Raw genomic sequence first — 497,948 nt, 5'->3', positions numbered from 1 at the left:
ACTGAATGCATACTTAGAATCAGTCCAGATATTTACCTTCTTTCCTTGTTCAGTTCTAGAGCTCTTGTCAGTGCAATCAGTTCCGCTTTTTGGGATGACATATCCGCTGGCAAGGCCTTCACCTCAATTACTTCATCCTTAGTGGTCACTGCATACCCTGTCATTCGCTTACCATCCCACACGAAGCTGTTTCCGTCTGTGTACAGTTCCCAGTCTGGGTTTTCCAGAGGCACGTCCTTCAGGTCTGGTCTGCTGAAATAAGCCTCCTCGATGGTCTGCAAACGGTCATGCTCAGGCACACAGTCAGTCAATGTTGAGGACAGAAACATAGCAGGATTTACAATAGATGTTGTTTTCAGGGTAACGTCATCCTGTTCCAACAACACAACTTGGTACTTAAGCCTTCTGCTAGGGGACAGCCAGTGGCCCCCCTTTTGCTCAAGCACAGCTTGGACTGCATGGGGTACATACATGACAATGCACTGCCCGAGGGTGAGTTTCCAGGCCTCCTGGATCAGGATAACAGTTGCTGCTACAGTTCTTAGACACCCCGGTCACCCTTGGCTAACACTGTCTAGCTGTTTGGAGAAGTAGGTCACAGCCCTTCACTGGTTTCCCAGGGTCTGTGACAGTACCCCCAGAATGACATTCAGTTGCTCGTATGTGAACAGTTCAAAAGGCTTAGTTAAATCTGGTAATCCCAGTGCTGGAGTTGACATTAAGGATTGTTTTAGCTGTTTAAATACAGCTCTGGTCTCATTTGTCCATGTCATAACTCCTTCCTTGGTTGCTTTCAGTGCTTCATATAGGGATTTGACTAGTAACCCATAGTTAACTATCCACAGGCAACATCATCCTACCATTCCTAGGAAAGCCTGCATTTCTCATATGGTGTGGGGCTCTGGGAGATGACAGATGGCTTCTTTCCGCTTTGTACTGAGTTGTTGATGTCCACGATAGATTTTAAGCCCCAGGTAGATGACTACTTCTTTTGCAATCTACACTTTCTCTCTCGAGACCCTATACCCACTGAGCCCCAAAAAGTTTAAAAGACTTACAGTGAGCTCGATGCATTGGTCCCAACTTTTGGCGGCAATTAGTATGTCATCTACATATTGCAGGACAACTCCTTCTGGCTGCTGCCTTCTCCAGTCTTCCAGTTCTTTTGCCAACTGGTTTCCAAATATTGTCGGGCTGTTTTTGTAGCCTTGGGGTAGGACTGCCCAGGTGAGTTGTGTTTTTCTCCCTGTCTCAGGATTTTCCCATTCAAAAGCAAAAAGCTCTTGACTGTCCTTATGTACAGGAATGCAGAAGAAGGCATCCTTGAGATCAAGCACAGTAAACCACCCTAAATCCTCTGTTAACCTGATTAATAAGGTATAGGGGTTGGCCACTACAGGGTGTATATCCTCAGTTATTCTGTTGATTGTCCTCAGATCTTGGACCAATTGATATCTCTTGCCATCAGCCTTTTTTACCGGTAGGATAGGGGTGTTGAATTTGGACTCGCATTCTACCAATAAGCCAAATTTAAGAAACTTCAATTATGGGTGCTAAACCTTTACGGTTTTCTAGTTTCAAGGGGTATTGTTTTTGTCTTACCGGTGTTGTTCCTGGTTTGAGTGGGATGCTTACAGGTTCTGCTTGTTTGGATCTCCCCGGATAATTGCTGGCTCACACTATGGGGATGACAGCATTCTCAACTTCTGCGGGGATCTCTCCGTGGTTCTCCTGTATGAAAAAGGTAGCTGCCTCGATATATTTAGTGTCAAGAATTATAACTTTTATTTCTCCCCCCTTGCAGAATTTAATTTCAGCTTCTAATTTTTCCAATAAATCTCTACCCAATAAAGGTTTGGAAGAGTTTGGCATATAGAGGAATTGATGAGTGTTTACCTAATTTAAATCTCAAAGGTTTAAAGAAAGGTCTGGTTTCACTTACCCCTGTAGCCCCAACCACAGTTATAGTAACACGACTCAATTTTCTTTCCAAAGTATTTAACACAGAATATGGTGTGCCTATATCAACCAAGAATTCCACTTCTTCCCCTCCCAGTTTAGCTACAACCAGAGGTTCTGCTGGGGAAGAATCCTCCGGTCCCCTTCATGCATCCTGGTTCACAGTCAGTTGGGGGGTTGGAGGAGGAGGAAGATTTTTCACTTCTCTTCAAGTCTGGACAATCCGTTTTCCAACGCCCCTTCCTTTTACAGAAAGAACATTGATCATTTGCCCTATCATGTTGGCGATTAGATCTATAATACTCGTGGTGGACATTGCATTTGCGGTGTTCTCGTTAGTCACTGTTTAGCTCCATCACCCTTGCCCTGGCTTTCTGATCTCTATTCCGATATACCGTCCAAGTTACATCCAATAAATCACCAATATCCTTTTTATCACCTACCTTCTGCAACTTTTTCCTTATATCATCTGAAGACTGGCCTATGAATAAATAGACCAAGTGCTTTTTCCTTAGATCTGATTCCGTATCTATGTCTGTGTATTTTCATATGACCTCTTTTAGCCTATTCAGAAAGACTGTTGGAGATTCAGTTTTTCCTGCTTCATCTCATACATTTTTGACCAGTTTACTGCCTTCGGAATTCCATGCTTGAAACCATACACTACCCAGTCCTGATAACGTTTTAATGCTTCCCTTTTCTCTGGTAAATTAGGGTCCCATTTGAGGTCTTCTGAAGGGAATATATCTTTAAGTTCCCCTTGAATTTGTCCAGATGTTATCAGTATCAGCCCGTTTAATCATTTCCTTCTCTGTGGGGTCAAGTAATGTATCCATTATTACTTCTAAGTCATACCAATCTGGGTTTTGTGTTTTTATTGCTCTTTGCACATAATTAGCCAGTCTGTCTGGGTTATCTCTATATGCTCTGACTGAAGCCTTCCATATTTGCAATTCAACCAGAGAAAAAGGAACCTTTATCAACACTGGGCCCTGATTGCTCATAGTTTGTCTTAAGGGAGCCTCCACTATAGGTTTTTCCTTCTTTGTCCTCGTTCGCCTAGCCACTGGGTTGGGATCCGACAAAGCCTCACGCACAAAGCCTCCCCTTTGTCTTTGGTTTTAGTACAGGACGTTTTTCCTTCTCCTCCTCCGAGCTATTGCCTGATTCGTCATCAGAGGCTTCTGTGACTGTGTCAGTGAAATCACCACTGCTTCGAGTTTTGGCTTTCATGCTTGAGGGGTCAAAGGGGGGGGAGACCTCGCCTTTGCCTCCTGTTGGCGGCCGAGACTGACTTGCTTCTTTTTCGTGTCCCTATTCCCCCATGATATGAGGCAGAGACTGGAAATTCCTTCGGTTCCTGCTTCCCCCCCGCAGTGGGAAATCCTAAACTAGGTGGCGCAGTCGAAGTGACCGCGCCCCCTGTGGTTGGAGGGTAGGGACCATAAAGGACGGGGGTGCTGGGGGAGAGGGGGTGGCTCTGTCTCCGCCCATAATGGCGGAGCTGGAGGGTCCCGTGTCAGCAGGGGCGGAGACCCCGGCTGCAGGCACCGCCCCTGCTCCTCCTCCCGCTGTTCCAAGATCTACGCCGGCGCCTCCCATCGCCATGGGGACAGCTCTGGCCGCAGTGGGCGGCCCCGCCCCCCTTCCCGGGGCCGCGCCGGCCCCTGCGGGGACGGAGCAGTCCACGCCCTCAACTAGCCTGCGCTGGCGGCAGCTCCCGTTGCCGTAGCGACCGCACTGGCAGTTGGCACCGCCCCTGGGGCGGCTCCAGCTAGAATCGATCCCTGCTACGCCGGCAGAGGCCAAAACCACAGCTGCGGGGGGCATAGCCCGCCCGCCAGTTAGAACAGCTGGGACAAGCCCCGCCTGTCCCGGCACGATCCTGCCCGCTCCCACCGTCCCGGCCGGACCTGGAACCCTTCCCGCAGCGGCCCCCGCTCCTGCCGCGACCGGAGCAGGCACCCCCGTTATCGTGACAACCGCGCCTGCGCCTGCCGTGCCCAGAGCAGCTCCAGTGAGAGCCGGTCTCACAGCCCCTGCCGCGCCGTCGCTGGCAGAGCCAGCGGCCCCGGCTCCGACCGGCGCCGCTGCGCCGGCCGGTCCCGCAGCAGCCCCCGACGCGACTGGAGCAGGCACCCTCGACCCAACCAGTCCCGCGGGGTCGGCAGGACCTGCTCCAGGGGCTACGCCGGCTCCCATGGGACCTACGCCCACTGGGCCTGCTCCCGGAGCCAGAGGGGGCCTAAAAGATTCAGGGAGAAAAAACTCCAGGGCAATTTAGTAGGAGGTAAGATAAGGGAAGGTTTTAATGAAGCCTTTTAGACTCCGAGAATATAAACCCCGCGCGCGCCCCCTGACCCAGGTGTTACAATTTTTATAATGATGTCTATCCAATCCCTGTTCGTCCACTTCCCGACCTTTGCCCCGTTCCGGCCCCTCGACCCCCCCCCCCTCGGGAATTGAGTCTGGGGGAGTTTTGGGACCCCCTCTTCCTCATCTTCCTCGGCCTTGGAGGCTTTCCAAAGTTCTGGGTTTGAAGGTTGCTTTGCCTGGGTGATATCTTGTTGTCCAGGCCAGGGTGCAGATGTTCTTAAACAGAATGAAGGCCTACCTTGAAAAAGAGACTAAATATGCTACTGGAATTTAGGGGGAATTGATATGGAATGGGGTAATAGGGTTGGGTAAGTGTGCTAAAGGGTGAGGGATACAATACAACTACTTCTAAAATCTGCAAAAATTAAAAATCAAAAAAACTCCAAGGCAACACCATGATCGACTAGGAAATACCACAACTCAGTTCGTGGGGTCTGTCCGCTCTCTCTAACTGGGGAACGTCTGGCTCTGACTTCAGAGGCTCTGGTTCGCACTGGTGCCACATGGAAGCTGTTTTCCTTCATCTCCTCTCTGAGTTTGTTCTGTTCATCTTGGCTACTTCTGTAGTCAGTGCCTTGAGGCCCTCAACCATTGTCTCTATAGTGGAGATATGAGCCCGTAACAGGGTGTGGACCATGCTGTCGTACATCCTGAGTTTATTCGTTACAGAGCCCACTGTCTCTCTGTTTCCTCCAAAGTGCAATGATGCCAAGAAATTGGTGTATACGGGTGGCCCTTGCTGTGAAAGGCACCGCCACATCTGTGATGTACACCTGATGTCGTCGGGATTGTGGCTGGGTTGTCCATCTTTTTCAAAAAGTATCTCTAACAGTGCCATTTTTCTCAGGCGTTGGATACCTCCCTCTATGGTCTTCCAGGCCGTCTCATAATGGTGCTGCTGCAGGAAGTCTCTGTAAACAAACTTCTCTCTCACACCTGTTAGAAGTCGCTCCCAGAGAGAAAGGGGTTTTGACTCCTTTACGAATGCTTGCTCGATACCCACATCCTGGGCCAGGGATCCCAAATATCTTGCTTTGTTGCCATCAAGTGGCAAGCCTTTACCCATAAGGTTCCACACTCAAATCAACCAGGTCAAAATGGGCTCATTTTGGCTTTGAGTAATGTCATTCTGCATATTGCAGAGCTGGTCATATGAGAGGGATTCGGTAATGACCTCAGGCTCTGGGTCCTCCACTGGTTGTGAAGGCTCTGGTTCCCCATCCTCGTTAACTGGGTGTATTGACTTGGCTTTATACTTCTTCCTCTGCACTGGGGCCACTTCCACTGGCTGTGACTTCCCTTCTGGCTTAACTGGGGACTGAGCACTTGTGATGTCTATTGGTTTCTCTGCTCCACTGTCTTTCCCTTCTGACTGTAGGTGGTGTTGTACAGTCCATACCATGGTGCGGTAAGCATGGGCTAAGGTCCAGCACATTGCTATAAGCTGTCCATCTCTGGAATTTATGGACCAATGTTCTTTCAGGCACTCAGCAACCTTAGAGGGGATCTGTGTTTGGTCAGGGGAAAGCTTCCAAACAATTGGAGGAGAATATTCCTTCAGCACCTGGCCTATCTCCTCTCATGCTCAGAGTGATTTATGTCTATGGCAGGCTGTTGGACCGTGGCAGGTGTTTGGACCGTGGCAGGTGGTTGGACTGTGGCAGGCTGTTGCACAGTGGCAGGCTGTTGGACAGGTTCCTGGGTAGGGTCCCTAGTGTCTGGGGTAGATCTTGGGGCAGTTACCAAAGACAACCTCACCTTGTCTCTAATGCTGGGTAGGCCACACTGAGCAAACACAGCAAAAACATCATCAAAAATAGAATATCTTTAATGTCTAGGGGAAAATTCAACCCTTCAGAAACTACTGTGATAGGACCATATGAGAAGTAGGTGAAGGGTTGGGAAAAAGCATTTGCCTGCATTCCTCCCACAAAATAGGTACTACTATCAGTGAAACCCCAAAAATAGGAACCTGGGTGGTGGTAGTAATGCATCCATGTATATATATTTCAAAAGAGGACTACGGGACCAGAATTTTTCAGCCACTGGTACCAATTTACAAACTTGATAGTGGCCACAACTATTGCAACCATGGTGTCCATCTTTAAGCAGTGATCTATAAATGGAAAACCCATATACACTGCCAAATGCCAAAAGAAGTTAGACCACATGATGGCTAATGGTGTCTCTATATGCAATACACAGGTAATTAGACAAAAGCGTTATTCCCTTTGTGCTGGTTTAAAAGTTAACCAGCAGGGGAAATGAACTCAACTCAAAAAAGAGATTACAAGTCAGAATAACAATTTAATAAAATAATACAATAAGTACGACTATACAGACAAGCAACTGGTTTTAACCCACAAAACCCAAATGTACAACCCAGCACTCTGGGGCATAAACAAAGTGGTATTCCCTGCCCCCCCCCCCCCCCCCCCCCCAAGTCCAAAGCAAAGGGAGAGGGGAAAAACCTGCTGGTGGGAGAGCTGCCGCAGTCCAGTCAAAAGTGGTGATTGCAGTCCAGCTGAGGGTGGTGGTCTCAGTCCGGTTGAGAGCGGCGAGCTGCAGTCTGGCTGAGAGCGGTGAGCTGCAGTCCTCCTCTGGATCCCACGAGTGGTGGAAAGGTTCCAAAACTCCAGGTTTATATATTCTCCAGCTAAGGCAGGAATGCTCAGTCCTTCCCTCAGAGTGGGGAATTCCATAAAAGGGTATGAGGGTGCTCAGTCCTTCCCTCAGAGCAGGGAATTCCACAAAAGGGCATGAGGACAAGAACATCCCCCCACCTCGCAGGCCTCTACTGACAACAGTTTCTGGGAAATGGCATGGAAGGCTATAGAATACACAGTTTTGGGCTACACCCATCCAGTGATGAATCGGTCCCAGCTGTTCTAACTAGGACATTATCCACCCCTTATTCTATGCCATCCATGTCATGCCCAAGTTAACCCCCTTAAAAACTATGTCTCCTTAAAACTATATACACTTATATATACATATATATATACAATGAAACATTACAGACCATTCTCACTCAAAATTAGGTCCCCTTGTGGTACACAATGTGTCTCCCCATCTTTTGCATTGCCCACCAGGTGAAACCAGGTCCTTGAACAAAAACAGTCCCTCAGATGGGTTTGCCTTTGCTTGAGGTGGGACTAATCCAAACAGTCTTCCCTAATATTCCTTTCATATGCACCACGAGGACTTTATCTCCATCTACAGTATGCAAAGGTTCTGATTGGGCAGGGCCAACTCGATTGATGGAGCCTCAGGTGTTGACCAACCAGGTGGCCTTTGCTAAATGCAGCTCACAGTATTTGAGAGTCTCCCCACACCGTGCCTTCAGGGTGGTTTTCAGCAGTCTGTTGCACCATTCAACTTTTCCAGCCGCTGGTGCATGGTAGGGGATATGATAGACCCACTCAATGCTGTGCTCTTTGGCCCAGGTGTCTACGAGGCCATTCTTGAAATGGGTCCCATTATCAGACTCAATTCTCTCCGGGGTGCCGTGTCGCCACAGGACTTGTTTTTCAAGGCCCAGGATGGTATTCCGGGCAGTGGCATGAGGCACAGGGTATGTCTCCAGCCATCCAGTACTTCCTTCTACCATGGTCAGTACGTAGCGCTTGCCTTGGCGGGTTTTGGGGAGCGTGATGTAGTCAACTTGCCAGGCTTCCCCATACCTGTACTTTGACCACTGTCCACCATACCATAGAGGCTTCACCTGCTTGGCCTGCTTGATGGCAGCACATGTCTCACAGTCATGGATGACCTGTGAGACAATGTCCTTGGTTAAGTCCACCCCTCGGTCACGAGCCCATCTGTATGTTGCATCTCTCCCCTGGTGACCAGAGGCGTCATGGGCCCATCGAGCCAGAAATAATTCTCCTTTGTGTTGCCAATCCAGATCTACCTGAGAGACTTTAATCCTGGCAACTTGGTCCGCCTGCTCGTTGTTACGATGTTCCTCATTAGCCCGTTTCTTGCGTACATGAGCATCTACGTGACAGACTTTCACACTCAGCTTCTCCACCTGGCCAGCAATGTCCTGCCACATCTCCGCCGCCCAGACGGGTTTCCAATTGGCGCTGCCAGTTGGCCTTTCTCCATTGCTCCAGCCATTCCCACAGAGCATTGGCCACCATCCATGAGTCAGTGGAGAGACAGAGTCTTGGCCACTTCTCTCATTCAGCTATATCCAAAGCCAACTGAACGGCTTTAAGCTCTGCAAACTGACTTGACCCACCTTGTCCTTCGGTCGCTTCTGCAACTCACCGTGTGGGACTCCATACGGCTGCCTTCCATTTTCGGTTTGTCCCTACAATGCAACAGGAGCCATCCGTGAAGAGCACATATCGCCTTTCATCTACTACCGCTTGTCATATGGTGGGGCCTCCTCAGCCCGTGTCACCTGCTCCTCTTCTTCTTCAGAGGATAGTCCGAAACTCTCACCTTCGGGCCAATTGGTGATATTTTCCAGAATCCCAGGGCAATTAGGATTCCCTATCCGGGTTCACTGTGTGATCAGAGCGATCCACTTACTCCATGTGGCATCGGTGGCATGATGTGTAGAAGGAACTCTTGCCTTGAACATCCAGCCCAGTACTGGTAGTCGGGGTTGCCAGGAGAAGCTGCGCTTCGGTGCCAATCACTTCTGAGGCAGCTTGAACTCATTCATAAGCAACCAGGATCTCTTTCTCAGTTGGTGTATAACTGGCTTCAGATCCTTTGTATCCCCAACTCCAGAATCCCAGTGGTCATCCTCAGGTCTCCCCAGGCACCTTCTGCCAGAGGCTCCAGGAATGGCCATTCTTCCCGGCTGCAGTGTAGAGCACGTTCTTCACGTCCTGTCCTGTCCTTACTGGCCCAAGGGCTACCGCATGGGCAATCTCCTGTTTAATTTGTTCAAAGGCTTGTTGTTGTTCAGGGCCCCACTGGAAATCATTTTTCTTCCGTGTCACAAGGTAGAGAGGGCTTACAATCTGACTGTACTCAGGGATATGCATCCTCCAAAAGCCCACAGCGCCTAGGAAAGCCTGTGTTTCCTTCTTGCTGGTTGGTGGGGACATGGCTGCTATTTTGTTAATCACCTCTATTGGAATTAGGCGGCGTCCATCTTGCCACTTCACTCCTAGGAACTGAATTTCCTGAACAGGTCCCTTGACCTTACTCCGTTTAATGGCAAAACCAGCTCTTAGGAGAATCTGGATTATCTTCTCTCCTTTCTTGAAGACTTCCCCCGCTGTGTTCCCCCATACAATGATGTCATCAATGTACTGTAGATGTTCTGGAGCCTCGCCCTCTTCCAGTGCAGTCTGGATCAGTCCATGGCAAATGCTGGGACTGTGTTTCCACCCCTGAGGCAGTCGATTCCAGGTGTACTGCACACCTCTCCAAGTGAAAGCAAATTGTGGTCTGCACTCCGCTGCCAAAGGAATGGAGAAAAAGGCATTGGCAATGTCAATGGTGGCGTACCACTTGGCTGCCTTGGACTCCAGCTCGTACTGGAGCTCCAGCATGTCCGGCACAGCAGCACTCAGGGGTGGTGTGACTTCATTGAGTCCACGGTAATCCACTGTCAGCCTCCACTCTCCACTGAACTTACGCACTGGCCATATAGGGCTATTAAAGGGTGAGCGAGTCTTGCTGACCACCCCCTGGGTCTCCAGGTCACGGATCATCTTATGTATAGGAGTCAGTCTCGGTCGGTGCGGTATTGCCGACGGTGCACTGTTGCTGTGGCTATCGGTACCAATTGTTCTTCAACCTTCAGCAGTCCCACAGCAGAGGGGTCCTCTGAGAGACCAGGCAAGGTGTTCAACTGTCTAATTTCCTCTGTCTCCACAGTAGCTATGCCAAAAGCCCAACAAAGTCCTTTTGGGTCTTTGAAATACCCACTCCTCAGGTAATCTATGCCAAGGATGCACGGGGCCTCTGGGCCAGTCACGATGGGGTGTCTGTGCCATTCCTTCCCAGTCAGGCTCACTTCAGCTTCCAGTACAGTCAGCTGTTGGGATCCCCCTGTTACCCCAGAAATGGAGATGGATTCTGCCCCTACGTATCTTGATGGCATTAAAGTACATTGTGCGCCGGTGTCCACTAAGGCCTTATATCTTTGTGGCTCTGATGTGCCAGGCCACCGAATCCATGCTGTCCAATAGAATCGATTGTCCCTCTCCTCTACCTGGCTAAAGGCAGGGCACCCCTAGTCCTGGTCATGTTACTCATTGTGCTCTTCTTGTGAGTATGACCTGGAGGTCCCTTCAAGAGGATCAGACGTATCATCATTCCTGTACCGTCTGGAGTCTTGCCCATGAGAGACTGGAGCAGCATTTACCCTTGAAGAGTTCCTTGTGGTACTTGTTCCTCTTTTCAATTCATGTACCCGGGCTGCTAAGGAAGAAGTGGGTTTCCCATCCCACTTCCTCATATCTTCTCCGTGCTCACGGAGGTAAAACCATAGATTGTCATGTGGAGTGTGCCCTCTCTCCTTAGCTGGGGGACACTGGCTCCTGATAGCAGAGACTCTTGTTTGTCCTGGTGCGATATGGAAGATCCCTTCCTTAATTTCTTCTCTTAGCTTCTGGTGACCCTCTTCAATCTTCTCTTCCAGGTTTCGGACATGTTCGGCCAGTTTGGTTTCCACAGATGAGACGTGGGCTCGTAATGGGGTGGTGACAGTGTCTTCATAAATCCTGAGTTTACTAACCAACGCACCCACCTTGTGCTCTCCCTTCCTCCATTGCAGCATTGCTAAGTAGCGGGAATATATTTCAGGCCTGAGTCGTGCAAACTTTAGCCACATCTGGGATGTGCACTGTACACCATCTGGACTTTTAGGGAATCTTTCATCCTCTGAAAAGATTATCTCCAGTACAGCTAATTCTCTTAAGCACCGGATACCTTGTTCCATCGTGTTCCACTGTCCTTGCTGTACGTGGAGGTCCTCCTTACAAAGGTATCTCTCCCTCACACTGGACAACAGTCGCCGCCAGAGGCTGAGAGTTTCCTGCCTCCTTCCAATCCCCTGATCAATGACTACATCTCGAGACAGGGATCCCAGCTGTCTGGCTTCACTCCCATCTAGAATTGTATCGTTAGCTGTGGCATCCCAGATTCGGAGCAACCAGGTCAGAATGGACTCCTTCGCCTGTCATGTGAACTCTCTCCGGAGCTCACATAGCTCACCCAGGGATAGGGACCGAGTGATTATTTCTGGCTCTGTCTCCTCCGGTGGATGTGAAGGTCCTACCTCTTCGTCATCATTTGCTATACGGACTGATTTAGTCTTTGATTTCCTTTTCTGGACAGGGGCGACTGCTATTGGTTTTGGTTGTTCTTCTGGCTCCTCGATGGTTTGTGTGGACACGGTGCCGGTTGATTCATTTCTTTCTCCCTCTGACTCAGCTGTGGTTTGGGTGGACGTGGTGCCTGTGGATTTGCTCCTTCACTCCTCCCCCTGACAGTGCTGTACCATGTCAAGTAGTGTCCGGTAGGCAGTGGCCAGGGCCCAGCAGGTTACTGTGAGCTGGCCATCTCTGGAGCTGCCAGAGCATTTTCCCTTCACCAGTCTTATCATGCTAACAGGATCCTGCAGTTGTTCAGGGGTGAATTTCCAGATCATTGGAGGAGAAAACTTCTCCAAATACTGGCCGATGTCCTCCCACTTCCTGTGCCACTCAGCATTATCCACTCCCAGAGCAGACGTCCAAGCAACCTCCCTAGAAGGCCCTGTTCTAACCCTAAACATGGTTTAGACAGTACAGAGCAGACAAAGCAACACTAACAATAACATTATGCTGTCCTTAACATCAAAAGGGAACTCAATATTTTCAAAAACTGTTGTAGCAGGTCTGAAGGGGAAGAAGGAGGTGAGAGGCTGGAAACAACCATTCCCCCCTGTTTCCCCAAAGGTCTGGGTGCGATTTTTAATGAGGCCCCAGAGGTAGCAACCCAAACCAGGACAGGCAAACAGGACTGAATACACATTTACAATGAAACTCATTGCTTCTGATGTTATGATGACATAAACATAGTATACTAATAATGCAATTTGGATCCCTCTCCCTGGTCTTAAAGAGAGCATCAAAACAGGCAAATAGTACCCCATCTGTGGAAATATGAACATGCTCAGATACAACATCCACGTGAATGCATCAAACAACATGGTGATCAGGGAGTTTCTATATCCAAATAGACAAATGCTTAAAATGAAATTGTGATTCTGACTTCTCTCTCTGCCCCACGTTGGGCGCCAAAAATGTGCTGGTTTAAAAGTTAACCAGCAGGGGAAATGAACTCAACTCAAAAGAGGGATTACAAGTCAGAATAACAATTTAATAAAATAATACAATAAGTACGACTATACAGACAAGCAACTGGTTTTAACCCACAAAGCCCAAATGTACAACCCAGCACCCTGGGGCATAAACAAAGTGGTGTTCCCTGGGCCCCCCCCGAGTCCCAAGTAAAGGGAGAGGGGAAAAACCTGCTGGTGGGAGAGCTGCCGCAGTCTGGTCAAAAGTGGTGATTGCAGTCCAGCTGAGGGTGGTGGTCTCAGTCCGGTTGAGAGCGGCGAGCTGCAGTCTGGCTGAGAGCGGTGAGCTGCAGTCCTCCTCTGGATCCCACGAGTGGTGGAAAGGTTCCGAAACTCCAGGTTTATATATTCTCCAGCTCAGGCAGGAATGCTTAGTCCTTCCCTCAGAGCGGGGAATTCCATAAAAGGATTCTCAGTCCTTCCCTCAGAGTGGGGAATTCCATAAAAGGGTATGAGGGTGCTCAGTCCTTCCGTCAGAGCAGGGAATTCCACAAAAGGGCATGAGGACAGGAACATCCCCCCACCTCGCAGGCCTCTACTGACAACAGTTTCTGGGAAATGGCATGGAAGGCTATAGAATACACAGTTTTGGGCTACACCCATCCAATGATGAATCGGTTCCAGCTGTTCTAACTAGGACACCCTTTTCCACCTTTCCTCTCGTCAAGCCCCACGATTTGGGTGCCAATTAAATGTCTTAGTTTAGCAAGATTACAACTTTGAAATTAAGAAGCTTCAGGTGAAAGTGTGGAAAAGGAATAAAAACCAATTTAAAAAACCAGCTCTTTATTAACAAACCCAAATAAACAACAATGGTGCAACCAAAACTTTCAAAAGAAACAACAAAAAAGTCCTAATTCCCCAGGGAAGAAAGAAGCCTGCGGCAAACCGGGGGGATGAGGGCAAAACTGTCCCTGTCAGCTCAACAGCTGCTCACAGCCACGTGAGCGGCCGATGGCTTTGCAGAAAGAGTCCTTTTTCACGCAGGCACAGTCTCAGGTCAGGCAGCTCTCATAATGCAACCTCACACACCAAGGGCAGAATACCTCGCTCGAGATGGGTCGGTCTCCCTTTCTCAGTTGTCATCCACATGGTCTCCGGTGGGGAAAGAGAAAAAAAAACTTCCCTTCAGGGAAAAAAAAAAGAAGGTGGCTGAAGCCAGAAGCGGCTCCTGCTCTGTTGTTCGGTGGACAAACAAATCCTCCCAACAAAGGGGCTTCTGAGGTGTGGCGCTGACCGGCTTTTAAAGGGAACCTCCTGCCCCCCCCCACCTCCCACGCTACCCTGCGCATGCAGCACCGCTGTATCCCCCCTCCTGCCTCCCCCCACCCCAGAAGAAACAGATGGGGGAGATGACCGACACTGGGAAAAAATGACAACATTTATTTTCAAAGCTATAACACTTAGGCAAGCCATGTCTCCTCTATTGGGCCTTGTATGTAGGGCTTGAGAAGGCCATATGTTAGCATGAGGAGCTGCTGTAAGGGAATCTGCTGGAATGCCCTGTACTGGCCTGTGCTACACGCTGGTGGATGTTATGACATAGAGAACATTCCAATATGTAAGGATAAGATATATGGTTCTGCTTGCTACACAAGATAGAAGGCAGCATGGTATGGAAGAGAGTCTAAACATCTTCATAGACAGGATCTGTGCAGCGTGTCTTAGGAAAATCCATCTGGAGTCCATCTGATGTTGCATGAAAACAATGTTCCAAACATCTGAAAAGACCTAAGATTTACTCACTATCAATATTCCTCTTGTTATTCTATAATATGAAAACAACTATTTTATTATGCCTTTTGTTGTTGGACCTTTCTTATTAAGATCCAGAAAAAAACCCTGCACATTCTCTCTGTGTCACCATTCCCATTCTTTGGTGCAGAACAAATGTAATTTAAAAACAGGGAATGTTTTGATAACTTTCATGCAGCAACAGTACTCCAGAAGTGGGATATTTTAGAGAAACCCAAAATATTGCAAGACTTTAAGTAATATTCATCAATTCATAAAATGATAGAATCATTTAAACTTTTAGATCATCAAGTCCAACTGTTGACCTAATACTGCCAAATCCACCACTAAACCTAAGTGCCACATCTACACATCTTTTCAATACTTCCAGGGATGATGACTCAACCACTTGCCTGGGCAGCCTGTTCCAATGCTTGACAACCCCTTCTGTGAAGAAATTTTTCCTAATATCCAGTCTAAACCTCCCCTGGTGCAACTTGAGGCCATTTCTTCTTGTCCTATCACTTGATACTTGGGAAAAGAGACAGACACCCACGTCATTACAACCTCCTATCAGGTAGTTGTACAGAGCGATAAGGTGTCCCCTCAGCCTCCTTTTCTCCAGACTAAACAACCCCAGCTCCCTCAGCCACTCGTCACAGGAATCAGTGTCTCCTAACAATTTATGCTTTGCACTGTTTCTCAATTAACTATATGTTTTTAGAATCCTCAAGGTTGGAAGAGACTGTTAAGATCAAGTCCAACTGTCAACCCAGCACTACCACTGTATCATGGTTTGAGAGTTCCAAAATCCAATTCCCAAGTTCAAGCCCCCCTCCCTCATCTCAACCCACTGAGATGGGTTTTCCAGACACCACACGAGACTCAAAATGGGGGGAAGGGAATATATATTACAATGACTGTACAGATAGAATATTACAATACATTACACACACAATCTCAACTATCTCTACCATGATAAAACAGTATTTACAATGGATCAAATCTCTTCTCTCTCCAAATAAAAGTCCAGGAGGGGAGAAGGAAGAGATTCTTTCTACTTTCAGAGCAGCAGTGTCTCTAGGGCAGCAGGCTCTCCTCTTTCATGCAGCAGTTGTAGCTGGATCTCTGCCAGTACACACAAGGGGGGGTTATCCAAGCCCCTCAGCCCTTCGACTCCAAGCGAGGGTCTTCTCTTCCGTGGGCTGTGTTCACCAGGACAAAGGTCACTTCACCACGTCATATCAACAAAGCGCAGGGGTCTTCGTGACAGTCCCTATCTTCAGGGGATTCAAGCCCCCTTGCAGAGCTCCTGTGCTCTGCTTAACAGCAGCGGGGGGGGGCAAAGCCCTCCTCTGCATTCCTTTGGCCATTCCGGTCCAGCTCTGGGAAGCCCTGAGCATCTCAGCTCCTCTCTTTTCGGTGCTGTAGCTCTCTAAGACTCTTATTAAATAAGAGTCCATCATCTTCCTCCTATCTAGGAGGTCTCAGAGGGGTTTGGGGACTTCGTTTCAGTTCTTACCCAAACTCTCTCTCTCTCTCTAGAGCTTAGTTCTCTCTCTGCTGACTTAGTTCTCTCTCTCTCAGACAACTCTGTGTCTTCCTGCTCGGCTGCATGTTTGTTTGCTGCTCCTTATCTTTTGGCTCTCTGCCACCGTTTCTCCGGTCAGTACTGCTCTGACGCCGTTTTTGCTGCTCACGGTGGAGGAGAAAAAACTCCCAGCCTCTCAGCTACAGATACTTAGCCCAGTTTAACACTGTTCCAAGTCCCTGTAGCCCCCCAACTGGGGGCTGGGGGGGCCCAGCCCCCAGTGGGGCTCCTGCTGTTTCTCCTCGTGGCTTCAGAACATGACCACCTCTCCAACAACAACTACAACTACTACCATATTCTTTTCCGGTCTGCTTGTGATATGTTTATATTTTGCAGAAGCGCTCATTGGCTCAAACCTAAGGATCACCACCCCCTGGGGGTTTACCATTTTATAACTTCAGGGGGAAAACTGTTTTTCCCCCCACCACAACACTCCACCCCCTTGCTCTGCGAAATATAAATATATCACAACAATTTGAAAAACTCTAATCAACATGCAGTCTTCAACAAACTAAAATATAATTGTCATGGTTTGAGATTCCCAAAATCTAATTCCCTAGCTCCATCCCCCCTGCTACATCTCAACCCAGTGAGAGATGATTCTTTCCAGACAAAACACACCAGACTCAAAGTGGGGGAAAGGGAATATATTACAATGACTGTACAAATAAGTACTACAATACATTATATACAACCTTAGCTATCTCTACCATGACATAAGTATTTACAATGGATCAGATCTCTTCTCCCCTCCAAATAAAAGTCCAGGAGGGAAGAAGGACAGATCCCTTCCACATTTAGGGCAGCAGCTCCTCTTCTGTCTTCCATGCAGCAGTTGCAACTGGATTGTTGTAGCTGGATCTCTTTTCAATACACACAAGGGTGTCTCCAAGCCCCTCAGCTCTCCTTCGACTCCAAGCGAAGGTCTCACCTGTGGACTGCCAGCAGGGACAAAACTCGCTTCATCACAGGTATATCACGAAATGCAGGGGCATCTTTGTGAAAGTCCCTTCCTCAGGGGATTCACCCCTGAGTCAGAACATCTTGGGCAGCTTTCAGTTGAAAGTCTTTGCCTCAAGAGTTCCACCAGAGCTCCTGTGCTCTGTCTCAACTGCCAATGTGGCAGCAGCAGTGGGGGGAGCAAGGTCACCCCCCTCTGCATTCCATCCGGCTGTCCCGGTCCAGCTCCGGGACGTCTTTGAGCTTCTTAGCTCTTCTCTGCAGTGGATGTTGCACTTCACCCCTCCCATCTAGGACGTGAGGGGTCTCCAAGGAGTTTGGGGGGTCTGGTTCAGTTCTTACCCCCAAAACTCTGTCTCTCAGTTGCTGGCTCTCGTTCTCATCCTCTCTCTCTCTCTCCTTCCAGGAGTTCTTTCTGTGTCGCTGCCTGCCTGTTGTTGCTGCTGGTCTTCTCTCTCTTGGCCCTCTGTCACCGTTTCTTCAGTCAGCGCAGTTCTGCCGCTTCTGCTGTTGCTCACAGTGAAGAAACATCTCCAGGTTCAGCTACAGACACTTAGTCCAGCTTAACACTGTTCCAAGTCTCTGTAGCCCCCAACTGGGGCTGGGGGGGGGGGCAGAGGCCCCCCAGAGGGCTCTTGCTCTCTCCTTGTGGCTCCTACAACATGGCTACCAGTTCTACTACCCAAACTATAACTCTTCTCTTCCGTTTGGTTGTGATATGTTTATATTTTGCAGAAGCACTCATTGGACAAAACTTCAAGAGTTACCACCCCCTGGGGGTTACCACTTTCAACTGCAGGGGGAAAAACTTGATTCAAACTACTACAACACTCCACCCCCTGCTTTTGCAAAATGTCAACATATCACAACAATTTGAAAAACTCTAATTAACATGTAATTTTCAATAAACTAAAATATAATCAAAATCTCTCTACTACACATCAATATAGTATTATCACAAACTTAACTCTACTCTTAGTACTTAACTTACATTACTATAACCTTACTTTCACTACAATTGTACAGTCTGTGTTTTGTCTGGAAAAAAAAAATCCATCTCACACTGGGTTGAGATGTGGGAGGGGGAATGGAGCTAGGGAATTGGATTTTGGGGTATCTCAAACCATGACAATAATCAAAATCTCTCTACTACATATCAGTACAGCATTATCACAAACTTTACTCTGAGTTCTTACATCACTATAGCTTTACTTTCTCTACAGTGGTACAGTCTGTGTTTTGTCTGGAAACTCTGTTATCACAAGCATCATAGCTCTTATCTCTTTATCTCGGTGGAACCTCCAAACACTGTAACCACTAAACCACATCATCCCTAGTTCTTCTGGTTACACTATTCTTTATAATGGCCAAGTTGCCATTGGTCTTCTTGGCCACCTAGGCACACTGCTGACTCATATTGAGCCAGCTGTCAACCAACACCCCGGGTCCCTTTCTGCTGAATGGCTCTCAAGCCACTCCTCCCCCAGCCTGTAGTGCTGCATGGGGTTGCTGAGATCCAAGTGCAGGGCCCAGCATTTTGCCTTCACAGAATCACATAATATGCCAAGTTGGAAAGGACCAACAAGGATCATCGAGTCAACTCCTGGCCCTGCACAGGACCATCCCCAAGAGTCACATCATGTGCCCAAGAGTATCGTCCAAATGCTTCTTGAACTGTGTCAGGCTTGGTGCTGTGACCACTTCTCTGGGGAGCCTCATCCAGCGCCCAACCACCCTCTGGGTGAAGAACCTTTTCCTAATATCCAACCTAAACCTCCCCTGACACAACTTCGGGCCATTCCCTCAGACTCTGTCACTTGTCACCATAGAGATCAGTGTTTGCCCCTCCTCTTCCTCTCACAAGGAAGTTTTAGACTGCAATGAGGTCTCCCCTCAGTCTCCTCCTCTCCAGGCTGAACATATCAAGTGCCCTCAGCTGCTCCTCATACAGCTTCCCCTCAAGGCCCTTCACCATCTTCGTTGCTGTGCTGGTTTAAAGGTAAACCGGCAGGAGAAATGAACCCAACTCAAAAGAGATTATAAATCAGAATTACAATTTAATAAAAATAATACAATAAATACAATTATACAGATGAACAATTGGTTTTAGCCCACAAAAACCCAGATGTATTACCCGGCACCCTGGGGCATGAACAGAATGTTGTTCATTGGCCCCTGTGCCCCATGTGGTCCCCTAAGTCCAAAGTAAAAGGAGAGGAAAAACCTGTGGATGCGAGTGATGGTCGCAGTCCGGTCGAGAGTGGTGGTCGCAGTCCAGTCAAGAGTGGTGATCACAATCCGGTCGAGGTTCTGGTCCTCCTCTGGATCTGACAAGTGGTACCAGAAGTCCCAAGACCCCAAGATTATATACACTCAGGTTCGAGTGGGAATGCCCAGTACCTCCCCCGGGGTGGGGAGTTCCACAATGGGTGATGTGAGTGGTGAGATATTTTTGGAATCCTTGGCAGCCCATTAGCAGACATGACCCCTTTAGGCTGGGTGTGGAGGTGCTAATGACTCCCTAGAGGGGAGTTAACATCACCCATAACTATAGCCTGAGGGGTCAGGTGTGCTCTGGGCAGCTGCTGCAAATGGTCTATTGTTAACAGTTCCTGGGAAATGACATGGAGGGTGTAGAATACACAGTTTGGGTTACACCCACACAGTGATGAACTGCTCCCAGCTGCTCTAACTAGGACAATTGCCCTCCTTTGGACACTCTCTAATAGCTTAATATCTTTATATAAGATTGCAGTGACCAAAACTGCACACAATACTCAAGGTGAGGCTGCACCAGTGCCTTATTGAACCTCATGCAGTTGTCCTTAGTCCATTGATTGAGTCTGTCCAGGTCTCTCTGTAGAGCCTTCCTACCCTCGAACAGATCAACCCCCCCACACACAACTTGGTGTCGTCTGCAAATTTACTGAGGATGCACTCAATCCCTGTGTCCAGATCATCAAGAAAGATGTTAAACAGGACCAGCCCCAAAACTAAGCCCTGGGGAACACCACTAGTGACTGTTTACCACCTGGATTTAACTCCATTCACCACAACTCTCTGGGCCCGGCCATCCAGCCAGTTTTTTACCCGTCGAAGAGTTCACCCATCCAAGCCATGAGCAGCCAGTTTTTCTAGGAGGATGCTGTGGGAGACAGTGTCAAATGCTTTACTGAAGTCCAGGTAGACAACATCCACAACCTTCCCCTCATCTGCTAAACGGGTCACCTGGTCATAGAAGGAGATCAGGTTTGTCAAGCAGGACCTTCCTTTCATAAATCCATGTTGGCTGGGCTTGATCCCCTGGTTGTCCTGCATGTGCCGTGTAATGGCACTCAGGACGATCTCTTCCATAACCTTGCCTGAAACTGAGGTAAGGCTGACAGGCCTGTAGTTTCCCAGATAATCCTTCCAAATCTTGTAGATGGATGTTACATTTGCCAATTTCCCGTCAGCTGGAACTTCTCCAGTTTACCAGGACTGCTCAGAGATGATTGAGAGTGGTTTGGCAAGTTCTTTCACGAGTTCCCTCATTACTCTGGGGTGGATCCCATCAGGTCCCATAGACTTGTGACTGTCTAATTGGCATAGCAGGTCACTAACCATCTCCTCCTGGATTATGAGGGCTTTACTCATCTCCCCATTACCAACTTCCAGCTCAGGGAGCTGAGTATCCTGAGGACAACTGGTCAAGACTGAGGCAAAGAAGGCATAAAGTACCTCTGCCTTTTCCTCATCCCCTGTCACTACACTACCCTCTGTGTTCAACAAATGATGGAGACATTCCTTGACCCTCCTTTTGCTACCGATGTATTTATAGCAACTTTTTTGTTCTATTTAACTGTAGTGGCCAAATCAAGTTCTAATTGGGCTTTAGTCCTTCTTATGTTCTCCCTACATGACCTCGCAACATCCTTATAGTCCTTCCTGACCCTCCTTCCAGAGATGATAACTTCTCTTTTTTTCCTTAAGTTCCAGCCTAAGTTCTCTGTTTAAGCAGGCTGGTCTTTTTCCCCAATTACTTGCCTTTCTACACTTGGGGACAGCCTGGTACTGAATATTTATCAATTCCTTTTTAAAGCACATCCAGCCTTCCTGGACTCCTTTGTCCTTCAGTACTGACTCCCAAGGGACTCTGTCAATCAATCTCCTAAACAGACCAAAGTCTGCCTGCCAGAAGTCCAAGGTGGGAGTTCTGCTGGTGCTCCTCCTTACTTCACCCAGTATTGAAAACTCAAACATTTTGTGATCACTATGCCCAAGACAGCCCTTGACCACCACATCACCCAGTTCTTTGTTCCCAAACAGGTCTAACAGGGCACCTCCTCTGGTAAGCTCATTTACCAGTTGTGTTAGGAAGTTGTCTTCCACACACTCCAGTAACCTCCTAGACTACTTCCTCTCTGCTGTGTTGTATTTCCAGCAGACATCTGGCAAGTTGAAGTTGCCCACGAGTACAAGGACCGGCAACTGTAAGACTTCTGCCAACTGCTTGTAGAATGCCTCATCAGCCTGTTCATCCTGGTTGGATGATCTATAACAGACTCCCACCTTGCTGACCTTCCCCTGATCTTTACCCAGAGGCACTCAACCTTGTAATCTTCATCATCATCAATTTCAGTACAATCAAAACACTCCCTAACGTACAGTGCTACCCCACCACCTCTCCTGCTTTGTCTGTCTCTTCTAAAGAGCTTATAGCCATCCATTGCAGCACTCCAGTTGTGAGTCACCCCACTATGTTTGGGATAGTGACTGCATCATAACTTTCCTGCTGCACAATGGCTTCCAGCTCTTCCTGCTTGCTGCCCATACTGTGTGCATTGGTGTAGATGCACTTCAACTGGGCTAATGGTTTTGCCCCTGTCACAGGCCTGCCACTCCTATGCTCATCTCTAGTGAGCCTGGTCTTATCTCCTTCCTATTTCAAGCCTAGTTTAAAGACCTCTCAGTCAGCCCTACCAACTCCTGGGACATAATCCTTTTCCCCCTCTGAGTACCCCATCCAACACGAGCAGGTGCTCTACTATGCAAACTGCCACACTTGGTTGCTATCTTTCTTCACTAGTCTGGGAGCTGTTATTTGGTGTTATATAGGCCTTTCCCTATCACCAGTTAAAAGGCTGCTTGACCTTCTCTAATCAGAGGTCATCCGAAACAAAGGCTATGCACACCCTTTGATGAGGATAGCTGACTTTTTGAGAAGCTGCTAGAACTGCCCTTACCTCAACCTTAATGGACAGCAGCAGGCACTCTCAAGTTTCTCTGAGGGTTCCCAGGAGTCTCCAGATCTCAAAGTGCCCAGAAATTCAAGGAGATCTGAAGAAGACCTCAAACTACTGCATCTGTTGGCTGCCTTTTTCTGTTGTGATCCACATTAATCATTCTTGACAATAAGGATGTGTTGCAGAAACACTTGTGGACAGAGTGTTTGTTTAAAAGTCCAACTAGTTTAATGGGATATTTTGCATAGGAAAATGTTCATGTGATGGGTGTACATGGCAAGGTTTTGGTGGTGGAGGGGACTGCAGGGTCAAAGGCTCTTGATAGCTGCAAAATGGTCCAGCACAGTGGCATGCTCTTTCTGTGCTGGAAGGTAGACATGGATGTTTTGGGAAGCTAGAGCTGAATTCCTTAGTTCTGCTAGTCCTCTTGTGACAGGTTACTCTGGGCAATATCCTTCATGTTAACACCTATGTCCTGAGTAGGAACATACTCAAGACCAGGTTGGATGGGGCCCTGATCAACCTGACCTAGTGGGTGTCATCCTTGCCCATGGCAGGAGGGCTGGAACTAGATGATCTTTAAGGTCCTTTCCAACTCAAACCATTCTGTGATTCTGTGAAAGGTTGCCCTGTGCCAGACACAGACAGTTCCAGCCAGCTCCACAATGGACCCACTGCAGGCCAAAGCTGAGACAATCAACAAAGTTGGTGGCACCTCTGTGAAAGGGCAAAAACACCAGACAGGCAGAGGAGAAGAGAAAAAAAGATTGAGAAACAACAGAGGGAACACCAAGGTCAGAGAAGAAAGACAAGAAGGACAAAAAGGAGGTGTTTCAGGCGCTAGAGCAGATATTCCCCCACAGGCTGTAGAAGAGACCATGGTGCAGCAGATATTCACTGCAGTCCTTCAAGTATCCCACACCAGAGCAGCTGGATATTTCCTGAAGGAGCTGCAGCCTGTGGAAAAGCCCACATTGAAACAGATTCTTCTGATAGGAATTGAGGCCTGTGGAGAACCCACACTGGAGCAATATTTTTCCTGAAGGACTGCAACCCTTGAAGAGAACTCATGCTGGAACAGGGAAAAAGTGTGTGGAGGAAGGAACAGCAAAGAGGAACTGTTATGTACTGACTGTAACTCCCCCGTCCCCACACTGTCAGGCAAGTAAAAGAGCCTGGAATGAATGAATAAAGTTGAGTCTGAGAAAAGAGGGGAGTGAGGTGTTATTTTAATTTTTGTCTTTGTTTCTCAGTGTCCAAATCTCTTTTAATTGGTAATAAACTAAATTAATTTTCCCCAAGTCAAGTCTGTTTTACCCATGACAGTAATTGGCAAGCAATCTCCCTGTCTTTACTTTGACCCATGAGGTTTTTCATCCCTTGTTTTGTTGTGGAGGAGGAGTGAAAGAGTAGCTGGATGGGCACCAGGCTGCTGGCCAAGGTTAACCCACCACATGAAGCAAATCTTTCTAACAGGCTGATCAGTTTCTGTCTGGATGGTGACAGGATCCTCCATTGTAAGGCTCCTTGTAACAATGTCTTCCATTGGATCAGCTGAGACTCCCTGAACTATTTTTCTGGTGAATTTTTATAATCTACATGGTTCCTCCTACATGACCCCTCCAATGTGTGCATGAGCCATTGCTATTTGTGAAGTAAGATACACGCAGGTACCCCCAGAAATGCCAAGGCAGTGGAAAGAATCCAAGGAAATTTATTTTGAAGGCAAGAATACTAAAAACTTACAAAGAAATCATGCACTAGCTGCGAAAGCTCTGGGCCTGAGCAAGACACACCTCCTGTTCTCTTCCAGGCCTCTTATCTTCTCTGTCCTCCCCCCCAGGCCCTCTCCGCTGTGCCAGCCTGTAAGATCTGTTTCTCTCCCCATAACAGAGAAAGAGAGAGCCTGCAGCTTTCTCTGTGATGCAAAAGGAGAAGGGAAAGAAAAACATCCAACTATTTTTGAGAAAAGTACTCTTAGGCAGGAAAGACTTCCTAAGCGAAAACAAGTCCTAAACTCCTTGTTACAAATTCTTCTGAAAGGATATTTACTCTTACAGTATTGATTATCTTCTCTTAACTATGTACAAAAGACTGCCCTATGTGACCATTTTTGCATCTGCAGAAACAGTTTCCACTGACTATTTACAAGTATCTTATCTATGTACAATTAGGTCAATTCTACAGCAGACACTGCTTGGGGGAGTCACTCAGCCTGCCAGATTCTCCACCAAGGATCTTAGTCAACATACTGAAGCATATGAAGTAGTGCCTATCAATTGGCAGGGACTACCTGTGGGAATCTCCTGGACTGTCTGAAATTCCCACTGGGAGAGATCCTGTAGCAATTATTCAATTGCTTTGCTGTGAAGGGGCCAGGAGTTGTCAATTGCCATGTCTCAAGTCAGTCCATTGTCTCATGTAGCAGACACTACTTGGGGAACTCCTGGTCTACCCAGGGAACTGATGGCTAGGCCCATTGGGTATACACACAAGCATAGCCCTAATACCCAGCTACACCACAATTATAATTTCCTCCTTATATAACAATTATAAATTAAATTCCATAAAATTTGCCATAGGTGGCAGGAGTTTGTTTTAGTGGATTTTGAAATCATAGAATTATAGAATGTTAAGGGGTTGGAATGGACCTTAAATATCATCTAGTCCCAACCCCCCCTGCCATGGGCAGGGATACCTCCCACTAGACCAGGTTGCTCAAGGCCTTATCCAACCTGGCTTTGAACACTGCTGGGATTGGGGCATCCACAACCTCCCTGGGCAACCTGTTCCAGTATCTCACCACCCTCACAGTAAAAAATTTCTTCCTAATATCTAACCTAAATTTCCCGTCTTTCAGTTTGTACCCATTATTCCTTGTCCTATCACCACAGTTCCTGACGAAGAGTCCCTCTACAACTTCCTGGTAGGCCCTCTTCAGATACTGGAAGGTTGCTATGAGGTCTTCATGCAACCTTCTCCAGGCTGAACAGTCCAAACTTTCTCAGCCTGTCTTTGTAGGGGTGGTGCTCCAGTCCTCTTATCAACCAGGTGACCCTCCTCTGGACTTGCTCCAACAGTTCCATGTCCTTCTTATGTTGGGGACACCAGAACTGTATAGAGTACTCCAGGTGGGGTCTCACAAGAGCAGAGGGGGAGAATCACCTGCTTTGACGTGCTGGTCACGCTTCTTTTGATGCAGCCCAGGATACACTTGGCTTTCTGGGCTGCAGGTGCACACTGCCAGCTCATGTTGGGTTTTTCATCAACCAACACCCCCAAGTCTTTCTCCGTGGGGCTGCTCTCAATCCCTTCTCTGCCCAACCTGTAGGTATGCCTGGGATTGCCATGACCGAGGTGTAAGACCTTGCACTTCTCTTTGTTGAACTTCATGAGGTTAGCACAGACTCACCTCTCAAGCCTGTCAAGGTCCCTCTGGGTGGTATCCCTTCCCTCCAGCGTGTCAACCGCACCACACAGCTTGGTGTCATCAGCAAATTTGCCAAGGGTGCACTCAATCCCACTGTCCATGTTGCTGACAAAGATGTTGAACAGTATCAGCCCCAGTACCGACCCCTGAGGGACACCACTCGTCACTGGTCTCCATGTGGACAATGAGCTGTTGACCACAACTCTTTTTGTGCGACCATCCAGCCAGTTCTTTATCCACCAAGTGGTCCATACATCAAAACCATGTGTCTTCAATTTGGAGACAAGGATGTCATGTGGGACAGTGTCAAATGCTTTGCATAAGTCCAGGTAGATGATGTCAGTTTCTCTGCCCCCATCCACCAATGCTGTAGCCCCATCATAGAAGGTCTGTCGCTGGGTATCTGTCAAAGGCCTCGGTCCTGGGGGGGAAGAATGACACACAACACACACAAGGGTAACAAGACAAAGAGATGTCTGCCTGCTACGCTGAGCAGGCAGCTTTTTATTAGGTGCCAAGTTCCCCTTTTCCCATACATACATACTATAAACATTTTCCTGCAAAACACCCAGAAATGCAGCACCTGCAGTTTGTTAAAACACCTTGACCTTGTACTGTCCAACTCTCAGGGCTGTTTCCATGGGAATATGCAGTTATCTCCACCTTTCTCAGGGGAACGGTCTTACTCCCCTCAACGCCTCTAGTTCTTCTGCTTCCAGGGGGCCCAGGGGTTCCATGGGCCTGCCATCTCCCCCCACAAAGGTCAACAAATTTGTTAGGCATAATTTCCCCTTTGTGAAGCCATGTTGGTTGTTGTCAATCACCTCTTTGTTTTCCATGTGCCTTAGTATAGTTTCCTGGAGAATCTGCTCCATGATCTTGCCTGGCACAGAGGTGAGACTGATTGGTCTGTAGTTCCCTGGGTCTTCTGCTTTCCCCTTTATAAAAATGGGGGTTATGTTTCCCTTTTTCCAGTCATCACCAGACTGCCACAATTTTTCAAAAATGTTGGATAGTGGCTTAGCAACTTGGTCTGCCAGCTCCCTCAGGACACACAGATGAAACTCATCAGGTCCCATGGACTTGTGCACATTCAGGTTCCTGAGATGGTCTCAAACCTGATCCTCTCCTACAATGGGCTCAGGGTCTTCATTCTCCCAGGTCCTGCATTTGCCTTTCTCAACTTGGTCAACTGTGGCTTGAGCACTTGCCGTTATGACTGAGGCATAGAAGTCATTGGGAACCTCAGCCTTCTCTTTGTCCAGGGTAGCCAGATCTCCTGTTTCCTTCCATAGAGGGCTCACATTATCCCTAGTCTTTCTCTTGCTTGAAACATATCTATAGAAGCCCCTCCTGTTATCCTTGATATCCCTGGCCAGACTCAATTCTAACTGGACCTTGGCTTCCCTAGCTTGTCCCTAGCTTATCCCCTTATTCCCATACAATTTCCCTGTATTCCTCCCAGGCCACCTGTCCTCATTTCTACTTCCTGAAAGTTTCTTTTATCCATCCATGGGGGCCTCCGGGTATTTTTGCCTGATTTCCTCCTTGTCGGGATGCATCGTTCCTGAGCTTGGAGGAGGTGATCCTTGAAATTCAACCAGTGTTCCTGAATCCCTCTGCCTTCCAGGGCTCTATCCCATGGGACTATACCGAGTAGGTCCTTGAAGAGGCCAAAGTCTGCTCTCCTGAAGTTCAGGGCAGTGAACTTGCTGTGTGCCCTCCTCACTGCCCTGAGGATCTCCAACTCCACCATCTCGTGGTCAGTGCAGCCAAGGCTGCCTTGGAGCACTACATTCCCCACCAGCCTCTCCCTGTTGGTGAGAACAAGGTCCAGTATGGCACCTCTTCTCATTGGCTCCTCAATCACTTGTGTAAGGAAGTTGTCATTGACACATTCAAGGAACCTCTGGGATTGCTTGCACCCTGCCATGTTGTCCCTCCAACAGATATCGCGGTGGTTGAAATCCCCCATGAGGACCAGGGCTTGCGAGCGTGAGGCCACTCCTATCTGCCTATAGAGGGCTTCATCTACACCATCCTCCTGATCAGGTGGCCTGTAACAGACCCCCACTATAACATCCCCTGTCCCTGCCCTCCCTTTAATGTTGACCCACAAGTTCTCAGCTGGCTCCTCATCCTTCCCCAGACAGAGTTTCATACTCTCCAACTGGTCATTGACATAAAGGGTTACATCTTCTCCTCATCTCCCTAGCCTGTCTTTCCTGAAAAACCTAAAACCTTCCATTCCAATGGTCCAGTCATAGGAGCCATGCCACCATGTCTCTGTGATGCCAATGATATACCCATGCAGGCATGCACGTCTCTAGTTCCTCTTGTTTGTTCCCCATACTATGTGTGTTTGTGTAGAAGCATCTGAGTTGGGCCTGGGATAAAGCCGGCTCGCTGGCTGGAGTATTTGGAATGCCTTTGCACTGTTCCGGGCATCCATTACAGGTGTTGGCATCTGACCGGCGGGATTGGGATGGATAGGTGACCCCTCCCACAAAATTACTGTACCCAAACATGAAAAACCCTTCTGCCATTTCTAGTACCCTGGGCACATGTTCCCCTGTAAACAATACTAGGAAGAATATGAAGTTAAATGATGACTGATGTTTGAATTAACAGTGAAACTTTCAAGAATTAAAACAACATTTACATAAAAAATTGTTGTTCTAAATAAAACTATTTACTGTCCTAAATGAAACATAGACCAAAATAATAGCAATGAAAAGCCCTGTAAAATTGTATTGGGTTTATGCAGCAAGGTTTCAATAGTGGAAGCAGGGGAGGCTGCAGGGGTGGATTCTGTGAGAAGAGATCCAGGAATTGCCCCCATGTGGGACAAAGACAGTTCCAGACAGCTCCAAGATGGACCTGCTGCTGGCCAAAGCTGAACAAATCATAGAATCATAGAACTGCCCCCATGTGAGACAAAGACAGTTCCAGACAGCTCCAAGATGGACCTGCTGCTGACCAAAGCTGAACAAATCATAGAATCTCCAAGAATGGAGAATCCACCACTTCCCTGGGCAGCCCATTCCAATGCCTGATTACCCTCTCTGTAAAGAATTTCTTCCTAATATCTAACCTAAACCTCCCCTGGCACAGCTTAAGACCGTGCCCTCTTGTCTTACTGACAGCTGCCTGGGAGAAGAGACCAATTCCCATCTGGCTACAACCTCCTTTCAGGTAGTTGTAGAGAGTGATGAGGTCTCCCCTGAGCCTCCTCTTCTCCAGGCTAAACAACTCCAGCTCCCTCAACGTCTCCTCACAGGACTTGTGCTCGAGTCCCTTCACCAGCCTTGTTGCTCTTCTCTGGGCCTGCTCCAGCACCTCAATATCCTTCCTGAACTGAAGGGCCCAGAAATGGACACAGTACTCGAGGTGTGGCCTCGAGTACAGGGGAAGAATTGCTTCCCTGGTCCTGTTGGCCACACTGTTCCTGATCCAGACCAGGATGCCATTGGCCTTCTTGACCACCTGGGCACACTGCTGGCTCATGTTCAGCTTCCTGTCAATCCAAACTCCCAGGTCCCTTTCTGCCTGGTTGCTCTCCAGCCACTCTGTGCCCAGCCTGTAGTGCTGCATGGGGTTGTTGTGGCCAAAGTGGAGGACCCGACACTTGGCCTTGTTGAACCTCATCTCTTTGGAATCAACCCAGCTCTCCAGCCTGTCCAGGTCCTTCTGCAGAGCCCTCTTGCCTTCCAGCTGATCGACACTCCCCCCTAGCTTAGTGTCATCTGCAAATTTGCTGATGGTGGACTGGATGGATGATGCTGGTGGTGCCTCCATGGTAACAAATTTCAGAAGGGGTAAAAAATGTTGTGCAGCAGTAGCTGGGAGAGAGGAGTGAGAAAATGTGAGAGAAACAACTCTGCAGACACCAAGGTCAGTGAAGAAGGAGGGGGAGGAGGTGCTCCAGACACTGGAGCAGAGATTCCCCTGCAGCCCGTGGTGAAGACCATAGTGAGGCAGGCTGTCCCCCTGCAGCCCATGGAGGTTCATGGTGGAGCAGAGGTCCACTCTGCAGTCTGTGGAGGAGACCCACACCAGAGCAGCCCATGGAAGGGAGCCCATGCTGGAGTAGGTTTTCTGGCAGGACCTGTGATCATGCAGGGGACCCATGCTGGAGCAGTTCTTGAAGAACTGCAGCCTGTGGGAAGGACTGACATTGGAGAAAGCTGTGAAGAACTGTCTCCTTTGGGAGGGACCCCACGGTGGAGCATGGGAAGGAGTGGCACAGATGAATTGGAATGAACTAATCACAATCCCCATTCCTTGTTCCCCTCCAAAGTTGAGGAAGTGGGGGAAGAAGAGTCAGGAGTGAGCCTGGGAAGAAGGGGGTGGGGACAAAGTACTTTTATGTTCTGGGGTTTTCTTTTCATTAATCTACACTATTTTTAGTTGGCAATAAATTAAAAAAAATTCTCTCAGTCTGTTTTGCCCATGACTATAATTATTGTCCTCATCTTGACCCATGAGCTTCCCCTGCTGTGCTGAGAAGAGGCAGTGAGAGAGTGGCTTGGTAGGCATCTGGAAGCCCAACAATGTTAACCCACCACAGAAATCTAGATTCACTTCAAAGCCTGCTTGTGAGCACAAATGTTTTAAATAAACTGTGATAGTTGGATGAATTTTTGTAGTTTGCAACTGGTATCAATTCTTTAGGTTCAAGCACAAAATCTAAATTTAATGGCCATTTATTACATATATGTACTACTTAAACAGTTTGTAACACTTTAAGAATTTCAGTGTATTGAAATCACGCATGAGGGGAGTTCAGACTAACAGAGAGATTCTACCAATATTTTTTACTATTTTTTGTTTCTTAAAATACAATAATGGAATTACATGAGGAGGGAGTGCATAACAAAAGGCATGTTCTTAAGCATTCTTTCCATTTGAAAATAGAGGGATTAAAACTTTTCTAAAAACTTAAATTTGAAGATCATGTCTTTGAACAAAATAAGTCTACAACAAAGTAAATGTACTCACTAATTATTTGAAACTCACACATTGTTATTGTTTACCTTGGTTGAATGCCAGGTATTCACTGGGCCTGCACCCAACCTCCCTCCAGAGGGAAAGGGGAGGAGGGAAGGGGGAGAAGAAGGAAAATTGAAACTGCCAAGAAAAGCGGTTTTATATGTACACAGAGAGGGAAAGAAATTATAAACACTATACACACAGAGAAGAACTAACATCAAAGACTACTTCCTCACAACGAACACTCTCCTCTCCCAAAGAAGTGGCCCGTCCACAACCGCGCAGCTACCCGGAAGAGAAGGAAGGACCTTTCTTCCTTCTCGTCTTTTATATCTGAGCTAATGTAACATAGTATGGAATATCTTATTGGTGAAATATACATCAGGTGATCTATCCTAGTTCCATTTCCCTCTCAGGGAGGGTAACAAGCCCATTACAATCTCCACCCCTTATTCCATACTATTTTACATCACGCTCATATCCTATTTTCGCCTATATCCCACACTTATACAGGTCTTGTCTTCTAGAGTTGTCTCATCGTTGAGCACCAGCATCGGCTTAGTTTGGGTCATCCTCATCTAGTGACTTTTCCTGTAACGTACGACTCAGAATACAAATGAATTTTTTCCCAAGGTTAAATCTCCTTGAGGCACACACACTGGGTTTTCCCATCTTCTCTCATTATCCACCAAGTATATCCAGGTCCTTGAGCAAAGACAATCCCACAAATGGGTTTGCCTTTGCTCGAGGGAGGGTTAACCCAAACTTCTTTACCTAACATACCTCTCAAGTGAATTACTGGGACTTTGTCTCCATCCACAGTGTGAAGGGACTGATTGAGCAGGGCTGGCTCGATTGACAGAGCCTCTAGTGTTGACTAGCCAAGTAGCCTTTGCTAGCTGCTGATCTCAATTTTTGAAAGTCCCCCCACTCAATGCCTTCAGAGCAGTTTTCAGCAATCCATTACATTGTTCAACTTTTCCAGTGGCTGATGCATGATATGGGATATGATATATCCATTCAATGCCATGTTCCCTTGCCCAAGTAGTAACTAAACTGTTTTTGAAATGGGTCCCATTGTCTGACTCAACTCACTCTGGGGTGCCGTGTCACCACAGTACTTCCTTTTCAAGACCCAGAATGGTATTTCGGGCAGTTGCGTGAGGCACCGGATAAGTCTCTAACCATCCAGTGGTTGCTTCCAACATGGTGAGCACAAAACGCTTACCTTGGCGAGTCTGTGGCAGTCTGATATAGTCAACCTGCCAAGCCTCCCCATATCTATACTTATCCCAATGTCCACCATACCATGGGGGCTTCACTCTTTTTGCTTGTTTAATGGCAGCACATGTCTCACAATCATGGATAACCTGGGAAATAGTGTCCATGGTTAGATCCACCCCTTGGTCTCGCACACATCTATAGGTGGTTTCTCTGCCTTGATGACCTGAAGCATCATGGGCCCACCGAGATATGAACAACTCTCCCTTGTGCTGCCAATCTAGATCTACCTGTGACACCTTGAGTTGTGCAGTTCGGTCTGCTTGTTTATTGTTGTGATGTTCCTCATTGGCTCGATTTTTGGGTACATGAGAATCTATATGGCAGACTTTCACAGTCACGTTCTCAATTCAAGCAGCAATGTCTTGCCATAAATCAGCAGCCCAGATAGGTTTTCCTCTATGCTTCCAATTAATCTTCTTCCATCGATCCAGCTACCCCCACAGAGCATTGGCTATCATCCACGAGTTGGTGTAGAGGTAAAGCCTTGGCCATTTCTCTCGTTCGGCAATGTCCAGGGCCAATTTAACAGATTTGAGTTCTGCAAATTGACTCAATTCACCTTCTCCTTCAGTAGCTTCTGCCAGTTGCTGGGTGGGACTCCAGACAGCTGCTTTCCACTTCCGGTTCTTCCCTACAATATGGCAAGAACCATCAGTGAAGAGGGCATAATGCGTTTCTTGTTTGGGTAACTGATTGTATGGTGGAGCTTCCTCAGCCCTATCCACTTGTTCTTCTTCCTCCTCATCTGCCAGACTAAAGTTTCCACCTTCAGGACAATTTGTTATGATCTCTAGAATTCCAGGGCAATTCGAGTTTCCGATTCGGGCATGCTGTGTAATCAAAGCAATCCACTTACTCCATGTGACATCAGTGGCATGGTGCATAGAGAGCACCTTTCCCTTGAACATCCAGCTCAGCACCAGTAGTCGGGGTGCCAGGAGAAGCTGTGCTTCTGCACCAATCACCTCTGAGGCTGCTTGTACTCCTTCATAAGCTGCTAGGATTTCCTTCTCCATGGTGGTGTAGTTGGTTTCAGATCCTCTGTAGCTTCAGCTCCAGAAACCGAGTGGTCAGCCTCGGGTCTTGCCAGGCACCTTTTGCCAGGAGGGACCATTATCCCTGGCTGCAGAATAAAGTACATTCTTCACGTTTGGTTCTGTCCTGACTGGTCTGAGGACTACTGCGTGTGCAGTCACCTGCTTAATCTGTTTAAAGGCTTGCTGTTGTTCAGGACCCCATTGGAAATCATTCTTCTTACGGGTCACTAAGTAAAGAGGGCTCACGATTTGACTGTATTCAAGGATATGCATACTCTAAAAACCTAGGAAAGCTTGTATTTCCTTCTTGTTAGTCAGTGGAGCCATCGCTATGATCTTGTTGATGACTTCTGTTGGAATCTGATGACATCCATCTTGCCATTTAACCTGTAAGAATTGAATCTCTTTGGTAGGTCCCTTGACCTTACTCTTTTTGATGGCAAAACCAACTTTGAGGAGAATCTGGATGATTTCTTTTCCTTTTTCCAAAACTTCCTCTGCTGTGTTCCCCCATACAATAATGTCATCAATATATTATATGTGTTCTGGAGCCTTACCCTTCTCTAGTATAGCCTGAATCAGTCCATGGCAGATGGTGGGACTGTGTTTCCACCCCTGGGGCAGTCGGTTCCAGGTGTACTGCACGGCCCTCCATGTAAAAGCAAACTGTGACCTGTATTCTGCTTGCTAGGGGGATGGAGAAGAATGCATTTGCAATATCAGTGGTGGCATACCACTTCGCTGCCTTGGACTCCAGTTCATACTGGAGCTCCAATATGTCTGGCACAGCGGCACTCAATGGCAGGGTAACTTCATTTAAACCATGATAGTCCACAGTCAGTGTCCATCCTCCATCACACTTACATACAGGTCAGATGGGGCTATTGAAGGGTTAGTGAGTCTTACTGACCACCCCTTGGCTCTCCAGCTCTTGGATCATCTTATGGATGGGGATCACAGAGTCTCGGTTCGTTCAGTATTGTTGTCCATGTACTGTTGTAGTGGTCGTTGGCACTTGTTGATCTTTGACTTGCAATAATCCCACAATGGAAGGATCTTCTGAGAGGCCAGGCAGGGTAGATAATTGTTTAAATTTCTCTGTAGCCACTGTGGCAACACCAAAAGCCCATCGATACCCCTTTGGATCTTTGAAGTATCCTCTCCTGAGGTAATCAATGCCAAGGATGCAAGGGGCCTCTGGACCAGTCACAATGGGGTGCTTTTCCCATTTGTCCCCTGTTAAACTCACTTCAGCCTCTAGCACTGGTAATTCTTGACATCCTCCTGTTACTCCAGAAATCCAGATGGGCTCTGTGCTTTTATGCCTTGATGGCATCAAGATGCACTGTGCACCAGTGTCTACTAAAACTCGATATCTCTGCGGATCCGATGTGCCAGACCATCAAACCCACACAGTCCAGTAAACCCTATTGTCCCTTTCCTTCTCCCGGCCGAAGGCAGGGCCCCTCTATTGTTCTTGATCAGAGTATTCACTGTCTGATCTTTACATTGCTCAATCAGAGGTCCCCTCATCAGGATCACAGGAATTGATCTTAGTCTTTCTGCGTCTCAAAGGTCGTTGATCTCTTTCCGGGGCCTCTGCATCAACTATGTGGATGGTTTTCTTACTAGGTTTCTTCCCTCTTAATTCTCGTACCCAGGCTTCAAGTTTATAGGTAAGTTCACCATCCCACTTCTTCATGTCTTCCCCTTGGTCACGCAGAAAGAACCATAGCTCACCACGTGGCCTGCTCTTGGGGATTCCTTTCCTTCTGAGTGGGACAGAAGGAGACTGAGACTGATCTCTTGGGTTGTCTCTGTGGTGATTCTCACATTCGGGGCACTTGTAAGGCCTCTCCATCCTCTCCCCAGTGTGGGTGCACCAGTGGTAGAGATCGGAGTTGTCTCTGAAATCTAACTTGCTGGCCCGTGGGAGTGCGGAGGCTTCCATACCTTCTGCTATACTCCATATCCAGGCAGACATCATGTCCACAGTTGGTTCATCCATCCTTGCATATTGTTAACAGGCAATTAACATACAATTCAGGGGCACCTTGAATTACTTTTCTCCACATGGGCAGCGTGCAAGGAACAAACTCTGGATTTATGAAGTTGTTATTGCCTGGGTCACTGTAAATCATTTCCAGCATGGCCAATTCCCACAGGTACTGGATGCCTTCCTCTGCAGTAGTCCACCTTCTTGGGGAGCTCATTAGATCTTTCTTGAATGGGTACCTTTCTCTCACACCGAAGAGGAACCGGCCCCAAAGACTGTGAATATACCTCTCCCTTCCAATTTCCTGTTCAATTTCATGATCTCTGGCAATAGATCCTAGTTGCTGTGCTTCATGACCCTCTAACAGGTGACTTCTAGCCCCGTTATCCCAGCATCAGAGCAGCCAAGTAAGAATTCTTTCACCAGGCTGGCAACTGTAATCTCTCCGCAAGTCCCGAAGTTCTGATGGGGTCAGGGACCAGGTAACTTCACTTTCCTGTGTGATTTCCTCTCTGTTTCTCCCATGTGGAACCGCTTCCTCTAGTGAATCACTGGCTATTTGTCCTGCCTCCCCTTCTTCTCTTGGAGGCGTGGGCAGGGTAGAGGCGTGGGCAGGGTAGATCCTTCTCCTTCCTCCCTTACTAATCGCCAAGATAGGCCTGTAGGTCCTGTAGATCTCCTTGTCCATATCTTCTTTTTCACTACACGGGCAATAGTGACTTCAGATGTCATAGTTTGGGTCCCTGTCTCAGTCATAGTCTTTTTAGAGTATTGAACTGCAGCTCGATAGGCACAGGTCAGGCCCCAGTACAGGGCAAGAAGCTGCTGGTTTTGATCGGGGTAGGCAAGGCACCCTTCCATTAAACGATGTGTCAGCTTCTTGGGGTTGAATACTTGTTCTGATGTGAAGTCCCAGGCAATGGGGGGTGTTAAATGCCCTAAGAACCTGTCTGAATTCATCCACATCCCCTGCCACCCAGGAACTGGACCCTTTAATGTACATCCCAGTAAGTTCTCTCTTGAAGTTGGTTTTGTCCTACAACAAGGTAACAAAGATAATACCACTTTTCCCAATTCTCATAACATTCTCATAGTGTTGGTTGTAAGCGATATCATGGCCAGGCAGCTTAAGTAAGGATTATTGAGAATCGCTGGCGCCTTCATTACAAAGCCCTCTATGTCAAAATTAAGAAGGGAAAGGAAGTTGTATCAGTCCCCCTGGAGGTCCTTTAAGGGGTAAGTTCCACATCCCAGAAAGACTGTTAGTAAAAGTATAAATATTAAAACTGGGCGTATAGCCATGTTTATGTTAATATGTTCCCAAGTTAGCAAAACAAAAATATAAGTAAGGCAGTGTTTACATAAACAACCTTTCTTGGCAGTCTTCACTGGGCCTGCACCCAACCTCCCTCTGGAGGGAAAGGGGAAGAGGGAAGGGGGAGAAGAAGGAAAAAAACCGACGAAATTGAAACTGCCAAGAAAAGTGGCTTTATATGTACACAGAGAGGGAAAGAAATTATAAACACTGTACACACAAAGAACTAACATCAAAGACTAGTTCCCCACAATGAACGCTCTCCTCCCCCTAAGAAGCGGTCCGTCCACAACCGCGTAGCTACCCGGAAGAGAAGGAAGGACCTTTCTTCCTTCTCTTCTTTTATATTTGAGCTAATGTAACATAGTATGGAATATCTTATTGGTAAAATATGCATCAGGTGATCTATCCTAGTTCCATTTCCCTCTCAGGGATGGTAACAAACCCATTACACACATGATTCTTGACTTTCTATTTTAAAATCAAGAAAAAAATATTGAGAGCTGTTTTAAATGACTGATAAATTTTTGTTAAATTAAAGTAGTGATGGCAATAAGCAATGACACATTACATTTTTTTTCCCAAATAGTTATGTTGGGAGAGGTTTCTAAGGAGATCTTGCACTGGCAATGACTTCTGCCTATGCCTGGTCTGTATTTTGTCAAGCAGCGTTACAAGATCTTTGATCAGTCTTCTTATGGTCCAAAGTAATATGGACCACAAAGATGTATAAAAATGTTGCATGTGAAATAACAAAATAAAACTATCCACATTTCAAAACTTTAAAAACAGTGAGAAATTGTTAGTGAAAAACTTTAGGTACATCTTCCTCAAAAGTCATGTAATAATGCAGTTTTGCAAATGACACTGCTATTTGTACTTTTTTTTTTTGTTATACGCCTTTGCTCAATGGAAAGAGAGAGGTTCTTTTTTTTTCTACAGTGCACAGGATCTGTCCATGTATTCATTTTCATGTTAGCCAAAAGCTGTTCCCAGCTTCTAATTATTTCAGTTCAGTACAGCTTAGTCTTTACTTAAGTTTGTGCATATGCATTTTACTGCATGTGTTTGTTTTGGATTCATGAACCAGTGCTAATTCTGTTATCTTTAAGCATTTAAAAAAATAATCTGGGTGAAGTTATCACTGGCACACTGAAAATGTCTTTCTGCTGCTTATTGTCTTGAATATAAGAGCTGTCTAAAACTAATGTTTGGCAAGTAAATATCTCTGCCATGTAAAAAAAGTTCCTGGCTGGTACAGTTGTCTATATTTATTTTTAGTGTTCATAGGAATTCGGTTTTCATTTTAATGATTTTTTTTTCTTCCCCTCCCCTGCTTCTCCTGTAGGTACTTCGTTTCAATGTCAGTCAATCCATCAAGATCACATTTTCAGCAATGACAGTGACAAGGTGAGGTTTGCATAAATGTTCCATTTAGAAGGTGCATATTTTTATGAATCACATTGATTTTATTGTACTAATAGTACACTAATAATATTTATTTTTCAGGTTCAGTAGTTAACATTGTGTTACACTTTGAAATGTCTCTGGCTTTTTAAGAAGTATATGTATTTGCTTCACTCAAGACAATCTTTTTAGATGGTTAAGGAGATATTTGCCTTATAGCATATTTTTCTTCTTGCTTGCATTCCCTTGCTATTATAAATATTTTTGGTTTACCATACAGATACTCACAGGTAATAAAAAGTGGTAAAGTCATTGTTGATACATTAGGCACACTAACATGTCTTACTACTATCACCTGTGTCTTTTTGAGGTTTGAGTTAGTTAACAAAGTTGAAATATTTGCAATGTCTTTCTTTTCTATATTTGGAGATGGCAACAGTTTTACAGACAGGAACCTATTGTTCATTACTGTAGCTTTAAAATATCCTGTCTAGCACCATCCAAGTGTTTTCGTAACCTTTTATTAAGGGATCATGCTCACATGCTGGATTGCTTTCAGTCTGTAGAGATGTGCATTGGAATTGTTGTCATCAGTAATGTTTATGTGGGCTGTATGATGTATCAGTAACACGTGTGAAATGCAGAACAGAAAAGTTTTCAGTCTGAATTACTGTCACAACTTGCTTTCGTGTTTCTGTTCTTGTTTGTGTTTTTTCCTTAGCAGTTCCCCTCCTTAATATCACAAATTCATTAACATTAGTACAATATGTAACATGTAAAATAAACCCCTTGTAATCCAGGAGGAAGTAGTTAGAGACTTGCTGTGCCACCTAGACATTCACAAGTCTATGGGAAGGGATGTGATCCACCTGAGGGTACTGAGGGAGCTGGCAGAAGTGCTCACCAAGACCCTCTCCATCATTTGTCATCAGTCCTGGCTAACCAGGGAGGTCCCAGATGACTGGAGATTGGCCAATGTGACACCCATCTACAAGAAGGTTTGGAAGGAGGATCCAGGGAACTACAGGCCTGTCAGCCTGACCTTGGTGCCAGGGAAGGTTATGCAACAGATTATCATGAGTGGGATCACACAGTGAATGCAGGACAACCAGGAGATCAAGCCCAGCCAGCATGGATTTAGGACAAACTTGATATCCTTTTATGACCAGGTGACCTGCCTAGTGGATGAGGGAAAGGCTGTGGATGTTATCTACCTAGACTTTAGTAAAACCTTGGGCACTATCTCCCACAGTATTCCCTTGAAGAAACTGGCAACCCATGGCTTAGACAGGTGCACTGTTTCTTGGGTAGAAAACTGGATGGATGGCCAGGCCCAGAGAGTGGTGGTGAATAGAGTTAAATCCAGTTGGCAGTTGGTCACAAGTGGTGTTCCCCAAGGCTCAGTTTTGGGTCCAGTTCTGTTAAATGTCCTTATCAAAGATCCGGATGAGGGGATTGAGTGTATCCTCACCAAGTTTGCAGATGGCACCAAGTTGGGTGGGAGTGTTGACCTGCTTGAGGGTAAGAAGGCTCTACAGAGGGATCTGAACAGGCTAGATTGATGGGTTGAGGTCAATTGTATGAGGTTCAACAAGGCCGAGTGCCACGTCCTGCACTTGGGTCACAGTAACCCCCTGCAAGGCTACAGGTTTGGGAAAGAGTGGTTGGAAAGCTGCCTGTGGAAAAAGACCTTATTGACTGCTGGTTGGACATGAGCCAGCATGTGCCCAGGTGGTCAAGAAGGCCAATGGTATTCTGGTTTGTATCAGAAATAGTGTGGCCAGCAGGACTAGGAAAGTGAGGTTGCACCTCAAATACTGTGTTCAGTTTTGAGCCCCTCACTGCAAGAAGGACATTGAGGTGTTAGAGTGTGTCCAGAGAAGGGCAACAAAGCTGGTGAAGAGTCTGGAACATAAGTCCTATGAGGAGTGGTTGAGGGAACTGGGGTTGTTTAGCCTGGAGAAAAGGAGGCTGAGGGGAGACCTTATAGTTCTCTACAACTACCTGCAAGAAGGTTGTGATGAGATGGGGGTTGACCCTGTCTCACAATTAACAAGTGACAGCATGAGAGGAAATGATCTCAAGTTGCACTAGGGAAGTTTTTAATTGGATATTAGGAAAATTTTCTTCACTGAAAGGGTTGTCAGGCATTGGAATAGGCTGCCCAGGAAAGTGGTGGAATCACCACCCCTGGAAGTGTTCAAAAGGCATGTAGATGTGGCACTTGTGGATATGGTATAGTGGCAAACATGGTGGTGGTGCTCATTCCAACACCAAGTTTCTTTTCAGAATGACTGCATTTTTTCATAATTTGGAAGCATGTCCAGATTTGGAGTCTAAATATCTTTCAAATATTGGACAAACATGCTACTTACAACTTTATAAAAAATATTTAAAGTTTCCAGTTGATTTGGTGGTCATTGTCAGGGAGCAGCAAGAGTGATTACTCCACAATAGCAGGTGATCTGGTAGCTGAGGGTGACAGCAAGGCAGACAGAAGCAATGACCCCAACTACAAGGGGTGCATTCTTGCAGCACCTGAACAAGGAGAGCAGAAGCGGTCTGGTCTGGTGACGGTGACCAGGGTCAGTTATGGTCCAGTGATAAGCAAGGTCATAGTGATAAGGCAGGCCCAAGGTCAAGCCAGGAAATCCAGTCAGCAAGGCAAGGATTGGATCAATAAGGTACATGACCAGGTACAAGTGTACATAGCATACCTACAGTGTAGCTCAGGCAAGGACCAAGGTCCACTGGCCTGAATTAAATGTAGCTCCTGAGTGAAAGGGGTAGCCCCTGCACTGAGCCTTATACATAAGGTACGCCCCTGGGCCCGCACTGGGCCACCCCTGACGGGGGAAAGGAGAAGAGGGAGCTTCGCCGGCATGGCTTTGCGCCCTCATGAGAGAGGAGAGGGGAAGCCTCGGAGCACACAGAGGTTTACCGGTCCAGTTTGGGGGAGGGGAAGAGTGCCGAGAGGGCCGTGGGGGTCCTCGGACTGGCGGGTGGGCGGGCGGAGCAGCCCTGCATGAAGTGTCGCAGGTAAGCGGTGCGTGGGAAGATATGAGGTAACACGGTGGGGGGATGATAAGGTCAGGGTGGATAATGGTTTCCTCTGGGGGGTTGGAGGTCTCAGCCGGGCTAGGACCTTGAGAGGTACTCGAGCCCCGGGTTGGTATGGGGGACGGAACGGTTTTGTTCATGTGTTTGTTTTTGGCTCACCTGCGGCTACTGCTCAGGTTCGGTATGTTCTGGATATATTCGTTACATCCTGAAAGGGTGGTCAGGACAAAGCGTTGTTCCTGGGTATTTCCTTGGAATTGAATACAGATAGGTGGCAGAAAAGTAGGAAGTGAAAGACTTGCCCTAATCGTTTTAATAGGAATGAAGCCTGTGTAACCCTATGTGGTTGCGAGCTATGCTGGTGATGGTGCATGCCTTCGGTAGGGTCGCACATGTCAGACAGGTCAAAACCGTAGGGTCAGATACAATACATCCGTGGGCAGGATGAACTCATTAGCCTTCTGGCAGTCATCCTAGGAGAAGGACAACTCCAATCCCAAACCGGGGCAGATGGAGCTCGCTTAGCCCTGTAAGGCCATCCATCTAAGAGAAGGACACTCTAATCAAACCTACATCCTGAGGACCTCGCTGCCACCGTCCAAGTTCACTTGGCCCTGACAGATGAACCTTAGGATTAAAAGGTGGATCCAGTTCTGCGCATACTGCATCTCACCTAAAAAATCCACTGCACAGGTTCGAAGGCTTTACCCACAATCACAAAACCCTGTAGCAATGGACGAGGGTCGAAATGGCAGGTGAAAGGTGCACTGGAAGCCGCAGACCCAACCCAGCATGAATATTGGTCATTAGAGACTGACCGGAGATGACAGTCTCTTGGGGCAGCACCCTGAATGACCAAGCAGCCTTTTCAAGGACAGCACTGCTTGTTCCACTCGGAGAGGGGCCTAGAAAAGGTGGTTTAACCAAAGCTCATCTCCCGCTTCACCCGGTTGGTTAACCGCGGCCAACGGGCATCTTCTACTAATGCGGTCACACAAAGATCAAGAGACAAAGGAATACACCTACCTCCAAAGGTGTAACCAAACTGACTCTAGCATGTTGGAACATCAGAACCATGCTTGATTCTGCAAATAGTGGATGCCCTGAGCGTCGTTTTCCCCTAATCGCCCACGAACTATCATGTCTCAACATCGACATAGCTGCTCTCAGTGAAGTCCATCTCCATGAGGAAGGCAGTCTTAGAGAACATGGTGCTGGTTGCACACTCTTTTGGTCAGGTAAACCCAGAACCGAAAGGCATCTTTCAGGAGTTGGTTTCATGATCAAAAACTCCATTGTTCCTAAACTCGAAAATCTGCCGACAGGTCATTCTGACTGCATTGTCTCCCAACGCCTTCCAAGCATGGTGTTGGAAACTGCAACGATAATGGTTGCCTTCTGCTAGAATTCTGTGTGCAGCAACAGCTCACCATCACTAATACTATCTTTCAACAGAAAAATAGTCTGAAGACAACCTGGATGCATCCTAGATCTAAGCATTGGCATCTCATTGATTATGTCTTGGTGTGACGGAGAGATGTTTGCTATGTCCATCACACCCGCGTGATGCCTAGTGCAGAATGCCAAACAGACCATCGACTTGTGCCCTGCAAACTTAACTTCAATCTTAAATTCAAACCTAAAAGGGGCAGTATCCCAAGCAGGACACTCCAAGTTAACAATCGCTAATCAGCCACAGTGAGAGACAGATTCCAGGCAAATCTTCAAACTAGGCTTGAAAATCATTCCACAGATTCTATAGATCCCTCTCCTGAAGTACTTTGGCACCATATTAAAAACAGCATCCTTCAGTCCTCTGAAGAATCTTTAGGGTTCTCCTTCAAGAAGAACAAGGACTGGTTTGATGAAAACAATCAAGAGATCCAGGAATTGTTGAGGAAGAAGAGAACTGCTCATCAAGCACACCTTGCACTGCCTTCCTGTCACATAAGAAAAGCAGCCTTTCGTCTTGCATGCAGCAAGCTCCAACAGAAACTCCGTGACATCCAGAACAAGTGGTGGATCAATCTAGCTGAAAAAACTCAATTATGCACAGATACAGGTGATCACAGAGGATTCTATGAGGCCTTGAAAACAGCATATGGGCCTACATACCAGGTCCAAAGCCCTCTACTCAGCGCAGATGGTCAAATGCTTCTGACAGATAAAACCTCCATTCTGAATTGATGGTCTGAACACTTTCAGACTCTCTAACCATGTAGTTCAAGACTCAGCAATCCAGTCCAACTCACAACAACCAGTGAAGAATGAATTGGATATTGCCCCCACTTTGGGAGAAACCCTTAAGGTCATACAGCAGGTGAAAATTGGCAAGGCAGCTGGGGTTGATGGAATTCCACCTGAAATCTGGAAACATGGGGGCCAAGTACTCCATGCTAAATTTCATGAGTTTGTTGGGAACTAGGCGAACTACCATCAGACCTTCGTGATGCAGTCATCATCACTTTGTATAAGAAGAAAGGAGTTAAATCAGACTGTTCAAATTACCGTGGTATTACTCTGCTCTCCATTGCTGGCAAAATCCTGGCAAGAATACTTTTGAACAGACTAATACCCGCTATAGCAGAAGGAATTCTACCTGAAAGCCAATGTGGTTTCAGAGCCAACAGGAGTACCACAGACATGGTGTTTGTTCTCAGACAACTGCAAGAGAAGTGTAGGGAACAGAACAAAGGTCTCTATGTAACCTTTGTTGATCTCACCAAGGCTTTCAATACTGTGAGCAGAAAAGGTCTATGGCAGATTTTGGAATGTTTAGGATGCCTCCCCAAATTCCTTAAAATGATCATCTCACTCCATGAGGATCAGCACAGTCAATTCAGATATGACGACGCACTTTCTGAGCCCTTTTTAATAACCAATGGTGTGAAACAAGGCTGCGTTCTTGCGCCAACCCTATTCACACTCTTTTTCAGCATGATGCTCCAAAGGGCCACAGCAGACCTCGATGATCAGGACGATATCTACATTCAATATCGTACTGATGGAAGCCTACTCAACCTAAGGCGACCGAAGGCCCACATTAAGACCTTAAGCCATCTTGTCCGGGAGCTGCTTTATGCTGATGACGCCGCCCTTGTTGCCCACACAGAAGCAGCTCGGCAGCGTTTAACATCCTGCTTTGCAGACACTGCCGAGCTCTTTGGGCTGGAAGTCAACTTAAAGAAGACAGAAGTTCTCTACCAACCTGCACCTCAGGAAGTCTTCCATCATCCCCATATCACCATTGGCGAATCAGAGCTCAAATCAGTCCAGCAGTTTACCTACCTAGTTAGCCTCATCTCCTCAGACAGTAAGACTGACGGAGAGATAGACAACAGGTTATCAAAAGCATATAGTGCTTTTGGAAAACTCCACAAAAGAGTATGGAGTAATAAACACTTGAAGAAAAGTACCAAGATCAGTGTTTACAGAGTCACTGTGCTGACTACTCTTTTATATGGTTCCTAATCATGGGTCATCTACCGCCACCACCTGCGACTCCTAGAACGCTTCCATCAATGCTGTCTCTGTACAATCCTAAACATCCACTGGTCAGATTATGTGACCAATGCATCTGTTCTAGAACAAGTAGCAGTCACAAGTATTGAGGCCATGTTGTTGAGAACACAGCTGCGTTGGGCAGGACACGTCTCAAGGATGAAGGACCACTGCCTCCCTAAGATCATGCTTTATGGTGAATTTGCCACTGGTTGCTGCAAGAGAGGAGCCCCGAAGAAAAGATACAAGGACTCCCTGAAACAACATCTCAGCCTTGGCCATATTGATCAACATAAGTGGTCTACTCTGGTCTCCAATCAGGAGGCCTGGAGACACACTATCTATAACGCTGCTGATGTTTTTGAGAACGCACACAGGATCACTCTCGAGGAGAAAAGACAATGCAGAAAGAATGTGTCCTGCAGAATATACCACCTAAGGAGTCTTTCTGCTGTGCCTTTTGCAATCGGACATGTCTATCTCGTATTGGCCTTATTAGCCACCATCATGTTTGTAACAAATGTGGATAGAGCCTTTCCCAAATCTTTGTTCGTGAAGTCTAGCCATGATGATGATGATGACATAAGGTAATGCTCATCAGGCTGAACAAAGACACTGGACCATGTGTCAGGGAACTCTTGTTTTATTGTACAGTCACCTTAACTGTAGCAATCAGCCCACTCTCCAGACTCAAAAGGTGATGGCTAAGAAGCCCTTAATTTTGTACAATACACTTCAATAAGTTCTCAACTCCCACAACAAACTCCTCAAAGATGCTGGCACACAAGTCACAACACCACTACTCAAAGGTGCTGCCTAACAAGACACAACACACTTCTACAAGCTCCCCACTCCCACAACAAACTTCTGTACCAAGTAGAATATGATAGTTGTGCTTTGCCCAGACAAAGCAAGGGAAGAAAACAAAGAATATAACCAGTCCTTAGATCCCACGTTGGTCCTGCCATGTGGATAGTAGGGAGCTGGGTTTGCAAGACAAAGAAAGCGAAAGAGAGGAAAAAAGAGAGCAAGGGAGCCCAATACATTTCCTTTTATAGTTAACCTGGTGCACACCTCTTATGTAAACTAGATTTTTGCACCATTTTGTTCATGCATGGGCAGCCGGCCCTTTGAGCCCTTCTCCAGGAAGTGAATTGGGTCGGGCAAGGGGGGGGGACACTGAGCAGGACTCTCAAGGCAGAGAAGGAAGTTGGCTCAGAACAGTACTGGCCCATCTCCACAGGACCCTCTCCTCTGATCACATCTTTCCTGTCATAAGAGTCAGAACGTTTGAGACAAAACATGCTTACACCTGGTCCTCCGCAACAGGTGTCTCAATTGCAAGGGTCCTTGTAATGACATCTTCGGCTGGATCAGATGAGACTCCCTAAACTGTTGTTCTGTAAATGCTCATAATGTAGTTGGCTCCTGATCCTACAATGCCACTCTAGTGTATGCATGATCAGTTTCTATTGAGTAGTTAAGCTATCTTAACTTTGTGCATCTTAACTACTGTCCTATTCAATAATAAATATATCTAAACATACAAATAGCACCTATGAATTGGTCAGTTACTTTATCTGTGCAAAGCAGGAATTGCCTCTGGAGTTCCTGTCAACCTATTGATTATCTTATCAACATGAAACCAGGACTGTCTGGAAAGGGGGGGTCCTTTATCAATTGGTCAGTTACCTCATGAAGACAGAAACTGTCTGGGGGGGTTCCTGTGAGTGTTCTATTGATGAATAAGTGGGTTGGGTATATACACAGGCACAGGCTGTATACCCAGTTGTATTAATTATAATTGTAGTGTAAGTTTAAATTCCATGGGTTTTGCCAGATTGCCAATACATCTGTTGGTAGCAATATTTGTAGAAAGTAGCAAAAAAAGATTCTTTAGATCCTTTTACATGTTGCTTATTGATAAATTTCTTTTGTTCCTTGTGAGTTATATTCCAACTAGATTCTTGAGGGAGAGGAACAAGCAGTGGTAAATTCCTTTCAGAGCTACACTAGTGTACAAACTTCCATACTGGAACTTCCTTCCTCTTTAACACTACTCCCTTTCTGCCATTATGATGAAGATCATGCTTTTATTAGTAGTTGGGTTAACATATATTTCAGGGAAAATAATAATATATGTTCAATTAAAAAGCTTTTAATTTCAGTTGAAAATTCCATTTTTGACATGTCACAAAATTTTGAAAAAGTGGGAGAAAACACAGCAGGTTTAAACTCCAGAAGAAACACAACAGGTTTAAATTACAGATGACTAGATAACTTTTGTTGAATTGCATGGCATATCATCTGTTTCCATATTGATGAAAGAAAAGGACTAGAATGTTTTAATTTTCATTTTTGTTGGAAGGCAGGAGGAGGGAATCGACCTTATTGTCATTGATTCTGTATCAAATTAGAATACCAAGTTGTAAAAGTTGATAAAAGTAAAACAAGTCCAAAACACAGGAAGAATGCATTTTGGAAGCATTTCAGATATATGTGTTTTTGTCCCCAGACGTCAGTTTTATCTTTGAGTTTTCTATGAGAAAATGTGAGACCATCTTGCACTTTATAGGAGAATCTGGTGATTTCCCCCAGTAAAATGATTGTTTCTTCTCAAGAATATTCACAATTCTGCCAAGCTTGAGTTATAATACTGCTTTCTAAAAGCAGTAGGTTGCAGTAGTAGGATGTAATACCAATTTAAGAATCACAGAATCATTTAGGTTGGAAAAGACCTCTGGGATCAAGTCCAACTTTTGACTACCTTGTCCACTAGACCATGGGACTAAGTGCCACATCCAGTTGTTTCTTGAACACCTCCAGGGATGGCGATTCCACCACCTCCCTGGGGAGTCCATTCCAATGCTTAACCACCCTTTCTGTGAAGAAATTCCTCCTGATGTCCAACCGGAATCTCCCCTGGTGAAGCTTGAGGCTAATATGCTCTTGTCCACCTTGCTACAAACTCTTTTCAGGTAGTTGTAGAGAGTGATAAGGTCAACACTCAACCTCATTTATCCCAGGCTAAACAATCCCAGCTTCCTCAGCTCCTTCTCATAGGACATACTCTCTAGACCCTTCACCAGTTTTGTTGCCCTTCTCTGGACACACTCCAGCACCTCAATGTCCTTCTTGCAGTGAGTGGCCCAAAACTGAACACAGTATTTGATGTCTCTGTGATCTCAGACCTAGGGGGAAGGTTAAAATAGCTTGGGAAGAAATGCAGAATTTATGGGCCACAAGGACATCTTGGCAGAACTGCCAAGATAAGGAAGAAACTAATAAAACCAACTCAGCAATTGTTCTGAAATCAGCTCCAAGTGGGTAAAAGGTAATTCTGGCAGGAGGAATCTGTGACCTAAAGACCACAGACCCAAGAAATCCACCGACCCAAAAGAAAAGAAAAACTGAGTATGCAGACTAATTAGCATGAGAAGCGAATCATTAACCAACAGAAGACAGAATACTAGTTAATAAGAGAACTGTGTAACTTGTAGCCAATGAACACTAATTCCTTTGTTTGCTAAAATGTATGGCCTTCTTTGCTGCAAAAACATACTGCTAACTCAGGGTCAATTTATGCACCAGTTCTGCAAAAATACTTTCTAGACACTTGTATTCCAGACTGCACACTGCTGGCTCATGTTCAGCCAGTTGTCGACCAGCACCCCCAGGTCCTTTTCCGCTGGGTTGCTTTCCAGCCACTCTTCCCCAAACCTGTAGCGTTGCATGGGGTTGTTGTGGTCCAAGTGTAGGACCCGGCACTTGGCCTTGTTGAACCTCATACCGGTGCTCTCGGTCCATCAATCCAGCCTGTCCAGATCCCTCTGCAGAGTCTTCCTACCCTCCAGCAGATCAACACTCCCAACCAACTTGTCGTCCATGAATTTCCTGAGGGTGTACTCGATCCCCTCATCCAGAGCATCAATAAAGATATTAAACAGGACTGGGCCCAACACTGAGCCCCAGGGAACACTACTAGTGACCGGTTGCCAACTGGATGTGGCACCATTCACCATCACTCTCTGGGTCCAGCCATCCAGCCAGTTTCTAACCAAGTGAAGAGTGCACATGTCCAAGCTGTGGGCTGCCAGCTTTTCCAGGAGTATGCCATGGGAGACGGGATCAAAGGCTTTGCTCAAGTCCAGGTAGATAACATCCACAGCCTTTCCCTCATCCACTAGGCGGGTCACCTGGTCATAAAAGGATATCAGGTTGGTCAGGCAGGACCTGCCTTTCCTAAACCCATGCTGGCTGGGCTTGACTTGATCCCCTGGTTGTCCTGTACGTGCCACGTTATCACACTCAAGATAATCTGCTGCATAACCTTCCCCAGCACCAAGGTCAGGTTGACAGGCCTGTAGTTCCCCAGATCCTCCTTCCAGCCCTTCTTGTGGATGGGCGTCACATTGGCCAGCCTCCAGTCATCTCGGATCTCCTCTGTTATCCAGGACTGACGATAAATGATGGAGAGTGGCTTGGCAAGCTCTTCAGCCAGCTCCCTCAGTACCCTGAGGTACTCCTACCCCTTTCTCCCAATACTCCATGTGTGTCTATATGAATAAGGATTTCCACACCAATTACTTCATTTTGTTGACTCAGCACACAAGAATCTGGAATTCATGCTAAGTGAAATCATCAGGAAACTCAAGACTAGGATTTCTTCATGTGTGGCTGTGATAGGTTTACTTGTTCTAAAAAAAAACCAAGCAGGAATTTTTCTTTCCCCTGCCTCACTGTAAAAGAAAGATGTTGAATGGGGGAGGGTGGTTTTCCTTGGATGATTGATCTGCACAAAAGAACTAGCTATCAGGTCTGCATTCCAAGCTGATGGTCCTCCTAAAAAACTGTGGGGAGGGGTGATGAGTTTTGTTTTCTTCTCTCCTCAGAAACAGGACACTTCACTTTTGCCTTAACTCAGGCAAGGTGTGTGTTTGAGGGGTCGGAGGTTCACTCTGTTTTCAGCCTGATCATCTGGCTGTTTTCTGGCTCCAGTTTGTCTCCAGTTTTTTCCTGCGCCCTGTTCTGCCCCCAGTCCAGACCTGCTTGGACTTCACTGGAGGGATTTGACCCGTCTGTAGAGGAACTTTTAGGGGAGGAGGTCGCCCTCTCCCTCCTCCGTTCCCTTGTTGGCAGCAGCATGTGTTCATTGATAAAAAGGGGGAATTCCCGGCCACAGTCAGCCACAGAAAGTGTGAGTTTCATGGGAGGAGCCTTTTTTCCCCTTTTCCCCTTCTCGGTGTGTGTGGGAAGAAGATCTCCATTTTCAGCTTCTCCCGTGCACCGGGGCCCCCACGCAGCGACCATCAGAGCCCAACAGCAACCCCTGCTGAACACCACAGAGCAACTGCAGGCTCTGCTCCTCCAGTGATCCAACAGCGCCCCCTGCTGACTGTGATTAGAATTGCACCAAAAAGCAAAAAACTGTTTGCCTTTTTGAAGGGGATTTTTGCATACAGGATTATTGTTTGATTGTTTTTGTGTTCTTTTGTTGTTCTGACAATACACATATATCCTTAATAAAGGGCTGTTATTTTTTCTTTTCTCCATACTTCCTCAATTGGAGCCTCTTAATTTCAGATTTACAATTGGAGATGAGATAAGAAAAGGGTTTAATTTGTGCCTAGGCATAAAGATTACAGGATGCGCGCCCCTCCCATGCCTGAGATGTTACAATTTATAATACTGCCCGACCAATCCGAAGCTTGTCCATCCCGTAGCTTTTACCCTGGTCCACCCCCGGCCCACCCCCTGGGAATTGGGTCTGGGGTGCTTTTCGGGACCACCTCTTCATCATCTTCATCTTCTTCAGAGCACAAAGGGTACATGGTCACCTAGTTCTTGACTGTACTCTTGCGGTTCAGGTCAGGATTAGATATCCTCAAACAGAAGAGGTCTGCCTTGACAAAAGGCTAAACATTTTCTACTGGAATTCAGGGGTAGGACTGATATGGGGAACAGAGAATGGGGTGATGGGGTAGGGGAATGTGTAAACTACTGTGCTAAAGGGTGAGGGATATAATATAGCTACTTCTAAAATCTACTTCTACTATAATTACTTATAAAGCTTATAAAAGTTAGAAAAATAAAAAAACTAAAAGGGTCTTAAGGTATCAAATGCATGAATCAGATGGGCCCTTCTATACACTTGTAATTTCTTTGATTTTTTTCTTTGAAGTGCAACATGTCATATATATTTAATACCAGTGGTTTTTAAATGAATAGAATAATAATATAAAGTGAGGTTGGAATTGTTATTCATAAAGAAATCACAAAAATGGAGAAAATTCTTCTTGAAGTACTGCATTTAGGGAAAAGTATTTTATAAAAAGAAAATACTATTGCTTAAAATATTACTTTGCTTTAAACTCCAACAATGGTTTCCCATTAAAGGTAAATAGAAAGATATATTATTTTTCAGTGCCTTTAAACGATATTCAATTTATTTTCTTTAAGCATTTTTACTACATTTGCTTTTTATTTCAACACTGGTATAGTTCCACAAAAAGATGCTTCCACTAGTTGAAAAGAAACATGTAGTCTATATACCTCTCTGACTGTCAGCTGTCTTTAGATTAGTGCAAGAACAATCTGATTTGGGGTTACCTTTTTTTTCTAAGACTTTGTTTCACTGTGAAAAGTACTGCATAATGCATCTTGTCGTGCTATGTTTGCTTACCGAAAATGCAAATTTGAAGCTTCTGAAATCACTTCACTGTGTCCTTATGGTCTAAAGTACTTCTACATCGTGCATGGTTAGACCTTCTCCCAGTCTTAGGCAGGACTGGGCAATCAGTTAAGTGACTGTCTGCTCATTTAAATTTCTCACTATTCTTTTTTGTAAATAAACCTACAAAGATGCAAATTGGAATGTCTTTGGAATGTCTCTTTCAGAGGTCTCATCCAGCTATTTCCTTTAGTTCCTATGCAAATAAAACCAAACTGACCACACAATAGCAATGTAAAAAATAAAGCACCATAGGAGCAGTGCTGGCACTAAGAGTTGCCAGATAAGGAACTAAATAAAGGACAAATTATCCCTTAAATTAAACATTTCTATGATACAGATTAGTGAAATAAAATACTCAGCATGAAGTATACAGAATGCGTAAAATGCCTAGATTTACCTCTTCCTCACCTTAAGGTTCTAGATTCAAAGTTATCTTGTTTTAACTGCAGCGGTTCAACATTGTATATGCTTTCACTAGCACATCTTAATATTTTCTAGTGTCTTGTTTGATGACGATAAGTCCTTCATGCTTCATCAATTTCCTTGGAAATTTTCCCTATAACTTTGTACATCTTACTGTTTGGAAAGATTATCTCTCAGAGACCACAGCTACTGCAGAAGGAGCAAGGAGAGCAATGAGACAGAGAGGTGTTGCAGAGATGAAAGGGCGTGATTATTATTGGGTACAAAGAGTAGGTAGGCAAGAAGGAGGGCATAAAAGGGCTGCTGGTGCTGATAATTCTAGGGCCTTGGTTCACAGGCTAGCACAATTGAAAACACTGTTACAAGCAAGACTACTAAAGAAAACTAAATGAATTTTGCATCATTTCAAGCGTCTTGTGGGCAAGGGATTTACGGGGACCTCAAGGGTCGTAAAATGTTAAATGCTTTCCTGAACCTGATGGGCCACTGATGTGTCTTACTAGGGCAGAAGATGACACCCTGGAAGTGACTTCCTGGTTTCCACAGCTCCCTGCAAATCAAGAGGCTACGCTCCCAAAAGTTCACAATGAGGATGACTCCCTGGTGAGACCATCAGCAACACTCCCAAGCCCCTTAGGGGCATTTGTAAACTCAGCTTTACCCCTGCCCTCAAATGTAGCAGGGGAGGTGAAGTCCATCTTGTGACTTCCATAGAGTATGTGCAGCAGTGGATATGGTTGATTTCCAGGTTTGGGGCTAGGTGAAGTGTAGAAGAATACAGTATTGTTAATTTATATCAGGCAGCACTACACCAAACTTATGAAACATTTGTTCAGGCTTGTGCTGGTTTAAAGGTAGACCGGCAGGGGAAATGAATCCAACTCAAAAGAGAGATTATAAGTCAGAATAACAATTTAATAAAATAATACAATAAATATGATTATACAGACAAACAATTGGTTTTAACCCACAAAACCCAAATGTATAACCCAGCACCCTGGGGCATGAACAGAGTGGTGTTCGTTGGGCCCCCTGAGTCCAAAGTAAAAGGAGAGGGGGAAACCCTGTTGGTGAGTGCTGTTGCAGTCTGGTCGAGACTGGTGGTTGCAGTCTGGTTGAAAAGTGGTGGTTGCAGTCTGGTCAAGAGTGGTGGTCTCAGTCTGGTTGAGAGTGGTGGTCACAGTCCTTCTCTGGATCCCACGAGTGGTTAAAAAAGTCCCAAGACTCCAAGATTATATATATATCCTCTGTTTCAGGCAGGAATGCCCAGTACCTCCCTCAGGGCAGGGAGTTCCACAATGGGTGTGAGGACAGGAGCATCCTCCTATCTCGCAGGCCTCTTTAACACCCAGTTTATAGCCTGAGGAGTCAGGCATGCTCTAGGTAGATAGTGTAAATGGTCTATTGATAACAGTTTCTGGGAAATGGCATGGAAGGCTATAGAATATACAGTTTTGGGTTACACCCATACAGTGATGAACTGGTCCCAGCTGTTCTAACTAGGACAAGGGTGTAGAGCAAATTTATGTACATCTACTCCAGCTGTTTGAAACTGGCAATTATGCCAGTTTGTTGAAGCTATCATCATGAACGAATTTATATTCTCCCACTATTAATTTAAGCAATATGAATGCAGAATTTTTTTTTAAGATTGGCTCAGCACTCTCCTAAAAAGTAAGAGAGCTGTGTTTTGATCAGACTGTCTGCCTGGCTATCTTTATTGTAAAAGGTGTTGGGGATGGGATGCACAGAACCCTAGAGTCTATCTCTCGTTCTAAAATAGATAAAAAGTGCTTCTATTTAATTGATCTAAATAACAACGAAAATAATCTCTGTTTTGCTGGGAGTCTTGCAGTCCTTACAGCACTGAGGGATCTAACAGATGCAGAACTGTTAATAGGTGCAAAAGAGCTTCAGAACAAACTGAGTATAAGGATATGTGGAAAGGGGAGTTCATCTGCTTCATTAAGGTTATGTGATTAAGGGCCTTTTCAATGCAAAATAAGATAATAAGTAAAGAGGGAAGCTTCTCACAAGAATGCACAGAGACACAAACCTGGTAGACAAAGGATAAAAGAGAAAATGCCAAGGAACAAAAGTCTCTGGTCACTAATTGATGGGTCATTAAGAAACTACAGGCACAGCTTTTAGAGAGGGTCACCTGGACTTTGTAACTGATAAGAAGAGGGAAACAAAAGACACATGAGGATTTGGGATATTCGAGTGGGGACTTGTTCCAAAATCTATTAGGGAACATTGAGGAGAAGAGGATTGGGGAGGAACAAAGAAGGGAATAGACAGAAATGGGTATAAAAGAGGCCAGTCATATAAAACGGAGCCATTTAATACACTTGACCAAGCCCTGTGCTTGATCACTGTGGCCTGTTCTATTTTAGTAAATCCTTTCTTAACTATCTCTCTGTGTAATCTGACTCTCTACCCTGTGTGTGTGTGTTGTAAGGACTAGATGCCAGCTACTGGCTAGCCCGAGCCCAGCATGAGTGGATTTGGTGCCAACAAGTAGAGTCAGACCTGGCATGTAGGTGCCCCCTGGTTTGTGATGTCAGCAACTGAAGTTAATAGGGTTGTCTCAGTGCCAATCACTGGAGCAGGGGGCTCAGTTCCACTTAGATGGGACTGGGATGTATCCTGGACATAGCTCCTTGGCAGACCAGGGTGAGTGAGAGTCGCAGCACCAGTGACCGGAGTAAGACCATGGGTCACAGGCCAATGTGCTTGAGTGTCAGCTGCTGGGGCAGTGCTCACAGTGTTTATATCTTTCCCGAACCTTGTGCGCATGGAGGACTGTGTGTGTAATTTGCTAGCAAACTTCAAGCTGGACTAGACAGTAAGTAGGAGGCTCAGGGTCTGTGCAGGGATATCAGATGGGCAGAGGGTCCGTGCTGGTATTCAGGACAACCTGTAAGTGTGGGCTCCCTGTGAGATGACTGTGCAAGTCTGTAAGCATGTGCATCTGCTAGCAAGCATCAAGCTGGACTAGGCGGCAAGTAGGAGACCTGTGAAGTAGCCAAGAGGGCTCAGGATCCAAATACACAGAAGGTCTGTGCCACTATGTGAAGGATCTGCAAAAGTGCAAGTGCTTGTGAATCTAGAGCGAGGGAGTGTGTGCTCTCACTTGTGAACTTAAGTCTTTACCAGTCAGAGAGGAGGAAGGGGGCTTGGCTGTCTATACTTATGTTTTATGTGAGTCCTGGGAGTGTTATATGTAGGTGCTGTTAAAGGCAAATTCTTGTCTGTAGCAGTAGTGTGTAGTCAGCTGTGTCGGTATCATCTGTGTGTGTGTGTGTCTACAGGATTGTGGTGGTTTGACCCCGGCTGGATGCCAGGTGCCCACCAAAGCCGCTCCGTCACTCCACTCCTCAGCTGGACAGGGTAGAGAAAAAATAATGAGAGGCTCGTGGGTCAAGATAAGGGCAGGAAGAGATCACTCACCAATTACCATCACGGGCAAAACAGACTTGACTTGGGGAAAATGAATTTAATTTACTACCAATCAAATCAGAGTAGGATAATGAGAAATAAAAACGAAATCTTAAAACACCTTCCTTCCACCCCTTCCTTCTTCCCGGGCTTAACTTTACTCCTGAGTTCTCTACCTCCCCCCCCCAAGCGGCCCAGGAGGACGGGGAATGGGGGTTGCGGTCGTTTCATCATACGTTGTCCCTGCAGCTCCTTCCTCCTCAGGGAAAGAACTCCTCACACTCTTCCTTTGCTCCAGTATGAGGTCCCTCCCACGGGATACAGTCCGCCACAAACTTTGCCAATATGGGTCCCTCCAATGGGCTGCAGTTCTGCACGAATTGTTCCCTCATGGGAACACCTTCCACAGGGTGCAGTCCTTCAGGAACAGCCTGCTCCAGTGTGGGTCCCCCACAGGGTCACAAGTCCTGCCAGCAAACCTGCTCCTGCATGGGCTCCTCTCTCCATGGGTCCACAGGTCCTGCCAGAAGACCTGCTCCAGTGCGGTCTTCTCACGGGGTCACAGACTCCTTTGGGCACATCCACCTGCTCTGACATGGGTCTCCTCCATGGGCTGCACGTGGATGCCTGCTCCACCGTTGTGGGAATTGGTAGATGCAGGTTAACCAAGATGGCCACAACTCACAGTTGAAGTGTGAAGAATAGATTTATTCCATCATTGCAGGGACACACATACACTGCTAAGTCCAAACTTAGCAGGGGCAAAAAGTACCAAAAAGGCCTGAGCCTTGCCTTACTTACATACCAAAGCCTAATGCATGCTCAAATGCTTCACCAGGCTGCGTTTTGACAATTCTGAACTCTCTCATCTCCCTTCCCCCTAAACCTGTGGGAAAGAATGCTTTTAAGTCTTTAACAACATTCTGTTATCTTCCTTGAGAGAATTCCATTTCTTTCAACAGACAGAAAACAACCTAAAGGAAACACAGTGTGAAAATTCCCACACTGAAACAATATTCTTAGCATTCCCAGCTGCAGAGTTATCTTGAGTGAAAACAACTAAAGAAAAACACTTATCTCCTTGCCAAATCTTCTGTTTTCAATCCCTTCCTTCCCACAACCATTAACCTCCATGGGCTGCAGGTGCACAGCCTGCCTGCCATGGTCTTCATGTTAATCTCTGCTCTGGAGCCTGGAGCACCTCCTCCCCCTCCTTCTTCAGTGTCGCTTTGGCCGTTCCGACTTTAACAGCGACACTAACATATATAAGATAATGCTAACTTCTACTTGATATAATGTGTCAATACTGTATATAAGATACCACTACCTTCTCTGCTCTGAGCAGTGTATCTTAACACTTCCTCTCCTGGCATCCATGTGAAGAGGTTGCTTCTTGCAGTGGTTTCTGCCAGGCTGGAAGAAGGGCTGAGAAAAGTCACACAAAACACTAATGATGTAAGAAATTGAAACCACACAACCCTTAAATAGGGACCTAAAGACTGATTTTAAATGAGTAGAGGAAAACTTACTAACCTATTACAATGCTGGTTTGTAGGCACCAGCAGCTTAGAGCTAGATGACTGGGAAGCATGGTGGCTTTGGTCTCTGTCCAATGACAGAACCATGGATAGTGCTGTCACCAAGGAGATAGTCACTTGGGTACATGAACTTAAGGAACAAGAAGGACATTTCTGCCTTTATCAGGCCTCTGAGTGCAGTAACAGGCCTTATTGGCCCTGACCAGACTCACCTGGGGCCTCCACCCACACCCTTTGCCCATGGGTTGAGGGGATCCATTTCAGCTGAAGGTGAAATTCAAACTGTAACTGCTCAGCAATGGTAACTTGTGATAGAGGAATGATCTGGTGTGGAGGGTAAGAAGGCCTAACTGCAGAACTGGTTAAACTACCTAGAAGCAGGAATGCCAGAGACAGACTGTCTTGGTTTAATGACAATATGTTCAGGAGGTGAGACCTCTAATGAGATAAACCCTCCTTTTCTTTCTTTTATTTCCCTTCCCCCAAATATTGACAAAGTAGCAATTATGAGGAGTCTAAATGAAGGAAAAATAGCAATTTCACTAAAAAAAATTCTGGAAAGAAACAAAAAACAAACAAAAGAACCCAATAGCAGAAAATATTACCTAGCTATGCCCTCCCTCCTAGGTTAAAACAAAACCTGGAAGAATATTTCATTCCAAGAGAAGTCCTATGCCACTGAGACAGTAGCGTGGGTTCTGACATAGCAAACCATGTGAAGTGACAGTGGTGGAGCTGGGATGGCCTGGCACAGTGCTGGGATTGGGTGGTCGTGTGCCACACGGTGGCAGAGCCCTGTGCAGCTCCTGAAAGGGAAAATCCCAAACTATTGGTAACAGTTGGTCACGCTGAGATGTCTCAGCTGGGGGCAGCAGTCTCCATCCATGCAGCAGCCACTGTGGGGCTCCTAGAAGGGAAATTCCTGGCTGAAGCAGGGGCAGTTGCACCCTCAGGCATCTGGCAGCGAAAAGCTGTTCTGAAAGTGGTCGGTATCACGTGGGACTGCGGTGGTCCCTTCCCTCAGCACCTACACCTAGGAACAAAAGACCTTTTCCAGAAGTGCTGGGGATTTTTATTTCCTGTGTCCTGAGTTCTTGTGATGCTTCACTTCAGGGACCCCCTCTTTCTGGCAGGTCACAAGATGCTGGGGACAGTCCCTCCCCAGCTCAGTTTGGACAAGGTAGGGGTGGGGGTGGTGGTCTTCCACACTCTGAACTATGTGATGGTATGAAAAAATTCGCTAAAAATCTTTGCCATTTAACTAAAACTACAACACAGATGGACTCCTTGCAAGGGAGAATAGATTTCCTTGCTGATAAGAAATCTTGTAAGGATCATGTAAAGCCAGTGCTCAGGGGAACACTTTTGATCAGCAGAATTGTTGCTAGGGGATGAACTAAGCATAGGGTTCAGGCTCCTGATGCTGATGCTCCTATGATTGCTGCTGGCACAAGTGCTTATAAAGAATTGACTTGTGCTGCATCTTTGTAGACTCCTTGTAGAACTGTTTATGGCTGTTTGTTTCTCTTGTCATGTCCCAGTGTTGGGAGCTTTTTTCTGCTTCTGTTAGAAGGTTACTAATTAAAACTGTCTGGTTGCAGCTCAGCAAAGATAAGACATTGCTGGAGAAAACCAGCTGCATTTAGGGATATGGGAAGAGCTTATCCCTATGGTGTCATAGGAGAAAACTTAGGAATAGTGCACCCACAATACTGAAATAAGCAAACCTAAGAATTGGATATCTAGGAATATATTTTCTTAATCTGTGACATCAATGAAGTCCACATCACAGTACTTATTGCCTGTGGAAGTTAAATCTTCTCTTGTTTATCAGCTTCACTGTAACCTTTGTAAGATCCAGAATACAGAGCCTCCCTTATATGTGGTATTACTTATGGAGCTGGATTAAACCACCATCTAACAGGGTTCTGAGAACAAGTATGCCATGACACTTTGTGACTTTAAACAGAATGGATGTCTCCCAGAAAGCTACCTCTTTACTATATGCAGTTCACCCAGAGGTGACTGTTAGATAAGGATGAATCCAGTAACCTGACAAGTTGGTATGAGAACTAATATGACAAACAAAATAAGCATGATGACAAGAATGTATCAAATGAGACAGGCGGATAAAGCATTCAAACAGTAGTTTGTTAGAGGATTCTCTGATGAGTCTCCAATCCAAGCTATGATACCTACAACATATAGAAAGTCACAAACAATATCTAAAGCTTGGTCACTGAATAACTCAAATGCTTTTATAGCTGCAGAAAGCTCAACAATCTGCGTTGATGCAGAAAATGTAATCACTGCTGACTGCCAGGGAGAATGATTATCAGGCTTCCATACAACAGTACCTTTTCCCGTCTTACCCGAATTGTCAATAAAAGCAGTGATGGCATTAGCTATTGGAGTCCTGGAACAGAGATCTTGTGGCTGAAAAGGTAATTCGGATAATGACTGTAGAAACCTGTGTCTTGGCAGTTGAAAGACAATTTCTCCTAAAAAGTCAGCAAAAGCAGTCTGCAAAGATAAAGATTGCAAAAGTAAACCATGGCAAACATCTTTCTCGAAAGGCAGATAAATTACAGCTGGATCCAAGCCAACTAGAACCTGGCATTGCTGGCAGGCTTTGTGTACCAAAGAAGTTAGCATATCCACAGTTCTAGTTAATGTTTTAGGAAACACATGTGACAAAAAAACCCACTCTAAAATTATGACTTATTGGTCTTCTGTAACCCATTGTCCTATTAGAGCATAAGGTTGAAAAGAACTATAAATTACGAATAAAGCAATCGGGACATTCAGATGTTGATGGCCTGCAAAAGCTATGTGAATTTTTTGGATGACCAGTTGCAGAGCTTGCTGGCTTGTTTCAGTGAATTGACGCAGAGATGATAAATCAGGGTCATCCTTCAGTAGATCAAAAAGAGGGGATAATTCTTCTGTAGTAATACCAAGCATTGGCCAAATCCAGTTAATGGTCCCTAGTAATTTCTGTAAATCATTAAGTGTTTTGACATTAGCATGCCATTTTATAGAAGAGGGAAATACTGTAGTTTCAAAAACTTTCCATCCTAAATACTTCCATGAAGGTTCTCTTTGTACCTTTTCCAGTGCTATCTATAAGCCATAAATTCGCAGGGACTGTTGTATCACCATAAAAATTTGCTCAACCGTCACTGAATTAGCTGCTGCTATTAAGATATCGTCCATATAGTGATATATGTGGGCTTTCGGGAACTGCTGTCTCACTGTCTGTAACGCAGAATCAACAACTAACTGGCAGATTGTAGGGCTATTCATCATCCCATGAGGTAAGACAACCCATTGATATCGTCGCATAGGAGCGCTATGATTAATACTGAGAACAGAAAAAGCAAATCTTTCACTATCTTTCTCATGGAACAGGATGGTAAGAAAACAATCCTTCAGGTCCAGAACAACCATGTCCCAGGAGTCAGGGATAAGCGTCAGATTAGGAATCCCAGGCTGCAATGCTCCCATAGGTTGAAGGACAGCATTCACTGCTCTTAAATCTTGCAGTAATCTCCATTTTCCTGACTTTTTCAGGATTACAAATATAGGTGTGTTCCAGGGACTGTTAGATGGAACAATATGTCCTGCTTCTAATTGCTCTTGTACTAATTTCTGTGTCCATTCTTGCTGCTCTGATTTAAAAGGCTACTGGTCCAACCAAACTGGAGTGTCTGTTTTCCAGGCTAATTTGAGGCACAGCTGTTGCACAGTGGCCTCTGAGAAAAATCCTGCTTTGAATCCACTTGCGTGATTAACTGTAAATTCCACTGTTTAAGTATGTCTCTCCCCCATAGAGTACATGGAAGGGACAGAACATAGGGGTGGAGAGTTCCCTGTTGTCCGTCTGGGCCTATAACAGGTAACACTGCCTTGCTCTGCTGCAGAACCTGCATGCCACCGAGTTCTGTAACGGCTGCTTGTGGAATTTCAAGCTCCCAATCCAGAGGCCAATCTTTAGTATTAATGATGGAAACATCTGCTCCAGTGTCCACTAGACCAGTAAAGTACCTGTCTTCTATTTGCAATTTTAACAATGGCTGGACGTCTGAGATTAAAGTCAACCAATAGATCTGCAGTGTATTAGTACTTCCAAAACCTCACTTTTTTCTATCTGATGATCTTTGTGATGCTTCACATAAGGTAATAAAAACAGCTGTGCTATTCTGTCCCCTTGTGGTATGTAACAAGGGGGACATGGAGTCCACAGCATTATTTTAATTTCTCCTTTGTAGTCAGAGTCAATAAGTCCAGGAATAATAAAAAGACCACTTCTGCTGGCAGATGAGCGACCTAAAATAAGGCCACACGTACTGTCAGGCAAAGGGCCATAAACACCCGTACCTGCTACAACAACGGCATCATCCGGTATGTTTATTCCTGTGGTGAGGGCCAAATCCAGCCCAGCGCTTCCTGAGGTGGCAGGTTGGAGGCTGCGTATACCCTGTTTGTCTGAGGGCTGTGAGACGTAAAGTTCCGTGCTCTGTTGTGATTCTCGAGAGATCAGACCCTGCTTTGTTTTGGGGCACCAGGTCACGTGCCCCCCTTGGAGTTTTCCAAAAGTGGGTTGTCATCATTAGTAAATTTGGGTCGGCACTGATTTGCCCAATGAAATCCTTTGCCACATTTTGGACATGGGCAGGAGGAGGGGATGTTCCCCTTTTTATTCTCCAAGGGGCAGTCTCTTTTAATATGTCCTTCTTGATTACATTGATAACAGTGAATAGCAGCGTGGGCTACAACCATCTGTTTAGCTAATGCAGTTGCTAACAAGGAAGCTCTGTGCCTACATGCTGACAGGCTGTAATAAGTTCAGCAACTGACAGTCCGATTTCTTAAAGGCACCAGAGCTCTTTGACAATCTGTGTTTGCATTGTCAATTGCTAACTGAAAAAGTAAAACCTGTGCCACTGCATCATTATCTATCTGTTGCAAAATTGCAGTCTGCAATCGATCGATGAACGACACGTAAGGTTCCTGTGGTCCCTGTTTAACAGCTGTGAATGACGGCTCTCTGTTTTTGGTGTCTGGAACTTTTCTAAGGGCTTTCATGGTCAGATCAGTAGCTTGAGTGAAAGCGAGCCGTGGCAGCACAATCTGTGTCGTTGCAGTAGAGTATTGCCCCTCACCCAGTAACTCATCGCGACCTATAGCCGTCCCGCTTGCCACATTGTCCCTAACTTGAGCATTGACCAGTTCATGATATTCAGCAGACCATACTGTGTACTGTGCGGCAGACAAAATTAAACGTAAAAAGCCTTTCCAGTCAGATGGGGTCATAACGTAAGAATCAATCAACCTCAGTGTATATGATGACTGCAGTGCACAGTCTTTTGTGGATTTACGAACTTCTTTCACAATGTCATAAGGAAGACGTTCAAACTGAGGCGGGCGGTGTGGCCTATAAAGCACTGGCATAGCATTCAAGAGTTCAACATCCCCACATTTTATAGCAACCAATTTACAGTCTTCCAAAATAAAGGAATCCACATTAGCCTCCGGGTGGTGTGCCAGTGGCGCTGGCACCATGTGTGGCGGCATGGATACCAGGGACCGAGGTTGATTATATTGTGCTTGCAAAATTTCCTCTGCTGTTGGGGCAGAAGCCGCTAATATTTCTGCCTGCTTTAGGGGATATAATGCCGGTTCTTTTTCAGGGGTTACAGGATCCAGATCAAAGGACTCATTAAGCACATCAGTCACTGTCAACAGGTTGTTAAGTATTTTATTACCCTCAGAGGATTCATCCACATATAGCGGCGGACCAGCGGCCTGCAAAATGGTGTCTGTTTGTTCCACAGCTCTTAAAGCCATATACACAGCTTTCCAAGCAACTACAACTTCGATCGGGATATTCGAAGCTAAATCAGCCGTTGTCCGAAGCTCCTCACTGACCCTAGCCCATAATGCAGTCTCATAAGAACCATGTTTAGGAAACCAGGGACAAGAGTCTCTAACCCATACGAGCAATTTGACCACATGGGCTGTTTTAACAGAAGACCCCTGTTCTTTTAAAATGTGATGCAAAATTTCTGCATATAACTTATGTTCCTTTGACACTGATTGACCCATAACATTCTGTAGCTGCTCATCTCTGTCACGATGATGGGTGATGATCACGAAACAGGACGATGTGCAGTTTGGCTGCAGTTTCCTCCACGGAGCACTGTATGTGATGATTCAGCCTCGTTCGGGCGCCATTTGTGACAGAATGACACATGGACTTCTGGCTTGATGGACAGAAATCGCTTTATTCCTCATGATCCAGGGTTTTTAATCTCATTCATTTTCAGCTGGGAGTGGTTAAGCAAATCAAGGCAAAACACAGCTGCAAGTCACACATCAGTCACTCTCACAGGCCGGCCTGATTATCCAGACATCACACACACACAGACCTTGGAGTTTCAAGTTACCCCTTTTTCACACCCCCACATGGTGAATTGCAAACTGGAGATCTTAGCTCATCCCTGGGCAGTAAATCACAGCTTAGAGAAAACAATACGAGGTCATCTAGACATTCCTCAGGCCTTTGTCTTCTTGTTCTCAAGTTTGGTTTGCTACAATACCCCTAGGCAGCGATCCTTCTCAATCCAAAAGGTCCTCCTAGTGTCAACTCATCTTGATGGGTGTCAGCCTGAACGATGAGTTTACATGTGGACTCAATGATCTTAGAGGTCTTTTCCAACCAAAATGATTGCATGATTCTGCTTCGCCCTGATCAGCCAGAGACGGGACCAGGATAAGGCCAATGGTACTGTGTTTTTGCAAGAGCTGAGTGTCTGTGTTAATCTGTGTGACTAACTGTGCATATATGTATATATTTGTGGGTATATGTTTGTGTGTGTGCATGTGTCTGTGCCCATTTGGAGTACATTATTAACTTTGCTACTGGTTAGGCCTGTAGGGCATGGAGCTACAGCAGCCTTGCTCACCTCTGATGGTGGCTGAAAAAAACATGGCAGCCTCTCTGCAGGTAGTGGGAGGGGTTGCTGGTTCTGATTATTTTCCAGGTAAAATGGAAGGAGTGACTTGCTCTGCTGTCCAATCACAGGGCAGTCTGAGAACACATGGGTTATGCCAGCCTCCAGGGCAAAAAGAGGTGGGGTAAACTGACCTTGTGACTGGAACAGAGAAGGGCAAGTGGAACATGTGACCTTAAGTAGGAGCAGGGCTTCTACAGGTGTGATATCTATCACTTCTTGACTTTATCAAAGTTGTATTTACATTACTGTCATGGGAATCTCTTGACCTTGACCTAGCAGCATCAGTGGTGGAACTCCAGGCACCCTTCAGGAAAACTGGGACCATCTCCAGTTATGACTACCATTTCTGCTCTACTGCGAAGCAGCTGGAGGTAGTAGGCTGCCTGGAGAAGTTGAGTTCTGTGACTAGATTTGTTAATTCAGTCATGAGCTCTCAGTAATGCTGAGGTGGTACAAAGTTGCTGCAATTCAACTGTGGCTTGGTAAAGAAGCAGGTTCCCAAATATCAGAGAACTCTTTCTTGGTCAACAAGGATGATTGTTGCACTAGTCAGCTCTGCCCTTCCCTCCCTGTGTGTGAGGTATCCAGAGGATGTAATCCTTTCATCAGAGGTGGGGGACCTATGTTAAATTCCTAGAGACACTGTCTGTAGAATCTGCACTTATGAATCCTTTGAGGTTGAAGCAATAATTACAGGATATCACTCCTTCAGTCTTCCATTACTGTAGAATCATAAAATAATTTAGCTTGGGAGAACAGAAAGCCATCTAGTCTGTCTACTCAGAGAAGGATGATCACAGGATCATAGAACAATTTACGTCAGAGGGAACTTCTGTAAGTCATCTAGTTAAAACCCCTGCTCAAAGCAGGACCAATTCGATCAGGTTGCTTGGGGACTTGTCCAGATGAGTTTTGAGTATCTCCAAGAATGGAGATTCCACCACCTGTCTGGACAATCTCTTTCAATATTTGACCAACCTTAAGATGGAAAGAGTTTTTCATTATATCTAATAGGAATTTCTCATGTTACAACTTTTACTCATTGCCTCTTGTCCTATCACTGCTCACCTTTGAGAAGAGTCTGCCTCTGTCTTCTCTACACCCTCCCATTAGATAGTTGTAGAAGTAATAAGATAACCTATCCCCTTTGCCTTCTGTTTTTAGGGAAAAAAATCTTATGAAAAAAAATAGCTGAGAAAAAAAATAGTTCTCAATCTCTCCTTGTATGCCCTACGTTCCAGCCCTTTCATCATCTTGGCATTCCTCCACTGGATTAATTTCAGTATTTTCAATGTCTTTCTCCTCTCTAATGAGAAGCCCCAAAATACACACTGTACTTCAGATTCAGAGGAGAATAATCACTTCTCTCACCCTGCTGGCTACAGTCTTGCTAATACAGCCCAGTAGATTATTGGACTTCTTTGCTGCAGGGGCATACTGCTGACTCGTGTTCAACTTGTTTTCTACTAGTACCCTTAGATGCTTTTATGCAAAGTTTTTGTAGCCAGTTGCCCCGTAGCCTGTTGTGTTGAATGGGATTATTCCATGCCAGATGCAACACCTTGCATTTGCCTTTGTTGGATTTCATGAGCTTCCTGCCAGGCCATTCCTCTAGCCTGTGACAGTCCCTCCAAATAGTAGCCTACGTACTGCTTCCCCTATTGCACAAAGGATTATGATACATACACAAAGAAGTGTTTTCAGGGTCTATAGCTGATGATATACATTGACTCTAGTGGTAAAAATACCTTTTGGGGGCGGGGGAGAAAGGAGAGAGAAATGGGAAAGGGAAACTTCCCCAGTGGCCAGCTGGGAAAGAAATGATGGGTATCTCCAAAGTAACGACCTGTTCAGTCAGTCAGGTGGAGCTTAGAAAACAAAACCATAACTGACTTAAGGATAATGGTCTTGCAGGTAGCTGCAAAAGTTTGCTGTGGGACACCTGACCCAAATTGACAAAAGGGATATTCCATGCCATATAGCATCATGCTCAACAATAAAAATGGAGAAAAGAGGGGTTTTGGGTAGGTAGACATTGCTCAGAGGCTGGCTTGTCATTGGTCTACTCGTGGGAGGTGTTGAGTGATTGCCTTTGCATCACTTCTTTTTTTTTCCTCCCTTTCTTCTTCCTCCTTCTTTTGCTCATTAAACTGTCATTATCTTATCCCACAAGTATTCTTGCCTTTGCTTTTCCTGTTGTCTCCCCCATCCTGCTTCAGGGGAGAATGAGCAAGCAGCTGTGGGGTGCTTAGCTACCAAATGGGGTCAAACCACCACAGAGGGCCTCTTGGTCGGACTCATTCCTGGTCTCTTCTTTGCATAGGGTGGGGGTTGTGTGTGGACCTCTTGATTAGTCTCACAGGTTTGGTCCCTAGTCCCACAGACATGTTCAAACTTATTCATTTTCCCCACCCATTCAGGAACACTGAACACCCACTGGCTTAAACTCCTCCCACCCCAAACATGGTAGGGCTTGTTCAGCAGTTTTATAAAGCAGAGTCCCAAGCCTGTGTTTTATTTTTGTTTATTTTTCCTTGTTTTCCTATTTAAACTTTAATTATTAATTTTATTATATCTTATAAAATTTCAGGAAGCAGACGTCAACATCAGCAGTTGCCGCGTGCTGAGAGTGCAAGGTTTGCGAGGTACCCAGGGGATATCTGAGATGGTTTCTGGGCCCCCAACACCATTGGGCTGTGAGTGGATGTGGGGGTTTGACCCCAAAAATCCAATCTCCAAACTCCCCCCACAATTTGCCTCAACACCAGAGAGAAATTTTCAGACAGACACATCTCAGTATGGGGGAAGGGAATTATATACAATTTATTACTATACACAATAAATACTATAGAGACTAAAAAGCAATTATATACACAATATTAACACAATCCCTACCACCCCTTGGACCGTCCCACATCAGTTCAGAAGTTTTCAGGGTGATAGTTAAAAGTCTCTCCCTCAGTAGGGTATTAGGGAAGGGGTCTTCTCTTGCACCCCCCACCAACCCTCAGCTCCTGCTGAGGTCTCCTCCTGAGCTGCAAGGGAAACACTTGTGTCATCAGGTGTTCATCATGAAAGGTCCGGGGAGTCAGCTTGTGAGTCCTTCCTCCCTGGTTCATGAAGGTTTCCTCCCAGAGAGTGAGAAGTTTACTCTCCCTCTCCAGGTTACAGGTTTTCTGGGTCTCGCTCAGTCCTTTTTACCCCAAATAGTTTTCACCAAAAGTCCTTACCCAGAAAAAGCCTGCTGTTTTGGCTTCCTCTCTGTTTTAGCTGCTGCAGCTTCAGCTTTCGGTTTTTCAGCTGCTCCTGCCCAAACTTTGTGTGGAGCCTCCTCCGAGCCCCTTTGGCCCGTCTCCAATTTCTGCCTGGAGTTCTTCCAGCTCCTGCACAAATTGCAGCTGCTTCTCCGGGCAACTGGACCACTCCGGCCTGTCTCTTGGCTCGGCTCCAGTACTGAGCCCCAAGTCCACGCCACCGCCTCCCCGGGCAGTGGGGGAAGAAAAAGAGCCCCCTAGCCTTGGCCACAGGTACTCAGTCCAGTTATAAACTGTCCCAAGTCCCGCAGCCTAGCTGGGGGGGGGAAGAGGGCCTGGCCCCTGTAAGGGGCCGGAGGCCTCCTCCTATGGATGGCAGGAGTTCAGAAAACAACACGCAGATGATCAATATGATCAAACGATGTTCAATTTATTATTTAAATGAGTTAGCTTTCATACAGTTAGTTTTTTCTGGGTACGTGATTACAACAAAACAATTGGATAGCTCAGTCTGTGCACACGTCTCATGCCTTTAGCTCATTGGTTCTGATGCTCTGTCCACACGTCCTGACATCATTCGTGCTGCCCAAAGTCCCTCCTATTGATTCGCCTTTAGGGACATTCCAATTTTCTCTTTATCTCCAGTTTCCCACAACTTTCAACTATAAACACACGGTTTTCTCATACCTTACAACTATAAACACAGTTTCACACAGTTAACAACTATAAACACACAGTTTCACACAGTTTGCAACTATAAACTATTCTTTTAACAACCTCCAAAGTTATGTCAAGCGAGGCCTAGTGCTTCTTAGAACTAGCAATATGGATTGTTCATAAAATGTTCATTTTCCTGCCACAGATCCCCCGTTCTGTTTTTGAACAATCCATATTTGATTGAAAGCTTTGTGGAACATTTTCATTATATATTGTAAAGCACAACTAACAATTACTACACGACAAATTATAGCTACTAAAAGTGTCAACCCCTGAATCACTAATCCTTTCACCCATGCCCCTGTGCTAATAACAAAAAATCTATAGCAGCTCTATTTTGTAACAGAGCATGCTGTATACTATCTACATTCATTAACAATTCTGATAAAATTCTAGAGGTGCTGCTGGCCTGTTTTAAACTCCAGCACTATCCTCCTCTTCTTCAGCCCCTGAACTTGACCCAGAAGAATAATCATCATCATCAATTGGATAGACGCCTGACTTATTTTCATTTTGCATCAACGGTTTCACTGCTGCTTCAACAGCTGTAGCCACATAAGCAGCCTTCTCCTGTTGAATCATTCTGTCTGCGGCTTCTAATAGCTGAGCCGTTGTAGAACCTTGTGGCAGGACACTCAAAGCTCATTTAGTTTTTTCATTGGCATTGTCATAGGCTAACATGTCTAAAAATTTGACCTTCATGTTCTCATCTAGATCGGGATGTGTATTAATAGCTTGATGCAACTGATCAATAAACTTCCCAAATGACTCTGTTGGCCCCTGCCGTACCGTAGTAAAAGACGGGGCTGTTCTATCATCATGCACTGCCTGTATTGCTTTTTGTGCCAGCTCCTGACTGAGCTGCAATACTTCATTGATGAATTGTACTTGCCAGTCTGCTCGTGCAAAAGGACCTGATCCTATAAGCATTTGAGTTGTTACCCCAAAGAGAGGATTCCCCTGTTGCCTAGGTGTTGCAGCAGCTGTACCACATGCTGCTTGCCACTTCTGATAGAATTGCAACTGCTGGTGGGGAGATAGCAAAGTGCTAACAATCATTTTAGTGTCATAGGGTGTCATCAACGTAGAAGAAAACAAATGTAACACAGATGTAGCATAACCCGATTTTAACCCATACTGAGTTATTGCAGCCTTAGCTTCTTTTAGCATCTTCCAGTCTAAGGCCTGATAGCCTCTGTTTCCCCCCCCCCCCCCCCCCCCCCCCCCCCCGTCTACTATAACTGGAAATGCGTTAGGAGTTAACGACAAAAATTCTCCCTCTATCATAGCATCTCGCAGGATTCCCTTCCATCTCTGCACCGGACCCTCCCCACTCGTGCCAGCCCCTGAATCCCCAAACGGCGGATTTACAGATCCTCCCAGCACGGTCCCACCCCCTCCCCCCTCCATGAATGGATTTTGCGGAGGTGGTGGAAGTGACAGGAAAGGGCTTGGGAGGACCTGTGCCTGAAGAGGGATAGGGGGAGCCGGCAATGGCAGAGGGGGCGCAGAGGGTTCTTCCCGCCTCAGCTCCTTTGCTGCCACAGATGCTTCCAAAGCTTTCAATCGCCGTAGGAGTTCCTGCAGCTGCGCTCGATCCTTTGAATTCCTCTGTGTGTCCTCGAAATCGGATTCCTTGGAATCCGGGGACGAAGGCACAGACGGCGGCAGTGGTGGATAGAGCGGCACTGTGGTGTGGATTGGTCTGCGGACCCTTCCCTCCTCCGTTTTTTCTTGCCGAGGCTGTCTCGCCGGGTCCGGTGGGGGGGGGGGCAGTGGCGGAGGCGCGTCCGGGCAGTTCGGGGTCGGTGTCGCGCAGCGGTGACGTAGCAGGGCGCGCCGGCGGCAGGAGCTCAGCGCGAGCCATGGCGGCTGCGGTCGCGGGCGCAGTCGGGCAAGCGGCGGCGGTCGCGGTCGCAGTCGGGTAAGCGGCGGGTCTGGCAGGGCCGGCGGCGCTCGGCAGCCGGGGGGGCATGGCGGCAGCGGGAGCGGCGGGGGGAGCGGCTCCACGCAGTGGCGCACCCGCAGCTTTGGAGGGCGCGGCGGGAGAAGCGGTGGGGGGAGCGGCGGGGCCGCTCGGCGGAGCGGAGCCGCTGTCGCTGGGCTCGCCGCGGGGGGAGGCGCTGCTGGCAGTGGGCTCCCCGGCGTCCTGCATGGAGCTGGAGCTCTCCGGGGCTGAGGACGAGCTGCTAGGGCCGCTGGCTGACGGTCGGGGAGGAGCCGGCGTTTTGGAACTAGCTGGCAGCGGGATCGGTGGAATGGCGAATAAAAACTGGGAAACCGACCCGCCCTCTTTACTTTCAGTTTCGCTGCTCGCTAATGCAGCATAGGCTGAGGCCGTAACTTGCCTCTCAGTTCTCATGGATTGCAGTGTTTCGGTCAACAGCCGCCACGACGTTGGGTAGCAGGTTACCTCCTTAGATCCTTTGCTGATCTTCAGCCCTGGCCAAGCCAGGGCCACGGGGGCCCAGGGGCCCCCCACGTTTGGGGGCCCTTGGCCACCCCATGGCTTCTCTCTCTCTCTCTCTCAGACACTCTCACACTCCCTCTCTGCCAACAACTTCCGGCTGTTGTAATATCTAGTTTCATAGGAGCGAAAAAACAGCTGCGATTGGTCCCCTGACCGGAAACTCAGTTGGGACCAACCATTTCCAGCCCCTGGCCCCCCCCGGGGGGGGCCACTTAACCCATGACAGTGGAAGAGAGACCAGCCGGCAGACAGCAGGTCTCATGAGAGGGGCAGGGGAGAGCTGAGTGATGCCAGCTGTCCTCCCAGCCAGCTCAAATGGTGGGAAGTTGCATATAAGTGGTCCCTAGGGAGCGCTGAGAACAAGAGCACCATGAACAGGGCACACAAACAGGGTGTGGCATCTGTTTGGATCAGTGTCATCAGTTTGATTAGAATTTTACATGGGAAGGGAAGGAAACTCTACCAGTTATTGGGCTATTGCCTGCTCTGTTCATCCACAGTCTTAGACTGTAGCCTCAATGGTCACCCAAACTAACTGGTAGCTGTGCAAGCCTACCCAGAAGCTTGAGATCTCTGGGAAATTAGAATTAGAAGGTCAACATCTTTCAAAAGAATTATCATTCTATAACTGGGTGAGTTTTCTGAGAACTATAAGGACACTGTGACCTGCTGAAAGAAAATGGTGTCCATCCACCACAACTGCAAGGCTGTGGCTGTAACACAAACAGAAGCACTACAGCCTACCTGTGCTGATGCCTCCACCCAAACAGACCTCCCAAGGGTTGATATAACTGTCCAGACCTCAGGCCGCATGGAGCTCCAGTTTCCACAAAGGAAACCTTGTGACTGGTGTTTACTACAGGCTGCCTGACCACGGGGGCCCTGTTGAAGAAACATTATTACTTCAACTACAGGAAGTATCACACTGACAGACTCTGGTCCTGCTGGGGGACTTCAATCACTCTGACACCTCCTGGAAAAGCAGGACAGCAAGCTATTGGAGGGCACTGAGGAGAATTCCTTAATCCAGGTAATAGACAGCCCAACCAGAGGAGATGTGTTACTAGACCTGTTGTTCACCAACATAGATAAACTAACTGCAGAGGTCAAGATCGGAGGCAACCTGGGCTACAGTGATGATGTGGAAGATTGTGGAATTCACAATTTTGAAAGATATGGGCCAGAAGAAGTGTAAAGTCAAGACCCTGAGAGTCAGCTTTCAGTTGTTTAAGGAATTAGTGGATAAGATCCCCTGGGAAACTGCCCTCAGAGGTAAAGGATCTGAACAGAACTGGCAACTCTTTAAGGACATTTTTCTTAGAGCACAAGAGCTCTCAATTCCCATGTACAAGAAATCAGGCAAGGAAGGCAGGAGACTAGCATGACTGAGTAAGGACCTCTTGTTCAAACTAAACTGTAAGAAGGAAATACATAGGCAGTGTAACCAGGGACATGTGTCATGGTAAGAATATAGGGGTGCTGCCAGGTTGTGCAGGGATTGAATCAGGAAATCTAAGGCACAGTTGGAGCTGAATTTGGCAAGGGAGGTGAAGAATAAAAAGAAGAACTTTTATGGGGCAGGCAAACAGGATGTGGCATGTCAGTCAGGGCATGGCACAGCAGTTCGGAGCAGTTGTCTCATCGTTGAAAAAATCAACACCGACATCGGTTCAGTTCAGTTCAGATCTTTGGTTTACTCGGTCACAATTACAGTTCTGGTTTTAGGGCTGTTTCATCGTTCTGGGCTGTCTCATTGGATACCGGCATCAGCTTAGTTTAGGTCCCTCTCTCTCTCTCATCTGGTGACTGGCTTCCTGTAAAACACAACTCTGAACACACAATTAGTTTTTCTCCAAGGTTAAATTTCCTTGAGGCACACACTGGCTCTCTCCATCCTTCCTCATTACCCACCAAGTGTGTCCTGGCCCTTGAGCAAAGACAATCCCACAAATGGGTTTGTCTTGACCTGAGGCAGGGGTAACCCAAACAGCTTTCCCTAGCATTCCTCTCAAGTGGATCGCTGGAACTTTGTCTACAATGTGGAGGGATTCTACTTGTGCAGGACCAGCTCGATTGACAGAACCCCTAGTGTTCACTAACCATGTGGCTTTTGCTAGGTTTTGATCCCAATTCTTGAAGGTTCCTCCACCTAGTGCTTTCAAAGTAGTTTTTAACAGTCCATTACATCTCTCAACCTTCCCAGCAGCTGGTGCATGATATGGAATGTGGTACACCCATTCGATACCGTGTTCCCTTGCCCAAGTAGTGACTAAGTAATTTTTGAAATGAGTCCCATTGTCCGACTCAATGCGCTCTGGAGTCCCATGTTGCCACAGGCCTTGCTTTTCAAGACCCAGAATGGTATTCCGGGCCGTTGCATGGGGCACTGAATAAGTCTCTAACCATCTGGTGGTTGCTTCCACCATGGTAAGCACATAGCGTTTACCTTGGCAGGTCTGTGGCAATGTGATATAATCAACCTGCCATGCTTCTCCGTATTTATACTTATCCCATCCTCCACTATACCACAGGGGCTTCAGTCTTTTCACCTGCTTAATAGTGGCACAGGTTTCACAGTCATGGACAACTTGAGAAATGGTATCCATGGTTAAATCCACCCCTCGGTCTCATGCCCATCTCTAGGTGGCATCTCAGCCCTGATGACCTGAAACATCATGGGTCCATCCAACTAGGAACAACTGTCCCTTCTACTGCCAGTCTAGGTCTACTTGTGACACTTCGACCTGTGCAGCTCGGTCTGCTTGTCTATTGTTATCGTGTTCTTCATTAGCTCAACTCTTGGGTACGTGGGCATCTACATGGTGGACTCTCACATTCAGTTTCTTCACTCTGACAGTGATGTCCTGCCACAAGTCAGCAGCCCAGATGGGTTTTCCTCTATGCCTCCAGTTCATCTTCTTCCATCGGTCTAATCATCCCCATAGGGCATTAACTATCATCCACGAGTCAGTGTAGAGGTAGAGCCTTGGCCATCCTTCTCATTCGGCAATGTCCAGGGCCAATTGGACAGCTTTGAGTTCTGCAAACTGACTCGATTCGCCTTTACCTTCAGCAGCTTCTGCCACTCGTCGGGTAGGATTCCAAACGGCTGCTTTCCACTTCCAGTTCCTTCCTACAATATGGCAGGAACCATCAGTGAAAAGGGCACAGCGCTTCTCTTCATCTGGCAGCTGATTATATGGCAGAACTTCTTCAACTCGGTTCACTGACTCTTCTTCTTCTTCTGCCAGACTGAAGTTCCCACCTTCAGGCCAAATTGTGATAACCTCGAGAATTCCAGGGCGATTCCAACTTCCCAATTGTACATGCTGCGTAATCAAAGCTTTCCACTTACTCCACGTAGCATCGGTGGCATGATGCGTAGGGGGCACCTTTGAACATCCAACTCAAGACTGGTAGTCGGGGTGCTAGGAGGAGCTGTGTTTCAGTGCCAACCACTTCTGAGGCTGCTTGTATGCCTTCATAGACTGCCAGAATTTCCTTTTCCACAGGAGTGTAGTTGGCTTCAGAACCCCTGTAGCTTCGGCTCCAGAAACCAAGTGGTCGCCCTCGCATCTCACCAGGCACCTTTTGCCAGAGGCTCCAGGAGGGACCTTTATCTCCAACTGCAGAATAAAGTACGTTCTTCACGTCTGGTCCCGTCCGAACTGGTCCAAGAACCACGGCATGTGCAATCTCTTGCTTGATCTACTTGAATGCCTGCTGCTGTTCAGGACCCCATTGAAAGCTATTCTTTTTATTGGTCACGAAGTAAAGAGGGCTCACAATCTGGCTATACTCAGGGATGTGCATTCTCCAAAAGCCTATGGCCCCCAGAAAAGCTTGTGTCTCCTTCTTGTTGGTCGGCAGAGCCATGGTTACAATCTTATTGATGACATCTGTTGGTATCTGTCATTGTCCATCTTGCCATTTCGCCCCTAGGAACTGGATCTCTCTGGCAGGTCCCTTGACCTTACTCTTTTTGATGGCAAAACCAACTTTGAGGAGAATCTGGATGATTTCCTCTCCTTTCTTGAAAACTTCTTCTGCTGTGTCCCCCCATACAGTGATGTCATCAATGTACTGGATATGTTCTGGGGCCTTGCTCTTCTCTAGTGTGGCCTGAATCAGTCCATGGCAGATGGTGGGACTGTGCTTCCACCCCTGGGGCAGTCGGTCCCATGTGTACTGCACACCCCCTCCACGTGAAAGCAAACTGCGACCTGCACTCCGCTGCTAAGGGGATGGAGAAAAATGCATTTGCGATGTCAATAATGGCATAGCACTTCGCTGTCTTGGACTCCAGCTCCTACTGGAGCTCCAACATGTCTGGTACAGCAGCCCTCAATGGCGGCATGACTTCATTCAAACCACGATAGTCCACGGTCAATCTCCATTCTCCATCGGACTTACGTACAGGCCAAATGGGGCTATTGAAGGGTGAGTGTGTTCGACTGACCACCCCTTGGCTTTCCAATTTCCGGATCATCTTATGGATGGGGATCACAGCATCTCAATTCGTCTGGTAGTGTTGCCTGTGCACTGTTGTAGTGGCTGTTGGCACTCGCTGGTCTTCGACTCACAATAATCCTGCCACAGAAGGGTCTTCCGAGAGGCCAGGCAGGGCAGATAATTGTTTGGATTCCTCTTCAGTCACTGCGGCTACACCGAATGCCCATCGGTACCCCTTTGAGTCCTTAAAGTATCCTCTTCTGAGGTAATCCATGCCAAGAATGCAAGGGGCTTCTGGCCCCGTCACAATGGGATGCTTTTCCCATTGGTCTCCTGTCAGGCTTATTTCGGCCTCTACCACCACCAACTCTTGAGACCCTTCTGTCACCCCGGAAATTGAAACAGTCTCTGTGCTCACATGTCCCGAGGACATTAACGTACACTGTGCGCTGGTATCTATTAAAGCTTGGTACCTCTGAGGATCCGATGTGCCAGGCCATCAAACCCACACAACCCAGTAAACTCTGTTATCTTTCTCGTCCCTCTCCTTCTCCTGGCAGAAGGCAGGACCCCTCTATTGGTTCTGGTTGGAGCATTCACCGTTGGATCTTTGCTTTGGCTTGTCAGAGGCTTTCTTGTCATCCCGGAAATGGACCTCAGTCTTCCTGCGTCTTGGAGATTGCAGTTCTCTTTCCAGGAAATCTGCATCTACCACGTAGACAACTTTCTTATCGGCTTCCTTGCTTCTTAGTTCTCTCACTCTGGCCTCAAGTCTGGAAGTAGATTCACCATCCCACTTCCTCATGTTTTCTCCCTGGGCGTGCAGGTAAGACCACAGTTCACTACACTTAGATCTATGCTTAGGACTTTCTTTCTGCATGTGACGGAAGGAGATCATGAGCGGGACCGGGACCAGGATCGAGATCATGGTCGAGACCATTCTGCTGATCTATCTCTGTAGCGTCTGTCTCTGTAGTCTCCGTAGTCATCCTCATATTCAGAGCACTCATAAGACTCCTCTCTCGCAGGTGGTCGTCTGTAACTGGAATTAAAATTGTCTCTAGAAAATGCATTCCTGGATTCTACTGCTTCTTCTAGATGTCGTAACATAGTACACAGTGTGCCCACAAGTGTTTCTTCCGTGTTTGGAAGCATCACTCCTGCCAAGACATGAACATATGATGCAGGAGCACCCTGGATTATCTTCCTCCACATAGGCATTGTGCAAGTGACACCCTCTGGGTCATCAATGATGCAATCGTATTGAGAGTCATCATACATAAATTCCAACAATGCCAATTCTCTTAAGTACTGGATGGCTTCTTCTACCTTAGTCTACTTTCTTGGGGGGCACATTAAATAGTCTCTGAATGGATACTTTAGTCTCGCACTTATGACAATTCATGCCCAGAGACTGATTTCATTTTTCGATTCTGCAATTAAGTGATCAAGTTCGTGATTTCCAGAGATGGATCCTAGTTGTTCTGCTTCAGAAGTTGATAATATGTGAGCTCTAGCCCCAGTGTCTTGGTATTAGAGCAGCCACAATAGAATTTATTCACCAGGCTGACGAGTGTAATCTTTTTGCAAGTCCTGGAGTTCTGCTGGGGTCATTGACCCCAAAACTTTAGTTTCCGCTCTCAGGGGTGGTACTTTTTGTGGAGCCATAAGTTTGGCAGTGGTATCAGTATCGGTCCCCTCCCCATTATCTTCTGACTTGCTTTGATCTCCATCTGGTCGTAGACTTACGCTGTCGGGCACCGATATCCACGACTTCCTTGTTGCTACAGGGGCGAGAGGTATCTCAGCTGGTGTAGTTTGAGTTCTGCTTCCAGTGGATGTAGTAGAGGTGACGCTGGTCTCAGGTGGCATAGTTTGAGTTTCTGCCTCAGCCTTAGCCTTCTGAGATTAGTCAATGGCAGTTTGATAGGCACTCGCCAGGCCCCAGTACAAAGCAAAAAACTGCATATTTGGATCCTCATAAGAAAAACATCCTTCCACTAAATGACGTGCCATCTCATCAGGATCAAACACTTGTTCTGGTGTGAAGTCCCAACTAATGGGAGGTGTCACGCGTCCTACCAATTTACCAAAATTTACCCACATTCTTTGCCATCTAGAAACTGGCTTTTTCAAGGCCCTTGCCAAAGTTCCAGCAAATCCCTTCAAGATTCGACCTTTCCTGCAACAAGGAAAGCAGTACCACACCACCTTTCCAATGTGTTAAATAACACTTCCATGGCCTTTATGAATAGTAGAACCGTTACTAAACAATTTAGGTAAAGATTGGGGCCAATTCTAATCCTGGGGACCTCCATTACTAGGCCCTTGATGTCACAATTGAGGAAAGGCAGAAATTGGTAGATGCCTTCTGGGTTACTTCTCACTGGATATCCAGAAACATATATAAAAATGACCAGGATGACAAAAAAAAATGAATAAAAAGGCCATGTTTATATATTCTTTCCCTTTGTTCCCAAACAAAGCTATGTTTATATAAACACAATCGTACTTGGCAGCTCTCCCGGTAGTGTCCCCAAACAATGGCTCTATATGTTAGGGAGTGTTTTGACTGTATAGAGCTCAAGGATAGTGACAATAAGGTTGAGTGCCTATGGGTAAGAATCAGGGGGAAGACCAAAAAGGCTGATATCCTGGTAGAAGTCTGTTATAGACCACCCAACCAGGATGAAGAGGCGAATAAAACATTATACATGGAACTGCCAGATGTCTCATGTTCTTGTGGGAGATTTTAACTTGACAGATGTCTGCTGGAAACTCAACACAGCGGAGAGGAGGCAGTCTAGGAGGTTCCTGGAGTGTGTGGAAGAGAACTTCCTGACACAGCTGGTAATTGGACCTACCAGGCACAGCGCCCCATTAGATCTACTGTTTATGAACAGAGAAGGGCTGGTGGAAGATGGGGTGGTTGGAGACCATCTTGGGCACAGCGACCAAGAAATGATGGAGTTTTCAATTCTCATTAAAGTAAGGAAGGGGGTCAACAAAACTGCTACCTTGGACTTCTGGATGGCAGAATTTGGCCTGTTCAGGAGGCTGGTTGAAAAAATCCCTTGGGAAACAGTGCTGAAGGGCCAAGGGGTCCAGGAAGGCTGGACATTCTTCGAGAAGGAAATCTTAAAAGTGCAGGAACAGACTGTCCCAATGTGCCATAACATGAATTGGTGGGGAAGGAGATCAGTTTGACTGAACAGTGAACTTTGACTGGGACTCAGGGAAAAAAAGAGAGTTTACCACCTGTGGAAGAAGGGGCAGGTAACTCAGGAAGAGTACAAGGATGTCGTTAGGTCATGAAGAGAGAAAATTAAAAAGGCGAAAGCCCACCTAGAACTCAATCTGGCCTCTGTCGTAAAAGATAACAAAAAATGTTTTTACAAATACATTAATAATAAAAAAGGGCCAAAGAGAGTCTCCATCATTTATTGGATGTGGAGGTGAACATTGCCACCAAGGCTGAGGTACTTCATGCCTTCTTTGCCTCAGACTTTAACAGAAAGTCCAGTTATACTCAGGGTACCCAGCACCCTGAGCTGGAAGACAGGGAAGGGAAGCAGAATAAACTCCCCGTAATCCAGGAGGAAGTAGTTAGCAACCTGTTCTACCACCTAGACATTCAAAATTCTTCACTGAAAGAGTGGTTAAGCATTGAAACAGGGAAATGGTGGAGTCACCATACCTGGAAGTGTTCAAAAAAGGAGTAGGTGTGGCACTTCATGATATGGTTTAGCAGACATAGTGGTGTTCAGTCAAAGGTTGGATTTGATGATCTTTAATGATTCTTTGATTCTATGAGTCAGGACTCCAAATGCAGTTGGTTCCATTTCAGTACTTGTTATTCCTTCAAAAATAAGGCCCGAAAGAGGACCCAGGTAACTACAGGCCCATTGTCTTACTTCAATGCCTGGGAAAGTAATGGAACAAGTCCTCCTAGAAACTATTACAATCCAAATGAAACACGTGATTGGGAAAAACCAGCAAGAAAGACGTGAAGAGACTGGAGTAGGTCCAAAGGCAGGCCATGAAAATGATCTAAAGGCCAGAGAATCTGCCCTATGAGGAAAGACTGAAGGAGTTGGGTCTTTTCTCCCTGGAGAAGGCTCAGGAGGGACCTCATCACAATGTTCCAGTACTTAAAGGGCACCTAAAAAGAGGACTAAGGCTCTCTCTTCACAAGGAACCACATGGAGAAGACAAGGGATGAGTTCAAGTTGTACCAGAAGTTACCATTGCAATTTAGGAAAGAAATTTTTTACAGTGAGAACAATCACTCATTGAAACAACCTCCCCATGGATGTGGTAGAGTCTTCCATCACTGGAGGTTTTCAAGATGTGATTGGACAGGGCATTAGATAATCTCATCTAGATTCCCTTTCCCACAACAGGTTGGATCAGATGATCTTTTGAGGTCCCTTTCAACCTGGGCTGTTCTACGATTCTATGAAATAGTCTACTCAACTGACGGGTTTCGGAAAGTGGAAATCAAACTCCTTTAAAGTTAAAAACCATGAAAGGGAAAATGAAATAGGAAGAAAATGAATATTTGGTAGACTGAGGAAAGTTGTGAGGAATTAATAAGTGTAGAGAGGCTTTAAAACATGATAGTCTTTAAATCTATGTGAAGCAAAAGGTTTCTAACAGGGTTAGTGGGGGCAGTTCAGGAAGACAGTTATTGTAAAGAAGCTCAATTTTCTCTGCTCAAATTTCATCTGCAAATAGCTGCAAAATTTCTTAAAACTCATCACATCATATTTCTTAACTGTAATTATTATAGTGAATAAGACAAGAGGTCTAGCTAACCATTTTAAGCAGGGACAAGCAGTGAAAAGGAGAGGTAACTATTTCTGTTCAGGACCAAATGTGAACTTGGAGGTGAATGGTTTGCATATCACTAACACTGACAACTCTAGGAGCTAACTAGTCCCAGTAGAACTTCAGTAAAATACACAAACCTAAATCAAGTTTTTCATGGTGGTTGTTTTTGATCAAATTGCCTTTACCTGTTTATTACTATTACTGCACTAACAAGTTAAAAGATGAGGCACCTCTGTGCTGGGATAGCAGAGATAATTTGTACTCCAAACATTTAAAAATGTTTTTTACAGCTATGTAAACATGCACCTAGTAGGAATGGAGTGCACATGCTGAACTAGAGCTCTAGAGAACTGCAGTTATAAAATGTTAAAACCCCAGGGGGTGGTGACCCTTGAAATTTTGAAGTTTTAACCAATGAACGCTTCTGCAAAATATAAACATATCACAACCAGAACGGAAGAGAAGGTAGTTGTAGTTTGGTGTTAGAAGGTAGCCATGTTGTGAATGCCACGATGAAGGGGCTCGGAGCCCCTTGGGGCCTCTGGGCCCCCCCAGCCCCCAGCTGGAGCTGCAGGGACTTGGAACAGCGTAATGCTGGGCTAAGTGCCTGTGGCTGAAAGCTAAAGAAGTTTTCTCCACCGTGAGTGGGCAAACGGAGCAACGGCAGAGGCAGCAGTGAACAGAGGCTATGACTAAAAACCAACAGATAAGAACTGAACTGGAGAAGCAGCAGAAACAGCATGCAGCTGAGCAAGGAAGACAGAGTTGTCTGAGAGAGCTGAGAGAGAACTAGCAGAGAGAGAGAGTAATCTTTTGAGGACTGACTGTGGTTTTGTGAACTAGCCATCCTAAGTATTTCCAGGGGGAGGTTGTTTGAACTTTTTCTGGAGCTATAACTAGGCCTTTGGTAGCTAATTCTTTGGTAATTTTTGCTTGAAGACATGGATCAAATGATTCCTTTTGGCAAAACAGGACGTCGTCGATGTAATGGTAAATGATGGTTTTGGGCATGGCTGCCCGAAGGGGTTCCAGTGCCCAGGCAACATACATTTGACACATGGTGGGCGAATTCTTCATCCCCTGTGGGAGAACAGTCCACTCATATCGTTTTGCGGGGGCAGTTTTATTAACAGAAGGCACAGTGAATGCAAACCGGACTGTATCTTCTGGCTGTAGTGGAATTGTGAAGAAACTGTCTTTTAAGTCAATGACTAAGACATTCCAGTCTCGAGGTAACATCGTGGGCAGTGGCATACCAGGTTGCAACGCACCCATGGTCCACATTTGATCACTGACTTTTTGCAAGTCATGGAGTAAACGCCACTTTCCAGATTTCTTGGGTATAACAAAAATGGATGTGTTCCACGGGCTGAGAGACGGTTTGATATGATTTGCTTGTAATTGCTCTTCCACTAACTGATGGGTGATTTCCAGCTGCTCTGCAGTCAATGGCCACTGCTCAACCCACACAGGCTCATTGGTTTTCCATTGTATTTTTGGGGTTGGTGGCTTGTCAGCAGTGACCGGGGCTAAAAAGCCTGTCCAGTGGCAGGAACATGTAGAGTAGCTCCCAGCTGTGTCATTACATCTCGTCCAATTAGCCCTCCCATGTCCCCTGGTAAGGGCATAACGTAGGGTCGAATGTTGACCTGCTATCCTCCTGGAAATTTAATCTGTATGGGATAGACAGCTTGAAGGGGAGTTGATCCTCCTCCTACGCCTTGGACTGCATCTACGGCAGAAGTCAAGGGCCAATTTTGTGGCCAATGTTTCTTGCTAAAAATGGATATGTCTGCACCAGTGTCCATCATTGCTTGAACACAGTGTTTCATTGCCTTACAAACGAGTTGCAATGATACCATAGGTCGCTGTTGCATCCGTTGTACCAAGTTGACTACGGTGCTACCAGAGGAACCAAATCCTTGGTCACCTCGCAGGGGAAGTTGTGAAGTAATCTCGTGACCCGTGCTTTGTTTCGCATAAATAAGCAATTGAGCAATTCGGGTTCCTTTTGCAATAATGAGTGGTGGACACAAGGTAAAGGCTGCTATTAATATTTCTCCGGTGTAATCGGCATCAATTACGCCTGGTAGCACAATAAGTCCTACCGTCCTGGCAGACGATTGCCCTATTAGGAGAGCTCCTACAGTGCTGTGTTCGTCATAAATGGGTCCTTTCACTCCAGTTGGGATTTTCTGAACGGCAGTCGACATAAGGGATTTTCTGAACGGCAGTCGACATAAGGGTTACATCTACTGCTGCTGCCAAATCGATTCCCAAGCTTCCCCTTGTAGCTGGGGGCTGTAATTGTCGGATAACGTTGGGCCTGCAACTTGCGCTCGGCTTCCTGTTTTTTGGGGCTCGGCATACACAGGTATTATGGCTATCCTTTTGGCAATTATCACACCACACGGAGACGCGACAGGTCTTTCGAAGATGTCCTTTTCCACCACATCGGTAACAGACACCTTGAGGAGTGCTTTTACTCATTTGTGGAGATATTTTTTGTACTGCAGCAGCCAGCATACTAGTGGTGGGTTGCATTGCTGCAGCAAAGGCATTTGCCATAGCTCGGCTCTGCTGAGTCTGTGCCACACGGGTAGCCATCTCAATCATGTCTGCTACCTCTGCAGTTCGGGGAAGTGTGGTTAGCATTGTTTTGGTTTTATCATTGGCATTCTCAAAAACCAATATCCTAAACATCGATTGTTTTGACTCCTCTGACATATCTTGTGCTGACAATGCTTGCATCAATCGATCAATAAAGGGGGTATATTCTTCAGTTAATCCCTGACGTATATTCATAAATGCAGGTGTTGGATTTGCATCAGGAACAGCGTAGAATGCCTGTCTAGCAAGTTGAGCAACTAGATGATGTAATCTTATAGGATATTGTGTCTGGAGGGTCATATTTGCAAAAGGTCCACTTCCAGTTATCATGTCTGCAGTGAGGCCAAACAGAGGATCATTTGGGGCTCGGGGTCGTCCTGCTTCTAGTTCTGCAAGCCACTGCCACTCTTGGCTCCAGATGAGCTGCTGAGATGGGGTAAGTAGGAACTTCACCAGGTTTCGGCAATCAGTTGGACTGTTGGTGTCGGCTGTGAAAAGCTAGTCAAGCAAAGCTCGAGCTGCGTCTGACTTGATGACACTTTCATTGACTGTTTTCTTGGCTTGTAGAATCTTCCAGTCATACTGCTCATACTGTGGTCCATTTGGTCCTACAATTATTGGGCACGCGACAGCGCCAGCAGCTTGCCATTCCCCTTCTAGTATAGCATCCCTAATTATTCCAGTCCGACTTGGTTGTGGTCCTGTTGTCATCACGGGATTACACGGTGGTGTTGAGAGCTCCGAGGGCGGGGCAGACGGGCTAGGCAAGCAAGGAGGATCTGCCCTGGATACTGACAACAATTTTTGTACTGAGTTTTCAGTGGAAAGGTTGCTGCAATTATCTGTGCTTTCATACCTTTTTTCCAATAATGTTATAGATTTTTCAATTTTTTCTTCCATCTTTTCCATCATCTTCTCCATGTGGTGTTGTAACATCTTGAGGTGCTTTTCTTCCTTTAAGTTTTTCAACTCGGTCTGTATTTCATCAGTAGTGGATAGGTCTTCATCACTATCTGACGGCATTTCTGTATCATCGCCAACAGGGAGCGGTATTTGATCAGACTGCACTCCTGGTGGTGGAGGTGGGCGTGTTTTAGGGCAGCAATTCGACCCGCCGCTTATTTCCCCGCCCTGTAACGGAGCCGGGTGCGCTTCGGGATGCGCTTTTAGTTCAGCTTCCAACTTCTCAGGGGACGGGTCCTCCTTTTCTGCCGCAGCAACACCCGATTCAGAAAGCATTTCAGTCACAGATTTACATTGCTTACCACCGGTAACCCCCTTTACCAGCTGTGCCCCCCCCATTCCAAAAAAGGCCTTCAGTCTGCTGGTGGGGGGAGGTGAGACAGCGGGTTGCTGAGCCTCCAGGGCAGCAAGCACCTGCACTGCAGCAGTGGCTACTTTTGTTTCGACACTCATGCCCTTGAGCGTATTCGTGATCGTATGCCAAGGAAGACCGAATGCTGAGGTGTGCTTATCTTTCCCTGAGATACTCAAGTCCCAAAGGGTATCTCCCAAACCCCACCATTCCTCAAAGGCGAAAAGGAGAGGGGGCACTTTAAAGAAGCTGTGTTCACGGGCCCAAGCAATAAACTTGTCAAATACCTTCTCAGCTACTGTTTCACCTTGCTTAGCAAGGATAGCTAACAGCAGCTTTTTAGCTGCAGCAAACTCCGGTTCCATGCTTGCAGCAAATGACAGGGGGAAGGTAGCGATCCTTCCTACCTTGGTTCGCGCCGACTGACCCACGACCGAAACTCCTCTGTCCAGCTTCTATCAGCCTCTCACGTCTCCAACCGCGTCTCACCGCAAGGAGATCAATCGGCTATCCACATTCTTCTACCTTTTCGCACTTTTTATCACCTTTCCGGGCACCAGATAAAATGAAAAGATGCAAAAAACGAGCTCGAGAGTCAGAGACACATCCTCATAGAGGTACAGTCAATGCTCTAACTTTATTCCAAAAATACACACATTATCAAGGGTCCTACAGGGTTCACACGCTCTATTCCAACTTTCTATTGGTTACATTTACTTTCGCACACTATATCTATAACTTTATTGACTCTACTAGCCAAGGCACATTTCCAGGCCCCCCCATCTTCTGGTTTCTCACACTCTGGATCACAACCTCCTTCCTTGTTTTCCTCTATGCAGCTTTCTAATATCTGCTGCTCAAGGACACACATCTGCTGCTGGAGAACACAGGTCCCTGCCATCCAGCAAGCAGACCGGATTGTGCAAGCAGACCTGAAGCAGTATATGTCCTGCATCATCTAAGATTCTTTCAACAATATGACATCTATTTACTATCAAATATGGATTCCACTGGTGTGAAATCTATGCTTGTCTTTTACAAAAAGGTATTTGGATCACTCATTTATGTGTTTACAGACTAAATCTGTATCAGAGCAGAATTCCTGTGTTGAATATTATAACAAAATAGGACCTACCTCTTTCTCCTGAAGTAAATATTTCTTATTTTTCTGATATAACTTCTGTGGTTACCTTAGAATTAGTATTTAAAATATCTTGATGTTACTAAAATATGCTTTAGTAAAAATGGTCAGGTGGTAATTAAGTGTGCATTATGAAGGCAGTAGGTTCTACAACTATAGTTGTTTAACTTCATGATGTTTTGATCTAGTCTGTTAAGTGTCCCTCTGTAATGTTAGCTGCAGCAAATAATACTGGAGTTTCAATATGGGAAGCAAATCGCTCATTTGAGGGTTTTTTTTGTTTACATTGGCACAGAGTGAAGATAGTTCAAGTCCCAAGAGACAACGCCTTTCTCATTCAGTCTTTGACTATACAATGGCATCATCAACCACATCACCAACAATGCAACCATGGGAGATGCCATCAAATAGGCATCGTCCCTTGGCTCGGTCCAACCAACATCACTTCTCCGGGGAACGCTGCAGCACACCTACACGAAGTAGGAGGAGGTAAGTAAACTATTTAGATTAGGGACCAGTTTCTTATTCTCTCTATTGTCAACTTTTATGACAAGGTAACCCATCTAGTTGACCAAGGGAAACCAGTTGATGTAATCTTTCTGGAATTCATTAAAACTTTCGATACTCTCACAGGATCCTTCTGGACAAAATGTCCATCACACAGCTGGATAAACACATCATGCAGTGAGTGGGCAATTGGCTCATGAATCGATCATAAAGGGTAATAGTGAATGGGGTTACATCAGACTGGCGACCTGTCACTAGTGGGGTTCTGCAGGGCTCCATCTTAGACCCCGTGCTCTTCAACATCTTCATAAATGACTTGGATGCAGGACTGGGGGGGATATTAAGCAAGTTTGCAGATGACACAAAACTGGGAGGAGCTGTTGACTTCCTTGAAGGCAGGGAGGCTCTACAGAGAGACCTTGACAAATTAGAGGACTGGGCAATCACCAACCGTATGAAGTTCAACAAGGGAAAGTGCCAGATTCTGCACCTGGGATGGGGCAACCCTGGATATATGAACAGAATGGGGAATGAGATGCTGGAAAGCAGTGCCGCAGAAAGGCACCTGGGGGTCCTAGTTGACAGCAAGTTGAATATGAGTAAACAGTGTGTCCTGGCAGCCAGGAGGGCCAACTGTGTCCTGGGGTGCATGAGGGCAAAGCATCACCAGCCGGGAGAGGGAGGTGATTGACCCGCTCTGCTCTGCACTGGTGCAGCCTCACCTTGAATACTGTGTGCAGTTTTGGTCACTGCAATATAAGAAAGATATAAGACCATTAGAGCGCGTCCAAAGGCGGACAACGAAGATGGTGAAGGGCATTGAGGGGAAGCTGTATGAGAAGCAGATGAGGTCATTTGGTTTGTTCAGCCTGGAGGAGACTGAGGGGAAACCTCATTGCAGTCTACAGCTTCCTCACAAGGGGAAGAAGAGGGGCAGACACTGATCACTCCTCTGTGGTGACCAGTGACAGAACCCAAAAGAATGGCCTGAAGTTGTGTCAGGGGAGATTTAGAAATCAGGTTAGATATTAGAAAGAGGTTCTTCACCCAGAAGGTGGTTGGGTACTGGAACAGGGAAGTGGTCATAGCACCAAGCCTGACAGAGTTCAAGAGGCATTTGGATGATACTCTTGGGCACATGATGTCACTCTTGGGGATGGTCCTGTGCAGGGCCAGGAGTTGGACTCGATGATCCTTGTGGGTCCTTTCCATATTTTGTGATTCTGTGATTCTGTGAATTCAAGGGAAACCTATTTCAGGGAACACTGAATAGCATTTATTATATGATAAATACTCTAATATTGTTTTGACTTTTTTTTTACTAACTTCTAAGTGCAACAGAAAAGTCTGTATTGAAAGTAATTTAAATTCTTGCATCTTCCAATAATTTTTAAGAGTAGAGGGAAATTGGAGAAGAGAATAACATTTTTTTTTTATGAGCTGTATTCTTTCTCTCATTCTGTACTGTACTAGGTGCCAGGAGCCCACCAAGCTGCTCTATCACTTCATCTCCTCAATAGGACAGCTAAAGAAAAATATGTCTAAAAGCTTGTGGGTAAAACTAAAGACAAGGAGATCACTCACCAATTATTGTCACAGGCAAAACAGACTAGACTTGGCAAAATTAACCTAATTTATTGCCAACTAATCATGGTTAGGCTTCGTGAACGAAGATCTGGGGAGGGCTCCACCCATGGTTGTTACAAGCGCGCTGGTGGCTAAAAGGCCGAGATAGACACGTCCGATTGCAAAAGGCACAACAGAAAGACTCCTTAGGTGGTATATTCTGCAAGACACGATTCTTTCTGCGTTGCCTTTTCTCCTCAAGAGTGATCCTGCGTGCGTTCTCAAAACCATCAGCAGCGTTATAGATAGTGTGTCTCCAGGCCTCCTGATTGGAGGCCAGAGTAGACCAGTTATGTTGATCAATATGGCCAAGGCTGAGATGTTGTTTCAGGGAGTCCTTGTATCTCCTCTTTGGGGCTCCTCTCATGCGGCAGAGCTGATGGAAGCGTTCTAGGAGTCGCAGGTGGTGGCAGTAGATGACCCATGATTCGGATCCATATAAAAGAGTAGACAACACAATGGCTCTGTAAACACTGATCTTCAAGTGTTTATTTCGCTAAACTATTCTATGGAGTTTTCCGAAGGCACTATATGCCTTGGTGTCCTAGTTGGAACAGCTGGGACCGATTCATCACTGGATGGGTGTGGCCCAGGGCTGTGTATTCTATAGCCTTCCATGTCATTTCTGAGAGAGAAGTCAGAATCACAATTTCATTTTAAGCATTTGTCTATTTGGATATAGAAACTCCCTGATCGCCATGTTGTTTGATGCATTCACATGGATGTATCTGAGCCTGTTCATATTTCCACAGATGGGGTACTTTTTGCCTGTTTTGATGCTCTCTTTAAGACCAGGGAGAGGGATCCAAATTGCTTTATTAGTATACTATGTTTATGTCATCATAACATCAGAAGCAATGAGTTTCATTGTAAATGTGTATTCAGTCCTGTTTGCCTGTCCTGGTTTGGGTTGCTACCTCTGGGACCTCATTAAAAATCGCACCCAGCCCTTTGGGGGAACAGGGGGGAATGGTTGTTTCCAACCTCTCACCTCCTTCTTCCCCTTCAGGCCTGCTACAACAGTTTTTAAAAATATTGAGTTCCCTTTTGATGTTAAGGACAGTATAATGTTATTGTTAGTGTTGCTTTGTCTGCTCTGTACTGTCTACACCATGTTTAGGGTCAGAACAGGGCCTTCTAGGGGGGTTGTTTGGACGCCTGCCCTGGGACCAGATAATGCTGAGTGGTACAGGAAGTGGGAGGACATCGGCCAGTATTTGGAGAAGTTTTCTCCTCCAATGATCTGGAAATTCACCCCTGAACAACTGCAGGATCCTGTTAGCATGATAAGACTGGTGAAGGGAAAATGCTCTGGCAGCTCCAGAGATGACCAGCTCACAGCAACCTGCTGGTCCCTGACCACTGCCTACCGGACACTACTTGACATGGTACAGCACTGTCAGGGGGAGGAGAGAAGGAGCAAATCCACAGGCACCACGTCCACCCAAACCACAGCTGAGTCAGAGGGAGAAAGAAATGAATCAACCGGCACCGTGTCCACACAAACCATCGAGGAGCCAGAAGAACAACCAAAACCAATAGCAGTCGCCCCGTCCAGAAAAGGAAATCAAAGACTAAATCAGTCCGTATAGCAAATGATGATGAAGAGGCAGGACCTTCATATCCACCGGAGGAGACAGAGCCAGAAATAATCACTCGGTCCCTATCCCTGGGTGAGCTACATGAACTCCGGAGAGAGTTCACACGACAGGCGAACGAGTCCATTCTGACCTGGCTGCTCTGAATCTGGGATGCCGCAGCTAACGATACAATCCTAGATGGGAGTGAAGCCAGACAGCTGGGATCCCTGTCTCGAGATGTAGTCATTGATCAGGGGATTGGAAGGAGGCAGAAAACTCTCAGCCTCTGGCGGCGACTGTTGTCCAGTGTGAGGGAGAGATACCTTTGTAAGGAGGACCTCCACGTACAGCAAGGACAGTGGAACACGATGGAACAAGGTATCCGGTGCTTAAGAGAATTAACTGTACTGGAGATAATTTTTTCAGAGGACGAAAGATTCCCTAAAAGTCCAGATGGCGTACAGTGCACATCCCAGATGTGGTTAAAGTTTGCACGACTCAGGCCAGAAATGTATTCCCGCTATTTAGCAACGCTGCAATGGAGAGAGGGAGAGGACGAGGTGGGTGCGTTGGTCAGTAAACTCAGGATTTATGAAGACATTGTCACCACCCCATTATGAGCCCACATCTCATCTGTGGAAACCAAACTGGCTGGACATGTCCGAAGCCTGGAAGAGAAGATTGAAGAGGGACACCAGAATTTAAGAGAAGAAATTAAGGAAGGGATTTTCCATATCTCACCAAGATAAACAAGAGTCTCTGCTATTAGGAGCCAGCGTCCCCCAGCTAAAGAGAGAAGGTACACTCCACGTGGCAATCTATGGTTTTTCCTCCATGAGCACGGAGAAGATATGAGGAAGTGGGATGGGAAACCCACCTCTTCCTTAGCAACCCGGGTACGTGAATTGAAAAGAGGAACAAGTACTACAAGGAACTCTTCAAGGGTAAATGCTGCTCCAGTCTCTCATGGGCAAGACTCCAGACAGTACAGGAATGATGATACATCTGATCCTCTTGAAGGGACCTCCAGGTCATACTCACAAGAAGAGCACAATGAGTACCATGACCAGGACTAGGGGTACCCTGCCTCTAGCCAGGTAGAGGAGAGGGACAACTGAGTCTATTGGACAGTGTGGATTCGGTGGCCTGGCACATCAGAGCCACAAAGATATAAGGCCTTAGTGGACACCGGCGCACAATGTACTTTAATGCCATCAAGATACGTAGGGGCAGAATCCATCTCCATTTCTGGGGTAACAGGGGGATCCCAACAGCTGACTGTACTGGAAACTGAAGTGAACCTGACTGGGAAGGAATGGCACAGACACCCCATCGTGACTGGCCCAGAGGCCCCGTGCATCCTTGGCATAGATTACCTGAGGAGTGGGTATTTCAAAGACCCAAAAGGACTTCACTGGGCTTTTGGCATAGCTACTGTGGAGACAGAGGAAATTAGACAGTTGAACACCTTGCCTGGTCTCTCAGAGGACCCCTCTGCTGTGGGACTACTGAAGGTTGAAGAACAATTGGTACCGATAGCCACAACAACAGTGCACCGTCGGCAATACCGCACCGACCGAGACTCTGTGACCCCTATACATAAGATGATCCGTGACCTAGAGACCCAGGGGGTGGTCAGCAAGGCTCGCTCACCCTTTAATAGCCCTATATGGCCAGTGCGTAAGTCCAGCAGAGAGTGGAGGCTGACGGTGGATTTCCGTGGACTCAATGAAGTCACACCACCCCTGAGTGCTGCTGTGCCGGACATGCTGGAGCTCCAGTACGAGCTGGAGTCCAAGTCAGCCAAGTGGTATGCCACCATTGACATTGCCAATGCCCTTTTTCTCCATTCCTTTGGCAGTAGAGTGCAGGTCAGAATTTACTTTCACTTGGAGAGGTGTGCAGTACACCTGGAATCGACTGCCTCAGGGGTGGAAACACAGTCCCAGCATTTGCCATGGACTGATCCAGACTGCACTGGAAAAGGGTGAGGCTCCAGAACATCTACAGTACATTGACGACATCATTGTATGGGGGAACACAGCGGGGGAAGTCTTCAAGAAAGGAGAGAAGATAATCCAGATTCTCCTAAACGCTGGTTTTGCCATTAAACGGAGTAAGGTCAAGGGACCTGCTCAGGAAATTCAGTTCCTAGGAGTGAAGTGGCAAGATGGACGCCGCCTAATTCCAATGGAGGTGATTAACAAAATAGTGATGCCAATTTTTGCCCCAAAGAAGGCTCGGAAGAACTGCTCAGAGACAGAATTTTCAGTCAATAAGCAGGAGGTATTTAATTTCACGGCCGGGGAACAGCCAGGTCGCCCTGGACAAACTGCTCCGCTCGAGAAACTTACAATTGAGCTTTTTATACACTTTTTGCCAAACAATTACATCACATATTATGAATATTCATTATCTTGCAACATCTACTTTTAATATTCATATCAGGGGAGTCGAGGCAGAGTTGGAGGCGTGGTCTCTAATTTGGGGAGAACTTTGGTGGGAGTTCCTGTCGTCCTTCATCATGAACTCGTGTCCTTTTCACCATCATCTTCATAAACTTTTGAACCCTTCCTAATTTGGGTAGTTTCCTCGTGCTTTTGGCAGGGGTTCTCAGTATCTGGCAAGGGTACCTGATTACTGGGCTTGTCCCCTTCCTTATCTCCCTTTGTGTTTCTTCCATATGTCCTTTTTTGTGTGTGTTAGCATTTTTAGTTCTTTCTGTCCATGCTTGTGTTCCCTCATGTCAGAGTGACCTGTATTTTAGTGAATTTATTGCCTCCACTATTTCTTAATAATGAGTTCTCTATGCCTTGCTTAAAGCTCGTTTAACTCTCTCTAATCCTTACACTGCTCTATTAACTTTTCGGGTTTTACCTGGCTTCAATAGCAGCCATGTCCCCACCAACCAGCAAGAAGGAAACACAGGCTTTCCTAGGCGCTGTGGGCTTTTGGAGGATGCATATCCCTGAGTACAGTCAGATTGTAAGCCCTCTCTACCTTGTGACACGGAAGAAAAATGATTTCCAGTGGGGCCCTGAACAACAACAAGCCTTTGAACAAATTAAACAGGAGATTGCCCATGCGGTAGCCCTTGGGCCAGTAAGGACAGGACAGGACGTGAAGAACGTGCTCTACACTGCAACCGGGAAGAATGACCCTTCCTGGAACCTCTGGCAGAAGGTGCCTGGGGAGACCCGAGGACGACCGCTGGGATTCTGGAGTTGGGGATACAAAGGATCTGAAACCAGCTATACATCAACTGAGAAAGAGATCCTGGCTGCTTATGAAGGAGTTCGAGCTGCCTCAGAAGTGATCGGCACCGAAGCGCAGCTCCTCCTGGCACCCCGACTACCAGTGCTGGACTGGATGTTCAAGGGAAGAGTTCCTTCTACACATCATGCCACCGATGCCACATGGAGTAAGTGGATTGCTCTGATCACACAGTGAACCCGGATAGGGAATCCTAATTGCCCTGGGATTCTGGAAAATATCACCAATTGGCCCGAAGGTGAGAGTTTCGGACTATCCTCTGAAGAAGAAGAGGAGCAGGTGACACGGGCTGAGGAGGCCCCACCATATGACAAGCTACCAGCAGATGAAAGGCGATATGCACTCTTCACGGATGGCTCCTGTCGCATGGTAGGGACAAACCGAAAATTGAAGGCAGCTGTGTGGAGTCCCACACAGCGAGTTGCAGAAGCGACTGAAGGACAAGGTGGGTCAAGTCAGTTTGCAGAGCTTAAAGCCGTTCAGTTGGCTTTGAATATAGCTGAACGAGAGAAGTGACCAAGACTCTATCTCTACACTGACTCATGGATGGTGGCCAATGCAATGTGGGGATGGCTGGAGCGATGGAAAAAGGCCAACTGGCAGTGTCAAGGGAACCCCATCTGGGCGGCAGAGATATGGCAGGACATCGCTGACCGGGTAGAGAAACTGAGTGGGAAGGTCGGTCACGTAGACGCTCATGTACGCAAGAAACGGGCTACTGAGGAACATCGTAACAACGAGCAGGCAGACCGAGCTGCCAGGATTAAAGTCTCTCAGGTACATCTGGATTGGCAACACAAAAGAGAATTATTTCTGGCTCGATGGGCCCATGACGCCTCCAGTCATCAGGGGAGAGATGCAACATACAGATGGGCTCGTGACCGAGGGGTGGACTTAACCAAGGACATTGTCTCACAGGTCATCCATGACTGTGAGACATGTGCTGCCATCAAGCAGGCCAAGCGGGTGAAGCCTCTATGGTATGGTGGACGGTGGTCAAAGTACAGGTATGGGGAAGCCTGGCAAGTTGACTACATCACGCTCCCCAAAACCCGCCAAGGCAAGCGCTACGTACTGACCATGGTAGAAGGAAGTACTGGATGGCTGGAGACATACCCCGTGCCTCATGCCACTGCCCGGAATACCATCCTGGGCCTTGAAAAACAAGTCCTGTGGCGACACGGCACCCCGGAGAGAATTGAGTCTGATAATGGGACCCATTTCAAGAATGGCCTCGTAGACACCTGGGCCAAAGAGCACGGCATTGAGTGGGTGTATCATATCCCCTACCATGCACCAGCGACTGGAAAAGTTGAGCGGTGCAATGGACTGCTGAAAACCACCCTGAAGGCACTGTGTGGGGAGACTCTCAAACATTGGGAGCTGCATTTAGCAAAGACCACCTGGTTCATCAACACTTGAGGCTCCATCAATCGAGCTGGTCCTGCCCAATCAGAACTTTTGCATACTGTAAATGGAGATAAAGTCCCCGTGGTGCATATGAGAGGAATGTTAGGGAAGACTGTTTGGATTAGTCCCACCTCAAGCAAAGGCAAACCCATCCGAGGGATTGTTTTTGCTCAAGGACCTGGTTCCACCTGGTGGGTAATGCAAAAAGATGGGGAGACACATTGTGTACCACAAGGGGACCTGATTTTGAGTGAGAATGGTCTGTAATGTTTCACTGTATATATATATATATATAAAAGTGTATATAGTTTTAAGGAGACATAGTTTTTAAGGGGGTTAATTTTGGCATGACATGGACGGCATAGAATAAGGGGTGGATAATGTCCTAGTTGGAACAACTGGGACCGATTCATCACTGGATGGGTGTGACCCAGGGCTGTGTATTTTATAGCCTTTCATGCCATTTTCCCAGAAACTGTTGTCAGTAGAGGCCTGTGAGGTGGGGGGGGATGTTCCTGAGCACCCTCATACCCTTTTATGGAATGAGCATCCTCATAGCCTTTTATGGAATTTCCCGCTCTGAGGGAAGGACTAAACACCCTTTTATGGAATTCCCCGCTCTGAGGGGAGGACTGAACATTCCTGCCTGAACTGGAGAGTATATAAACCTGGAGATTCGGAACCTTTTTACCACTCGTGAGATCCAGAGGAAGACTGCAACTCACTGCTCTCAACCAGACTGCAGCTCACCGCTCTCAACCAGACTGAGACCACCACCCTCAACTGGACTGCAATCACCACTGTTGGCTGGACTGCAGCAGCTCTCCCACCAGCAGGTTTTTCCCCTCTCCCTTTGCTTTGGACTCAAGGGGGGGCCCAGGGAGCACTGCTTTGTTTGTGCCCTGGGGTTCTGGGTTGCACTTTTGGGCTTTGTGGGTTAGGGCCGGTTGCTTGTCCGTGTGGTCGTACTTATTGTATTATTTTATTAAATTGTTATTCTGACTTGTAATCTCTCTTTTGAGTTGGGTTGGTTTCCCCTGCTGGTTAACTTTTAAGCCAGCACACTTGGCTAACCTGTTGTCTATCTCTCCGTCAGTCTTACCATCCGAGGAGATGAGGCTAGCTAGGTATTTAAACTGCTGGACTGATTTGAGCTCTGATTCGCCAATGGTGATATGGGGATGATGGAAGACTTCCTGAGGTGCCGGTCGATAGAGAACTTCAGTCTTCTTTAAGCTGACTTCCAGCCCAAAGAACTCATCAGTGTCTGCAAAGCAGGATGTTAAACGCTGTCGAGCTGCTTCTGTGTGGGCAACAAGGACAACGTCATCAGCATAAAGCAACTCCCGGACAAGATGGTTTAAGGTCTTAGTGTGGGCCTTCAGTCACCTTAGGTTGAGTAGGCTTCCATCAGTACGATATTGAATGTAGATATCGTCCTGATCACCGAGGTCTGCTGTGGCCCTTTGGAACATCATGCTGAAAAAGAGTGTGAATAGGGTTGGCGCAAGAACGCAGCCTTGTTTCACACTATTGGTTATTAAAAAGGGCTCAGAAAGTGCGTTGCCATATCTGAATTGACTGTGCTGATCCTCATGGAGTGAGATGATCATTTTAAGGAATTTGGGGAGGTATCCTAAACATTCCAAAATCTGCCATAGAACTTTTCTGCTCACAGTATCGAAAACCTTGGTGAGGTCAACAAAGGTTACATAGAGACCTTTGTTCTGTTCCCTACACTTCTCTTGCAGTTGTCTGAGAACAAACACCATGTCTGTGGTACTCCTGTTGGCTCTGAAACCACATGGCTTTCAGGTAGAATTCCTTCTGCTATAGCAGGTATTAGTCTGTTCAAAAGTATTCTTGCCAGGATTTTGCCAGCAATGGAGAGCAGAGTAATACCACGGTAATTTGAACAGTCTGATTTAACTCCTTTCTTCTTATACAAAGTGATGATGACTGCATCACGAAGGTCTGATGGGAGTTCTCCTAGTTCCCAACAGCGCATCACAAACTCATGAAATTTAGCATGGAGTACTTGGTCCCCATGTTTCCAGATTTCAGGTGGAATTCCATCAACCCCAGCTGCCTTGCCAATTTTCACCTGCTGTATGACCTTAAGAGTTTCTCCCAAAGTGGGGGCAATATCCAATTCATTCTTCACTGGTGGTTGTGAGATGGACTGGATTGCTGAGTCTTGAACTACATGGCTAGTACTGAAAAGAGTCTGAAAGTGTTCAGACCATCGATTCAGAATGAAGGTTTTATCTGTCAGAAGCATTTGACCATCTGTGCTGAGTAGAGGGCTTTGGACCTGGTATGTAGGCTCGTATGCTGTTTTCAAGGCCTCATAGAATCCTTTGTGATCTCCCGAATCTGCGCATAATTGAGTTTTTTCAGCTAGATTGATCCACCACTTGTTCTGGTTGTCACGGAGTTTCTGTTGGAGCTTGCTGCATGCAAGACGAAAGGCTGCTTTTCTTATGTGACAGGAAGGCAGTGCAAGATGTGCTTGATGAGCAGTTCTCTTCTTCCTCAACAATTCTTGGATCTCTTGATTGTTTTCATCAAACCAGTCCTTGTTCTTCTCGAAGGAGAACCCTAAGGATTCTTCAGAGGACTGCTGGATGCTGTTTTTAATATGGTACCAAAGTGCTTCAGGAGAGGGATCTATAGAATCTGTGGAATGATTTTCGAACCTAGTTTGAAGATTTGCCTGGAATCTGTCTCTCACTGTGGCTGATTGGAGATTGTTAACTTGGAGTGTCCTGCTTGGGATACTGCCCCTTTTAGGTTTGAATTTAAGATTGAAGTTAAGTTTGCAGGGTACAAGTCGATGGTCTGTTTGGCATTCTGCACTAGGCATCACGCGGGTGTGGTGGACATCGCGAACATCTCTCCGTCACACCATGACATAATCAGTGAGATGCCAGTGGTCCCGCACGCAACCCCAGCAGCCAGCACATGGCCACTCCACATGGCCACCTCCCTCACCCGTCTCCCCCCCGCCCACCGCCTCCTCCCCCCCCCATCCTCCACCGGCCCATCCCCACTGCTCTGGTGCCTGTAGCACCTCCTCCCCCTCCTTCTTCACTGACCTTGGTGTCTGCAGAGTTGTTTCTCTCACCTTTTCTCACTCTTCTCTCTCATCTGCTCATTGCGCAGAATTTTTTACCCTTTCTTAAATATATTTCCAATGTTGCTGATTAGCTCAGCTTTGGCCAGCCTTGGAACTGACTAGAACTGGCTCTATTTGATATGGAGGCAGCTTCTGGCATCTTCTCACAGAAGCCACCGCTGCAGCTACATAAACTCAAGACAGAAATAAACCCATGTTTATTGCTAGGGTTCTACAAAAAGAAATAATTTCCATATGTAGTGTCATATGTGTTCACTGCACTTGTGCAGTGTGGGTTGACCCTAACCAGATGCCAGGTACCCACTAAAGCCACTCTCTCACTCTCCCTCTGCAACTGGACAGAGGAGAGAGAAAAACACAGCTAAGGATTCATGAGTTAACAACTGGGAGAGGTCACTTACTGATTACCTTCACAGGCAAAGCAGACTCAAATGGGGATATTACTTATATTTATTACTAACAGGATAAGAGCCAAAGAGTGAGAAATAAAACAGTCTTAAAAACACCTTCCCCCCACCCCTCCTTCCACATTCTCCCTTCCAGTGGTGCAGGGGGATGGGCAAATGGCGGTTGCAATCTGTTGTTTTTGCCACTGCTCAGAGAGAGGAGTCCTTCCCCTGCTCCCATGGGGTCCCTCCCACAGGAGACAGTCCTTGATGGACCTCTCTGGCATGAGTCCATCCCTCAGGCAGCAGCTCTTCCCAAACTGCTGTCCCGTGGGTCGTTCTTCCATGGGGTGCAGTCATTCATGGATGAACTGTACCAATGTGGGTCCCCCACAGGGGCCACAGGTCCTACCCGGGAAAAACCTGCTCCAGCGTGGGCTTCCCTGTCCACAGGCTGCAGGTCTCTGGCAGGATCTTGCTCCATCTTGGGCCTCTCACAGGGTCACAGCCTTCTTCATGCATCCACCTGCTCCAGCATGGGCTTCTCCATGGGCTGCAGGTGGGTCTCTGCACCCCAATGGTCCTCCATGGGCTGCAGGGGGACAGCCTGCTCCACCATGATCTTCACCACGGGCTGCAGGGCCACAGCTCCGGCACCTGGAGCACTCCTCCCCCTCCTTCTGCACTGACCTTGGTGTCTACCTTGTTATTACCATGTTCTCACTCCGCTCTTTGCTGGCTGGAATTTCTTCAGTGCCACAATCTTGTTTTCTTAAATATGTTATCACAGAGGCATTACTATTACTCCTAATTGTCTTGGCCTTGGCCAGCTGGCATTGGCTCCATGGAACAGGGGAAGCTTCTAGCAGCTTCTAACAGAAACCACCCCTGTAGCCCCCCCGCCCCAAAACCCAGCCACAGAAACCCACTACAACTTGCAACTCAGTCCTTTTCTTGCAAACAGCAAAGGTCATGAAGACCTGCCTGGAGGATGCCATAGTGTCATGTGGTTGCTGAAGCGGTTGGTTTGAACCAAAAAGACTTTTTTTTTTTCTGTTTTTTATACTGTGGCTCATATGACTCTCCAAGGCAGAACTTTTGAAATAAGCTTTTAGTCATGGAAGAGTAGAGTTTTAGATGACTATGAAGAACTGTTGTCTGAACAAGAGTGTATAAGAAAGCATAAAAATAAAGATGAACTTTTCTATTTAGTTATCCAAAGCAAATGCTTTCATTTCCCCTCCCCACCCCACAATGTCTGAGAAATGTGTCCATGTCATCTAATAAAATTTCAAAGCTCACTGACCTCTGTTTACATCACAACAACGCTATATCTTGACTTCTACTAAAATAGAAGTATCTGCGCTTTTTCATGACTGTAAAATTTTAGGTAAGGTTGAATAAACATAATTGCTTATCTGCTGTCTCCATAGGTAAAATTTGCCAACCATGATAACATATTGTTAGAAAGAATAGACTTAAACATGCTGTGTTTTGTTTCAAGTCCACAAATCTGGAAGCTTTTAGTTCAAAACATGAACATGGTATGGATGTTCATACAGCTGTCAGACCTAAGAAAGAAATTGGTTTGTTGACTCAAGCTTCTCTTTTCTGAATAACTGCTGTATGTCCTTTATACAGTTCTGTGGAGTGGTGACTCATAAATCTAGTCCACAAGATACTATTATTTAGAAATGCTTTGAACTGAGCTCTTCAGAATCTGATGCATTTGGAATTTTTGTTTGTCATCTAAGTCTGCTCACATTTCCTTGCATCCTTCCATTATCATCTCTTGCTGGTGCGTTCCTGACCTAATCTACCTTCCCAGAATAGGATTATTGGGGGACCACAGTTTATACACGAGTGTACATGTTCTACAGGAGTCTGATTAAGTTTTAAAGCACTGATGCTGAACCAGAGCTGAGAAGCCCTAATGTATCAGAGCTTGATTCTTAAAGGGTGTTGTGAGTTGCTGTTGTGGTTTAAGTCCAGTTGGCAACTAAACACCACGCAGCTGCTCGCTCACACACCCCTACCCCCCCCCCACCCTGGCGGAACAGAGAGGAAAAACAAAAATACAACTTGTAGGTTGAGACAAGAACAGTTAAATAATTGAAACAAAGTAAAATATAACAATAATAATAGCAAATTAAAAAAAGGAGAGATAAACCCCAAGAAAAACAAGTGATTCACAATACAATTGCTCACCACCCTCTGACAGATGCCAAACCCCATCCCCAAACCCTGATTGACTGCCCTTCTGGGTAACTCCCCCAGTTTATATACTGGGCATGACTTTCTATGGTGTGGAATATCCCTTTGGCCCATTCAGATCACCTGTCCCAGCTATGCTTCCTCTCAGCTTTTTGTGCACGTCCTCACTGGCAGAGCATGAGACACTTGTCTCAGTTTAATGAGACAGACGTGTGTGCTAAGGAGGGCAAGTTATGAGGAAGACCAAGCTCCTCCCTCCAAGCAATTGTAAATTCTAAATTAAGGGGTTCCAGCTGAGGAAATGTGGAGAAAAGAAAAAAAAAATAACAGCCCTTTATTAAAGAATATATGTGTGTAGGTAACATAACAAAAGAACAAAATAAACAAACCACAATCCTGCAACCAAATTCCCATCAAAAACAGTGTATTGGGTCTGGCTGAGCTGGAGTTCATTTCCCCACAGTAGCCCTCACAGCACTGGGCTTTGCATTGGTAGCTAGAAGGGTGTTGATAACACACCAGTATTTTGGCTACTGCTGAGCACAGCATCAGCACTGTAATATTCCTTCCTCAGTTGAGGGCAAGATCCTGGGAGGGGACCCAAGTAGGCCAGTTGACCCACACTGACCAAAGGGATATTCCATACCATATGCTGTCAGCTCAGATACAAAAGCTGAGGCAAGGAGGAGGAGGGCAGGCATTCATTGTCTCCAATGGCTGCCTGCTAAGAAACCGTCACGCGTACCGAAGCCCTGCTTCTCGGGAGTAGCTGACCATCGCTGCTCATGGGAAGTAGAGAATAAACCCTGCTATCTTTTGCTTCTGCGTGTGCAAGCTTCGCTTTACTTTTTTGCTTAAAAAAACTGCCTTATCCCAACCCATGAGTTGGTTTGTTTTCCACTTTACTCTCTCCCCTGTCCTACTGGGAAGGGGAGTGATAGAGCAGCTGGGTGGGCACCTGGTGTCCAGCCAAGGTCAACCCACCACAAACAGTTAAGTACTTTTTGCCTTTTGGCGCAATTCTAACCATGGCCAGCAGGGGGCACTGTTTGGCTCTCTGGCTGAACAGAGGCTGCAGTTGCTCTCCGATGGCAAGCAGGGGGCACTGTTGGGCTCTGGCAGCTGCCTCATGGGGCTCTGGTGCCCAGGAGGCAGCTGGAAGGGAACCCCACCCCAGTCGAAGGGAAAAGGAGAAGGGGAGAAGGTAGTCTTCCTGTTGTGGGAAAAAATTCCTCCTTTGAATTTAGAAAGACAGCATAAACTCATGGAACAAAGAAACTGTATCAACAAGGAAGAATTTATTCAGCACACTGGGTCTTCCTCACACTGAGTTTCTGGGGAGAAAGACCCCTTGGGTTTAAATCTCGTGTATTGTATAGTTTTACAAAATCCCATTCTTTTCCAGATAAGTTTAATATATTAATTTTTGCCTAAAAAGGTTTCTCTTCTTCGAAAAGGGGCTTTATTTTCCTTCCTCTGTCAAAAAATCCTTTGTTCTTAGCCCAGAGAGAAAAAAGAAACCCCTGTGTTCATAATTTGCCAAATGACTCAGAAAGATTTTAATTTTTAGAAACTTTATATTTCCCTTATCCCGGCCGCAAAAGACCCTGTGGTACCCAGTCCAGTTTGGAACTGGATACCTTACAACTTCACGATACACCTATAATTTTGTTTTGTAATAAAAAACCGTATTTTATTTCTTATACTGTTGACTCACGCTGTCACTGACTATGACTGGAAACTCCTCTTCCTCATCAGTGGGCACAAGCTTTCCTACTGTCAAAGGCTGGCTCTGGCTGTGATCCCCTTTTTCGTCAATGGGTGCAAGCTGCTACTGACCCGGGGAAGGAGGAGGGGAGGGTCGGCCTTTCCCCTCAAAGGTTCCTCTGCAGATGGCACCGGCTTTCCAATGAATCCAAGGCAAGTCCAGCCAGTGGGCAGAGCAAGACCTGAGGAATTTGAGGCGAACAGGGACCTCCCTCGGGACCAGAAGCAACCAGTCACTCTGCCAGAAAAAAAAAAAAAAGAATCCTGGAACTCTTTCTCTACACACACACCCTCCCAGAGTCAGGGTAAAAGTAAAAAAGTGCCATCTCCAGAGGAAAAAATTCACTTCCCCCCACAGTCTTCTGAGGCCCATTAGCTTGGAATGTGGACCCATTAACCATTCCTTTTGTGTGTGTGTTCACTCTAGCCACCTCCTCCCCCTCCCTCAATCAACACCTTTCTTTCACAGTGGTAAAGGGAAAAACTTCCAAGCAGAGGTTTTTTTCCTTCTTTTTTACAAATAAGAAAACCTATGACAACACTGTAGGGGCAGAAAGGTTAAATGCAGAAGATTTATTCGAGACGAAAAAAGAGTTTTACTCAAGAAGGTTTTCGCTGCTTGGAAAACTAGACCTGGAAAAGATCAGTGTGGGAAAATTCCATTTATTACACCTACTGATGTTTATTCTCTTCCTGTTTTGAGAAGTAGGATTCCTATGTAGAGATAACACTTTCTCATAGACATGCTGTGAGGCCCCTTCTGGGAGAGTCCATAAAAGCACAGGGGAGAACACAGCCTTAAAGTTATGCACATGTAAAAGATGTTGATATAAAAGCACCAGAAACAGACCTGCAACTGTGCTCTTTCACCTACTGTATTCAATGATACATTGCAGTGTATTCAGGGTTTCTGACTTGGGAATAAACTTTTCTTTAATACTCTAGCTGTGGTTTTGTCCTCTGGGTTTATCTGCATGCGTGTCAATTCTTACAAGACTCTGAAAAAGTCCTTGACTTAAGGTAGACACTACTTAGCAACAACCAAAACAACATTGTGTTATCAGCATTATTCTCATACTGAATCCAAAACACAGCACTGTACCAGCTACTAAGAAAAAATGAACTCTCTCTCAGCTGAAACCAGGACAGTAATAGAATCATAGAATGGTTTCAATTGGAAAGGACCTTTAAAAATCAGTTAGTCCAACCCCTCTGCTATGGGCAGAGACATCTTCCACTCGACCAGATTGCTCAAAGCACTTCCAATGATGGGGCATCCACAACTTCTCAAGGCAACCTGTTCCAGTGTCTCACCACCCTCATCAAAAAGTATTTCTTCCTTATATCCAATCTAAACCTATGCTCTTTCAGTTAAAACCACTGCCCCTTGTCCTGTCACTGCAGGCCCTGGAAAAAAGTCGTCTTCTTTCTTATAAGTCCCCTATAAGTATTGAAAGGACAATGTCTCTCCGTGAAGCTGGGGCTGACAGTCATCCCCTCTGTAGGTGTTTTTCTGATGATGAGCTGTGTCACCAGGTCAAGGAGTTATGGCAGGTAGTAAGCAGGATGTGCAGCATTCATGAGGATGAGCAAGAGATTTATAGGATATTCTCACAGACGCTATGGTCTCAGGAGTCTCAACCCCCCATTGCAGTGGAGATGCAGACTGGCTCTGTACCATGTCAAGCAGTAAGTCAAAGGTCTGTTAAATATGAAAACTGGAAGCTGGTCACTGCCCATACACGGAAGAAGGCTCCTGCTCCTCCTGAAGACTTGCAGTTGACAAATAAGTTTAGTACCCTCCAAACTGAGGAGGAGTTGGGCATGGCTTCGAGTGAAGCAACACAGCTAGTGGGCCCTGCACCACGCAGGATCACTCAGAAGAAGAGGAAAGTGATTGTCATGAATGCCTCCCTGCTGCAGGGGACAGAGGCACCCATCTGCTGACCTGCCCACTGGTCAAGAGGTGTTTGTTGTGATGGGGGCTCAAATAAGGGTGCTAAGGCTTGTCTACACATCCAACTATTAGCCCCTGCTACTCTTTCATGCGGGCACTAATGATACCAAGGGCAACTTGGGAACTATCAAATGGGATTTCAGAACTCTGAGGATGGTGGTCAAGGGTCTGGGGGCCTCAGTCATTGTTATAGGTTATAAATCTGAGAGAATTTTTTCTTTCCCTGCTTCCCTGTAAGAGAAACAGAATTTTGAATAGGGAAGGGGAAAGGGAGGTAATTAGCCTTACAAAGGAATTAGCTCACCAGACTGCATTCCTGGCAGATGGGCCATCAGAGAGGCTGGGTAGAGAGGAGGGGTTGGCTCTGTTCTGAGGGGAGAGGGGTAGACTGCGGAGTTCTCTCGCCGGGAGGGAGACAGGGACTGTATCCAGGCAGTTTCTGAAGGAAAAGCCTGGGAGTCAGGTTTTTTTTCTGGTTCTTTCGTCGTGGTGAGGTCTGACCACCGACCCTGCACCGCCACTGCCTCGTGACTCCCGCTGGCACCTACTGATTGTTTTTTTTCTTTTCATCGGAGAGGTCTGTGCTTGTGGGGAGAAGAGGGGAGAGCCTTGGAACACTGTCATCTGGGAACAGTGAGTCCTGTTGGGGAGTGAACTGCCTTTCCTTACCCCTTCCTTCCATTAAGGCTCCTCCCGTGACCAGAGACCAACCCCCCAGACCCCTCTCCCCACGCAGTGACCGCCAGAGCCCAACAACACCCCCTGCCGACCACGACAAAGAACTGCAGGCCCTGCACCTTCAGCGATCCAACAGCGCCCCCTGCAGGCCACGACAGAGAACTGCAGGCCCTGCACCTTCAGTGACCCAGCAGCGTCCCCTGCAGGCCACAATTAGGACTGCACTAAAGGACAGAGAAATATTCATTCAGACCCACTTTTTTTTCTAGGATTACTGTCTAGTTTTTTTGTGTTCTGTTACTGTTTTTGCCAACATACATATATCTTTTAACAAAGGGTTGTTATTTCTTCTGGTTTTTTTCCACATTTCCTCGATTAAAGCCCCCTTAATTTTGAATTTACAATTACTGAGAGAGAGGAGTTTGGTCTGTCTTACAACTCATCCTCTTTAGCAAACATTCCAGTCTCCTCAGACTGAGACAGTCATTTTCTCCTCGACCCTGAGAGTTAAGGAAAATGGCAAGAGGAGAAGACAGATTTACCAAATAAACAACTGGCTCTGTCGCTGGTGTTGGCAACAGGTTTTTGGTTTCTATAACCATGGGATCCTGTTTGAAAATCAACAGGTGATTGAGAGATGGGATCCACCTCACTAAAAGGGGCACACGTGTCTTGGCCAATAGACTAGTCAACCTGGTAAAGAGACATGTAAACTAGGAAAGACGGGGGAAGGGGAGAGTTATAGAGATCATCCATGCAGCAAAACAAGGCTCAAGTGGGGATACTTCCAGGAAGTGCATGCAGCCCAGGAAGTGGCTACAAAATAAGACTATGGGGTGTCCACTTGCACCCCCCTGGGAAATGGACATCTTGAATACCTCGCTGAAGTGCCTATATACCAGTGCACCTAGCATGGGAAATAGTCTCATTGCAATGGTGACATGGTGGGATAGCTCACATGACTGAAATGTTGTCATAAATGACTACATGCTTTTTAGGAAAGACAGACCAGGAAGGTTGTCCTTTATGGAAGAGAACACCTGAAATGTATGGCACTCTGTCTCAGGGAGGATGATGAGCAAGTCAAGAATTTATGGGTTATGATTAAAGGGCAGACTAGCAAGGGTGACACTGTTGTGGGTGTTTGCTACAGGCCACCTTATTGGGAGGAGGAAGTAGAAGAAACCTTTTACAGACAGCTTGAAGCAGCCTCACAATCACAGGCCCTGGTTCTTGTGGAGGATTTCAACCACCCTGACATCTGCTGGAGGAGCAACACGGCAAGGCACAAACAGTCCAGGAGATTCTTAGAAAACATTGATAACTTTTTCTGATACAGGTGGTGGAAGAACCAATGAGGAAAGGTATGCTGTTGGACCTTATACTAACTATCAAGATAGGTCTGGTTGGAGATGTGAAGGTTGGGTGCAACCTTGGTTACAGTGAGATCACAACCCCGGACTTCAGGAGAGCTATCTTTTGCCTCTTCAGGGACCGTCTTGGAAGAATCCCATGGGAACGTGCCCTAGAGGGAAGAGGGGTTAATATTCAAGGATCACTTCCTCCAGACTCAAGAACAGACCATCCCATAGGCAGGAAAGTGAGCAAAAGGGGCAGGAGACCTCCATGGATGAACAAGGAACTCCTGTCACAACTCAGACATAAACAGGAGATACACATGAAGGCAACCTTTCATTCCACACCTCTTGAGTGGGTGGACTGCAAGACGGGGACTGGGGGAGCAAAGTGTCACCCACTGTAAGTGAAGATCAGATTCGTGACCACCTGAGGAACCTAATTGTATATAAGTCTATAGGACTCAAAGAGATGCATCCCAGTCATGAGGGAATTGGCTGATGTAGTTGCCAAAACGCTCCCTGTGATAATTGAGAAGTCATGGCAATCAGGTGAAGTCCCAGGTGACTGAAAAAGAGGAAACATTGTACCCACCTTTAAAAAGTGTCTAAAGGAAGACCCTGAGAACTACCAACCTGTCAGCCTCACCTCTATGTCTGGGAAGATCATGGAGTAGATCCTCTTAGAAGTTACGCTAAGGCATATGGAGGACAGGGAGGTGATTTGAGACAGACAGCATGGCTTCACCAAGGGCAAGTCCTGTCTGACCAACCTAGTGACCTTCTATAATGGAGTGACTGCATCAATGAACAAGGGAACGACTATAGATGTCATTTACCTGGATTCTGTAAAGCCTTTGACATGGTCCCCCACAACATCCTTCTCTCTAAATTAGAGAGAGAAAGTTTTGATGGTTAGATGGTTAGATGGATAGTCACATACAGAGGGTCAACGGCTCAGAGTCCCAATGGACATCAGTGATGAGTGGTGCCCTTCACGGATCCGTATTGGGACCAGGGCTATTCAGTGTCTTCATCAATGACATAGACAAAGGGATCGAGTGCACCCTCAGCAAGTTTGCAGATGACACCAAGCTGAGGGGTGCTGTTGACACACCTGAAGGATGGGATGCTATCCAGAGGGACCTGGACAAGCTCAAAAAGTGGACCCACAGGAATCTAATTATGTATAACAAGGCCAAGTGCAAGGTGCTGCACCTGGGTCAGGGCAACCCTCGGTTATCAATACAGGCTGAGGGATGAATGGATTGAGAGCAGTCCTGCTGAGAAGGACTTAGGAGTGCTGGTGGGTGAGAGACTGGACATGACCCAGCAATGTGCGCTTGCAGTCCAGAAAGCCAATTGTATCCTGAGTTGCATCAAAAGAAGCATGGCCAGAAGGTCAAGGAAGGTGATTCTCCTTCTCTGCTCTCATGGGACTCAACCTGAAGTACTGCATCCAGTTTTGGGGTCCTCAGCACAAGAAGGACATTGACCTGTTGGAGTGAGTTGGTTGCCCAGAGAAGTTGTGGATGCTCCATCCCTGGAAGTGTTAAAGGTCAGGTTTGATGGGGCCCTGCGCAACCTGGTCAGGTGGAAGGTGTCCCTGCCCGTGGCAGGGGGGTTGGAACTAGATGGTCTTTAAGGTCCCTTCCAACCCAAATCATTTTATAATTCTATGAAGGCTGGTTGGGATGAATATAGACATGTTCGATTGATAGGAATAGGCAGATCCATCAGGTCTGAGGCAGGTGTAATCGGAAAAATTTTGAGTTCTTTGACCTTGGGATGGTCTATTAGACACTCAGTCAACTGACACCTGATGGGATGTGCCTTTCTCAAAGGGGAAAAAGTTTTAGCACAGGAGTTAGCGGGGATTGTTCACAGAGCTTTAAACTAGCTTGGAAGTGGGAAAGGGACAAAACCAGTCTTGCCAGTGATGAGCAATGGGATGGTGTGCCAAAACTTGAGGAAATGAGCACTCATGGGATCCCTCAATCTGCCTCATGAGGTGTTGGCTACAAAGTACCACACCTGAAATGTTTCTACACTAATACATGCAACATGAGGAACAAACAAGAGGAGCTCGAAGCTTTGGCCCAGTCCCAGAGATTTGACATCACTGGCATAAGTGAAACCTGGTGGGATGAGTCCTGTGACTGGAGATCCCTGTTGGATGGTTACAGGCTCTTCAGGAGAGATAGGGCAGAAGAGGAGGGAGTCGGGGGCTGGCATTGTATGTAATGGAAGGTATAGAATGTACAGAGCTCACAGATGAGAGCCTCTGGGTAAGAATCAAGGGACAAACAAATAATGCGAATGTCATCATGGGAGTCTACTATAGACCTCCCAACCAGGACAATGACATTGATGAATTATTCTTTGAAGAACTAAGGGACACTTCCAAGTCAACTGCCCTTGTCCTTATGCGGGACTTCAAGTTGCCAGAAATCCACTGGGAATACCACACAGTTGGTACAACCCAGACCAGAAGATGCCTAAAATACCTGGATGACAACTTTATGGAACAGGTCCTAAGGGAGTTGACTCAGAAAGATACTCTCCATGATCTGCTGCTTGTCAACAGAGAGGATCACATGAGTGAAATGGTGATTGGTGGTTATCTTGGCCATAGCGATCACAAAGCAATTGAGTTTAAAATCTCTGTTGACAGGAGGAAAAGTGCCAGCAAAATCTCAACTATGGACATGAGGAGAGCAGATTTCAGGCTGCTCAGCAAATCAGTGAGTAAAGTCCCCTGGGAAAATGTTTTTGCAGGTGCTGGGGTCCATCAGTGCTGGAAAAAATTACTCTGGGAGGTATTGAAAAACACCTGAAAGACAATGCAGCCATCAGTCACAGCCAACACGGCTTCACGATGGGAAAGTCCTGCTTGTTGAACCTGATTTCCTTCTACAACAGGGTAACCCACCTAGTTGATCTAGGTAAGCCGGTAGATGTAATATTTTTGAACTTCAGCAAAGCTTTTGATACTGTCGCTCATAGTATCCTTCTGGACAAAATATCCAGCATACAACTGCATAACCATGTTATGCGATGGGTGAGCAACGGGCTCACACTCAGGTCAGTGTTCCAATCCACTTAGGCACAGAGAGGTAAAGTGTTCCTCTATCAGTAAATGCAGGGAAGAATTGAGTTCAAATATACCTGAAAGCGAGATTAAGACACAAGCAAGGTTAAATGTTGGTATCCAAAATGATAATTCAACTTTATTAACTCTAAGAAAGGCAGAGAGAGTGTAGTGGGTTTCTGTGGCTGGGTTTTGGTAGCAGGGGGGGCTACAGGGGTGGCTTCTGTTAGAAGCTGCTAGAAGCTTCCCCTGTCCCACAGAACCAATGCCAGCCGGCTCCAGGATGGACTTCCTGTCACTGGCCAAGGTCAAGACAATTAGGAGTAATAGTAATGCCTCTGTGATAACATATTTAAGAAAACAAGATTGTGGCACTGAAGAAATTCCAGCCAGCGAAGAGCGGAGTGAGAACATGGTAATAACAAGGTAGACACCAAGGTCAGTGCAGAAGGAGGGGGAGGAGTGCTCCAGGTGCCAGAGCTGTGGCCCCTGCAACCTGTGGTGAAGACCATGGTGGAGCAGACTGTCCCCCTGCAGCCCATGGAGGACCATTGGGGTGCAGAGACCCACCTGCAGCCCATGGAGGAGCCCATCCTGGAGCAGGTGGATGCATGAAGGAGGCTGTGACCCTGTGAGAGGCCCAAGATGGAGTAAGATCCATGCCGGAGACCTGCAACCCATGGAGAGGGAAGCCCATGCTGGAGCAGGTTTTTCCTGGGTAGGACCTGTGGCCCCTGTGGGGGACCCATGTCGGTACAGCTCATTCATGGACTGCACCCCATGAAGGAGCGACCCACAGGACAGCAGTTTGGGAAGAGCTGCTGCCTGAGGGATGGACTCATGCTGGAGAGGTCCATCAAGGGCTGGACCATCAAGGGAGGGGAAGGACTCCTTTCCCTGAGCAGTGGCAGAAACAACAACTGACCGCAACCCCCATTCCCCGTCCCCCTGCACTGCTGGGGGGGAGGATGGAGAACATGGAAGGAAGGAGAGGTGGGGGGAAGGTGTTTTTAAGACTGTTTTATTTCTCACTCTTTGGGTCTTATCCTGTTAGTAATAAATTTAAGTACTATCCCCACTTTGTTTTGCCTGTGAAGGTAATCAGCAAGTGACCTCTCCCAGCTGTTAACTCATGAATCCTTAGCTGTTTTTTTCTCTCTCCTCTGTCTAGTTGCAGAGGGAGAGTGAGAGAATGGCTTTAGTGGGTACCTGGTATCTTTCAGGGTCAAACCACTACAGAGAGAAAGAAGGAAAAATAGAAAAAAGTAGGAAAAGCTAAGAGTAATTACAAGAAGCACCGGAAAGGGTTTTACCAACATAAACTCAGGGTTGGATTTCATCCTTGCGGATGGAGGGAGTCTCCATCGGGTCATTCTCCAGTCTTTTGTCTCTGCCGCATGAGTGGAGTTCTTGCAGAGTGTGTCCTGGGTCCAGCCGGGCTGGTCGCGGTGCTGAGTGATCAGTGCCGGAGCGCGGCTCATGTGCAGGCATGTGTGCTTTTACCATGTGTGTGGGCAGTGTGCGTGTGGGTGGGGGCAGGGTTTCCTGCCTTCAGTCTTCCATGCGGGGCACCCCCCATCCCACGGTGTGTCTCCGATCCTTCCCCCCAGGCACATCTCTGGCACTTGCTTATATAGGATTGGAGACAGCATGCCTTATGGCAGGTGGCAGCTAGGTAGCAACAGCACCGCATGCAGGTGCTGCCGTCCCCCAGCTCACAGTTATTTGTACAGTCAAAACAATTTGCTGTTTGCAGTTCTAACAAAGACAAACAGTGGACAATGGTGGAGCATGTACTGCTTCTACTAGTTCTTTACATTCCACCCTGTGATTCGACATTGCCTCAGGGAACATCAATGGGGTCTTCGTCCATGGTGGTGATTTGAGTATTGCAAACAGAGGTGGAAAGCGAGATAAACAAGTACCTTATCATTTATTTAACTAGACCAATGCCAACAACATAAATCCAATGACAGTTACTATTCCAATTTGTGCCAGCCATTTTCCCCATCCTGTGAGCCCTAAAGACTCTAGGATGGTAGTGACCCATGATCCATCAAACAATTTTCATGATTGTATGGTGTAAAATAAATCTTTAGTGTGGTCGCTTATTTCTTTCATCTTAACTCATGCCTCGTCAATGGAGGACGAAGAATTATAGATGGTTACACAGCATCCAGTTTAAGATAAATTTAACATCCCACATACTCCTTGTTCTTTCAATAATATCATCTCTTGGGCTAACATATTTTGTAAGGTTATTTTAGTAGTTTGCTGGACTTGGGTGTTTAGTTCTCGAAATGCATATTGTGTCCAATTACTCAATAAACTTAACTGCCAGGTAATGTCTTCTAATATAAATTGGTGTCTTTTTAAGGTAACATAGGTGGTAAAAAAGTTTTCAAGAAAAAAGGAGATGGTTTGTCCAGTGATATAATAATTTAGAATGCTGACTCCTACCCCTTTAATTGCCCATTCTGATCTTATTGTTGCCTCTGAAGAGGAAACACTGTGATAGTAGAGTTCCTTGGACACTTTAGTGAAAGTAAAGATGTTTGGGGCAAAGGGATGAATGTTCTAATGATAAATGTAAATAAAATTTCCCATTAGAGCACCCCCAGGTCATCCCTAGAGGGGCTAAATACTTTGCAGTTTTACAATCAGTTGTATCTGGAGAATCAAGGATGGTGACTTTTGGCTCAGTATTTATTGGAGTGCCTTGTATTGGATAATGAGTAATGGGGATTCTGCACTGGTTAACAAGATGTAGGTGGATGGTGTTACAGTCCTCATCTTGATTTCTCCATCCTTTTGAGGGAGATCCCCAACAAGTGCCCATATCTCTTATTAGTGTTCAAACTCTCAGTGAAAATCATGTTTCTGAAGGATGTCCTGGCCCTTCTTTGCATGTTTGAATAGAGAACTGTCTTCTGGTTGAAGTATGGTGTGGTGGGGGGAAACAGTTTTCCCCCTGAAGTTATAAAATGGTAAAACCCCAGGGGTGGTGACCCTTGAGGTTTTACCCAATGAGCGCTTTTGCAAAAAATAAACATATCACAAACCGACCGGAAGAGAAGGTAGTTGTAGTTGTTGTTGAAGAAGTAGCCATGTTGTAGAGTCACGAGGAGAGAGGGCAGGAGCCCCCCTGAGGGGCTTTGACCCCCCCAGCCCTGGTTGGGGGCTACAGGGACTCGGAAACAGTGTTAAACTGGACTGAGATCTGTGACTGAGAAGCTGGAAGTTTTTTTTCCTCCACCATGAGCAGCAGAAGTGGCGGTAAAAACAACACTGGTCGGAGAAAGTGGCAGAGAACCAGAAGAGATAAGGAGCAGCAAACAGCATGCAACCAAGGAAGACACAGAGTTGTCTGAGAGACGAGAACCAGCAGCTGAGAGAGAGCAAAACTAAACTCTACAGAGACAAAGTTTGGGTAAGAACTGACCAAAACCCCCCAAACTCCTTGGAGACCCCTCCTAGAAAGGAGGAGGATGATGAACTCTTACTTAAAAGAGTCTTGGAGTGCTACAGCACTGCAGAAAGGAGCTGAAAAGCTCAGAGAATGAATGTGAAGGGGGTGACCTTGACCCCCTCGCTGCTGCTGCTAAGCTAAGCTAGCAGCCTGAGATCAGAACCCAAGAGCTCTGTAGGGGAACTTGAGTCCCCTGAAGATACGGACTGTCACGAAGGCTTCTGTGCTTCGTGATATGACCGTGGTGAGGTGACCTTGTCCGGGTGAACACAGTCCACGGAAGAGAAGACCCTCACTTGGAGACGACGGACCGAGGGACTTGGATACCCTCCTCGTGTGTACTGGCAGAGATCCAGCTACAACTGCTGCATGAGAAGAGGATAGAACTGCTGCCCTAGAGACATTACTGCTCTGAGAGTGGAAAAGATCTTTTCCTTCGTCCCTCCTGGACTTTTATTTGGAGGGGAGAAGAGATTTGATCCATTGTAAATACTTTTATGTCATGGTAGAGATAGCTAAGATTGTATATAATGTATTGCAGTATTTATTTGCACAGTCATTGTAATATATATTCCCTTTCCCCCATTTTGAGTCTCGTGTGGTGTCTGGAAAACCCATTTCACACTGGGTTGAGATGTGGGAGGAGGCTTAGACTAGGGAATTGGATTTTGGGGTTCTCAAACCATTGGTTCTCAAACCAATTTAGATTCCGCAAATTTGGGTTCAAACAATGCTTTTACAGACCATGACCAGACAGTTCTGTGGTGCATTAAGGCATGGACTCAGGCGTGGGGTGAAAAACTGAGACAAGTTTATTCAAAGGTTGCAACCTTTTATAGCCAAACGCAAGCAGAGAACATTCTTTATAAGGTAAAAAGTGTGACCACAGCATCCGATTGGCTGTTAGCTGTTGCCTGGGGAGACGGTAGTTTTTTGGAGCTACAAACTCATTCCTGTAATGAGTTACTCTGTGCTTTGCAGAGGTCGGTTTTTTTACAGGCCCTATTTCCCACAAAGTTCTTCTGGTTAATTGGAACTACATTCATTATATTAGGAAGTTGCACACACCAAAGGGGGTTAAAAGTTGTGGCATAATTACCTTTATACTGATCTGATGTGTATAATGGGTCAAATAGTGGGTCCCATGGGTAAAAATAGCATACTGAATGCTGCTATATTCCTCAAAGGTTATAGATTGGGTCCAAGTTCACCTTCACTGTTGTCAATGGCTGGATGAGGGGGTTCAAGTTGAGATAAAATGGTCACATTTATTTTTGGGCATGTGGTTTTACAGGACTCGTGGTCTAACGTCCAATCACGAGGTGCAACAAGAGGGTAATAAGTTTGGTAAGCATCATGCACCATAGGAGTACCTTCCCAGTCTATCCAGATTCCTTTCTTTTTCCTTTTCCAATATGTGAGTAGGTACATTGGAGAGGTTGCATTGATCATAGTGAAGATAAAGGATAAATACAATGATATCATAAAAAATCATAAACTTTGCTCAACAGATTCCGGTAAAGCAACATATATACCTTGATCAGTATGGTTCCATATTTTGACAAAACCTTTAATTAATTCCCAGGAGAGGTTCTGATATATCTTGCCTCCAGCAGTCTGTTCTGTTGAGGACATGCACAACTCAAATAACCATATAAGCATAATCAATATATTATAATTACAGTTACCAATAGGCTTAATATTAGAACGGTGAACCATAGTCCAAAACAGAGATTTTCCATTCACAGCTCCAAGTATTTTCCACATTAAACAGTTACCTATAAAAGAAAAGAAAATATCTACTTGACCCCTTCTAGGGTCGACGTTAAAATGAAGGGGTGATCAACTGAGCACTTATTTTATGTTCTTTGCCATAAGTGTCTTTTGCTCTCCAAGTGTACATATTTAAGGGATCGGTGAGTGAGTACCATGGGTACAGCTCCTGCAGTAGGTAGTTCCACTAATACAGGCTGTCCCAGTATTATTTTCAGGTTTTGATGTTGCTGATATTAAAGAGGGAGGTTGTGGGTAAAAGGTTGTGAATCTAGGACATCCATTTACTCCTCATCGGTCATTCACCATTTTTACAGCATCCCATAATCGTCCAGTCCAATTTGAATTTTGGGGCTTTAAAAATTACTTAAGCAGGCAATTTATTCTCTTGACTATGACATTAGCTTGCAGATAATAGGGTGTGTGGAATACCCACTGAACTCCTTCTTTGGCCCAATCTTGGACTACAGTGACTGTGAAATGTGACCTGTTGTCTGATTGAATTGACATGAAACTGAACCATGCTTTAAGAGCTTGTACCAGTCCTGATCTAACCTCCATTCCTACCAACACATATTGCTTTCCCTCGGATTTCCAAAAAGGTCCAATATAGTCCACCTGCCATGTGCCATACAGTCCCTTCCTGTCTCTTATGTGCAAGGCAGGTTGCTCTAGTTGGACTCGACACTGTTCATATGCAGATATACAGGTAAGACACATCTCCAGAGTTATTGACCATCCTCTACTTACTGCTTCTTTATATAGATCTTGTGCCCCTGTATGCTGTCGTTTTGAGTGCAACCACTCTAATAATCCTTCCAGTTTTCTGCTGGAGTTTTTACATCTAGTGGGGCTAGTCTGGCCAGTTCATCTGCTTTGTTATTTCAGTGGTTAGTTGGGGTTCCATCCTCTTTGTGAGAGGCTACCCATCCGACTAGAAAATTCCCTTTTCTCACTATAGTAATAATTTCCTGACATTTTTCTTTTTGCCAAAGAGGGACTCTATTTACTTCCCAGTCATTTTTATCCCAGAAGGGGAACCACTCAGTGCACCCCTTGAACATGGCAAAAGAATCAATATAAATATATATGGAGTCAGAGGTTTCAGATTCCTGGTTAAATACACTCCAAACTGCTACCAGTTCTTCCACTTGTGCACTACCTTCCCCATCTGTTATTATGCTGTCTCCTGTATTTACTTGTAAAGCTAGAACACGATATTTCCAAACTTCACCTCCCTGCTCTGCTGATGCAGAGCATTCTGCAATTGTTCTGAATATGGGGGAGCAACTTGAATCACAGAAGGTGGAGAGTCAGTTGTGTTGTTCGGGGTTACCTCTTCCTGTAAGGGAAGGTTTTTGGGAGCTCCTTCAGCTACTTGAAAGATGGTACAATAATGTCCAATTTGGGCATACCATTTTTGAACAGAAACTCATTGGGTCAGGGGGTGGAGTACCCAACAAAATTGATTTGATGACTTTAAAAGGTCCTCTTAAAATCAGGGATTGTTGACGGACAGTTCTTTCAGCTTCCCGAAGGGCGCGGCTGACCACGAACAAACCCTTTTCCCAAGTGGAGTACCATTTTTCTGCGTCTTTAAAACTTAGAGAATAAAATCCAATAGGTAGGGTAGGGCCATCAGGTCCTCGCTGCCATAAATGTATGGACAGTCTCAAACTGGCAAATCCCCACTCAATTTGTACAGGATCAGTAGGGTGTATAGGGCCTAGTGATTGGTATGTGTTGACCTCAAAAATTAGGAGTTGTAGGGCCTCATTATGGGGGAGGGGGTCCAATCCCACTTTACCCTTTTTTGCAACAAATCATATAAGGGGCTTGCAATTATCAAAAAGTTGGGGACGTGTTTCCTCTAAACATCTAGGGAAGTGAGGGTGTCCTGGGAATACAGACCATTCCTCCCCTCCACCATATTCCCAGGAATTTTACTTCTTGCGAAGGGGGTTGTACTTTTTCAGGAGGGATTTGTAAGTCCAAGGACTCTAGATGTTTAATAATGTCTGTTTGGTTTGACTGTACAAGTGCAATTTCATCTCCTGCTACCAAAATGTCATCAGCGTATTGGTATATTTCTACTCCCAGTGCAGGAGGAATGAGTGACAATTCTTGTGCCAGTGTGTGATGTGCTAGAGTGGGTGAATGTTTGAATCTTTGTGGGAGGCAGGTCAAAGTGTACTGCTGGTCTTCCCACATAAAAGCAAAACGCTCCTGATCTTGGTCCTTCGGGGGAACCGTAAAAAACATGTCTTTAATATCAATAGTGGTCATGATTTGGTGGGCTTGTTCTTGTATGGTAGCTATTAGTTCAGCAATGTTTGGCACTGACACATTAAGGGGCCCTTTCTTTGCATTGAGGTGTCGGTAGTCCACAGTTAATCTCCAATTGTTCGCAAAGCCTAGTCATGATGATTTGGCTTGTGAACTGGCCACACAGGAGCATTGTAAGGGGAACGTGTCATAATCACCATTCCTCTTTCTTTTAAATCTCCAATAACTGGGGCAATTCCTTCTGTTACCTAAAAGATCTCCAGTCTAATTTAATTTAGTAGAGATAAGATATAGAGCAGTTCTTTATTTGAAAGGTCTTCAATCATGGGTGTACAAAGATGCGTGCATGCACGTGTCCAGGGGTTCCACAATTTATGGTATTGTCCATCCAATCTCAGAATTATCCACCCCCCAGATCCTCCTCCAGCATGCCCCTCTGGAAATTGTCAGGGGGCCCTAAGACCCCTTTCTTCCTCATCTTCCTCTTCTTCACAGCACGTACAGTCCTTGGAGCCCCTCCAAGGTTAAGGGCTTGAAAGTTGCTTTGTCTATGATGGTATCTTGTTGTTCAAGCCTAGGGTGCAAATGTTCTTAAACAGAATGAAGGCCTGCCTTGAGAGAAGTCTAAACAAGGTAAAGAATTTAGAAAGTTCGATATGAAATGGGGAAAAGGTTTTGGGTAAGTGTAAACTACTGTACTAAAGTGTGACAAATTATACAGCTACATTAAAATCTACATTTACTGCACAACTACTTCTAAAATCTACAAAAAGCTAAAAAACAAAAAAAATCCAAAGGCATCACTTCTCTGGATCCCAAGGGTAAGGGATAATGTTTGACATTGGTTACAAGGGAAGGAAGAAGAGCAGGGGCAGAATCTTACAGACACAAATGCTGGTTTTCCTTCCCAAAAGCCCATATTTTTCCTTCCTCATCAGTCCAAGACTTTCCCTTTAGGAGGTCTAGCCTCAATAAATCTGTAGGAAATTTTCCCAAAACCATTAGGGTTTCAATTGCTCTCTCCTCTCCTGGCAACCAACCCTAACCCTAACCCTAACCCTAACCCTAACCCTAACCCTAACCCTAACCCTAACCCTAACCCTAACCCTAACCCTAACCCTTTGCTATCGTCTGGGCTTTGGTGTATCCAAAAGTATCCACAACAAATATACCTTTACATGAGGGAATGATTCCACATGAAGAGGCATCTTCAACTTTGAGGGCAGACATTTGAACTGCAGCGTTGTTTTGGTTTGAGACAATTTGGAGGGGTGGAAACCTTGGATGGAAGTCTCCTTTCTCTGATTCAATACCTCTGGTTCTCTCCAATAGAGAGAGAGACTATGACCAGTCTTCGCGAACGAAGATTTGGGAAAGGTCTTTACCCTTCGAGCCTGCGCAGTGGATTTTTTTTTTTTTTTTTTTTTTTTAGGTGAGACACAGTGTGGGCTGAGCTGAGTCCACCCTTTAATTTTAATCCTAAGGTTCATCTGCCGGGGCCGAGCAAGCTTGGACAGTGGCAGTGAGGTCCTCAGGACGTAGGTTTGTTTAGAGTGACCTTCTCTTAGATGGATGGCCTTACAGGGCTGACGAGCTCCATCTGCCCGGAGGACTTCCCTGACCGGGAAACGAACCCGGGCCGCGGCGGTGAAAGCATCGCATCCTAACCACTAGACCACCAGGGGGCCCCCGAGAGAGAGAGAGAGTGAGAGACACCAAATACACACGGATGTAAGTGAAAAAAAAAATCTCTTTATGAAGAAGAATGCTAAACAACAATACTAATAAAACTGGGTTAAGCTAACCAGTGAGGAGAAAATTCCCACCCACTGGACCAAAACAAGATGGTGGCTGGCCTCCCCCCACCTGTTAAAACTTGGCAGGAATGGTTTGGAGGGTCAGTGATGGAGTGAGGCTGCAGTGTCAGCACAGGCAGTTGGAGCAGGGTTGTGGACCCCAGGTGACTGGAAGGACCTACAAGACACTCTCTGGATCCAGCAATGAGACCTGGTTGCTGCAACTCCGATGGTGGTTGTAGTTCTGATCCACTGAGGTGGTGGTAGAGGCCCAGGTGGTAGAAGTCCCATGGAGTGAGGGAAGGAGACCCTCAACCTGCTGGGTGAAGTCCTAATGTGGTCTTTTATTGGGCTCAGGGTAGGTGGGAATGTCTCTGGTACCTCCCCTGGGGCAGGGAGTTCTTCACTGGATGATTAATACTGGATCACGGAACATTTTAAGAGTCTTTGACACCTTCTAAGATGCTGTGACTGCCTGTTATGTCAGCACAGGTGGATCCATTATGGCCATCAGCAGAGATGAATATCTTCAGGTCATGTGTATGAATTGTCCTGATACTTCCCAAAGGGGAGTTATCACAGATGAGTCATTTGTGTAAGGACAAAGAAACAACACCCAGCTTATAGCCTGAGGTGGCAGGTGTGCATGCTCTTAACACCTGGATTGTCTGAGTCATCAGCATTCCAGTCTTTCCACACTTGTGGATACATTCTTCTCCTAGGATAATAGAGTACCATCCTTATTTTAAGTCCCTTCCCACAGTCTAAATTAGTAGGCATATTTGGGGAAAAGAGAAAAGAAAAGGTGGATACCAGACTCTTTGTGTAACCCAGGACAAGTATATACTAAAAAGGTTACAGAAATTTTGTAGGGACCAATAGGACATAAGCCTCCTTTGGAATTTTTGGTAAACTGCCTAATGTAAAGCCACCCTTCATCCCCCAGTTTGCCTACCGAGTACAAAGGAAGGTGTTTCCCACCATCTCCCTTTTCTGTGATCCCTCTAGGGGAGGGGCTCTAGCAGGAACAACAGCTTTTATTGATCCCTCTTTGTCGACCATTCTTTAATTAATACCTCTAATTTATTAGGAGGTTGGCTGTCCATTGGGGTCTTTGGGATGCCTTTTTGTAAACCCAAAATCCAAAGACCATTTCTCTTTCCCCTGTGTTCTTTGTTTTTGTTAACTCATCCTCCTTGCCCAGGGGAGAAAGTTACTTTTCAGTCTTATAGGGGGCATAGGTGTTCTGCATTCTGTGCACCGAATTAATTTGGAATTAGTTTTATTTGAGGGTATTGGACCATATTTTCTTTCATAATTAATTAACTCTTGTGCCACCTCCCCCCAGGTCCAAATTTTACATTCTCCACGGTTACGATTGGGAGTTTCAGCTGCCTCCAAGGTGGTTACAATTCTTTCCCCTTTTGTGAGGCTCACTATTTGTCCTTTTAGCTGGATGCCCATGGGTTTCTTAGATTCAGGGAGACCTCTAATGAGGGGAGTCATTCTTCTGGGGTCTATGGGAATCATCATAGGGGATTCATTTCATGGTTTTAACTCTCGATCATGCATCATTTGTAAACAGGTGGCTTTTTGTTTGCTTTCCACAATTTGGTCTACAGTCCCTATTATTGCCAGGGGATCTCCCCTTTCCAGCCTGCCCAATAAACTGCTCTGTGGGTAAGAGACTAGGGAGCGCGGTTGTCTCCTGTGGTTAGGAAGACCACTGAGCCCCAGTATCTGTCAGCCTCTTTCTCTGATAATAAAATTTGGTCACTCCCAGTAAAAGAGATTCTCCAAACATACCCGGTCTCAGATTCTTTAGTTCAGTTATATTCCTTTTTTAATTTAGCCAATTCAGTAGTTGTATACAGGATTTCCTTTGTGGTTATTTGAGGTGTCTCGTCTTCCCAACCTTCATATGTGTAGTGAGACTTGCAACTTCTCAAGTTGGTTATGCAAAGATTCTAAGTCAGAGAGGGAAGAAGTTGTTGTTTGTTTAGGTAGCTCCAGTTCTGACTCATCATCCCCTTCTCTCATTAATCTTGCGTGCAACTCCTCCCAGAGTACACGGGCATTAGCCCTCTCATTTTTCAGTTCCTCCTGGAGGATGTGGGCCGTAGCCCTCTCCTCCTCCAGTTGCGACTCCAAATCTTTAATTAGATCTAGCCAGTTGTTCACACATCACATGACGTTTATCCAGTTGTGTGCTGGATATTTGTCCAGAAGGACTCTGAGAGACAGTATCAAAAGCTTTACTCAAATCCAAAAAGATGACATCAACTGGCTTCCCTTGATCAACTCTATGTGGGTTACCTTGTTCTAAAAGGAAATTAAGTTTGACAAGCACAACTTTCCCCTCATGAATCCTGAGAGTCATTGGCTGTGACTGATGACTGGGTTGTCCTTCAGGTGTTTTTCAATAACTCCCACAATAAGTTTCTCCATGATTTTACCAGGCAGGCACTAAAATGAGACTGACAGACCTGTAGTTTCCAAGGTCATCCTTCTTGCTCTTCTTGAAAGTTGGGATGATGTTAGCCAGATTCCGGTAGGCTGGACCCGCTCCAGATTCCTAGGACCATTCAAAAATCATTGAGAGAGGCCTTGTGATGACATCAACCAACTCTTTGAGTATTCTTGGATGAATCCCATCACAGGGATATAGATTTATAGGGATCCAGCTGGTAGTGATGCCAAAAAATCCGGTATGAAGAACTGCTCAGAGACTTTTGTATCTTTAAGCAGCAAGGTATTTGTTTATTCAACATTGGGAGCTGGACAAAATTGCTCAACTTGAAAGTGCAAAAGCAAGCCATTTTATACACTTTAGATACATGGTTACATAATTTATTATACATATTAATAAGTAGGCTAGTCTCTGGGTGGAGTCTTTCCAGACATGCGCAGTCTTCTACTGTGGGGGTCTTCTCATCAAGCCTTCATCTCTCTGGTGGTCGCCATGGACGTCTTCCTCAATTTGACCTCTTCAATTAGGTGACCTGAATTCTTAAAACTTATTAAATCTCGGCTTTGGGCCTTCTAGATCTTATTCAAATGTCTAGTTTACCTAATTTATTACTGTGTGTGTACTACTATCGACGGCAGGAGTTCAGGAACACTGCACAGATGATCAATATGATCAAACGATGTTCAATTTATTATTTAAATGAGTTAGCTTTTATACAGTCAGCTTTTTCCAGGTACATGATTACAACAAAGCGATTGGATAGCTCAGTCCGTGCACACGTCTCATGCCTCTAGCTCATTGGTCCCGATGCTCTGTCCATGCGTCCTGACGTCATTCGTGCTGCCCAAAGTCCCTCCTATCAATCTGCCTTAGGGACTTTCCAATTTTCTCTTTATCTTCAGTTTCCTACAACTTTCAACTATAAACACACAGTTTTCCCATAACTTAGAAGTATAAACACACAGAGTTTCACACAGTTTGCAACTATAAACTATTCTTTTAATAACCTCCAAAGTTATGTCAAGTGAGGCCTACTGCTCCTCAGAGTTGGCAGTATGGATTGTTCACAAGGTGTCCATTATCTTGTAAATACTCCACATACTACTCCTATTCTTTCTATAATAAGGCCTTTGATCCAGTGAACAGAACAGAACATGGTATTAACCAGTGCTCCTAAAATGTTCTTCTAGCAAAACAGGTATTGGGATTTCTTAGCAGGCCAAGATATCTCAGTTAACTCTTTTAGGTCTGACTCCTGTTTCAGTAGACTGGGAGTTTATCATTCTCACAACCATGGTCCTCTAGCTCAGGTCACCGGGACCCCCAGAACCCATCATCAGTGTTGAAGACTGAAGCAAAGAAAGCATTAAACATCTCTGCCTTGGCTATCTCCCTGTTTGTGAGTAATGGGCCAATGTTATTTCTGCTCTGCCTTTTGCTATAAACATATGTTTGACAAGCTCTTTTTATTGTCCCCTACAGTACTGACCAGCTTCAACTCCAGTTGAGCTTTGGCCACACAAGTTTTCTCCCTACAGTGGCAAGCAGCATCTCTATAGTCCTCCCAATGTCACCCAACCTTGCTTCCACTGGGAAGCACCCTCCTTTTTTGCCTTAGCTCCAGAAGATTCCTGATCAGTCAAGATGTCCTTTTGCCTTGCCTGCTTCACTTCCAACATTTTGGAATTGCCTGCTCCTGTGCCCTTAGGAGATGGTACTTGAAAAGTGACCAGCACTGATGGACCCCAGCCCCTTTAAAAGCATTTTCCCAGAGGATCTTTCTAACCAATTCCCTGAGTAGCCTGAAGTCTGCTCTCCCCATATCCAGAACTGAAGTTTTCCTCATCCTTTTCCTTCTGTAACCAGAGATTTTAAACTTGACTGCTTCATGGTCACTCTGGCCAAGATGGCCACTAATCACCACTTTGCTTACAAGACCCTCTCTGTTGAAAAGCAGCAAATCAAGGAGGGCACCTTTCCAAGTCAGCTCCCTTAGTACCTGTACCATGTAGTTATCATTCAGGTGCTTTAAGAATCTTCTGGACCTGTTTGTACCAACTGTGTAGTATTTCCAGTAAACATTGAAATCCCCCATAAGGACAAGGGCAGTTGATTTAGAGGTGTCCCTTAGTTCCTTAAAGAATAATTCGTTGGTGTCATCAGCCTGGCTGGGTGGCCTATAGTAGACTCTCACAATGGCATATGCAATATTTGTGTATTTGGTTTGTATGGCAAGGTGCTGGTAGTGGGTGGGCGGGGAGGCTATAGGGGTGGCTTACTGAGAAGCTGCTAAAAGCTTCTCCCATGTCTGACAGAGCCAATGCCAGCTGGTTCTAAGACAGACCCACAGCTGGCCAAGGCCAAGTCAATCAGAGATGGTACTAACACCTCTGTGATAACATATTTAAGAAGGAAAAAAAGTTATTGTGCAGATATAATTGCACCCTGTGAAGAGAGGAACCCATGCTACAGCAGGTTTACTGGTAGGACTTATGACCCCATGGGGAACCCATTCTGGATCAGGCTGTTCCTGAAGCACTGCACTCTGTGGAAAGGGACCTATGCTGGAGCAGCTCGTGAAGAACTGTAGCCCATGGGAAGGACTAACATTGGAGAAGTTCATGGAGAACAGTCTCCCGTGGGAGGGACCCCACGCTGGAGCAAAGGAAGGACTCCTCTCCCTGAGAAGGAAGCAGCAGCAGAAACAGCATGTGGTGAACTGACCATAACTCCCATTCCCCATCCCCTTGTGCTGCCAGGGGAAGAGGAGGTAGAGAATTAGGGATAAAGTTAAGCCTGTGAAGTAGGGAGGGGTGGGAGGAAGGTGTTTCTAGGATTTGTTTTACTTCTCATTATCCTGCTCTGACTGATTGGTAATAAATACAACTAATTTCCCTAAGTCAAGTCTGTTTTGCCCATGATGGTAATCAGTGACTGATCTCTCCATGTCCTTATCTCAACTCATGAACCTTTCATTATATTTTCTCTCCTCTGTCCAGTTGAGGAGGGGAGTGGTAGAACAGCTTGGGTGGGCACCTGGCATCCAGCCAGGGTCAAACCAGCACAGTTGTTTTGTCCCTTAATTCTTACCCAGAGGGTCTGAACTGTGCCATTGCCAACTGCAACCTCCATACATTCCAGCCCCTCCATTACATAGAACACCAGCCCCTCGCCTTGCCTGCCCTGCCTATCCCTCCTGAAGAGCCTGTAACCATCCAACATGGCACTGCAGTCACTGGACTCATCCCACCAGGTTTCACTTATGCCAATGATCTCAGATCTCTGGGACTGACCCAAGGCTTTGAGTTCCTCTTACTTGTTCCTCATGCTGCGCAAGTTGGTATAGAAACATTTCAAGTGTGGTTCATTGTAGATAACATCTCGTGGAGCAGATTGAGGGATCTCACGAGCACTCAGTCCCTCAAACTTGGGTGTACCATCCCATCGCTTATCACGGACAAGCCTGATTTTGTCCTCTTTCCCCTTCCAATCTAGTTTAAAGCTCTATCAAGAAACCCTGCTAACTCCTGTTCAAAACCCCTTTTCCCCCTCTGAGAAAGGTACATCCCATCAGGTGTCAATAGACTAGGTGTTGAATAGGCCATCCCATGATCAAAACTACCAACTTTCAGTGACACCAGTCTTAGAACCATGTGTTGATCTGATGGGTCTACCTGTTCCTTTCAATATTTTTCCCTGCTTCTGAAAGGATAGAGGAAAACACTACCTGTGCTCCTCATCCTTCAACCTATTGCCCCAAGGCCCTGAGATCCCTTTTGATTGCCCTTGTATTTCTCTTTGCTATCTTGTTGCTGCTGACAGGAAGAACCAATAGTGGATAATAATCAGTGGGCCATACTACACTAGTGAGTTTTCTAGTAATGTCCCTAACCCAGGCCCCTGGGAGGCAGCAGACTTCCCTATAGGTTGAGTCCAGTTGGCATATTGGACCCTCCCTTCTCCTTAGAAGGGAGTCACCTATGACAACTATCCTTCCATTTTTCTTAACAGAGGTGGTCATGATGCAGGGGATAGGCTGCCTTGCCCTAGGCAACCCCTCCATCCTAGAAGGACCTTTATCCACCTCATCAGTTATCTGTCCTTCCAGTTCCAGGGGTTCATATATGTTGTATAAGGTACCAAACCTATTTTCTACTTCAAGTTTTCAGGAGGAGCAGGAACTTTCCTCCATGTATGGGCAGTGACCAGCTTCCAGCCTCCATGTTCAACAGACCTTTGACTTACTGCTTGATGTGGTTCCGAGCCCACCTGCATCTCCACTGCAAAGGAGGATTGAGACTCCTGAGACTGTAGGGTCTCTGAGAATATCCTATCAGTCTCTCACTCATTCTCACAAATGCTGCACATCCTACTTACTTCCTCCTGTTACTCTTTGACCTGGCAACACAGTTTGCCAAAACATCCCTTCTGGAGAAGGAATGACTGTCAGCCCCAGCCTCACAGAGAGGCATCAGGTACTCCCAGCAACCTGAAACCTGAAGAGCTGCATCTGCCATCAGAAGGTCTGTCTGGCCAATTCATGATTATTTCCAAAATCCCAGGGTGATTCGGGTTTCCAATATGGGCGCACTGTGTGATCAAAGCAATTCACTTACTCCATGTAGCACCAGTGGCTTGATGTGTGGAGGGGACCTTTTCCATGAACATCCACCCCAACACTGGTAGTCAGGGTGCCAGGAGAAGCTGTGCTTCCATGCCAATCACTTCTGAGGTGGCTTGAAGTTCTTCATAGGCTGCTAGGATCTTCTCTGTCGGGGTGTGGTTGGCTTCAGACCCTCTGTAGCCTCGGCACCAGAATCCAAGTGGTTGACCTTAAGTCTTCCCAGGCCCGTTCTGCCAGAGGCTCCAGGAAGGACCATTATTCCCAGCTGCAGAGTAGACCACATTCTTCACCTCTGGTCCTGTCCTGACTTGACCAAGAGCTACAGCATGAACAATGTCCTGCTTGATCTGGTTGAAGGCTTGTTGCTGTTTGGGGCCAGAGTGGAAATCATTCTTCTTGCAGGTTACCAGGTAGAGAGGGTTTACAATTTGACTGTGCTCTGGGATGTGCATCCTCCAGAAACCTAGGAAAGTTTGCATTTCTTTCTTCCTGGTCGGTGGGGACATTGTTGTGATCTTGATGAATTCTGATGGGATCTGACATCATCCGTCTTGCCACTTTACTCCCAGGAACTGGATCTCTCAGTCAGATCCCTTTGACCTTACTCTTTTTGACGCCAAAACCAACTTTCAGGAGAATCTGGATGATCTTTTCTCCTTTCTCAAAGACTTCTTCTGCCTTGTTCCCCCATACGATGATGTCATCAATGTACTGCAGATGTTCTGGAGCTTCTCCCTTCTCTAATGCAGTCTGGATCAGAGAATCATAGAATCATAGAATCAAACAGGTTGGAAAGGACCTCTGAGATCATCAAGTCCAACCCTTGATCCACTATCGCCATGGTTACTAGACCATGGCGCTAAGTGCCACATCCAGTCTCATCTTAAAAACTGCCAGGGACAGTGAATCCACCACCTCCCTGGGTAACCCATTCCAATGCCTGATCACCCTCTCTGTAAAGAATTTCTTCCTAATATCTAACCTAAACCGCCCCTGGCACAGCTTAAGACCATGCCCTCTTGTCTTGCTGATAGTTGCCTGGGAGAATAGGCCAACCCCCACCTGGCTACAACCTCCTTTCAGGTAGTTGTAGAGAGTGATGAGGTCTCCCCTGAGCCTCCTCTTCTAAAGGCTAAAATACTCCAGCTCCCTCAGTCTCTCCTTACAGGACTATGTGCTCGAGTCCCTTCACCAGCCTTGTTGCTCTTCTCTGGACCTGCTCCAGCACTTCAGTATCCTTCCTGAACTGAGGGGCCCAGAACTGGACGCAGCACTCAAGGTGTGGCCTCACCAGCGCTGAGCACAGGGGAAGAATCACTTCCCTGGTCCTGTTGACCACACTGTTCCTGATACAGACCAGGATGCCATTGGCCTTCTTGGCCACCTGGGCACACTGCTGGCTCATGTTCAGCTTCCTGTCAATCCAAACTCCCAGGTCCCTTTCTGCCTGGCTGCTCTCCAACCACTCTGTGCCCAACCTGTAGCGCTGCAGGGGGTTGTTGCGACCAAACTGCAGGATGTGGCACTTGACATTGTTGAACCTCATCCCGTTGGAATCAACCCAACTCTCCAACCTGTCCAGGTCCCTCTGCAGAGCCCTCCCGCCTTCCAGTTGATCGACACTCTCCCCCAACTTAGTGTCATCTGCAAATTTGCTAATGGTGGACTCAATCCCCTCATCTAAATCACCGATAAAGATATTAAGTAGAACTGGGTCCAACACTGATCCCTGGGGGACACCACTAGTGACTGGCCGCCAACTGGATGCAGCATTGTTCACCACCACTCTCTGGGCCTGGCCCTCCAGCCAGTTCTTAACCCAGCACAGAGTACACCTGTCCAAGCCGTGGGCTACCAGCTTTTTCAGGAGTATGCTGTGGGAGATGGTGTCAACGACTTTGCTGAAGTCCAGGTAGACTGCATCCACAGCCTTCCCCTCATCCACCAGGTGGGTCACCTGATCATAAAAGGAGATCAGGTTGATCAGACAGGACCTGCCCTTCCTAAACCCATGCTGACTGGGTCTGATCCCTTGTCCATCCTGTAGGTGCTGTGTGATTACACTGAGGATGATCTGGTCCATAACCTTGCCAGGCACTGAGGTCAGACTGATGGACCTGTAGTTTCCCAGGTCCTCCTTCCAGCCCTTTTTGTCGATGGGTGTGACATTCGCCAACTTCCAATCAGTCCATGACAGATGGTGGGACTGTGTTTCCACCCCTGGGGCAATCAGTTGCACATGTAGTGCACACTCCTCCAGGTGAAAGTGAACTGTGACCTACACTCTGCTGCTAGGGGAATGGAGAAAAATGCATTTGCAATGTCTGTAGTGGCATACCACCTCGCTACCTTAGACTCCAGTTCATAATGGAACTCTAATGTCTGGCACAGCAGCACTCAGCAGTGGGATAACTTCATTCAAGTCAATCTCCATTCTCCATCAGACTAACGTACGAGCCAAATGGGGCTATTGAAGGGTGAGTGGGTCCTGCTGACTACTCCTTGGCTCTCCAGCTCATGGATCATCTTGTGGATGGGGATCACGGAGTCTCGATTTGTTGGGTACTGTTGACGATGCACTGTGGAGGTGGTACTTCCACCTTCAAGAAGGATTTTCTGACAGTCCAGGCAAAATGTTCAATAGCTTAATCCCTTCTGTCTCCACAGTAGCAATTCCAAAAGCCCATCATTGTCCCTTTGGGTCTTTTAAATATTCGTTCCAGAGGTAGTCAATGCCCAGGATACATGGGGCATCTGGGCCAGTTATGATGAGGTGTTTCTGCCAGTCTTTCCCAGTCAAGTTCACTTCAGCTTCTAGCACCGTCAGTCCTTGAGAACCCCCTGTCACCCCAGAAATGGTAATAGTCTCTGGTCCCACATGTCCTGAGGGCATTAAAGTGCATTGCGTGCCAGTGTCAACCAAAGCCTTGAATTTTTGTAGTTCTGATGTGCCAGGCCATCAGATTCACACAGTCCAGTAGATCCTATTGTCCCTTTCCTCCCCCTGGCTGGAGGCAGGGCCTCTCTAATCCTTGTCATCATCATAGCTGTTCCTACCTCCCTGTGAATACATCTGTGAGGTACCTTCTACTGGGTTAGATGTGTCATAATCCCGTCTGTTTTGCCTTGGCCCTGGTCCATGGGAAACTGGCACTGCACCCACTCTTGCTGACTTCCTTTTTGCATTTGCTTTAACCTTCAGTTCCTGTACTTGGGCTGCTAGGGCACGGGTAGGTTTCCTGTCGCACCGATCCATGTGTTCTCCATGCTCAAGGAGGAAGTACCACAAGTTGATTGATGGGGAGTAGTCCCTTCCCCCATCTGGTCTGTTTCTGACCTCAGGAGCTCTGTTTTGGACTGGTGCCACATGGAAGCTGTTCTCCTTAATCTTCTCTTTAAGTTTTTTGCGGCTGTCTTTGATTTGATTGGTGAACTCTTCTTTGAGATTCTGGGGGTCCTCAGTCAGATTTTCCATGGATGACACTTGGGTTCGGGATGGAACATGGATGGTGTCCTCATATGCTTGCAACTTCTTTGCCATGGTGCCCACTGTTTCCTGTCCATCAAACCATTGAAGCAAGGCTAGGAAATGTGCATACATCTCTGGTCCACTTCATTTTATACACATCGGGAACGTACACTGGAGTCTGACCCATTGTTGGAGAAGAGTATATCAAACACAGCTAGCTCTCTGAGTCGTTGGATCCCCTGTTCCATGGTGTCTCAGAAGCCTTGCTGCATCTTCAAATCTCTTTCATAGACGTATCTCTCCCTCACACTCACTAGGAGGTGTTTCCGGAGGTTGAGATGTTCTTGCATCTTTACGAACCCCTGGTCGATACCTGCATCTCGGGACAGGGATCCTAGGCGTTTAGCTTCAGTACTGTCCAGGATGGTGCTGTCACCAGAGGTGTCCCAAATGCGGAGCAACCAGGTCAATATGGGCTCATCTTGTCATTGAGTGAGATCTTTTCACAGATTATGCAGCACATCTAAGGACAGGGATTCAATGATGATCTCAGGCTCTGATTCCTCCACTGATTGTGAAGGTCCTGGTTCCCCGTCCTTGTCAACTGGCTGTACTGACTTAGTTTTATACTTTCTCTTTTGCATGGGGGCGACTGCTGGCTGTGTCTGCCCTTCTGATTTGGTTGGAGACTGAGTGATCGTGATGTCTGTTGGTTTTCCTGCTGCACTATTTTCCTTCCCTTCTGACTGTAGGTGGTGTTGTACAGTTAAGATAATGGTGCGGTAAGGTCCAGCACATTGCAATGAGTTGGTCATCTCTGGAATTGATGGAACTGTGTTCTTTCAAGAATTCTGCAATCTTACTAGGGATCTATGTTTGGTCAGGGAGGAGTTTCCAAGCTATGGGGGGAGACTATTCCTTCAACACACTATTCCTTCCCACACTCCCATCCAATCAGGGTGGTTCATGACTGGAGCAGACTGTTGGGTGGTGTCAGCAGCCCCTGGGGTAGGTTTTTGGACAGCGTCCCTGGAGTAGGTTTTTTAGTAGTGTACCCAGCCTGCGGAGCAGACTTCTGGGTAGTGTCCCTAACCTCTGGAGTAGATCTTGGGGTAGTTCTTGAGATAGTGTCATGGTTTGAGAGCTCCAAAAATCCAATTCCCTAGCTCCATTCCCCCTCCCACATCTCAACCCAGTTTTTTCCAGACAAACACACCAGACTCAAAGTGGGGGGAAAGGGAATATATTACAATGACTGTACAAATAAATACTACAATACACTATATACAATCTTAACTATCTCTACCATGACATAAAAGTCTTCTCCCCTCCAAATAAAAGTCCAGGAGGGAAGAAGGAAAGATCCTTTCCACATTCAGGGCAGCAACCTCTCTTCTGTCTTCCATGCAGCAGTTTCTTCTGTCTTCCATGCAGCAACTGTAACTGGACTCTGCCAGTACACACGAGGGGGGTATCCAAGCCCCCTCTTGCCCTTCGACTCCAAGCGAAGGTCTCACCTGTGGACTGCCAGCAGGGACAAAACTCGCTTCACCACAGGCATATCACGAAATGCAGGGGCATCTTCGTGAAAGTCCCCTCCTCAGGGAATTCAAATTCCCCTTTGCAGAGCTCCGTGCTGTCTCAAGGCTGCTAGCTTAGCAGCAGTGGCAGGAGGGGGCTCAAGGTCACCCCCCTCTGCATGCCTTCTGGTCATCCTGTCTGGCTCCGGGACATCTTTGAGCTTTTCAGCTCCTCTCTCTCCAGTGCTGCATGTTGCATTTTAGGACTTCCATCCAGTAGGAGTCCACTACCCCAACTCAAGAGGGGTCTCAAAGGGGTTTTGGGGGGGGTCTGGTTCAGTTCTTACCCCCAAAACTCTGTCTCTCAGCTGCTGTCTCTCTTCCTCTCTCCATTAGACATCTCTGTGTCTCTCCTGCTTGACTGTAATGCCTCTGCCGCTTCTTATCTTTTCTGGCTCTCTGCCACCGCTCTGGTCAGTGCAGTTCTGCTGCTGCTGCTACTGCTGCTGCTCACAGTGAAGAAACATCTCCCGGCTTATAGCTACCAACACATAGTCCAGTTTAACACTGTTCCAAGTCTCTGTAGCCCCCCCAGGGGCTCTTGCCCTTTTCTTCCTCATGGTCTCAGAACATGGCTACCTTCTTCTACACCAAACTACAACTTCTTCTCTTCCGTTTGGTTGTGGTATGTTTATATTTCGCAGGAGTGCAGATTGGTTCAAATCTCAAGTGTTACCACCCCCTGGGGGTTACCACTTTCTTAGCTTCAGGGGGAAAACCTGGTTCAAACCACTACAGATAGCTACCCAAGAAAACCTCAGGCTATCTCTAAATACATAGTGGAATGTAGTGAGTAAACATGGCAGAAGCATCAGCAAGAATATGGTCTCTTTAACATATAGAGGGAATCTAAACCCTTCAAAAACTGTTGAAGAAGAAATGGATGAATGGTTGGGAAAAAATACTCCCCTGTCTTTCTCCCCCTAAATAGGTACCATTTTATGTAAACCTCTAAGGACTATAGCTTATGTTATAATAGTAACACAGCCCTGAAAACACATTCCAAAGGAGAAATACAGGCATTGAATTTGCTACCCCACGAATCCACCTTATGAACTGGATAACACTCAAAGTTGCCTTGGTTATAGGACCCATGTGAGATAAGGACCGGTGAACAGGAGACCTGTATGCAAGGATACATGCCAGAAAAACCAGAACAAGTCAGACCCTATGACGTCTGAGGGGTTCTATATGCAATACACAAATTGCTCAGAACTGTTATTTGATTTCTCCTTTTCCTCTTGTGCCCCACATTGGGAAAGCCAATTATTATCTTGATTTTAAGACAATGTTACCAGGGAAATTGAGATGATCTGAATAATTGCACAATCCAGTTTGTAGGTACAAAACTGAATGGTTTATTGTACAAAACTTTCGGTATATCTAGGGTCCAGAGAAAGAGGGACATACATTGTATTATTAGATAGGGTTAAAGGTCTCGGAAGTGCAGGGAGATATTTTTCTTCAAACAAATAAACAGATATTTCTTTATCACAATTACAACAGGACATGGGGTTATCGGTACTTTGACTGAATGCCCAGTGTCCACCGAGACTCCGCCCAACCCCCCCCCCCAGAGGGAGAAGAAGGAGGGAAGGGGGGAGAAGAAAAAAAACTTGCAAAACCGAGGCTACTAAGAAAGACGGTTTTATATTTACACAGAGAAGAAAAAAAACTATAAGCACTATACACACAGGGAAAACTAACAATAAAGACTACTTACCCACAAAAGATGTTTTCCTCCTCCGAAAACAGCTGTCTATCCCACGCAACCATCCCAGAAGAGAAGAGAGGGAGTTGTTTCCTTCTCATCTCTTTATATCTGAGCTGAGGTAACATGGTATGGAATACCTTATTGGTAAAATATACATCAGGTGATCTATCCTAGTTCCGTTTCCCTCCCAGGGAGGGTTACAAACCCACTACAATCTCCACCCCTTATTCCATACCATTTTACGTCACACTCATATCCCATATTCACCTATCCCGCACTTATACAGGTTTTGTCTTCTACAGTTGTCTTATTGTTGAGCACCAGCATCAGCTTAGTTCGGGTCTTCCTCGTCTGGTGACTTATTTCCTGTAACATACAACCCAGAATATGAATTAATTTTTTCCCAAGGTTAAATCTCCTTGAGGCACACACTGGGTTTCCCCATCTTCTCTCATTATCCACCAAGTATATCCAGGTCCTTGAGCAAAGACAATCCCACAAATGGGTTTGCCTTTGCACGGAACGTGTCCATCTGCAGCTGTTCCTCCCCCTCCTATGTATCGTTCTTCCTCAGTGGACCACGTAGCTAAGTTGCGACATAAGGAGAGCAATGGTAATTTGCCTCCTCTTCTTGATTTTTCTCTGAATGAACCCAACCTCTCCCCCCCCCCTTCATCCTCCGGCAATGATGGTGAAAGCTCCCTTAACGAAGCAGCATTTTTGCTTCAAGGAGGGCCGAGTGTTCAAGAGAAACGGGGGACTCAGGGGGGAGCGAAGCGCGGGAAAGGGGAAGAAGGGAAGACAAAGGGTGTAGTCCTGCCCCCTGCAGAAGTTGTTCTGTTGCCTAAAGACCCTGACTCCTTTTGGGAAGGTTTAAGGCAACAGGCTACCCTAACTCGAAACTGGGATTTTTGTGACAAAATAGGGTATCCTTGCTCTACGAAAGAGGTTGAAAATTCCCAAGATGATATCCTGTCCTTTCCTGTCGTACTGGTCTTTTACATAGAGAGTTGTACAAGATTTACAATTTAATGTTGGCAAATATGGCGTAAATTCCCCTCGGGTTATGAGACTGATAAAAAGTACACAGTCAATAACTACTTGAAATGTGTGCGTGAGTGGAGAATGACTGAGGTGGTCACCTATGGATTGACTGGAAAGAGACTGTATGAGAGAGAGAAAATGTGGCTATATATATATGTGTGTAGACTTAAAAATACTTTTTGTGGGTGTCAGTATCTTAAGACAATGTGTAACATGAATCTGTCGGACCATAGTGAGTCCTTATTCTAGATGGTATATGAACTCTCTAACTTTTTTTTTCTTGGGGGTGTTGTTGTCCATCCTTGTTGTGGAATGCTGCATTTCTTCTTAGCTTTGAATCAGGGGTTGTTGATGCTGGTGCCTTGCTTGATCAGCCTATTGCGGGGGGGCCCTGCAGACTGTCAGGGCCATCCTGCGTGCTTTCTCAAAAGCATTAGCAGCGTTATAGATAGTGCGTCTCCAGGTGTCCTGATTGGAGGCCAGAGTAGACCAGTTATGTTGATCAATATGGCCAGGGCTGAGATGTTGTTTCAGGGAGTCCTTGTATCTTCTCTTCGGGGCTCCTCTCATGCAGCAGCCAGTGTCAAGTTCACCATAAAGCAAGATCTTAGGGAGGCGGTGGTCCTTCCTACTTGAGACTTGCCTTGCCCAGCACAGCTGTGTTTTCAGCAAGATGGCCTCAATACTTGTGACTGCTGCTTGTTCTAGACCAGACGTATTACTCACATAATCTGACTAGTGGATGTTTAGGATTGTACGAAGGCAACGTAGGTTAAGTGCCTTGTTAATCGACCGTTCTAGTAGCACAATTGCGGGATTTTTTGTTCGTGTCGGAGTCATTGATGCTAATTATGCGGGACAGATCTGTGCTATGATTTTCACACCTTATCCACCACTGACAATTCCTAAGATGGACACGAATAGCTAAACTTGTACCTTTTGTGAGTTATGTTCCCCAAACAGAGCTTTGTGAGTGTCGGGATGGAGCATTTGCTTCTACTCGTGCACCACAAGTCTTTTGGTCAATGCCTATCTCTGCGCAGCGTCCACAGATGACCTGTACCCTCTACAATGCTCGAAGCTTGCCATCAGTTGTCCAAGTGAACGGACTTCTGCATTCAGGAGCTGACGTAACTATCATTGCACGGTCATCCTGGCCTTTGGTCACGTCAGGGGTCGGGGTTGTGGGACTGGGAAGTACTGCTCAGAGTTTTGTTTCGAACATGCAGTGCTCATTACTAATCCTGAGGGTCAACTGTTACTATCAGACCATATGTGACTGTGGCACCTTTAACCCTGTAGGGATGAGATGCTCTATCTCAGTGGGGGGTAAAGATCACTATGGATTTTTAACTGGGGTCACTATTGCAGATCACAGTGTTCCTTGTGGGGCATTGGTACAGTGGTCTGACCATTGGTCTGATCCACTGCACATCCTGGAGTGGCTATTTTTGCCTTATCGAGCTCAAAAAACTGCTCCTGGATTGTTTGAGCTCATAGCTCAAATCATTAAGGTTAGAAAAAGGTCTGTAGAGTGTACTGGCAGAGATCCAGCTCGCATTGTTGTACCTGTACAATCTCATTACTTTGAGTAGTGTCTGGAAAACAAATATGAATTGCAAGCTGCTTTAGCTGGGTTCCACGGCCAAATTTCTTATCATTTACCTTCGCATCCCTTTCTTAAGTTTTTTTAGGGAAATTCCAATTGAACAAAACATACTACGCAGTGCAGAACCCCTAGATGGTCTTACAGTCTTTACAGACAGTTTGGGGAAAACAGGTAAAGCTGCGGTAGTGTGAAAAACAGAATCTGGATGGCAACACTGAGTTGTTCATTGGGAAGGTTCTCCTCAAATTGTGGAACTTCGAGCTGTAACTCTTGCTTTTCAATTATTTCCTAGTCAGCCTTTAAATGTTATTACTGATTCTGCATATGTTGTTAATTTGTTACAGCGACTTGATCAGGCGGTGTTGCATTGTCCATCTCCAGGTCTTATTTTTCAAGTCTTGTTCGAGCTCTGGAGAACTCTTTTGCAGAGGCCTGTCCCTTATTTTGTGCTACATGTTCGTAGTCATACCTCTTTGCCAGGTTTCTTTACAGAGGGTAATGCCCGAGCAGATGTTCTCGTTTCTGCTGTTGCTTTCAGACCTGTTCCTAACATTCACCAGCAAACTGTCTTGTCTCATCAGTTCTTTCATCAAGGTGCAGAAGCCTTGAGACGTCAATTTGGTTTGACTCATTCTGTTGTTCACTCAATTGTTGACTCCTGTCCAGACTGTCATAATGCCTATAGTTCTGTCTATTTTGGTACTAACACTCGAGGCCTTAAAGTCTTACAGATTTGACAATCGGATGTCACTCATGTCAATGAATTTGGTAATTTAAAGCATGTCCATGTGTCCATTGACACGTTCTCTCATGTGGTGGTTGCTATTGCGCATACTAGACAAAAAAACCATGATGTCACTGAACACTTCTGTCGTACTTTTGCTACATTTGGAGTACCCGCTCAAGTGCGGATGGACAATAGGTCATCTTATGTCTGTAAGTCTGTCCAAAATTTCTTTGCTTTGTGGGGGGTCACTCATGTTATGGCTATTTCACATTCTTCTACAGGACAGGCTATTGTGGAGAGAGTGTATGGTGCCCTGAAGCAATTGCTTCAAGAACAGAAAGGGGGAATGAGGGGATAATCCCCTCAGTCTAGACTAGACAAAGCTCTGTATGTCTCAAACTTTTTGACCTTCTCTGGCGATTGTCCTTATTCACCTTCTTTTAGAGTTTCAGGAAAAACATGCTGTGCTTGACCAAAAGCCTCCTCCAAACTGATGATCTTGTGGTCCCTGTGGGAGCTGAGGATGGAGCACAGCATGCAGATGCAGACCTTGTCTCTGGTCGATGGTCTAGTCCACGTGACTTGATAACTTGGGGAAGGGGATGTGCTTGTCTTGGCAGATAATGGCCCTCGCTGAATACCTGTACGGTGTGTGCATCCTGCTGTTGGTCCTGGAAGTCATCATTGCAGTTCCTGATCTGTCAAAGTTCACTCCATGGAACAGCTGAAACGTCTGGGTAACACTAATGAAGGAACTGAACCACACGACCTTTTGTACATCACTGGCGTATCCAGAGCAGCCATTTCACACCTGTCTTGTTGGTGTTCCGACAGCGTGACATTGAAACGGGACTGTCATACTGTGCGTGGATGTCTTGACTATGTTGATAGCTGAGATGATGTGTTGTCTGTTAGCACTCCACTTCAGGAGTTAGACATTTTAGGGTCACTGTTTGCAAAAGGCTGTATGTATTTTAATTGTTGTGTGACTTATGACATAGAATGGGCACGTGGTGAGTCTATGGTACGGGATGTATCCCCTAAATTGTCTTTCTATAAAAGTAGTTCCTTTTGGTATTTAGGTAAGAGTCGGACTTGGAGTGCTCCAGCAGTGAGTGCACATCGTCGACTCCCTTCAGGAGTGTTTCTTGTGTGTGGAAATAGAGCCTGGCCAGGAATCCCTGCACAACCAATAGGGGGACCTTGTACATTTGGAAGGTTGGGGTTGTTGATGCCCGCTCATAGACTGCTGCTTAATCACTCATTGCTCCATCAACTAAACCGCAGAGCAGTGCACCTTAATGAACGGTGTAATGATAACATACTGCTCGGAAATTATGGACAGAGAGTGACTGCTTCTGCATTTCTCCCTTGGGCAGTTGCAGCTAAGGCCCTAGGCACTTTGAATAAGATGGCTTGCTGGGTAGTGAAGCAAGTCAACAGAACTTCATAGATATTGTACCAACTTGCCACTAACATAGATTATGTCCGACATGTGACTTTACAAAGTAGAGCAGCTGTGGATTTTTTACTTCTAGTCCATGGATACGGGTGTAAAGACTTTGAAGGGATGTGCTGCATGGATCTGTCAGACCACTCTAAGTCCATTTATAGAAGCATTGTGGAGTTGCAGACGGCAACTCGAAAAATCAAAGAAAGCATTGGGTTCTTTGGCTTAGAGGACTGGTTTGGCAGATGAGGAATGCCTAGTTGGTTAGCCTTGCTGTTCAAAATGGGAATGCTTAGTAGTGTTGGTACGACGGATTAGTGGGAGGGGGAGACCTTCAGGCCCTGGGAGCCAGCCCATTACCTGGAAGGTGAATGCTCTTCCCCCCTGCCCCCGCCACGTGGCCCGATGACCCCGTAAGGAGCTCACAGACCACCAGGGAGGGACGGACGAAAGAGGAAGTTTATTGTGGGGTAGGGGTTTATAAGGCTTTTAGGAGGGTCAAAAGGGGACCAATCACAAGTTCAGGGTCACATAGAAAAAACCAATCAGGTAAAAAGTCAACAACCAATAGGAAGGGGTTAACAAGGACCAATAAGAAACACCTCAGGACATCTTCCCAGGACACTCCTGTATGGGAGACAAGTCCCTCACAGGGGGTGTCGGGAAAAGGGAGTAATGACTTTGCAAAAAAGCAAAAGCCATTTTGAAACCTGTTTAAACCACATTAAAAACTTCTGTTTCTATACCATTTGAGCGGTTTTCTTCTTTTTCTTCACTAGTCCATCTCTGACAGGACTTCTTCCATCCTATATATGGCAAATCCATTGCCACATGTTGGTGGTTGTGGTTGTGTTGCTGATGTTGCTTTGTCTAGTGTCGTTCCTGCAAAGGGCCCTGCAGGATACAAGTGGTCTTTGTGGCACAACTACAGACGGGGGAATTGCAAGGAGAAGTGGCAGCTCCATGAAATCTGTGGGGCTCGAGGAGTTTGAAATATTACAGAGAGTTAGGCCTTTTCCCATGAGAACAGTAAGGCTAATTGGATGTTCCCATGGACACAGCCTTGAGTTTTAAGGAGTACAAGGGCGAAGTTGTTTGACTGTGTGCAGGTGTTACATTCCGGGGTGTTTTTGCAAGAATATGTTTATACTGTGTGTGTGTGAAAGTAGAAGCGAGTGAACTGAATAAAAGCTGCTGCTTCTCTGAAGCAGCAGACATCCCTTTGTCTCATCACCCTGTTGTGTGTGTGTGTGTTCTTTTCTCCATGGACCAAGACCTATTGACATATACCCCACGACACTTGTTGATGACTTCTGTTGGAATCTGACGACATCCATCTTGCCATTTCACCCCTAGGTCCCTCGACCTTACTCTTTTTTATGGTAAAACCGGCTTTGAGAAGAATCTGGATGATTTCCTTTCCTTTTTCAAAAACTTCCTCTGCTGTGTTCCCCCATACAATATTGTCATCAATGTATTATATGTGTTCTGGAGCCTTACCCTTCTCTAGTGTAGCCTGAATCAGTCCCTGGCAGATGGTGGGACTGTGTCTCCACCCCTGGGGCAGTCAGTTCCAGGTGTACTACACTCCCCTCCAGGTGAAAGCGAACTGCAACCTGCACTCTGCTGCTAAGGGGATGGAGAAGAACACATTTGCAATATCAGTGGTGGCGTACTACTTCGCTGCCTTGGACTCCCATTCGTACTGGAGCTCCAACGTCTGACACAGTGGCACTCAATGGCTGGGTAACTTCATGCAAGCCATGATAGTCCACAGTTAGTCTCCGTTCTCCATCAGATTTATGTACCAGCCAAATGGGGCTATTGAAGGGTGAGTGGGTCTTGCTGACCACCCCTTGGCTCTCCAGCTCTTGGATCATCTTATGGATAGGAATCACAGAGTCTTGGTTCATTCGGTATTGTTGTCTATGTACTGTTGTAGTGGCCGTGGGCACTTGTTGATCCTTGACTTGCAACAATCCCACAATGGAAGGATCTTCTGAGAGGCCAGGCAGGGTAGATAATTGTTTAAATTTCTCTGTAGCCACTGTGGCTACACCAAAAGCCCATCGATACCCCTTTGGATCTTTGAAGTATCCTCTCCTGAGGTAATCAATGCCAAGGATGCAAGGGGCCTCTGGACCAGTCACAATGGGGTGCTTTTCCCATTTGTCCCCTGTTAAACTTACTTCAGCCTCTAGCACTGGTAATTCTTGACTTCTTCCTGTTACTCCAGAAATCCAGATGGGCTCTGTGCTTTTATGCCTTGATGGCATCAAGGTGAACTGTGCACCAGTGTCTACTAGAGCTCAATATCTCTGCGGATCCGATGTGCCAGGCCATCGAACTCACACAGTCCAGTAAACCCTATTGTCCCTTTCCTTCTCCTGGCTGAAGGCAGGGCCCCTCTATTGTTCCTGGTGAGAGTATTCACTGTCTGACCTTTGCATTGCCCAGTCAGAGGTCCCCTCATCGGAGTCTCAGGAATTGATCTCAGTCTTTCTGCATCTCAGAGGTCACTGATTTCTTTCCGGGACCTCTGCATCAACTCCGTGGATGGCCTTCTTACTATCTCTCTTCCCTCTTAATTCTCTTACCTGGGCTTCAAGTTTATAGGTAAGTTCACCATCCCACTTCTTCATGTCTTCCCCTTGGTCATGCAGAAAGAACCATAGTTCACCATGTGGCCTGCTCTTGGGGCTTCCTTTCCTTCTGAGTGGGACAGAAGGAGACCGAGACCGATCTCTTGGGCTCTCTCTGCGGTGGTTCTCACATTCAGGGCACTTGTAAGGCCTCTCACTTGTAGGTGCGCCGGTGGAGGAGATCAGAACTGTCTCTGGAATCTAATTTGCTGACCTGTGGGAGTGAGGAGGCTTCTATACCTTCTTCTATACTCCATATCCAGGCAGACACCATGTCCACAGATGGTTCATCCATCCTCGGATGGTATATTGTCACCAGGCAGTTAACATATGATGTGGAGGCACCTTTCGCCACATGGGCAGCATGCAAGGGACATCCTCTGGATTCCTGAAGAGAGGATCGTATGTGCCATTGCAAAGGATTTCCAGCATTGCCAATTCCCACAGGTACTGGATGCCTCCATCTGCAGTAGTCCACTTTCTTGGGGAGCTCATTAGATCTTCCTTGAACGGGTACCTTTCTCTCACACTTGAGAGGAGCTGAACCCAAAGACTGCAAATGCCTCTCTCCTTTCCAATTTCTTTTTCCATTTCACAATCTCTGGCAATAGATCCTAGTTGCTGTGCTTCATGACCTTCTAACAGGTGACTACTAACCCCATTATCCCAGCAGCGGAGCAACCAGGTAAGAATTCGTTCACCAGACTGATGGCTGTAATCTCTCTGCAAGTCCCGAAGTTCTGATGGGCTCAGGGACTGGGTAACTTCGCTTTCCTGTCTGATTTCCTCTCTGCTTCTCTCACGTGGAACTGCTTCCGCTTCCTCTAGTGAATCACTGGCTATTTGTCCTGCCTCCCTGTGATAGTTGCAGTCTAGGCCTTCCTGGAGACAAACTTGTAACCAGGAAGGAACTAGGGAAGTGAGCAAGGAAGTATTCCATGCTATTCCTTTACGTAACATGAAGTATAAATAAGCTGGTCAGAGAGACCTCCCTCTCTCTTCTTCCGGCGAGGTTTGGGAATGGTAGGTCCCTGTCTCAGCCTTGCTTATCTGGAACTGAGGTCTGCAACGACTGCTGTTGTCTACCATGTGTGAGGGGAGAGTGCTGGGCCACGTCCAGTTGTCCCACTTTTCTCAAGGGAAGTGGTGAGATTTCGCTAGTTCTTTATTATGTTACCGAGTTTTTGGATTGTGCATACCTGTTTTGGTTTTGTCCATTTTTGTCCTTTTTCCTTTTTTCCCTTCCCTTCTTTCCCTTTTGGGAGCGATTTGGGGTTCCTGTGTTCATATGTACATAGCACCTTAATTGTATATCTGTAATATATGTAAAAAATATATATATCTTATATAGCTTTCGCTATTCCATTTTTTTCCTTCTCTCTCTTCTGGGAGCTTTTCTTCTGTAGTCTGTGGGGTTTGGCGGGAAGCCAACTACAACCGGCTACACTCCCCTTCTTCTCTTGGAGGTGCGGGCAGGGTAGATCTTTCTCCTTCTTCCTTCCTTACTAGTCTCCAAGGTAGACCTGTAGGTCCTGTAGATCTCCTTACCCATGTCTTCCTTTTCACTACAGGGGCAATAATGACTTCAGATGTCGTAGTTTGGGTCCCTGTCTCAGTCACAGTCTTTTTAGAGTATTGAACTGCAGCTTGATAAGCACAGGACAGGCCCCAGTACAGGACAAGAAGTTGCTGGTTTTGACCAGGGTATGCAAGGCATCCTTCCATTAGACGTGTCAGTTTGTTGGGTTTGAATACTTGTTCTGATGTGAAGTCCCAGGCAATGGGGGGTGTTAAACACCCTAAGAACCTGTCTAAATTCATCCACATTCCCTGCCACGCAGGAACTGGACCCTTTAAGGCACATCCCAGTAAGTTCTCTCTCGAAGTTTGTTTTGTCCTGCAACAAGGCAACAAAGACAATACTACATTCCCCAATCCCCATAACGTTATCATAGTGTTGGTTATAAGCAGTCCCATGGTCAGACAGCTCAAGTAATGGTTAGTAAAGATCATTGGTACTTTCATTGCAAAGCCATCTATGTCAAAATTAAGGGAAAGAAAGTTGCATCCATCCCCCTGGAGGTCCTTCAAAGGGTAAGTCCCACATCCCAGAAAGACTGTTAGTAAAAGTACGGGTATAAATACTAAAGTTGGGCGTAAGGCCATGTTTTATATTAGTATGTTCCCAAGTTAGCAAAAACGAAAAGATAAGAGAGGCAGTGTTTATATAAACAACCTTTCTTGGCAGTGTTCCCGGCTTTCGGCACCAATTTTGTTATTGGTACTTTGGCTGAATGCCTGGTGTCCACTGAGACTCCGCCCAAACCCCCCCCCCCAGAGGGAGAAGAAGGAGGGAAGGGGGGGAGAAGAAAAAAACTTGCAAAACCAAGGTTGCTAAGAAAGGTGGTTTTATATTTACGCAGAGAAGAAAAAAAACTATAAGCACTATACACACAGGGAAAACTAACAATAAAGACTACTTCCCCATGAAAGGTGTTTTCCTCCTCCGAAAACAGATGTCTATCCCGCGCAACCATCCCGGAAGAGAAGAGAGGGAGTTGTTTCTTTCTTGTTTCTTTATATCTGAGTTGACGTAACATGGTATTGTGGTTTGGGACCCCCAAAAATCCAATTTACAATTTACAATTTACCTCAACACAGAAGAGAAGTTTTCAGACAGGCACACCTCAGCATGGGGGAAGGGAATTATATTGCAATTATATTGCAATTTATTACTTACACAATAAATACTACAGAAACTAAAAAACAAATAAATACACAGTATTAATATAATCTCTACCACCCCTGGACCATCCCACATCAATTCAGGAGAAGTTTTCAGGGCGATAGTTAAAAGTCTCTGTCTCATTGGGGTATCAGGGAAGGGGTCTTCTTGCACCCCCACCAGCCCTCAACTTCTGCTGAGGTCTCCTCCTGGACTACAAGGGAACACTTGCTTTACCAGGTCTTCATCACGAACGTCCAGGGAGTCAGCTTGTGAGTTCTTTCCCCCTGGTTCGTGACGATTCCTCCCAGGGAGTAAGATGTTCGCTCTTCCTCTCCAGGTTGCAGAGTTTCTGGGTCTTTCTCAGTCTTTTTACCCCAAATAGTTTTCACCAAAAGTCTTTACCCAGAAAAGACCCAGTGTTTTGTCTTCTCTCTGTTTTAGCTGCAGCATCAGCTCGACTTACCACGTGGCAAGGGGGCCATCCCCCGCATTCCTTGTCCTTTGGTTTTCGGCTGCCCTTGTCCAAACCTCACGTAGAGCACCTCTGAGCCTCTTGGTCTGTCTCCCATTTCTTCAGCCTCAGCTCAAGGTCGCACCCTCTCCCCCGCCATTATGGGGGGGAAAGAGAGTAGCAGCAAGGCTGTTTCAGTCTCTCTCCTCTGCCTGGAGTTCTTCCAACTCTGCATAATCGCAGCTGCTTCTCTGGGCTCCAGACCATCCCTCAGTCCGTCTGTGGCTTGGCTCCAATACTGAGCCTGCCTGCCAGGGGGACTAGCTAGCTCCAACCCCCCTGGTTGGCCTCCAAGTCCATGTCACCGCCTCTCCTGGGAAGTGGGGGGGGAAAAGCCCCCGAGCCTTTTGGTCACAGGCACCCGGTCCAGTTATAATACTGTCCCGGGCTCCCCGCAGCCTGACCGGGGGAGGAAGAGGGCCCGGCCCTCCACAAGGGGCCAGCAGGCCTCCCTTCTCTCACCTCATGGTTCCAAATCTCTCTCTCACACCCTGCCAACAACTTCCGGCTGTTGTATTATCTAATTTCACAGGGGCGAAAAACAGCTCCGATTGGCCCCTCACCAGAAACTCAGTTAGGACCAACCACTTCCAGCCCTCCGGGGGGGAGAGGGCGGTTTAACCCATGACACATGGTATGGAATACCTTATTGGTAAAATATACATCAGGTGACCTACCCTAGTTCCGTTTCCCTCCCAGGGAGGGTTACAAACCCACTACAACAAGGTGGTAAAAAGATTTTTGTGGAGACAGCAAGTCTAGTTAATTAAAAGATAGTATAAGACTATCAGGTGGTATATGTAAACAAGCTTTCCTTGTCTGTGTTTAAATTCCATGGTTTCTGGCTAAGATGATTTCTTATCTCTGCAGTGTCATCTGCCCCAACAGGAAATGAGACCTTAGATGGAATAGAGAGTCCTCTTTTCCCGGACTTAATGCAAATTTAAAAATAAATTGAGACTCGTGAGGAATGAAGTCAAAACAAAGTAACAATGTTTACTGAAAACCAAAAGGCAAAACCCAAAAACAAACTACAAACACACAATACAGAGAGAGAATATCACCCAGAAAAGTCTCTTTGTCCACTGCTGTGTTGCTGAACCAGTTACTGCGATTTCCTTTCCTGCAGCCAGAAGGTGGAGCTGGCAGGCTTTCTTGTCAGTGGGCTCCCAGCAGCAGCAGTGGTAATGGCAGCCACCACTTGATAGTGGTGGGCATAGGCAGGGGACTCCCCTGCAGGCACAGGCAATCAGTGGAGCAGGGCTGCAATGGGACAAACTCTCGACCTGGTCCAGCTGTCGCAGTGATCGACCCCACCTCTCGGCAGCTGGAACCGGCTCCAGCAGCTCAGCAGGGGGCGGTTGCAAGGGACAGGGACATCTCCCCTGCCCCCCGATCTCACGGTGGCAAACACCTTAAAGTGTGGCCCCCTGCCCCTCTCTGGCCGGTCCCGATGCTGGCCATGTGGCAGATCATGGTGCCGTTTTCAGCACTTGCCCCCTTACGGTGGTATGGAAAAATTACAAGGGACGACTTTAAACCTATAACAATAATACCGCTTATAAATGAGGTCAAGTTGCCTTTCTTCTTGGTAATATACATTCCAAGTCAGTTGAATGTCCAAGATGGTTCTCCATTACCACATCCATTCCTTGCCATAGGACAAAGTCTGTTTGCTCTGACTGGAAACTGTGCTGAACTCTTTTGCTTTGGACCGCTGGCAAGTAAGTCTTATACTCAAAACTAAAAGGAAAATTTGAATACATTCTCTTTTTTTTTGCTTTTTTAATTTGAATTTGAAGAAGATGCTGTCCCAATTTCATTCCTTTTTGATTCAGAAGTTTTATGTATTGTAAGCACAACAGGTGCATGTGTGGAACCAACAAGTACAACTCCATTTTCTTCCTATTAATCAATGGAAAGTGGGAACTTCTGTCCTTTTGCTATGCTATGCTGCATTTCCCACTTTTTCTTCCTTTCTTCTTTGCCATAATAGTAATTTCAGTTCAAAAGAGTAAGGGCATTCGAAAAGTTGTTGCTTCAAAGAAATTACCTTAGAGAACACTGACATCAGGGGTCTTCAGTTATAGACAGCCTGTGATGGCTGTTCCTGCCTGAAGATCATACTCACTATGTGTTCTTCTGTCTGCTTCCATCTGACCCACTTTAATTCAGTTGGACATGTCACGTCTTTTAGACTGTAAATTATTTTGAATGCCAATGACTGTGGCTTACTGATTTTTTTTACAACATCTATCAGTGTGTGAAAGAAAAAAATCATAGAATCATAGAATACCAGGTTGGAAGGGACATCAAGGATCATCTGGTCCAACCTTTCTTGCAAAAGCACAGTTCCAGCATCCTGCCCAGTTGAATCTTAAAATTGTTCAGTGTTGGGGAATCCACCACTTCCCTGGGGAGATTATTCCAATCGCTGATTTTTCTCATTGCGAATAATTTTCCTTTTGTGTTCAGTTGGAATCTCCCCAGGAGTAACTTGTACTCATCACTTTCTTCTTTTCCATGTGACTCCTTATAAAAGGAAGTCTCCATCTTCTTTGAAACCACCCGTTAAATACTGGAACACAGTGATAAAGTCTCCCCTAAACCTTCTTTTCTCAAGGCTGAACAAACCCAGTTCTCTCAGCCTTTCAGCCTTTCATGGCAGTCTTCACAGTCCTTGGATCATCTTTGCGGCCCTTCTCTGTACCCTCTTCATCCTGTCTACATTCTACTTGCATAGCAGGGACCAAAACTGAACACAGTATTGCAGGTGAGGCCTAACACAGTATTGCAGGTGAGGCCTAACAAGCACTGAGTAGAGTGACTTTACCTCTTCTGGTGATGCCCTTGTTGATGCAACCCAGCATTCTGTTGGTTTTCTTTGCTGCAGCAGCATACTGTTGACTCATATTGAACTTGTTGTCCACCTGGATCTCCAGGTCCCTTTCCACTATGAGTAATCTAAGACAAACTATGATACAATCTCAATAGCATCTGAACAGCTGTGGTGGTATCATTCTCCTTCTCTACCCCTCCACCTTCAGTAGTGAAACTGGGTGAAGCCTGAGAAATGTCAGAGTTATGTAGTGAGTTGCCAAAAGGTTTCAGGGTTGTTTGATGATAGCAAAAGGAACAATGAAAGCTGAGAATCTTGCATTCTGTTCCAGGCTGTGTTTGAAAGGGTCTGCTCTAGCATTTGCAAACCCTTTCTGTTTATTTCCTGCAGTATGTTTGTGCTGGTTTAAAGGTAAACCGGCAGGGGAAATGAACCCAACTCAAAAGAGAGATTATAAGTCAGAATAACAATTTATTAAAATAATACAATAAATACAATTATACAGACAAACAGTTGGTTTTAACCCACAAAACCCAAATGTATAACCCAGCACCCTGGGGCATGAACAGTGGTGTTCGTTGGGCCCCCTGAGTCCAAAGTAAAAGGAGAGGGAAAACCTGTTGGTGAGAGTGCTGTTGCAGTCGGGGCGAGAGTCATGATTGCAGTCCAGTTGAAAAGTGGTGGTTGCAGTCCAGTCGAGAGTGGTGGTTGCAGTCTGGTTGAGAGTGGTGGTCACAGTCCTTCTCTGGATCCCACGAGTGATAAAAAAGTCCCAAGACTCCAAGATTATATATATCCTCCGGTTCAGGCAGGAATGCCCAGTACCTCCCTCAGGGCAGGAAGTTCCACAGTGGGTGTGAGGACAGGAGCATCTCCTATCTGCAGGCCTCTTAACACCCAGTTTATAGCCTGAGGAGTCAAGCGTGCTCTGGGCAGCTGGTGTAAATGGTCTATTGATAACAGTTTCTGGGAAATGGCATGGAAGGCTATAGAATACACAGTTTGGGGTTACACCCATACAGTGATGAACTGGTCTCAGCTGTTCTAACTAGGACAATGGTTCATTGAGCCTGTACACAGGGTAGCACTACATCCCATATAACTTGAGCGATTCTACATGCAATGGATAATTTATTTGTGGAGATTGGAAGGCATGTTGTGGAATCGTGGGGAAATGTGGGATGGTTTCTATTTAGCTTGTTCTTGTATTGGGTTTACGTGGTCAGTTTTTTGTAGTGGGGGGGCTACTGGGGTGGCTTCTGTGAGAAGTTTCTAGAAGTTTCCCCCATGTCCAACAGAGCCAATGCCAGCCGGCTCCAAGATGGACCCACCACTGGCCAAGACTGAGCCAATCAGCCATGGTAGTAACACCTTTGTAATCACATATTTAAGAAGGAAAAAAGTTATTGTGAAGATGTAATTGTGCTCAGAGAAGAGAGGGGTGAGAATATGGGAGAGGGATAACTCTGCAGACACTGAGGTCAATGAAGAAGAAGGGGGAGGAGGTGCTCCAGGCACCGGAGCTGAGGTTCCCCTGCAGCCTGTGGTGCAGACCATGGTGAGGCAGCTGTGTCCCTGCAGCCCATGGAGGTCCACAGGGGTGCAGAGATACACCTCCAGCCCATGGGGGAGACCCAAGACAGAGCAGGTAGATACCCGAAAGAAAGCTGTGACCCCATGGGAAGCCCATACTAGAGCAGGCTCCTGGCATGGACCTGAAGACCTGTGGAGAGAGGACCCCATGCTGGAGCAGGTTTCCTGGTAGGACTTGTGGCCCTGTGGGGGACCCATGCTGGAGCAGGCTGTTCCTGAAGGACTGCACTCTGTGGAAACAGACCCACATTGGAGCAGTTCATGAAGAACTGTCTCCTGTGGGATGGACCCCACGCTGGAGCAGGGGAAGGGCTCCTCTCCCTGAGCAGCTCAGAAACAGTGATGCACACCACAACCCCCATTTCCCCATTCCCCATCTCCCTGCGTCCTTGGGGGGGGAGGAGGTAGAATCTGGGAAAGAGTGGGGAAAAGGTTTTTCTAGGATTTGTTTTACTTCTCATTATCCTGCTCTGATTTTGACTGGTAATAAATTCAATTAAAATCCCCAAGTTGAGTCTGTTTTTCCCGTGATGGTAATCGGTGAGTGATCTCTCCCCATCCTTATCTCAACTCATGAATCTTTCATTATATTTTCTTTCCTCTCTCCAGTTGTGGAGGGAAATGATAGAGTGGCTTTGGTGAACACCTCGCATCCAGCCAGGGTCAATCCACCACAGTTCTACTGCAAAATTTATGAGATATTCCATGGAAGTCACTTTATCTACACGTTTTTTATGAACAAGTTAAAAATTGTGTGCCTTATAAGTACATTGTCAAATCCCAAGTCTCTAAATTGTTTACTCAAAATAAGCAGATGCACTAGCTTCATCTGGTTTAAATGTCAGTTACCTATTGTAAGATACAAATATTACCACAGTTGCAACTCATTAGGAGCCTCTAAAGATAATATTTGTGAAACGCACAAGTAATGTAAATAAGTGAAATTCTACTGAAATGTGCATTCTTATTTTTAGGGTTGCTAAAACAAGGGGATTTATGGTTACTGAACCTCTAGTTCAACAAGGGAAAGTCCAAAGTCCTACACCTGGGGATGAATAACCTCATGCACCTGTACCTACTGGGAGCTGAATTGGTGGAAAGCAGTTCAGCAGAAAGCAGCAGAAAAGGTCCTGGAGGTCCTGGTGAACACCAAGTTGAACATGAGCCAGCAATGCACCCTTGTGGTAAAGAATCACAGAATCATTTATGTTGGAAAAAACCTCTGGGATCATAGAGCCCAACCTTTGACTGATCACCACCTTGTCAACTAGACCATGGCATTAAATGTCACGTCCAGTCATTTCTTGAACACCTCCAGGAATGATGACTCCACCACCTCCCTGGACAGTCCATTCCAATGTTTAACAGCCCCTTGCCATGAAGAAATTCCTCCTGATGTCCAATCTGAACCTTCCCTGGTGCAGCTTGAGGGTATGTCCTCTTGTCCTGTCACTAGTTGCCTGGGAGAAGAGGCTGACCCTCACCTCACTACAGTCTCCTTTCAGGTAGTTGTAGAGAGTGAGAAGGTCATCCCTGAGCCTCCTTTTCTCCAGGCTAAACAACCCCAGCTCCCTCAGCTGCTCCTACCAAAGAAGACCAATACTAACCTGGGCTGCATTAGGAGGAGTGTTGCCAGCAGGTTGTGGTCTGAACAGTAATGAAGTCTGACAACACGTTATAAAACAAAGCTTTATTGAGACAGAAGAAAGATGAGCAATGAGTGTGGTGAGTTAACCTTGACTGGCCTTCAGGTGCCCACCAAGCTGCTCTATCACTCACCTCAGTGGGACAGGCAGAGTAGAAAATCAGATTAAAAACTCATGAGTCAAGATGGGGAAAGTTAACTCTATCTGAGACAGATCCAATACAATGACACACCCATACGGTGACTTACCACATCACAGATAGTAATCATGTGATTGTAAGTGTTGCCATGGTTCTGGTGGACTGCTAGGAACATTTGATGTCCAAGTCACGCAGAAGCAACTGCCAATTGTGTAAATGCCTTTCTAATGGGGGTGAGAGTCACAACACCCATTGGGTCTACCTATTTGAGTGATTCAAACTTTACATGGAATGTGGATGGGACCCTGCCTACACTTCCAAGGTCAAGGGGCAGGGTGTCAGGGGGCAGGATGCTGAAAGTCTGTCTAGGCCTGTGTCCAGGCCATGGTCAAGTGGCAGTCTGTCACAGGTGGACAGAGATATCCTTCCCCTCTACTAAGCACTGGTGAGGCCACGTCTGGAGTCCTGTGTCCAGCTGAATGTTTATGGGCAAGAATCGGGGGAAGGCCAACAAGGCAGATATCCTGGTGGGAGATTGTTACAGACCATCCAACTAGGATGAAGAGGCAGATGAAATATTCTATAAGCAGATGGGAGAAGTCTCGTGATTGCTGGCCCTTGTTCTCAGGGGAGACTTCAACTTACCAGATGTCTACTGGAAATACAACACAGCAGAGAGAGAACAGTCTAGGAGGTTCCTGGAGTGTGTGGAAGATAACTTCCTGACACAGCTGGTAAGCAAGCCAACAAGGGGAGGTGCCCCACTGGACCTGTTGTTTGTGAACAGACAAGGACTGGTGGGCGATTTGATGGTCAGACGCCATGTTGGGCAAAGCAATCACGAAATTATGAGTTTTTAATTCTCAGAGAAGTAAGGAGAGGCATCAGCAGAACTGCCACAATGGACTTCTGAAGGGCACACTTTGGCCTGTTTAGAAGACTCCCTTGGGAGACAGTCCTGAAGGGCAAAAGAGTCCAGGAAGGCTGGACGTGCTTTAAGAAGGAAATCTTAAAGTTATAGGAGCAGACCGTCCCCATGTGCCGAAAGATGAGCTGGTAGGGAAGAAGACCGATCTGGAAGAACAGAACTTTGGCTGGAACTCAGGGAGAAAAGGAGAGTTTATCACTTCTGGAAAAAGGGGCAGGCAACTCGGGAGGACTACAAAGATGTTGTGAGGTTATGCAGGGAGAAAATAAGAAGGGCCAAAGCCCAACTAGAACTTAATCTGACCACTGCTGTAAAAGACAACAAAAAGTGTTTCTACAAATACATCAACAACAAAAGCAGGGACAAGGAGAATCTCCATCCTTTATTGGATGTGAGGGGAAACATAGTGACAAAGGATGAGGAAAAGGCTGAGGTACTTAATGCCTTCTTTGCCCACCTCCAGGTTGTAAGAAAGAGATGGGGAGCAGAATGGTCTCCATAATCCAGGAGGGAATGATCAGCAACCTGCTATAGGATCCACCCAGGAGTACTGAGGGAGCTGAAGGGGGAGCTCACCAAGTCACCTTCAATCATTTACCAGCAGTCCTGGTCAACCGGGGAGGTCCCAGGTGACTGGAATTTAGCAAACGTGGTGCCTATCTACAAGAAGAGTTGAAAGTAGAATCTGGGGAACAAAAGGCCTGTCAGCCTGACCTCAGTGCTGGGGAAGGTCATGGAGTACATCATCTTGAATGCCATCATGTGACATGCAGGAGAATCAGGGGATCAGGTCCAGACAGCATGAGTTTAGGAAAGGCAGGTCCTGCTTGACTAACCTCATCTTCTATGACAAAGTGACCTGCTTAGTGCAAGAAGGAATGACTGTGGGTGTTATCTACCTAGACTTTAGTAAAGCATTTGACACCCTTGCCCACAGGATTCTTCTGGAGAAACTGGCTTCACATAGTGTGGATGAGCGTACTCTTTGCTGGGTAAAAAACTGGCTGGATGGCTGGGCCCAGAGTGGTGGTGAATTGAGTTACATCCAGTTTAAAGATGGTTACAAATGCTGTTCTCCAGGGCTCAGTATTGGGGCCAGTTCTATTTAGTATCTTCATCAATGACCTGGACAAAGGGATCAATGCACCCTTAGCAGGTTTGCAGACAACACCAAGTTGGGTAGGAATGTTGATCTGATTGAGGGTAGAAAGGCTCTGCAGAGGGATCTGGACATGTTGGATTGATGGTCCAAGGCCAATTGTATGAGGTTCAACAAGGCCAAGTGCCTCGTCCTGCACTTGGGTCACAACAACCTCCTGCAGTGCTAGTCTTGGGGGAGATAGGCTGAAAAACTGACTGGTGGAAAAGGACCTGGGGGTGCTGGTTGACAGCAGCTGAACATGAGCCAGCAGTGTGCCCCGTTGGTCAAGAAGGCATCCTGGCCTGTATTAAAAATAGTGTGGCCAGCAAGGACTAGGAAAGTGATTGTCTCCCTGTACTCAGCACTGGTGAGGCTGCACCTTGAGTACTGGGTTCAGTTTTGGGCCCCTCATTACAAGAAAGACATTGAGGTGCTGGAGCATATCCAGAGAAGGGCAAGGAAGCTGGTGAAGGGTCTGGAGCACAGGTGTTAGGAGGAGTGGCTGAGGGAACTGGGGTTGTTTAGCCTGGATAAAAGGAGACTGAGGGGAGACCTTATTGCTCTTCACAACTACCTGAAAGGAGGTTATAGTAAAGTGGGCGTCAGACTCTTTTCCCAGGTAACAATTAACAGGATGATAGGAAATGGCTCAAAGTTGCGCTAGGGGAGGTTTAGATTAGATATTAGGAAAAATTCCTTCACAGAATGGGTTTTCAAGCATTGGAACAGGTTGCCCAGGGAAGTGGTGGAGTCACCATCCCTGGAAATGTTGAGAAAATGTGTGAATATGGCACTTGAGGACATGGTTTAGTGCTGAACATGGTGGTGTGTCATGGTTTGAGATAGCCCCAAAATCCAATTCCCTAACTCCATTCCCCCTCCCACATCTCAACCCAATGTGAGATGGGTTTTTCCAGACAAAACACAACCAGACTCAGAATGGGGGAAAGGGAATATATTACAATGACTGTACAAATAAATACTATAACACATTATACACACGATCACAACTATCTCTACCATGACATATAGTATTTACAATGGATCAGATCTCTTCTCCCCTCCAAATAAAAGTCCAGGAGGGAAAGAAGGACAGATCCCTTCCACATTTAGGGCAGCAGTTCCTCTTCTGTCTTCCATGCAGCAGTAACTGGATTGCTGTAGCTGGATCTCTTTTCAATACACACAAGGGGGTCTCCAAGCCCCTCGACTCTCCTTCGGTCCAAGCGAAGGCCTCACCTGTGGACTGCCAGCAGGGACAAGACTCACATCACCACAGGTATATCACGAAATGCAGGGGCATCTTCGTGAAAGTCCCTTCCTCAGGGGATTCACCCCTGAGTCAGAACATCTTGGGCAGCATTCAGTTGCAAGCCTTTGCCTCAAGAGTTCTACCAGAGCTCCTGTGCTCTGTCTCAGGCTGCCAGGCTTGTCAGCAGCAGCGAGGGGGGTCAAGGTCAACTCCCCCCGCATTACATCTGGCCGTCCCGGTCCAGCTCCGGGACGTCTTTTGAGCTTCTCAGCTCCTCTCTCTCTCCAGTGCTGCATGTCCAAAACTCTTCTCCAAAATAGGAGTCCATCTCCCTCTTTTTCTCAGAGGGATCAAAGGAGTTTGGGGGGGGGTCTGGTATCAGTTCTTACCCCCAAAAAACTCTGTCTCTCAGCTACTGGCTCTCTTTTTCCTGGCTCTCCTTCCAGGAGTCCTGTCTGTGGTGCTGCATGTTGTTTCTGCTGCTTCTCCGGTTCAGGTCTTATCAGTTGGCTTTTAACCATAACCTCTGGACGCTACCACCGCTTCTGATTTGTCTCTGCTCACTCACGATGGAAAACATCCCCCAGCTCACAACTACAGACACATAGTCCAGCTTAACACTGTTCCAAGTCTCTGTAGCCCCCAACTGGGGCTGGGGGGGGCAGAGGCCCCCCAGAGGGCTCCTGCCCTCTCCTCGTGGCTCCTACAACATGGCCACTTCTCCTACTCCCAAACTACAACTCTTCTCTTCCGGTCTGGTTGTGGTATGTTTACATTTCGCAGGAGTGCCCATTGGACAAAACTTCAAAACTTCCAGGGGTTTCCATCCCTTGGGGTTTTACCATTTTCTTAGCCTCTGGGGGAAAACAAGATTCAAACCACTACATGGTGGCACTAGTTTGATGTTTGGACTTGATGATCGTAGAGGTCTTTTCCAACCTTAAAGATTCTCTGATTCTGTAATTCTGTGATATCCTGAACAGAGTTCAAAGAAGGACCACAAGGATGTTTTTAAGGGAGTGGAGCATCTCTCCTATGAGGAAAGCCTGAGACACCTGGAACTGTTTAGCCCAGAGAAGAGAAGGCTCAGGGGTTCTTTGTGCTTTTAGTTATACATGCCACAAACCTTTCTTAATATGATCTTCCAACTTTTTCTTTCTGTTTTTAGTCCTCTTGTTCGCCATCAGAGAGCAAGAAGAGATCGTCTGTCTCGACACAATTCTGTTAGCCAAGATGAAAACTATCACCATCTCTCCTATGAACAGCAGCAAGCAATAGAAGAGCCCCAAGCCTTTAACCCTCCAAATATATCCCATCATATTTTTCACCCAACTGGTCACTCGCCACAGCAGAACACAGTGGTGGTTGACATTCATGATCAGGTAAGAGTGTGTTGAGAACATGTATGCGAATATCTTAAATTCTGTGTATTCTTCTCCAAATAGAGCAAATGTGTGAATTCTCCTTGACAAATTAGTTGGCAATGGAGGTCACATAACACTAACTCCTATAAACCCTCTTGTATAGAGTATTATTTCTTTTTTTCTTTTGAGTAGTATCAGTGTATGGAGAGCTGCAGCATTTAGTGAAAACTTTGATACATTTTTTACTTAAGAAAAAAGTAAAAAACTAGACTCTCATGGAGAATAGTGAAAGCCAACAGTCTCAGTGTGTGTTGGCATAGTTGTGAAGATCTCTGCATCCCACCTTTGAAATGTGACTCTTCTGCTTCTGAAGTTAATTTAGTTTAAGATATAATGCGGTAATAATATCTTTAGAATCATAGAATATCCTGAGGTGGAAGGGACCCACGAGGTTCGTCGAGGTCCAATTCATGGACCTGCACAGGACAAACCCAAGAATCACACCATGTGCCTGAGAGTCTTGTACAAATGCTTCTTGAACTCTGTCAGGCTTGGAGCTGTGACCACTTCCCTGAGGAGCCTGTTCCAGTGCCCAAGCACTCTCTGGGTGAAGAATTTTCCAAATATCCAACCTAAACGAAACCTCCCCTGACACAGCTTCATGCCGTTCCCTTGGGGCCTATCACTGGTCACCAGAGAGAAGAGATCAGTGCCTGACCCTCCACTTCCTCTCGTGAGGAAGCTGTAGACTACAATGAGATCTCCCCTCAGTCTCCTCCAGGCTGAACAGACCAAGTGACCTCAGCCACTCCTCATAGGGCTTCCCCTCTAGACCCTTCACCATCTTCGCTGCCCACCTTTGGATACTCTCTAATAGCTTTATATCTTTCTTATATTGTGGTACGGGGGCCCCCTGGTGGTCTAGTGGTTAGGATGCGGCGCTTTCACCGCCGCGGCCCGGGTTCGATTCCCGGTCAGGGTAGTCCTCCGGGCAGATGGAGCTCGTCAGCCCTGTAAGGCCATCCATCTAAGAGAAGGTCACTCTAAACAAACCTACGTCCTGAGGACCTCACTGCCACCGTCCAAGCTTGCTCGGCCCCGGCAGATGAACCTTAGGATTAAAGGGTGGGCTCAGTTCAGCGCACACTGTGTCTCACCTAAAAAATCCACTGCGCAGGCTCGAAGGGTAAAGACCTTTCCCAAATCTTTGTTCGCGAAGACTGGCCATACATATACATATTGTGGTACCCAAAACTGCATACAGTACTTGAGGTGAAGCCGCAGCAGCACAGAGTAGCGTGGTACAATCCCCTCCCTTGACCGGCTGGCGATGCTGTACCTGATGCCCCCCAGGACACGGTTGGCCCTCCTGGCTGCCAGGGCACACTGCTGACACATTCAACTTGCCATCGACCAAGACCCTCAGGTCCCCTTCCATGGCACTGCTCTCCAGCATCTCATTCCCCAGTCTGTCCATACATCCAGGGTTGCCCCATCCCAGGCGCAGAATCTGGCACTTGTCTTTGTTAAACTCCATGTGGTTGGTGATTGTCCAGCCCTCTAATTTATTAAAGTCTCTCTGCAGGGCCTCTGTCTTTGAGGGAGTCAACAGCTCCTCCCAATTTAGTGTCACCAGCAAACTTATTTAGTATACCTTTGAGTCCTGCATCCAAGTTGTTTATGAAGATGTTAAAGAGCACTGTCCCTAAAATGGAGCCCTGTGGAACCCCACTAGTGACTGTTTGCCAGCCTGATGTAACCTCATTTACTATAATCCTTTACTATAATCCTTTGTGCCTGTTGCACTCTGGATTTTAAGCTATAAGCTGCCCAGAGCAGTTACATTTTATTTAAGACTTTTTAAAAGCCTTTTGGTTCGTTATAACCTTGAATTCACATCTGGAGAAAGAGTCACACACTCTTCTCTAAAAGAAATTCTTTTAATTTAGTGAGAAAAATAAGATATTTTGGCAAAAGGTTTTACAGGAGTAAAATCCAACCAAGAAAAAATATTTCACTAAAACACCCAGCACAAAGACTCAGTTCACAGAAAACACCTGTTGCAAACAGTCAATACACCAGCTTTAGTAAAACACAATTAATTGGTTTTAAGTTACCCACAAGAGAAGGAAAAGAGTAAAAGAAGAAAACAGATTAAAAGGGTAAAGAAAGAGAGAAGAGAGAGGAAAGGAAAAATGGTTACTGACAAGATCTGCTGGTTCACATAGTTCAGGTTGCAGGAGAGAAGAGAGAGAGAGCTCACATGGAGTCTCGTCTATTTATACAGTTCAGTTTTCCCTCCCAGGCAGGATATCCGGTCAGTGCCTTCCAGGCCAGAGTGAGGTGTGCTGTAGCCAGTCACGTGCTCCAGGGGCGTGGTGTGGACGGGCTACCAGGCAGGTCTGCCTTGACTGACAGTCAGGCTACATGGCCTTCAGCTCTGCCATGTGCTTTGCATGGGCTCAGCCATGTTGGCTGCAGGCCTTCCGGCTCTGCCATGTGCTCTCAGCAGACCTTATGTGATAAGGCAGGCCTTACCATGTACCTGCAGGTCTAGGCCCAGTCCTTCCCCACTCTCTCTCACACACACACACACACACACACAGTGAGTTGGTTCCAACCCATATAAATAATTCAGTGAGATTCGGATCCAGTATCTCACAGTGCCCAACCTGTGAGCCAGTTGCTCATCCATCACATGACATGTTTATCCAGCTGTGTGATGGACATTTTGTCCAGAAGGATCCTGTGAGGGACAGTATCAAAAGCTTTACTGAAATCCAAAAAGATTACATCAACTGGCTCCCCTTGATCAAATAGGTGGGTTACCTTGTTGTAAAAGGAAATTAAGTTTGACAAGCAGGACTTTCCCTTCATGAAAGCCCCATGTTGGCTGTGACCGATGACTGCCTTGTCCGTCAGGTGTTTTTCAATACTTCCCACAATAAACTTCTCCATAATTTTAGCAGGCACTGAATTGAGACTGACAGGCCGGTAGTTCCAAGATCATCTTCCTTGCCCTTCTTGAAAATTGGGACAACATTTGCCAGATTCCAATCAACTGGGACCCCTCTGGATTCCCAACACTGTTCAAAAATCATTGAAAGAGGCCTTGGGATGACATCAGCTAGCTCTTTGAGTATTCTCACATGAATCCCATCAGGTCCCATAGACTTATAGGGATCCACCTGGAGCAGCAGATCTCCCATAAGTTCAGGGTTGACTGGAAGTTGATCATTCTCACAGTCATGGTCCTCCAGCTCAGGTCACTGGGACCCCCAGAGCCCATCATCAGTGTTGAAGACCAAAGCAAAGAAAGCATTAAACATCTCTTCCTTGTCTATGTCCCAGGTTGTGAGGTGACTATCCTCAGCAATTAACAGGTCAGTGTTATTTCTGTACTGCCTTTTGCTATTACCATATTTAAAAAAAAAAGATATCTAGTACTTTACTTCATTGCATTTGAAGTACATCTCTTTAGCTTCAAGTGCTTTACATAGTTTAAATATATTCTTTAAAAAGAGAATTCAGAATGCATGTAATTGCCTACATAATAGCAAAACTCGTAATGGTTGGACTTAATGATCTTAAAGGTTTTTTCCAACCTAAAAAATTCTATGATTCTTTGAACTCATGATAATATAATCTCATCACTAAATTATTCATTCTGGCCTCAACCAACTCCTTAAATAGCACAAGAAAATTACATTTGCACTTAGTCCAGAAAAATAAGTTAGATCTCTGAGACAGGAAGAGGAGTAGGATTCCATAATAGAGGCTCTTTAAAGGAAACTGTCCTCTTGATATAGCCTTTTCTTGTTCAAATCAGCAGACTGCAGCTCAAGTGTGTTTGTTGCTATGCAGTTACATTCATTAACTGGGGGACAGAGCTGGTCATTCTAATGTGGTGTACATGGAGGTTTCCTGAACTGGGGTAACCTCAGGGGGAGCCAAGACACCCACCAGGAGCCTGCAGCTCACATGACAGCAGCTGAGGAGACCTGGGCAGGGCCAGGAGCAACGGTGGGAGATTTAAACATGTTGTAAACTGAAACTAGCACTTGGTTGACAAGGTAAGCAGCTCTTGATGCCACACTAGTGCCACTCTAGTGTGGTGTACAGGGGGGTTTCCTGAACCAAGGACACCTCAGGGAGAGCTGAGAGACCCAACAGGAGTCTGCAACTCACGCAAATGCTGCTGACAAGATGTGTGTCAGGTCTTGCTGACAAGACACACCCTTCCCACCTATAAAAGAAGCTGCTAGGGACTGCTAGTGACCAGGGAGGGCAAAGAGGGAGTGACGTCTCAGCAAGGGCATGGCATGGCAGTTTGTGTTGCAGTGCACATGGAAGGGTGTGTGTCGCTGTTATTGTCAGAACGACCAAGGTGACACAGATATCAGACGTAGTCCAGGTGTAAGGTGATCAGGAAGCTGTTTATTGCTCTCAAGTGTTTCTTTTATACTCTTTGTACACTATCGTGCCATAACACAATTGGTCAAAAGTCTCAAGCATAAAACACTGCACACACTCTTATTGGTGACACTGAAGACACTGTGCATGCTGTGACATGCTATTGGCGACACTATACACATTTTGATGAGGTACAGGGGTTGGGGGGAGCCGGGCTGGGGGCTGGCTCTCACGCGGGGTCGGAGGGCAGGCTACGTGCCGGAAAGGTACAGGTACAGGGGTTGGGGGGAGCCGGGCTGGGGGCTGGCTCTCACGCGGGGTCGGAGGGCAGGCTACGTGCCGGAAAGGTACAGGTACAGGGGTTGGGGGGAGCCGGGCTGGGGGCTGGCTCTCACGCGGGGTCGGAGGGCAGGCTACGTGCCGGAAAGGTACAGGTACAGGGGTTGGGGGGAGCCGGGCTGGGGGCTGGCTCTCACGTGGGGTCGGAGGGCAGGCTACGTGCCGGAAAGGTACAGGTACAGGGGTTGGGGGGAGCCGGGCTGGGGGCTGGCTCTCACGCGGGGTCGGAGGGCAGGCTACGTGCCGGAAAGGTACAGGTACAGGGGTTGGGGGGAGCCGGGCTGGGGGCTGGCTCTCACGTGGGGTCGGAGGGCAGGCTACGTGCCGGAAAGGTACAGGTACAGGGTTGGGGGGAGCCGGGCTGGGGGCTGGCTCTCACGCGGGGTCGGAGGGCAGGCTACGTGCCGGAAAGGTACAGGTACAGGGGTTGGGGGGAGCCGGGCTGGGGGCTGGCTCTCACGTGGGGTCGGAGGGCAGGCTACGTGCCGCGCGCACTCCGCGCGCGCGGTTTAGTCTCAAGGTGCAGGCTCAGCAGGAGAGGGGAGAGAGAAAATGAGGGAGCCTTGCCAGCAGTTGCTACACACCTATGGAGGAGGATAGAGCAGCTTCGGAGCACACAGAGGTTTGCCACTTCAGGTCTGGGGGAAGGGGGAGGGGGGGTTCTGGGGAAGGGAGTGGGGAAGAGAGGGGAGGGGTATCGAGCGGGCCATGGGGGGCTTCTAATTGATGGGGGGGAAGCAGGGCACTCCTGTATGAAATGTAACAGATGTGCAGTGCACCTGCAAATACCTGGTAAAAAAGTGGAGGAAGGACATGGTCAGGGAGAATAGTGGGGTTCCTTCAGAGTGATGGGGGTCCCAGCAAAGCTGGGGACTTGAAAAGCACCTCAGCCTTGGATGGGTACAAGGACCAGAACACTTGGTCAGTTTGTTTTTCTGTCTCTGTTTGTTTTTGGCTCATCTGCTGCTACTGCCCAGGTTCAGCATGTTCCAGATAAGTTTGCTCTGCTCTGTTACGTCCTGTAAAGGGTGGGCAGGACAAAGGGCTGTTCCTGGGCATCTCCTTATGACTGTATATAAATAGGTGATAGTAAAGCAGAAAATCAAAGACCTGCCCAAACCATTCTAACAGAAACGTAGCCTGTATGTCCCTGTGTGGTTTTGGGCTATGCTGGCGATGGTACATGCCTTCGGTAGGGCCGCCCATGCCAGACAGGTCAAAACAGCAGGGCCAGATACAATAAATCTATGGGCAGGATGAGCTCGTTAGCCTCCTGGCAGTCATCCTAGGAGAAGGACAACTCTAATCTCAAACCCGGGCAGATGGAGCTCGCTTAGCCCTGTAAGGCCTTCCATCTAAGAGAAGGTCACTCTAACCAAACCTACGTCCTGAGGATTTCACTGCCACCGTCCAAGCTCGCTCGGCCCTGGCAGATGAACCTCAGGATTAAAGGGTGGGTTCAGTTCCGCGCATACTGCATCTCACCTAAAAAATCCATTGCGCAGGCTTGAAGGCTTTACCCACATGCAAAAAGTCCTGTAGCGACGGACGAGGGTCGAAACGGCAGGTGAAAGGTGCACTGGGAGCCGCAGACTCAACTCCGCATGCAGGCGGTTCAGGATATTGGTCATTTGAGACTGATCGGAGATGACAGTCTCTTGGGGCAGCACCCTGAACGACCAAGCAGCCTTTTCAAGGACAGCACTGCTTGCTCCACTCGGAGAGGGGCCTAGAAAAGGTGGCCTAAACAAAGCTCATCTCCACTTTCACCCGGTTGGTTAACCGCAGACCAACGGGCATCTTCTCTCAATGCGGTCGCACAAAGAGCAAAAGACAAAGGCATGCACCTGCCTCCAAAGGTGTACCTAAATTAACTATAGCATGTTGGAACATCAGAACCATGCTTGATTCTGCGGATAGTGGACGTCCTGAGCGGCGTTCTGCCCTAATTGCCCATGAGCTGGCTCGTCTCAACATCGACATAGCTGCCCTCAGTGAAGTTCGCCTTCACGAGGAAGGAAGCCTCAGAGAACATGGTGCTGGTTACACTCTCTTCTGGTCAGGTAAGCCCAGAACCGAAAAACATCTCTCAGGTGTCGACTTCATGATCAAAAACTCTATTCTTCCCAAACTCGAAAATCTGCCAACAGGTCACTCTGACCGCATTATCTCCCTACGCCTTCCACTCCACAACAACCAACACGTTGTCCTCTTTAGTATATATGCCCCAACTCTCCAAGCTGACCCTGCCGAAAAGGACAAATTTTATGCTGACCTGCGCCACCTTACCCAAAAAGTACCCGCAGATGATAAGATCATTATCCTTGGTGATTTCAACGCCAGAGTAGGTAAGAATTTTGATGCCTGGAAAGGAATATTAGGCAAACATGGTGTTGGTAACTGCAACGATAATGGTCGACTCGTGCTAGAATTCTGTGCAGAGCAACAGCTCACCATCACTAATACTATCTTTCAGCAGAAAGATAGTCTGAAGACAACCTGGATGCACCCCAGATCTAAGCATTGGCATCTCATCGATTATGTCCTGGTGCGACGGAGAGATGTTCGCGATGTCCTCCATACCCGCGTGATGCCCAGTGCAGAATGCCAGACAGACCATCGGCTTGTGCGCTGCAAACTCAGCTTCAATCTTAAATTCAAACCCAAAATGGGCAACATCACAAGGAGAAAACTCCAAGTTAACAATCTCCAATCAGCCACAGTAAGAGACAGATTCCAGGCAAACCTTCAAACTAGGCTCGAAAACCGTTCCACAGTTTCTGCAGATTCCTCTCCTGAAACTACCTGGCAGCATATTAAAAACAGCATTCTGCAATCCTCCGAAGAATCCTTAGGGTTCTCCCTCAAGAAGAACAAGGACTGGTTTGACGAAAACAACCAAGAAATCCAGGACTTGTTGAGGAAGAAGAGAACCGCCCACCAAGCACACCTTGCACTGCCATCCTGTCACGCAAGAAAAACAGCCTTTCGTCTCGCATGCAGCAGGCTCCAACAGAAACTCCGTGACATCCAGAACAAGTGGTGGATCGATCTAGCTGTAAAAACTCAATTATGCGCAGATATGGGTGATCACAAAGGTTTCTATGAAGCCTTGAAGACAGCATATGGGCCCACATACCAGGTGCAAAGCCCTCTACTCAGTGCTGATGGCCAAACGCTTCTAACAGATAAAACCTCCATTCTGAATCGATGGTCTGAACACTTTCAAACTCTTTTCAGTACCAACCGTGTGGTCCAAGACTCAGCAATTCAGTCCATCACACAACAACCAGTAAAGTATGAATTGGATACAGCCCCCACTTTAGGAGAAACCCTCAAGGCCATACAGCAGGTAAAAATCGGCAAGGCAGCCGGGGTTGATGGAATTCCACCTGAAGTCTGGAAACATGGGGGCCTTGCCCTCCACACCAAATTTCACGAGTTTGTGGTGCGCTGCTGGGAGCTCGGTGAACTACCATCAGACCTTCGTGATGCTGTCATCATCACTTTGTATAAGAAGAAAGGTATTAAATCTGACTGCTCAAACTACCGTGGTATTACTCTGCTCTCCATTGCTGGCAAAATCCTGGCAAGAATACTCTTGAACAGACTAATACCCACTATAGCAGAAGGGATCCTACCTGAAAGTCAGTGTGGTTTCAGAGCCAACAGAAGCACCACAGACATGATATTTGTTCTCAGACAACTACAAGAGAAATGTAGGGAACAGAACAAAGGTCTTTATGTAACCTTTGTTGACCTCACCAAGGCTTTTGATACTGTGAGCAGAAAAGGTCTGTGGCAGATTTTGGAACGTTTAGGTTGTCCCCCCAAGTTCCTTAAAATGATCATCTCACTTCATGAGGATCAGCACGGCCAAGTCAGGTATGGCAACACACTTTCTGAGCCCTTTTTAATTAAGAATGGTGTGAAACAAGGCTGCGTTCTCGCTCCTACCCTATTCACCATCTTCTTTAGCATGATGCTCCAAAGGGCCACAGCAGACCTCGATGATCAGGACGGTATCTACATTCGATATCGTACTGATGGAAGCCTGTTCAATCTAAGGCGTCTGAAGGCCCACACCAAGACCTTAAACCATCTTGTCCGGGAGCTACTATATGCTGATGACGCCGCCCTTGTTGCCCACACAGAAGCAGCTCTGCAGCGTTTAACATCCTGCTTTGCAGATGCTGCTGAGCTCTTTGGGCTGGAAGTCAGCCTAAAGAAGACAGAAGTTCTCCATCAACCTGCACCTCAGGAAGTCTTCCATCATCCCCATATCACCATTGGCGAATCAGAGCTCAAATCAGTCCAGCAGTTTAATTACCTAGGTAGCCTCATCTCCTCGGATGGTAAGATTGACGGGGAGATAGACAACAGGTTGGCAAAGGCATACAGTGCTTTCGGAAAACTCCACAAAAGAGTATGGCGTAATAAACACTTGAAGAAAAGCACAAAGATCAGTGTTTACAAAGCCATAGTGTTGTCTACTCTCTTGTATGGTTCCGAATCATGGGTCATCTACCGCCACCACCTGCGTCTCCTAGAACGCTTCCATCAGCGCTGCCTCCGTACAATCTTAAACATCCACTGGTCAGATTATGTGACCAATACATCTGTTCTTGAGCAAGCAGCAGTCACAAGTGTAGAGGCCATGCTGATGAGAACACAGCTGCGATGGGCAGGGCACGTCTCAAGGATGAAGGACCACCGCCTCCCTAAGATCTTGCTCTATGGTGAACTTACCACTGGCTGCCGCAAGAGAGGAGCCCCGAAGAAAAGATTCAAGGACTCCCTGAAACAACATCTCAGCCTTGGCCATATTGATCACCATAATTGGTCCACTCTGGCCTCAAATCGGGAGGCCTGGAGACACAGCATCCATAACGCTGCGGAAGCCTTTGAGAACACACGCAGGATCACTCTCGAGGAGAAAAGGCAACGCAGGAAGAACCGTGTCTTGCGGAATACACCATCTAAGGAGTCTTTCTGTTGTGCCTTTTGCAACCAGATATGTCTGTCACGTATTGGCCTCATAAGTCACCAACGTGCCTGTAACAAGTGTGGATAAAGCCTTCCCAAATCTTCGTTCGCGAAGCCCAGCCATGAACATGAACACATTTTGATTGGTGACCTTTGGTCTGGGCTGCATTATGCTTGTTCCGTCCGGCATTACAGTAAATATTTCCTAAAAGTTGTTTAAATTCCTCGTCACTAATTGCCAGGTTGCTGACAGGTTCTCTGTCAACCCCGACAATTCCCCCTCTTCTTTTATTTTATGCCGCAAAGATGGCTTTGACAGTCTGTTGCAGGGCCCTTTGCAACAGGCTGATCAAGCAAGACACCGGCATTGGCAACCCATGATCCAAAGCTAAAAAGAAACACAGCAACAACATCCCACCAAGAAAGAATCCAGAGAGCTCGTCCACTATTCAAAACAAGGATTCACTACAGTCCAAGAGATCCATGTAATACATTCCCCCAAGGGTCTCAACACTCCAATACAAAAGCATTGTTGAGTTTGCACACACATATATTATCACACATATATATCTACACAGTCTCTCTCTCTCACACAATCTCTCTTCAGTCATTCATTGGTGGCCACCTCAGTCACTCTTCACTCACACACAGCTGGAATTTCTATTATACTTTTACATTTTAATTACACAGTTTACATTTTAAGTAGTTATTGGCTGTGTACTTCTCAGTTTGTCATCTTTGGCAGTCACGTCCAACAACTGTACCTGGCTTGAAAAGGAATACATACAGGGAATATAAGACCTAACAAATTTAAATGAGATCTATTCTGATTTAGCATCTGTTTATGCGTCTCTTTCTCCCCTTTTTATATTTTAAAATGTTCATTTGATGTGTAAAATGTTTTCTTGACAACAATTTGTCCTATGAGTGAGTTAGGAATCTCTGCATATCTGCATCTTGCAGTAATTTGATTTTTCTATGCAGCACAATAAAAACAATGTCATTTGAGTTAAAAGAATATAAGAAAGTAATGCCCGTACACCTTCAATTTCCAACTGAAATGCACCCAATTTGTTTCACAACCCAAGTTCCACTGTTATAGCCATAATCTGTTATTGATGCTATTTCATTTTGGGTACTAACTTCCAGTTAAGTCAAAGTTAAGAAGACAGTATTACATACAGAGCATTCTAAAGGAGATGATCAAGGAACATCAAGAGAAATTACACATCATGCGTTATATACGCTACTTGATCTTATTTTTAGTTCCACTTGTCCCGTGGGCTTATTTGCATAAGTGTTTAAGTCAGTTCACTGTGGAGACAATGTAGTCTCGATACTCATTATTCTTTTAGTAAGCAGGCATATAGAAGGGTAAAAAGGAAAAAAAATCAACAATTTAAACTTTTGAATTTAACTGCAACGAGTTAAAGAACTGTTTGAATAATAAAAATCTCAGGAGTTTTTAAACATCAGTAATTTAAGTATAAACGTAAGGTTTTCTCCCTTTACACAGACAACGAACAGTACTGCACTACTAGTCTTACAGCTGATCCCTGTAAGTTAAAACAAAAGGTATAAGTTAAAGCTTCTGTCTGTAGTTGAATATTATTGTATCACATTCTTCACTATAAAACAAAGTTAAAAAGAGATAGTTATTTTAGTGAAAATTTCTGTAATTGCAATGCTCAAGTCATATGTATTCTATCTTTTATGTAAAGTCAGTACTTAAAAGTCTTATTTTTCCTGAGATAGGTGAGACATGTTTGTAGCTTACTGAAATTTAATCTTTAAGGCACTAACATCTATTTTTACATTAGAAGAATTATCCTTACTTTCACTTTTAACATTAATTAAAAAGAGTATTAGAAATTTTGTATGTGTCATGGTTTGAGATAGCCCAAAATCCAATTCCCTAGCTCCATTCCCCCTCCCACATCTCAACCCAGTGTGAGATGGGTTTTTCCAGACAAAACACAACCAGACTCAGAATGGGGGAAAGGGAATATATTACAATGACTGTACAAATAAATACTACAATACATTATACACAACCTTAGCTATCTCTACTATGACATAAGTATTTACAATGGATCAGATCTCTTCTCCCCTCCAAATAAAAGTCCAGGAGGGAAGAAGGAAGAGATCCTTTCAACTCTCAGGGCAGCAGCTTCTTCAGAGTAGCAGTCACTAAGCAGCAGCATCTTCTAAGGCAGCAGGCTCTCTCTCTCTCTCTCTTCTGTTTCTTGCAGCAGCTGATAGCTGGATCTCTGCCAGCACACACGAGGGGGAATCCAAGCCCCTCGCAGCCCCGTCGTCAACCAACCGAGGGGTCTTTCGTGGTCTTCGTAACCCCAGACAAAGGTCGTTTCACCACGTCATATCACGAAGCACAGGGGGTCTTCGTGACGGTCTGGTATCTTCAGGAGATTCAAGCTCCTTGCAGGGCCTCTGTGCCCTGTCTCAGGCTGCGAGCTTCTTTGTAGCTTGCAGCAAGGGAGGGCCCTCAAGGCCAACCTCCCACACTCCGTCCTGGCTGAGCTCTCAGGACGACCGAGCTTCTTAGCTCATTTACCCATTTAGGACTTCTAATCAGTAAGAGTCCACCTCCCTCCATTTTTGGAGGGATCTCCAACGAGGTTTAGGTGAGTTTTACATTTCTTACCCCCAAGTTTTCTCTCTGTAGAAACTTAGTTCTGTTCTCTGCTGCTGGTTCTCTACCTCAGCTTGAGCAGCTCTGAGTCTTCCTTGGCTGCATGCTGTTTCTGCTGCTTCCCTGGTTCAGGCCTTATCAGTTGGCTTTTAGCCATAACCTCTGGACGCTACCACCGCTTCTGATTTGTCTCTGCTCACTCACGATGGAAAACATCCCCCAGCTCACAACTACAGACACATAGTCCAGCTTAACACTGTTCCAAGTCTCTGTAGCCCCCAACTGGGGCTGGGGGGGGGGGGCCCAGAGACCCCGAGGGGCTCAGAGCCCCTTCCTCTCGTGGCTCACAACATGGCTACTTCTTCTAACCCCAAAACTACAACTCTTCTCTTCCGTTTGGTTGTGGTATGTTTACATTTTTGCAGGAGCGCTCATTGGACAGAATTTCAAAACTTCCAGGGGTTTCCACCCCTTGGGGTCTACCACTTTCTTATCCTCTGGGGGAAAACAAAGTCCAAACCACTACAGCATGGAATGAAGTGCTCTATAAAACAACCTCTATTCATGTGTAAAATTCAGGGTTATGTCATTCTATTAGCACATCATCTAATTCTATATTTTTGTTCATCCTTTAGCAACATGCTGTAAGAACTGTAAATTAATACAAATGGTATTTCACTTCTTGAATTTAGTTACTCATAATTCGCATCTTGATTGAACTGAAGGAATATTGTATCAAATATGGATTAAATTAGCCTGTACAATACGTTATCATGGGATCATCTACTCAACAGTGTTAATACTGAAAAAGAATTTCTGAACGTTTACATTAGGTATATTAAGAGAAGCTTTACAGCAGTAGTCACTAAAGGAAAAGAAAACAGTTATTAGAATTCATGCAGTACATTGCAAATAATTCTGTTAAAGAGGTTCATGCCCCCTCACACTGAGTATTATGTTGTAACTTCTAGAGATTTATGCTGGATGTTTGCAGTGTGACATGCACTCCAACCTGTAAGAATTGTTTTAGCTTTGGAAAACCAGCAAATTACAACATTACTTGTCCTTACAGTTTTTCAAAACTTCCTTAATTGTGGAGAAGTTAAACCAATGTCTAAGTTACATGAGTAATGTGTGATTGGCAGCAACACATGATTTCTGTCTATAGTCGGTACCTAGAAAAATGAATAGATAAGTCACTATTACAGTCTGCTAATACAGCTTGAAATTCAGTGTCTTCTGTGAGAAGTCAGTCCAAGTTGTCTCCAATGTCTGGGACGTAATTAACTCTCAGTTCTTGTTCATCTACTTCTTTTAGTTGTTCTTCACCTTTAATAAAAAACTCGCAAATTTGTTATTAATAGTTCAGTCAGTTTTAAGTGGATATCGTGGGTAATTTTGCAGTTTTTCTTTGAAGCTGAAGGCCTAGTTATGATTCTTTGCAGTGTAATCCTCCCTGTTGGAGATAGGTTCCATGGTTTGGTTCTTTGAATTTTTCCTGGAGCATTCTTCAATCCTGCTTCTCAAATAACATTGGTTAGAACAATCACATTTAGTTTTAGCTCATCTTTTTAGGTCTCCAACTTCTGTATTTCCTTTTACTTTGCTTTTATCATTTTGAGCAGCATTTTATCATGTTGTACTGCAGAACAATTCTCTCCTATTGTAAAGTAAAACACACTGAATTTCAGGAAGGTCACTGTAACTTCAATAAAAGTAAATAGCAGCTTTCATTATGAAGAAACAATTGGCTGTTCAAAATCTCAGCATATGGAAATCTTTCAGAGGATGGGATTACTGATTTTGATAAGGGTCTTAGTTGCATAATTGGATTAAATATAGTTTTGTATCTTTTACTTTTCTATTATCAAGTCACACATAGCTTGGGATTTGAACAGGATTCACAAATTCATAGGGCAGATTCCTGCCTCTCTGAATGTAAAAAATGAAACTGGAGAACAGTCATGTCCTTTTAAAACTTAAGTTGTCTCACCCAGCCTCTGAAACGATATGATCAGCTAGGATTTATAAGCAGCCAATTCTGAATTTTTGCTGATATTTATATATTTTTCTGGGATATGCGTGAAAACTTTAAACATCTTATTTAAACAAAATAGGTGTAACAGTTTAACTTACATCGATGTATTTAAGAAGTTAACACTTGTAAAGTAGCTTTCAGCTTTAGCAATTTGCATAAAACCACAGTAAAACTCACTCAGGGTGCTTTAAACTAGGGTTTTACTCATAAGAGTATACCAGGGGATCCAGAATGCACACCTGCAAAGCAGCAACACTTCTGGTTTAAGCTTGTCACCTGATAACAGGGACACACCTCTGCTGCTTAGCACAGAGACTAGGACAGATGCAGTTTAAACTTGAAACACTGTCTGTTGTTAGGCAATTTCCTGTATTATATCTTTAGATTTTATCTCTCTTTCCACAAAGGTGGAAACTTCCAAGTAGAAACAGTTTATTTATTTTTCCCTTTTTTCTCTGGTAAAAACTACCCCTGTCAAATAAGATATTTTTGAGCTAGGTATTCCACCAAATAAGTCTACCTTAAAGCTTCCTCAACAATCTCAAAAAACCTATCTGTAAAATACAGAAGCAACAAAAGAATGCTTACAGATCTGTTTGAGCGGGGGGGGGGGGGAAGAGGGAAGGTAGAGCAGTTGTGCTCAGCAGCTCTGCCTGAGAATCGCTCCCCCTACACGCCTTGGAATTTTCTTATCACAGGCAGTTGTCAGCAGTTACTTTAAAAACTCTATTTCTCCATTACATTTATGTATGTATTTTAAAACAATTTTGGTTATTTTAATGAACAACTTCAGAAAACAGTTAGTGAGACTATGTTATGACATTGTAAGACAATTTCTTTCTCCAATCAGAAGGTTACAAAGTTGCAATTTCTACAAAACAGGATAGTTTCATTCCCCTCCCAGCTCTGAGGGAGTGAATAAAGTTTTTGCTTAGTTACCAAGCAACAGACCATCTCTGCCATGTGAAATACACTCTGTTTCTTTCCCTGGCAAGGCTAAATCTTTTCAAGGGAGGGCTTTTTACTTTTCTTTTTCCTTTTTCTCCTGGCAAAGAACTTTGTTTCTTCACACACACACACAGAGTAACAATAATATTGTGAGTTCACAAAAACACATTCCTGCTCTCAAGCTTCACCGGGCTCCATTCCCCCTGTGCCTCGTCCCACAGGTCCAATCTCTCTCTAGGAGAGAAAATCTCTGCTCTTTCCCCCTCTAGGAGGGAAGTCACAGCAGCTCCTCAGTTGGAGATAAATCCTTCTTCAACGTTGCAATCACGTCGGCATCTCCATATGTCGCTGTTATTGTCGGAACGGCCAAGGCGACACAGATATCAGACGTAGTCCAGGTGTAAGGTGATCAGGAAGCTGTTTTTTGCTCTCAAGTGTTTCTTTTATACTCTTTGTACACTATCGTGCCATAACACAATTGGTCAAAAGTCTCAAGCATAAAACACTGCACACACTCTTATTGGTGACACTGAAGACACTGTGCATGCTGTGACATGCTATTGGTGACACTATACACATTTTGATTGGTGACCTTTGGTCTGGGCTGCATTATGCTTGTTCCGTCCGGCATTACAGTAAATATTTCCTAAAAGTTGTTTAAATTCCTCGTCACTAATTGCCAGGCTGCTGACAGGTTCTCTGTCAACCCCAACAGGTGTGCAGGAAGGGCACTATAGCTCTGCCAGCTCGACCAGGGATAAGTGGTATCTACCCGCAGAAAGCCATGGCATCTCTAAACTCTGCATACACCACAACTGATTCAGCTTCCTGGACAGAACTCTGATGGGAACATGCTGCTACTCAGGTGTCAGGCTGAGGAGTGTGTCCTACTCTTATGCCACTACTGGACAGCAGTAGTGAGTATACCTGGGGTGCACCTAGGTAGAGGAACTCCTCTGCTTAGTGACAGACCTCCATGAGGAGGTGAGTAGGTTGAGGAGTATCAAGGAGTCTGAGAGAGAGTTTACTGGAATTCCACCTCACCTTCCCTGAGACAAGCCTGTCAGGCAGACAGAGTGTATGATACGGAGGATTCTCTATCTTCTCTCCACCTGGCTGAACACAGTCACTTAAGGGATAGGGGGCAATGGGGACAAGTTCCTGCACCGGCACAGCAGACATGTCTGTGACTACCCCACCTTCCCAGGCGCTCTTGCATAACAGATATGAGGCTTTGCAAGCGGAACTGAACGATAACAAGGATGATGGTTCATTTAGCTTGGAGGTGTTGCCAAGGTTCAGCTGGCCTATGCCCTATGTCAAAAGTGCTTCCATAAAGAAAAAAATCAGGTCATTGTCATAGGAGACTCTCTCCTGAGGGGAACAGAAGGTCCAATATGCAGAGTGAACCCATTTCTTAGGGAAGTCTGCTGCCTCCCTGAGGCCTGGGTTAAAGATGTAAAGAGAAAGCTTCCTCTACCCTGGTATGGCCCTCAGATTTATTATTCATTACTGATTTTTCAGGTAGGCAGCGATGAAGTTGCAATAAGAAGTCCAAGGGCAATCAAGAGAGACTTTGGGGGCTTAGGAAGACTGGTTAAGGGATCAGGAGCACAAGTAATGTTCTCTATCCTTTCAGTTGTAGAGAATGATGAGGGAAACCCTGTTTATTTGTGCTTTGTGAGTCCATGAAGTGTGACTCTGTCCGATGACAATTTCAAAGGAATCCCAAATCTTGGAATTCCTGCATCTTTGTGTGAGAGGAACTGAGTTTTTATAGTATAAAGTGGTTGACTGTCAGTCACAGATCTATAGGCCAGTTAGGAGTTTACCAAAAGCAGGCTGCATCTGGAGTTTGATGCAACACCAAACAGCACCCCGGCACTGCCAGTAGCTCATCGTAGAGAGCTTGTATTCTCTGGACAGATTCCAGGCCTTATCGGGAACAAGCCATCCTGCCACAGTGTGCCCCAGACTGCAGTCAATCATCTTTACCTCATGGAGTGGCAGTGCAGGTGTCTCTCGCCTTCACGTATAAAAGCATCCACATGTATATGTGCATATATGTGTATATGAACACTAACAAAACAGCTGTATTACAATAAAGCTAGGAAACAATCTAAACAAATCATTTAAACATATTATCCCACTAGTGATGTTACCAGTTTGTCTCAAAGACTGAAGGTAAGATGCAAGCCAGGTTTTCCAGGTCCCATGGGAGGGTCCAAAGAACCAATTCCTGTTGCAGTGCTGCAGCCACCTTCTCACCCCCCTTTCCTAACACAGGACTCTTCTTCTGTACTTCACACACTCCTAGATGACACTGAATGACAAAGTATTTTAGAGACAAATAAGGTAGATAAATTTGATCTCCCAATCACACAAAATCCTGTGTGGATTTCCAAACAAAACCAGGGAGGAATCTCTTTCACAAGCTGCAGTATTCAGAGGAGACACAGATATTCCAAACTATGCTTGCAAAATGCTGCCAAACTGATGGGACAAAATATATGCAAATATGAACATTGCAAAGTTCAAAACAATTAATGTAGCAAAACAATATGAGTTTTCTATTCTGCTGCCAGATCACTTCCTTATGGGACACCTGCAAAAGGAGAAAACTCTGTCCCACTTGTGAGAAACAGAGACCCAAAGTCAGGTAATTTCCAATTAGAATTTATTATATGATAAAAGCAAATTCAGCACTTGGTGAGCAGGGGGGAGTTTCAGCAACTCCGAGCGCCTGTCACACCGAAAGCAGGCACAGTGTCCTACATTTATTTCCAGTTACTTCATGCATATTCATTATATACAAGAATAAACATTACACATTATGTCAGGAATTCAACAGATGTTTTCTTTAGACTAGTTTGTTATCTACAAAAAGTTGTAAATTCTCATAACTTTGATAGGAAAGTGTTATCATCTAAGTTAGCTAACAGTCTCCTCACTATAAATTATGTACAAGGTAAAAAGGGAGGTAATTTGTTTTATGTCTTTATAGGGGCCCAATTAAGTTTTATGATTTGTTTTTCTTCCTTCTCTAGGTTATACTGACCTTACTTGTTTTCTTTTTAATTGGAATGTTTTTGTACGAATAATTCTTTTCGTTTATTACACACTTAGACTTGTTAGAAAGAGGCAGGAGTCTAACAATTAGAGTAACAATAAAAGAAGCCTAAAGGCAACATAGAACAGAAGATAACAAAACCAAAATACAATAGTCATTGCACCGTCTGGTGTTTTGACAGTATTATTCAAATTGGAGTCTGACCCTTGTGTACACACCGCCTTTGGAAGCCACAGGCTGATCTTACAACAGTTTTTAACTGTGACAGAAGCTTTTCCACAAATTGGTCTTTCTTGTTTACTTACTCCTGACCCATCTCAGGAATTCTTGTTACAGTCCAAAACTTTTGTCTTGGTGTGTCAGATGGTAAGGCCTCTTGGTGTATCTCGCTTGCAGTTGTTAAGGCATGTTCTGTTATTCAATTTCTATTCTGCAGGAAGTGTTTTTCATCCGTATGACTCTCAGCCTGTTTTTTCTGGTGGCACATCCTTCAAGTCTGTCTGCTTTTCTGCAAACAGTCACATCCTAATACACTTAGTTCACACTGAGGACAAAAACAGTGGATGACAACCAGGTGGCCCTTTCTTTTGTTCTGCCACAGCCCCCCAAGCTGAATCAGGGCACAGAGGGCAAGAATATTCACCACAGGCTGCAATTCTGGAACAGACCCAGAACACACGGGCCAATACAGATAGCTCTTCTCTTCCCCGGCCTTTTCGTCTTAGTCAGTCCATCGGGAGGGGGGAGGAGGGGCCGTAGCGGGCCCATCAGACAGTGCCGGCTGCTCAGCCTCCCGTACTTCCCCGCAGTTCTCCACAGGGGCAGGGTAACGGTCCGTCCTGGGCGAGCTTCCCTCCGGAGCTCCCCTTCTCTGTTGCAACAGTTGCTTTTCCCTGCTTTCGGCACTCTATCACCATAGTAACCACTGCTACCCGGAAGTAGGCAGAGTGACGACACGGTCAGGGGCTGGGTTGGCCTGGGAGCAGGAGCGGGGGTAGGGCCGATCCAGGGTTGGAGGACCTCTCCTGCCGCTTCCCTCTCTCGGACAGAGCCTGATCCCACGCCGGCTCCGCCCACGGCGGCTTCGGGGGTCCAGAGCTGGGGTCTCCAAAGGCATGGGGGAAAACCAAGGGTAGTGGGGGGGCTACGGTTGGAAGTGCCCCCCCCCCTTTCCGACATTGCGGAAGCGGAAGTCGCAAAAGTCCCAGGGTCGGAGCTGTCCCCACTTGCAATGGCGGAGACCCCCTTTCGGTCCCCAGTCGTTGCCGAGGTAGCGGTGAGGGGAGCGGGGGCAGCGGCAGGGGGAGTGGGGGCGGTCGAGCCGCCCCTGGTAACCGGAGTAGCAACCATTTCAGTGCTCGCCGCAGAAGCGGAGGCTTTTCCCGGACCGTCTGCCACCCCCCCCTTTTGCCGCAGCAGGATCGGTGGCAGCGGCGTTCGGAGCGGGAGCGGCGGCGGCGCCGCTTGCAGGGGCAGCTCCGTCCCCGTTTGCCGCAGGCGTTTCGCCCGCAGTTGTGGAGCAGTTAGGGGCAGCGGAGTCGGCGCCAGCGGCGCCCGCTGCACTCATGGCAGCGGAGAGATCCGGCGCGGGGCGACCAGCGGCCGCTCTGCTCGCAGCCGCCATGTCAGCCGTGGAGGCCGCCGCAGCGGCCGCCGAACCCACAGTGATGGCGGTCGTTGTTCCGTCCGCGGGACCCGCACTAGTGCCCCCCCAGGTCCCACGCTCGTGGCTCCGGTCGCGGTGTCTACAGGGGGTGCGGCCCGCACCTGTCCTGCCGGTCCGGCAGGACCTGGGGGCCTCCCCCCGTGTATATTCGGAGCGATTAACAGATCTCTGTCCTTGTCCTTTTGACATAGGTCTGACTAGTGGGGGAACACCTTTCCCGATGTTTCCTTTTATCTCCCTGTATGATCGACAACTCTATTTCCATAGGAGCTTTCTCTGGCGACCTATACTCCTTTTTCCATTCTTGGTGATGATACCAATGCTGTAATAAAAATGCAGGAGGTCCTGTTGGGATCTCTTCTATGGATTCAACACAGCCCATGATAACAACTATTAGGCAGGAAAAAAATGGCAGAGAAAAGGTCTACGGGGACTGGGTTTTGAACCCGGGTCCTCTTGGTTACAAAACGCAGATACAGTATGTTGCACCACCATGACTTCAAGCAACACTATGCTCTACAGAGACAACATCCTCTTTCTCTTTCGGCCATACCAAGCCAATCCAAAAAACCCCTAGTGAGTTCAGGCAGTGGTACAGCCCACAGCCACTGCACCTCCCTTGCCTTACAGAAGTTGGGGGGGAGCCAGGCCACCAGCCCCCCCCTTTAACCAAGGACGGGCCAGTCAAACTACCCTGCCTGGGCAAAATCCCAAGTGAAGAAAACTTCTGGGACAAGCCACTCCACTAAACTGGAAAGCTTCCCACTTTCTCCACCAAAACAGACTCCTCACACTGGCTGACCTAGATGCTTCAGGGTCACGTTTTCACCCACGGACTGGGGAAAACAACTGACTTTCACAACACCCAGGGATCCCAACAAGAAAATCGCACCCCAGTCCTAACCAAATACTCCCAGTTTCTGGAAAAAAAACCACTTTACAGTTGTTAGCAAAATTAACCAAAAAGAGCTGCTCCTTAGCTTACCTCTGTGAGAGGTTCTGAGGAGCTGGGCTTCTCAGGATCGGTGTACGGGGAATTCTCCAAAATATGCCGGCAGAAGAAGAATTTCTTGCAGGATGAAATTTCCCAATCCGAAGAAGTTACAGGTCCCAGGTTTCCACCTTTTGGGCACCAGCTGTTGCCTAAAGATCAGGAGCAAAAAAAAGACTCACCAGGCAATTATTAGTAGAGATAAGATATAGAGCAGTCCTTTAACGAAGGCCTTCAGGCACAAGGGAGTACAGAAGGGCGCACAAGTACAGAAGGGGTGTAAATGTTCTTAAACAGAATGAAGGCCTGCCTTGAGAGAAGTCTAAACAAGCTAAAGAATTTAGAAAGTTCGATATGAAATGGGGAAAAGGGTTTGGGTAAGTGTAAACTACTGTGCTAAAGTGTGAGAGACTACAGCTACTTCTAAAATCTACAAAAAGCTAAAAATCCAAAAAGTTCTGAGGCATCACTATCTAGAGATTGACAATGGTATGAAAGAGTTGTGTCTATGGGAAACAATCAGGGGAGAGGCCAACAAGGCAGATATCATGATGGGAGTCTGTTATAACCCCACTCATTTAAGATGAAGGGCCAGATGAAATATTCTTTAAGCAACTGGGAGAAGTCTCATGATCACTGGTCCTTGTTCTCACAGGGACTTTAACTTACCAGATGTCTGCTGGAAATACAATACAATGGAGAGGAAACAGTCTAGCAGGTTCCTGGCATGTGTGGAGGATGATAACTTCCTGACACAGCTGATGAGTGAACCAACTAGGGAAGGTGTTCCACTGCACCTCTTGTTTGTGAACAGAGAAGTACTTGTGGACGATGTACTTGGAGCACATCTTCCTGAGTGCCATCATGCGGCATGTACAGGAGAACCAGGGGATCAGGCCCAGCCAGCATGGCTTTAAGAAAGGCAGATCCTGCTTGAATTATCTGATCTCCTTCAATGACAAGGTGACATGCCTAGTGCATGAAGGAAAGACTGTGGGTTTTATCTACCTAGACTTAAGTAAAGCCTTTCACACCATTTACACAGCATTCTCCTGGAGAAACTGACTGCTCATAGCTTGGATGAGTGTACTCTTCACTAGGTAAAAATCTGGATGGGTGGCCAGGCCCAGAAAGTGGTGGTGAATGGAGTTATATCCAGTTTGCAACTGGTCACTAAAGGTGTTCCCCGGAGCTCAATATTGGGACCAGTCCTGTTCAATATCTTTATCAATGATCTGGATGAGGGGATCAAGTGCACCTTAGTGGTTTCATAGATGACACCAAGCTGGCATGAGCGTTGACCTGCTTCAGTGTAGGAAGGCTCTGCAAAGGGATCTGGACAGGTTGGATCAATGGTCCAAGGCCAATTGTATGAGGTTCAACAAGGCCAAGTGCCGCATCCTGCACTTGGGTCACAACAACCCCATGCAACACTACAGTCTTGGGGAAGAATGTCTGGAAAGTTGACCAGCAGAAAAGGACCTGGAGGTGCTGGTTGACAGCATCTCAACATGAGCCAGCAGTGAGCCCCGTTGGTCAAGAAGGCCAATGGCATCCTGGCTTGTATCAGAAATAGTGTGGCCAGCGGGACCAGGGAAGTGATTGTTCCCCTGTACTTGCCACTGGTGAGGCCGCACCTTGAGTACTGAGTTCAGTTTTGGGCCCCTCACTACAAGAAAGACATTGAGGTCTTGGAGTAAGGCCAGAGAAGGGCAAGGAAACTGGTGCAGGGTCTAGAGAACAAGTCTTATGGGTAGTGGCTGAGAGAACTAGGGTTGTTTAGTTAGGAGAAAAGGAGACTGAGGTGTGATGGAATGACTCATGGACCTCTGGCTTGATGGACAGAAATCACTTTATTCCCCATGATCCAGGGGTTTTTATATCATTCACTTCCCACTGGGAGTGGTTAGACAAATCAAGGCAGAACACAGATGCAAGTCACACATCAATCACTCTCAGAGGCCAACCTGTCATGCACACACACACACAGACCTTGGAGTTTCAAGTTACTCTACACTCCCCCCGCAAACCCAACTCTACTCCCTGGACTGTAAATCAAGGCTTTAGATAAACAATACAAGTCATCTAGACATTTCCCAGGCCTTTCTGATCTTCTTCTTTTTTGTTCTCATGCTGGCTTGCTACATCTCTCCCCTTTTTGTATTTAGCACGGTGAAGAAAGACAACTATCACTCGGCTCTCAATGATTCTGCTCGATGGGAAATTCAATGTAGTCACTGCAAAACTTAGCAAAGATTATTACAATTCACACCACAACTTATTTCTAGTTTACAAGGCATGTCATCTATTGTCTAAACACATGATAGCAGATTCTAAGACATTTAAACAAACCATAAGGGCTTAATTAACTTGCTTAAATTCATAACTCTTGCAAGATGTTATCAGAGGCAGTGCAATCTACAGATTTCCGTTAACAAGGTGACTGCAACAGAGGCAGTAACTACAATGACTACTGCTAATACGATGCAGAATAACTAAGCAATACAGACCTTAGATGCAGAAAATATCAAGACCGAATAAGCTAAAAGGGTGTTGCCAGGGGTTTATACTGCACCCACTGTTGTCATGATACATGACACCAGATAATGCTGGTGTCACTGGTCATCTGTTCTCTCTTCCTGGCTCTGTTGTTCCAAGATATCACCTACAGGCCCTGGATTTCTGGGAGTGGATTCTGCAGTTCGTCCTTCCAGCTCATGATAAGGCCAAATATATTTAGCTGGCAACCACCTAGGTCCTGCAGGAAGAAGAACACACGCATACCCTCTTCCCCAAGTAATTAGCTCAACAGGTCCTTCTCACTGATGTGTCTCAGGATCTTTATACCAGACCTTTGGTTTAGATGCTGAAAAGGGTTTTACTGAAAAATGTCACTATACTGCAGTAGTTGGAGACATATCGTCCTGCATATTCAAAACATTTAAAACATACAGGGCTTTTGTACTCGATCATGCACTGAGGTTAGGGATTCCCCCTTTTTTGCTTTTCCAGCATTGCTTTCAGAGTGCGATGAGCACGTTCCACAATAGCTTGGCCCCTGGGAACATGAGGGATACCGGGAACATGAGTGACTCCTCAGTCTTGCAAAAAACACAACGTCAAAGCAACAGTGTAGGCAGATCCATTGTCTGTTTTGATAGATTTTGGCACACCCATGACTGCAAAAGCAGCAAACCAGTGGCTTCGAGCGTCTTTAGCTTTTTCACCTGTTCTAGCAGATGCATGAATGTAACCAGAAAAAGTGTCAACTGTAACATGTAAGTATTTAAGGGTCCCAAAGGAGGGCATATGTGTAACATCAGTTTGCCACAGTTCGTTGCTTGAAAGGCCTCATGGATTAACTCCTCCTGCCATGGATAATGAGGCAAATACCTGACAATCAGGGCATGCATGAATGATATCCCATGCCTGCATTCTTGTTAAATGAAAAGATTTCTGGAAGGACAAAGTGTTTTGATGATAAAAGGAATGAGACAGACGTGCCTGTTCAAAAAGATTCAGTACCACAGCTGGCATGATTAACTTATCTGCCACTGAATTACCCTCCACGATTGGTCCTGGCAAGTTGGTATGAGAACAAATATGACAAACAAAATAAGCATGATGATGAGAACGTATCAAATGAGACAGGCGGAAAAAGCATTCAAACAGCAGTTTGTTAGAGGATTCTCTGATGAGTCTCCAATCCAAACTATGATACCTACAACATATAGAAAGTCACAAACAATATTTAAAGCTTGGTCACTGAATAACTCAAATGCTTTTATAGTCACAGAAAGCTTGACAATCTGCATTGATGCAGAAACCGTAATCACTGCTGACTGCCAGGGAGAATGATTATCAGGCTTCCATACAACAGCACCTTTTCCCGTCTTACCCGAATTGTCAATAAAAGACGTGATGGCATTAGCTATTGGAACCCTGGAACAGAGATCTTGTGGCTGAAAAGGTAATTCAGATAACGACTGTAGAAACCTGTGTCTTGGCAGTTGAAAGACAATTTCTCCTAAAAAGTCAGCAAAGGCAGTCTGCAAAGATAAAGATTGCAAAAGTAAACCATGACAAACATCTTTCTTGAAAGGCAGATAAATTACAGCTGGATCCAAGCCAACTAGAACCTGGCATTGCTGGCGTGCTTTGTGTACCAGAGAAGTTAGCATATTCACAGTTCTAGTTAATGTTTTAGGAAACACGTGTGACAAAAAAACCCACTCTAAAATTATGACTTATTGGTCTTCCGTAACCCATTGTCCTATTAGAGCATAAGATTGAAAAGAACTATAAATTACGAATAAAGCAATCGGGACATTCAGATGTCGACAGCCTGCAAAAGCTATGTGAATTTTTCAGATGACCAGTTGCAGAGCTTGCTGGCTTGTTTCAGTGAACTGACACGGAGATGATAAATCAGGGTCACCCTTCAGTAGATTAAAAAGAGGGGACAATTCTTCTGTAGTAATACCAAGCACTGGCCGAATCCAGTTAATGGTCCCTAGCAAATTCTGTAAATCATTGAGTGTTTTGACATTAGCGTGCCATTTTATAGAAGACTTTCGAAAACTTTCCAGCCTAAATACTTCCATGGAGCTTCTCTTTGTACCTTTTCTGGTGCTATCTATAAACCATAAATTCGCAGGGACTGTTGTACCACCATAAAAATTTGCTCAACCATCACTGAATTAGCTGCTGCTATTAAGATATCGTCCATATAGTGATATATGTGGGCTTTCAGGAACTGCTGTCTCACTGTCTGTAACGCAGAATCAACTAACTGGCAGATTGTAGGGCTATTCATCATCCCTTGAGGTAAGACAACCCATTGATATCATAGAATCATAGAATCATCGAATCAACTTGGTTGGAAGGGACCTCCGAGATCATCAAGTCCAACCCTTGATCCACTACTGCTGCAGTTGCTAGACCATGGCACTAAGTGCCACATCCAGTCTCATCTTAAAAACCTCCAGGGACGGAGAATCCACTACTTCCCTGGGCAGCCCATTCCAATGTCTGATCACCCTCTCTGTAAAGAAATTCTTTCTAATATCTAACCTAAACCTCCCCTGGTACAACTTGAGACCATGCCCTCTTGTCTTGCTGATAGTTGCCTGGGAGAAGAGACCAACCCCCACCTGGTTACAACCTTCTTTCAGGTAGTTGTAGAGAGTGATGAGGTCTCCCCTGAGCCTCCTCTTCTCCAGGCTGAAAAACCCCAGCTCCCTCAGCCTCTCCTCATAGGACTTGTGCTTGAGTCCCTTCACCAGCCTAGTTGCTCTCCTCTGGATCTGCTCCAGGACCTCAATATCCTTCCTGAACTGAGGGACCCAGAACTAGACACAGTTCTTGAGGTGTGGTCTCACCAGTGCTGAGTACAGGGGAAGAATCATTTCCTTGGACCTGTTGACCACACTGTTCCTGATACAGGCCAGGATGCCATTGGCCGCCTTGACCACCTGGGCACACTGCTGGCTCATGTTCAGCTTCTTGTCAATCCAAACTCCCAGTTACCTCTCTGTCTGACTGCTCTCCAGCCACTCTGCCCCCAGCCTGTAGCGCTGCATGGGGTTGTTGTGGCCAAAGTGGAGGACCCGGCACTTGGCCTTGTTGAACCTCATCCCATTGGAATCAACCCAACTCTCCAACCTATCCAGGTTATGCCAGCAGAAGGAGTATAGGAGCACTGTAATTAATACTGGGAACAGAAAAAGCAAATTTTTCACTATCTTTCTCATGTAACAGGATGGTAAAAAAACAATCCTTCAGGTCCAGAACAACCATGTCCCAGGAGTCAGGGATAAGCGTTGGATTAGGAATTCCAGGCTGCAACGCTCCCATAGGCTGAAGGACAGCATTCACTGCTCTTAAATCTTGCAGTAATCTCCATTTTCCTGACTTTTTCTTGATTACAAATAGAGGTGTGTTCCAGGGACTGTTAGATGGAACAATATGTCCTGTTTCTAATTGTTCTTGTACTAATTTCTGTGTCCATTCTAGCCGCTCTGATTTCAAAGGCCGCTGGTCCACCCAAACCATAGTGCCTGTTTTCCAGGCTAATTTGAACCGCGGCTGTTGCACAGTGGCCTCTGAGAAAAATCCTACTTTGAATCCACTTGCGTGATTCCACTAAGTATGTCTCTCCCCCATAGAGTACATGGAAGGGACAGAACATAGGGGTGGAGAGTTCCCTGTTGTCCGTCTGGGCCTATAACAGATAACACTGCCTTACTCTGCTGCGGAACCTGCATGCCACCGACTCCTGTAACGGCTGCTTGTGGAATTTCAAGCTCCCAATCAGGAGGCCAATCTTTAGCATTAATGATGGAAACATCTGCTCCAGTGTCTACTAGACCAGTAAAGTATCTGTCTTCTATTTGCAATTTTAACAATGGCTGTCCGTCTGAGATTAAAGTCGACCAATAGATCTGCGGTGTATTAGTACTTCCAAAACCTTACATTTTTTCTATCTGATGATCTTTGTGCTGCTTCACATAAGGTAATAAAAACAGCTGTGCTATTCTGTCCCCTTGTGGTATGTAACAAGGGGGACATGGAGTCCACAGCATTATTTTAATTTCACCTTTGTAGTCAGAATCAATAAGTCCATGAATAACAAAAAGACCAGTTCTGCAATCAACCCCAGCATATATGATGACTGCAGTCCATAGTCTTTTGTGGATTTACAAACTTCTTTCACAATGTCATAAGGAAGACGTTCAAACTGAGGCGGGCGGTGTGGCCTATAAAGCACTGGCATAGCATTCAAGAGTTCAACATCCCCACATTTTATAGCAACCAATTTACAGTCTTCCAAAATAAAGGAATCCACATTAGCCTCCGGGTGGTGTGCCAGTGGCGCTGGCACTGTGTGTGGCAGCGTGGATAACAGAGACTGAGGTTGATTATATTGTGCTTGCAAAATTTCCTCTGCTGTTGGAGCAGAAGCCGCTAATATTTTTGCCTGCTTTAGGGGATATAATGCCATTTCTTTTTCAGGGGTTACAGGGTCCAGATCAAAGGATTAAACTCATCAGTCACTGTCAACGGGTCATTAAGTATTTTATTACCCTCAGAGGATTCAACCGCATATGGCAGCGGACCAGTGGCCTGCAAAATGGTGTCTGTTCGTTCCACAACTCTTAAAGCCATATACACAGCTTTCCAAGCAACTACAACTTCGGTCGGGATATTTGAAGCTGAATCAGCCTTTGTCCGAAGTTCCTCACTGACCCTAGCCCATAATGCAGTCTCATAAGAACCATGTTTAGGAAACCAGGGACAAGAGTCTCTAACCCATACGAGCAATTTGACCACATGGGCCATTTTAACAACAGACCCCTGTTCTTTTAAAATGCAATGCAAAATATCTGCATATAACTTATGTTCCTTTGACACTGATTGACCCATAGTTTTGCAGCCTCTCATGTCTTTCATGACGATGGGTGATGATCCCAACACAGGACGATGTGCGCAAATGACCAACCCAGATCATCTGCAGCTTCCGCCACGGAGCACTGTATGCAATGATTCAGCCTCGTTTGGGCACCATTTGTGACGGAATGACTCATGGACCTCTGGTTTGATGGACAGAAATCACTTTATTCCCCATGGTCCAGGGTTTTTATATCATTCACTTTTCACTGGGAGTGGTTAGGCAAATCAAGGCAGAACACAGCTGCAAGTCACACATCAATCACTCTCACAGGCCAACCTGTCCCACACACACACACATAGGCCTTGGAGTTTCAAGTTACTCTACACTCCCCCTGTAAACCCAGCTCTACTCCCTGGACTGTAAATCAAGGCTTTAGATAAAGAATATAAGGTCATCTAGACATTTCCCAGGCCTTTCTGATCTTTTTCTTTTTTGTTCTCATGCTGGCTTACTACACTGAGGGGAGACCTCATTGCTCTTTACAGCTACCTGAAAGAAGGATGTAGCCAGGCGGGTGTCCGTCTCTTTTCTCAGGTAACAATTGACAGGATGATAGGAAATGGTCCCAAGTTGCCCCAGGGGAGGTTTAATTTATATATTAGGGAAAATTTCTTCATGGGAAGGGTTGTCAAGCATTGGGACAGGTTGTCCATGGAACTGGTTGAGTCACCATCCCTGGAGGTATTTAAAATGTGTAGATATGGCACTTAGGGACATGGTTTAGTGGTGGACTTGGTGTCAAGACTTAAAAAATGCAGTTAATTGCCTCAAAGCACTGTCAAAGAAGGAAATTCTCTTAAGATAATCCACCATGACAGGTATTTGGGATAAGAGTACATGCCAACAACAGGAACCAGGCCTGGTAAGGCAGATATGGGTAACCTATCTGGACAAAGATTCCCACCATGGAAAACTGTGAGAAAGGAAGGTGTTAATTCAGACCTAATAGAAGGTAAAGGTTTAAAATTAGCACACAAGACAAAATTCCACTGTGCAAGCTGTTGGAAAGAACACAACTGCTTACACCCATGCCATCCCAAGTTGTGGGAACATCTGCAACGCCCTATGAATATCTGGGACTCGGACTGTATAAAAGTGGTACCCCAGAAGCACGACTTTGGGACCCTCACCACCGAGCAGACCAGAAGAAGGACCGGTGGGACACCACTGGAATCCACACGGTGGTGATCTTTTACTTAATGTCTCTCTCTCTTTCTCTCTCCCCCCATCTCTCTCTCTCTTCCTATTTCTTTCTGTCTCTCTACCTCACATTTACTGTTAAATAAAATCCGTGCTATTGACTTTGGCATATGGTCTCCTTTGCACCTTAATTTGGGCAGAGGCATCTTTTAATAATCGGATCCTAACACTTGGCAGTACTGGGTTAATTGTTGGACTTGATGATCTTAGAGGTCTTTTCCAACCTAAATGATTTTACGATTCTATATCCAGGTCACAGACTGCCTGGCTTAAAATGCAATTCTTACATCACATCTTATAAAGTGACTTGCACTCAGTACAGCAGCACATCAGCGATCTATTTTCTGTGCAGAGTGCTGCTCAATAAGGAAGTATCTGCACCAGGAGCAGAGCATATAGGTTAAAGCTAAAAATCTTTCTGACCATCTCACAACCTTTACTTGTATTTGGACAGTTGAGTTACTAAAGTATCTCAAAATAAAAATACAATTTGTGCTTATCCTTGGCTGATCAGACTTACAGTGTCATCTTGTGCAATGATTGTTCTATAATGCTGTTACTACCTTCCAAACACCATCCACAACCAGGTGTTAATGTTTTCAGAGTTACTATGGGTCTTTCATGATGGTGCTTTGCACAGACTACTGTATAGTGGGAACTACTTAATCTTTTTTTCTTTCTTTTCTTTCTTTATGCAGTGAGAGCAGTGGTAACCTCTCCTGAATTGCATCTGGCACTGTCCTCAAATATCTGACAGTTACGGTGTTAAAAATTATCTCATAGCTCACATACAAAATATTTGCATTGGTACCTGAAGTGGAATTAGGTCAAAGTCACTGTTTCTGCTGAGTGACTTTTTTCCCAAATATGTGCAGTCTTGAGATTTGAAATATTATTCAGTCATCTGTGTTTTGTTCCTGTTTTGGTCTCTACATATCATGGCCAGTTCAGTAGGTTATCTCTCTTCAATTTGTTTATTCTTACCTTTGTAATGAGCTGTTCTGGCTTGCTCATTTTACAAGTGTGAATTCCATTTTAGCAGGTTGTGATAGAAGGCTCTTCAAAATAATTGCTTTCTGTGGATCCACATTACCTACCTATGATTCTTCACAATTTTTGCTAGATTCCTGATGTAGTACAAGAAATTGAGCAGTGTCTGGGTCCCGGGTACTTTCTACCCTTGGATTGATGATTGAGTTCTAAGTAAATATTGCTATCTAAAAAGAGCTGTAAACCATGATGTTCTCTACTATTAATCTTTGATTTCAACTATTGCTTTTACTCATGTTAAGACACATCTCTGGAGTGTTGCCCTGAGTAGGCATTCAGAGATTGGTTTATTTATAGGAAAGAAAATCTGTCTGAAATTCTTTTTCTTCAAAGATGTAAGTCTCTGACAAGGATGAGTTGAAGAGATTCTTTAACTGCTTGTAGGGGTGTGGTCCCCCCTTCCTTTTTCTGGCTGACTTTTAACAGTGGTTACTGCTGCCTATTTTCTCCAAGAACTAACCTTAGTGTGTCAGAGGGGCAACTTTTCTGAATTTGAGATGGTTTTGAGTGTCTCTAATGGTGCCTTAGAGGACTTAAAACCTTGAGACGCCCCTCCTGGCCTTGTCCTAAAAGCACTGACTGAAGAGTGATACTCCAATGAGAAGATTTTATTATTTTTTTTTGTAAAGGACAGAGATTGCAGGTATTTGCCTTCTTTAACACCCTCAGAGTAAAAAATACTTTTTCCTTATGTTATTTAAAAGTTTTTTCTATGCCATGCCATAACTGTCCCTTGTAACAGCTTACTTCGTACATGTGTTTTTGCTGCAGATCCATCAGAGTGCAGTCCCTGTCTCATACACGGTGACAACGGTGGCTCCACATGGAATTCCACTTTGTACAACCCAGCATATACCACCCTGCAGCACACAACAAGTCCCAGGTTGTTCTGTGGTATTCAGTGGACAGCACCTTCCTATCTGTAGTGTGCCTCCTCCAGTAAGTATGGTTGTCTAGTTATATTGACTGTACTTAAACTTGGGAGGTGGAAAGCCTAGAGTTTCATTGCTCATCTAACTTTCCCTGATGTAAAGTAAAAACTATTATTTCCTGGTGTAAATTTTAATGGTATAAATAATATGGTGTATTATATAGTGTGAGATTTAGAACTAGTAAACATTGTGCTTCCTTGCTCCTTTCGTAGAATTATACCATATTCTCATGCATTTTTGACAAAATATGGATACTGGTTTATGATCTGGTCTCTTATCCTATCCATTAGCAACTATTTTACATACATTCAGATGCTTACAGGAAAAGACTTTCAAAGTTCATCAAGTACCATTAGGAATCTCACCTAGAGCTTTTATCTGGAAATGGTCTTATAAGATGGTACAGCTACAGGTAGCAACTCTTTATGAAAGACAGGCAAGGAAACAGAGAAGATTGCCCCTTACATGAAGGAGTAGCTCAAGCATATAAAGCTCTTCTACTGAATAGGTAACAGGCTGTCTTGAGAGCTTGTGGATCAGGAACAGAGAAGAAACTAGTAAGGGGGTGATATCATGATGTGAGCTTCTTACAGACCATCTGATCAGTGTGAAGAAAGGGACAAGACCTTCTTTAAACAACCTAAGGAAGTCTCCAGATTATAGACCCTGGGTTTTATGGAGGACTTGAAACTTCCTGACATCTGCTGGAAGGTTAAAAATGGGACAGAAACATTCCAGGAGACTTCTGAAGGGTGTTGTGGGGGGTGAATGATGATGAAAACTTCTTAATAGAGGTGTTGGATGGGCCAACTTGAGGAATGCACAGCTGAATCTGCTGCTCATGAACTAATTGAGGATGTGGCAATCAGTGGTAGTCTTCACTTGAGTGGAGATCAAGATCCTGAGGGGAGCAAAGTACAGACCTTGCGTTTCAGACCATTTTGTGTGGAGCTTTTGCTTTACCTATTAAACTATATTTATCTCAACCCATGAGTTTTCACACTTTTACCCTTCTTATTCTCTTCCCCATACCACTGTGGGGGAGGGAAGTGAGCAAGCAGCTGTTTGGTGTTTAGCTGTTTACTGGGATTGCAACATCACAGTCCTTTTTAGTGCCCTTTTTGGGGATCAAAGGGTTTGAGAAAATGGCAGGAATCTATTGGGGGGAACTTATAATCATTATATCTGTTTAACAGTTGCTGGTTGTGATGCTGACTTATCTGTCCTTGACATTGGTTTATCTGATCCATCCCATGCTCCCTTTTTTTGCTGTACATCAAATTTGAGACAACATGGGCACGTACCGAGAACAGCTGTTAACAATGGTCTAGAACTTCACCCCTGAACAAGTGTAGGATCCTGATTAAGTGACAGAATGCTTGAAAAAAGAATGCCCTGGCTATGCCAGAGATACAACTTCTCACACTGTTCTAGGGCCTGGTCGACAATTATTGAGAACTATTCATAGAATCATAGAATCACAGAATAAACTAGGTTGGAAAAGACCTCCAAGATCATCGTCACACCCTTGATCCAACACCACCGTGGTTACAAGACCATGGCACTAAGTGCCACATCCAGTCTCATCTTAAAAACCTCCAGGGACAGCAAATCCACCACCTCCCTGGGCAGCCCATTCCAATGCCTGATTACCCTCTCTGTAAAGAATTTCTTCCTAATATCCAACCTAAACCTCCCCTGGCACAGCTTAAGACCATGCCCTCTTGTCCTACAGCTGGTTGCCTGGGAGAAGAGACCGACGTCCACCTGGCTACAACCTCCTTTGTTGTAGAGAGTGATGAGGTCTCCCCTGAGCCTCCTCTTCTAAAGGCTAAAATACTCCAGCTCCCTCAGTCTCTCCTCATAGAACCTGTGCTTGAGTCCCTTCACCAACCTCATTGCTCTTCTCTGGACCTGTTCCAGCACTTCAGTATCCTTCCTGAACTGAGGGGCCCAGAACTGGACACAGCACTCAAGGTGTGGCCTCACCAGCACTGAGTACAGGGAAAGAATCAATTCCCTGGTCCTGCTGGCCACACTGTTCCTGATACAGGCCAGGATGCCATTGGCCTTCTTGGTCACCTGGGCACACTGCTGGCTCATGTTCAGCTTCTTGTCAATCCAAACTCCCAGGTTCCTTTCTGCCTGGCTACTCTCCAGCTACTCTGTCCCCAACCTGTAGCGCTGCATGGGGTTGTTGTTGTGGCCAAAGTGCAGGACCTGGCACTTGGCCTTGTTGAACCTCATCCCTTGCTGAACATCAACTTGGTGTCATATGCAAATTTACTAATGGCACACTCAATCCTCTCATCCAGATCATCAGTGAAGATATTAAACAGGACTGGGCCCAACACTGATCCCTGAGGGACACCACTAGTGACCGGTTGCCAACTGGATGCAGCACCATTCACCACCACTCTCTGGGCCCAGCCATCCAGCCAGTTCTTAACCCAGCAGAGCCTGTCCAAACCATGGGATGCCAACTTTTTCAGGAGTATGCTGTGGGAGATAGTGTCAAAGGCTTTGCTGAAGTCCAGATAGACTACATCCACAGCCTTCCCCTCATCCACCGGGTGGGCCACTGTCATAGGTTTACTTGTTCTAAAAAAAACAAGTGGAATTTTTTTTCTTTCCCCTGCATCCTTATGAAAGAGGGATGTTGAACGAGGGAGAGGGAGGTTGGTTCTTTTTGCTGGGGTGATTGACACACACAAAAGAACTAACTAGCAGACCTGCATTCCAAGCTGATGGCCCTCCTAAGACTGTGGGGAGGGGTGATGAGGTTTTTTTTCTTCTCTCCTCGGAAAGGGGAGACACTTGACTTTTGCCTTAATTCAGGCAAGGTGTGTGTTGGAGGGGTCCGAGGTTCACTTTGTTTTTTGGCCTGGTCATCTGGCTGTTTTCTGACCCCGGTTTGCCTGAGTTTTCCTGCACCCTGTTCTGCCCCCAGCCCAGATCTGCTCGGACTTCATCGGAGTGGCTTGACCCATCTGCAGAGGAACTTTTTGAGGAGGTTGCCCTTTCCTCCTCCACTCCCATGTTTGGCAGTGGCTTATGCTCATTGACGAAGGGGGAGAAATCCCAACCACAACCAGCTGCAGACAGCATGAGTTTTGTGGGAAGAACCCCCTCTTTCCCCTTTTCCCCTTCCCCTTCTCGGTGGGGGGAAAAATCTCCATTTTTGGCTTCTCCCGCGAACCAGGGCCTCACGAGGCAACCGCCAGAGCCCAACAGTGCCCCCTGCCGGCCAACACAGAGCAACTGCAGGCTCTGCACCTCCAGTGATACAACAGTGCCCCCTGCTGATTGTGGTTAGAATTGCACCAAAAGGTGGAAAGTACCAAACTGTTTCCTTTTTGAAGGGGATTTTTGGGTACAAGATTATTGTTTGGTTGTTTTTGTGTACTTTTGTTCCTCTGCCAATAAACATATATCCTTTAATAAAGGGCTGTTATTTTTTCTTTCTCCATACTTCCTCAATTGGAGCCTCTTAATTTCGGATTTACAATTGCTTAGAGAGAGGAGTTTGGTCTTCCTCATAACTCATCCTCCTTTGCAAAGCACTTCAATCTCATTAAACTGAGACAGTCACCTGATCATAATAGGAGATCACATTGGTCAGACAGGACCTGCCCTTCCTAAACCCATGCTGGTTGGGTCTGATCTCTTGTCCTTCCTGTAGATGTTGTGTGATTGCACTTAGGATGATCTGCTCCACAACCTTGCCAGACACTGAGGTCAGGCCGACAGGCCTGTAGTTTCCCAGGTCCTCCTTGCAGCCCTTTTTGTGGATGGGTGTGACATTCGCCAACTTCCAATCATCTGGGACCTCCCCCCGTGAGCCAGGACTGTTGGTAAATGATGGAGAGTGGCTTGGCGAGCTCTTCCGCCAGCTCCCTCATCACCCTAGGATGGATCCCCTCTGGTCCCATAGACCTGTGGGGATCCAAGTGTCTCAGCAGGTTGCTAACTGTTTCCTCCTGGATTACAGGGGGGTTATTCAGCTTCTTGTCTCTGTCTACCAGTTCCAGAAGCCAGCTGTCCTCAGGACAACCTGTCTTACTGTTGAAAACTGAGGCAAAGAAGGTGTTAAGTACCTCAGCCTTTTCCTCATCTTTGGTGACTATGTTGCCCCCCATGTCCAACAAAGAATGCAGGTTTTCCTTGCCCGTCCTTTTCCTATTGATGTATTTGTAGAAGCACTTCTTGTTATCCCTAACAGAAGTGGTTAGATTGAGTTCAAATTGTGCCTTTGTCTCTCTAATTTTCTTTCTACATGACCTAACTATATTCCTAAACTCTTCATGAGCCCTTTTTTCCATAGTTGGTAAGTTCTCTTTTTTCCCCTAATTTCCTTTAAAATCTCCCTGTTCAGCCAGGCTGGCCGTCTTCCCTGCCAACTTGCCTTTCGGCACACTGGGACAGCCCGCTCCTGTGCATTCAAGACTTCCTTCTTGAAGCATGTCCATCCCTCCTGGACCCCTTTGTTTTAAAGGGTTTTTTCCCAAGGTACCCTCTGAACCAGTCTTCTGAGTAGGCCGAAATCTGCCCTCTGGAAGTCCAGGGTAGAAGTTTTATTGATGACCCTCTTTGTGCCCAAGTACTGAAAACTCTATTATTTCATGGTCACTGTGCCCCAGACGGCCTCCGACCACCACATCTCCCACCAACCCCTCTCTGTTTGTGAACAGCAGGTCTAGCAGGGCCCCTTAAGGAGAGGAGATGGTCTCTGGATCTGAAGACATACAAACACTGTCACTGAACCAGAAACCCAATCCTCAACTATATCAGTTACTCCAAGATAGTCAAGAAGAAACAATGGAAGTAGAGGTCAACTCATTTAGTAAGGGAGAAAGCAGCTTCTCCTGAAAGTGAGCAGGAAGGAGAATCAGAAGAGTCAACCAACAGCAGAGCAGTAACAAGAACAGGAAAGGAAGAGATTGAAGGCATAAACAAGTCAGAAACTACCCTGTCCCTGAGTGAGTTGCAAGATATGCCAAAATATTTTAACCATCAATACAATACAGCAGAGAGGAAGCCGTCTAGGAGGTTCCTGGAGTGTGTGGAAGACAACTTCCTAACACAACTGGTAAATGAGCTTACCAGAGGAGGTGCCCTGCTAGACCTGTTTGGGAACAAAGAAGGACTAGTGGGTGATGTGGTGATCAAGGGCTGTCTTGGGCATTGTGACCAATACTGGGTGAAGTAAGGAGGGGCACCAGCAGAACTCCTGCCTTGGACTTCCAGCAGGCAGACTTTGGCCTGTTTAGGAGATTGATTGACAGAGTCCCTTGGGAGTCAGTACTGAAGGACAAAGGAGTCCAGGAAGGCTGGATGTGCCTTAAAAAGGAATTGATAAATATTCAGTACCAGGTTGTCCCCAAGTGTAGAAAGACAAGTCTTTGCGGAAAAAGACCCGTCTGTTTAAACAGAGAACTTAGGTTGGAACTTAAGGAAAAAAAGAGAAGTTATCATCTCTGGAAGGAGGGTCAGGAAGGACTATAAGGATGTAGTGAGGTCATGTAGGGAGAAGATAAGGACTAAAGCCCAATTAGAACTTGATTTGGTCGCTACAGTTAGAGAGAACAAAAAAAGTTACTATAAATACATCGGCAGCAAAAGGAGGGTCAAGGAATGTCTCCATCATTTGTTGAACACAGAGGGTAGTGTAGTGACAGGGGATGAGGAAAAGGCAGAGGTACTTTATGCCTTCTTTGCCTCAGTCTTCAATAGTCGTCTTCAGGATATCCAGCTCCCTGAGCTGGAAGTTAGGGAAGGGGAGCTGAATGAAGCCTCCATAACACAGGAGGAGATGGTTAGTGACCTGCTATGCCAATTAGACAGTCACAAGTCTATGGACCCTGATGGGATCCACCCCAGAGTAGTGAGGGAACTGGCAAAAGAACTTGCCAAACCACTCTCAATCATCAATCAGCAGTCCTGGTAAACTGGAAAAGTTCCAACTGACTGGAAATTAGCAAATGTGACACCCATCTACAAGAAGGAGTGAAAGGATTATCTGGGAAACTACAGGCCTGTGAGCCTTACCTCGGTTCTAGGCAAGGTTATGGAAGAGATCATCCTGAGTGCCATTACACAGCACATGCAGGACAACCAGGGGATCAAGCTCAACCAACATGGATTTGTGAAAGGAAGGTCCTGCTTGACAAACCTGATCTCCTTCTATGACCAGGTGACCCGCTTAGAAGATGAGGCTGTGGATATTGTCTATCTAGACTTCAGTAAAGCATTTGACACCATCTCCCACAGTATCCACCTAGAAAAACTGGCTGCTTGTGTCTTGGATGGGTGGAGTCTTAAATGGGTGAAAAACTGGCTGGATGTCCAGACCTGGAGAACTGTGGTGAATGGAACTAAAGTCAGTTGGTGACCAGTTGCTAGTGGTATTCCCGAGGGACTCAGTTTTGGGGACAGACCTGTTTAACATCTTTCTTGATGATCTGGACATGGGCATTGAGTGCATCCTCAGTAAATTTGCAGACACCAAGCTGGGTGGGAGTGTTGATCTGCTCAGGTGTAGGAAGGCTCTACAGAGAGACCTGGACAGACTTGATCAATGGACTAAGGACACTTGCATGAGGTTCAATAAAGCAAAATGCCAGGTCCTACATTTGGGTCGCAGCAACTCCATGCAGTGCTACAGACTGGGGTAGACGTGGCTTGAGAGCTGTTCAGCAGAAAGGGACCTGAGGGTGCTGATTGAGAGTTGGCTCAGTATGAGCCAGCAGTGTGCTCAGGTGGCCAAGAAGGCCAGTGGTATCTTGACCTGTAGCAAGAATTGTGTAGTCAACAGGACTAGGGAAGTGATTGTCCCCCTGTACTCGGAATTGGTGAGGTCACACCTCAAGTACTGCATTCAGTTTTGGGCCCCTCGCTTTAAAAAGGACATTGAGGTTCTGGACCGTGTCCAGGGAAGGGTAACAAGGCTCATGAAGGGTCTAGAAAACTTGTCTTATGAGGAACAGCTCAGGGAGTTGAGTTTGTTTAGTCTTGAGAAAAAGAGGTTCAGGAGGTCCTCATTGCTCACTACAACTACCTGAAAGGAGGTTGTAGTGAGGTGGGGGTCAGTCTCTTCTACTGTGCCTAAGATGTTGTTTCGAGTAGTGGCATAATTTACTGGGTATGTTTTTAACCATACAGTAGTTGCTTCCACCATGGTATGTAGTGCTTGCCTTGCCATGTTCATGGCAGTAGTCTAATACAGTCAATTTACCAGACCTTGTCAAAACCCAACCACTGCCCTCTATTCCAGGGAGACTTTACTTGTGTGGCTTACTTGATTGCAGCATGTTTCACATTCATGAGTAACCTGCGTGATGACCTCCATGGTCAGGTCCATCACTCAGTCACGAGCCCATGTGTATGCTGCATTTTAATCTGGGCCATTTGTGACCTGGATATAGAATGATAGAATCATTAAGGTTGGAAAAGACCTTTAAGAGTTCAACCATAAACACTGCCAAGTCCACCACTAAACCATGTCCCCAAGTGCCACATCTACATATCTTTTAAATACCTCCAAGGATGGTGACTCAACCAGTTCCATGGGTAGCCTGTTCCAATGCTTGACAACCCTTCCCATGAAGAAATTTTCCCTAATATATAAACTAAACCTCCCCTGGGGCAACTTGGGGCCATTTCCTATCATCCTGTCAATTGTTACCTGAGAAAAGAGACAGACACCCACCTGACTACATCCTTCTTTCAGGTAGCTGTAGAGAGCAATAAAGTCTCCCCTCAACCTCCTTTTCTCCAGACTAAGCAACCCCAGTTCCCTTAACCACTCCTCATAGGTCTTGTTCTCTAAACCCTGCCGCGGTCCGAAAAGGGGGGGAGGACAGTGGCACTACACGAGTCCGGGACACGAGGGTGGGATGCAGGTAGAATACTTTATTCACGTGTGCACCTGGTCTTTTATCAACTCGGGAGGGGAAAGGGCCAGAACATAGGGTGGAGCATGAGACAGACAAACGGGGGGACAAACCAAGGTAGGGACACGGGCAAAAAGGGGAGGAGGGTAGGAGGAACCAGGGGAGGAAAGGGTGAATGGGGGCTGTCTCCTGTCTGCAGCTTTTCTAGCCAATCGGCAGAGAAACAGAGGAACAGGGAGGTGAACAGGCTGGGATGTGCCCAGAAGATACAAATTCTGGGGGAACATACAGTGTGTGTATACATAATAACTATAAAACCTGCATCATAAAGTCCGTTCAATCGCTATACATATCTTTCCATTTCTGGAATCGTTCCCATTCCGATTCTTGGTCCTTGACATAACCCTATATCAGCTTCATTGTCTTTCTTTGGATGTGCTCCAGCACCTCACTGTGTTTCTTTCCTCTCTCCCTACTTGTCCTGATGTTTCATGGGCCCATCGAGCTACAAATAACTCCCCCTTATGCTCCCAATCTAAGTCCACCTGAGATACTTCAATTTTGACAGTCTTCTCTACCTGTTCATTGTTTTGATGTTCTTCAGTGGCACAGTTCTCGGGCATGTGAGCATCTACATGACATACTGTCATGGTTTGAGGTAGCCCAAAATCCAATTCCCTAGCTCCATCCCCCTCCCACATCTCAACCCAATGTGAGATGGGTTTTTCCAGACAAAACACAACCAGACTCAGAATGGGGAAAGGGAATATATTACAATCACTGTACAAATAAATACTACAATACATTATACACACGACTACAACTATCTCTACTATGACATAAGTATTTACAATGGATCAGATCTCTTCTCCCCTCCAAATAAAAGTCCAGGAGGGAAAGAAGGACAGATCCCTTCCAGTCTCTCAGGGCAACAACTTCTTCAGAGTAGCAGTCACTAAGCAGCAGCATCTTCTAAGGCAGCAGGTTCTCTCTCTCTTCTGTTTCTTGCAGCAGCTGATAACTGGATCTCTGCCAGCAGTTCAACACACACGAGGGGGGTATCCCCCTCGGCCACTCGTCTCTCCAAACGAGTGGTCTTCCGTGGGCTTCGTCACCCCAGACAAAGGTCGTATCACCACGTCATATCACGAAGCACAGGGGGTCTTCGTGACGGTCTGGTATCTCCAGGAGATTCAAGCTCCTTGCAGGGCCTCTGTGCCCTGTCTCAGGCTGCGAGCTTCTTTGTAGCTTGCAGCAAGGGAGGGCCCTCAAGGCCAACCTCCCACACTCCGTCCTGGCTGAGCTCTCAGGACGACCGAGCTTCTCAGCTCCTCTCTGCAGTGCATGTTGCACTTCAAGGCTCTTTCAAGTAAGAGTCTATCAACTTCCTCCTTCCAGGAGGTCTCAAAGGAGTTTTGGGGGGTCTGGTATCAGTTCTTACCCCCAAGAACTCTGTAGAACTCAGTTGCTGACTCTCTTTCCCTCAGGTCTCCTTCCAGGAGTCCCTTCTCTGGTGCTGCATGTCTTTGTTGCTTCTTCGGTTCAGTTCTTATCTGTCTTGGCTCTCTGCCACCATTTCTCCGGTCAGTGCCGGCTGCTGCTTTCTCCAGCCACTGCCACGGCCACTGCCCACGATGGAGAAAACATCTCCCAGCATAACTATAGGCACCTAGCCCAGCATTATGCTGTTCCAGGTCCCCACAGGCCCGCCCCGCTGGGGCTGGGGGCCAAAGCCCCCCTGTGGGGCTCAGAGCCCCTTCCTCGTGGCTCACAACATGGCCACCTTCTTCTAACCACCAAAAACTACAACTCTTCTCTTCCGTTCTGGTTGTGATATGTTTACATTTTTTGCAGGAGCGCTCATTGGACAGAAATTCAAAACTTCCAGGGGTTTCCACCCCTTGGGGTCTACCACTTTTCTTATCCTCTGGGGGAAAACAAAGTCCAAACCACTACACATACCTTTAAAGCAATGCTTTCTACCCGAGCAGCAATGCCTTGCCACAGTGCAGGATCCCATATGGGTTTACCTCTGCGCTGTCAGTTGATCTGCTTCCATTGCATTTGCCACCATCCATGAGTCAATATAGAGATAAAGTAATGCCCACTTTTCTCATTCAGCATTTTCTAGAGTCATCTGGATGGTTTTCACTCCTTCAAACTCACCTTCTCCAACTTGTCATGTGGGACTCCACACAGTAGCTTTCCACTTACGATGGTTGTCTACAGTATGACAGGATTCATCAGCAAATGAAGCATAATGCCTTTATCTTCTGATAACTCATTATATGGTTTGTGCCTCTTGGGCACACATCACGTCCTCAGGCAATGCTCCAAAATCACCACCTTCTGGTCAGTCGTCAGCTCTTCTAGCATTACTGGGTGGTTGGGATACCCCATTTGAGCCCATTGTATGATCAACACTACCCACTTACTCCATGTGGCATCAGTTGCGTGATGTGTAGAAGGGATATTTCTTTTGAACATACAATGTACCATGGGCAATTGTGGTGCCAAGATCAGACACGCTTCTGTACCAAGAACTTCTGAAGTGACTTGAACCCCCTCTTATGCTACTAGTATCTCTCAGTCAGGGTGTAGTGGGCTTCTGATCCTCAATAACCCCAGCTCCAAAACCCTTGATGTCAACCTTGGGTTTCTCCTGGTGTTTTCTGCCAGAGGCTCCAGGTGAGACCATGCTCCCTGGCTGCAGTGTAGAGTACATTTTGCATGTCTGGTCCTGTCCAAACAGGCCCAAGAGGTACCGCATGAGCTATTTTCTGTTTGATCTGCTCAAAGGTTTGTCATTGCTCAAGGCCCCACTTAAAATGGTTCTTCACTCAATAGATGGGGCTCACAAACTGACTATAACCTGAAAGATGCATTCTCCAGAACCCCACAAGGCCTAGGAAAACCTGTGTTTCACTCTTGTTAGCCGGTAGAGACATAGTTGGTATAGAATCGTAGAATGGCTCCAGTTGGAAGAGACCTTAAAGATCATCTAGTTCCAGTCCTCCCACCATGGGCAAGGATGCCATGCACTAGATCAGATTGCTCAGGGCCCCATCCAACCTGACCTTGAACACCTCCAGGGATGGGGAATTCACAACTTATCTGAGCAACCTGTTCCGGTGCCTCACTACTCTCTATGTAAAGAACTTCCTAACATATAATCTAAATCTCTCCTCTTTTAGTTTAAAATCATCCTGCCTTGTCCTATCACTATCTGCCTGTGAAAAAAGTCCCTCTCCATCTTTCTTGTAGGCTCCCTTCAGGTACTGGAAGGCCACAACTAGGTCTCTCCAGAGCTTTCTCTTCTCCAGGTTGAAAAGCCCTTGCTCTCTGTGCAAGTTTCAGGCTGGTTTCCTGCCAAGTCTCCAAAACTTGACAACAAAGGTCTGCTTCCCAGAGAGGGAAGAAAAAACTAAGCAACCAAAGCTATAGCAAAAATATATATATTTTACATATAAGACAGATATATACAATGAGAGTATTATATACTATAACCCCAGAAACCCTAAATAGCTCCCTAAAAGGGAAGAGGGGGAGGGAGAAGGGAAAAGGACAAAATAGGACAAAAAGGGACAAAACCCAAACAAGTCTACAGAATCTAAAAACCCGGTAACCAGTAAACTGAAGAATTGGCAAAATCTCACCACTTCCTTTGAGAGAAGCAGGATGGTTGGACACGGTCCAGCACTCTCCCCTCACGCGTGGCAGATAACAGCAGTCACTGTAGGCCTCAACTCCAGATAAACCAGACCGAGACAGGGACCCACCGTTCTCGAAACTCACCGGAAAGGAAGAGAGTGAGGTCCCTCCTGCTGACTTTATTTATACCTCAAGTTATGTAAAGGAATAGCATGGAATACTTCCGTGATCACCTTCCTAGTTCCTTCCTGGTTACAAACTGGTCTCCAGGAAGGCCTAGAGTGAAACCATCACATTCTCCACCCCTTATTCCATACTATTTCTTTACGTAACACCTGTATATTGTGTTCATCTATATCCCGCGCATATACATATACATATATACATATAGTCCATGTTTATTTTGAGGTTGTCGTCTGTTGTTGAAGATCAGCACCAACAACAGCTCGGTTTGGATTCTTGGCCCTTTCGTCGCAATCACAGTTCTGGTTTAGGGCTGGCTCATCGATTTGGGTTGTCTCATCATCGGACATCCTTGGATACCGGTATCAGCTTTGTTCAGGTCTTTTTCGTCTGGTGTCTGGTCTCCTGTAAAACACAAGGTACAGAATTAGTTTTTCCCCAGGGCTAGGTTTCCTTGAGGCACACATTGGATCTCTCCATCCTTCCTCATAACCCACCTGGTATTTCCGGGCCCTTGAGTAAAAACAATCCCACGAATGGGTTTGTCTTGACCTGAGGGAGGAGTGATCCAAACGGCCTTACCTAACATACCTTTTAGATGGATCGCTGGAACTTTGTCTCCATCTACAGTGTGGAGGGATTCTGCTTGGGCAGGACCAACTCGGTTGACAGAGCCTCTAGTGTTGACTAGTCAGGTGGCCTTGGCTAAGTTCTTAACCCAATTTTTGTAAGTTCCCTCACCTAGTGCCTTTAGGGTTGTCTTCAACAGTCCATTACACCTTTCTACTTTTCCTGCAGCAGGTGCATGATATGGAATGTGATATACCCATTCAATACCATGCTCCTGTGCCCAAGTAACCACTAGACTGTTCTTGAAATGAGTCCTGTTGTCTGACTCAATCCACTCTGGAGTGCCATGTCTCCACAGGACCTGCTTCTCGAGACCTAGAATTGTGTTTCGGGCTGTTGCATGCGGTACCGAATATGTTTCCAACCATCCTGTGGTTGCTTCCACCATGGTAAGCACATAGAGTTTACCTTGGTGGGTCTGTGGCAACACGACATAATCAACCTGCCAGGCCTCCCCATATTTATATTTCTCCCAGCGTCCACCATACCATAGGGGCTTCAACCTTTTTGCCTGCTTAATAGGAGCACAGGTTTCACAGTCACGGATAACTTGAGAGATGATATCCATGGCTAAATCCACCCCTCGGTCTTGTGCCCATCTATGAGTGGCATCTCGACCCTGATGACCTGAAGCATCATGGGCCCATCGAGCTAGGAACAATTCTCCCTTCTGCTACCAGTCTAGGTCTGCTTGTGATACCTTGACCTGTGCAGCTTGGTCTGCCTGTATGTTATTAGCATGTTCCTCATTAGCTCATTTCTTGGGTACGTGGGCATCTACATGGCAGACTCTCACATTCAGTTTCTTCACTCTGACAGCGATGTCTTGCCACAGATCAGCAGCCCAGATGGGTTTTCCTCTACACTTCCAATTCATCTCTTTCCACCGGTCTAGCCATCCCCATAGGGCATTGGCTATCATCCACGAATCAGTGTACAGGTAGAGCCTTGGCCATCCTTCTCTCTCTGTGATATCTAGGGCCAATTGGACTACTTTGAGTTCAGCAAACTGACTCGATTCGCCTTTACCTTCAGTGGCTTCCGCCACTCATCGGGTGGGACTCCATACAGCTACTTTCCACTTCCGACTCCTCCCTACAATACAGCAGGAACCACTGGTGAAAAAGGCATAGCGTGTCTCTTCATCTGGCAGTTTATCATATGGCGGAGCTTCTTCAGCTCGGCTTACTGGTTCTTCTTCTTCTTCTGCCAGACTGAAGTTCCCACCTTCAGGTCAATTGGTTATGATTTCCAAGATGCCAGGGCGATTCGAGTTCCCGATTCAGACACGTTGCGTAATCAAAGCAATCCACTCGTTCCACGTGGCATCGGTGGCATGATGTGTAGGGGGCACCTTCCCTTTGAACATCCAGTTCAACACTGGTAATCGGGGTGCCAGGAAGAGCTGTGCTTCGGTACCAATTACCTCTGAAGCTGCTCGTATACCTTCATACACCGGTAAGATTTCCTTTTCCACAGGGGTGTAATTGGCCTCAGAACCCCTGTAACTTCGGCTCCAGAAACCCAGTGGTCGCCCTCGCGTCTCGCCAGGCACCTTTTACCAGAGGTTCCAGGAGGGACCTTTATCTCCAGCTGCAGTGTAGAGTACAATCTTTACATCTGGTCCCATTCTGACTGGTCCAAGAGCCATGACATGTGCAATTTCTTGCTTGATCTGCCTGAAAGCTTGTTGTTGCTCAGGACCCCACTGGAAATTGTTCTTTTTACGGGTCACAAAGTAAAGAGGGTTCACAATCTGACTGTATTCTGGGATATGCATCCTCCAGAAACCTATGACTCCCAGAAAAGCTTGGGTCTCTTTCTTGTTTGTGGGTGGAGCCATTGCTACAATCTTGTTGATTACGTCTGTTGGTATCTGGCATCGTCCATCTTGCCATTTCACCCCTAGGAATTGGATCTCTCGGGCAGGTCCCTTGACTTTGTTCTTCTTGATGGCAAAACCGGCATCAAGGAGAATCTGGATGATCGTCTGTCCTTTCTTGAAAACTTCTTCTGCTGTGTCCCCCCATACAATGATGTCATCGATGTACTGGATGTGTTTGGGAACCTTACCCTTCTCTAGTGTGGCCTGGATCAGTCCATGACAGATGGTTGGACTGTGTTTCCACCCCTGGGACAGTCGATTCCAGGTGTATTGAACGCCCCTCCAGGTGAAAGTAAACTGTGGTCTGCACTCTGTCGCTAAAGGAATGGAGAAAAATGCGTTGACAATGTCGATGGTGGTGTACCACTTTGCTGTCTTGGACACCAACTCGTACTGGAGCTCCAACATATCTGGCACGGCAGCACTCAATGGTGGCGTGACTTCATTTAAGCCACGATAGTCTACAGTCAGTCTCCACTCTCCATCGGACTTACGTACAGGCCAGATGGGGCTGTTGAAGGGTGAATGGGTTCTGCTGACCACCCCTTGGCTCTCCAACTTCCGGATCATTTTGTGGATAGGGATCACAGTATCTCGGTTCGTCCGATACTGTCGTCTGTGTACAGTTGTTGTGGCTATTGGCACTTCTTGATCTTTAACTCACAGTAGTCCTACAATAGAAGGGTCTTCTGAGAGGCCAGGTAGGGCAGACAATTGCTTGGACTCCTCTTCAATCACCATGGTTACACCAAAAGACCACTGGTACCCTTTCGGGTCCTTGAAGTATCCTCTTCTTAGGTAGTCCATACCAAGGGTGCAAGGGGCTTCTGGTCCCGTCACAATGGGATGTTTTTCCCATTGATCTCCCATCAAGCTCATGTCTGCCTCTACTACTGACAATTCTTAAGACCCTCCTGTCACTCCAGAAATAGAAACAGTCTTGATACTCTTATGCTCCGAAGACATTAAAGTACACTGAGCTCCAGTATCCATCAAGGTCCGGTATCTCTGAGGATCCGATGTGCCAGGGCATTGAACCCACACGGCCCAGTAAATTCGGTTATCTTCTTGGTCCCTTTCCTTCTCCTGGAAGAAGGCAGGGCCTCTCTACTGGTCTTGATCAGAACATTCGTCGTCGGAGTTTGACTTTGACTTCTTAGACATTTTGCCATCGTCGAAGTGGACCTCCATCTTTTTTACATATATTTTACATATAAGACAGATATATACAATGAGAGTATTATATACTATAACCCCAGAAACCCTAAATAGCTCCCTAAAAGGGAAGAGGGGGAGGGAGAAGGGAAAAGGACAAAATAGGACAAAAAGGGACAAAACCCAAACAAGTCTACAGAATCTAAAAACCCGGTAACCAGTAAACTGAAGAATTGGCAAAATCTCACCACTTCCTTTGAGAGAAGCAGGATGGTTGGACACGGTCCAGCACTCTCCCTTCACGCGTGGCAGATAACAGCAGTCACTGTAGGCCTCAGCTCCAGATAAGCCAGACCGAGACAGGGACCCACCGTTGTCGAACCTCGCTGGAAAGGAAGAGAGCGAGGTCCCTCCTGCTGGTTTTATTTATACCTCAAGTTACATAAAGGAATAGCATTGAATACTTCCTTGATCACCTTCCTAGTTCCTTCATGGTGTGCTGGTTTAAAAGTTAACCTGCAGGGGAAATGAATTCAACTCAAAAGAGAGATTATAAGTCAGAATAACAATTTAATAAAATAATACAATAAGTACGGTTATACAGACAAACAATTGGTCTTAACCCACAAAACCCAAATGTATAACCCAGTACCCTGGGGCATGAACAAAGTGGTGTTCCTTGCCCCCCCCCCCCAAGTCCAAAGTAAAGGGAGAGGGGAAAAACCTGCTGGTGGGAGAGTTGTTGCAGTCTGGTCAAAACTGGTGATTGCAGTCCAGTTGAGGGTGGTGGTCTCAGTCTGGTTGAGAGCGGTGAGCTGCAGTCTTCCTCTGGATCCCACGAGTGGTAAAAAGGTTCCGAAACTCCAAGTTTATATATTCTCCAGTTCAGGCAGGAATGCTCAGTCCTTCCCTCAGAGTGGGGAATTCCATAGAAGGGTATGAGGACAAGAACATCTTCCTATTTCGCAGGCCTCTACTGATAACAGTTTCTGGGAAATGGCATGGAAGGCTATGGAATACACAGTTTTGGGCTACACCCATCCAGTGATGAATCGGTCCCAGTTGTTCTAACTAGGATATTATCCACCCCTTATTCTATGCCATCCATGTCATGCCCAAATTAACCCCCTTAAAAACTATGTCTCCTTAAAACTATATACACCTATATATATATATACAATGAAACATTACAGACCATTCTCACTGAAAATTAGATCGCCTTGTGGTACACAATGTGTCTCCCCATCTTTTTGCATTGCCCACCAGGTGAAACCAGGTCTTTGAGCAAAAACAATCCCTCAGATGGGTTTACCTTTGCTTGAGGTGGGACTAATCCAAACAGTCTTCCCTAACATTCCTCTCATATGCACCATGGGGATTTTATCTCCATCTACAGTATGCAAAGGTTCTGATTGGGCAGGGTCAGCTCGATTGATGGAGCCTCGGGTGTTGACCAACCAGGTGACCTTTGCTAAATGCAACTCCCAGTGTTTGAAAGTCTCCCCACACAGTGCCTTCAGGGTGGTTTTCAGCAGTCCGTTGCACCCCTCAACTTTTCCAGTCGCTGGTGCATGGTAGGGGATATGATACACCCACTCAATGCCGTGCTCTTTGGCCCAGGTGTCTACGAGGTCATTCTTGAAATGGGTCCCATTATCAGACTCAATTCTCTCCGGGGTGCCGTGTCGCCACAGGACTTGTTTTTCAAGGCCCAGGATGGTATTCCGGGCAGTGCAATGAGGTACGGGGTATGTCTCCAATCATCCAGTACTTCCTTCTACCATGGTCAGTACGTAGAACTTGCCTTGGCGGGTTTTGGGGAGCGTGATGTAGTCAACTTGCCAGGCTTCCCCATACCTGTACTTCGACCACTGTCCACCATACCATAGAGGCTTCACCCGCTTGGCCTGCTTGATGGCAGTACATGTCTCACAGTCATGGATGACCTGTGAGACAATGTCCTTGGTTAAGTCCACCCCTCGGTCACAAGCCCATCTGTATGTTGCATCTCTCCCCTGGTGACCGGAGGCGTCATGGGCCCATCGAACCAGAAATAATTCTCCTTTGTGCTGCCAATCCAGATCTACCTGAGAGACTTTAATCCTGGCAGCTCGGTCCGCCTGCTCATTGTTACGATGCTTCTCATTAGCCTGTTTCTTGCGTACATGAGCATCTACATGACCAACCTTCACACTCAGCTTCTCTACCCGGTCAGCGATGTCCTGCCACATCTCTGCCACCCAGATGGGTTGCCCTTGGCGCTGCCAGTTGGTCTTTTTCCATAGCTCCAACCATCCCACAGAGCACTGGTCACCATCCATGAGTCAGTGTAGAGATAGAGTCTTGGTCACTTCTCTCGTTCAACTATATCCAAAACCAACTGAACGGCTTTAAGCTCTGCAAACTGACTTGACCCACTTTGTCCTTCAGTCGTTTCAGCAACTCACCGTGTGGGACTCCATACGGTTGCCTTCCATTTTCGGTTTGTCCCTACAGTGCAACAGGAGCCATCCATGAAGAGCGCATATCGCCTTTCATCTGCTACCACTTATCATATGGTGGGGCCTCCTCAGCCCGTGTCACCTGCTCCTCTTCTTCTTCAGAGGATAGTCTGAAACTCTCACCTTCGGGCCAATTGGTGATAATTTCCAGAATCCCAGGGTGATTGGGATTCCCTATCAGGGTTCACTGTGTGATCAGAGCGATCTACTTACTCCATGTGGCATTGATGTGTAGAAGGAACTCTTCCCTTGAACATCCAGCCCAGCACTGGTAGTCGGGGTGCCAGGAGTAACTGCGCTTTGGTGTCGATCACTTCTGAGGCAGCTCGAACTCCTTCATAGGTAGCCAGGATCTCTTTCTCAGTTGGTGTATAGCTGGTTTCAGATCCTTTGTATCCCCAACTCCAGAATCCCAGCGGTCGTCCTCAGGTCTCCCCAGGCACCTTCTGCCAGAGGCTCCAGGAAGGGCCATTCTTCCCGGTTGCAGTGTAGAGCACGTTCTTCACGTCCTGTCCTGTCCTTACTGGCCCAAGGGCTACCGCATGGGCAATCTCCTGTTTAATTTGTTCAAAGGCTTGTTGTTGTTCAGGGCCCCACTGGAAATCATTTTTCTTCCGTGTCACAAGGTAGAGAGGGTTTACAGTCTGACTGTACTCGGGGATATGCATCCTCCAAAAACCCACAGCGCCTAGGAAAGCCTGCGTTTCCTTCTTGCTGGTTGGTGGGGACATGGTTGCTATTTTGTTAATCACCTCTATTGGAATTAGGCAGTGTCCATCTTGCCACTTCACTCCTAGGAACTGAATTTCCTGAGCAGGTCCCTTGACCTTACTCCGTTTAATGGCAAAACCAGTTCTTAGGAGAATCTGGATTATCTTCTCTCCTTTCTTGAAGACTTCGCCTACTGTGTTCCCCCATACAATGATGTCATCAATGTACTGTAGATGTTCTGGAGCCTCGCCCTTTTCCAGTGCAGTCTGGATCAGTCCATGGCAAATGCTGGGACTGTGTTTCCACCCCTGAGGCAGTCGATTCCAGGTGTACTGCACACCTCTCCAAGTGAAAGCAAATTGTGACCTGCACTCCGTTGCCAAAGGAATGGAAAAAAAGGCATTGGCAATGTCAGTGGTGGCATACCACTTGGTTGCCTAGGACTCCAGCTCTTACTGGAGCTCCAGCATGTCCGGCACAGCAGCACTCAGGGGTGGTGTGACTTCATTGAACCCATGGTAATCCACTGTCAGCCTCCACTCTCCACTGGACTTACGCACTGGCCATATAGGGCTATTAAAGGGTGAGCGAGTCTTGCTGACCACCCCCTGGGTCTCCAGGTCACGGATCATCTTATGTATAGGGGTCACAGAGTCTCAGTCGGTGCGGTATTGCTGACGGTGCACTGTTGCTGTGGCTATCGGTACCAATTGTTCTTCAACCTTCAGCAGTCCCACAACAGAGGGGCCCTCTGAGAGACCAGGCAAGGTGTTCAACTGTCTAATTTCCTCTGTCTCCACAGTAGCTATACCAAAAACTCAGCAAAGTCCTTTTGGGTCTTTGAAATACCCACTCCTCAGGTAATCTATGCCAAGCATGCACGAGGCCTCTGGGCCAGTCACGATGGGGTGTCTGTGCCATTCCTTCCCAGTCAGGCTCACTTCAGCTTCCAGTACAGTCAGCTGTTGGGATCCCCCTGTTACCCCAGAAATGGAGATGGATTCTGCCCCTACGTATCTTGATGGCATTAAAGTACATTGTGCACCGGTGTCCACTAAGGTCTTATGTCTTTGTGGCTCTGATGTGCCAGGCTACCGAATCCACACTGTCCAATAGACTCGATTGTCCCTCTCCTCTACCTGGTTAGAGGCAGGGTACCCCTAGTCCTGGTCATGGTACTCATTGTGTTCTTCTTGTGAGTATGACCTGCAGGTCCCTTCAAGAGGATCAGACGTATCATCATTCCTGTACCGTCTGGAGTCTTGCCCACGAGAGACTGGAGCAGCATTTACCCTTGAAGAGTTCCTTCTGGCACTTGTTCCTCTTTTCAGTTCAAGTACCCGGGCTGCTAAGGAAGAGGTGGGTTTCCCATCCCACTTCCTCATATCTTCTCCGTGCTCATGGAGGGAAAACCATAGATTGCCACGTGGAGTGTGCCCTCTCTCCTTAGCTGGGGGATGCCTGCTCCTGATAGCAGAGACTCTTGTTTGTCCTGGCAAGATATAGAAGATCCCTTCCTTAATTTCTTCTCTTAACTTCTGGTGTCCCTCTTCAATCTTCTCTTCCAGGCTTTGGACATGTTCAGTCATTTTGGTTTCCACAGATGAGATGTGGGCTTGTAATGGGGCGGTGACAATGTCTTCATAAATCCTGAGTTTACTAACCAACACGCCCACCTTGTCCTCTCCCTCCCTCCTTAGCGTCGCTAAGTAGCGGGAATACATTTCTGGCCTGAGTCGTGCAAACTTTAACCACATCTGGGATGTGCACTGTACATCTTCGGGACTTTTAGGGAATCTTTCGTCCTCTGAAAAGATTGTCTCCAGTACAGTTAATTCTCTTAAGCACCAGGTACCTTGTTCCATCGTGTTCCACTGTCCTTGCTGTACGTGGAGGTCCTCCTTACAAAGGTATCTCTCCCTCACACTGGACAACAGTCGCTGCCAGAGGCTGAGAGTTTCCTGCCTCCTTCCAATCCCCTGATCAATGACTACATCTCGAGACACGGATCCCAGTTGTCTTGCTTCACTCCCATCAAGAATTGTATCGTTAGCTGAGGCATCCCAGATTCGGAGTAGCCAGGTCAGAATGGACTCGTTCGCCTGTCATGTGAACTCTCTCCGGAACTCATGTAGTTCACCCAGGGATAGGGACCGAGTGATTATTTCTGGCTCTGTCTCCTCCGGTGGATATGAAGGTCCTGCCTCTTCATCATCATTTGCTATACGGACTGATTTAGTCTTTGATTTCCTTTTCTGGACGGGGCGACTGCTATTGGTTTTGGTTGTTCTTCTGGCTCCTCGATGGTTTGTGTGGACACGGTGCCGGTTGATTCATTTCTTTCTCCCTCTGACTCAGCTGTGGTTTGGGTGGACGTGGTGCCTGTGGATTTGCTCCTTCTCTCCTCCCCCTGACAGTGCTGTACCATGTCAAGTAGTGTCCGGTAGGCAGTGGCCAGGACCCAGCAGGTTGCTGTGAGCTGGCCATCTCTGGAGCTGCCAGAGCATTTTCCTTTCACCAGTCTTTTGCTAACAGGATCCTGCAGTTGTTCAGGGATGAATTTCCAGATCATTGGAGGAGAAAACTTCTCCAAATACTGGCCAATGTCCTCCCACTTCCCAGGCAGGCATCCAAACAACCTCCCTACAAGGTCCTCTTCTGACCCTAAGCATCGTGTAGACAGTACAGAGCTGACAAAGCAACACTAACAATAACATTATGTTGTCCTTAACATCAAAAGGGAACTCAATATTTTCAAAAACTGTTGTAGCAGGTCTGAAGGGGAAGGAGGTGAGAGGTTGGAAACAACCATTCCCCCCTGTTCCCCCAAAGGACTGGGTGCGATTTTTAATGAGGCCCCAGAGGTAGCAACCCAAACCAGGACAGGTAAACAGGACTGAATACACATTTACAATGAAACTCATTGCTTCTGATGTTATGATGACATAAACATAGTATACTAATAAAGCAATTTGGATCCCTCTCCCTGATCTTAAAGAGAACATCAAAACAGGCAAATAGCACCCCATCTGTGGAAATATGAACAGGCTCAGATACAACATCCACGTAAATGCATCAAACAACATGGTGATCAGGGAGTTTCTATATCCAAATAGACAAATACTTAAAATGAAATTGTGATTCTGACTTCTCTCTCTGCCCCACGTTGGGCACCAAGAAATGTGCTGGTTTAAAAGTTAACCAGCAGGGGAAATGAACTCAACTCAAGAGAGAGATTATAAGTCAGAATAACAATTTAATAAAATAATACAATAAGTACAGTTATACAGACAAACAATTGGTCTTAACCCACAAAACCCCAATGTATAACCCAGCACCCTAGGGCATGAACAAAGTGGTGTTCTGAATCTGAAAGATTGGTCCAAGAAACTGCTCAGAGACTTTTTGTCTTTAAGCAGCAAGGTATTTGTTTATTCAACATTGGGAGCAAGTCAGTTCGAGCTGGACAAACTTACTCGAAGGCTTCACACAAAATCAGCATTTTTATACAATCTTCAGATGTGATTAAATGCATATTCAATTTATTACAACATCTATCGATGCATATTAATAATAGGCGGAGTATAGGTGGAGCTCAGGCGGGGCTTGGGGCGGTGCTTCTCTTGGTCCTCAATTTTGGTGGGTCTGGGGGCTTAAACTCATCTTCCTCAGCTTGACCTTCTTTCTCTTCCATTGTTCTTGACCCTCTCACTGAAGCTTGGAAGAAACCCTGGCTCCAGACCTATTTCTCCTATTCAAATGTCTACCTGATCCTGTTATATTTCTAATTTATTGCTTCGAGACCTATTACATGTTCTTGTACTATTCTCTGAAGCTTTGGTCCAGTAAGTAGAACAGAACGAGTACAGATCGTTTTGGATGTTGGTAGCTTGTTAGCAGGCCCAAATTTCTTAGTTAACTCTTTTGGACCTAACCTCCTGTTTCATTCCCCCCTTTTTGTTTAGAGTTTACCAATTCCTTCGTCAGGTCCCAATGGATTTTGATAAGTATTCATCACAGTCCACGTTATCTGCTTCCTTCTGACCATGATGCTTGATTTGTACCATAGCCAAACAGTTAAGACCAGTAATAAAGTCATGCCAGCTCCTAAAACCAATATTGGATGTATCAAATAGTGAAACACTTGTGATGCTGTAGGGGAGTATCCTGTAAAGATGTCCCACCAGTGATGTTCTCCCACTTTTTCCACTTTGGTTAGAACAGTTTTTATGCTCTCAGTGTCACGTTCTACTTGCCAGAGCATTCGTTTAGTCGTTCTGTTTACTTCCTGGACCAGTTTTTCTATATCAGGATGTTTAAGCATTGCTTTAGAAAGATTAATGTTCATTCCTATCTGTAATTTTGGCACATCATGATACATTATATAATCAGCTTCAGTCAGTTGTCTAGTAGTCACTAGAATGATATAATCAAAGTCACAGCCTATTATTTTAGTAAATCAAAAAATTAGTACCACTCACTACTTCATGACAAGTATCTATGGTAAAATTAACACAAAAGATTCTAACACATGCACATCCATTTCCTACGTAGTAGCCTTGTGATTGGGTTTTAGCATGGGGAAGTATTTCAAAGGTACACACACACTATCTTCAACATCTAAGCATAAATCCTCATTTCCTACTACAGCATTTTCACAGATATATCCTAATTGTCCTTTAGGAGTACATGCCTCAGTACTGACTGACTGCCACTTTTTCTTGGTGTGATCATAACTTGCCCAAACATTATGGACTATGGGTCTGACAATTACATTTTGGTGTATGGCTCTTAATGTCAAAATAGGAAAGATGGTCTTTTCTTTAGCTGCACTGATAGTGAGTACATAAGCTTCAATTTGTTCATGTTGAGGATTGTAAGTGAAGTTCACTAACTGCTACCACGCTTGGTAATTTTTCTCAAATTGTGTAGTGGAACTGTTTCTAGCTATTATTTCTCTTACCTCCTGTGGTAATATTCCTGAAGTTCCTTCTCTTAATATTCCTGCAGCTACAGATTGTACCTACTGTTGAGTTTGGAGACATTGTATTGCAAGTGCAAACCTTTTATGGATGACACCAGCATAGTCAATAATCTTGGTGAAATCCTTTGCAGTGTGGTTACTAATGTTAACAATTTAACTGCCAATGATTGTGTTTCTGCCAAAGTGAGCAAAGATGATCTTAAAGGGACTTTGAGTTTTCCTAGATCAGATGTGACAGCACTTAGTTTATTCACTAATACTTCTTGATCGGTATTTATAAACTATGGTGTTTAATACACCGAATCCTGTGCCAAACCATCCAGTTACATCTCTTTGAATTCAGGTACGAGGGGATCTGACCATCATCTATGCACGCCAGCCTTTAAGGCTTTGCTGAATATAGGGCTGACAATCTTTTTGTACGCTTGATATGCTTACTTGAAGGTTTATTCGAACCCTCTTCAGTGAATATGTGGGATCTAACAACAGTTTCTGCTCATTTGAGTGTCTAATCATGTAAGGTCCAGTATAAGTTAAATTGTGGACACTCTCACAGGTTAAAGAAGGTGGTGGTGGTCTTAGTCAATGGGGTGGTAGGAGATTTGCTGGTTGGAAATCTCCTGGTTATATTTCCTTCCCTGAATGTCCACTGACACATCACAGAAACTGATTTATCTAGAGTGAAGGTGTGCCAACATTGATCAGCCACTAATTACATTTCACAGTAACGTCAATTCTGGGTGACCATCTAATCTGTGCCTATTAAAACACTTGCATTGTATGGGGTACCAGGATTTTACCAATTATTCAGTACCCTCGTTCCTTGGAGGACTATAACAGATGGATTGTATTGGTTCAGCTTGCCTGGGTGAACCGGAAGTTCTGGGTCTATATAAAATTGTAGACCAGAACTCTCGTTGTAGGTTTGAGACCATAATGATTCTTGGGCAAGAATTTCATCAAACACCAATGTACTTATCAGTCCAAAGATCAGCATTGAGGAGGTTTGACAGTAGATGATTCTTCTCCCGAGGTCCATACTTCCTCTGGAACCCTCTTGACTCGAGAGTAGTGGATCCACGTGGGTTTCTCTTTCACCCGGATCGCTGTGAAGGTGGTCATCAGCACCTGGTAGGGTCCATCCCACTTCTCTCGTGGTGGATCTTCTGAAAGATTCTTAACATATACCTGATCACCAGGGTTGAATGGATGTAACTTACAATCAGGCTGCTTGGGTTGGTGTTCTAACACCGCTGTAGCATTTTCTGCAATTGTTTTCCTACAGCCATAACATAATCATACACATACTGATTACTGATTTGATCTACAGCTTCACTGTTCACAGTTTGCATCATGTAGGGTCTGCCCAATAGAATTTCAAATGGACTCAGTTTCTCTTTTGACTTGGTTTGACCCTTAGCTTAATTAAAGCAATAGGTAAAGCTTGATAGCAATGAAAATTTGTTTCAATTTGTTGTTTAATGAGATGATCCATCTTTTCTACTTGCCCACTTGCTTGGAGTCTGTAGGGCATATGCAGTTGCCAATTGATTTTTAGTGCTTTACTTATTGCTTGTACAATTCATGCACAAAAGTGTGAACCTCTGTCTGAAGAGATGCTCTTAGGCATTCCAAACCATAGTATAATCTCGTTCAACAAGACTTTAACCACTCTTTTTAATTCATTTTTTTTCTACATGGGAAAACTTCAGACCATCCAGAAAATGTGTCAGTCAAAACTAAGAGATAACAGGACTCCCGCCCCCCTTTTCTTGGGAGCTCAGAGAAATTAATTTGCCAAATTTCACCTGGGAAATGCCCTTTACTTATTGCCCCTTGCTGTGTTTTTGTTCCAGTATTTCAGAAAAAGTTCACATTGGGATGTGACTTGCTCTATTGTGGTAAATAAATTTGGTCCTGCTACTTTAACCTTTAAATGTTAATAGAGTGAGTCTAAGCCCCAATAAGTTTTATCATGTTCTACTTTTTCAAATTGCCACACTAATTTTTCTAATAGTATTAACTGACCTGTTTTTAGTTAACCTCACTCATTGTCTAACACCTTACCTTCATTTTCATGTATCCACTTATAATCTGCTTCTTGATATTCTACCTGTTGATCTGTGTCTAGTTCTTCTAGCACTAAAGCTGCTACTGGTAGATCTTTACTTCTTGCAGCAGCTAATTCAGCTTCTGTATCAGCTTTTCTGTTTCCTATTTCCAGGAAAGTGTTACCTTTCAGGTGTCCTTGGCAGTGCTTAATTGCCACCTGAGAGGGGATTTGTACAGCTTCTAATAATCGTAGAGTTTCTTCAGTATATTCCACAACTTTTCCTTGAAGAGTTAAAAGTCCTCTTTCTTTCCAAATTGCTCCATGAGCGTGAACTATGCCAAAGGCATATTTGGAGTCAGTCCAGGTGTTAATTTGTTTTCCTTCTGCCAATCCTAAAGCTCAAATGAGAGCCATCAGTTCTGCTTTCTGGACTGAGGTTCCTGCGGGCAAAGGATTTGATTTGATTACCTCAGTAGTGGTGGTCGCAGCATACCCAACCATCTTCACACCTTGTCTTATGAAACTGCTGCCATCAGTAAACCAGTCTTCTGCATCCAGGGGTGGTTCTTCTTTAAGGTCCAGGCAGCTGGAGTGCACTGCTTCAATGGTTTCCAGGCAGTCGTGCATGATAGGTGCAGCCGAGATTCTTCCTTCTAGGAATGAAACTGAGTTAACAGTGTTAGTCACCTGAATGGTTATGTCATCTGATTCAGCCAGGATTACCTGATATTTCAGAAATTGGGAGGGTGACAGTTAATGATTTCCTTTCTGTTCCGGTACTGTAGATACTGTGTGGGACACTAACACAGTCATTTTCTGTCCCATTGCAAATTTCCTGGCTTCTTCTATATTTATGATCATTGTTGCTACTGCCCTTAGGCAGGTGGGCCATCCTTTGCTTACTTCATCCAATTGCTTGGAGAAGTAGACTACTGTTCTTTTGTATGGTCCTTGTTGCTGAACCAGGACCCCAGAACCATTCCTTGTCGTTCATGCGAGAACGAATAAAAGGACTCCGTTGCGTCAGGCAATCCCAACGCTGGAGTCCTTATGAGTTCTCATCTCAGTTGTTTGAAGGCTTGATATGGTTTGAAGTTGGCTCCCTGCCAAGTCTCCAAACCTTACCACCAGAAGTCCCCCCCCCCAAACCTCAGGGAGAAGAGGGAGAAAAAACAACCCACTAAGAAAACCTGAAACGAGAGAGACAGCTGAAGTGATATATATAAATATATTTACACTTATGTTACAATTGAAATATATATACAATTTAAAAATATATAGAATTTCACAAGGGAAGGGGAAGGGGGAAGGGAAAGCGAACAAAACCAAAATAAAATATATGTATATATATATATCAATCAGTAACCCGAGATCTAGTAACTAAGAGTTAGCAAAGAAAATATCCCACCACTCTCCTTGGGACAACCGAGAGTCGCTCCGGGATGATCGCCGGCAACCTCCGCCTCCCAAGGTCGACAAGGCCTTACCAGGCCTCGCTCCCCAACACGGTAGACTCAACAGCAGGGAACCTGCACCTCCAAGCCACCGGAAGGAAAAAGAGCGAAGGCCTCTCCTCCTTTCTTCTTATAGTCTGGTTTACGTAAAAATCGTAGGGAATACTGGGTAAATCTGGACCCTTCCTTGGTTACAAACTGGTCACCAAGGAAGGCCTAGCCCAAACCACCACATTCTCCACCCCTTATTCCATACTATTTTTACGTAACACCTATATCTCACGTTCACCTACATCCCGCGCGTATATATACACATATACATATATATATATATAGTCCTTGTTGGTCTCTCAGCGCAGTTGTCTCATCATTGGAAATTAATACTGACATCAGTTCAGTTCAGTCCAGATCTTTGGCCTCCTCAGTCACAATTGCAGTTCTGATTTTAGGGTTGTCTCATCATTCTGGGCTGTCTCAACACTGGATATTGGCATCAGCTTAGTTCAGGTCTCTCTCTCTCTCATCTGGTGACTGGCTTTCTGTAAAAACACAACTCAGGACATACAATTAGTTTTTTCCCAAGGCTAAATTTCCTTGGGGCACACATTGGATCACTCCATCCTTCCTCATTATCCACCACGTATGTCCTGGTCCTTGAGCAAAGACAATCCCACAAATGGGTTTGTCTTGGCCTGACGCAGGGGTAACCCAAACAGCTTTCCCTAGCATTCCCCTCAAGTGGATTGCTGGAACTTTATCTCCATCAACAATGTGGAGGGATTCTGCTTGTGCAGGGCCAGCTCGATTAACAGAACCCCTGGTGTTAACTAGCCAGGTGGTCTTGGCTAAGTTCTTATCCCAGTTCTTGTAAGTTCCCTCACCTAGTGACTGTAGAGTCGTCTTCAACAGACCGTTATATCTTTCAACCTTCCCAGCAGCTGGTGCATGATAGGGAATGTGGTACACCATTCGATACCATGTTCCCTCGCCCAATTGGTGACTAATTCATTTTTAAAATGAGTCCCGTTGTCCGACTCAATACGTTCTGGGGTCCCATGTCTCCACAGGACTTACTTTTCAAGGCCCAAAATGGTATTCCGGGCTGTTGCGTGGGGCACTGAAAAAGTCTCTAACCATCTGGTGGTTGCTTCCACCATGGTAAGCACATAGCGCTTACCTTGGCGGGTCTGTGGCAGTGTGATATAATCAACCTGCCATGCCTCTCCATACTTATACTTATCCCATCGTCCACCATACCACAGGGGTTTCAGTCTTTTCGCCTGCTTAATAGCGGCACAAGTCTCACAGTCATGGATAACTTCAGAAATTATATCCATGGTTAAATTCACCCCTCGGTCTAGTGCCCGTCTGTGGGTGGCATCTCGGCCCTGATGACCGGAAGTATCATGGGCCCATTGAGCTAAGAACAACTGTCCCTTCTGCTGCCAGTCTAGGTCTACTTGTGACACTCCTATCTGTGCAGCTCGGTTCGCTTCTCTGTTATTATTGTGTTCTTCATTAGCTCGCTTCTTGGACACATGGGCATCTACATGGTGGACTCTCACATTCAGACTCTTCGCTCTGGCAACGATGTCCTGCCACAAGTCAGCAACCCAGATGGGTTTTCCTCCACGCCTCCAGTTCATCTTCTTCCATTGGTCTAACCATCCCCATAGTGCATTGGTTATCATCCACGAGTCAGTGTAGAGGTAGAGTCTTGGTCATCCTTCTCATTCGGCAATGTCCAGGGCCAATTGGACGGCTTTGAGTTCTGCAAATTGACTCGACTCGCCTTGACCCTCAGCAGCTTCTACCACTCGTCGGGTGGGACTCCAAACGGCTGCTTTCCACTTCCGGTTCCTTCCTACAATACGGCAAGAACCATCAGTGAAAAGGGCATAACGCCTTTCTTCATCTGGCAGCTGATCAAATGGCGGAGCTTCTTCAGCTCGGCTCACTGGCTCTTCTTCTTCTTCTGCCAGACTGAAGTTCCCATCTTCAGGTCAATTTGTGATAACCTCCAGAATTCCGGGGCGATTTGAGCTTCCCAATTGTACATGCTGCGTAATCAAGGCTATCCACTTGCTCCACGTAGCATCGGTGGCATGATGCGTAGGGGGCACCTTCCCTTTGAACATCCAATTCAGGACTGGTAGTCGGGGTGCTAGAAGAAGCTGTGTTTCAGTGCCAATCACTTCTGAGGCTGCTTGTATGCCTTCATAGGCAACCAGAATTTCCTTTTCCACAGGATTGTAGTTGGCTTCAGAACCCCTGTAGCTTTGGCTCCAGAAGCCAAGTGGTCGCCCTTGCGTCTCACCAGGCACCTTTTGCCAGAGGCTCCAGGAGGGACCTTTATCTCCAGCTGTAGTGTAAAGTACGTTCTTCACATCTGGTCCCGTTCGAACTGGTCCAAGAGCCACGGCATGTGCAATCTCTTGTTTGATCTGTTTGAATGCCTGTTGCTGTTCAGGACCCCATTGAAAGCTATTCTTTTTACGGGTCACAAAGTGAAGAGGGTTCACAATCTGGTTATACCCAGGGATGTGCATTCTCCAGAAACCTATGCCCCCCAGGAAAGCTTGCGTCTCCTTCTTGTTGGTCAGTGGAGCCATGGCTACAATCTTATTGATGACATCTGTTGGTATCTGACGTCGTCCATCTTGCCATTTCACCCCTAGGAATTGGATCTCTCTGGCAGGTCCCTTGACCTTATTCTTCTTAATGGCGAAACCGGTATCAAGGAGAATCTGGATGATTTCCTCTCCTTTCTCAAAAACTTCTTCTGCTGTGTCCACCCATACAATAATGTCATCAATGTACTGGATATGTTCTGGGGCCTTGCTCTTCTCCAGTGTGGCCTGAATCAGTCCATGGCAGATTGTTGGACTGTGCTTCCACCCCTGGGGCAGTTGGTTCCCCGTGTACTGCACACCTCTTCACGTGAAAGCAAACTGCGGTCTGCACTCTGCTGCTAGGGGAATGGAGAAGAATGCATTGGAGATGTCGATGGTAGCATACCACTTCGCTGTCTTGGACTCCAGCTCGTATTGGAGCTCCAACATGTCTGGTACAGCAGCACTCAATGGTGGCGTGACTTCATTCAAGTCACGATAGTCCACCGTCAGTCTCCATTCACCATCTGACTTACGTACAGGTCAAATGGGGCTGTTGAAGGGTGAGTGTGTTCTACTAACCACCCCTTGGTTTTCCAACTTGCGGATCATCTTATGGATGGGGATCACAGTGTCTCGATTCGTCCGGTACTGTCGCCTATGCACTGTCTTAGTGGCTGTTGGCACTCGCTGGTCCTCAACTTGCAGTAATCCTACAACAGAAGGATCTTCTGAGAGGCCGGGCAGGGCGGATAATCGTTTGGGTTCCTCTTCAGTCACCGCGGCTATACCAAAAGCCCATCGGTACCCCTTCGGGTCTTTGAAGTATCCTCTTCTGAGGTAATCCATGCCAAGAATGCAAGGGGCTTCTGGCCCTGTCACAATGGAATGTTTTTCCCATTGGTCTCCTGTCAGGTTTATTTCAACCTCTACCACCGACAGCTCTTGAGACCCTCCTGTCACCCCAGAAATTGAAACAGTCTCTGTGCTCACATGTCCTGAGGGCATTAACGTACACTGTGCGCCAGTATCTATTAAAGTTTGGTATCTCTGAGGATCCGATGTGCCAGACCATCGAACCCACACAGTCCAGTAAACTCTGTTATCTTTCTCATCCCTCTCCTTCTCCTGGCAGAAGGCAGGGTCCCTCTATTGGTTCTGGTCGGAACATTCACCATCGGATCTTTGCTTCGACTTTTCAGAGGCTTTCTTGTCATCCTGGAAACAGACTCCAGACCCCCTGCATCTGGGAGATCTCAGTTCTCTTTCAAAGAAATCTGCATCTACTACGTAGACAACTTTCTTATCGGCTTCCTTGCGTTTTAGTTCTCTCACTCTGACCTCTAGTCTGGAAGTAGGTTCACCATCCCACTTCCTCATGTTTTCTCCATGGGCGCGCAGATAGGACCACAGTTCACTGCGCTTAGATCTACGCTTAGGGTTTTCGCTCCTTCTGCGTGTGACGGAAGGAGATCGTGAGTGGGACCGGGACCAAGACTGAGATCGTGGTCGAGACCGGTCTGCTGATCTCTCTCTGTAGCGTCTGTCCCTGTGGTCTCCGTAGTCATCTTCATAATCAGAGCACCCGTAAGGCTCATCTCTCTCAGGTCTTCGTCTGTAACTAGAATCAGAATAGTCTCTAGAAAACTCATTCCTAGATTCTACTGTTTCTTTTAGATGTCGCAGAACCGTACACAGCATGCTCACAGGCGTTTCTGGTATGTTTGGAAGCATTACTCCTGCCAAGATATGGACATATGATGCAGGAGCACCCTGGATTATCTTCTTCCACATGGGCATTGTGCAAGCAATAACCTCTGGGTCATCAGTGACGGGATCGTATTGAGGTTCATCATACATAAGTTCCAGCAATGCCAATTCTCTTAGGTACTGGATGGCGTCTTCTATCTTGGTCCACTTCCTCATGGGGCACGGTAAATAGTCTTTAAATGGAAACCTTTGTCTCACACTTAAGACAAGTCATGCCCAAAGACTGAGGTCGGGTTTCTCCTCTGCAATTAAGCGATCAAGTTCACGGTCTCCGAAGATGGAAGCTAGTTGTTCTGCTTCAGCAGTTGACAATATGTGACCTCTAGCCCCACGGTCTCCGCATCGGAGCAACCACGATAGAATTTTCTCACCAGGTCAACGAGTGTAATCTTTTTGTAAGTCCCGGAGTTCTGATGGGGTCATTGACCGCAACTCTGTAGTTTCCATTTTTGGGGGTGGTGTTGCTCGTGGAGGTGGAGTTCTGGCACTGGCATCAGTATCAGTCCCCTCTCCGTTATCTTCTGACCTGTTTTGCTCTCCATCTGGTCGTAGGCTTAAAGTTTTGGGCGCCGATACCCATGACTTCCTTTTCACTACAGGGGCGAGAGGTATCTCAGGTGGTGTAGTCTGGGTTCCACTTTCAGTGCATGTAGTAGAGGTGGCATTGGTCTCAGGTGGCAGGGTTTGAGTTTCCGCCTCAGCCTTAGTCTTCCGAGCATAGTCCACAGCAGCTCGATAGGCACTCGCCAGGCCCCAGTACAAAGCAAAAAACTGCATATTTGGGTCCTCGTAAGATAAACACCCTTCTGCCAGACGACGTGCCACCTCATCAGGATCAAACACCTGCTCTGGTGTGAAATCCCAACTAATGGGAGGTGCCACGTGCCCTACCAATTTACCAAAGTTGACCCAGATTCCTTGCCATCCAGGGACTGGTTTTCTCAAGGCCCTTCCCAAAGTTCCAGCAAATCCCTTTGAGTTTCGGTGTTTCCTGCAACAAGAAAAGCAGTACCACACCACCTTTCCAATGTTAAACACCACTTCCATGGCTTTTAGGAATAGTATAACTGTTGCCAAACAATTTGGGTAAGGATTGGGGTCAATTTTGATCCCAGGGACCGCAACCACTAGGCCTTTGATGTCATAATTAAGGAAAGGTAGATATTGGTAGATGCCTTTTGGGTTAGTTCTCACTGGATACCCAGTAGCATATATAAAAACGGCCAAAATAACCAAGAAAATGAATAAAAAGGTCATGTTTATATATTTTTCTCTCTTTGTTCCCAAACAAAGCTATATTTATATAAACAATAGGTTCTTGGCAGTTCTCCCGGTAGTGTTCCCAAACAATGGGCAGTGTTTGCACCAACTTGGCTCCCTTCCCAGACTTGTTCCCAAACAACCGTGGCAAAACCAAAGCAAACCGAGATAACCGGAGATAAACCGGGCGGAAACACCAGATAAGGTGATATGGTTTGAAGCTGGTTCCCTGTCAAGTCTCCAAACCTTACCACCAGAAGTCCGTCCCCCCCCCCCTCCAAACCTCAGGGAGAAGAGGGAGAAAAAACAACCCACTAAGAAAACCCGAAACGAGAGAGACAGCTGAAGTGATATATATATTTACACTTACATTACAATTGAAATATATACAATTTAAAATACATACATGTGCTGGTTTGAAAGTTAACCAGCAGAAGAAACCGAGGCAACTCAAAGAGAGATTACAAGTCAGAATGACAATTTAATAAAATAATACAATAAGTACGACCACACAGACAAGCAACAGGCACTAACCCACAAAGCCCAAATGTACAACCCAGTACCCCGGGGCACAAACAAAGCGGTGCTACCTGGGCCCCCCCTTGAGTCCAAAGCAAAGGGAGAGGGGAAAAACCTGTTGGTGGGAGAACTGCTGCAGTCCAGCCAAAAGTGGTAATTGTAGTCCGGTCGAGGGTGGTGGTGAACTGCAGTCTGGTTGAGAGTGATGAGCTGTAGTTGAGAGCGATGAGCTGCAGTCCTCCTCTGGATCCCACAAGTGGTAAAAAGGTTCCGAAACTCCAGGTTTTTATACTCTCACGTTCAGGCAGGAATGTTCAGTCCTCCCCTCAGAGCGGGGAATTCCATAAAAGGGTGTTTAGTCCTCCCCTCAGAGCGGGGAATTCCATAAAAGGGTGTTTAGTCCTTCCCTCAGAGCGGGGAATTCCATAAAAGGGTATGAGGGTGTTCATTCCATAAAAGGGTATGAGGGTGCTCAGGAACATTCCCCCCCACCTCGCAGGTCTCTACTGACAACAGTTTCTGGGAAATGGCATGGAGGGCTATAGAATACACAGTTTGGGCTATATCCATTCAGTGATGAATCGGTCCCAGTTGTTCTAACCAGGACATTATCCACCCCTTATTCTATGCCGTCCATGTCATGCCCAAATTAACCCCCTTAAAAACTATGTCTCCTTAAAACTATATACACTTACATATATATATATATATACAATGAAACATTACAGACCATTCTCACTCAAAATCAGGTCCCCTTGTGGTACACAATGTGTCTCCCCATCTTTTTGCATTACCCACCAGGTGGAACCAGGTCCTTGAGCAAAAACAATCCCTCGGATGGGTTTACCTTTGCTTGAGGTGGGACTAATCCAAACAGTCTTCCCTAACATTCCTCTCATATGTACCACGGGGACTTTATCTCCATCTACAGTATGCAAAAGTTCTGATTGGGCAGGGCCAGCTCGATTGATGGAGCCTCGGGTGTTGACCAACCAGGTGGTCTTTGCTAAATGCAACTCCCAGTGTTTGAAAGTCTCCCCACACAGTGCCTTCAGGGTGGTTTTCAGCAGTCCGTTGCACCCCTCAACTTTTCCAGTCGCTGGTGCATGGTAGGGGATATGATACACCCACTCAATGCCGTGCTCTTTGGCCCAGGTGTCTACGAGGCCATTCTTGAAATGGGTCCCATTATCAGACTCAATTCTCTCCGGGGTGCCATGTTGCCACAGGACTTGTTTTTCAAGGCCCAGGATGGTATTCCAGGCAGTGGCATGAGGTACGGGGTATGTCTCCAGCCATCCAGTACTTCGTTCTACCATGGTCAGTACGTAGTGCTTGCCTTGGCGGGTTTTGGGGAGCGTGATGTAGTCAACTTGCCAGGCTTCCCCATACCTGTACTTTGACCACCGTCCACCATACCATAGAGGCTTCACCCTCTTGGCCTGCTTGATGGTAGCACATGTCTCACAGTCATGGATGACCTGTGAGACAATGTCCTTGGTTAAGTCCACCCCTCGGTCACAAGTCCATCTGTATGTTGCATCTCTCCCCTGGTGACCGAAGGCATCATGGGCCCATCAAGCCACAAATAATTCTCCTTTGTGCTGCCAATCCAGATCTACCTGAGAGACTTTAATCCTGGCAGCTCGGTCCACCTGCTCGTTGTTACGATGCTCCTCAGTAGCCCGTTTCTTGCCTACATGAGCGTCTACGTGACCGACCTTTACACTCAGCTTCTCTACCGGGCAGCGATGTCCTGCCACATTTCTGCCGCCCAGATGGGTTTCCCTTGGCGCTGCCAAAGGAATGGAGAAAAAGGCATTGGCAATGTCAGTGGTGGCATACCACTCGGCTGCCTTGGACTCCAGCTCGCACTGGAGCTCCAGCATGTCCGGCACAGCAGCACTCAGGGGTGGTGTGACTTCATTGAGTCCACGGTAATCCACTGTCAGCCTCCACTCTCTGCTGGACTTACGCACTGGTCATATAGGGCTATTAAAGGGTGAGTGAGTCTTTCTGACCACCCCCTGGGTCTCCAGGTCACGGATCATCTTATGTATAGGGGTCACAGAGTCTCGGTCGGTGCGATATTGCTGACGGAGCACTGTTGCTGTGGCTATCGGTACCAATTGTTCTTCAACCTTCAGCAGTCCCACAGCAGAGGGGTCCTCTGAGAGACCAGGCAAGGTGTTCAACTGTCGAATTTCCTCTGTCTCCACAGTAGTTATGCCAAAAGCCCAGTGAAGTCCTTTTGGGTCTTTGAAATACCCACTCCTCAGGTAATCTATGCCAAGGATGCACGGGGCCTCTGGGCCAGTCACGATGGGGTGTCTGTGTCATTCCTTCCCAGTCAGGTTCACTTCAGCTTCCAGTACAGTCAGCTGTTGGGATCCCCCTGTTACCCCAGAAATAGAGATGGATTCTGCCCCTACGTATCTTGATGGCATTAAAGTACATTGTGCGTCGGTGTCCACTAAGGCCTTATATCTTTGTGGCTCTGGTGTGCCAGGCCACTGAATCCACACTGTCCAATAGACTCGATTGTCCCTCTCCTCTACCTGGTTAGAGGCAGGGCACCCCTAGTCCCGGTCATGGTACTCGTTGTGCTCTTCTTGTGAGTATGACCTGGAGGTCCCTTCAAGAGGATCAGACGTGTCATCATTCCTGTACCGTCTGGAGTCTTGCCCACGAGAGACTGCAGCAACATTTACCCTTGAAGAGTTCCTTCTGGCACTTGTTCCTCTTTTCAGTTCACGTACCCGGGTTGCTAAGGAAGAGGTGGGTTTCCCATCCCACTTCCTCATATTTTCTCCGTGCTCACAGAGGTAAAACCATAGATTGCCACGTGGAGTGTGCTCTCTCTCCTTAGCTGGGGGACGCTGACTCCTAATAGCAGAGACTCTTGTTTGTCCTGGCGCGATATGGAAGATCCCTTCCTTAATTTCTTCTCTTAGCTTCTGGTGTCCCTCTTCAATCTTCTCTTCCAGGCTTCGGACATGTTCGGTCAGTTTGGTTTCCACAGATGAGACGTGGGCTCGTAGTGGGGTTGTGACAGTGTCTTCATAAATCCTGAGTTTACTGACCAACGCGCCCACCTTGTCCTCTCCTTCCCTCCATTGCAGCGTTGTTAAGTAGAGGGAATACATTTCTGGCCCAAGTCGTGCAAACTTTAACCACATCTGGGATGTGCACTGTACACCATCTGGACTTTTAGGGAATCTTTCATCCTCTGAAAAGATTATCTCCAGTACAACTAATTCTCTTAAACACCGGATACCTTGTTCCATCGTGTTCCACTGTCCTTGCTGTACGTGGAGGTCCTCCTTACAAAGGTATCTCTCCCTCACACTGGACAACAGTCGCCGCCAGAGGCTGAGAGTTTCCTGCCTCCTTCCAATCCCCTGATCAATGACTACATCTCGAGACAGGGATCCCAGTTGTCTGGCTTCACTCCCATCTAGGACTGTATCGTTAGCTGAGGCATCCCAGATTCAGAGTAGCCAGGTCAGAATGGACTCGTTCGCCTGTCGCGTGAACTCTCTCCGGAGCTCACGTAGCTCACCCAGGGATAGGGACCGAGTGATTATTTCTGGCTCTGTCTCCTCTGGTGGATGTGGAGGTCCTGCCTCTTCATCATCATTTGCTATACGGACTGATTTAGTCTTTGATTTCCTTTTCTGGACAGGGGCGACTGCTATTGGTTTTGGTTGTTCTTCTGGCTCCTCGATGGTTTGTGTGGACACGGTGCCGGTTGATTCATTTCTTTCTCCCTCTGACTCAGCTGTGGTTTGGGTGGACGTGGTGCCTGTGGATCTGCTCCTTCTCTCCTCCCCCTGACAGCACTGTACCATGTCAAGTAGTGTCCGGTAGGCAGTGGCCAGGGCCCAGCAGGTTGCTGTGAGCTGGCCATCTCTGGAGCTGCCAGAGCATTTTCCCTTTACCAGTCTTATCATGCTAACAGGATCCTGCAGTTGTTCAGGGGTGAATTTCCAGATCATTGGAGGAGAAAACTTCTCCAAATACTGGCCAATGTCCTCCCACTTCCCATGCCACTCAGCATTATCTGTTCCCAGGGCAGGCGTCCAAACAACCTCCCTAGAAGGTCCTGTTCTGACCCTAAACATGTTGTAGACAGTACAGAGTAGACAAAGCAACGCTAACAATAACATTATGCTGTCCTTAACATCAAAAGGGAACTCAATATTTTCAAAAACTGTTGTAGCAGGTCTGAAGGGGAAGAAAGAGGTGAGAGGCTGGAAACAACCATTTCCCCCTGTTTCCCCAAAGGGCTGGGTGCGATTTTTAATGAGGCCCCAGAGGTAGCAACCCAAACCACGACAGGTAAACAGGACTGAATACACATTTACAATGAAACTCATTGCTTCTGATGTTATGATGACATAAATATAGTAAACTAATAAAGCAATTTGGATCCCTCTCCCTGGTTTTAAAAAGAGCATCAAAACAGGCAAATAGTTCCCCATATGTGGAAATATGAACATGTTCAGATACAACATCCACGTGAATGCATTAAACAACATGGTGATCAGGGAGTTTCTCTATCCAAATAGACAAATGCTTAAAATGAAATTGTGATTCTGACTTCTCTCTCTCTGCCTCACGAGTGGGCGCCAAAATTGTGTTGGTTTGAAAGTTAACCAGCAGAGGAAACCGAGTCAACTCAAAGAGAGATTACAAGTCAGAATAACAATTTAATAAAATAATACAATAAGTACGACCACACAGACAAGCAACAGGCACTAACCCACAAAGCCCAAATGTACAACCCAGTACCCCGGGGCACAAACAAAGCGGTGCTACCTGGGCCCCCCCTTGAGTCCAAAGCAAAGGGAGAGGGGAAAAACCTGCTGGTGGGAGAGCTGCTGCAGTCCAGCCAAAAGTGGTAATTGTAGTCCGGTCGAGGGTGGTGGTGAACTGCAGTCTGGTTGAGAGCGATGAGCTGTAGTTGAGAGCGATGAGCTGCAGTCCTCCTCTGGATCCCACGAGTGGTAAAAAGATTCCGAAACTCCAGGTTTTTATACTCTCCAGTTCAGGCAGGAATGTTCAGTCCTCCCCTTAGAGCGGGGAATTCCATAAAAGGGTGTTTAGTCCTTCCCTCAGAGCAGGGAATTCCATAAAAGGGTATGAGGGTGCTCATTCCATAAAAGGGTATGAGGGTGCTCAGGAACATTCCCCCCCCACCTCGCAGGCCTCTACTGACAACAGTTTCTGGGAAATGGCATGGAGGGCTATAGAATACACAGTTTGGGCTATACCCATTCAGTGATGAATCGGTCCCAGCTGTTCTAACCAGGACAATACAATTTCACAAGGGAAGGGGAAGGGAGGAAAGGGAAAGGGAACAAAACCAAAATAAAATATATGTATATATATATCCCAATCAGTAGCCCGAGATCTAGTAACTAAGAGTTAACAAAGAAAATATCCCACCACTCTCCTTGGGACAACCGAGAGTCGCTCTGGGACGATTGCCGGCAACCTCCGCCTCCCAAGGTCGACAAGGCCTTACCAGGCCTCGCTCCCCAACACGGCAGACTCAACAGCAGGGAACCTGCACCTCCAAACCACCGGAAGGAAAAAGAGCGAAGGTCTCTCCTCCTTTTTTCTTATAGTCTGGCTTACGTAAAAGTCGTAGGGAATACCGGGTAAATCTGGACCCTTCCTTGGTTACAAACTGGTCACCAAGGAAGGCCTAGCCCAAACTACCACAAGGCTCTACTTGCTTCGTGGGTCCAGGTGAGGTGTTCTTTAGTGATTTTCAGCAGGTCATATAAAGGTTTTGCAATTAGCTCATACTGATATATCTATAAACACCAACCTGTCATTCCTAGAAAGGTTTGAAGATTTCTCACCATCTGTGGTTTTGGTGTCTGGCAGACAGCTTCCTTTCTTGTTGTCCCCAGTGATCATTGTCCTTCAGATACTTCGTAATCCAGGTACACAACTTGTTTCTGCACCGGAAGTGCTTTCTGTTGAGAGACTCGATACCCATTTAAGTCCAAAAAGTTTAAGAGGTTTACTGTCCATTGGACACATTCTTCTTGTTTTTCAGTAACAATCAATAGATCATTCACATATTATAAAAGTACACCCTTTCCCGGTGGTGACTGCCTTTGTTCCAATTCTTTAGCTAATTAATTCCCAAAATTGTGGGAATATTTTCAAACCCTTAAGGTAACACTGTCCAAATGAGATGAGTTTTCCTTCCTGTGGTGGGATTTTCCCACTTGAAGGCAAATATCCTTTGACTTACCTGTGTTAAGGGAAGGCAGAAAAAGGTATCTCTTAAGTCTAATACTGTGAACCAAATTACACTTTCTTTTAATATTGTTAATAGGGTATAAGTTTGCAACAGTTGCATGTATGTTATAGCTATTTTATTTACTGTTCTTAAATCCTGAGCCAACCTATGTGTTCCATTTGTCTTTTTGACTGGTAAAATTGGGGTGTTGAAATCTGATTCACACTCTACAAAAGCCTTAATTTCAAAAAGTTATCTATTATTGGCTCAATTCCTCTTCTATCTTCCAGTCTCAGTGCATATTGCTTCCTAATTACTGGATTTGCTCCTGGTCATAATTCTATTTCAATGGGAGCTGCCCTTTTCGACTTTCCTTGTGTTTCAATAGCCCAAACTCCTGGGTATACCTGATCTAAAATTTGATTGGCATTTGAATTACCCTGGCTTGGCTCCACATAGCTCATTGCTAAACTCAGAGCTGCTATTAATTGTTCTTCCTTTACCTTAAGTTCAATTTTACCTTGTTTGAACTCTATTACAGCTCCCAGATTTTCTAGTAGGTCTCTGCCCAATACGAGTTTGGATAAATTTGGTAAATACAAAAACTTGATGCACTCTCATTTGTTTTCCAATTTTGTTCAAAAGAAAGCTTTTCTGATTGACCAGTGACACCCATGACTTAAACATATTTATCACTTTTAGGTATTAATTCAAAACAGAAAATGTAGCCCCAGTATCAATTAGAAAATCTAATTCTTCTTTTTCTTCCCCTAGCTTAATTTTTACCAACAGGTCCCCTAGGCACTGGCCTGCCGGCCCCCCCTTCACTCAGTACTCTGTAAGCAACAACAGCCCCTCCTATGCCTGTATTTCCACCTGTTAATTCAGGGCATTCTTGCTTCCAGTGTCCCTCTTTTCTGCAATATGCACACTGGTTCTGACCCAGCCTTGTCTGTCGGGGAGGTAAACCTTACATCTGTTACAAAAGGTTCATACATATAACTAACAGTTGCAAAACTGACAAATCTTAATTCTAGGTCTTATCCAAAGTGATGTGCTTATAGTTAACTCTTCAGCACTACCTCTCATATAGCAACTCTTAGCATGATAATACCTTTAACTATGTGCTCCTGGCTGTTTCAAGGTAAGCAAGATATATCAGGTACACAATAACAATATTTGGTCAAATACAAACAAAACCAGACCAGACCAGACCAGAGGGGATATTCCCCCGGGAAAGCGTCCTCTCCCGTGTTCCCTGCGAGACAGCGTCCCGCCTCAACTTACGGGTATCCAGAACCAGAATAACCAGAATCAGAATAAACAAAACCAGAAACCAGATACAAATACCTTTTATCAATAGGCAGTGTTCTTGTCCAGTCCCTGCAAGAAGTCACCAAAGAAGGGAGCCCCTTTGGGTAAAAAGACTTACCCGAGGGCACACAAGGGGGTCCCGTTCCCCTAGGGATTCTGCAGCCAGGTGGAGAAGGTGTGCTGCCACAGGACACCAAATGAATCCGAAAAATCGGTCCAAGAAACTGCTCAGAGACTTTGTATCTTTAAACAGTAAGGTATTTGTTTATTCAACGTTGGGAGCAAGCCAGTTCACACTGGACAAACTTGTTCGAAGGCTTCACACAAAATCAGCATTTTTATACAATCTTCAGATGTGATTAAATGCATATTCAAGTGATTACAACATCTATCTATGCATATTAATAATAGGCGGAGTATAGGTGGAGCTCAGGCGGGGCTTGGGGCGGTGCTTCTCTTGGTCCTCAATTTTGGTGGGTCTGGGGGCTTAAACTCATCTTCCTCAGCTTGACCTTCTTTCTCTTCCATTGTTCTTGACCCTCTCACTGAAGCTTGGAAGAAACCCTGGCTCCAGACCTATTTCTCCTATTCAAATGTCTACCTGATCCTGTTATATTTCTAATTTATTGCTTTGAGACCTATTACATGTTCTTGTACTATTCTCTGAAGCTTTGGTCCAGTAAGTAGAACAGAATGAGCACAGATCGTTTTGGATGTTGGTAGCTTGTTAGCAGGCCCAAATTTCTTAGTTAACTCTTTTGGGTCTAGCCTCCTGTTTCAGTTCCTGGTCCCCCCCCCCAAGTCCAAAGAAAAGGGAGAGGGGAAAAACCTGCTGGTGGGAGAGCTGTTGCAGTCTGGTCAAAACTGGTGATTGCAGTCCAGTTGAGGGTGGTGGTCTCAGTCTGGTTGAGAGCAGTGAGCTGCAGTCTGGTTGAGAGCGGTGAGCTGCAGTCTGGCTGCAGTGGTAAAAAGGTTCCGAAACTCCAAGTTTATATATTCTCCAGTTCAGGCAGGAATGCTCAGTCCTTCCCTCAGAGCGGGGAATTCCATAAAAGGATGTTCAGTCCTTCCCTCAGAGCGGGGAATTCCATAGAAGGGTATGAGGACAAGAACATCTTCCTATTTCGCAGACCTCTACTGATAACAGTTTCTGGGAAATGGCATGGAAAGCTATAGAATACACAGTTTTGGGCTACACCCATCCAGTGATGAATCCGTCCCAGCTGTTCTAACTAGGACACCTGGTTACAAGCTGGTCTCCAGGAAGGCCTAGATTGAAACCATCACATTCTCTCAGCCTGTCTTTGTAGGAGAGGTGCTCCAGCCCTCTGATCATCTTTGTGGCCCTCCTCCAGACCTGCTCTAACAGGTCTATGTTTTTCGTGTTCTGAGGACTCCAGAGCCACATGCATTCTCCAGAACCCCACAAGGCCTTGGTGGGGTCTCACAAGGGCAGAGTAGAGTGGGAAAATCACCTCCCTTGACCTGCTGGTCACACTTCTTTTGATACAGTCCAGAATGTAGTCAGACTTCTGGGCTGCAAGCACACACTGTTGGCTTATATCCAGCTTTTCATGGACCAAAACACCCAAGTCCTTCTCTGCAGGGCTGCTCTCAATGAGTTCTTTCAGTTTGTGCTCATGTATGGGATTGCCCCAACCCAGGTGAAGCACTTTGCACTTGGACTTGTTGAACCTCATGAGGTTCTCTTGGGCCCACTTTTCAAGTTTGTCCAGGTCCCCCTGGATGGCATCCCATCCTTCTATTGTGCCAGCTGCTTGGTGTCATCTGCAAACTTGCTGAGGGTGCACTCAATCCCACTATGTCATTGATGAAGATATTAAAGAGCACTAGTCCCAAGACAGAGCCCTGAGGGACACCACTCATCAATGACCTCCACCTGGAAATAGAGTCATTGACCACAAGTCTATGGCTGCATCCATCCATCCAATTCCTTATCCACTGAATAGTCCATGCATCAAATCCACATCTCTTCAATTTAAAGATAAGGATGTTTTGTGGGACCATGTCAAAAGCCTTACAGAAGTCTAGGTAGATGACATTGGTCGGTCTTCCCTTGAAAACTGTTGCAGTCACTCCATCATAGAAGGCCACCTGATTGATCAGGCATGATCTGCCCTTAGTGAAGCCATGCTGGCTGTCTCGGATCACTTCCTTGTCTTGCATGTGACTTAACATTGCTTCCATGAGGATCTGCTCCATGATCTTCCCAGACACAGAGGTGAGACTCACTGGTCTGTAGTTCCCCGGGTCTTCCTTTCTCCCCTTTTTAAAAATAGGAGCAATGTTTCCCTTTTTCCAGTCACCAGGGACTTTACCTGACCACCATGGTTTTTCAAATATGATGGAGAGTAGCTTGGCAACAACAACAGGTGGTTTTCTCAGGTCCCTGGGATGCATCTCATCAGGTCCCATAGATTTGTGGCTATTTGGTTTCATCAAGTGGTCTCAAACCTGCTCTTTGATTACAGTGGGAGGGACTTGCCTCCCTCAACCCCCACCTAGGGGTTCAGGGGCTTAAGGGATATGGGAAACCTGACTGCCAATGAAGACTGAGGCAAAGAACTCGTTGAGTACCTCAACCTTCTCTTGTTAAATCTGTTGTTACCAGTTCTCCTTTCTCATTTTTCAGGGGGTACACTCTCCTTGGCCTTTCTTTTCTGACCTATGTACTTATAGAATGCCTTCTTGTTATTCTTCACATCCCTTGCCAAGTTCTGTTCCAACTGTGCCCTAGCTTTCCTGACCCCATCCTTACACATCCGAACCGTATCCCTGTACTCTCCCCAGGTCACCTGTCCCTGTTTCCACTGGCTGTGCATTTCCTTCTTCCTTCTCAGTTTGAGGAGCAAATTCTTGCTCAGCCATGCTGGTTTTCTGCCTGTCCTGCTTGATTTCTTATACATGGAGATGGAGAGTTCTTGTGCACAGGTTCTCAACCTGTTCATGGCTGTTTCTCAGAGACAGCTCTTCACAATCTATCCATTCCTTAACATAGAGGGCAGCACCTCCACCTCTCCTTCCCAGCCTATCTCTTCTGAAAAGCCTTGTAGACCTCAATTTAAGTGTTCCAGTTCTGTGATTTTGTTGATCTCATGTATATCTTGTTGATCACATCCATAGGGACATGATGACATCTATCCTGCCATTTTACTCCCATGAACTGGATCTCCTGTGCAGGTCCCTTGACCTTGATTCTTTTTATGATGAAGTCAGCTTTCAGAAGAATCTAAATTATTCTTTTTTCCTTTCTAAAACACTTCTACTTTCTTGCCTCACGTGATCATGCCATGGATGTATTGTACATGTTCAGAGGCATCACCCTGTTCCAGTATAGTTTGTATTTGTCCTAGTTAGAGCAGCCGGGACCAGTTTCATCACTGTGTGGATGTAACCCAAACTGTATATTCTACACCCTCCATGTCATTTCCCAGGAACTGTTAACAATAGACCATTTGCAGCAGCTGCCCAGAGCACACCTGACCCCTCAGGCTATAGTTATGGGTGATGTTAACTCCCCTCTAGGGAGTCATTAGCACCTCCACACCCAGCCTGAGGGGTCATGTCTGCTAATGGGCCACCAAGGATTCCAAAAATATCTCACGACTCACATTGTGGAACTCCCTGCCCTAGGGGAGGCACTGGGCATTCCCACTCGAACCTGAGTGTATATAATCTTGGGGTCTTGAGACTTCTGGCCCCATTCATCGGATCCAGAGGAGAACCAGAACCTTGACCAGACTGTGACCACCACTTTCGACTAGACTGCGACCACCGCTTTCGACCAGACTGTGATCACCACCCTCGACCAGACTGCGACCAGCACTCTCACCAACAGGTTTTCCCTCTCCTTTTACTTTGGACTCAGGGGGACCACGTGGGGTTCAGCACGCGGAGTCAATGAACACCACTGTTTGTGCCCCAGGGTGCTGGGTTATACATCTGGGTTTTGTGGGTTAAAACCAATTGTTTGTCCATATAATTGTACTTAATGTATTATTTTTATTAAATTGTAACTCTGACTTATAATCTCTTTTGAGTTGGGTTCATTTCTTCTGCCAGTTTACCTTTAAACCAGCACAGTATTAGTTCATGACAAATGGTAGGACTGTGTTTCTACCCCAGGGGAAGTCAATTCCAGGTATATTGGACACCCTTCCATGCGAAAGCAAACTGTGGTCTGCATTCTTCTACCAAAGGCATTGAGAAAAATGCATTGACAATGTCAATTGTAACATACCAGTTGGTTGCCTTTGACTATCTCTCTCTCTGTACCTGCATCATTCTCTCTCTTCCACTGCATCTGTATGCCGGTCTCTATGTCTTGTTCTGCATTTGTGTGTCTCTCTGTCTCTCTTCCTCTGTGTCTGTGCTCATTTCTCCCTCTGCATCTGAGTCAGCATAGACTCATAGAATCACAGACTCATTAAAGTTGGAAAAAACCTCTAAGATCATCAAGTCCAAACATCAAACTAGCGCCACTGTAGCGGTGGGGTCCTTGTATAACAAGGAATAAGTACGCTCCTCGTGCGGTGGTGTGGACAAAAAGCGTTTATTTCAAAATTCCCGGTCCTTATATCCCTACATACCACGTGACTTTTTTAACCAATCAGTTTACTAACTCTGGGGCATGCTCTCTTGGCTCTGTACCTGGGCACATCCTTTGTGCCTTTAGCCACGCCTCTACACATCCCCTCTTTTAATTATATTAAGAAGTCACCAAAACAGTATGAACAGAGATGCAAAAAACAATGCAAACAACAATGTTAACAGTCAGGACATTATAAACTACCAAGCTTCGCAGTGATCCCGCACATTGCTTTGCTCAGTTTCTTAACTCTAATGTAAACCTTTTTAAAACCTTCTTATATTCTTATAGGGCAGTGCAACTTGGATGGAAAACTTTATTAACTTAGGGGTCTTAACTGTGTATAAACTATAACTTTTCTTAATCTGAGGGTTTTTATAACTGGGGAATTCAACTTTATTTAAGAAACAGGGTAATCTTAGCAAACTACAATTTCTTAAAAGCGACCTGTGGCTGAGGTAATGTCATTTGTGAGGTGTTTGTTTTTTATTATTTGATCAGTCAAACAACTATTTTCATTCATTCACACATCTCATTCATCGGTGGCCACCGCACACTTGAACACACACGAACACACACACACACACATTTCAGAGACTGCTTTTCACCACGTTGGTCATTTCCTAATGTAAACTTGAAACATAACCTTAACTCTTTTCAAACTTCTGCATTGCTCTGGTTCCTGTTGTTGTGGTCACATATGTGAATAGGGTTTTACACACTCGGAAGAAACCTGCTTGAGTTCTTTTTTCTATATCTGCATAGGCATAGCTTTCTCTCCATGTCATAAATCCTAGGAATCTCGTCCATTGTCCTGAAATCAAATCTTACTATGATTAGTAGCTTAGGAGAAACAAACGCCTGAGTTGTGTGCTGCTTTTCAGACCTGCTTCTTTCAGCACTGTCACAACTCAAAAATTGATAACATACATAGCTTTTTACAGATGTTTTTACAGGTTACACCAGTTCTCCCCCTTTTTGTTTAAACTTAGCATGTGTTTCAAAACGTGATTTTACTTTTACTGTGTTACGGCTTAGTGTGAAATGCTTGTGACATGAGAATTTTCCTATCTGATAGGAAGTAGCTGGTTATTATTAATGTTAATCCATTTTAGTGTATCAATGTTGCTAAGCAACTAACTTGTGTTTTACACTTTTGTGTTTTGTCTAGTGGATGTAGTGGCAGTTATATTTTGTGGATGTATATCTATTTGCATGTACATTTCAATATGTCCAATTCAGATATGTATATATCTGTTTACTAGATCTCACTTGCCATTAACCAGCTAGGGTTAATGCTTTCTGACACAGCATTAGATGATTTCCTGACAGTGGGGGTATACTTTGATGATGTAGTTTTTATTAATTGTTACTTTGAATGGTCTCTTAGAGAACCTGTATTCTGATGTAGTGAATGAGACAATTGCTTGCCTTAAAACTCTGGGTATAGTGTTAAACATTGCTGTTTTAGCAGCTTCTTAGTTTCTGTCAGTTATTGTCTGTGGCGTGTCAGGATGTGATTTTGTGTGCACTTGTATAGAAATCATACCTTTTGTAACTCACAGGAACCAAACAGAACGCATTTCAAACAACCGGTAAGGGTTAACAATATCTCAAGGAAATTAACTTTCAAGACAGGATATCAACCTTATAGCATAATAAACACAATCATAACATCAGAGTATTGCTCAACAATTTTCCAAGGTAATACGAATGACAATCAGTTCCAGAACTATACAGAAGCTTGGTTCATGGTTGTAGTTTTCTTACTGATCAGTGGCAGGATTTATTCAAGTCATTGCAGCATTTTGTGTTTCCTAGATGCATGTGTGAAGGTCCTGGGGCCTTTCACTGGTTCAGTTTTGCATCTGGTGTGGCCTTTAAAGGTAAATTGTTGATTTCTGCCACAATCTGTGCTTAAGGAGATGAATTAAAATATTACCACTAAAACTTGCCAGGGCATCTTAAGATCCGGCATCCTCAGCAGTCATCCTATCCAAATTGTCTTTCAAAGCTGGAATGTTGGTAAAGGCAGGATCTCCTCCGTCTAGTTTTCTCAGTCGTGCTCTGCCCTAAATGACAAGCTTGCAAACTCTCATTAGCAATTCACACAGATTTTAGTTGGTGTGGTATGACAGAAAAGGCTGTTCTAGAACCAACAGTGGGCTTCTCTCAGTTTGATCCCACTGAAACAAACTGCAATGCTTCATACCTGCTGGAAACAAAAACTAGGCAGATTTGCCTTTCAGAATCTCTGTTGTTCTGTTTGCTTTTTATCACCTTGGCATAATTCTCTAACACTTGGTTTGCCTCTGCAGCTAGCGATTTGTCAGACTTTAAGTTGGAGTTCTCCCTTAGCAACACAAAGAGAGGGTATAGGTCCCCTATGGTTATGGTTAAAACAGGTTTTAAGCAATTGGTAGTTCTCTGAGGCTTCTGCAACTCGTGCAAATACAAATGTTTTTTACCTCGAGTTGTGTCACCTGCGTAGAGTCTTATTGCTGTGTTCTCCTGTCTCGGGCAAGTCCAGAGTTGTGGTTGTCGGATTCTTCCTGAAACAACCTGAAGATCTGTACCTTGGGCAGTTTTGGTTAAAGTAGCAGGAACAAATAGCAGTTCATTTCTTGTGGTTGTGGTTATTAATGTGTCCTCTGCATAATGATGTATTATGGCTGTTTGATACTTTATCAAGGTATTTTGCATCCCCTGAGGAAGGGCAGCCCAGCAGTGACTTTGCATAGATTGTGCACTGTTTAAACCCATGATGGAAAAGAAGGGTTTCTGGGCATCCTCAGGGTGACAGAGTATGGTAAAGGAATGTTTTTTTGAATCAGTTACCGCTAGTGGCCAATTTGCTAGAAGCCTTATAGGTAGGGGCAGTCCGATCTGCAAGGCTTCTGCATGTTTTTTGACTGCGTGTTCTGCTGTTAACCTTGGTAGTGTTTTCCACCTGTCACCTTTCTTTGGGGTACAGGGTACACGGGTACTTTGGGGGCTGGTTATTGGCATTTTGTGGTTTGCCTTAATCTGTTTCCTTTCTTGCACATGAAAAGTAGTACCACAAAGGATTACAGCAAGCAGGGCTCCTACAAGCAATATGGTGCTTGCAACACATCTTTTGCTTTGCTTATGGCACCCTTGGTACAACTCAGTCATTTCTCTGTTGCTAGGGTGTTTATGGAATGTTGCTATTAGGGGCTTCCAAGGACAACTTTCCTGAAAGTGACCTATTTCTCCACAACTAAAACAACTGGCTGTGTGTCTGACTTCCTTCTGTACTCTTATCTGGGCATCTAAAACTGCAACTAAAGAGGCAGGTAGCTGCTTCTCAGAGTTAGCTCTTTGGTAGGGCTCTATCGGCTCAATAAAGTCATGGTTCTCCCTTGCAGGAGGTCTCTGCAAAGCTCTTTCACTGCTTGCATTTTCTCTTTCAAAAGCCAAATGCTCGTACAGCATCTCTCTGGCTTCATTGTATTCAATTTGCTTGTTTAAAGCAGACTGCAACTGGTCCAAACATCTTAAATTTAACTCAGTATAACTTTGCAACCCTTTAATGGGGGACAGATAATTATCTTGATCTGCAGTGAAAATGCTTTCCATAGCTTTTAGGGCTCGCCTGGTTATCTCTCTATGGTACTTTGATTGTAATTCTAAATTGTCATTTGCTTCCCCATTTAATTGGTGTGCCATAATGCTCGCCTGTGGGTGTTTAATATGAACAGAGCAATATTTCTGAAAATCAGTTAACCAAACTGTATACTGGGTGTCACTGAGAACTAATTTTACCAATTCTTCCCAGTCATATGTGGTGAAAGGATAGGTGTAACTCAATGCCTCCAAATATTCGAAAATTTTGGTTAAAGACAGACCAGAACCTCTTATCAATTGCCTCAGGTTCTCTGTGGCCCTATGCAGGGTTTGACTCTGAGGGGGCTGGCTTTGGCTAATATTTCTGGGCATGCCTGATTAACATTCAGGCTTTCCATTCGAATTGCCTTGTCTAGACATTGTTCCCACATGTTAGCTAATTGCTCTTTTTCTGCCCCTTTGTTCCCTCCCTGCTATCAGCAGTGTGTGCAGGGGTTGGGGTGTGGGTTTTTTGTTCTTCCCTGTGTGCCTTGTGCAGGCAGAGTTTATCACCGAGTAAACTGTTTTCATGTTGCAAAAACTGGCAAAAGTTTGTGTCTCTGTTTCGTTTCAATGTATAATGAGGTTTCTATGGAAACGAGTGTCTGTGTTTACCTTATCTACGACCGACTGGGAACACACGTGTTCTGAGTCTTTTTGTAGCAGTTTGGGTACTTTGTAGTCTTTTTTCTGCGGTTTTTTTCTCTCAGTGTCTCTGCGGGGGTCCAGGCTTGATTTGGCTGTGGCGCGGGGGGGGGCGCGGCGCCGCTCCAACGGCGTGGGGGTCGGCGGTGGCAGCGACTCGGCGTGGGGCAGGATCGGCGGGCGCGGGCGTCTGCGGCGTGGGCGCTGGTTTCTGCGATGACCGTTGGCGGGCGGGGGGTGGCTGGATCCTCGGGGTGGGCTGCAGCGGCGGCGGTTCTGCACGGGATGTCCTCGGCGCGTGCAGCTCGGCGGGTGTTGGCGGGCGGTCCTAGCGCCGGTCCGGCGGCAACAGGCAGCGAAAAGCGGCAAAAAGTTCTTTGGGGTTTCCGCGGTTTCTGAAAAGTTTTTCCTCTGCTTGGAGGGTCTACACTGTCGTCACAGACAGGCAGGGGTTGGTAGGAGGTGGCGGCCAGCCTCCTCCGATGCGCAGGACTCAGCAGGGGCTCCGATAGGGTCGTGGCGCAGTTCTGCTTTTTCCACGTGGCTTTTAAGCGCAGCGCAGGCTTGGCAGGGGCAGAGGCACTCTCGGCAAGGGTCCCTGCCGCGGCGCGATGGGGTGGCCAGCACACGTGCTTGGCTCAGCCGTTTCCCCGGTACTTTCAAACTACGGGTTTTTTTTTTCTTGCTAAAGTCTACAGGCACTAGGTGCCGGGTCGGCGGTGGAGTGGCACGGAGCTTTGCGCTTTCCGCTAAGCAGAAAGGCAATGTGGGGGTCGCGCGGTGGGGCTGGGATGGTACGGGTAGTAGCGGCAGAGTCGCTTTTGCGCACGTGGTTCTCGGCAGCGGCAAGCCGCTTTTACCCTGTGACCGATACACGGGGGACCAACAGGCTTTTCCCTGACAATCCTAAGGTGCTCCGTGGCTTGGGTCTCCGAGCTGCAGGCATGGTCTCGCTCAGGGAGCAGTCTTAGGCGTGCGGAATGCCTTTCAGCTGGACTCACCGCTTTGGTGTTGCGTTGGACCCTCTCCGCTCTCTCCGGTTGCCTGTTCTGACCTTTTGGCTTCTTCTTCTTCAACTTCTTTCTTCTCTTCTTCTCCTGTGCACTATTTCTAATTTTTTCGAGCTCGTTAAACTATCTTCCCGTTTCTCAGACGCCACTGAGACCACGGATTATTGACGTCAAAGTTTTTTGTGGTAAAGGTTCCCGTCTCTGCAAAATCGAGACGATCCTGGAGTCACCAGCTAATTTCTTGATACAAGATAAATATAATCTACTTAATATAAGCTAAAATGTCCCGTTCGGGCTCCATATGTAGCGGCGGGGTCCTTGTATAACAAGGAATAAGTACGTTCCTCGTGCGGTGGTGTGGACAAAAAGCGTTTATTTCAAAATTCCCGGTCCTTATATCCCTACATACCACGTGACTTTCTTAACCAATCAGTTTACTAACTCTGGGGCATGTTCTCTTGGTTCTGTACCTGGGCACATCATTTGTGCCTTTAGCCACGCCTCTACACGCCACCACCATGTTCAACAATAAACCATGTCCTCAAGTGCCATATCCACACATTTTCTGAACATTTCCAGGGATGGTGACTCTACTACTTCCCTGGGCAACCTGTTCCAATGCTTGACAACCCTTTCTATGAAGGAATTTTTCTTAATGTCCAATCTAAACCTCCCCTAGCGCAACTTTGAGCCATTTCCTATCATCCTGTTAATTGTTACCTGGGAAAAGAGTCTGACGCCCACTTTACTATAACCTCCTTTCAGGTAGTTGTGAAGAGCAATAAGGTCTCCCCTCAGTCTCCTTTTATCCAGGCTAAACAACCCCAGTTCCCTCAGCTGCTCCTAACACCTGTGCTCCAGACCCTTCACCAGCTTCCTTGCCCTTCTCTGGACATGCTCCAGCACCTCAATGTCTTTCTTGTAGTGAGGGGCCCAAAACTGAACCCAGTACTCAAGGTGCAGCCTCATCAGTGGTGAGTACAGGGGGACAATCACTTTCCTAGTCCTGCTGGCCACACTATTTTTGATACAAGTCAGGGTGCCATTGGCCTTCTTGGCCACCTGGGCACACTGCTGTTCAGCTGTTGTCAACCAGCACCCCCAGGTCCTTTTATACCAGTCAGTTTTTCAGCCACTCTGCACTGTAGTGTTGCAGGGTGTTGTTGTGACCCAAGTGCAGGATGAGGCACTTGGCCTTGTTGAACCTCATACAATTGGTCTTGGACCATCAATCCAGCCTGTCCAGATCCCCATGTAGATCCTTCCTACCCTCAGTCAGATCAGTGCTCCTGCCAGCTTGATGTCATCTGCAAACTTACTGAGGGTACACTCCATCCCCTCCTCTAGATCATCGATGAAGATATTAAACAGGACCAGCCCCAATACTGAGCCCTGGAGAACACCACTCATAACCAGCCGCCAACTGAATGTAACTCCATTCACCACCACTCTCTGGGCCCGGCCACCCAGCCAGGTTTTTACCTAGTGAAGAGTGCACTCATCCAAGCTATGAGCAGTCAGTTTCTCCAGGAGAATTCTGTGGGAGACTGTTTCAAAAGCTTTACTAAAGTCTAGGTAGATAACACCCACAGTCTTTCCTTCATGCAAAGGTCACCTTGTAGAAGGAGATGAGGTTTGTCAAGCAGGACCTACCTTTCATGAACCCATGCTGGCTGGGCCTGATCAACTGGTTGTCCTGCACCTGTGGCATGATGGCACTAAATATGATCTGCTCCATGACTTTCCCCGGCACTGAGGTCAGGCTGACAGGCCTGTTATTCCTCAGATTCTACTTCTGACTCTTCTTATAGATGGGCACCACATTTGCTAAATTGCAGTCACCTGTGACATCCCTGGTTGACCAGGACTGCTGGTAAATGATTGAAGGTGACTTGGTGAGCTCTCCCTCCAGCTCCCTCAGTACTCTTGGGTGGATCCCATACAGCCCAATGGACTTGTGCAGGACTAAGTGGCACAGCAGGTCACTGACCATTCCCTCCTGGATTATGGGGGCTTCATTCTGCTCCCCATCTCCGTCTTCCAGCTCAGGCGGCTGGGTACCTTGAGGACAACTGGTCTTGCTATTTAAGACTGAGGCAAAGAATGCATTAAGTATCTCAACCTTTTCCTCATCCTTTGTCACTGTTTCCCCCCACATCCAGTAAAGGACAGAGAGTCTCCTTGTCCCTGCTTTTGTTGTTGATGTATTTGTAGAAACACTTTTTGTTGTCTTTTACAGCAGTGGTCAGATTAAGTTCTAGTTGGGCTTTGGCCCTTCAAATTTTCTCACGACATCCTTGTAGTCCTCCTAAGTTGTCCACCCCTTTTTCCAGAAGTGATAAACTCTCCTTTTCTCCGAGTTCCAGCCAAAGTTCTCTGTTCTGCCAGGCCTGTCTTCTTCCCTGTCGGCTCATCTTTTAGCACATAGGGATGGCCTGTTCCTGTAACTTTAAGATTTCCTTCTTAAAGAATGTCCAGTCTCCCAAAGGACTCTCTCAAGCAGTCTTCTAAACAGGCCAAAGTGTGCCCTTTGGAAGGTCATCATGGCGGTTCTGTTGACTCCTCTCCTTACTTCTCTGAGAATTGAAAACTCATCATTTTGTGATTGCTTTGCCCAAAATGACATCCAACCAATCCTTCTCTGTTCACAAACAGGTCCAGTGGGGCACCTCCCCTTGTTGGCTTGCTTACCAACTGTGTCAGGAAGCTTTCTTCCACACACTCCAGGAACCTCCTGGACTGTTTTCTCTCTGCTGTGTTTTATTTCCAGCAGACATCTGCTAAGTTGAAGTCCCACACAAGAACAGGGGCCAGCGATTACAAGATTGCTCCCAGCTGCTTATAGAATATTTTACCTGCCTTTTCATCCTGGTTGGGTGGTCTATAACAGACTCCCACCAGGATATCTGCCTTATTGGCCTTCCCCTAGATTCTTACCCATAAACACTCAACTCTATTGGCACCATTATCAACCTCCAGACAACTGAAACACTTCGTAACATACAGGGCTACCATATGCATGTGTCTCTATGCACATGAATCTCTTTCTTTCCACCTCTGCCTCTGTGCATGTGCATGTCTCTGTGTCTGTGTGCGTCTCTCTTCCACCTCATCTATGTGCAGTTACTTCTTTCAATATCTATGTATATGCAGGTGTCTGTGTCTCTCTTCTACTAGGTCTGTGCACATGAATACCACTGTTGATTTCTCAGTATTTCTTTGTGTCTGAGCATGTGCACATATCTCTGCATTTGTGTGCACGTGCTTCTGTTTCTATTCCTCTGCATCTGTGTGCACACCTCCCTTTTTCTCTTTGCGTCTGTGTGGTCCAGTCTGTGTATGCGCACGTGCATCTCTGTCTTCTCCTCTGTCTCTCACGTGTTTCTCTTCCTTTGTGTCTGTGTGCATGCACGTCTCTGTTTCTCTCTTTGCATCTGTACACATGTGCACCTCACTGTCTCTACCTGTCTGTATATGCCTGTGACTGTCTTCCCCTTCTGCATTTGTCTGAACAAGCATCTGTTGGTCACTCTTCCTATGCATCTGTGCATATGCGCATCTTTGCTCCTGTATGCACATCTCTGACTCTCTTTGCCAGTGCCTCTGTGTGTGCATCTCTCCTCCCCAATTCTGTGCCTATGTGTGCACGTCTCTGTCTCTCTCTGCATGTGTGGATGTCTGTATCTCTTTGTCTCTGCATTTGTATGCCTGTGTCTTTGTCTCTTCCTCTGCATCTCTGCACGCCCATCTCTCCTCCTTTGTGTGTGTACATGCATGTCTCTGTGTCTGTGTACACATGCTCCTCTGTCTCTCCCCTCCTGTCCACGTACCTATCTCTCTGTCTCTCCATCTGTGTGCACATGCCTTCTTCTCGCTCTGTCTGAACATGTGCACATCTCTGCATCTCTCTTCCTCTGCAACTGCACATGCATCTGTCTCTTCTCCCCTGTGTCTATGTGCATGCCCATCTCTGTATGTGTGCACCTCTGTCTCTTTTTCTCTTTTCTTTCCTCAGTGCCTTTACTCATGCCTTTGTCTTTCTTCCCTATGCATCTGTGTACGTGTGAACCTGTCTCTGTACGTTTCTGTCTCTCTGCATCTGTGCATGCCCACATCTATCTTCCTCCATGTTTGTCTGCACGAGCATCTCTCATTTGCTCTTTCTCTGCTTCTGTCCATGTTTCTCTCCATGTCTCTCTGCATCTGTGCATGTGGATTTCTTTGTCTCTCCATGTCTGTGTTCACACATCTGTGTCTCTTCCTCTATGTCTGTCTATATGCTTCTCACTTGAGATGTGGGCCTGTGTGAACCCCAAGTTCAACAAGGCCAAGTGCAAGATTCTGCACATGGGTCAGGGCAATCCCAAGCACAAGTACAGGCTGGGAGGAAAATGGATTGAGACTAGCCCTGGGGAGAAAGACTTGCAGGTCTTGGTAGACAAAAAGCTCAATATGTCTCAGCAATGTGCAGTTGAAGCCCAGAAAACCAGGTCTGGGACCCCCAACACAATAAAGACATAGACCTGTTGTAAGGAGTCCAGAGGAGGTCCAGGAAGATTATCAGAGGGCTGGAGCACCTCTCCTATGAAGACACACTGAGAGAGTTGATGCTGTTCAACCTGGAGAAGAGACGGCTCCAGGGAGATCTTATAGCAACCTTCCAGTACCCAAAGAGGGCCTACAAGAAGGTTGGAGAGGGACTTTTTACAAGGGCATGTAGTGACAGGACAAGGGGCAATAGCTTTAAACCGAAAGATTTAGATTAGATATTAGAAAGAAATTCTTTACTGTGAGGGTGGTGAGGCACTGGAACAGGTTGCCCAGAGAAGGTGTGGCTTCCCCATCCCTGGAAGTATTCAAGGCCAGGTTGGATGGAGCCCTGAGCAACCGGGTCTAGTGGAAGGTGTCCCTGCCCATGTCAGGGGGCTTATAACTAGATGATCTTTAAGGTCCCTTCCAACCCTAACCATTCTATGGTTTTACGAAGCAGAGTGTTGAAGTTTAATGCTTGAAAACTGTCTTTAATAAATACCCTTGTTTACATAAGAGAATTGATACTTATTTTTTAAAAGCTCATATGGCGTTGCACTTTTAATGGTCAGAAGCAAAATGAATGCCAGATATTCTGGTGACTGATTAAAAAAGCAGTTGAACAAATGCAAATTTGGAATCTTGTTCCTGGATGTATAGAGCTGGAAGTAAAACTGAGCACTTCCATGAAGTGAGTTTCTATTCTCCCTACTATCACCTTAATTCCTGAATCATGGTATATTTTGGACACATAACATCACAGAGTAGATGTCTGCTTTTACTGTAAACTGTCTCTGGATGATACCTTCATAGTTCAGAGGTTTTGCTCCAGAGCTTATGACTCCCCTCAAAACATGGAAATGAGCAGAACTTTTAAGGCTAGTTATAACTTATAATCACACTCATAGAATGGTTTGGGTTGGAAAGGGCCTTCAGAGCTTCAACTCCCTTGCCATAAGCAGGGACATCTTTCCTTAGATCAGGTTGCTCAGAGCCCTGTCCAACTCGACTTTGAACACTTCTAATGATGGGATATCCACAACTTCTTTGACCAACCTGTTCCAATGTCTCACCATCCTCATCATAAATAATTTCTTCCTTATGTTCAATCTAAATCTACCCTCTTTCAGTTTATTACCCCTGGTTATGTCACTACAGGCCCTGGTGAAGTCTTTCTCTGCATTTCTTATAAGACCCATTTATATATTGAAAGGTTGCAATAAGATCTCCCTGTAACCTTCTCTTCTCCAGGCTGGACAACCCCAACTCCAGCCTTTCTTCACAGGAGAGGTGTTCCATCCCTCTGATAATTTTTGTGACCCTCTCTGGACCCGCTCCAACAGGTCCATGTCTTTATTGTTCTGGAGGTCCCAAAGCTGACCCCAGAAAATCAAGTGTACCATTCAGCTTGGTGTCATCTGGAAACTTCCTGAGGGTACACTCAATCTCACTATCTTAGTGATGAAGATATTAAGTATGGACCCTTGAGGGATACCACTCATTACTGATTTGTACTTGGACATTGAGCCATTGACTAAAAGTCTTTGGATGCAGCCATACAGCCAATTCCTTATCCATCTAACAGTCCATCTGTAAAACCCAATTTATAGTCCAGAATGTTGTAGTGGACAATTTCAAAGGCCTTATGTCGTGGTTTAGGAATGAGACTCTCCAAACCACATGCCGCTCTCTCTCGCTACCTGGTTTTCCCCTCCCCCCCCATGGTGAGATGGAGAGGAGAATTGGAAGCAGAAAAGGCAAAGGTCACGGGTTGAATAAGAACAATTTACTGGAAAAAACAATGAGATAAGAAAAGGAACAGGAACAGCAACAATACTAATGACAGAGGGTACAAGAAAGAAACGATTCACATGGAAACCCTCTGACAATAGACAATACTGGACAGTTTCCCTTGCTACATTTACTTGACCGGAACGGAATCCCTTCTCCCCAGAAGAGAGTCCCTTTCCTCCTCCCACGGCAATGACATGAGGTGGTATAGAATAACCTCCAAGTCCTAGCAATGCCCCCTCCTGGCTCCTAAAAAAATTACCTCTGTCCTGGCCAGAACAAGGACACCTTATAGAAGTTTAGGTAGATGACATCTGTAGCTCTTCCCTTATCCACTGATGTAGTCATTCCATCGTAGAAGGCCACTAGGTTAGTCAGGCACGAGATGCCCTTGGTGAAGCCATGTTGGTTGTCTCAAATGACTTCCCTGTCTTCTACAGGAGGATCTGTTCCATGATCTTACAGAAGGTGAGGCTGACTGATCAAGTAGTTCCCAGGATCCTCCTTATTACTTTTTAAAAAATGGGTACATTTTCTTCCTTTTCTGGCCACATACCTGTAAAAGCCCTTCTCTTTATTCTTGCCAAATTCAGCTCCAGCTGTACCTTACCTTTTCTGATCCCATCACTGCAGCATCCCTATATTCTTTCCAGAATACATGTCCTTTGTTCAATGGTCTATGCATTTCCTTCTTACAGTTTAGTCTGAATGGGAGGTCCTTACTCAGCCATGCTGATCTCCTGACTTCCTTGTCTGATTTCTTACACATGGGAGTTGAGAGTTCTTGTGCTCTAAGAAAAATGTCCTTAAAGAGCTGCCAGCTCTGTTCAGATCCTTTACCTCTGAGGGCAGTTTCCTGGGGGTCCCATCCACTAATTCCTTAAACAACTGAAAGTCTTGACTTTACACTTTGTCTGGCCCATATCCCTCAGGATTGTGAATTCCATAATGTTCCACATCATCACTGCAGCCCAGGATGCCTCCGATCTTGACCTCTGCAGTTAATTTTTGACCATAAGCTCTCAAGGGCTTTGAGCAGCCTGGTCTAGTGGAAGGTGTCCCTGCCATGGCAGGGGGGTTGGAACTAGACAATCTTTAAAGGTCCCTTCTAACCCAAACCATTCTATGATTCTATGATTTCACAGGTCTTCCTCTGTTGATTCCTAATGCATCAGCAGCCCCTGACTCTTCTCTGTTACTCAAAACTCCATCCCCTTCCCCTGACAAATCTAGTTTAAAGGTCTCCTTATAAGTCTAGTCAACTTGTTGGTGAAGACCCTCTTGTCCCACTTGGCCACATGAATACCATCAGCTCCCAGTAGACCCGGTTTCTCAAAGGTAGAAGTTAAAACTGTGAGTATGGCACCAGCCACATAGCCAGGCATTCACCTTGAGCAGATGATAAACTAGTGTTTACCAGGCTCAGCAACCTCTCAGGAATGTCCTGAATGCAAGCTCCTGGTAGGCATCTGTCATAGGTTTACTTGTTCTAAAAATCCAAGCAGAAATTTTCCTTTCCCCTGTCCAGCTGTAAAAGAAGGTGTTGAAGAGGGAGGGGGAAGGGGTAACTGACTATACAAAAGAACTAGCTGGCAGACCTGCATTCCAGGCTGATAGCTTTCTCTAAGGCTGGGGGGGGGGAGGAGTTTTTCTCCCCTCCTCTCTTTGGAAAGAGGCACTTCACTTTTTGCCTTAACGGGGGCAAGGTGTGTGTTGGAAAAGCTCTGAGGCTGTTTTGCTCTCGACCTGGTCATCTGACTGTTCTCCGACCTCGGCTTGCCTGTGATTTGCTCTGTCGCCAGCTGGACCTGCTCAGATTTCATTGGAGAGTTTGTGCTCGTATGCTATCTACATCAGCGGCAAGTTTATATAAAGTGTCTGAGGTCAAATTTGCTTGCTTGGTTATCCAGCATGCCAAACTATTAATTTGTGATGCCAGCAGTTGATGCTAAAGAAAAAAAAACTCAGGAGCAGTTAACTGAGGGTAAGATAAGGAAAGGGTTTAATTTGTGCCAAGGCATAGATGTTACAGGACGCGCGCCGGTTGTGTCTGAGATGTTACATTTTATAATACTGTTTGTCCAATCCCAGGTGTTTCCACCCTGTAGCTTTTGCCCTGGTCCACCCCCTGGCCCACCCCCTGGGAATTGGGTCTGTGGGCATTTGGGACCACTTCTTCATCATCTTCACCATCTTCAGAGCACAAAGGGTACACGGTCACCCAGTTCTTGACTGTGTTCTGTTGTTCAGGTCAAGATATGAATGTTCTCTAAACAGCATAGGCCTTGCCTTGACAAAAGACTAAACATTTCTACTGAATTCAGGGGTAGAATTGATATGGGGAGCATGGAATGGGGTAAGACGGTTGAGGAATGTGTAAACTACTTGTGCTACAGGGTGAGGGACAAGGACTGCTGCTTCTAAAATCTACTTTTACTACTTATAAAGCTTACAAAATTAGGAAAAATAAGAAACTAAAAGGGTCTTAAGGCATCATTTACTTTAACGCTTTTGCTGAGGCAACTTGTGGCAAAAATAAAGAGGCAGATACAATAGCTGCTTCACTCCATAAAGTCAATGCATCACTACATTTAAAATTAAGGGTCAGTGATAATTTAGTTAAGACATGACTGTAGGTATGGGAGTGATTTAATAAAAGCTTTTCCGTGGGTGTAAGCAAACCTAGTCTACCAAAGGTACAGGGTCCCCCTATGGGCATCACTGGAATACCTGTCCATGCCCGATTGCCACAAATCAAAAAATATCATTTTGGGAGCTGGCGAGCAACTGCTACGCCATATGAGGGTCGAGCATGTCTATACAAACACCAGGCAGATGCATTCTGATAAAAGGGCATATCTGGAGATAGGTCTTGCAGAAGGGTCCTTGTACCAGTACAGATATCTTGTCCCTTAGCATAACTAAAATAAAAGCAAGCAGTAGTAGTAAAGGTACCCATAATATCTAATTCTTGCAGTGCATTGCCTACTGGCAGCCTATGTAGCCAATCAGATACATTTGCAATACAGCTCTTTGCAGAAGCGTTACAAGCCTTTGTGGACCAATAGCGCATTCGTGTAACATTAGCAACAAGTTTCACTGAATCAGAGATATTTACAGGCGCCCCAATAAGGCACATGTGAAAAGGCAGCTCAGGTTGCTTGAAGGAGGCACAGAAGGTGGTTTGGTTCAGTGCTTTCATCAGGGTCACCCAGACATTGTGGCTGTTCCACGAACTGAGTCGTTCAAGCTGTTTCCCATAGGAGTCATCACTGATGGTCCCTCCGAGACAAAATAGAACGCACACACCAGCATCTGTATAAACACAGGCACACCCCTTTCCCCAGGTTATTAGTTGATGAGGGCCTGACCATTGTCCAGACACCAAGTCCTGCACTTGGACAGGAACAGGAGTAGTCGCAGGTTAAGATGACACTAGAGAGGAAAAATGCAAAAACAGAGCAGGAAAGTGGGAATCCAGGGGAAAAGTCAAAAAATTCAAAACATAGCCTTGTATAGATGGGCTTGGGCAGAAGCACCCTGCATTCCCCCTGTTGTCGCTTATCTGGAACAGGACCAATTGTCCACCTGAGCATTACCCTCAGTAAAAAATCCAGGCAATGAGGTGTGACTACGAATATGAAAAACAAAATAAGGGTTTGTTAGAGATTGAATAGTAAGCCACGGGGTGAGAAAAACCTGAAAAAGAAGTCGATCATCACAAGCAGAAAGAACTACTTGATCCAAGCGCTGAACCAGTCCTGCTACATAAGCAGAATCTGTAACAAGATTAAAAGGCTGAGGGAAAAGCTGAAATGCCAAGGTTGCAGCACGGAGCTCCACGACCTGTGGAGACCCAGATTGTTGAACAAGTTCATGCTGCCACCCTGTAGGCGTATACCAGACCACAGCAGCTTTCCCTGTCTTACCAGAGCCATCAGTAAAAACAGTGAGTTCAACCACTGGTTCTGTAGATGATAACAATTTCTGCCCAACAGGTACTTAACTAAAAAATTTCAGTAAAGGGTGTGAAGGTAAATTATAAGCAATTTGTCCCTGAAAATCTGCCATAGCAGCCTGTAACTCATAATTATGAGCTAGACACCACTCAAAATAGCAGGATTGTACAGGCAAAACAATTCGCCCAAGGTCTCTGCCAGTTAATTCAATGCATCATTTCCGTGCTTTCATGATGATCTCAGAAAGCAATTCAAACAGTCCAGGAGCTGTTTTATGAGATCTGAAAGGTAAAAACAACCATTCAAGGATGTGGAGAGGATTTCCCCAAGTCTCATTCCATTGAACAAGGATCCCACAGGGGGAAACCTGATCTATGAGAATAAAAAGTTGAATAATTTGAGACAGGTCAATACGAAAAACGAAACATTCTGTTAACAATACTTCTACCTGGTGGATGGTTTGAATTGCTTCCTGAGTCAAAGATAGTCGTTCCAGTAGATCAGTAGAATTTTTGAGCAGTGCAAAATGAGGCGGCAGTTGTAAATTAGTCAACCCCAAATAAGGGCGAATCCAATTTAATGAACCTGATAATTTCTGAACATCAGTTAGGGTACGAATAGACATCTAACTGAACAGGCTGAGGTGTCACTGTTTGAGTAGTAACAAGGAAACCCAGATATTTCCAGGGCTCTGTGTGCTGTACCTTTTCTGGAGCAATCATAAGACCAAATGACTGCAATGACTGTTTTGCTGCATCCGCCACTGCTATCAATTCATCTTTGTGCTCTGATGAAAACAGGATATCCATAAAGTGGTAGCAGAAACAATTTGGGAACTGGTTTCTAACAGGAGACAAAGCTTGTGCCACAAACCACTGGCAAATGGTAGGGGAATTTTTCATTCCCTGGGGCAAAACTTTCCACTGATATCGTTTTGAGGGCTCTGCATGATTAACAGAAGGTACTGTAAAAGCAAATTTTTCTTTGTCATTGTTAGTTAAAGGAATAGTGAAAAAACAATCCTTCAGATCAATCACTATTATAGACCAATCGAGGGGTATCATTGAGGGTGATGGAAACCCTGGCTGCAGAGCTCCCATCGTTGCCATGACAGCATTGACCTGTCGCAAATCATGCAATAGCCTCCATTTCCCAGATTTCTTTTTTATGACAAAGACGGGAGTGTTCCAGGGTCTATGTGATGGTTCTATATCAGTAGTCAGCTGTTCTTGCACAAATTCCTGCAGGGCTTGTAACTTCTCTTAGGGTAGGGGCCACTGTCCAATCTACACTGGGGTATCTGTTAACCATGTTAATGCCAGTGTGGGTTGCTTAACGCCCTGCATCACAGTGGTCCCTGTTAAAAATCCGTAGTAATTTTAACTCCCCATTGAGCCAGACAGTCTCTTCCCCATAAAGTTAGGGGGGCAGGGGTGACATATGGTCTCATGGTTGCAACCCGCCCTTCAGGATTGCAAATTAGGATAAAATGAGCTGCAATGCAACTTTGGGCAGCTCCCCCCAGTCCCACGACACCCAAATCAGAGGATACCAGAGGCCAGGAATTCAGTCAGTGATACAGGGAAATGATAGTGACATCGGCACCTGTGTCGAGCAACCCAGTCACCTTAACAGCAGAAGGCGAGACTTTTCCATTGCGCAGGTCACAGATCACCTGTGGACGTTTGTGAGACACAGTCTGTGACCAAAATACTTGCAGAGGTCCTGTTGATCCAAATCCTCCAGCGTGTCTCTCTCGGTCTTCTGTCCTGGGAACACAACTCACAAAAGGTACAAGTTGAGCCATACGTGTTCCTTTTGGAATGGTTACAGGAGAGTAGGGAGTAGAGACCATTGCACAGATTTGTCCCGTATAGTCTGCATCAATTACCCCTATATGTACAATTATCCCAGTAATTGTGCTACTTGAGCACCCGATTAATAAAGCACTCAGACCATGACCAATAGGTCCCTTAGAATCTAAGGGAACTTTGACAACATCTGTAGAAGAAATTGTTACTGGGTCGGCGGTGGGTATATCCATGCCGGTTGCTCCGCCAGTCTTCCTGGTGAGCTGATCGCAGAGGGGAACGCCAGGGGAGCTGCATATAGATTATGCTGAGCCAGTGAAGGTATCAGTGTCCAAGCGCACTTTGCCGTTTCCCTGCAGGGGTTGGTCATTAGCATTAATTTTGGATTGGCAGTGTTTTGCAAAGTGACCGGGCTTCCCGCAGTGATTACAATGAATACCAGGGGGATTAGGTAAAACCTTTGCTTTCCCCCATTACCTCTGACAGGGCAATTAGCTTTAATATGTCCCTCTTTGTTGCAAGTGAAACAGTGAGGAGTAGGGCGTAGCACCATTGCAAGAGCAGTCATTTTTTGTGCCACGCTGCCTACCTTTGAACGCGCTGAGACCGTATCAGTGACAGATGGGTCTCCTGGCAGTGTTTCTATGATTTTCTGGCAATCCTCATTTGCATTATCTTTCACTAACTGCTCCAGGAGTGTTTGACACAGAGTTTCGTCCTCTACCTGTTTTTCTAACGAGACTGCGATACGCTTGACAAACTGCAAAAATGGTTCTTTCACTTCCTGTTTCACTGTAGTATACTGAGGACAAGGGGAAGCAAGCTCCATAGTTTTAATCAAAGTTAACATTCCCACCTGCTGACACTGTTGTAACACAGCAGGATCCCACTGGCATTGTAAATCAGGATTACTAAAATAATTTTTTCCCATCGAAACCTCTACTCCTACTGTTAATCTTGGATCCCTTGCAGGAAGTCTCATATTTTCCATGGTTGTGCGCTCTGCTTGTTTTTGCCAATTAGCATTAAACACTTGGTATTGTACAGGTTCAAATAAAACTTGAGCTAGATATTTGATATCATAAGGGGCTAATAAATCAGCGTTAATTATGCAAAGTACACACATAACTTTGGGAGAATTAATTCCATATTTAGTTGCATACATTTGTAAATCTTGAATAACCTTCCAAGGAAATACACAATGCTCATCTTGCTTGCCCGAATTAGGGACAGCTTTCACCACAGGGTAAGCTACTATTTCCGAATCTACCCCTGGCACAAATGCAACCTCATCTACAGTTTTTGAGGGGTGTTCGACCTTTTCCAACAGATCCCAATTACCCCATTCTGCAACCTGTATATGTACGGTCTCCCAAAACCTTCTAGGGTTACGCAGCAACACTGTAACTGTTGTTGGTGGCAAAGTCCACGGGTCAGCTAATGATCATGTCTTATGGTAAGAGGGCTCCCCGTGAATAGGTTGAGAAGCTCGACTACAGACGGAGGTATTTTCAGCTTCCTGCATGTTTGCATCATCTGCTGGGGGGGTTGATGCTGATTGATACAAGCCCCCATTAGGCACATCTTCACCATCATCCTCCTCCTGCAAGGGAGCAGGGGAAGCAAGCCTTTGTTTGGCTTGATATTCCTCTACAAACTCCATAGGTGTCTTATAGCGGCGAGGGCCTACATCAGTAGGCGATCTGTACTTGCGAGAAATGTGCACTAGCTCTTGGGGTGAGGGAGAGAGAACTTTCAGAGTTTTCTGAGCTTTCAGAGCTGGGCTAGTGGTTTTAGTAGATGAATTCAGGCCCCACACTGGTTTTAATTTGTCCGCTAAAGCGCCTAATTCATCATCAGAGGGAGAGGTAGCAGACACCGGCACCAGCGGTGTGGCAAGGGCTCCTGATGTTCCAATTCTCTGTTCATCCTGGGTTTCTTCCTCCATGGGTATGACCTGTGCTATTTGATCCTCTGGATTAATCACTGTGGGTACAAAGTTGGGTTTAATTACAGTAGACACAACTTTAGGATCTTGGAGACTCATAACCATAGGTAACACAGTAATACTTAATGCAGTTGTAGAATCTGTTCTTGTAATAACACATTTACCTTTAAAATTTGAAACCTGAGAAGAACTAATAACACAGTGTGATACTCTGTTTTTTCTAAGGTTTGAGGTTTTGAAGTTGCTAACTCTAATTTAAAGGCACTTGTTTGGGGTTTTTGTTGGGAACTGTTTGAGAGGGGTGGATTAGATTGCTGAAAAAGAGCTTTTTATGTCCACGCGCTGCTCTAAGTGCTCGCTAAGCCGTTTCCCGAATTCTGTGTTCTGTGAATAGGTCTGGGTGATAGTGGGTTTCCATCTCTGTCAAATAGGGATCGACATTCTATAGCCCAATGTAGCCCTTTTTTACATCTGGGGCAAAGGCCTGGACGAATGGTTTTTTGAGAATTGGGGTTTTTAAATTTTGGGCAATTAGTTTTTATATGACCTGGACATTTGCAATTATGGCATATTACTTTGGAGTGGTCTAGGGCTGCTGCTAAGGCTTGGGTCATTTTTTCTGCCATCTGCTGAGTTGTTTCTGCAATTTGGTTGCCTAATTGTGTATTAGCTTCAGCTAACTGGTTAGACATTGACACTTGAGCTTGGACCAGACTATTTGTTAATTTGTCATGAGGGCTAATATCTTTACAAGCCTTTACCATATCCATGGGGGTAGGGCCACGAAGGTTTCTGAGTATCTGCTGACACTGTGCATTTGAATTGGAGATAGCTAGCTTCAAGAATAGGGCATCTTGTGTTTCTTTCACATTTATTTGTTTTTCTATAGATTCTTTCAATTGTTCTGCAAAATCAATAAAAGATTCCTCAGGCTTTTGAATTACATTATTGAAAGGTGGAGTTGTTTGAGAGGCATCAGCTACTGATTGTAGTGCCTGTAATGCCATATTTCTGGTAGCAATTAAGTCTTGTTTTGGAATTTTGGCCTGATCTGTATTTGCAGCATATGGACCCTCACCAAAAAGCATTTGTATTGTAGTTTCTATAGGTCTACGTGTAGTGGTACTAGTTTCATGAGCATATTTTCTAATTAAAGCTTTCTATTCATCTAAAAACAATGTTATTTGTATCTTATTTAGCAAGGATCTCATTATATCTTTTAAATCATTTGGAGTTAGTACAAAGGCTGAGAATAAAGACGACAGAATTCTCATTGCATGTGCTGAATTTAAACCATAAGTTGTTACTGCCTTTTTTGCATCCTTGAGAAGGGGTATGGCTAAGGGGTCCCACACCGGGGGTGCACCTGGATTATAAAACACTGGATACGCCTGCAAGAAATTTAAACTATTAACATGTGTATCAATGTTATTTATATCATTACAATTATTGGTATGGTTGGTTCCTGTGGAAGAAAGAAAAGGGTTAAAAGGAGAAACAGAATTGTTAAAATTATTTGACATATTTGAAAATGGATTATTGGGAGAAAATTTGTTAAATGTTGTTAAGGATTGCGAATGATTTGTAGTTGGAAAACTGTTTGATAAGTCTGGTGCTGCTGAGTCAGTCACAACTAGATCCACGCTGTAAGAGGTGGGGGAAATACTGTCCGTTAGCTGGTTGGGTCTGTGATGCTCGGTCGTGGAGATGTTCTGAAGTTGTTGGTTTCCTTGCATGTCGCGGCATGATGTAGAAAGAAGCGGGGGAGAGCTGGAACTGCAAAGCAGAGGTTGGTCCGTCCCCGGCACCGGGCATAGACAGGGAGGGGGTCCCGATGACATCATCTTGTCTCGCTCGGCATCCGTAGGGAATGCGGAAGTTCTCGCTGTTGGTCCGGTGTTGTTGGAAGGTGGGAGTTCTCCGCCTCCTTTGTTTGACCATGCGGTGATGGCGGCTGGGGGCTGCGGCTGTGAAAGTGCCTGGGGAAACCGCAGTTGGTGATCTCCTGCTGAGAGCTGCCGGGTAGGAGGGGCTGGGGCTGAAGCCACAAAAACGCTTGCTGGATTTTCCTCCATACAGTTCTGCCCCGAAGAGTGCCTGTGGCAGCTATTTTGTGTGAGGGGCGGTGGAATAAAGTTTTGTGTCACTGTGGGTGTGCTTGGAGCGGTGTTGTTAGTCGGGTGAGGAGAGCGTGGACTCGGGAATGGCGGGATAGGATCGCCCGCCCTCGGAGGGAGAGGGGGTGGGAGGCGGGGAGGGGTCCCGCCGTAGCTGGCCGCGGGCGGCTCCTCCTCCCTTCGCTCCACCGGCAGTCGCGACGGAGGAGCCCGGGACGGGGCAGGGGCCGCCTCGGTGCTGCCCGGGATGGGGGATGCCGCCCCGGGTCCGACCCGTACAGGGGGCTGGGGCGGGCCAGTGCCAAAACCGCCAGCCGTATCAGGGACCGGGTGCGCGGCACCGCCATGCACCGACCACGGGGGGGGGGGGGGGACCGAAGGGGGACCCCTGCCCGCGGCTGCCGGACGGGATCTCCATCTCCCTCCTCCCCCGTTTCCCGCGGCGACTTCGGTCGTCCCCCCTCTCCTAGACCCAGGAGGGAAGCTGCGGTGCTCTCCCTTAGGGGGCTTGGAAGTTTTCTGTTGCATTTCAAGTATTGCTAACACGTGGGTCCAAGCTATGTTGGCATGTACTGCTGCTTTATCATTGGAATTTGCAGCCATCCATATCTGTCTGCCTAATAAGTCCCAGTCTTTAGTCGTCAGACAGAAAGGAAGTTTAAAGTCATTTTTAACCATAACTTTGGAAAGGCATTTTAAAACTGTTTTGTTAGTCGATTTTCCATTACAACTCAATACATTTTTCAAACGCTTATAGTTCTCTTTTTCAGTCTTAGAGAGGGATGCACCCATTTTGCAATTTTAGGGTTTTGGGTTTTTTGGGTTTTTTTTGTTTTGTTTTGTTTTGGTTTTTTTTAAGGGAATTTACTGGCACCTGCTCTTACCTGATTGCCATCAGGAAGGTTGAGATATTCAAAACAGACTGTTATCCTGAAGGGTTGAGTCGTGGTGATGCTGAATGTGCTAATACCTTGAACCGCTTAGACACCGGTCCATTGTGGAACGCAGAAATCTCTGCTTTCTGTGCCTTAGTGATAAAAGCAAATTCAGCGCTGGGTGATCAGGGAAGGGGTTCAACAACTCCCAACGCCTGTCACACCCAAAGAAGACAGTTGTTCTACATTTATTTCCAGCTACTACATGAATATTCATTATACATAAGTATAAACATTACACATTGTTAGGTACATGAGTATAAACATTATTTCTTAACAAGAATGTTATCTATAAGCATAATATATTGTTAAATCAGACATTCGGCAGATGTTTGCTTGTTATCTATAAATTTTAAGAAAGGTGCTATTATCTAGCTAACTAAACAAAATTCTCTCACTATAAATCCTACACAAGGTAAAAGGGAGGTAACTTGTTTTATCTCTTTGTAGGGGCCCAATTAAGTTTTACGATTTGTTTTTCTTTTCTCTCTCCAGGTCATATTGACCTTACACTGTTTTCTCTTAATTAGCCCGAATCGTTTTCTCAGTTTATCACAATCCCTCCTCTCTTTCTATAAAATTATTGATTCGAGTTTTTTTGCTCTAATCTGGACAATATTAATTTGACATTTTCTTTATCTCGGGAAGGTGGAGTTCTGGTGATTAACAGTACTTTGGCACTTTGAACCGTCTTTGGATCTGTCGGCATTGTTGATATTTGCATTCCTTGTACTACAGAAACTATCAATCTAATGAAACAAGGGATTAAACATGGTAAAAATATTATACTGGCCAACGTGCATAATAAAAAGAATCTTACTTTCTTCCACCAAGCTGTTCCTAACAAGTTATCCCACCACTGGCTGTCGAGCATGGAGTTCCATTTTTGTACAGGTACATGAGTCAGTTTTCTGATATCCTTTGCGATATCCATAACTGCCTGTCTATTATCATCAATTTGTAAACAACAATCTGAAGTGTTGAATTTACCACACACACCCCCTTCCTCAGCTAACAGATAATCTAAGGCAAGCCTATTCTGATACACAGCTGCTCAAGTTTTTGATTGCTGACTTGTGATTAGATCCAGAGTTTGAATTGTCTTATTGGCTACTATTTCCATGACTGCTTGAAGGTGGATAATTCTATTTAGCATGTATATGGGGGTTCGATAACCCCAGGTCCCATCTTGGGCCCAAGTAGCTGGTCCGTAAGTAGCAATGATTCGTTCAGGAGGCTATTCATCATCATACCACTTTTGGGTTCCTCCAATGTCATCCCTTTTTTCTCGGCGTATGGTTCCATAATCATCATACAAAGGTACACCTAAACTCATACCTTTTTCGGGGGGCAGTAAGAAGAACCCTGGTTGGATTATACCTAGTGTACAGACTCTTCTCCAGTCTTTAGGGAACTGTGTATATGCTCGCTTTCCACATATCCAAAATAATCCTTCCAGAGCTACCCATTCTAAATCGGTACTACCTGCTTGGTCCCAATATATTTTTAATTCTTTCATGCTCTCAAAAGGGTTTTTCAAATTTGTTTCATTACACCACCAGCTTTGAGCTTCATCATGCCAAGTACAATCTGCAGTCATATTGTTAGTCCAATATCCTAATGGTTTTTTTGGCCACCAGTATTCTCCTGTGGTATTGATTATTTTCACTGATAGGCATGGGGACTCTCCTACTTTAGTTTTATATATTTCCCTACCTCTCCGTTCAATGCATTCTTGCCCAACTAAGTCAGAAATTAAAATCCAACCTTGGGGCCTAGATTCTGATGCTTTCTGGGAGTGATTCCATTTTAAAATTTCCCATGGGGTGAGACCAGTACCTTTCCAGGGCCACTCTTCTGTCATCAAAGGTCCACTACAAATCCAGCACTTGGATAAATTTAAGGTTTGAATAATATGTTCCATTAGATCAATATATAGGTTAGTTCCATAACCCGGGAGTTGCCAATCTTCTCCTAGTTTGTTTTTCAATTTCTGGTATAAGTCACCTGTGTTGGAAGGCTTTCCTTGTGTGGTTTCTTTTAATGTAGTTTGCACCCTCTGTTTTATTATTTCTTCCCTTTTCAAGTCCTGCATTCCACCACCGTCAGAAATGTCCCAATGGCCTTCTTGAGTGAAACAAATCCATTCCTCTCCCTTAGGACAACTAAGTCCCAGCCTGGTTCCCCCTTTTCCTAAATTTTTTTTTTGCTACCCATAGTTGCCGAGAACCCGTCTTGCAAGCGTTCAGTTGTCTAGAGTCATAGCAGACTTTGTTGACAAATGAGTGGTAGCTTAAGCTTTGAATCATACGGCCTTTATATCGTGTAATTTGGTAGCATTTTGTACACTCGTCAGACAGGACGTGAGCCCAAAAGCAGCAGAGTATCCAAAAGGGTCCAGCATAACTTAAGCCTCCACGGCCCATGCCCGAACGGGGTTGCATCCCGTGGCTGGCTGTCAGTGGCAGGTTCAGAGGTTAACCTGGTCTTGCCCCTTTCAGATTTTCTAATTTAATTAAGGCCCAGTTTTCCGTTTCCAGGTAAAGGTTCACTTTATCTCACAACAATGGATTCTGTCAACAAAATTATTATTCCCACTAATTAATCAATATATAAATTGTTAGCCATTGTGACATTCTTTACATGGGATCTATAAAGTTAAAGTCATCCAGCGGGCAGTCAATTTGGGCTGTTTCTCCAGAAAATTTCATCACACTGTATCTTAATGCTGCATAGCAGTCAGTTTCAAATATTTCCCAATTTACTGGTAATAACAATTCCCACCCACAGAACAGCTTAGTTATCTGTACTGACTCCAATTGGGGTTGATCTCCTTGCGAGTCACGACACTCAGGGCAATGTATATGTCGGTTAAAGGCCACACAGGACCATTTACGGTGACAGTGCCTACACTGGCACTCTACCCAACCATCATGCTGAGCCCACGGATGTTTTATACAGCGTATGCGATCTGGTGGTGGCGGTCCAGGAGTTAGGGGATCTTCTTTTTCAAGGTCACAAGCTAACACAAGGATTGGGTTAACTAAACGATTAGTAAAATATGCACCTGCCCCTCCACTCTGCCAAGGGATGGCTCCTTCTTTCCAGGAAACAAACCGCTGTCTCCTAAGAATTTGTCCTGGGGCCAATTGAAACCAAGATCTCAGGCTAGGTTTTATACAGAAACTTTCAGGAAATACCTGTCGGGCCTTTAAGTCTCTTTGTTCTGGGGATAACTCATTCCAGCCTTTGATATGTCTTCTCTATTCAGGTGATGAATCCATAAAGGTCTTTTTTGGAGTTTAAGTCCTAGGTCCCCAGGCGTTGATGACACAGTCCACTCTTTCAGGGGTGGTGAAGCAACAGGTCCTTTCACTCTGGTTGCGTGTGCCCACCCTCATTCTGCTGTATGCACTGCGGTCTCTGTCGTGAGCAGTACCTGGAAGGGATCTTCCCAAAATGGGGTTAAAGAAGTTTCTTTCCATCTCTTTATTAGGACCCAATCCCCAGGGTTTATTTTATGTATCTTGAAATCTAATGGTGCTGTTTTTCATTTGCAGTTGAGACATTTGTCTACTTCTGCATAAAAGTTGTTCTCATGGCTTCTCAGCTTGAATTTTAGTGGTACAGCTTCAGGTCTGGTTGCTGGAACAAACTGTCTGTGAACAGTTAACTTCTGACACATTGTTAGTCTATATTTAAGACAAATCAGTATTCCCCCCTTACTGAGTTAGGGTAGGAATGTTCTTTCACAGGTTATGAGCCTGTGGCAGTTTTAAAAGACAGAGGATGCAAGGGTTAGTAGGTAGTTTCTTTTCCCTTAGACTTAGCTCCCACAGTTTTCAAAGCATCACCTTATCATCTTATGGCATATATTGCACCGGTGGGTTTTAGTTTTTGTGTTCGCCGGGAATTTACACTGATTTTGTTTTCCCCTCCCCCCTTTCGGTCTGATGGGAGGGCACGGATTATGCAGGTTTGGGAGGGCTGGAGTGGAAGCAACAGCTCCGTCTTCGCCCCCAATGGCGCAGTCAGAGTGTTAGGTTGGGCTGGGACTCCAGCCACAGACACCATTCTAGGCTCTCTTGCAGCCTCTGCACCCCAGCCGATCTCTTGCTCGCAGCCGCTAAGGTGTTATGAGTTGCTCCGCTCGTGCTGGCCACAGCCAGGAAATAATTTGCCTTTGCCCCCGCTGCGGCCCCCGCTCTGTCTGCAAAGGCGGCAGCAGCTCCTGTATCAAACCCAGATTTTGCCTGTCCCACAGTTGGACCCATTCTTTCTGTGCGCGTGGTTAACGCTGCCCCGGCACTCGCATCTGCCGTCTCTGCCTGGACCACACTAGCAGGAACTAAAACTTCTTCACTAGCCAGAGCAACAACTAGGACTAGCTTTTCCTGTCTCCGCTTTATTGTGCTCGCCACAGTTTTAAACTTCGGGATCGCTCTCTGCTCTAATTTCGCTTTCTGTGTCCCCGGATCTTTTCCTGTCACACGCATTCTCACTGTATCACACACAGGTAACACTTTTTCTTCAGGGCGCCAGCCAGTTCCATCGCCGTGGTAACGGCCATTCCAGAAGCCTCCCCTGCTCTCTGAGCCGGGAGTTCCATTGCCGCGGCAATGACTGTTCTTAAAATCACCTCTCCGCCCACCGTACTAGCTTTCTGTTTTCTGTTCTGATATACTGCCCAAGCTATCTCTAATAATTTCCTCTTTATATCGTTTGTGGGCCATCCCACAACCAGGTATACCAGGTGTCTCTTTCCCAAGTCTGATTCTAAATCAATATCAATATATTTTCTAACAACATCTTTCAATCTGTTCGAAAAGTCTGGGCAACTCATTTGCTTTTTGCCTGGTTTCACACATTTTGACCCAACTCATTTCTCTTGTCTTTGTTTCTACAACAGCACAGTCCGCCGTAAACTTTAGGGTCTCTCTTGCACTCGGGGCATGCAGCTCCGTTCTTACAGCTCTCGTATTGCTATCGCCACCGATTAAATCAACTGCCTGAGCACCCATCCGTGGTGCTGGGCTACTCGCTCTCACAAACACCTCTACATTTGGGGCCGTCACCCCCCCTGGGGCCGACGCCTTCGCTTCACTGTCACTGTCTAGATCAGCGACTCCTACGCCTGCTGCGTTTGCACTGGCCAATTCTGGCGGTGCTTTCGCTGTGACTTCTAAAATTTCTTTTGTTTCTACAACAGACGCCGCATCTATAATAACTTTCTCTGATGTTACTACACCAAAAGCAATCTTACTAAAAGCTGACTTTTCAGCCTTCACTACTCCGTTACCGATACAACTATCAACTTCAGCTGTTACTTGTTCCTCTACTCCCGAGTTCACTTCTGCTGTTGCTATGACAACTTTATCTGCCCCGGCAAAGCTACTAGCTGCTGCAGAGCTACAGACTGCTTCCCCGCTCGCTGGAACAGGTAGGGCAGCCTCCACAACTATTGCCCCTGTGGGGCCAGGAGTTTCTCCTGCTATTACTCCTGTTGCAACTAAACTAGATGTTATCTCTGGGCTAGCAAGCTCCGCAGCATCTGCATAACTCTCGCTCTGCTCTGCCGCGCTGCAAGCAGCTTCAGCAAAAGCTGATTTCACCTGCACCTCTGTGCGTACTCCAGCCAAAACGACAGGACTTGCTCCCGCTGGACCCGAGCTAACTTCTCCAGAGGCCTTAATTTGCCTAATCCCTCCCGGTGCAGTCATATCCACACCAGGGGGTCCGCCAATGGCTCCTGCCGGCTCAGCAGGAGCTGGTCCCGGGGCCGCTCCTCCTGCAGCTCCCGGGCTATTTTCTCTCCCATCCGGTGATATTAACACATTTAAATCACCATTCTCCATGATTTTAAAGAAAACTCGTGAGACGGGGGTAGTTTTAACTCGATCTTTTCCCTCTTTTTCTAATTCTACTTCTGATCTTTCTGCCCTTTCTGAGCTTTCGTTTCTCATATCTTCCACCCCCAATCCAGGGCGTGTTAATAGGAACAAAAACAACTCTGCGTATCAAATTTCCCGCCACCTCTGTTCTACATGTAAAAGCGAGATTAATTGAAACACTGTGTTCAGTTCAAACGGACCAAATTCCAGCCATGCTACTCCTCTCATTTGTCCAAACAACGGCCAGATGTTTACAGACAGCCTACACAGTTCTTCCTTCTTTAAAGTTGTTTCAGAACCAGTTAAAGTCTTCCAGTGTTTTAAAACCAGACTTAGGGGGGATTCTTCAGGGATCTTAAGTTTTGAATCCACACAACCCATGCTTGCAAAACAAAAACAAACCACTGTCACACAATGAGATTCGAATTTGTTACCTTGGGGTTACGATGCTGTTAACGTAACCTCTCAGCTATTTACCGAGTCACACTGACTCCAGAGCCCCACCGGCTCTTCCACAGTGTCAGAGCACCGGAGGGCCTCCCCTCCAAACCAAACAGCCCTAGGCTAACTGGTTCTGACCTGGGATGGCGAACTACCCGTTCGCCTCCTGAAAAGCGACTTTCCGACTATTCTGAGGGCCCAAGTCTTTTAAGTAAACTTTTCAGGAACCCGTGTTCCCTATCTCCCGGAACACAAAACACAAAACTTTCCCGCAGTTGCTAACTAACCAAATAGGTACCCCTAGAGGACTGTCTAAGGGTATATCCGGCAATGCCTGCTTGCTCCTTTCCTTCCTGGGGCAACTTAATTTACTAATTCCCTGCCCCATATTCCTGAGGTCCCTTCTAAAGTTTCCTACCTTCCCACCGATCCTCTGGGATCCCTTTTAGGATTTTTCACTGACTCAGCGGTCCTTCCTGAAAAACTCCCACCGACCCCAGAGGTCCCCTCATCAATTCTTCCGCTTCATCCCTTCACCCGCTTGCTCTCCTCGCGGCGAGACAGAAACAAGGTTAGAAGGACTCCACTCTTGATTCACAGTTACGCTGCGTCTCATTCACTCATTCACTCCGACCTCTTTATCCGCCCCCCCGAAGTGATACTCACAGTCCGTTTTTCTCACTCGGGTCTTCGTGCACAAGAATTATGAGCTTTTTGCTGCAGCACTCCAGGAGCTTTTTAATTCCTTGCTTTTATCATATGCATACGTTACCCTTGGTCCTTGTTGAAATATTAGGCCTGTGAATAGGCCGCTGAAAAACAGCGGGCGCGCTCCTATCTCAGGCGCTAAATATCTCCCAGAACACAAAGGGTATCACGTCGGGCGAAGTCACCAAGTTTTGTGAGAAACAGAAACCCAATCGGGCAATTTCCAATCAGAATTTATTATATGATAAAAGCAAATTCAGCGCTGGGTGATCAGGGAAGGGGTTCAACAACTCCCAACGCCTGTCACACCCAAAGAAGACAGTTGTTCTACATTTATTTCCAGCTACTACATGAATATTCATTATACATAAGTATAAGCATTACACATTGTTAGGTACATGAGTATAAACATTATTTCTTAACAAGAATGTTATCTATAAGCATAATATATTGTTAAATCAGACATTCGGCAGATGTTTGCTTGTTATCTATAAATTTTAAGAAAGGTGCTATTATCTAGTTAACTAAACAAAATTCTCTCACTATAAATCCTACACAAGGTAAAAGGGAGGTAACTTGTTTTATCTCTTTGTAGGGGCCCAATTAAGTTTTACGATTTGTTTTTCTTTTCTCTCTCCAGGTCATATTGACCTTACACTGTTTTCTCTTAATTAGCCCGAATCATTTTCTCAGTTTATCACATTAGGACTGCTTATATCTTCACAGAAGAGTTCAGACAGCTGTTTCCTCACACGGGGCACCATTTACGACGGATTAGTGCGAGGGGGAGACCTTCAGGCCTTGGGAGCCAGCCCATAACCTGGAAGGAGAATGCTCTTCCCCCCTGCCCCCGCCACGTGGCCTGTAAGGAACTCACAGACCACCAGGGAGGGACGGATGAAAGAGGAAGTTTATTGTGGGGTAGGGGTTTATAAGGCTTTTAGGAGGGTCAAAGGGGAACCAATTACAAGTTCAGGGGCACACAGAAAAAAACAATCAGGTAAAGAGTCAACAGCCAATAGGAAGGGGTTAACAAAGGCCAATGAGAAACACCTCAGGACATCTTCCCAGGACACTCCTGTATGGGAGACAAGTCCCTCACAGGGGGTGTTGGGAAAAGGGAGCAATGACTTTGCAAAAAAGCAAAAGCCATTTTGAAACCTGTTTAAACCACATTAAAAACTTCTGTTTCTATAACATGTGAGCAGTATTCTTCTTTTTCTTCACTAGTCCATCTCTGACAGGACTTCTTCCATCCTACATATGGCAAATCCATTGCCACAATTTCTTCCTAATATCTAAACTAAACCTCCCCTGGCACAGCTTAAGACCATGCCCTCTTGTCTTACTGATAGTTCCCTGGGAGAAGAGACCAACCCCCACCTGGCTACAACCTCCTTTCAGGTAGTTGTAGAAAGTGATGAGGTCTCCCCTGAGCCTCCTCTTCTCCAGGCTGAACAATTCCAGCTCTCTCAGCCTCTCCTCATAGGACTTGTGCTCGAGTCCCTTCACCAGCCTAGTTGCTCTTCTCTGGACGTGCTTCAGCACCTCAATATCCTTCCTGAACTGAGGGGCCCAGAACTGGACACAGCACTCAAGGTGTGGCCTCACCAGCGCTGAGCACAGGGGAACAATCACTTCCCTGGTCCTGTTGGCCACACTGTTCCTGATACAGACCAGGATGCCATTGGCCTTCTTGGCCACCTGGGCACACTGCTGGCTCATGTTCAGCTTCCTGTCAATTAAAACTCCCAGGTCCCTTTCTGCCTGGCTGTTCTCCAACCACTCTGTCCCCAGCCTGTAGCGCTGCATGGGGTTATTGTGGCCAAAGTGCAGGACCTGGCACTTGACCTTGTTGAACATCATCCCGCTGGAATCAGCCCAACTCTCCAGCCTGTCCAGGTCCCTCTGCAGAGCCCTCCTGACTTCCAGTTGATCAACACTCTCCCCCAACTTAGTGTCATCTGCAAATTTGCTTATGGTACACTCAATCCCCTCATCTAAATCATTGATAAACATATTAAGCAGGACTGGGCCCAACACTGATCCCTGAGGGACACCACTAGTGACCGGCCACCAACTGGATGCAGCACCATTCACCACCACTCTCTGGGCCCAGCCCTCCAGCCAGTTCCTAACCCAGCACAGGGTGCCCCTGTCCAAGCCGTGGGCTGCCAGCTTTTTCAGGAGTATGCTGTGGGAGACAGTGTCAAAGGACTTACTGAAGTCCAGATAGGCTATATCCACAGCCTTCCCCTCATCCACCAGGTGAGTCACCTGATCATAATAGGAGATCAGGTTGGTCAGGCGGGACCTGTCCCTCCTAAACCCGTGCTGGCTGGGTCTGATCCCTTGTCCTTCCTGTAGGTGCTGTGTGATTGCACTGATGATGATCTGCTCCACAACCTTGCCAGGCACTGAGGTCAGGTTGACAGGTCTGTAGTTTCCCGGGTCCTCCTTCCGGCCCTTTTCGTGGATTGGCGTGACATTCGCCAACTTCCAATCATCTGGGACCTCCCCAGTGAGCCAGGACTGTTGGTAGATGATGGAGAGTGGCTTGGTGAGCTCTTCTGCCAGCTCCACCATCACCCTTGAGTGGATCCCATCTGGTCCCATAGACTTGTGAGGGTCCAAGTGGCTCAGCAGGTCACTAACTGTTTCCTCCTGGATTACAGGGGGGCTATTCAGATTCTTATCTCTTTCTACAAGCTCCAGAAGCCAGCTGTCCTCAGGACAACCTGTCTTACTGTTGAAAACTGAGACAAAGAAGGTGTTAAATACCTCAACCTTTTCCTCATCTTTGATAACTATATTCCCACCCATGTCCAGTAAAGAATGCAGGTTTTCCTTGCCCCTCCTTTGGCTATTGATGTATCTATAGAAGGACTTTTTGTTATCCTTCACAGAAGTGGTAAGATTCAGTTCAAGTTGTGCCTTCGTCTCTCTAATTTTCTTTCTACATGACCTAACTATATTCCTAAACTCTTCCTGAGTAGCCAGCCCTTTTTTCCATAATCGGTAGGCTCTCTTCTTTACTCTAATTTCCTCCAAAATCTCCCTGTTCAACCAGACCGGTTGTCTTCCCCGCCAGCTTGCCTTTCGGCACACTGGGACTGCCTGCTCCTGTGCTTTCAAGACTTGCTTCTTGAAGCACGTCCATCCCTCCTGGACCCCTTTGTTTTCAAGGGCTGTTTCCCAGGGTACACTCTGAACTAGTCTTCTGAATAGGCTGAAATCTGCCCTCCGGAAGTTCAGTGTAGAGGTTTTATTGATGGCCCTCCTTGCATCCCTGAGTATTGAAAACTCTATTATTTCATGGTCACTGTGTCCCAGACAGCCACTGACCACCACATCTCCCACCAGCCCCTCTCTGTTTGTGAACAGGAGGTCTAGCGGGGCTCCATCCCTGGCAGGCTCATTTACCAGTTGGAGCAGGAAATTACCCTCTATACACTCTAGGAATCTCCTAGACTGCCTCTTCTCCGCTGTGTGGAGTTCCCAGCAGACATCCGGCAGGTTAAAGTAACCCAGGAGAACAAGGGCTGGCGATTTTGAGACATCCGCCAGCTGCTTGTAGAATAATTCATCACCCTCATCATCCTGATTCGGTGGTCTGTAACAGACTCCCACCAGGATATCAACCTTGTTGGCCTTCCCCCTGAGTCTGATCCACAAGCACTCAACCTTATTGTTACTGACTTTAAGCTGAAGAGCTCATAGCCATCCATGGCAGCACTCCAGTCATGCGAGTCATCCCACCACGTTTCCATGACAGCGACTACATCATAGCTTTCCTGCTGCATGATGGCTTCCAACTCCTCTTGTTTGTTACCCATGCTGCGTGCATTGGTGTACATGCACTTCAGCTGGGCTGTTGATTTGACTCTTAACTTGGGCTTTCCACCCTTAGGCTCCTCTCTGGAGAGCCTCGTTTCAATCCCTTCCCCCTTCAAACCTAGTTTAAAGCCCTCCTTGAAAGCTTGTTTGGTTTTTTCCTTTGAGTATATTAGCAGGAATGCTCAATTAAAACAAAGGGAGGACTGTTGGGGAATACATCTGGTGCAGGTAGCTTGGTTTGCAAGCTGCAGATTGAGCTACAGATTGAGCTCTGGGTGGGTGCCTGAGACAAGAGGACATGAACTGCCAACCCTTTGGTTAAGAAAGGGCACGAAGACTGATGGTGCTAGCCAGGTGGATGGACACTGGAAGACACAACAGGACAAAGAGCAAGACTTGTTTGCAGATAAACTGTGAGGGTATAAAAGCCCAGGGGTTCCTTTGTTGGGGGTTGTAGCCCGCCAAGGGGGGCTGGGAGCTGCTCTGTTTATCTCGCGAGCTACCGCCGGGCGCTCCGCAGCTAAAAAGCAACGGAGACCAGAGCAGAGGAAGCTAAGCCGCCCTGTGCCGCTTCCCCGGACGCCCTGGGGACCCTAGGACCAGGTGTGCCGCCCAACTGCCCTGCAACCGCGGGGAAACAACCGAGCCACGCATGTGCCGCTGGCCATCCTCCTCCCCCCCCCCACCGCCGCGGCTCAACCGCTGCAGGAACCCCACGCCAGACGCGCCAGGACTACTGCTGAACGGAGCCCAGCGCCGCTTAAACATCCACACCGGAGGTCGCCTGTCACCCCTGCCAGCCCCGCGCCACGCTTACAAGCCACGCGGGACCCGCCGAAGCTGCGCCGCGACCCCGCTGGCACCCGGAGCCCCCATACCGCCCAGCAGACCGACAGACCCCCGGAGCCGCCTCGTGCCGATCCATGCCTGCCTGTGGCGACAGCGCAGACCCTCCAAGATGAGGAAAAACCACCCAGAAGCTGCGGAGACCCCGAAGGAGCTTTTCGCCGCTTTTCGCCGCTTTTCGCCGCTTTTCGCCGCTTCACCGTCAGACTGGCGCTAGGACCGCACACCGCGCCGATCGCCGCCAGAGCCACCGCCGGAGCCCGTGCCGCACTGAGGGACAGCCCCACCGCCGCTACTGGAGCAGCCGCCGGACACCGACAGAGAAGCCGAGAAGAAAGAAAAAAAAAACGCAGAAAAGCAGCCGATAAACTGAAACTCTGCAGCCGAACACAGGACTCTGCCACGTGTATCTACAGCCCCGGAGTTAAGGTAAACATGGGGAGCTTTATCTCCATGGAAACCTCACGAGACATTGAAACATTAACTTTACTGCTAAAATCTTACCACATTCAAACTACAAAGGCAGAATTACCAGAATTAATAAGATTTATTAGGTCTGTACACCCCGCACTCCCACTAACAGAAGTGTTACATTTAAACACATGGGAAACACTGGGACACATTCTAAACCAAAGGACCGAGGCAGGCAAACGCGGAGCTTGCAACACAGTATCCGTTTACTCAGTGATAATGTCTGCCCTCCACAAGGCACACGAGCAAATGAAACAATTAACCCACACCCCACCCCCCGCTCACACTGCTAGCAGCAGTACAACCCCCAGGCATAGTAACAGAAACGCAGGAGATGTACTGGGGGGAGAGAAAGGAGCTGTTCGTGAGTTAAATCATGGGTCGGGAGCTGGGAGCCACAGGAACATGGGTCGCTGGGAGGGAACAGAGCCTGAAATGCAGGATCCCAAGTCATGGGATCAGCGCAAGGGGCTCTGTTACAGTGATGAGGAAAGTAACCCAGCCCCTCTGCCCCCCCACGCTGCGAATGAACAGCCATCTTACCCGCCAAACTGGAACGGAAGCCGATCCGTCTCTTCCGGCCCCAACGCCGTCCCACCTCGCCCATAGGCACAACCGGGAGGGAGGCCCCTCCCCCACGCCGCCTCCACCACCCAGTACCACCCCCCGACAGGGAACAGAGCTCACTGGAACCACAGGGGGGGAGGCAAAGGGGGATGAGGAGGAGGGACCAGGGATGGTTCCAGCGGGAGGGAGCGAAGAGGCAAACAGGGGAAGGTCAGCTAACAAGTGGGAGCAATGTCGGGATGAGGCATTTCAAGTGAGAGGCTAGAAGGATATTCAGGCATGCTCAATCGATACTAGCCAACGTCAGCCCCCTCAATTTCAGCCTCTGTCATATGAGGCTACAGAGAAATTGAGGTAGTTGGTAAGAGGTGCTGGCATGTCCCTAACCAATACTTTCGAGTATTTGGAGACATTGAGTTCCATCTATTTTTTCACCCCACATGACTGGAAGAATCTAATGAAATTAGTTCTTAATAACACCCAGTATACAGTCTGGTTGGCTGACTTTCAAAAGAGTTGTGCTAAGTATGCAACTAACACCCAAGCACTCATAACAACAAACCAATTAACCGAGGATGGAAATTATAGTTCAATAGATGCACAATCTAAGTACCATAGAGAGATGTATAGAGTAATAGCCAAACAGGCCTTGAAAGCCATGAAAAACCTTCCCACTACAGACCAAGATAGCAACCTGTCCCCCACAAAAGTGTTACAAGGTTGTACTGAACCAAATTCATGATGCTTAGATCAACTGCAATCTGCTTTAAACAAGCAAGTTGAGTACAATAAAGCCAGAGAGATGCTGTATAGGCAATTAGCTTTTGAAAAGGCGAACACAGACTGTAAGAGAGCTTTGCAGGCCCTTTCTGAAGGGGAGTGCTACAGCACTGCTGAGCTGGTTCGACCCTACCAAAGAGTTAGCTCTGTGGAGCACCAGTCTGCCCCTTTTGCTACAACTCTAAGAACCCAGCTAGGAGTAAAAGAAGAGACCAGACACAGAGCGAGTTGTGTTAGATGTGGTGACCCTAACCACTCTCAAAGAGATTGTCCTTGGAGACCCTTAGCAGCAACATCCCACAAGTACCTAAACAGCAGGGAATGGACTGAGTTCTACCAAGGATGCCATGGGCGAGGCAAGGGTCACGCCATGAGCATCGCACAGATGGCTACCGTGCTGCTCGCTATTCTCCTCTCTGCCACCCGCTTTCATGAGCAAGAGAGGAAGCAACTTGAAGCAAGTCACAATGTGCCAACAACCAGCCCCAAAAATACCCCTGTATTTTGCACCCCCAAGAAAAGTGAGGGGTGGAGGACGCTGCAAATGTTAAAAGCAGTAAACGCAGTCATAAAACCAATGGGAGCGTTGCAACCAGGACTGCCCTCACCCGCTATGCTCCCAGCAAATTGGCCACTAGTGGTAATTGATTTAAAGGACTGTTTCTTTACCATCTTCCTATACCCTGAGGACGCGCCAAGGTTTACCTTTTCCATCATGACCTTGAACAATGCACAGCCCATGCAAGGCTACTACTGGGTTGTCCTTCCTCAGGGGATGCAAAACAGCCCGACGAGAAATCAGACAACTATCATACACCATCATGTAGATGACATATTAATAACCACGACCACAAGAAATGAACTGCCATTTACTTTTACTGCTCTAACCAAAGCTGTCCAAGATGCAGGGTTACAAGTTGCTCCAGAGAAGATCCAACCATCACAACCCTGGACTTACCTTGGATGGGAAATCATGCAGCCAGAAACTTCTCCACAGTCACTGCAACTCGAGGTAAAAAACACTTTACATGAGTTGCAAAAACTTCTGGGAGCCATCAGCTGGTTAAAGCCTGTTTTAGGCATAACCCCAGAGGGGCTACACCCTCTATTTCAACTGCTAAAGGGGGACTCCAATCTAACATGTAACAGGTCTCTGACAGCAGAAGCAAAGCAGGCGTTAGACATTTGTGCCAAGGCAATAGAGAGCAGACAAGGCAGAAGGAGAAATCCTGAACTGCAAATCTACCTAGTCCTTGTTCCCAGCAGGTACCAACCATTTGCAGTTTTGTTTCAGTGCAATCAGACTGACAAAGACCCACTGCAAATTCTAAGTGGCTGTTTCTGCCCCACACACCACCTAAAACTGTGTGAACTACTAACAAAATGTTTACTAAGCTTGTCATTAAGGGCAGAGGACGATTTCAAGAATTAGACGGAAGACACCCTGCTGTCATCTACATCCCAGCTACAAAGGACAACTTCGTTTGGATGCCAACTGAGGACACAGGATTCCAGACTGTCCTGGCAGGCTTGACGGTGATATCTCAATTCATCTCCCTAAAAACAGATTGTGGGCAAAAATCAGTAGTTTACCTTTAAAAGCCACAACCAGATGCAAACATGAACCAGTAAAAGGCCTCGCAATTTTCACACACGCATCTGAGAAGAACACAAAAGGTTACAGTGACTTGGATAAATCCTGATACAGGACAATGGAAACGAGAGGTACAGACCATGAACCAAAGTTCTGTACAGGTTCTGGAACTGGTTACCATTCCATTGCCTTGGGGAAATTTTCTGAACAACCTATTAATATTGTTACCGATTCCTGTTATACTGCAAAGTTAGTCTCCCGTCTCGAGAGTTCATTTCTTCAAGATATTGTTAACCCTCACCTGTTCTGTTTTGTTTCTTGTGAATCATAGAAGGTTTGATTTCTATATAATGCACACAAGGTCACGCACTGACATGCCAGGGCCAATAGCTGACGGAAACCAAGAGGCTGACAAAACAGCAATGTTTAACACCATACCTAGAGTCTTAGAGCAAGCAAAATTGTCTCACTCATTTTTCCATCAGAACGCAGGTTGTCTGAAGAGACAATTTCAGATAACACTCAATCAGGCTCGAGACATTATCATGTCATGCCCAGACTGTCAGAAAATCACACCCATGCCATCTCAGAAAGGCGTTAACCCCAGAGGGTTAATGGCAAATGAGATTTGGCAAACAGATATCACACACATCTCCGAATTTGACACGTTAAATATGTACATGTAAATAGATACACTTTCCCAATACATAACCGCCACAGCACACGCAGGGGAAAAGACCAAGGATGTCATTAGGCACTGACTCAGTTGTTTTGCTACCCTTGGTACCCCAAAACAGATCAAGACCGATAATGAACCAGCTTTTATCTCAGAAAAGGTAAGAAATTTCCTGTCAGAATGGAGAATTTCATGTCACGGTGTCCTAGTTAGAACAACTGGGACCGATTCATCACTGGATGGGTGTAGCCCAAAACTGTGTATTCTATAACCTTCCATGCCATTTCCCAGAAACTGTTGTCAGTAGAGGCCTGTGAGGTGGGGGGATGTTCCTGTCCTCATGCCCTTTTATGGAATTCCCCACTCTGAGGGAAGGACTGAGCATCCTTTTATGGAATTCCCCACTCTGAGGGAAGGACTGAGTATTCCTGCCTGAACTGGAGAATATATAAACTTGGCGTTTCAGAACCTTTCCACCACTCGTGGGATCCAGAGGAGGACTGCAACTCACCGCTCTCAACCGGACTGAGACCACCACTGCAATCACCACTTTTGACCGGACTGCAGCAGCTCTCCCACCGGCAGGTTTTTCCCCTCTCCCTTTTGTTTGGACTCAGAGGGGGGCCCAGGGAGCACTGCTTTGTTTGTATTCTGGGGTACTGGGTTGTACATTTGGGCTTTGTGGGTTAGGGTCGGTTGCTTGTCTGTGTGGTCGTACTTATTGTATTATTTTATTAAATTGTTATTCTGACTTGTAATCTCTCTTTTGAGTTGGTTTGGTTTCCCCTGCTGGTTAACTTTTAAACCAGCACACACAGGTATCCCACACTTACCAACTGGACAAGCAATTATTGAAAGGGCACATCACACACTGAAACACATGTTCAATAAACAAAAAAAGGGGGGAATCTGTGTAACCTGCAAGAGCATCTGTGGAAAGCCACATATGTTATCAATTTTTTAAATTGTGGCAGCACTGAAAGAAGTAGGTATGAAAAGCAGTACAAGCCTCAGACTCTTGCCTCTCCCAAACCACCAGTCATGGTAAGAAACTTGATTTCAGGACAGTGGACGAGACTGTTAGATCTTGTCACTTGGGGACGAGGCTACGCCTGTGTGGTTGCAGGAAAAGAGCTTAAATAGATTCCTTCCAGGTGTGTTAGACCCCACCTAGGTACACAAGCACAGCAGCAAGAACCAGAGTAATGCAGAAGTTATAAAAGAGTTATGTTTATGTTTCAGGTTTACATTTAGGGACGACCAGTGTGGCAAAAAGTAGTTTGTAAAAATCTGTGAATGTGTGTGTGATGAATGGAATGACAGCCGTCAGTGAATGAGAGTGTGAATGAATAAGAGAGTTGTTTGACTGGACAAATGTATGAAACAAAACACTTCACAAAATAACACTACCTCCGCCACATGGTCACTTTAAGAGAATTTAGTTTACTAAACTTAACCTGATTCTTAAATAAAGTTGAACTCCCCAGTTATTTAAAACTCTCAGATTAATAAAGATTATCAGTTTGCACAGTTGAGCTAAGACCCCTAAGTTAATAAAGTTATTTTTCCAAGTCGCACTACCCTTTAGGAATATCAGAAAGTCTTATAAAGTTTACCATAGGTGCATAAGAAGCCAAGCAAGTGATGCCAATTTGTGCCCCAAACTGCTCAGAGACAGAATTTTCAGTCTATAAGCAGGACGTATTTATTTACGACCGGGGAGCAGCCCAGGTCGCCCTGGAAAAACTGCTCCACTCGAGTAACTTACAACTGAACTTTTTATACACTTTTTGCCAAGCAATTACATCACACATTATGAATATTCATTATATCGCAACATCTACTTTTAATATTCATAACAGGCAGAGTTGAGGGGGAGTTAGAGGCATGGTCTTTAATTTGGGGAGAACTTTGGTGGTCGTTCCTGTTCTTCATCTTCATGAACTCAGTGTCCTTTCATCATCATCTTCATAAACTTTTGAACCTTCCCTAATTTGGATAGTTTCCTTGTGCATTTGGCAAGGATTTCCAGTGTCTGGCAAGAGTACCTGATTTCTTGGTTCGTCCCTTTTCTTATCTCCCTTTGTTTCTCTTCTATATGTCCTTTTTTGTGTGTGTTAGCATTTTTAGTTCTTTCTGTTCATGCTTATGTTCTTTCATGTCAGAGTGTCCTGTATTCTAGTGAATTGATTACCTCTGCTGTTTCTTAATACTAAGTTCTCTATGCCTTTGCTTAAAGCCCACATTTTGTGTTTAACTCTCTAATCCTTGTATTGCTCTACTAAATTCGCTTTCCAGGTTTTACCTGGCTTCATTTCCCCCCTTTTCTTAAAACTTACGAATTCCTTCGTCAAATTCTAATCCTAGAGGGCGTTGATATGCTTGTACCATCACCCAGATTATTTGGGTTCTTTTGACCATGGACTCTAACTTACACCACAGGCATATATTCATGAGGGTTAACAGGAGCATGACCATGGTTATAATTAATATTGGGTGTATCAGGTGGTGAAAAACTTGTGCTGCTGTTGGGGAGTATCCTGTGAAGATATCCCACCAGTGATGTTGACCTACTTGTGCAACTTTTGTTAGGATATTCTTTATACCTTTTGAATTATGTTCCACCTGCCACAGCATGCGTTGAGTCATTTGGTTCACCTTTTGAACTAACTTCTCCACTTCAGGATGTACGAGCATTGCTTTGAGAAGCTTAGTATCCATACCTATCTGTAGCTTTGGTATCTCATGATATAAAGTATATTCAGCTTCGATTAACTGCTGGGTAGTTACGGGAGCGGTGTAGTTAAAGTCACAACCTATAACTTTAGTGAAGTTACATATGCAAAAGTTAGTATCATTAGTCATTTCATAACAATTATCTATAGTGACATCATTGCAAGCGGTTCTAATACAAACGCATCCATTCCCTATATAGAATACTTGTGATCGGGCTCTATTGTGTGGAAGCATTTCAAAGGTACATACACTGTCTTCAGCATCTAAGCATAAATCCTCAGCTTCTATAATGGCATTTTCACAAATATAACCTAATTGTCCTTTAGGGATACATACTTCTGTACTAATTGATTGCCACTTGTTCTTAGCACTGTCATAGTTTGCCCAGACGTTATGGTCTACAGGTTTGACAATGACATTCTGATGTATAGATCCTAAAGTTAAAATAGGAAATATAGCTCTTTCTTCTGCAGCGCTGATAGTGAGGACATAGGTTTCAATGTGTTCTTTCTGTGGATCATAAGTAAAGTTTACTAGTTGCCACCAAGCTTGGTGGTCTTTTTCAAATCGTGTAGTGGAGCTATCCCTTAGTATTGTCTCTCTTATTTCTTGAGGTAGTATACTTGACATTCCTTCTCTCAATATTCCTGCTACCACTGATTGTACCCATTGTTGTGTCTGAAAACACTGGATAGCAAGTGCAATTTCTTTGTTAATATCTCCAGTATAGTCAACAATTTTAACAAAATCTTCGGCAGTGTGGTTGGCTACTAAGGTCATCAATCTAACTACCAGTGATTGTGTCTTTGCTAGGGTGAGCATAGATGAGTTTAAAGGCACTTTAAGCTTTCCCAAATTAGAAGTGACGGTACTTAACTTATTTACTAATACTTCTTGATCTATAGTGTTTAATATGCCAAACCCTGTGCCAACCCATCCACTTTGTGTTCATTTGCAGTATGACCTAGTTGCTAACCAAGCTTTCCAACCTTCGAGACTTTGTTGTATAAACGGTTGACAATCTTTCTGTAAATGTGTAATGTCTGTCTGAATGTTTATCTGCACTTTCTTCAGAGAATATGTAGGATCTAACAGTAGCCTTAGTTCGTTCGATTGTCTTATTACTTGAGACCCTATAAAGGTTAAATTATGCATTTTTCTACATTCTAGAGGTGGAGTGGTTTCACAAGACGGGTCTGCGGTTAGGTTTGTTGCTAGTCTAATGACTCGCTTAAAGGCTCTACCAGTTACAATGCCTTGTTCACCAATAGGTTCAAGAATCTTAGCTTCTCTGCTACATGAAAACCACATCGATTGATCTAACTTGAACATAATTTCACACTGTGCTCTACCTCCTTCAATACTATCCCACTGACATGAGACTGGTCCCTTCCGTTGAACCCAGACAATGGGCTCTTCATCTTCTACTTGGTTGTAAGTAATTAAGTTCTGTCTAGAGACTTCTTGCCAAGATTCAACTGTCAATATTAGTTTGTTTGTTTTCCCCACTAGGGCATCGACCTCTCGACACCCTACTTGAATTTGGTCTCCCTTTTGCGCTATGAAACAGGTTCTGCTATCCCATTCATCTATCGTATAGGGTTGATTGTTATGTAAGACATAAACCTCAAAGTCTGGGTTTTCCTCAGAGCGTGGTAGTGTGCGTGCACTAGACCACGACCCTTCTGGAGTACGGTTTTGGGATAAAACAATACTTATCAAAAGTCCAATGGTCAATGTTGAAAGGGTTTGAGAAGGAGCCGGATTCATGATGTCGGGTCTTCCTGCTTATCTTCCGGAACTTTCTTGACTCGAGAATAGTGAATCCATGTAGGTCGCTCCTTGATCCTAACCGCGGTGAAGGTGATCAGCAGCACTTGGAAAGGTCCCTCCCACTTTTCTTGTAGGAGTTTTCCTAAAAGATTCTTAACATACACCCAATCACCGGGGTTAAATGGATGCAGTTTACAATTAGGTTGTTTGGGCTGGTGTTCTATTACTACTGTGGCATTTTTATCAAAATGTTTTCCTACAGCGATTACATAATCATATATATACTGATTACCTATTTGGTCCATAGCATCGCTATTTACAATTTGCATAGCATAAGGTCTACCATACAGAATTTCAAACGGACTCAACTTTTCTTTTGATCGAGGTTTGACTCTCAGTCTAATCAGCGCAATAGGCAAAACTTGATACCATTGTAAATTAGTTTCTTGGCATATTTTAGCAATTTGTTGTTTGATAAGATGATTCATCTTTTCTACTTGCCCACTGGCTTGTGGCCTGTAGGGCATATGCAATTGCCATTTAATCTGCAATGCTTTGCTTATTGCTCTCACAACCTTTGCACAAAACTGTGGACCTCTGTCTGAAGAAATACTTCTTGGTACCCCAAACTGTGGTATGATTTCATTTAATAAGACTTTAGTTACCTCTCTCTCTTTGTTTGTCCTGCAGGGGAACGCTTCAGGTCACCCAGAAAATGTGTCAGTTAGCACCAATAAATACCGATACCCCCCTTTTCTTGGGAGTTCAGAGAAATCAATTTGCCATACTTCACCTGGGAACTTACCTCGATTTATTGCTCCTTGGTGTATCTTGGTCCCTGTATTTGGGTTGTTCTTCAGGCATCGTTTGCATTGGGATGTAACTTGTTTTATGGTAGTGAATAATTTTGGTCCTGCTATTCTAGCTTGCAAATACTGATAAAGTGGATCTAAACTCCAATGGGCCTTTTCATGTTCTGTTTTTACAAATTGCCACATTAATTTCCCTGGTATTATTAGTTGTCCTGTTTCCAATTGACCCCAGCCATTGTCTAACAATTTGCCTTTGTTCCTTTGAATCCACCTATGATCTGATTCCTGATAATCCGGTTGAAAGTTAGTATCTAGCTCCCCTGGTACTAAAGTTGTTGTAATCACTTCTTCGGTCCTTGCAGCAGCTAATTTAGTTTCTGCATCAGCTTTCCTATGTCCTATTTCTGGAACAGTGTTACCTTTCAGGTGTCCCTTACAGTGCACTCCGGCCACTTGTGCTGGGAGTTGAACTGCTTCTAACAATCGTAGAATTTCTTCTGCATGTTTGACTGTTTTCCCTTGAACAGTTAGCAGTCCTCTTTCTTTCCAAATTGCTCCATGAGCATACATGACAGAGAAGGCATATTTAGAGTCTGTCCAAATATTAATTCGTATGCCTTCTGCCAATTCCAGAGCTCGGGTGAGAGCTATTAGTTCTGCCTTTTGGGTTGAGGTCCCTGCAGGTAAAGGATTTGATTCGATTACCTCTTCCGTTGTGGTTACTGCATAGCCTACCATCCTTACTCCTTGCTTCACGAAGTTACTGCTATCAGAGAACCAGTTACCTACATCTTCAAATGACTCTTCTTTGAGATCTGGGCGGCTGGAGTAGACTGCTTCGATAGTTTCCAGGTAGTCATGCTCGATTGGTTCTGCTGACATTCTTCCTTCTAGAAATGAGGCTGGATTCACAATGTTAGTTACTTGAATGGTTATGTTATCTGACTCAGCTAGGATTGCTTGGTACTTTAGGAATCTGGAAGGTGACAACCAATGGCCACCCTTTTGTTCTAGTACTGCGGACACAGTGTGGGACACTAACACAGTCATTTTCTGGCCCATTGTGAGTTTTCTGGCCTCTTCTATGTTTATGATCACTGCGGCCACTGCTTTCAGACAGCTGGGCCATCCTTTGCTTACTTCATCCAACTGTTTGGAGAAATAAGCCATGGCTCTTTTGTGTGGTCCCAACTGTTGTGCCAAGACTCCTAAAGCCATCCCTTGCCATTCATGAGAGAACAGACAAAATGGTTTTGTTACATCAGGGAGACCCAAAGCCGGGGTTCTCATGAGTTCTTGTTTCAGTCTCCTAAAAACTCCCTCTGCTTCGGTAGTCCAGACCAGGATACTCTTAGTTTCTTTTAATAAATCATACAGTGGTTTGGCGAGTACCCCATATTGATAGATCCATAAACGGCACCAATCTGTCATTCCCAGAAAGGCTCGTAGATCTCTTACCATTTCTGGTTTAGGCATTTGGCAGATGGTTTCTTTCCTTGTTGTTCCTAGGGATCGTTGTCCTCTGGAAATCTCATATCCCAGGTATACTACTTTTTCTTGCACCAGCTGCGCTTTCTGTTGAGAGACTCGATATCCACTTAAACCCAGGAAATTCAACAGAGAAATAGTCCATTTAACACACTCTTCTTCTGTCTCAATTGCTATCAGTAGATCATCTACGTATTGTAGAAGAGTGCCATCTCCCTGTGGCCTTTCCCATTGTTCCAATTCTTTGGCCAACTGATTCCCAAAAATTGTTGGACTATTCTTATAGCCCTGAGGTAACACTGTCCAGGTTAATTGAGTCTTTCTCCCTTTGCTCACAGATTCCCATTCGAAGGCAAAAATCTTTTGGCTTTCTGGGGCTAAGGGAAGGCAGAAGAATGCATCTTTTAGATCCAACACTGTGAACCAAATTAAATTGTCCTTTAACTTAGGAGTGTGTAAGGGTTAGCTACCACTGGATGTAGTGTCTTTGTTATTGCATTCACAGTTCTTAAATCTTGAACTAATCTATAAGTTCCATTTGGTTTCTTAACTGGCAGGATTGGTGTGTTATAGTCTGATTCACATTCTATTAATAACCCTAATTCTAGGAATTTTCTAATTATGGGTTCAATTCCTTTTCTATCTTCCAATCTCAGTGGGTATTGTTTTCTCACCACTGGCCTTGCTCCAGGTACAAGTTCAATGGTGATAGGTGTTGCCTGTTTTGATTTCCGGGGTACGTCAGTAGCCCATACCAACGGGTATGCCTCGCTCATAATTCGCTCAATATTATGACTTTCAGGTTTTGGTTCTACGCAACTGATCGCCAAACTTAAAGCCACGATCAGTTGTTCTTCATTTACCTGGAATTCAAGTTTGTCTTTGTTGAATTTTATTACAGATCCTAAATTTTCTAATAAATCCCTACCTAACAGAGGCTTTGGAGAATTTGGTAAGTACAGAAACTGATGGATCCCCATTTGTTTTCCAATTTTGTATTTAATGGGTTTTAGGAAGTAAGCTTTTTCTGGTTGGCCTGTTGCTCCCACAACTTGTACAAACTCATCACTCTTTGGCACTAGTTCCTGATTTAAAACTGAAAATGTTGCTCCTGTGTCAATCAAAAAGTCTAATTCCTTTTCACCTTCCCCTAGCTCCATTTTAACCAGTGGGTCTGCTAGGGAACGACTCATCGGTCCCACTCAGTCACTGCTCTAGTGTGCAATGGCAGTGTTTGCGAATCTTTCTCTTAGCTGAGGGCAGTCCCGCTTCCAATGGCCTATCTGCAAGCAATTGGAACATTGATTTGGTCCTATTCTGGTGGACTGGGGCTTGAATCCCCCTCTCCCCCTCATAGGGTAGCCACGACCTCTACCCCTGGCATTTGCATCTGGGAACTTAGTGTTCTGGGTTGCCACTGCTACTGCTACGACTTGAGCAATTCTTTGATCTCTCTTTTTCTCCTCTTTTTCTCTGTTGTTGTATACCTCCCAGACCTCATTCATCAATGTCTCTAAATCTTTGTTTGCTGGGTGCTTAAGTTTTTGCAATTTCTTTCTGATGTTGGGAGTGCACTGTCCCATCACTAACCCTAGCAGTTGTTGTCTCCCTTCTTCCGATGCCGGGTCTAGGGGTGTGTATTGTCTCATGGCTGTTCTGAGTCTGTCCAGAAGTTCTGAGGGGGTCTCGTCTTTTCCCTGCCTGACATCATACAGGGTTGCCCAGTTAATGGCTTTAGGTATTGCATTTCACAGGCTTAATGCTATTAGCTTCCTGAATTGCACTAGCCACTCATATTGAACTGGATTGTTCGGATCCCAATCTGGATTCCTGCTTGGAAATATTACATCTAGCTCTTCAGGCAGTAAGGCGGCATGATCTCTTCCTGTTCTTAATACAAGTTCGTTCTCTGTTTCTGTTAATTCTGATAACATTACTTCTATATCTTCCCAGTCAATGTCTTGGTTCTTTGCCAATAGTTCGAATCTCCTAGCTACCCCCTCTGGATTTTTCCTAAAATTCTTTGCTTCTTCTCTCCAGTTGTTCAAATCACTTGTTGTAAATGGTACTTTTATTCGTCCCTGCTCTCCTGCAATGGACATTATCCGTCAAAGGGGAACTATTGTATAACTTCCCTCGACCCTATCTTTCGCTTCTTTTTGTGCTACAGACCTGGTATAGTGTGGGTGACTAGTCCCTTCTCCGGGGTCTTTCTCCTGGGCTTTGGTGTCTATTCTTTCTCTTTTCCTTTCTTTTTCCCCATTTCTGTTCCTCATCCTCGCTCCCCATTCCTGCCCAGTCATCTTCTGCCAACCCCCTGGCATGGTTCACGCAGTCCAGCTACCTCTCTCTCTGGGTTTGGAGGAGGCGCTGTCGGTGCTCAACCTGCCCGGGGCTACACTCCTCGTCTTCCTCTGTTCCTCTAGTATCCCTTTTATCATCTGTTTGAATTACTATGTTTAATCTTTGTGGGCTGTTTTCCTTTTCCCCCTGAGTTACGGTGTCACTATCTTCTTCGCTGCACCTTAACCTGGGGAAATTACCCTTCCTTTTGTTGCCCCCTGATCTCGGTGGGCTACTTTCGTCCTCGTAATTTTCAACTCTTGGTGTACTACTTTCTACTCCACAGATGTCTGATCTCCGTGCGCTATCTTCATTTCTTGGTGTACTGCTATCTCTATTTTTGTTGTCTTTTAAGTGGACTACTCTCTTCCCCGTGACCCTCCGGTCTTGTCGGGCTACCTTCCCTATCGATCTCTGACCTGGGTGGACTGCTCTCCTCTCTGTAGCTTCCTGACCCCTGTGGACTACTCAGTCCCTGCGAGCTACTTTTTCCTCGGCGGCTCTCCGATTTTGATGGACTACTTTCCTCCTAGCTGTTTTCTGATTTTTGAGGACTATACCTGGTCTTAAATCTCCCTAGTTCCAGTGAAATATCTCCTAATAGGTTAGTGTCTCTTTCACCCTCTCTCTGCTTTGGTGGCTGTACCCCGTATCCTGGCGCATATGGTTGGTACTCCCATAGGCTTACTTCACTTTCTTTTTCACTGTCCCTTCTTTTTAGTTTAAGACACTGTTGTCCGATACTACAGAGGTCACAACAGCGCTCCTTTGGTCTTATATCTTTCTTATCCTTTTCCAAAGCTAAGACCAAAGGATCCTGCGGTGCGACATTTACTCCACATTCTCTCTGCCATTCAGGCTTGTTCCTTAGGGTAAAGAACATATCGCAATACATCACTTCATCCCACTTGCCTAGTCGACGGAGGAACAACATGAGCTGTAAAATAGTGTTGTAGTTTGCTGTCCCTTCAGGTGGCCATTTTTCGTCATCATCTAGTTTATACAGAGGTCACCATTGCATGCAGTATTTTAAGAGTGTCTTTTTACTTATGTTTCCCCCTGGGGTTCCTCCTAAGTCTCTCCAATGCTTTAAGATGCATCCTAAGGGGGTTTTCATATTTATGTCCTTACTTTGCTGGCTTCCCATTATTATTATAGGAGCTTAATTATGTAGCAATCGGAAAGGTTTATGGAAGGTTGGGGGGGGTTTACCAGGCAAACCTATAGGGTGTCTTACCAGATTTTCTTATTATTCAAGCATCAGTAATATACCAACTAACCCAGGGATCGTGTTCCCAGACGGGTGCCCAATTAAGGAAATCCTCTACTACTAGAGGGTCGTATCCCAACCTTCCACTTTCTTTTTCTAATTTTTCTATGAACCCACTTATGTGATACTCTATTATATCACGCAATTCTTGTCTCTGGATTCGTGCTTCTATATCTAACCGGGCTAGACTTCCACCAATATGTTCTGAGTAGCTTTCGGTATGTCAGTGAACTGTACTTTAAACTGCAATACCTTCCTTATTCTATTCCACCGCCTCAAGGTATTTCTTACTTTGTTCCAACACTTCATGTACACACTCTCCAGTCGCTTCGTCCGTTTTGGCCTGCCTCCTCGCGGAGAACAGGAACCGCAGAACGGGACTCATCACTTACTCCGCAGCGATGCTGCATCTCAGTCGCACTCGTACACGCTTGCACGCTTTATATAAAAACTTTCCTACCTTCTGGTTTCTATCTGAGCAATCTGCGTCACCAAGTAAGGTCGCGAGATGGCGCCGCAGACCGTGAAATACGGATTTGCTGTCGACTGTCCGATCTACGTTACCACAAAGTCACAGGATGTCGCTGCGAACTATAAAATACACCTTTTACAGAAAATGCAACCAAGATGTTACAAATACTTGTCTATGAGTGTGACGACAATAGAATCTTACCCACTTGGTTTCTGCTAGATCTTGATTCGACCAGTAGCGTATACAGTAGAAGCTAAGGGTCCGGTTAAGCACTATCTCTTGTGTTCCTCTCGGACCCAAAATATATTTTCCACAATTGTTACACAAGGCTCTAATGTACAGTGAACAATAACAGAAAGGACAAATTTTAATCCTAGGATTTAGGTGCGCTGGCAGAAGCTTATTCACTTTTACAGAATTGCAATTGCAATCACTTCCCATATAGGGCTGTAAAAAGTTGGACGAAATGTGCTACTTTTCAAAACACTTTACAAAACAGTATATAATTCCCAGAAGACGAACAAAACACCACAAATAGTGATTAAAAATGTCACAAATGATAGAACTCTTTCTGCACCTTTAAGTTATAGTTTCTTTTACTTGCTAACATAGACCAGTGTAGTTCGTAAAAGAAACTCTCAATATATCATTCCTAACTGCTGCATTCCAGGAATTCTCTAATAGTACAAGAAGTTCCCTGGGTCCTAAAGCCCCTAGAAACACTCCCGTATCTTTGAGCAGTTCCAGAAAAGTTAAAAATCGTCAAATCTCTGAGTCAAACACAGTTTTAAATGCATTACCAGACAATATCTTACACAAAACAGAAAGTGGACAAGGGAAGTCAGAGTAAGAACACTTTCAAACAAGACACAGAAGTATAAAAGGTGAATACAACATCACAAAGTAAAGACAGTTTTGCACTGCAGTGTCGGGACTTTAACCCGATCAGGGAACCCCCTTCTGGGGTTCTCCTGGCAGGACTTTAACCTGCTTCTTTCGGTACCTGTGACTTTAACCCAGTTCAGAATAATGCCGAGGCATCCCCCGGCTTCCCCTCGGGCTGTAAGTCTTACCCCCGCTAATAAAACGCTTTGACCTAAAATATAAAAGAACAAATGCCTCTTAATTTGGAGCAGGAGGTTCTTGTCCACCGGTGCGCATAGAATCAAGGGGTCTGGGAGACTCTGCCGACAAAAATTCAGTCGGGGACCCTGAGAGAGTCCCGGTCCCTTGGGTCTTGGCTCAGGAAGACCCTCTTCCTTCTGCCTGGTTCGCCAAAATTGATGCCAATTTGTGCCCCAAAGAAGGCGCGGAGAAACTGCTCAGAGACAGAATTTTCAGTCTATAAACAGGAGGTATTTATTTACTGCTGGGGAGCAACCCAAGTCACCCTGGACAAACTACTCCACTCGAGTAACTTACAACTGAACTTTTTATACACTTTTTGCCAAGCAATTACATCACACATTATGAATATTCATTATATTGCAACATCTACTTTTAATATTCATAACAGGTGGAGTTGAGGCGGAGTTAGAGGCATGGTCTTTAATTTCGGGAGAACTTTGGTGGTCGTTCCTGTTTTTCTTCTTCATGAACTCAGTGTCCTTTCATCATCATCTTCATAAACTTTTGAACCTTCCCTAATTTGGATAGTTTCCTTGTGCATTTGGCAGGGATTTCCAGTGTCTGGCAAGAGTATCTGATTTCTTGGTTCGTCCCTTTTCTTATCTCCCTTTGTTTCTCTTCTATATGTCCTTTTTTGTGTGTGCTAGTATTTTTAGTTCTTTCTGTTCATGCTTATGTTCTTTCATGTCAGAGTGTCCTGTATTCTAGTGAATTGATTACCTCTGCTGTTTCTTAATACTAAGTTCTCTATGCCTTTGCTTAAAGCCCACATTTTGTGTTTAACTCTCTAATCCTTGTATTGCTCTACTAAATTCGCTTTCCAGGTTTTACCTGGCTTCACAAGCAATGTGCTGGGTCATTGCAAGCTTTGGTAGTTTACAATGTACTGTTCTGATTGTTTGCATTGTTGTTGCACTGTTTTCGTGACCTTCTTAAATAGTAAAGAAGGGGGTGATGTAGGGGGCGTCCCGGGGCAGTGAAATCAAGAGACATGCGCAGGAACAGACAACCCTATTGGTTAAGAAGGTCACATAACGTTAGGGGATATAAGGAAGTGCCAAATTCAAATAAAACCTCTTTGATTACCACCTCAGAAGAGCGTACATTATTCTTTATCATATAAAGACCCAAATGCTACAGGAGGCACCAACTTGGGCTGTTTTTGTGTTACTGCACCGTGAATGATTTGCTTTATGGAACAAGACATCTGAGACTCTGCTATGGGAAACCTGGGGTCAAACTGGTAAGGAAACCTGGTCTGACTGTGCGTGAGTGGGGTGTGTAGGGAGTCACACTCACTGGAGTTGCCCACTGTGAAGGGACTGTGATCCCAGCAGTTAAAGTCTCTGACATTGGGAGTGTGACTGCCAGAGAGTCTTGTCAATGGTCAGACTGGGAAGTTTCCTTAATGTAGTCTGAATCTACTTTCTTTTAGTCTAAAACCATTATCCCTTGTCCTATTGTGACAGCTCCTACTAAAAAGTCTGTCCCCATCTTTCTTATAAGCCCACTTTAAATATCGAAAAGCTGCAATGTGATCCCCCTGACACCTTCTCTTCTCCAGGCTGGACAATCCCAACTCTCTTAGCCTGTCTTCATAGGAAAGTTATTCGAACCCTCTGACCCGGGTCCTTGTCTGGACCCACTTGTCACATCCCACTCCTATACAGAAGGGACTATCCAAGATTTGTAGATGCCCATGGTCGAAAAAAATGGCAAAAGCCAAAATGGTCCAAAAAAAAGCTCATAAAGTTTTATTAGCAAACTACACACTCGACATGGAAATTGGTATATGTTTTGCCCCTATCTTCTAATAAAAATGAGAATAAAAGAATAAAAGAAAAGATGGAAGAGAGATAGAGTGAAAGAGAGATCAGATAGGAGAGAAAATAAGGTCACCAGTCCTAGGTCCAGTGTTGATCCAGCCAACAGGGTGTCCAGGGTCCTGGGAGTGCCACCCGGGCTTTGTAGGGTACCTTTTTATAGGTAAGTTTTGCCTGCCCTGGGATTAGGTTTCTCACTCTTCATATAAATGAGTTAGCATGTGCAGTCCATTCTTCTGGGCCTTCCTGGAAATGACTCAAGGGGCTTTGAGGGTCTCAATATCCCTCTATTGGCTTTGTCCACTCCTTGACCCCACTTCTGCACTTGCACTGTCCTTTATGTTGTGTGGTCACCATGGACCAGAACAGGAAAATTTGCTCCAGAAAAGTGCTGCCCTATCTTCGTACAGTCCCCCTTTCCAGGTACATCCTGTTCTAACTTGCCTGCTTGAATGGCCATTGGTGTTTGAGGTTTAGCAATGCATTAACTCCTTACTGTCCAGGCCTCTACACTGCTCTAACAAGTCTACATCTTTCTTGTGTTGAGGACCCCATACCTGGATGCAGCACTCCAGATGGGGTTTCACAAGAGTGGAGTGGAGTGGAGGGGGAGAATCACCTTTGTCAACCTACTGGCCACACTTCTTTGTATGAAGCCCAGGATACGGTTGGCTTTCTGGACTGTGAGCGGACATTGCAACTCATATCAAATTTTTCATCCACCAAGTCCTTCTTTGAAGGACTACTCTTAATCCCTTCATCCTACAACCTGTACTGATACCAAGGGTTTCTCCAACTCAGGAGCAGGACTTTGCACTTGACCTCATAAGGTTCACATGGATCCACTTCTCAATCTTGTCCAGGTCTCTGAATGGCATCACATCCCTCAGGCGTGTCAACCACACCATTCATCTTGGTGCCATCTGCAAATTTGCTGAGCATGCACTCAATCCCACTATGTCAGTGATAAAGGTATTAAACAGTACTGGTTTGTATATAGACCCTTGAGGGATGCCACTCATCGCTGATCTCCATTGAGCTGTTTACCACTACTCTCAGGATGCAACCATCCAACCAATTTCTTATCAACTGAACAGTCCATCCATTAGATCCCTATCTCTCCAATTTAGAGAGAAGGATATTCTGAGGAACCATGTCAAAGGCCTTACAGAAGTTGAGATAATTTACATATAGAACCTTGCCCACGTCCACTGTTGTAGTCACTACTCTTACCTTCCCCTTGCACAGCCTTAAGACTCAGACTGGTAAAGTGCACATTACCACACATTAATCTCCTGCTCACATTCCCAGATACTGTGCTGTCTGTTGAGTTCCTTTTGTTACATAGCTACTTGTCTGAAGACTTCTTCTAGCTGGGCACACTTGTGTAGCTACGACATCCACCACTGCCTTCAGCAGGTAGAGGAACTAGGGGGACTTCCAGATACTGGAACTCCATGCAGACTGAGGTCTGGACAGCTATATTGATCCTTGGGAATTCTATTTGGGTGGAGATGTCTGCATAGATAGGCTGTAGTGCTTCTGTTTGGGTTACTGCCTTGCAGTTGTGGCAGATGGACACCATTTTCTTTCAGGAGATCACCTTAAGTCTCAGGACAGAAGAGAAAGGTACAGCAGATACTAACAAGAGGGGAAAGAAGAAAAGGGGCACAACTTCAGGCAACAGAGTTGTTTAGGGCACAATCTGAAATTTATAAGTCCTTCAGTTACAACTAGCAATTGTTTTCTTGGCGTGTGCCTGTAAATGTAATGGCTGGGAAGAACAGCAACTACTATGGTAAGCAAACCTGCTCCCCCCCCCGCTTGGGAGTCTGTGCCTGATAATGCGGTGTGAACACCCTCAACTCCTATTGACTTCATCTGAAATAAAAGGCCCTTTGCACCTTGCAAGTGTAGCTGGCAGCATTATACTTTTAGACTCTGTTCTGTACTAGAACTGTTCATTGAGTTTCTGAATTAATTATTGTGTGGGTTGTGTTTGTAAGCTAAGGATAAGTAGACTGCTTTCTTTTAATAATCTCCTTTCACTCTGGATGTAAAACTGTTCATTTTCTTTCAGATGCTTCAGGCGTGCTCAGTCCAACATCTACCAGTACCATATGCAACGTTCCCACCTCTGATTTCCAATGACCCATTCCTTTTGCATCCTCCTCACCTCTCTCCACATCATCCTTCTCATCTGCCACGTCCAGGACAATTTGTTCCTTTCCAAGCACAGCAGTCACGTTCAGTAAGTAATTCTTATTATCCCCTCTCCTAAAATATTTGGGGGTTGATCAGCAAGTAATGCTCTTGTCCTTCTAATAACATTCTGGTTGAGAGAATAAATAGATCTTATTTAGAGTAAGTAATAGGGTTTTGTAGTAGTTCTACCTGAGCAAGACTTAGTCTGAAGAAAAAAAAGTATTGTTTTGAAATTAATTTTTGATTCTCTTAAGATTTCCTCAGATGTTACCCACTCTTTTTCCTTGGACACCTCTACTCCTGTCAGTCTGACATAAGTTTGCTTCATGTATCGCTTCTGAAGGTGATGTTCTTCCAGAAAGGAAAAGAATATAGACCTAAGTGTAGTGCAGTAGTGGTCTCAGAGAAAAAAACTTTGTAGAGAGACCAGAAAGCACAAAGCATTATTTGTAATTCATGCTTCTACCACATTAATTCACAGTTTATTTAAAGTGAGTATCCCCCCAAACACTGGTGTGAAAAGTATTACTTAAACCTTCTATGACCTACTGGAGTCTCTTTTCTCCCCTGATTATGGAAATTATTAACTCTTTTCACTTGTGTGAAAAAGTAATGCCATGCCTTCATAATAGGACTTATGCAAATATGAGAGAAGATGTTATTTTGGACACAAAGGAAAAAAATTAGATTTTGCAATTTCTACTTGTTAATCTTCTGCCAGAGGTTAGTAGTATCTACTTAATAATCTTCTTCCAAGCACATTTGTTTCCTTGGAACTCTACCAATATTTCATTAATAGAGAAATACAAAATCATTTCAGTATTACTGACAAATACTGCTCAGATTGTTTTGAGCAGTAACAAATACTGCTGTGTTAAATGTCAGGTGTTGGTACTACTGTAATAATTTCATTTTAGTCATGGGGGAACAGTTCTACATAGTTTTCTCTGGTAACAAGGATGTTTTCCCTCAGAAAATGTAGGGGCCTTCTTTCTTAGATCGCTAATTTAGCTTCAAGAATAGGCTCCTTTGTTAACTTTTAGCTCTTTTCGGTAGCTTGTTTTTTTGCTGTCAAGTCTTAGTAGAAGAATTATTTCCTTAAATATTCTGACTATTTAAAGTTTATTCAGCAGAATGGGGAAACAATTTTCCTTTTCCTTTGCTTCCACAAGTCGACTTTCATATCTGACTGTTTTGAAGAATGTGGAATTCAGTACCGGGAAAAGAAGGGTGATTTAGTGAAATAGTAGAGTTAAGGTTTTCCTGAAAAATGAGACCAAAATGAGCTGACATTTGAATTGATCTTTCCTAATAGCATAAGTATAGCTTCAAGATAATGTATCTAGCCTAAATAGGGCAATAGATTATTTATAAGTATAAATCAAGGTGTTTACAATGAAGATTTTTGTCTCACAGGGAAATGCTGAGTTCTTTCCGTAAGAAACTTCTTAATTTTTCATACATCAATGCGCCTGCAATAATTTCTTATGGTATTGAAGTAGAACTATTTTCTTCAGTTTGAGAACATGTTTCTATTAAGGAAGTCAGTTGCTACCTTATATATGCAATCTGATGAAAGGGATCATAGGGTCACAGAATAATTCAGATATAAAGACACCTCAGGAGGTCTCTAGTTCAAACTTCTGTTTAAAATATGATCAGCTATGAGGTCAGGTGAGGGTGCTAAGGACTTTTTCTAGTTGGATCCTGAAAACCTCCAAGGGTGGAGACTACACAGATTCTCTAGGCTCCTGTTCTGCTGCTTGACTGTCCTCATAGTAAAAAAGCTTCTATTTGTATTTAACTGGAACCTCTTTTGTTTTTACTTATGCCCATTGTCTCCTGTCCTTCCACCGTGCACCACTGTAAAGAGCCTGGTTCCATCTTATTGATCAAATCTCTGCAGGTATTAGAAGGCCACTGTTAGATTTTCTTTCCCGCTACCTCAAACCTTTTCTTGTCCTGGCAGAAAAAACCCAGTTCTTTCAATTCTTCTAATAAAATAAATGTTCCAGTCCCCTTACTACCTTGGTGGCCCTCATTTGAACTTGTTCTACTTTAACAATGCCTTTTTTTTTTTTTCCTATTTGGATGCCCAAAACTGGATGTAGTATTCCACATGAGGTCTAACAAGTGTTGAGTAGAAGGTGTAGATTCACTCCATCCACTGACTGTGCTACTGTTTGTTAATACAGCCTACGATACTGCTAGCCTTCTGTGCTGCCAGGGCACACTGTTGCCTCATGTTCAGCTTGCTGTCTACCAAGGGTCTCAGGGCCTTTTCAGCAGAGCTGCTTCATGGTCAGTCATTCCCCAACCCGGATTGTTGCCAGGGGTTCTTCCTTCTCAGGTGTAGGACTTGGCATGTGTCCTTGTTGAATATCATAAGGTTCCTATTGGCCCATTTCTCCAGCCTGTTCATGTCCTGCTGTATGGCAGCCTTACCTTCCAATGTATGGATTGTTCCCTGCAATTTGATATCAGCTGTAGACTTCATGAGCAAGTACTCAGTATCTTCCAGATGAGTGATAATGTTGTTAAAGGGGATAGGTCCCTGTGGTATACCACTTGTTACCAGCATCTTGGTAAAGAATGACCCATTAACCACCATGATCTAAGCCTGATCATCCAAATATTTTTTTCCATCTGGTTGTCCACCCATCCAGACTGTAACATCCAAACTTGGTGTGGTGGTTTGAAATTCCCAAGAATCTAATTTCTAAGTTCAAGCCCCTCTCCCACAGTTTGCCCCTGTGAGAGGGTTTAGTGATGGTATGGACTTCATATCTTTTTCACCTCATGTGGAGAGTTTTCAGACAAAACACAACCATTCGTTATTGGGGGAAGGGGAAAATATTTACAAAGGTTTATTTATACACACACATATATATATCTACATTGAATTAAATTCCTCTTTTCCTTCAATAAAAGTCTAAGAAGAAAAGAGAAAAGTCTTTCTGTCACTCCTCAGGCCACAGTTCCTTCATTTCAGTTTTTTTGTGGCACTGGTTAGTGTCCTTCATTTTCCTGAGGCAGTAGATTTAAGTATGGCAGTCAGGATTTTGTTCTTACTTTGTGGAAATTCCAACCCCGAGCCTGAGCCTTCGGGGGATTTCCTTGTAGATCTTCACTCCTCTTGACTTAGAACATTGAAGGCAGCTTTCAGTTCAGTCTTACCAAAGCTCTTTTGCTCTGTCTCAGCTTGCCAGCATGATAGAAGCAGCAGCAGCAGTAGCAGAGGGCACGGTTACCTCCTCCGCATTCCATCCTGACTCAGTTCTCAGGACGACTCCGAGTTTTTTAACTCCTTTCTCTCTCTCTCTCTAGCTGCTGCTGCATTTTGGGACTCCCTAAGGGTTTGGAAGTCCACCCCTATTCAGGAAGTCTCTGAGTTTTGGGAAAGTAATACAGTCTTACCCCAAAACAGCCCCATTGAGTTTTCCTCTGTTTTGTTGCCAACTCTCCCCCCTGCAGGAACATCTCTGCTTCACGTTATCTCATTGCTACTGGCTATCTTTTTGGCTTTCAACCATCGCTGTCTCTGTTCAGGACTGCTCCGCTGCCACTTTTCAATGTCTTCTGCTGCTGCTGACAGTAAGGAAACTCTTCCAGCTCTTGATTACGGGACCTGGTCCAACTTTGACACTATACCGGGTCTCCCGTAGCCTCAGTTGAGGGCTGGGGGCCCTTGGTCCCCAGAGGGGTTCACTGGCCCCCTGCCTCCTCATGGCTCAGATCATGGCTATCTACCTTCTAAACTATCTTCACCACCTTCTCTTCCATTTCTGTGGGTATGCAATTTCCGTAGGGCGCACGTGGACTATTGATTGGTCCAGTATTATCAGTGGGGCAAACCATTACTACCTCAGAGAGAAGGTTTTTCAAACCACCACACTTGGATACAAGAATATTTTGGGAGTGTCAAAAGCCTTGCTAAAGTTGAGGTGAATGACATCCACTGCTCTCCCCTCATCCACAAATCATCACCTTATCATGGCAATCTGGTTGATTTTCCCTTGGTATAGCCATGCTAACTCTTCCCTCTTCCGTATGCCCAGAAATATGTTCCAAGAGGACTGACTTCATGATTTTCCCAGGGACTGAAGTAAGGTTGACTGGTCTGTAGTTTCCCAGATTGTCCTTTTCTCTTTTTTTGTTGATGAATGCAATGTTTGCCTTTCTCCAGTTGTTACAGATCTCCCCTATCTCCACAACCTTTTAAAGATTATAGCAACCTTGCAAGGACATCAACTCTTGGATGTAGTCCATCTGGTCCCGTGGACTTGTATGAATCAAGTTCTCTCAAGTAATAAATCTCTGACTCAATCCTCATCCACTGCTAGTAGTTCTTCTCTAGATTCCTCTCCTTGCCCTAGTGGCACAAGAGGGAGGAGGTGTGGGGGATTATGGTCAGTATATAACAGTCATTCTCTGCTGCACCTTCCTTTTCACACCTTTCCTCTGCTCTGATATGGGTTTTTCATGGGTTGCAATTTGCTCTAGTGTAGGTTCTTCTATCAGGAAAATCTGCTTTGGGATGAGTTCTCAATGGGCCAAAGTTCCTTTGGGAAATATCAACCTGTTCCAGAGTGGGTCCTCCATGGGTTACAGGGAATATCTGCTCTGGTGCCATGGAGCACTTCATCTTTCTCCTATTCACACTTTTTTTGTTCCCTCCTACTCCCCATACAACTTTCCCCCCCCCTTTCTTAAATAGTTTTTCACAGAGGCACTACAAACACTGCTGATTGGCTCAGCTTTGGCCTGCAGCGGGTTGGTCCGTTGCTGAGCCAACTGGAACCAACTATGTCTGGCACAAGGAAGCCCCTTATCTCTTCCCACAGAGGCTACTCCTGCAGTCCCCTGCCTCCGCTACCAAAACCTTGCCACAGATACCCAGTACAACTGCATAAAATTTTCACAACTACTCAGAACATATAATTGGAGTTGTGGTTTTCTGGTATTAAAATATAAATTTTAAAAAATGGTTTTCTATTAATACAACAAACCCTGTGTTTCTTTTAGCCACTTCAAAGGATAGAGAATGAAGTAGAACTGCTTGGAGAACATCTTCCTATAGGAAGCTTTACCTACTCTCCATCAACTCATCCACCAACATTGACTTCCTCAGCTTCTATCCAACTCTTAACCCATGATCCTTTACATCAAGAGGTTTCATTTGGAATAGTAAGTATTGTTTTTGTACTACTCCCTCGTGCATGCTGAGTTCAAGGTCTTGATTTTTGCTCTAAGTTATAACCATTTTATTAAAAATTACATTTTCACAATTGAATTTCATTAGTGGTTACAGTTGTGGAAAGTCAGAGTGGTTGGTTTTTAGGGTTAGACTTACTTCATAGAGTCTCAGGGCTCAAACTTGGAAGAATGACTTACATGGCTTATACCAGTGAAAGAACTCCTGTGTATATGTTGTTTAAAATTCTCATTCCTACCCAACTACCTTCAAAAGACAGTGCGTTGCACCAGGATGGAAAGCCCTTGGCTTTTGTTTTGCAGCATGTTCAACTATTTAAGTCCTGCCTGTCCAAACCAGTCCATATACAAAGCCTTACAAAATGCTTATTAGCTAGTTGTCCAGATTCTGTCCAGGACAGAATGCATGCAGTAACCATGAGGAGGCAAAGCCTGGAACCCTGTGAGCGTGGTTGGGAAGTTATTCTATACCACCTCACAAAAACTGCCAGGGGCAAGGGTAAGGGACTTTCTGGTTGTTGAGACGAAGGACATAGTTTTCTGGTGGAACAAAGCGTGGCGAGGTAGGCAAGCCATCTGCCATTGTTACCTGGGGTCCATGATGAGAATTTCTGCATGTGAATCACCCTATTTTTTTGCACACTTTTGTTATTAGTATTGTTGCTGTTACTGTTTGTTTTCTTATCTCACTGCTGTTTCCAGCAAATTATTCTTATCTCAACCCATGATCTTTGCCTGTTATGCCTCCCATTCAAGGGGGAAGGGGAACAGTTTGTGGTCTTTTTAGTGGCAGTACTAAATTGGGGAATACCATTCCTAAACCATGACAGCCTTAATTGATGCCCAATGTGGGGCAAAAAGGGGTTGAGATAACAACAGATCCGCCCAGAGTGGGTTGGAAACAAATATGATCTAAGCGTTTGCTGTATTAGGTCCAGAGTCACTGGTCACAATGTTGCTTGGTCTGTTCATGTGGGTGTGGCGCCTAAGCTGGTATATATTCCTCTATGTGTTGCTCATGGTGCTCTTTTTCAGAGCAGGGAGAGGAATCACAATTGCTTTGTTGCTGTACAGTGTGATATCAGTTTATGACATGATAACATTAAGGACAATAATGATCATTTGGGATGTGTATTCAGTGTTGTTCTCCTACTCTTACCTTGGGTGCTACCTCTGGGAATTCATTAATAATCGTACCCAGTCTGTGGGGGGAACGGGGGAGGATGATTTTCCCCAACTTTTCACCCCCTTTTCCTCCTTTCGAGAATCTTGAATTCCCATTGGATGTTAAGGAAAGCATGCTTTTCTTGCTTGGTCTACCAGGTCTCCTCAGTGCGGTCTACACCATGTTTAGAGTTACAAAAGAGATTTCTGGGCGGGTCATTCAGAGATCTGCCCTGAGGGTGGATAGTCATGAGTGGCATGGAAGGTAGGAGAAAATGGGCCAACTTTTGAAGGAAATTCTCTACTCCGGTGGTTTGGAAGTTCACCCCCAAATAACTACAGGACCCTGTTAATGAGGCAGAATATTTGAAAAAAAAAGCTGTGGCAGTTCCAGAGAGGTGCAAAGTTATGCAATGTGCTGGGCCCTGCCTACTATTTATCAGGCACTGCTTGGCACTAGACAGCACCCTCATGGGGAGGAGGAGGAAAGCAGACCAACAGGTACCAAGGCCACTCAAACTGCAGCAGAACCAGAGGAACAACCTGTGCCCGTAGCAGTCACCCCTATACAGAAGAAGAAATCCAAGACCAAATCAGTTCACTTAGTGAGGGATGAAGAGAAAGTAGGGTCTTCAGAACAGGAGGAAGAGGCAGGGCCAGAGATAATCACCTGATCCCTATCCCTGGGTGAGCTGCAAGATATGTGAAAAGATTTCAACCGCCAGTCGGGTGAGCCCCTGGTGACCTGGCTGCTCCGATGCTTGGGTATCGTGGCCCACAATATGAAACTAGATGGTAGTGAAACCAAGCAACTGGGATCCCTGTCCTGGAATGCAGGCATTGACAAGGGGATTGGGAAGAGAACAGAAACTCTCAGCCTCTGGAGGCGACTCCTGTCAAGCGTGAAGGAAAGGTATCTTTTCAAGGATGATCTTTACTGCATGGAGAAAAGTGGAATGCCATGGAGCAAGGTATCCAGTATCTGAGAGAATTAGCTGTGCTGGAGGTAATCTATAGGGATTCAAATAACAAGCAGTCCCCTGTGGATCCAGAGGAGGTCCAGTGTACACAAGCCTTGTGGTGGAAGTTTGTACGGAGCACGCCATTTTCTTATGCCTACTCATTGGCAGTGATGTCAATGAAAGAAGGAGAAGAAACAGTGCTTCAGGTGACTACCCAGCTTGCGCAATATGAAGATCATCTTTTTTCCTCCCTACCAACCTGCACCTTGGCTGTGGAAATACTGTCCAATACTGCAGACAGATTTGAAAGATTCAATCAAACCACTGAGTTCTGCTGTGCTGGAACTTCAGTATGAACTGGAGTCCAAGGCGAGAAAGTTGTGCCACCATCGACATTGCTAATGCATTTTTCTCCGTTACCTTAGCAGTAGAGTGCAGGCCACAGTCTTCTTTCACCTGGAAGGGTGTCCAGTACACCTGGAACCAACTGCCTCAGGGGTGGAAACACAACCCCACTATTTGTCATGGACTGATCCAGACTGCACTGGAAAGGGTTGAGACTCCAGAACACTTAAAATACATTTATGTCATCATCATATGGGGCAACACAGCAGAGGAATTTTTAGAGAAAGGGGAGGAGATAATCCAAATCCTTCTGATGGCCAGTTTTGTAATAAAACAAAGTAAGGTCAAGGGACCTGCCCAGGAAATTCAGTTTTTAGGAGTAAAATGGCAAGATGGACATCATCAGATTCCAATGGACATGGTCAGCCAAATAGCAGCTATGTGCCCACCAACTAGCAAGAAGGAGACACAGGCTTTCCGAGGTGCTGTGTGTTTTTGGAGAATGCATATTCCAGACTACGGTCCAATTGTAGGCCCTCTCTATCATGTGGCCTGGAAGAAGAATGATTTCAAGTGGGGTCCTGACCAGCAACAAACTTTTGAACAAATTAAACAGGAGATTGTTCATGCAGTAGCCCTTGGGCCAGTCAGGACAGGACAAGATGTAAAAAATGTGCTCTATACTGCAGCCAGGGACAATGGTCCCTCCTGGAGTCTCTAGCAAAAAGTACCCAGGGAGATTTGAGGATGACCTCTGAGTTCTGGAGTCAGGGATACAAAGGATCTGATATCTGCTACACCCCAACTGAAAAAGGGATCCTGGCAGCTTATGAAGGGGTTTGAACTGCTTCTGAAGTGATCGGCACCGAAGCACAGCTCCTCCTGGCACCCCAACTACCAGTGGTGGGCTGGATGTTCAAAGGGAAAGTCTTTTCCACACATCATTCCACTGATGCCATGTGGAGTGAGTAGATCATGCTGATAAAACAGCAAGCTTGAATAGGAAACTCCAATCACCCAGGGATCTTGGAAGTCATCACAAACTGGCCCAAAGGTGAAAATTTTGGATTATCATCCAAAGAAGAAGAGGAGCAGGTCACACGTGTTTAGGAGGTCCAACCATTTAATCAACTATAAGAAAATTAAGAGTGATATGTTCTCTTCACTGACAGTTCCTGCTGTGTCATAGGGATACATTGAAAATGGAAAGTTGCCATACGGAGTCCTACGCAGCGAGTTGCAGAAGCTATAGGCGGATCAAATCAGGTTGCAGAGCTGAAAGACGTCCAGCTGGCTTTAGATATTGCTGAATGAGAGAAATGGCCAGCACTCTACGCTGTCTCGTGGATGGTGGCAAATGCTCTGTGAGGGTGGTTAGACCAATTGAAAAAGACCAATTGGCAGTGCAGAGGGAAACCCATCTGGGCTGATGAATTGTGTCAAGACATTGCTGCCTGGGCAGAGAACTTGGCTGTAAAAGTACACATACCCAAGAGTTGGGCTACTGAAGAACATCACAGCAATGGACAGGTGGATGGAACTGCCAAGATTAAAGTGTCTCAGGTGGATCTGGACTGGCAACATAAAGGGTGAATTATTTCTGACTTGGTGGGCCCATGACACCTCAGGTCATCAGGGAAGAGATGCAACATACAGATGGGCTCGTGATCGAGGGGTGGACTTAACCATGGACACTATCTCCCAGGTTATCCATAACTGTGAAATATGCACTACAATCAAGCAGGCCAAACGGGTAAAGCCTCTGTGGTATGGTGGACAATGGTCAACATATAAATATGGGGCAGATTTGATTACATCACACTCCCCCAAGCTTGCCAAGGCAAGCACTATGTGCTGACAATGGTGGAAACAACCACTGGATGGCTGGAGATGCACCCTGGTGCCTCACACCACTGCCTGGAACACCATCTCGGGCTTTGAAAAGCAAGTCCTGTGGCGACATGGAACCCCAGAAAGAATTGAGTGACTCAGTTCAAAAATAACCTCATAGACACCTGGGCCAGAGAGCATGGTATTGAATAGGTATATCATATACTCTATCATGTACCAACCTCTAAAAAAATTGAACGGTACAATGGACTGTTAAAAACCACCTTGAAGGCAATGGGTGGTGGGACCTTCAAACATTGGGTTCTACATTTAGTGAAGGCCACCTGGTTAGTTAACACTAGAGACTCTACCAATCGAGCTGACCCTGCCCAATCAAAATGTCTACATGACATAGAAGGGGATAAAGCCCCCATGGTGCATATGAGGAATGTGTTAGGGAAGACAGTTTTGATTAGTCCTGCCTCAAGCAAAGGCAAACCCATCCATGGGATTGTATTTGCTCAAGAACCTGGGTGCACTCGGCAGGTAATGCAGAGGGATGGGGAAACACGATGTGAAACTGAAGGGGATTTGATTTTTGGGTGAGAACAGTCTGTAATGTTGAATTGTATAATATTGTTTGCTGGATGACACTGCCACGGTATGCCATAACTGCCATGGACAATGAGGATGGACTGCTCCAGATACATCAGTTGTGAGCTCCTGATGCAGCTTGCAACCAACTGATAGCACACCAACCCTCCTGCCCCGGAAGACATCTAGGACAGATAGAACCCACAGTCATGGATGAAATGAACTCAACAGATATCTTGGAGGGACAGTCATTGACTATGAAATTATACCTGTGCTTGTGTGCGCATATATATATATATATATAGTTGGAAGGTGTAGGATGTGGGCATGATATAGATGGTATAGAATAAGTGGTGGATGATGTCCTGCTTCCATCCAGGACAGCTAATTTTTGCAGAAGTTGTGAGGAGGCGGAGTCTGCAGACATGTGGGCATGGCTAGGAAATTATTCTATACCACCTCATGTCAATTGCTGGGGGGTGGGAATAAGGGACTCTTTGGCTTCCAAGAAGGGTTTTGTTTTCTGGTGGAACAAAGCGTGGTGGGGTAGGCAAGCCATCCGCCATTGTACATTGTTGCCCGGGGTCCACAATGAGAATTTCTGCATGTGAATCACCCTATTTTTTGCATACTTTTGTTATTAATATTGTTACTGTTACTGTTTGTTTTCTTATCTCATTGCTGTTTCCAGTAAATTATTCTTATCTCAACCCATGATCTTTCCCTGTTTTGCCTCCCATTCAGGGGGGAAGGGGAGTGGTTTGTGGTCTTTTTAGTGGCAGTACTAAATTGGGGAATACCATTCCTAAACTATGACACTAGCTTACAAGGGTTTCTGGTTAGCACTGTTACTTTTTTCCCCTGCAGGATAGTATAACTGTATGTCACTGATGAGATTTGTTAGTCCAAACAATTTTTTTGAAAAGGTTGGTATTTTTTGGCTTGGACAGGGTTGGATTTCTTTGGATAATGCCTTATTTAAAATTTATTTCAACACTCACTTTTCATTTAATTGCATTATTAAATAAGACAAGAATTTTTTCTTCCTTTTTACAGCCTTACCCACCTTTTATGCCTCGAAGACTCACAGGGCACAGTAGATACCTATCACAGCAACCAATACCACCACATGCGTACCATCCCAGCCTATTACCATATGTGTTGTAAGTCCAAAGCACATTGTACTCATAGACTACCTAATAACTCTGTAAGCTAGTTGATCCCCTCAATATTTTTTTATGTTTGGGCTCTACCACAGGTTACAAACAGTTCAAACAATCCCAAGGAATAAGGAAACTTGTAGCTAAATTTAAAGTTTCCAGTCTATTTAAACTAGTACAAGTGAACAGTTTGATGATAATGTAGTTTTGGCATCTCCTATGCCTCTTTTTTCTGTTGAAATCTCCTTAAAGATGTTCAGTGTAGAATGATTACACATGATTCTTTGATAACAGTTGAGTTATACCCATGGTTACATCCTAAAGTCTACTTATGTAGGATAAAGATCTAACACTACTTACAAAAAAAGTCTCAAAAAACAAACAAAAAAAAAACCAAACCAAAAACCCACAAAAAACCCCCCCAGCAAAATCAATTTACTCAATTAATTACTGAAACATAATGAGGGGAGCCTTCCTGGGTGTGGGTGTGTTTTGGTTTTTTGTTTGAGGGGGTTTCTTTCTTCTGAACTGATAATCTGTTACAGCTTTTTAACTTCTGCACTTGATTAACCATTTCTGTAAGAGAAGGGATGGTAGAAGTAGCATTAAGGGATTATCAGTAACCTTTTAAAGTAGATTCTATCTGCTGTAGGTTAGATGTGGGACATGGAATTTATTGTTCTTTGTAGGTTCTGTTTTTGAAATTAATACAAAATGCTTAGAAAATGAGGATTTTTTTTATGAAGGTGTCATTGACAGGGAGATAATCCAGCTTTATCATTTGTTGTTTTGCCACAACATCTATAGATGCTGACTCCGCAGTTTGACTTGCATCAAAATAGCACCAGGATACATGATTCAGTGAAGTTCTTAAACTTTGCATTGTTCATTCTGACAAAGTCTGCTCTGATGTTATAGCTGCTTGCCTGTTTACTCAGGCAAGATTGCTTGTGTGTCACAATAATTCCTGATTAATTTATAGTGCTGTGTTTTTTTGATTTCTATGATTGTGCATTAAATTTTGACCCATATTACTATTTTGGGATGGCGATGTTTTTTTAACTTAAAAGAAAAAACAAAAAATTGCATGTTTTTCCCTTTATATCTGCAGAGGTTCTTCTCTGACCAAATCCATGTTATATGGGAATGCATAGTTTGGTCTGCTGTCAGTGTGGAAGTTGGTCCAGTACTATATTGTAATTATCTTTGTTGTGTGCATTATTGAAAAGGAGACTGAGGGGCAGCCTCATTGCTCTCTTCAGCTTCCTGAGGAGGGGAAGTGTGGAGGGAGGTGTTGATCACTTCTTCCTGGTATCCAGGGACAGGACACGTGGGAATGGTTCAAAGTTGTGTCAGGCGAGGTTCAGATTTGACATTAGGAAGCATTTCTTTACTGATAAGATGGTCATACACTGGAACAGACTTCCTAGAGAGATGGTCAATGCCCCAAGCCTGTCAATGCTTAAGAGGCATTTGGACAATGCCCTGAATAATATGCTTTAACTTTGGGTCAGCCCTGAAGTGGTCAGGCAGTTGGACTAGATGATTTCTGTGGGTCCCTTCCAACTGAAATACTCTATCCTATTCTATTCTGAGTGCTTGAATGCTTTTGGATTGGGGAACTAAGTGAACTCGGGTTATTATTGATAGTCTATCTATTTAAATAAGTCAAATTTAAATCCAAAAACTCTGTTCAATATTAATATTAACTCTGGGATGCAGGCTATCAAGAAATTAATTTCTGTAATAACACTGAGCCTTACTGTAAGTATGTTTTCATAGTAATATACATGCAATTTAAAAATGCAATACATCGAGTACCAAAAAGTGATGAAATTTTAATTCTTAATTCTTTTAATTCTTAGTTTCAAATTTAACCTTTTACTGATTCTTAGAATTTGTTTAAAGAAGGATCAATAACATAACTCTACCTCTGACATATGTTTGCATGCTTTCCTTCAGGAAGATGTTGAGTTTAACTGTTGTTTGTTTTTCTGGCAGATCAGTGCTTCCAGCGTCACCTGCAGTTGGACCAGCTTTCAGTTTTGAGTTGGATGTGGAAGATGGAGAGGTAGAAAACTACGAGGTTGGTGTGTGAAGTACAAATTCACAAGGAGCAGATGTTAATACATGAACTTAAATGGTCTTTTGCTTTTCAAAGACAAAAACCAGATTGAATAAATGTAATGTTTATGAAGACAGAATGTAGAAACATTTTTTTCCATACTGGTTTCTAACACTGGATGTTAGAAACACCCTTATTTTGTATTTATTGCCTTTCCCCAAATCTATCTCTTCAGATTAGCGATGGTTAAATTCCTCAACTTTCCATTCTAGACGTGACTCATCTTTTTGCATTTTTCTTGATTTTTAAATATCGAACATAAATATCCTATTCTTTTGAATATGCTAGAACTTGGTACTTTTTACGTGGCTTGCTATCTTTACAGATTAGTGTTAACATTATAGGATGAATTCAGGTAAATGTTCTGTTGGCAAGAATCTCTTAATATATATTTTCTCTTGACAATAAGGAGAGTACAGCAAGTCACATATTTTGAAAAACAATTTCAGTGTCTTAGATAATTGAGGGCTGATCCCAGCTCTTGTCCTTGCTGTTTCTCAGGCTGTTGGATTCCCATCAGATTCTGTTCAGAAAACCTCAGCTGCTGCCTACGCCTCCTCATGTATCTGTTTCTCCTTGATTCTGCTCAGAGATATGTATCTATGCTGTTGCATAGCATTTACAGTGTAATGAGAGGCTGTCCTATAATGCTTCTTGTGCTAGTTAAAAGAAGCATCATATTGTAGTTGGCATGTTGGGCTCCAGGTTTTGGGCTATTTCAGTATCTGTACTCTTCGCATCTTTCATCAAATCTCTTAACCTCTGTGGTTCAGTTCTCTATCAAGTTTATACTGATGCTTTTCTGGAGCCCCTCATGAGGATCACTTAGGAACAGTGTTCTACCTATATAAGTACAAAATTTAATCAGAAAGTGTCTCTATTCAGTTTGATGTCATGCCTTTGTTTCCAGAGGTTCAGCATAAAATCTCCATGTCTCAATTCAGTTAGCCCAAGAAGTGGAATGGGAGTAAAAAGTTGTCCCTTTAAACTCTTGGACACCTAGAGCTAGGCTCATTGCATTTTCCTAGAAAGCAAGTTTGTCAGCATTTTCTTCTAGTTACTCACACTACTGTGTCAGGGATGGGGCAAGGGGATTAATTTCCAAAGTAAAACATGTATCAAACTGTGAATACAGCTACAGGAGTGATTAATAGTTAGGTTATGGATATTTGGAAATCCTGAAGATACTATCTTATGCAGTTCAGAAGGATTCATCAATGATCAAACTTTGAAAGGCATCTTTCCATAGTACTTAGAGTTGTAGAGAGAGAAGCAAGATAAAACCTGTCTTGATTAGCACAGTTGGTTAGAGCATGGTGCTAATAACACCAAGGTTGTGGGGTCGATCCCCATATGGGCCATTCACTTAAAAGTTGGACTTGATGATCCTTTTGGGTCCTTTCCAACTCAGAATATTCTGTGATGAGGTGGGTTGTACCATCTGTGACATGGCAGAAGAAATCACTTCTAGTAGAACTGAAGCTTGTTTGTAGCAATGAATGTTAAAAAGTCCAAATTCCTTGTTTCGTAGGCACTGTTGAATTTGGCAGAACGTCTAGGAGAAGCCAAACCTCGAGGACTGACAAAGACAGACATTGAACAACTTCCATCTTACAGGTTCAATCCAAGCAATCGTCAATCAGAGCAGACATTGTAAGTACATCTATCTCAAAATTACATACTTTACATAACTATTTCCATGCCTTCAGACTACAGCCTAAACTAGGCAAATACTGTAACAAAAGTGCTGTAAAAGCACTCAAATAAAAAATATATTTTCTTAAACCATTTTTCAAATCAGATATCATTTATATTGACTTTAAAATTCTGCATATTCTCACTTCAGTTATATGTCCAAATTTAGTTATTCAGTATTTTAAAAAAATTTTCCAAATTTTTGTTTGGCATACTAGATAACTTGGAATTCGGCCTATATTGAAATATTTTCCAATTACTGAAGTTTTAAGTGCTCCTGAAAGACCTTTTGACAGTCTTTGAGGTTTAAAGTTATATTTTCTTATTTTTAAGACAAATTCTGTTTGAAAAATCTACATAACAGAGAAATGAGATATAGGTGGAAGGCAGCAAAAGTGATATACAGTGCTGTCAAATGTTTGAAATTGAACTGAAGAGGTTTTTTTCTCTGATGTTACAGTTAGAGCAATCTTCAATGTTGTTTTTAACATAGTAGGGAAAAAGAAAAATAAAAATACCAGAGAACTTAAGTTGATGATGTCTCTGGGGAAGAAATGTGTTTATAAAACATGTACGACAGAATATAGATTTAATTTAAGGAGAAATTTTTCATAGTAAAAATGTGTGTGATCTTTAATCAACTATGACTTTCAGAAATACTCAAAGTAAGTTTTGTGAGATTTTTTTTATTTTAATGCAGCTAAAATTAAAGTTAAAACTGAAAGAAATATGCTATAGGGTTTGCACTGCCTGTTTATAACAGTAGGCATGAACTCCAGTATTTTGAATTATGGTAATACAGTCTATTTACTGCTTGGGCCAGTGAACTGCCTTGTCTGCTTTGGGATTTGAAAACATGGTAAACAAAACAAAAGAAATTCTCATTTTACATTAGTCCACTGGACATCTATACCCACAAAAGTTTGATCACTGTAGATACTCCAGTGGTTTTAAAAAACACTTTTGAAGACACACCTAATAAACTACCTGTTGCTATTAAATGGGAAAGTTTATAGATATTTGCTGTCCTTTTTTTAGGTGTGTAGTGTGTATGTGTGACTTTGAAGCAAGGCAGCTACTTAGAGTCTTGCCCTGTAACCACGAGTTTCATGCCAAGTGTGTTGATAAATGGCTTAAGGTAAATAAAATCTGTGTTGAATGCAATTTATAATGTCCTAGTTTGTAGTTTCATTTTTTCTTTAGTTTTCTACTGCATTTCATCTCATTTCCCATTTTTAATATTTAATGTCTGAAGTAACAAAACAGGGCACAATCTGAATTTATCTTCTTTTGTTGTCTCCTTACACTATAGAAATATTCCTTTTTAGCGATTAAAAAAAGATATTTCTTTTTAATAATAATTGAAATAGGGTAATTTTAAAAGGAATATGAAAAGAATGATCTTTAATAGCAGAAAGTGCTCCTATATGAATCCTTCCTATCATTATGAATTTGAATTCTTTGGGCAAATAAAAATATATCTATCTTTATAAGTTTTAAGACATGATTGACAGAGATTTGAAAACAAAAAAGACCTTAGCATGAAATTCTGTCTTCGTGCATGCTATGATATATTCTTTCAAAACAAGTTGTGGGGAAGACCTAGATGCAGAACAGTGCAATAAGTTGACAGATAGGATAGAACTGGTACAGAAGGTGAGAAGAATAGGAATACAGTGATATACAGTGATATATAGGGAGACATCTGTATAATCTGTGTTATCCAGACCTACTTCTAATAAGGTATTCATTCCTTTCTTTTCTTACCTTTTAAACAATTCTATTCAGATTTAGTTTAATCTATCCATAGTCTGTGTTGAAATATCAAATATTTCACAGTACTATGTGAAGAAGCATGTCAAACATTTCCTAGAGAATTATAGATGCAATTTTATGTTACATCATTTTAAGATATATTTTAAAAATAAAAAAGTTCTCATGCTTTGCTGACAAATATATTCCTACAGAGAATACACATTTTTGACTTGAATTAAACCTGATAATTTCTAGGTCTTATAAAGTAAAGGAAATGACTGTCTCATATATAAGTAGAATAACTGGTGCATAAAGTGAAGTATTAGATTCAATATTGACAGTAGTCTTGTGGCTAATGGAGGATCATGATTAACGATAAGATTTAAAAAAAAAAAGTAATCTGAAAACAACTTTGGGTTAGTGTACCCAATTTCCCTGGTTTCATCCTAGATCAGCAGGAATAAATGTGGTCAAGACCCTAATATTATTTAATACCCCTACACGTCACTGCCAGGGGCGGGGAAAGGGACTCTATCGCTTCCTGGAAGAAGGACATTCCTTCTGGTGGGAGAAAGTGTGGTGGGTGGACTGATCTGGTATTGTTTTATTTTATGTGTAAATCATTTCCTTGTGTTATACCTTTTGGTATTAATATTGTTGCTGTTACTGTTTATTTTCTTATCTCACTGCTGTTTCCAGCAAATTATTCTTATCTCAACCCATGATCTTTGCCTGTTATGCCTCCCATTCAAGGGGGAAGGGGAACAGTTTGTGGTCTTTTTAGTGGCAGTACTAAATTGGGGAATACCATTCCTAAACCATGACAGCCTTAATTGATGCCCAATGTGGGGCAAAAAGGGGTTGAGATAACAACAGATCCGCCCAGAGTGGGTTGGAAACAAATATGATCTAAGCGTTTGCTGTATTAGGTCCAGAGTCACTGGTCACAATGTTGCTTGGTCTGTTCATGTGGGTGTGGCGCCTAAGCTGGTATATATTCCTCTATGTGTTGCTCATGGTGCTCTTTTTCAGAGCAGGGAGAGGAATCACAATTGCTTTGTTGCTGTACAGTGTGATATCAGTTTATGACATGATAACATTAAGGACAATAATGATCATTTGGGATGTGTATTCAGTGTTGTTCTCCTACTCTTACCTTGGGTGCTACCTCTGGGAATTCATTAATAATCGTACCCAGTCTGTGGGGGGAACGGGGGAGGATGATTTTCCCCAACTTTTCACCCCCTTTTCCTCCTTTCGAGAATCTTGAATTCCCATTGGATGTTAAGGAAAGCATGCTTTTCTTGCTTGGTCTACCAGGTCTCCTCAGTGCGGTCTACACCATGTTTAGAGTTACAAAAGAGATTTCTGGGCGGGTCATTCAGAGATCTGCCCTGAGGGTGGATAGTCATGAGTGGCATGGAAGGTAGGAGAAAATGGGCCAACTTTTGAAGGAAATTCTCTGCTCCGGTGGTTTGGAAGTTCACCCCCAAATAACTACAGGACCCTGTTAATGAGGCAGAATATTTGAAAAAAAAAGCTGTGGCAGTTCCAGAGAGGTGCAAAGTTATGCAATGTGCTGGGCCCTGCCTACTATTTATCAGGCACTGCTTGGCACTAGACAGCACCCTCATGGGGAGGAGGAGGAAAGCAGACCAACAGGTACCAAGGCCACTCAAACTGCAGCGGAACCAGAGGAACAACCTGTGCCCGTAGCAGTCACCCCTATACAGAAGAAGAAATCCAAGACCAAATCAGTTCACTTAGTGAGGGATGAAGAGAAAGTAGGGTCTTCAGAACAGGAGGAAGAGGCAGGGCCAGAGATAATCACCTGATCCCTATCCCTGGGTGAGCTGCAAGATATGTGAAAAGATTTCAGCCGCCAGTCGGGTGAGCCCCTGGTGACCTGGCTGCTCCGATGCTTGGGTATCGTGGCCCACAATATGAAACTAGATGGTAGTGAAACCAAGCAACTGGGATCCCTGTCCTGGAATGCAGGCATTGACAAGGGGATTGGGAAGAGAACAGAAACTCTCAGCCTCTGGAGGCGACTCCTGTCAAGTGTGAAGGAAAGGTATCTTTTCAAGGATGATCTTTTAGTGCATGGAGAAAAGTGGAATGCCATGGAGCAAGGTATCCAGTATCTGAGAGAATTAGCTGTGCTGGAGGTAATCTATAGGGATTCAAATAACAAGCAGTCCCCTGTGGATCCAGAGGAGGTCCAGTGTACACAAGCCTTGTGGTGGAAGTTTGTACGGAGCACGCCATTTTCTTATGCCTACTCATTGGCAGTGATGTCAATGAAAGAAGGAGAAGAAACAGTGCTTCAGGTGACTACCCAGCTTGGACAATATGAAGATCATCTTTTTTCCTCCCTACCAACCTGCACCTTGGCTGTGAAAATACTGTCCAATACTGCAGACCGATTCGAAAGATTCAATCAAACCACTGAGTTCTACTGTGCCATACATGCTGGAACTTCAGTATGAACTGGAGTCCAAGGCGAGAAAGTTGTGCCACCATCGACATTGCTAATGCATTTTTCTGCTCATCAGGGAAGAGATGCAACATCCAGATATACTTGTGATCGAGGGGTGGACTTAACCATGGACACTATCTCCCAGGTTATCCATAACTGTGAAACATGGGCTGCAATCAAGCAGGTCAAGTGGGTAAAGCCTCTGTGGTATGGTAGACGATGGTTGAAATATAAATATGGGGAGGTCTGGCAGATCGATTACATCACACTCCCACAAACCTGCCAAGGCAAGTGCTAAATGATGACCATGGTGGAAACAACCACTGGATGGCTGGAGATGCACCCTGTGCCTTGCACCACCGCCTGGAACACCATCTTGGGCCTTGAAAAGCAAGTCCTGTGGCAACATGAAACCCCAGAAAGAATGGAATCATTTAACCTGGAGAAAAGGAGACTCAGGGGTGACCTTATCACTCTCTACAACTACCTGAAAGGAGACTGTAGCAAGGTGAGGGTCGGCCTCTTCTCCCAGGCAACTATCGACAGGATGAAAGGACCTAGCCTCAGGCTGTGCCAGGAGCGGTTCAGGTTGGACATTAGGAGGAATTTCTTCACAGAGTTGGACTCGATGATCCTTATTGGTCCTTTACAACTTGAGATATTCTATGATTCTACATGTGGCATGGAGAGAATGTAAACAAGGAAAAATAACTTGCTCCCTCTTCTAAAATGAGAATTAGGACCATCGGATGTCATACACCCCATGGCATGATGGATGCTGAAATTCCATGAAGGTTGCTAAGTTTTTGAAAAATAATTCCTCCCAAGGTTGTTGATGCAAAGACATTGCATCTGTCTTAAAAAGCACTTGACCCACCAATTGCTGAAAGGTAGGGAAACGCATCAGGGAAATATCCCAGGCAACTAGTGATAGGACAAGGGGAAACAGCCTCGAGTTGTGCCAGGGGAGGTTCAGGTTGGATATTAGGAAAAATTTCTTCACTGAAAGAGTGGTTGTGAGGAATTGGACTTTTTTAATTGCCTTAAATATTGCTACTCTAGAAAACTTCAAAGAAGTCAGGAGAGTGAAGATAAAGGCTAAGGGGAGGAGGTCATAGCCCACAAACTGTTAATTTTGTCGAGGCCCAGGGGGTGACTGGGTGTGTGATGCTTCTCTGCGTGTGTGATGCCTATCTAGAGACCAGCGGCAATCTCCGGGTGTGTGATTCTTCTCTGCGTGTGTGATGCCTATCTAGAGACCAGCGGCAATCTCCAGGTGCGTGAAGCTTATCTCCTATGGACCAGACCGTGTTAAAGGAGGCCCCCATGTGCACACACCCACCACTACCCTGGAGAAGGCCTAAGCTCTTAGCAGGGGTGCCTCTGAAGCACCCCCCCCCCCCAAGCCTAAAATGACTTTGCAAAAACCAGCACCTCCAGCTCTCTGCAAAACCAGCATAACTATGCAAAAACAACCCCCCCTGCACACACACAAGGGAGGCACCAGGAGGGTTTCTGAGGGTATATAAACCCATCAGACTTTATGTTTCATGGACTTCTTTCCCCTACCACTCCCCAACGGATCAAGACACCATCAGCAACATCAACAACAGTGACAACAACCAAATTCGTCAGACCTCTGAGTGGTGACTATAAACTTTTATTCTTTCTCTCTCTTTTCTATTTAACTTATATTCTCTCTCTTCCCTTACACATTTTCTTGGGTGATATATTTATGCTTTTATATTGCCATATTACTATAGATAATAACGATCAAAATGGTTGCATATATGTTTCCCTTTGCTACCAAATTGTTCTAAAATAAAATTATCTATATATATCTGTAAACACTGATCATCTAGTATCGATTTACTTTAATTCACTGCAAGGCATTTATTAGCAAAAACCAAAAGTTACTCCTGCCTTGCAGGGCAGGATGTAACAGTGGTTAAGCATTGGAACAGGCTCCCCAGGAAAGTGGTGGTGTCACCATTCCTGAAAGTGTTAAAAAAATGAGTAGACATGTGTAGTGGTTTGGACTTTGTTTCCCCCAGAGGATAAGAAAAGTGGTAGACCCCAAGGGGTGGAAACCCCTGGAAGTTTTGAAATTCTGACCAATGAGTGCTCCTGCAAAAATGTAAACATACCACAACCAAACGGAAGAGAAGAGTTGTAGTTTTGGGTTAGAAGAAGTGGCCATGTTGTGAAAGCCACGAGGAGAGGGTAGGAGCCCTCTGGGGGGGCCTCTGTTCCCCCCCCAGCCCCAGTTGGGGGCTACAGAGACTTGGAACAGTGTTAAGCTGGACTATGTGTCTGTAGTTGCGAGCTGGAGGATGTTTTCCATCGTGAGTGAGCAGAGACAGAGCAGAAGCGGCAGCAGTGTCCAGAGGTTATGGCTAAAAGCCAACTGATAAGACCTGAACCAGGGAAGCAGCAGAAACAGCATGCAGCTGAGGAAGACTCAGAGTTGCTCAAACCGAGGTAGAGAACCGGTAGCAGAGAACAGAACTAAGTTTCTACAGAGAGAAAGCTTGGGGGTAAGGACTGCAAAACTCCCCTAAACCTCCTTGGAGATCCCTCCAAAAATGGAGGGAGGTGGACTCTTACTGATTAGAAGTCCTAAATGGGTAAAGGAGCTAAGAAGCTCGGTCGTCCTGAGAGCTCAGCCAGGATGGAGTGTGGGAGGTTGACCTTGAGGGCCCTCCCTTGCTGCAAGCTACAAAGAAGCTCGCAGCCTGAGACAGGGCACAGAGGCCCTGCAAGGAGCTTGAATCTCCTGAAGATACCAGACCGTCACGAAGACCCCCCTGTGTCTTCGTGATATGACGTGGTGTAACGACCTTTGTCTGGGGTGACGAAGCCCACGGAAGACCCCTCGGTTGGTTGGCGACGAGGCCGAGAGAGAGTTTGGATACCTCCCTCGTGAGTGCTGGCAGAGATTCAGCTATCAACTGCATGCATGAGATGAGGAGAACCTGCTGCCTTAGAAGATGCTGCTGCTTAGTGACTGCTACTCTGAAGAAGCTGCTGCCCTGAGAGACTGGAAGGGATCTGTCCTTCTTTCCCTCCTGGACTTTTATTTGGAGGGGAGAAGAGATCTGATCCATTGTAAATACTTATGTCATAGTAGAGATAGCTAAGGTTGTATATAATGTATTGTAGTATTTATTTGTACAGTCATTGTAATATATTCCCTTTCCCCCATTCTGAGTCTGGTGTGTTTTGTCTGGAAAAACCCATCTCACATTGGGTTGAGACGTGGGAGGGGGAATGGAGGTAGAGAATTGGATTTTGGGCTATCTCAAACCATGACAACATGGTACTTCATGATACAGTTTAGTGGGTGTGGTGGTATTCGGTCAGTGGTTGGACTTGATCTTGGAGGTCTTTTCCAACCTTAATGATTCTATGATTCTATCATGTATACTCTTTCTTATTAACCTGCTGTTGATCACTGTTCAGTTTGGAGTATTTGGTTAAATGAAGCTTTGGTTGGACTCGATATGGCAGTTCTTATGTTACATTAAGTACTTTCGATTGGCAATCAAAGGGTAATGAAGATAGCCCTTAGAGATCAGAAAAATGCAGAAAAAACAGTTTGGGGGCATTCTTTTTTTAGTAATCTGAAATGAACTGTAGTATTTGTGAGGCAGTTTTGTGCTGGTGTTTCTAACCAAGTTTAGAAATTGTTGACTTTTAACGCTAGTATTGGCTAAAGGATGACTGACTTTAGAAAAAATACATCAGCATAAGCGTCAACTAGGCAGGTTTCTCTTTAATTGAAAGATTTGTGTAATCTGAGCCTAAAGGGAGTATAGTTACTCTATGTCAACACAAAGTTTTAGACTGTTTAGGGAGTGGGGTAAAATAACTTTTGCGCTTTAAATTCACATCCCATGTTGATAAATTGTGCAAGCGAACACATTATCATTGGTAAATTTTAGTAAAACTTACTATTCCATCACAAACTGGTAATGCAACAATAGAGGGCATCAAAGCAAACTTTGACGTCTATATATGAAATTTGTATTTTTGTCCATCCTATAGTTATAAAACCCTACATAGAAAGACTTTTCCAGGCAATATGAGGGAAAACCTATTTTCTACTGAATTATGAATTATGTGTTTATATATTAGACTACAGTGAGAAAAAAATCCATGTCACATAAGGCTGAAGACTCATGAAAAAGAGGTTAAACAGTGAATGGGACAAAAATAACAAGAGGTTATCCTTTTTGTTTGTCACTCTTTTCAGCTCTCAATTTTATCATGTTTCACAATATCTGATTGTTTATTGATATCCTAACTCCTTGAGTCAAAGGAATACATGAGAAATATTTTTTTTAAAGCAGGATTTAAGCATAGTTCCAAAGAAAAACTTGAAAACATGACCTGAATTCACCCTGAAGGCTCAGGCTGTAAATCCTTTTCTTCTAAATGTGGTTCATTTCAGCTAGAATATTTCTATTTAATGTTTCTTATGATAATTGCAGTTCATTGTGCAGTTCTTATGTTACAGAAAGTTAGTTTGACTGAAGGAATAGGAAGAGAGGATATGCATTGCAGTTTATGATACATTATGTGCACCTAATTCATCTTTACACCAGTTATGTTAAGATGTGAAGGGGAAATTATTTGATGAAATACACAAAAACAAGTAGTTGAACAGGGGACCAGAGATGCTGTGTAGCCTCTTTCCTGGACTTAATGGGAGAAAGCCCTGAGTAACCTGGTCTAACCTTACAGTTGACTGCTTTGAGCAGGAGGCTGAACTAGAGACCACCTGAGGATCATTCCAACATGAATTATTTTATGAATTGGTGCAGTCTCAATAAGTTTTCACTAAAAGGTTAAACTTTTCTGCATGTTCAGCTTTGGAGCTGTTTAGTCAGATTGTGTGTTGTGTCTGTTACTAAAAACCCTTCTTTTTCCCCATCCCTCTCAGCTTTCAAATTTTGGTCAAGCCTCCATGATAGACTTCTGCTCTTCTGCTGGGATAACAGGGTAGTGAGAGTCTAAAAAGCTGTGATTCATAATAAAGAGCTAGAAAGACTCAGATGCCCTACCAAAGGGCACTTTTTTTCCACCTCTGTCTTGCTTGTCTAGAGGTGGTGGGTTTCTCTTCCCACTGTATTTTTCTTTTGAGTTTAAAAAAATTCTAGGTTATTTTCACATACTCTAAAGTAACAGAAAACAGGTGCATGCTGAGTTTATCTTTTTTGTGTGTGTGTATCCATTTTGAGTACTCTTGATCGCTGTAAGTGGCAATTCCATTTTGTTTCTGGGTTGCAGACACTTACTGTAAGGAGTGTATTTGTCAGTACATTAAACTTTCTTTTATTTCTGCTCTTACAGGCAAATCGTACCTGCCCAATTTGCAGAGCTGATGCTTCAGAAGTACATCGTGATTCAGAATGACTAATCTGAGAGCACAAATCTGGTTTGGGTGTTCCTGGTCACATGTATATATGAACTATCCATTGAACTTACCTATGTGGTTTCCATCATTCCATTTACAAAAAAGAGTCAACGGATGTTTCTTTGCACTGTGCAACTTAATTGATTATAAAGCTTATAATTAGCCTTCACAATTGTGAGATTGTTATACTAACTGTGTGATTGGAACTCCAAAGACTTTTTTTAGCTTAATTTTGTGTGTGCACTAACTTTTCCTGGTTTTTGTGGGATCATTCTGAGTGTTGCTGTGAGATTACAGTGGACGTGATCTTTTAGCATGTGCTTTTATAAGTGGTAGCTCCAAATAACATAGCAATCTACCTTCAGATACTGTGAGTGGGAATGAATAAATGGATGAGGGATTGAGAGGATGTGTGAAGTGCACTTGTGACTGGGTGTATATATATGTTTGAGAACATATATACCAGCACATACTAGGAATGTATGTATGTAGTATTAATTATGCTGCAGTGTATAATCTTATGTTATTTAAACAGTACTAGTACCATACACTGATTTCTTTCCTTGTGTTTGGAGTCTCACACTGAATGCAAAGGGTGTTGCAATGACAGACATTTAATATTTCCTCCCCAATATACTTAATGGTATGAAAAGACTTTTTTACTTGCAATTCAAACAGATGTTATGCTTCCCCTTTATTGGAGGCTTTTAAGTGGACCTTTAAAGAGTTGTTCACTACTCAGTATGTGAGTAACCTTGGGTTTTTACACACTATAGGAAATCCAAATTTCAGTATGAAAGGTTTACTGCTTATTTTACCAATATAAAGTGGCAATATTGCATAACTCAGTTAACAATATTAACACTTCCAATTGGTGACCTTAATGTTGAAACTTTTCTGTTCTCCTTCTCAGTTCTTCTAGGTGGATTTTAATTACGTATAGTCGATTTCAGGTTAGACTTCAGTTTTGAAGATACTGCACTTTGTGCCCCTCCTCCAAAAGAAAGCTGAAAAGGTGCTGAGGGTCTTCTGCAAAGTTTCTTCACTTTGACCATTATACTTGCTAAGTATGTACTCCTTTAGTATATAAACATTGACTTTAATAACTTATGTTGTTTACAAAAGATTTGGTATACAATTAAAATAACTTGTAAAAGGATATGACTTTATTCCTGTGACTTAATGAACAAAATAAATTGTTTAATGTTTTTTTCAGAGAAGTAGAATTTTTGATATTTGTGCTTCAAGAAAGGGTTGATGGTGGTCATTCACTGCTAGAATACAGTTGTCCTAGGTGTGCTGCTTCTTAGCCTTCTGTATTTTCTGATAGGCTTAGCATGAAAAAATTTCCCTTATTTCTTTTTCTGTCAAGTCTCCAGAATGTTCTGCTGTAGAAGAATGAATTGGTACACCGTCCAGAACAAATAATGTTGTGAAATAGGAAATAATTTCCATTGAACTGCCTTTCAAATAATATTTTTAGTTGTGTGGTTGAAAATATTGATTTCTTTAACACTTCAGGCTATTAAGAACTTAAAGATGTTTTAGTGAAATAACTGGTTCTAAACATAAACATCAAGGGATGTGATTTTGGACATCAAAATATTTTCTCCTAAATTTAATGTCAATACCTCAGTTACAATAGTAGAAGTGACAGAACTACTAATATGGTTATAATTTGGTGCCATTTTGAGCTTTGTTCTTTGTCATTTCTGATACTTTTGTATGCTACTATGCTTGAATATCAGTTATGTTCTCAATGTCATGTTTTCTATGCTGCTTGACCTCTGAAGGTTCTACAAACCAATTAATTATCACTATTGGTTTTGCTTTTTTCGAATGCTCTTATCTTTTATTTACACAAATAGTACTCAAAACTTCAGCCTGTCCATACTTGTCAATAATTAAGAATGATAAATAAAAATATACTGTTATATCAACTTCAAAATATTAAAATTTTCTCTCTCCCCCAGGCACTAAAGAATGGATTCCTCACAATAATATCAAAACAGTTAAATCACCTATAGTAAATATTATTTTTAGCAAATAAAATCATGTGGTTATTTTAAAAAGTGTGTGCTGTATATATCTTATAATACTTAAGGTCTCTAATATATCTGAAAAAGCCAACCCTAGCTGTACAGATTTAACCATAACAAACACTACTATACTCAATATTCACTTTGTTGCCTAAAGAGAGACCAGAGAAAAAGACTCCAGGCCAATTTAGTGTATAAGATAAAGAGAGTAGGTCCTTTAATCAGGCCAGTAGCCTAGAGGAATACATACCACATGTGTGCACCCAGACAGTGGTTCTATGATTTTATAATAAGGTCCATCCAATACCAGATCTGTCCATACCCCAGTTCTGCCCCCCGACATGCCCCTTCAGGAATTGGGTCTGGGGTCTTTGGGACCCCTTCTTCCTCATCTTCATCTTCTTCACAGCATGTATAGTCCTTGGAGTTCCTCCAAAGTTCTGGGCTTGAAGGTCTCTGTGTTTGTGTGATATCTTCTGGTCCAGGTCTAGGGTGCTTTTCTACAATTCTACCTTGAAAGGAAGACTAAACACGCTAACGGAATTTTTAGGGATTGATATGAGATGGGATAGTAGGGTTTGGTATGTGTAAACATTATGCTACAGGGTAAGGGATATAATACAGCTACGTTAAAATCTACATTTACTACACAACTACTTCTAAAACCTACAAAAGTTAAAAAAATCCAAGAAGCTCTGAGGCATCAAAACACAGAAAGAAGGCGGTTGTTCTAAGCTAGATATAAATGCGTAATCAACAAGGCACACTTCATGAATACCAAGGGGAAAGCAGTCTTCTTTCCATAACAAAAGAAATCTTGATGTGTACTGTGCATTTTTTGCCAGTAAAACACTGAAGCTGAAGATTTGGGAGATGGAGTAACTAATTTGGTAAAATACTGAATTCCATTGTTGTGATCCTGTGGCTGATGTTTTCTGTAATGTTACTTTGTTTGCATGGGACTCTTGCAGGTATTCGCAGACATGTTTCCTGTGGTCAGTGTGTATAAACACCACACATGCATGAGTTCCAAATCAGATCAGACCAGCTACAACCAAGTCTTTCTTATTGTGGCTGTTAAAAGAGAAGAGGAAGGCCAACAAGGCAGATATCCTGGTGGGAGTCTGTTACAGACCATACAACCAGGATGAAGAGTCAGACAAAATATTCTATAAGCAGCTGGGAGAAATCTTGCAAACGTTGACCCTTGTTCTTGTGGGGGACTTCAACTTACCAGATGTCTGCTGGAAATACAACATAGCAGAGAGAACACAGTCCAAGAGGTTCCTGGAGTATGTGGAAGAGAACTTCCTGACACAGCTGATGAGTGAGCCAACCAGGGGAGGTGCACTGCTGGACCCGCTGTTTGTGAACAGAGATGGACTAGTGGGTGATGTGGTGGTTGGAGGCCGTCTTGGGCACAGTGATCACAAAATGAAAGAGTTTTCAATTCTCAGAGAAGTAAGGAAGGGGTTCAGCAGAACTGCCACTTTGGACTTCTGGAGGGCAGACTTTGACCTGTTTAGGTCAAATTTAGGTACGACAGGAGACTGGTTAAGACAGTCCCTTGGGAGGCAGTCCTGAAGGGTAAAGAAGTCCAGGGAAGCTGGATATTCTTCAAGAAGGAAATCCTAAACACACAGGAGCAAAAAGATGAGCCAACGGGGAAGAAGACTAGTCTGGCTGAACAGAGAGCTTTGTCTGGAACTCAGGGAAAGAAGGAGAGTTTATGTTCTTTGGGAGGAGGGGCAGGTAACTCACGTGGACTTCAAAGATGTTGTGAGGTTATACAGGGAGAAAATTAGAAGGGCCCAATCCCAACTAGAACTTAATATGGCCCCTGCTGTAAAAGACAATTTAACCAGCTTCTTTGCCCTTCTTTGGACACACTCCAGTACCTCAGTGTCCTTCCTGTAGTGAGGGGCCCAAAGGTGAACACAGTATTTGAGGTGCAGCCTCACCAGTACCAAGTACAGAGGGACAATCATGTCCCTAGTCCTACTGGTCACATTATTTCTGATACAAGCCAGGATGCCATTGGCTTTCTTGGCCACGTGGGCACACTGCTGGATCATGTTCAGCTGTCTGTCAACCAACAACCCCAGGTTCTTTTCCATCAGACAGCTTTCCAGACATTCTTCCCCAAGCCTGTAGTGTTGGATGGGGTTGTTGTGACAAGTGCAAGTGCCTTGTTAAACCTCATATAATTGGCCTTGGGTCATCGATCCAGCCTGTCCAGATCCCTCTTAAGAACCTTTCTACCCTCAAGTACATCAACACTCCCACTCAGTTGGTGTTGTCTACAAACTTACTGAGGTTGCATGCAATCCCCTCGTCCAGATCATTGATAAAGATATTAAGCAAAAGTGGCTCCAGTACTAAGCCCCGGGGAACACCACTTGTGACCAGCCACCAACTGTGACCAGCAATCAACACACCATTCATCAAAACTCTCTGGGCTGGGCCATCTAGTCAGTTTCTTACACAGCAAAGAGTACACTCATCCAAGCCATGAGCAGTCAGTTTCTCCTAGAGAATGCTGTGGGAAACAGTGTCAAAGGCTTTACTTATGTCCAGGTAGACCACATCCACAGCCTTTTCCTCATCCACCAAGCAAGTCACCCTTTCATAGAAGGAGACCAGGTTAGTCAAGCAGGACCTTCCTTTCATAAACTCATGCTGGTTGGGCCTGATCCCCTGGTTGTCCTGTATGTGCTGTGTGATGGTACTCAAGATGATCTGCTCCATAACCTTCCCCATCACTGAGGTCAGACTGATAGGTCTGTAGTTCCCCAGAACTGTAGTTTCCTGGAAATGATAGGAGGTATGCCCTGAACCTAAACTAAAATAACAAAACACCTTAAATGACTTAGCTGCTGCCTGTGTACAAGGATTCCCCACTCTCCGCTCTGCCAAATCCTCTCCTGCAGAAATAGACCCAAAAGTGCTTGTACTGGAAAGAGTGCCTTGATGTGTAGCAGCCTACATGGCTTGTGAGGTCTGCTGTGTTCAGTCTAGATCACTGGCAAGTCTTCAGATTGCTTAAGAGAATTACAGAATCACAGCCTGGGTTGGAAGGGACCTTAAAAATCATCTAGTTCCAACCCTCTTGCTGTGGACAGGGACACCTTCCGCTAGACCAGGTTGCTCAGGGTCCCATCCAACCTGGTCCCAACAGTTCTGGGAATGGGGTATCCACAGTTTCTCTGGGCAACCTGTTCCAGTGCCTCACCACCCTCACAGTAAAGAATTTTTTCCTAATGTCTAATCTATACCAACTCTTTCAGTTTAAAGCCATTTCCCCTTGTCCTGCCACTACATTCTCTTGTAAAAAGTCCCTCTTCATCTTTCTTGTTGGCTCCCTTCAGGTACTGGAAGGCTGCAATTAGGTCATCCCAAAGTCGCCTCTTCTTCAGGTTGAACAAAACCAATTGTCTCAGCCTTTCCTTATAGGAGAAGTGCTCCATCCCTCTAATCATGTTGGTGGCCATCCTCTGGACTTGCTTCAACAGGTCGATGTTCTTCCTGTGCTTGGGACCCCTGGACTGGACGCAGTACTCCAGGTGAGGTCTCACAAGACTGGCGTAGATGGGCAGAATCATTGCAGAATTGCAGGTCAATATACAATCGGCTTTCTGGGCTGCAAGTGCACATTGCTGGGTCACGTCCAGCCTCTCATCCAACAACACCCCCAAGTCCTTCTCAGCAGGGCTCCTCTCGATCTGGTCATCCTCCAGCCTGTATTGATACCGGGGGTTGCCCCAATCCAGGTGCACCACCTTGCACTTGGTCTTGTTAAACTGCGTGAGATTCTCATGGGGTCCCTTCTTGAGCTTGTCCAGGTCCCTCTGGATGGTGTCCTGTCCTTCAGGAATGTCAACAGCACCACTCAGCTTGGTGTCATTTGTAAACTTGCTGAGGGTGCACTCAATCCCTTCACCTATGTCGTTAATGAAAATATTAAATAGCACTGTTCCCAATACAGCCCCCTGAGGGACACCACTTGTCGCTGATGTCCATTGGGACTCTGAGCTGTTGACCATTACCCTCTGGATGTGACCATCCAACCACTTTTTTATCCATCTAACAGTCCACTCATCAAATCCATCTGTCTCCAATTTAGAGAGATGGATGTTGGGGGGGGACCATGTCAAAGGCTTTACACAAGACCTGATAAATGACATCTGTAGCCCTTCCCTTGTTCACTGATGTAGTCACCTCATCATAGAAGACCACTAGGTTGGTCAGACAGGACTTGCCCTTGGTGAAGCCATGCTGGCTGTCCTGAATCCCCTCCCTGTCCTCCATGTGCCTTAGCATAGCTTCTAGGAGGATCAGTTCCATGATCTTCCCAGGCACAGAGGTGAGGCTGACAGGTCAGTAGTTCCCAGGGTCCTCCTTTCCACCCTTTTTAAAGATGGGTACAATGTCTCCCTTTTTCCAGTCACCTGGGATTTTACCTGACTGACATGACTTTTCAAATGTCATGGAGAGTGGCTTGGCAACTACATCAGCCAATTCCCTCAGGACTCTGGGATGCATTTCATTGGGTCACATAGACTTATATACATTCAGGTTCTTCAGGTGGTCATGAACCTGATCTTCACTTACAGTAGGAGGGACTTAGCTCCCCCAGTCCCCATCCTGCTGTCCATCCACTCGAGAGATGTGGGAAGAGAGGTTGCCATTGAAGACTGAGGCAAAAAAGTTGTTAAGTACCTCAGCCTTCTCCTCATCCATTGTTACCAGTTTTCCATCATTGTTTATCAGGGGATATGCCTTCTTTGACCTTCCTTTTCTGGCTGACATACCTGTAGAAGCCCTTCCTGCTGTTCTTTGCGTCCCTTGCCAGGTTCAGTTCCAGCTTTGCCTTGGCCTTCGCCACCCCATCCCTACACAACTGAACTTCATCTTTATACTCTTCCCAGGCTACCTGTCCTTGTTCCCACTGCCTGTGCATTTTCTTCTTTCTCTTTAGTTTGACCAGCAATGCTGGTCTCTTCCCTTCCTTGCCCAATTTCTTGCTCTTGGGGATCACTAGTTCTTGTGCTCTATGGAAGACTTCCTTAAAGATCTACCAGGTCTTTTCCACTCCCTTGTCCCCAAGGGCAGTTTCCCAGGGGATCCCACCGACTATCTCCCTGAAGAGCTGGAAGTCTGCTTTCCTAAAGTTCAGGGGCCTAACTTTACTCCTTACCTGACCCACATCCCTCAGGACTGCAAACTCCACCAGTGCATGATCACTGTAGCCCAGGCTGCCTCCAATCTTGATGTCCCCGATTAGCTCACTTTCATTGGTGACCATCAGATCCAGTATCTCATCCTTTCTGGTAGGGCTGTCTATTACCTGGCTTGAGAAGTTCTCCTCCATGCATTCCAGGAGTTTCCTGGATTGCCTGCAGCTCACTGTGCTATTTTTCCAGCAGGTTGTTAAAGTCCCCCAGCAGAACCTGAGCCTGCAAGTGCAATGCCTCCTGTAGCTGGAGCAAGAAGGCTTTGTCACTAGCCTCCCCTTGGTCAAGCAGCCTCTAGTAGACACCAGCCACAAGGTTCCCTTTGTTGCCTTGGTCTCTGATTCTTACCCACAGGCTTTCGACTTGCTCATGGCTGTTCTTCAGAGACAACTCTTCACACCCAATCCACCTCTTGATGTAGAGGGCAACTCCTCCACCTCTCCTTCCTCCCCTGTCTCTTCTGAACAGCCCGTAGCCATTGATAGTCGCACTCCAGTCATGGGATTCATCCCACCGAGTTTCAGTAATGGCAACAAGGTTGTAGCTTTCTAGTAGCATGGTGGCTTCCAACTCCTGTTTGTTGCCCATGCCGTGTGCATTGGTGCAAAGGCACCTCAGCTGGGCTGTCGGCCATGTCACCTTCCTAGAGGAACACCCCTTAATTTCTTTGAGATATTCCCTGGTGTTTCCCTGTTTGACTTCTGACAAGTCCCTGGCTCATCTCTGTAGGACTGCATGTTCCAGTGTGGTCAGCACATTTTAGAGTCGTGGGCAGAGGGTCCTCACTAGCACCCTGTCCCTCTAACCTTTGCATCTCATCCCACATCTTGCCAGGGACAAGCAGGACATTGTCTCCCTCCCCATCACATCTAGTTTAAAGCTCTGTCAAGGAGCTCTGCTAGTTCCTGAGCAAAGACTCTCTTCCCTTTCTGAGAAAGGTAAGTCCCATCTGATGCTAGCATGCCCGGTGCTGCGTAGGCCATTCCATTGTCGAAAACCCCAAAACTTTGGTGGTGACACCAGACACAGAGTCATGTATTAATAGACTGGGCCTGTCTGTTTCTTCCAATGTTGCTGCCTTCAACTGGAAGGATAGAGGAGAATATAACTTGTTCCCCAGATTCCCTCACCAACCACCCCAAGGCCCTGAAGTCCTTTTTGATTGCCCTCAGTCTACATGTTGCCACTTCATAGCACCCTATGTGGAAGATCGGTAATGGGTAGTAGTCTGAGGGTTGCATCAGGCTAAGAAGTTTCCTGGTGATGTCCTTAACCCAGGCCCCAGGGAGGCAGCAGACCTCACTATGGGTTGGGCCCGGTTGGCATATTGGGCCCTCTGTTCCCCTTAGAAGGGAATTTCCTACAACTATAACCTGTCTTTTCTTCCTCTTGGAAGTGGTTGTAATACAGGGGGTTGACTTTTCTGATTGTGGTAACACCTCTGGTGTAACTGGACCTTCATCCTCTTCATCCTTTGGCTGATCTTCCACATACAAAGCCTCATACCTATTGTGCAGAGGCACCTGGCGGGGTGAGGTGGGTGAAGAAGGATTTAGCTTTCCATCCCAAGCATGGACTACCCTCCATTCGCTCCTTTCTTCACAACTGGTACCTGCTTCTTGCTGGGGGGTGGATACAGGATCCCCTTGATCTTGAATTATTTCTGGAGGCTGCTCCTGTCTCAGGGAGGCCAGAGCATGGTTTCACCAGTCTATCTCCCTCTCTGATTCTCTAATACTCCTTAACCTTTCTACCTTATCACTCTACTATCAGGCTGAGCATGTTGTCCACCTGGTCATATCTGACACAGCCGCTATCTCTGCTACAGTCCAATGAAAGGCTTTGGCACTCCATACAGCCCGAAACCTGATCGGCTGCATGTTTTTTGGGGAGCTCTGTCTGCTCCTCTACATCTTTTTTGGTGAGCATAGATGACTTGGCTCCCTGCCAAGTGGACACCATACCCAAGCTCTCTCTACGTGTGCAATGACCACCAACTGACCTAACCACTTGAGCTGCAGTGCCTCAGCACCCTTCCTGCTGAAACTGCTGAGCAAACCGATGTGCCACACCCTGCTGATGTGCCACAGTCCTTACAGGCCCCTTATGAGAGTGGGAACAGCTGCCATCCATGCTGAGTCAGCCACTCTAGGGTAAGCTGCCGGCTCCATGTGGGTCTCCTGCCATTCCCCTGGCACTAGAAATTTGCCTTGCTCACTGCGATCCCCTGCTCGGCTGCAGGACGAGCCTGCACCAGAGCTGTCGACCTCAGTGAGAGATGGTTAATGGCTGGAACCAAATTAAGCAGTATTCCTAGCAACAGAAAAACGTTTTTGTGGTTGCAACATAATTCTTGTAAACTCACTCCAGGGTGGATAATTAAGCCGTGCAGTTTGTATTGTAGCAGGGGAATGTTTTGTGTTGTCTTCTGGTATTTGTACAACAGGAAGATCTTTGACAAAAATAGAAAACTCAATCCCTAGGTAGTTTCCCTCTGCACCTTTCAGCGCAAAGAAAATGTAATGTTCAACTTGACACCTCCAAGAGATGGAAATAAGGTATATTGGGTTTATGTGGCAAGATTTTGGTAGCAAAGGCAGGGGGAAGGGATGAGACCTGCAGGGGTGGCCTTTGTAAGAAGAAACCAAGGGACTGCCCCATGCTGGACACGGCCAGCTCCAGCTGGCTCGGCAATGGGCCCACTAGAGGGCAAAGATGAGGAAATCAGCAAAGCTGGTGGCACCTCTGGGAAAACATATTTAAGAAAGGAAAAAACACTGCATGGCAATGTGGAGGAAGGGGGGGAAAGTTTGAGAAACAATCCTGCAAACACCAAGGTCAGAGAAGGAGAGGGAGGAGGTTTTCCAGAAGCTGGAGCAGATATTCACCTGCAGCCTGTGGAAGTTTTGGAAGAGACAGTGGAGCGTATTTCCCTGTAGCCTGTGGAGAGGACCACGCCAGAGCAGATATCTGCACTGCAGCCTGTGGAACACCCTATGCTGGAGCAAGTGGATATTTCCTGAAGGAACTGTGGCCCATGGAGAGCCCATACTGGAGTAGGTTCTCCTGACAGGACCTGTGGCCTTTGGAGAAGACTCCACACTGAAATAGGTTTAGCCTGAAGGACTGTGGCCCATGGAGATGACCTACATTGGAGCAAGGAAAAAGTGTGAGAAGGAAGGAGGAGCAGAGAGAACCTGTTATGAGCTCACCTTAACACCCCATTCCCCGTTGTCCCTGTGCTGCTTGGGGCAGGGGGAGGAGGTAGAAGAGTCAGGAAGGAAGGAGTGAAGTTGAGCCTGGGAAGAAGGGTGTGTAGGGCTTTAATATTTTGTCTTTGTTTTTCAGTATCCAAATCTCTTTTAATTGCCAATAAATTAATTTTCCACAAGTAGAAACTGTTTTGCCTGTGATGGTAATTGGTCACTGTGGGAGGCAATTGAGCTGTGGACAGCTTGGGCCCTGAATTTGAGTGGTTGCAGCTGTGAAGTTGTGAAGGAATGTAAACAATGAAGATGAGGTGGACAGGGAGGACGGAGTTGCGGGGCAGCTGTGATAGCCAGAGAGCCTGGACTGTTTGCTGAGTCACCCTGAGTTGCAGAAGCTATAGAGCAGCCAATCTTAAGATGTGTATGTAGTAAGGGCACCAATGGTGGTGAAACACACTGGCTAGGGTAGACTATAAATTGGCCATGTTTGTATGAAATAAAGGCTTTTTCTGCGTGAAATCCCAGTGTGGTGTCCGTCCCAACAACGACAGGTCACCTTGTATTGGCTTCAACCCACGTATTCCTTCCTGATAACAGGAGATGCACAGCATTGGGATGGTGAGCATGTAGATATTGGCAATGGGAATTATGTTTGTATTGTGATTCAACTGCATATTGCAATTGCTATATTATGTTTGCACTGGAATTTCAGTATATTGTTGTATCACTGCTAAATCAAAATCCTGTGTAACATCAAATATATTCAAATAAGTAAATTTGGTGTTAAAATATTACAACCTCCTTTTGTGAAGAAAGAACCAGGTCGGAAAATATTGGACTATAGCACATGGGCTGCAGTACCTGCCAGGAAAATCTGCTCCAGCATCAGTTGTCCATGGACCACAGGGAAATACCTGTTTCACTGTGGTCTCTTCCACAGGAATCAGGGAGCACCTTCTTCCCCTCCTTCTTCTCTGACCTTGGTGTTCTCACTGTTGTTTTCACTGTTGTTTTTCACACTTCTGCCCGCCCCCCCCCCATCCACTCTCTGGCATTTTTGCATCTTCTTAAACATGTTTTCACAGAGCCCTTACCAGCTTCACTGATGGACTCAGCTGTGGCCTGTGGTGGGGCCATTACTGAGCTGACTGGAATCAGCTGTGTCTTGCACAGTGCAACCCCTGACCTGTTCTTACAGAGGCCACCCTGCCCCCACTATCAAAACCTTGTCACATACACCCAATATCATCTGCTAGCTAATAGACCAACAATCAAGCTCATTTACTTTGCTAGGAAATGTTCTCAGTGTCAAATCTGTAGACCCTTCTTAGTTACCTGTCAGTTGAATATTCTATGCTCCTGCTGTCTGAATGCTGCCCCAAACACAATCATATTCTAAAGTCTAATCACCTTAATTTTCAAACAAAAAGATACTAAACACTTCTATAAATTCACAAATCTGTTATGCATTACCCATTAATTGCTGATAATTTCAGTCAGACATGCTACCATGACAAAGTTTTCCTTCTTCCTTCTCCTCCTCCTCCCCTACCCCTATTTTCCTGCTTTTCTGGAATATCACAAGATCACAGCATAATTCAGATTAGAAGGGACTTTTCTCCTTCAGCAGACAATGTGTTCACTGCAGAAGTTTTTCAGGGCACTGTAAATCACCCACTCCTAGCATAGCATCACATTGGCACAGCTGCCCTCAGTCTATAACAGAATGGCTGCCTGTACTGCAGCAGGCAGATGTAGGATCATAGGATAATTCAAGTTGGAAGGGAGTCCAGGAGCTCTAATTCACTTTGCTCAAAGCAAGGACAATGATGAGATCAGATTTAAGTTGTTGAGGGCTTTGTCTTGTCTTGAAAACCTCCAAGGATGGAGACTGCACAGCCTCTTTGGGCCCTAGCTCCACTGCTTAACCTTCCTCATGTTAAAAAAAGTTTCTCATATCTAGTTTGAACCTTTCTTGCTTCCATTAAGGCCTATTGTTTCTCATCCATCCACCACGCATCACTGTAAAGAGCCTGGCTGAATTGTCTTGATAACTTCCTTGCAGGTGTTGGGGGGCAGGGGTTGTGCAATTAGCTGTCTTCCCCCCACGCCATAGCCTTCTTTCCTCCAAGCTGAATAAGCTCAGCTTCCTCAGCCTCTCCTCACAGAACATTTGCTCCAAGTCCTCGACCATCTTGGTGGCCCTCCACTGAACTCACTCCAGTCTGTCAATGTCTGTCTTGTATTAAGGTTCCCAATTGTGACCACAGTATTGTAGATGTACTCTTGTTGGGGGTGACAGCGGGTCTGTCAGCACCTTGGCACATACTGACGAAGCAATCGATGTTGACCAGATCAAAGTATACCCCTGAGATGGCCTGAAAAGAGAGGACTGAAAATGGAGGCCCTGATCCTGACAACATACTGATGCATCCTGAAGAAGCTGTCCCGTGGGAACAGAGAACACTGTCTCATGAAAACAGGAGCACTGTCTCATGAGAACAAGGACCTGTTTTGAACGAGAGTAGTTGGGAAAAACATCAACATGAGAGAAAAATAAGAGCAGGTGCTCAGGACTGTTGTGGGAAAGGACTGGGCTGTTTTGAGAAAGAGCAAAGTTGTTGTGAGAAAGTAGAGTTTAGAAAATGCACCAATTAGCTGTAAGAATTCTGGTGTGAAAGTTTGAACTGTCCTATCCGTGTGCATTACGTGTGTGCAAAAACTGTACTTAAGGGGCTGCGCAGCAGCCCCGCTGTCCCTGCTTTTTTCTTGGAATAAACTTTGCTGGAACCTTTTTTCTTTCGTGTCGCTCTGGCCGTTCCGACACTATCAGCGACATCTGGCGACACCGACGTGATCGCAACGTTGAAGACGGATTTATCTCCAATTGCGGAGCTGCCGTGACTTCTCTCCTAGAGAGGGAAAGAGCAGAGGATTTTCTCTCCTAGAGAGAGATTGGACCTGTGGGGCGAGGCACAGGGGGAACGGAGCCTGGTGAAGCTTGAGAGCGGGTGGCTTCCCGCCAAACGGTCCGGACCTGAACTTTTGAACCCTCATTAGGTAAGCTAACGGGGGTGCCACCGGGGACTATATTTTAACAATGGGACAGCAGATAACGAAGGAGGAAAGTGTGGTTCTATCCACATGGAAATCCCTCCTAAGCCAGAAAAATGTCAAGGTTACTGATTTTGCTTTGCGGCGCATACTGTTGTGGTGTAGGAAGCAGGGCTTTGAGGCCACATCTAGTACCGCGTTTAGTATATCTGCATGGCAAAAGGTCGGTGATAAGTTGTGGGATGAAATATCTAAGGGATCGAAAGACGCGAATGATCTAGCAGTGACCTGGCGTTGGCTGTTTGATACTCTGAAAGAGTGGCAGGCAGAACAGCAGACAGGAGAAAATGAAACTAAGTCAGCTTCAGCACAGAATACTCCAAATTCCAAGGAAGGGAGCTCAACTGATACTAAAAAAGAAAAAGAACAGTCAGAGTCCTTGAAAAATTCAGGTGGAGACTCAGCTGGCAGCAATCCAGGCCAGTTGCAGGCTTCACAGTGCTCGGACGGAGGCTTAATTAAAAGTGAAACTGACACTAAACCAAGTCGTAAATATCCTACGCCTAACGAGCAACTAGCTGCCAGCAAAAATGAGCCTAAGCCGAGTCGTAAATATGTTACACCTGAAGAGCAATTAAAAATGCCTCAGTACTGGACTTCCCCGACAGATATCACCCCGTCTTCCTATAGGACCCCTGCGCAGCAGCTAGCAGAGTTTGAAGCTCAGGATGATCCACTTCATACTGCATTGCCTAGTAGTGATGAAGATGAGGAGGCTGTAGTTAGTCATCCTGTCACTGGTAACATGGAGAGAGCTGCCTGCCAGCCCTCTGTCGCTGATCGGAAGAAAGGAGCTGTTTCTCGACCCCTTCGGAAAGCAGCAGAGCCGTGGACTCTGCCCCCTGTAACTGTTACTGTGATGCCTAGACATCCAGGCAAATTTTGGAATCAGGTGAAACAAAGGGCAGCAGAAGTAGGGGACTGGAATCTGCTGGACAGGATCGGTTATCCCTCTGAGACGTATGATGCAGCTGCATCTACAGATCCTGGGGCTTTCCCGGTTTTCAAGGCGGTGCCAGGCTCGGGAAGACAGGATGAGCACACTCCATTTGCGTGGAAAGTGGTACAAGATTTGCAGATGTGTACCTCTAAATACGGAATAAATTCCACAGAGGTAATGAGACTGATAAGGGTGATAAATACAGATCAATTAGCACCCTATGATATTTCACATCTTGGACAAATTCTGTTTCAACCGATTCAGTATCAAGTATTCCTAGCAAATTGGAGAAAGCTTGCTGAGAGAGCAACACTGGATAACATGCAACTGCCTCAAGAAGACCCGAGAAGGGGGGCTGGTGTTGATGCATTGATGGGAACGAGTCCAGTTTTTTCAAACCCTCAAATTCAAGCTCAGTGGCCCCCTGCAGTGCTGGAGCAATGCCAGCGTATGGGAATGTCAGCACTCGTACAAACAATGGAGCTAGCAGCTCCAAAGCCTAAGTACACCACAGTGAAACAGGGGGTTAAGGAACCGTTCCTGCAATTTGTAGAACGCATAGCCACCTCACTGGAAAAGCAGGTAGATGATGAAGATCTCAGACAAAGGCTCTGCCTGGAGTTAGCTAAAGATAATGCTAACGAGGATTGCCAAAGAATAATCGAGGCAATGCCTGGGAATCCATCAATCCCTGAGATGGTGGCAGCATGCTCTAAGGTGGGATCGGTGGCTCATAAAATGACTGCATTAGCTGCTGTCCTTCGACCTAATCCCAGATGCCATGGGTGTGGAAAGCAAGGACATATTAAGGCTGAATGCCCAGTCCAGCAAAAGGGGAACAAGCAGAAAAATAAAACAGCAGAGGCAGAAATTACTTGTGACCGATGTGGAAAGGCAGGGCACTTTTCTAAAATGTGTAAATCAAAATATCATGTCAATGGACAGTTGCTGCAGGGAAACTGGAAAAAGAGCGCGATGAGGCGCGTGAGGATACAAGTACCTCACCCACCCAATCCATACATAAGATCAGCCCCAATGGCTTATCCCTCTGCGACCGCCTCACCGGAAAAACCCGTGGATCAGCAGGCATGGATGTATCCACCGCCGACACAGTAACTATAACAACAAGGGATGTTGTCAAGGTGCCACTAGACGCTCATGGTCCAATAGGAAGAGGGTTTAGTGCACTGTTAATTGGACGATCTAGCAGTGTCATAGCTGGGTTAGATGTTCATGTGGGTGTCATTGATGCTGACTATACAGGGCAGATTTCTGCAATGGTGTCTACTTCTTATCCTCCAGTGACTATACCAAAAGGGACTCGCATTGCTCAGCTTGTGCCTTTTCGAGTTGTGTTCCTAGAACAGAGCAACGAGAGTGGCAGTCTGGAGGCTTCGGATCGACCGGACCACCTCAAATCTTCTGGTCCCAAACTGTTTCTGCACAACGACCGCAGATGATTTGCACCATCTCCAACGAGACTTGCACACCATCCTCGATAAAGGTTACGGGCTTATTGGATACCGGAGCTGACGTGACCATCATCTCTCAGCATTCCTGGCCCCTGTCCTGGCCACTTGTAAATACGGGGATGGGTGTGGTTGGATTGGGAGGGACTACTCAAAGCCATGTGTCTCAGTCACCTCTGGCAATCGTCAACTCCGAAGGGCAGAGAGCCACTGTAAAGCCTTATGTCACTGCAGCGCCTCTGACTCTTTGGGGGAGAGATTGCTTGGAGCAATGGGGGGTGAAAATTACAACGGATTTTTAACAGGGGCCACTGTTTTGCAGGGTGTTTGTCAACCTACACTTGCTTTAACCTGGCTGACATGTTCTCCAGTGTGGGTTCCTCAGTGGCCCCTGCCATTAGAAAAACTGCAGGCCCTGCAACAGTTAGTGGCAGAACAACTTGCTGCTGACCACATTGAACCTTCCCATAGTCCATGGAATACCCCTGTCTTTGTGATAAAAAAGAAATCTGGCAAATGGAGACTTTTGCATGACCTGAGGCAGGTAAATGCTGTAATGGCAACAATGGGAGCCTTACAACCAGACCTTCCAGCACCATCAATGATTCCTATGGATTGGAACATTGTAGTCATAGATCTAAAAGATTGCTTTTTCACTATTCCATTGGCAGCATCTGACAAAGAGAAATTTGCTTTTACTGTTCCATCAATCAATCATGCTGAACCATCCAAAAGATATCAGTGGAAGGTGTTGCCCCAGGGCATGAAAAATTCGCCCACGATTTGCCAGTGGTTTGTAGCCCAAGCATTGTCACCTGTACGTGAACATTTCCCAGAATGCTATTGTTTTCATTACATGGATGACATATTGCTTGCAACCAGCAAGGAGGAGCAACTGAATGAATTAGAAACATTGACTAGACAGTCTCTACAGCAGTTTGGATTGATCATTTCACCTGAGAAGGTGCAAAAACTAGAGCCTTGGATGTATTTGGGCCTTATAGTCACTGCTCGTAGAGTGATGCCACAACCTGTCAAACTTAACATTGATGTACAAACCCTAACAGATGTACAAAAATTGATGGGGTCTATAAATTGGATTAGGCCTTATCTTGGTCTTACAAATACTCAGTTGCGACCCTTGCTAGAGTTGCTCAAACATTCTGCCAATCCTTTGGAACCTAGAACACTGAACTCTGAGGCAGTTCAAGCAGTCCAGAAGGTAGAATCATTGCTGCACACTAAATTCGTATCTCGTATTGACCTAACGCAAATGGTTCAATTGTTTATTTTTATAGATCACGTGACTCCTTTTGGTGCACTCGTGCAGTGGAATACTGAGTGGACTGACCCTCTGCATATTTTGGAGTGGTTATTTTTACCTTTTAAACCTCAAAAAACTGCTCCTGGCCTGTTTGAACTTCTTGCAGAAATAATTATGAAAGCCAGAAAAAGATGCACAGAATTACTGGGACGAGATCCAAGTCAAATTGTTGTACCTGTTCAGTCTACGTATTTTGAATGGTGCATGGCACATAAGTATGAACTGCAGGCAGCCATGTCTGACTTTCAGGGACAAGTTTCTTATCATTTGCCTTCTCACCCTCTGATTAAATTTTTTCGTGAAGTGCCTGTAGGACAGAAGCTATTAAGTCAATCAGAACCGGTTGATGGACTCACTGTTTTCACAGATGGCTCTGGAAAGACAGGTAAAGCTGCTGTAGTCTGGCGTGATGAACACGGCTGGCATGACAAGGTGGTCACACAAGAAGGCTCACCTCAAGTAGTTGAATTGAGAGCTGTAACTGTAACCTTTCAATTGTTTCCACAACCTGTAAATATTATTACTGATTCTGCTTATGTTGCTAATTTACTTTCTCGTTTAGATCAGACTGTTTTGTCCTCAGTTGACCAACGAAAGCTGTTTACAGTTCTTTTAGAATTATGGACAACCATACAACAGAGAACTACGCCGTATTTCGTTCTACATATTCGCAACCATACTACCTTGCCAGGTTTTTTCACTGAAGGTAACGCCAAGGCAGATGCCCTTGTATCTGCTATAGCCCTGGGCCCTACGCCCAATATACACCAACAGGCTCTCATATCACATCAGTTTTTTCATCAAAGTAGCACTGCACTGCGATGACAGTTCGGAATAACTCAAGCTGCAGCACGCTCTATTGTTACTGCTTGTCCTGACTGTCAGGGAACTTACATTCCAATATATTTTGGAACCAATCCGAGGGGCATTAAAGCTCTAGAAATCTGGCAAACTGATGTCACTCATGTTGATGACTTCGGTCGTTTAAAATATGTGCATGTGTCAGTAGATACCTTTTCACATGCTATAGTTGCCACAGCCCATTCTGGAGAAAAGGGAAGTGATGTCATCCGTCATTTTCAGCGTGCTTTTGCTACCCTTGGTGTTCCTCATGAAGTTAAGACCGATAACGGCCCGGCATATGTTTCGCAAAAGGTACAAACCTTTTTTGCAACATGGGGTGTAACTCATGTTACTGGTACCCCACATTCTCCAACAGGACAGGCTATTGTAGAGCGTATGCACGGTACCTTGAAACGACAGCTTCAAAAACAAAAAGGGGGAATGAGTCGGGAGCACCCTCAGGCACGGTTAGATAAAGCTGTATATGTGCTGAATTTTTTAACTTTTCCTGGTGATTCCTCCTACTCACCTTCTTTTATGCATTTTTCTTCTCTTTCTTCCACGAAGCCATTGTCACGCAATACTCCAGTGCAGGTTCGGGATTTGGTTTCAGGCCAATGGTCTGGACCTCATGAACTTATAACTTGGGGGAAAGGATATGCTTGTGTCTCCACAGGTGATGGCCCTCGTTGGGTACCTGCCCGGTGTGTTCGTCCTGTGCTTGATGATCCTTCCCGTCAATGGATGGATGGTCCCGCAGCCCAAGCAGAATGTGTGGGTGACCCTAGCTGAGATGACCCATCAGGAAACCTTGTGCCTTTCTCTAGCCAACCCAGAGAATCCTTTTTCTACCTACTTGGTCGGACTACCTGTGGATAAGTGACCTTGTCCAGAGTTCCAGAAAGTCTGCAACAGCTCTGCACCAAAGACCAATGTTGATAACTGGGACCGCATTTATGCATACTTACCTCAAGTAACACAAGAACCTCAAGAACTGGAATTGCTAGGCTCAGTGGTCATGGATGCTTGTATAATGTTTAATTATACATATAACTCAAAGAGAAGAGGACAGAGTGTGAATGCAACATTGCCTGTATATATAAATGCTACTGCTTGGTGTAATTATACTGCTAAACATATTTCACGATCTTTTAATGTACCTGTTGCTTTACCTAGTGGAGTTTTTCTTATTTGTGGAGATAGAGCATGGGGTGGAATTCCATCTAGACTGAATGGTGGACCATGTAGCTTGGGGAGGCTTACTCTACTCACTCCTAACATTACCATGATTCATAATAAAAAGCGAGGGAAGCGTAGCATTCATCAATTTTCAAAACAATGTGATGATCGGGTAACCTTTTGGGGACCCGGGGAAATTATAGCAGCATCAGCGCTTGCACCTGGGGTCGCAGCAGCTGCAACATTAAAAAAGTTGACAAACCTGGGATGTTGGTTGAGTAAGCAAACCAATGCTACTTCTATTGCACTGAGTGGTTTATTAACTGACGTAGATAGTGTTAGGCATGCCACACTGCAGAATAGAGCTACAATTGATTTTCTCTTGTTAGCACAAGGTCACGGTTGCAATGAGTTTGAAGGAATGTGTTGCATGAATTTGTCGGACCATAGTGAATCCATACACAGAAGCATTCAGCTTTTGAAAGAAGGTGTCCGCAAATTGCAAGTTGATGATGGATGGGATTGGTTAAATAAGTTGTTTGGTAAATGGGGTTTGTCTGGTTGGCTATTATCCATCATAAAAACAGGATTGCTGATTTTGGTAATTATTGTAGTTGTGTTATTAATGATGCCCTGTTTGATCAGCCTGTTGCAAAGGACCCTGCAGCGGACTGTTAAGGCCATCTTTGTAGCACAAATACAAAAAGGGGGAATTGTCGGGAGTGACAGCGGGTCTGTCAGCACCTTGGCACATACTGACGAAGCAATCGATGTTGACCAGATCAAAGTATACCCCTGAGATGGCCTGAAAAGAGAGGACTGAAAATGGAGGCCCTGATCCTGACAACATACTGATGCATCCTGAAGAAACTGTCCCGTGGGAACAGAGAACACTGTCTCATGAAAACAGGAGCACTGTCTCATGAGAACAAGGACCTGTTTTGAATGAGAGTAGTTGGGAAAAACATCAACATGAGAGAAAAATAAGAACAGGTGCTCAGGACTGTTGTGGGAAAGGACTGGGCTGTTTTGAGAAAGAGCAAAGTTGTTGTGAGAAAGTAGAGTTTAGAAAATGCACCAATTAGCTGTAAGAATTCTGGTGTGAAAGTTTGAACTGTCCTATCCGTGTGCATTACGTGTGTGCAAAAACTGTACTTAAGGGGCTGCGCAGCAGCCCCGCTGTCCCTGCTTTTTTCTTGTAATAAACTTTGCTGGAACCTTTTTTCTTTCGTGTCGCTCTGGCCATTCCGACACTATCAGCGACATCCTCTAATGAGTGCTGAGTAAAAGGGAATAATTATTTCCATTAAACTACCAGCAAAGTTCTTGGTGATACTCCTGGTTGCCTTTGCTGCTGGGGAAATACTGCTAACTAATGTAGACATGCTGTCTACCAAAACTCCCACATCCTTTTCAGCAAAGCTACTCCCTAGCTTGCATCATCCCAGATGTTTCTTCCTTCTTAGGTACAAGACTTTGTGTTTGTCCTTGTTGAATTTCATAAGATTGACCTATTCCTCCAACCTCTCCAGGTCCCTCTTGTTGGCAGCCCTGCCCTCAAGTGTATCAGCTGTTTCCCGAATTTGGTGTCATTTGCAAATTTCACAAGAATGCACTCTGTCACCTCCTCTATATAATATATATATTATATAGATTTTAGTATAGTTTTAAACACATTCGGTATAGCTTGCAAGTGCCTTTGGCCTGTTAGCACCTTTGTACAAGATTTCTAAAATGCTGCTTAACATTTCTCGTCAAGGATTCCAATGCACAAAGATTGTAGCAAGGTAAAGAACATTTTATCTGTATAAAATGTTCTTAGAATAAGACATAACAGACACATTGCTTGATATAATCGAGTCAAAACTATTCAGAGGACTCAGAAGCCTTGAAACAGTTCCAGAAGGAGTGATACTGTGCCAAAGACCAAGGAACAAGATGAGGAAGACCAAGATAAGGGGTCTTTGGGACCACCAACCCAATTTCAGGAGGCATGCTAAGGGAGGTCCCATGGAATGGACTGTTTTGGAAGTGGGTGTAGCAGTATTAGGTAATGCTTTGAATTGTTAATTAGGTAACTAGATAAGAGCAAGAGGCTTTTGTAACTCTTTATGCATACTTTTGAAGAAATTAGATTCTCATGCATCCAACATTGTAATAAAAGGAATGCTGCCTGCTAAAACTCACATATTGAGTCTTAGGGGTTTTCTTTTGAGTCGATTTTAGGCATCAATAGAGATCTTAAACAGTCTAAATCCCTGCAGTGCTCCACTTGTTACTGACCCTCAGGTAGAATATGACCTATTGAACAATCCCCTTTGAGCATGACCAGCTGACTTTTTTTTAACCATCACAACACGCCATTTCACAAAGGTGTTGGCTAACAAGCCACAACACACCATTACACAAAGGTGCTGGCACACAAGCCTCACAACCACATCTAGATGTCCAAAAAGTCAGATTCTAATGCCCCAACAAGGATAAGGAATGTTATGGGAGATCATGTCAAAAGCCTTTCTAAAATTGAGGTAAATAACATGCAATTGTCTCCCCTGTTGCCTTAAGATTGAGATTTAAAAAATACTCCAGGCAAATTTAGTAGAGTTAAGATAAGGAGCAGGTCTTTAATTAAGGCCTCCTGGCCCATGGGAGTATGGAAAAAGGCGTGCCCCCAGGCAGTGGTTCTACAATTTTATAGTATTGTCCATCCAATCCCAGATCTATCCGCCCCCCAGATCCTCCCCCGGCATGCCTCTTTGGAATTGAGTTGGGGGGCCTCAAGACCTCTCTCTTTCTTCATCCTCCTCTTCTTCATGGAACGTTCTGTCTTTAGTGTTCCTCCAAGGTTCCGGGGCTTGAAGGTTGCTTTGACTGTGGTGGTATTTTGTTGTAGAGGCCTGGTAGGATCCAGGAACAAGGATGCCATGGCTGTTAAAAAAGTCATGGACTTGGGAGGTCATGACTCCCTGTATTCCAGAATGACCCAGTTCTGAGCTCTGGACCCCCATGACCACTTTCCTGGCTACATTGACTCTGACAGAAGTGTGGCCTGAAACAGATGATGAGGTGGTGGTTACCCCCCAGACAATTGAAATGTCTATGCATGGATTGCCATGGAAAGCAGCATCAGATTCTTAGATTCATAGAATGATCTGGGTTGGAAGGGACCTTTGAAGATCACAGAATCACAGAATATATTAGGTTGGAAAAGACCTCTGAGGGATGGGGCATCCACAATTTCTCTGGGCAACCTGTTCTAGTGTCTCACCACCCTCACAGTAAAGAATACCTAATCTAAACCTACCCTCTTTCAGTTTAAAGACAGTGTGTACAATGAATGACTAATTCCTTCTCACCCTCCCTGATGTTACGCAGCCTTCTCACCACCTCCTGCAGCTCAGCCACCTGCTACAGGAGGTCCTCCACCTTGGCACACCTTTTACTGCTAAGTCTGCTTATTCTACAAGCAGTTGGCAGATGTCTCAAAATCACCAACCCTTGTTCTCGTGGGTGACTTTAACCTGCCGGATGTCTGCTGGGAACTCCACACAGCGGAGAAGAGGCAGTCTAGGAGATTCCTAGAGTGTATAGAGGGTAATTTCCTGCTCCAGCTGGTAAATGAGCCTGCCAGGGATGGAGCCCCGCTAGACCTCCTGTTCACAAACAGAGAGGGGCTGGTGGGAGATGTGGTGGTCGGTGGACGTCTGGGACACAGTGATCATGAAATAATAGAGTTTTCAATACTCAGGGATGCAAGGAGGGCCGTCAATAAAACCTCTACGCTGGACTTCCGGAGGGCGGATTTCAACCTATTCAGAAGACTAGTTCAGAGTGTACCCTGGGAAACAGCCCTTGAAAACAAAGGGGTCCAGGAGGGATGGCCATGCTTCAAGAAGCAAGTTTTAAATGCACAGGAGCAGGCTGTCCCACTGTGCCGAAAGGCGAGCCAGCGGGGAAGACGAACGGTCTGGCTGAACAGGGAGATTTTGAAAGAAATTAGGGTAAAGAAGAGAACCTACCAATTATGGAAAAAAGGACTGACTACTCAGGAAGAATTTAGGAATATAGTTTGGTCGTGTAGAAAGAAAATTAGAGGGATGAAGGCACAACTTAAACTGAATCTCGCCACCTCTGTGAAGGATAATAAAAAAAGGAGAAAGGTCTAGGCACTTCCTGCAGTCTGAGGTCTGCACTGCAGCCTCCCCCTTCAGCAGGTTCATCTGGGTGGAGGCATTGGCCACCACTGCAATAGATGGTACAGACCCCACAACCAGAGCTGCAGCCTTTGCTTTCAGAGTGCCCACCATTCTGCTTTGAGGGTCAGGTAGAATGAGTGTCCTTGACCTGTGCAGATGGTCACAGAATGGTTTCTGGTTGCTGGGTTAAGTGGACTTCAAGTCTCTTCACCTGGCCACTGGAATGCTCCACCTTCAAAGAGATGCCCAAATCATAGGTTGAAAACCTACCTCGACCCTAGAGCCATAGGTATGTGAATTGCAGGGCAAAACAATCACAAATGGGACTTCTTCCAGGAAAGTTTTCCATCCCACTTCCTCATGTCCTTTCCATAGTGTAGTGGTTGCCAGGAAGGAAGGAAGGAAGTATTCCATCCTATTCCTTTACGTAATCCAAACATATAAATAGACAGAGAGAGAAACCTCTCTCTCTCTCTTCCCTTCCGGTGGCTCTGGAGGTGCGAGTTCCCTGCTGTCGGTTCTGCTGTGGGGGGGAGTGAGGCCTGGTGAGGCCTTGTGGACCTTGGGAGGCGGAGGGTGCCGGCGGTCGTCCAGCGTGATTTCTACTGTCCCAAGGAAAGGAATAAAATATTCTTTTGCTAATTCTTCAGTTTACTAGATCCTGAGTTTTTGATTGTGTATATCTATTCTGGTTTTTTCTTTTTTTTTCCTTCCTCCTTCCCTTTCCCTTTCCCTTTTGGAACTGTATATAGTATTTCAACTGTATATAACTGTAATATACGTAAATACATTTATTTTAATATAGTTTGGCTAGTCTGGATTTTTCATAGTTTTTTTTCTTTTACTCTTTGCTGGAGGTTTTTTTTGTGCTGGATCTTGGGACTTGGCGGGGAACTAAATAAAACTAGACCAAAACTTACACCTTCCGGCTAGTTTGTGGTGACTTCTAGGATCCCAGGGTGATTCAGATTTCTAATATGGGCACACTGCGTGAGCAGAGCTATCCACTTATTCTATGTAGCATCAGTGGCATGATGTGTAGAAGGCGCTTTTCCCTTAAACATCCAATTCAGCACCGGTAGTCGAGGTGCCAGGAGCAACTGTTCTTCTGTGCCAATCACCTCGGAGGCAGCTTGTACTCCTTCATAAGCCGCTAGGATCTCCTTTTCTGTTGGGGTGTAGTTGGCTTCAGATCCCCTGTAGCTTCGGCTCCAGAACCCAAGTGGGCGGCCTCGAGTCTCACCAGGCACCTTTTACCAGAGGCTCCAGGAGAGACCTTTATTCCCAGCTGCAGAATAGAGTACATTTTTCACATCTGTCCCCATCCTGACTGACCCAAGGGCTACAGCGTGTGCAGTCTCTCGTTTAATCTGTTCGAATGCCTGTTGCTGTTCAGGGCCCCACTGGAAATCATTCTTTTTGTGGGTTACCAGATAGAGAGGATTTACGATTTGACTGTACTCCGGGATATGCATCCTCCAGAAACCTATGGCACCCAGAAAAACTTGCGTTTCCTTCTTGCTGGTCGGTGGGGACATTGCTGTGATCTTATCGATGACATCTGTCGGGATCTGATGACGCCCATCTTGCCATTTCACCCTCAGGAACTGGATTTCTCGGGCAGGTCCCTTAACCTTACTCTATGGCAAACCCGACTTCCAGGAGAATCTGGATGATTTTCTTTCCTTTCTCGGAAACCTCCTCTGCTGTGTCCCCCCATATGATGATGTCATCAATGTACTGCAGGTGTTCTGGAGCCTCACCCTTCTCTAGTGTAGCCTGGATCAGTCTGTGGCAGATGGTGGGGCTGTGTTTCCACCCCTGGAGCAGTCGGTTCCAAGTGTACTGCATGCCCCTCCAGGTGAAAGCGAACTGTGGCTTACACTCTGCTGCTAAGGGAATGGAGAAGAATGCGTTTGCGATGTCAATAGTGGCATACCACTTCGCTGTCTTGGACTCCAGCTCATACTGGAGCTCCAACATGTCTGGAACAGCAGCACTCAGCGGTGGGGTGACTTCATTCAGGTCACGATAGTCCACAGTCAGTCTCCATTCTCCGTTAGACTTACGCATGGGCCAGATGGGACTGTTGAAGGGTGAATGGGTCTTGCTGATCACCCCTTGGCTCTCCAGCTCACGGATCATCTTATGGATGGGGATCACAGAGTCTCGGTTCTTCCGGTACTGCCGGCGATGCACTATTGTGGTGGCGATTGGCACTTACTGTTCCTCATCTTTCAGCAACCCTACGGCTGAAGGGCTCTCCGAGAGACCAGGCAACGAGTTCAACTGTTTAGCCGCCTCTGTCTCCACAGTAGCTATTCCAAAAGCCCATCTATATCCCTTGGGGTCCTTGAAGTACCCATTCTTGAGATAGTCAATGCCCAGGATACATGGGGCATCTGGACCAGTCACAATGGGGTGTTTTCGCCAATCTTTCCCGGTCAAACTCACCTCAACTTCCACCATGGTCAACTCTTGAGACCCTCCAGTCACCCCAGAAATGGAAATAGTCTCTGGTCTCACATGTCCTGAGGGCATTAACATACACTGAGCACCAGTATCAACCAAAACCTGGTATTTCTGTGGGTCTGACGTGCCAGGTCATCCTATCCACACAGTCCAATAGACACGGTTGTCCCGTGCCTCTACCTGACTAGAGGCAGGGCTCCTCTAACATTCATTTTCATCTTGCCAGTCACCGTTTTCCTCTTGTGAATATCGACGGGAGGTGCCCTCTAGCGGGTCAGATCCCTGCCCGCAGGATACTGGTACGGCACTCACTTTCGCAGACTTCCCCTTTTCTTTCTCTTTCTCTTTCAGCTCTTGTACTCGGGCTGCTAGGGCCCAGGTAGGTTTCCTGTCCCACTGTCTCATGTCTTCTCCATGGTCAGTTAGGAAGTACCACAACTCAGTTCGTGAGGTCTGTCGGCTGTCTCTAGCTGGGGGGCGTCTGGTTCTCACTGGGGCCATATGGAAATTGCTTCCCTCAATCCTCTCTTTCAACCCTGTAGTTAATTCCTTGAGCTCATTAATCATTGTCTCTACAGAGGAGATGCGGGCCTGTAGTGGTCCTTCGATCATACTGTTGTACAACCGAAGTTTATTTATTACAGACATCACTGGCTCCCGCTTCTCCCCAGCCTGCAATGATGTCAGGTAACCTTTATGTGTGGATGGCCCCATACGTGTGAAGCTCCACCACATCTGTGGTGTACAGTTAACCTTGTCAGGATCGTTGGTGGGTTACCCATCCCCTCCAAACAATACTTCCAGCAATGCCATTTCCCTCAGATGTAGGATTCCTTCTTCTATGGTCTTCCAGCCCGTGGTATAATGATCTGCCTGCAAAGAATCTCTGTAAATGAACCTCTCCCTCACACTGTCCAAAAGCCTTGCCCAGAGAGACAGGGACTTCGATTCCCTCACAAATGCCTCCTCAATACCCACGTCCTGGGCAATGGACCTCAAGAACCTCGCTTCACCGCCATCAAGGTTTACGGCATCACCTGTAGAGTCCCAAACTCGGATCATCCAGGCCAGAACGGGCTCATTCGGGCGATGAGCAACGTCTGTCCATAAGTTCTGGAGGTTGTTATACGATAAAGACTCAGTGATGATTTCTGGCTCTGGAGCAGCTGCCTGTGAGGATCCTGCCTCTCCATCATCATCAACTGGGCGAGCTGATTTGGCTTTATATTTCTTCCTTTGGATGGGGGCAACCTCCGTTGGCTTGATCTGCCCCTTTGCTTTGGCCTTATCCTGAGTCACCTTGGTATTAGGCATTTTGTTCTCATCCTTTTCTTTCCCCTGGAAGTGCTGCACCATACCGAGCAACTTCCTGTAGGCAATGGCCAAAGCCCCACATGCAACTGCCAGTTGCCTCTCCATGGATCCATCACGACCTCTCTCCCTCACGACTTTCATTATTTTTGTAGGGTTCAAAAGATGTTCAAGGGTGAGCTTCCATGTTATGGGAGCCGAGCAACTTTCTAGGAATTTACCCATGTCCTCCCATAACCCATACCAGTCGAGGTTTTCCACCCCTGGGGCAGGCTCCTGGACGTCTTCTTGGAAATTCTTGGCCTTGGCTTAGTATATCAAGTATACTATAATAACACAAACTAGGATGAAAAACCCAACAATTGAAACGTCTCTGACATCTAAAAAGGATTTAAACTTCCCAGAGGCCATTGTATTGTATTCAAAAGGGAACTGAATAAAGGGTTGGGCACATGCATTCCCCTGTGTTTCTCCATAGGAATGGGTGCTATTATCTTTAAAACCCCAGAGGAAACAGCTTAGGCTAGAACAGTAGTGCATCCTTGAGGACATATTCCGGATGAAAATCACAGCTGCTGAGTTTACTGTGTCATATACCCAATGCACAAACTCAAAGGTACTTATCACAATGAGAGTACTAGTATCTGAACTGAAACACATTGACAGGTGGGACAGATATCTTGGCATGGTTATATGCCAGAGGAAAGCAACAATCCCTAACATCATGGTACCTACAAGTTCAAAACTCGTGTCAATCACACAAGGGGTTCAAGATGCGCGTAACTCACACAAAGGGTAGTTATTCTTTTTCCACCTTTCCCCTTTCCAGGCCCCACATTGGGCACTAAAAATGTCTCAGTCTGATGAGACTGGACTGTTTGCCAGAGAGGATGAACTATGAGGTAGACCAAACTCCTCTCTCTCAGCACTTGTAATATCAAAATTAAGGGGCTTTACTCGAGGAAAATGTGGAAAAACAGAAGAAATAACAACCCTTTATTAAAAGATATATGTATGTTGGGAGAAAAAACCAGTAACAGAACACAAAAAAACTAGACAGCAGTCCTAGAAAAAAAAAAAAAGTCTGAAGGAAATACTTGTCTGTCCTTTAGTACAGTCCTAATTGTTGCCTGCAGGGGACGCTACTGGATTGCTGAAAGTGCAGAACCTGCAGTTCTCGGTCGTGGCCAGCAGGGGGCACTGTTGGATCACTGGAAGGTGTAGGACCTGCAGTTCTTGGTCGTGGCCGGCAGGGGGCGCTGTTGGGCTCCGGCGGTCACCACACGGGAAGAGGGGGTCCAGCAGCAGCGGTCCTGGCCAACGGGACGGACCGAGAAGGAAATGGGGGGTCCTTCCCTCAATGGAGAAGAAAGGGGAGGAAGGTAACTCACTCCCATGGAACTCACCACTATTCCAAGTGACGGCGTCTCAAAACTCCTCCCTTCTCTCCCGCAGGCAACACAATTCTCTGACGAAACACAGCAGATCTGAGGAGCGAGGTAACCGGGCCAGTTGGAGCCAGCAGTCCGAGTTGACCAGGATGGGAAAACCAGGGCAAACCGGCTTCCAGGTCCTCTCTCCTAAATGCCCTGGGCGCAGGCCCCGTCCCCATCTTCCAGACAAAAAAACTCCACAGTCTCCCGCTCCCCCCGACTCCTCCCCTAACCGCCAACAACACAGTCTGCCCCTCTCCCCTCAGAACTCAACCAACCCCCTCCTCTTTCTCCAGCCTCTCTAAATGACCCATCAGCAGAGCCAGGGTACATCCTTTGTAAAGCTAACGACTTCCCTTCCCCCCCTGCTCACTCCGTTTTCCCTTGGAGTGGGGCAGGGGAAGAAAAATTCCCCTGAGTTCCTAATCTATAACATACTGTCTGTAAACTTGCTGAGTGCACAACTGATCACATTGTACAAATTTTTAATAAAGATATTCAATGATATTGTTGTCCACAAAAATTAGATTCATTACCCAGTGTGCAACAAGCCAATAATTACACACTTGAAAGAGATATTGATTATTTATTTCAGAGTTGCACAAACCTGGGTGCTCGGTGGAATTCCACAAATCGAGAACGCCAGATAATCAAAACTTTTTACTATTTATACATTTCAGCAAACAAAGGAATTAGTGTTTGTCCAGGTTAGAACAGTTGGGACCAATTCATCACTGGATGGGTGTAGCCCAAAACTGTGTATTCTATAGCCTTCCACGCCATTTTTCCCAGAAACTGTTGTCAGTAGAGGCCTGCGAGGTGGGGGGGGGGGTGTTCCTGAGCACGGTCATTACCTTTTATGGAATGAGCATCCTCATACCCTTTTATGGAATTCCTCGCTCTGAGGGAAAGACTAAACATCCTTTTATGGAATTCCCAGCTCTGAGAGGAGGACTGAACATTTCTACCTGAACTGGAGAGTATATAAACCTGGAGTTTCGGAACCTTTTTACCACTCGTGGGATCCAGAGGAGGACTGCAACTCATCGCTCACAACCAGACTGCAGCTCATTGCTCTCAACCAGACTGCAGCTCACCGCTCTTGGTCAGACTGCAGCTCACCACCACCCTCGACTGGACTACAATCACCAATTTTGGCTGGACTGCAGCAGCTCTCCCACCAGTAGGTTTTTTCCCCCCTCCCTTTGCTTTGGACTCAAGGGGGGGCCCAGGTAGCACCGCTTTGTTTGTGCCCCGGGGTGCTGGGTTGTACATTTGGGCTTTGTGGGTTAGTGCCTGTTGCTTGTCTGTGTGGTCGTACTTATTGTATTATTTTATTAAATTGTTATTCTGACTAGTGATCTCTCTTTGAGTTGGCTTGGTTTCCTCTGTTGGTTAACTTTTAAACCAGCACATTTTTGACGCCCAACGTGGGGCAGAGAGAGAAGTCAGAATCACAATTTCATTTTAAGCATTTGTCTATTTGGATATAGAAACTCCCTGATCACCATGTTGTTTGATGCATTCACGTGGATGTTGTATCTGAGCATGTTCATATTTCCACAGATGGTGAACTATTTGCCTGTTTTGATGCTCTTTTTAAGACCAGGGAGAGGGATCCAAATTGCTTTACTAGTTTACTATATTTATGTCATCATAACATCAGAAACAATGAGTTTCATCGTAAATGTGTATTCAGTCCTGTTTGCCTGTCCTGGTTTGGGTTGCTACCTCTGGGACCTCATTAAAAATCGCACCCAGCCCTTTGAGGAAACAGGGGGGAATGGTTGTTTCCAGCCTCTCACCTCCTTCTTCCCCTTCAGACCTGCTACGACAGTTTTTGAAAATATTGAGTTCCCTTTTGATGTTAAGGACAGCATAATGTTATTGTTAGTGTTGCTTTGTCTACTCTGTACTGTCTACACCATGTTTAGGGTCAGAACAGGGCCTTCTAGGGAGGTTGTTTGGACACCTGCCCTGGGAGCAGATAATGCTGAGTGGCACGGGAAGTGGGAGGACATCGACCAGTATTTGGAGAAGTTTTCTCCTCCAATGATCTGGAAATTCACCCCTGAACAACTGCAGGATCCTGTTAGCATGATAAGACTGGTAAAGGGAAAATGCTCTGGCAGCTCCAGGGATGGCCAGCTCACAGCAACCTGCTGGGCCCTGGCCACTGCCTACCGGACACTACTTGACATGGTACAGTGCTGTCAGGGGGAGGAGAGAAGGAGCAGATCCACAGGCACCACGTCCACCCAAACCACAGCTGAGTCAGAGGGAGAAAGAAATGAATCAACCGGCACCGTGTTCACACAAACCATCGAGGAACCAGAAGAACAACCCAAACCAGTAGCAGTTGCCCCTGTCCAGAAAAGGAAATCAAAGACTAAATCAGTCCGTATAGCAAATGATGATGAAGAGGCAGGACCTTCACATCCACCGGAGGAGACAGAGCCAGAAATAATCACTCGGTCCCTATCCCTGGGTGAGCTACGTGAGCTCCGGAGAGAGTTCACACGACAGGCGAATGAGTCCATTCTGACCTGGTTGCTCCGAATCTGGGATGCCGCAGCTAACGATACAATTCTAGATGGGAGTGAAAGCAGACAGCTGGGATCCCTGTCTCGAGATATAGTCATTGATTAGGGGACTGGAAGGAGGCAGGAAACTCTCAGCCTCTGGTGGCGACTGTTGTCCAGTGTGAGGGAGAGATACCTTTGTAAGGAGGACCTCCACATACGGCAGGGACAGTGGAACACGATGGAACAAGGTATCTGGTGCTTAAGAGAATTAACTGTACTGGAGATAATCTTTTCAGAGGATGAAAGATTCCCTAAAAGTCCAGATGGTGTACAGTGCACATCCCAGATGTGGTTAAAGTTTGCACGACTCGGGCCAGAAATGTATTCCCGCTACTTCGCAACGCTGCAATGGAGGGAAGGAGAGGACAAGGTGGGTGCGTTGGTCAGTAAACTCAGGATTTATGCAGACACTGTCACCACCCCATTACAAGCCCACGTCTCATCTGTGGAAACCAAACTGGCCAAACATGTCCGAAGTCTGGAAGAGAAGATTGAAGAGGGACACCAGAAACTAAGAGAAGAAATTAAGGAAGGGATCTTCCATATCGTGCCAGGACAAACAAGAGTCTCTGCTATTAGGAGCCAGCGTCCCCCAGCTAAGGAGAGAGAGCACACTCCACGTGGCAATCTATGGTTTTACCTCTGTGAGCACGGAGAAAATATGAGGAAGTGGGATGGGAAACCCACCTCTTCCTTAGCAGCCCGGGTACGTGAACTGAAAAGAGGAACAAGTACCACAAGGAACTCTTCAAGGGTAAATGCTGCTCCAGTCTCTCATGGACAAGACTCCAGACGGTACAGGAATGATGATACGTCTGATCCTCTTGAAGGGACCTCCAGGTCATACTCACAAGAAGAGCACAATGAGTACCATGACCGGGACTAGGGGTACCCTGCCTCTAACCAGGCAGAGGAGAGGGACAATCGAGTCTATTGGACAGTGTGGATTCGGTGGCCTGACACATCAGAGCCACAAAGACATAAGGCCTTAGTGGACACCGGCGCACAATGTACTTTAATGCCATCAAGATACGTAGGGGCAGAATCCATCTCCATTTCTGGGGTAACAGGGGGATCCCAACAGCTGACTGTACTGGAAGCTGAAGTGAGCCTGACTGGGAAGGAATGGCACAGACACCCCATCGTGACTGGCCCAGAGGCCCCGTGCATCCTTGGCATAGATTACCTGAGGAGTGGGTATTTCAAAGACCCAAAAGGACTTCGCTGGGCTTTTGGCATAGCTACTGTGGAGACAGAGGAAATTAGACAGTTGAACACCTTACCTGGTCTCTCAGAGGACCCCTCTGCTGTGGGACTGCTGAAGGTTGAAGAACAATTGGTACCGATGACCACAACAACAGTGCACCGTTGGCAATACCGCACCGACCGAGACTCTGTGACCCCTATACATAAGATGATCCGTGACCTGGAGACCCAGGGGGTGGTCAGCAAGACTCGCTCACCCTTTAATAGCCCTATATGGCCAGTGCGTAAGTCCAGTGGAGAGTGGAGACTGATGGTGGATTACCGTGGACTCAATGAAGTCACACCACCCCTGAGTGCTGCTGTGCCGGACATGCTGGAGCTCCAGTACGAGCTGGAGTCCAAGGCAGCCAAGTGGTATGCCACCATTGACATTGCCAATGCCTTTTTCTCCATTCCTTTGGCAACAGAGTGCAGGCCACAATTTGCTTTCACTTGGAGGGGTGTACAGTACACTTGGAATCGACTGCCTCAGGGGTGGAAACACAGTCCCAGCATTTGCCATGGACTGATCCAGACTGCACTGGAAAAGGGCGAGACTCCAGAACATCTACAGTACATTGACGACATCATTGTATGGGGGAACACAGGTAACACCGCTTTGTTTGTGCCCCGGCGTGCTGGGTTGTACATTTTGTACATTTGGGCTTTGTGGGTTAGTGCCTGTTGCTTGTCTGTGTGGTCGTACTTATTGTATTATTTTATTAAATTGTTATTCTGACTAGTGATCTCTCTCTGAGTTGGCTTGGTTTCCTCTGCTGGTTAACTTTTAAACCAGCGCAGTGTTCATTGGTTACAAGTTACATAGTTCTCTTTTTAATTCGTTTTTTATTTTCTACTGGCTAACGATTCTCTCGCTTCTCATGCTAATTAACCAGCACGTCCAGTCTTTCTCTTCTTTTGGGTCAGTGGTCTCTGAGTCGGTGGTTGTAGATCTCCCCCCTGCCAGAATTACCTTTTACCCAGTTGGAGCTGATTTCTGCACAATTGCTGCATTGGCTTTATTAGTTTCTTCCATATCTTGGGAGTTCTACCAGGTGTCTTTGTGACTCATAAATTCTGCATTCTTTCTGTCCACTATCTGGGGTTAACGCCTTCTTGAGATGGCATGGGTGTGATTTTCTGACAGTCTGGGCATGACATAATAATGTCACGAGCCTAATTAAGTGTTATTTGGAATTGTCTCTTGAGAGAACGTGTGTTCTGATGGAAAAATGAGTGAGACAAATTCGCTTGCTCTAAGACTCTAGGTATGGTGTTAAACATCGCTGCTTTGTCAGCCTCCCGGTTCCCATCAACTATTGGCCCTGGCATGTCAGTGTGTGACTTTGTATTATATGGAAATCAAACCTTCTATGAATCACGAGAAACCAAGCAGAACGCATTTCAAACAACAGGTGAGGGTTAACAATATCGCGAATAAACTAACTCTCCAGATGGGGGATTAACTTTACAGTATAACAGGAATCAGTTACAACATTAAAAGGTTGTTCAGAAAATTTCCCCAAGGCAATATGAATGGCAACCAGTTCCAAAACCTGCACAGAGTTTTGGTTCATGGTCTGTACCTCTCGTTACCATTGTTCTGTGGCAGGGTTTTACCCAAGTTACTGCAGCGTTTTGTGTTTTTCCCAGATGCATCTGTGAAGACCCTGAGGCCTTTCACTGGTTCATGTTTGCATCTGGTTGTAGTCTTTAAGGGTAAACTACCAATTTCTGCTCACAATCTGTGTTTAGGGAGATGGATTGAAATGTTACTGTCAAAGCTTGCCAGGGCAGCTTGGAATCCTGCGTCCTCAGCTAACATCCAATCCAAGTTGTCCTTCGTAGCTGGAATGTAGATGATGGCAGGATCTCTTCCGTCTAGTTCCTGCAGTTGTCCTCTGCCTTTAATGACAAGCTTTGCAAACATCTCATTAGCAGTCCACAGTTTTAGGTGGTGTGTGGGGTAGAAACAATCACTTAGAATTTGCAGCGGGTCTTTCTCAGTCTGATCCCACTGAAACAAGACTGCAAATGGCTGGTACCTGCTGGGAACTAAGGCTAGGCAGATTTGCAGTTCAGGATCTCTCCATTGCCCTGTCTACTTTCTATTGCCTTGGCACAAATGTCTAACACCTGCCTTGCCTCTGCTGTCAGAGACTTGTTAGACGTTAGGCTGGAGTCCCCCTTTAGCAGCTCAAATAGAGGGTATAGCTCCTCTGTGGTTATGCCTAAAATAGGCCTTAACCAGGAGTTTTTGCAACTCGTGTAAAGTTAAAATGTTTTTTACCTCGAGCTGCAGTGGCTGTGGGGAAATTTCCTGCTGCGTGATCTTCCATCCAAGGTAAGTCCAGGGTTGTGATGGTTGGATCTTCTCTGACACAACCTGTAACCCTGCATCTTGGACAGTTTTGGTTAGAGCAGTAATAACAAATGGCAGTTCATTTCTTGTGGTCGTGGTTATTAATATGTCATCTACATGATGGTGTATGATAACTGTCTGATTTCTCGTCAGGCTGCTTTGCATCCCCTGAGGAAGGACAACCCAGCAGTAGCCTTGCATGGGCTGTGCATTGTTCAAGGCCGTGATGGAAAAGGTAAACCTTGGCGCATTCTCAGGGTGCAGAAAGATGGTAAAGAAACAGTCCTTTAAATCAATTATCACTAGTGTCCAATTTGTTGGGAGCATAGTGGGTGAGGGCAGTCCAGGATGCAACGCTCCTGTAAGCTTTATGACTGCGTTTACTGCTTTAAAGTCTTGCAGCATTCTCCACTTGTCACTTTTCTTGGGGGTGCAGAATACAGGGGTATTTTTGGGGCTGTTTACTGCCACATTGCGGCTTGCTTCAAGCTGCTTCCTCTCTTGCTCGTGGAAGCAGGTGGCAAAGAGGAGGATAGCGAACAGCACAGCAACAAGCAATGCGTTGCTCATGACATGGCCTTTGCCTCGCCCACGGCACCCTTGGTAGAACTCAACCCATTCTCTGCTGCTTAGGTACTTGTGGGATGTTGCTGCTAAGGGTCTCCAAGGACAATCCCTCTGAAAATGGTCAGTGTCACCACATCTAACACAACTAGCTCTGTGTCTGGCCTCTTGCATTCCTAAGTGGGCCCTTAGGGCTGCAGTTAAGGGGGCAGACTGGTGCTTCACAGAGCCAACTATCTGGTAGGGTTGAACCAGCTTAGCAATGCTGTAGCCTTCCCTTTCAGGAAGGGCTTGCAAAGTTTTTTTACAGCCTGTGTTCACCTTTTCAAAAGCCAGTTACTTATACAGCATCTCTCTGGCTTTATTGTACTCAACTTGCTTGTTTAAAGCAGATTGCAGCTGATCTAAGAATAGTGAATTTGGTTCAGTACAACCCTGTAACACTTTTGTGGGGGACAGATTGTTATTTTGGTCTGTAGTGAGAAGCTTTCTCATGACTTTAAGGGCCTGTTTGGTTGTTACTTTGTACACCTCCCAGGGATAGGTTGATTGGGCATCTACTGTGCTGTAACTCCCCTCCCCGGTTAATTGGTTTGTTGTTATGCCTGCTTGGGTGTTAGTTGCATACTTAGCACAATTCTCTCAAAAGTCATATAACCAGACTGTATATTGGGTGTTATTAAGAACTAATTTCATTAGATTCTTCCAGTCATGCGGGGTGAAAAAATAGATGGAACTCAATGTCTCCAAATACTTGAAAATATTGGTTAAGGACAGACCAGCATCTCTTATCAACTGCCTCAATTTCTCTGTAACCCCATATGGCAGAGGTTGAAATTGAGGGGGCTGATGTTGGGTAGTATCAATTGAGCATGCCTGAATATCCTTCAAGCCTCCCACTCGAAATGCCTTGTCCTGACATTGCTCCCACTTGTTAACTGACCCCATTTGCCTCTTCGCTCCCTCCCAGTGGAACCATCCCTGGTCCCTTTTCCCCATCACCCTTTGCCTCCCACCCTGTGGCCCCAGTAATCCCGGTTCCCTGTGAGGGGGTGGTGGTGGGTTGTGGAGGTGGCGGAGGGGCGGGGCTACCTCCCCCCTCGTGCCTATGGGTGGGGCGGGGTGGTGCTGGGGTTGGAAGAGACGGATTGACTTCCTGTCTGTTTGGCAGGCAAGATAGCTGTGCCCAGTCTGAGACACATGGTTGCTGTTCATTCGCAGTGGGGGGGGGGGCAGAGGGGCTGGGTTACCTCCCTCATCACTGTAACAGAGCCCCCTGCGCTGATCCCATGGGCGGGGATCTCGCATTTCAGGCTTATTCCTTCCCAGTGACTTGTGTCCCCTTGGCTCTCAGCTCCCGATTCGAAGTTTAACTCACGAAAGGCTCCTTTCCCTCCCCCCAGCACGTCCCGTGTGTTTCTGTTACTATGTCTGGGGGTTGTGTTGCTGCTAGCAGTGTGAGCGGGGGGTGGGGGGTGGGTTAATTGTTTCGTTCCTCCCTGTGCCTTGTGCAGGGCAGACCTTATCAGGAGTAAACTGATTCTAGGTTGCAAACTTGGCAATTGCCTGTGTTCGTGTTTTGGTTCAGAATGTGTAGAGTTAATGTTTCAATGTTTCATGAGGTTTGCATGGAAACAAAGCGTCCTATGTTACCTTAGCTCCGGGTGACCGCTGGCACACGTGACTGTGAGTTCTTTGGCTGCTTTTACTTTCGGTTTCTGAGTCGGCTGCAGTTTCTCCGTGCGACTGGCGGCTCTGGGTGCGACGGGGGGGGTTCGGCGGTGGCGCGGGCAGTTTGACTCCAACAGCTTTTAGCATGCCCCGCTGCCCGGGTTTCCAAGCTGCGGACACGGCGCCACTCAGGGATTAGCCCTGGCCGTGTGCTAGGTGTTGGTACTGCCTCTCAGCCTGACTCACCACTTCGGTGGATGTTGGACCCCGGTCCGCTGTCTTTGGCTGCCTGCTGTTCCGATCTCTCAGCTTCTTTTCTTCTTTCTTCTTTTCTTCTTGTTCCTGTGCACTTCTCCTAATATTTTTTCGAGCTCACTAAACTAAGATTGAGTTTCTCAGACGCCGCTGAGACAACAGTTTACAGACGTCTAGATTTTTTCGGTGAAAATTCCCGTCTCCAAACAATTGAGACTATACCAGAATTACTGAGTTTTCTGCCTGATTCAGGATATGCTAAACTGACCTAATATAGGTTTAATGTACCTCTCCGATGTGCCACATGTAGGAACCACGTGACACTAAACCTTTATGTAATAAAGAATGATGCATGCTCTTCTGAGGTGGTATTTAAAGAGGTTTATTTCAAATTCGGCGCTTCCCTTTATACCCTGATATCATGTGACCTTCTAACCAATAGGGTTATCCATTTAACCGCATGCTCCTTTGGGCTTTTCTGCCCCGGCACGTCCCCCGTACCTTGGACACGCCTCCTACAGATAGCAACTGGCCTTTAATTGGCATTTTGTTGAATGAGACATACTTTCACTTGACCACTGGACCTGAGAAAATCCCATGGTTTCCCACCCCGGGAACCTGAATGCAGGTTATTAAGGTCTACTTTCTGATAGCCCTAAGCAATGTAATTCCTAATCAATAAAATTATGCAGTTCCCTGCATGTTTATTAATGCCACAGGAAAGGTCATTCTCCCTCCCTATTGTGATAAAGCCAGATCCAAAATAGGGCTAATACCAGAAACTGTAATAAGATTGGCACTGACGCCCTGGAGATTGATTCCCCCACAGGGTTCAGGATGGTATTGGATCTGTGAAAATGAAGCCTGGAAAGTTTTGCCTCTTGATAAAGATTGGACCTGTGCCCTTGGGGTTGTAATCCCAAACATAACGGTACTTTACCAAATTGACAAACAAAGAGAATGGGTAAGAACTTATCCAAAAAGGGTAAAAAGAACCAACAATCCCCTTGTTGAACGTCCCATGATTTTTCACTGTCCTTGAACTCATTCAAAATCAGGCTTCAGATGCAATCATGGCCTTACAAGAGGAAGTCCGTAGTTTGTCTCATATAGTTATACAAAACCAAATGGCCCTCAGCTTTTTACTAACCTCCCAACACCAGTTGTTGTTCTTATGTAGATCAAAGTGGAAGAAAACCCAAATTCTGCATCAGGTAACTCTCGATTATGTGTCACTGGGCTTTGGAGACATCCTCCACAAACTTACTTCATGGTTACTGAACTGGACCTGAATAAAACAACTGTTTATATTAGTGATATACGTAGTTAGTGTTTGTAAAATAACTCTTTGCATGAACCAATGCTGTAGGTGTTGTTCATCTCTGGTATAAGGCTAGGTATAAGTGGTAGAGATTGGACAAGATGGAGTTTTGTCCATCTCTAAAGGGGGGACTGATACCTTTGAACTTTTGGGATTTTTTAGCTTTTTGTTGATTTTAGAAGTAGTGGATGTAGTAAATGTAGATTTTAATGTAACTGTATGATATACCACCCTTTAACACAGTAGTTTGCATATACCCAACCCTATTATCCCATTTCATATCAAACTTTCTAAATTCCTTTAGCGTGTTTAGACTTCTTTTCAAGGTAGAATTGTAGAAAACACCTCTCTTTAAGAACATTGCACCCTAGGCCCAAACAACAAGATACCACAGATAGGCATAGCAACCTTCAAGCCCAGAACTTTGAAGGAGTTCCAAGGACTGTACGTACTGTGAAGAAGATGAAGACGAGGAAGAAGGGGACTCAAGGACCCCAGACTTGATTCCTGCAGAGGCGTGTTAGGGGCAGAACTGGGGGGTGGATAGTTCTGGGATTGGATAGGCCACACTATAAAATTGTAGAACCACTGCCTAGATGCATAGGCGTCTGTGTATTCCCCTGGGCTTGAGGGCCTAATTAAAGGACCTGCTCTTCTTATCTTATACACTAAATTGACCTGGAGTTTTTTCTCCACAATCTTTTAAGGCATCAGTAGCAAGGAAAAAAGATGATCTTTATACTGCCGGAGTTGGGTAGTCACCTGAAGCACTTTTTGTTCTCCTTTCATTAACATCAATGCCAATTAGTTGGGTTACAATGATGGTGCACTCCATATAAACTTCCACCACATGGATTGTGTACACTTGACCTCATCTGGATCTACAGGGACCTGCCCGTTATTTGAATCCCTATAGATTACCTCCACACTTCCCCCTCTCCCTCCCCTGTGGTGGGATGGAGTGGAGAATTGGAGGCACAAAGGGTAAAGATCACTGTTTAAGAACAATTTACTGGAAAACAGCAGTGAGATAAGAAAATGAACAGTAACAGCAACAATTCTAATGACAGTGTACAAGAAAAGAATTGTTATTGCTCACCCCCCCCCTCGTGGAAACCCCCTACAATACTCAATTGCTCCCTCCGCCACACTACCCTGAGGTGGAAGCGAACCCTTCTGTCATGGTTTGAGATACCCCAAAATCCAATTCCCTAGCTCCATTCCCCCTCCCACATCTCAACCCAATGTGAGATGGGTTTTTCCAGACAAAACACAACCAGACTCAGAATGGGGGAAAGGGAATATATTACAATGACTGTACAAATCAATACTATAACACATTATACACACGATCACAACTATCTCTACCATGACATATAGTATTTACAATGGATCAGATCTCTTCTCCCCTCCAAATAAAAGTCCAGGAGGGAAAGAAGGACAGATCCTTTCCAGTCTCTCAGGGCAGCAGCTTCTTCTAAGGCAGCAGGTTCTCCTCATCTCATGCATGCAGCTGTTGCTGGATCTCTGCCAACACTCACGAGGGAGGTATCCAAGCTCCCTCGGCCTCGTCGCCAACCAACCAAGGGGTCTTCCATGGACTTCGTTCACCCCAGACAAGGTCATTTCACCACGTCATATCACGAAGACGCAGGGGGTCTTCGTGACGGTCTGGTATCTCCAGGAGATTCAAGCTCCTTGCAGGGTCTCTGTGCCCTGTCTCAGGCTGCGAGCTTCTTTGTAGCTTGCAGCAAGGGAGGGCCTCAAGGTCAACCTCCACACACTGTCCTGGCTGAGCTCTCAGGACGACTGAGCTTCTTAGCTCCTTTACTCCATCTAGGACTTCTAATCAGTAAGAGTCCACCCCTTCCATCTTGGAGGGATCTCAAAGAAAGTTTAGGGGAGTTTTACAGTTCTTACCCCCAAACTCTCTCCCTGTAGAACTTAGTTCTGTTCTCTGCTGCTGTTCTTTCTCTCTCAGGTTTGCAGAAGTTCTGTCTGCTTTGCTGCATGGTTGTTTTGCTACTCTCTTATCTTTTGGTTCTGCGCCGCCGCTTTTCCTCTGGTCAGTGCTGGCTTTCAGTATCTGTAGTTGCTGCTCACAGGGAAGAACCATTCCCCAGTTCATAGCTACAGATACATAGTCCAGCTTAACACTGTTCCACGTCCCTGTAGCCCCCAACCGGGGCTGGGGGGGACCTAGAGACCCCGAGGGGCTCAGAACCCCTTCCTCGTAGCTCTACAACATGGTTACCTCTTCTCCCAACCAAAACTACAATTCGTCTCTTCCGGTGCTTGTGATATGTTTACATTTTTGCAGGAGCGCCCATTGGACAGAATTTCAAAACTTCCAGGGGTTTCCACCCCTTGGGTTCTACCACTTTTCTGAACCTCTGGGGGAAAACAAAATCCAAACCACTACACCTTCCCCTGTCCTCGGAAAATGATGTGAGGTGGTTTAGAATAACCTCTGGATTCTAGTCATACCCCCTCCTGGCTACTGCAAAAATTAACCTTGTCCTGGCTGGAACCAGGACATTCCCCCATATGAGTAGGACTGAGAATGAGGAAGAAAGCCTATGAAGGACTATGGCAGGTGCAGGCAGTTCATGCAGATATGGCTGAGTTGTAGGTTGTACTTAGAAAACACAACCTTATTATATTGCTGCTAACTTTTTTTCTCACTTCAGGGATTAGTATGAAGAAAGGAAGAACTTACTATAAAAATCTGGCTTTTTGAAAAGTAGGTCCTATTCTACAAATTTGATTTAGTGTTGGTTTGCAGATTTTAATGTACTTCTCCATCTAATCTTGCCTTGAAAGAGCTTATTGTCATATTCAGATTTGTGTATTATCTCAGATCCATTTTTACTCTGAACTTTTATATAATGTTGCCTTTTAAGAATAGGCCCACAGGAGCCACTAACGGAGTACAAGGAGTTACAAGTGTCATGTCATATTTTACAGGATGAAAGTGTCTTAAGACAAAGTTGTTTCATTATTTTCAAGTAACACAACAAATCTTTTTTTAAGAACAACTTCTGTCTTTAAATTTGTAGGCATATTTCAGACCTTAATTTGCACTATACAAATGTAAATTAAGTCAGAAGTTGATCACTGATGCATAATATTCGCTGCATTAAAAGAGTAATATTTTGACCAATGTGGTGTTCCACAGGAATAGCTTGCAAATCTGCAGATAATTCTTCCATGTAGTCACAGATCCCACCTGTAGTGGGTTTTTGTGGCTAGGTTTTGGTAGCGGGGGGGACTACAGGGATGGCTTCTGTTAGAAGCTGCTAGAAGCTTCCCCTGTCCCATGGAGCCAATGCCAGTCGGCTCCAGGACAGACTTCCTGCTGCTGGCCAAGGTCAAGCCAATCAGAAGTAATAGTAACACCTCTGTGATAACATATTTAAGAACAGAAGGTTGTGGTACAGAAAGAATTCCAACCAGGGAAGAGTGGAGTGAGAACATGGGAACAACAAGATAGACACCAAGGTCAGTGCAGAAGGAAGGGGAGGAGGTGTTCCAGGTGCCAGAGCTGAGGCCCCTGCAGCCTGTGGTGCAGACCATGCTGAAGCAGGTTGTCCCCCTGCAGCCCATGGAGGACCATCGGGGTGCAGAGACCTACCTGTAGTGATGGAGGAGCCTGCGATGGATGAAAAGACAGAATGGGAGAGATATGTGGCCTGGAAAAGCATTAATGGAGTCTGAATGGACTTTTTACTCACTGAATAATCCACCCAGCAGACTGGCAGTTTTTCCCCAGTTTGCTGTTGTGTGCTTATGAACCCTTGTACACCCCAGTTTATTGTCAAAATTTATAGATCCTGCTGTACCTCCATATTGTCCCTATTTCTCCCTCAGGCTTCCCCTTTGAAAGCTGTTTATCTCTTCTTCTCCTCTGCTTTCCCATGCCTCTGTTACTGATTAGCTGTAGCTATCACAGTGCAGAGAGAGCTACAATTAGTCAGCCCTCGCTGATACTTGAGAGTTCCACCCATTCTTCCCCTGTCCCCCTACCACATCTTTCCCTAAGCTGTCAATCTCTTGCACCTCCCTGGCTTAGCGTCCACCCCTTAAACCGCGTTTTTTTAAACCCTTGTTTCCCTTGAATAAATTGGCATTGCATCACGAGACCTCAACTGTGTCCGAACCCTAACCGCAGTGCTCGGTCCAAATTTCCCCTATCCCTGCGGACCGAGGCAAGTGGCGCCCAACGTGGGGCACAGTTGAGGGCTCTCATACTGAGAGAACTCCTGTGCCTGCACTCTGGTTCAGGCGACGCCGGGGAAGGCGCTCGTCCCCGCCGGTCCTCTCCAGCAGAACGGATGGCTGCAGGCTTGTAGAAGCTGCGCGGGTCAACGCATCGCACAAGGTGAGCTGCTGGGGACATTCCCTGCACCCTACCCCATCACCCATACCCCGATTGGACGTTGAAAGAGAGGATTTTTCATCCGAGACTGGAGTGGAGACCTGCACCATGGGACTCACTCTATCGACCTCTCAAAAATTTGTATACCGGCACTTGAAAGATTTTCTTATAGAGCATGGCCATCCGCTAGACAAAAAATCAGCTAAAGTGCTTGCCAGATGGCTTGACCACAAAAGCTATAAGCTTGCCGAGGACACTGATATCGAGAAGTGGCAAGCTGTGGGATACGACCTCTGGCGGGACAGTGATAAGGGAGACAGTTTAGCCAAAGAAGCCCTTATCGGGTGGCGGCTAATTCTCATGGTGCTACAGCACCAGGTGATGAACAAGGATATCAGCCTCCCAGAAACTGAAACTAAAAGGGTGGAGATGGACACTGTACAGACAGATACACCATGTGACAGGGAAGGGAAGAAACCATCGCGGCGATCTCAAAAGGATATCAAGGAGGAGGGACACGGGGATTGCACGGAGCAAAGGCAGAAAGGGGCGGTGCAGAAAAAACCCGCACGGAACGGGAGAAGGCGGGCCCCCGTAGCTCTGCCCTTTAGACCGCCCCCGCCTCTGCCCGATCGCGTCAGGGATCCCTCCCCCGGCCTGCCCACGGATACGCCTACCTCCTCCAGTCCCGCCTCTTCCCCGGATCCGTCACCTGACCGGGGTAGCAGGGTAGCGAGAAGCAGGGGCAGGGCGAAAGTCATAACCTCTTCTCGGAAAGGTGGCCGCACCCATAAGCCTCATAGCACCAGAGTCTGCAGCTACCCTGAACCCGGTTCAGACACAGAGGTTTACCCTGCCTGTCAGTACCTGCAACCAGACACAGACTCCCCTGAATGGCAGTCAAAACTCCTGGACATCTGGAAGGCTTTCAGGGAAGAGGCTGCTTCAGCTAAGGATACTGAATTCCTGAAAGCGTTTCCTATTTATGTAGAAGAAGGAAAGACCCCGGAGTGGAGACCCATATCGTATCCCATGCTCAAAGACATTAAAAAAGCAATCGTTGAATATGGGCTGGGAGCACCCTTTACCATCGGGCTGCTGGAATCCTTTTTTCTTGCTTATACATTAATTCCTTATGATATTCGTGCAGTAATAGGAGGATTGTTCACCACAGTGCAGTCCTCAGTATTTGAGGCTGAATGGAAAAAACTGATTACTGTATATGTGAATGAAAAAATGGAAAGAAGAGGAATTCCTATCCAACAGGCAATAGATATGCTTTATGGGGAAGGCAACTATTCTAGTAGGAAGGATCAAGCTAGAATTGACCCCAAATTTTTAGAAGTAATCAAAGAATTGGTATTAGAAGCTGTGAAGAGGGTAGCTAATGCCTATGTTCAGACACCCTCCTTCACTCTTATTAACCAAGGTACAAAAGAACCTTTTGTGGAATTTATAACCAGGTTAAAAGAAGTAATCAGTCGGCAAGTCCATCAAAAGGAGAGCCAAGAAATTTTGTTTAATAAATTGGTTATTGAAAAAGCTAATGAGGACTGCCAGAAAGCATTAAAAATGTTAAAAAATCCCTCCTTACTAGAAATGATAGAAGCCTGTAAGAACATAGGCTCTAATTCCCATAAGGCACGTCTATTGGCTGCTGCTTTTACAGGGCCTCAGCATTGTTTTGAGTGTGGGGAGAAAGGACATTTTAAAAAGCACTGTCCTAAATTAATCCCTGAACCAAATTTACCTAAAACCTTATGCCGGAGGTGTGGGAAAGGGCGTCACTGGTCCTCTAGTTGCAGGTCCATAACCAACCTCAATGGTGAACCTTTGCCCCCCAGGAGATCCCCAGGGCCAAGGAAAAAAGTCACATTTCAATCCTTGCCTGATCTTCGTCCTTGCTCCTGTGAGCATCAGGGAAACAGGGAGCAGAGCGCCCGGGGGGGAGCGATGACACAAATCACCCCTACTCTCCGCTCAATCCTGCGTCCCACACCTCACCCTGTTACCCTGTAAGCCCAAAGCCTCCGGCAGATCCTATTCCCCTGAATCCAACAGACCCTATTCCTGTTCCGTGTGTTTCCCCTAATTTTGCAAACCCTGTTCCAGTTCAAAATCAATGTGTTCCCCTTAACTGGACCATTCTCTCTGTTATTCACCCCTCAACACACCTAAACTCCTATGAGCAATTGGCCAAAGTCAGACCATCTGCCCCAGTAGACCCTGACAAAACATATCTAATGATATCACATCTCTCAGCAGTGGCTAAGGGAATCATTGTTGTACCCACCCTCCTGACAGGACTTACAAATACCAACATTGCTATATGCCTAACTGTGCATCTCCCTCCTGTGCAGCTAGATGAACGCTTCCCTGTGGCAAAGATGATCTCCACAGATGACCTGCTCTGCGTGAAATCCTCAGACGAGGAGCAGAGGGAGGAAGCACTGAGGGAAGTCCACTGGACTACCTCAGTGAAAACCTCCCGCCCACTTCTAACATGTCTGGTTTATTTTTCACAGCCTAAGCACCCCCAGAAAGTCAAAATAGAAGGTTTACTTGATACAGGTGCTGATATATCGATCTTTGCCTCCAAAGACTGGCTGTACGGCTGGCCAGCTCAGACTACTAACGTCAGAGTCAGTGGGATAGGAGGATCACAGTATCCTGTCAGGAGCAAAGAGGTACTAACAGTCTATGGACCAGAGGGGAGACCAGCATTGCTCCAACCGTATGTACTTAACATCCCAATCACACTGTGGGGACGGGACGCAATGGAGCAGTGGGAGCTCACTTTGGGAACCCTGTCTCCAGATGAAAATTTTTAGGAGGGGTCACTGAGCATTTGCAGCTCCCCAAACTGAGCTGGAAGACAGAAACGCCAGTTTGGGTGGATCAGTGGCCCCTGCCCAAACAAAAGCTGAAAATTTTGAATAAATTAGTTGATCAGGAATTAGAAAGAGGGCACTTGGAGTCTTCCAGCAGTCCCTGGAACACCCCAGTGTTTGTAATTCAAAAATCCTCAGGTTCCTGGAGATTTCTCCAGGACCTGCGGAAAGTAAACGAGGTCCTGGAACCCATGGGAGCCCTCCAGCAGGGGATGCCATCTCCATCTATGCTCCCTGCTGAATGGCCTCTGGTAATTATTGATATTAAGGACTGCTTTTTTCACATATTCCTAAATCCGGCTGATTCGGTCAAATTTGCGTTCTCTGTCCCTGCCATCAATGCTTGTGAACCTCACCGCAGGTTCCAGTGGCGAGTGCTTCCCCAGGGGATGAAAAATTCTCCAACTCTTTGCCAGATGTTTGTGGCTAAAGCGTTAGAACCAATCAGGAAAAAATTTCCGCAGTCAATCATCTTCCATTACATGGATGATGTATTGATCTGTGCCAAAACACAATTGGCTGTAGAAAAAACCCTAAATTCAACCATTTCGGCTCTAAATTCTAAAGGATTAGAGATCTCCCCTGAAAAAGTGCAGAAGGAAGCACCCTGGAAGTATCTTGGGCTCCAAATTACAGAAAAGGCTATCAAGCCTCAGTCAGTGTTAATAGACAAGCGAGTCCAAACTTTGAATGACCTCCAGAAGCTGCTAGGAGCCATTAATTGGATTAGACCTGTGCTGGGGGTCACAACCAGTGATCTGCACCCATTATTTGAGTTGCTGAAGGGAGATGCTGGCCTGTCCTCTCCTAGATCATTAACAACAGAAGCTGAGAAATCCCTTGCCATTGTTGAGAGAAAAATATCAGAGAGACAGTCTTTTAGGAGGATGGAGGGACTGCCATCCTCCCTTGTAATAATTAATGAACAGAGACAACCACTGGCCCTGCTGGGTCAGTTTACTACTGATAATAGAGACTTCTGCTTATGGGAGTGGGTATTCCTCCCTCATCAATTCGGCAAAACAATTACAACCCTAGCAGAAATGATTGGCAAGCTGATATTTAAAGGCCGCACCAGGTGTTTAGAGCTCAGTGGGGAAGAGCCAGATTTCATCTACCTTCCACTGACCTCTGAGCACCTGGAAAAACTGATGCAGAGTTCTATTGATTTTCAAATCGCCATCAGAGGCTACCCGGGAGAAATCAAATTCCATCTCCCAGCGTGCCCGTTTTTGCAAAGATTGATTCCAATTCCTCTGAAATTAAAAATTGTGCAATCAGACTTACCAATTAAAAATGCAAAAACCCTTTTCACTGATGGTTCAGGGAGAACCGGAAATGCAGTTATTGTTTGGCAGCAAAATGGCAATTGGTACCAGGATATACATAAAGTTCAAGGTTCCCCCCAAATCGTAGAACTCTCAGCAGTTGTTCATGCCTTTCAAATTTTTAGTGAAGAACCAATTAATATCGTTTCAGATTCAGCCTATGTTGTAGGTGTGGTGAAAAGGATTGAAAATTCCTATCTAAAAAACGTGTCTAATGAAAATCTCTTTAAGCTGTTAACCAAATTGTTGTTTTTAATAGAAAACAGAAAATTCAGCTTCTACATTGTCCACACCAGATCACACACTGCTTTGCCCGGTCCTGTGGCAGAGGGAAACCAAATCGCTGACCATTTGGCAGGTATGGTGGTCACCCCTAACCTTTATCAACAGGCAAAAATTTCACACGAGTTTTTCCATCAGAATGCACGATCGTTACAGAAACAATTCGGACTAAAATTATCCCAAGCCAAAGAAATTTTGAGAGCGTGTCCTGATTGTCAAATGCTTGCACCGATGGTTCCAGAGGGGACCAATCCCAGGGGTTTGACAACCCTAGAAATCTGGCAGTCAGATGTCACGCACGTGGCAGAATTTGGCAAACTAAAGTATGTACATGTGTCTATTGACACCTTTTCAAAAATGATTGTGGCCACTGCACATTCTAGTGAGAAAAGCCGAGATGTTAAAAAGCATTTTCTGTCCACATTTGCAAGGATGGGTGTCCCCAAACAGGTGAAAACGGATAACGGACCGTCTTATGTAGCAGCAGACACAAAAAAGTTTTTTGAAGAATGGGGGGTACACCATACCACCGGAATCCCTCACAGCCCCACGGGACAAGGCATAGTAGAGCGTGCTCACCAAAACATTAAAAATTTGCTCAAAAAACAAAACAGGGGGAGTATTGGCCTGACCCCCCAAGAAAGATTAGAAAAAGTTATGTATGTTATAAATTTTTTAAATATGATGGAGGAACAAGACACTCACATAAACAGAAGTCCAATAGACAGACATTTCAAATCAGATTTTACTCCATCACAGCAAAAAGTAAAAGTTATGTTTAAAGATCCAATTACAGAGATGTGGACGGACCCTTTCCCCTTAATCACCTGGGGGAAGGGGTACGCATGTATTTCAGGCAACAACGGACCAAAGTGGGTCCCCGCAAGAAGAGTGAAGATACACCAGGACTGAGACGAAGGATGCACACTCTCCAGGCCTACGCTATCCTGATCTGTCTTCTCAGATTTGTCACCAACGTCACTGCATCCCCTCTGAGGGATTGGATGAACCAGCCCTCCGAGAACCTCTGGGTAACCCTGGCCAAGGCCACAGGCACTGACACCTTGTGCCTGACCTTGTCCAGTGCTAGTAATCCATTCAAAACCTGCCTTATAGGGATTCCCGTGACTCCAGGCAAAGACTGGGACACGTTCGTGGAAAAAACCCGGAGTCTAGGATTCTTACAGCTAAATTCAGTCACCCTAGCACAGATGGTGTCCAGGCAGGCGTTTACCACCATCCCTCCACAAGAAATAGATTTGCTCGGTTCGCTACCCACTGGCAATTGTGTTATAATTCCATCGGCACACAGAGCCCCACCTATTTACCCCCCACAATGTCACCGCCAATAAATTAATTTACAAAGGGGCCACTTCGCCGTGGTGCAACAATTCAATTGCCACCACAGTGCCAACAGAGCACGTTCCTAGGAACATGAAGTTTCCCGAAGGGTTTTTCCTCCTGTGTGGGGATCGGGCGTGGCAAGGTATTCCTGCCTACCCGGAAGGGGGTCCCTGTACAGTAGGGAAGCTGGCTCTGTATAACCCGGCGAAGTTTCAATTAGCAGATCAATCGATTGTTCCCAAAAATAAAGTCAAAAGGTCCCTCCGTATAAAAAGAGGAAAGTCTCCCAACCTTAAAAAAAATGTAGCCCCAAAGAACCCAGTCATTCCTCCCCTTAATGCAGCACCACGTGTGGTAGGTACCATCATTACTCCGCCACCGCCCCTACCCTTCCCAGCAGACTGTGATTCCAGCATTCACATTTGGTCCCGCATGAAAAACTTTTGGGCTTCCTTCCCTATCCCCGGGATAGGAACTGCCCATGCCCTTTCCTTGCTTTCCCACCTTGGTTGCTGGTTAACTAAAGAAGCGAATGCAACCACGAAAGCAATTGAGGGTCTGCTAGCAGACACTCAAAAGTTGAAAGAAATTAGTCTCCAAAATCGTGCAGCCATTGACTTCTTACTCCTGGCACACGGTCATGGGTGCCAGGATTTTGAAGGAATGTACTGTATGAATTTTTCAGATCACTCACAATCAATTTATGAAAGCATACATCAATTAAAAAATCTTGTAAAAGATATCCACCAGTCCCGTGATGAAGGATTAGATGGACTTTTTGATTGGATAAAACTCCCCTCTTTACCCAATTGGTCCCGCAAAATCATAATCATGCTAGTGATTTCCCTATTTGCCCTTGTGTTCTTGTGTGCCTGTTTGCCGTGCTTTGTCATTTGTGTTCGCCAGATGGTCATCCACAGTGTCTCCGTGAATGTCACCACGACTGAAAACAGAGAAGGGGGAGATGCGATGGATGAAAAGACAGAATGGGAGAGATATGTGGCCTGGAAAAGCATTAATGGAGTCTGAATGGACTTTTTACTCACTGAATAATCCACCCAGCAGACTGGCAGTTTTTCCCCAGTTTGCTGTTGTGTGCTTATGAACCCTTGTACACCCCAGTTTATTGTCAAAATTTATAGATCCTGCTGTACCTCCATATTGTCCCTATTTCTCCCTCAGGCTTCCCCTTTGAAAGTTGTTTATCTCTTCTTCTCCTCTGCTTTCCCATGCCTCTGTTACTGATTAGCTGTAGCTATCACAGTGCAGAGAGAGCTACAATTAGTCAGCCCCCTTTGATACTCGAGAGTTCCACCCATTCTTCCCCTGTCCCCCTACCACATCTTTCCCTAAGCTGTCAATCTCTTGCACCTCCCTGGCTTAGCGTCCACCCCTTAAACCGCGTTTTTTTAAACCCTTGTTTCCCTTGAATAAATTGGCATTGCATCACGAGACCTCAACTGTGTCCGAACCCTAACTGCAGTGCTCGGTCCAAATTTCCCCTATCCCTGCGGACCGAGGCAGGAGTCCATGCTGGAGCAGGTGGATGCATGAAGGAGGCTGTGACCCCGTGGGAGGCCCAGGATGGAGTAGGGTCCTGCTGGGGACCTGCAGCCCGTGGAGAGGGAAACCCACACTGGAGCAGGTTTTTCCTGGGTAGGACTTATGGGGGACCCACGCTGGTAGAGCTTATTTGTGAAGGACTGCACCCCATGGAGGAATGACCCACGGGACAGCAGTTTGTGAAGAGCTGCTGCCCAAGGGATGGACTCATGTCAGAGAGGTCCATCAAGGACTGTCTCCTGTGGGAGGGACCCCACGGGAGCAGGGGAAGGACTCTTCTCTCTGAGCAGCAGCAGAAACAACAACTGACCATAACCCGCATTCCCCATCCCCCTGCATCACTGGGGGGGAGGAGGGAGAACATGAAAGGAGGGGTGGGGGGAAGGTGTTTTTAAGGCTGTTTTATTTCTCACTCTTTGGCTCTTATCCTGTTAGTAATAAATTTAAGTAATATCCCCACTTTGAGTCTGTTTTGCCCATGAAGGTAATCAGTAACTGACCTCTCCCAGCTATCTCAACTCATGAATCCTTAACTGTTTTTTTTCTCTCTCCTCTGTCTAGTTGCAGAGGGAGAGTGAGAGAGTGGCTTTAGTGGGTACCTGGCATCCGGCCAGGGTCAACCCACAACACCACCCTTTGCAATAAGGTTGCTATGGAAACAGTAAAACTGATCACATGAAAGAAGGAAAGAGAAGTAAATGGAGATGAGAGATTATTGCAGCAATTTTTCATTTAAATAAATCAACTGCAATTTCTTAAGATAGTTTTTGGAAGGGTGATAGGAGAAATAGAAACTTTACTCACAATATCCTGGAATGTCCAAATAAGGAACAATATAATCTTAGAGAAATCCTAGGGAATTAGATAAGGATGTACTCAAACAAAGAAGATGTAAACTAAGCTCTGTGTACCCAAACAAGATAAAATAAAGAACAAACATAACAGTTTTTGGTGGTGGAACACAATGATGCTGTACCTGTTCAGAACTGAGGTCAAGACTATGAAGAAGACCTGGAAGGACAAAAGAAGGACTTTCAGTAGGGAAGTGACTATGTAAAGCAAACTAATGAATATGTATTAAGTAAGCAAGAGTATCTAATGAATATGTAAACAGTATGTGTAATAAAAAGCCCTGTCCATCTGTCATTTGGCACATTCGATTAGAGGAGCTATCCTCCAAACGTCCAGCACTGAATAAAGAAGAATGCCCTTTTTAACATCTACAGATTGGTGTTAAGAAGTTTGTTTCTGCCACTTTTCCATATCAAGAGGAAGGCTATAGTCTTTGACTACAGACCTTGGAGGGTTTTTTTTTCCTTTCATTTTGCATAGGACAGTAATGCTCTATTAGTTTTACAGAAATTCAGGTCTGACTCAAGTAACCAATATGGAAAAAGATCCAAGTGATATGAACCCAAACCATGTTTATTTCCTGTAAAAAGAGGTATATAGTCACAGCTCTTTAGTGACACTGATGACAACTTCAGTTCCTTTGAATATTTCTATCAGCTGTGTGAATCTCCCTTGAAATTGCACAGGAATTTGTAACTGAGCATTGCGTGCAGGTATATCAGAGAGAGAGAGAGAGGAAGATAAAATATGATATATTAAGTGAGGAAGACAGAATATGGTATATTATATACAAACAGAATAAATATCAATATTATTAAGAAATTTTTCTTTAAATGTAATAACTACATGCCTTTTTAAGGTTAGTTCATAATACTTTTTTTCTTGCCATTTTATATTGCTTGTCTGCAACCACATCATCTGAGGATGTCTCACAATCTGAGGATGTCTCAAATAAATAAATCTGGATTAGGTCTGATTAATATATGGATAAGATATTTCTGGAAAATATGTAGCTCATGCAAAGAAAGGTGGTATTTTCCCTTTCTCACTTAACTAATTAAGTGAAAATATGTCCCAGTTATGTCCAGGTGTTAGAAAGATTAATTACTTGTTGATAGAATTGCCTTGTTAAGGTTTAGGACTTAACATGTTTCAATGATCTCAGACCTAGTGGAGGTTACCAAAGCTTGGGGAGAAGGATGTCCACTGATAGTGGACACAAAGAACACAGAATTTATGGACCACAGGGACATTGGGCAGAACTCCGAAGATAAGGAAGAAGCTAATAAAGCCAACTCAGCAACTGTGCTGAAATTAGCTCCAACTGGGTAAAAGGTAATTCCAGCAGGGAGAGATGGCAACCACCAACTCACAGACCACCAACCCAAGAAACCCACCAAGCCAAAAGAAGAGGAAGATTGAGCATGCAGACTAATTAGTATGATAAACAAGAGAATCATTAACCATTAGAAGATAGACATGGACTTATCCAAGTACCACAGTCCCTTAGGGGTGTACCTGCTTCAAGTGGAGCCTCATCTATGAGCCACAGTCTCTTCAAGGTGTCATGGTTTATCCCCAGATGGCAACTAAGTACCAGGCTCGCTCACTCCCCACCCCTCCCAGGGGAGGACAGTAAGAAAAAAAGTAAACCTCATGGGCTGAGGTAAGAACAGTTTAATGATTGAAACAAAATAAAATGCAATAATAATACCAATAAAATGAATTATAATAATAATAGTAATTGTAATGGAAAGGAGACAGGGAAAGAGGAATAAAATGCAAAAGAAACAAATGATGCACAATATAGTTGCTCACCACCTGCTGACCAATGCCCGGTCTATCCCTTAGCAGTAATCTGCCCCTCCTAGCCAACTCCCCCCAGTCTATATACTGAGCATGATGTTCCATGGTATGCCATATTCCTTTGACCAGTTTGGGTCAGCTGTTCCAGTTAGGCTCCTTCCAAGTTTCTTTTGCACCTGCTCGTTGACAGAGCATGGGAAACTGAAAAGCCCTTGACTCAGGGTAAGCACTGCTCAACACCAGAATATCACTGTGTTATCAACATTATTCTCATATTGTATCCAAAACACAGCACTGTACCAGCTACTAAGAAGAAAATGAACTCTATCCCAACCAAAACCAGGACAGTATCTACCCCTTATTCCATACCATTTACGTCAGGTCCCACACTTCCCAATACCCCATCACCTTTCCTGTCTTTTGACAGATATATACACAGATATCATTCCTTTAGTTTATGGACCATCTCTATAAAAGTCTGTTGAGTTCATTTAGTCCATGACCTTGGGCTCCATCTGTCATAACAGTCAGACAGGAAAGATAGTGTGTTGTCACCTGTTAAGCCCAGTTCTGATTTCATCGCTGTTGTGCTTGTCCAGTTTCATCAAAGTTCATTCTTCATTAATGTGATGACTGAAGGGGAGTCTGGCTTAGATCCCCAAACCTGGAGTGGTGGAGATGGATGTTGCAAGGTGCCCAGTGTGGTGATGAGTGTATAGATGCCATAGAAGTGATAATATCCAGTATTATATAGTTATTAACATCATACAGTTTAATTCATTGGCTATTCTCACCCAAAATTAAATCCCCTTGAGGCACACGCTGGAATTCCACATCCTACCGCATTACCCACCAAGTGCACCCAGGTCCTTGAGCAAAAGCAATCCCAGAGATGGGTTTGCCTTTGCCTGAGGTACGAATAACCCAGATTCTTTTCCCCAGTATATTTTTAATGTGCACTACAGGAACTTTATTCCCTTCTACAGTATGCAAAAGTTTTGATTGGTCTGGGTCAGTCCAATTGGCAGATCCTCTAGTCTTGACTAGCCGAGTGCACCCACTGCTCTCACTGTAGTCTTTAACAGTCCATTACATCATTCAGTCTTTCCAGAGGTTGGTGTATGATGGGAAATGTGATACACTCCCTCAGTGCCATGTTCTTTGGCCCAGGTGTCTATGAGGTTGTTTCGGAAATGAGTTCCCTTGTCTGACTCAATTCTTTCTGGGGCGCCATGTTGCCATAAGATTTGCTTTTCAAAACCCAGGATAGTATTCCAAGTGGTGGCATGCGTGCTAGGAGGAACTGTGCTTCAGTACCAATTACCTCCAAAGCAGCTCAAACTCCTTCATAAGCTGTCAGTATTTCCTTTTCAGTTGGAGTATAGCGGACTTCAGATCCTCTGTATCCCTGACTCCAAAAGTCTAGGGGTTGACCTCAAGTCTCTTTTTTACATCTTGCCCTCTCCAGACTGACCTGAGGGTTACTGCATGAACTATTTCTTGTTTAATTTGTTCAAAGGCTTGTTGCTGTTTGGGGTTCCAATGGAAATCATTCTTCTTGCGGATCATTTGATAGAGAGGGCTTACCATCAGACTGTAATTCAGAATGCGCATTCTCCAGAAACCCACAATGCCTAAGAAACCTTGTGTTTCCTTGTTACTACTTGGTGGAGACATTGATTTTGGTTTTTTTTTAATCACATCCATTGGGATCTGATGACATCCATCTTGCCATTTCATTCCTAAAAACTGGATCTCCTGTGCAGGTCCCTTGACCTTACATTGTTTAATGGCAAAACTGCCTTTCAGAAGAATTTGGACTATATTCTTTGCTTTCTCAAAAGTAACTTCTACTGTCTTGCCCCACACATCATCAATATATTGCAGGTGTTCTGGAGCTTCACCCTGTTCCAGTGTAATCTGGATCCGTCCATGGTAGATGGTAGGACTGCGTTTCCTCCCCTGAGGAAAAGTGGACTGTGGTCTGCACTCTTCCACCAAAGGGATTGAGAAAAATGCATTAGCGATATCAGTTGTGGCACCACTTGGCTGCCTTTGATTCTAGCTCGCATTGAAGTTCCAGTCTGTCCAGTATGGTAGCACTCAGAGGTGGCATAACTTCATTCAGGTCATGATAATCTACTGCTTGACTCCATGCTCCATTAGACTTTTGCACTGGCCATAGGGGGCTATTAAAGGGTGAGCAGGTTTTTCAGTCAACGAATCAGCTTATTGATGGGAATCAAGGAGTTCTGGTTGGTGCAATATTGCTACTGGTGCACCATTGGTAATGATCAGCACCCGTTGTTCTTCGACCTTCAGCAACCCTACAACAGAAGGATCCTCTGAGAGACTGGGCAAGGTAGGCAGATGCTTAATTTCCTTGGTCTCCAGGGTAGCTATACAAAAAGCCCACCAGTAGCCTTTTGGGTCTTTGAAATCCTGAGACAGTCTATGCCAAGAATGCATGGAGCAATGGGGTGCTTTTGCCACTCATTCCCAGTCAGGCTAATCTCAGCCTCCAATATAGTCAGCTGTTGGGATCCCCCGTCACTCCAGAAACACAGGTGGGTTCCGCCCCTTTATAGCTTGATGCCATTAGAGTACACTGTGCACCAGTATCTACTAGAGCCTTATACTGCTGTGGGTCTCGGATAAGAGGTGCTTAGTTAATTTAATGTCATAAATATACTAATTAAATACCCATATTTAGACCATTTTGTGCATTTGCAGTTCATATACTGCAGTCTTTAGTGATAGAAGAGTGAAGGAATACCATGGGATTGTGAGAAATGTCTCGTTATTTAATTTAGAAAGATTCAATTACCTGTGAAACAAAGGAACTGTAGCGACAAGGAAAGTTTTATTCACAGCACACGCTGGGTCTCATCTCATGCCAAACTCCTGGGGACAAAAAGACCCCTTGTGTTTAAATTTCGTGCATTTTATAGTTCTACAAAATCTCACCCTTTCAGGTCAGTTTAATATATTCATTTTTGCCTAAAAAGGTTTCTTTTCTCTGAAAAGGGGCTTTTTCCTCCTTCCGATTGGCTGCAAGGCATCCCCTGTCAAAAATGATGGATCCTCCTTTGTTCTTAGCCCATGGAGAGAAAAAACACGTGTTCAAAATTGGCCAAATGGCCCAAAAGGTTTTCATTTTTGGGAGCTTTATATTTGCCTAGAAATACCCTTATCCCGACCACAAGGAGCCCTGGCACCAGGTCCAAGTGGGGACTGGATACCTTACAACTTCACGATACGCCTATAAGTTTTCTAAAATTTGTTTGCAATAAAAAACATGTTTTTATTTCTCGTAGGATTTTTCCTTTAAATTTTGCTACAGTTATGTAGTGGTCACAGCCATGACCTATGAGGGTTACCTGACACAAGACTGTAAAGATTTTGACCATGGAGTTCTCAAGATTCTGCAGTACACAAGGACATGGAGGTCTGAGTTTCTGAGAATTTCTTTATTATAAATGGCTACAAAACTGTTATTAGTGTTACCTTAGAGTTTTTTTATTTTTTAATTTTTATAGACTTTAGAAGTAGTTATGTAGTGAATGTAGATTTTAAATGTAGCTGTAGTATGTTTCTCACGATGTTATATCTTCTATCAGTATTTTCCGGTAGAAGTAACGGCAGTAGTCTAGTGGTTGTACATATCAAACCCCCTTCCCATATCAATCCCTCAAAAGTCCTTTAGCTGTTTAATCTTCTTTTCAACTTAGAATTGCAGAAAGCACCTTAACGCCTGCACCAAAATATGTAAACATGGGCACAACCACCTTCAATCCAGGACTTTGGAGGTCCTCCAAGGACTGCACGTGCTGTGATGAGGAGGAAGATGATGAAAGAGGGGTCCCAAACTCCCCCGGACTCAATTCCTGAAGGGGTGTGCCGAAGGGTGCAATGGGGCAGAACCAGGGGGTGGACGAGTGGGGATTGGATGGACATCATTATAAAATTGTAACATCTGGGTCGAAGGGTGCGCGTTTGTATTCCCAGAGCCTGGAGGCTCATTAAAACTTCTGCTTTCTTATCTTCTACCTAATTGAGTCTGGAGGTTTTTTTCCCTCAGTCTTTTAGGCAACATTAGTAAAACAAATATACAAGTCACTACAAAATTACCACTAGGAAAGGAAAAAAATATTACAAGAGTAAAGCAAATATATGTATATTACAAGTTATTACAGAATTCCAACTAGCGAAGTAAGTATATACTTGTGAACCTTTACCTGTGCTTGTGCCTATGAATATATTATGTGAGGTGGTACCTGTACAACACTCACCAAACTGCTCCCAGGAGTGGGGCTAATCAACAACAGAAAAAATCTCACTTCAAAGATGATCCATGTCATGAAGTCCAGAGTCAGACAGGCATCCCCAGCGAGGGTCCAGTCTGTCTGGGAAATCACTTTTGCAGAGAAGTTCATTTTGGGTAGATGAGAGTAATTTTTTTTTACACCTTTTTGGTGTAGATGCATAAGTAGGCTTAGGACATCAGTTCTTGGAATAGTTGCTGCTGACTCCTGTTTTCCTGGAAGGTCAGTTTGTTATCACAGTTTCTTTGTCTTGCAACCATCAGGGTTTCCTTGTCCTGCCAACTACTCCCCATCAAGGAGGTTTTGGCTGAATTTAGCAGACTTGTCTCTGTTTAAAGAGTTATTCTTCGTCAGTATGTTTACTGGGTTGCCTTTGTGGAAACTCCAGTCAAGTCAGTAATTTGATTTAAAAGGACAACTTTGTGCTATGCAACTTCTTTGATCTGAATATGTTTATAATGCAGTATATTGTCCTACATCCAAAAGATATTTTGCAAGTAAGATCAATTTATAGAAAAGAGACATATTGCTTGAAATGGGCATTATATTTCACAGTGCTGTATACATTTTGAATTAAAAAAAAGTAGGACAAATGTAATATCTAGTTTCTGTTTTGATACTCCTTAGATCAAGTACTTGTGTCAGACATTTATGCTTAATAAGAACTGGGATGTTTTTTATTTTTCACTTCAGGATGTTAGTTTGTTGTATGTGGTGAGTTGACCTTGGCTGAATGCCAGGTACCTACCAAGCTGCTCTATCACTCCTCAGCAGGACAGGAGGAGAAAATAAGATAAAAAACCCTCACGTGTTGAGAGAAAGGCAGTTTACTAAAGCAAAAGCAAACGTTGTGCATGCACAGGCAAAGGAACAAACTAAAAAGATTTTATACTCTACTTCCCATCAGCAAGTGATGTCCATCCACTTCCTGGGAAGCAGGGCTTCGGCATGCATTGCTCTAGAAGGCAAATGTAAATCACAAATGCCCCCCCTTTCCTCCTCCTTTCTCTTAGCTTTTATATCTGAGCAGGCATCATATGGTATGGAATATCCCTTTGGCCAGTTTGGGTTAGCTGTCCTGGATATGTCAAGTGATATTCCAGAAGGTTGGTGGTAGGAATGTAGATATAGTCACAAACATGCTAGTATCTAACAGAAAAAGTGCGGAACCAAAAAAGTCTACCCCAAAGAACTAACAGGATTACTTTTAATCTATATACTGTCTATTACCTGACAATATTAAAATCTTATGTTCAAAGGAAAACATAAGGCTCATAACTCAAATGACATTTGTGGTGGAAGCCTTGCTAGTCCTCTTTAAGTAGCCTACACTAATACACAGTTCTACATACACATTTTCTTTGAGCAGGGAACTTTTTGCATTAAGTGTTAGTCACAAACATGTATACCATAAAGATGAGGTTTAATTTTAAAGTGTCTGTTGAGATTCAGGGATAACAGTCCAAAGACCAAGAGCAGACTATAACTCAACTGTTCAAATGCCCTTACCCTCCTCCTATTTTCCTTTGTTAGCCTCATTCACACACCCCTGCAAGTGTCAATTCACCCTCACACCTAAAACTTTGAAAATAGGATGTACTCATACCTTTTTATTTACCTTCTTTTTGTAATCTTTTGAGATTCTGATTTTCATTGTGAAAGACAAGTATTTGCTAAGTCAATGTGTTGTCCATCTGGAAGCCCACAAGAACTACTAGTGTACCATGGACACCTACACAGAGAACAAATGATTTTAGGAGGGTTTAGTATGAATACAATAGTCTTTGTGGATCACAATGAAAACATGGGTCCTGTACTGGTCTGAAAGTTAACCAGCAGAGGAAACCAAGCCAACTCGAAGAGAGATTACAAGTCAGAATAACAATTTAATAAAAAAAAAAAAATACAATAAGTACAACCACACAGACAAGCAACAGGCACTAACCCACAAAAGCCCAAATGTACAACCCAGCACCCCGGGGCACAAACAAAGCGGTGCTACCTGGGCCCCCCCTTGAGTCCAAAGCAAAGGGAGAAGGGAAAAACCTGATGGTGGGAGAGCTGCTGCAGTCCAACCAAAAGTGGTAATTGTAGTCCGGCCGAGGGTGGTGATGAGCTGCAGGTTGAGAGCGACGAGCTGCAGTCCTCCTCTGGATCCCACGAGTGGTAAAAGGGTTCCGAAACTCCAGGTTTATATACTCTCCAGTTCAGGTGGGAATGTTCAGTCCTCCCCTCAGAGCAGGGAATTCCATAAAAGGGTATGAGAGTGCTCATTCCATAAAAGGATATGAGGGTACTCAGGAACATTCCCCCCCCCCCCCCCTCGCAGGCCTCTACTGACAACAGTTTCTGGGAAATGGCATCGAGGGCTATAGAATACACAGTTTGGGCTATACCCATTCAGTGATGAATCGGTCCCAGCTGTTCTAACCAGGACAGTCCTCATTTACTAACACTGGTTATTGAGTGTTATGCATGCTCACCTCTTCTTCCTCTATTTCTTTGCTCTTCCTATTGCTCATTTCCTTCTGGGTTGTCTTTATCCCCTCTCAACAAGGAACAAAACACATGCCCGCAGCAGTTGAAGTTAGTCAAGTCATCAGAAGCTGTATTTCCTGTTACACCACAGACTGTAGTAGAAAAGGTGCAGACCCTCAATTAACCCCAAGAAATTCCAGGTTTCCATGCATGGACCATACTTTAGATAGCAAATTTAAAATTGTCTCTGTTGTCCCCCTAAGAGATTTCACTCTACACTGTAAATATAGATTAAACATTGAAGTTATCAGCTTAATATTTTAACTTCATTGAAGATATTCAAGTTCCTTCTTTGCATAGTCTGCAAAAGAGCAAAGAATTTTGACTGGTTTTAATGAAACATTTAAAAACATTAATTACCAAGATGATTTTACAATTATGTTCTTACTAAGAATAAAGTTATCTACTCAGCATGAAAGTTTGGTTTATAAAATATATCTGTCTGGTATAATGTCTACAGACATTCACCAGCATCTCTGAAGTCAGACTACCAGTTAATTTGAATCAAGTTTCTTGAGCATCTCCATGTAGTTCTTTATTGTTATATCTAGATATCTAAGAAAAACAACTTCACAGTCAAGTCTTCGTATCCCTCCACATTTTGTTCTTCAATCAGCCATTTCAGTCCTACTCCAGTTGCCAGTACACTCCATCTCGCTCACGCACACATACACACACACACATACAGCTGGTCAGCACTCTCCTGGTCCCAATAGCTGACCCTCCTGTGTTCTTGATTTTGTTGTGGAAATATCCAGAATGCAGTTTTCATCAGTTCAGAACATAAGTAGTTTATTACTATAGATATAGGAGAAGACATGGAGCAGCAGAGTGACAGACTCTGCTGATATGAGCTCTGCCCAAATGGGGCAGCTACAGAGTTAATATACTTCTGGGTTATACAATTTGTTCTTCATCAAACCATGCCAGATAAGCAGGACTATAGTAAATTGCAACAAAAAGTGGTAATGTGGATTGCTTCATGTAGGGATGCTCCAGATAAGGAAGCTCTAGACAGTACATCATTTTTGCAAATATATCACTCTTTATTTAATTAAATCGTGCTGAATCAGTGAGGCCATTAGGTCATGCTGACATGTATTTCTTAACTATCAAGACCTACAAAGCCCTATGAGACATTAATTATTTTACTTCCACATTTCCCTCTTTGACACATAGTTTCACATTATCTTAAAGGTCTAGAGTACAGTAGAAGGGTTTCAGGCATGCTGCTCATGACTCCCGGGAGCCCAGAATAAATCACTATATGGGCTGTGCTGTCCCATCATCTGTTCTTGCCTCTAGACTTCATAATCCTTTATATTCACTAGTCTAAGTACTTCTTCCTTCTCTTCTTCCCCATCCCTCAATGCATTCAGCATTATTATTCTGGCCTTCACTTGAGCCATGCTTCATTTCATCCCCGTAGACACCAATTTGTCACAGCATAAGATCAGCTGAACCAACACATACACAATCACTAAAGTTAATAATCCCAACAAAAATATACCTCAGTGCTATCCCAACAGCTTTCCTAACCATCTTCTCATGTCTGGGAGCCATCCCCACCAGTCAAAAGGTTTTTTGCCAGGTATTTCATGAAGTATCTGAAATTTACCTCAAATTTTATATATGTCTGTTTCTATTCTCTGATCTTGGTCTGCATGTATACAGCAAGTGGTGTTAACCAATACACATATAACTCCTTCAGCTGTGAGTACATAATCTAATACTATTCTGCTTTGCCGGGCTACCTGAAATGCTTGTTTTACTTCTAACTCTAAGGCTGAAATGGCATCAACCATAGCATTCTCCTCAGCTGTAGGAGAGGACCAGGTTTGAGAATATCTAAGGAACCTAAAGGTACACGAGTCCATGGGACATGATGAGATACATCCACAGGTCCTGAGGGAACTGGTCAAGGAAGTGGCTAAGCCACTATCCATCATACCTGAGAAGTCATTCATGGCAGTCCGGTGAAGTTCCCACTGACTGAAAAAAGGGAAACATAACCTCATTTTTAAAAAGGGAAATTAGGAAGACTCAGGGAATTACAAACCTATCAGTCTCACCTCTGTGCCTGGCAAGATCATGGAGCACACCCTCCTGGAAAAATATGCTAAGGCTCATGGAAAATAATGAAGTGATTGGTGACAGCCAATAAGGTTTCACTAAAGGCAAATCATGCCTGACAAATTTGCTGGTCTTCTACGATGGGGTTACAGTAGTGGTGAATGAGGGAAGTGCAACAGATGTTATCTACCTGGACTTATGTAAAGCATCTGACACTGTCCTGCATGACATCCTTGTCTCACAGAATCACACAGAATCACAGAATCAGTTAGGTTGGAAAAGACCTCTGAGATGATCAAGTCCAACCTTTGACTGAACACCACAATGTCAACTAGACCATGGCACTAAGTGCCATGTCCAGTCTTTCCCTAAACACCTCGAGGGATGGTGACTCCACCACCTCTCTGGGAAACCCATTCCAATATCTAATCACCCTTTCCATGAAGAAATTCTTCCTAATGTCCAACCTAAACCACCCCTGGCACAGCTCAAGACTATGTCCTCTTGTCCTGTCACTGGTTGACTGGGAGAAGAGGTTGAGCCCCACCTGGCTACAATCTCATTCAGGTAGTTGCAGAGAGTGATAAGGTCACCCCTGAGCCTCCTCTTCTCCAGGTTAAACAACCCAACTTCCTCAGCTGCTCCTCATGGGACATGCACTCCAGACCCTTCATCAGCTTTGTTGCTGTCATAGGTTTACTTGTTCTAAAAAACCAATTAGGAATTTTTTTTCTTTCCCCTGCATCATTATGAAAGAGGGATGTTGAACGAGGGAGGGGGAGGGTGGTTCTTTTGGTTAGGGTGATTGACAAACATAAAAGAACTGTCCGCAGTCTGCATTCCAGACTGATGGCCCTCAGAAGACTGTGGGGGGGAGGTAAGTTTGGGGTTTTTTCTCTCCTTGGGAAAGGGCAGGCACTTCACTTTTGCCCTGACTCAGGGAGAGTGGGTGTGTAGGGATTTTCGTGGTTCGTTTTGTTTTCGACTGGGTCATCTGGCTGCTTCTGGCCCCGGTTTGCCTCCATTATCCTGCACCCTGTTCTGTCCCCAGCCCAGATCTGCTGGGATTTCATTGGAGAGGCTCAGCCGATCTGCGAAGGAACCTTTGGGGGAGGAGGTCGCCCTTTCCCTCCTCCGTTCCTGTGTTTTGGCAGCGACTTGTGCACATCAATGAAAGGGGGGGAAATCCAGGTCAGAGCCAGCCGCCGACAGCGTGAGTCTGTGGGAAGAGTCCCCTTTTTCCCCTTTTCCTCTTCCCCTTCTCGGTGTGGGGGGGAGATCTCCATTTTCAACTTCTCCCGCACACCAGGGCCCCCACGCAGTGACCGCCAGAGCCCAACAGTGACCCCGCCAGCCACTACAGAGCAACTGCAGGCTCTGCTCCTCCAGTGATCCAACAGCACCCCCTCCCAATAGTGGTTAGAATTGCGCTAAAATGCAGAAAGTACTGAACTGGGTTTTTTTACTTTGGGTACAGAATTCTTGTTTAGTTGTTTTTGTGTTCTTTTGTTGTTCTGCCAATACACATATATCCTTTAATAAAGAGCTGTTATCTTTTCTTTCTCCATACTTCCTCATAACTCATCCTCCTTAGCAAAACACTTCAGTCTCATTAAACTGAGACAGTTGCCCTTCTCTGGACATGCTCCAGCACCTCAATGTCCTTCCTGAATTGAGGGGTCCAGAACTAGACACAGTACTTGAGGTGTGGTCTCACCAGTGTTGAGTACGGGGGGAGAATCACTTCCCTAGTCCTGCTGGCCACACTATTTCTGATACAGGCCAGGATGCCATTGGCCTTTTTGGCCACCTGGGCACACTGCTGGCTCATGTTCAGCTGGTTGTCAACCAGCACCCCCAGGTCCTTTTCTGCTGGGCAACTTTCCAGTCACTCTTCCCTAAGACAATAGCGCTTCATAGGATTGCTGCGGTCAAAGTGTAGGACCCGGCAGGACTTGGTCTTGTTGAACCTCATGCTGTTGATCTCGGCCCATCTATCCAGCCTGTCCAAATCCCTCTGCAGAGCCTTCCTACCCTCCAGCAGATCAACACACCCCCCCAACTCGGTGTCACCTGCGAATTTGTTGATGGTAGACTCAATCTCCTCATCCAAATATTAAAAAGGACTAGGTCCAACACTGATCTCTGGGGGACACCACTACTAACAGGCTGCCAACTTGATGCTGCTCTCCAGCCACTCTGTCCCCAGCCTGTAGCGCTGCATGGGGTTGTTGCGGTCAAAGTGCCGCATGTGGCACTTGGCCTTGTTGAACCTCATCCCTTGTTGAACATCAACTTGGTGTCATATGCAAATTTGCTAATGGCACACTCAATCCTTTCATCCAGATCATCAGTGAAGATATTAAACAGGACTGGGCCCAACACCGATCCCTGAGGGACACCACTAGTGACCGGTTGCCAATGGATGCAGCACCATTCACCATCACTCTCTGGGCCTGGCTGTCCAACCAGTTCTTAACCCAGCAAAGAATGCACCTGTCCAAGTTGTGGGTTGCCAGTTTTTAGAGGAGTATGCCATGGGAGATGGTGTCAAAGGCTTTACTGAAGTCCAGGTAGACAACCTCCACAGCCTTTCTCTCATCCACTAGGTGGGTCACCCAGTCATAAAAGAAGATCAGGTTGGTCAGGCAGAACCTGCCTTTCCTAACCCTGTGCTGGCTGGGTCTGATCCCTTGGTTGTCATGTATGTGCCATGTGATGGCACTCAAGATAATTTGTTCCATAACCTTTCTAGGCACCGAGATCAGACTGACAGACCTGTAGTTCCCCAGGTCCTCCTTTCAACCCTGGGCATCACACTGGTCAACCTCCAGTCATCTCGGATCTCCCTGGTTAGCCAGGACTGATGAAAAATGATGGAGACTGGTTTGGCGAGCTCTTCCACCAGCTCCCTCAGCACCCTAGCATGAATCCCATCCAGTCCTTCTGGGTCCTTGAAATACCCTCTCCTGTAGTAATCTATGCCAAGGATACATGGGGCCTCTGGGCCAGTCACAATCAGGTGTTTTTGCCATTCATTCTCAGTCAGGCTCACTTCAGCTTCCAGTACAGTCAGCTGTTGGATTCTGTCCCTACATATCTTGATGGCATCAGGGTATATTGTGCGCTGGTGTCAACTAAAGCCTTATAGTCATGTACGTCTGATGTGCCAGGCCATTGGATCAACACAGTCCAATAGATCCAATCGCCCCTTTCCTCCACCTGGTTGCAGCCAGGGCCCGTCTAGTTCCAGTCATAGTTCTCTTTGCTCACTTCTTGTAAATATGATGAACTGGAGGTCCCTCCAAGAGGACTGGAAGCAACATCAGCCTCCCTGTTCTGTCTGAGGATTTGCCCACTGGAAACTGGAGTGGCATTTATCCTTGAACAATTTCCTGTGGTGGTTGTTCTTCCTCTCAACTCACGTACCCATGCTGCTAGGGCAGAGGTGAGTTTTCCATCCCACATTCTCATGTCTTCTCCGTGGTTATGCAGGTAAAACCACACGTTACCTCGTGGTGGGTACCCTCTCACTTGAGCAGGAGGGCTCTTGCTCCCAAGAGCAGAGATTCTGGTCCATACTGGTGGGGCATGGGACATTTCCTCTATAACTTGCTCAAGTCTTTTGAATCTGTCCACAGTCTTGGACAGTCTTTCCACAGTCAAGGTGCAGGTCAGTAGAGAGGAAAAAAGATGATCTTTATACTGTTGGTCAGGTAGTCACCTGAAGCACTCTTTGTTCTCCTTCTTTCATTGACATCACTGCCAATGAGTTGGTATACAACAGTGGCATGCTCTTTAGGAACTTCCGCCATGTGGATTGTGCACACTGGACTGTAAGACCCCAACACCCGAGCTACGAGTTCACCAAAGGGGTTTTATTTTAAAAATATACAAGGTTCCAAAAATCCGCATGCCAGATCTTAAAGAGCCTCTGGTTCTTTCAATGCCTTGAAAGAAAGCACAAAGGAGAAAAGCTGCACACAGTTTCTCAGAGGATACTTTTACTGGTAAACTTTAGAAAATAAGAGTACTTGGCAAAAGTTTAAAGGGTAACATTCAACCAAAAGCATTCCACAAAGCATTGACTTAGCACATGCTAACCCACACAATTTAGCATAATCCAACCCATCCAGTTTCAAGCTATCCAAAGTATTAAGAACAGAGATTAAGAGAAGAAGAAGTAAAGAAAGAGAGAGAGAAAAGAGAATTATAACTCCCACCCCTAGATCCAGCGTAGATCCAGCTACAGGAGTCCAGAAGATGGAGGGTTCAAATGTGCATGGAGAGCACATGTTGCTTTTATTTGCCTTGGTCCCCCTGTGGCCACATCCCCAGGTGGGACTTCCAGCCCACTGGTCATTCTGGAGTTCCGGGGTGGCGTGATGTGCAGTGGTCCTGGTGTGTTAGTCAGTCAGAGTCTGGTTTAGGGAGAAAAAGTGGTGTGGTAAGGGGGAGTGCTCCAGGGCTGCTTTTGACTGACAGCTGCTCTGGAGTTGCCCAAGGAGGTTCCAAGGGGCTGGAGTATGGGACAGGACATTTTACCTCACATTTGTGAAAGTAGACCTGTCCCTTCCCCCCCCCACACTTGAGTTGGTCTGAGTCAATAATTAATCTAATAATCCAGTGTCTCACATGGACCTCCTCTGGATCTACAGGGGACTGCTTGTTATTTGTATCCCTATAGAATCATAGAATCATAGAATCAACCGGGTTGGAAAAGACCTCCGAGATCATCAAGTCACACCCTTGATCCAACACCACCGTGGTTACTAGAACATGGCACTAAGTGCCACATCCAGTCGCATCTTAAAAACCTCCAGGGACGGTGAATCCACCACCTCCCTGGGCAGCCCATTCCAATGCCTGATTACCCTCTCTGTAAAGAATTTCTTCCTAATATCCAACCTAAACCTCCCCTGGCACAGCTTAAGACCATACTCTTTTGTCCTACTGCTGGTTGCCTGGGAGAAGAGACCGATGCCCACCTGGTTACAAACTCCTTTCAAGTAGTCGTAGAGAGTGATGAGATCTCTCCTGAGCCTCCTCTTCTCCAGGTCAAACAACCCCATCTCCCTCAGCCTCTCCTCATAGGACTTGTGCTCGAGTCCCTTCACCAGCCTTGTTGCTCTTCTCTGGACCTGCTCCAGCACCTCAATATCCTTCCTGAACTGGGGGGTCCAGAACTGGACACAGCACTCAAGGTGTGGCCTCACCAGCGCTGAGCACAGGGGAAGAATCACTTCCCTGGTCCTGTTGGCCACACTGTTCCTGATACAGGCCAGGATGCCATTGGCCTTCTTGGCCACCTGGGCACACTGCTGGTTCATGTTCAGCTTCCTGTCAATTAAAACTCCCAGGTCCCTTTCTGCCTGGCTACTCTCCAGCCACTCTGTACCCAGTCTGTAGTGATGCATGGGGTTGTTGTGGTCAAAGTGCAGGACCCGGCACTTGGCCTTGTTGAACCTCATCCTGTTGGAATCGGCCCATCTCTCCAGTCTGTCCAGGTCCCTCTGCAGATCCCTCCTGCCTTCCAGCAGATCAACACTCCCTCCCAACTTGGTGTCATATGCAAATTTGCTAATGGTACACTCAATCCCCTCATCCAGATCATCAGTAAAGATATTAAACAAGACTGGGCCCAACACTGATCCCTGAGGGACACCACTAGTGACCATGAAGCCAGGTAAAACCCGAAAAGTTAATAGAGCAGTGTAAGGATTAGAGAGAGTTAAACGCAGAATAAGCTTTAAGCAAGGCATAGAGAACTCATTATTAAGCAATAGTGGAGGCAATAAATTCACTAAAATACAGGTCACTCTGACATGAGGGAACACAAGCATGGACAGAAAGAACTAAAAATGCTAACACACACAAAAAAGGACATATGGAAGAAACACAAAGGGAGATAAGGAAGGGGACAAGCCCAGTAATCAGGTACCCTTGCCAGATACTGAGAACCCCTGCCAAAAGCACGAGGAAACTACCCAAATTAGGAAGGGTTCAAAAGTTTATGAAGATGATGGTGAAAAGGACACGAGTTCATGATGAAGGACGACAGGAACTCCCACCAAAGTTCTCCCCAAATTAGAGACCACGCCTCCAACTCCGCCTCGACTCCGCCTGATATGAATATTAAAAGTAGATGTTGCAAGATAATGAATATTCATAATATGTGATGTAATTGCTTGGCAAAAAGTGTATAAAAAGCTCAATTGTAAGTTTCTCGAGCGGAGCAGTTTGTCCAGGGCGACCTGGCTGTTCCCCGGCCGTGAAATTAAATACCTCCTGCTTATTGACTGAAAATTCTGTCTCTGAGCAGTTCTTCCGAGCCTTCTTTGGGGCAAAAATTGGCAACAATCTTGGCGAGCCAGGCAGGAGAGTGAGGGTCTTCCCGAGCCGAGACCCGGGGGGCCGGGACGCTCTGAGGGCCCCCGACTGGATTTTTGTCGGCAGAGTCTCCCAGACCCCTTGGATCTACGCGCGCTGGAGGACAAGAACTTCCTGCTCCAAATTAAGAGGTATTTGTTCTTTTATACTTTAAGTCAAAGCACTTTACTAACGTGGGTAAGACTTACCTCCCGAAGGGAAGCCGGGGGACGCCTCGGCATTAATCCCAACTGGGTTAGAGTCCCAGGTACTGGGTTAGAGTCCCAGGTAAAGGGTTAGAGTCCCAGGTACTGGGTTAGAGTCCCAGGTACCGAAAGAAGCAGGTTAGAGTCCTGCCAGAAGAACCCCAGAAGGAGTTTTTCTGATCGGGTTAGAGTCCCGACACTGCAGTGTAAAATTGTCTTTACTTTGTGATGCCGGTTATGTTTTGGTGTCTTGCTTGAATGCGTTCTCACTCAGATTTCCCTCGTTCACTGTCTGTGTTGGGTAAAATATTGTCTACTGATGCATTTAAAAGTGTGTTTGATTTAGAGATTTGAAGGATTGATGTTTTTTTAACCTTTCCGGGACTGTTCAAGGATTTGGGAGTGCTTTTAGGGGCTTTTAGGACCCGGGGAACTCTTTGTACTGTTGGAGAATTCCTGGAATGCAGCAGTCAGGAATGATATACTGAGAGTCTCTCTTACGGACTACGCTGGTTTATGCTAGCGAGTAAAAGAAACTGTAACATGCTATTTGAGACTTAAGGGTACAGAAAGAGTTCTGTCATTAGTGACATTTTAATCACTGTTCGTAGTGGTTTGCTCATCTTCTGGAATTATGTATTGCTTTGTAAAATGTTTTTAAAATAGCACATTTCGTGAGACGTCTTACATCCCTACATGGGAAATGATTGCAATCTCAGTTCTGTAAAAGTGAATAAGCTTTTGCCAGCGCGCTTAAGTCCTAGGATTAAGATTTGTCCCTTTTGTTATTGTTCACTGTATATTAGAGCCTTGTGTAATAATTGCGGAAAATATATTTTGGGTCCGAGAGGAACACAAGAGATAGCACTTAACCGGACCCTTAATTTCCATTGTATACGCTGCTGGTCGAATCAAGATCTAGCAGAAACTAAGTGGGTAAAATTCTATTGTCAACATACGCATAGACAAGTATTTGTAACATCTTGGTTGCATTTTCTGTAAGGAATGTGTTTTATAGTTTGCAGCGGCATCCTGTGATTTTGTAACATAAATCGGACAGCCGACAGCAAACCCGTATTTCACGGTCTGCGGCGCCATCTCGCGACCTTGCGTGGTGACGTAAATTACTCAGATAGAAACCAGAAGGTAGGAAAGTTTTTATATTAAGTGTGCAAGCGTGTGTGAGTGTGACTGAGACGCAGCATCGCTGCGAAGCGAGTGGGAGTCCTGCTCTGCGGTTCCTGTTCTCCCCGAGGAGGCAGGCCAGAAACGGACAAAGCGACTGGAAAATTGTGTACATGAAGTGCTGGAATAAAGTAAGGAACACCTTGAGGCGGTGGAATAGAATAAGAAAGGTGCTGCAGTTTAAAGTACAATTCACTAACATACTGAAAGCTACTCAGGTAGAATATATTGGTGGAAGTCTAGCCCGGCTAGACATAGAAGTACAAATCCAGAGACAAGAATTGCTTGATATAATAGAGTATCACATAAGCGAGTTCATAAGAAAATTAGAAAAAGAAAGTGGAAGATTGGGATACGACCCTCTGGTGGTAGAAGATTTCCTTAATTGGGCACCGGTCTGGAAGCACAATCCCTGGGTCGGCTGGCATATTACCGATGCTCGTATAGCAAGAGGATCTGGTAGGATGTACTAGCTTGGTAAACCCCCCGCCTTCCATAAAACTTTACTATTGCCGCATAGTTAAGTCCCTATAAGAATAATGGGAAACCAGCAAAGTAAGGACATAAATATGAAAACCCCTTTAGGATGTATTTTAAAGCATTGGAGAGATCTAGGGGGAGCCCCAGGGGGAAATATAAGCAAAAAGACACTCTTAAAATACTGCACGCAATGGTGGCCTTTGTATAAATTAGACGATGACGAAAAATGGCCACCTGAGGGGACAACAAATTACAACACTATTTTACAGCTTATGTTGTTCCTACGTCGACTAGGCAAGTGGGATGAAGTGATTTATTGCGATATGTTTTTTACGTTAAGGAACAAACCTGAGTGGCAGAGGGAATGTGGGGTAAATGTCGCACCACAGGACCCTTTGGTTTTAGCTTTAGAAAAGGGTAAGAAAAATCTGAGGCCGAAAGAGCGCTGTTGCGACGCCTGTAGTATCGGACAACGGTGTCTTAAACTAAAAAGAAGAGACAGTGACAGAGAAAGTGAAGTAAGCCTATGGGAGTATCAACCCTATGCACCAGGATACGGGGTGCCGCTACCAAAACGGAAAGAGGGTGAAAAAGACACTAGTCTATTAGGAGATATTTCATTAGAACTGAAGGGATTTAAGACCGGGTATTGGGAAGAAAGTAGCCCCTCAAAATCAGAGAGTCGCCAAGGAGAAAGTAGCTCGCAGGGACTGAGTAGTCCACAAGGGTTAGCAAGTTTCAGAGAGGGAGGCAGTCCGCCCAGGTCAGAAATTGATAAAGGAGAGAGTAGCCCGACAAGACCGGGGGATCATGGGGAAGAGAGTAGTACACCTAAATCACAAGACAGTAGAGATAAAGATGACAGTACACCAAGGAACGGAGACAGCATACGAGGTCCAAGAATCTGTAGAATAAAAAGTAGCACACCAAGAGTTGAAAATTACGAGGACGAAAATAGCCCACCGAGATCAGCAGGCAACGGAAGGAAGGATAATTTCCCCGAGATGAGATGCAGTAAGGAAGGTAGTGACACTGTAATTCAGGGGGAAAAGGAAAACAGCCCACAGAGATTAAACATAGTAATTCAAATAGATGATAAAAGGGATACTAGAGGAATAGAGGAAGACGAAGAGTGTAGCCCCGGGCAAGTTGAGCATCAACAGCGTCTCCTCCAGATCCAAAAGGAGAGGCGGTTGGACTGCTTGAACCATGCAAGGGGATTGGCAGAAGAGGATTGTGTAGGAATGGGAAGCGAGGACGAGGAACCGAAACGAGGAAAGAGAAAAGAAAAAAGAAAGAATAGAGTGGACACAGAGGCCCAAGAGGAAGACCCCGGGGAGGGGACTAGTCACCCACATTATACCAGGTCTGTAGCACGAAAAGAAGCAAAAGAGAGGGTCGAGGGAAGTTATACAATAGCTCCCCTCCGACGGATAATGCCCATTGCAGGAGAGCAGGCACGGATAAAAGTACCATTTACGACAAGTGACTTGAACAGTTGGAGAGAAGAAGCAAAGAATTTTAGGAAAAATCCAGAGGGGGTAGCTAGGAGGTTTGAATTATTAGCAAAGAACTTAGACATTGACTGGGACGATATAGATGTAATGTTATCAGAATTAACGGAAACGGAGAAGGAACTTGTGTTAAAAACAGGGAAAGCTCATGCCACCGTATTGCCCGAAGCATTGGATGTAGTATTTCCAAGTAGTAATCCAGACTGGGAACCGAACAATCCAATTCACTATGGGCTGCTAGTGCAATACAGGAAACTAATAGCATTAGGCCTGCGAAATGCAATACCTAAAGCCATTAACTGGGCGGCCTTGTATGATGTTAGACAAGGAAAAGATGAGACCCCCTCAGAATTCCTAGACAGACTCAGAACCGCCATGAGACAATATACACCCCTAGACCCAGCATCAGAAGAAGGGAGACAACAACTGCTGGGGTTAGTAATGGGACAGTGCACTCCTGACATTAGAAGGAAATTGCAAAAACTTAAACATCCAGCAAACAGAGATTTAGAAACATTGATGAATGAGGCCTGGGAGGTATATAATAACAGAGAAAAAGAAGAGAAGAAAAGAGAAGACAAAAGAATTGCTCGAGTCGTAGCAGTAGCAGTGACTGCTCAAAACACAAAACTCTCAGACACAAACGCCAGGGGTAGAAGTCGTAGCTACCCTATGAGGGGGAGAGGCGGATTCAGACCCCAGCCCACCAGAATAGGACCGAATCAATGTTCCAATTGCTTACAGATAGGCCATTGGAAGCGAAACTGCCCCCAGCTAAGAGAAAGCCCTGCAAATGCTGCCATTGCACACCAGAGCAGTGACTGAGGGGGACCGGTGAGTCGTTCCCTAGCAGACCCACTGGTTAAAATAGAGCTAGGGGAAGGTGAAAAGAAATTAGACTTTTTGATTGACACAGGAGCAACATTTTCGGTTTTAAATCAGGAACTAGTGCCAAAGAGTGATGAGTTTGTACAAGTTGTGGGAGCAACAGGCCAACCAGAAAAAGCTTACTTCCTAAACCCCATTAAATACAAAATTGGAAAGCAAATGGGGATCCATCAGTTTTTGTACTTACCAAATTCCCCAAAGCCTCTACTAGGTAGGGATTTACTAGAAAATTTAGGAGCCGTAATAAAATTTAATAAAGACAAACTTGAATTCCAGGTAAATGAAGAGCAGCTAATCGCAGCTTTAAGTCTGACGATCAGTTGCATAAAACCAAAACCTGAAAGCCATAATATAGAACGAATTATGAACGAGGCATACCCGTTGGTATGGGCTACTGATGTACCCGGGAAATCAAAACAGGCAACACCTATCACTATTGAACTTATACCTGGAGCTAGACCAGTGGTGAGGAAACAATATCCATTGAGATTGGAAGATAGAGAAGGAATCGAACCCATAATTAGAAAATTCCTAGAATTAGGGTTATTAATAGAATGTGAATCAGACTATAACACACCAATTCTGCCAGTTAAGAAACCAAATGGAACTTATAGACTAGTTCAAGATTTAAGAGCTGTAAATGCAATAACAAAAACACTACATCCGGTAGTAGCTAACCCTTACACACTCCTAACCAAGTTAAAGGATAATTTAATTTGGTTCACAGTGTTAGATCTAAAAGATGCGTTCTTTTGCCTTCCCTTAGCCCCAGAAAGCCAAAAGATTTTTGCCTTTGAATGGGAATCTGTGAGCAAAGGGAGAAAGACTCAGTTAACCTGGACAGTGTTACCTCAAGGTTACAAGAATAGCCCAACAATTTTTGGGAATCAGCTGGCTAAGGAATTGGAGCAATGGGAAAGGCCACAGGGAAATGGCACTCTTCTGCAATACGTGGATGACCTATTGATAGCGACTGAATTAGAAGAAGAGTGTGTTAAATGGACTATTTCCCTGTTGAATTTCTTGGGACTAAGTGGATATCGAGTCTCTCAACAGAAAGCGCAGCTGGTACAAGAAAAAGTAGTATACCTGGGGTACGAGATTTCCAGAGGACAACGATCCCTAGGAACAACGAGGAAAGAAGCCATCTGCCAAATGCCCAAACCAGAAACGGTGAGAGATCTACGAGCCTTTCTAGGAATGACAGGTTGGTGCCGTTTATGGATCTATCAATATGGGGTGCTAGCCAAACCACTGTATGATTTACTAAAAGAGACTAAGAATACCCTAGTCTGGACTCCCGAAGCAGAGGGAGCTTTCAAAAGATTGAAACAGGAACTCATGAGAGCCCCGACTCTGGGCCTCCCTGATGTAACAAAACCATTTTGGCTGTTCTCTCATGAGCGGCAAGGGATGGCTTTAGGAGTCTTAGCACAACAGTTGGGACCACACAAAAGAGCTGTAGCCTACTTCTCTAAACAGCTGGATGAAGTAAGCAAAGGATGGCCCAGCTGTCTGAAGGCAGTGGCCGCGGTAATTATAAACATAGAAGAGGCCAGAAAACTTACCATGGGCCAGAAAATGACTGTGTTGGTGTCCCACACTGTGTCTGCAGTACTAGAACAGAAAGGTGGCCATTGGTTGTCGCCTTCCAGATTCCTAAAGTACCAAGCAATTCTAGCTGAGTCCGACGACATAACCATTCAAGTAACTAACATTGTGAATCCAGCCACATTTTTAGAAGGAAAGATGTCAGCAGAACCAATCGAGCACGACTGCCTGGAAACTATCGAAGCAGTCTACTCCAGCCGCCCGGATCTCAAAGAAGAGCCATTTGAAGATGCGGACAACTGGTTCTCTGACGGCAGTAGCTTCGTGAAGCAAGGAGTAAGGATGGCAGGTTATGCAGTAACCACAACGGAAGAGGTAATCGAATCAAATCCTTTACCTGCAGGGACCTCAGCCCAAAAGGCAGAACTAATAGCTCTTACCCGAGCTCTGGAATTGGCGGAAGGCATGCGAATTAATATTTGGACGGACTCTAAGTATGCCTTCTCCATCGTGCATGCTCATGGAGCAATTTGGAAAGAAAGAGGACTGTTAACTGCTCAAGGGAAAACAGTCAAACATGCAGAGGAAATTCTACGATTGTTAGAAGCAGTCCAACTCCCAACACAAGTGGCCATAATGCATTGTAAGGGACACCTGAAAGGTAACACTGTTCCAGAGATAGGAAATAGGAAAACTGATGCAGAAGCTAAATTAGCTGCTGCAAAGACTGAAGAAGTGACTATAACAGCTTTAATACCAGGGGAGCTAGATACAAATTTTCAACCAGATTATCAGGAATCAGATCATAACTGGATTCGAAAGAACAAAGGTAAATTACTAGATAATGGATGGGGTCAGCTGGAAACAGGGCAACTAATAATTCCAGGGAAATTAATGTGGCAATTTGTAAAAACAGAACATGAGAAGGCACATTGGAGTTTAGATCCACTTTATCAGTATTTGCAAACCAGAATAGCGGGACCGAAATTATTCACTACCATAAAGCAAGTTACATCCCAGTGCGAACGGTGCCTGAAGAATAACCCAAACACAGGGACCAAGATACACCAAGGGGCAATAAACCGAGGTAAATTTCCAGGTGAAGTATGGCAAATTGATTTTTCCGAACTCCCAAGAAAAGGGGGGTATCGGTACCTATTGGTTCTTACTGATACGTTTTCTGGGTGGCCTGAAGCATTCCCCTGCAGGACAAACAAAGAGAGGGAGGTAACTAAAGTCTTATTAAATGAAATTATACCACGGTTCGGAATACCAAGAAGTATATCCTCAGACAGAGGTTCACATTTCTGTGCGAAGGTTGTGAGAGCAATAAGCAAAGCATTGCAGATTAAATGGCAATTACACACGCCCTACAGGCCACAAGCCAGTGGGCAAGTAGAAAAAATGAATCATCTTATTAAACAACAAATTGCTAAAATATGCCAAGAAACTAACTTGCACTGGTATCAGGCTTTGCCTATTGCTCTAATTAGATTGAGAGTCAAACCTCGATCAAAAGAAAGGTTGAGTCCGTTTGAAATTCTGTATGGAAGACCTTATGCTATGCAGATTGTAAATAGCGATGCTATTGACCAAATAGGTAACCAATATATATATGATTATGTAATTGCTGTAGGGAAACATTTTGATAAGAATGCCACGATAGTAATAGAACACCAGCCTAAACAACCTGACTGTAAGCTGCATCCGTTTAACCCCGGTGATTGGGTGTATGTCAAGAATCTTTTAGGAAAACCCCTACAAGAGAAGTGGGAGGGACCTTTCCAAGTGCTGCTGACCACCTTCACCGCGGTTAGGATCAAGGAGCGACCTACATGGATTCACTACTCCCGAGTCAAGAGAGCTCCGGAAGATAAGCAAGAAGACCCAGCATCATGACTCCAACTCCCTTCCGAACCCTTTCAATATTGACCACTGGACTTTTGATAAGTATTGTTTTATCCCAAAACCCTACTCCAGAGGGACCGTGGTCTAGTGCACGCATACAACCAGACTTAGAAAATCCACACTTTGAGGTCTACGTTCTACATAACAAACAACCTTACACGGTAATGGAATGGGTTAGCAAGCCTTTCGCAGCGCAAAAGGGAGAACGAATCCAAATAGGGTGCCGGGAGGTTGAATCTCTAATAGGAAAAACAGATAAATTAACATTAACAATTCGATCTTGGCCAGAAGCTGGACGGGGTTTAATTACTTATACCCAAGTAGAAGAGGAAGAGCCCATGCCCATTGTTTGGATTCAGAGGAAGGGACCAGTCTCATGTCAGTGGGATAGTATTGAAGGAGGTAGGGCACAGTGTGAAATTCTGATCAAGCTAGATCAATCAGTGTCATTTACATGTGGTAGAGAAGCCAAGATTACTAAACCCATCCCTGAACAAGGCACTCTAGGCAGCATAGCCTTTACGCGAGTCATTACACTAGCGACAGATCCAGTCGTAAACCCATCGCGTGAAACCCCTCCACCTTTAGAATGCAGGAAAATACATAATTTAACCTTTATAGGACCTCAAGTAATAAGACAATCGAACGAACTAAAGCTGCTGTTAGATCCTACATATTCTCTGAAGAAAGTACAGATAAACATTCAAACAGACATTACACATTTACAGAAAGATTGTCAACCGTTTATACAGCAGAGCCTCAAAGGCTGGAATGCCTGGTTAGCAACTAGGTCATACCACAAACGGACACAAAGAGATATAAGCGGGTGGGTTGGCACAGGATTTGGCATAATGAACACTATAGATCAAGAAGTATTAGTAAACAAGTTAAGTACTGTCACTTCTAATTTGGGAAAGCTTAAAGTGCCCTTAAGCGCATCCATGCTAACTTTGGCAGAGACACAATCGTTAGTGGTCAGACTGATGACCTTAGTAGCCAACCATACTGCTGAAGATTTTGCTAAAATTGCTGGTTATACTGGAGATATTAGCAAAGAAATAGCACTTGCTATCCAGTGTGTTCAGACACAACAATGGGTACAATCAGTAGCAGCAGGAATATTAAGAGAAGGAATGTCCGGCATACTGCCTCAAGAAATAAGAGAAACAATACTAAGGGATAGCTCCACTACACAATTTGAAAAAGACCACCAAGCTTGGTGGCAACTGGTTAACTTTACTTATGATCCACAACAGGAACACATTGAAACCTATGTCCTCACTATTAGTGCTGCAGAAGAAAGAGCAATATTTCCTATTTTAACATTAGGAGCTATACATCAGAGTGTCATTGTCAAACCTGTAGACCATAATGTCTGGGCAAACTATGACAGTACTAAGAACAAGTGGCAATCAATTAGTACAGAAGCATGTATCCCTAAAGGGCAATTAGGTTATATTTGCGAAAATGCCATTATAGAAGCTGAAGACCTATGCTTAGATGCTGAAGACAGTGTATGTACCTTTGAAATGCTTCCACACAATAGAGTCCAATCACAAGTGTTCTATGTAGGGAATGGATGTGCTTGTATTCGAACTGCTTGCAATAATGTTACTATAGATAATTGTCATGAAATGACTAATGATACTAACTTTTGCATATGTAACTTCACTAAAGCTATAGGCTGTGACTTTAACTACACCGCTCCTATAACTACGCAGCAGTTAATCGAAGCTGAGTATACTTTGTACCATGAAATACCCAAGCTACAAATAGGCATGGACACTAAGCTCCTCAAAGAAATGCTCGTGCATCCTGAAGTAGAAAAGCTAGTACAGAAAGTGAACCAAACGACTCGACGCATGTTATGGCAAGTAGAGCATAATTCAAAAGGTATAAAGAATATTCTGACAAAAGTTGCACAAGTAGGTCAGCATCACTGGTGGGATATCTTCACAGGATACTCCCCAACAGCAACGCAAGTCTTTCACTACCTGATACACCCAATATTAATTATAACCATGGCCATGCTTCTGCTGACCCTCGTGAATATATGTTTGTGGTGCAAGTTAAAATCCATAGTCAGAAGAACCCAAATAATCTGGGCAATGGTACAAGCATATCAACACCCTCTAGGATTAGAACTTGACGAAAGAATTCGTAAGTTTTAAGAAAAGGGGGGAAATGAAGCCAGGTAAAACCCGAAAAGTTAATAGAGCAGTGTAAGGATTAGAGAGAGTTAAACGCAGAATAAGCTTTAAGCAAGGCATAGAGAACTCATTATTAAGCAATAGTGGAGGTAATAAATTCACTAAAATACAGGTCACTCTGACATGAGGGAACACAAGCATGGACAGAAAGAACTAAAAATGCTAACACACACAAAAAAGGACATATGGAAGAAACACAAAGGGAGATAAGGAAGGGGACAAGCCCAGTAATCAGGTACCCTTGCCAGATACTGAGAACCCCTGCCAAAAGCACGAGGAAACTACCCAAATTAGGAAGGGTTCAAAAGTTTATGAAGATGATGGTGAAAAGGACACGAGTTCATGATGAAGGACGACAGGAACTCCCACCAAAGTTCTCCCCAAATTAGAGACCACGCCTCCAACTCCGCCTCGACTCCGCCTGATATGAATATTAAAAGTAGATGTTGCAAGATAATGAATATTCATAATATGTGATGTAATTGCTTGGCAAAAAGTGTATAAAAAGCTCAATTGTAAGTTTCTCGAGCGGAGCAGTTTGTCCAGGGCGACCTGGCTGTTCCCCGGCCGTGAAATTAAATACCTCCTGCTTATTGACTGAAAATTCTGTCTCTGAGCAGTTCTTCCGAGCCTTCTTTGGGGCAAAAATTGGCAACAACCAGTTGCCAACTGGATGCAGCACCATTCACCACCACTCTCTGGGCCCTCCAGTCAGTTCCTAACCCAGCAGAGAGTGCACTTGTCCAAGCCATGGGCTGCAGCTTTTCCAGTAGTACGCTATGGGAGACAATGTCAAAGGCTTTGCTGAAGTCCAGATAGACTACATCTACAGTCTTCCCCTCATCCACCAGGAGGGTCACCTGATCATAAAAGGAGATCAGGTTGGTCAGACAGGACCTGCCCTTCCTAACCCTGTGCTGGTTGGGTCTGATCCCTTGTCTATCACAGCTAATTCTCTCAGGGACTGGATACCTTTCTCCATGGTGTTCCACCTGCTTGGGTACACTACTAGATCATCCTTGAAAGAATATCTTTCCTTCATGCTTGACAGGAGTCTCCTCCAGAAGCTGAGAGTTTCTGTTCTCTTCCCAATCCCCTTGGTTTGGCTTCACTACCATCTAGTATCAAAATTGTTTCCAACCTGCTCTGGGCAGATCTGTTACCTCAACCATTTGTGTCCTACATTGGGCGCCAAATAAGGTTGTTGTGGTTTTGGAATGGTATTCCCCACTTTAGCATTCCCACTGAAACACAGGCACTGCTTACTCCCCCTCCCCCTGTGGTTGGTTGGAGAGGAGAATTGGAGGCACAGAAGGTAAAAATCACAGGTTGAGATAAGAAAAAATTGCTGGAAAAAGCAATGAGATAAGAAAAGGAACAGCAGCAGCAACAATATTAGTAACAAACATGTACAAAAGAGAGAGTGATTCACATGCAAAATGCTCACAGAGGAGCAGACTCCCTTCCCCCTAACCATGCCCTCTCCTGGCTATTGCAAAAATTAACCCTGTCCTGGCTGGAACCAGAACATATGGTCTAGTTCGGTTGGTTAGAGCATGATGCTAATAACACCAAGGTTGTGGGTTTGATCCCTGTATGGGTCATTCACTTCAGAGTTGGACTTGATCCTTATGGGTCCCTTCCAACTCAGAATATTCTGTGAACTAGTTGGTATGGTCAAATGATGTTCAGTCAAATGTTGGACTTGATGATCTCAGAGGTCTTTTCCAACCTAATTAGTTCTGTGATTCTGCAATTCTGTGATGAACTCCTCTCCTTGTTCCCAGCCTGGCTTAGCAACAAGGGGTTCCTGCCAAAGTCTACCATTTACATAGTCCATAACATAGTCCTCCATGGGCTGCAGGGGGACAGTCTGCTTCACCATGGTCTGCACCACGGGCTATAAGGGAATCTTTGCTTCCTCTGCTCCAGCGTGGGGTCCCACACATGGGAGACAGTGCTCTTTGAACTTCTCCAATGTGGGTCCTTCCCATGGGCTTCAGTTCTTCATGAACTGCTCCTTGGTGTCACAGGTACTGCCAGCAAACCCTGTATGGGCTCCTGCCTCAGTTTAATGAGACTGAAGTGTTTTGCTAAGGAGGATGAGTTATGAGAAAGACCAAGCTCCTCCCTCTGAGTAATTGTAAATCCGAAATTAAGAGGTTCCAACTGAGGAAGTATGGAGAAAGAAAAGATAACAGCCCTTTATTAAAGGATATATGTGTATTGGTAGAACAACAAAAGAACACAAAAACAACTAAACAAGAATTCTGTACCCAAAGTAAAAAAAACCAGTTCAGTACTTTCTGTGTTTTGGCGCAATTCTAACCACTAGGAGGGGGTGCTGTTGGATCTCTGGAGGAGCAGAGCCTGCAGTTGCTCTGTGGTGGCTGGCAGGGGGTGCTGTTGGGCTCTGGCGGTCACTGCGTGGGGGCCCCGGTGCGCGGGAGAAGCCGAAAATGGAGATCTCCCCCACACACCGAGAAGGGGAAGGGGAAAAGGGGAAAAAAAGGGCTCTTCCCACAGACTCATGCTGTCGGCGGCTGGCTCCGGCCAGGACTCCCCCAAAGGTTCCTTCACAGAAGGTAAAGGTCAAGTCTCTTCGATGAAATCTGAACAAGTCCAGGCTGGGGGCAGAACAGGGCACAGGAGAAGGGAGGCGAACCAAGGCCAGAAGCAGCCAGATGACCCGGCCGAAAACAAAATGAACCACGGAATCCCTCCACACACACCCCCTCCCTGAGTCAGGGCAAAAGTGAAGTGACTGCCCTTTCCCGAGGAGAGGAAAAAAACTTACCCCCCCCCCCCCCAGTCTTCTAAGGCCATCAGTCTGGAATGCAGACTGCTGTTAGTTCTTTTCTGTGTGAGCAGGAGTTGAGTGAACAGCCACACAAGAACTCTGACAGGGGGGATTCTAGAGTTTTGTTGGTAGTTTCAGTTGCTGCCGGGAGCTTCCCTGCGCCTCGGGGGCGGGACCCCCGGTTGCAGGGAGCTTCCCGTGCCTCGGGGGCGGGACTCCCGGCTGCCGGGAGCTTCCCCGCGCCTCGGAGGCGGGACCCCCGGCTGCCGGGAGCTTCCCCGCGCCTCGGGGGCGGGACCCCCGGCTGCCGGGAGCTTCCTGTGCCATGCGACCGGGACCCCCGGCTGCCGGGAGTTTCTCCGCGTCTCGGGGGCGGGACTCCAGGAGCGGCCGTGGGAGAGAGGAGAAAGGAGGTGGAAGGGGAGCCTTGCCGTCAGGTACTGCGCCCCCATGAAAGAGGAGAGGGGAGCTTCGGAGCACACGGAGGTTTGCCGTTCCAGGTTTGGGGGGGGGGGAGGGGGGGAGGGGGGGGCAAGGATTAGGGTAGGGTGTTGAGCGGGCCAAGGGTCCACCGACTGGCAGGAGGGAGAACGGGACAATCCTGTATGAATTGTCGCAAGTGAGCAGTGCGCCTGAAGATATGTGGAAACACAGTGGGGGAAGGATAAGGTCAGAGTGGATAGTGGGTTCTTTTAGAATAATGGGGGTCCCGGCCAGGCTGGGGCCTTGAAAGGTACCCCCGCCTTGGATGAGTACTGGGGTCAGAACGGTTGCTTTTTTTATCTGTCTGTTTTTGGTTCACCTTTGGCTACTGCCCAGGTTTGGCATGTTCTGGATATATTTGCTTTGCTCTGTTACATCCTGAAACGGTGGACAGGACCGTCCACTATCTTTCAGCAGAAAGATAGTCTGAAGACAACCTGGATGCACCCCCGTTCTAAGCATTGGCACCTTATTGATTATGTCTTTGTGCGACGGAGAGGTGTCCGCGATGTCCACCATACCCGCATGATGCCCAGCACAGAATGCCAAACAGACCATCAGTTTGTGCGCTGTAAACTCAATTTCAATCTCAAATTCAAACCTAAAAGGGGCAGCATCCCAAGGAGAAGACTCCAAGTTAACAATCTCCAATCAACCACAGTAAGAGATTCCAGGCAAACCTTCAAACTAGGCTCAAAAACAGATTCTGCAGAAATCCTCTCCTGAAACAATTTGGCACCATATTAAAAACAGCATCCTGCAATCCTCTGAAGAATCCTTAGGGTTCTCCCTCAAGAAGAACAAGGACTGGTTTGATGAAAACAATCAAGAAATCCAGGATTTGTTGAGGAAGAAGAGAACTGCCCACCAAGCACACCTTGCACTACCATCCTGTCACGCTAGGAAAATGGCCTTTCGTCTTGCATGTAGCAAGCTCCAGCAGAAACTCCGTGACATCCAGAACAAGTGGTGGATTGATCTAACTGAAAACACTCAATTATGCGCAGATTCGGGAGATCACAAAGGATTCTATGAAGCCCTGAAAACAGCATACGGGCCTACATACCAAATCCAAAGCCCTCTACTCAGTGCTGATGGTCAAACGCTTCTAACAGATAAAACCTCCATTCTGAATCAATGGTCTGAACACTTTCAGACTCTTCAGTACCAACCGTGTAGTCCAAGACTCAGCAATTCAGTCCATCACACAACAACCGGTGAAATACGAATTGGATACTGCCCCCACTTTAGGAGAAACCCTCAAGGTCATACAGCAGGTGAAAATCGGCAAGTCAGCTGGGGTTGATGGAATTCCACCCGAAGTCTGGAAACATGGGGGCCTTGCACTCCATACCAAATTTCACGAGTTTGTGGTGCGCTGCTGGGAACTAGGCGAGCTACCATCAGACCTTCGAGATGCAGTCATTATCACTTTGTATAAGAAGAAAGGAACTAAATCTGATTGCTCAAATTACCATGGTATTACTCTGCTCTCCATTGCTGGCAAAATCCTGGCAAGAATACTCTTGAACAGACTAATACCCACTATTGCAGAAGGAATTCTTCCTGAAAGTCAGTGTGGTTTCAGAGCCAACAGGAGTACCACAGACATGGTATTTGTTCTCAGACAACTGCAAGAGAAGTGTAGGGAACAGAACAAAGGTCTCTATGTAACCTTTGTCGACCTCACCAAGGCTTTTGATACTGTGAGCAGGAAAGGTCTGTGGCAGATTTTGGAACGTTTAGGTTGTCCCCCTAAATTCCTTAAAATGATCATCTCACTCCATGAGGATCAGCACGGCCAAGTCAGATATGGCAACACACTTTCTGAGCCCTTTCTAATAAAGAATGGTGTGAAACAAGGCTGCGTTCTTGCTCCAACCCTATTCACAGTCTTTTTCAGCATGATACTCCAAAGGGCCACGGCAGACCTCGATGATCAGGACAGTATCTACTTTCGATACCGTACTGATGGAAGCCTTTTCAACCTAAGGCGACTGAAGGCCCACACCAAGACCTTAAACCGTCTTGTCCGGGAGCTGCTTTATGCTAATGACGCCGCCCTTGTTACCCACACAGAAGCAGCCCTGCAGCGTTTAACATCCTGCTTTGCAGACGCTGCTGAGCTCTTTGGGCTGGAAGTCAGCTTAAAGAAGACGGAAGTTCTCTATCAACCTGCACCTCAGGAAACCTTCCATCATCCCCATGTCACCATTGACCAGTCAGAGCTTAAATCAGTCCAGCAGTTTACTTACCTAGGTAGCCTCATCTCCTCAGATGGTAAGATTGATGGGGAGATAGACAACAGGTTAGCAAAGGCATATAGTGCTTTTGGAAAACTCCATAAAAGAGTATAACGTAATAAACACTTGAAGAAAAGCACCAAGATCAGTGTTTACAAAGCCATAGTGTTGTCTGCTCTCCTATACGGTTCCAAATCATGGGTCGTCTACCACCACCACCTGCGTCTCCTGGAACGCTTCCATCAACGCTGCCTCCGTACAATCCTAAACATCCGCTGGTCAGATTATGTGACCAATACATCTGTTTTAGAACAAGCAGCAGTCACTAGCATTGAGGCCATGTTGCTGAGAACTCAGTTGCGCTGTACAGGGCACGTCTCAAGGATGAAGGATCACCACCTCCCTAAGATCTTGCTTTACAGTGAACTTGCCTCCGGCTGCCGCAAGAGAGGAGCCCCGAAGAAAAGATACAAGGACTCCCTGAAACAACACCTCAACCTCGACCACATTGATCATCATAACTGGTCTACTCTGGCCTCAAATCGGGAGGCCTGGAGACACACCATCTTCAACGTTGCCATTTCCTTTGAGAACGCACGCAGGATCACTCTCGAGGAGAAAAGACAACACAGAAAGAATCGTATCCTGTTGAATACACCACCTAAGGAGTCTTTCTGCTGTGCCTTTTGGAATCGGATATGTCTATCTCGTATTGGCCTCATAAGTCACTAGCGTACCTGTAATAAACGTGGATAGAACCTTCCTAAATCTTCGTTCGTGAAGCCTAGCCATGATGATTTCAGGGGATTGTTCATAGTACATAATAAACATGTTTTGTGCAAAGAACCCTGGTCTTTTTTAAAATGCAGTTTAATTTGATAAGTTTGTAAATTGGATAGCAATACAAGAAATGAACATACATATTTTATAACAATCTTCAAACTTTTGCTGGTGAAAATTGTATATCAGGTGTTTTCAATCTTTAATGAGAATTTAGGCTGAATAAAACCATTGATAGAACTAGATAGGAAAGTCAGACATTAATTTCAGAACATACAAACAATGCTTTTTCATAGCATGGAAAGGACCTTGAAAGGTCATCTAATCCAACCCCTCTGCAATGAGCAGGGACAACTTCAAATCGATCAGGTTACTCAGAGCCCTGTCCAACCTGACCTTGAATGTTTCCAGGGATGGGGCATCTGCAGCCTTTCTGAGCAACCCATTCCAGTGTTTCACCACCCACATCACAAAAAAATTCTTCCTTATTATCAACGATGAAGGAATGGGACTGCACACACACACAATTCCATTTTTGGGATTCTCCACAGATCTCTCTCTGCGTTCCCCTTTTATTAACCTCTTTGGGTAAACAACACCTGGTGTTGCCATTCAGTTAACTAGAATTCCCAAAACTTTGGTGACCTGATGTTTTGATTTCATGCATTCAAACACTACCATTCTGCGATTGTTTTCAATCACAGTATAAACCATGCATGCTATCATGCAGACCAATAAGTGGTTTTCCACTTTGAGAACACAGCACTCTGTCAAAACACCAGTCACAGTCAACCCTCCTTTTTGGTTCTAATTAAGTGAATGCAGGTGCAGCTGGCCCAACTTGTTCCCACACCTTATATCTAGTTTGAATCTACCCTCTTTTAGTTTAAAAACGTTCCCCCTTGTCCTATCGCTACAGGCCCTATTCTTCATTTTCCTTTTTTAAATTTATTTTAAAGCAGAAATAGGTCTTCTCATGCAACAGTTTTAAAGTATTTAACAGTATTTAAAGAAATTTACAACAAGGGTGACTGACTAAAGACAGAAGCATCTGAGAGTGTTAAAAAAAGTGAAGGAAAGAGTGTGACAGTGCATGAGAAAAAATCTGCTGTCCTCCAGGATAGGTCTTCCAGTCTTCTTGTAATGGCCTCTCAGTTTCTTGACTGTCCTTTTGTAATCAGACTGTTTTCACTGATGTGTGTACTGAGCCTGATTTTGATTATTGTTTGCAAGATTAACCAACCAATTGCAACCGCCACAGAGGAACATGCTCCTAGGCAGTTGATCCCTGGGTGTCAGGGTGTATGGGAGGATTGTGGGCAGGTGCTTAGGACCATTATCACCTCAAATAGCCTGGGATTCTATGCCTGAACAGGCATGTAATCCTGTTGAATTGGTACACCAGGGGATCAGGCTTGGCCAGCATGACTTTATGAAAGGCAGATCCTGCTTGACAAACCTGATCTCCTTCTATGACAAGGTGATCCACGTAGTGGATGAGGGAAAGGCTGCAGATAATGTCTACCTAGGCTTTAGTAAAGCCTTTGAGATGGTGTATTTGTGCTTAATTAGATGCTGACATTTTTGGTCTGCGTTTTGGCCCAACCACCTGTGAGAGTCTGTTCTTTGCCTGCCAAGTTATGTGAAAACAAGCACTGATAAACGAGAACTTCGTCCTTGAAGGAAGCATCTTGTATAAACTGAAATTAATTGGTGACTGGCTATTGGTTGACGGCCCTCCAAGGACATTTGAAGGAGAAAGTGAAGAGGAGGAGGATGAAGTAAGCCTCCAGACTCATTTAGAAAAGACCCCCTGATGTGCAGCACGCAGGTGCAGGAGAAATTCCAATGTACACACATATGCGCAGAAGAGGTACCACTTACATAACAGAGGGAGGGACTGAAGGCCTCTAGCTGGGCAGTGCTGGCCACACCTGCCCAGGTAGATGTCATAGGTTAATTGTATAAAAGCAGATAACTCTTGCTGGGAGCGGAACTCAAGCTTCACGTGGAGGACAACGTTGCCTTTGCAGGGATGCCCGCCATTTTGTGAACCTGCTGACGCTCCAGGGATGCAGCTTCTGCTATGGGTAATTCTAAGCATTCTGGGGTTGGTAAGACAACCTCAGAAATAATGCCTGAGTCAGTGGGGGGTTGTCTTGGGGGCTTGTTTCCCTTCTCTTTCCTGTCTTTTGGTTTCTTGTTTTATTGGCTACTTCTTTGTAATAAATGTTGTTTTGTTGAACTTTCAGTGGTGTACTGGTTTCAGTTTCAGCAATCTCCCTGCTACAGATGGTCTCCCATAGCATTCTCGTGGAGATACTGGCTGCTCATGTCTTGAACAGGTGCATTGTTTGCTGGGTAAAAACTGACTGATGACCAGGCCCAGAGTGGTGGTGAATGGCTTTAAATTCAGTTGGCGGCTGGTCACAGGTGGTGTTCCCCAGGGCTCAGTTTTGGTGCCAGTCCTGTTTAACATCTTCAGTGATAACCTGGACAAGGGGATCAAGCGCAGCCTAAGCAAGTTCACAGGTGATGAAAAGCTGAGCAGGAGTGTTGATTTGCTGGAGCGTAGGAAGGCTCTGCAGAGGGATCTGGACAGGCTGGATCAATGGGCCGAGACCCATTGTATGAGGTTCAACAAGACCAAGTACTGGGTCCTGCACTTGGGTCACAACAACCCCTGCAGCACTACAGGTTTGGGGAAGAGTGGCTGGAAAGCTGCTCGGTGGGAAAGGATGTGGGTATGTGGGTCAACAGCCAGCTGAACATGAGCCAACAGTGTGCCCAGGTGGCCAAGAAGGCCAACGGCACCCTGGCTTGTATCAGCAATAGTGTGACCAACAGGACTAGGAAAGTGATCATTCCACCTGTACTCGGCACTGGTGTGTCTGCACCTTGAATACTGTGTCTAGTTCTGAACCCCTCAATACAAGGACATTGAGGTGTTGGAGCATGTCCAGAGAAGAGCAACGAAGCTGGTGAAGGGTCTGGAGCACAAGTGTTATGAGGAGTGGCTGAGGGAACTAGGGTTATTTAATCTGGAGAAAAGGAGACTGAGGGGAGACCTTATCACTCTCTACAACTACCTGAAAGGAGGTTGAAGTGAGGTGAGTGTCAGTCTTTTCTCCCGGGTAACAAGTGACAGGAAAAAAGGAAATGGCCTCAAATTGCACCAGGGAAGGTTTCGATTGGATATTAGGAAAAATTTTTTCACAGAAAGGGTTGTCAAGCATTGGAATAGGCTGCCCAGGGAAGTGGTTGAGTCACCATTCCTGGAAGTATTCAAAAGGCATGTGGATATTATGTATGACCAGTCTTTGCGAATGAAGATTTTGAGAAAGGTCTTTACCCTTCGAGCCTGCGCAGTGGATTTTATTTTAGGTGAGACACAGTGTGCGCTGAGCTGAGCCCACCCTTTAATCCTAAGGTTCATCTGCCGGGGCTGAGCGAGCTTGGACAGTGGCAGTGAGGTCCTCAGGACGTAGGTTTGTTTAGAGTGACCTTCTCTTAGATGGATGGCCTTACAGGGCTGACGAGCTCCATCTGCCCAGGGGAGTTTCCCTGACCGGGAATCGAACCCGGGCCGCAGCAGTGAGAGTGCTGCATCCTAACTACTAGACCACCAGGGGTCCCCCATGTGGATATGGCACTTAGGGATATGGTTTAGTGGTGAACATGGTGGTGCTGGGTTAACAGTTGGACTTAATGATCTCAGAGGTCTTTTCTAACCTTAACAATTCTATGATGCTATGATTCTGGCATTTGAAGGAGGAGAGTCTTGCCTGCACCAATGGAACACAGCAAGTCTCCACAGCAAACTGCTCTGGTAGACATAATCTGAGTGAAGGATTGTGCTGGGAGACCATAGGGAGCTTCCCGAAAACTGGCAAAACTGTGAAGCTAGTGCAGAGGGAGAAAGAGGGTACCCCAGCCCCCCTCCCCAGTGCAGGAAGTGTTGAGACCCTGGCGAGCAGCAGCACTGACTCAGTGTAGGCAGGGCCAGTAGTGAAGACGACCAAACCTCACCTGTACAAGAGCAACCCCCACAGAGCATGATCGACTGGGAGCGTGGCGAACACAGAGGGCATGCAGGTTGTGGCACATCAGCCAGGTCATGACACAGCAACAGAGCATGCAAAGTGTGTGTTGCAGCAGTCAGGGTGGGATGTGGAAATTTGCACAGTAGTTTGTGCAAGACGGGAGTGCAGGGAGGATGCAGTCCCCCTACCGACTCAACAGGTGGCATCATCCTCCCAGAAAAAACCTAGTTATGGTTTCTACTTGTCAGAAAACCATCGCCAGAAGGCATGTGGTGACCCAGACAGAGCTCCTACATAAACATGTGACTGTCCAGGTCTTGGGTTGCAGAGAGTGCCAGAGCCTGGTGCAACTCTCAGACAGTAGCAGAGATAACACCTGTGTGAGGTGCAACCAGGTGGATGATATGCTCAACCTGGTGGCAGAGCTGAAAGAAGTAGAAAGGTTAAGGAGTATCAGGGAGTGTGAGAAGGAGATAGACTGGTGGAGCCACTCTCTACCATCCTTGAGACAAATGGACATATCACAAGAAGCTGAGGATCCCCTGCCTTCCCACCACCAGGCAGAAGGAGGAGACCTAAGAGATGAGGGGGAATGGAAACAGGTCCCTTCTTGGGGTTACAAGTGAATCCCCTTCTAGCCTCATTCACCTTCCCAAGTGCCCTTATGGAATAGGTATGAAGCTCTGGAATTTAAAGGGCTGCTGGAGCTGCACATGGTCTGCTGGAGGTCTCCTGGGAGGCCAATCAGCTGACTAGGGGGTGGAACCCAGCCCATCGACAAGGGATTTAAACAACTGCTGGGAGCACCAGTGACCTGGAGCACAGCGAACAGGGACATGGCACAACAGTTCGCACAGGCAGGGCAAGCAGGAAGGGCACAGCCACCTCCCAGCTCTCTCGGGTGAGCTTTTTTTTCCCCCGCAACTCAAACCAGCAATGGTTTCCAAAAAAGTGAAAACTGTTGCTGCTGCTATTATCACAAGGGGTGTGTTCACACAGATGGAACCCCCCAAGAAGGACGCAGCTGTTCAAGTCTCTGACTGCGCAGAGCATTTGAACCTGGCTTTAGTACCAGAGGACAGTGTGAGTGGTGTCTGTGTACAATGTGAACAGGTGAATGATTTGCTGTGCCTGGTGGCAGAGCTCAAGGAAGAGGTAAAGAGGCTAAGAAGCATTAGGGAAAGTGAAAGGGAAATTGACTGGTGGAGTCGCACCCTTTCGCCCCCAAAAGAGGTTCAGCAGGAGATGGTGAAGCCTTGCCCCTCCTGCCATCAGGCAGTTGGAGCAAACCAAGTAGATGGGGGGGAGTGGAAACAGGTCCCTTACCAGAGAGGTAAAAGAATCCCCTCCCGCCCCCCATCACCTCCCCAGGTGCCCTTAAAGAACAGCTCTGATTCCCTGGACCCAGAGAATCAGGTAGAGGACAGTCAAGAGGAAGATCTGTCTGGAGGGTCTCCTGGTTGCACCCTGTCTACCAGACAGATTACAACCACAGCCATAAAGAAAAAAAGAAGGGTAGTTGTAGTTGGTGACTCCCTTCTGAGGGGAACTGAGGACCCTATATGTCGACCAGACCCATCCCACAGGACCCGGGTGAGAGATATTGGTAGGAACCTCCCTTAGCTAATTTGACCCTCTATTATCCACTGTTGGTAGTCCATGCTGGCAGCGATGACATTAATGACATTAATGGAAGAAGTACCAGGGCGATTACAAAGGACTTCAAGGCACTGGGGCGATTAGTTAATGGGACAGGAGCACAAGTTGTGTTTACCTCAGTTCCTGCAGTAGCAGGGATGAACGAGGAGAGGAGTAGGAAAACTCATCAATAGGTGGCTAAAGGATTGGTGCAGCTGGCGGAATTTTGATTTTTTTGACCATGGGGCAAATTCCATGGTACCCAATCTCTTCAAATCAAATGGGCTTCATCTATCTAGGAAGGGCAAAAGGGATCTGGGCCCATAAGTTGACAGGGCTGATCAGGAGGGCTTTAAACTAGGTTTGAAGGGGGAAGGGATTGAAACGAAGCTCTCCAGAGAAGAGTCTAAGGGTGGAAAGCCAGAGTTAAGAGTGAAATCAGCAGCCCAGCTGAAATGCATGTACACCAATGCACGCAGTATGGGTAACAAACAAGAGGAGCTGGAAGCCATTGTGCAGCAGGAAAGCTATGATGTAGTCACCGTCACGGAAACGTGGTGGGATGAATTGCATGACTGGAGTGCTACCATGGATGGCTACAAACTCTTCAGAAGGGACAGGCAAGGTAGGAGAGGTGGAGGGGTGGCTCTATATGTTAGAGAGTCTCTTGGCTCTGTGGAACTTGAAGTCAGTAACAATAAGGTTGAGTGCCTGTGGATCAAAATCAGGGGGAAGGTCAACAAGGCTGATATCCTGGTGGGAGTCTGTTACAGACCACCTGTGATGGTTTCACTCTAGGCCTTCCTGGAGACCAACTTGTAACCAGGAAGGAACTAGGAAGTTGATCACGGAAGTATTCCATGCTATTCCTTTACGTAACTGGAGGTATAAATAAAGCCAGCAGGAGGGACCTTGCTCTCTTCCTTTCCGGTGAGGTTCGAGAACAGTGGGTCCCTGTCTCGGTCTGGCTTATCTGGAGCTGAGGCCTACAGCGACTGCTGTTATCTACCACGCGTGAGGGGAGAGTGCTGGGCCGTGTCTAGCCATCCTGCTTGTTCAAAGGGAAGTGGTGAGATTTTGCTGGTTCACCTTCGGTTTGTCTGGTTGCTAAGTTTTGGATTGTGTGGACTAGTTTGGTCTTGGTCCCTTTTTGTCCTTTTCCCTTCTCCCTTCCCGTCTCCCCTTTTGGGGAGCTGTTTAGGGTTTCTGTTGTGGTGTGTGGCATTCTCATTGTGTGTGTCTGTCTCATATAAAAATATATATATTTTTTTTTTTTTTGCTGTAGCTTTGGCTGCTTGGGTCGTTTTTTTCCCTTCACTCTCTGGGAAAGCGGGTCCTTGTTGTCGGGTTTCGGGGGCTTGGCGGGAGGCCAGCTCGAAACTCGTACACCACCCAACCAGGATGATGAGGGTGATGAATTATTCCACAAGCAGCTGGCGGATATCTCAAAATCACCAACCCTTGTTCTCCTAGGTGACTTTAACCTGCCGAATGTCTGCTGGGAACTCCACACAGAGGAGAAGAGGAAGTCTAGAAGATTCCTAGAGCGTATAGAGGGTAATTTCCTGCTCCAGTTGGTAAATGAACCTACCAGGGATGGGGCCCCACCAGACCTTCTGTTCTCAAACAGAGAGGGGCTGGTGAGAGATGTGGTGGTCGGTGGCCATCTGGGGCACAGTGACCATGAAATAATAGAGTTTTCAATACTCAGGGATGCAAAGAGGACCATCAATAAAACCTCTACGCTGGACTTCGGGAGGGCAGATTTCAGCCTATTCAGAAGACTAGTTCAGAGTGTACCCTGGGAAACAGCCCTTGAAAACAAAGGGGTCCAGGAGGGATGGACGTGCTTCAAGAAGCAAGTCTTGAAAGCACAGGAGCAGGCTGTCCCAGTGTGTCGAAAGGCAAGTCGACGGGGAAGACGACCGGTCTGGCTGAACAGGGAAGTTTTGAAGGAAATTAGAGTAAAGAAGAGAGCCTACTGATTATGGAAAAAAGGGCTGACTACTCAGGAAGAGTTTAGGAATACAGTTAGGTCATGTAGAAAGAAAATTAGAGAGATGAAGGCAAAACTTGAACTGAATCTTACCACTTCTGTGAAGGATAACAAAAAGTCCTTCTACAGATACATCAATAGCCAAAGGAGGGGCAAGGAAAACCTGCATTCTTTACTGGACATGGGCGGGAATATAGCTATCAAAGACGAGGAAAAGGCTGAGGTATTTAACACCTTCTTTACCTCAGTTTTCAATAGTAAGACAGGTTATCCTGAGGACAGCTGGCTTCTGGAGCTTGTAGAAAGAGATAAGAATCTGAATAGCTCCCCTGTAATCCAGGAGGAAACAGCGACCTGCTGAGCCACATGGATCCCCACAAGTCTATGGGACCAGATGGGATCCACCCAAGGGTGATGAGAGAGCTGGCGGAAGAGCTCGCCAAGCCACTCTCCATCATCTACCAACAGTCCTGGCTCACTGGGGAGGTCCCAGATGATTGGAAGTTGGCGAACGTCATGCCCATCCACAAAAAGGGCCGGAAGGAGGACCTGGGAAACTACAGACCTGTCAACCTGACCTCAGTGCCTGTCAAGGTTATGGAGCAGATCATCATCAGTGCAATCGCGCAGCACCTACAGGATGGACAAGGGATCAGACCCAGCCAGCACGGGTTTAGGAAGGGCAGGTCCTGTCTGACCAACCTGATCTCCTTTTATGATCAGGTGACCCGCCTGGTGAATGAGGGGATGGCTGTAGATGTAGTCTACCTGGACTTCAGAAAAGCCTTTGACACCATCTCCCACAGCATACTCCTGAAAAAACTGCAGCCCACGGCTTGGACAGGGGCACTCTCTGCTGGGTTAAGAACTGACTGGTTGGCCCAGAGAGTGGTGGTGAACGGTGCTGCATCCAGTTGGTGGCCGGTCACCAGTGGTGTCCCCCAGGGATCAGTGTTGGGCCCATGTTATAGGTTATAAATCTGAGAGAGGAACTTTTCTTTCCCTGCTTCCCTGTAAGAGAAACAGAGTTTGAATAGGGAAGGGGGAAGGGAATCAATTAACCTTACAAAAGAAATGGTTGACCAGGCTGCATTCCTAGCTAATGACCCATCGAATGCTGGAGTGAGGGGGGGAAGGTTTTGGAGATTTGGGGAGCTGACCGCCTGGACAGAGGACAGGGCAGACCGCAGAGTTCTCACTCTGGGACGGAGATGGGGGTCTGCGTGCATGCATTTGGAGAGGGGGTCTGGAGACCTGCCTTTCTGGCTTCTCGTCCTGGTCAGCTCTGACTACTGGCCTCAACTTGCCTGCAAGCTGTCTCTTGTCTCCAGCCCGGATCTGCTGTGTTTTCATCGGAGAGTTGCGTGCCCACGGGGAGAGAAGGGAGGAGCTTTGAGACACCGTCATCTGAGACAACAGTGAGTCCCATGGGAGTGAACTGCTTCCCTTCCCCTTTTTCTTCCACTGGGGGAAGGGTCCCCCATTTTCTTTTCAGCTTCTCCCATGATTCAAGACCACCCCCCAGACCCCCTTCCTACACGGTGACCACCAGAGCCCAACAGTGCCCCTGCAGGTCACCACAGAGAACTGCAGACCCTACACCTCCAGCGATCCAAAAGCGCCCCCTGCAAGCCACGATTAGGACTGTGCTAAAGGACAGAGAAGTATTCATTCAGACTTTTTTTTTTGTTTTTTTTTCTAGGACTACTGTCTAGTTTTTTTGTGTTCTGTTACTGTTTTTGCCAACATACATATATCTTTTAATAAAGGGTTGTTATTTCTTCTGTTTTTTCCACACTTCCTCAATTAAAACCCCTTAATTTTGAATTTACAATTGCTGAGAGAGAGAAGTTTGGTCTATCTCATAACTCATCCTCTTTAGCAAACATTCCAGTCTCCTCAGACTGCAACATCCCAGTTCTGTTTAATATCTTTATCGATGATTTAGATGAGGAGACTGAGTCCACCATAAGCAAATTTGCAGCTGACACTAAGTTGGGAGGGAGTGTTGATCAACTGGAAGTCAGGAGGACTCTGCAGAGGGGCCTGGACACGCTGGAGAGTTGGACTGATTCCAACGGGATGAGGTTCAACAAGGCCAAGTGCTGCGTCCTGCACTTTGACCATGTAGTGGTTTGGACTTTGTTTTCCCCCAGAGGATAAGAAAGTGGTAGACCCCAAGGGGTGGAAACCCCTGGAAGTTTTGAATTTCTGTCCAATGAGCGCTCCTGCAAAAAATGTAAACATATCACAACCAGACCGGAAGAGAAGAGTTGTAGTTTGAGGGGTTAGAAGAAGGTGGCCATGTTGTGAAAGACCACGAGGAAGGGGCTCTGAGCCCCACAGGGGGGGGCTTTGGCCCCCCAGCCCCAGCTGGGGCCTGTGGGGACCTGGAACAGCATAATGCTGGGCTAGGTGCCTATAGTTATGCTGGGAGATGTTTTCTCCATCGTGGGCAGTGGCCGTGGCAGTGACCGGAGAAAGCAGCAGCCAGAACTGAACCGAAGAAGCAACAAAGACATGCAGCACCAGAGAAGGGACTCCTGGAAGGAGACCTGAGGGAAGGAGAGTCAGCAGCTGAGTTCTACAGAGTTCTTGGGGGTAAGAACTGATACCAGACCCCCCAAAACTCCTTTGAGACCTCCTGGAAGGAGGAAGTTGATAGACTCTTACTTGAAAGAGCCTTGAAGTGCAACATGCACTGCAGAGAAGAGCTGAGAAGCTCGGTCGTCCTGAGAGCTCAGCCAGGACGATGTGGGAGGTTGGCCTTGAGGCCCTCCCTTGCTGCAAGCTACAAAGAAGCTCGCAGCCTGAGACAGGGCACAGAGGCCCTGCAAGGAGCTTGAATCTCCTGAAGATACCAGACCGTCACGAAGACCCCCTGTGCTTCGTGATATGACGTGGTGATACGACCTTGTCTGGGGTGACGAAGCCCACGGAAGACCACTCGTTTGGAGAGACGAGTGGCCGAGGGGGATACCCCCCTCATGTGTGCTGGCAGAGATCCAGCTATCAGCTGCTACAAAAAACAGAAGAGACAGAGAGAGCCTGCTGCCTTAGAAGATGCTGCTGCTTAGTGACTGCTACTCTGAAGAAGCTGCTGCCCTAAGAGACTGGAAGGGATCTGTCCTTCTTTCCCTCCTGGACTTTTATTTGGAGGGGAGAAGAGATCTGATCCATTGTAAATACTTATGTCATGGTAGAGATAGTTGTAGTCGTGTGTATAATGTATTGTAGTATTTATTTGTATAGTCATTGTAATATATTCCCTTTCCCCATTCTGAGTCTGGTTGTGTTTTGTCTGGAAAAAAACCCATCTCACATTGAGTTGAGATGTGGGAGGGGGGATGGAGCTAGGGAATTGGAATTTGGGCTATCTCAAACCATGACAGACCACAACAACCCCATGCATCACTACAGGCTGAGGGCAGAGTGGCTGGAGAGCAGCCAGGCAGAGAGGGACCTGGGAGTTTGGATTGACAGGGCCTGAGTAAGAGACATTACTAGGAGATTCCCTGGGATGGTACAACCCTCTGATTGTTACCCACTGTTGGTTGTTCAGGTTGGCAGTGATGAGGTTGAAGAGAGAAGTCCAGTGGTGATCAAAAGGAACTTCAGAGCACTGGGGTGATTGATTGAAGGGGCAGGTATGCAGGTGGTGTTTTCCTCAATCCCTTCAAGTAGCAAGGAAGAACACTGAAAGGAACAGGAGAACCCACCTGCTTAACATGTATGTCAGAAACTGGTGCCATCAGTGGAATTTTTGCTTTTTTGGTCATAGGGTGGTTTACATGGCACCAGATGGAGTTCACCTGTCTAAAAGAGGGAAAAGGATTCTAGTCCATAAGTTGGTGGGGCTGATTGAGAGGGCTTTAAACTAGGTTTGAAGTGGGAAGGGAATAAGACCAGGCTCGCTAGAGAGGAGCCTGCGAGTGGCCTGCCAGTGTTGGGGTTGAAATCAATAGCCCAGCTGAAGTGCATCTTCACCAATGTACACAGTATGGGTTACAAACAGGAGGAACTGGAAACCATTGTGCATCAGAAAAACTCTGATGTAGTCGTCATCACGGAAACATGGTAGGATGACTCACATGACTGCAATGGATGGCTACAAGCTCTTCAGAAGGGACAGACAAGGAAGGAGAGGCAGTGGGGTGGCTCTGTATGTTAGGGAGTGTTTCCGTTGTATGGATCTCAGTGATAGCAACGATGAGGTTGAGTGCTTATGGGTAAGAACCGGGGGAAGGCCAACAAGACATATATCCTGTTGAGAGTCTGTTATAGACCACCCAACCAGGATGAAGAGGCAGAGAAAGCATTATACAAGGGTCTGGCAGATGTTTCATGATTGCTAGTCCTTGTTTTCATGGGGAACCTCAACTTGCCAGATATCTACTGGAAGTTCAACGCAGCAGAATGGAGACAGTTGTATTGGGTTTCTGTGGCCAGGTTTTGGTGGTGGTGGGGATACAGGGGTGGCTTCTGTGAGAAGTTGCTAGAAACTTCCCCCATGTCTGGTACAGTCAATGTCAACTGGCTCCAGGATGGACCTGCTGCTGGCCAAGGGTGAGCCAATCAGGAGACATAGTAACACCTCTGTGATAACATATTTAAGAAGGGAAAAAAACCTGTTGGGCAGAGGAACATTGCAGCCAGAGTGGAGTGAGAACATGTGAGCAACAATGTAGATACCAAGATCAGTGGAGAAGGAGGGGGAGAAGGTGGTCCAGGTGCTGAGGTTCCCCTGTAGCCCATGATGAAAACCACGGTGAAACAGGCTGTCCCCCTGCAGCCCATGGAGGACCACGGGAGTGCAGAAATCCACCTGTAGCCCGTGGAGGAGCCCACGCCAGAGCAGGTGGATGCCCAAAGGAGGCTGTGACCCCATGGGAGGCCCATGCTGGGAGCAAGGTCCTGGCAGGGCCCTGCTGACCCATGGGGAGAGGAGCCCAGGCTGGAGCAGGTTTTCCTAGTAGGACTTGTAGCCCTGTGGGAGACCCACGCTGGAGCAGCCTGTACCTGAAGGACTGCACCCTGTGGAGAAGTGACCCATGTGGCAGCAGTTTGTGAAGAACTGTCTCCTGTGGGATGGACTCATGCCAGAGAGGTTTGTGAAGGACTGTCTTCCGTGAGAGGGACTCCATGGGAAGCAGGGGAAGGACTCCTCTTGCTGAGCAGCAGCAGAAACAACAACTGACCATAACCCCCCTTCCCTGTCTCCCTGCACTGCTGGGGGGGAGGAGGTAGAACTTGGAAGGAAGGAGGGGTGGGGGGAAGGTGTTTTAAAGATTATTTTACTTCCCACTCTTCTGTTCTGATCCTGTTAGTAATAAATTTAATTAATATCCCCACTTTGAGTCTGTTTTGCCCATGATGGTGATCTGTAAGTGACCTCTCCCAACTCTTAACTCATGAATCCCTTTTCGTATTTTCTCTCCTCTTTCCAGTTGCAGAGAGGAGTGAGAGAGTGACTTTAGTGGGTACCTGGCATCCAGCCAGGAGGTTCCTGGAGTGTGTGAAAGATAACTTCTTGACACAACTGGTAATTGAGCCTACCAGGGGAGCTGCCCTGCTAGACTTGCTGTTCACAGAGGACTTGTGGGAGATGTGGTGATTGGAGGCTGTCTTGGGCATAGCAATCACAAAATTATAGAGTTTTCAATTCTCAGTAAAGTAAGGAAGGGGGTCAGCAAAACTGCTACCTTGGACTTGCGTAGGGCAGACTTTGACCTGTTCACGACACTGATTGAGTGAGTTCCTTGGAAAACAGTGCTGAAGGACAAAGGGTTCAGGGAGGCTGGACATTGTACAAGAAGGAAATCTTAAAAGTGCAAGAGGAGGCCATCATAGAATCATAGAATCATAGAATAGATTGGGTTGGAAAAGACCTCCAAGATCATCAAGTCCAACCCCTGATCCAACTCCAATTACTATATCATGGCACTAAGGGTCATGTCCAATCTCTTTTTAAAAACCTCCAGGGATGGTGAATCTACCACCTCTCTGGGTAGGCTGTTCCAATGCCTGATAACCCTCTCTGTAAAGAATTTCTTCCTAACATCTAACCTAAACCTCCCCTGGCAGAGCTTGAGCCCCTGTCCCCTTGTCCTATTGTTGGTTGCCTGGGAGAAGAGACCAACCCCCACCTGGCTATAACCTCCCTTCAGGTAGTTGAAGAGAGTGATGAGGTCACCTCTAAGCCTTCTCACTCTCTTCAACTCTCACTCTCTTCAACTTCTCACTCTCTTCAACTCTCTTCACTCTCATCCCAATGTCCCATGAGATGAACTAGTGAGAAAGAAGACTGTTGTAGTGGTTTGGATCTTGTTTTCCCCCCAGAGGCTAAGAAAATGGTAAAACCCCAAGGGGTGGAAACCCCTGGAAGTTTTGAAGTTCTGTCCAATGGGCGCTCCTGCGAAAATGTAAACATACCACAAGTAAACAGAAGAGTTGTAGTTTAGGTTGTTAGGGAGAGGTGGCCATGTTGTAGAGCCACGAGGAAGGGGCTCTGAGCCCCTCGGGGCCTCTGGGGCCTCCAACCCCCGGCTGGGGGGACTGCAGAGACTTGGAACAGTGTTAGACTGCACTAAGTGTCTGTAGTATGCCGGGAGATGTTTTCTCCATGGGCGCAGAGCAGCAGCCGGCACTGACCAGAGAAGTGGTGGCAGAGAGCCAGGACAGATAAGAACTGAACCAAACAACAAACGGCATGTAGCACACAGAGAGAACTCCTGGAAGGAGACAGAGAACCAAGAGAGAACCAACAGCAGCAGATGAGAGCAGAACTAGCTCTACAGACAGAGTTTGGGGTAAGAACTGATACTAGACCCCCCAAAACTCCTTTGAGACCTCCTGGAAGGAGGAAGATGATGGACTCTTACTTGAAAGAGCCTTGGAGTGCTACATGCACTGCAGAGAGGAGCTGAGAAGCTCAGTCGTCCTGAGAGCTGAGCCAGGACGGTGTGGGAGGTTGGCCTTGGGGGTCCTCCCTTGCTGCAAGCTACAAAGAAGCTCGCAGCCTGAGACAGGGTACAGAGACCCTGCAAGGAGCTTGAATCTCCTGGAGATACCAGACCGTCACGAAGACCCCCCTGCGTCTCGTGATATGACCGTGGTGGAACGACCTTTGTCTGGAGTGACGTAGCCCACGGAAGACCCCTTTGCCTGCGTCAAGGGACCGAGGGAGCTTGGATACCTCCCTCGTGAGTGTTGGCAGAATCCAACTATCAGTTGCTACTGCATGTGGAGAGGACAGATTGCTGCTGTAGAAGAGACTCCTACTTTGAGACTGGAAGGGATCTGTCCTTCTTTCCCTCCTGGACTTTTATTTGGAGGGGAGAAGAGATCTGATCCATTGTAAATACTATATGTCATGGTAGAGATAGTTGTGATCGTGTGTATAATGTGTTATAATATTTATTTGTACAGTCATTGTAATATATTCCCTTTCCCCCATTTGGAGTCTGACGTGTTTTGTCTGGAAAATCCATCTCACATTGGGTTGAGATGTGGAAGGGGGCTTAGACTAGGGATTCAGGATTTTGGGGCCATCTCAAACCATGACAACTGGTCTGACTGAACAGGGAACTTTCACTGGGACTCAGGGGAAAAAAGAGAGTTTGTCACTTTTGGAAGAAGGGGTAGGCAACTCAGGAAGAGTACAAGGATGTCATTAGGTCATACAGAAAGAAAATTAGAAAGGCAAAAGTCCACCTAGAACTCAATCAGACCCCTGTTATAAAAGATAACAAAAAATGTTTTTTACAAATGCATTAATAACAAAAAGAGGGCCAAGGAGAGTCTCCATCCTTTGTTGCATGCAGCAGGGAACATTGCCACCAAGGATGAGGAAAAGGCTGAGGTACTTCATGCCTTCTTTGCCTCAGTCTTTAATAGAAAGACCAGTTATACTCAGGGTACCCAGCCTCCTGAGTTGTTAGACAGGGACAGGGAGTAGAATAACCCCCCTGCCTCCCGTAATCCAGGAGGAAGTAGTTTGTGACCTGCTGTGCCACCTAGACACTCACAAGTCTATGGGGTCAGCCATAGATGCAACACTTTGCGATATGGTTTAGTGGGCATGGTGATATTTGCTAAAAGGTTGGACTTGATAATCTTAGAGGTCTTTTCCAATCTGAATGATTTTATGATTCTATAACTTCTAATGCTCTGTCAGGGCCCATGCCTATTGAGCCTCTGTCCAGTACCCTCAAAAGACTAAGAGAGCCTCCCTATCTAGGGGCACACAACTGAACAATGAGAATGATGCTCATTCTGAGACCACACAAACACCATGGCTAAAAACACAACCCTTAACTACAATATTCACTCCTGAAGTCAAGGAGAAACAATGAAAGTGGACATCAATCCAGTTAGTAAGAGAGAAAGAAGTTCCTCCTGAGAGAGAACAGGAGGAAGAATGAGAAGAGGTAGCCTATTCCGCAGCAGGGTAGCCACAGGTGTTAAGGAAGCTTCCCAGTCTGACCACTCATGAGACTCTCTGGCAGTCACTCCCAACAACAGAGACTTTAACTGCTGGGACCAAAGCCCCTTCACAGCAGGCAACTCCAGTGAGCCCACTTGACTCCCTACACACCCCACTCACACACAGTCAGACCTGATTTCCCTACCGGTTCAACCCCAGGTTTCCCATAGCAGAGTCTCAGATGTCTCATTCCATAAATCAATTTATTCATGGCGCAGTAACACAGAAACAGCTCGATCTGGTGCCTTGGAGGAGGGACCCCCAACGAAGGAACCCCTGGGCTTTTATACCCTCACAGTCTAAGTGCAAAAGTCTCACTCTTCCTCCTGAGTCCCTGGCTCCTGCTGTGTCTCTCGGTGTCCATTCACCTGACCGACACCACTGGTCTTAGTGCCCTTTGTTATGCAAAGGGTCAGAAATTCACGGCCTCTTGTCTCGGGCTCCCACCCAAAACTCAATCTGCATCTCGAACTGCAGCTTGCAAACCGAGTTAGCTGCACCAGATGTATTCCTCAACACAAGAACAGGAGGAGGAAGAGACAGAACACTTAAAAGAGGCAAAAAGCACCTGCTTCTTATCCCTGAATAAGCTGTGAGATATGCAGAAAGATTATGGCCCTCAGGAAGGTGAGTGAATTGCTATTTGGGTGTTCTGATGCTGAGATACTGGAGCCCAGAGTCTGGAACTAGAGGGCAAGGAATCCCAGCAACTGGGATCCCTCACTAGGTACCATGAGATTGACAAAGGGATCCCAAGAGCAACCAACAGCCTCTGGAGGTGTTTCCCATTGAGCAGGAAGGCAAGGTATCCCCTCAAGGAAGATCTTGTAAATTACTGTTATGACTTAAAGGGTTACCCAACCTGTAGGTGTGTAGAGATTGCATTGCAACCATGGGTTTGTAGGATTCTGTAAGACACAAGGACAATGCAGGCTTTATCTTCTAAATTTCTCTACTTTATTACAGATTACCAGAAATACCACAGAAATCATCACTAGTAAGTATACCTATGATTAATAAAGTGAATCCTGCTGGGGGGGGGGCTCCCGAGCCTCGAACCTCGTGGTCGGGACCCTCCACGGCCGGGACCCGTTCCCGGGGCGGCCGGGACTTGTCCCCGCGCATCGGGGGCGGGACCCCCTGCTGGGGGGGGGCTCCCGAGCCTCGAACCTCGTGACCGGGACCCTCCGCGGCCGGGACCCGTTCCCGGGGCGGTTGGGACTTGTCCCCGAGCATCGGGGGCGGGACCCCCTGCCCATCGCAGCTGAGTTCTCAGTAACATGGCCTCAATATTTGTGACAGTTACTTGGTCTAGTACAGATGTATTGGTCACATAATCTGACCAGCGGATGTTAAGGATTGTACGGAGGCAGCATTGATGGAAGCGTTCCAGGAGACGCAGGTGGTGGCGGTAGATGACCCATGATTCGGAGCCGTATAGGAGAGTAGACAACACTATGGCTTTGTAAACACTGATCTTGGTACTTTTCTTCAAGTGTTTATTACGCCATAGTCTTTTGTGGAGTTTTCCAAAAGCACTATATGCCTTAGCTAACCTGTTGTCTATCTCTCCATCGATCTTACCATCTGAGGAGATGAGGTTACCAAGGTAATTAAACTGTTGGACTGATTTGAGTTCTGATTGGTCAATGGTGATGTGGGGATGATGGGGGACTTCCTGAGGTGCAGGTTGATGGAGGACCTCTGTTTTCTTTAAGCTGACTTCCAACCCAAAGAGCTCAGCAGCGTCTGCAAAGCAGGATGTTAAACGCTGCAGGGTTGCTTCTGTGTGGGCAACAAGGGCAGCGTCATCAGCATAAAGCAGCTCCTGGACAAGATGGTTTAAGGTCTTGGTGTGGGCCTTCAGTCACCTTAGATTGAATAGACTTCCATCAGTACGGTATCGAATGTAGATCCCGTCCTGATCATCGAGGTCTACTGTGGTCCTTTGGAGCATCATGCTAAAGAAGACGGTGAATAGGGTAGGAGCGAGAACGCAGCCTTGTTTCACACCATTCTTAATTAAAAAGGGCTCAGAAAGTGTGTTGCCATATCTGACTTGGCCGTGCTGATCCTCATGGAGTGAGATGATCATTTTAAGGAACTTGGAGGGACAACCTAAATGTTCCAAAATCTGCCACAGACCTTTTCTGCTCACAGTATCAAAAGCCTTGGTGAGGTCGACAAAGGTTACACAGAGACCTTTGTTCTGTTCCCTACACTTCTCTTGCAGTTGTCTGAGGACAAATACCATGTCTGTGGTGCTCCTGTTGGCTCTGAAACCACACTGACTTTCAGGTAGAATTCCTTCTGCTATAGTGGGTATTAGTCTGTTCAAGAGTATTCTTGCCAGGATTTTGCCAGCAATGGAGAGCAGAGTAATACCATGATAGTTTGAGCAATCTGATTTAATACCTTTCTTTTTATACAAAGTGATGATGACAGCATCACGAAGGTCTGATGGTAGTTCACCGAGCTCCCAACAGCGCACCACAAACTCGTGAAATTTGGTGTGGAGTGCAAGGCCCCCATGTTTCCAGACTTCAGGTGGAATTCCATCAACCCCAGCTGACTTGCCAATTTTCACCTGCTGTATGGCCTTGAGGGTTTCTCCTAAAGTGGGGGCAGTATCCAATTCATACTTTATTGGTTGTTGTGTGATGGACTGAATTGCTGAATCTTGGACTACACGGTTGGTACTGAAAAGAGTCTGAAAGTGTTCAGACCATCGATTCAGAATGGAGGTTTTATTGCAAAATAATAGCAGTATTAATCAGTAGTATGGCACCAATCAACTGTATAGCAACAGTCAATAATAACAAAAACCAAGTAGGTATACACTATCACAGGTTACTAAAACTTTATCACTAATGAAACAACTTAGCAACGATTTAACAGCAGATATGTTTATGATAGATTACTTATCTGGATATATAATATTGGTATCAAGTGAATTAAACATATTTCAGAAAGGGATAAACCATCCCAGAGGGGGACCCAGCCATCCCAGGGATGGGGGGATAAACCAAAGTAACACAAAAAGTGAACCTAAAGGGAGGGCAATACTATAACAGTCTCACTTCAAAGATGACCAATATCACAGTCTGGAGTTGGCCAAGCATCCACAGTGAGAGTCTAGTATCTCAGAATCATTTAGGTTGGAAGAAAACCCTTATGATCATCGAGTCCAACTGTTAACCTAACACTTCCAAGTCCACCAATAATCCATGTCCCTAAGCAACACATCCACATGACTTTTGAACACTTCCAGTGATGGTGACAACCACTCCCCTGGGCAGCCTGTTCCAATGCTTGATAACCCTTTCAGTGAAAAAATTTCACTCAACTATAGTGAGCTCTCTCTACTGAGTGACCCAAAAGAACAATTATTTTGAGTATGGTCCTGACCAGTAACAAGCCTTTGAAAAGATCAAACAGGAGATCATTTGTGTGGTAGCCCTTGGGCCCATCTGTACAGGACCAGTTGTGCAAAATGTACTCTACACTGCAACCAGGGAGCATGGTCTCACCTGGAGCCTCTGGCAGAAAACACCAGGAGAGACTCAAGGTTGACCTTTAGGGTTTTGGAGCTGGGGGTATAGAGGATCCAAGGCCCACTACACTGACTGAAAAAGAGATACTAGCAGCATATGAGGGGGTTTAAACCACTTCAGAAGTTGTTGGTAGAGAAGCACAGCTCCTTTTAGCATCATGATTGCCTGTGCTGCACTGAATGTTCAAAGAAAGGATCTCCTCTACCCATTATTCAACCAATACTACATGGGATAAGTGGGTAGCATTGATCACACAACAGGCTCAAACAGGGAACCCCAGCCACCCAGGAGTCCTGGAAGAGATCACAGACTGGCCGGAGGGCAGAGATTTAGGAGCATCACCCAAGGAGGTGACTCATGCTCAAGAGGCCCCACTGCATAAGAAGCTACCAGTAAATGAGAAAAAATATGTTCTGTTTACTGATGGGCCCTGTCATATTGCGGGAAACAGTTGGAGGTGGAAAACTGCTGTGTGGAGTACCATGAGTCACAGTAACTGTTGAAGGAAAAGGCAAATTGAACCAGTTTGCAGAACTGAAAGTCATCCATCTCATCAAAGGTATTGCAGAATGAGAAAAGTGGTCAGTTCTCTATCTCTGTACTAACTCATAATGATGGTGAATGCCTTGTGAGGGTGGTTACAGCAGTGGAAAAATGACCAACTGGCAGCACAAAAGTTAATCTGCTGCACTGTGGCAAGACATTGCTGCCTGAGTAGAGAACCTTGTTGTAAAGGTCCATCATGTAGATGCTCACATGCCTAAGAGTCTTGCCACTGAAGAACATAAAAACAATTAGCAAGTAGACCAGGCTGTCAGAAATTAAATGGTTGAGAGGAACCTGGACTGGGAATGTACAGATGAGCTATTCATAGCTCAGTGGGCCCAAGAAACATTGGGACATCTAGAGAGAGATACAACATATAGATGGGCTCATGACTGAAGGATGGACTTGACCATCCACATAATCGGACAGGTTATTCATGAATGTGAAACATGCCATAAGCAAACCAAGTGGGTAAAGCCTCTCTGGCACAGAAGATGGTGACTGGGATACCAATATGGGAAGGACTGGCAGATCCATTATATAAGACTTGAATTTAAGTCTCTCTCTTCTTTATATTCCAGAATACTAGAAAAGATGAGACGCAATTTATAAGTTGAAGATCCTACAGTACATAGATGGTCTTCTACCTGTGCCCAGTAGGACCTCTTTTGCTATCTTGCCCAAAGCAATTTTCCAGAAGACTCTTAACTCTGAAAACAGGTTTCTCCAGGGATGGTCCCAGGGCAAAGACGCAGGAGCAGATAGATTACTGCAAATCAGATACAGTGAAGAGGCAGAAAGTCAGGTTCAGGATGCAAGAACCTGGAAGCTCTACAGGGCAGCAGAGTGGATTTGCTGTCTGCATATATAGGGAGTTAATCCTTAAAGAAACCTCAAAACCTAAGTTTTCAATACTCACAGTGGAACCACATCACAATCTGCATCTCAGATTAGCGAGGGCACAAATTCTTCTTCTGAGATTCTGTGATTCTGTGAAAGGGTGTATTGGGTTTGAGTGGCCAGGTTTTGGTAGCAGGGGGCTACAGGGGTGGTTTCTGTGAGAAGCTGCTGGAAGCTTCCTCCATGTCTGGCACAGCCAATGCCAGCTGGCTCCAGGATGGACCTGATGCTGGCCAAGGTGGAGCCAATTAGTGATGGTAGTAATGCTTCTGTGATAACATATTTAAGAAGGGGAAAAAAATTTATTGCGCAGAAGTAATTGTGGACAGAGAAGAGTGGAGTGAGAATATGTGAGAGGAACAATTATGCAGACAGCAAGGTCAATGGAGAAGGAGCTCCAGGCACTGCAGCCCGTGGTGAAGACCATGGTGAATCAGGCTGTCCCTCTGCAGCCCATGGAGGTCAACAGGGGTGCAGAGATCCACCTGCAGCCCATGGAGGAGACCCATGTTGGAGCAGGTGGATGCCTGAAAGAAGGCTGTGAATGTGTGGGAAGCCCATGCTGGAGCAGGTTTATTGCAGTTGGAAGTGGAAGGCTTAGACAAAATTTATTAAAAAAAACTCTACCGTTGAGTCACAAGGTGCAGAAAGGATTCCCTTGCTTTCTAAACTTCTCAGAGAGGAGTCTAGGTGCGACTGGATCCAATCTTAGTCTTGGATTATGTCAACGGTTTAAATTTAAGGAATTACAGAGGTGTGATTGAACCACTTTTGTCCCACAGGTTTTAATTATTGGCAAAATGAGAATATTTATATAAAATGAATCATTTATTATTACAAATGATGAGACAAAGATCTTAATCAGAATTATTTACTACACAGTATAAAAGTTAAAACTACTAGTATAGTATAAGATAGGATAGTGCACTATATTGAAGCAATTATTGAAGCAATTATATTAAAACTAGCAAAAAGAAATAATTAAGTAGAGATTTGATGTAACTCACCCATACCAATGCTTGTGGGGAGATCTCTTTCTCTCAGCCTCAAGGAGTATCCTTGGAGGGTGTCCCTGCCCAAGGGAGGAATCTCCACACATACACCCCAAGAAGGGTTATGTTAGAAGAGCCTGACTGTATGAAAGGGGACTGGACTTTTATAGTATTAAGTGATTGACTGGTAGTCACATATCTACAGGCCAGCAGACTAGCTTATCTGTCAAATCCTGCTTCAGAAAGCAAGATGTGTATTTGAAGTCTGGTGAACCAGTCTGGTTTTAGCATAATTCAACATCAAGACAATACCCTGGCACCAGCAGTTGAACTTGCATGATGGCAACTTGCATTGTAGGCATTCTCTGATTGGATTTTAGGGTAGGCCCTCCTGCCACTGAGACTCCTGGCAGGAACCTGTGGACCTGTGGAGAGAGTAGTCCACTCTAGAGCAGGTTTCCTCGTAGGACTTGTGACCCTGTGGGGGACCTACGCTGGAGCAGGCTGTGCCTGAAGAACTGCACCCCGTGGAAAAGTGACCTACGTTGCAGCAGTTTGTGGAGAACTGTTACCTGTGGGATAGACTCACTCTAGAGAAGTTCATGGAGAACTGTCTCCCGTGGGAAGGACCCCACACTGGAGAGGGGGAAGGACTCGTCTCCCTTATCAGTGGCAGAAAAAATGTGTGATAAATTGACCATAACCCCCATTCCCAGTCTCCCTGTGCTGCTGGAGGGGAGGAGGTAGAACCCTGGAAGGAGGGAGGGGACAGGGGAAGGTGTTTTTTAAGATTTATTTTACGTCTTATTATCCTACTCTGATTTGGTTAGTAATAAATTCAAGTAATATCCCTAAGTTGAGTCTGTTTTGCCTGTGATGGTAATCGGTGAGTCCTTATCTCCCTGTCCTTATCTCAAGTCATGAACCTTTAACTATATTTTCTCTCTTCTGTCCACTTGCGGAGGGGAGTGATAGAGCAGCTTTGGTGGGTGCCTGGAAAAGAGCAAGCTAAGCATAGGACAAGACCAACCATAATCTGGCCCTGGGATTAAAGGACTATTGCTTCAGAACTGAGCATTTATCTCTCCGTATAGCTATGGTACAGAAGCTAGTAAAAAACCATCAGTTGATTCACTTGCCATTATATCTTACTGGAGGTTGTTTTCTCATTGCTATCCCAATAGTGATAAAGATCCAATAGTCCTTTGACTCACTTATCCTGTCAAGTAGCCATTCAAGATTAATGGCTAATCTCAGTCACAAGAAAACCAAAATAAGATAGTTGGAAAAATAAAATCATACTGATTATTTCTAAAATGTTTATCAGAGATATAATCAGATAGCTTTTGGAAAAGTGGAAATATATTTGAAAGTAGAATCAAATTTCTTCATCTGCACTGTGCAGACTTTCCCTTGTTCTTTATTGATCTCTGTGAAAAAAAGTCATCAAAATCACTTTTCTTTGCAATTTGAATCCTGTATTGAATGGAGATGTTTTTTTACTCCATAGAGGAACATCTCAACATAAAGTGAGAAGTGAAAGATATTTGAGGCAGATGACTGCATGCATCACAAATTTACTACAGTGCATTTTTTAGCACTCATCATGACTTTTCCTTCCTTCCACACGCTACTATATTCTATAAATCTCCAACCATTCAGACCTCCCTTTTCACACTCTTTCAGATTATTGGTGAGAGTGTAACTAACATTATTTTTGAACTGTAAAAATTCTGAAATTGGAGCACGTGAGGTTAAATTTAGGCCATTTGCCTAGATAATTTTATTATTTTTTAAATATGAGACATACCATGTGTTAAACTAATTCTATGGAGGCAAAAATATTATGTATCTTCCTCCATGTACACTCTTGGATTTTTTAATATGAAGTTAAGGACCATCAAAATATTGTTGGTTTTTATAGCAATAGAGATCATCGTCCATACCAGGCAACAATTTCTAAGGAATGTTAAGAGTGCAGATGCTGTCTCCAGCAGCTCTGACCCAGGACTTCCTCCGTCCTGGCTACTGGACTCCAGCCTGGGTTGCCTAGGGTCTCTGCCCAAGCTCAGGGATCATTTCCCATTTGCAGGTTCAATCAGTAGCAAAGATAAACACATATACCAGAGACACACGCACACAGACAGACATGCAGGACACTGACAGAGTTGATTACACAGACTGCTACTAACAAGGCATTGTCTTCAACAGCATGTATATACAGGACCCACATAAACCAAACCTAGACAGTCATGTCCTCATCCATCTCTTTGGCTGGTAGAGCTAGAAGGTTACTAGTGAAGGCACACACACAATGGTCTTTAGATTCACAAACACATGCACATTCATGTATCCCTTGAGTATGGCACAGCCCTCTCTGTCCATCTAGTATCGCTGCCCAGATCCTACGCCCTCTTACCTGCTTCACAGGTTCCTACTCAATGGCTAATCCACCTTGAAGTTTTCTAGGGAATTATAGATGCACATACCCCCACACCAGGTTTGGGGAAGATACAGACAGTTCACAGAGGCTCTGACCCACAGTCCTGCTCTAGATGCTAGAGCTGAACCCCTCGTTCACCTCACTTATGCTGATCCTTCATAGTAGTTGGCTCTTGGGACATGCACACATACCTGTATCTACTCCAGTGGTTGGAGACTTAAGACCCCTCCCTCACTCCAGTAGCCCTGAGACATTCACTCACTCTAGTAGCTGGCACCACAGGCCAGAGGTATCTACACCATGGTCTGACTCCAGTAGCTGGCACCCAGTCCACTTGCACCAGTTGCCAAAGTAGTTGACATCCCAGACACAAAGTCTGCAGAACCTTCCTTAGATACATAAAGCTATGGCCCCTCAACTACTGATTCTATGACACCCACTCACTCCAGTAGCCGACACCATAGGTTGCAGGGTGCTCACATTCCCAGCCTGACTCTAGTTGCTAGCACCAAATTTCACTCACACACACACAGGTCTCACCAATAACTGGCACTTAGCCCTTTCATCACAGGATAGAGAGTGAGATTACTGTCAGAGACTGAAATGGTTAATGATTTATGCATTTTAGGAGACTCTTGCAGGATTTTGACCTTTGCATTATACCTCTGATGGGCAGTTGGGCCCGTCCCTCCCTCCGGTGAAGAGCCAAGTTTGCAGGTTTTTGACTGTTGCATTATACCTCTGAGGAGGTGTCAAGCCCTGAAAAGGCAAGACCTCTGATGGCCCATCAAAGCCCATCTCCCCCTCTGCCAATCTAAAAAGGCGGGAACCAGGTCAGACACAGAAACTCTGCGCAGGCCCAGGGAGAGTTTTGGAGTCTCGAGGCATGCCCGGTGACACTAACCATGGATATAATAACTCATAACTTCTTGACGTGTGGGGGTTTCCCTCCTTCACCCCCAGCAGATCAAGGCCACCACTTCAACTGACAGACATGGAAGCGGCAACTACCAAGTGTCATCGCTGGACCCCGTGGGCAGTGACTATATACATTTTTTTCCACTGTTATCTTTTCTTTTTCCTTACTCTCCCTTACTCTTATCCTGTCTTTCTCCCCTATGCATTTTCTCCCCCCCCCAAAGGTTATCTCTGTGTCACATTGTTATATGACAACACCCAAAATGCTAGCATACCTGTTGATACCTGTTGATACAAAATTGTTAAAATAAATCTTACCAATATGTGTTTTCAGACACCGATTATTCAGTGTCGTTTCACTCTAATCCACCCCAAGGGAATTGTTGATAAGAACCTGGGTTACCCTCCTCCCCTTTTTCTGGGACAGGTCATAACAATTGCACAGATAGTTAAGAAAAGATTAATAAGAAGGGAGAAGAAGAAAGGACAGACTCTGGTGATCAGGAGCAGTACTCAGCCAGACAAGCATGATGACAGGAATGGGACCAACCCTTTTTATACTCCTTTCTGTCTACTCCACCTTTGTTCCTGATTGTTCCCCCTTTCCTCTGCATGTTGCTTCATGGGTTTGTAGATTCCTGCATCCCCTCACACCCTGGTGTCTGGAATACCCCCTGATATACAATCTTATCAGTTGCAAAGTCCAGGTTGGTTTTCCTTGAAGTGCTTCCGTTATCATTTGTCATCAAATTTCTGTCCCTGGGATAGTCTTGTTTATGGTTTTCTCCTTTTCTTGTTATCCGTGTTTTCATTGAAAAAGGTCCTTGACCAGAAACCCTTAAAGGAGCAGACACTCCCTTCCACGTAACTTATATAATTCATCTTAGATTTTTTTTTTCTCTTCAGTAAAGTCTAAAGAAAGGTCTGTGTTTACTATGCAGTTAGCATTTTTTTTTCATTCTCTTGGAACAAACTATCATTCTCAGTTCCCAATTCAGTAGTTATTGAATCTGTCCATCAGAAATTCTGAATCAAGTAAGTTAGTTTTTCCACCTCAGTTTCTCAGGAAACTGCATGATAAATCTCACTTTTTGTTTTATTCGTTCAATGTGCCAGTAGACAATAAACTGAGGTTCACTAACAAGAGAACTTTGCGTGAGGCAGAGCGAATATTTTTTGAAGGCATCAAATGTAGAATGAGTGCACAAAACCTGAGATTAGTGAGGATCCCCATGGAGGCAGTTCATCCTTTCCCAATGAAATATGGGGTAATGAATGTAGTAAAAATAGACATTTGCCTAACTTGCTGTTGCCCTCTTTCTTAACACTTTTGAGAATGATCTCTAGATCATATAATAGATTTGTTTTGTACTGTTTCTGCTATTAACATTTTTTGCTGTTATAGCTTAAAATGTTACTTTGTTTTCTAAATCATTAAATTCATAAGCATTTATGTTAAATACCTGCTTTTCTAAGTTAAAAATGGCTAGAAGTCAGTACTGCAAAACCCAATTAATTAGAACATTTGCAGAGAACACAACAAACCATTCTCAGCACAATTCCATTTGTAGATCAAAATGTTCATAAGGATAATTTAAGAAGACATCTCACAATCCAGTTCAAAGGTGAGTATATACCACATGTAGATAGTTCTGCAGAACTAAAAATCAGCTGTCCAAACTCTTTGTGCAAAATGCATAAGGATCTTATATTTCCTTATACATATTTAAAGGATTAGATGTTCTTTCAGAACTATCTTCCCCACAAGTGTTATTAGATCTTGTAAAAAAATAAAATGTTCCTTTCCCCCCCCCCAAATAGTGGCTATGTAAATTTCCATTGATTTAACTTGAATGTTCACTTAAAGTAGCATAAAGCGTGCTTTAAGTTGTGGTGATTATCTTAATTTACTACTAAAAATATGTCTCTCAAATGTTAGGTCCAAGTGGAACATACTAAAGAAAAAAAATAAAAGAAGTTTGCTCAAATTGAAGTGCATAGATGTCAGTGTTCATTACCAGAGTCAACTTTGAACAGGGTAGTCTAGTGTAGAGACCTGAGTAACAATGTGACACCAAAAAGCATGGAGATGTTCAAAAAAAGGACTTGTATTCAATGGAGTGATTTTCACAAGTAATTTTAAGGATTAATTGGAGAAAAAAATTTGCTAAAATATATAGGTATTTTGTCAGACTACAAAAACCATTTACATTTTTTGCTCAACTGAAGTTATGTAAATCATGATAATGATTTAAGAGGGATGTGCAACAGAAAGCAGTAATTAACATCCAAGCAGAATAGTTAAGTGTTAAGTATATACCAGCTTATTGACACTAGTGGGACCTCAGCTACATTATATTGTACATATACTGCTGCTATACTCCAAATCTGGAAGAGGAACTGAGGAATTCAGAGCAGTAAACTAGTAAAATTGTAAGAATAAGCCCTGAAAAGAATGCTTAGAAGCTTGATAACTTCCCAGGCTACCAATCCTAAAAATCACAAAATAGTTGAGGTTGGAACCTAGTCCACATACTCCCCCCCCCCCCCCTTTCCTCCCCAAGCAGAGTAATCTGGAACTGGTTGCCCAGGACCATGTCCAGACAGCTCTTGAATATCTTCAAGAAGGGAGACTCCACAACCTCTCTGGGCAACCTGTTCCAGTGTTCAGTCACACTCACAGTAAAAAAAAAGTTTTTTGATGTTGAGATGGAAATTCCTGTGTTTCATTTTGTACCCATTGGCTCTCAACCTGTCACTACTGAGAAGAGCCTGTCTCCCTCTTCTTCATTCCTTCCCATCAGGTATTTGTACACATTGATGAGAACCCCTCCGAACCTTCTCTTCTCCAGGCTAAACAGTCCCAGCTTTCTCAATGTGACCACCTACTTTTGACTCCTGGTAATATGGTTAACATAACTAATGCCATTAGGTAAATAGTCGTTCCCTGTGACTGAACTGGTCACATATCAGTCCCCTTTTCCCTCATCAGGCCTTGAAGGCCCTGTGCATCAGGAAGACTTCTCCCCTTCCTTATCAGTCTCCAGGTTCCTGGGTGACAGGTCAACTACTCTCCTCCTTAATGGTTTTGAAGGTCCCAGGCACCTAGCCGATCAGGTGGTGACCCTGACACAGAACAGGGAAGCTTAGTAGCACACAGAGCACTGCCTATAAGATCAAGCAGTTAAAAGTCCTAAGTGGGACTTGGACCAAACTGCTGCTGGACGGCAAAACTTGTGATCCTCCAGTGGTCAGGGATGCCTCCCACGTCATCTGCTTCTATCGAGGATTGAGTGACTCATATTCTTTTACATCTTTCAAGCCTAGATTATGATTGTTATATTGATATGGCAAGTCATGTATTAAGATTTGACCTGATCTGCAGAGGGTCCAGTTGATTAGAAACCATAAGCTAAGTTGTGCTATAAAATTCTGTGCTATACTACTTATAAAATTGTGCTACACTGATTCTGCTTATTAAAACACCTGTGCTACCCTGATCATAACATTCTATGCTGGTCATAAAAGTCTGGTAAAAAATAAAACTTTAAATGTAACTACAACTTAGTTTCATCATCATTCTGCCAAGGATTTCCAAAAGAATTTGTCTGTCCCTATAAAGCCAGGTGACAAACAACCTCTCCTCATGGGAGAGATGCTCCAGTCCTTTAATCATCTTTGTGGCTCTTCGCTGTCCAAGACTCTCTTGTGCTGAGGGGCCCAGAACTGGACATGGTACTTTAGATGCAACCTCACCAGTGCTGAATAAAGGGGAAGGATCACCTCCCTTGACTTTCTGGCAACAATATCCCAATGCAGCTCAGGATACTGTTAGCCTTCTTTACCACAAGGACACATTGTTGGCTCATGTTTAGCTTGGTGTCCCACCAGGACACTACACACATACAGTCCTTTTCTGCGAAGTTGCTTTCCAGTTGGTGAGCCCCCATCATGTACTGGTGCATGGGGTTGTTCCTCCCCAGGTGTGGGACTTGGCACTTCCCCTTGTTGAAATTCACGAGGTTCCTGTCAGTCCATTTCTCCAGCCTGTCAAGGTACCTCTAGATGGCAGCACAACCCTCTGGTGTATCAGCCACTCCTCCCAGTTTTGCATCATCTGTGAACTTGATGAGGGTACACTCCTTCCCACTATCCAGGGGTGTTGGCAACTTGGTGCCAAAAATATATTTTGGGGTATTCATATAAGATTTTTCCCCCATAATCAGAGAAGAGGGAGGAATAAGGAAAATCTCATGATTTCAGTATTCAAAGTCAGGTTTGGTAATTTACCTTTAATGACATAAAATAATTAAGTGTTCATGTATTAGTATGAAAAAATATGTCTCAAGGAAATTCACAGCACTGTGGTATTATTCTCTTCACTGCTCATCATGTCTAGCTTTGGATAAATTCTTTTTTTTTTTTTTTAATTCAGTGAGTAAAATAAAATTCCAATTTTAGTTAAACACAATAATTCAAAGCAGTCACATCTATTAGCTAAACACTGACAAACACTTCTACTGTTACCTGCTGCTGAACTACTGCTAACAGTGTGAGCTATAGTGTGTTCTGGAAATAAGAGGCTTCCTCACAGACTTGCATAAATCCCTGAGGAGGAATTTTTCTGCTTTTGGTGAAATACAACTTAAGCATTATGCTTTACCGCAGTTAAATTTACCTCAGTTAAATCCCATCTTATTGACATTCATACTTACATGGGGAAAAAAATTAAAAAGATTTGACTTAGCAAACAAACTTACTTCATACCAGCACACCAGCACACGTGGTCCAACTTTAAAATACTAAGTCCTTTTAAATTAAAATACTGAAGAAACTGCTTCTTCACAATCTGAAGTCACATCACTACATTTTGCTCATGAGAATAAAATTTACAGTCATGAGTTGCACATAAAGGATTTATTTTAAATGTTTTAAGGATAGAGTTACATCATAATTATAAAAATTACTTACAGAATTAAGTAACAGATTTAAAGTGTTCATACTTCTAAATGCAAAGAAAATAAAAATAATGAAACCAAACTCTAAAGATGAAGTCACTACCTAATTTTAAAATGTGAACACGAAGACCTTTGAACTATACACATACCAAGAACCATCCAAATTGCACTAATGATATAAAATACAAAATGCACAACATTTTCAAGGAACCAGAAACTGTTTTTTACCATAATTATTTTTCCCTGAAGTAACTGTAATCTATTCTATTTGAAGATAAAGCCTCCATTTTAAATAATTAATTTAAAGAAGATGTATACCTATTGTAATAAATAGGATTTTCCCCAAAGTATTTAAGTCTTTATGTAGTCCAACTTAGTTTAGGTTTTGGCATTCAAAAGAAAAAAAATTCAGTGTTTTACTTATCAATTGTGATTTTATTTATTCTTGAACAGAATACATGGTCCCTTCAAATGCTGTATGACACATACAACTGGAAAATTACCTTCTGTTGGCACTATGTTCGCCTCACCAGTGCATTTAATCCTACTAACAACCATTCAAACAGCACAATAAGTAAATTCACAAAAAACTGAACACAAAATAAAACCAAAACAAACTCCAAACCTAAACATTATAACATGCAACTTCAGTTTGTTACATTGAATGTTCTAACCTTCTAAGCATGCAAAAAAGGATGGTCTGCGTTTAAGGGGTTTTTTTTTCCTTTTTAAAAGTTTTACATGGCAGATTGACATCATGCACACACAATATACAACAATACTACAGCAGGTAAATGAGAGACCAATAACTTTTATATATAGATCCATGGCTTGTGTCATCACAAGACCTATGATAAATTTGGAAAGTAATGTTGAACCCCTAGAACAAGGGACCAACATGTAGTTACTAGGGTAATGCAAGCACTGCATGCAGATCTGAAACATGAGCCTAAAATAAAGCCCAAAGCAGATGGCAGGGAGTGGAATTAGTCTCAAGTCTCAAAAAGGTGGTTTAAGCTATTAAAAAAAACAACCACAAAATCAAAAACACTCCCCCCACAAACCTTAAGAAAAAAAGATGAAAAGAAAAAACCCATGCAACAGACAATGGGGACATCCGAAAACAACCATAAAATTTGACAGTATATACTGTATAGATCATATTCTAATTAGCAAAATATGGTGTATTAGAGTGGCTTACATAAAAACTCACAAATGCAAGCCTAATGCTAAAAATGTTCCAGTAGACCTAAACCTCAAATATTTCAAAACAAACCTTGTTGTTACATCCTTAGATGTAAAGCCCAAAATTCATTGTACTAAGTTTTTAATGTATTTTGTGTGTAATCAATACACTCTGTTGTGCCACAAATATCAGCTTGGGCTCATGGAGCCAGGCTCAGCTTTGAGATTTACATGCAGGACTCTTAAGAGTCAATAGAAAGCACATAACAGATCTGCAGGATGAAAGCACTGTGTTGCAAATCTGCTCATTTTGTTCAAAACACAATGAAAATTTACGGACTCAGATAGTGCTTAAAGAAGTTGTGAACTGAAAGACAATAGCCTGCCTTTGGTTGCCCATGATGAAATACAGGATATAATGCAATATAGTAGCAAGGGACAAAGAATTAAGATACCATATTTATACAGTATTAGCATTTAACAGCATAATGAGGCACAAGCCTTAAGGCTAAAATATGAAATCAGGCAAAAAAATGGACAGAAAAGGACTTAAACCACTGAGTCTTTGATATCAAGAATACCCACAATAGAGGTCAGACCTCTGTTCTCTGATTAACAGTACCTCTCCTGCATCCTCCCACTGACATCATAAGGTTGGATATCTATGTATTCCTTCTTTCCATCAATAGCATTGACTGTATTCACATTCTTCACATACTGTATTTCTGTGAAGCAGTGCTTTGAAACTTGTAGAGCTCTGCTTTAACATGACAATTTTGTTGCTGTGCTGATCCTTGTTACAATTACGATGCTTTTAAAAGTTGCTATTCTTAAAAAACAACAAATACCCTACCCTTGATTTACAACTATCTTGCAAGATTAAAACTGTGAAAGGATTCTGCTGTTGTGAGCTGTTATTTACATCCACAATCTAATGCAGATGACTGAACCACTGAGACTGTCTATAGCTCTCATTAGATAGTACACCACTGGCATGCAAAACTCTAGTGTTCATAGAATGAAATTCACGTTAACGGCATACCTCAAAGCAAGTACACCACTAAAGGCAACAACAGGTTTAAACTGTAGATTTGTCTGGACACTCCTTACATGGAAAAACCAGAAAAAGAATACATTGAAAAGATGCCTTCTTGAACCAAAATGGTTAAAAACAATAGCAAAGTCCAACACAAAACAAAGCAAAGGAATACAGCAGATTGAGCAGAAGGCAACAAATGCGTCTCCTTCTCTTTGTCTAAAGGAGGTCCTCAGTGTAAAAGGACACCCCCCCAACTTGTATTTACTGTGGAAAAGATTAACTAATACTAGGTTTCTAAGTCCACACACAAACATCCAGGTTGCTAGGTTCTGATATTAAATGAGAGACTACTGATTGCCAATGTGTAGTCTAAAGTCTGCTTAAGTAGCATTATATACTGTTAAACTTGTGGCACCAAGCACTTGTATTCTGCTACGAAATGTGTATAACAAAACAGAGTACAACATTTAGGATTATTATCACAGCTTTGTTGTGATGTATTTTACTGGTTCCTACAATTTGTAAACACAGGCACTTAACCTGCATTTTCTAATTAACTGGATATGCAGATTAAATATATTTTTATAGTTTAAAGCCTTTTCACTGAAAGGTGCATAAGTCAAACATCTGATACCCTACTGCCCTGTGACTAGTAAAAATGCACAAGTATTTCCATGTACTGCAAGTTCTTAAAAAACTTAATTTGAAATGAAGTGTAGAAACACAGTAAATTGATGTTACTTGGGTTAGACACTCCCTACTGCTGCACAAACTGTTTAAATCTTTCAGAAGAGTCACCTCTGTCCCAAGCCAGAAAACAAGGACTGCCAGTAGCCAAGAAATTAAATTTAATGTTGCAAAAGAAGGCATATGGAAAATAGCAAACTACACTTGAATGTGGCAGTTGAACAGGTGATGCAAGGCTGAAGGAAAAGTTAATCTATGAAAAAATCTAGATTACAATACTAGATTGATTTCACACAGCTTGAATTTACAACTGTTCTTTGCTTTTAACTCCCTACCACCCAAATATATTGACTTCCTTCAAGAAAAGTTCTCTTACACAAGATGTGTCATGTTCACATAAATTTATATTATTCAGAACCAAACAGAGTTGCTAGCAGAGATTGTGGGTTCGCAGGGACATTTAAGCTTTCATTTAACTGAAAAACAGTCAAGTCTGTGTCTACAAATTTTACATTTAATAGTTCCACAAATTTGGCAGAAGTTCATGATGATGCCTAGGATGTCTTCACCAAATCATAGACATAAATATGGAAATCATCATCAAACTTGATGAAATAGACAGATGGTTTGGCTTCAACTTGATGAATGACCATGCCAGTCCGTTTTGAGCCATCTTCTTTGGCATATTCCACTTGTTTGCCTACCAGGCTGTCCACAACTTCACCTGGTTCTCGTTCTGCAGGAGGTGAATCATCTGTAATATGAAAATACAATGTACTTTGGTAGACATTTATGAATTTTTTCCAATATACAAAACTGCAGAGACTTCTTTAAAAGTTAAGAAACAATCACAAGTTTAAAATGCAGAGTATGTCTAAAACAAGTTGTTTAGACAAACACCTAACTATTGCCATGCCTCTAGAGAGGAGTCACAGATTTTATTTTTTTAGGTAATACCATCCTCACTTTTATGAAGAAAAAAATAGCACTTCAATTGGTTAGAAAAGTAAATCTTTCGACATGAAGGTTTACACACCAATTACAAAACGTTTGTAGATAATTGAATTTAAGCCCCCAGCAGAACAAGGCATTTAGTGTCTTTAACAGAAAGGCAGGTGTGCTAGAACCCCCACACTATCCAAAATGTCAATGCAAACATGCCATTGCAACAAACCCACATCTTCCAAGCTAAGTGCAACCTCTTTAATCAATAATGCTGTTGAAAGGAGCTTTTGATTTCACACTAGAATGGATACTGTTGAGAAGTTTAACTATATTATTTGCTTTTCTAGCAAAATCTACCCAGAAGTATCCCTAAAGACACAATTCGCATTGTCTGTAAAAAATCCAAATTCAGGGAAGGTAGCTCATAGTTCATAGTGTCTTAGAAACAGAGGTAAGTAATCATAGAATCATACAATATCCTGAGTTGGAAGGGACCCACAATAGATAGTCTCAGGAAAAAAAAAAACCACATTAAAAAGTTAATTCTGAAATATGAAAAGCATAAGTCTTTTTAAACTTATTTTTCTAAGAAAGAAGAAAGCAAAGCAGAATTTAAAAAGTAATTGCAAGGTATTTCACAGTGGTAACTCTGAAAGAGCTTGCTTTATTTGTTTTTTTTACAAATAGGAAGGTCAATTTTTCCATTAATATTTGTGGCTCCCTCTCAAGTCACAGATATGTTGTTTTTTTTTAGGTTGGAAAAAAGTCTAAAACCATAGGATTAGTACAGAGGTTATGCAAGTAAGTGCCACCTGTTTACTTGGTCACTGCTAGATCTGAAGGAAGACAGTCTCAGAAACTCAGTGAATTAATTTTAAATAATATTTATGTAGTGCATTGCAAATTAGTGTTTGGCTATCGAATTAATGATTTACTTCAAAGCCAAAATCGCTTCTCTGTCAGAGAAGTGCTTTTGAGGTGCAGGGCAACAAGAGTACAATATTCTTGACAAAATTTTTTCTTTTTTTTTTTTGGTATTAGCTATAATCCCTTGAACAACACTGTGTGAAAATATTTATAGGAAAAAAACAATAACTTTCACTTCAAAAAAGGAAGAAAAAATATTCCTCCTAACCTATTGAATTTTTTTTCCTGTTTACGTGTTTAAACGTGAGAGAAAATGAGTTTTCAAAAATTAGTGCTTCTTTCCTCCAAGAAACTATTCAAAAACTTTCCAAACTGAAGATGCCTACCCAAACTAAATTAACTGGACTATTTTAGTTAGCCCCAAAACATTATTTTTATAAGAACTGCTTCAAAAATACAACTCCTTGAGATGGTTCTTGATTTGTGACACTTCTATAAGAAAATAACAACAGAAAGTATCTAGTTTGTCAGTGTAAAAAAAAAATCTAAGTGTAATCTCTTCCACAACAGTATGTATGTCTTTATCAGAATTCGGAATTATAATGGAAAAGGATTTTCCAGTATTTACTGCATATTTCACCACTGATTCAAGTAAAATATTTCAGAAATTGTTTAATACAGATGTTTTTTCAGTTGTGCTGTAAACCTTTCTAGTCTTGATACTTAAAAAGATCCTTGTTTGTCAACTCTCTTTTCCATATATAACCCATAAGCCATACAATAATACAGAGAGATGCCACTTTCCAGAAGAAAAAAGTAGCTGTTCTACTTACTGGAATCGGGCATAATGCGAAGGTCACCTTCTTTATAGTCATCTAAGAGTTGGTACATGTACAAGACAGGATCTTTCTCGTAGGTAATATAAAACCATGTGTTCATAATAGGAGCTCGAGCCAAGATCATCCCCCTCCATTCATCTTTTGAGCCATCCTCTGTCTCAAACATATGTTCCACAGCTTTGCCAATCATTGTGTCTGCCAGGTGGGCATCGCTAATTCGAGATGAAGCTGAAATGGTAGCAGTTCATAAGTATGTCCATTCAAAAAGTACAGAAATAAGTCTTTGTAAAAATTAATCTTTATCCAGATTAATGAATAAATTTGTTTGAAAGTTGGACAATTCACATACAAAACAAATAATGTCCATTTCAGAGAGTTAAAGAACAAAGAACAGCAGAACTTGAAGAATTATTTTAACATGTTAACACTCTTTATTGACATTTTCCATTATTGTAGCCCCCCTCCCAATCCAACTATCATAATGCAAAGTAAAGGGAGACCAATATAGACCACAGCAAGGAATAGCATCTGTATTTTAAATATTTGTATTGTGGGTGGAGGGGAGGGAGACTAAATCACAGAGCAGTTGTATGAAGTTATTAATGAAGGTGTTCGGTTTGGTTCCCCCTAACTCCATTCTAGAGACTGCTACTGATTTCTTTGCAGACAGGAAAAGCAAGAATTTATTCCATTCAGAAATAAATAATTACTAGGGTAAACTTTGAACTTTACAGTTTGGAAACACCTGCAGTTTAACAATTCAGTGCTAATTATAAAAAACAATAAAGCCTTGTTACTAGTCATTTCACTTAGAAAATGTTTTTTTCCCTCCACTTGCATTAAAACCTAGGGAAAGCACATGAAAAAAAACCCCAACCAAACACATAATTACTGTCAAACATGCACAAGAAAACATAGTCAGGACATTTCTCAACTGACTCAGAGTTTAAATTTTAATGGAACTATCACTGTTACATGTACATAAGCTTGTTAGGGATAAGACTCAAAAAGAAAAAACACAGAATTTTCTGCATACCATTTAAAGACAAGAGACAGCACTAATCTCTGTTATCACCAAAAATTTGTGAAATAAAAACAAAATTAAACAGAGCATTTAGATTATCTGCCATGTAATGAAAAGTAATTTAATAAAATTTAAATGTTCTGACAACATATGCACATATAGGAAAAAAACGCTTACCAACTCTGTCTGGAAGGACTTCAAGTGCTGAAACTCTTTCATCTTTGTGCAGTTCTAGTCCATACACACAATCAAATCCATCATACTTTATAAGATAGAGGGAGGGATTTACAGGAACTTGATCAAGAACTGTGCCCTTCCACTGTGTTACAGGTCCACTCCCTTCTCTCCAGCCATGCTGTATTCTGCAGCCTACAATGTTTCTTCGTGGTTGAGAAATAGGTTTGCTTGGTCCAACATTGTTTCTATGCTTTCTGTACAGATACAAACATAACATTAAACAAGTACATACTCAAAATTCTACTCCAGACAAGAGGTGCATGCTTTAGGAAGGCAATATATTATTATTATATATTAATATAAGATACATTAATTTCTAACACATACAGTTTAGTGCACCTTATTCAAATTAGGGTATAAAGGATATTACATTGCACTGGAAAAGGAAAAAAACCACACTGAAAAGTAGTGGAACATTTTCAACATTTTGTATAAGGTTACTTTCATAACAGTAGTTTCTAAAACCAGTTTGCTTAAGCCAAAATAACTTTTTTAGCCATTGCTACACTGAACATCAAAAGTAAAGTTTGCTTGTTAAAACTCTAAATCAGGTCTGAAAGAGCAATGTCACCTAATAGTATTATATACTTTTGCTACATTGTCGCTCTTGGCAGAATAGTAAACATAATTCCCTTACCCACGGAGGAAGAATTTAGTGGTGGTTAATTAAAATTCTTCAAAGCATTTGTTTTCCCTAACCTTTGTTGTCACCTGAAGGAAATTTTGCTTTCCTTTGCACTTGCAGGTATCTTTGACTTCAAGTGTTTTTAAAGACACATGGTAGCGACAATATTCTTTCAACATTCCTTTTTAGTACAACACAAGAAAAATTATATGCAAAGGTCACAGTAATAGAAGTGGTATTCTTTAAAGCAGATAATAAATTAAATATACTTTTTACCCTTCCTCATTTTTGTAATCCAACTTGCACAGAAAGATTCCTTCTGGTGAATGTCAGTTGCTCTGATAAACAGTCATGTAAACTATTTGACAGTTTCAACCCACTAAAACAGTGTTACACAAGTTTTAGTCTACTGAGTTAAAAAAAATCAAAACAGTAAGTTGACACTTGTAAATACAATGTATGAAGAAACACAAACATTATGACATTACATCTGTGATAAATGTATATTATCTTTATTTTAGCATGTTACAATATGCATATTCATTCCTAAAGTGATATTTAGTGGGTTGCCTGATTAAAATTCTCACAAATGTTAGTTAATTCCAAAATAGATTTCTGGATTAATTACCAGTTATAGTACACTTCATTTGAATGGCAATATACACATCACTAGCATGCTTAAAAGTAACATGTAAAAAAAGAAAAATCAGTTGCATAAAACAACATCCATCATTAGATTGGTGACAATGACCAAAGAAAAATGTCTCTAGGAACAATGAAAGCTCAAAGAGCAGCCCATGTATGATAGAGATCCACAAGACACAATGAAGTCTCATAATGAGTCTTAAAGAATAATAAAAACAGTATATAAAATTACTAATGTCAAGATATAATCTTAACTCTATTAAAAACAAGATGTATAATTCCTTCAAGAGCTTGTCCCACCTCAAGATTCATTCTCCATGAAAATCTTAGTAGAGTTCCACAGTATCTTCTGTCAAATTTAGTTTCTGTGATGATTTAACTTGATCAAGGAGGTCAGTCTGCATTCACAATCTGTGTTGTCAAAGTTAGGGGTATTATAGAAATGCTAATCTCTTCCGGTTAAGAGGAACTCCTCTGCAGAGTTGGTTCTAATTTTCCACAGGAGTTTGAACACATGTTCAAATAATACTTCTTGCTCAAGTTTTATTTTTAAAAAAAATTAAAATAGTCTCAGTAAAGTTTTATTCTGAATAAATGAGATCTGGTTCTTAGGTACTATGTAAAGGACATTGTTTTGCATGCAATTAATGTATTCAGCTTCAATGAATCGCAATTCCATTTTAAGGTGTCCTCACAGAATAAAACTAACTGCTACTGAAGCTAAAAAGTTGAAGTGGAAAAAGGTAAAATAATACTGCTCATGTTTAACCACACAGTTAATTTCACTTTCTGCCTATAAATCATAATCATAACATTTTAAATTTGCACAATTAAGTGAAAAACTTCAGTTGTTTAAAAAATACGATGAAAAAAGCTACATAATACAGTTTAATTTGTAAACTACCTTTTAAAACACCTTGGAGAGAGCAAAAAGTGTCATAAATGCAATTACAAATCGAGTAGCAGCCAGGTATACTTGCAGTTCAAGTTTTCCTTTGTCTGAAGTCTGGTACTACTGGGCAGCCACTCATTCTCATTTGGACTGCTATTTGTTATAGCAGGAAATATGATTTTCAAACAAATAAATTGCCAAAGATAAACTATTTTTCCTTGCAACTGAACATGTCATAAGAAAGAAAACAGGTTTCTAACTGACTACAAATAACAGAATCATAGAATGATCAGCCTTTAAAGATCACCTAGATTCATTAAATCGGGTTGCTCAAAGCCCCATCCAAACTGACCATGAATACTTTCCAATGATGGGGAATCCACAGCTTCTCTGGGCAACCTGTTCCAGTGCCTCACAACCCTCATAGGAAATTTCTTCCTTATGTCCAATCTAAACCTACCCTCTTTCAGTTTAAAACCATTGCCCCTTGTCCTGTCAATACAGACCCTGGTAAAAAGTCTCTCTTCATCTTTTCATATAAGCGCCTTTTATATATTGAAAAGTCGCAATAAGGTCTCCAGAGACTTCTCCAGGCTGAATAACCCCAACTCTCTCAACCTTTCTTCATAGGAAAGGTGTTCCAGTCCTCTGATTGTTTTTATGGCTGTCCTCTGGACCCACTCCAACAGGTCCATGTCTTTCTTGTACTGGGGACCCCAGAACTGCACACAGTACTCCAGGTGGGAGTCTCATCAGAGAGGGAGAATCACCTCCCTTGACCTGCTGGTGATGCTTTTTTGATTCAACCCAGGATACAATTGGCTTTCTGGGCTGAAAGCACATGCTGCTGTCTCATGATCAATTTTTCATCCACCAGTACCAGGTCCTTCTCTGCAGGGTTGCATTCAATCCATTCATCCTATAGTCTGTATTGATACTGGGGATTGCCCTGACCCAGATGCAGGACCTTGTATTGGCCTTGTTGAACTTCATGAGGCTCACATGTACTGAGCCTGTCAAGGTCCCTCTGGATGGCATCCCTTCCCTCCAGTGAATCAACTGCACCACTCAGATTGGTATCATCTGCAAACTTGCTGTGGGTGCACTCAATCCCACTGTCAGTCATAGAATCATAGAATGGTTTGGGTTGGAAGGGACCTTGAAGATCATCTAGTTCCAACACCCCTGCCGTGGGAAGGAACATCTTCAACTAGATCATGTTGTTCAGAGCCCCATCCAACCTGGTCTTGAACATCTCCAGGGATGGGGCATCTACAACTTCCCTGGGCAACCTGTTCCAGTGCCTCACCACCCTCACAGTAAAGAATTTTTTCCTAATATCTAATCTAAACTTACACTCTTTCAATTTAACCCATTTCCCCCTTGTCCTGTCACTACATTCTCTTGTAAATAGTCTTGCCCCATCTTTCCTGTACATTTCCTTCAGGTACTGGAAGGCCGCAATTAAGCGACCCCAAAGCCTTCTCTTTTCCAGACCAAACAATCCCAATTCTCTCAGCCTTTCCTCAGGAGAGGTGCTCCATCCCTCTAATCATCTTGGAGGCCTCCTCTGGACTTGCTCCAACAGGTCAATGTCCTCCCTGTGCTGGGGACCCCTGAACTGGACACAGTACTTGAGGTGGGGTCTCACAAGAGCAGAGTGGAGGGGCAGAATCATCTCCCTTGACCTGCTGACCACACTGCTTTTGATGCAGCCCAGGACACGGTTGGTTTTCTGGGCTGCAAGCAAACATTGCCAGGTCACGTCCAGCCTCTCATCCATCAGCACCCCCAAGTCCTTCTTGGCAAAGTTGCTCTGGATCTGGTCATCCCCCAGCCTGGATTGATACCGGGGGTTGCCCTGACCCAGGTGCAACACCTTGCACTTGGTCTTGGTAAACTGCCTGAGATTTCAGCACTATGTCGTCGATGAAGATACTGAAGACTACTGGTCCCAGTACAGACCCTTGAGGGACACCACTCATTACTTGAACATTGAGTCGTTGATTTTGAATGCAGTCATTAGTCAATTCCTTATCCATCTAACAGTCCATCTATCAAACCCATCTCTCTCCAATTTCGAGGCAAGAATGTAGTGGGGGACTGTATCAAAGGCCTTACAGAAGTCTACATAGATAACATCAGTTGCTCTTCCCTTGTCCACTGATGCAGTCACTCTATCGTAGAAGGGCACTAGATTAGTCAGGCACGACTTGCCCTTGCTGAAGCCATGTTGGTCATCACTAATCATCTCCCTGTTTTCCATATGTTTCCACATGTCTTCCAGGCAGATCAGTTCCGTGATCTTACCAGGCATGGAGGTAAGACTGACTGGTCAGTAGTTCCCAGGGAACTCCTTACTACCCTTTTTAAAAATGAGTGTGATAATATAAAAAAAATGGGTGTGTAATAACCACAATCAGTATTCTTCCATATAAGATAATAGTGATGCCTTAGGATTCTTAAGATTTGTAGCATATAGATTTTTAATATAGTTGTATAGTTTCTAACACTTGAGAACAGCAGTTAACTAAAAATCCTTTCTCACGCTTCATATCAAATTCACGAAATTCTTCCAGTTTTGTTTAATGTTCTTTTCAAGGAAAAGACCTTAGCAAGTACATCTTGTTTGGGACATGTACCTAGAAAGATATCATTGTAGACAAAGTAACCTAGAAAGCCCGGAGACCTTGGAGAAGCTCCAAAGAAGGGATGTGACCTAAGGATGGTGATGATGATGAAAAAAGGGGTCCTGAGACCTCTGATTCAATTCTGGGGCGGACCTGAGGGAGGTTCTGAGGGGTGGACAATTTTCAGGTTGGTTATATCCATTAGATATAATAATTAATTACAGTTATAAAATTGTAAAAACCCAATACTGTATTGTACACTATAGTGCACTTCTGTATATAGTGTGCCTTTAAGTGCTTTAATTAAAGACTGTTCTCTACTTTATCTATATTAATATTGTCCAGAAAGTTCTCTTCCTCCATTTTAGGCAAAAATAGTTAACTTTCTCAAACCTCTTTTTATACCAGTTGTATGTTGTTTCTGTGATAAGCAGAGGAATACATAAGTATGTAAATTTTGAGATGGTATAATGAGAAAATCCGAAATGTTTCCCTTCTGTTGTATTAAAATAACCCTTAAAATTTCACAAAATTTTTTTCTTAAAAACTGGGATAACATTTCAAACCCCTAGACATTCAGCATTTAAATTGCCATACATATATAAAACACACAGAGCCAGGAAAAGCAGGTAACACCAAGTCCTGAAAACAATTCCTGATGCTTCAGTTATGAACTCATTGTAAAAGGTCCTTCAATTCCACTAAATTTCAGATCCTTTTATTTCAAAGAAATGATAGAATCATTTAGGTTGGAAAAGACCTTTAAGATCATTGAGTTCACCTGCAAACCTAACACTGCTAAGTCCACCACTAAACCATGTCCCTAAGCAATACATCTACATGTCTTTTTCATCCAGGGATGGTGACTCCAATGTTTGACAAACCTTTTACTGAAATTTTTCCTAATATCCAATCGAAACCTTCCCTGGTTCAACTATCACTTGTTATTTTGCAGAAAAGACCAACAACCACATCACTACAACCTCCTTTCAGGTAGCTATAGAGAGCTATAAAGTCCCTCTGAGCCTCCTTTTCTCCAGAATAAACAACCTCAGCTCCCTCAGCCACTCCTCATAAGACTTGTGCTCCAGACACTTCACCAGCTTCGTTGCCCTTCTCTGGACTCACTCCAGCACCTCAATGTCTTTCTTGTAGTGAGGGGCCCAGAACTGGACACAGTACTTGAGGTGCAGTCTCACCAGGGTTGAGTACAGGGGGACAATCACTTCCCTGGTCCTGCTGGCCACACTATTGTTGATACAAGCCAGGATGTTGTTGACCTTCTTGGCCACCTGGGTAGACCCCTGGCTCATGTTCAGCCAGCTGTCAAACAATACCCCCACATCCTTTTCTGCTGGGCAGCTTTCCAGCCATTCTTCCCCAAACCTGCAGCCTGGCATAGGGTTGTTGTGACCCAAGTGCAAGACCCAGCACTTGGCCTTGTTGAACCTCAAGCAATTGGCCTTGGCCCATCGATCCAGCCTGTCCAGATCCTTCCTACCTTCCAACAGATCAACACTCCTATCCAACTTGGTGTCATCTGTGAACTTGGTGAGGGTGCACTTGATCCCCTCATCCAGGTCATTGATAAAGGTATTAAACAGGACTGGTCCCTGGGGAACTCCACTTGTGACCAGCAGCCAACTGGATTTAATGCCATTCATCACCACTCTTTGGGCCCATTCATTCAGCCGGTTTTCTACCCAGTGAAGAGTACACCTGTCTAAGCCATGGGAAGCCAGTTTCTCCAGGAGAATGCTGTGGGAAACAGTGTCAAAGACTTTACTGAAATTCAGGTAGACAACATCCACAGCCTTTCCCTTGTCCACTAAGAGGGTCACCTTGTCATAGAAGGAGATAAGGACAGTCAAGTAGGACCTGCCTTTCCTAAACCCATGCTGACTGGACCTGATGAATGGGTTGTCCTGTACATGCTGCATGATGGCACTCAATCTCTTCCATAACATTCACTGGCACCAAGGTCATGCTGACAGGTCTGTATAGTTCCCTGGATCCTCCTTCCAGTATTTCTTGTAGATGGGCATTATATTTGCTAACCTCCAATCAACTGGGACCTCCCCAATTAGCCAGGACTGTTGATAAATGATTGAAAGTGGCTTAACTAGCACTTCCGCCAGTTCCCTCACTACCCTTGGATGGATCCCATCCTACCCCATAGACTAGTGCATGTCTAAGAGGTGTAGCAGGTCACTGACCATTTCCCCTTTGATTATGGAGGTCTCATTCTGCTGTCCATCTCTGTCTTCCAGGTCAGTGGGCTTGGTACACTGAGAACAGTTGCTCTTGCTAGTAAAGACTGAGGCAAAGAAGACATTCAGTACCTCAGCCTTTTCCTCATCCCTTGTCATTATGTTGCCCTCCACATCCAATAAAGGATGGAGATTCTCTTTAGCCCTCCTTTTGTTGCTGATGCATTTATAGAAACAGTTTTTATTGTCTATTACAGCAGTAGTGTAATGGTTTTGAGTTTAGGCCTTCCCAGGAAGGAAGGAAGGAAGTATTCCATCCTATTCCTTTACATAATCCAACATATAAATAGACGGAGACAGAAGCCTCTCCCTCTCTTCCCTTCCGGCGAGGTTTGGAGACAGCAGACTCCCGCAGGTCGGTCTCACTCCTGTGGGGGAGCTGAGGCCTGGCCAGGCCTACGGGGCCTGTTGTTTCTGCCGATCCGGGGTCCAGTAGTGTGGCAGTGGCATTTGGGGGCTTCTGCTATCCCAAGGAAAGTAGTAAGATATTCTTTTGCTAATTCTTTAGTTTACCAGATTGTGAGGTTTTTTTGATTGTGCATATACATTTTGGTTTTGTCCTTTTTTGTCCTTTTTTTTCCCCTTCCCTTTCCCTTTCCCTTTTGGGATTATATATAGTATTTCAACTGTATATAACTGTACTATACGTAAATACATATATTTTAATATAGTTCGGCTAGTCTGGATCTTTTCATAGTTTTTTTTTCTTTTGCTCTTTGCCGGAGATTTTGTGCTGGGTCTTGGGGACTTGACGGGGAGCCAAATCAAAACTTAGACAAGTAGTCAGATTAAGTTCTAGTTGGGCTTTGGCCCTTCTAATTTTCTCCCTGCACAACCTCCCAACATCCTTGTAGTCCTCCTGAGTTGCCTGCCCCTTCTTCCAAAGGTCATAAACTCTCCTTTTTTCCCTGAGTTCCAGCCAAAGCTCTCTGTTTAGCCAGGCTGGTCTTCTTCCCTGTCAGCTTGTCTTTCAGCATATTGGGATGGTCTGGGTCTTTAAGATTTCCTTCAGCCTTCCTGGACTCCTTTGTCCTTCAGGACTGCCTCCCAAGAGACTCTTTCAACCAGGTCCCTAAATAGTGTGCCCTCCGCAAGTCCAAGGTGGCAGTTCTGCTAACTCCCCTCCTTACTTCTGCTACACTAGGCAGGAACTTGTCACCATTGTCCCCTATCCCTTAAGTCACTGAGTTCTGCCAAGCAGAGACAGGATAGGGAATCTTCTATATCATGTCCTGTCTGCCTGACAACTCTGCCCCAGGGAAGGTAGGGCACGATTCCAGTAGTCTCTCTCTCTCATGCTCCTTGTTATTCCTTAACAACCTACTCACCACGTCCTGGAGCTCTGTCACTAAGTAGAGGTTTTCCTCTACCTGGGTGCACCTCCCCCAGGTGTGCTTACTGCTGCTGTCTGGTACTGGTATAAGAGTAGGGCATACCCTGCAGCCTAACACCTGGGTAGCAGCATGTTCCCACTGGAGCTCTGCCTGGGAAACTGCATCAATCATATTGGGTGCAGAGTTTGGAGTGTTCGTAGACTTCTGCCAGGTGGATACCATTGCTCCCTGGTCAAGTTGGAAGAGCTACAGTACCCTTCCTGCATGCCCTTACCTGCAAAATGCTCTGTTGGCTTGCCTTGGTCACTAGCACTCCCTAGGGGTTTCTTTTATATGGAGGTAGGGGAGTTGGACATTTCTCCTGGCCCTGCCCAGGTCTTGTCAGCAGCTGTAGCACAAGCTGCAGGCTTCTGGCAGCTCTCGTGGCTCCCCAGGTTCAGGACACCCCCCTGTGCTATGAATCATGCTGGTACCAGAGCTACTCGTCTCGGTGACTGAGTATTTATCTTGAAGGCACTAAGCTGATAAGTAAAGTCTTGTTACGTGAAAAAGTTTTATTAGGAGAACCAGATCATGGAAAGTTCAAAGAAATTTAGAAAATAGTACAAATGAAGCAGAGTAGCAATGGTCAGTACAATTTCTATATTTCATGGTACCATGTAGAAAAATTGTTAAAAATAGGGTCCAAATTAGAATTTTGATATTACTACAGATTGTCACAATTGTTATAAACTATTTTTCCTTAATATTCAGACTATGAGACACATTACTAAAGACAGAAGTTTTAAAGTACTTTCTGTACTCCTTCAAAAGTCATCATTTAGTTGTGGAATCAATTTTCTTAGGATTACAAGTGTATTGGGCATATGTGGCAAGGTTCTGGTAATGGACACAACATACACACAAGAGACGTGACAACACCTGCAGGGTTAGTCTCTATGAGAAGAAGTCAGGGGTTGCCCTGTGCCAGACACAGTTGGTTCCAGCTGGCCTGGCAATGGTCCCACTTCAGGCTAAAGTTGAGACAATCAGCAAAGTTTGTGGTGCCTTTGTGAAAACATATTTAGTAAAGAACAAAAAACCCACCACTGGACAGACAGAGAAGGAGGGGGAAAAAAGGACCCATGCTGGAGCAGTTAGATATTTCCTGAAGGAACTGTGGCCCGTGGAGAACCCCCAGAGAACCCATGCCAGAGCAGAGTTTTCCTGACAGGACTGTCTCCCCTGGAAGAGCCCATGCTGAAGCAGACTTTCCTGACAGGAACTGTGACCTGTAGAGAACCTACACCAGAGCAGGGGGAAATAAGGTACAAGAGGGAAGGAGTAGCAGAGAGCAACCATTATGTATGGACTGTAAACTCCCTTCCCTAATTTCCCCTGCACTCTGGGGGTGGTGAGTGGTAGAGGAGTCTGGAGTGAAGGGATGAATTTGAGCATGGGAAAGGGGGAAAGAAAGGTGTTGTTTTAATGTTTGTCTTCCTGTTTCTTACCACCTGAATTTATTTTAATTTGCAATAAATTAATTTTCCACAAGTCAAGCCTGTTTTGCCTGTGATAGTAACTGGCAAGCAATCTTCCTGTCTTTATCTTGACCCATGAACTTTCTAATTCTATTTTCTCCCCCTGCCTCAGTGAGGCAGGGGAGTGAGCAGGTGGGTGGGAGTTTGGTTCATAGTCAAGTATAATCCACCACAACAAGTTAAAGTGTGATCAGAAATTCACGAGGGATAAGTACAGGGATAGTTAAGTGGCAGAGAAAACCTCCACCTCAAAGTCCTTGAATTGCCAACTATAAGAAACCTCCTAGAATATTTTATACTTACACGATGCACCAAGTGTGGAAAGGATGAGAGCCAAGAGACTACTGACTGATACAACATAAAGAGGGTCAACTTTATATTCACAGAGATCATCACTACCCATTGACACTGACAGAACATTCAGAAGAACTGCCCTTTTGCAGCTGACCTATAACCATGGGACCCCCTTCCAAAAGGGTCAATGGTTAACTACCATTTTAGTTAAGAAGTCCACACAGCTCATTTTACCCCTTCCTCAGTTACTGGACCATGTCCTGTTCCATCCTGTTGGCTCTTCCCTCCCCTATGAACTTCTGAACCTAGTTTAGAATCTCCCCTATGACCTTCAAGTGCCAGTAGACTTGTTCCTCTTTTTCTTTAAATGAGGAATGTAAAAGTCATCATAACTAAATCAATGACAAAGTATGCATTACTAATTCATGGTCTACTGTAACAGCTCATAGTAGTATCAGCATACATTTTTAAACAGCGATTCATATCTCACTTGTTTACTATAAACATGTCTAGTCTACAGCACTACTTACTGTTAATTTCAAAAATGTAAACAATGAATATCAAATAAAAACAACTCTATACTAGTGTCTGTCATTTTCAGAGAACTCAGTGAGCAGCACACAGTGTCATCTTGGTTTGGTACAAAATAAAACCTTTACTAAAAAATTCTTAAACAATTAAACTAGGCTAAATCAATATAAAACTTGGGCGCTTAAGTTAAATGCCTCAAAATCACATGACTTAGGATCATGACTTAATATGCCCCATAAAAGCCTTTATGCTAAAAAATATACAACCTATTTAAGTATTTAAATAAGTGTATATCAAAACAACAATAAAGACAAATCTAGCCACCCTCAAGTACAAAAGGCAACCCACCTCTGATAGTCTTCCCATCATACACTCCTTTCTCTGAGCGGTTGAAAAAGAACAAGAGAAATTAAATTTTAACTCTACCTGTCTCTTAACAAATGAATGTTTATCTCTGCCTTGTAAGGAGATAGACAAGACTGAATAGTGAAGAGTTGGTGAAAAGAATTAGAGTAGTTTTACATCAGGTGTTGTGTCTGGGAAACAGTTAATACTAATTCAAATATTAATCACAGAAGATATTTCTGCCAGACAAATTGCTTTGGATTGATGCCTGTTGTATATCAGCACTATAAGACTTCATACTCAAAATATAGCTAATAGTATTTTAATAAATTTCACCTTTCCCCAGTTTATTTTAGAGTTCACCCATCAGAGATGCAACCAGATGCAACATCTAGCTGTTCGCTAAGATCAGTTATGTCTAAGCTACTACCTCTATCTTCTCACATTTACTCATAGCAACATTTAGCTACTACTAGTTCAAATTGTAGTAGAAAGAATAATACATGCGATGAATGTATAGGATAAGCAAGTAACCTTCACACAAATAGCAGCTGTATTACAGTATGTTGTTTATTTTTTAAAAAAGGTAAAAAATCCTTTTAAAAAACTAAAGCTGTAATGAATCCTAGAGTACAAATGCCCAATTTCTGGCTTGCAATCTCTTGTTTCTGAATTATAAATTACAAAATTGTATTGACAGAATAATTTCTCTCAGAGTAACATTCAAAATGATGTTTAGAACTGTACCAATGGTGCACTTTCCCACTGTCCTCCCAAAAGAATTGAAGTCTGACTCTACACACATACATTGTTTGAATACTGTTCCATATTATTTTCAAAATGACTGAAACAATACAGATACATTTCTAGAATGGTACTCCCAGTTATCGAGAACTATACTTTAGGAAGATATTAGCAACTTACTTGTGGGAAGTTCTTTTCTTCATCATACTTGCAGAGACTCCTGCATGACCTACAATATAAATGATGGAATTATTGAACAATAAAATGTGTTTATACACAATGTTAAAAAGGTATCTTATAGAAAAGTTCTCTTTTTCAAGTAAAGATTAAACACATCGTGATTTATCAATGAGTTTCTACAGTGGAAGAAGGTTGAGGAGACAGGCAAGGACTATGTACCCATGAAGCTAAGTGAAGAAGTAGGAAGTTACTGATGACAACTGTTACAAAAAGCTGAACTTAACACAAAGGAGACAGAGGGTAGTCTTTGTTATAGATAAATGGCTACAACAGTTGAGGGAATCAAATGGTTGTGTCCCCTGAGTTGATAATAATAATAATCACCATCATCAAATACATATATTCCTGAGTTAGTGAGACCAGAATGGGTAGGCGTATACATGGCTCAACCAAACTGATTATAAAAACTCAGTATAGAACCAAAATCAAGTATAAAGACTCAGTATAGCACATATAGTATAAAAACTGTACAACTAACAGAAAGAACATTGAAGAGAGCAACAGGTTTGAGTTGGTTTCAACCCACATCTCCCACGACTGGGGATGCCCAGCATCGTGGAGACCAGTAATGACAATCACATTTGTATTGTGATTCAATTGTGTATTGCAACTGCTATATTCTACTAAATGCAATTTGTACTTGCACTGTGATTTAAGTAAATTGTTGTATCATTCTGCTAAATCAAAGTCCCACGTAATGTCAAATAACTTTATGTATTGGGTTTGCATGGCCAGCTTTTGGCAGTGGGGGGGGGGGGGGGGGAATTCTGTGAGAAGCTGCTAGACGTTTCCCCCATGTCTGACAGAACCAATGCCAGTCGGCTCCAGGATGGACCCACCACTGGTCAAGGTCAAGCCAATCAGAGATGTTGGTAATGCCTCTTGTGCTACCATATTTAAGATGGAAAAAAAAAGCTTATTGTGGTCAGAGAAGAGGAATCTCTGAGAGGAACTCTGCAGACACCAAGGTCAATGGAGAAGGAGGGGGAGGAGGTGCTCCAGGCACCAGAGCTGAGATTCCCCTGCAGCCCGTGGTGAAGACCATGGTGAAGCAGGCTGCCCCCCTGCAGCCCGTGGAGGTCAACAGGGGTGCAGAGATCCACCTGCAGTCCATGAAGGAGACCCAGATCAGAGCAGGTGGATGCCCGAAACGAAAGAAGGCTGTGACCCTGTGGGAAGTCTGTGCTGGAACAGGTTCCTGGCAGGGACCTATGGACCCGTGGAAAGAGAAGCCCACATTAGAGCAGGTTTCCTGGTAGGACTTGTGACTCTGTGCCTGAAGGACTGCACTTTGTGGAAAGGGACCCATGTTGAAGCAGTTCATGAAGAACTGCAGCCTGTGGGAAGGACTCACACTGGAGAACTTTGTGGAGAACTGTTTCCCACGTTGGAGCAGGGGAAGGACTCCTCTCCCTGAGCAGCGGCAGGAACAACCTGTGATGAACTGACTGTAACCCCCATTCTCTGTCTCTTTGCACCACTGGGGGGGAGGAGGTAGTGCCTGGGAAGGAGGGAGGGGTGGGGGCAAGGTGTTTTTAAGATTTATTTTACTTCTTATTATCCTGTTCTGATTTTGTTGGTAATAAATTCAATTAATATCCCCAAGTCGAGTCTGTTTTGCCTTTGATGGTAATCGATGAGTGATCTCTCCCTGTCCTTATTTCAACTCATGAGACTTTTGCTATATTTTCTCTCCCCTGTCCAGTTGTGGAGGGGAGTTATAGAGAGGTTTTGGTGGGCACCTGGCATCCAGCCAGGGTCAACCCACTACAAGAAACTTAAGTTGATATTAAAACATTAAACCCTCTACACATGGAATATCTAAAAGAACCCAGTCAGAGAATGTTGGACATATGCATGTTATCAATAATAAAACCCCTCATATCTGTAGAAACATTCAGAATTTCATCTATGGATGTTTAAATTCACACTTACAGAGAAATACTTAATTGAGGTTTCTCTACGGATCCAAGCAAATTCTTTAACATTATGTGCATGTTCCAAGCATAGCTTTGGCATATGTCTTTTGAAAATTAATTTTCATAATGTCACACAAGAGTTAAGCACTGAAAGTACGATTAACCTTAAAAGTTTTCATAAATATTTTAATATTTGGATTTTCATATGGAGAAGCAAAAGGACATATATCATGTGACAGAAGTGGCAGAATTAAAATAAGGCTACATATGTTTTGTTTCCAACACTCAAGTTTGTACTGAATCCATGGAAAGATGCCTCTCCAGTTTTAACAACAGCTGGAATTTTAAGTTTTCAAAAATTAAACCCTCTATGCAAATAGCTATAGTAAAGATACTATTTGCAATTTTTGAGTATTAAAAGACCAATTAATTAGAACTTCCCTTTGAATATATTTATAAGACTTATCAGCAAGAAATTTAAAGATATCTCAAAAAGTATTAATAGAAACCCAAAAGACTTTGAGACTTGACTGCAACAACTGAACAAGCATTCTCATCATATCATTAGCCATCTCTTAGTTATATGAGGAAACAAGTTTAAAAACATACTTATTTAAAAAAAAAAAAAACACGTTCTCACAAAGTAAAAAAACCACGAACGCACAGAGTTCATGTTTTCCGTTACTGGTTGATTTGACTAAATCAGTTCAAGTAGTTAAAATGCTATAAAAAGCACACCCATATATCTAACAGGATGGTTCAGCACAAAACTTGTTTTCTGTCCTCTGCTCAGAGACTCTGAGTCTTATTATACAGTACATTTAGCCTTCTGAAACAAAAGGAACCCTAAAGATACGCAGAAGGAAGATCTATTACAGAAGCTGCAAAAAACACAAAGGAGAAGCTATGCACACAACTCAGAATGAGTGTTTGCCCTGTTTAGTAACAGTTCACCTTAAGCACCTCTTATTTTTATAGGACTGAAGTTCTACAGCCAGATGTCTTTTTTTCTCTCAAATTCACTTAAGTTCAAAATTTCTTGGTCGTTCATACACAATCTCCGTGAATGAAATGACGTACCAAACTAACAAATATTTACAACACTGAACTAAGAGTTTGAGAGGAGACTATCCTTTTTTGCTGTCAGATAAAAACGAGCTTGACAGTTCCTGACTGATTTCAAGAACTTACTTGTTCATGGATCTAGCTCTAAACAAAAGCCAACTAAGTAAACTGAATATAGCTCAGTTTCTTGTGTTGGTAGCTTAAGGTAGTGCCCAGTTTAATACAAAGTTATGGCATTTAGATGAAGAATGTGAATATAGCCAACTTAGAAGAAAAGATGGTAACAAGGTACATGAAGAACCCAGCACAAGAAAGACATGGACCTGTGTACTGGGTCTGGCTAAGATGGAGTTCATTTCCCCATAGCAACCCTCACAGTGCTGTGCTTTGCATTGGTAGCTAGAAGGGTATTGATAACACACCAGTGTTTTGGCTACTGCTGAGCACAGCATCAGCACTGTAACATTCCTTCCCCAATCGAGGGAAAGATTCTGAGAGGGGACCCAAGTAGGCCAGCTGACCCAAACTAACCAAAGGGATATTCCATACCATATGATGTCAGTTGAGATATAAAAGCTAAGGAAAGGAGCAGGAAGGGGGGCATTCATTGTTTCCAATGGCTGCCTGCTAAGAAACCACTAGGCGTTGTTGAAGCCCTGCTTCCCGGAATGTGGTCGGACATCACTTGCTGATGGGAAGTAGAGAATAAATCTTAGTATTTTTCGCTTTGCTTTTGCACGTGCAAGCTTTTGCTTTTGCTTTAGTAAACTGCCTCATCCCAACCCACAAGTTGTTTTCCACTTTATTCTCTCTCCCCTTTTCCAAATGGAAAGGGGAGGGATAGAGTGGCTGGGTGGGCACTTGGTGTCCAGTCAAGGTCAACCTACTACAACCTGTTAGAGTGAGCCCAGAGGAAGGTCACAAAAACAATGTGCAAATGCCTCTTAAACACTGACAGGCTTGGAGCATTGACCACCTCTCTAGGAAGCCCATTCCAGAGTTTGACCACCCTCTCAGTAAAGAAAGGTTTCCTAATGCCCAGTCTAAACCTCCCCATGCACAGCTTTGAACCATTCCCACACATCCTATCACTGGATACCAGAGAGATCAGAACCTCCCTCTCCACTTCTCCTACTCAGGAAGCTGTAGCGAGCAATGAGGTCACACCTCAGCCTCCTTTTTTCCAAACTAGATAATCCCCAAGTCCTTTGCCATTCCTCACAGGACATTCCTTCCAGTCCTGTCAATAACTTTACTGCCCTTCTCTAGATGCATTCAAGGACCTTCACATCCTTCTTACACTGTGGGGTCCAGAACTGCACATAGTACTGAAGGTGAGACCTCACCAACACTGAATCCAGATGGATAATTGCCTCTTTTGACCAGTTGGTTCTACTGTACTTGATGCTCCCCAGAACACGATTTGCCCTCTTGGTTGCTAGGGCTCACTGTTGAGTCCTATTGAGCCTGTTGTCAACCAGCACCTCCAGATCCCTTTCTGCAGGGCTGCTCTCCAGCCACTCCTCTCCCAATTTATACTTGTGCCTGGTGTTACTCCGTCCTAGGTGCAAAATCCGGCATTTTGACTTGTTAAATTTCATCCCATTAATCACAGCCCAATGCTCCAATCTATGTACCAACATTAGTAATTAGATAAATAATTAGATGTGCACCATGCAAGCACCATATATTGGTGGTAAAAGCATGCCAAATCACCATCGCCAACACAAAGGAATAGTTACTAACCAATCTTATTTGTGAAATATTGTCTGATCCATGTGAAGATAAAATGTTTGCATGTGAAACAATCTTTGAATGGCTGCAAGCACTATTCCTTCAAGTGGTGAAGCTCATTAGAACAAATTCACAATAGAAATGAGTTTCTGTTTTTGTTTTTCCTACAGGAATAGGAATATTAAAGTTCTGATGCTTTAGGATTGTCATGGTTTGAGAGCCACAAAATCCAATTCCCTAGTCCAAACCCCCTCCCACATCTCAACCCAATGTGAGATGGTTTTTCCAGACACCACACGAGACTCAAATTGGGGGGAAGGGATTATATATTACAATGACTGTACAAATAAATACTACAATACATTATATACAATCTTAACTATCTCTACCATGACATAAAAGTATTTACAATGGATCAAATCTCTTCTCCCCTCCAAATAAAAGTCCAGGAGGGAAGAAGGAAAAGATCCTTTTCCACTCTCAGAGCAGCAGTCTCTCTAGGGCAGCAGTCTTTCTGTTTCGCTCTTCCATGCAGCAGTTGTAGCTGGATCTCTGCCAGTACACACGAGGGGTATCCAAGTCCTCGTGGCCCATTGTCTAAAGAGAGGGTCTTCTCTTCCATGGGTTGCATTTCCCAGGACAAGGGCGTTTCACCACGTCATATCACGAAGTGCAGGGGTCTTCATGACGGTCCTTATCTTCAGGGGATTCAAGTTCCCTACAGGGCTCTTAGGCTCTGATCTCAGGCTGCTAGCTTAGCTTAGCAGCAGCAACGAGGGGGGGCCAAGGTCACTCCCTCTGCATTCTTTCTCCATCCCGGTCCAGTTTTCCAGGATGCTTTGAGCTTCTCAGCTCCTCTCTGCAGTGCATGCTGCACTTCACCTCTCCCTTCTAGGAGGTGAGGGGTCTCCAAGGAGTTTGGGGTTTTTTTTGGTTTCAGTTCTTACCCCAGAACTCTGTCTGTAGAGCTTAGTCTTGTTCTCTCTCTCTGCTGCTGGCTCTCTCTCTCTCAAACAACTCTGTCTTCCTTGGTTGCATGCTGTTTGCTGCTCCTTATCTCTTCTGGTTCTCTGCCACCGCTCTCTGGACGCTGCTCCTGCTGCTGCTCTGTCTCTGCTCACTCACGGTGGAGAAAACTTCTTTAGCTTTCTAGCTACAGGTACTTAGCCCAGTTTTACACTGTTCCAAGTTCCTGTAGCCCCCCTGCCGGGGGCTGGGGGGGGCCCAGAGGCCCCAAGGGGCTCCGAGCCCCTTCCTCGTGGCTCTACAACATGGTTACCTCTTCTACAACCACTACAAATACCTTCTCTTTCGTTCTGCTTGTGATATGTTTATATTTTGCAAAAGCACTCATTGGTTCAAAACTTCAAGGGTCACCACCCCCTGGGGTTTTACCATTTTAAAACTTCAGGGGGAAAACTGTTTCCCCCCACCACAAGGATATCTTTCATTCTGTATATTTTACTTTTTTTCCCCAGGGATTAAGGGAGAAATAAACTCTCATAGTATGGCCAGTCTTCGCGAACGAAGATTTGGGAAGGGTCTTTGCCCTTCGAGCCTGCGCAGTGGATTTTTTTAGGTGAGACACAGCGTGCGCTGAGCTGAGCCCACCCTTTAATCCTAAGGTTCATCTGCCGGGGCCGAGCAAGCTTGGACGGTGGCAGTGAGGTCCTCAGGACGTAGGTTTGTTTAGAGTGACCTTCTCTTAGATGGATGGTCTTACAGGGCTGACGAGCTCCATCTACCCGGGGGACTCCTCTGACCGGGACCCGAACCCGGGCCGCGGCGGTGAAAGCGCCGCATCCTAACCACTAGACCACCAGAGGGCCCCACTCTCATAGTATAAGATAAACATCTTACACTAAGGCAACAAATCAGTTGCATGGAGAACTTTTAAAATTCCAAACAGCTTGTAAAGTTTCTTTATTTGTAAATATATGATATTGTAAGTTGTCCTAGTTAGAACAACTGGGATCGATTCATCACTGGATGGGTGTAGTCCAAAACTGTGTATTCTATAGCCTTCCATGCCATTTTCCCAGAAACTGTTGTCAGTAGAGGCCTGCGAGGTGGGGATGTTCCTGAGCACCCTCATACCCTTTTATGGAATGAGTATCCTCATACCCTTTTATGGAATTCCCCGCTCTGAGGGAAGGACTAAACACCCTTTTATGGAATTCCCCACTCTGAGGGGAGGACTGAACATTCCTGCCTGAACTGGAGAGTATATAAATCTGGAGTTTCGGAACCTTCTTACCACTCGTGGGATACAGAGGAAGACTGCAGCTCACCGCTCTCAACCAGACTGAGCTCACCGCTCTCAACCAGACTGAGACCACCACCCTCAACTGGACTGCAATCACCACTGTTGGTTGGACTGCAGCAGCTCTCCCACCAGCAGGTTTTTCCCCTCTCCCTTTGCTTTGGACTCAAGGGGACTCCAGGGAGCACTGTTTTGTTTGTGCCCCAGGGTGCTGGGTTGTACTTTTGGGTTTTGTGGGTTAGGGTCGGTTGCTTGTCCGTGTGGTCGTACTTATTGTATTATTTTATTAAATTGTTATTCTGACTTGTAATCTCTCTTTTGAGTTGGGTTGGTTTCCCCTGCTGGTTAACTTTTAAACCAGCACATAAGTATTACTATGTCTTAATGACTTAAGACATTTGAGAGTAAATAAAAATATTTTAATACATTAATTTTTAACATATATAATAGAATCATAGAATGGTTAGGGTTGGAAGGGACCCTAAAGATCAGTTAGTTCCAACCCCCCTGCCATGGGCATGGACACCTTCCTGTCCAACCTAGGCTTGAACACCTTCAGGGATGGGGCATCCACAACTTCTCTAGGCAACCTGTTCTAGTGCCTCACCACCCTCACAGTAAAAAATTTCTTCCTAATATCCAATCTAAATCTATCCCCTTTCAGTTTAAAGCCATTCCCCCTTTTCCTTTCGCTCCCATGCCCTTGTAAAAAGTCCTTCACCTTCTTTCTTGTAGGCCCCGTTTAGGTACTGGAAGGCTGCTATAAGGTCTTCCTGGAGCCTTCTCTTCTCCAGGCTAAACAGCCCCAACTCTCCCAGCCTGTCTTCATAGGAGACATGCTCCAACTCTCTGATCGTTTCTGTGACCCTCCTCTGAACTTGCTCTAGCAGATCCACATCCTTCTTATGTTGGGAGCCCAAGAGTTGAAAGTAGTACTACAGGTAGGGTCTCACCAGAGTGGAGTAGAGGGGAAGAATCACCTCCTGCAACTTGCTGGTCACACTGCTTTTGATGCAGACCAGGATACAATTGGTTTTCTGGGCTGCAAGTGCACATTGCTGTGTCATATCATACACCAGCACCCCCAAGTCCTTCTCCTCAGGGTTGCTCTCAATCCATTCTCCATCTAGCAAGTATTTGTGCTTGGGATTGCCCTGACCAAGGTGCAGGACCTTGCACTTGGCCTTGTTGAACTTCATGAGGTTAGCATGGGCCCACCTCTCAAGCCTGTCAAAGATCCCTCTGGATGGCATCCCTTCCCTCCAGCATGTCAACTACACCACATGATGTTGTTGGCAAACTTGCTGAGGGTGCACTCAATCCCACTGTCCATGTCACTGAAAAAGATGCTAAACAGTGCCAGTCCCAATACCAATCCCTGAAGAACACTACTCGTCATTTGTCTCCACTTGGGCATCAAGCTGTTGACCTCAACTCTAAGTGCGACCATCCAGTCAATTCCTTATCCACTAACTGGTCCACCCATCAAATCTACATTTCTCCAGTTTAGAGACAAGGATGTCATGCAGGACAGTGCCAAATGCTTTGCGCAAGTCCAGGTAGATGATGTCAGTCGCTCTTCCCTCATCCACCACCTCTGTAACCCTGCATAGAAGGCCACCAAATTTGTCAGGTACGATTAGCTGATGATGCTGATACTCTCCTTTAGCAGAGAATGCCAAACATAACAAGCAAAGCAGAAACTTTGCTTACACAAATTATCCTGAAATGTCTAGTACCACCTAAACAGTTTCTGACAGAAGCATAATTGGCATTAGTCATTCACTGTCAAATGTCCAATTCAAATGAAGACATTTAAAAATTTGCCAAATATTTCAAGGGCAGTTGTGGGGGTTTGACCTTGGCTAGACACCAGGCGCCCACCAAAGCTGCTCTATCACTCCTCTCCTCAGCTGGACAGGGGAGAGAAAATATAATGAAAGGCTCATGAGTTGTGATAAGGACTGGGAGAGATCACTCACCGATTACCATCAAGGGCAAAACAGACTCAATTTGGGAATATTAATTGAATTTATTACCAACAAAATCAGAGCAGGATACTGAGAAGTAAAATAAATTTTAAAAACACCTTCCCCCCACCCCTCCCTCCTCCCCATGTTTAACTTCATTCCCAATTCTCTACCTTCTCCCCCCAGTGGCACAGGGAGATGGGGAATGGGGATTACAGTCAGTTCATCACATGCTGTTTCTGCTACTGCTTCCTCCTGAGGGAGAGGAGTCTTTCCCCTGCTCCAGCATGGGGTCCCTCCCACAGGAGCCAGTCCTCCACAAACTTCTCCAACATGAGTCCCTCCCACAGGTTACAGTTCTTCATGAACTGCTCCAACATGGCTCCCTTCCATGGTCTGCAGTCCTTCAGGAACAGGTTGCTCCAGCACGGGTTTCCCACAGGTTCACAGTCTTCTTTTGGGCATCCACCTGCTCTGGCATGGGTCTCCTCCATAGGCTGCAGGTGGATCTATGCTCCCCCATGGACCTCCATGGGGTGCAGGGGGACAGCCTACTTCACCATGATCTTCACCACGATCTTCACCACAGGTTGCAGGGGAATCTCAGCTCTGAGCTCTGGTGCCTGGAGCACCTCCTCCCCCTCCTTCAGTGACCTTGGTGCCTGAAGTATTGTTTCTCTCACATATTCTCACTCTCCTCTGGTCACAATCACTTCTGCGCAATAACTTTTTTCCCCTTCTTAAATATGTTACCCCAGAGGCGTTACAACAATTGCTGATTGGCTCAGCCTTGGTCAGCAGCGGGTCCATCCTGGAACTGGCTGGCATTGGCTCTGTCAGACATGGAGGAAACTTCCAGCAGTTTCTCAGAGAAGTCACCCCTGTCGCCCCCCCCCCCCCCAAACCTTGCCATGCAAACCCAATACAGCAATAAATTTCCATAAATCTTTCGAGTGAAAAATTAACATATCAAGTATTTTGGGGTCAAGCATGGTTTGGTCTCAAGCAATAATGTGACTTCAAAGATGTTAACAGTAATTAGAAAACAATAATGGAGTTTTATCAGATTCTATATACCATGAATGTCATTGAATGGATTTAAGTTCATAACCTTTACCTCCTTCTGACTATGAAATGACAAGTGCTACTGTTTTAACTCGCACATTTCAAGAAATTCCATGTTTTAGACATCATTCGAAATAAACTCTGTACAATATTTGCCATGAATGTAAAACCAGAAGTTAATACTGAATATCAGAAAAAAACCTCCAAAAAAACCAAACACTAATTATTGGATTTGTTTTATGGTTCTTTATAATAAGCAGCAGAGTCAAACTTGGATAGATCTGAGGAAGAAAATATATATGGCTCAATCTCTCATGACTACAAAGTTAGGTATTTTCAAAAATGAAAAGTCAAGAACGAAAGAATTAAGCATTTAATTGTCAGTGTGCCTGTGCTTTTTGAGCCTGGATTAATTCTGCCTAATGTATCCTTAAAATACTGTTAAATTCAATAGCAAAACTAGGAATCATGTTTCTGAATGCTTCTACCTTACAGAGAAAGAAAAAGAGTAAGACAACACAGAAATAAAACAAACATTCTTTGAGGGCGTGGACTCTAGAGCAAGTACACACTTGGGGGAGGTAGGAGGAGAGAAAAGGCAGAAGGATGGGAGAAAGCTACTAGCAGTGTTTTTAGTTGTCATATCAGATGGTACTCTCCATTCAGTCCATCAAAATTAGATGGACTCTTCAAAACATACCACAGCTATTCTCAGAATATCCCATCTTTATGACAGGCAGTAAAAGCTGAACATTTTAAAATTATATTTCAGAATCTGCTGTGGAAACATATAATCACACAAGAATCATTCTTGATCTGATGTCTCTTTCAGAATTACTTTGAGTAACTTAAATATTCCAGAGAAGTGTTTATTCACACCTAATATTGCCCGCCCAATGTCAACTTTAAGAGTTTGGGAAACCGGACCAGGAGAAGAGTGGTAAAATGAATTCCAAACTGTTCCAAAAGATTTCATTGCATCTTAAAGTAGTTGAATCTTGGAGTGGGATCTCTTCTTAATTCCCAAGGACAGTACTGGTAACAGCTAGGAAGGACTGTAAAGGACCATGCATTACATTTGTACAGAATAAAACAAGTGATCACTAGGCTGAACAAGTTGAAATATAAATCTAAACACAAGGTGTTGTGGTTTAGGAATGGTATTCCCCAATTTAGTGTTCCCACTGAAAACACCCCAGACCATGCGCCACTTGCTCACTTACCCCCGCCCCATAGCGGGATGGAGAGGAGAATGGGAGGCACAAAAAGGTAAAGATCATGGGTTGAGATAGTGTCTCAGTTTAACGAGACAGAAGTGTTCGCTAAGGAGAGCGAGTTATAAGGAAAACCAAGCTCCTCCCTCTGAGCAATTGTAAATCAGAAATTAAGAGGCTCTAGTCGAGGAAATGTGGAGAAAGAAAAAAATAACAGCCCTTTATTAAAGAATATATGTGTATAGGTAACACAACAAAAGAAAAACAAACAACAATCCTGCACCCAAATTCCCACCACAAACAGTTAAGTACTTTTAGCCTTTCGGCGCAATTCTAACCATGGCCAGCAGGGGGCGCTGTTGGATCTCTGGAGCAGAGGCTGCAGTTGCTCTCCGATGGCCGGCAGGGGGCGCTGATGGGCTCTGGTGGCTGCCACGTGGGATCCCGGTGCGCGGGAGGAAGCCGGATGGGGACCCCCGACGGAAGGGGAAAGGAGGACGGGAAGGGTAATCTTCCTGTGGACTCACGCTGTCAAAGGCTGCGGCTGGAAACTCCTCTTCCTTGTCAATGGACACAAGCTTCCCTCGGCATGGAAAGAGGAGGAGGGAAGAAAAGCAGCTTTTCCCCCTCAGAAATTCCTCTGCAGATCGGCACTTGCTTCTCCGATGAAATCCCAGGCAGTTCGGGCAGTGGGCAGAACAGCGCGTGAGGGAACGGAGGCGAGCCGGGGCCAAAAGCAGCCAGGTGACCTCGCCGAGAGCAGAAAACCTCGATCCCGGAGCTTTCCTCTTCCCCCTAACAAACACCCCCAATTCTGTCCCGACACCCAGTCCCTACCCCCGAAGGAAAACAAAACCAAACCTGAGTTCTCCCTACTCCCCACCCCCGGCCTCGGGTAGAGGGAAACAAAAGAGTCCTGCTTCTCACCGAGAGGAGTCGTTTAGCATATCAATAAGACAGTCATTAAGGTCTAAGCCAAGCAAACACCAAAACCTGAAAGACTCATCCCCACCCGGCCAAGCGGTTGGTGTGAAAAAAATGCACCAGAAGCTAATGAAAAAGGAAGAGAAACTATAACAGGAACAATTTACTGGAAACAGTAATAACATAAGAACAGCAACAACAATCCTAATAACAAAATGTACAAGATAGGCGAACAATTCACATGCGATTGCTCACCAGGTGCTACTCGACCGCAAGCCCCGGCAAACCAGAAAAGAAGTGACCCCCCCTTTTGCACGGTGTGAGGTGGTGTAGAGTAACTCCAGGGTCCTGGTTGTGCCCCTCCTGGCTGCTGCTAGTTAACCGTGTCCTGGTTTCACCTAGGGTAAAGTTAATGTCTTCTCAGTAGCTGTTATAGTGCTGTGTTTTGGATTCAGGGTGAAAATGGTGTTGATACTACACTGATGTTTGTTTTTTTTGCTAAGTCATGTCATAAGTCAAGGACTTTTTTTTTCTTGTCTCATATTCTGCCAGTGAGGAAGTACACAAAAGAAAGTAGGAGGGAGCATAACCGGGACAGGTAACCCGAACTGGCCAAAGGGATATTCCACACCATAGAACGTTATGCCCAGTATATAAACTGGGAGTTGTTACCCAGAAGGGGAGCCTATCTGGGTTTGGGAAGGGGGGTCTGGCATCGGTCAGCGGGTGGTGAGCAATTGCATTGTGGATCACTTTCCCCCTCCCCCCCTTTTTATTATCATTATTATTATTGTTATTATTATTATGTACCACTCCTATTGTATTTTACTTTATTTTCAATTATTAAACTGTTCTTATCTCAACATACAAGTTTTACTTTGATTCTCCTCCCCATTCCACCGGGGTGGGGGGGTTGAGCAAGCAGCTGCGTGGTGCTTCATCTCCAGCTGGACTTAAAACCATGACAAAGGGTAATCACAATTTACCTACAGACAATTATATTGGATTATGTTAATGAAAAAAATCAGGATTCACCTATACTGAGGAGAAACATGCACTAATTAAAAGCACAGGCAGAATGCCAAGCACAAAGGAGCTGACTGATCTACTGAAACTATATCCTGGGAAGCTGCTCTGTATTTTAACAAAATCACTGAGACTGCAGACACACTCTACTGTTGTAAAAAAAAAAAAAGAAACACGTTTGGCTTTCCTTCATTTTCCATCTTTAGTGTTATCCTTTATTTCTCAAGATGGAACTATTAAGTCTGTTTCCCAGTAGAGGTAGACTTCAAAAACCTGGATACTTTAGACAAATGTATTTTTCTCCTCTTTTAAACCTACTTTACAGCAAATAAAAGCCTTTCCTTTTGTTAAGATCTGATTAGTGAGAGATGCTTCTGCCCGAATTAAGGTGCAAACGAGACCATATGCTGAAGTCAATAATACAGATTTTATTTAACAATAAATATGAGGCAGAGAGATAGAAAGAAATAAAAAAGAGCAGGGGAGTGGAAAGAGAGAGAGATAGCAAGCAGAAGATAGTCACCACCTGTGGATCCATCCCCTGACCCTGGGCTTCTCAGTGGTGGGGGTCCCAGAGTCATTCTTCTAGGGGGACCACCTTTATACAGTCCAAGTTCCAAGTATCCACAAGGTGGTCACAGATGCTGTTCCCATAACTTGGGGTGATATGTGTTTGAGCAGTTGCTTCCTTTCCCACAGTTTGCCACAGTGGGAATTTTTGTCCGGATTTGTTACCCAGGATGTGCTAACCAGATCTCGCCTCTGCCAAGCCTGAAATTAGCACCTTCCTGTTGCAAATTCCTCCCTTCTGTGCTTATCTCAAGTTCCAGCTGTGGTGGCTTATCTTATGGCAAGTTCCTTCTGTGGCCTTGACAGTGATTTAGGAATGGTACTCCCCAATTCAGTGCCCCCACCAAGACTCTCCAAATCATGGCTGCTCTGACCCTCTCCTGCTTTCCCCTCCCCCTCCCCCTCCCCACTGCATCGGGATAGAAAGGAGAATTGGAGGCACAAAAGGCAAAGGTCACAGGTTGAGATAAGAACAATTTACTGGAAAAAACAATGAGATAAGAAAAGGAACAGGAACAGCAACAATACTAATGACAGAGGGTACAAGAAAAGGAATGATTCACACAGAAAAACTCTAGATATAATAGACAATACAATACGGGATGGCTCCCTCCACCAGCCTTCTCAGCCAGAAGGAATCCCTTCTCCCTGAAAAAGAGTCCCTTTCCCCTGCCCCTGGCAATGAGGTGAGGTGGTATAGAATAATCTCCATGTCCTAGCTATGCCCCCTCCCAGCTACTGCAAAAAATTAACCCTGTCCTGGATGGAACCAGGACACCTTTACAGTGTTTGATACAGGTAACTGTGCTCTTTAAGTCCTTACACCTTTGTAGGCAGACAGACAGGACAGAGGAAAACTAGCTTTTTCAAAGACACCACATCTAAGTCTTTACAACTGATTTGGATTTCTAATTCCAACTCTTTGTCACTTGTCATGCTTTTGATAGCTTTTTCTCTCCCAGTTGTTTTTTTAAATTTATTTTAATAAAATACAACAAACTCACTATAATTTTAATTTATATCATGTTGCAAGGTCTTTCGGACTTCAAAATCCTAATTTTATAAACTGATGAAATCAATTACTGCTTTTGCTGTTCTTTTCAAATAATTTGACCACTGTCTGTGAAACTATGATGATAAATGTTCAGTCTTTCCTGCTCAGTAGCAGTATGTTTAAAAAAAACCCCAATACACACACAAAAACATTATAGAGTTGGTTATGCAGTCTCCTAATAATGGGTACCTGGTACACTTTCCTAATATACATCTGTAATTAGGAAACATGCAGCAGGCAATTCCATCACTACATAAGTTTGTCTTTCTCATGCTGCATGAGAAAGAGAGAAGGCCTTGACACTGTGTAAGCACTGTTCAGCAGTATCAGTGTGTAATCAACACTGTTTTCAGCACAAATCCAAAACATAGCACCATGCAAGCTACTATGAAGAAATTAATATATCCCAGGTAAAACCAGTACAACTTCATAAATGTAATTCTGTACAGCTTAAATTTCTGTATATTCTTTCAATTCCACAGTTTCTATAACGAAACCAATAATTCTTGTCTTAAAAAAAAGACAACCAACAGCCCCCCCAACCACAAACAAACAGTAACAATTTCATAAAGCCATGAGTACATAAGAAAAATCTATAAGATAAGGACACTTTTTTACTTCACTAAAAAACAACCCTCAAATTCAGTAACACCTCACCTGCATCAGCTCTGGACCGCTGACCTGGTGATTTTCCAAATGGGGTCTTCATTCATCTGTGTTTAAGTGAGCAGCAAAGCTGCTAGACTAGGGTGAAAATCCAGTTCTTCCCAACTCCTCAAATATCTTCTTATTCTCGTACTACAACAGCTACTTATTAATCCACCATCCAATCATCAATTTGTTCTTCCTCAAATATAGAAGCACTTTCAGTTATATCACTGAAAAACAAAACAGAAAATATAGTCTGATTTGAGACCTGGTTAAAATAAGCAATGAAGTGAAACAAAATATTTTTTCTTTCATGTTCAATGAGAAATCTCTTCATATTCTGTTATTCTGGATGCATTCAGTAAACAGAGGGTAGTTAGGCAAGAAAACAGCTAAATATTAAGGCTCATACTTTTCCTCATATTCTCAATGCAAGTTCTGTATCAGATCAGTCATCCACAGACAGATACACATAGAAAAACCTCATAAAAAACCCCAACCCCCCATCTATTAGTTAGTATAGGGAAGAATGACTAGTACTTCAAAAACCCTGTCTGAAAGCAGAAGAAACTGTACTACCTTCACCAGACATAAAGAACAAACCAACTATTACCACTTGTTAGAAAACAAAATGCTTCCCACTCACATATGAGAATTCCTTCTCTACAGATACATTAAAAAATATAGAACAAAAATCTTACATAAAATGGAAAAAACCCCACAGATTCTATTGCAACACTCAAACTACTAATTTGTGAAGTCACTAGTTTATAGAAGATTTGCAAAAGTCATTGCTGATTTGCTACACCTAAATTCAGATTCCTGAAATATTTAGTAATCACATTCCTCTAGATTAGGGAGATATGGGAGGACAATGCTTTAAAATATTTTCCAAGATTTAAATTACAGACACTTGTTATCATTTAAAATTTTGAAGAATTACAGATCAACTATTTCAGACTACTGTTTCTGGACAGCAAACATTTCTCCTAATTAATCCATTTATTTCAATGCTGCACACAGCTAAAACAACAGGTTAGGTCAGCTCATCCTTTTAGCCTGGTGTCAGAGACTGAAACAGGTAATGACTTACACATTCTAAGATCACCAAAAGACTTTTGCAAACTGAAAAGAAACAGCTGCTCACCCAGCAAAGCCCATCCCTCCCTGAATACCTCCAAAGGACCTTCAGATCAGATAAGTGGGTGCCATTGTCCAGCTATGCTGGGTGCAGATGCATACCTGAAGCTACAAACTGGATTTATAGATAAGGGAAGAGGTTAAGAAGAGGCAAATCCCAAAAGGTGGGAGAATCCCTTTTATCATGCCAATGTTCTCCCTTTACATGATAACTCTGCATCTAGCCTGGGCTATGCATCTCAAATGTCAGACCATGATTGATGCTGACACAATAGGCAGCTGCAGCTGTCTTAGGAGATGTCAGAGACTCAGTGACCTGTCCTGTGACACTATCCATTGTAAAACTCTCCACCCCGGGGCGGTACAAGGTGTTCCCACCTGAGCTAGAAGTGTATAATAACTCATAACATCTTCGAGTTTGGTGGGGGGCTTCCCCCAGCCCCAACGGATCAAGACCACCACTTCAACCAACAGACATGGAAGCTGCGACTACCAAATCTCATCGCTGGATCCAGTGGGCGGTGACTATATATATACATCTTTCCACCCTTATCCTTTCTTTCCCTTTCTCTCCCGATTATTCAGTGTGGTTTCACTCTAATCCCCCCCAAGGGATTTATTAATAAGAACCTGGGTTACCCTCCCCTTCTGGGGCAGGTTGCAACACCTGGTTTCCTCAAGAAATGAGATTACTGTAATATTGTTCTCTGTAATCTGTCAATCATCAGTGGCCTTCTCCCTTTCACTTTTTTTCTTCCCAACAGCAGCTTTGGAACCTGCTGATAATTTTACAAAAGGGTAAAAAACAGAGGAATGCCCCTAACCCAGCTGTGGAAAGAGGTGGGCCTTGTGTGTGTGCCTTACTGAACAACTGAATATACAAGGATATGCTTTGAGGTATAGTACAAGTGCTATGCTGAAACTTGCATTTACATCTACTAACACTACCAGTTCTTTCATGAATCACATTTGCTAACTTCTAGGAATATTAGATCAATGCAGAGGAATATTCCTAGAAATAAAGAGTAATAGAAAGACAAACAAAATTAAATACTAGTTTCTGGTGTTTCTAGTTTAAACAAGTATTTGGCAATTTGTAGTTTTTGGAAAGATCTGTGCTATATTTGGGAGAACTAACTTTTTAGACATTCAGTCAGGAAGCAATAAGTATTTGTGAAAATAAACTTAAAAATCCATTTAAAGAAACATCAGTTTTTCCATATTTCATCTCTTCCTGAAATATAGCCATTATATACACAGTAATGCTGTACAGTACCAGAAGAACAATATTCAAGGTTTAAAACACATCTAAAGAAACAACAGGAAGCAATTAGCTTGCAAATAGCTTGCCTATTTTACTAGAATACAAGATTTTTTATACCAAAGACATCAAAAATATTTTACTGCCGTTTAAAATACACTTCCATATTCAGTGTCACAAGAACTGTTTATACATGGAAGAGAAATTGACTTTTTTTTCCTCCAGAGGACCAGAGGAGATAAGAGATTATGGTTTAGATAGAATCAACTGTAATCTAGTATTATACTTTTATACTAAACAAACAACAACAACAAAAAAACCCCAAACACACACACATGAAAAACATCAGCATTTAATTTAAATACCCTTTTACAGTAAACTGTTGATTTGTCATCCAGGAAGTTGCAAATATTTCATAACATCTGTATGTGGGGTGGTTTTTTTCAGATTTCAAATCCATAACTGCCAGAGCCCAATGCTCTCTAACCAGGTTCTTTTATATATTACATGCGTGGTGGGTGTGATGTTAAATATAAAATTTACTTATTTGAAGACAGTCGATGTTACATGGGATTTGATTTAGCAGGGTGGTCTTAAATATACTGAAATCACAATAAAAGTTTGTTACACTTGGCAAAATATAGCAATTGCAATACAATCACAATACCCATGTGATCCCCATTACTGGTCTCTCTATGTCACGATGATGGGCATCCCCAAACACAGGGAAGGAATACATGGATTGAAGCCAGCTCAAGCCTGTTGGTTTCTTCAAAATTATTTTCTTAGTTGTCTAGTTTTTATATTCGATGTTGGGCTGAACCAAATACTCCCCCATGCTGCTATCATCTCAAGGAGATATTCACAGTCTTTTAATGAACTTGAGGAGAAACATTTACACCACCCAGTTGATCCACTCAACTGGGATAGCTGTTTATCTAAAAGTCAGCTTTCTTTGCAACAGCTGCGGTCAGTTACACTCTGCATTATTCTCTGAGCTTCATGGGCACATTGCCCTTGACCATCTCCACTGAGCCTTCTTCCATTGTAGGGGTTTTATTGATCAGTCACAATAGCAAACTGAAATTGTAATTTAGTTTCATTTTTTTATTACGTAGCTGTATTTACAAAGAAAAATTAAACAACACACAAATTTTGGCTTTCTGCCAGTTAGTAAGCATTTTATTGGAATAATCTGTCCCCAGTCACTACTATGCCAACAAAGACATACCTCTTAGAAGGCTTTCTAATCCTTTTAAAGTCACAATGCATTTGCTAACACTTAAAGCAGTTTTTCACAGTGCTCTCTGAACCTAAGGACACGAGAGGAAGTGAAAAGCTAATTCAGCAATTCAAACATTTTCTATAATATAAACTAATCCAAGTAACTGCGATGAATTCAACACTTATGATTTTCACAGGAAGGAAATGAAACTTAATTTTCCTAAAATTAGTATTCTGAATTCTTTACAAGTCAGTTTCACACTGACAATTCTAAAGTCATTAATAAGGAGAGATAGAATGAGATTTTTGAAGATCAGTTACTTTGAGAACATCTTGAACTTTAAAGCATATGTAAGAACTTTTGAAATCTTGTTTACTTTATTAAAATAAACCGGGAAAATATACAGCTTTTAAGGTGTTTTTTTGTCATAAAAGGTTTTGAATTGTATGGGTTGATTTTTTTTCTTGATAATTATGTGTCGTTGTCATTCATAATATTTATAAGTCTAAGGATGCCATGTTCCACACACAAAAAAATTTGTGATATGATTCTGACACACTAAGTAACAATAAGCCATACTGTTGAGGAAGAATGGAAATTCCTTGTTAGGAGGATGTATATAAGATGACAAAACAACTTTTGAGGGTAATTCTGTTGACAGCACTAGAGTTTAGTATTTGAGCAATGTGAAATGAGAAACCGCTAAGTCACTTAAAAATATTTCAGCATGACTTCTGAAAGTCAGCAACAGTTTAGTGAACCAGTTCAAAAACCACTACTTTGTTCTTTCATATAGCAAATAAAATACAGGTAGCTTTTTTTTTTATCTAAACTGACACATCCAGATCACACTATAATAGCCTTTACAGCATACCAGTATCTTTTTTAGAAAAGCATCACAGTCTACCAGTTTGGAAATGATTGCCCCCATACCTGACTACACAGGTCACCAACAGCTCAGTTAAAAGTTTGTCATGGTTTAGATTTTCTTGTTGAATTTCTCCATGCCTCCATGCCACCATGTGGCTTTGGAGAGGGAGGGGTCGGCGCACGGCAGCCACCGTTTCTGCCAGCCGCGGAGGAGCGGGGGGGAGGGGGGGAAAAAGATGGAGGTTTCCGTGAGAACTGAGGGGATCCCAGGAGCAGGAATCCCGCAAGTACTGGAGGGAAAAGAAGAGGTTGGCAGTTCCAGTTGGCTCCCTCTCACCCCTGCCACGGAACCCAGGAGGTCCCTGACCGCGCCAGCTCCCTGCACTTTCACTGCCGGCCGCCCACCCCACGCCTGCTCCTCGCTGCTCTGACCACAGCCACCCCCGCTTCTTGGCCAGAGCCGACCAACCACTTTGAAAGAGTGATTTTTGGGTGACATTTTCTCTGTTATTGTTTGGTTGTTGTTTTGTTCTGTTTTGTTTTCCGTTTTTAGTAAAACTGTTATTCGTTTCTACACTTTAGTCGAACGCTTCATAATTTCAAATTTTCCTAATTCAGGGGGAAGGGTTTCTATTCCAGTGGAGGTCCCGCCTCCTGGCACACATTGTCTATAAAACCAGGACAAAGTTTCATTTAAAGAACATTCTTCTGATCAGCCATCAGCTACAACTAGTCACCATCCCAGGTGTTCTTCTTACTAAAACCCCATAAACAACCCACAAAAACAAACAAACAAAAAACATCTCTGTGTTTTCTTTCTTAGGTCAGAACGCACATGAAAAACAACGTGCAAGCTAGATGAATACTTTGTAAGATACTGTTGTAATTATTTTGGAGTGTTTCACACAAGAAAGGTTAAATGATGGATTAAAACAAGCAAGGTCTACAAATTATCAGTCACCATACTAGTTTTAATGATAACAGTACAAATCATTTTATCAGGGTAAGGAGGAAGACAGAATATCAAGGCAAGAAAATAGAGCTATGTTTAATTCTTTTTTTCCCAGCATAAAAGCAAAAGGAGGAAAAAACAGCATGTATACTCAGAGCACAGATTCTGCAGTTTTCCTCATGAGCCAGTTTAATCCCCTCTGCAAATCTTAATTGTAAACCACATGAAAGCATTCTTCTGTGAACAAAAGTAATTCTGAAAGGAAATATGTCAGTTAAAGAGATTTCTTGGTATGTAATATTTTGATTTCCATAGCTAAATTCAGAATCGCTGATATACATGTCAGCTGAAGTAGTACAGTGGTTTTGGCACTAACAAGTTGGATGAGTCAGGTCTGTAGATTAATAATCCCTAATTCTTATCATATGAATAGAATGGGTGACCTTACGCAAGTCTTTTGTACACACCCCTCCCCCAAGACAATGTTAAAATATCTCCTAAATAATGGGAGAATATAAAAATATACACCCGCTTTTAGTTTGTGTTGGACATTTTAAACTTCTTGAGGTATGAAAATTCAGCCACCTAAATTCCAAATCAGCATGAAAACATCCTACAGCAAATGATATGCCACTAGGAGTAGTAGGAGTAGTAACATCTGACATCTGGGAAGAGAGATTATAGTAAACTAGCTCTGTGAACAGAAAAATTATTTACAACTGATGACAAAGAGCAATACATTTCAGTGATGGATTTATCACTCGACAGACCCCAAATCAAGCACTACTTTCCCCCCCTCCTGCTATCCTCTACAGCTTTTCCTCTATCCATAGATTTATTGTTATTTGTCTAGAAGTGTACAGAAACAAGCAGTACAGGTTGACAAACTGTGTGTGTGTATATATATTTATATATCACAGAATCAGAATCACAGAATATGCTGAGTTGGAAAGGACCCACAAGGATCATCGAGTCCAACCCTTAGCCCTGCACAGGACCATCCCCAAGAGTCATACTATGTGCCTGAGAGTACTGTCCAAACACTTCTTGAACTGTCAGGCTTGATGCTGTGACCACTTCCCTGAAGAGCCTGTTCCAGTGCCCAAACACCCTCTGGGTGAAGAACCTTTTTCTAATATTTACCCTAAGCCTCCCCTGAAACAACTTCAAGCCATTCCCTCGGGTCCTGTCACTGGTTACCACAGAAAAGAGATCAGTGCCTGCCCCTCTTCTTCCCCTCATGAAGAAGTTGTAGAACGTGATGAGGTCTCCCCTCAGTCTCCTTTTCTCCAGGCAGAACAGACCAAGTGACCTCAGCTGTTCCTCATACAGCTTCCCCTCAAGGCCTTTCACCATCTTTGTTGCCCTCCTTTGGATGCTCTCTAACAGCTTAATATCTTTCTTATATTGCGGTGACCAAAACTGTACACAATGTTCAAGGTGAGGCCGCACCAGTGCAGAGCGGAGCGGGACAATCACTTCCCTCAATGGGCTGGCGATGCTTTGCTTGATGCACCCCAGGACAGTTGGCCCTCCTGGCTGCCAGGGCACTGCTGACTCATATTCAACTTGCCATCAACCAAGACCCCCAGCTCCCTTTCTACATCACTGCTTTCCAGCATCTCATTCCCCAGTCTGTATATACATCCAGGGTTGCCCCATCCCAGGTGCAGAATCCGGCACTTTCCCTTCTTGAACTTCATATGGTTGGTGATTGCCCAGTCCTCCAATTTGTCAAGGTCTCTCTGCAGGGCCTCCCTGCCTTCAAGGGAGTCAACAGTTCCTCCCAGTTTTGTGTCACCTGCAAACTTGCTTAGTATCCCTTCCAGTCCTGCATCCTAGTCATTTATGGAGATGTTGAAGAGAACAGGGCCTAAGATGGAGCTCTGCAGAACCCTACTAGTGACAGGTCCTCAGTCTGATGTCACCCCATTCACTCTTACCCTCTGTGCTCAACCCCGTGAGCCAATTGCTCACTTACTGCATGTGTTTATCCAGCTGTGTGCTAGAAATTTTGTCCAGAAGGATCCTGTGAGAGATGGTATCAAAAGCTTTACCGAAATCCAAAATTATTACATCTACTCACTTCCCTTGTGTTATAGTTTCATACTTTTTTGTGAATTTTCCACACCAAAATAGTCTCTGGTAGGATAAGATAAACATCTGGCTTCGTTGTTTTTCTAGCTTGGGCCTTAATTACTGTCCCATTGAAAAAGTTAATGGCTTTCTCGGCAAAGGTGGGACTCCCTTTGTTTCTCCTGCCTAGGCCCTGAGGCATGGGGGAGGGTGGAAGCATGGGCGAGGAGTTTGAACACAGCACAGAACAGCTTATGCTACGCTGAGACCAAAGCAAGGCACCAGGCGGGGCGGGGTGGGGGAGGGGGAAGGGGATATGACGGGAAAAGGAACGGGAGTGCGGGGGTATTAAAACCTGCCAGTGTCACGCAGCCCTGGGGGCCTTTGGGTCTCCCTGCTCTTCACTGGATGGATCGACACCCCCATCCCTGGCTCAGTTGCTGAGGAGGGAGGGCCCGGGCCTGGTGTGGACTGTCTGGAGGGAGCGCTCTCAGAGTCGACCTGCCTCCTGTCCCCCACTAGCGGCAAGGACGTCAGAACCCACCCCCTGCTATGAGAAATAAATAATCTGGTTTTATTATAAGCAAAATGAAATTAGTGGAAAACAGAAGGTGGTGGGATTTTCTTTTCTTTCATTTAATTCCAAGGGGTTTTTTTTAGGTGTATTGTGAAAGCTGTAAGGTGGAAGGCCCTGTCTGGGCCTGACGCCAGGGAAACTTTGCAGCCAGGAATAGGGAAAGTATAAAAATAAAAATGTACTCTCGGCCACATGGCCGGCCTTTGTGTGCAGATTGGTATGTCACCAACCAATCAGGAGGGAGGGTAACACCTTTTAAGGTAAAATACCTGTCACCTACTTAATATGTAACAGCTTATGTAACCAAGAGGGTACAAAAAGGCACGTTTTTCAAAGGGCAAGGTGCTTTCCAGGCCCATGTGACTTAGGATTGTACCCAGTGCTGCAATAAAGAATTTCTTGCTGCAAAGATAGTTAATTGTTTTGGTGAAGGTTTTGGTTACGGTAGTGTTGCTTGTTCAGTTTTGTTATATATATATTTAGTAAAGAGTTATTTTCTTTTCCACACTTTTTCACCTGAAGCCTCTTAATTTTGAAGTTATAACTTAGAGGGAGTAGTTTGGTTGGGTTTTTTTTTGTTTTTCTATCCTGCCCTTCTTAGCAAATATTTTGTCTTGTTAAACTAAGACACCTTGATCAACTAGGTGGGTTACCTTGTCACAGAAGGAAATCTGGTTTGATAAGCAGGACTTTCCTCTGTGCTGGCTGTGACCAATGACTGCGTTGTCTTTCCAGTGTTTTTCAATACCTCCCAGAATAATCTTCTCTTTAACTTTACCAGGCACTGAAGTGAGACTGACAGGCCTGTACTTTCTGGGGTCCTCCTTCTTGCCCTTGTTGAAAATTGGGACAGCGTTTGCCAGCTTCCAGTCAGATGGGACCTCTCTGGATTACCAAGACCGCTCAAAAATCATCGAGAGAGGTTTTGCAATGACATCAGCCAGCTCTTTTAGGATTCTGGGATGAATCCCATCAGGCCCCATAGATTTTTAGGGGTCCAGCTGGATCAGCAGATCCTGCACAATTTAAATTAAATTTACTGTAAAATGCTATATTGATGTAACCATAGATTATTAAACAGAAGGTTGAAATAATCTGAAATTTGTACAAACCATCCCTTGTTGGGTGTCTATAGAAGTGGCTGTTGTTGACAATGGAATTATAAATGCTGTACCATTGCTGTTAAAAGGGAAAAAAAAAAGTGCTACCTGAAGTTCACCTGGTTTTCTTTCCCTTTTTAATATGAGAATATCTAGAAAAAAAATGTACTGTATACAGATGTTTTCAGTAAAAGCCAGCATAATAAAATACATTCCAATACCACCACCACAGTTAAAACATCTTAAAAAGTGATGAAAAACAGATCAAATTATATTCAGATAAATACAGGCTTTTATCTTCAGCACAGGCGTACACTCAAAATTCTAGGGATCAGATTATAATATTTTATAATGATCCTGGAACTGAATGAAGAATGAAAAGGTTTTTAATCTTTTCATAAACTTTTATCTTTCAACTTTGTTTCAACAACATTGAATGTGAGAGAAAACACGTTGCAGTTTATTATTAATAACAATTTCAGCATAAGCAAATGGATAAATTAGATTAGGATTTTACCATATTGTAGAACAAAAAAAGGTTTTCTGAGAAGGTCTGGAGGCAAGAACTCCCTATTAATAGCATAAAACTACAAAAGTCAATATAATTTAGGAGTCCTAAAGAATAAAAAAACATATTGGAAGAACAATTAACAGTAATATTTAATTGAACAATTATCCCAATATTTCCTACCCCTTAGGTAATACTCCAAATGTTCAGAACTAGATAGGTAGCTTTACAAAGGATAGCAATCTTTCAGAAGCCTTCCAAGCCAATAGTGTGAACAAGTTTTGTCTAAACCATGTTTCGGCACATCTTTAGCTTAGCGACACTGAAGTTAGACATAATATTTCGTGTGAAACATGAGGTTCATGAACTTGAAGCATTAGTACAGTTTTATGAGAACACAAACACTGCATTTAAAGTTCATTAAAAATAAAAGGACAGACAGAAATCCTGAAAGTACCATTTCCGATGTTTCCTGCTATACTTGTTCTTCCCCTTGAATTAGCAAGATGTAGTTGTTACTGAGACAAGCAGTATAGTTTTTTCTCTATTTCCACTGGATTTTCCTCATTATGTATATTGTTAAAGCACTCCGTCTCACTTCATTCAATTTAGCATTTAAGGGGTCTTATTTTTGCAATAGATATTTTGAAATAATCACAGATTGAGTGCATACTTAGCAGTAAAGGTAGCAGTAAAAACTTCATTAGAGTCAATATTATAAAATAATATTTTAATGAACTTGCTTAGTATTTTAAGTTTCAGGGGCTTGATGACCACACTTCTAACTTCTGAAGAGTATCATCTCACAACACTAATTTTCAGAACTCACATATACATTTGAAAATTGTAATGAAAACACCAGTAGACAGAGCGTGAAAGCATAGGATTCTCACCCTCCCCAAGTCACAAAGCAGCTATTCCTGTTTCAAAAAATTTATTGTGGTTCAAGGACAAAATAACATTTCCTCTGAAATAGTTTTTAGCCTAGTCTGTAGCACCCTTACGCTTACACAGATGGTTACTGTGGGAAATACAAGGCATGGAAGTTTAACATGTTCTTGTCTGCATTACAGCACCCATCTGTCAATAGACTTGAACAACAAAAAAAAAAAGTCAAGTGGGATTTTTCCACCCTCTATGGAAAAAAACCCCACAAACAGGGCATGGCATGGTAGTTAGCGCGGCAGTTTGCGTGGCAGATCGTGAAGAAGGGTGCACAGGGAGGGCACTGGAGGCACTGCCAGCTAAAGTAGTTAGCCGAGTTGGTGGTCATTGCCTTCGCCAAGGGAGTTCAGATATGGTTTCCACTTGGACAGAAGTTGTTTCCTCTGCACACACCATAAAGGATGTGGTGGCCCAGAGTGTCTAAGACCATCCAGGTCTTAGGCTGCAAGGAGTGCCAGAGTCTGGCACTGCTCTCAGAGGGCAGCAGAGACAACAGCTGCGTGAGGTGCGATCAAGTCAACAATCTGGTCAGCCTGATGGAGGAGCTGAGAGACAAAGTAGAAAGACTAAGAAGTGTTAGGGACTCTGAGGAGGAGATTGGTGGAGCTGCACTCTACCGTGCCTTAGACAAATGCATTTGCCATCCACTTCACAAGAATCAATGGATCCCCTACTGTCTCACCACCAGGCAGGAGGGGACCTTAGAGATGGAGGGGAGTAGAAACAGGTTTCTGCTCAGGGTGGCAGGCAAATCCCCTCCCGACCTACCTCACCTTCCCAGGTGCCCTTATACAATAGTTATGAGACCCTGCAATCTGAGGACCAGGGAAATGAGAATGTGGATGAAGGTCCATCCAGGTTGGATGGGTCGCCCAGGGCAGGGCAGCCTACTCACTGCACCATGACCTCCTCAGTTAAGATAAAAAGAAGGGTGGGAGTATTAGTAGTAAAGAAGTAGTAGTCATTGGTGACTCCCTTCTGAAAGGAACAAAGGGCCCGATAAGCTGACCAGACCCAACCCATAGAGAAGTCTGCTGCCTCCCTGGAGCCTGTGTAAGAGACATCACCAAGAAACTTCCCAGCCTGGTACAGCCCACTGACTATTACCTGCTACTGGTTTTTCAGGTGGACAGCGACAAAGTCCCAGCAGGAAGGCTGCAGACCACCAAGAGCGACCTCAGGGCCTTACAACGACTGGTCAAAGGATCTGGAGCACAAGTAGTGTTCTCTTCTGTCCTGCCAGTTGCAGGGAATGATGGGGCAAGAAACAGGAAAATCACACAGATGAATATCTGGCTTTGAGACTGGTGTTACCAGCAGAATTTGGGGTTTTTTGATAGTAGGTCTGTTTACATGACACCAGGCCTGCTGGAAACAGATGGGGCATACCTGTCTCAAAGAGGGAAAAGAATTTTAGCTCAGGAGTGAGCAGGGCTTGTTGAGAGAGCTTTAAACTAGATTGGAAGAGGGATGGGGACAAAGCCAGGATCGACAGAGGTAAGCCTGGAGGTGCCACACCACTGTTTGAGGGACAACGTGTTACCAAGGTCCTTCAGTCTGCCATATCAGCAGAGGTAGGGGATGAAGATCCATGCAAAAGCAAGGATGCAAGGGTTATTGATGTGTTAGAAATCCCAGAAGTACCTAAGAATGGTCACACGTGAATTAGGGCTTCTCCCCGCAAAAAGGCAATAGGGTCAATAGCCCAACTGAAGTGCGTCTACACCAACGCCCATAGCATGGGCAACAAACAGGAGAAGCTGGAAGCCATTGTGCAGCAGGAAAACTATGATATAGTAGTCATCACAGAAACATGGTGGGATGACTCACATAACTGGAATGGCTATTAAGTCTTCAGAAGGGATAGGTAAGGAAGGAGAAGTGGTGGGGTAGCCCTGTATGTTAGGGAGTGTTTTGATCGTCTGGAGCTTGATGTGTTACGACCCACCCCTGAGGTGGGGTAACTGAAGTTCTTTCTAATAGATCCCTTGGGGCGGATTAGACTGAAATGACACTAAATGACCGGTGTATATATATGGCAGGTTTATTTTAGAACAATTTGGTTTCAATGGTGTCATGGTTTGAGATAGCCCCAAAATCTAATTCCCTAGCTCCATTCCCCCTCCCACATCTCAACCCAATGTGAGATGGGTTTTTCCAGACAAAACACAACCAGACTCCAAAATGGGGGAAAGGGAATATATTACAATGACTGTACAAATAAATATTATAACACATTATACACATGATCACAACTATCTCTACCATGACATATAGTATTTACAATGGATCAAATCTCTTCTCCCCTCCAAATAAAAGTCCAGGAGGGAAAGAAGGACAGATCCCTTCCAGTCTCAAAGCAGGAGAAGTATCTTCTACAGCAGCAGTCATCTGTCCTCTCCACATGCAGCAGCTGATAGCTGGATTTCTGCCAGCACTCACGAGGGAGGTATCCAAACTCCCTCGGCCCCGTCGTCACCAAGCAAAGAGTCTTCCTCCGTGGACTACGTCACCCCAGACAAAGGTCGTTCCACCACGGTCATATCACGAACACAGGGGGTCTTCGTGACGGTCTGGTATCTCCAGGAGATTCAAGCTCCTTGCAGGGCCTCTGTGCCCTGCTTCAAGATGGCTGCCACCTTGGCAGCAGTGCGAGGGGGGGGGAAGCAAGGTCAGCCCCTTCTGCATTCCTCTCCGTCCCAGTCCAGCTTCCCAGGACACTCTGAGCTTCTCAGCTCCTCTCTGCAGTGCATGTTGCACTTCAAGGCTCTTTCAAGTAAGAGTCTATCATCTTCCTCCTTTCCAGGAGGTCTCAAAGGAGTTTGGGGAGGGTCTGGTACAGTTCTTACCCCCAAAAACTCTGTCTCTCAGCTGCTGGCTCTCTTTTTCCCAGCTCTCCTTCCAGGAGTCCTGTCTGCGGTGCTGCATGTTGTTTCTGCTGCTTCTCCGGTTCAGGTCTTATCAGTTGGCTTTTAGCCATAACCTCTGGACGCTGCCGCCGCTTCTGCTCTGTCTCTGCTCACTCACGATGGAAAACATCCCCCAGCTCACAGCTACAGACACATAGTCCAGTTTAACACTGTTCCAAGTCTCTGTAGCCCCCCAGAGGGCTCCTGCCCTCTCCTTGTGGCTTTCACAACATGGTCACCCCTTCTACTAACCAAACTACCACTCAAAACTACAACTCTTCTTTTCCGGTCTGGTTGTGGTATGTTTACGTTTTGCAGGAGCGCCCATTGGACAAAACTTCAAAACTTCCAGGGGTTTCCACCCCTTGGGGGCTTTACCATTTTCTTAGCCTCTAGGGGAAAACAAGATTCAAACCACTACAAATGGAAAGGAGGTATATAGCTGTTTTGGTTATTATCTATAGAAATATAGCAGTATAAAAGTATAAAAATATGACTTAAGAAAATATATAAGGAAAAGAGAGGGGGCTGTTCTTATCACAGGTTTCACCACAACACATCCAAAAACTCTCCTCTTCCCCTTCAGTTGGGGGATGCAAACCTGGCCTCAGCAAAGCACCCTGTTGCTTTTGCAAATGGCCAATTGAGTCATTAACCTTTAGCATTTCAGTCTCCCAGATGATGGTACTGATAGAGTTGAGTACTTATGGGTAAGAATCAGGCGGAAGGCCAATAACACAGATATCCTAGTGGGAGTCTGTTATAGACAACCCAACCAGGATGAAGAGACAGATGAAATATTCTATAAGCAGTTGGGAGAAATCTTGCAATTGCTGGCCTTTGTTCTCATGGGGGACTTCAACCTAGCAGATGTCTGCTGGAAATACAACACAGCAGAGAGGAAACAGTCCAGGAGGTTCCTGGAGTGTGTAGAAGATAACTTCTTAGTTATCTAGAACTTAGTTGGTTAGTGAGTCAACCAGGGGAGGTACACTGCTAGACCTGCTGTTTGTAAACAGAGAAGGACTGGCCAGAGGCCATCTTGGGCATAGCGATCAAGAAATGATAGTTTTCAGTTCTCAGAGAAATAAGGAGGGAGGTCAGCAGAACTGCCACCTTGGACTTCCAGAGGGCAGACTTTGGCCTGTTTAGGAGACTGTTTGAGAGAGTCCTTGGGAGGCAGTCCTGAAGGACAAAGGAGTCCAGGAAGGCTGGATGTGCTTTAAGAAGGAAATCTTAAAGGAGCAGGAGCAGCCTGTCCCCATGCTGAAAGACGAGCCAGCACAGAAGATGACTGGCCTGGCAGAACAGAGAGCTTTGGCTCAAACTCAGGGAGTAAAAGAGTTTATCACCTCTGGAAAAAGGAGCAGGCAGCTCAGAAGGACTACAAGGATGTCATGAGGTCATGCAGGGAGAAAATTAGAAGATCCAAAGCCCAGCTAGAACTTAATCTGGCCACTGCTGTAAAAGACAACAAAAACTGTTTCAGCAACAAAAGGAGGGCCAAGGAGAATCTCCATCTTTTGTTGGATGGGGGGAAACAGTGACAAAAGATAAGGAAAAGGTTGAGGTACTTAATGTTTTCTTTGCCTCAGTCTTTAGTAAGACCCGTTGTCTTCAGGGTACCCAGCCCCCTGAACTTGAAGACAGAGAACAGAATAAAGCCCCCATAATCCAGGAGGGGATGGTCAGTGACCTGCTGTGCCACTTAGACCTGCACAAGTCCATGGGGCTGGATGGGATTCACCCAAGGGTACTGAGGGAGCTGGAGGGAGAGCTCACCAAGCAGTTTTCAATCATTTACTAGCAGTCCTGGTCAACCAGGTAGGTCCCAGGTGATTGGAAATTAGCAAATGTGATGCCCATCTATAAAAAGAGTCAGAAGGGTGATCTGGGGAACTACAGGCCTGTCAGCCTGACCTTGGTGTCAGGGAAGGTCATGGAGCAGATCATCTAGAGTGCCATCATGTGACATGTACAGGACAACCAGTTGATCAGGCCCAGCCAGCATGGGTTTAGGAAAGGTAGGTCCTGCTTGACTGACCCTATCTTCGTCTATGACAAGGTGACTCACTTAGTGGACAAGGGAAAGGCTGTGGATGTTGTCTACCTGAATTTCAGTAAAGTCTTTGACACTGTTTCCCACAGCATTTTCCTGGAGAAACTGGCTTCCCGCGGCTTGGACAGGTGCACTCTTCACTGGGTAAAAAACTGGCTGGATGGCTGGGTCCAGCAAGTGATGGTGAATTCAGCTGGTCGTCAGTCATGAGTGGTGGTCCCCAGGGCTCAGTATTGGGGCCAATCCTGTCTAACATCTTCATTGATGACCTGGACGAGGGGATCATGCATACCCTCAGTAAGTTCACAGACAATGCAAAGTTGGGCAGGAGTGTTGATTTGTTGGAGGGTAGGAAGGCTCTGCAGAGGGATCTGGACAGGTTGGATGGGCTGAGGCCAACCATTCTATAAGGGGCTCAATAAGGTGAAGTGCTGAGTCCTACACTTTGGTCACAACAACCCCATGCAGAGCTACAGGTCTGAGGAAGAGTGGCTGGAAAGCTGCTCAGCAGAAAAGGATGTGGGGGTGTTGATTGACAGCAGCTGAACATGAGCCAGCAGTGTGCCCAGGTGCCCAAGAAGGCCAACGACATCCTGGCTTGTATCAGCAATAGTGTGGTCAGCAGGATTAGGGAAGTGATTGTCCCTCTGTACTTCGCCCTGGTGAGGCTGCACCTCAAGTATTGTGTTTGGTTTTGGACCTCTCACTATGAGAAAGACATTGAGGGGCTGGAGCGTGTCCAGAGACAGGCAATGAAGCTGATGAAGGGTCTGGAGCAGCTGAGGGAACTGAGGTTGTTTATTCTGGGGAAAAGAAGGCTCAGGGGAGACCTTATTGCTCTCTACAACTACCTGAAAGGAGGTTGTGGCAGGGTGGAGGCTGACCTCTTCTCCCAGGCAACTAGGAATAGGAAAAAGTGAAATGGCCTCAAGTTGCATCAGGGGAGGTTCAGGTTGGATAGTAGGAAAAATTTCTTCACTGAAAGAGTGGTTATGCATTGGAACAGGCTCCCCAGGAAAGTGGTGGTCACCATCCCTGGAAGTGTTCAAAAGACTAGATGTGGCACTTTGTGATATGGTTTAGTGGGCATGGTAGTATTCAGTCAAGGATAAGCTAAGAAGGGGGCCATCCAAGAAGGCCATCTGTTTAATTGCAAGGCAATCATCAATCTCCCACACATAGAAGAAAGACTGCGATCACTTTCCTTGATTCTGGTGAGGGGACTTCTGGTCTGGCACTGCAAGGGTTAAACAGTGAATACTCCAATCAAGAACAGAAAGAGAGGGTCCCTGCCTCCAGCCAGGAGGAGGGAAGAGATGACTAGGTATACAAAATGTGTAAATTTGATGGCCTGAAACATCAGACCAACAAAAGTACAAGGCTTTGGTAAACATCAGTGCACAGGAGACAAGTGCGAAAGCACCCTATTCTGACTGGCTTGGAAGCCCTGTGTATACATAACATAGACTACCTCAAGAGAGGGTACTTCAAGGACCTAAAAGGGTACCGGTAGGCTTTTGGTGTAGCCACCATTAACACACAAAGTTAAACAGCTGTTTACCCTGCCTGTCCTCTCAAGCAATCTTTCTCTTGTGGGGTTGCTGCAGGTCAAAGAAGAGCAGGAGTCGGTTCTAACCAGGACAGTCATGGCTGGGCTTCACGAACGAAGATTTGGGAAGGTCTCTACCCACGTTTGTTGCAAGCGCATTGGTGGCTAAAAAGGCCAATACGAGACAGGCATGTCCGGTTGCAGAAGGCACAGCAGAAAGACTCCTTAGATGGTATATTCTGCAAGGCACGATTCTTTCTGCGTTGTCTTTTCTCCTCAAGGGTGATCCTGTGTGCTTTCTCAAAAGCATCAGCAGCGTTATAGATGATGTGTCTCCAGGCCTCCCGATTGGAGGCCAGAGTAGACCAGTTATGGTGGTCAATATAGCCAAGGCTGAGATGTTGTTTTAGGGAGTCCTTGTATCTCCTCTTTGGGGCTCCTCTCATGCGGCAGCCGGTGGCAAGTTCACCATAAAGCAGGATCTTAGGGAGGCGGTGGTCCTTCATCCTGGAGATGTGCCCTGCCCAACGCAGCTGTGTTCTTAGTAACATGGCCTCAATACTTGTGACTGCTGCTTGTTCAAGAACAGATGTATTGGTCACATAATCTGACCAGTGGATGTTTAGGATTGAACGGAGACAGCGTTAACCAGGACAGTACACTGGTGACAATATCACACAAACCAAGACTCCCTTGCTCCCATACATAAGCCAATTCATCAACTGGAGAACCAAGTGATCAGCAAGACTCACTTATCCTTTAACAGTCCCACATGGCCAGTGTCAAAGTCTGATGAAAGCAGACTAGTATAGCCTGAATGAAATCACACCACTGAGTATTGCCATACCAGACATGCTAGAACTCCAATATGAACTGGAGTCAAAGACAGACAAGTGATATGTTTTTTTTATCTCAAATCCTTTGGCAGCAGTTGCAGGTTACAGTTTACTTTCACATGGAGGAGTATCAAATACACCTGGAATCAACTGCCCCCATGGTGGAAGCACAGCCCTTCCATTCGTGATAGACTAATCCAAACTGCATTGGAATGGGGTGATGCCCCTGAACATCTACAATACACTGATGACATCAGTTTGTGGGGCAACAAAGTAGAAGCATTTTAAGAAGAGAAAAAGAATAATTCAGATTCTTCTGTAAGCTGGTTTAGTAATAATAAATAAATAAATTAATTAATTAAATAAAGCCATGTTGTAAGGTGATAGATAAGGCCACACAAAAAGAAGAAAAAGGCTCCTGATGGTTTCCTGGAAAAACCCAGCACCTGGGGAGACATTCCCAGAAACTGATAAAAGGATTAGAACAAAGAAAGGAGTGATATGGAGATAACACGGCCTTTCCCTCCCCCCAACATGGAAGTGGATCTTTGGGCCTATTTCATCTGTCTATCACCCCAAAAATTAGTTTATTGACTATAGCCACTCAACTGCCTAAAGAAAAAGGTATAAAAAGAGATTAGACATAAGCAAAAATCTGGGAGAAGTTCAATCAATGCTGTGGAGGTAACCGACGGGCTACCTTTTCTCCCTCCACCTTCTTGGAATGCCTTGGGCTGAGCAATCCCTTTATACACATACACTAATTTTACTTTTGCTCCATAGTACTTTAAAATCTTTACTTATTCTTTGTTAGTTCCTTTGCTTTAGGGTGGGTGCTCAAGTTCTTGCTTTACTTATTCATTGTAAGTTCTTTTGCTTTAGAGTTTTTGCCTAGGTTTTGCGGTATTAATATTCTTTGTCAGTTGCTTTTGCTTTAGCATGTGTGCCTATGCTTTGTATTATTATTATTATTACTACATAGTTTAAGTGTGCTTTGTTTTGCAGTTAGACCCTTTTCCAGACACAGCGAACTCCATAAATTGTCACAAATTTGTACTAATAAAAGTGTTATTTTGTGAACTGTTAGAGTGAGTGTTTTTAGGTGCTGACAGTTTCGTCAATGGCAAAATAACTCCTAGGAAAAACCTGCTGAGGGGTTTTTCTACCACTATTTGGTACAGTCCTTACATAAAAATGTATCAAATGTCCTGTCCATCTCGGTGAATCTGTTAAGCGAAGGGTCTCATTAGGTGAGACACTAACAGACTGATTTGGACATTAAAAGGCTTTGATCTCCTAGGGGACACTGATAGTCAAAAAAAAAAAAAAATTAATACAGGTTGAACAGAAAATTCATCTTTTCTGCCCCTTTTCACGTGACACAGGTCAATGGACCTGTGCAGAAAATCCATTTCTTGGGAGTAAAATGACAGGATTGATGTCATCACATCCCTGTGGATGTAAACAATAAAATAGGAACTATGTCCCCACCAGCTAACAAGAATCAATCGAGTTTTCCTAGGCCTGATGGGATTCTGTAGAACACATATTCCAGGTTATAGTCAGCTTTTGAGCCCTCTCTATCAAGTAACCTGAAAGAACAACTATTTTGAATAGGACTGTCATGGTTTAACCCCAGCCAGCAACTATCACACATCTGCTCACTCGCTCTCACCCAGCGGAATAGAGAAGAGAATCAGAGGAGTAAAAGTGAGAAAACTCATGGGTTGAGATAAAAACAGTTTAATAACTGAAATAAAATAAAAATAAATAATAACAAAGAGAGAGAAATAAAATCCAAGAAAGACAAGTGATGCAAATGAAAACAACTGCTTGCCCCCAACTGATTGTTTCCCAGACAGTCCCTGAGCAGCTCTCCCCCCAACCTGCCCCTCAGCTTTATTACTGAGCATGATGTCATACGGTATGGAATATCCCTTTGGTGAGTTCGGGTCAGCTATCCCAGTTGTGTCCCCTCACAACTTCTTGTGCACTCCCAGCCTGCTTACTGGTAGGGTGGTACGAGAAGCAGAAAAGGCCTTGACTCTGTGTAAGCATTGTTCAGCAATAACCAAAACATTCCTGAGTTACAGTACAAATCCAAAACACAGCCACATACTAGCTACTATGAAGAAAATTGACTCTATCCCAGCCAAAACCAGCACAGGGGCCCTGAGCAACAATAACCCTTTGAGCAGATCAAACAGGAAATAGCTTGTGCAGTAGCTCTTGGGCCTGTTCAGACAGGACCAGTCATGCAAAATGTACTCTACACTGCATCTGGGGAGCATGGTCTCAACTGGAGCCTCTGGCAAAGAACATCAGGAGAAACCCAAGGTTGAGCTCTAGGAATTTGGAGCCAGGGGTATCGAGGATCAGAAGCCCACTACACTTCAACTGAAAAAGAGATACTAGCAGCATATAAGGGGGTTCGAGCTGCTTCAGAAGTTGTTGAGACAGAAGCATGGATCCTCTTGGCACCGTGACTGCCCGTGCTATGCTGGATGTTCAAAAGAAATATCCCCTAGACACTTCACACAACCAGCGTTACATGGAGTGAGTAGCACTGATCACACAGCATACTTGTCTGGGGAAACCCAACCACTCCAAAATCCTGGAAGAGATTATGGACTGGTGTCCTAGTTAGAACAGCTGGGACCGATTCATCACTGGATGGGTGTAGCCCAAAACTGTGTATTCTATAGCCTTCCATGCCATTTCCCAGAAACTGTTGTCAGTAGAGGCCTGCGAGGTGGGAGGATGTTCCTGTCCTCATGCCCTTTTATGGAATTCCCCACTCTGAGGGAAGGACTGAGCATCCTTTTATGGAATTCCCCGCTCTGAGGGAGGGACTTAGCATTCCTGCCTGAGCTGGAGAATATATAAACCTGGAGTTTCAGAACCTTTCCACCACTCGTGGGATCCAGAGGAGGACTGCAGTTCACCGCTCTCAGCCGGACTGAGACCACCACCCTCGGCTGGACTGCAATCACCACTTTTGACCGGACTGCAGCAGCTCTCCCACCAGCAGGTTTTTCCCCTCTCCCTTTGCTTTGGACTCGTGGTGGGGCCCAGGGAGCACTGTTTTGTTTGTGCCCCGGGGTGCCGGGTTGTACATTTGGGCTTTGTGGGTTAGGGTCTGTTGCTTGTCTGTGTGGTCATACTTATTGTATTATTTTATTAAATTGTTATTCTGACTTGTAATTTCTCTTTTGAGTTGAGTTCATTTCCCCTGCTGGTTAACTTTTAAACTAGTACATTTTTGGCACCCAACGTGGGGCAGAGAGAGAGAAGTCAGAATCACAATTTCATTTTAAGCATTTGTCTATTTCGATATAGAAACTCCCTGATCACCATGTTGTTTGATGCATTCACGTGGATGTTGTATCTAAGTCTGTTCATATTTCCACAGATGGGGTACTATTTGCCTGTTTTGATGCTCTCTTTAAAACCAGGGAGAGGGATCCAAATTGCTTTATTAGTATACTATATTTATGTCATCATAACATCAGAAGCAATGAGTTTCATTGTAAATGTGTATTCAGTCCTGTTTGCCTGTCCTGGTTTGGGTTGCTACCTCTGGGGCCTCCTTAAAAATCACACCCAGCTGTCGGAGGACAGAAACTGTGTGAAGAATTTTATTGCCTTGGCAATAATATGGCTGCGGGCCTTGTGCCAAGGTGAAGGAGGAGTTATTCTAGCAGGAAAACATGTTTTATGGACACCTGCTGTGGTCCAATTGGTAATGTACAGCTCAGTGTGTTTACCTTATGTATCCAATGTAACCTGGAAAAGAATCACATGTCTGTGTGTGTCACAGGCAGCATATAAGCTGCCTTTCCTCTAATAAAGGGGACATTTTTGCCAATCATATTGATTCGTGTGCAATTCTGTCCGAGCCCCTCCGCCATTATCTGGTGCCCGAAGTACAGGGACCTCTCCTTCGCCGAGTTCTGCAGGGACGTAAGGTGAACGGTAGGAGCTGAGGGAAGCGGTCGTGTGAGGTAGTGCTGTCCTTGGTGCTACGACAAAGCCGCGCGCGCGGTGGTGTTGGAATCTCGCCTTGGCCAAGCGAGTCGACTGAGGGAGGAGGCATGGGGCCCGCGGCATCCAGAGAGGATGAGGCCGTGGAAACGCTCCTCCAGTATATGATCTCTCTAAGAGAGCCTAATTATGATGAGAAAGCCCTGAAGGGTTTACTGGAATGGGCACGAGCGAAGAACTTAATCCTTACCGCTCAGGCCACCTTTGAGGTGTCCACGTGGGACACTATAAAGGACCACTTGTGGGAAGAGATGTCTAAGGGGTCAAAGGATGCAAAGAAATATCCTACGCTTTGGCGTCTGGTGGTTGAATCGTTAGAGAGACAGAACGCTTTACACCGAGCCTCTACGGCTGTGGAGGCGGCTGCACAGGCAGCTTACTCGAGTGGCAAGGAGACTGCGGTACTTCCGTGTGCGGAGTGGTTAGTTTTCGAAGAGGTTTTGGCTCCGGTGCTACCGATGAAGGTTTTGAAAGCCGCGGGTTTGTCTCGGTTTAGCAGCGCGCCGGCGCTGGCACAAAAAGCCGGGGCTGCGGAGAAAACAGTTGGCACTGCGCCACCAGCACCGCCCTCTACTATGACTGCGCAGCCGGCATTGCCATCTCTTCCTGCACCTGCGCAGCCGGCGGCACCACTCCCCACTGCGCCTGCTCTGGGTGCTGTGTTGGAGACTGTTACCACGCAGGCGTCGCTCAGGGCGGCGATGCTTGGAGCCTCCGCGTCACCAGGGGGCGCTCCAGCGCTGCTGCCTGGACCTGCCGTGTCGCCTGCGCTTACGTCATCGGGAATCGTCGCGCCTGAACCCAGAAGTACGCTGATGAAGGTTGTTGCTATGGCGACCGGAGCTTTTTCGAAAGGGACTGCCACTATGCCGGCGGGAGCCGCCGCTGTTTCAACGGAGGCAGGACCTGCCGCAGGAGGGGCTGCTACCCTTGCACCGCTGCTGTTTCAGAAGATGAAACCACTGCCGGCTTATGACAACGCGGGGCGGTTATCCCCCACGCTTCCGTCCCCAGCTCCGGCTTCTGACGCTGGGAGTTCGGAGGCTGACGGCGACAGGCTTGCTACTCTTGCTACAAAGGATCAGATGGACTCGTTGTTGCGCTGCCTGGAAGAGCTCAAGTCTACATTGGCGGAGAGGCAGCTCGCTCCACGCCGTCCGGGGTTCTGCGGTGTTCCGGCTTCATCTGCGGTGCCGACCTCACCTCCTCCGAATCCCTTTCCTGTGATGCCCGGGGTGGGACCTTCTGATGTGGGGTTTCCAGCCTTGCCGGGTGGAGGGGGGGGACGAGAGGGGGTGCGTGGTAATCCAACACAAATTTGGAAAAACATCATTCGGGATGCTGTTTCTGATGGGGATTATGAGCTCTTAGGGGCTAGTGCTTTCCCTGCAATTGTAGATGGTGCAGGGCGTAAATCCTGGGAAGCTTTAGACTGGAAACTCATAAAAGAGGCTAAGGCGGCCATTTCCCAGTATGGTTAAAAGAGCAGCTATACACAATTGATACTACAACATCTTTTTACTGCGAGTCTGTTAACACCATTTGATACACGAATGATAATAACCACACTGCTGACTCCTTCGCAGCAGTTACAGTTTTTTAATAAATGGGATGCTAGCTGTGCAGCAGAGGCAGCGCAGCCCAGGCAACAAGGTCACCCTCTCTATGGCATTACAGCTGACATGCTCACAGGTATTGGTCAGTATAACACATCGGACATACAAGCACAATTTCCAGATGAGGCTCTGAAAACCAGCCAAGACCTGGCCTACAAGTCCTTGCTTGCAGTGAGAGATGCAAGGTCAGGACCCCCATGTACTATGATCAAACAGGGGCCCCATGAGCCATATAATCTGTTTATAGATCGTTTATTTCAGTCAGTAAATACAGATCCAGATATGGATCAGGCTATGAAAGCAAGATTTCTGGATGTCTTGGCCTATGATAACGCCAATGAGAAAACCAAACAGATTTTAAGCACACTACCTAGGGGTGCTGGCACGGCTCAACTCCTGGAGGCTGTATCAAGAATGAGTAAACAGGAGGATGCGGCCTATCTAGCTACTGCAGTAGGTGCAGTAGTAAAGCCTCTTCTGTCTGGGAAAGGAAGGGATGGTAAGAAACGCACAGAAAAGAGGTGTTTTGCCTGTGGTCAGAGGGGCCATCTCAGCGCCCAGTGTCCAGTATCTCCTTCATCAGGGACTGCTCGCCCTGCACGTCCAGCAGGGGGGTCAAGGTGGTGTAATAACTGTCGCATAACTAGCCATAACACACATGAGTGTAGACGGTAGGGAAACTCCAAACGGAGCGCAATGCACTCTCGCGCGATGACAGCAAATCAGGGTGCTTGGACCGCTGCCACGCAGCCACCGCAGGAAGCGCCGGCGTGGACCTGGCAACAGCAGTAGATACTATGCTTGAGACTCAAGATGTGTACGTGATTGAGTCCACACTGCCAGGACCTTTAGGTAGAGGATTGAGTGCTCATGTGGTAGGACGATCATCTTTGTCCCATCAGGGAATTTTTGTGGTGCCAGCAGTTATAGATGCAGATTCTACAAATGTCATCAAGATCATGGTACACACTCTAACACCACCAGTTTTTATTCCTGCTAACAGTAAAATAGTTCAGCTAGTGCCTTTTAAAGCAGAAGTGCCTAATGCAGAGCCACTGATACGAGGAGATGGGGGTTTTGGCTCGACAGGCCCCCCTAAGGTGATGTTAGCAGTAGATATAAAGCAGGGAAAACCCGAGGAAAGCGTAATTATACAGCATCCTAATGGTCAATCCAGCACTATGACTATGCTTCTTGACACTGGGGCTGACGTTTCCATAATTCCTACACATAAATGGCCTCGAGAATGGCCTGTGGATATGGCACCTACAGGAGTTAAGGGAGTAGGAGGTGTACAGCAGACATGGATCAGCAGAGATGTGATAACTTTCCAGTTTTCTGATGGGGCAATAGTGGGAACACGTCCTTATGTGTTATCTTTACCAATTGGCCTGATAGGTCGAGATCTGTTGGGGCAAATGGGAGCACGCCTGGTTACTTCTCCTTTTCAGGAGCGGCCATTGATAGGCAGTCAACCTTAAAATTGCAGTGGAAAACAGAGAAACCAGTATGGATAGATCAGTGGTCGCTGAAAAAGGAGAGGCTGCAAATAGTTCAGCAATTGGTTCAGGAGCAATTGGATGCAGGGCATATTGTTCCATCTACAAGTCCATGGAACACTCCCATATTTGCCATCCCAAAAAAAATCAGGAAAGTGGAGGTTATTACATGATCTGCGAGCTGTCAATGCGGTTATGGAAGATATGGGACCCTTGCAGGCTGATCTACCTTCTCCTATGATGATCCCCCATGATTGGGCCATGCTGGTGATAGATTTAAAGGACTGTTTTTTCACGATCCTTTTGCATCCAGATGATGCTGTTAGGTTTGCCTTCACAGTGCCTTCAATTAACAAGGCAGAACCAGCACAGCGTTTTCATTGGGTAACTCTTCTCCAGGGGATGAAAAATTCACCTACTATGTGTCAAATTTATGTTGCATGGGCCTTGCAGTCATTTTGAACCCAACATCCTGACTTATTAGTATATCATTACATAGATGATATTCTGATAGCAGGAAAACATTTGGATGTGCCTGCGCTGTTACAGCAATTAGAACAAGAGCTGGGTCGTCGGGGTCTCAAAATTGCCCCTGAAAAGATTCAGAAGCAGGAGCCATGGCAATACCTGGGCTGGACCATCACGAATGGTATAGTGAGACCACAGAAATTAGTCATTAACACTGCCATAAAAACTCTGACTGATGTGCAGAAGCTGATGGGTGACATACAGTGGGTCAGACCTGTGTGTGGAATAACCAATGATGATCTAGCTCCTTTGATGCCTTTACTAGGATCAGTTGCTCAGGCAGGACTTCCAAGAGAATTGTCAGAAGACCAAAAAGCAGCTATCGTTAATATCTCAGGGAAAATAGCTGCAGGATATGCCTGTAGAATTATAGAAGACCAGCCAGTGCAGTACCTACTTGTCAATTCTGGAGAGGGCAGAAAGCATCCATTGGGTATCATCTGTCAAATCGCAACCTGTGTGAGAATTTTAGAATGGGTATTTTTATCATATCAACCCAAAAAGACAATCATAACATGACCTGAATTGTTTGCACAACTTGTTATAAAAGGGTGACAGAGGGTTTGTGAATTAATTGGCAGGGATACATCTGTAATATTTGTACCAGTCGCCCAGAACTATTTGGAGTGGTTGCTTGAGAAATCAGAACCATTCCAGATAGCCATGGCAGACTTTGAAGGTCTGGTCACCAATCATTATCCGTCAGACAAATTGCTGCCTTTGCTGCAACATCAGACGATTGAGTAGCTTGTGTTGCGTTCAGATGATCCAGTTGATGGGATTACTGTTTTTACAGACGCCGGTAGAAAATCTCGGCGTGCAGCAATCACTTGGCAGGAGGGAGCAGAATGGAAACATAAGATGCTTCCGGGTGTTTCAGGAGACACATTACAGACCCTTGAATTGAGGGGTGTGGTGTGGGCCTTGAACTTCTGGAAGGAAGAACCCGTTAATGTGGTTTCAGATTCGCTTTATGTCGTGGGTACAGTACAACGAATTGAACGAGCAATGATCAAAACCTTGAGAAATAAAATCTTAGCAGCACTTATGACACAGTTGCTGCATTTGCTGGATCAGTGAACACAGCCCTACTTCGTCACTCACATAAGAAGCCATCAGAAGTTAGACGGTGGTTTAGCAACTGGGAATAACAGAGCAGATACATTAGTGGCACCTGCATGGACTGGTCCTATGGTAAATAAGTTTCAGCAAGCAGTCTTGTCTCACGACTTTTTCCATCAGTCTGCCGATGTATTAGTCAGGCAGTTTGGGTTCACTTCGTCGGACGCGCGAGGAATTGTACAGGCCTGTTCAGCCTGTCATAAGAACAGGCTGGGCATCGGTTTAGGCGTCAGTCCTCGGGGGCTACAAGCATTGCAGCTTTGGCAAATGGATGTTACTCATGTTGCGGAATTTGGGAGGTTAAAATATGTGCATGTATGCATTGATACCTTTTCTCATGCCATGTGGGCCTCTGCTCAGGTTGGAGAAGGTACCAGATATGTCATTCGACATATGTATGCATGCATAGCAGCCCTAGGGGTCCCCACAGAGCTTAAGACTGATAATGGACCTGGTTACACTTCACAACGTTTCCGAAGGTTCTGTATGAATTGGGGTATTTCTCACGTTACTGGTATTGCTAATTCTCCTACGGGTCAAGTTATTATTGAACGGGCTCACGGAGTTCTGAAATCACTTTTGCATAAGCAAAAAGGGGGAGAAGAGCTAGCCAGTCCACATGACCGGTTTGCAAAAGTGTTATATGTGCTGAATTTTTTGCGGTTGACGGGTACTAGGACAGACCCTCCCATTGTCATTCATAACACTTCTTTGCAGTCGGGTTTGGTAAGTCAACAAGTAGTAGTTAAAGTACAATATAAAGATCCACAAACAGGAGAATGGAAAGGGCCTGCAGAAGTGAAGATGACTGGAAGAGGCTATGCTTGCATCCTAACAGACACAGGTGTTCGATGGATACCGGTTCGATGGATTAAGCCCTGGAAAGGTGCTGATTCTTCAGATCAGAATTGACATTGTTGTAGGTATCATTAGCACTGTTAGAAGGTGTTGTACATAATAGTTTTGTCAGCATCACTCAGAGCACATCTTAGTGTTATCAAAGCACAACATTTTTAGTCTTATTAAAGCACAATTTTTTAGTATACTTAAGTACGTATTTCTAGACGGTACAGATTTTAGGTATTTGACTACATATTAGTAAACACAATGACACGGACCTAAGGAGTATGTTTGTGTGAAAGCGTGCTGACAGTGGCCACTGTGAGAGTTTGTATGTGTGTGTGTGAATGCATGACGATTAATGTGTTTTTTGATCCAACAAATACACAAACATCTTTAAACAAACACAGAAGACACATAACTCAAAAATTGAATGGAGCTCCAATTTCCAGAAGGGTTTTACTGAATACGTTTGGAGAAGCACTCTTAAGCACACTTTTAGAGCACACATTTTGAAGATGATAAGATGTTAAGTTTATTAATGATAGTAGTGTTATTGTATGTCTACGTTTATTGAAATGTTATGGGTACAATAAGGAATGTTACAGAAATGCAATTTAAATTGTTCAAACTCCAATGGGGGATTTGTCGGAGGACAGAAATTGTGTGAACAATTTTATTGCCTTTCTGTGACCTTGGCATGACTGGGTGCAGACACTAATAATTACTGCGCCACTAATATGGCTGCGGGCCTTGTGCCAAGGTGAAGGAGGAGTTATTCTAGCAGGAAAACATGTTTTATGGACACCTGCTGTGGTCCAATTGGTAATGTACAGCTCAGTGTGTTTACCTTATGTATCCAATGTAACCTGGAAAAGAATCACATGTCTGTGTGTGTCACAGGCAGCATATAAGCTGCCTTTCCTCTAATAAAGGGGACATTTTTGCCAATCATATTGATTCGTGTGCAATTCTGTCCGAGCCCCTCCGTCATTACCCAGCCCTTTGGGGGAACAAGGGGGAATGGTTGTTTCCAGCCTCTCACCTCCTTCTTCCCCTTCAGACCTGTTACAACAGTTTTTGAAAATATTGAGTTCCCTTTTGATGTTAAGGACAGCATAATGTTAGTGTTGCTTTGTCTGCTCTGTACTGTCTACACCATGTTTAGGGTTAGAACAGGGCCTTCTAGGGAGGTTGTTTGGACGCCTGCCCTGGGAGTGGATAATGTTGAGTGGTACGGGAAGTGGGAGGACATCGGCCAGTATTTGGAGAAGTTTTCTCCTCCAATGATCTGGAAATTCACCCCTGAACAACTGCAGGATCCTGTTAGGATGCATGATAAGACTAGTGAAGGAAAAATGCTCTGGCAGTTCCAGAGATGGCCAGCTCACAGCAACCTGCTGGGTCCTGGCCACTGCCTACCGGACACTACTTGACATGGTACAGCACTGTCAGGGGGAGGAGAGAAGGAGCAAATCCACAGGCACCATGTCCACCCAAACCACAGCTGAGTCAGAGGGAGAAAGAAATGAATCAATCGGCACAGTGTCCACACAAACCATCGAGGAGCCAGAAGAACAACCCAAACCAATAGCAGTCGCCCCTGTCCAGAAAAGGAAATCAAAGACTAAATCAGTCCGTATAGCAAATGATGACGAAGAGGCAGGACCTTCACATCCACCGGAGGAGACAGAGTCAGAAATAATCACTCGGTCCCTATCCCTGGGTGAGCTACGTGAGCTCCGGAGAGAGTTCACACGACAGGCGAACGAGTCCATTCTGACCTGGCTGCTCTGAATCTGGGATGCCGCAGCTAACGATACAATCCTAGATGGGAGTGAAGCCAGACAGCTGGGATCCCTGTCTCGAGATGTAGTCATTGATCAGGGGATTGGAAGGAGGCAGGAAACTCTCAGCCTCTGGCGGCGACTGTTGTCCAGTGTGAGGGAGAGATACCTTTGTAAGGAGGACCTCCACGTACAGCAAGGACAGTGGAACACGATGGAACAAGGTATCTGGTGCTTAAGAGAATTAGCTGTACTGGAGATAATCTTTTCAGAGGATGAAAGATTCCCTAAAAGTCCAGATGGTGTACAGTGCACATCCCAGATGTGGTTAAAGTTTGCACGACTCGGGCCAGAAATGTATTCCCGCTACTTAGCAACGCTGCAATGGAGGGAGGGAGAGGACAAGGTGGGCGCGTTGGTCAGTAAACTCAGGATTTATGAAGACACTGTCACCGCCCCATTATGAGCCCACGTCTCATCTGTAGAAACCAAACTGGTCGAACATGTCCGAAGCCTGGAAGAGAAGATTGAAGAGGGACACCAGAAGCTAAGAGAAGAAATTAAGGAAGGGATCTTCCATATCGCGTCAGGACAAACAAGAGTCTCTGCTATTAGGAGCCAGCGTCCCCCAGCTAAGGAGAGAGGGTACACTCCACGTGGCAATCTATGGTCTTACCTCCGTGAGCACAGAGAAGATATGAGGAGGTGGGATGGGAAACCCACTTCTTCCTTAGCAGCCCGGGTACGTGAACTGAAAAGAGGAACAAGTACCACAAGGAACTCTTCAAGGGTAAATGCTACTCCAGTCTCTCGTGGGCAAGACTCCAGACGGTACAGGAATGATGATACGTCTGATCCTCTTGAAGGGACCTCCAGGTCATACTCACAAGAAGAGTACAATGAGTACCATGACCAGGACTAGGGGTGCCCTGCCTCTAGCCAGGTAGAGGAGAGGGACAATCGAGTCTATTGGACAGTGTGGATTCGGTGGCATGGCACATCAGAGCCACAAAGATATAAGGCCTTAGTGGACACCGGCGCACAATGTACTTTAATACCATCAAGATACGTAGGGGCAGAATCCATCTCCATTTCTGGGGTAACAGGGGGATCCCAACAGCTGACTGTACTGGAAGCTGAAGTGAGCCTGACTGGGAAGGAATGGCACAGACACCCCATCGTGACTGGCCCAGAGGCCTCGTGCATCCTTGGCATAGATTACCTGAGGAGTGGGTACTTCAAAGACCCAAAAGGACTTTGTTGGGCTTTTAGCATAGCTACTGTGGAGACAGAGGAAATTAGACAGTTGAACACCTTGCCTGGTCTCTCAGAGGACCCCCCTGCTGTGGGACTGCTGAAGGTTGAAGAACAATTGGTACCAATAGCCACAGTAACAGTGCACCGTCAGCAATACTGCACCGACCGAGACTCTGTGACCCCTATACATAAGATGATCCGTGACCTGGAGACCCAGGGGGTGGTCAGCAAGGCTCGGTCACCCTTTAATAGCCCCATATGGCCAGTGCGTAAGTCCGGCAGAGAGTAGAGGCTGACAGTGGATTACCGTGGACTCAATGAAGTCACACCACCCCTGAGTGCTGCTGTGCCGGACATGCTGGAGCTCCAGTACGAGCTGAAGTCCAAGGCAGCCAAGTGGTATGCCACCATTGACATTGCCAATGCCCTTTTTCTCCATTCCTTTGGCAGTGGAGTGCAGGTCACAATTTGCTTTCACTTGGAGAGGTGTGCAGTACACCTGGAATCGACTGCCTCAGGGGTGGAAACACAGTCCCAGCATTTGCCATGGACTGATCCAGACTGCACTGGAAAAGGGCGAGGCTCCAGAACATCTACAGTACATTGATGACATCATTGTATGGGGGAACACAGCGGGGGAAGTCTTCGAGAAAGGAGAGAAGATAATCCAGATTCTCCTAAGAGCTGGTTTTGCCATTAAATGAAGTAAGGTCAAGGGACCTGCTCAGGAAATTCAGTTCCTAGGAGTGAAGTGGCAAGATGGACGCCACCTAATTCCAACGGAGGTGATTAACAAAATAGCAGCCATGTCCCCACCAACCAGCAAGAAGGAAACACAGGCTTTCCTAGGCGCTGTGGGTTTTTGGAGGATGCATATCCCCAAGTACAGTCAGATTGTAAGCCCTCTCTACCTTGTGAGACGGAAGAAAAATGATTTCCAGTGGGACCCTGAACAACAACAAGCCTTTGAACAAATTAAACAGGAGATTGCCCATGCGGTAGCCCTTGGGCCAGTAAGGACAGGACAGGACGTGAAGAACGTGCTCTACACTGCAGCCGGGAAGAATGGCCCTTCCTGGAGCCTCTGGCAGAAGGTGCCTGGGGAGACCCGAGGACGACCGCTGGGATTCTGGAGTCGGGGATACAAAGGATCTGAAGCCAGCTATACACCAACTGAGAAAGAGATCCTGGCTGCTTATGAAGGAGTTCGAGTTGCCTCAGAAGTGATCGGCACCGAAGTGCAGCTCCTCCTGGTAGCCTGACTACCAGTGCTGGGCTGGATGTTCAAGGGAAGAGTTCCCTCTACACATCACGCCACCGATGCCACATGGAGTAAGTGGATCGCTCTGATCACGCAGCGAACCCGGATAGGGAATCCTAATCGCCCTGGGATTCTGCAAATTATCACCAATTAGCCCGAAGGTGAGAGTTTTGGACTATCCTCTGAAGAAGAAGAGGAGCAGGTGACACGGGCTGAGGAGGCCCCACCATATGACAAGTTACCAGCAGAGGAAAGGCGATATGCGCTCTTCACGGATGGCTCCTGTCGCATGGTAGGGACAAACCGAAAATGGAAGGCAGCCATATGGAGTCCCACACGGCGAGTTGCAGAAGTGATCGAAGGACAAGGTTGGTCAAGTCAGTTTGCAGAGCTTAAAGCCGTTCAGTTGGCTTTGGATATAGCTGAAGGAGAGAAGTGGCCAAGACTCTATCTCTACACTGACTCATGGATGGTGGCCAATGCTCTGTGGGGATGGCTGGAGCAATGGAAAAAGGCCAACTGGCAGCGCCAAGGGAAACCCATCTGGGCGACAGAGATGTGGCAGGACATCGCTGGCCAGATAGAGAAGCTGAGTGTGAAAGTCGGTCACGTAGATGCTCATGTACACAAGAAACAGGCTAATGAGGAGCATCGTAACAATGAGCAGGCGGACCGAGCTGCCAGGATTAAAGTCTCTCAGGTAGATCTGGATTGGCAGCACAAAGGAGAATTATTTCTGGTTCGATGGGCCCATGATGCCTCCGGTCACCAGGGGAGAGATGCAACATACAGATGGGCTCGTGACCGAGGGGTGGACTTAACCAAGGACATTGTCTCACAGGTCATCCATGACTGTGAGACATGTGCTGCCATCAAGCAGGCCAAGAGGGTGAAGCCTCTATGGTATGGTGGACGGTGGTCGAAGTACAGGTATGGGGAAGCCTGGCAAGTTGACTACATCACGCTCCCCAAAACCCGCCAAGGCAAGCGCTACATACTGACCATGGTAGAAGGAAGCACTGGATGGCTGGAGATATACCCCGTGCCTCATGCCACTGCCTGGAATACCATCCTGGGCCTTGAAAAACAAGTCCTGTGGCGACACGGCACCCCGGAGAGAATTGAGTCTGATAATGGGACCCATTTCAAGAATGGCCTCGTAGACACCTGGGCCAAAGAGCACGGCATTGAGTGGGTGTATCATATCCCCTACTATGCACCAGTGGCTGGAAAAGTTGAGCGGTGCAACGGACTGCTGAAAACCACCCTGAAGGCAGTGTGTGGGGAGACTCTCAAACACTGGGAGCTGCATTTAGCAAAGGCCACCTGGTTGGTCAACACCCGAGGCTCCATCAATCGAGCTGGCCCCGCCCAATCAGAACCTTTGCATACTGTAGATGAAGTCCCCGTGGTGCATATGAGAGGAATGTTAGGGAAGGCTGTTTGGATTAGTCCCACCTCAAGCAAAGGTAAACCCATCCGAGGGATGGTTTTTGCTCAAGGACGTGGTTCCACCTGGTGGGTAATGCAAAAAGATGGGGAGACACGTTGTGTACCACAAGGGGACCTAATTTTGAGTGAGAATGGTCTGTAATGTTTCATTGTATATATATATATAAGTGTATATAGTTTTAAGGAGACATAGTTTTTAAGGGGGTTAATTTGGGCATGACATGGACGGCATAGAATAAGGGGTGGATAATGTCCTGGTTAGAACAACTGGGACCGATTCATCACTGAATGGGTATAGCCCAAACTGTGTATTCTATAGCCCTCCATGCCATTTCCCAGAAACTGTTGTCAGTAGAGGCCTGCGAGGTGGGAGGATGTTCCTGTCCTCATGCCCTTTTATGGAATTCCCCACTCTGAGGGAAGGACTGAGCATCCTTTTATGGAATTTCCCGCTCTGAGGGAGGGACTTAGCATTCCTGCCTGAGCTGGAGAATATATAAACCTGGAGTTTCAGAACCTTTCCACCACTCGTGGGATCCAGAGGAGGACTGCAGTTCACCGCTCTCAACCGGACTGAGACCACCACCCTCGGCTGGACTGCAATCACCACTTTTGACCGGACTGCAGCAGCTCTCCCACCAGCAGGTTTTTCCCCTCTCCCTTTGCTTTGGACTCGGGGGGGGGGGGGGGGGGGGGGGCAGGGAGCACTGTTTTGTTTGTGCCCCGGGGTGCTAGGTTGTACATTTGGGCTTTGTGGGTTAGGGCCTGTTGCTTGTCTGTGTGGTCGTACTTATTGTATTATTTTATTAAATTGTTATTCTGACTTGTAATCTCTCTTTTGAGTTGGTTTGGTTTCCCCTGCTGGTTAATTTTTAAACCAGTACAACTGGCCAGAAGGCAGAGATTTTGGAGCACTGCCTGAGAAGGTGGCTCATGCCATATAATGAGTTATCAGAAGATGAAAGTCATTATGCTCTGTTTATTGATAGATCCTATTGCATTTTAGGAAACCATCAGTAGTGGAAAGCTGCTGTGTGGAGTCCCACATGACAAGATGCCGAAGCCACTGAAGGAGAACATGACTCAAGACCATTTGCCAAAGCAAAAGCCATCCAACTAACCCTAGAGATTGCTGAATGCGAAAAGTGGCCTGTACACTCTCTATACTGACTCCTGGATGGTGACTAATGCCTTATGGGGGTGGCTGCAACAGTGGAAGAAGACCAATTGGTAGCAGCACAGAGATAAACCCACTTGGGCTGCTGCATGTATGACTGCTCAACTCCTGCTCAGATTTTAGCTATCACAGCTCATGCAAAGGCCTGATGCATGCTGGGAGCAGTGACATTAGGTCAAAGTGAGAGTACCACATAGGCAGGACAGGTGGCCAGAAAGAGTTAAAAGGCTCACTTGCTGTCTACTGCAGCCATCATCGTTGCATACTGATTGTCTGGCAGTTTCATCAGAATCTGCTAGCTCATGGAAATGGTATAAACCAAGGTTCCAAGGTCAAAGAAGGTGATTGTCCTGCTCTACTCTGCACTGGTGTGGCCTCACCTTAAGTACTGTGCAGTTTTGGGCACCACAAAATAAAAAGACTAAGCTATTAGAGAGCATACAAAGATTAAGCTATTAGAGAGCATACAAAGGAGGGCTACGAGGATGGTGAAGGGTCTGGAGGGGAAGCTGTATGAGGAGTGGTTGAGGACACTTGGTCTGTTCAGCCTGGAGGAGACTGAGGGGAGACATTGCAGTCTTCAACATCCTCACGAGGGGAAGTGGAGGGGCAAGTACCAAACTCTTCACGCTCATGACCAGTGACAGGATGCAAGGAAACAGCATGAAGCTGAGTTGGGGGAGATTTAGGCTGGCTATCAGGAAATGGTTTTTCACACAGAGGGTGGTTGGGCACTGGAACAGGCTCCCCAGGGAAGTGGTCACAGCACCAAGCCTGCCAGAGTTCAAGAAGCATTTGGACAAATGCTCTCAAGCACATGGTGTGATTCTTGGGGTGTCCTGCACAGGGCCAGGAGTTGGACTCTATGATCCTGATGGGTCCCTTCCTACTCAGCATATTCTGTGATTGTAAGTTAGAAGGTACAAAAACATCAGCTTATCCAAAAAGCTTTTGAAGTGGATCCAACAGCAGTTGGACTGCTGTGGCTTTCATGCTTCCTGGTGTGATACAGGAGATGGGGCACTGTGATGGAACAAGAAGGATGAGCACTCCCACCATCAGCTAGGTAACCATTTTGCTCATAAGTGCACAAGTTAAGAGTTAAGGGTTATAAGTTATGAAACCTCATGATTTATATGGCAAATAAGTGAATTTGCATGATAGACTAGTTTGTGCAAAGGGGATTGACCCCTTATTTGTCAGGTTTGTTTTATTTCTTTTATGAGTTAATAAAATAAAACTTAATTTATAGAGTATGTTGTCCTGAAAATTTGAGATCCAAAGGGACTATGACACACTGTGAGAAGACATGGTTGCTCAAGTAGAAAATATTGCTGTGAAGGTACAGCATGTAAATGCTCACATGCCCAAGATCCATGCCACTGAAGAACATCAAAACAGCAAACAGGTAGAGAAGACTGTCAAAATTGAAGTGGTTCAGGTGGACCTAAACTGGGAGAAGAAGGGTGAGCTATTTGTAGCTCAATAGGTCCATGAAACATTGGGGCATCTAGGGAGAAATGCAACATACAAGTGGGAGAGAGGTGGACCTGACCATGGAGGCCGTCACACAGGTCACTCATGAATATGAAACATGCACCGCAATCAAGCGAGCCAGATGAGTAAAATCTCCCTGGAATACAGAGCAGGGGCTAAATTTTCAATATGGTGAGATCTGGTAAGTGGACTATATTGGACCACTGCCATGAACACACTAAGGCAAGTGCTACATACTCACCATGGTGGAGTCAACGACTGGTTGACTGGAAACATGCACTGTAAACCAGGCCACTGCTCGAAACACCATCTTGGGCCTTGAAAAGCAATTTCTGTATTTCTGTGGCAACATGCCACAGAAATGAGAGGGCAACTCCCAGAAGCTGAAGAGGTTGACAGCCCAGTTGAAGTGCCTCTACAGCAATGCACACAGCATGGGAAAGAAGTAAGAGAAGTTAGAAACCAGGGTGCAATTAGAAAACTATGACCTAATTGCTATCACAGAAACATGGTGGGATGAATCACACAACTGGAGCACTGCAATTGAGGGCAACATGGTGGACAAATCACACAACTGGAGCACTGCAATTGAGGGCAACGTGGTGGGACGAATCACACAACTGGAGCACTGCAATTGAGGGCAACATGGTGGGATGAATCACGCAACTGGAGCACTGCAACTGAGGGTTAGAAGCTTTTCAGAAGAGAGAGGCAGGGAAGGAAGGGCAGAGGTGTTGCTGTCTTATGTTAAGGAATGGACAGATTGTGAAGAGCTGCCTCTGAGAAACAGCCAAGAAGAGAGCTTGTGAGTAAAAATCAAGGACAGGACCAACAAAGGACACCTTGTGCTCGGAGTCTACTACAGGCCACCTGATCAAGGGAAGGCCTTCTTGCTCCAGCTACAGGAAACATCACGCTCACAAGGTCTCATCCTGATGGGGGATTGCAACCACCTGGAATTCTGCTGGGAAAGCAATACAGTTGTCTGTAAGCAATCCAGGAGACTCCTGGAGTGTGTAGAGGTCAACTTCCTGGTCCAGGTATTAGACAAACCAACCAGAGGCAAGGTATTACTGGACCTGGTGCTCACCAATGCAGATAAGCTCATTAAAGGACGTAAGACTGGGCTGTAGTGACCATGCCCTGGTGGAGTTTGTGATCTCGAGGAGTGTGAGGCTGGCGAGGAGCAAAATCAGGACCCTGAACTTTGGAAGAGCGAACATCAGATGTTAAAGGAGTTGGTGAATGATATCCCCTGGGAAACTGTCTTTAAGGACAGAGGGTCTGACCAGAGCTAGCAGCTCTTTAAGGCTACTTTTCTCAGAGCACAAGAGCTCTCTGTCCTGGTGTGTAGGAAATCGAGCAAGGCAGGCTGGAAACTGGCATGGCTGAGCAAGGATCTGCTCCTCAAACTGAGAAGTAAGAAAGAAATGCATAGCCAGCAGAATAAGGAAGAAGAACCTAGGAAGAGTACAGGGACATGGTTCAGATGTGTAGGGATGGGATCAGGAAAGCCAAGGCACAGATGGAACAGGACTTGGCAATGGATGTGAAGAATAACAAGAAGGGATTCTAAAAGTACATAAGTCAGAAAAGAAGGGCACAGATAAACAACAAAGGAGAACTGCCAATAACAGATATGGAGAAGGTTGAGGTACTCAATGAGTTCTTCGCATCAGTCTTCACTGGCAGTCAGGTTTTGCACATCTCAAGTCCCTGAACCTCTAGGTGGGGGTTGGGGGAGGCAAGTCCCTCCCACTGTAAGCAAAGAGCAGGTTTGAGATTACTTGATGAAACTAAATATCCACAAATCTATGGGGCCTGATGAGATGCATCCCAGGGTCCTGAGAGAACTGCCTGATGTTGTTTTCAAGTCACTCTCCATCATATTTGAGAAGTCATGGTGGTCAGGTGAAGTCCTGGTGACTGGAAAAAGAGAAACATTGCTCCTATTTTTAAAAAGGGGAGAAAGGAAGACCTGGAAAACTACAGATCGGTGAGTCTCACCTCTGTGCCTGGGAAGATCATGGAGCAGATCCTCATGGAAGTAATGTTAAGGCACATGCAAGACAAGGAGATGATCCAAGACAGTCAGCACAGCTTTACTAAGGGCAAATTGTGCCTGACCAAATTGGTGGCCTTCTATGATGGAGTAACAGCAACGGTCAACAAGGGAAGAACAACTGATGTCATCTACCTAGACATCGGTAAAGCCTTTGATACAGTCCCACACAACATCCTTATCTCCAAATTGGAGAGACATGGATTCGATGTATGGACTATTCAGTGGATAAGGAATTGGTTGGATGGATGCAGCCAGAGAGTTGTGGTCAATGGCTTTATTTCAAGATGGAGGCCAGTGACAAGTGATGTCTCTCAGTGTGGGGAATCTCGGCTGGGCCGGGCCCCCTGGTATGGAACGAGAAACTGGTTGAGAATGGAGGCCCTGGTCCTGACAACATACTGATGCATCCTGAGAGAGCAGAGGAGCAGCAGGAGAGAGCTGTCCCATGGGAACGGGGAACACTGTCTCATGAGGAGAACTTGTTTTGAACAGAGTGACTGAGAAAAATATAAACATCAAAGGAAAACAGGGACAGGTGCACAGAAATGTTGTGAGAAAGTAGGACTGAGAAAGTCCAGCTAAAATCTACCTATTAGTTGTGAGAATTGTAGTTTATGTGTTTAAATTGACCTATCTGTGTAATATACGTGTACCAAAAGAGCTGTATTTAAGAGGCTGTAAATTGCAGCTCGTGGTTGTTGCTGCTTCCTTTTTCTTTTCAATAAACTTTCTTGCTGAATATTATATGTTGTAGTCTGTCCCAACAACGACACCTCAGGGCTCTGTCTTGGGACCAGTGCTCTTTAATATCTTTATCACTGTCATAGATAGTGAGGTTGAGCACACCCTCAACAAGTTTGCAGACGACACCAAGCTGAGCAGTGCAGTTGACACAACAGAAGGATGGGACGCCATCTAGGGGGACCTGGACAAACTTGAGAAGTGGGCCCATGAGAACTTCATGAGGTTCAACAAGTGCAAGGTGCTGCACCTGGGTCAGGGCAATCTCAGACATGAGCACAGACTGAAAGAACTCATTGAGAACAGCCCTGCCAAGAAGGACTTGGGGGTTCCCATAGATGAAAAGCTGGATATGAGTCAACAGTGTGCACTTACAGCCCAGGCGGCCAACTGCATCCTGGGTAAAGTTATTAAACGTAGTAACAGTGAGGCACTGAGAAAACAGCATTATATTAGCTCTAACTATAGTTAACTATTCTATATATTTATAAATTTGAAAGGTCAGTGAAAAATAGTTCTTGAAATTGAAGTGTTGCTTATAGAAGAGTAGTAGAGCTGTAGAAAAGAAATCATGGCCCTGTAATACTGATAATTTAAATATTGTAGTTAACACTGAAATCATCAGCAAGGGCAAATGAGAACTTTAACTGCTTACTATACTGTTGTGTTGAGTTTGGGTTTTTTTCACCCCCCTACAAAAGGTTACTCCTCAGCATCATATCACCATATGTTATTTTCTATTTATATACAGGTCTTTCAGATTTTTGGTGGAAAACAAGTAACATCCTCCATAACTTAAATTAAAAAAAAAAGGAATGGGGAGGGGAATAAAGTTGTAAAACTGACAACCCTTCCCAGAAGGAGAGGAAAAAACAGAGAACAGTGATCATGATACTGCTGATGCTTTAAGAAGTGGAGGGAAAATGCACAAAGAACTGGCTCTGAAGCTAATGCATATTTGCATATCCATGAAAATAAATGAGAAGTAGAAGATCTTAAGGAAGTATTTAAGAGGAAGAATAAATGTTTTAAGTTATTTGGTGAAAAGTTATATATTAGACTATGAAAAAATGTACTTTCAGAGAACACCTGCATGAGTTTGTAAGTATATGAACAGTTTTTGTTCAGAAATTAGCAAAACTGGTTTATATTTCTTTTAACTGAGCTGTCAAAACCAACCTGCAGCTCAGGAATTCGCACTGTATTCTATGCTTATCACCTCTTGTTAGAATGTTTTTTCAGAACACAAGATACCTAGCATCTTGGGGAAAACACTCCCCTTATGAACTGGAGCAGTATTCAATAGCATTTACCAACACCTAGAATAATTTACAGATGTGAGAATTCAGCAGAGAAAGAAAATAATTTTATTCTGTTATTGTACTTCAAAAGGTTATATAACGGGAA

At 45.2% G+C, this 497,948-nt stretch overlaps 2 protein-coding genes, 2 long non-coding RNA genes and 1 other non-coding gene across 5 annotated transcripts; 3 read left to right on the top strand and 2 right to left on the bottom strand.

The window, feature by feature from the left end:
• Positions 1-37,572: 37,572 nt before the first annotated feature.
• On the top strand, positions 37,573-308,066 carry LOC116780045 (E3 ubiquitin-protein ligase RNF38-like). The gene is made up of 11 exons (XM_032674553.1): positions 37,573-37,626; positions 84,426-84,619; positions 151,712-151,925; positions 183,486-183,653; positions 283,201-283,371; positions 288,351-288,512; positions 294,491-294,597; positions 296,596-296,680; positions 298,251-298,372; positions 299,453-299,552; positions 308,004-308,066. Exons 2-11 carry the CDS (start codon positions 84,486-84,488, stop codon positions 308,064-308,066), a joined length of 1,326 nt encoding a protein of 441 aa, XP_032530444.1. The 5' UTR covers positions 37,573-37,626; positions 84,426-84,485.
• On the top strand, positions 152,818-152,889 carry TRNAE-UUC. The gene has a single exon. It is a non-coding gene; the product is annotated as a tRNA-Glu (tRNA).
• Positions 271,516-278,413, bottom strand: LOC116780051. Its single transcript, XR_004354294.1, has 2 exons — positions 278,158-278,413; positions 271,516-271,936 (listed from the first exon to the last, which is right to left on the bottom strand). It is a non-coding gene; the product is annotated as an uncharacterized LOC116780051 (long non-coding RNA).
• Positions 308,067-322,734: 14,668 nt separating the features above from the next.
• Positions 322,735-328,611, top strand: LOC116780069. Its single transcript, XR_004354312.1, has 3 exons — positions 322,735-322,745; positions 327,445-327,450; positions 328,142-328,611. It is a non-coding gene; the product is annotated as an uncharacterized LOC116780069 (long non-coding RNA).
• A 98,157-nt stretch (positions 328,612-426,768) lies between these two features.
• On the bottom strand, positions 426,769-457,769 carry LOC116780043 (spindlin-Z-like). Its single transcript, XM_032674551.1, has 5 exons — positions 457,658-457,769; positions 442,137-442,185; positions 430,067-430,320; positions 428,860-429,093; positions 426,769-426,968 (listed from the first exon to the last, which is right to left on the bottom strand). Exons 1-5 carry the CDS (start codon positions 457,707-457,709, stop codon positions 426,769-426,771), a joined length of 789 nt encoding a protein of 262 aa, XP_032530442.1. The 5' UTR covers positions 457,710-457,769.
• Positions 457,770-497,948: the final 40,179 nt, after the last annotated feature.

This window comes from Chiroxiphia lanceolata, chromosome W (assembly GCF_009829145.1).
Source record: "Chiroxiphia lanceolata isolate bChiLan1 chromosome W, bChiLan1.pri, whole genome shotgun sequence".
NCBI classification, from domain to species: domain Eukaryota; kingdom Metazoa; phylum Chordata; class Aves; order Passeriformes; family Pipridae; genus Chiroxiphia; species Chiroxiphia lanceolata.
Note: the sequence above shows the minus strand (reverse complement) of the source record. Positions and strands in the feature narration are given on the sequence as shown.

Excerpts from the sequence above, each read along its gene's own strand:
- LOC116780045 (XM_032674553.1), top strand. The coding sequence starts at position 84,486 with ATGGCATCATCAACCACATCACCAACAATGCAACCATGGGAGATGCCA. Across the intron at positions 151,926-183,485 it reads TGGTTGACATTCATGATCAG|ATCCATCAGAGTGCAGTCCC; the intron begins GTAAGAGTGTGT and ends TTTTTGCTGCAG. Across the intron at positions 283,372-288,350 it reads AAGCACAGCAGTCACGTTCA|CCACTTCAAAGGATAGAGAA; the intron begins GTAAGTAATTCT and ends TGTTTCTTTTAG.
- LOC116780043 (XM_032674551.1), bottom strand. The coding sequence starts at position 457,709 with ATGAAGACCCCATTTGGAAAATCACCAGGTCAGCGGTCCAGAGCTGAT. Across the intron at positions 429,094-430,066 it reads AGTCCTTCCAGACAGAGTTG|CTTCATCTCGAATTAGCGAT; the intron begins GTAAGCGTTTTT and ends CTACCATTTCAG. Across the intron at positions 426,969-428,859 it reads TCGCATTATGCCCGATTCCA|ATGATTCACCTCCTGCAGAA; the intron begins GTAAGTAGAACA and ends TTCATATTACAG.